Source organism: Ixodes scapularis, unplaced genomic scaffold, assembly GCF_016920785.2.
Source record: "Ixodes scapularis isolate PalLabHiFi unplaced genomic scaffold, ASM1692078v2 PGA_scaffold7__128_contigs__length_106722199, whole genome shotgun sequence".
Classification (NCBI taxonomy): Eukaryota; Metazoa; Arthropoda; class Arachnida; order Ixodida; family Ixodidae; genus Ixodes; species Ixodes scapularis.
In genome coordinates, this window is record NW_024609882.1 from 29,093,058 (window position 1) to 29,669,773 (window position 576,716).

At 43.9% G+C, this 576,716-nt stretch overlaps 1 protein-coding gene and 1 long non-coding RNA gene across 2 annotated transcripts; both read left to right on the forward strand.

Moving 5' to 3' along the window:
* Window positions 1-118,255: 118,255 nt before the first annotated feature.
* On the forward strand, window positions 118,256-119,713 carry LOC121833344. The gene is made up of 3 exons (XR_006076649.1): window positions 118,256-118,342; window positions 118,841-119,006; window positions 119,535-119,713. It is a non-coding gene; the product is annotated as an uncharacterized LOC121833344 (long non-coding RNA).
* Window positions 119,714-495,962: 376,249 nt separating this feature from the next.
* LOC8042942 (tyramine receptor 1) lies at window positions 495,963-497,624 on the forward strand. The gene has a single exon (XM_002415894.5). It carries the CDS (start codon window positions 495,963-495,965, stop codon window positions 497,238-497,240), a length of 1,278 nt encoding a protein of 425 aa, XP_002415939.3. The 3' UTR covers window positions 497,241-497,624.
* Window positions 497,625-576,716: the final 79,092 nt, after the last annotated feature.

The following is a 576,716-nucleotide window of genomic DNA, read 5'->3' on the forward strand; positions in this document are numbered from 1 at the left end:
AAATGAACAAATACCATACTCACTAAATGATTCATGCTGATTTGTGTAGTTATTGTTCAGGAAAAAAATTAATATGTCTGCCAGAGTACGGTTCTCATTTGTGTTTTGTTTATGTCGGTGCATCATCTTTGAATTTATAGATACAAGAAAATACGATACACATTGTGTAGTGGAGGGAAGTTCAAAGACATAAATTTAGAAATGAACTTCGTTATTTGTTTTGTTTTGACTGATGTAATACAGCGGGTGAAATAATTGTAGACTCAGCCCTGCGTTTTTTTTTTAAATTATTATGGCCGAGGAAAGGGGATTTGCTATTACGACGACGAGGAAAGGAACGCAACGTCGAGAGACGCGAGACTGCGAAAAGTCATTCTCTTCAAAGGCTTTATTTGGATTTTAGGTTTTTTCATTATTATTTCCTGCTTTTGCGTCGCCAACATTGTTGGGCGATTGTTGCACGGGCCATTGTTTCGGACCTTTTTTTTTTTTTTCGCGCGCACCTGTTAAAGGTTGGCGGGGGTGTGGGTCGAGAGGTGTACAACCGCCGCTTGGGGGGGGGGGGGGGGGGGGGGACAAAAGCTCGACCGTTGCTAATCGACCAGGTCCAACTAACTGGGGTTCTTCTCTGGGATTTTCATCTGTACTCCCGCCATGATTAAGCAGATACACACCGCTTATGTGCATCGGGGTTAGGAAAAGTTACAAAACAACTTGTGTCATAAATGAAAAAAAAAAGAACTGATACAAAATATAGTTATTGGCAACTTAAAAAACTCAAGGCGTGATTTATTAAGCTCACACTTCTTGCTTAGTTCTTCGTTGTTCGGTTCGTCTGCTTTTTGCAGAGGGGTTGCGATGATGTCAGAACGGGAATCTCTCATTGGCCGACTGAAGAAAATAGTGGGTATAACTTGAGGCATCTAGCTTTGACGTCTATCTACCATACTTTCAGTCGAAGCCAATCAGAAGTCGGCGTCCTTCTGACGTCACCTCAACCCCTGCACAGGAAGCAGACGACTTGCTCTCTGCATTTCGTTCGACTAAAGCGAGATCCTAACCAACGCGTTTTTGTGCACGCAAAGGTCGTGCGCTTCCCGAAAATTGTGCATTTCGTGACGTTTTTGCTGTTTCCGGTGCGCTTTCTGAGTCACAAGCGTGCGCGTTGGTTAGGACGGTGCCCTTTCGGGCAAGCTGAGAGCATATGCGCCCGGCGGCGAAGAGACGCGGAGCCGGAACTGGTGCCCTCCACTGATTGGCCGGGAGAAGATATGGGAGAGGAGCGCCCTACTACGTCACAGCGCGTTTTTGTGCGCGTTCAGAAAAGGTTGAAATCATCCAACTTTCTTATACGCGCCCGGAAGGCGCAAGAAATCAGCGTGACGTCACGAAATAGGCTATTTCCGGGAAGCACACGACCTACGGGCGCACAAAAACGCTTTGGTTTGGACCGTTCTTAATGCGGCCGAAAGGTATTCGTATCGCTTGCGGCTAGAGTGTTGTTTTTCTGTTCTCCAACAAGGAAAGCTAGTGATATGCTTGACATTCACTTGGCAATCGAGGCAATCGGTCTCGATGGACAAGAGCCGTGAACAAGGGAAGCGCAGCTGATTGTTTTCTAACCAATGGAGGTCGGCCATTAGGTGAGCTGAAGACAGTTGCAGGCTTAAGACTATCCATTGTCTACCGACCGATCAAACCGCCTGAGGAACCAGAGGGGCCACTGTCAAAATAAGAGGGCCAAAACGCGCCTTTATGAGCGTAGGTTTCTGGAACAGCCGTTTTACACTCTTGACCCTTTAAAAGACTTTTTCTTTTCTTTTTGTTTATCGTCTAACACATTTTGGTCCCACCCAGTAAAACTATGTGGAGAGCAAGTCGTCCGCTTCTTGCGCACAAGTTGCGGTGACGTCAAAACGACGCCGATTTCTAATTGGCTTAGATTGAACTGATATCGGTAGACGTTAATGATAGATGCCTCAAGGTATATTCACTATATTTTTTTAATTAGCTTTAAGAGCTCGCGGTGTTCTAACATCATCTCGCAACCCCTGTGCAAGAAGCAGACGAACTTGAGCACCATATAGCATGCTTTGTGAATTATCATATATATAAAAGAGAAACTGATATATGGGCTCAAGGTTAACTGACGTCTGCATGCCTCGACCGTAGAATATTTTTTTCTCGAAATATATTTTTCGAGACAGGAGTTATGCAAAATGACACACCGACATCGCTCTCCGGGGGTAACTCTTCTTGAGTGACCTTGACCGACTTTTTTTTTGTTTATAAATTCGAAAATTTTTTTTTTTATTTATCGTGTTACTAGCTTAGTTGATTACTAATTTGTAGATCTCAGTGTTTGCCATAAAGCGAGGGGTTGAACGACGTGGATTTTCTTTTCTGCAACTGCGGAGGCGCTAACCGAGACAAAAGTTCCCCTAAACAAAACCTTCCGCATGCCGTCAATAAGGTATTATTACGAGATCAAACATTGCTCTGGGTATACATATAAACTCGACTTCCCTCTTGGGAGCATAAGGGAGGAACTTAAATCTAAAACATGCATGGGAGCGCGCCCGAGAATACTCGGGCGAGGTGTTAAAAAAAAAAAATAATGGTATGAAACATGTCAGTGCGCATTCAATAACTTTGATGCAGTAAGGATCTCGCATTCATGTCCGGAGGGTGCCGAATTAGACTCTTGAAGGACTTCTTGCCATGTGTTATTAAGTTGGGACGTATGAAGCTTGTTTTCTGCGCCGTCGAAAAGTTCCGCGATCTTTGATATAGCTATGTGTACGGAAGTAGCACATAATAGACTACCATTTTGATTTGGTAATACATAGAATACCTGGAAGTCTAGAGGGCATTCTAGTAATATTTCGGAGTAAGAGAGTGTACAGAATAACGACCGACGCCCACTGGGGCTCGTTTTGCCAGGAGAAACTTGATACTTCCGAGAAGCCGGATCGAGTAGAATGAGCAAACAGAATGAGCGACACAGACAAATAGCTGGCGGCTCTTTCGCGAAAAACGGGTGCCCCCCCCCCCCCCCCCCCACACACACACACACACTCCAAAAGAAAAAAAAAAGAAAGGATGAAAATAGAACACTTTGTCTCGAGGTTTTCGGGATTGATTTCAGGAACCGAATAAGACAAATGAAGTTCAATTTACACACGAAAGAATAAACAAATAACGGAGCACAAAATACGACATCATTCAACAGCCAACGAACGATCAAGTATCAAAAAGTGCCCACCCCCCAACGACGTCAGTGACGCCTTTGGGAGAGGGTAGTTTGTTATCAAGTTTAAAAACCGAGCGTGTTAGTAAGGCTCACTTTGCTCCCGAAAGAGTAAACAAATAGGAGGGAGCAGAGCCGTATATGTAGAGAGTTTGGCCATTCGTTGGGAAGTATAGGAGACAAATGAAGCGGCGCCATTGGCCGAAAGCGGGCTGGGCGTGTTCGAGGGGGTCTTCAGAAATTCGAATGTGACCAACCAGAAGCCGGAAATAATACCCTGGCGGTGGTCGCGAGAAACAAACCTGATAACTGCATTGGAGTAACTCTCGATGGCTGAAAATATGGTACACGTGATGTTTCAATCCCACTCATCTAAAGTGATAGTGGCAGAGTGCGACTAGCGGAAACATCGACATAATTCTTACGCCAAACGCCGAGCGCCGGGAATCTGCCGACAGAGCGGTCACACTCTGTCCGCGCAAAACAGAGTTGAGCGGCGCATTCATTTCTTACATCTTTCTGCATGATCATGATAAAACATCACGTGCACCCTATTTTCAACCACAAAGAGTTACTATACTTCACTCTTACGCACTTATTAAAACCATTTACGAACGGAGACCTTCGATGATCGATCGGCTCAGAACTGTTTCTCGCTACCGCCGCTAGGGGATTCTTTTCGGCTTCTGGTTGGTCAAGAGAGCATGCCAAGCCCTCTTTCCGAGTCTGCCGCACGCCCTGGCTCTGCCCGCGCCTCCCATTGACCAAACTCTCTACATATACGGCTCTGGGAGGGAGCACAGACAAGGACTTCTTTCAACTAGCAACAAACAATAATGAAACAAAACCGCAACCCCCAAAGGCGTCAATGACGCCTTTCTGGGTGCGGTTTTGTTTCATTTTTGTTCGTTGCTAGTTGAAAAAAGTCGTGGTCTGTGCTCCGTCATATTAGTTTACTCTTTCGAGACTAAGGTCACTGTACGTGACTAGTTTAGTCAGTGATAGAAAACGCACAACAAAGACGAGCGTTGCAACGATACGCTTATGACGCTGCATCATTTGCCCTACCGTATCTTAGCGTTGGATGCGGGTTTTTTGACTACGATACCAACTTTGCTTACTTTAAGTGATGAACGGCATTATTTTCAAACCTAAAGCGCGCCTCGCAGCGGCGAAGAGGCAAAAATTACGCCGAGATAGGCGTCGATAAGAATATGGTAGGTGCATACCAGACCACACTATTCGCCGTTTTCAGGGATGGTGGTCCCCCGGTGTGAAAATCGCACTCCCTTGCTCCTCGATGATCGGCTCGTCGAATTAAGGTGCATGCGTACACGTTCCTGACTGGAAAGTGTGAGGTACAGCTCTCGTATCGCTCGTGCTTTCACGAAATTAGAATTACTTGCGCGTCGCGGACGCCAACCTCGAACTGATGTTCTACGACGATAGTCCAGACGACAGCCATTTTGATAGGAACTGGCGCGTCCTCTAGAGACCGTGAAAGTTGCCTTTTGTCAAGGGTTGCTTAGGAGAGACAGGGCGTGGAGTTAGTACCTAAACATCGAATTACCGCTTCGCAGGAGCCAATCAGAGTGCGGCATTAATCAATAAGAACGTAAAAGAACGAATCAGGAAGCCAGACGCGGGAACATAGAAAGGCACGGCTTGCTTTTTTTAGAGTGCAGCTCTTAGGCGCGTGTTTCCGGCTTGAGCGGCGTCGGCGTCGGCGTTGTTGTCGCCATGGGCGTCGCCAACGCTGACGGCGACGGATGTTTGTGCGGAGTTTTTGTCAGCATGGCAGCGGCTACCAGATATTAAGGAGCGGGGAAAGAAGAACCCTTTTTTTCGAGGCACTTTAGCCTCGACGAATTTTTGTGCGGAACGCGAGCTCACGTCGCTTCTTCTTGCGCAGAGGGTCGCGGTGATCCGTCAAAACGCCGAGTTCTGATTGGCTCTGATTGGAAGGATAGTAAGTAGACCTCGATGCTAAGGTGCCTCGGGGTCTATACCCTCTGTCCTTCCAATCGAGCAAATCGGAGCTCTGCGTTCTGACGGATCACCGCAACCCCGGCACAAGGAGCAGACGAACTTTCCGCTACGAGCACTGTGATCACGGATAACTTAAGAAACGTAGGTCGTGGTTCAATAGGTTAACGTTTCTCGCTTTGTGATCCATATCATCGAGAAACGCCCTGCTTTTCTTGGGCTTTAGGTGATGATGGAGTCGCAATATTTTTATTGTTTGCCTGTGTTTCCAGTCAAAATAACCGTGTTGGTCGGGTGAAATGAAAAAAGGACACTGCACTTGCATTGAAAGGAACGCTGCGGAAACTTGTCAAAAGCTTACTCTCTAAGTACACGAAGCAGCGACTGGTTGCTGGGAAGTTTGCAACTTTACATTTTTGTATTGATATATTGTTCTTTTAACGAGTGAATATAGATTTTTGTGCTGAAATTTACGAAGGTTTTAAAAAGCAAGTACAAAATATGTATGCATCATAATAGGCACTGTTAAAAAAAATATTCAAGATGTAAAAAAGAAAGGTCACAAAACAGACGTGCCCAGTACTGAGAATTAAAACAAATGTATATATAAAACAGTAGAAAATCTGTTGGTGCGTTATTTCAATCGTACTCAATCGTACTCATTTCAAAGCTGCCAAAATTTCCAAAGCACCATCTATTTTTTTCTTCTTCTTCTTCAAGCGTACTCTTTTTACGATGCTAAACAAACACTTATTACGAAACAGCTTGTGGCTTGGCCACTAAATATATCCCCTACACCTCTTCTCAATCCCTAGTTTTCTTTTTTTTTCGTAACTTCTTACCTTGTATAATTTTCCCCTCTCTCTCTTAATACGCCTGGACAGCCCACGCACTCCGAGATGAGTTGCAAGTCGCACGTTTTCTAAAAGGTTTTAATCTCTAAGAAGCACCAATATATTCCAGAACTCCTTATACCATTTAAAGCTTGTAATTGGAACAACATTCCTGCTCCAATTGTCTCAATCACAGATCACGTTCTTTCTAAAAGCGCCGCCGATTGTGTCATCATCTAACCAACGCTCATTGTATTTTCGCACGTATTATATTATGTTTTATTGTGTATATAACAACCTTCCCCTTTGTAATGGTGATGCCCCGAGGGCAAATAAAAGAAGTAAACAGATAAACACAAATCCACTAAAGAGGACACAGTCACTAAATCTGTGAGAGACTAAAGCTTCACCGCGGGGTGTGTTGCTTGGTTTTCTGACTTTTACGTATTTTAAGCACGCGGACTTTGGGAAGTCCGTATTGTTCGGAGAGCGTGAGCGGCATCGATAAAGTAACATTCACTCGCTGCATGAATCTAAATTTTGGGATGTGCACACCGCGCTCTATTTCCAACGCTTGGAAATATCGTACAAGCATTTCGCAAACATTCAGGTACTAGTATTGTTTTGTTCTCGTTTTTGTTGCATATTTTTTGTTTGCCCCGAAAATATTGTTGACAAAAATACGAGCCCGTGGGCGTTTGCAGTACGTGGAGCGTTTGCGAGAGCTGTGCGCCGAGTAGAGCAACGCGGGGAACAGTGGCGGTTTGTTACAACGGTCACCGAATTCTAGACTTGACCCTTGGTGACTTGTCAGTAAAATTAAAAGAATGTTTCTCAGTTAAAAAAAACACAGTTAGAATGCTTATAATATCTCCTAACATAAGGAAAAAGATGTGCAAAAGAATGGAAAATTTCAAGATGTTCCCGTGGTAAAAAGAAGCTACTCAGTATCTGATAATAAGTCATCAAAGAAGAGGTGAGTGTTTTTGTTATGGTATTATTCTAGCTCTGAATCATTCTTTAGCAATTGCTGCATGCCCAGTGTGTGCGAAGTTTTGTTTATACGGTTGAGTGTGTTTAAGTTTCAAATTTATTAAGTTAGCTGGAAATAACACAAGAGATGGTATTGAACGGAACCTATTTGGTAACGTAGGACTACATAAAACAAAGTACAAGCTTTCCTTAACATTTCAAGATTTATAGGACGCGAAAGCGAGCAAAGGCAGAGGAATCGTCTTTTTGACGATTCCGTCGAAAAGTCGAAATATGAAGATTGGAAGAGCAAACTAGCGTTTCAAAATTGAATTAGTTAGAATGGAGCTCTATATTTAAGCCCACTTTGTCGTCGACAAGTAAGAATATATAGAACGCGGAAAATGGAAGAAGTTATTCGATGAATATTACCTTTGCCGGAATCTAAACTACGGGAATGGGAACATCAAGTGAATGTTTCGCAATGTAATCAGCTACATTAGTGCTCTTAAATTCGATTCTCTCGCACTTTGATTGACGCGGATTTCGCCTTACGCGTAAGGAAATTCGATTTATTGTGCTGATGTCAAAATTAGTCACGCACAGTTCGCACGATTGAGTGCCAACACGGCGCGGTACCTTGTTAGGGGTACGGCGACGGTAGCTGTAAAAACGAAGACACGAGAATGCGTCAAGCCGACTGTCAACAAACTCGTAGGATTACAAATCGCACTCGCATCAAGTAGGTCACCCGCTTGGCGCGGAAAATGAAGAAACTTTTATCAAGTCCGACAATGAAACACACTCAAATAAAATAGCCTATAGCCGCGGGAGTTAATTGGGAAAAAAGCCAATGACTAAGTTATAAGCACTCGCGGGGAAGCTAGCGGATGCCTTTGTGGACTTAAGCCTCCAGTTGTAACGAGAAAAGAAATGAAGATCACGTATTTCAAAATCAAAAAATCTGTGGGATTTTTTTTTTTTTTTTTGCTAGGAGCCTTTTGCATTAAGAAAAAGGAGTCGTTTTTTTTAATTTATTGCATACTGCGGGCCGAATGAAAGGTTCAGGGAAATAAGGTGGGATGTAAAAAGACAGCCAATCCCAGAGAAGATCACGGAAGATGTGAACAATTCATAACATACAATTAAAAAAAAAAGTAATTGATTAAAAGCAGCAACAACTTATACAAATGTGCACCTATCACTGCACCAAGTATTAAAAAAAAGGAATCTGCGCACCGACAAAGGAAAGACACCAACTCTGGGCAAATCAAGAAATCAAAATCATACAGCAAAGGCTCACCGTAAAATAACACTAACAAAAAGAAAAACAACACGTAGAAACTAGAAAGTTAGACCAGCCGATTTCGCTCAGGATGTTTATTTTAAGCCTAACTAAAACAATATATTCTTAAATATTTGATTGGGTTTTTTGGTTTGTTTTTTTGCTGCATAATTGGGGATAATATTAGGTTTGAAATCTGTTAAACATTTCAAGAAATGAAACGAAGATATAAATATAGAAAAAATATAATAATTAAGTAAACACATTTATATATATATATATATGAGTGCTAATATTTCGAAATTCTTTCAGGTTGTACATTGAGAACATGCTACACCAATATTAAATGGAAACTGAAGCAGTCCTGTATTTGAAGAAAAACAGCTTATATCGTCTATATTTTGCCTCCAGAATTACGAATACCGAAATTATTTTTGTTCATTTGGTGCACGGAGGTTGCAGAAATCCATTTTAAAAGTACTACTGAAACCACGTGTTCCCGAAGCGTGACGTGTTATTTAGAGTGTTCGGAATTTCCGCCCTCGCGCATTTTCAGCGCCTATCAAAGCTATGAACACGCAGTTTTGCTATTTTCAAAAAAGTAAAAAAAAAACAAAAAAAAAAAACAAAGACGTCACGACTGGTGTCAGTGCGGGGGAATATACTTGGCAAGATTGCAATTGTAACGACGAAAATAATCCCCGGAAACTAATCTTCAGGGATTATTTTCGTCATTCCTGCCCAGCTCGCTTACACCTTTCCATTTAATTGCTTTTTAATCATTGCAATTGTACACGCTGCCCACACGAGCGACACGTGCTTGGCGGCCGAAAGATCTCTTTGTGACGTAAGGACTGGTCGGAGTCTTGTGTTTTCGCACTTAGTTACACCTTCGGGGAAAACGAATGTGATATTAAGATTCACGGGATAAAAATACACTAGTATTGAAGTCTGACTCTTTTTTTTTCTCAAGAACCTCGTCTGGTTCCTTTTAAGACCAGGGTACAGTTGTGTGGCACGTTTCTTTTTAATTCAATTGACTTTTTTTTAGACATTAATGCGACAGCATTAACTGTCCCATGAAGCGGAGCCGGCTTTGTCCGTAACCGCCAAAAACGGCAGAGAAATTCCCTCCGCGCCGTAACCGCGAAAGAATGGCAGAGAAATTCCCTCCGCGGAACGGCTTTTAAAGGAGCTGTGGAACAGCTTCAGTGCTTTGCTTAAATAATTTGGGAGTTGGTGTCTCAACCTTTTTGAAGTAAAATACAAAAAAAAAAACCGCTTTTGCCTGCGCGTCCTAGTTTTTATTTTCAAGATACACAAAGATTGAGGTTTTCGGCACCTCTCAATTCCTTCACCACCTTCCGAGTCACGTGCGCTGTAACGTCAATGGGGGTTGCGCGGAGTTCCGGTGAAGCTCTCTCTCTAGAGCCATCAGTGAGCATCGAGAACTCATCCGCTCGCGACCGCGTGACCACGTGCTGGCGGGCGCAGCGCAAACAATATGGTGAAAGGAGGAAAGTCTCATCCGGGTCCGGCCGTAGCCCGTCCGGCCCTGTCCCCCATAGAGTTATTATAATGTACGCTAGAGGTTCAACTGGCGCTAGTGTGCTGCTGCAAATTGAAGCAGACAGCAACCAGTCCGAAATTGACTTCCGGTAATGCATTTCTATGGGAAAAGCGAGTGCATTTTCTCTCTGCGCTCGATTATAAGAGCAAATATCACGAATAATTCGTACGTACTAGGCACATTGGAGCATTTCTCAGTCACGCAGACAAAATAATTGGTCACTTACGGCGTTTTTATTTTAAATTCGTGGCCTGAAAAACATTGCTAAAACCGCTTCGTACGTGTATTTATGTGCACTGTCGGACACTGTTAGCGCGAACACGGCATCGGCGCTTTCTAGCATCGGGGATATACGTGCCAAACGAACGAAGGACATCTGGAAAACCAAGAGACGGCAAGAACTTCGCAGTAACACTGGATAAGTAACTCCTTGTGCATGCAGACGATCAAAATAAATTGAAAGCCACGTAATATAGTCCGATTTCCATTAAATAAGTACTGCTTTATTCTTTCTACTCGTGTGCGAAGATGCTTGTTCTGGGTCCAAAGCGTCACCCGCACGCTCCAAATCTTTCCAAATAGGGAGAAGCCAGAGAACAGGTGCCCGATAAAAGCTGCCCGACATAGGAAATAATAAAAAGACACACCTTTCGTGGCCAACGTACTTTATTTTTTTATGTTCACATATTTTTTTAACCGATCGTAAAGATGCGCACGACGGAGTCATTTTCATATAAAGACAGGACGGGCATATTAGCCATATATAAGCGCCACCGGAATGCTAGCGAAGCTCGAACACACTCTGCATTCCTTTCGATCGTTATCTTGCTTAGAATCGTCGCTCGTTTTTGCATACCTGCCGTCGAACAGAGGTTTGGGCCTGAAATATAGCAAAGTTTAACATCGTTCAGAGGTAAAGAAAAATGCTGTAACTAAAGCAATTACACTTTCCCAATACCAATAAAGGTACATACTATTCGTTACGACAGAAATAACAAAAGTTATTCATGTTGTTTTCCGGCGAAGAGACAAAATGCACGTGCGTTTTCCCATAGGAATGCACAGGAGCACCGCAAAAGTAGACTGGTTGCTGTCTGCTTCAATTTGCCTCCCGGAAGTCGCATAGACACTAGCGCCAGTTGAACCTCTAGCGTACATTATAATAACTCTATGCTGTCCCCTTCCCCGCCGGCTTCTGGCGGCTGTTCGCGGTAGCAGATAGAGCTCATGGTTTTGTGGACCTAGAATAGATGGCGCCACTAAAACTCCGTATAATAAAAGTTTTGTCGATGATGCCAGGTTATTGACGCATTTATATTTATGTTGGAACAACAAGATTCATAGAAAAGTTACCCTTTATCGAGCAGGTATTCGCACAACTTGCTATCTTTCCACAAGACCCCTATTGACGTCACGCTGCGTGTTTCTCATGGCCGCCGCTCGCGGCTGCAGGTCGGGAAATATTCTAATTTTTGCCTCGCGATCACGCGGCGGAATCGCAACATTTCGAAGGAAAGAGGTGTGTTTTTTTACCTTTGTGACAAGCTGGAGAACAATGTCAAAAGTAAAAGATGTCAATTCTTTCAACGTTAAAATCATTGCACAGCTTCTTTAAAATGCTGCGACGCGTTGTTCCGAGGAACGCCACCCGACAGGGAGAAGCCCTCTCAGCGCCCGTAAGAGGGAGAGGGTTGCGCTTTCATGGCCACCCCGTAGGCCCGGATGGAGGGGGGGGGGGGGGGGGGGACCCTGTAGCACGTGGTCTACATTCTGCTTTCAGACATGTCGCGCCCCACACTCCCGCCGGTGCTGTGGCCGCTTCTGCTCCTTTCGCCGCCGAGGGCTCCAAGGAGAGCTTATCGGCGTGCAATTGCACATTTATGATTTCGCCTTCACAACTCGTAAGAAGTGCTTACGAGTCTTTGGAATTTTTTTAAAAGCTTTGTGCACATTATCTGCAAATTGGAGTTGATTTTCTCAAAAGTAAAATCAATTACACGAAGTCTTTCTAACTTATATCTAGCCGCGTATACATGGATGCGACTGTAACGCATCGAATCGGTATATGACGATTGCGATGGGCCACTAAAAGTGGAAGAAGCAGAAGGACTGGCCGCGTGGGATTGGTTTCCTTTCAATTCGATGTGACACAGTCTCATCCATCAAGACGCAGCCTGTATATTGGAATTACATAGTTATGCATATAAAGCATACTTTGACGCGTGCACAAGAACTAGATTGTTGCTTAAATTAATCGAAGAAGTTTATCGTACCGGTGAATATGTAGTTTGTTAGTTCATGATCATGCAGCGTGGATATGTTATAACTGACGATGTGGTCAGAAAGCGGACGTAAGGCGAAAGGCGACTAACGCCATCTTTCTAAATTGAAAATGCGGACGAAGAGCTGCATGCATTCAATGCAGCACCGCTAAACGCAGTTTTTAGTTTTTTAACATTGCGAACCAGAGTTTTTTTATTACTCTCCTAATTGTTTTCCCGAGCCTAGTTTTGCGTTTTGCGCTACATTAACTGCTTTATCTACCAACACACTGTTTACAAACAAGCCCGCGTTTGCCCTCCGGGTGACGGCACTGCGCGCGCGCAGAAACCAGATTCGCCCGAGGCGAAGCATCTGCGCATGCGCAGTGCCTACAGCAGCGCCACCGCATCGGCGTGACGTCAGAGAGTTGTGTTTGTCTATGACCTCTAGAAGCAATCATTGTGCTCACAATATAGAAAAAGGCTTCAAGAATATAACCGCCTCCGAAAATTTGAGTGATGTCTTAAATTGAATGACTTTTCAATAAAGACGTAATACTCTCTTCGGAAGAGTGTTTGGCTAAGCAAGCACGAGCAGAGCACTCTACCGAATCTGAACCCTTGAGCAGGGGTTACACCACTTAATTTAATTTTTCAATCAAATGTTTATTTTGAATAAACAATATACAAAAAAAAAAAAAAACAGTCCGCACACAGATGATTCGAACGCAAGTCACCACGATATCCGTGCTTCGAACACCTCACGGCAACGAGTACAGCAAAGACTTGGCACGCTGCATTTGAACCACGGATTTCGCGGTGACTGATGTCTGCGGGCTCTTTTTTGTACGATTTATAAGCACTGTGACCCCGGCTTTTCTGTTTTGGGAATCTACAAAGGGTACCCTGACAAACGTAACCTATAATAAATATCACGATTGCCTTGTATGTTTCTCTTTTGCATACACAAAAAGACAATACGAACGGAAAATGTAATACCACATTTAACTACGTATATTTTTGTTTATTATATATATTCGTGTCTAGGACAGCATAATAAACAACAGGCAATATAATAGTCTGATTATTACACTGAAGAACGCGTGTTTTCAAGACTTTCATGAAAGTTCCGCCCTAAAGAAGCGATTTGGCATTGAATATCATTTTTATTTCGCACGTGGGGAAGAAGATGCTCCCGTTCCATTACTTTTTTGTATATTTTTCGGCCGTTTTCAGACGCAATAAGGGAGATTTGTTTTACGTTCATAAAATTATCAAAGCAAGCACGGTTATATCACACTTATTTCAACATATGTTGGAAGGAAAAGGATACATATCACCCAATTATTAGAGAGTTTTAGTAGATCGTTCCGATACCCTCGATAGCCCCGATAACGATACTATGCATGCGCAAGGGAGGCGGTGGCGGAGTATCGGGTATCGTTATCGGAATCATGGGAACGATCTACTAAAACTCTCTACTCTCATAAAAGAAGTACTGTATTTTTGATTTTAGATACACACACACACCATCATTATTTGCAAAAAAAAAAAGAAAAAGAAAAAGAGAAAGTCTTTAAACGATGAGATTGACCTTCGACTTTGACTATTTTTTCCGCTTTGTCTAAACACCGTATAGTATCACCACTGCCACCCACAAAGTAAAAGCGACACACGGGGTCGGAGAATGAAACCCCCTCTGGGGCTAACTTTCTCCGGGAGCTTTGGATACCGTCCGACGTTGTCGCCTTGACAGACTAAGCGTGTCGATCGTGTGAACCGCATAAAAAAAAAGAGGCAAAATAGATGAGACGCAGTCGAAAAAGAGCACTGGACGGGCGGCTTTCGTTTATAGAGGTCCATAAATAACAAACTATATAGGCTCTGAGAGCCAAAGACACGCAGGGCGCGGCGAGTACCAAGCAACTTATTATCGCTCACCAGTCAATGAGATTGTGCTATTAGCAGATAAGAATTCCGAGGAGCGAGTGGCAAAGTTATAAGCTCGAAGAAAATAAGTCGCGCCCTGGGTTCTTAGGTGGTCGGTGATTTCTGGCTTCCAAATAATTCACTATTTCACATGTAAACAAACTTCTTTTCAGCCACGTACAAACGTGGGGATGGGTTACCTTCATAATACTCCGACGTATTATTCTAGATTTCCTCGTAATTTTCCAAAACATATGCAACGAAAAAGAAAGCAATCGAGTCACGCGTTACCGGTCGTTTTAGAGCGGAGCTCTTAGGCGCCTGTTTCCGGCTTGAGCGGCGTCGGCGTCGGCGTCGCCGTCACCGTCGGCGTAACCGCGCGGTGAATTATGAGAAACGTCCCATAATGACATCACACGTGACGTCACGACAGACGTCATGAGGGTCCCGCGCGTTGCATTATCGGACGTTTTCCATAATGCAACGGGCGGGTAGGAGGAAGGAGGAGGAGAAGAGAAGAGGAGGGGAGGAGAGAGATGAAGGGAGGAGGGGATGAGGAGAGGAGGAGGGGAGATGCCAGATACACATTGTGCAGGCAAGAGATATCACCATTCATAAATCACAGGGAGGCACGTATGAAAACGTTGTGTACTCGTTATCCAAGTGGCCATCTACATGGGTACGGGTCAGTGCTGTACCCATCGATCCCTGTGGCACGTCAGACGAAGTTGGTAAGGTTGAAGCCTGGGCGAGTTCGTGTGACATACTTAAAAGGTTAAAACAGCGCAAAAGACAACGGAAATTGTGTGCCGCCTCAAATACCTCCAGAGAGGAGGAGGAGGAGAAAAGAAGGGGGTGAGAAGGACCAGGGGAGGAGCACAAAAGGAGGAGAGGAGGAGGTGAGGGTACGGATGAGGAGGAGGGGCATTTACCCTTCCCTGCATACCCTCTCCTCCTCCTCCTCAAGAGCTGCGGTCTAATTCGGCGTTACAGGGAGTCGTAAACGTCTTTTATTTTTTTCCATTGGCGTTGATCATATACCGGACGATATGTCGGCCTTAAAACAAAAACCTTTTTTCATTTCTTCTTTTTTTCCCTCACCGCGCCGGTTCCTTACATTTCCCCATCATTAATTGCGTTTTTTTTCTTCTTATTGTTGCTTTTCTCTTAGGCGGCCCCAAGGGAGCAAAACGGGAAAAGATAAGTATTCGAAATAGGGTTATTTCAGTGACTTTCTTCTAAACAGGAACGAAATCTTGTTCCTCGTTCTATATAGCACTATTGAAACGAGTTCCCGTGGCGAGTTCCACTGGTTCGAAAGAAACGTGTTTTCATTACATTTCGAAGGTTCGGAACGTGTCGGTGCATAGTCTTTACGTTTTGCGTATTTTAATTAAATATTCTGCCAAATACTAGAAAAAAAAAATAGCGAGTGAAAAAAAAAATTGCATTGAACATAGGTGTCGCGTCGCTACAATATTATTTTTTCCAGTTTTTTGTTGTTGATCATCTCTCGTACAGTTTTCTATCCATTCAAAATAGAGGTAAAAATAGACAATCATAAAAATCCCGAATGCCTCCTAGAATCTCGTATATTTGCAAAGAAAGAAACAAACCAAAAAGGCTAATCCTCCCGCCGTTTCCTAGATATATGTAACGCGTTCCAGTTCCAGTTCCAGCGATACGAGATGGAACGGCGGCCGCTCTACCCAAGAGAATAGCGATCCATGAACGTCGTTCCTTGGAACGCCTTTTCTTACAACACTCGGTGATTTGCCACCGTGACTTTATTGGTAACGAAAAGGTTCGTTGACAGAGGGTGACCCTTCTTGCCGCTGCTTTGAGAAACGTTTGCCCGCGTATAAACAGCAACACTAAAAATAAAAAAAAGAGGGCAGGTTCACGTTTCTACCTTCGTGATTGGTTCGCCGGCGTTCTTAATGGTAATACCGCCATTTTATTGGCTGTGGAACGCTAATAAAATAGATGAGGATCGCGACACCCTGCGTGTTTTTTTTTTTTTTAAATGTTGTCATCGACTAAAAATAGAATAATAACTGGCAAGCATGCGTATACTTACAAAAAAAAAATGCTTGCGGAGCAAAAAAAAAAAAAAAAAAGGCCGACAAAGTTTATGAATTTCGTCGGTCTTTCATTTCTATTTAAGATCTGATTTCTAGGGCTTATATCAAGCTGAGCGTTTTTTCTTAGAGCGCGTTATTCACATATATCAGAGGGCCCGACTAGGTTAGTGTTGAGGACATAACATACATTATGCCCAAGTAGTTTACGTATATGTGCGAACGTTCGAATCCGTGTGCGCATGTAATTGACGATATATGGGTAATATCTTAAGAGGGTTGTATCGGGCGAGGTTTAGCACATCTGGAACTCCCAACGAAGTTTCGCGTTTGTATATTGAGGATGAAATGATTCCGCATAATTTACACACAAAAAAAATGGCCCAATCTGAGGGTAGAGTTACGAATGAAACACCGGAGCCTCTCACTCACGTTCAGATGGAACGAGCAGCATTTTTTCTTGTCACGAAGAAGAATGTTGAGAATGTTGATAAGCTCAGACACAGACGGGGAAAAGAACGAAGACGCCGGAAGGTGTTCGTGGGGCTACAAGGAAGATCCGATTTGTGTAAAACGAACCCGGAAACGACACGTTTTGTTGTTTTCACCGAACACCAACGGTAGGAAGTCGACACTCACAACCCAGTCATCCGCACAAATAAAGAGAACACCGGCGCGGCAAATGGCTGAGCGCTCACCGCTCACGCGGACGCGCAGTGGCTCTCTGATCTTCTGGCTTCTAGCATAGGCGGCATCTACTTCGGCGACGCTGGCGCCCGCGTGCGGCACTCGCCATTCGACGCTTCGCTGGCTTTTCACCACCACTTTGCCGTCTCACCGTGCCGCTGGCAGCTTCCCAAGGCTTTGGTTTGCGGCGCTTTTCGTTCTCAGCGCTTTCGTTTCGTTTACTGACTGAAGAGACGAGTGTTGTCGCACGCTCGTTTTTTGGGGCGTCCGAACTTGTTATGAAGTGGCTTTTGGCGTTGAAAGCGGTCTTTTGTGCCGGTGTTTGTTTGTTTGAAAAGGGATACTTGTGGCTTCAAAAGTATCTTCGAGGTTTTCAAGGAAAGAGGAGATAGGGAGGTTACGCGGTTCTTCTCTGCTTGCGCTTTGGTTTCATGGCGTGTTTTGGATGGAGGGGTAACTTAAATGTGAGCACTGGCGCCGGCGTCGCTGTGTTTGAATGGCCGAATATGTTTATTGAGATACAATCTTTTTCCTTTTAAAATTACGTGCGTTTGTGTTTATTGCGCTTGTGTAGAGTTCACAAATCTTTTAGTTTTTTTGTTATTTTGCTAGCTTATTACTGATGGTTGAATTTTAATAAACTCCAGCAAGAAAAAATTCAATAGTGGACTATGCATAGTTCGTAGTATTAGTGTTGCAGCGCAGAAATTGTAATTTTCGAGTTACTACGTAAATATATAGCGTCGCTAGAGAGCTATATCGCTATACACATTTTCCACAACAGCGCAGCCATCTTGAATGCCGTCACTTCTGGTATGCTTTAAAACATTAATTTGATATCTCCACACTGCTTGAAGTTGTTCTCCAAAAATGTGTGATTGTCACACATTCTTGATTTGCCTCACCTATATTTTATCGTATATTCCAGGTTCAAATGTCTTATTTTTTATAATGCAATTAAATGCAAAGATGCACGCGACCTGGACTAGAATGGCGAAAATAATCCCTGGAGAAGGAAAATAAGGGGCACGAAGGACAAACACAAATCTCCAAACACAGCTAGGTGAGTGGTGAGCGACCGAGAAAAATCCGCCTGGTCCTGGTATCGAACCAGGAACTTCTCCACTTCCAATGGAGCGTTTCACCAACTGAGCTATCTAGGATCTATACATCAGTAGAGCAAACGGGTTTTATCCAAATGTGCAACAGAACCTGTTGCTGCCAAGACTGTCTCGGCCTGAAAGGGAAATGGGAAATAGAGCAAAGGGGATTAACTGCACACCACTAGATTATAGAATAGGTGTTTCCACCAGCAACAAAGTCTTTACTTAATGATATGATTTTGTGTTTTTTTTATTATTGTTAATCAATATTCTCTCCTCTGATTGATCGCGCCTTAGTGACAAAATTACGCTAAAAACACGGGTTTATTTTTTCTAAAGTTTTTTAGGGCTGCCAAGCGCTACAGATTGGGACGTGAAACAGACGAGGAAGTCGATTGTTCTGTTCCCCTGTCGTTTTAAATATTTTAGGATCAAGACTATGTTTCCTACATTCTTGAAGGCACACTTATCACTTCGGTGTGGTGCTTTCTCTTTCTGAAGTTGATGAGTTATTTTTAGCGCGAAGGAACATACGACCACCCCACCCCCATCTCGCCCCCCCCCCTCCCCATCCCCCCCCCCCCCCTCCCCAAAGAAAAAATGAAAGGACAAGAAACGCGCGTGTTTCTTGAGTGTACAGACTGGGACACGGTTAGCACGAACAAGCGATCGCCAATGTGTTTTTCTTGTTTCCACTACTACTGTGGTGTAAACTTTTATTTTTGGCACAAAAGAAAGCTTCAGAGCTTGAAACGCGTTGAGTAAAATGGAAAAAAAAAGGCCTAAGACATGTTCATTATAACTCCGTCGTGCTGTTGACATTGGCGGATGTTAAAAACCCGTGGGCTAACCACAAAGAAAATTCGGGCCAACTGTACAAGTCGCGTTTTCTGCAAAGGTGTTAATAGCGTGACGCAAGCAACGGTGTATTGAGCAGGCGAACACGTATTTATTCATGAGACGTACCGTTTTATGGCGTTTTATTTTGCCCCGGTATAAGGATTAATGATGCCGCTGACGCAATATATGTCAGCTCTGAAAGGTCCGCCACCCTCCGTAATTATTTTTCCCTCGAAGACAAAGAGACACGCGCTGCCTCACGTCATGCGGCCTAGTTCCGGCGACAGTCCTGACATCATTTCTATGTGTCCCCCAAAGGGAAGAGTCACGTAACCAAGAGAGCGCTTTGAGCAAGGTGACTGGACTCCCGAACTTGAAGAGCCTGGCTGGCGCGGGCACACGAAAATGTGGCTTATCTCTGTGAAAATCGCCGCTGCACGCCGGCAGCCGTTGCCGACACAAGCCACCTGACACGAAAGACGAGTCTTGAAACTTTGAAATCAGTTAGTGTGCTCATGATTGGACCGCTCCGGCGACACCTGACCGCACTAAACTACGGCCGGTTCAAGCCCCCGCTGGACCAAGAAGTAAGCGGTAACAAACAGTGAACTGAGAGCTTTTGTGAGATTTCGATTCCATTCAGAAGCGATCGATATAAAATACAAGAAAAACACATAATCTAAAAATAAATAACACAATATAAAGCTCCTAGAATGGCTTAATAGTAATCCACACAAAAATTAATAAAGCAGTCGAAAGAAACGGTCATGCCGCTATCACTAAAGCTGAGGCCATACTGCTTATACATCATACAAAAGACAGTCTGCTTACAGATTCGAATGCGAGCCGCCGCGAGGTTCGTGCTTCAAAAGCCACACGGCAATGAGTCGAAGAAGAAAACTTGGCATTCGAACCACGGATATAGCGATGACTCGTGTTTGGAGACTGCCTTTTGTAAAATGTATGAGCAGAGCAACCTCAGCTTAAAAGATCGAATGAACAGTGAAGGCTTGATTCGACCGCGCCTCAGTAGTTTGGCACAGTTGTATCCCATCATTGCAAAAAAAAAAAAAACACACAAAAAAAAACAAATAACCTGTAAGGAGTGTATCAAATTTCATCGTACTAGAGGATCAGCAGCATGTTCTTTGATCTGCTGTCGGGAAGTTAGGTTTGTGCTTCCGGGCCCACGAGTATATATTTATAAGGTACGAAAACAAATTGGAATAATGTGCTTGGATTGCGCCGTGTCCGAAGTTACCCGGTGAACGAAACTTTGCCTTCCTGCTCGGTGAATCTCCTCGGGGAAATCCGACTCCCGCCGGAAAAACACCGGGACCCTCCAAAGGGTCAGTCACAATTCTCTTTCTGTCGTTTTTGCGCTTATACTGTGTTGACAAGTCCTCCAACCTGCGTGAACCTATCGTACGTTTCGCATAAAGAAGATTGGACCAAGAATCGTTTTCATTTTTTTATGATAAGTGTTCGTGCTAGTATACTTAGTTTTACCTTATGATGGGCGCAGCGCATGCTGGAAGTAATCCGATATTCAGAGTAACTCGAGCGCCGCATAAGTGTCCCGTAGACCTTTGGGAGGGGTGCAGCGTAGTCAAGAGATATGTTCGGGAAGCAGGATTGGCTGGGTGTTGAGTCGTAGCACGCTCTTGCAATTCATCGTCAGGCGAAACGGAGTATACGTGCGACAGGTGCCGTTGGGGACTGTGCCGGAACCTTTGTTTTTGTATTGTTAAAGATTCGAGCTATACTGAAAATGTTTTTGATTGGTGTTACATTGTTGACTAAGGCTCCTACGTTACCCATTGCAAGTAAACACATTATTTGTAATCGATTACCTTTTGGAGAAATTTCGTAAAGGTTTGAAAACATTATTTAGGAAGTATAATCACACGAGTAAGCTGATTACTTTCGGAAGTACTAAAATGAGCTGCAACCATTTCTATTTTTCCCTCTCTATTTTTAACGGCGCCCTTTGTTTCCGTAAGTTTCATCAAACAAAGTCTCCGACAAAACAAAAAGGAATGGCTTGCCAAATTTCTTGGAGCAAGAAGAGGAGTTGTTCATGATTAAGGTGATTCCCGCCCAAGAATGGCCAGCATAAAAATACTCGTTTTCAGACCGCCAGATAAACTTTGTCGTTCTGAAAATTTGAAGTAATCGAGAAAGTAGCGGTTACTTCTTCCGGTAATGGCCAATAATATATTTTTTTTTCAAGTAGCCTAAACATATAATTGAATATTTTTTAGTCTAAAGTAATTGTAATTGTAATTGATCACTTTTCTTTCATCTCCATTGAAGCGTGCGAGACTGGGTATTCTATCACGGAGTATCGTCGATAATCTGTAAGAGTTTCTCGACTTTTGCTTTCGGGGTTCCCAATCTAATAATGTTTTTCAATTAATCAATCAATCTAATTTTGTTTTTCAATCAATCGATCGATCTAATTATGTCTTTAGTCTCGTCACTGGTCGAGCTTACTTGTCTAATTTTCGCGATGTCATCTCAAATTGTGCCGGAAAAGCGATGGGTCCTCAAAACGTATTTACAAAAAAATATGGCGGTCAAAAATGTGTGAGTTGTACAAAACTGCAATTTGGTTCTGCGGAACATTCTTGTTCTTGAGTTTTAGGCTTGAAAAAGGCAAAAAATACGTCTTGCCTTTTTTTTTTTTTTTGCACTTTTTACGAGTGACAACATTATGACTCTCAAAACTTTTAGATTATTTTTTTCACAATACTTATTACCGTTATATTTACTGCTGAAATTTAGTGTAGAAGGGTTAAAGTTATCTAGAAGTGCGTTTTAAATTTTATTTTATAAAATGCAAGTTCTTGAATATTGCACTTTTGACAATAATAGGCCAAGTTTGAATCGAGCTAGCTTTCGATGTACAATTATTTAAGGCATAAGAAACATATAAGGTGAAAGCTTGTATGTACGTCAATTTAAAAAGAAAAATTAGAATATTGTTAGCATAGGCATAGTTTATATGGACAAAACAACACTTTAAACTTGAAAAGAAATGAGAAAACTACAATATTCAACATCATTCAAAATGTTTTTTTTATATGCAAAGCTTGGTATGCATTCTTATATATGGAATTAAATTTATTGGACATATATTACTTCGTCATATTAAGCAGTGCGTTTGAAAATTACATATTTTTACCTCTATTCAAAGATAAAAAGATTTGGGCCGTTTCCAAATCATTTACGTAATTATTACAATATGTGTTTGTTACGTGACCATAGCATTTATGGTACACCTCATGTACCACTTAGTAAAAATGAGGCATGACTGGTATGCTATAATTTAAAAATAAATTTCAAAGACATGTCCAGTTGCTTTCTAAAATCTCAAAGGGAGACTGACAGGGTGTTTATGCTTGCCGAGGTTTTTAGTTGTACGTGACATATGAGAGCCCAACTACCCAGAACCGAATTTGCGGCTCGGAATTCGGTTTCTGTCCCCCCGAAAACCGCCGATCGAGAACTGGGCGGTTTGAGTCGCTCTCACTCTCATTTCCGTAATCACGGGTCGTTTTCTAAGGTTTAGACACGACCATCAAATTTAATCGAATTCGTGGGTCATTGAAAGCACAAAGTCAATATTAAAAATAGAAAAAAAATATGAAACCTGTTTTTGTGGCTTTCAAAAAGCTACAAATCCGTTGATAAAAAAAAAAAGAAAAAGAAAAAAACGTTGCACAGACAACTGGAAGCATTCTGTGCGTTCACTGCATAATTCTCAACATGGCGTAGTTTCGCGTATCGTGGGACTCGCGGATAACAGCGGACGACGGGTGTGGGACCTCTACTTCAGAATTGTCGTTCATTGTACCGGCGAATTCAGTCTTCCTTCAAAAGAGAAATTTTGGACCGATCAAGAGAATTGATATTCATCCCGCACGCCACGCCCGACCAGAAAGCCGATTGCACGAAGACGTCGCCGAGCCGTCAGCCCTTCTCGTGGCTGAAGACATCGCTCGCGCAAACGTCAAGCACGAAGTGCGTACTTCGAGTTGAACACGCACGGGTACGGTTTCTTTACAAAGTGCGAATATGGCCAATGCGTGGTGCTGCCCGACTTCCAGCCGAGATCGCATGTACAGGAGGGGAATCGACCGCAAACTTTCCGGCATACAGTCGACCGGCTGCATTACTACGACCGAAAGAGTTCTCCCAGTAGCTCGATGGGAAGACGTCCGCTTCGCACGCAGCGGACACGGGTTCAATCCCTAAAAAAAAAGCGTACCTTTTTTTTTTTGTTGGTCAAACATTTTGCGATGTTCTTTTTTTTTACATTTATCACTGAAAAAAAAAAAAAAAACAATCGTGGACGATACGTCGCTCGACTAAATGGTATGGGATTCCCTTTTTGACATCTGTGAACTCAATGTAGTCACTTTCCACAAAATGCAAGGAGCATATGAATCGGGTAGCGTCCGCTTTTTGAGGTGCCCGTAAATGTTCTACAGGAATTGGTAGCCAGCCATTGGTCGAGATCCCGTTGATCTTTGGGAAGCTTGTGCAAACTCTGCCGCACAATGCCGCTTTCAGATATAGGACATGTGAGGCGGCTCTTCACGCAACATCTTGGGAGTATTCTTTTAGGAGCCGATCACGGGAATTCACCACTGGCACTCACTACTAATTTTCAACAGTTAAATGTACAATGTATCATGATGTACAGAACAGCGAGCGGAACAAACATAGCTGCAAAGGAATCGCACGCCAATCGGTTTCCGCAAAGCATTTCGTGTGCTGCGCGCGAAAAAAACAACAAAAACGGGTGCAGCCACGTGACTTCCGACACTCACTGGCCGTCTTCCAATATTTACTCGATCTTACTCCAGGGCAAGGGTTTTGTACCCTTGGCGTTCTAAAACCTACCCGCGTCCAGCGTTTTTCAATCTGTGCTGTCACGTGATATGATCCGTCGGAGTAATTCGGATCAAATTTGGGTAAGATTTGGAACATAGCCCCCACTCTCTCCTCTCCACTTCTCCTGGCGGTGCAGGGGTTTCGGTTTCGGTTTCGAGCAGTTGCGTTTTTCGGCTTTATTAAAAAAATACGCTACTCTGTTGCAAAATATTAATTGGGAAGTATTCCAACAACCATAATAAATCGCCTGGCAAAAAACGTAAAAAAACTTTTTGGGGGGTGACAGTGTCCCTTTAAGATTCCCAACGTGCGGTTAAATAGACGTATTGAAACTTTTTTTTTTATTCAAAAAGATTCAAATTTAAGTATCAAAAACCTTTAGGACAGGAAATGCAGAGGCGAGATAAAAATTTTCACAAACCTAGCTGGCCGAGTACGAAATTTTGCTTCTTTCATGCGGCCGCATTCTCACGCACACTGGCAAGGCTCGTTTAAAACTTTTTGATTTTTGTTTTAATTGAGTCTATAACAAAGAATGGAGATAAACGGGGGAAATGCATAAAAATGCATCGCATTTTTACTGTTATAAGCTCACAGTAACGCTTATGAAGTTAAAAGAAAAAGTGATTCTAAATGAGGTTTTGTATTTACTTTGTATTAATATCAGCTTCACTTATTATATTTCACTCAAAACTTAGAAACACGCGCACACACATAAAGCAACAAACACACAACAAAGAAAGATTGCATTAAAATAGAACAGTGAAACAGACAAGACTCCGTAAAAATTCAATACATGTTCACTATTGTCAGATAGAGGTTACCTCACTTTTGTAATAACGCTAAAAAAAAACAGTCTCTTTCGCTCACAAACAAAACTGGAAATAATAAAGGCTTGCAAACGGTGTCTCAGGATTTCAGTCAAAAATAAGAACCAATTGGTTTTTATAGCTGGCAGTCCCCAAATTCAAAGCTTTTCAGATAAACATGATTCAGCAGTATTAACGACGAGTCTCTCTCAGATTTGATTGAAACGCAGAGCGCTAACCATGTTGTATTCAAAACATATGGCTTAAAAAAAAAAAAAAGCTTCTACATGAAGTTGTTATCCGCCAGAACTGAAGGGGATTAATTGGCTAAGCCACTTGCAATAACGATCATATCAGCGGCTGGTGGCACAAGGTTCCAGGGCGTTTACTGGAATACTATTTTTAAGAGGTTAATTCTTTAAATAACCCTTTCCACGTAAACCCTTCCCGCAGCTATATGCTTAGCGGCAAGAGCTGCAGCCTTGGTCAAGTGCTTGTTGGCATGCGGGAAGGGGGCCTTACTGCAGCTATATGTCTCACTTCGCATGTGGTGTCTATAAGAAAACTTTTGTCGACCATGCTGTGGTCGATGGTGAAGCTTATCAACTAAACTACTCTGGTCGAAGATGGCCTTGTCTGAGGCTCGTCCTCCGTAACCACTGCTTAGGTAGGTAATAAAGTCATCGGGTAAAACACGTATGAAGAACTTTACGTTGTGCTCCCTCTTGTAGTGCGAGTAGAGTCTACCTACAGAAATTTTGTACTGTCCAGCAGAATGCAGACTTGAGAAAACTTCTCAACGCACCGGCAGGTTGTGCAAGGCCTCGTCCTTAAAGGGCCAGGTAATTGCACATTTTAAGAATTCTGCGAAAACCTTAGTTTTGTGTTTCACTGTGGTGCTTACAGTAGACGGGGACGCCACCATAGACAAGAAAGAAAATAAAATGTCAGAGCATGCTTCAAAGCCATCGTGGTCAAGATTATTCCAACTCTCGCTGGCAGCACAGTTCTTGATGATGTGGACATCTTTTCAGACATGAGCTTCTCCAAAGCATTGACAAGCTGCATGTTGGGAAGGCCTGTAAAAGAACACATATTCACCTGGTTCATCATACAAGAAAGTTATTACCAAAGTCTCCACTCGACACTTGCGCGCCTTGGTCGAGGGGAACTCCTGGGGACGAGCGAGCTGGAGATGACAGTGAAGCATTTTCCCGTTCAGGAAACCTTGCCCGTCCTCTTGGTCGGATTGCGTTTCGGCTTCACAAAATGCAACCTAGGACGAAGTTCACACGTTTATATAAAACCTTAGTGTCACGGGTGCGTCGCACAAAGAAATTCATATATCTCTGCCACCCAATAATTTCCCCTCATTTCCTGCCAAAACCTTTTCAACATAATGCGCATTGTTTTGAACATTGGCTTCGCCGAGGGTGCCAGTTTCTCCACGTGGTTATTCCTGCCTTTTACCTACCCGGGTTAACGCCGAAGCTTCGTACCGACATCCATTTTTGCGTGCAGAAGTTTCAGTGTGAAGATGTGAGAATTGAACGGTCATCTTGCTGGCCATCGAAGTGTTTAGTTTTCTTGCTTGGACAATCATGTAAGCCATGCCCATCGAGAAAACACCTCTTTGATAACAAAGCCGTAGTGCTGATAGAGACAGCGTCATAAGCGAAGGCCAATTCTGGGCGCAAATTGGACACGATGATTGCGTCATCATTCTGCTCACACTTGGCTCAAAGTCGAGTTTTGACGCAGCACTCATTTCCAATTCGTGTCCAGTGTTGTCCCCCGATGGTGTGGCAAAAATATCAGCACTACGGCCTTGCCTTTTTAGTGGTGTTGGTCGAGACCGGCAGAACCTTCGTTCGCGCTGGCGGCTTCTCTTCGTTCTATCTTCGCCCCCTGAGACAAGTATGTTCCAAAAGTGTCGTAGTGCCTACATTTCTTTGCAGTGGTTTCCGTGGAGGGCCGAGAAAATATACTGTGGTCTCCACTTTCGATACGATATGCTGCGTGAGATACTCGCGTGACACCTCCGCCATGATGGTGTCAGCAGTACTGCAATGAGCCAGCACCGCCTTGCTGGCTCACAAGACTTCTTTTGCTCCTTTGTTCGATTGAATAAATACAAAATGCTTCGAAATAACGCCTTAAAACAGTATATATTTATCGTCAAAACTAGCATCCTTGCAAAATCTCATTGTTGTGATCAGTGGGATGGCAAATCAGGTAAGCAACATTTAGTTAAAACTGTGTCCTGCTATCACCCTCGATGATACAGGTGGAAAATCTTTAGGCTTTTTGAACGAAGCAGGTACAAATATGTATTTTTTTCAAACGACCTACTTAATATGACAAAATAATTTATGTAAAAAATTTTTTTATCGCATATATAAGCGCATAGAGACATCTTTTTTATATAAAATATAAAACAAATAAAAAAGCATTTTTCTAGAACTGACGTAGAATTTTGTACTTTTAGCTTTTCTTTTCGCGTTTTCAGTGTTGTTTCTTTCATACAAACTATACGTAAATTATAAATATTATAATTTTTATATAGATTTAGATACCAGCTTTCCTTTATGCGTTTCTTATACCTTAAATAATTTCACATCGAAAGCTAGCTCGAGTCAAACTTGACCTTTTATGGTACAAAGTGCAAGATTTAAATATATATATATATATATATATATATATATATATATATATATATATATATATATATATATATATATATATATATATATATATAATATGAAATTTAAAAAATGCACTTCTAGCATACTTAAACCTTTCTAAACAAAGTATCAGAGAAGTAGAAAAGTTGTAATTGATGTGACAATGTAATCTAAGCGTTGTGAGAGTCACAAATGTGTCTGTCACTAGTGAAAACTGTAAAACTCGCAAGACCTACCTTCTGGACTTTCGAAGCCCAAACTCAAAGAAAAACAAAATGTCCGTAGTTCTAATTTGGAGTTTTGATCTAGCCACATATTCTACACCAACGTATATTTTTCCCAGAATTTTTTAGCACCCATCATTTTTTTCTTGCACGACTTAAAATAAAAAGACCAATAAAACCAAAAAGAAAAACAGTGCGTTTTTGAATGCGCTGTGCAGAGTAAAACGTCAGGCTCAGTGCCAAAGTACAAGCTGTTTTTAACGTGAAACGTTCTTAGGCTAGGTGCTCGGCATTTCGTGAAGCCCGCAAATGAAGCCTGCATAAAAGCATGGCCACGAGGCTCGATACCAATTGGTTGACGGCTGGGAGGGCAAGAGTGAGGTGCTCGAAGCTGATTGGTTATCGAGAAGGTCATGTTACTAGGGATGGAATGGGAAGGAGAGGTAGGCGAGAAGGCAAGGGGAGAGAGGAGGAGTGAGTTAGAAGATTCTGCAAGATCACCAGGTTTATTATTTTAAGTGTACGATCACAATCAATATGAGTGCGAACGCCGCTCTGCATGGCCAGCGGTTTTTCAGCGCCCCCTGTTGATTGTTTTTGAAGTATAAGTGCAGCTTGCTTTCGAGACATATTGTCGCTAGCGATTGCCGCACCACTCTACACTTCCGGTTCGTCTGTTATCGAAACAGGAAGAGGACGTAAAAGAAACACACAAAACGTCCTCGTCGTTTTTTTTTTTTTTTTTTTTTTCGCGCTGTTTTTTTATGAGGAATATCCACCAACTCGTCCAAATATCCATTCTTCAATATGATACCCTTCGCTCCTTCGCACTGTAAAAGCAACCTGACACAACATAAAGTTCAGTGTCGCCACGGGTTATGATGCGATAACCAGTCCACTTCTTTGCAGCTCGAACGCATTTGTCTTTCAGTAATCTGGTGAGACACGTCAAAATGTCGAGAGTGCCGATGGACGAGAGGCGACGCATAGTAAATCTTTGCCGGCGAGAATATTCGCGGAGGGCTATTGCAGATATGACAGGGCGGCCATTATCGACAGCAAAACGAAAAATGCTCTTCGTCCTTGGTGAACAGTTTCGCGGTTTCGCAGAGCGTTTTTTCGCTAGCAGACGACCCGGAAGTGCAGAGTGGTGCGGCGATCGCCAGAGGCGATATGTCTCCACCGCAAGGAGCACTCATACTTCAAAGAGCAATCGACAGGGGGCACTGATAGTACCGCAAGCCACGCGGAGCGGTGTTCGCGCTCTCATTGATCATGACAGCGCATATGCGAACGCGTTAAATTATTTGACGAAAAGCGCCGTGAACGTAGGCATCTCGCTGAACAGGCTAGCCGAACTGCTCAACGATAATATAAACGTTTCTGAAGCTAGAATGTTTCACGTATTCCAATTACCTGACAATTTGCCTTACATTGTTACTTTATATATATATATATATATATATATATATATATATATATACTTTTTTTTTTTTTTAAGTGAAGACATAATTTTTGGCCTCGTCGTTGGCTGAGCTCATTCCGCCGATTGCAGCGATCGGTTCTTTGAAATGCTTTTGCGAGAGAGTGTGCACTCTAAATTTTTTTAAGGTACGTCTCGGATTGCAATTGTGCGCTGAGATTGATGACTCCTTTTTTTTTTTTTTTTTCGCCCCCTTTTGAAGTGTTTACGCCTGAGGGAATGTTGTTCTAAATAATTATTTTGTAAGTGCACTCATGCAATCAGAGCACATTCTAAGGCTGGTATGTGTAGCATGGTGAACGTAGTACTTTCAACTTAGGCGCAGTCTTTATATATATTTTTTTTTTCTTTCTTTCCGCAAAAAATACACTGGAATTTGTAAATATAAATTTGGGTGTATTATTGTGATGACTTCCAAGCTGCAAATAAGAACAATACAAATAAGCATAACTTGATTTATAAAAAAAATAAAAAAGTCAAAGCCGTTTACAACTCCCTGTGTAACGCCGAATTAGAGCGCAGCTCTTGAGGAGGAATGAGTAGGGAAGGGTACTGAGGGGGGGAGGAGGAGGAAAGGGTATTGAGGGGAGGGTAGACAACTCCTCCCCTCATTCTCGAATATGCTTCGGGAGGGTCACGTGACCTCGGGGGAGGGGGAATCACGTGACCTCAAGGAAGGGGAGTCACGTGACCCTGGGGGAGGGGTCACGTGACCTCGGGGTGTCACGTAACCTCTGACGGGTCACGCGACTTCTGGGAGTCACGTGACCTTGGGGTGACCTTGGGGGTCACGTGACCTCGCGGTTACGCCGCTCAAGCCAGAAACGGGCCCCTAAGAGCTGCGCTCTAAAAAAAAAAAAACGCATCAACCAATAGGTCAATATGTAACGGCGACGTATTGTTAGCATTCCCTCTAACCGCAGCGAAGGTAGGTTGTGCAGGCGCAACAGCGTACCAAACACCAATTGTGAGCTAAGCACTTCCGTTTACGTCGAGCGGACGTACGTACGTCGAGCAGACGTACGCCATGCGGCGCTCTCATTCGGGAGCGCCGCGACAATGGTAGGTAAATTCGGAAAACAGCACGCGGGCAACAGTGCGGGAAGTTCAAAACTCGCCGCGAATCACCGGAGCAAGGTAAACAAGATGTTCGGAACGAAACGTCGACGAATAAAATCAATTATTCGAAACGTATGGAAGCGGAATGTGTAGAAACAAATAAAGGCTGCGACTAAAATAATCCCTAGAGAAGGGGAACAAGAGGGACAAAGGACAAACACAAATCTCCAAACACAGCTGCTTGTCCTTCGTCGTTTATGTTTGTCCTTTGTCCCTCTCGTTCCCCTTCTCTAGGGATTAATTTCGTCATTCTTGTCCAGCTCGCTTGAACCTTTGCATTTATTTGCATTATATAAATAAAGGCTGTGTTGTAAAAAAAAAAAAGAAAACGGCGCACAAGATGGAATGCATCTGGATAACAAAGGCATGGATGGTAACAATAGCGCTGCTTTTGGACACGTGAAAGAGGTGACACGCCAGCGTCGTTTATCTTTTGAACAAGCAGGCCAGTTTTCCTCCGTGTTGTCAGTGTCGGCAACCAAGTTTACTGACGCTATTCCGTCGAGTTGGTATTCTATCCATGAGACCTACGCTGGTTTTGTCACGGTTTATTTTTTTATATTCAAGTTGTCTTTTTTTAATCTCACTAAACAAACACACTAAAAAAAATTCCGGTGGCTTAGCTCGGCAATGCCAGGATATACGTAGCGTGAGCTTATGCGCACAAAATGAGAGGCGCTATCAAGCTGCTCCGGTGCAGCGTCAGACTTGGCTACTGCGCAAAGGAGGCGCACAGCTGGGCACGCGACGGCGCCAGTGCGTCTGCCGCGGCTATGACGTCACTCCTCTGGAATTCGCAGACCGGCGAGGCGCGCGCGGCGGCGGCTCCGGCGCGCGCCAGCTGTGCGCCGTGTAACGTCATTGCTCATCGCGCCTGCGCAGCACGGCTCTTTGGGAGCCACGTGACACTGCTCAACCTCGGCCAGTGTAGCTCACGCTACAAAAAAAAAAACGAAAAAAAAACTTGTGCCCGATTTATTTGTTTTTTTCTTTTGTGCCCATAAAAACGGCCCGTAGCGGAGGGTTGACGAAGTACCTTTGGAGGCAACCACGAGACCAGATCTACGGGGGACAAACGTGTTTAAGTACTTACAGGGACTCTGAGAAGGGCTGTGTGTGCGCGCGCAGTTTCGCGGGCTCGACGGGTTCCCCTACGTTTCTTCCTAAAGAACTGGTCGCTTTAACTGTAAATTCATTTTCTCCTCTGTCGAGTAAATTTCAGCAAATATCTTCACGTGACACGCAAAAAAAAAAAAAAAAGCGCAAGCGTCTGTGATTTGCCACTCACTTACCTCAAGAAACATATCGTGCCCCTCCTTAGACACGAAGTCTGTCATAACGTCACGATAACGAAATTAAAAATCGCCATGAATCTGGTAAGGTCCGCTCGGATGAGTTGACGAAGTTACACTTTAAACTTGATCCGTTTAAGGGAACGACAACATTGAAGCACACATCGTGTCAACTGTGCAAGTTTTCAGCTACACTTCTTACATTACGGTACAAGAGCAGCGCTTGTACACTTACACAGTTCAGTTTTATGTTTCAACAAAGAAACGAGCACACACCCGAATGACACTGAAGATCTCTTCTCAGCAGACAGTAGACAACACCGAGGATGACAAGAAAACATCTCTAGCCAACAAAAGCACACTGATGCATTGCTCGCATTCACTATATAAACAAAAAAACGAAAACAAAAAACTTTCGCGTATCGCTTTGCTCCTTGCTCCGTTTGTCGCAGTGGAGGGCTCGATACAATCGCGGAGGGTTTGTTTCCTCTTCGGTTCGTTTAGACATCTTTTAGAAGTCTCACTCTCCGTTGATGTGACAAACGCGCTTCGCTGGATTTTCAGACAGGGCTCCAGCATCGCTCGCTCAAATGAACCTTGCTATCGGAGATCTCGTTCCCCTTCTTTGGCGTCTCGGTAAACAATAGCAACATCCACACTGCGGCGTTCTCTTTTTTCTTTTTTATACTTTTTAAAATTTAGGTTGATCGGGAGCTGCCGCTGCATCGGGCATCCTTATACACACCGAGTGGTGAAAAATGATCCAATTGGATTGCGCACGTCGCATCTTCCGTGATACCGAACTTCGCGTACATTATACCTATATACTCCGTTTTTTTTGTTTTTTTTTTTTATATATTATTTGGTGTAGTTAATCAAGCGGCGCTCGTAGTCTTGGTCCGTTTACTTACCACCAGCCGAACCAATCACGAGCTCGAAAAAGCGCGCAATCACGACGAATTCACTGTGCGCGATTGGTTGGCGATCGACGACGTGATTGGCCACGAGCTCCGTGGGGATGCGCTGCGGCTCTTTCTTGTTGGCTCCGTCGGGTCATAGCGTTCAGCTACGGTCGGACCTTGTATGAAACGGGGTACACGCTGAAGGTATTATTTCAGGTGAATCCCGCCTAAAATTTTTTCTTTAAGGCAAAAACAAATTACTTTATAACGTGAAATCACTTGAGACACGCGGCGGCCATTATTCACGTCACACATTTTCTCTTTTTTAATCACTTTCTTTCCACGCGTGACGTCACATTTCACGTGAGCGTTGCGGGCTGTTCGAAATTCCCGCGCAAGGTCACGTGGTTGTGACGTCACGACCCTATCGACCAACCGGGAGTTTTCCTTCACGACGCTGCCGACGCCGACGCCGGCTTTTCTGCGAACACGAGCACCTTAACGCTGTCGGGGTGAAAGGTAGGCAGCGCGAAGAAGGCGATGATGGAAAAAGGGTCATACGGCGAGCACTTTGACACGCTTCTTGTGCCCCTCGTGAGTTCGTTCGCGCGCCAAGTGCGTCCGCGTGCTTTTGTTTCCCCTCGACCTCAACCAATGACGGCGCGCGCTTGGTTGCCTCGCTATTTTACATTCCCTGCGCGTTTATTTTATCAAGTGAATGTTTGATTGGCTTGCCCCTCTTTGCGTTCTGATGTGCTAAAGACGCATTTCGGAACACTGGTATGCTCTCCGTATAATAAACCTGTCATGCCGATCGCTGCGTTAGGAAGGCTCTTGGAAAGCCACAATAACAAAGCTAATAAATCGAAAGGATTCTCGTACAAATAGCGAAGATGTTTTCTGCGCGCGTTTCCTCAAAGTTGCATCAAGAACCACGCGATTCCGGCCAATTTTGACCTTCTCAGTTTATCTTTGATGAAGTCAGTCATTGTCAGGATTTTTCTAGACAACTGTCAGAAATACTTCTACATTGTTTAGCTTTTTTTTTATTTCGGAATCCTTTCCCAGACCTTAAAAATAAGTAAAAAAAATGAAAACAAATAGAAAACAAAGCACAAAAGTGGAAAAAGTAAATTACGACACCCTCTATTCTGAAGCGCCATTATTAAGTTCGTGATAATAAAAAAAAAAAGAAAAAAAAGGAAGTTGAGGGGAAAAAAAAAATTCTGGACATAAAATGGGAACGAATTTTCGGTTGGTGACATCGGCTGCTGTGCATAAAATTAAGGCAGAAGACAAAACGTGCACGAAGGTCACCGTCAACGAGCGATTTTTCGTCTTTAACGGCATACCTGAAGACCGGGAAATTTCTTGCCCTATTTTTAGGTGCTTAATTTTACCGGCGCAAAGGTTTCCTTACTTAAAAAATGTTTTAACAAAGACAAAAAAAAAAAACAAAAAAACCACACGGTCTGTTACGAATGTTTTCGGACGAAAGAGCCCGAATTTAGGACAGGGATTAACTCAAACCGTGGGGACGTTTGCAATTTGATGACTGGTGCCTCCGTCGCAGAATCTAATCACAATTGTTTAACGCATGTCCAAAACGTTTTGTATAAAAAGAAAATAAGAAAGCTGGTCAAGGATTTAGTTACTGAATTCTCACCCCATAATCCGGGTGGCTGCAGTAACAGAAGAAAGGGGAAGGCAAGAAACACCTTTGGTTGGTGTGTGTGAATTCTCAGAATTTGGCGACCTGCACAGTTAAACTTTACACGAATACATGGTGACCTAATAACCTGAATAGGTAATTGAACGTGACCCTTCATTATTGGCGCGGTAAAATTTCATCAATAGCCTGTTGTGAACAGTCACATCCAACTGTATTGCACCGAAGATGCATCATCTAAGTGCCATTTTTGGTAGATTTGTGTATTTTACCTTTTTTTGTGTTTCATTCACATTAGGCGGAAATATCACACCGAAGGAAAAGAAAATTTAAAATGCAAACGATCACACAAAGTATGCTGCGGTCGACTGCGGGAGCTGTTAGGTTGATGGAAAACAAAAGTTGCGTTTAGTTTATGTACTTTAGAATATTTGCTTCGTGAACTTTGAATATAGTAAAGTAGTGGTGGGTTAGGCGCTTTAGGAGATTAGTGGTTTGGAGGAATGCAGTTACAAGACGTGTTTCTGGTGATAAAAAAGCACGGAGTCGTGCTTTTGAGTCCATGCAGGTGCTTTCATACAACGTAGTTTTGGTTAATTGCTTTTTGTAGACGCGCCGAAAAACCTTCAAGAACTCCAAAGTGGAGGAGGCTGCGGTTTCGGAGCTGTTGCTGAGTGGGAGGTGGTGAGAAGGGAGCGACAGCTCGTCTTGTCATTGAGGACGTGATTGTGCGGGGGGTTACAATCATAATGTGAGAGCGATAGCACAGCGGAAATAGGGTGGCGCGCGCACTGCGGTCACGTCTGCTTTTCCGTACGGATGCCCGTGGATTTCGCCGGGAAGAGGCACTCTACTTCATTTCACCTTAAGTCATGACGCAGCCAATGCTACAAGACGATGTTATCAACAAACACCGTCAAAAGAGCAAAGTCAGAGCATTCGTCATGTTTCTGTACGTATTATATTGTCTCTCGCCCAGACTTGTGCCTATCTCTAATACTCAACTCAAGATGCTGTATTTCAAATACCTTTTGAAGTAACTCGGTATCTTGCAAATACTTTTGATGGAGAGTATTTGATACTGTATTTTAGTTACATTTCTGAGTACCTTGTACTCGTTATCTCAAATACATTTTTGACATTTCGCCATTTTCTTACTTTTTCGGTATGAAGTGGAGTGGGCGTGACACGAGCAAACGTGAACATTCTTTCGAGCAACCAAATCCTGTTTCCTAGCTGCGGTACGCTACAGTGACTGCGATTGAGCTCGTGAAAAGATCGCTTTTTTGCCGATTGTGACTCATATTTTACACCAAAGTTCATACTAAGCAGGTTTTCCCCGCGCCTTCCCAAAGGCGCCTTTTGTTTCCCAAAGTTCCTCTCTAAAAATCATGGAACAATTTTACGGAAGTAGAGATTGCCACGCTGAGGCGCAACACAGAACAGGAAGCCACCCACGACAGCAGTGCAGACTTCAGTGTCAAGAATATAACAAATTAAAGAAAATTAGAAGTGGACACAAAAAGAAGGCGTTTTTTGCTTGTTGAATATTAGACCCTGCTACGGCAAAACCTCGAGGTTTTTTTTTTTTCTTTTCTTTTTGTGGTCAATCCGGCCCTTAATGCTCTCGCGAACATTGACAAGCACAGAACAAGACCGGGAAGGGACAACGAGCAGGATGACCTCTAAAAATGCCAACAAAGTGTCCCCCAACGTTGAGTGCCTTTCTGAACGCAACCTACCACGAGAAGGTGCGACCAGCGCTGTGGCTAATATGTGGGCTCTCTTTGTTTTCCATACATTCATTTCCATATCCCTAGTTCGTTCAATACTGAACTCTCACATAGAGAATATGAATTGTAGCTAAACGATGCGTCTAAGTTGCGCCGCATGCCGCAGGACGGGATATTCAACGATGCCATTATAACTGAAGTGAACTTTTTTTTTTTACAACGGAGCTGTTAAGGGCTAGGTTCCCCAAAATCGTGTCCGGTATGTCGACACAAACCTGCCTGGAGAGCTACCGCCTTTTATAAGCGACGGAGGCAAGCACACAACCAGTATGGTTTCCGCTGTCGCTCGTAGACGGCGCCAACCTTTATAATTATAATAGAATAGATAGTTGGGCGCGTTGGTGGGAATTCATTGTAGGAAAAAGTGCGAAAAACAGACGGCGACGAGGAAGAAGCACACAGTGTATCGTGTACAGCTCCGCTGGCCTTCCTTCTTCACGAGAGTGGAAAAGCTTTACGACTTCTTGTCCCAGAAATGTTTTGTAACATGTATCAGTGATATCCTGCTGCTTATAGTTGGACTGTATAGAACATGTGGGCCATGCTGACCCGTCCTTAGAGCTGCAAACAAAACCATTAAACTTCCAAGAGCCACGGGGGGTGGGGGGAGGGGGGGTATGCAAGGCAAACGTTTGTCCAGAGCAATAAAAAATCGAACTACTTTCAATCTATCAATCAAAAGCAGTTCAACTGTTCATAAACAGTTCAGCAGTACACGTAAAAACTCGAAATACTTTCAATCTTTCAATCAAAAGCAGTTCAACTGTGCGTAAGGAAAGAGTAGCACAAGACTACCATACCGCAGCCTGTCTTTCTATTTAAAACGGTTTCCATTTCTCTTTTTGGGGAAGTGCTCGTGTGACCGGGAGGGAAGCGCAGTAGTGTGTGTGTCTGGGGGGGGGGGGGGGGGGTAGAGAGGGAGCCGCGAGCCGCACTTTAGCACGCAAAGAGCGGCTTGCGAGCCGTAGCTTGGCCACTCCTGGTATAGAATAGCCCTACGATGTTGTTCTTGTTGTTGTTTCTTAAAATTTGTGCTGTTGCGTGCTAATAAACCATTCTGGTAAACCAGATTTGCGTTATTGTATAATTGTGTTTCTCACTGACGTCGATACAAATTACGCAATGCGAAAGTATCTTCAAAAGTAATTGAATTACATTTTTAGGTATTTTACTCTACTCAACATACTTTACATTAAATGTAACTTAAGTAATATTTTAAATACTTTATGAAGCAGGTAATGAGTGACCTAACTTAAATACTTTTATCGGGTATTTTCTCCAACGCTGCTCTTACCCAATCATGTACGAGGAAGGCTAAGTGAATTGCGCTTTTATTGTGTATGTTCGTTTTTGTGTGCGTTCGTGCTTTCAACCGCTCTCGGACCTACAATGACACGAACTATAGCAGCTGCCGCTGTAAAACTAAACACACACAGAACATGCTGAGTTTGATGTTCACTGACCCCTCGCCACCACGTTTGGTTCTTGATTTCTCATCGGATGCGGCTTTGGAGTCCGAAAACAAGTAACGCTGATCTCTCTAGGCTCTCGTGTGATTGCTCGGACAAGGGGCTGTTGCCTTCGGTTTCCCAACACTGCCTCCATGCGAACGTCGATAAAGTTCACTGCCGCGGTTGAAGCTTTCGTACCCAATGTTTGGATCGGGGCCTTCGCACGCAAACCAAGTCCTATTTTTTTATTTGCCTGTTTGTTGACTGATCGGTCCGCATGTCCACCGAGATCTCTGCTAAGTAAGTTTTAATTGGGGGGAAAACATTTGCGTAGTTCTGACCTTTACGTGTCAGTGTCTTATTTACGTTGCAAGTTTTGATTTTTTCTTTGCGCTTGTAGTAGTTGTATTTGTGTCGTCTGTTTCCAGCGAGACCCCACGACCTATTTTTTGTGATTAATAGTTATTCATAACAGGTCAAGGGACCAATACCAAGAATAAAGGCTAGTTCACAAAGCCAAGTGTTTTTACGTTACTTTACATTACGAAAGGTTCCGCCTTCTTACGCCACAAGTCGCCGGGACATCTTTGATTATCATTAAACTTCGCTACCAATTCAATGAGCAGACTTGCACCTGACATTCGAGATTCGAATGGTTCGGTGACTTATGCGTTATGTAAAAAAACGTATGAAAGCGGTGCTGTTCAAACTAAAGTCCCTGAATCCTGGGAGAGTAGCTCCAAACTCCCCGTCGGGTCGTCATTTTGGTTGATGGGATGAGCATCCTATGATTTGCCTCTCTCTTCCGAGTTAGCCGATCCAAAAGTCACGGTCACAGGTTGCTTTATAAACATATTTCTTAAATACCAAAACTTTGTGGCCCACACACCGGCGAAACAGGCACCACCACCACCTGCAGCGTCGGTGCTCGGCGGCATTAAAACCAAAATTTGCTGCCTCTTAATAAGTATGAAAACAGTTCCGTTGTAAGACATTTGTTGATGCAAGCATGATTGATAAGTGGATTGCATGTGCACTGCGGAAGATGTTTATATTGGCGAGGAACGCTTTCAGTACGATGAGGCCCCATAGGGATCTTGGCGCGACTGGTTCAGAACGGCCCTTTTTCAAGCTTAGATTTGAATGGGCCAAAACGGCGATTTACATTGCAAGAGTGACCGATCAGCCAATCGGCTTGCGATATTTTGGTCGTCTCTACGTAAGTATAAGGACGTGTCCGGCTAGCAGGCATGAATGGAAATGGCGCGATCTTTCCAGAATCCTGTGACTTTACTGTGAATCAGTATTGAGAAAGAACAAAGGACAAGTGGTTCAGGTTAACATGCTGGTGTCTGCGATATGCAATCTCTGCATAGTTGCAGGATAATCGCCATTGCATTATGTAGCTCTGACGCTGTGCATTGTAGTGACCTTTTGTTGCACACTGATAACGATAAATCTCTAAATATAATTCTTTTTGTTTCTTTTGTTTGAATGCAGTAGGCCAGAAACTCCTTAATAAAAATATGCTAACCTGAGAATATGCACAATGCAGAATAGCCTTTTTAGAAATATTTGAGTTTTCACTTTTATGCCATTGGTTAAAGTGGCTAGATCACCACTGTACCTATTATTCATGAACAATGCTTCATGTGATACTATTTCAGTGACGAACAAGGTGCGTCAGAGCCATCACCTGAAGAACAGCGACGATTCCTGGTGTTTGAGAGCTCTTTGAGGGAGCTTTTAATGACCTGCGTGGAATGTTCAAGACCCGCCAGACTAAAATCACCCCTCAGGGTATGCCTATCAGAGATGAGATCAGATGTTTATCCAACAAAACATATAGTGAATGTTCCCGTAATCCTTGGCGTTTAGCCTTTGACACCGGAAGGCGTTGAGGAAGCCCCACTAACTTGACATAGTTCACCAACGAATCTAAAATGGCCCTTTTGTGTTTGGACGAACCTTTTCTGAAGGATTAGGTTGCTCAAATAATTTGGTCCGGTTGGCAGCGGGAACAATTCCAGGCGGTCCCACGTTCACGTTGGCGCTTCGGGGAGTCCCAATAGGCGTGGCGAAAATTTGCGAGTATGGCGCAGCTCTTCTTAGCGTACCCTTCCCGTCTATTGTAGTGCTTTGACGTGCTGAATATCTGCGAGAACATAGCAGTCCGTCTTACTACCCCCCCCCCCCCCCCACCCTTCTACTGTAAGGGTTCGAAGAGAGTTGGTGCTCGCCTTGTATACATTTCTCGGCGAGTCGTCACTTATCATCCGGTACCTATCTACCCTCTGTACAAGTAAACTTATCACTGTGCACAGCATCTGCCCACTGGATCATGTTGGGACATGAAAGAGCCAGCCTGTCGTCAACGAAAAGGCAGCCGGAAGCATTCTGCTGTCCAGCAACTTACTGTTTTCCAGACTGAAAGTTGCCCCCACGCTGTGGATGCTGCAAAAGATGAATGTGCAGGTGCTGAGCAAGAAGCGGGTCTACAAATATTAAAGAGCCCTCCTGTTGCCTGCTGAGAACAAGGTGAGCGAAATTCTGACATGACTTCGTTGCATATTTTTGTTCAATATACCCATGCAGAGCCAATGATAAAAAATAGTGTTAAAATTTGTGAAATCTCGGTTAAATTTTTGGATGGGCAGAATATAAAAATGAATAAAAAAAATGGCTTTCAGATTTTGGATAAACAAATCATCTTTTTTCAGGATTCTGTAGCTCCCTCTCGCTCGAGTGCCATACAAGGATTGTCAAGACATTTGGGAGGTCTAAATTACCTCACGCTAAAGCTTTGCGTATGCAAAAATTAGCGTCGTCGCAGCTGCGCATGCGCCGAACGCTAACCACGTTTTGCGCTTTGCGTGCGCTATTTTAGCGCACGCTATTTTTAAGAAAATTGCGTGCGTACGCAAACAGTCTTTGCGCTCCTCCAAGGAGGATTCCTTATCAGAAGTTGGCTAAAGCCAAGACCAGCACAGTTAAAAAATGGCGGCAGCCAGGACCATGTCGGTGGTTGCTTTGGCGGCGTTATGAGTGCGACATCGGCGGCATTCTCGCAACTGCGATTTTCAATTATGGCACGACACTGCACTCGGTTTCGCAGGTATGATGTACGAAGGTCAAAACACGAGACCTCTGTTGCCAGGGCGACGAAAGCGGACACGACCGGTCGACCGCTCGCGTCGCACTCTCATGTTGAAACAAATCTAAAATGTTATTCCGGACCAAGAAACTAGTTTTTTTCTGAAGGTACAGCATTTCGTGTGAGAAATCAAATTTTTGACTGTAGCTTGGTGGCGTCGCAAAAGCGAAATGCTTGGGTTTTTGCATCATGACGGAGAAACGCTTTTTTAAAAGTCTCTCGTGTAGCGTGCGCTAACGTAAGCGGCAAATTTAGCGCTAGCGTGCGCTAAAATTGCGTTCGTTATTCTAAAACTTCTTATTATATGCACATGCGTGCTAGGCACAATGGGCTAGTGAATTCGGCAATAATTGATTTTATTTTTTGTCTGCCTAAAAAATACTGAACGTTTGTGGTGCACTGGAAGATTTTTACAGCAACAATCGTTTGGATTAACAGATCTTCCTGGAAGAGCAGCAGAAGTTGGTCAGTCAGCTTGAAAATCAAGAAGTGAATGTTGCTGGTGACGGAAGATTCGACTCTCCCATGTTCTCTGCCAAGTTCCTGGTGTATTCTGTTTATGTCGAGCAAATTAACATAATTCTTCACTCAGTCCAGATCCAGCTAGGAGAGGTGAGTAACCGCCATATATCCACCAACTCAAGTCTCTAATATCACGTGCAGCACCATCACTTCGGACGCACTTCCAGTCTTGAGGTGTGGGCAAAAAGGCCTAACGAATCAGGTGTCGCTATGGTGTCTCGTTGAAAACTACCTAGTAGAAATCTGCATTTTTGTCAAACTGCTGCAAAGCTGCGTAGGTCGGGACTGCAAAGAAATAGCTAGGAAAGGTGCCGAGATTACTTTGAGCATGTTACCTATCTTCCAATAACAAGTATGCTATCCGAACCGGGAAATGCATTCAATTATTTTGTTGACATTCTTCGAGCCAACACCCTACTAAACTCAAAATCTGCTGCACGCTAGGGACACCCCAGTGTATTTTTAAACAGTAATGTTTGGGTGACTGAAAGAGTTGCAAGACATTTTTAGGATTCGACATGTAATCTTTTATATCTAAATATGCTATCATGGTTGCGAAAGGATCAAGTAAAGTATTTGTGTCTAATTTCTATTTATAGTCGGAGCAAGCAATGGCCAGTGTAAATATCGAGAAAGAGGGCCTCATCGAGCAGTTGGAGTTCTTCAAGGAGAAAGGTGTGTTCATGTTGGTGCTTTGCAGTTATGTAGCGCTTCATTCTACATTGTAACTCAATTTTAATTTATTTTCATACGCTTCTAAATTGTATGGCACAGGTATCCAGATCGGATCGGAACTAACCACCAGCCTGCCACGCGGAAACATATCGAGACTCATGAACCCGGAATCCCCCACTATTTCGACGTTTGGCATATCTTCAAAAGTAAGCTGTCCTGAGAGCCCATTTGTGTACTTTGTATCCTCTAGAAAAAATTGTGCTACATGTTTCCCTAAATTACTTCGATTTTTAGGTGCGAAGAAAAAGCTGGCTGCAGCAAGAAAACGAGCTGGCTGCAAAGAACTCAAAATGTGGGTTCAGACGACGACGAACCACTTGTACTGGTTAGCCGCAGCCAGTGGATTCAACAGAGAACTGCTCGTCGGCATCTAGCTTAGCCTGCAGAACCACGTCATCAACAAGCACTCGGACCATGGAGGAAGCTATGTGAATTGCATCCATGACCGAATGCAAGACCAGCATGACCGTGGGTGGAACCTGGTTAGTGCATGTTCTCCTTACTGAAAGTGTCGTTTGTAAAGCTTGTCTCCCCTCAGACTTCCAAGTCTAAAGTCACCTGAAAAAAATATCAAGGGACAAACGGCTCCTCAAGATTGTTGCACAAATATCGCCCCATGGTCAGACGTTTGCCCTGGAGTCGTTCCATAACATCCACATCAACTTCGCCTCCTAGTCCTAGGCATACTTTCCAGCAGGCATGCTTGCAAGGTAATATCATGATCTCTTTAGAGTAAGCCTCAGTTATTTTAGACATTTTATGCAGTTTGCAAAATTACAACAATAACCGTTTGTCCATTTCTTTTCTTGAAAATCAGATAGTGCACTAGTCAGGCAATACATAAGAGTTGCATGGCTACTCATGATTACTTGCACACTTTGTTTTGAGTGGAATGCCCCTATCCCGCAGGACAAGAGTTGCGATCCTCTGCTACAATGAGAACGCAGATCGCTGCCAGGCCGAGACACAAGAGGGCAACACACGCTTTGCGGTGAAGACATCAAAGGCACAGAGGGATCACCATATAGGGAAGATTATCAAAACGCCTACAACTTATGATAAATGTGGCACCAACTCCACGGTGAATCCGTTACTTAATGCAGTTAGGAATGGCATCATACATGGGCTTCAATTCAAGAGTATGTCAAAAAGCTTATCACAGAGGTGTTGGAAAGCAACAAGTTATGCTAATTCGTCACCGCTGCGGCGAAGGCCAACAAAGGCAGCTTTCCGGCGCCCATGAGTGCAGCCTTTACAAGACCGCCAAAGAGGAACTTTTGGAGGCATGGTGGTCCCGGTTTGGCCAAGGTCCCACTGCTGCAAATGCCAACTCAACCCCGTAATGTCCACCATGCTACCAAAAATAAGCATGCGATTCCTGACATCCGAATTAGTTCCACCGAGGCAACAACATCATGCATGATAGAACTTGCAATGCTGCATTCCAACGAAATGTATACAGTTGCCAAGCCGTCAGGCAAGGAGCATTCTGTGGGTGAAGTTATTGAAGATGCTGCCCCTCGGAACTCATTCAATTTATGGTAAGTGTAGAACCAACTCCAGCATGAATGCATTGCTTAACGCAATTTGAAACATTGTCGTTCATAGCTACCGATTTGGGCAGTCTGTTGGAAAGCTACAAACATTGGCGTTTCCTTTCTGTCGTGTGTGAAGCCAACACGGAATTTTTTCTTCTGCTCGTGACTGCACTCTCCACGAAGCCTTCCAGAAAACCTGATCGGCCAAGGCCCCTAGCACAACTCCCTTCTGCACGCTGCAAGAGTAAGCATGCGAGACCTGGCACCATAATTAGTTTTGCCAAGGCAACAACCACCCCGCATGGCACAGCTCGCAACACTGCATTCCAACAAAAATGCAGACTGTAGCCAAGCTGTTATACAACAGGGCAAGGGGTAGTTTACGGGTGAAGTTGCCTCATCATGTTCTGTTAGAACAGCCTGACCAGCAGTAAGGGGAAATCGATTGTAACGTCACGTATTTTCCATAGAAATTCATATCTGTTATTACAGTGATGTTTGATTTCAGGGCTACGATCAAGCTGGCCATGGCTGACAGTGACACGCAAGCTTTAGCAGGCGCCCTTTCAAGTTGGATCTACCAAGCCTTCCACGGTGGATCGTAGCTGATATCAGTCAAAGCAAGGAAAGTGAATAGGAAATGCAATAGGAGAGTAGGAAATGCATATGCGAGGATTAAATATTTGTGAAAAAGTCATGGTTACAGCAGTGCCATCTTTAATATTGGGTAGAGGTTACCAAAGTGCAGGTCCGCGCGGCCCTTAGAGTCTTGGCTTTTAGGCAAACTACAACTCCGAAATTTCTTGTAGTCCCTTATGACAGATCCAAGCCAAAGTTTACAAGCTAAGTGTGTCGCGAAGTTTGGTAAGGGTATCATCCATACCCCAAGCACTATATCTTGAAAACCCGCACACATAATATAATATTGACGTTTTTTTCCATTTGCTGGCAAGCTGACATGCTGAACAGGCTGCACCTAGGCGAAGGATCTGATTTGTGGGTTTCTAATAAACGGGGATTTCATCCAAAAGGAAGACTGGAAATGTCGTAAAAACTGAACTACAGCAATGGTGGATAATAGCCAACAAGCATTCAACACAAATTTTATACTTGGAAACAGCATTGCGCATTTTCCAGTCTACCCCACGGTATTGCCCCATCCTCATCATTGCCTCCCTCGGTTACTAGGCTGTTTACAAATAAGCAAGCTATTTTATCGACACATCTATGCTGTCTTACCAACATTCGAACAATAGAATTGTTTACGCTCGCTCGTATGGCTAAAGCAAAAACAGAAACTAAAAGAAGCTAGTTTTTTCCCGTTCCCAGAAGCTGAATGATTATGCAAGAGCGTATATGACCTACTGAGGCAACAATTTAGTCGCTGGAAGTATGCGATGCCACTATAATTTCGATAACTACTTTTCCATATTTTTTAGTGCGCGGAGGCACTGGTTTTGTTACCCTTCAAGGCCTTCTGGTACCTACAACAGTTTCATCTATTATGGCCGAGTACCACTAGCGCGACAAACAAGAATACCGATCACAGACAGAAATAATTCAGCGTGTTAGTAGTCGTTCTTTGACTTCAAAATCGCCAACAGGTGCCAAAATAACATATAGACGAATTAGCGGCGCCATGGAAGAGGAGCCAAGCATCCAAAATATATTTGGTTCTGTCAGCGGACACAAGTGGGTGTTTGTCGGTCTAGAGGGACTAGGACATCACAGAGTTGAGAATCCGCCAAGAAGTAGGCTCTAATCGGCAGTATTTGGCCGCTCACATGACGGTGAGTTACAAAGCTACTCAAGGCAGCAGAGTACTGCAAAATTCAAGGACATCTCCTAGGTTGTTGCTGTTACCTTTTCCCAAAGGTCATGAAAGTGACGACATCGCTGCTGACGTGTCTTATTGGTTAGAGTTGTGCGCACAAACCAATCAGGCCCGTCATAATCGTCATCGTCGCTTCCGTTCCCTTTTGGAAAAGGTAACATCAAAGTCGAACATATCATCCTTGGTGTGAAGTGGCGAAAGCCGATTTGTTCCTGGAAATGTATAAAGAATTGAAGAACACCACTTTTCTTTTTTACTGGACCATGTACACCCTAAATACAACCACTAGCATCGTGTATAGAGACGCTTTCAGGAAACGTCATTGGGAAAGCCATAACTGACCTTCAAATTTCTGTTTCATTTGTTCCGCTCCCCCCCCCCCCCCCCCCCCCACACACACACACACTGTGGTCGCAGGACAGGTTATTAATTTTCTAGACTTCAGAGTACTTTTATCACAAATGTTGGCTTTCTGTGGGTCTCTATTGCCCACATCTGAGAATGGGCACCTTAGGTGGGAAGTGAAGTGGTCGGTTATGGCGCAGCTCAAAACTCGCACGTGCTGAAAGCCTCTCTATGCTTTATGAAAACACTTCCGTTAGCTTTCAACCTGTGTGCAAACACGTTTCGTTATAAATGTAAATGAGTTGGAAAGGGGCGATCGTCTTTCGTGTTGTCTGCTGTAGAAATCTACTTTTCCCCAGCAATCTTTTCTTTTCTTATGCTCATTATCGTTCAGAAGAGGTTCATTCTAATAGTATGATTATTTTAGACAAAGGTGTTTTTATGACTACGCGCACACAGTTGAGAATCTCGCCTCACAAATGTTATCTAGTTGAAAAGTTAGATGCCCAATCCCCCCCCCCCCCCCACTGTACCACTATTGTATAGAATAATTCAAGGCCCGACAGACAGGCTTGCGGTGCCTCTACTTTTCAGTAGACATGCCAGTTCATTTTATTCCGGTTTTCAGGAGAAACTTCTCGCATATCCAACTCTTCATCCAATACTAATTTAAATCCTTTGCAGAGTGTGTGCCTTTTTAACGTGAACTAGAAATTTTGTACTATACCTCATATTCATAATTTTTCCTACTATATGTGTTGAATACGGTCTATGTACGTATGTGTTCCATATCAAGACTTCAATCATTCTGAAGCATGAAATAAAGTATGTATACGTATCGGATACAAAGAATAAATTATGTACGTACGTATGTGTGTTCCATCAACTTCACGTCGGAACAGTTGTAAAAAGCGCGAGGTCAACTTCAGATTTTTAATCAACCATTACTTCCACATGGAATGTGCTCCTCATGCATTCTCCTCTAGAAACACTCCTAGCGACTGGTTCCTGGATAAATTTCTGAAAGGGGAGACCAGGGAGCACGAAGGGGTCACCCAGTTTGCGAAGTACTTTTGACAACGTTATTCACAGAACAAAAGACTGTGCTAAACTGCAACTTTGGGTTGCAATATAATGTTGCCTAGTCTTGACAACCTAGCAAATATGCTGAACTTGCTATGCCTCATACATCAGCATGGAGCCCATATTTCTCACACAGACATTTGTTTATTTTATGTTTAAAACCTTTCAGCGGCTGGTCATTTTTAACGAAAATGCTTCAAAAGTGCGGAACTTTTTTCGGTCATGGAAAGTTTTTCTGCACATTTTTCTGAACGAAATGAGTACTGACAATTCATATATTATAATTTGGATACTATGTGGTAAAAGGACATTGTTTTATTCATAAACACTTTTACTGAAATGTAATGAATGACGTATAAAGAATAAAATACAAAAATGGAACGTCGGGAACTTTAATTCTAAGCTGCTAGCTGATTTGCGCCGAGTTCAGAGCTGTCGACACTGACCCAGTTTCATGCCGCTGAACAACTGCCATCCTCTTTTGCACTTCCATCACTGGAGCACTCAGTCGAGCCCAGATCTTCCTCACCACTAGACAAAAGCCATTTGTCAACGCTTGACTCAAATTTAGGCGGAGGAAAAACTTTTCGCTCGTTTTCCGCACGCGGAAGTGGGGCGCTTCTTCCCTTCTGCCGGACATTCTGCTACGTTTGGTCAGTTCGGAGCAAAAATAAGCTAGAAATCTTGAAGAGTACGCTTGGAAGCCCAATAATCCAGAAAAGAAATATTCTCTTCTCAAAATTTAGTGCGAAATTGTGTGTTTTCTTGAGGAGCACGTTTGGGAGCCCAATAATCCAGAAAAGTAATATTCTCTCGTCGAAATGTAGTGCAAAATAGTGTGTTTTGTCTTGCTTCCAAAGTGCTATGACGAGTTATCTCGTCATCGGCAGTTCAGGCCAGAGGCCCCATGTTCAATTTTGCACTCACCAGGCGACGGGGAAGTGGTAAATGACGAGGACGAGGATGGCGCGTCTGGTTAGTTTAGGGCGCGCTTTAAACCAAGCAGGGTCGTGATCCGCGTTTCCGTCCCGTCTCTCTTCCCAGTCACCTGGTGAGTGCAAAGCTGAACATAGGGCCCAAGGTGTCGACATGGCGATATATCTCGTCATCGTCCGACATGTAAAATAGAGGAGGGTTCTGAAACCTATAATATCCATCACTGGGGAAGCGTCTCCGGATGTCCTTCACCATGCAAGAGGGCAGTGGACGCCGATTATGCTTTCCTAGTCTCTGCCAGAGCCACAGCATACACTGCCTGTAGGTGGTGTATCGGTAGCGCGTCAAACAATAACAACATTGATCGAATGTAAGAAGCAACACAGGCGACTCTTATTTGCAGAATTCTCTATTGGCATTCATTTGCCCAAGCAAGCAGCCATATTCTATGCTTTTTTGCTATGTCCGCTCTGGGGATGCTGTGGCAGCAGCCGAAGTATCTATTGGCGTATAGGAGGTGCACAGGATCTGCCAGTGTTAATCGGCGATCAATGACAGTCTCTCGACAAGGTGCCGTAGCGGATGTGTGCTGCCGAATATACAAAGGAGAAGTTCACGAGCCTGCAGCTAAAAGACAAAGTAAATATCTTACTAATGGGGTTTTGAACATAGCTGAAAATGCATTAGATGCAACTACCACTTCCTTTATAGCACCAGCCAGCCCACTGTACTATGTTTTGTTATCGACAAATGTTCTCCTCTTGCACCATCTAGAGACTCTTTAGACAGTGTTAGGGGAGATTGTCATCACCAAAGGCCAGATAAAAATATTGCTCAGTCACTGATATGCCGAATTGTTCTAGTGCGTACGACACACTGTTGGTTATACCCTCTACATTCTACGAACACCTCAGCATTGAGATATTTTTGTGTCTTACCAAATTCATTTATTTGCCGTTCTTGCTATAAACCTAGTACTGTCAGTGGTTGCCGCTGCAAGCTTTGCACATGTATTGCGACATGAAGATTATTGTTTACTTTTCAAATAAACAAGACAACATTTCACTCTTTTGACGTAACTACTCATTCACAGTAAAGTTGAAAGGTAGCTATAGCTACGCTCCAACTTTACTGTTCTTTTATATCAATTAGTTTTCTTGCTGCAATTTACATTTCTCATAAGGTCTTGCTTATAACCGTTTGGTGAAATCGGCGGGCTGACTAATACCGATAAGGTCTTCTCCGAATGAAGGATCAAAAGACACTTCCGAGCCATGTACGTTACTGCGATGACAGTATGCTCTGGAAGAAGTCGATTGTGCACATGCAAATCTTACGCTATTACTAAAATTAATGAAAGCGGAGTTTAAAAAAAAAAACGAAAAAACAAACAAAAAAAACAGACCTTTTGCGCGTACAAAAGAAAAAAAAAAGAGGAGAGCGTCGTATTCCAAATAAGTTTGATTTCGGTCACGTTATATACGGTGCACAAATTCCGATTGTTAGCGCCGGAACGACTAACGTCTTCTGCGTCTTCTGCGATAACTTCCGTCTTTCAAAATCCACTTGTTTTTATGTTTGAGGCTATGCTATGCCGGTACGGTCTTTCTTCCTCCTGCTTTTAAATATATTTTTTTTTATTGTGTTTTTTGACATTGGAAGTCGAAGGGATGAGAGTAAGAACTAAGCCAAAGAAGGAAAAGAAAAGTACGGGATGTACTTTGCTTTCCCTTGCTTGGCTTAGTTTTTAATCTCATTCCTTCGCTTTGGTACTTACAACCGCCGGTTCGTCTGCTACGCTATGTTCGGGCTTTTTTAGGGCCGCCTGCAACTTTGTTGTTGTTTTCTTTCATGGTCGTCTGCGATAACCTTCTATTTTCGCCTTCGATCGAGTTTCGAATTCAAAACCTTCACATATTATATTTGATGTTTATTAAATATATTAAAAAGTGTAAGCTCGTTACACATTTCTATTCGGGTTTTATTTCTGTACGCGGGCACATCCGCTATGGGTCATCGTTTGTTGATCAACCGGCCGCCTTTGATGATCAACCGGCCGCCTGGGAAATGGCATTCATGCCATGTGCTGCCTACCACTGCAAATTCAAGTTTCTGCGATGTGGTGCAAAATCCTTCCTCCATTTTCCAAAGACCGGACAAACGTGAGTAATTAAGTTACTGCAGCATTAAAATGAAACTGAAGGAGCAATCCAAGTCTGGCTTGAAAATCGTCTCTGACGCCTCAACAGGCGATTATAACAACTCCACGAAGATCGCGGAGAACTTCACGGATGACACAGAAGATGTATAACTGAACACCTAGTCCTATGTAGCTGGGTGGGCAGCCAGTCAGATCTGTCACCATGCTTGCCAAGTCCAACTTCAATCAATTCAATCAGGCATTCTGTTGAAGAACAATAAATTTTCGCTCGCGAAAATGACACCACCTTCCGACTTAGCTCGTCACCTAGCCGGTAACATCAGCCGTGCCTTCGACACACATGTCACTGATATATTTCATCAGACCAGAGTTCAGCTAAAGGCGTACGTGATGGCCGCTGATTGACGATCAAAACAAAGGCGCAGTGTGCAAAGATTGCCTGAACACGTACGTGAACAAGTACTTGAATGTACTTTTGAACTGCTTCGTCAAGCGAGCAAACGAAAAACCTGCCAAAGTCATTGCGAAATTATAAATGCGAAAGCAAAAAAGGTCACATACTGCTTGCACGTACAAGAGTTGCAGCGTGTGACTCTTCGGGCAGTGTGAGCTGGACTACGTTATTCCTTTCCCTTTTTTCGCTTTTAGTTACTACTAACGCCGCGGAAGCAAATAAACAAACGTGTAACAAGCAGCTGGAAAAAAGAAGTGAACCTCATCTCTTTTTTATTAGTTTCGTCGTGTTGCATTCGTTCTGTTTCTTGTGGACTCAACACCGACGGCGATCACCACCTGCGCAACAATCGTCGTCCTTGAAGGAGTTTCTCTGCCTGTGATTTGTATCTTTGTATCGTCGGCAAACTTGTTTGTTCTATTCGCCGTTGTTCGCGACTGTGCGCCATTGCCTTTTATTTTCGTCTGGAGTTCGGAAAGTGTTTGCACAGTCATTTGTATCGTTAATTTTTGTTTCGTTTTTATGCTGCAGCGGCTGGTGCGCTTGCTCTGGTAATATTAACATGTTGTTTGCGCACGTTTTAATGATCACCTATTCAGGTAAAAAATTGTGACAACTCTGTAACGGATCAACAGTAAGTAAGCTCTTACGACGTAGTTCGAGTAGCTAAATACTTTTTTTTCCGCTTCCCAGACGCGCTTCAAACACGTGTGTTCCCCCGAGGGGCGTTTTAGACCGCTAAATGCACTGCTATATTTTTGTTTCTGCGCGCATTGTTATTTGATTGTCGTTGCATTTGCGATCAGTGGATTACGCTTTGCAAGCGGACTGACCGTAATGAATTGCTTTAGCTGCTGGTGTGATGAAACGGGGCTTGCAGAACTCTTGGACGTCGCAGAGCCTATACTTCTCCATTGCGTCGTCTGCTTCTGTAGACCTCGAGTCCGCTAGAGGTGCCACTGTCGCGTTCGACGCCGCTCCCATGGGTTTTCAGAGGAGTTTCCAGTACTGTCGAAGCTGTATCGAATTTGGTAGATCCACTTATACCCGTGGGGCTCTCCCTGCGTTTCACTGAGATATTTTCTTTTTTTTTATTATTTTCCTTGGGATGGAGTTTGCCTCTTGAGGGTAGCCGCAAGATTGGCCTGGAGTCTTGAATGTTACATTGGATCTTCTTCTGGATCTTTTACTAGGATTGTGTCTCCGTTTATTGGGGTTCTCTTTGTCATTGTAGCGGTTGCGGCTACGGCTGGGGTTGCTACTGTGGGAGCGGCGTGTCGGTTGCTTAGGTGCAGCCAGGCTTTCTCGTAAAAGTTCTGTCCTTGGGCACTTGGGATGCAATGTACCGTTGTCAACGAAACCATTCTTTTTCTTATTGCTGTCCGTCTGCTTGCGCTCGCGCTGCGTACGATGTGGAGTCGGGGGCGGGGTTCATTATGGCAGATGTGGCACCTTGGTTTATATTCATGGGCATCTGTCCAGTCTTGTGCTCAGGGAAACCGCTGCAGCGGGGGCAGGTGATGTATTGCTTCTTACTTGGACATACGTCTGCACGATGTCCGATGGTGTAACAGTTTGTTGCATAGCAAGCTCTTGTGCCTATATGAGTGCATTCGTATCACCAAACAACTGTGGAGGACGAATTGCGGAAGGCGGGTGCCTTGTAATGTGATACGGGTGGTGTTGGTGCAACCGATTCGGCGTGTCTGAAGAGTTTTGGCTCCTTGAACTTCAATTGGCTTGCGGAGCTCCTTGTTTGTTACGGAAGCTTGGATGCCATGGATCACTCCTTTAGAGTGCCCCTTGCTGGTGGCGAGGTAGACTAGGACGACGTGTAAGGCGTTGTTGAGGGGCACCGGCGGTCTCTTGAGTAGACGTTTTTCTGCAGAATAGCGACATATATCGATAGCAATGACATTTTGCGGTAGTCGTCTCTTCGCATACGTGTCGCGTTTCTCGGCAGCGGTCACGCCTGCAGCTTGGAAAATGCTGGTGCAGACTTTGGTCTGGAATAGGATGGCTAGGGAGGTTCCGTCGGTGACCTTCACTACGACTGAAAAATATTTTTTGTAGCAAAGGGAATTGCTGTCACCGAATTGCCACTCCGTCTCGGTGCCTTCTCATACACCCATGGCCTCAAAGGGGAGTGTGATACAGTTTCAGCAGTACGAACGACACGGGCCGCCGCAAAGCGGCCGTTGGGCTTAGGTCTCTCTTCGGGCGTGAGTGCGGAGACGCGAGAAGACAGACCTAAGCCTAGTTTCGGAAAGACCTAAGCTTAGTTGCTAGGCTTAGGTTTGTCTTCCCGCGTGGGAGACGCTAAGTTTCTTATTTGGAGCTATTGGAGGTTAACATATCCGGAGTTTTGTACTCACGGCTTTCCGTAACACTTCCGGAATCCTCGTGTTGATGTTGGGAGGGATCCATGCTTCGTATCTGCTTCAGTCAACACGCAGCCGACGCTACGGGTTTGTGGCACCAATCTAGAAGCGTCAAAAACGCAAATCACTGGGCCTTTTTGGTTTATCATTGGTTCAGCGGTGATAGAAGACGTACCTACAGAAAGATGACGAACACCACGATGGTGCGCTTTTAATGTTGTTTGATTGGTCCCATCAGCTCGTTGCGTCGGCTACGTCTGGACTTAAGGGGAAACGAAATATAGTGCCACCATCGAGTGATATTTTAAGTGTTTTACACAACTCTATGTTGCTGACTAGTTTTTAGCCTTAAAGGTTTGGTATGTGACGAAAGAACTTAAAGTGCTTTATACGAGGTGCGGTCGAAAACATCAGGGACTTGTTTTGTAGCCAAACAAGAAAAGGCACAACGGTGATGCGCTCGCAGCTGTTGAAGGTACGAACATTCGTGTGCCACTATGCCAAAGGCCATTGTCCTCTGAACATTTGAACGACTTCTGTTTTTCATGCCAGCGATTTCAGTATTGACCGTTACCCAGAGCGAAGAGCCTGCATCTATTCTGCGTCAAACGTGCCTTATATATAACAGATGCGTTTGAAATATTTCGACGGGCTTATGGCAACAAAACGGTGAGCGGTGCAAGATGACTTTGAGTGACACTCGCACTTCAAAAAATAGTAAAACGTCACGGAGAATCACTCTCCAGTGAATGGCGGTTAGACCTCGAGTTTCCCGCCACAATGCTTTGCATGGTCTCGGCGTTTGCTTCGTCTCTTTTTTTTTTCAAGTCCTATCAGGCGTGTATACGTACAATGCTCGACATTATTGGTGCGAATATATTATTAAGGCCGTGTTATTGGTAAGCGTTTTGATTCGAGTGATCACTTTCCTGGTCACTTATTTCAGATCGTCCGATTGCAGAATACGCAGCATTTTTATGAATGGAGCAAATCAAACAGCGTCATAAGTGCATTGTCACGGTGCTTTTTGCCTTTGCGAGTCCGCTAGCACCGAGCAAACCAGTCATGCACAGAAAAAGCGCATGATCACGGCGATATCACTTTCCCTGATTGGTTGAGCTGTTAACAAAAGACGCACAGAGACGACGAGCGCCATGACGAAGGACTTTTGTCGCCGTTTGATTGGCTCCGTCGTATTCTAGCGTAGGCTACAATCGGACTTAAAGTGAGACAGAGTATGCACTCTAAAAAAACGTCAGTGCGTCTGCTTTCACGCACAACACTCGGAGAGCCAATCAACGCAACTTACGGAGGCAGCTCAGCGAATCACGATGCCGAAACATTAGTTTAAACCAAAAACCGCAATCCGAGTTGTGACATTAAGTAATGCAAAACGTCACGCTTGCACTGCTTAATGTCACAACTCGGTCTACGCGTTTCGGTCTAGACATATGTTTCTGCATCGTCATTTGCTGAGCTGCCTCCGTTAGCTGCGGTGATTGGTTCTTCGAGTGTTGTGCGTGAAAGTAGACGCACATACTTTTTTTAGAGTGTAGGCGCAATAAACAAAAATAAAAACAAAAGAGCTTTAAGTTGTCAGTTCTATATTGTCTTATTTCCTCTAATAAACTAGCCGCTGAGTCCTGAACGGATACTGATATGAAATGAAAATATGAGACGCTCTACTAATTCTGCTATCGGTTGCTTCTCGTTTTATTTACACCCAAGCACAATCTGTACTTAAGTAGTTTCCTCTAATACCCAGGTTTTTGGTACATTTTGTAAAAACCCCTTACAAACGTTTTCTTCTTTTCTTCTTCAGAACGCAGTTTTTAGGCGCTAATTTCTGGGTTCAGTGGTGTCGCCGTCGGCGTCGGCGTAACCGCGCGCGTTGTATCATGAGGCGTTTCCCTGCTAAATCTAGCGAGAAAATTATTCGTCTAAATATAGCGGAGAATTCTTCCCGGTAAATTTAGCGGAGAAATTTTTCAGTTAAATTTAGCGGGAAATTTAGTGGGTAATGCTTTCACACTAAATTTAAAGGGGAAATTGACGTCACGTGACCTAGATATCAATTTAGTTTCCCCGCTAAATTTCTCGGGCAAAAGGAGGAGGGAAGCGGACGGAAAAGGATGAGAGGCATACCCTCTTCTCCGTACCCTCTCCTTCCCTCCTCTTTCTCAAGAGCTGCGCTCTAGTTTAGCATTACAAAGATTTTTAAACGTCTTTCATTTTTATTTTCACATTGCCACTCACAGAAAAGGCATGATGTAACTGTTTAACATTCCAAGTGAAGTGCAGCAGAAATGAGGAATAATGGATGAGAGGAGGTTCAATACCTGTGACGCGGCGTGCCGCAAAACGCATGATGTTGTTCAACGTTGCGTTCGTCGTCTAAAAGCGTTTCCAACAGTATTTAAGGAAGTCGATATCTCACGGCGTGCTAGGGAAAAATGCCGAGAGTGTAGATACTTCTAAACCTGTAGATTAATATAGGGCCAACCAACCTCGGGAGACCCTTAAGCTCGAAATGTATAGGTCGGTCGGCCCGTAACAGTCCGGTCACCGGCGCGAAAGCCGAGTGCGCTGCTGATTGAGCTAGGGACACAGCACGCAGGAACGGGAAGAGCAGAAGCAGGTGGTGTTAAAGAACGCGCGGAGCGGAGAGGTGGAAAGGGCCGAGAAAGACAGGCCTATAAACCACGTCCAAACGCGTTCTACACGATGCAAGCTAAAAACGTCACACATAAAAATCCTCTTCGTCAGCAGTTTTTTTTTTGGCGTGGTTATGGTTTTTGTTTTTGCTTAGAGTTATGTAAAATTTTGTTTAATAGAAATGACTCAAAGAGCTTACTGGGAAAAGTGTAAAAAACAGACACACATGTTGAAACAATATTTGGATGTATTTTCGACGTCCCGGAGCGCTGAAGCCGCGCGCAGGGCCATAAATATCGGTTTATAGCCTGAAGCATATGCATATAAGTTTGGAAGCCTGCGGGGAAAAAACACGGCGGCGATCTGAACTTGTCTTGTCAGGACAGCACAACTGCAATACCAGAAGTAGCCACAGAATTTCAGCGCGCAAGATACCCTACGGTAGATGACAGGCAAAGAAATGCGGTAGATGCAGCCACACGTTCTCCTTGCCTTTCTCTGGGCATTTCCGGCGCGTGCGACAAAGCGTCCTCGAAGCCAGAAAGCTCTCTCTGGAGGCGGAACACGGCACTGTTAGCTTGTCACCGACTATGGTGCCAGTAAGTTTTGTTTTGGAAAAGAAATATTGCGTTGCATATATGCGTGTCGGTTTATAGTCGTTCCAGCTCAGAAAATAGTTTTTCGCGTGCCTACATAATCAAAGATTATACTTTTGCGGCTCTAAAATGCCCACTTGCATGGTTTCACCTGCCCCCCCCCCCCCCCCCCCCCCCACTCTCGTGAAGCATAGTTATCGTGCTTACAACCGGAATTTTAATTGTAATGATGGAGCGGGTTTAGAATGCTGATTTTGTTTCCTTATGCGCGAGTTTTAGCGTGATCAATATTAGCTTGCAATGAATCTCAAGCATAAGATTATATCTTTGTTTATTCTTACAATTGTAGCAGTGAATTAAAATACGACCTGCAGGTATAAAGAGTGTTTTATAGAGGGTTGAGAATAAAAGAGAAAACTCGCATAAGGGTTTCTTTCGAACTTTGGATAAGCTGGGAATGATGGAAGCCGCTGGAACAGAAACGATATTGGTTAATTAGTAATGAAAGTAACTAAAATATTTCGAGTAATATATTTAAAATATTATATTTGGGACATAATGTAGTTGGAGAGTTCACGCCTGAACTTATTAGAGCCTAACTGTGACGTTGAATTTCGATTGAAAACGTCGTCGGTCCGTCCGCACGCTGCGCGGACCCTTGGGTTTTGCTGAGCCTGCACGGGCTCGCTTGATTGATTAGTTTCTGTTTTGAGGCCCTCCCTTTACAAACGTTTTCATAAAAATTTTAAAGTTTTTGTGTTGCTGCTTTTAAGTAGGACAAAAAAGCAGGAGTCTTTAAGTAACGAAGCGCAAATCACATGTTTCGCAGATTTTTTTAAAATTATTTATCATTAAAACAACTGGGGCAAAAAAAAAACAAGTATATTTCTGCGGTTGAAATTTTGCCGGTTCCGCCCTCTTCCACTCTCCTTACTTGTTACTGCATTAGTACACAATAAATTTGCGTCATTTCTGAAGTGGGTTGTTTTTATTCCCGCGTACATTTATGCTGTTTATCACGGTTCATAAGAATTCTAAGCGACCATGGTGTGTGTGCTTGTCCGTTTTGTTTTATTTTGTCTCCAGTCTCGGGTTTTTAAAGAATGAAATGACGAAAACCCCCAATCCCAAAATTTTGTCCGTTTGTCCGTTCGTCCGTGCAGTTGCCGCTAAATTTAGCGGAAAATTATTTTTCACGTGACCTAAACCCAAATTTAGTTCCCCGCAAAATTTAGCGGGAGAATTGTCGTCACGTGATCTTCGCACCAATTCAGTTTTCCCGCTAAATTTGGCGAGAAAGTTGATGTCACGTGACCTGACGTAACGTGACCTATACCCCAGCCAAGTCTCCCACTGAAGTTGTCTGGGAAATTCATGTCACGTGACCTTACGCCACTTGAGCTGTACCAAAGTAGTTTCCCCGCTAAATTTAGCGGAAAATTGACGTCACATGACTATATACTATGCTTGAAGACAAATTAAAAGGATCGCTCCTGAAATACTTCATGTCGTGAATTATGAGACTTGGAGGAAAAAAGTCATTGCGAATTCTTTACTATGGAGTTAGTTCACCAGCATACCTGTGTTTTTTTCACTTTCATCGTCAAACTTTATTTGGAAAAGACGGGCAGGTTCCTGCGATTGAACTATCTAAGATTACTTAATAACCATCCGTGGGCATCCTATAATTAGCCTTAGTGAGACACCTTAAGTAAACGTTTATACAACAACTCCCTATAAAAAGAAAAAGTATTGTTTAAAACGATGCAAGTTCAGATTTACTGCTAAGAAAAAAAACCGATAAGGAAAGGGGGGTCTTTATAATTTATTGTAAAAGTTTCACAACTTTTCAAAGTAACATTATTGTGTAAATGTAGTTCTATAAAAACAGAAAACAAAAAATTCAATTTCCACGCACAAAACATAAAAAACACAATCTTTATTTTTTTCTTATTGAAAGTATCCTCAGGGCTCGAAGGCATTGCAGAGGGGGAGATCACATACATGAAACAAAGATAGTAATATAGTAACATGTCAACAATATTCTTAGTAATAGTAATATAGTAACAAGTCAACAACAATCCTAAATACATAATCCGAATAATTCGTTACCCTTTGCGAGCATCATCAAATGCAGTATAAAGTAAATTTGAATATTTTTAAACAATATTTCATGACCTTGTAGGAGTGACATTCTTTCAGCGTAATATGATTTCCAAGGTATCTCGAAAACCGCAGTAGCGAGAAGCGAAGGAGTCTAATGGCCCGTTCACACTCTTGCGACCGAGTACGACTGACAGAGACGAGATTTCTTAAAACTTCTTAAATGTTTTTAGAATGAGGGAACACACTGGTATTGTGGCGCCATCTATGCGGCGACCCTGGAACTGCATTTCACAAGAGCGAAGGTTTTGCGGGATTTCCGAGGTCAAATGTGTGTAATACCCATAGAAAGGCTCGTTTATAACATTGACAAAAGTTTTTCGAGCCAAGAAAGAAAGGATAATGCGCGAGAAATAAAACAAAATATGCCGGACCGCCGAGTTTACACTGCTTCCCAATAGATGGCGCCAGTGTGTTCTCTGGTTTAAGAAGCTTTAAGGAACCCAGGTTTAAGAGGTCGCAAGAGTGTGAACGGGCCTTAACATGCCGTCTCCTACGGCCGAAACCAAAACGCCGGTGAAGTGATCATCTCGGTCGCTTTAATGGTCGAGGGAACTCATTCTCCAAAACTCACTCAACTTGAGTTCAGTTCAGTCCTAGTGCACGCACGCTCTTCAAGCCTGAGAAAAAAAAGAAAACCCGCACAAAACGCTAACCGATCTCCAGGTTCCGCAAACGATGCCTCCGAGATCAAAGTCCGTTACGGCCGGTCGGATGATAATTTCTTAAGGCCACCCAATCTAAAAAGGCCCCTATTCCTAAAGACTGTCGTGAATTCATGACGGCCAATGAGCCTGCAGAAGTTATCCGCCGCCAGCGCGCCTCGCAACGCGGGCATAAGCGCGTTTTCCGCTAAGGGTGGGTCAGTGATCCACTAAACATGACGCCATGTGAGAGGTTTTGTTTCTAGGGGCTATTGTCTTAGCAACAAAGCGTGCAAGTGAAGTCTCGGCCGGCTCCGCTTGTATCTAATGTCCCTGGATATTTGGGAATGTAGCACCATTTTGGTCAATCGAATCCTAGATCCTCGGAAAAAGGTCGCAATTTTGGTCAATCGAATGAGCCGTTTCTTCTTGATCTTTCCATTTTAGTGAGAGGATCTAAATTCGCTGGAAAGGGGTATCTTCGTATGGTCGTTGCTTGAATATTAAGCTTATGTTATCCGCACGCCTGCGAAACAAGCGCACATCTTCGCATCGACACCACATGCGACGACGGCGCCTGGCGGCATTTGTCTTCAAATACGCAAGAACAACAATGAAATTGTAAGCGATCTAGAGAGATAAACATGACTGGAGAGTGGATTGCATGCACAGCGCCAAAGACGTTTATTTTGGCCAGGAGCGCTTTTAATACGATGATGCTCCATAGTGACCTTTTTGCGACTGGTTAAGAACAACCTTTTCGAAGCTCTGAAAATTTGAATGCACATAAATGGAGATTGGGGGGCCATGGCAACGGACACCGGTCAGCAAAGCACCTTGCCTGGTTTGGTCGTTTGTATGTTAATATTTTTTGTATCCGGCTAGCAGGCAGGGAAGGCAATGACGCTACTTTACCAGGGGTGTAGTTGGAACTAAATCCTCTTGATATGTATGTGTTCATTTTACAAGTAGCGTCAAAAGAGCCAATGTAAGTAGACCGTGCCCCGCGTGGCCCTAGGAAGTAAATGCAGTGGAAGCACTTTTAGATGCGGAGCATCTTTTGCTCGGGTCTATGTCCCGCGGCGTCGTAGTCCGCACTCACACTACGCATGCGCAACTCTCCTCCTTCCCTCTCTCCAACAGCTACGCGTTACTCTCTCCGCTCTCTCTCTCTACCAGCTGCTTGCACTTCGCGTGCGTTCGCTTCTACTCACACCGCGCGCGCATGCGCAACTCTCCTCCTCTAGTCTCCTCTCCTTCAAGTGTGAATATAAGCAGCGGTAGCGCGCTGCGCGCGTTCAGTTCACCCGCTGTTGACTCCACTCCGTTCTTCCGATGAAGTGTGACGGAAGCAACAGTCCCGTCAGTTAGTGCGTTGGCGCAAGCAAGCGTCAGCACCACCCCACAAACTAACAGCAACGCTGCGTCCACTGAAGACAAAGCTGCGGAGCGAAGGGCACGCGACGCTGAGCGCAAACGCTTGAAGCGAGCGGCATACCCTGAACTACGGCAACGAGAAGCGGCGTCCACTCGTCAACGTCGAGCGGCGGATGCTGAACTACGACAACGTGAAGCAGCGGCGGTTCGAGAACGTCGAGCAGCAGAACCTGAGGTTCGGGACCGTGAAGTTCAACAACGTTACTAACACCGTTACTAACAGCGTTAATAACGATCCGCGATGCTCCGCATCACCCCATGGTTCCCCTCGGGAAGATGGTGTAATTTTTTGTGACACCTCTCTTGCACGTTATCACAACGAAGGTTGTTGGTACTAGTAAGAAACGCGAAACATCAATTTTACCAAAGGGCTTTTGTTGTAACCAGCTTTTGTTACGACGAATGCGGCCGCCTCGCAACGCTCCCCTTTCCTATAACGCCAGGTTGGTAACGCTAGAAAAACATCAGCAACATCTAAAGAGTGGCGTTTTGTTTCACACGAAACCAACGTTTTTCGCATGTTTGTGGTGTGAATTGCGCATATAACTGATTCTGATTGTTGTGCTTCCGAGATGAATAGAAATAAGAAGTTTAAAATTGCTACTTTGGTTCATAAGTGACAATATTCCTATTAGTAACAATGGGAGTAACTGGATTTATATTGTAGTCGTCTACAACGCTCCTTGTCAAGCAGCATCCAAAAAAAAGTTAATACATTTTTATGACGTCAAGTTTGAAATCACCAAGTGGATATTCTCCCTAACCATCGATGACGAAGTACAGCTCATTATCTACGCGGATGACACCAGCTTATTTCTCTCTGGTGATGAAGCTGATGCATTAGTATATGAATCAAATTCTAGCTTAAGCAAGTTTATTTAAATGTGGTGTGAGATTAATGGGTTTAAAGTAAACTCAACAAAAACCGAAGCAATTTTATTTAGGTCAATATATAAACCAGTTTTTCTAAGTAATACAATCAAACTTGGTACCTCATTGATTCATCGTGTAAACCAACATAAAAGTCTTAGTTGTAATTTTTATGAGCGCATAACGTGGGATAATTCTAAAAATTATACTTGGGAGCCTTTCACGGATATTTGGTAATATAGCTCATTGCCAAAATATTTTTTCAACCCTATAAGATAAATACTTATCAGGCACTACTCATGTCCCACTTAATTTTTTTTATCTTGTGTGGGCCAGACCTCTCAAAACAAAATTTAGTAGCATATTATTGCTCCATTTACTTTATATTGCGGATGTTTTTATTTTTTATTTTATTTATTGGCACACTAAGGGTCTGAAGGCATTACATACGCGTTGGGATCATAAAGTATAAGTTTATTATAAAGCCTTATAAAGTAAATTTACCAGTTGGTGGAGCGCTCCAATGGAAATGGAGAGGTCCCTGGTTTGATACCAGGATCAGACGGACTTCTTCGGCGCGCACCAGTGACCTAGCTGTGTTTGGAGATTTGTATTTGTACATCTCCCCTTGTTCTCTTTATCCAGGGATTATTATTGTTTATTCAGTCCAGGTAGCCTGCACCTTTGCAATAATTGCATTTAACAAAGGAATCACGTCAAGGTTCCTGAAAGACAGGACCAAAATCTGGACGGAAAAGAAGACTCGTTTTCTATTATGACCACACAGAATCATTATTTTCCAGATTTTAAGTTCTTCCTCTAAAGTTCTTGTACGAGTACCATTCGCTTTATACAGTTCGTTTTCCCTCTCCAGTTCTTGTAAAATGTTTCTATGAAGTTTTATGTCTTTGACTTTATGAATGTGCTGATAGCACGCGTCGCACAGAAACATGGATCCTTCCCTCGTTCTCGCACAAATTATAATTTGCAGTTCTTACATTATAATATGTCGATTGTTTTAAAAGAAAGTGCATCAGAAAACAACATAAATATAAACACAATAAGCAATACAGCCTTTCGTTTGAACTTTTTTTTTAGCATTGTAGAACTTTCATGTGTTTTTGTTGTTATTGTTTTTTCTTATTCGTACCTTTCGACATGCTGCTGCTGCCAATCTAATGTAAAAGGATCCCATACCTAGTCAAGCTGTTTTAACAACTTTTAAATTGGGTTTTACCGCCAGCGTTTGTGGAAAATAAACTTGATTTGATTTGTATCTCGTAAGCTCGACGCCTCACAAGTGTGATTGTCGCTCAGTCTGGCTTTGGCATTCACGTACTTCTTTATCGGTCATTCCTTTCAAAGCGAAAGAAACCCTAATTTGTTCTTGTTTATTTATTAATTAGTTCATTCGACGGAGTGTTAGTAGACCATACGCTGTGGAGAGCGAACCCAGCGGTCGCGTGCTTAATTCATGCTTCAAAGTAACGGCACGAGCTTTCGCTAGCAAAGCGTGGTTCTAGATACAGTCTACCTAAAGTCTCTAATAGTCTATTTTAGTAATATGTTTCCTTCTATACTCGTTTCCGACTTCCTTTCAGAGCGGGAACATATTGAGTTTTAGAATAGCGTACCCAAAGTCTTTGATTATGCAAAAATATATGGTCCTCAACATTCCCCGTGCGCCGTGCCCAAACTGAGTTTTGAATTGCCGTATGGCGTCAACGCTATTTCCTTGCATACGCTAGGCTTTAAGGTACGCTGTTCTAAAACTCGCTGATATATCCGCGTGCATGGCCGACAACCGCGCGCGGCTCCCACGCGAAGTCTTGGGGTTCGTACCCCGCATGTCTAGTTCTTAATTTTATATTTCGCGGCTCTTTTAGAAAGTTAAAGTGGAAAATCGTAAAGTATTACCTGATCCTGTTCAGAATTTTCTAGACTACGTAAACCGAATAGCAGAGGCTGGGAAGCCGTCTCACAATGTACAATTACCTTTCTGTTTAAATTTTTGGTTTAAAAAGAAAACAAATTAATTCCTGGAAGGTTTCGTGACGCCCTAATAACCCTTTCAGCTCGTGAAGTATGCTTTTGCCTCAGGCACTAACACCCCCTGGCGCACTCCAAAAGGCTGCTGGGCGTTGAAGAACTCTTTCGCACCAAAAAATGAACTTAAAAAAGCCCCTATAGACTTTTCACAAAACAAAAACCTATTTTAAGGGGTGTTTAAAATAACTTTTTAGGGTGCAAAATATGAAAAAGCTAAAAACGCCCGTAAGACCAGATTTTTTTTTTTTTTTGTATTTTCAGTTCCTCATTTAGTTCCAATTTTTATTTTTGACAATATCTACGAGTCAGCGCAGGACCGAATGCTTCGTGTATTTGCTCTATCGCTAGCGTCAGGAAACCTACAGGGAAATAACAACCACCAAAACTCACTGAAAAGAACACCAGCGGCTTCCGCGCAGTTAATCTTTTTTCTTCTCGTTACGGCCCACGAGCAAAGTTTTCACCCGTGTCCACTCTCGTCGCTCATTTGCTCTCGGCGATACTGCTCATTCCTCCTGCAGCGATTGTTGCCAAGCGAACTTGGACGTTCCCGGCTCCAGAGGGTTCATTAAAGCCCGCGCCTATCCGGGGCACAACATTAGCCAATCGGGCGCGTCACTGACGGCGCGGCCTGATTAATCTTAAGCATAGTGAGCCCACATGCAAGAGTGAGAACAACTCAAACCCTAGAGAGCGTTTGCAATTTAATGGCGGATGCCTCTTGCTCAGATTGGTTTTAAGTGTACATGCGTTGCGCTCGTGCGAAGCGAAACAAAAAAAAAAAAAAAAAAAGAAAGCGGAGACGTTTGTTGCTAATTGAGGCTTACGTTGCCTCGTCGCCGCTTGTATATTGCAAACGCGTCCCCCAAACCGCGTGACCATGTTTCAGCAGTTGGAAACACACTTAAATCTAGGCACACTTATCCGAAGCTCTTAATTTGTTGAAAGGGCGAGCGTCGAATGCCGGGCATGCAAGATTGGAGAGCGTAAAGCGAGGTTGGCGGTACGCATCCATCTTGGATGATGGGGAGCGAAGAACGAACCTCGCCTTTCCCCCGTAAGTTCTTTACCGTCGGGCTCGGATTGAAGCGGTAATCTAATACGCGACCGCGAAACTATTATCAACGACAGTTAAAGGAAAGGCAGAGCGTGGCATATTGTATTAAGCTTTCTTGCTTCTTTATTTATATTTTGAAGTTCTCGTCAAATAATGATGCAAATCTTATTGGCTACACTCCGCTTCGCTTTTCGTCCTACCGCAGTCGATGCCACAATCCGATTCATCCACTCAAGCTGCACCAAAACTGCTTCGTTGCAGCGCTCGTTGTTCTTACGGACTTCCTATTAACAACTAAAGAAGTCACGCAAAAAAAAAAGCGAAGAATCGCTGTACGTTTTTTATGCATCCTTAAACAATTTGGTCGTAAATGAACTACGTGGTCACACTCCTTACACAATATACAAAAGACAGTCTGCACACGGATTCGAATGCGGGTGCTTCGAAACGAGATTTGTGCTTCGAATGCCTCATGGCAATGATTTGGAGGAAACCTGGCACGCGGCGTTTGAACCACGCATATGGTAGTGACTCGTGTATGCAGACGGTCATTTGAATGCTGTATGAGAGGTCTGAACTCCGGCTTCAGGGGTTTCGTCGGTTTGTCTACATTGTTTACCTTAAACAAGTTATTTTGAGCACCTCCTAGAAGGTTTCTTCATAAAAACGTACAAGAATTTCTTTTCAGCTCCTTTTTTTTTGTGATGCAAAAGAGCTATTTATTCTCCAGCTGCCCTTCTTCTGCGCAGGGGGCGATAGTGCTTAAGGTGAAACCGTTCTTCACGAGCCGAAAGAGTCCTGTGGGCGTTAAAAAAAACACTTCAATACCGTTTTTTTTTTTTTTTCAGTGTGTGCGTGATTAGTTGATGCACTTAGGCGACGGCCGCTGTGACGACTCATTTTTGGTGCTGCTTGATTTTCTCTATCCGAATGGAGCGCGGGCTCCGGTCGGAATTAAAGTGAACAGGGAATATGGTGCAATAATAAGATGCTCACGGTTCGTTACGCCCTACGTCTATTAGGTTGTCAGTGTGGAGTCTTAATATAGAATAAGCCAAAGCTTCGCGTACGCACAGAATAGCCGCGGCCTCGCCACTGCGCTTGCGCCGAACGCTAACTGCGTTTTGCGTTTTGGGTAGGCTATCAGCGTACGCTTTTTCTTTTCATTCTTTTATCGGGAAAATTTGTATGGTTTCAAAAAGTTTTTGCTCTCCTCCAAAAAGGATTCGTGATTTGTGAAAAGCCGGCTAAAGCCAAGACGAGAGACGTCGGAAAATGGCGGCTCACAGGACTGTGGCTGCGGTGGCTGTGGCCGCTCTTGGCGGTCGTCATGAGCGCAACGTTGGCGGCATCCTGCAGCAACTGCGAATTTCAGTAAAAGACGACATTGCCCTCATACGGGAGGTGCACGTCACAAAACCGCTTGGAAGTTCCGGCAAGGTGGGCAACGATCGCCTGCAATCTGCTGGCTTGCGACGCGCGATCATTTCTTGGCGAAGGGGGCGAAAGCACGGCGTGCGACGGTCAGTACACGAGACCTTTCTTGTCATGACGATGCGAGCGAACACGACCGGTCGGCCGATTTTATCCCGTTCTCATATTTAAGCAAACCTCAAATGCTACTCTGGATCAAGGAATGTGTTTTATTGTTTCTTAGTTACAGCATTTCTTGTGTGAAATGACAATTATTACAGTGCCTTGATGGCGTTGCAAACTCGACATGCCTTTGGATTTTGCGCCGCGGCGGAAAAACGCTATTTTAAAACTCTCTTGTTTAGCGTGTGCTAACGTAAGCTCTGAATTTAGCGCTAACCTGCGCTAAAATTGCGTACGTTATTTTAAAACTCTCTACCGCCAGTATGAAAGCCGCCATTCACTTGATGTATATTTTTTTTTAGCATGAGCCTTTTATTCACACAGACGTAGTATACTCTTTTTATTTTTAGTCCTCATAGATAAAGCTCCTTTAGCTCAATTTATCAAAGCCATTGCTTTTGCCTCTAAAACGATGGGATTTCTAAACAAAAGACCCAAAACGCTATTCCTGCGGCGGACTTCGAGGTTTCCATTGTTTTTACTTTAAGGTTGAGAGCACCGCAATATTTTCTTCATCCACGCTGAAAGTTCCGGTAGAGCGGACATTTAATCAACTTTTTTTTTACGTTCCAAGAAATTAATTTAATAAGAATGCTTTGTGTTTAGACGAGTCGCTTGATTTGGCAGTATATGAAAAATTGTAAGCAATAACCTTCTTTGGTCTCACTTTCTTGCTCAGTACTTTAGAAGAGTCAAACTTTACAATGTCGGCCAATGAAATGCCCTCAGCTTTGATATTTCTGGCTTTGGTCCGGTCTGCAAAAGCGTCTGCACCTCTACGCAAAATAATGCAGATAAACGAATCATATATATGATTTGTTTTCTGCATTATTTTGCGAATTTATGCATTTTTACAGAAGTATTACCTTGCAAGGACCTTGAAAATCGAGAAACGTCTTAGGAGTCAACTAATGTAGTACGTATATATGTACCGATTTTCTAGGATTATTATAATTAGTGCCGATCGCCATGAATATTGTTGTCTACTAAATTTCGGGGATTTAATTTGATGCTCCACACTTTAGACATGTCGCGATATTGTTAATATTGTTGAAGTTCATCTTGAAAGTTTTCGGGTTCATAGAGTCTTAGAGTGCTAATATTAGTTCTGGCTGGTTTATTTGGAATTTACATATCTAAATGTTTATATCGCCGCAGTTTTACATGTTTCGTTTAATGTCTTAATCACCAAAATTGTATACATCGGAGCACAATGTTCTCCGCGGTTTTCTGAGTCAAGCGTGGTCTCAAATTTCCCAGTGAAGTGATGCAGCCGCTTAAATGAGAAGGCGTTATTTGCTCAGAGTAAACGAATAAGATAATGCATCTTTTCTGACCAAGAGCGTCATCCTCGGAGAGCGCCAGACACCAAATACTGCCTGCAAACCCTACAGATGCGTCTCGTTACCAACACCTCTCTTGACACTAGAGCTTCGCAAAATGTTCCAGAAAAGCAATTTTAAGAAGCGCCTTACAGCAAAGAATCGGTAGGTTGCAAGAATTTTGTTTTTGTCACAGCTTGTGAAAATCAGCATTCCTTTCCCAAATCAAACTGCGCCGTATCCAGTCAACTGCGCAACAATTTCCATTTCAGTCGTATTAATGACTTCGGTCTTGATAGCGCAATATAAAAACAAAACAAAAACAAGTATCTTGTGGACGCGAATTCGCAAGACAGTCGCAGCCCGACTGGTACAAATTTGCCCAGTTTTTCGAGTTTCTAAGACGTTGCACAAATGTTTTAAATTGTGACAGCTATTGAAAATGTTGTCAATATCAACTTTCGTTGTGTGGTGCAATGGTTGATGCATCCTCACGAAAGTAGAGGGCTGAAAATTGCGCAGCGGTGAATAGAACGTCGCTGGGCAGAATGCGCGTTGGATGAACTGCATGTAGCGACATAAAATATTGCGCAACTTCGGGCCGATATTGCGACCTGCGTGTGCAAAAAGAGGGTTGCGGAAAACAGCAATGGGCGCCTTAGAACGTTAAGGTGCGACGAGCACACCCAAATGGGGCTTCGTCCTCTTCATTTGCGCATACCTACTTTTTGACAGCGCGGGAGAGAAAGAAAAAAAAGGAGAAAGAGAAAAAGAGATAAGAGGGGTGGGTGGGGTGTCAGCGCGTTTGGCCATAAATGACCTGGTTGTGCGAAATGCGACGGCAGTGGGGAGAGAGTAGCCGCGCGGAGGCGCTTTCACTCTCTCTCTCTTTCTCTCTTTGCGAGCGTATGGGTTTTTGCGTACGAACGCCGACAGATTTCGCCGGAACACTAACAGCTTCCGCCGTAATTAACGCCCTCTATAGGCTCGGGGCAGGGTTCTAAAGAGCGCCGTCGTCGGTTGATCATCAGCGCCAATGTGGCCAAATGAGGTAACACTGGGACGGCTAAAACAGGCAACGCCGCCGGCGTACCCTTGTGAGATTACGTTATTACAAACTCCGAGCGTTGTGTTGTCGCGTGCTAGACTACCGACTCTTCTAAGAATCTATCAAACGTTAAATACGTAGATGTGCATGCGTGTGCGGTTGCGTCGTTCTAGCATTAGAAATTTTTTAGTAGGTGCGTTCCTCGATAGGTAGAGACAACCCAAAATGGGAGCTCGCAGAACGAAATTGAACGTCCTGATATTTCGGCCAACTGTAAGTGAAAGCAAGTAGGCAAAGGTAGTTTTTTTTTTTGTTTCTTTATGTGGTTTGTGCGCACTTCAAGATATCAAAAACGAAGACCTCGTGGAGCTTCTCTCCTCTACAAAATCGGAACTAAAAGCTTTCCCCCTCTCCTCTCATCCTCACTCACCATTTTTTTTTTCAAGTGAACTCTTCGTGCGTGAGTAGCTGACCTCATTTTGGTTATTAGCTTGTTTCCAGTTCCCTGGTCGCCGTGTTGAAGACGATTATGGTGTCCAAGAAATGTTTTTTTTTTTTTTTTTGTGCAAGCTGCCTGTAGTTTGGACGGTGCCGTACGCAGTTGCTGGTCGCAAGCTGATGCTGGTTCTCGTAGATTAATGAGGCTGTTCGTTTTTAAACGAATAAACGCGACATGAATAACCTTTCTTGTGGGGTAAGTACATTTATTTTTAATTATTTCTTGAGAAGACTGTTTTCTCGCGGCGGGGACGAAGTTAGAACCGCATAGACACGGGTCGAAATAGAACAACCATCTGTGGCAGCTACGTGATTATGCTAAAGGCACAAACGACGGTACGTTATGCAATAGACGAAGCGGAAAAAACGCTCACTTAGGTTTTCGGTAACTACGATCAAATGTCCACAAAACGTACTTCAGGAAGCATTTCGGAAGGGGAGCTCACAGTTAACCTCAATACATAACTGAACCGAGGCTAGCAAGCAATGGTGCCTGTGGAATGGTACCTGTGGAAAGCTTTCTAGAGCTTTTAACCTTCTATCTCAAAACCTGATTCGATCAAGATGTGTCACCGGAGTAGAGAGCAGTGAGAGTGTCAAGTGAATGATTTGACTGTGGTGTCATCGCACCGAATCCAGACACAACACCGGGCTTCGAGCGCATTAATTCAAAATATCGACTCAAATGGCACATTTAGAAATCCATCTAAAGTCAGGCAATGTGAACGGCTTGCTTATTATACATGTTTTACGGCATTTGTTCATCTACGACCGAGTTGTATTTTACACGGCCTCGGCAGAAACCTGCGTAGCTTCACGCCTGCTAAGCTTCCGGGTTTGCGGCCGTCCGGTACGCAACAGTGCCTACAGCTTCGACGTTTGCTCTTCTGAGACATCATTTAGCAACGTTAAAAATAAAAGACCAAAAAACGCACAAATCAAAACATTCAAACTGATGCGTGAACAACTCCACGAGCAAGCAGGCTGGGGAAAGAACCTTCCCAGTGTTGCAAATATTTTGAGCTAGATAGCGCAACGTGTCACACCAAATTCGAGAAAATTGCATAAATCTCTCATTCGAGAGATTTATGCAATTTAACACATCCCGTCACACACGACACAAGCACTCCAACACAATTGTGGTACCTTACAGCAGAACCCAATGTTTAAAAAACTACTTTTTCGTACGAACCATTAACGAATGGAACAGTCTTCCTGCCAACATTACCAATGTCTCGTCCGTTCAGGAATTCGCCTCATCACTACAGCGTTATTTCTTAGATGTGCAGTCCTAGATGCTTTTTCTTTTACTAGCGTGCAATGTGGTTTTCTTCTTGTGTGTTGCCCTGTGTGCCCTCTCCTGCCTTGGCTGCCAAATGGCCGCCGGCAGTATGTCTAAATAAAAAATAAATAAAAATTTGATTGTTTTGAGGGTATAACCGCTATCGTACCCTAGCGTATTTTCTCAAACAATCTCATAGCCAAGAATTCTTTTTTAACAATTTGTAAAACGTCTGTAAGCCGACGTTGCTCAAGTATAAAGTGATGTGACTGATGTCTAAAGGTGGCCAAAGCGCACTGCTTCTAGAATGACATACATATTAAGAAACGTAGAGTGTTGTCCATTAAGCATATGCTTCTTGATTTCTGATTGATGCTTCGGTACTCTTTTCGGCGAATTAAGCATTCTCATTGGCTAATGAACGCTAATAATATGCTTGGGGCTTTCCGAGTCCTGCTCAAAGTAATCATATATATAGTTCTTTGGAAGTAGTTCCGAATAAGAGCGGTGAGAACGAAAGCGGAATAACGTTTTCCTTAACACACACATCGCCTCATAGGTGCGCAAATCACGTCAACATAAATTAATGCAAAATATTCGAGCACCGCGTTGTTCATATACGGATGTCAATGCCAATAGATAACGCCGAGGCGGGGGCTTCAAATGTAGGGACTGAAAATTTATGAACTGTTCGTTTTTTTGTTTTTAGTTTTTTAAACCGGTACAAAGGGCCCGTTTGGAGGACGATGATATCATCGTCCGCTTCGTAGGACCTGCCAGGTCAACCTACTAGTCGACCACTTCTGCGTATTTAAGACAATACGGTTGGATTGTTTTGTTCTCGCTTCGAATTTCACTATCAGAGAAGCCTCTTCGGCTGTTCGCCGTCGGCGCGATTGCATACCTGTCATCGCGTCGTTCCAGTATGGGTGATGATAGGGCCAATTTGACTTTTGCATAGCGCGTTCCCAAGCGACTTTCGCTCAGGGTTGGGCAGTTCACTCGCTCGTCAAACACAAAGCTGAGGCCGAAGTTTACGAAGCGCGCCGATTGGAATCTCGCGTCGATGACGTCGCGCATTCTTTTTTCCGCTGAGCTCCAATTGGCGCGCCTATTGGATTTCGGAAGCGTTCGATTTCAAAGACGAAACGCCGGACGCCGTCAATCTAACGCGTTCGATGAGAGCAGTCGAGAAGAAAAAAAAAACAAAAAAAACTAGCATTAGGTGTACACATTAATCTTGTTAACCAGAGCTCGCCATTCTGAGGACCTCGCGAGCTCTTGTCTCCTCGTTTCCCTCAGTTTCTGTCTCTATAGTAACTGGCCGAATGAGGACTACAGGGAGGAGTTTTGGTTGCCCCGCCTCTCGCTTCGCTGTCTCGCGAGTCTCGATCGTGTGCGCGCAGTCAAAGCACTGCAAAAAGCGACGAACGCGTGCAGAAGGACCGGAGTTCGAAAGACACGCCCCACCATTTTCATTCTGCCGGCGACAATATTTAGTGGGGAACGTTTGCTAAGAAGAATATACTCCGACCTGCGGAAGAAGTGTGGAATTAGTTCGTGACCTCTAAATTGCCAAAGCTCATATTGTTTAAGGAACAAAAAGTTTTAGAACCTGATCTGCTCTTATGAGGACTACTTTTGAGGCTGCTGACGCTTGGAGTGCATATCGCGCTACGGCCGCATTTGCCAACCGAAAGAAAATAACATTAATACTTCATCTCACCCTACGATGGACTACAAACCGCCAGATCCAATCACGAGCCACTTGGACATTGCGTGGTATTGCGCTTCGATGCGCTTATCGGTGCCCGCGTCTCGGATCACTGATACAAACGGGCGGACAGTGGTTTGGATCGAGCAATGAGTGACTCAACGATTTTACATTGCAAAGAAACCCACGAAGTACTGGCTCTTTGCAGTGTCAAGTCTATAAAATGACGCAGCGTTTTTGGATACGAAGCATTATTCCTCCAAAGCTAACCAATGCTACGCGTGTCATAGTATAGCGTGGAACGTAATTGGACCCGTGGCTTTGGCCTTTAGTCCATCGCAGGATGAGATGAAGTATAGCTCGTGCTGTCTACGTTAGGGTTCTGGGTCGGCAATCTAATATCTAATTATGTAGGCATCGCAATCTGAACGTTTGCGTTATCGCTCAATATTTATTCTGCTGATTGTTTTTTTTTTCTCGAGATATTTGGTTATCATAAATTCTAAGAAATCTGGGCCCTGTACTTTTTCGCAAAGCTTTCTGGATAACCTGTCGCTGCATTATACAAAAAGAGCTCGGCGTATGGCAAGGCTGAACGTATGCTTAGGCCAAAAAAGAAAACTGTCGACGCTTTGACATTAAGCATGGTGAAACGTGACGCACAGTGTCCTGCTCCAATTAAATCGCGGATGCATTTAATTATTTGATTTTTTATTATGGTTATGAGTTTTGTTTTGAGCGTTGTTACGATGATTAACTCTCTCCTGCGTATGAGATTGTACGGATAATGTTTAGCTCTTGAAAGTATTGTCTAAAGGTCGAGGCCGGACTTCTGACTGAGGCAGTGTAATCTGTTCGTAGATTTAAGGAATTTGTATTTCTCGCATGTAGTTTGTCAGTGCCAACTTTTAAGTCACTACAATGTCCCAGGTTTTTACTGAAAGGTAGACGTAAAATAATTTAGTGAAAATCAAAGACATTGTACTTTTTACGTTGTCGTTTTGCGACCCTTTATGTGTATGCAGGGGGAAACAAAACTATTTTCGTCGGCTTCAAGATTTTGGCACAGGTAGGTGCAATTTCAGGCAATCTGATTTAGAAAGTGCTTGTGGTGAACGTTTGTTTAATGGGATCACAATAAATCGGGAATTAAGTATACTCACTGGGCTACTTATACTCAATAACTAATTGTTTGTAGGTGCCGAAACTCAGTTGTTAATATATTTTAATACCGTTGGTCGAGGTTGTTTAATGTATCACTTCAATTGCACTAATTCAAGGTATAGATATATACAAATGTCAGAGACATTTATACCAAAAATCCAAAGGCGGAAGCCAGCCTCAGTAGTTTGTTGGGGTGTGGTGTACGAAAGGTTAGCATATATGATAAGTCAAGTGTTACATCCAATAACATACTTTTGATATCACACGTTGTGCATTGTAGAGCTATTGTTTTTTGTATGGACTGTGATCACTTTGTGGGAGCTCCAGACTGCCCTAAATACAAATTTTTCACGCTAAGGGCTTCAATCAGTGTATTTCTGTGTGCCGAAGCTAAAAACTACGGTTCAAAAGTTGAAGTTGTGTTTTTTTTAAAGCGTTTGTGTACCTCTGATATCATCTTAGCTCAGTAATGAATCCAACCGCGCGGTTTCTGTTTCCTTGTCGAGCTAACCTGCTGCAAATATACAGTTTCTTTTACAATAAAAACAAAATTAAATGCTTTGATAAAAAACCTCGGTGCATTCCATTTGGGGATTAATTTGTGGCTTGGTAGATCTATGACCGCGATCTTTCCTTTAAAAAAAAAGTGTTATATTGAGCAGTTCTTAATTGTGACCACCGAGTTATTTGTTTACTCCTCAGATTCAGTTTTACCAGTGTAAACGTGAAATACTGAGGAATAAATAAACAGTTAATATATACGCTATTTCTCAAGGTAAATGAATATATCATTACATTAAGATAGAAGACGTTAAGGTTATTTCAAGTAATTAATTTATTTGCAATATTACTGCTGAATAAAAGGTGATTCATCCGCCGTCCGTCCGTCGGCTGCGATCTCGCTCTCATTCGCTACTTCTTTTTCAATCTGTCTGATGTATTTCTTGTTTTATTTTTCCTTTTCAATCTGTCCGATGTCTTTCTTGTTTTCTTTTAGTCTTTGTTTTCTGTTTGTGAAACTTTAAAATTTTAACAAGATTATTTGGCATTAAGCGGTGGACCATCCTCTTTGCACAAGATATGGTGGACCACGCTTTCTGAAACTTTTTGTAAGCACACAGGGAATTTAATATATTTTTACGTTGGTGTTGAAAAACAACAAGGTTATGAAGCTAGGAAATTGACGTCTTGTTTAAAGTGCTACCAGGTTTCCAGAATGTCAAAAGCAGTTGCATGATAATCTATCTCATGGAATGCAATCTCAGATGATGCTCTTAAAAAAAAAGAAAAGAAAAAAGAAAAGCGCTTCAGACGTCAAGTGGAATGTTTAGAATGATTCATCGCCTCATGTTTCGAAAGCGGACTAGAGGAGTTTTAAATCCGCCCAGATTGCTTCTCTTGCGAAAGTGGAGGGGCACTTTTCTAAGTGTCTTATAAGTTAGAAAATTAAATGCACATTTAAAGTATACGTAAAATATTAGAACCAGTAGAAAATAGGCGATACTTATGATTGATGGCGTTAGATTAATAACAACAAAAGAACAAATAAGGCAGAAAATATTGTTTCGATGTTTTAGACATGGTGTCGTAGCGAAAGTAGTGTGTAATATGAGATCAATACGTGTGTTTAATTGCCCTCTCCGCAAGAGCATGTCTGGCTGATTTAATATTTTGTTACCCGTTTGTCATCATCTTTTAAAAATTCGATGTTTTGAATCAGTATTTATATCTGAACAAGCGCGCATCTCCGCAAATAATAGATCGTGATTTGACCGCTGTGAATATTCCATAATGCGACATCTCTGAAGGTTCTTTTTTTTTTCAGGAAATCCATACCTTGAAGCATCGGCGGAGGTCAGGTCACAACAGCACGTAAACGTTGTAGGTTGGAATAAAAAGAAAGACTACTGAGGTAAATTAACGGGAGGAATGACGATGTCCAACAATCAGGGGTCTCAAAGGTCATGCTACTCAAAGCCGTCAAGTCCGACTGCACAGATCCGTGCTCCTGTAATGCGTGCAACGCCACTAAGACACTGCTGTAGAGGGGAAGCCACATGTGTTGAGTAGAATGGCCTTCTGCTGCCCGCATGCATTGTCTGTTGCGGAAGCACTTGCGAGAAAATTAACGCCGGAGTCAAGTTACGTCACTTTTTATTTTAATCGAAAAATAAAGCTCTGAAACTCTTTTTGTAAAAAAAACGAAGGTTGTAAGTGGAAGTGTGCGCTGCTAAAGTTTCAAAGCTCGTAACAATGGCACACATTGAAGGAAAGCTCCAATTCTGTAAGAGGATCCAGAAACTCAAACTCGGGTAGTCCTCGTAAAGACTAGCAAATAAAATGCGATAATTCATAGATGAAAAGGAATGCTCTTAAGACTCGTTGTCTGGCCGGTATAAGGTTGCTAAATCATATCGCAGTGCACAAAAGCAGTAGCGCGGTTCCTAATACCACGCATCTCGGTAAAAGAAAAATATAAAAGTATTTGTAAAGGTAGTTCCACGAGACAACTTGCCCCAACATAGTTAAGTTGGTGACGAACGTGGCCAAAAACTCAGTCAAACACTGCGAGTGACGAACTAGACAAAACATAGAATTGAACACACGAAACGATTTTTGTTTTCTTTTGGAAAAAGAAGAAACAGTGAGATAAAAGAGACTTAAATAATATAGTGATTCCTTTATTTGTTTTTTCTTGCGTTCTCTTATGTTTCGCCTGTTTCACGGAAAACTAAAATGGACCAAACAGGTAAAACTTTATTGGGTGGACTAGAAATAATGGTAATTTTCGTGTCGCTGTTGAGAACCACAGACATGAGCATCGCGGTCGGCTTACCAGCATCCAATAAAAAAGAAAGGGTTATGATTGTTTTAATATTCTTTTTGTTCCTGTCATCATCTCGTTTCCAGCACACTTCCGGCCTTGTTGCCTTGTGTAATCTGCATTGCAGCTCAAGTTTGTGTCACAATAGCCGAAGAGCGGTTGAGAATACGCTATTTAATGATCATTTCTGTTCTGCTAGTGCAAGGAGAACCTCGAAGATATGGCCTCCGAGGCTCGTTCAACCCCCATTAATTATTAAAAAGAGAGAGGTGTTAACGATAATTGTTTGTCAAAGGGTAACTCCGGTCAGTATTTTTTTAATTTGGGATTACAACTGTTTTTAGCTTAACTAGTGTCCCTAAATTACCAAGTATAATATTAAAAAAAAATAATCTGTGTAGTTTATAAATATCATGGTTCAAAGTTTGGTGTCGTGAGTCTACGGCAAAACCGAAACTATCTGCTAGAGGGCTGGCAACACTGATCATTAGCTGCACGGCCGCAACATGACGTCACAAGTGTGCTGCGGTACGCGGCACAATGAATCAACCGTAGCTCCACTGCGACGCGACGTCCCAAGGAATCTGCGCCAGTGTTTTTCGACTAAAAGCTAAGGCGCTTGTTGCCCGCTAAAAAGCAGCTGGTCTCATCTTTAAAATCGGTGTTAGCGAAGTACGTGGCTTCACTTCGACTTAATATTTCGGATTTTACCATATTTCAGGCCACTTAAGCGATACCAGTCGTTTATTTTGGTTTCGTTTTCGACCGGAGTTGCCCTTCAACCTGCTGCGTTTGAACGTAAACACTGTCACTTTTTGACCAGTTTACATCAGCGTGCTACGACATGGGGGAAAGGAGTGAGAATATACTGCCACCATAAAAAAGAAATTCAAAGAATGTACAGCTCCGCAAAGGGTGTACTCGTTTCTGAGAAGGAGATCAAGTTGATCTCGAAACACGTTGGAACATTTAACTTCCCAGTTCTTATTCTGAACGCTTATTGAAGTGGCACGGTGGCCGTCTAAAGACAACTTTTAAGATTAGATTTAAAAAAAAAAAAAGTGAAAAGCTACTTCTAATATACTTCTCTTTGGAATAAACAGCGCGCTCTCAGAGCCAAATTTCCCTGAGCAGTTTGGAAACCTTTGTCCGTGCGAACGAATGCGCAACGCGCTTTCCACGCTGTCGCGCTTTAGCACTGCGCCGAGGCCCATGGCGGCCGCCGACGCACCGATACAGCAGATTAGACAGGACGTCAGAAACGGCTGTCTCCACTCTCTCGTCGTCTATCCACGACGATAGATGGCGGCAGCTACGCGTACCAAATCAAAAAGAAAAACCGCGAGGCCGCTCGCCGTCTAGCGGCTCCCAACTACGCAAAACCTTTTGGCGCCAAGGTCATCAGATTTTCGCGGATTAAAATGGATGCTCTCGTAAAGTATTCGCTTAACGGATGGATGCTTCTCCCTAAAGCCTATTCTCTACACTTCAATCTGGAATAAACATAGGCTAGTCTGCTTCTCTCCGATAAGCCAGCTGAGCACATGAGCGTGTCGCGTGTACAGCACTACCAAAACCACACAAAGCACTCCGTAACCGAACATAACTGGCCATAACGCACGAATAACACGCACCCGACAAATTCCGTGCATTCTGGGTTTATCAGCGTGATCAAGGCAAGATTTTGATTGCCATTTTTTTAGGTCTGTTTTCGCAAGGTGGAAGTTCCACTCAATAAGGAACCTCAGCGTCTACATTCTCGTTCTGACCGATTACTTCTGTGCTCCTAAACTGCATCGACCGGAAAGAAAATTCAGTTCACTTTCTAATGTTTAACGAAAAAATAATACGTGAAATAATTAAGGCAAGAAAAAAAAAAACACTGCATTTCTTTTCATTCGTGTACGTTCTGGGCTAGGTTTACTGGTTTACTGTGGAATTAACACTCATTCCGACGGTTTCAGTTTTGGTCCTACATCAAAAATTTGTTTTGATACCCCAGAAACGCCATTTAAAGTTCTTCACTTCCTACTTGATGATTATAAGAATGCCTATGAATTTAGGTTCACAATTTCTGACACCTTCATCAATAATTAAAGCAATAAAGGGGTAGGGAAACGAAATTCCAGAGCTCATTTTCTAGCTCGAATGTGTTGCATGTTGCACCCAAACCTCAAAAACACCAGTCTTCCGTTGAAAGGTGGAAGAAAAGTAATTTTAAAACTAAATTAACGATCTTTCAATGTGCACCTGGTGAATGCATGCGGAGCCTATTTGGGGGCTAATCTAGTAACGTTGGGGAACTTGCTACGTAATGGTGACGTAGCAGATTATTTCGGAGCAGCGCCGCCCTTCGGAATTTCAACATTTTTCTTCTTACCTTTCCTCCTATAGTCGGTTACAAGTCAAGAAGGTAGGAGAAACTCCTCCCACAAGCGTGATGCGCCCGTTTCAAATCTCTCCGCAGTCGAAAGAAGAGTTCACTGGAAAAACTCCTTGTTCCGCTTCAATGGATTCCAACTTGTCTCCGATCCCACTTTTTAAGAAAGCGACCTTTGTATTTATCAGAGAGGGAACCGAGTCCCTGAAACCAGCCTTTGTATCCATCGGGGGGGAAGCTAATCTCCGAAAGTCGTATTTGTTTCCGTCGGTGGGGGAGAACTCTAATCTCCCTCTCGTGCCTTCCACAATGCTAAGTAAAAGTCGAAAGATAAAGAAAATATGTACAGAAAGGCAAGCACTTCCTCGCGCGTTGGCCGCGACGTCACGGAAACGGTGGGACGCTATTGGATGCGGAGGTGGCGGAGGGATATCTGATTCCCTTTGAGGGGCATTTGCCGCTACCTTCTTAACCTGTAACTGACTATAGACCTTTTCCACAAGGGCGCCGCCATCTTGAATTGTCGTCACTTCCAGTATGGGCGAAAACATTGTTTTGCCGTCGCCACACCAATAGAAGACATTTAGGATATAAGCCTAACCGTCGCACATTCTCGTTTTGGCTCCCCTCTATTTTTTTGCTAGTTACAGGTTGAAATGTTTTATTATTTTGTCGTCGCCCATACTGGAAGTGACGACATTCCAAGATGGCGGCGCCCTTGTGGAAAAGGTCTATACACCTTTCCAAAAAACGCTCCTAGGCCGGCGCCATGTTGCTGATGCTGATGCGGCTGGTGCGACTCTCGCGCCCTCTATCAGCTAGAAATGTTCTGCCACTCTCTGGGACTGTGAAGACCCGCTCAGCGCGGTTCTCTACCTACGTTTTTGCGGTTTTGCATTCGACGTTTTCTCGCCCCTTTTGAAAGTTTCCGCTTAATTTTTTTTATGCGTGCTGCGTACCCTTTTTGTGTTATCTTCCATTGTGAAAAAGAAGGCTGGTAAGTGCCTGCCATTCAAGCTTTTCTGCTCGACATTCACGGGAAACGAAAAAGGTGAAGGACGTCGAACGACCCTCGACGCGATTTTGCGAACATTGTTCTCCCCCCTCCCAGAGATAATCCGCGTAGAATCCTCAGTCATTTCCGAAAATAGTTGTCCGGTTGGGGTGAGAAACGGGTCAGTCGCGTTTGTTTCTTTGCCTTGGTGCGGTTGGGAAAAAAGGAAGCTCTCCCCAAAACGTGCCCCAAAACGAAGTCATATCGGATTCCGTCCGATCGTCAAGATGTGACTGTCGTCGACTGTGACTGTGTTATTTGAGATCTTTCTCAAATAAATTCGTTTCGGATAACGCTGCATCGTGTGGTACGTACGAATGTTAACACTTCCTCAATTGTATGTCCGTGTCCTGTCCATCGGTAAACACGTTATTTGTGAGCGTGAAAAATGCGTGCCTTTCGGCCCTCTTCTGTTGCAATTTATTTTTTACAGCAAAGCGCTTTGTCGTTTCCCATGCGGCGAATCCCGTGGCGCCGTCAATACTTATCGTAAAAAAAAAAACAAATAACTAGAACTATACATTCCAGTCGCATTCGTTCTGTCGCGCGCGGTCCCAACAAAAATAGTTTACAGCTTTTTTTTTTTGCTTTTTTTTTGTTTTTCAAATGTGGCACAATGCTTTCTCAATGTCCTCGGGAACATACATGTACCATGAAACACAAAATATAGCGGGAAAATACGAGAATTTAGCCGCCAGCAGCGTTTGAAACTGCGCCTACGCAGGCTGCGCCAGTTGAAATCACAGTCCCCTCGGTTAGGGTTAGGAGGGACGCCGGCGGGAGTCTAGCCTCAAACTCAGTGACTGGGCACGAAAACGGTTTGTTGCCCCTGGGGTCGAGTGTTTTTTGGAAATGTGTATAGCTCAACTCACAAATCGCGCATTGTACCAAACGGTCCAAGAAGACGGAAAGGAAGGACTCCCCTCCTTCTCGGACCCTCGTTCGTGCAACCGGAAACAGCCATTCTCCCCCTAGAAGATTAGCCCGTCACTCAAAACTCGAACAAAAGTTGCTTTCCCTACCCCGTTCAGCCCTAAGCTGACAGTATTGTGGAAGCTACGTGCTCGTTGGGTCAGCCACAGGCTCGTCACCCCACGGGTACTTCGAACGGCTCGGTTGTAACGCGCTGACGCTATTGACGTCATCACAACGCTGACAACGCCACCAAGGGCAAAGCACATAACCACGCCAGCCTTGGTATACGTCACGAATGCGGGGAATCGTTTCTTTCTGTTTTTGTTTGCACCGGATATCCCATGACGCATCGCGCTCTCCGTTCGCTTCTCTTCGAGCGCTTGCTCAAGTGCACCGTTTGGAACGAAAAATATAGCCAATCGTTAAAAATACGGACGCGCGACTATCATTTGCGGTTACTAGCCGTCATGCTTGACTCATTTCCGAACGAAATTTGAATATTTCAATTTTGGTTTCCGTACCCCTTTAAGACACTCAGTTTCATACGATTATATTTTTTTCAAATATATTAATACGTTTCCCAGATGTAGGTTGTTACGGCTCGTAGCGCCCGACCATAGCTACCATAGTGCCACGAGCCGATGGAGCCAGCCAAGCAGGGCCAAAACCGCAGTGTTTTTGATTTTCGCTAAATTTCTGTGCGTCTGCAAGATCCAAAGTGGGATATATCTACATACTAACGGGGTTGGTATTAGAAGACAATATCGATGTATTATCTTGGAAACCAATCAAGTGCAGTGAATGCGCTATGACACAGCTCCTTTAGTTTGTATGTCTGTGGTCCTATGCGTCATAACCTTTGACTTCGCGCAGGCCCACGATGAAACGAAGCATTTAGTTCCAAGAGCGCTCGACCGCGAGTGGTGATTCTACCATGTGGCGTTGCAACCCTGTCGTCTGCTCTCGAGAGCGCTGCCCCGGGAATGCGTGAACGAGGTCCCCAGGGGATCGAGCGGCGCATGCGCGGAACGGTGGAAACTCGCACCGGAAGCTCGCTTGAATCCGTCCTCGTCTCGTTTGATTCACTTACAGCGTGGTTGCCCGTACCGCTTGCGTCCCCTGGATGCGTTTTTAGCGTACTCCGCGTCGGAAGTGTCGCGAAATTACGCAAATGAGTTTGGCGTCTCAACGTTTCCACGCCATCGTCTTCCCCCACGGGACATCCTTTTCGTGGTACGAACGGTCGTACCGCTAATACGGCATACTAAAGACAACCGGTCCTGCAGACAACGTCTGAGTATGTGTTTCTTCCTTGTATGACGGTAATATTGTTCGTACAGAAACTGACGGCAGACATCTTAAGAACATACATATATGTGAAGGAAGCATGCTTCGAACATGGGTGAGGCGTGTACGCAGATTATTCTATCGTTACGTGTTCGGCGAAGAGCCGGGCTTAAAGAGCCCCTGAAAATGCAAATAAAAAATATTTTTTCTAACAGTCGGGTTGGGACACACGTGTCAAAAAATTAATTTTACCCGAAAAAAAACACAAAAAAAACAGCAATATTGTCGGCGCGAGACGCGATTTAGTGAGCAGTCCCCTCCTTTCCACTTGTTCTTTTTTTCAGCATTAGGAGCACTTGAAGGAAAGGTGCATGGCCTGCGCCTTCACGACCGAGATGGTCATTCCGGAATGACCCGTGACGTCATAGACTTCGCGCGCAGAATTTCAAAAAAATCTCTCGCCGTCAATATTGCTAAAAAAAATGTTTTTCGCGTAAAATTATTTTTTTGACAGGCGTGTCCGATCCAGACTGTTAAAATAATTAAGCAATGGTGAGGGTGCAGGCTAGCTGGTGTAAATTGAGCATAGTTGTAACCCGAGACTGGGGATACGGACAAGGGACAAAACACAGAACGACAGGGTCTTTTCAGGGGCCTTTTAAGGAATACTGCACGCAACGAATTGCATGTTTTACATGTTGCAGGGTCGTCGGGGACCAGTACATGGTATGAGTGTACACACGAAATTACGAAATTGCTATGGTGGTTCATGATGGACGGCAGATAGGAGGCTGGGAACATCTGATTCAATGAGGGTCACTTAATATATTTTTTTACGATAGTTTACGTCTGTCCAATGGTGATATGGAGTTTGGTGCATTTTCTAGTCAGAGGTCTTTCAGCCGATCACCTTGCCGTTGAAAGACTTTCTGTCTTTTGAGCGTATATTATTGTTACGCAGACCGATTTTTTTCGTTTCCTTTTTTTATTTTATTTACATGAGAACCTGCATCGCCGTGTTGTCATTATTGCAGGGTACGTTGCGCACAGAACTCTTCTCGTTGTCAAAACTTTTACACAAAAAATCACTGACTTGTGAACTCGAGTGTGGTTGTTACGGGACCGTTCTCAATCGATAATAACGGTTTTATTTTATTTTGGGGGGTTTCCATTCAACACTGATCTAGCGTATGGTGCTTTATTAATGCGAAAGCATGAATTGTCCCATGGAGCGAGCCGACGTCATCAGCCGCGCCAAACGGCAGGTAAATTCCCGAAGCCGCGATCTGAGGCATCCCAGTTTTGAAACAACGCAGAAAACCACTCAAAACGGCAGTGATATGAAGCCGCCGCGCGTCAGTTTTAATTAGCGCCACCCCATGGCGCTGCGTGTCCGCGAGGCAGTGGCTCCACCGCTCCACGCCAAAGTCAGCGCGGCGAGGAGCGCGCGCACGCTCGACCGTCGACGCAAGCACGCCGCAGACGAAATAAGGAAGCGGAGGAACGACATTTATGCTTTTGCATTCACAATTCATAAGAAGTGCTTGAATGTGCCTCGAGCATTTTTGTGAAGCATAGTGTTGTACTGAAATAAACGCATATCTGGTCGAGCTTGAACGCTAACTGATATAAATCTAGAAGAGAAAAGTGCAAATTTGTTTCACATTTTCAAGCCTTTTATTATATTACATTGAGAAATATGATTCACCCCTCATATTGTGTACAGTAAGCAGTGAACGCCAATTGCTGTTAGTTCGGAAACAATAGGTTCTTGGACGTCGTCACCTTTCACTCGTCCTCCGTAAATTGTATTGAATGACTGCTGAAGCTCTGTTACACCGATTGAAAATAATTAATTTACATTTTCTTCGCGTGATTTCTATACGCGAATCCAACTGTCTATAGGTGACACCACTCGTTTCTCAAAACGGCGGATATAGTGAGGGTGGGATATGCATGCTGGTGTACAGTTGCAGAGCCTGTCTGGTTTGCTGGCTTCACTGAGCGACACAAATTATCCCCGCGTACTCGAGGAAGCTGCGGTGCTACGCACGCATGTCACCTTTTTATCCTATAAAGAAAATATGTTTAGCGGTAATATATTAACACCAGGACACACTTTTTACTCAGGAATGAATCTGAAACTAACTTCTTTATTGGAGGTAACGTCTCATTATAGAGGTTGATTGCGGTTTCACTCCTACACAAGATGTGCCTTACGTAATTAATGCGCTCTAAAGTTGTTCACGCAAAATCAAGTTTTTTTTTTTGCATACGTGTCCAATCTAGGCACGTGATAACGTTTCTGCTTGTTTAGGCAACGCGAGACGTACAAAACTGTATATTCCATCTTAAGCAAGTGGATACCTCGACAACGATGTCATTTTTATCGTATGCTAAAAATGAGACCTTTCTTTAAAGTCTATTATTTTTAAATTGTTTATTTTGTGACATGGGCGTTTATTGGAGGCCTTCACTATCGCTATTTATATTCACATTAATAAAATCAAGATATCTTAACACGTAGTTTCACAAGCTGTAATATATTTTATTGTTTATGATATTTCAAACGCATGAATAGCTGTGGCAAACAAAAGTTGGCATAATTATCATCACGGGTGCCAAATGCATCATGTTTAATGAAAAGCTAGTCTATAAACTAAGACTAGTCAAGAGTCATTGAAAACTGTTTAGCTAGAATAACAGATCCATAGAAACAGACATTAACTGTAGGGAAAGGATTAAGTTCTTTCGAAGTCGCGATCTTTGGCAATAGGCTAAACTTCCAAACTCGCCGCCAATCCATTCGGACCAAATATATGACACCTACCTACCCCCCCCGCCCCCCCCCCCCCCCTCTTTTTCAAAAAAAAAAAAAAGTTTATTTTCTTATTCCAGTTTTATGTAACATTAATTTTTTTTTTTTTTTTTCGTTTTTTACACGCCGTCGTTTTTCGAATTTTCGACTTTGCAGTTGAAAGGAACGTTTAACCGCTTGCAGATATGTTCACTGCGGTACGTTTCGTTGGTGTTGGAAGTCTGGAGAAACAGTAAGGTTTAATGCCATACCTGCTGCAGCACGGATGGCACTGGGACAGTGAAGAGTGTTTCTCGCATTAACAAATGGCTCTTCGCGAGCCATGATCGCGAGCGCTCCCGTCGCGCCCGCTGTGCATCAGAATCGGAGAACCCTCACTAGAGTGCTTCCCGTTTCCGCCGCGAGAGGGCAAGCAACGACCTGAAGACGCAACTGGGGTTGCAATATGGCCGTAACATTTGTCGCAATAGAAATCGCGTTTCTTTTTTACCCTTTTTCTTGAGTATAAGGACAATCCCTTTAACGTAGACCGAATCCGGGCTATTAGTTACTAACACAATATCCGCCACAATGTGAATGTTCTTTGTCGCCTTTTATGAACTTCGCTCCGTGAACATTCATTGAGCATTATAGTGGAACGAGCTTCGCAAGTGGTAACGCCGATATGACACGCAAACTTCATCGAAAAAGGACAACTTTGCTCTATCCCGTACAAAAACCGGCGTCCTATTCGATATGCCTCGTCGGCCAGCGTGTGTTTATTCTTATCCAAAAACAACACTGAAATACATCAATGCTCTGCAGCAAAAGTTACTTGAAGCAGTTTGTTATAACCATTGACCACTTGAAAAAAAAAAGCAACGGTGGTTTATGATTTTTATGTTTCTACTGTGATTCGCGGATCATCTTTGCCATTGTCTAATACTGCGATCTAATCGCTTGCCAAGTGAGCAGACTGCCAAGAAGATTCACGGAACTCATCACACCCCGCATATGTCAAACTATTATTGACCATAATAATATTTCAATGTGTGGATATTAAGGAAGAAAATAACTTCTCAAGATGGCCACGGAACGCAGAGGGTAAACAATTTCGGGGAAAGTTGCTCATATTTTCTTATCTTTCTAACTCTATTAAAGCCTTCACCGTCGCAATGGGGCCTGGCATTTTCTTTTCAAGACCCTGACCTCTGCGTGATGATGAAAGTTTCTAATATTTCTAATATATTTTTTTTATTGGCAAGCGAGGCGAGTCCTGAAAGAACACGGTATTACCTTTGGGATGTCTTAAGAATGCTTGGAAAGGAAGTATATTCAGAAATGACTTGAAACTTTTCTACTTGACGTACTTGACGTGGCGAAGTTCGTATTGCCTGCTAAGTTAGTGCTAAGACAAGGCGCTGTGCATGACAGATATGAAGCCAAGGAGCTTTTTTCAAGCCATAGGCCCTAAGCCCCATTGTCTTTGGCTGGATAATCCACTTAAGTAGTGGTATCTCCCTTTAGGGGATCCCTGGCCGCGTGCAATAAAGAAAATACTGTACGGATAGCAATACCCTTAAAAACCGAAAGCATTCATGAGCTAGGACACATTATGTGCTTAAAGGCCACCCTTGGGTTTGTGCGGATGTCTTGTTATGATAGAAACATGCGTACCGAGAAACCGAGGGAGAGAAAAAACGAGATCGCGCGAGGACGTCAGAATGACGAGCTCTGGTTGAGTCTTTATCGGGTAGGCTAAAAGCTAGCTGCCTTTGTCTTCCCTGCACTCGTAGAAAGCTTTAGAACTCAAGCGTCCGGCGTTCGGCTTTTGCATCCAAACGCGTTCGACGAGTTCCGTGGAGACAAAGGCAGCCAGGTCGGAGTCTGTACACCAATTATTGAAACCATTGCTGGGCATTCTCACGTCCCCGCGAACTCTCGTCTCCTCCTTTTTTTTTCAGTTTCCGCCCGCAATCGTTTCCTCGTTAATTTTGTCGACTTGTAGTAATAAACGTTTACCGTGTTTGTCGTTCATACGTCAATAACCACGCAAAACAATACGTATTGTTTTCAGCGCAGCTCATAGGCGCCCATTTGAGGCTTGAGCGGCGCAGGCGTCGCCGTGGACGTAGGCGTCGCCGTCGGCGTAACCGCGCGTTGCATTATGGGATGTTTTCCGTAATGACGTCACACGTGACGTCACGTGCGACGTCATGAGGGTCAAGAGTGACGTCAGTCGTAAGCACGCGTTGCATTATGGGACGTTCCCAAAATGACATCACATGTGACGTCATGAAGGTGACTCGTGAAGGTCAAAACGAAGGTCACGTCAAGGTCACGACCTCCATGTGACCTTCGCATGTGACAGTCACGACCTTTACGAGGCCTTCCCGAGTAACGTCACGAGAGACGAGGGGAGAAGGAAGGGGGAGGAGAATGGAAGAGGAAGATAGGAGAAAGCGGTAAGGGTGCGGAGGAGGAGGTGGAGGGGCATACCCTCCTCTTAGTACCCTTCCCTCTTTCTCCTCTAAAGCTGCTCTCTAATTCGGCATTACAGGGAGTTGTAAACGTCTTTCATTTTTTTCCTCAGAAATAGTCATCTTTCTAGGCTACGCAAATATTGATGGATAAGAATATAGAGAGAAGGAACATATCTTATTAGAAATAATACGATGATTCTATGTCGAACGAACATATTTTTTCACTCTTTTTGTATACAGCTGTCTAAGAAGTTAAGTATTAAAAAGAAAAAAATAATTCGTGTTTTTAATGATGCATTAATAACAAAAACAGTAAAAGTTTATAACGACAATATATTTTTTTTTAATTAACGGCGAATCAAAGAAACTTGTTATACTATTATTTTTGTAACATAACAAGAGATCCGCTTGAAACCAAAAGCGGCGCCTGCTATGCCTATAGTTTTTTTTCCTATTAGGTGATTCTAGCTCAGTGTATAATGTTATCTGTGAGAACTTTGCTTCATTACGCGCGGCTGAGAGGCCCGTCGAAATTAAACCCGTTACTTAACAAGATTAGCCGCTCCAGAGACAATGGACGCGTTCCATAGCGACTCACTTAGCTTCAAACGAAGCAACTCGAGTCAGAGTTTTCGTAGCGTCTATTGAACGGCAAAAAAAGCGCGGCTTTTCAGCTGCTCCTACGCAGTATCAGTTTCCTCCCCTGTGGCAGACGGTTAAAAATAAAATGAGAGTGGACGATGCCGAGTAATGTCGCTTTCCTTTGACGTCGGTATTGAACAAATCACGATAAAGGTCGTCAGGGAAAAATCGAGGGACTATAGACACCAACGTTGCTGTTGGAAGCGATTCAAAGCAATCGAGCCCTTCACAGGGCGGTGCAAAGTGTGCTCTCTTATCAAATTCATTAATAACGCCGACAACGTATGCAAAATATGGGAACTCAGTGTATGTGCACACCGCCGATTGACATACTTTTATGGGGCCATGCCCCTGTTCTGCACTTCATTACGAACTTCCTATAAAATGTATTCGTGGATACCTAGACGTGAAGTAGGCCGCGCTCGGCGTTGGATGTTTTTTCGGAAAACGCTAGTGATGGCGGCCTGTTTCATACCGCTCATACTCGGATACGCTCAACTAGCTACGCAGAAATTATTCGGGAATATTTACTGCGCGAATGTCCAACCCCGGATGTAACTCACGTTCAGTCCATGCCTGGCTCTCTTTACCACAGACGTCGTAGATAATCAGCGAGTTTCCGTGCAACGCCGATGTTGCCTATGAAAAGAGGGGCGTCACACGATTGTTTACGTGGCTAATTAGAATATATATTTTAAGAAAAATATTTTCTAAGAGGATTTATGAAAAGAGACAGAGCTAGAACGAAATCCGAACCCGTTATTTTTCTTACCTTGAGTACTTTTCATTAAAAAAACGAGCAAACCCATGCCAAAGCCGTGGTAGCTTCCATCGTAATTTTTTGTTTTCTTTCAGCGAGTCCGCAATCCGGAAATACGTCATACCTGGTTGTGTTGGCTCCTTGTGTACCGTCTCCAGACTCTCTACACGGCAGCTCAGTGAAAGTAGTGCCGAGTCCTTGACTCTTGGAGCCCTTACTGAACTCGAGAAATGGGTCATAGCAGTTATAACTTAAGAAATCTCCTTGGCTTCGTCTTTTACCTTCCAGATCTGCTGTCACACAAGCTAGAAAGAAAAAAATTGTAGAAATCAAAGGGGTGTATACGAATGCGATACCATTTATCGTTGCACACACGTACAGGTGTTCGGTCTCGACGACCAAGAACGGAAGCATATCTATTTTACTTTTTTAGAAAAAAAGGGGAGGGGAAGGGCGTACAGATATTTTACGTCACTCTGCTAAATTTGGCGGGGAAACTAAGTTGGTTTATAGATTGTTATGTCGATTTTCGAGCCAAATTTAGCGGGCTACCTGAATTGGTGCACAGATCTTGACGTCAATTTTTTTCGATACATTTAGCGTGAAAACGTAATTAGCGCATAGGCCGTGACGTCAGTTTTTTCGATAAATTCAGCGGAAAAACTCTTTCCGTGGTCAAAAAACAGAACACCCATATTGTCACGAATTAAGGCGACGAGAAGGAGAAAATTGAACTGAAAATAATGGTTTAATGGGCGAACTTGTGCCAACAAAATAAGAAACGAAAGAGCGTCGAAAGAGCAGAAAAGCAGGCGGCGACTCGGCGGCGAAACAGAAAGCGCGAGCGAGACTGGGACTGACTCGACAAGGTCGCGGGCAGCTGCTTATCTACCGTGCGTCCCTATCTCGAAAGTTCGGCAAAGAAGGTTCGAGCGTCGCGCGCTCGGGGCGAGGATGAACTGGCACTTTCGAGAATAACAAGGCAGAGGGAAAGTTACGTCTGCTGCGAGAATCACCGGGAATCTTCTAGAAGACCGTGACCAAGCGTTGCCTTCTCGGCTCTGCGGGCGGCAATATAGATTAAAATCTGGAGTAGTAGCTTAGTAATGTATCGCATTAAAAATAGCTTTGTGATTTCAGCGCGACCTAAATATAAAAAAAAAGAACGCTTAGACGTTACACGTTAGACGTAACGTTAGATTACACGTTGAACTGCGCAGAAAAGTATTTAATCAAGTATAGAATGATCTATCAGACATATTATAAAGCAAATTATTAGTCCCGAGATCTCGCCGTAGAGATTATATTTGAACCTGTCAGAAATGTCATCATCTAATTAGGTTTTGGCGTAGATTTCCGCGGTTTCTGCCCATTTTTCTTTGAGTCAAAACACGCACAATATTATATAAATCAAACAAGTGAAACATGCGCAAGATCGGAGAGGCGTGTGAGTGTTACTTCAAAAAAAAAAACAAAAGAAAATTTTCCCGTCATTAAGACAGGGCTCAAAAACCCTGACCGGTTAAAAAAAAAAAAAAAAAAAACATATTACAACACTTGTTTTGGGGAGATTGACTCCACTCTCGCTTGATCCGACCTACATCTATCGGCAACTTCCGTTTTGATTAAATCATCTTAGCCTTTCATCAAGCCCACTATCGTCTCTTCTTCCGCCTGTTGGAAGCCGGAACCGGATGGAACATCCAAGATATTTAGCGGACGAAGATCAAATCATGTTTCGGCTATGGAACAGACGATTCACACTGCTCTTTTCTGTCTGACAGATCAGATTTTTTTTTTTTTTATGATGACATTTTTAGTTGTTTTTGTCGTGTGCTTGAGCCTATTTCGTCAACTGGTGTAGCTTCGCTTAACTGGCCCATAAGTCACCGAAAACTACTTCTAAGTTAGATTCCGGAAGGAAACTTTCACGAGTGTCGACGAGCTAGCATTCCTTAGACGCTAGCTGGCGCTTAGTTTGGAGTTAAGGGTGTCAGTAGAGTATAAAACTAGAAACATACAAAGTACTCAACAAAAGCATCAAGGCGTAGGTAGGCTATCGATTCGCTCCCTTTGTTTCGAAAATGTTTTACCACTAGTCATCGTAAGTTTAGTTGATGCGTATACTATTCGTATAGCGTTCAATTAACCTGAGAAGGAAACTTGGTGCCATTTTTGTTTTCAAACTATACAGTTTGAAAACAAGAAATTTGTATAAGTTAGGCCACTTATTTAGCAGAAAATCGTTTTGTTTCGGCGGATGCTTGTTTTCATGTTTGAACATCGTTTCTGAGCTCAGATTTTTTCCAAGGTTTCCAATAAGTTTATAATGTGAAAATAACACAAACGCAATAAAACACAACCTTCAGGATTATATACAAAATGTCTGTACAGATATAAAAAAACAAGTGTTGGCCTTGATAGATTCTCCTGGTCGGGCCTCAAGATGGGCAATGGGGAGAGGCATTTGGTACCCCCGATGGGCCTCTAGCACGGCACTGGCCTAAACGGTTGTTTCACCGATGCTTTGCTCTTTGCCTGCAATGAAGAAGGCCGATCGATCTAAGATACGCCAAACGACTTCTATCGGCCGAAAATCACCAGTTCGTAATCATCAATCCTTTGCACACCCGCATACAATACGTGAGCTGAGACACCCGATCGTGCTTTATTTCGGCGTCTGCAGTGCCCCCTAGGTCTAGTGCTTCTCAATTTATCAAATAGTTTGAAGTATAGGACCGCAACTTCGGAATCCGTTCATATAGTTCGGGGAACAACTCTCAAAAACCGGCAGGCATTTTTGCGCAGATTATGAGCTGGGTCAGTGCTTCATGATTTTTTAGTGTATCTGCCAGGTTAGGAGACAGGCGTGGTCCGAGCTAGGGGCTGAACGCGAAGTAGGGGTTTCATACTTCAAACTACTTGATGGATTGAGTAATAGTACAGCTTGTGGGAACCGCAGGTAAAGAATAAGGTCAGATCGAGTATTTCAGCTCACACTGTGCGTGGATGAGGGGGGCGCAGAAGAAGCATGAAGTCCATTTTGGTTTGGGCAAAACTCCTTCAACGTACACTTTTTTTTATTTGTGTAAGAAGGGCAGGTTGTTTTGTCAGGGTTCGGAGTGGTGAGGGGGCTGCGGCCTTAGGTTGCAAAATACGGGAGCCCCTCCACAGCGTGTACGACCGCCACTGGAGGGAGTTCCAAAGAGATATGCTGATTCTGAGAACCACACCCAGGAAAAAATACTGGTAGGCCCAGTGCGCGAGACGCGCATTCAGATGATGATCTCCCGCAGCGTACCGTTGTTCCGCAGGGTTGGGGAAAAGAGTCCGCTGTCCTCAGTGGCATGCCGGTGCTCAGCTACCCTACCTTCTCCGACCACGGTCCCCGCCGCCAGTAAGCCTAAGAGCGTGCTGGCTCGTCGACGTGTCGCGTGCGGGGAGACCACCAGTGCTCTCTCGTGCCCGCACTTCTTTCGCACGGGCGCAGCACCTATGGCCCACGGAGCAGTACGGCGTGGACGGTAGCGCCGGCAGCGACGGGCTTTGAACCCGAAACGGCACGTTGGGAGCCCAACGTTTTACGGCAACGCTAACCGGGAGGACGACAGTTGATTTAAAACTTCTAACTACTGCTTGACTCAAAAAGAAAACAAAAATGGCAGCGACCTTTATCTTTAGAGTCTATCATTGCATAAAATGCAGTACTCAAGGAGTGATCGTTCATAATTAATTAAAATACATTTAGACGGTCATTACTGACTCGTACTTGCTGGGATAGATGCGATGGGGCTGACTCGTATTGGTAGCACCGCAAAAGGACGCCAAAGGAGGGGCGGGAAAGGGAAGGCGATGAAGGGGATGGAGGAAAGGGTAGTGGTTGCGGAGGGAGGAGAGAGGTCTGAAAAGAGGGACGGGCAGGGGAAGGAATGGGGAGAAGGACATGTGTGGGGAGAGGGATGGGAAAAGGGAGGGAACTAGATGGGGAGATGAAAAAAAGGTATAAGGATTGGGGAGAGAGGAAAAGGAGGTAAGAGGAGAGAGATAGATAAAGGAATTGAGAAGGGGAGGGAGAGGAAGAAACGGGATTGTTATTGGGGAAAGAGTAAAGAGAGACGGAAGAAGGGAGAAAGAGTGAAGGAAGAAGGGAAGGATGGGAGAGGGTGGAGGGAGGGTGGAGCGGAGAGCGGACATAGAGAAAAGCCTAAGCGATGTCATGTGACGTGAAGTGTATAGGTCACTGAACATCAATTTTCCCGCTAAATTTAGTGGGCAAACTGAATTGGTGTAGATCGTCGCGCATGGAAGAGGCTCGACGAACGTAGACTGAAAATGAAGCTAAGGTTGAAGCCTGGGCGAGTTAGTGTGACATACTTAAAAGGTCAAAACAGCGCAAAAGACAACGGACAGGGTAAAGAAGGACACAGACAGAGCGCTGACTCGCAACTAAATTTTTATTGAACTCAACGGTGCAATACATACGCACAATTGAGAACAAAAAGAAGAAAATCAGCCTGAAAAACACCCAAAAGCAAAAGCACGAAAACGAAGCATCACCTCAAGAAAGATAAACCAAGCTAATCAAGTGGCCAGGAAATCAATCTCCTTCCTAGATAATGCAACAGAAGGCCTGCTGACACACATGATACCCAATCTGACTATTTCTAGAGCCTCCAAAATTTCACGTGTCAGCTGGTCCCGGTGGCGTTTTAAGACCTCGCCCTGTTGAAACCGAGGCTGGCATCTGCAGTCACGGCAATGTATGCCGAGGTGACCGGAAACCGTCGAAGAGACGCTGTAAGGATGTTCCCTTAGCCTGTCGTTGAGACAGCGACCTGTCTGGCCAACATAACGCCTGCCGCAAGACAGAGGGAGGGAATACACAACTACCTCAGCGCAGGTGACGTAACGATTGCGGTGCTTCGTAGTGCAGGGCCTCACCTCCCTATCAGAGGGATTAACGGCTCGGAACAATCTAGAAAGCTTGTCGGGAGCGGTGAACAAAACATCCACTTCACATCTGCCTGCAATACGTTTGAGGTTATTGGCCAGCAGACTTTTTTTTTTTCTTTTTGCACACTTGAAGGCTCTACTTACCTCCTAAATACCAAAACAATCAGGAAAACGTTAGAGCCTTTATCAGCAGGCAACTTTTCTCAGCGGAGCGCAACTACACAACTTCGGAAAGAGAATGTCGAGCCAATGTATGATCAATCGCCAAATTTCGTCCATACGAATCTCGGACGTCCTTTTCGCATCGTCACAAATCAAGGTTCCTTGTACTGGTTCACTTCTTGAAAAATAATCAATCGGCCGCCTTGGACGATGGGCACTCCGCCTGCAGGCGTACGATTGTAACATGGTATACAAGCCCCGCAAATTAGATGCCGGCTGCCTATCCCGCCGTCCTGTGGACCCACCAGATGTCAACTGTGATGAGTTCGAACTTCACGTGCTTTTCATCTACAACCTTCTCAATCTCGCGCATAGACAGCGTCTTGATACAGTCCTCCAACACGTCCTCTAATACAGAAAAACTTCAAACCTCATGGACTACCTTGGCTTCTCATCGTTCCAAAACACCGGCAGACAAACATACTTGAAATGGATATCGTGCTGGTGAGGGTAAAAAAATTAATGGGAAGAAGATAAAACATAAACTCGGAAAAGACATGACGAACATGAAACACGAAGACGGAGAACAGACAATATGGAGATGAGGGACAGTACCTTTTGTTGGGGTTAGACTGGTGACAGCTGATAACACCTGTATGTTTTACGAACGTCTAACTCCTGGCTAGCTCAGTCGGTAAAGCGTTCCACTGGGAATGGAGAGGTTGCTGGTTCGATACCAGGACCAGGCGGATTTTTTCAGTCGCGCACAGGTCACTTAGCTGTGTTTGGAGGTTTGTGTTTGTCCTTTGCCCCCCCCCCCTCCCCCCTTCTCCAATGATTATATTATCGTTATTCTTGTGCAGCTCGCTTTTTCCTTTGAATTAATTGGATTATCGTAACTACCTGACAATAATCGACCATCTCTGCCCATGTCCGCCTCTACAAACCACACCAACCGCGAAAAAGCACTACCTTTTATAACCTTCACTTATAACTCTTCCCTGAATGATACAATTGGTTTATGCATATTTGCTTCCTCTTCGGTCGTGACCCCCGATTAATCGTCAAGACCTTCCTTCCTCTGCAACCTGATGCTCGGCTTACTGCCTACACAACAGATGGAGTCTGTCACGCCGAAGAAGCCCGACAGTTAGCGAGAATTCGGACCTTTGATTTTCAGAAACACCAGTGTGTCCGCTACGGTAAGATTCACAGATTCGTGGCATTCTAACCCGGCGACGTTGTTTTCCTCTGGTCTCCGTAAAAACCTCATGTTGTAGCCGAAAACCTCCTATCTTGTTACACTTGACATTACTGAATTCAGAAGAAAGTAACCGACGTTACCTACGTGATTGAAGCCATCCATCTAAACAACACCGGCCCCAAACAATTCAAATCAATGACAAGGTGCCGTTTTCTTTTTTTTAGGGTTGGCGGGAGGGGGTAGTATTACTAGTATAAAGAAGATGAGACCTGGCAGGAAGAGACCGGTTGGTTAAATAAAGAAGAAAATAAATAGTTGTTTTTATGATTGCAACGGAGAGTGACATCTATACCTTCTATCACCCTAATCACCTGTAAATACACCCCACTTTCACTGTAACAACATATTTTACGTAAATAAAAAACAACATGAGACCCGGGCCATCATCGCACGATGTGATTGGAAATACCGTAATGACAACCGGACATTAGCAGGAACAAACACATTTATTTTGTTCAGCCACGGGTAACAAGAAGTATAGTTTGCTGCAACAAGCAATGCATTCTTACTGTCATTTCTGTAAGAACTATTTTGGAGTTGAATTCTTGGACAGCTGACGTTGTCGCCAATGCATCGCTATTTTTAATCTTATCTCAGGTTGAAAAGAAAACGTATCTTAAATGGGATGGCAAACGTATTCAAGTTTTATTTTACATTCATTTTCTGTTTTTGTGTTCAGTGGACGCTACGCCCGGCGGCCGAATTCTTGCAGATTCGCCCGCCGATTCGCAAGTGTGAACCAGGCCTTAGATGGGACAGAAAACGTATTAAAGTTTTATTGTACATCCATTTTCTGTCTTTGTATTCAGTGTTCTGACGAATTATGTGTCTCTGTGGTTATTTATTCATTTTCTCGTTGGAGTTTTGCGGGGAAACTTCTATTCCGCCGGTGCTGATGGCGTAGCACGTTGGCCTGATTCAAAGTATTCTGTACGCACTGGAGTGCAGTGAGAATTTTTTTTTTGTATGATAGCAGTTGTTGGGTGTGAGTTTTTGTATTGTTTCTACCGCTCCCGCTACAGCCTCAGCGACGCTAGCAGTATCTGTAAATAAATTATTATATCATAATAATCAAGTTTACAGCTTTGGAGCGCGTTGAAACCAAAGATTTCAGGTTCACCGGCCTTTATAGACACTGTCGTCTGCCCACCTTCTCCACGTGAACGTGTCTTGAGTGCTGATCCTAGTTCATCCAGCGTCTTTGGACTGCGCACTCCGCTAAGTGGACGTCCTGTTTGAGTTCATTTTGCGTGAGCCCACCGAAGCCGAAACCCAACCAATAGCAAAACGTCTCGTCTTTCCTCTTTGCCAGAATAGCGGCACCGGAACCATCGCAGTTGTTGAGTCCGTCTCCTTAATTGATGGTCCTAGTTTGTTTTGCGCCTACGACTGTTGACAGAGATGTTGCTAAACCAGGTTCAAAAAAGTCCTAGATTAGTACCACGATGTTGTCTCGTGTCTCAGCTTCGCACCACGTAAATGTGCTTGGATTATAGGTGTCTTAGTGGAAGGCTTGAGAGTTCGCGTAGGGCAGAAGAACTAATGGAATATTCTCCGTGATCTTAGAAGGATGTACTGAAGTCGGGGGTGGAAATGAGTGCACGTAGTGAGAAAAAAAAAGCGAACATATAATAAATAAAACAACGTAGAGGTGTTGCAAATGGCCGATATACGTAACTAGCGATAGCAGAAACTATCGGAACGAATTAACGGTACAGGCGACAACGACAACCGCAACGCCAATAGCACTTCTATTAACCAGTACTTCATGAAACAGTGACGTGCCATTCTCGACATGGTTTATATCTTCTTTAGAACACGATACAAGTTTGATTTCTCCCACTTCGAAAGTATCTGGCAAAGAGTTGTGAGAGGGATGGCAAATATATTTTCTTCTCTTTTTGTCGTAAACCAAAAAGCTTATGTAATGATGATATAGTAACACGCTGAGGCAGTTTGCAACTTTAAATATTGCACACATACAAAATACGAACAAAAAAATGTGAAGTTCCGTTTTTCTTTTCCTGGTTCCCTCTGAATGAAACATCAACAACACAACGCACATAAATTTTTGTGTTTGGGCATAGTGTTCACTTACTTACACCAATTCGTTGATAATCAAAATCGGATATGGGAGAATAATGCGCATTTAACTAAAATAGACAAATTATGAAAACCTTTGTACTATATTTTTAATACATTTTATTATTGGCCTGATTATTTGTCATTTGAGTTGTAAAAAATCGATATGCATACACCTTTTAAAATTATGCTTAATTGTACGTTTAATGGTGAAAATGACGAAAAACTGCATTTGATTGCTGCTTCGTCTTAAATTTGCTCCTGGGCAATAAACACACAAATAAGACAAAAAAAAGGAGAAAACAAAAGAAATATTGTTAACGCAACTATCGATTGCAAACGTTCATCACTTCACAAGCAGTCAAATGTCTTGACTCGCGAAGGATCAATGTCCCGAATTAGGATAATAACATCGTATAATAAATTACTTGGGATTTAACTTCATGGGATAAATGCATTGATGAAGCAGCTGCGGTTTATTCACTTTCTACCCAATTTTACCTCCACCATCCTCTGGCGCAGATAGGTCATCATTCAGCACCTCTTTCTCCAAGATGTAGAGCACGAGGAGCGATATGTTTTCTTGTCTTATTCTTTCTGCCTCTTCCTCGCAATCTCGCAGTCCGATAAAGTAGTAAATTAAGATGTCATTCAACCTAGTAAAATGTTGCAGTTGTGCGCCAGCCATTAGCATATTTCCTGCCTTAATTCAGCGGCAGTCCTGACGGCCAAATTCTGACATCAGTCGCGTCGACGGTACGGCGCTTCATTTTCGAACTATCGCGATTAATTTCTTAATATGTTCACAGTTCATAATATTTGGAATAGACATTGCCGAAGTTAATTCTTCCTATGTTGCAAAGCGTGTATTCATGGTCCTTTTCATTCTATCAAAAATCATTCGCACATTCACTGTTTCATGATGCACGTTTCAGACCTGAGTTCAGCATTTGTACTTCACTTGCTGAATTTCCCCTGAGATTGAAAATATGCCATACTTCGGAGCAAATTCACTCCCCACTCCCCCCCCCCCCCCCCCCCAAAAAAAAAAAAAAAAAAAAAAAATCAAACAGCAACAACAACAACAAGAAATAGAAATTTGTGTTTAGACAGGGTAAGGTTTGCCAACCATTCAGCCATGGCGACGCTGGTGTACACTGTAGGTGATACATTTAGCCAATGGCATTACAACTGTTTTCTTTTTTTCTTTTTAACGGGATGTACCTAGTATTGCTACACAACGACACGCGTTACGGTGCTCAGTCAGATCAAAACGGGAAGGGGTTGAGATTGAACCCAGTGTCCCTGGGTTCTGCGGCGGAAACTTTCGCTTAATGTGCTACGATGCGCTATCACGCTCGGCCACCGATGTCACCAACTTGGAAAATCTTGAAAACCCGAGACCTAGAAACAAAGTGGACGACACACACACGCCAGGCTTTTTGAGACCTGTGTATGTGTGTGTATTTGTGTGGGTGTGTATGTGTGCGTGCGTGCATGTGTGTTCGTGTGTGCGTGTGTGCGTGTGTGTTCGTGACCACGCTTTTATAGTTATGCCTTGTGCTTTTAACGTGTTGAAATTTCACCAGCTTACCTGTACGTTATCTCTTATTTATAATACTCCCTTCCTTCCCGCCTTCTAGCATGTGACACAACAAGTGGGTGGCAATTTCGGACTGCTTTGCGCCCACCAGAACCCAGTCGAGTAGATGTGAAACTCGTACATGTAACAATCTTTCCTCCGGGAGTTCGGGAACGCGTCCTATCCAACTCACACACCTGATCCCCGGGGCAAACGAATTTGCATCCGCCCACACCCAACTCGAATCATTTCTCCGCAGCGTCGATGATAGTGAAAGTACGCAAAGGTGTTCTGGGGTACCAGATGGTACAACGTAAGCGCGTGTGTTCGATCCTACTCGTGGGGCGTCGTTAGCTCGAAGCGGAAACGACCTCTTCCGATAATGATAAAGTCAGGGGTTGGCGAGCGCCAATACTCTCCAAGTTCCCTCGGCAATGTAAATTTTCTGATTTCCGGATCGAAACTGGTTCATTGTTTTGGAACTGCATGCTTTTTTTTTGTGTGTGTCTGAATGGCGTTGTGTAGAAAAGTGTGGGACGTTTGCATGGTTGGCTTGAGTCGATTACTAAAGTAGCTACTATTACCCTTTCTTATATCAAATCAAAAACGCCGAAGTTAGTAGAAAAACAATATTTCACGTGATGAAGAACATTCAAATTCCTGTTCGCCAGTGCGAAGCCATGGATTTGATTTTTTTTTTCATCACGCGCCTTTATTAGGTTTAAAACTGATTTATAAAGAAAAATGCTACCTCCGTGGAAACGACACGCAAAAGGTTTCTCAATATGCTCTACCATTTTGTTTCTTTTAATTGAAAGTTTGGCACATAAATAAATATTTAAAAACATTAAAAAATGAATCTGAGAAAATTAAACAGTATGGCGCATCGACAAAAAAAATATGTGGAGTTGTTGGTCTGTAAACATTAGTGCGTTTGCTCGACACCAGATTTGTTTTTTGTATGTTTTGGCACGAGTCAGCTGAAGCAGCGTGTATAGACCGTTTTACTGAAAGATGGCAAAAGAGAAAAGGGGAAAGGGCTACCTGCGCTTTCCTTCTTTCTGGTGTGTTAGGAATGAGCGGAAAACCGAATGAACGCCTTGGACCATTGGACGCGTGTGTTGCGCTAAGTTCGCTTGTTTTCTTCGCGGTTTCCTTCATTTTTTACTTCCAGATTTGATTAGAGCTAACGCATTCAGTGACGACAATTCTCTGGTCATCGGGATATCATTGTTTTTTAATAAAGTGCACGAATACAAACCGAAACTGCAGAATATTGTCGGAGGACATCTGAATCACGCACGGGATCCGACAAGGCAACTGCGGCTGCAACGTCTTCAAACTTCATCGCTTTCCAAATAACCAAGACCTCCGGCGGCTATGGGTTTTGCGTCCGTAAACTGAAAAGACGTTTCCTTAGCGCCATCCTCTCGACCCTGCTCGGAAAATTTTGTGAATGGAGCCCGCAACGAACTTAACGCTCTACCGTCGATGAACGTGGGGTATGCTCGCAAAGTGCGTTAAAGTGTTCTCGCGAGAATCGCTGTTTCAGCGATTCTCGCTGTCTCGATTTTATTATCTTCAACGCTTAATGGAAGGCTCATTTCCTCAGCCGAGTGTGACTGAAAGTTGGCGAAAAGTTAGTTCTATCGGTTTTCCTGAATCGTAATCTTCTGTACAATACCCGAGAGCCATGAACCTATGTTGGCCGTCAAAACGCGACTGGATTTTTGTTATTATAAAAACTAGTACAGAATGTAGCTGTAAAGAAAAAGATATATTGTTCAAATATGCTCAGGCAACGATTTCGAATAGTTGAATACTAGATGACTCGCTCTGTCAATGGGCCCATCTCGACTTTGCTGTTTTCAGTTATCAACGACGGAGACACTCGTCGACAGGGGACTCTCAAATAAAACTTTTATAAACATCTTCAAGCCCGGAGAATCTGCCTTCAGTTGTTCCTTATAATGTACTCATTTCGCGCGTCCTTGCTCAAATTATATTTTATTGTTATGAACTACACGAACCGCCAAAACTATTCACAGTGTATGGCATCTAAAGCCACAAAAAAAAAAAAAAAAAACTTCCACGGAAATTCAATCTCTGCTAACTGATACACTATATTGAAAAAGGCTCGCCTTAAATTTCTATCGGTGGCACGGTCAGTGCCGCACTTCTCGGTTTTGCCGCACTGGCGGATGCAATAATGCTGGGCAAGAAATGTGCCCAATGAGTTGAAGAACGTCATCCGCGGCTCACAGCAACACAAGACGCGCCCCAAGTCTGATACCGAGCACTTTGGACTCTGGAGCACCCAACTAGAACACCCAACGTGGGAGCGGCGCGCCGGACAGACGCACTTTCGCCAACGTTTCTAACCACCCAGCATGGCAGCAGAACCTGACGCTCGCTAGATGGCGCTACAGCATTCAAAATGGCGCTACCCACGATAGAGCGGTCTATGAACACAGGATGTGACGAGTGAGGGCGTGTTCTTATCGTCCGGCAGCCAAGGAGATTGCGACATTAGCAAAGAAGAACGCCGGGGGACCAATCACGAAGCGAGAAGCGTGAATATAAGCAAGCCACGCCTTACGTTTTCTAAGCTTTCAGTTATTATATAGTAACATGCATGATTAAAAAAAGAAAAAAAGAAAAATCGAAATATTGTTTCTATGTAATTTTGTTATTAGGTTGTTTTGTTAGTAGGTAATTTTGTTACTAGGAGGTTGGCTAGTAGTCGACCCTGCGTACGAGTTATATAGCCTATTTGCTAGCCGTGCATGCCTCCTGCGTTCCCCCTTTTTCTAATGTGCGAATAAAATATTGATTGATTGATTGATTGGTATGCATATGAGCTGTAAAGAAAAACGAAGAAACAAATCGATCAACAAAAATACAAAAATTTTTTTCGTTTATCTTAAGATTTATAGGTATTTATAGAAGATCATTAAGAGGTGTATCCCGACAGAAATGTCCCATTAACTTTTTCTCTTTTTTTCCTTTTTGTTATTTAGATAAAAGAAAATCGGAAAATCAAGGAACAGTATGATGTTAAATTTCGCTAAGAAAAAAAAAAGAGTTTACGATCTCAGACTGGGACTTTCTTGCACTTTTATCAAGGTAGAGAGAGCTCGGCGCACAATCTTAATGGAACTGAGAGCGCATCGTTTAAGATGGCCGCCAACACGAGATACCTAAGGGAAAAAAAAAAAATAACGACAATCCATTTGTCCGAAGGAAGGAGTTTAGTACCGGGATAATTGAGAAGGCGATAAGTCATTCTTTTCAGGGCTTCATTTGCGGCTGATATCAGTCTTTGCTCTGCCGTAACGGTTCCTGATGGATATACCATATACACTCGGTTTTGCGTGTGCTTTTAGGGGAAAGAAAAAGAGCGATAGAGCGAGTCGACGCGTTCAGCATAGAGGTGCGCGAATATTCGTCGACATCGAATAGCGCCGCGCCATTCATAGCCTTCACAGTGCCAGGGAAAGGCTCTGCAACCAGTTCTCGTTGAACAGGGTCAAAGCTATAGGACGAACGACCCTGCGCTATTCGATTCAAACCACCTTTCTAACACTACTATCGACCGACACACTGTTCGTATAAAACAAGCCCACGCTCCGCCCACACCGGGGGGGGGGGGGGGGGGGTTTAGGCATTGCACCTGCGCAGAAACCGGATTCGCTCGAAGAGAAGCTTGTGCGCAGGCGCAATGCGGACAGCAGCGCCACCGTAGTGGCGTGACGGCACAGAATTGAGGTGGTCTATGCCAGGGGCGGTCAAGCTGCGGCTCGGGAGCCACACGCGGTTCTTCCAGTCTTAAAGAGCGGCTAGCGGCCCCCTCTCCTACCCTTCCCCCCCCCCCCCCCTTCCCTCTTCTCCCCTGCTGGAAACGGCGTCGGCGTAACCACGTGTTGCATTATGTGTAAATTTTTCCACTCAATTTAGTGGAAAAATCTTAGTGGGGAATTTTTCCCGCTAAATGGTAAGGGAGCGGGAGAGAGGGGGAGGAGGGGCGTACCCTCCCCTCCGTACCCTTCCCCACTCCTCCTCAAGAGCTGCGGTCTAATTTAGCATTACAGAGGGTTGTAATTTTTTTGCTTCCGTGATTCGTCTAGCCGATGTTAAAGGGCAATTCCGGCCAAAACTCAAAATGAAATAAATTACTGATTTCCAGTGTTGCCGGGGCCTCGAGCGGCTAGTTCCGGTTTTGTTGGCCGCGCCCCAAACAAAACTTTGAGGCCGTCGATATCTTTAAAACTACGCGGAATAACGTGAAAAAAATTACACCTTGCAATTCAGGGACGCTGACTGCGCAAAAAACAGTCATAATCCCAAAATCGAAAGTATGAACCGGAGTTGTCGTTTAAGAAACCCACAAAGATAACGATCGAGTGCCGTGACGAAGCACTTTTGACGCTGCCTGAATGGCTCCATCAGATTGTTACGTCGGTTGTGGTCAGACTTAAAGTGAGACGGAATATACTTGTAACACACTGGCTCCATCTTTTTTTATGGACATGTAATTTATCAGTGAACTGGAGTTGTTTTCTTTTTGTGAATAATTTGGCCCAAAATGTTACGAGTAATATATAAAACTTCTTTTCAGTTGAAGCTAGCTGATTAGAACTGGCTCTAAAGTTGAATAAATTAATTCTTTTTGGAATATATATATATATATAACTGAGAAGAAAAAACCCTTAGTGAAAACAGCAACAACGGCGGTTTATTCTTCGACGTTTCGGCCGGATTTTCTTCCCAGTTATATATACCCACGCCTTCGGCCTCCCGCCACCATGCCCTTTGTATGTATGTACACACACACACACACACACACACACACACACACACACACACACACACACACACACATATATATATATATATATATATATATATATATATATATATATATATATATATATATATATATATATATATATATATATATATACAGAGAGAGAGAGAGAGAGATGCAGGGTAACGGTGGAAAGCAAACAAGGAGGATTTTGTTCGACATTTTGACCTGAGGCAGGTCTTCGTCATTCCAGACGAAGACGCGCCTCTGGTTGAAACGTCGCATAAAATCCTCCTGCTTGTCTACTACGCCTTCAGCCTCCAAGCCAACATGCCCATAAATCCGTTGACTTGGAGGCTGAAGGCGTATATATATATATATATATATATATATATATATATATATATATATGTTTTCCACCGTTACCCTGCATCCTTGTCTTCTACGCCTTCAGCCTCCAAGCCAACATGCCCATATATCTGTTGACTTGGATGCTGAAGGCGTATATATATATATATATATATATATACACATATAAATACGGGGTGTTTCAGAGAATGCAGGCCAAATCGCTCCTGCGAAAACTGCTCATTGCAACGAAAAAAGGCTTGTGGAGGGTTTGGTCCTGGGCCAGGGGCCCATTTATGAAAATGATTAAATTCGCAGATAATTAAGTTGTTCATTATTTTTGCGCAATTAACTTTTTTAATATTGTGTTTAAGGGCATGATTTAAATTATAAAATTGCTCAGCGTCATAGAACGACAATAAATCAACAAATTGCAGAACGATAAAAGCCACGCGAACCATTTTACGGCGTTCTGAAAAACCGCACAAAATCGACGAGTTTCGGTTTGCTATCTGAGCGCATCTCAGCCACGGCAGCACCGCGTCTCGTGGAGTGATAGCATAGAGAAATATAGCACTACAAAAAGAGCGGACACTTCCATAGGCCCCAGCGGCCCAATTCAGCGTCAGCGAGCGCTCCCAGCGGCCAGTATAGTCCCTAGTTGAGTGTTGAATGAAGGGATACACGCAGTAACCGCTGGCCAGATGAATGAATGGATTCAAGGTGAGTTCTGGCGGCATTTTTGTATCGGGCAGTAGCATGCGCCCTCTAGTTTAACGAGTCAGTGTTATTGTAACTAGCATGGTTTTTGTTTAAAACAGAACTTTTTTATAAGCATACCTTAATTGCACTCCAGAAGAAAAGTCATCCAGCGCTACATATAATTAAAACTGACCGCAGACCGAAAAGGTTATTTTCACGTTTGCTCTAACTCTCTTGAAGGGACGACATGAGACGACACCAGGGTTTGACACACAAAAGTATTTATTTTTGTAACTATGACAAGCAAAACAAACATCAACTCTGAAAACAAGAAGTGATGCATGTTATTCGTACATTACAAAAATAAGAATACAGATGCAAAATATATTAATAACTCGTCAACAGTTGTACCAGAATTAATTGGGGGGCTAGTTGGCAGAACATCTAGACGGTGGTTTTAAAAAGCGCAAAGGACCAAGAAGGGAAGGAGGGGACAGGACAGAGCGCTTACTTACAACTGTCAAATTTAATAGAGCACCTAGAGAACGAGAAGGTGGAAGTGAAAATGATGAAAAGAAAGATGTACACTGGAAAAAAAGTACTATTACAGTGAGACTTACAGCGACAAATGCAATATGATGGAGGGCATTTAAAAATATTACCGTCCAAGTTCCATGAAAGGCGCTTGCACATATGACCATGTGCTGAAAGGCGCTTGCCCATATATGACTGCCCCAGCGGCTTCTAAATTCAGTGACCAAGTGCAAATATCCGCGAACAAAGAAATTACAGTCACAATACTTCTTACGTATACCGTATACCATGACCGTAATGGAAGAATGACTAGGAACCCGCACGAGACAACAAGCTGCGGAACCAACTCAACTCACACAACGAGGCAAGAGACACAGACGAAGCAGCCGTAGTAACCGCCCTGACCGCCCTCCGTCGAGTCCACGACCACGACTACGAAGCCAACCGTCGCGCCGCAGCCATAGCCACAGCCGTTGAAGCCGTTTTTGAAAGTTTTCAAAATTCGTAATAATTTTAAAAATTTACTCTATACAACGAAGCTATTTATTAATATTATATATCCGAAAAATGTTCAGAATAAATGGCACTGTTGCGCCTACTAACGGCCAGTAGAGCCCCTAACTCCTGGGCCGCGAAACGGCCTGAGTGGCCACTCTTTGCGTAGTACTATATTTCTCTATGGTGATAGTGCAACCAGACTCTGCTGCGTCGCGCGATGGCAGCGCAGCAGAGGTTGGTTGCGCTTTCTCTCCACGGGGTGCGGTGCCGCCGGGGCTGAGATGCGCTCCGACAGCAAACTGAAACTTAAAAACCCGTCGATTTTGTGCGGTTTTTCAGAAAGCAGAAAAATGCTTCGCGTGCCTTTTATTGTTCTGCAATTTGTTATTTAGTGTTTTTCGATGATGCTGAGCAATTTTCTAATTTAAACTATACCCTTAAACACAATACTAAAAAAGTTAATTACGCAAACAAAATTAAAAACTAAATTATCCCGGACTTAAATAATTTTCCTAAATGGGCCCCTGACCCAGGACGTAAACGCCACAAGCCTTTTTCGTTGCGATGAGTAGTTTTCACAGAAGCGTTTGGCCTGCGTTCTTTAAAACACCCTGTATATATATATATATATATATACAACGTGTATTTATATGTGCATGTTTAAGTTCGTCGACGTTTCGGCCTGAGACAGACCTTTTTCGACACTTTTCGAGAGTCTCCGAAAAGGGTCTGTCTCAGGCCGAAACGCCGACGAACTTTACGAATAATATGTTTTAAAAACTGAAACAACCGTCTCAAGTGCGTTTTCTGCTGTATATACTTTTCGTCATCCTGCGCTGCGTTTTTTTCCTCTCTCTCTCTCTTTCTACGTGTATATATATATATATATATATATATATATATATATATATATAACGGGCATGGTGGCGCGGGGCCGAAGGCGTGGGTATGACTGCGAAGAAAATAAAACCCTTGGTGAAAACAGCAACAACAGGCGGTATATATCTATATATATATATATCTAATCTTTTTTATAAAGTTTATTTTATTTTTTGTCATGGCTGTGGCGTCCAGTGTTGGGATAATAATGTTACCTGATTACATTATAAATATGCGCAATGCTTATTGTCTTTTCCTTGAACGCTCGAGCAGGTGATTTTCTCGAGAGGTTGTATAAGAGTTATTAGCGACCGCAGGATGCACGATGTTCTTAAAGTATCTTTTTTGTTTTGTTTTATGAAGCCCCGTGGTCATACGTTGCATTCCAAGGAAAGCAATCACAGCGTAGTTTAGTCGTGCCTGGCCTGTAAGTATTACGCGTTAACAAACGTTTGGAAGCGATAGGTTTGCCTGAAAACAAAGCATCTCGTCTAGCGGCACCAGTACCATGTATTATTGAAAATTTAAAAAAAAATCGAAACCCTGGCGCTTTATTAGGAGAGTGGTCATAACCGTATATTATAGAAAGAAAATAATGATACAAGATTATGTGATTTACACGTCAATTCTCTCCCGAACTTCCCTCTTCCTTTTTCGGGCGAAGAAATGTCTGCAAACAGAACGTCACTGCGGTAGTTAGTTGGTGTATACTGAACTGAAAATATCTGCAGTGTTTTTATCTGGCAATACCCGCGAAACCACTCCTCAAGGTACGGCTTAGGTAAAAGAAATATGATGGTTCCCAAAGCTTTCTTTTATGACAAAGTGATTCGTTGGGTTCTGCAGGAATACTGGCTCAAATTTTTGTAGATTAAAGCGAAAAGAAGTCTGGTAGCACATACACTCTAAACAAAGTAAAACGAAAAACAAAGCATGTGCGTTTACTTTCCTCTACAACATGGAGGCAGCTATACTTTGTTTCACTTTAGGTTCCAGCGCGGCCAATATTATGAGCCAAAGGGTGTATAAATCCACAAAAAGGGCAAAATGCCATCTAGTTCTCGCTGCAGCCGATACAACCAACCGGTATTTGTCGCCCTTCTGTGCGTGCTCCTCCGCCGGCTGTGCCTATCGAACGCAGAGAGCACGCAATGATGTTGCGTTTTTTGCGCTGTTGGATTGGCCTTTCTGCTACTAACATCGGCCGCGCTCGCACTTGAAGTGAAACAAAATATAATCATGGCGAAAACTCCAAAGATCCAAGCATATAGCGACTTTGATAATACGAATAGACGTGAAAAAATTTTGTGCGCGCAAGGACAATGTGGAAATGAAACGTCATGATTATTGTCCCCTTTGCACATCACACATTTTTGGTCGAATCATATTTTGAGTTTGTCATTCGTTGGCATGGTTCCGCTGTTCGCCGTGACTTGCTAACTGCTATTATGCCGAAAGGAAGACTCGCGGAGAATATTTAGAGTATTATTAACGTTTTTTTTTATGATAATAGAGCCCTGGCGGGCCACAAAAATATAAAATCATGGCATGCGCCTTTCTTTGTAAAAAAACAACAAAACAACGACCACAAAAAACATGCCATCGAGGCAAACAGAAGAAAAAACAATGCCAAATAACAAGGCAAAGACGCTTGTCGATGCATTTATTTTGCGGCTCTTGGAAGCAGCGAAGCGGTGTCACACGTCGATAGTGGCAGCAGCTGCAGTAGACCGAACGGCGAATATCCTTGGTTTACGATCAATGCTGGCCTCACACCGCGAAGTATAAGCAAGATGTGCTTGCTTGGAGAAAATTGCTTGCTGCCGTGTCCAGCGGCATGCACTGTTAATAGCTTTCGTTATTATTACAGGCTGCTAATAATACAAACACTGCACCCAATAAAGCTCTGCGTCCATCAAAGGACTTTGCAGGTTTTTTTTTAGATATATCGAATGAAAGATTGCACGGTATATGATCGCTCCCTAATATCCTAGTAACATGGGCGCTCTCAACTGCCATTGAGTCGACGACAGTTAACTCAATCGCGATCGGCCGGAGTTACACGGCGGCGCCAACTGTCATCGAGCCGCTAATGACAGTTGAGTTCAACTGAGCTCCGCTACCTCAGTTCAACAGGACGAACCTCCCCAACGGAGGTAAAATGGCGACTCTCCGCGGGACCGCTGCCGCCGACCAACGTTTGCGACGCACTTACTGTTTCGAATATGCCCGGGGAGGCGTCTAGAAAGATTCGAAGCAGCAAAATATTCGTGAAGGAATAGGTTTAGGCGTCCAAATTGCCGCTAAAACGATCCCGGCTAGCCGGCAAGCTATGGGCAAGTCACTAAACGAGCGAAGATGGAGGAGGGACCAGCTGCATATTTGGATAATAGTACGGTAATGGATGCACCCATCGTAGCGGGCGGTAGCTTGCACCACCTAGCCTGAAATATGCGCAACCTAGCCCTGAATCTGCTTTTGTACTTGTGTAAGCGCTACTAATAGGCAAGAAGGTATTGAACATTATGTACCATATGATTATAATAAATAAAAGGTGTGTCTCCGATTAAATTAGTTTAATAATTAGACTGATCACGTGGCACAAGAACTAGTTTCGTTTTGGCTTCAACTGGGTTCTAGAAAGCCGTGTAGCACCATCTAAGTTCAGTTCAGTTCAATCACAGTTAAGGCCAATAACTGTGCTTAAACTGAACGACAGTTTAAAACGCCCATGTAATTAGGGTATAAGAGTGTTCCCTTGCACAACAAACGTGCAGTGTGTTCCTTAAAAAGATAAAGTAACAGATGTACAAACAAAATATTTGCATTCCTTCTTGTGCAGCAGACAGTGTCATTTTGCTCACATGCAACGCTGAACTCTGATTTCAAGCGGCTGTTAATGACAAACACTCAGGCAGGGGTGAGTGCTTATTTACAAAATATTGAGACGGTGAACTAACTTCGAAAAAGAAAACTTGAAGGAAAGGAAAAGGTAATTTTAAGAGCTCATGCGATGCTTTGGAGAGTCTGTTTTGTTTATAGGGTGCACTTATAAGCATTAGACGGTCAGCTTTTACAGTGGGATTAAAAAAAAGCACATCAGAGACAAGTTTTATAAAGTGCCAAGAAGTGTAGTGAGTGTCCACTTTACGCACAGGGCATTTGAAGTTTTTTGTGTCCGGTTTCTTCGATATCAAGTACCTATTTAATAATGTCCTGTCATATCTAGTCGTAAAGAAGGAATGAGTTACGGAGGTCATTGATAATGTTTATTACTTTGCATTGCTAAATAAGGCAGCGATGTGAGAATTATTTTTGCCTCCGAAGTTAATTTATCAACTCACTCTGAAGCTCTCATAATCTAGGTAGAGTGACGAAATTGCACACGTAATACGAACTGCATTTCTTGGTAGCTCGTATTCAATATTTACAACTCGAGTCGTAGCTCTCGCGGATTTGATGCTTTCCCGCAATGCAATACAAATAATTGAAACATTATTTTTAAATATTTCAGGTTCACTTTTAGCATTTGTTTAATAAGTGTTTTGTTTTTGTATGAAATGTTAGCAGTCATGCATGACAGCATAAAGACAAAATGAGATCATACGAGTTTACTGAAAGTATGCTGCTACTTCGCAACCAATTACCATTGCAGCTTTTTCGTAATTGCTTAAATTTAAAGGTCCCGAAGGTTTATGACTCGCTGTAAATTACCTTATTTTGTAGAAATAAAATAAACACCTTAATTTTGTTGAGCCGTATATGTTAAGAAAGATATAATGTCACTTAATGGATGACCGGTACAACACTGTATCAAAATATTTAAAAACATGAACGTATTTCACGGGACGATTTGGAGAAAACAGCCTGTTTTATGCATAATGACCGCCAAAGGCCACACTCGTGTTCAATTACCATGGTTTATTTCATAAACTGACAGGATAAACGTTTTTTTTTGTTTTTATTTACAACATTTTTTTACAGACTGTTTAAAGCAAGAAAAGTCGTCAAAGGTACACTAATGCCGTCTGCTTAGGCGAATAACACGACTCGGGGAACATAACATAAGCGCCTAATCGTCAGAATAAGTCCGTTAACTAACTAATGTTATAATGAACTTTAATTGGATAACATAAACATGACTATAAATACGAATTTGCCGAGCTTGATCTAAAACGACAAAATGAATCAATTTTAAAACAACATTAAAAGCGGGTTTTTTTTTATCCGGGTGTTTGCATTGTTAGCTTTCTGCCTGTTTCGCAAGTGGTAAAATTAGGGTGCCTCCATGTGCGCTTCGCATAGGGTGATCCTAACTGCCTGTTTCCCTTTCCTACACCCTCGTCCACCGCCATTTTGTTCCTCATTGTTTCCCCGTGCGCCGGAAAGTGGGCTTTGTGTCCATCGGTCCTCCCATCCAAGGGGGGAAATGCTAATCCTCCCTCCGTGGGTTCCACAACGCTGCTCCGAACTTGCGAGATAAGGTGCTTGTTTCCGGGTGGGTTATAAGCCCACGGATTATCGCCGAGGATCAAAATGGCTGCTGGTTTGTCGGCGAGTGGTATTACAAAGGGTGTCATCACCCTGGCAGAGCGCACATGAAGGCTCCCTAGGTAAAATTACTAGAGTGGAAAACACTACCGTACCGTGCGTTCCACGAGATTCAAATTTTTTCTCAAGTTTTCGATGACGCTCACCAAGTGTATAGTTGGAACCATATATTTCTTTGCAAGAATTCAAAGGCTAATTACCGAAGTTTAGCTAATTATTTTACCTACTGTGATTATTAGAGCCCTAAAGTTCGTCCCCCTGGCCGTATAACCCACCCGAAGAGACCGCATTAGTTTAGCTTTCACGAATTCTTCAAAACATATCTGTAAATCGTAAAAAAAAAAAAAAAAAAAAAAAGAACATTCTATAGTATGTTTTTTTATGCGACCATTCACTCGATTTTTTCGCGAACGACAGAATCCTTGATATTAGAGCGTGTCGCTTCAACGATAGCAGCAGGAGACGATACTTTCGAGGTCGTACGACGAATCGTCCGAGAAATCCGGTTATACGACGCAATGTCGGACAAACTGCCGGCGGCCTACTTAGCATATAAATTGCACACGGCCCTCCTTCAGCAACTATACTAGGATTCTACGGAATATGGCAACATTCTAATCAACGCCGATGATGACAGCAAGAGTTCCACTTCTGGTCGAAAAAAAAAAAGGAAAAAAAAAATAAGCTGATGATCCGAGGAATATTTAACGAGAGTCAAACTAGAGTAGTATATATCTTCAATTTGACTGCAGCTTACTCTTTTTTCTTCTGCTATTGCGGCACTGCTGTATACTCCATCCACATTGTTTGCGTTTTTGTGTTTTTATAGTGACATTGTTGCCCCTATGTTTTGTTGCATTGTAGAAAATGCTTCAGATTTATATTTAGTATGAATTGTTCATTTATCGCGGTATTAACGTGACAGCGTTCAGGTGCTTGTCTCGCAGAAAATCCGGCGTCGCGTCGGCATCGGTGGGAACAAAAAAACCTATAATGCAACGCGCGCAGCCACGTTTGTCACACAGGACGTCACACGTGACTGCGCGCGTTGCATAATGGGATTTACCTGCTCAATTTGGCGGAACAACTTCCACGAAAAATTTAGCGAAAACATTTTCCGCAAAATTTATAACGGAACGTTTTCCCACAATTTGAGTAGAAAAGTTTCCCGTCAAGTCTATCAGAAAGTTATGGCGCTAGATTTTATTCCGTCAAATTTAACGGTTTCATAGGGTCTTTTCTTTACTCGTCATTTATTAGAACCACCTTGTAAGTCGCCAACTCGAGTATCCTTTATTGTATGTAAATACTAATTTATTATTATTGGACGTGTTTTATATATCTGTTTTTCAAGTTCGAGGAGTTAGCATTAGCTGAAGAAAAGAGGTATTAAGAACTGCACTAATTTATACTTATATCGGTGTGCTCTGTTGTTTTCCGTTTTCTGCGCAATAAAAAGCAGTGGCTGGTATCGCGTCCCATGTACAAGCCATTATTGGCTTATAAGTGCTTTATATTGTATTATTTTCAGAGAAAGTAAATAAAGCTGGTTTTTGTATCGTATTCTATTGTATCACGTCACAGCCACATGTGGCGTCACGTAACACGTGACGCTACCAAGTAGATCACGCACACATGCTTAAACGGCTTGGCAACGAGCACGCGTTCATATGAGAAGGCTTATTTGCGAACGGGGCCCGAAACGCTATCACGTTCCACTCTTAAAGGCGAAGCTTAAGTGTCCCAAGCTTTTTCGGCTATAAATATAAATTTATCTCTTTAAGATTTTAGAAACAAGAGTAAAATATTTGTGTGCTACTTCCGAGAAATTGTTACAATTGCGTAAAAAAGAAGAAAAAATATTTATACCTGTATAGGACCGCAGATTCGTTTAAACTAACTAAAAGCACAACTTCTGCAACTACATCATAAATTGATTTGGGTGCATGGAACTTCCGGCTCAGTGTCAGAAAGATCGTCTTAGGTATCTACTTTAAGAAAGAACAGCTTAAGCTGTGAGACGTGGGCAGAAAATTACGGAGCTCAGGAATTCGAGGTGCCAAGTAGATTGAGCAAAAGATGGCTTCATTACTTAAAAATAAGAAGAAAAGAAAAATCAAGTGTAATACGTGTGTTCACAAAAGCACGGATCTAATTAGGTTAAACGGATTGTATTTATATGAAGCTCAGTCTGAAAATATGCTAGTGTGCAGAATAATTAGCGTGTCAGAGATATATTGTAGGGTGTGGTTAGTGTGTTTTTCTGGCAGTGTGATCAGAAAGTATACGTTAGAGGCAACGAAAACGAAGGTGTCTCTTAGTTTAAAAGGGCGTAAAAAAAAAAAAAAAAGTTATATGAACCGCATAAAACTCAGTACTCATTTTCATTCAAGCGTAGTCGATTGCTGTATTTTTATCTTTGTTTCTGTTTTACGCCTAGTTTAATGCCTGGCATTACCTCAAAAACTTTTCAGTCTCTGACAAACTAAGGAATGCAAGGCGTGTCAATTCCCGAGGATTTTAATATTGTTGCCGCCATTGAGACTGCGAATTTAGCCGATAATTACACTCAGGAAAACATAACAAAGCAAGAATCGTTAACATAATAGGCAATGCCTTCTCTTTCTTTACCTGTTATTTACTATAGAAGTCGTGAATTTCGATAGATAAGTATATTCTAATATTAAAAATAGTTTTGCAATAACATCCTCTAATCTGCATAACTAGATTAGAGGGATCTACATATCTACCGCGGACCAAGAAGTAAAGTAATAACAGCGCCACACGAACACATATAACAAATGTGAAAGGGAACGGTTTACACTAAGAAATGTTTTTTCACCAAGAATGTTCTCACCGCGAATGTCCTGCGAAACATAATCATACCCGCCTAAACATAATTTGTATTTCATTTTCGGTGATCATCCGATTACGTGGCTTTGTTCTGTAGACGGCACAAACACAATTTTGGACGCTGTAGTAATATATTCAATGTAAAGTCAATTTGATTATCTTAGTCAGTATGATAGCCTCCTGCGAGTCATCACCGTCTGAACAGTGGAACGCCGATGTTTTTTTTATATATCCCCCCAAAAAATACCCCACGAGGTGAAACTCTATTAATGTTTTGAATGGTTGCGTCATTGGCGGGAGTGTTATTGGCTTGAGAAATGTCCGAATAAACTATTGTACGCGTGGCAGTTATCTGTTAATCATTTCAATCGTGGTATCAACAAAGGCGTATTCGTTTTAAGCTTGGAACACGTGTTACGTATGATTGGCATTGCCTTGCTAGGACGACGACTGTGCGCAGAAATGTATAAGTAACATAACAAGCCGGCTCTCTTTTGTCGAAACATTTCTTCTTTTTGTGTGTAGAGTGTTGTCTTGGTTCGCTCGCTTCTACTGGATCTCTCAGTATTTTGTGGAAATTAGGTTTGCTAGATACTTTTTTTCTTTATTTCCCGAGAATTGAGAAGTTGATTAGGATTTCGAAAACGCCTCAGGTTATAAGTGTCTTGAAATTCAAAACATTAATTCATGCGTTGACGGCAGAATATTACCCCACCTGGCCTCCTTAAATTATTGTGCGACACTGCATTATAAAATTACGTTCAAATCTCTCGCCTTATCCAAATGGAGTGAAGAAAACAGTAAAACAACTTAAAAGCGATTATGTTTTTTTTTTCAATTGCGGTGAACAAACACCTCTTTGTGAAATGAATTCCGTGTTTACTTTAGGACTTTAGCCTGGGGGTGTTATATACGAGGATCGAGATATAGGTAGCAAGATATCTGACGTAACAACTAAATTTGAAAAGCTATTCTCACTCTGTTCAATCATATCAGTTATACACTGTTTTCATTCCTCCAGAGCCGAGAATTCCAATATCTCTGGGGAGTTGAAAGAGTATGAGAAGAATGATACGAGCATTTCGAAGAAATCCTAAATGCCCGCACGAGTGTCCATTTGAGGCACGGTCGAATTGAGGAACAAGATCAACAATGACTGTCGAAAGCACGAAACTTTATTGACGTATGCATTTATTGGTTACTTCTTCTGGTCACAATCTTCGATCACATACAAATTAACCTCGTTAACTAGATAATTTGGCCACTTTTGCCATTTTTATATTGCACTCCTTGAAACCAAAACCCTCCTTAGTACTTTGTTTTTACAAACTCAGTTATATTAGGTTGATCTGAAATAGACTTAACCGAAAAGATATTCAGGACAAGACGTCTTTCAAGTGTTCCCATAATTTAATTGTGGCCCAGGCAGGGCTTTCAAAAGTTGTGTTGTCCTGTCTATCCTTGTATATAAACCTTTGGCTATCGTATATAATTAGTATTAACGTGTTCTCTTGTGTACAATCTATAGCAGGGGTCTCAAACGCATTTGAGTGTGGGGCTCTATAGCCTACCCTCTAAATGTTAAAGGCCAACATGGCGTAGGGAGGAGGGGGGGGGAGAGGGCAGTTAAAATATATGGTGACAAAAACAAAAGCAGCGATGGTGCTCCACGTTGCAAAGCTGCCGAGTGTTTCAGCGACACCCAGAGATTTGTTGAAGAAGGGATCTCGTCCTATTTTCTTTTTGCAAAAAATAGCCGTTTTATCAGTTCCGTCCTTAGCTTGGATTCATTCATACAACGACTTCATATTTGTGCCTAGTGTGATTCTAACATCTAAGATACCACCATCCAACCAACGCGCTGGAATTTTTAAGTACAACTAGGAACCAAGCACACAATCGTTACTATGTCACTTAATTCACTCGGATAGTATCAGAGTTCTATATATCTCGAAATAAATTCTTTTCGTACGGTGGTTTTCCCTTTTCGGAAAATTTATATAGCAGAATTACAAGAAAATGCTCCTGTCTTGACGGTAGTTATGACGGAATATTCTTCGATCTGAGAGAAAACAAATTATTGCAAAATATTTTAAAACGTCATGAAAGCAGAGCTGCGTTTCTAGTGCAAATGCATGGAAGACAGGAGGTCATTATTTCTGAAACATGCAGCGCTCGAGGTATAGAAACAAGAGCAGGCTGCCACGAGATACTTGTGGGCCGCGTCCCACAGAGTCACCAACCGCGTGTGTCCCGAGTGCCGCGTGTTTCAGACACCTTATCTATATCTATTAGAGCTACCGGGTATGCTTGTTAAAGATAAAATGGCTTCCTTTGTGAAGGCTTGTAGACTTCATGTTTTTCTATGATTCGCGCGGAAGGTACACCAGTCCTATATGTGCGCCACGTAACATTAAACACTCTGAAGAATCAAAAAAAAGAAAAGAATACCTTTTAGAATTTTTTGTTGTTGTTGTTGCTTCGAAAACAAAGCGTTTTGAAAGTTTCATAGATTTGTTTCCAAACAATGGAATGGTTAAGGTTCCAATCCCATCACAAAACGCCCGTCAGTTCTAGAGGATTCTTAGAGTCGCTTACAAATTTTAGTTCCTCGATGTTTATCGAAGATTGTGGCGATTACTTAGCTCTTCATTGCTTTTCCTATTTGACTTAAAGATGAGTAGCGTATTACAGTGAGGCGGTATTGGAGCTCGCACCTGCGTGTACAGCGGAAGTGGAAGTAGTGGAGGAGCCCAGTGGCTAGATCCAAAACATTACGTTATTTGATCCCCCTCTACAAAACTGTTTTGTGCACATTACTTGAAATAAGTATTCAATCACAATTACTATTACTCTTGGTTATTACGTATTCAGTTAGATTACCTGCTTATCTGGGAGGAAAGGTAATTGACCGTTACTTGAAGAAACGACCGTTATTTTTCTGCTTAATACTGATTTGTAAAACGGAAAACTTTTTAATGGTGTGAAAACGGGTTTCATAATGTTTTTTTTTTGTTTTTTTTTTCACGTGGGATGATAATCACAGGATTATAAACTACTTTTTTTTCTAAGTTCACCGATTTCGGTGCAGCGTTGCGTATCGGAGACTTGTTTCAAAGTTTTGTTGGTAGTAAAGTTTGGAAATAAAGGGTGACATTAAGAGAGAAGAGAACAGTAACGTTTGCAAGTAATTTAATTACCTTTAAAATGAATGATATTACTCACGTTGTTATAAAGTTCATCACATGATTACAAAGCTATTTTGAAAAGTAATTGATTACAAGTAATGTTATCACACGTAATATGTACCGTACAAGTCTGTTACGAAGGAGAAGCCAAAAATAAATCAAACCCGATCTTTTGTATACTATATACCTTCGAACGAGTAACCGTTTGACACGAGGGAGTGGCTGGATCGAGGGAACGCGCGACGCACGTCGGAGGCTACTTTAAATGCATCGCCGTGTTCCGAAACCCTAGCAGCGTGGCACCCGTTTGACGTAAATCGCACCTACATGGCAGAACGTGTTGATACATCCACGACGCTCGCAGGAAAGGAGGCTGGACTCCGGATTTGGGTCAAGTTCCAACTTTAGCACCTCGGGGATACGGTGACTGCGACGCATCCTCCGACTGCCGAGTTTAACCGCCGTTCAAAGACGTAGTCCCTCAATCTTTCGCTCGATGACGTCATGAAAATGTTTAACTGTCGCCGACCGCAATCCTGGCGGTGTCACAGCATCCGGAGTAGATGTGGCAGACGCCTGTTTCTACTGCAGGTGGCTGTCCAGCTTGACAGTTCGCGGAAACTTCGGCAGCCAGGAGTTGGGACGCCGCAACAACAGCGACACTCGCGTTCCCTGGGGTTTTCTTTTTTTGAAACTTCGACTCCCAACCTCCAGGATCGCGACATCTGACAGCATGACGCTCCGACTTTTTGTGAAGTCATTTAGGCGGAAACACATTTGCGAAAAAAAGCCGAATTTTGTGCGAAAACCGCACACGAAAATCGCACGGCAGCTAGGCTCCTCCCCTTTTCGAAAAACCGGGAGCGGTTCGAGACATCTGCTGCGCCAGATATTTTCGCACGGCGCCTCCGAATTCCGGCCGGAGGAGCTCGGTGAGCGAAATCCCGGAACAGGACGGAACGAAAAGATACGTTCGGCTCGCAACATGGCTGTGTTCCAAAATTTACTCGATCCGACTCCGGAGTAAAGGTTTCGTACCTTGGCGTTTCAAAACTTACTCGCACTTACTCGATGACGTCAGAACTCGCGTTCCAGAAGCGGGTTGTTTACTCCGGAGTAATTACCCACGTTACCCTCCTCGATTGGGGGGTAACGCCGGATCAAATCGAGTAAATACGTCACGTGATCTGTTCGTCGTCTGCTTCCTGCGCCGACAGCCGTCAAAGCTCGATTGCTCCGTTGGCTTTTGCGGCAGACGTTCGAAATAACAAAGGAGGTGCGGCCATTTATATGTGGTTATTGCAATTTGCTGTTTTCAACGCAGGAATTTATTGCACCAGATCCAGACCGTGTACCTTCCCTCAGGAAGGTATACTTGTTGTCGTCAGAGTGCGAGCATAAACAGGAGCTTCTCCGCATCCTCGTCCTCAGCGTTGGAGGGAACTCCGTATTATTACGTTAAAGGATGAAAATGTTCGAACGCAGTAGATAATGTTGAAATTTCGGGGGGGGGGGGGGGGGGGGGGGGTTGTTTGTCCCCAGAGTGTGTAATGAGAAGATTACGCTAAAGCAGAGAAGGCATCGACGCTTTTATGTATACGTTCAGTCAACAACCCCACCACATTTCCCTCCCTAAAGAATTGTCTATGCGGTTTCGAAGTGCTCTCTGTGATTTTATAATCATATTCGCGTCAAAGCGAACGTAAGTTACATATCACTGTTGAGAAAGCCCCATGCGCTCTACCGCTACACCGTGTGGGAGCATTATCCGCAAAACGTAATCGGTGCTAACTACGATGAGTTGATGCTGTTTATGGCGCCTGGACAAGACTTACAGCGATCGCGCAAATTAATCAAAACAAAAATGTTGATGTCTAACTGAAATGAATGAGTATTTTTTATCTAAATATACGGCCTAAAAGGAAGGTGAGCAAAAGGAGCTGGTGGAGCCATTATCGTCTCTATCAGAGCGGTTAACATGATCGTCTCTATCTGGTTTCTCCGTGATCAAAAGATATCGTCTGCTATTTTCCGCCATCGCCACTATGTTTTCTTTTTGCCGTAGCCCAAGACGAAGCCAATCCGCGTAGTATCCAGGTGATTATTCCGGCCGTTCCAAAATCGAGTCGCGGATCGTTTACTCGCGATGTCACGTGGTATTACCCGCTGACGTAGGAAGCAGGTTACTCGGGTAAGATTTGGAACATAGCCATGGCGGCTCAGCAGGCGTTCTTATGTCAACCTTCGGAGGAAACCCCTTATGTCTCTGTCTCAAAGGGTGGTGGTTCAAAGGCTCGCGTGGCATTCAACGAGCTTTTAATAGTTGAAGTTTTTAAGAGGCGCGAAATATGGGACGCCAGTTCGCCAGACTACCGGAACAGCCTCGTGAGGTCGGAACACTGGAAGGCTATAGCAACGGTGCTGGGATCAAAAGGTGAGGTTTTACGCGATTCATGCAGTTGTGCAAGTTTCTACAAACACGTAGAGACAAGCCGATTCTTCTTTTCGTCTGTTCATGCTTGGCAGCGACCGGCGTTTCTCGTCGGAGTTATCATTTATTTGACACGCACTACGTACTACGTGGTTGCTCTTCAACATCCTTCGCGGGCATTATGCCGCTTAGATCTTACTTCGAAATGCACGCTCTCGAGTCTCGAACCAACTTGATGCGCTCGTGCAACTTAAAGGTCTAAAGCAACTGCATGTGAAGCGGAGTTCCGACCACTCTTGTTAAAAACAGGAGCCTAATTGTTTGTTGCTGAACTTTGCTCGCCGCTGGTTAAAGGAGGTGTAGCGACTAGTCGTTGTATCTCAGTGCATCATTAACTGAGCAATATCATACAGTAGTGAAATTATAAAGTCCGAGCCAGAAAAACACAGCTCTTGTTGGCAGTATAAATAAATTATTAAAAGTGTGTATTTCTTATTACAGTCCAGGACGTAGAAAGCAGATGGCGTAACCTCAAAGACACCTACGCCAAAAAACTCCGCGACATATCGAAGCTGGAAAGAAGTGGAGCGGCTGCACCACGAAAGGAGGTCCGCTGGATGTACTTCGAGCAGCTGAAATTTCTAAAAGATACCCTGCAGATGCGACCGTAGGAAACGATTTCGGCTATTTTGTTTTATTTAAAGGCCCCATATACTCCACCTCCAGAGTTCTGGGTAATGGTGAGGGAAGCGCAGATGGTTTACAAAGTACTTTTGAAAAAGCAGGCTTCCACAATTGTGCCTTCTCAAAGGTGAATATATGAGTCACAGTAGGCTGTATATAACCTACGAAAACAGTAAAACAGTAGTAAGCAAATAAAGCAGCTCATACATATTAAATTTACTCCTCATTAATACTGCCCTGGAGCGACGTCCACCGACGTGACGGGCAGCGGTTTCCCCAGGAATTGATATTAGCGGGGTGTCTAAATTTTTAGGGGGGTGGGGCATTGACAAGGGGAGTCGTTGCGAATTAAGAGGGTGCCTTCAGAAAAACAATGGGAGGGGGGGGGGTACACCCCCCTTAGGGGTGTGTAGGGAAATCACTGGTGACCGGTTAAAAACGATAAGGGAAAGGAAGCACGGGGAGAAGAAAGCAGACAAATTGATTGTGCCTTTTCCTTTCATATTCGCAGCACATCAAGCAGCATATCACTAGATGGTCAAGAAGACTGCACACAAGGCAGTGCCGCTGAAGAGGACACGCCACTAGTTCTGCAGTGGAACATCATTGACGAAACCGGCTCCCCATCCACTCCTGGCGATGTGGTGCTTTCAACGACTTCCGCAGCTCTTTCCGACCCATCACATGTTGTTGAGGAAGTGCCATTGGAAGTGCTGCCTGTGCCATTGCAAGCAAGTACAGCTTCACACCATACGCCGTCACAAAGGTTGCCACGGCAGCCCGTTCAGCAGGAAGCAAGGCCCCCCAAAAAGAAGTCCCGAACGGACCAGCAATGAACGCAGGTTGTCAGAGACATTGACCAGGAGCTCGAGAACAAACCTGATGAGTGGGATTTTTTTTTTTAAAGGACTCAAAATACATACCAAAGCTATTCCTTCCCACAACGTGGTCGATTGTCAAGTTCATATCTTACAGGTCATGAAGGCCTACTCTCGGGGAGTCGTGCCTAAGGTCCTCTGGGACCTCCAGATTAACTCATGTGGAGGTCGAACCGTCCAGCCCACCTTAAGTGAAGACTAAGAAGAGAAATTTTGAGTTGCATTCCATGAGTGTGTGAATCCCAATTTTTGTTAATGCTGTGATATTTAGCTTTTTTTATTACTTGGTCTGTGATATCTTTTCTTTAACCTTGATGCTCGGTCAGCAATGCTTTTTTAAACTTTGATACTCGGTCAGTGTCATATTTGTTTTTAGTTTCCATACTCTGTCAGTCATATTGTTGAACCGTCGAGCCCACGTTAATTAAAGACAAAGAAGAGAAATTTTGAGTTGCATTCCACGAGTGTGTGAATCCCAATTTTTGGTAATGCTGTGATGTTTAGCTTTTTTTATTGCTTGGTCTGTGATATCTTTTTTTTTAACCTTGATGCTCGGTCAGCAATACTTTTTTAAACTTTGATACTCGGTCAGTGTAATGTTTGTTTTAGTTTCCATACTCTGTCAGTGATATTGTTGAAATAATATTTTATGTATTGCTGTAAGTTTACGATGGAAGCTTTCAATTGCCTTATATCAGCTGTTGAAATTAGTGCTTTGTTTATTTCTCAATTTACAAAAAACATTCGGGCAGCCTTATGATGACATCAGTGCTTTGTTTTGTCACTCAGTTCGTGATGCATTGCTTTTTTAGGAGAAAATATCTTGTATGCGACAGTTAAAAAATTTTTATTTGGTGCAATTTTTAATTACAGCGTTTTAATTTCTCTCTGAGTCTTTCTGTTACGGTTGTGTCTTCTTCCATGGGAGCTGGCCCGGTGCACTCAAAAAGTAAGTCGTAAACAGCTCCCTTACAGATTTTGCACTCTCAGCAGGGTTTCTGGCATGAGTACAACCTAAGGACGTTAGGCCGCTGTCTTCCTGCTCAGTGCGCCAAGCACCGTCGATCATAGTTCCAGTTGGAGTAACATGGTCACCATACCCATGTGGGCAGTAGAAACTGTCTTCTTGACCTGTTTTGGACGTCAGGTAGTTATGTAGCACACAAGCTGCCAGAACCAGGAGCTCAGCATTTTTGGGAGACTCCGCCAGAGGTCTTCGGAAAACCCGCCAGCGGGACGAGAGAATTCCAAATGCGTTCTCCACGCACCTCCTTATATGAAACATGAAACACAAACAATAGGATAAGAAGCTGCTCTGCAATAGAAAAAACGCTTCCAGTGGCGCACTGCTAGATATTTCAGTTTGAATGGCAGCTGAATACATAACGTTTATGCATAATTCTTGACTATTGCAGGGATATCTCATAAGCTCCCCCTTCAGCTGTAAATTGAACTTGACTAATGAGGATGCTCAACATGGCATTCTGGTAATTAAGGTGCTTTGAATGTTTTAGAGCCAGGAGACCTAGAAAGCATCTGATGTATACCTTGCTCTGCTTAATCTCTGGTTGAAATTGTCTTTTGCGTTTTCAAGGTTCTGCCCCGGGTAGGGTCTCATGAAATCATCCCGGAGCTGAAACGCCTCGTCACCAATAAATACATGCGGTGCGACCACATTTGAGCCCGGTAGCAACTTCGGGCCCGGCACCTTCAACAAGCCCTTCTCCATGGCAATGCCAAAGTTGGAATTTTTCAGCACTCCGCCGTCACTGTTTCTGCCATATGCCCCCACGTCCACAATAGTGAAGCAATAGTGAGCGTCTGCAGAAGCCATGAGCACGATGGAGTGCGTTTTCTGAAAACAAAACACCAGGAAATATGAAGTTTGGTAATTTTTGCTTTCATCTAACTCAAGATTAGAATCACATAAACAACATGCCATAATTAGTCCTGGAGCGAGGAAAAAGGGGGATGCCACACAAAATGCAAAAAAGGGGAAGTGCACGATACGCGCATAACACACTATGGCCATAAATGCTATTAATGCTTGAAAGGTTCTATTAAATGTAAAGATTATCACACCTTGTAATTGAAATATAGGGGGCCGCTCCTAACAGGTGCCTGCATCTGGACATGCTTTCCGTCAACTGCTCCGACGCAGTTTGGAAATTGCCAGAGTCTCTGAAATTCCATAGCGATGTCCTGCCATACCTGAGTGTTGGGAGTCTGGATTGATTAAAGCAATGTGTCATTATAGGATACCAACATACAAAGAATAGGCACAGACCGGCATGTAGAGTGGCCTCAGCCTTTCCCACAGACTCTTGCATGTGTCGATAATGGCAGCTCTTGCAGTCGATATGCCCACACGGAAGGCCAGTGCGACATCCTTTACAGGATCTCCTGACGATAGGTGCCTGGAACGAATGCAGCAGAGGGAGCGTTGCGCAGGCACATAATATTGCAAATCAAAGGGTGGATAAGATATAAAACAATCAACCTGGTAAGCTATTGCATGAGAATTTACGTCACCCTTACCTCAGCGTCATGGCCAGCCGCTCCGATGCACTAATTGGTTCCCTGCACACATAGGAACGTCGAAGGTCGTCTTCTACAAGTTTGAGCACGTAATCATACTCTTGCGGGGTCATGCGGTAGAATTTCTTAAAACAGTCAAGATCCCCGGCCCGCATAAGCTTCATCTGAAAGAGATAACCACGACATTCTGTTGTAAGAACTAGACTGCTACGATATCCGAGGTACCCCCTAGGGTTATTAAACCGTATTGGGGAATCGACAGCAGTACATAAATATTGCCAGCCATTTTTTGTGACTTAACCTATTACGTTTGGAGTCCCACAGGTTAATATTCTCGGTTCCCTTAATGTCAACATGTACATAAACGATACTGTTTAATATAAACTCTGTAACAAACTTTAGCATTTCAATAAATGGCATTGTCTTTTTCAGCTGCGAATGAGAATAAATTGATAGACAGGGCAAACTTTCCCTTAATGCAGCTTGAAGCTTGGGTGCTGTGCAATTGCTTGACAATTAATAATAGCAAAACAAAAAGCCATACCGTTCCGACTAAAGGGGAAGAAATAAAGTATTAACCAAAAGCATTGTAATAAATTCATGCCTAATAGAAATTATAAGTTCCTTTAAGACCATAGGGGTTAAGGGCTCGTCAAGCTGTTTCGAAGTTTTTTGTTTTTTCTTTGACCTCCTTTATTGATGCATTATCGAACGATAATAAATTTATTATTAGTCTTTTCTTTTTGACGAACGTACGTGCAAAGCGGAATTTGTTTTAGACTTTATTTTTAAACAAATCACCGCCGGAGACGTCAGCACGGCGAGCGCGTGTGCCTACAAATCCAGCAAGCTCCTTGGTGCTTGAATAAATTAGCAAAATGTCTATTTACATGCCACATAAAGGTTGTACATACCGCAGTGAAGAATTCGCTTTCTTGCTGTCTTTTCTGCCACAGGGGACGCACCCTCCAGCGCCTTTTCATTTTTTGAGGCTTCCTCATCAGTTGAAGCACGATTAGCTTCTTCTTCAACAGTAGAAGTCGGCGACGGCGATCAGGCATTGCGGACTTCACAAGATCGGCGGCCCTTTTGTATTTCGCGTGGGAAAAAGCACGAAAACCGCAGTGCATTGCGATTTCCGCGCTGCGCATTTCACCTCATGTGGCTCGTCTTCCGAAAATCGCAAGCTACGATTTTCGCAGCCTCCGATTTCCGTCCGATTTTCAGTTCGTTTTTTCGCAAATGTGTTCCCGGCTTTTATCGCCACTTTTTGAGCGCTTTAGATGCGTGGGCGAAACCGGAAACAAAACAAAGGTCGGAAACGCGTTCCAGGCATCGTATTTGTCGTGCTCAACAGTACAGAGTTTTAGGGAACCGTTTTGGCACATCCAATACGATACGATGGTCCCTTCGGAAGGAACTGCGAATCTGCTATACCGCATAAGACTCGCGCACATGCGCAGGTTCATACAGGAGGGCCCATTCTGCCCTATCGGGCGTGCAAACACGTTTCCTTAGAACACTTTCTAGTGTTTACCCGGCTCGACAGCGTGGGAAGTATTTTTTTTAAATTTAGGACGGGACAATGAACACCAGCAAGTTTCAGAATCGCGCACGCAAAATCTTTGTGCTCGCAAAAAAAATAGCGTCGTCCACGAGCGGCCATTTAAAGCGCGGTTTGGACACCTCCTATGAGCACAGTGACGAGGACGATATTTCTTTGCATACCCAAACGTTCGCGCATGCTATTCAAAAAGTTGTTATTAAATTCAGGAGCGTGTTTTGATATTTTGTATATTTTTTTCTGCCTCTACTTTGCTTTTGCTCTCAAAGGTAGGCAGAGGTAAACGTAGCTTACTTTCAAAGATATGCATTGATTATTGTTTTACTTATGTCACACATTTCCTCTAAACGAACAATTGAAGAGAAGGTTCCCCCCCTCCCCCCCCCCCTGAAGGATACCTTCACTACAAAAAGAATGAAAGGAATAGAGAAGTTTCCTTCTTACAGGGTGAGATTAGAAAAGGAATAAAAAAGCACAGTAAGAGCATCAAAAATAATGATAAGGTATAGTTATACCAAACTTAAAAGTAGACTTTGTTTCACTGCTTAGGAAATAGGAGAGCTGGAAGAGAACGGAACATGACTTGTTTTTACAACTTTTAAGGTGTACCGACCACATAAATCTATAATTGTCGTTTCTGTAATTTTCTTTAGCCCTCTGGTGTCATTGTGCGATTATATATTATTTCATTACATATATTGTTTGACAGTGTTATACTTTTTTTTTTTGCACAGCAGCAAAATATACGTAGCGAATTTAAGAGCAGTCTCCTGTTGCAGCCCTCATTAAAAGCTTCCAAGAGATAAGAGTAGTCTATTTGGCTTAAAACCCACATAGAATTATTTTCGAAGACCTTCGTGGTTTTAAGATATGGGCATTGCACGTTTAGCGAGGCTTCGATAAATATTATTATACATGCAATTTGGTGTATTTTTACATAGTTGAGGAAAAATGACTTACGAACGTTCGCATTTCATTTCTTTCAATATTGAGTCAAATTTGCTTAATTAATGACGTACATACACTGTCCAGGCTGCTGGTAAAACAACATATAGCTTGAAATGAGATTGCATTTTTAAAGAACATAAAAGCTCTGATATAGACTTGCGTAGCAAATGGAAACTTTTTGGAGTCAGCTTAACCTCCCTTTTAGAATCGCGGATGTCCATTACACTCCTCATTTACAATGCAAGGTCAGATGTCAGCTTTCAAAACAGATGACTTTTTCGCGTTACCGGCTTAGTAATTTAATACCGTTGCTGATATACATATATAGTTTCTCTCTCTCTATATATATATATATACATAGAGAGAGAGAGAGAAGAAGAAAAGAACCCTTAGTGAAAACAGCAACAACGGACGATTTAATCTTCGGTGTTTCGGCCGGAATCCGGTCTTCGTCAGGAAGCAATATATATATATATATATTTCTATATATATATCTGTGTGTCTATATATATGTATAGGGAAATAATAGAGACTCTAATCTAAACACTTTAAATACTATAAACGTGGATGCTTTGTCGATGTGCAGCCTTTCTTAAAAGAGTATATATAGTTTTTCCTAGATATCCCTTTATCACAAAATTGATGATTTCAACCTCGCTGAAAATCAATATTTCAACATGAAATACTCCTCAAAAGTTCAAGTTATACCTCTGTCACACGGGCAATTAAAAGGACCTCTACGCCAAAGGCCTCAAGAATTTTCAAATTACCTTTAAGTTCTGCCGTGCCAGACAGCGCAAGTAAGTGTAATTTAGATGATGTTTACAGCGATTGAAGCGTTATATCTCGTTCAAACGCTTAAATCACGTTCACGCCAGAAAAATATTAATTTGGTGATATAAATATTTTTAAAGTCTTTCTTAAGCAAAAAAAAAAGATATTTAAAAAAAGGCAAAATGAAGATTTCAGTCGAGTGATTCCAACAAAGTCCACTTTAGGCCCAAGCAAATTGTTATTTTTTTTTTTTTTTGGAGGGGGGGGGGTAATTAGCGGTAACCCTAAGCGTTTCCCGTTCATTCAGTCCTAACGTTGCTCTGTGCTCCCGCTCTTTTCCGTTCTTCTGCTACGCTTTTGCCCTGTTCGGTTCGGCGTCATACTCGCGCTTGGGTTGCATCGCACGCGTGGAAGGTCCTCCAGCCAATCCTCCCAAAGTCGCCAGATCGCCTCAACGCTCCAATGGAAGCGCGGCGACCCCTTCCTAGTTGTGGACGCTCCTCCGTCGTTCGACATATCGCACGACGGTATAGCGAGATACAGAAATATATATATGATACAAAAAATATATTAGATATTGACAGTCCAGTTAGCAATAGACTATTAAAGTATGATAAAATATAAAGTAGAGAAATAAAAGCTAGATAACTATGGTTGTAAGGAAAAGTGAGAGGAGAAAAACCGAAGTGCCGAAGCGGACGATGCGAGAATGCGAGCAGCGGGACGATGAGGCCTATACCAGGTAGCTGGGGCCGTGAGTACAGAAAACTATTAGTAGAGTGAGGTCTGTACAGAATATTATTGAAAAAAAGCGTGCTTCACGTATAAAGATACAAAAACATTGACTGTAGATATCAGTACGATCTTTTATTTCAATTCGCTTCTCTAGTATGAAACCGCTGCTGACGAGAGTGTGCCTTTGGCAGCCGTAAACGAGTTGCGGAAACTCAGGATCATGAAAAGGACCGTTACGCTACATGCCATTTGAGTTTCCGTGTGGCACTGCTTAAATTACATTTACACCAAAGGTCCTTTGGCGTAAAGGACCTTTTAGATGTCTGTGTGGCAGGGGTATAACACGCCTTGTTCAAAAAATAAATTTGACTAAAAAAATGAAAAGAAGCTTTAAAGTTGCAAGTTTTTGATGTTTCAATTTTATTTTTTGAATACCGATAAGACATTTGGCATTAAAGCAAAATAATATTTAATTTCGAAATTGTAACGGCCCATTGGTGTGTCACCTTCGAAAACGACAACGACGTCACTGGTCGCCACGGACCCGACGTACGTACGAGCAAGTAAAAATACCGCTTTCACCTAAGCTCGGTGTCTGTCCGCAGCACCTCTTCCATCTCCAACTTCTAACGCACTATACAGGGTGTGTTCAGATAAAAACAGATAAAGACAGTCAAAATGGTTGTCATGTCTACTATTTTGTTTTCATTAATATTTTTTTTCTACGATGTAGCAAAACATGTTCTCAGAACCGAAGAAACCTAACTTTAACGAGGTACTTTCTAGTTTTCTAGAGAAACAAATCACTCCTGAGAGGAGGTGGAAACGACGACCTGTCCCATTGAGCGTCGATGCATTGTATGGGGAAAATGTGCGTTAATGCGAGCTATATAATAAAAAAGGAATGCAACTTTAAACGCCGTCCATATTTTTATGCGTAACGTACGAGTCGACTAGATTTTGTAACGATACTTTTGATGTTAAGATTTAAAAATATCTAAAATGACAAACTTTGCTTCCGAGAAGCTCATCATAATGAGGGATTTTCGGAAACTTCCTTTTGAAGACGTATCAAACTACGTAATCGAGCTGAAACTTTTCTGTGCTAAGTACTTAATGCTGTGTACCTTTTTTAACGAAACACTTAGCGTACTACTGTTGCAAGTGTTTTTACATTGCGCCGGAAACTTCTCTGGAAATCAAAAAAAAGTGAAAATTGTACAAGTCTTGCGCAAAAATAAAAAATTACGTCAATTAAAAACAAATATATATTCAATGAACCCTTGACAACCGGACATTCCAAACCTACAAGAACATACTGAATTATTTTGATTGAAATAAATAAATTACGAGCTGAACCAGGTCTATGTTTTATTTTATTATCGCAAACCCCTAAACTCTCGAAACATTTTGAAAAAAAAAAAAAAGAATAACTTCAAAAAGCTTCTTTTTTTTTTTTTTTTTTTTTTTTGCTTTGAACAGATTGTGTTTTGAGATTTTTTCTAGATTTGGTTTCCAAATAATGGCACGGTTCAGGTACCAATTCCATCGCAAGACGCCCGTCGATCTGCTCTAAGGGATTCTTAGAGTCGTATACACATTTTAGATCCTCGATGTTCATAAAAGATTGCGGCGATTACTTAGCTCCTCATTACTTTTCCTATTTGCCTTAACGATGAGTAACGTCTAAGAGCGAGGCAGCATTGGAGCTCGCACCTGCATGGACACCGGAAGTGGAAGTAGTAGAGCACCCAAATGGCTACATTCAAAAGATTACGTTATTTCATCCACCGCTACGAAACTGTCTTGTGTAAATTACACAAAATATGTATTGGATCACAATTACTATTACACTTTGTTAATAATATTGATTTATATTACCTGCTTACTCGAACGAAAAAGCAATTGACCGTTACTTGAAAAAGAAGCCGTTATTTTTTCGCTTAATACAAATCTGTAAAACGACATATTTATTGCCAGTTTTAAAACGGGCTTTGCATACAGTTTTTCGCATGGGATGATAATCACAGGATTACAAACTACTTTTTTTTCGAGTTCACCAATTTTGGCACGGTGTTCCTTATCGAAGGCTTGCTTCAAAGATGTGTTGGTAGGAAAGTTTGAAAATAAAGGGAGCCACTAATAGAGAAGAAAATAGTAACCTTTGCAACAAATTTTATTACTTTCAAAATTAATCAGATTACTCTTGCTGTTATAAAGTTCATCCTATGATTACAAAATTACTTCAAAAAGTAATCGATTACAAGTGATTTTATCACACGGAATGTGTACCGTACAAGTTTGTTACGAAGGAGGAAGCCCCCCAAAAAATCCAATGCGATCCTTTGTACACTCAACCCTCGAACGAGCAGCCGTATGACAGGATGGAGTGACTGGATTGAGGGAACACGCGTCGGAACGTCGGAGGCTACTCGAATGTATCCCCGTGTCCCAAAACCCTAAAAGCGTGGCACCCGTTTGACGTGAGCCACACCTACATGGCAGAACGTGCTGATACATCCCCGACACTGGTAGGAGAGGAGCCTCGATCGCCTCGGTATTTAGGTCAAGTTCTAACTTTAGCCCGTCAGGGATACTGTGACTGCAACGCATCCTCCGACTGCCGACTTTAACCACGTTCAAAGATGTAGTCCCTCAATTTTTCGCCCTACGACGTCTTAAAAATGTCCAACTGTCGCCGACCGCAATCCTGGCGGTGTCACAGCAGCCGGGGTAGATGTGGCATACGCCTGTTCTGCTGCAGGTGTCTCTCCAGCTTGACAGTCCACGGAAACTTCGGCAGCCAAGAGTTGGGACGCCGTAACAACAGCGATACTCGCGTTCCCTGGTGTCTCTTTCTTTTTTTCGGAACTTCTACGCCCAACCACCAGGATCGCGACATCTGACAGCATGACACTCCGGCTTTTTGTGACGTCATTTGTCGCCACTTTCTGAGCACTTTGGGTGCGTGGGCGAATCCGGAAACAAAGCACACCAGTGGGAAACGCGTTCCGGGCATCGTATCCGTCATGCTCAACAGTAGAGAGTTTTAGGGAGCCGTTTTGGCCCATCTGATATGGTATGGGCCCTCCGAAACGAACTGCCAATGTGCTATACCGCATAAGACTCGCGCACATGCGCACTTCGTACGGGACGACCCATTGTACCGTATAGGGCGTGCAAAAACGTTTCCTTAAAACTCTCTCTAGCGGTTACGCGGCTCAAAAGCGTGGAAAGTATTTTCTTTTTTTTTTAAATTTAGGACGGCACAATCGCGTACGTAAAATCTGTGTGCTCGCAAGAAAATAGCGACGTCCTATGCGACTATTTAAAGTGCGGTTTGGCCACGGCGTATGGGCACAGTGACGAGGACGCAATTTCTTTGTATAGACCAACACGCGGCTCTGACGTCGCTCCTCTGCGGTGGCGCTGTTGTCGCCACGGCGCATGCGCAGAAGCTTTACCTCACGGGAATCTGATTTGTGCGCTTGCGCAATTCCCACACCTGGTGTGGGCAAGCACGGGCTTATTTGTAAACAGTGGGTCGGTCTATACGCAAAGCTTTCGCGCATACTATTCAAAAAGTTGCCATTAGATATTGCAGCGCGTTTCGATATTTAGTGTATTCTTCTGCCTCGACTTGTTTTTGGCTCTCAAAAGTAGTCAAAGGTAGATGTAGCTTCCTCTGAAAGGTAGGCATTGGTCATTCTTCTACTTATGTCAGTTGTTTTCTCTAAACAAACAATTGAAGAGAAGGACCCCCCTGAAGAAGACCATGACTACAAAAATAATAAAAGGAATAGAGAAGTTTCCTTCGTACAGGGTGAGATAAGAAATAAAATTTAAAAAAGGGCACTGTAAGAGCATCGAAAAGAATGATTCCGAATAATTATACTAAACTTAAAAGTAGAGTTTATTTGACTTATTAGGAAATAGGAAAGCAGGAAAAAAACGGTGCATAAGTTGTTTTTACAATATTTAAGGTGTACCGACCACACTACTCTACAATTTTCATCTCTGTATATTTATTTTTTCTTCTGATGCCATTGTACGATTATATATTAATTTATTACGAATAATGTCTGAGAGTGTTACATTTTTTTTTGCACAGCAGCAAAATATACGTAACGACTTTAAGAGCAGTCTCCTGTTGCAGCCCTCATTAAAAGCTTACAAGATAAATGAGTATTCTATTTTGCTTAAAACCCACTAAGAATTATTTTTGAAGACCTTCGTGGTTTTAAATGAAGGGCATTGCACGTTTTAGCGAGGCTTCGATACATATTTTTATACATGCGATTTGGTATATTTTTAGATATTTGAGGGAAAATTACTTACGAATGTGTGTATTTCATTTCTTTCTATATTGAGTCAAATTTGTCAAATTTGCTTCATCAATGACTTACATACACTGCAGGTAAAACAACATACAGCTTAAAATGAAATTATACTTTTGGGGAACATATAAGCTCTGATATAGACCTGCGTGGCTAATGTAAACTTTTTGGAGTCAGCTTAACCTCCCTTTTAGAATCTCGGATGTCCATTATACTCCCCATTTATAATGCACGGTCAGATGTCAGCTTTAAAAACAGGTGACTTTTTCGCGTTACCGGCTTAGTAATATAACAGCTTTGCTGATATACATATATAGTTTCTCTCACTCTCTCTCTCTCTATATACATATGTATATATGTACGTATACGGAAATAATAGACACTCTAACCTAAACACTTTAAATAATATAAACGTGAATGCTTCGTCGATAAGCAGCCTTTCTTAATGGAGTATATAAAGTTTTTCCTAGATATCCCTTTATCATAAAATTGATCATTTCAACCTCGCTGAAATTCAATCTTTCAACATGAAATACTCCTCAAAAGTTCAAGTTATGCCTCTGTCTGACGGGCACCTAAAAGAACCTTTACGCCAAAGGCATTTAGGATTTTTAAATGTCCTAAATGTTCTGCCTTGCCCACTGATCTCTATTGTAGTAGGCTATATCGCGGACCGCGGCCTCGGCAGCTGGGGCCGAGTGTCGCCACCGGCGGCCATTGATTGACACCAGCCAATGCATGGGACTCTATGGGAAGAACGAGAAAAAGTGACGTTTTCCTCTCTTTCTAAGCTGTTGGCATTAAAACTGTTTGGATGCTTTTCGATAAGCCCGTCAAATAGCTTGCATACAAACATTAAAACTGACAGCCCTCGCAGTTATTATAAACCAATATTTTGTGGTCGAGAGTGACTCCGCTGTAGTGCAGCTCAATGAGGCGAGAGTTACCTAGAGTTACCGCGGAGACGGTGGCGGTTTCGTTGGGTTGGGTTTAGCAGACGACAAGCTCGAAGGCTCTGCTACGCTGAATTCGCTCACTCTCGGAAAGCCATTGTCGAGATGGAACTTCTTTGTCATTCATCAACGTCTGGGCTTCCCCGAGGACGCTCTCATTGACGGCAAGTTCCTTTGTTTATTCCACTACGAGAACAAGCTTTGCAGCTCAGACGTAGGTGCTCCGGTACGTTTGACTTTTTTTATTCGGCGACCGGACGTTTGACAAATACCGATTCGATCTCCAAACACCCGACATAAGGATCGCAGCGCACCATAAAATACTCGCCTCCGAGTACAGCGTACATGCTTCAATATGCTCACATTTGTGCGTTTCTCCCATAGGCTTGCGTGTATTGCCATGTGTCAAGCAATGGCCGCCGGTGGCGACACCGACGGGCTCCCGATCCGCGATCCAGCCTACTAAAATGGAGATCAGTGGTCGTGCCAGACAGCGCAAGTAAAATGTCATTTAGACGATGTTTACAACGATTGAAGTCTCATATCCTGTGCACACGCTTAAATCACGTTGACGCCAGAAAAATTATATTTTGGTGATATAAATATTTTTTAAAGTTTTTCTTAAGCAAACGAAACACATTAAAAAAAACATAAAATGACAAGTTCGGTCGAGTGATTCCAACAAAGTCCACTTTAAGCCCCAGCAGATTTTTTTTTTTTTTTATGCAATTAGCGGGAACCCTGAGCGTCTCCCGCTCATTCATTCCTAACGTTGCTCCGCGTTCCCGCTCCTTTCCGTTCTTCTGCTACGCTTTTGCCCTGTTCGGTTCGGAGTCGTACTCGCGCTTGAGGTTCATCGCACGCGTGGAAGGTCCTCCAGCCGATCCTCCCAAAGTCGTATCAGTGCCCAGGTCGCCTCAACGCTCCAATGGAAGCGCGACGACCCCTTCCTAGTTGTGGACGCTCCTCCGTCGTTCGACATATCGCACGACGAGAGAGCAAGATAAAGAAATACGTATATGATACAAAAATATATTAAATATGGACAGTGCAGTTAGCAATACACTATTAAAGGATGATAAAATATAAAGTAGAGAAATAAAAGCCAAATAACTATGGTTGTAATGAATATAGAGAGGAGGAAAACTGAAGTGCCGAAGCGGACGATGCAAGCAGGCGAGCAGCGGGACGATGAGGCCTACTTGATAGCTGGGGTCGTGAGTACGGAAAACTATTTATAGACTGAGGTCTGTACAGAATAATTTTGAAAAAGAGCGCGTTTCACGTATAAACATAGAAAAACATTGATTGTAGATATCAGTACGATCTTTAATTTCAATTCGCTTCTCTAGTGTAGACCGCTGCTGACGAGAGAACGCCTCAAGCAGCCGGAAAGGGGTTAGGGAAACTCAGGTTCACGAAAAGGACCTTTACGCTACATGCCATTTGAGTTTCCGTGTGGCACTGCTTAAATGACATTTACACTAAAGGTCCTTTGGCGTAAATGTCCTTTTAGATGCCCGTATCGCAGGAGTGTTACACGCTTTGTTCAAAAGATAAATTTGACTAAAAAAAAGAAGGAAAAAACTTTTAAGTTGCAAGTTTTTGATGTTTCAGTTTTATTTTTTGAATACTGATGAGACATTTGGCATTAAAGGAAAATAATATTTAATTTCGAAATTGTAACGGCCCATTGGTCTGCCACCTTCGAAAGCGACAACGACGTCACTGGTCGCCACGGACCCGCCGTACGCACGAGCAAATAAAAAGAACGCTTTCACCTAAGCTCGGTGTCTGTCCGCACCACCTCTTCCGACTCCAACTTCGAACGCACTATACAGGGTGTGTTCAGATAAAGAGAGTCAAAATGGCTTTCATGTCTACTATTTTGTTTTCAATAATACTTTTTTTTTTCACGATGTAGCGAAGCATATGGTCCTCAGGACCAGAGAAACCTAACATCTGCGAGATACTTTCTTGTTTTTTAGAGAAACAAATCGCTTCTGAGGGGAGGTGGCAACGACGACCTGTCCAATTGAGCGTCGATGCATTGTATAGGGAAAATTTGCGTTGATGCGAGCTATAGAAAAAAAAAAATACAACTTTACACGCAGTCCATATTTGTATGTGTAACGTAGAAAAACGAGTCGACTAGATGTTGTAACAATACTTTTTTATGTTAAGAATTAAATAAATCTAAAATGACAAAACTTTGCTTCCGAGAGGCTCATTATTATGAGGGATTTTTCGGAAATTTCTGTTGGACATCAAACTGCGTAATTGAGCTGAAACTTTTTTGTGCTAAGTATTTAATGCTTTGTACCTTTTGAACAAAACACTTAGCGTAGCACTGTTGCACGTGTTTTTGCATTGCGCTGGCAACTTCTCTGGAATTTGAAAAAAAGTCAATATTGTACAAGTTTTGTGCAAAAATGAAAAATGCCGTAAATTAAAAATATATATATTCAAAGAACCTTTGACAACCGGACATTCCAAACCTACAAGAACATAATGCATAATTTTGATTGAAATAAAGAAATTACAAGCTGAACCAGGTCTATGTTGTATATCATTATCGTTGTGGGTTTCTCTTCAAACGACCAGTGGAACTGAAGCACGGTATGAAACGGTGACCATACAGAGCCGGATTAGTTCCCCAGCGCAATTACGCAATATACAAAAGAAAAACACAAGATCTGCTTTTTCTAGCTATGGGGCTGGTATTTCCTATGGAAACGAAACTCTGTGACGCGCTCGGGTTGTCACTGCGGTGAACAAGGAATATATATATATATATGTGTGTGTGTGTGTGTGTGTGTGTGTGGTTTAATTTGGATTCAGGCGACGAGGGGCCGTCGTCTTTTTTATTTTGTTTTAAATTTCTATATATCTCGTGGCGCATGTTAAAAGAAGAACAATGCTTTTTATTTTAAAGTTCTGACATGTTTAGTTTCTGAGAAAAAAAAAGAAAAATCTGAAAGAAGCGAGAATGAACGACGAGGTTTTGACGATTGTTGAGTGTGGCGTTTTTTAATCACTCTCATTCTCAAAGTATTCAAAAGAGAGTGTTTATATTTTTTTCATGCGATATATATGCAAGTAGTTAAGACGTCATTATAACTACTATATATTATTAGTCTCTCCAATCTTTGTAAAAATCCCCAAACATGCCTCGGCGAACAACTGTGACCAAAATTGTGGAACTTTTTTTTTAGTCGACTATGTTTAGTATTACTTTTAAAATAATACCCCGCGCAGAACCTTCATTTGCCTTCCAAATTAAACAAAGTTTGTGTTTTTATCTTGTACGAGTACTGAGAAATAAATTATGAAACAGAGAGGGTTTTCACTTTTCAAACAATTTCAGCACGCTGTATAAAAAAAATTTTTTTTTTTTTTTTTTTGCGTCGCGTTTGCTTTGCACCTTTTTTTTAGCCAGAATACATTCCGTTAGAGGTATTTGTCTTGGTTTTGAGTTTTAAGACTTTAAATATGCTAAAAAATGGCAAATGCCGATGGTGGGTTTGGACGAATTTCGTGTGTGGCGTTTTTGAACCACTCTAAATCTCAAAGTAATCAAAAGAGAGCTTCTATATTTTTTTTTATTGTAATATATATGCAAGTCGGTAAAACGAGATTCCAAATACTATTTATTATTCGTTGACCCAATCTTTGTAAAAATCCCCAAACATGCCTCGGCAAACAACTGTGACCTAAACTGCGGATTTTTTTTTTAGTCAACTATGTTTCTTTTCTTTTTTAATAATACCCCGTGTAGGGTTTTTCATTGCCTTCCACATTCTGTAAAGTTTTTGTCTTAATCTCGTACGAGTACTGAGAAATAAATTATGAAACAAAAAAGGTGTTCACTTTTCGTTTAATTTCAGCACGCTGTATAAAAAAAAAGACATTTATAATTTTTTTTGCGTCGCGTTTTTTTCTACTTTGTTTTTTTACCCAGAATACATTCCGGAAGAGGTATATGCACTGGTTTTGAGTATCAAGCGTCCAAATATGCTTAAAAATGATTCCGTTCTGTTATCCACATGAATTTCGCATTAAAAATATACAATTTCGCATTTAAAAATTTAAGTTTCCAATAGGAAGTGCATTTTACTCCAATGTTTTACTATATTTTGCTTTAATATTTCTAACGCGGTATAGATTATGTAGCGCATAGGGTTTAGGCTGGAGGCCTCTCCAATCATGGCACCGGTGGAAATCGTCTCAAAACCCGCTTTCGGCAGTTGCGATTTTATAGTGTTTAGACGTTTGGAATCGGAAATATGTTATAGGGGATTCACGGCCCTGTCACTGTACTATTCACACCGTCGATATCGTTGCAGTTGAGCGCAAAGCTTCCCGTACGCGATATTCTTCTCTTGAAGTGACTGTGAATCCCCAAATAGTGTTTCTGTACTACATTTTTGTTTTGTTTGTTTGTCTGCTGTGATGGGTGTTGATATCGCTACTTTCAGAGCACGTATAGGTTCTTTTGTACCTAAAAAGAAAGCGACCTCACCTGAACATGTTAAGTTGCTACGCCTGCCTGTCAGAACCATGTTTGGGTTTGCGAGACTGCTAACGATAGCTACAGTAATGTTCATACTTTTGGCCTCTGCCTTAGTTGTTGAGTCAAATCCCGGACCTACAAATGCAGAAAAGATTGATAACCTGCAGCACGCTATCGAAGCATTGATTGCAGCAACCAACAAAAGTCAGCAAGAAACCTCCATAAAATTAGATCAAATCAACAGCGGCATTGCTGCTCTCGGAACCCGGGTCTCAAAAGTAGAAGGCCAAGTAAAAGAAATCCCGAAAATTCAGGAAAACTTAAGCACGATTGAAACGACAGTAAACAGTATTAAGTGGGACTCGATATCTTTTCGTGATCACCTGACTGAAATGAATACGGTCGTTGACGACTTGGAAAACCGAATGAGGCGAAATAATTTAATATTCAAAGGCTTACCTGCACTGGAAACCGAGACGTGGAATGATGCCAAAGTCATCATTACTGGCTTTGCACAAGAAATGCTCGGAATCAGTTTGGGAGAAGTTGAAAGGGCCCATCGGTTGGGACAAAAACGATCGGGAACAAAGCGACCGATCATTGTAAAATTTCTTAGCTTTCGAGATCGAGAAGAGGTTCTTCGCAATGCGTTCAAGCTTAAAAATGTAACGCCTCCAGTTCGAATCTCTGAAGATTTTTCTGATAAGGTGCGCTCTGCGAGGCAGAAGTTGAGGGAATTCGCAGAACAGTGTAGAGAAAGCGGAACGAAATACAAAATTACTTATAACAAACTACACGTTGGTATGTACACAGTCATTCATTTATGGCTCGACGAGTGATTCTGTTGTTTCCATTCGCACGCGCCGGGATGTCACCGCGCGGAATGACTGACAAAGTGTAAATCGCAAGTCCACAAATCGCACTGTTCCTGCTAGTCTTTCTTTTATTGTTGTTAACTTTCGAAGTATCTTATCTAAACAAGACGAACTTGAAAACATCAAGTCCAGTAGCGAGCCTGACGTCATTCTTGGCACGGAAACCTGGTTAACACCTAATATAACAAATGACGAAGTCATCTTAAATCGATCATATGCTATTTTCCGGAAAGACCGAACCCTCGCCAGGGGCGGTGGTGTTATCATTGCGGTCAAAAGAGCTGCATCATGCTTCCAAATAGAATGTTTATCTGACCTTGAAGTGCTTTGGATTCGCGTCAAGTTGGATTACCGCAGTGTCTTAATCGGCGTCTGTTACCGACCGCCTCATGTCAATCGAACTGAATTCAATATATCACTATATCATGTCATTGGAACTGTAACCAAACATTTTCCCAGTGATCACTGTTTCCTTGCTGGAGATTTTAACTATCCCGAAATAAACTGGTCTACATAACTGCCCTTTCCCAACTATGCTAATTCTCGTCAGTGTACAGAGTTCCTCTCGATAATCAGTGTGTTTGGACTTCACCAGATGATAACCACAGCAACCCGTAATGATGCTATATTAGATTTATTTTTAGCACTAATCCAGAATGCGTAACGTCTATCAGTACTATGGAAAGTATAAGTGACCATGCTCTGATCCATATTCAAACTTCACAGAAGGTTAACCGCTCCGCGAATATTCCAAAGCAAATATTCGTGTTTTCGCGTGCTAATAACGATGGGATGACGGCAGCCATACTAAACTTCGAAAGATATTACATGTCATCTCATGACGGGAGAACCGCAAGTGAAAACTGGCTCCTTATTAAAAACATGTTCATAAAATTACTTCACACTTTTGTGCCAAAAACTGCTGTTCCATCTGACCTTGCATCTCCTTGGTTTACCAACAGTCTAAAACGTATGTTAAACAAAAAGAAAAGACTATTCTTAAAAGCAAAAAGACTGGACGACTTCGCTGCTTGGTCATCTTATCGCTTTCATTCAAAGTTGTGTAAATCCGAAGTAAAAAAAGCAACATTAACATTTTTTTCCCGTCACCCTACCTAACATTCTTTCCACGGACCCCAAGAAGTTTTGGACAATAGTTAATCCAAAAGAAACTAAGAATAGCCCTTCGTTTGTAAACGACCAGGGGGAGGCACTTAGTGATGACCAGACGGCCAATTCGTTAAATTCGTTCTTTTCCAGTGTATTTACACGTGAAATATTTTCACTGCCATCTTACTCTCTATCTCATCAGGAAATATGCATGCCTCCAATCTTATTCACCCCGGAAAAAATCCACAAGGCAATTCAAAACATGTCTTCTAATAGCGTCCCTGGAAATGATGGTATCTCGGCCAAACTACTAAAAATGACACAGCACTCTGCATCAAAAATACTCAGCACTCTTTTTCAACAAAGTTTAAATTCTGCTGATGTACCAGCTGACTGGCGATTCGCCCGAGTTCAACCCATTTTCAAATCAGGCAACAAATCAAATCCATCAAATTACAGACCTATCTCACTCACCAGTGTGCCGTGTAAGCTTATGGAACACGTCATTTATTCTAATATTATCTCATACCTGGATCAACACAACTTTTTCTTCCCCAACCAGCACGGTTTTAGAAAGCGCCACTCATGTATTAGTCAACTGTTTGCGTTTGTCACGGATCTTCATTTTAATAATCATTCCTCACTACAAACAGACGTTATATTTATAGACTTTGCCAAAGCATTCGATACGGTCCCCCACCAACGACTACTCCTAAAACTTTCTCTCCTCCAGATTACCCTTGTAGTAATAAAATGGATAGCTTCGTTCCTAATAAATAGACAACAGTCAGTTTCGGTGAATGGTTCTTCATCTAACCCAGTCCCAGTATCTTCAGGCGTCCCCCAAGGTAGTGTTCTCGGCCCCCTTCTTTTCTCATTTATATCAACGATCTTCCCTCTTCGATTACCTCAACTATCCACCTATTCGCAGATGATTGTGTTATTTATAGAAAAATCTTAGACCCGACAGACCATAACGCCCTCCAAAATGACCTTGATGCTATATCTTCCTGGTGCTCAGAATGGCAGATGACCGTTAACTCCGACAAATGTAAACAAATGACCGTTACTACGAATTCAAACAAATCATACAGCCAATATACATTACTCATGCAGCAACTTGAATGTGTTTCACTATACAAATACCTAGGAGTAAACATCTCTGAAACCCTCACATGGAAACAACACATCGATAACTTAGTCACCAACTCATTTAAATCTCTAGGTTTCTTAAGGCGCACCCTACACCTGGCCCCCACTTCAACAAAACTGCTAGCATATAAAAAAAATTATTCTCTCTAAACTAGAATATGCAAGTATCATATGTCATCTGCATCAAAATTATCTTTCTTCCAAATTAGAATCTGTCCAAAGCAAAGCAGCCCGGTTCATATCAAACGACTTTTCGCCTCAAACTAGTGTCTCAGCTTTAAAAACAAATTTGGGTCTCACTCCAATGTCTACCCGGCGCAATATTTACCGCATATGTTACTTTCATGATTATACTACAGTAACTCGTGCTTTAAAAACACCTATTGTCATTCCTCACATTATATTTCTCCTCGAACCGATAATTCCTGTAAGGTGCAGCAATACCAGTCACACACTAATTCCTTCCTGTTTTCACCCTTAATATTATCGATTACTGAATGGAATAACTTGCCAGACGAGATGGTTACTAACACAAATCCCGTTGAATTTAAAACAATGTGCGAGCGCCTGTGGCATGAATAGTACAAGTACATGCTTGTTGTTTTTTTTTTTTTTCATAGTCGCTTTCCGTTTCTCCATATTGAAATTGTTGTTTTATACATAGTTACGTCCAGTTCAAAATTGCAGTTGTGTACGTACGATGTGACTTCCTTTTTGTAAACTGTGCTGGGCCGATTGCGATGATTTTGTTATACCAATGATTGTGTTTGGAAAACTGTGTGACTATGTTGTTACAAATGCATGTACCACCTATCCCCCTCATGTAATGCGTCCTTAAAGACGCCCTTGAGGTAAATAAATGAAATGAAAAATGAAACGAAATTATACGCCTCGCGACATTAATGTCTTTTATATGAGTATTTATTCAACGTCCCTTAGATTATTACCCAGTAGGCTTTCGAGCTGTTGGTTAGCACAAGAGAAAAATAAACACTGATTGATTAAACATTGAACATTGATTACAATAACAAATAAAATATACAGCTATAACCCATAAACCCACCATCAGCATTTTTTTAGCATAAGAGGCTTAAAACTGAAAACTAGTGCATATACCTCTAACAGTATATATGCTAACTAAAACTTTTTTTTACAGCGTGCTGAAATTGATTAAGAAATGAAAACTTTTAGGCTTCATAATTTATTTCTCATTACTCGTACGTGATTAAGGCACAAACGTTACATAATATGGATGGCAATGAAAGATTCTACACGTGGTATTATTTTAAAAACAAAACTGAACATAGTCAACTAAAAACAAATCTGCAGTTTAGGTCACAGTTGTTCACCAAGGCATGTTTGGGGATTTTTGCAAAGATTGGATCAACGAATAATAAATAGTAGTCGAAATGTCGTTTTACCGACATGCATATATATCACAATAAAAGTATAGAAGCTATTTTTGAATACTTTGAGATTGAGAGTTATTCAAAAACGCCACACACAAAAATCGTCAAAACCCACCATTGGCATTTGCTCTTTTTTTAGCATATTTAGAGCCTTAAAACTCAAAACCAAGGCAAATACCTCTAACGGAATGTATTCTGGCTAAAAGAAGAATGTGAAAAAAAAGCAACGCAAAAAAAATGTTTTTTTTTATACATCGTATTGAAATTGAACGAAAAGTGAAAGCTCTCTCTCTTTCATAAGTTATATTTCAGTACTCGTAGATGTTAAAAACACAAACTTGGCTTAATTTGGAAGGCAATGAAAGGTTCTACTCGTGATATATTTGTAAAAACGATACAAAACGTAGTCGACTGACAAAAAAATCTGCAGTTTATGTCACAGTTGTTCGGCGAGGCATTTTTGGGAATTTTTGCAAAAATTGGATCAACGAATAATGAATAGTAGTTATAATATCGTCTTACATACTTGCATATATATCACACTAAAAATATAGACGCTCTCTTTGGAATACTTTGAAATTGAGGGTGATTAAAAAATGCCACACACGACAATTGTCAACACCTCGTCGTTCTTTCCCGCTTGTTTGAGATTTTTTTTTCTCAGAAACTAAACATGTCAGGACATTAAAATAAAAAGTATTGTTTTTCTTGGAACATGCGCCGCGAAATATAAAACTTTGAAGCAAAATAAAAAATACGGCTGCCCCTGCCTGAATCCAAATTATACTGCCCATATATATATATATATATATATATATATATATATATATATATATATATATATATATATATATATATATATATATATATATATATATATATATATATATATATATATATTTAAGGGGGGGAGAGGGGAGAGGGAGTTTATGCGTGCATTTTACAAGGTCGACTGGATTTCAAGGGTGGGACGCGGAGGCTTGAAGCTTAAACTCCAGCGTTCTCTTTTTTAAATGGTTTTGGTTTGGAGTGTCCTAGATCTGAGTCTGTTTGGTGTAACAAAACAATTTACAGCCATATTAAACCTTGTCATTGACATGTTTTCGCTCAAGGAGCATAACGTGCTACGTTCCAAACCCCGGCGACACCATGGTCCATCTATGGCACATTCACAGGGACGGTCCGCAACACCATTGTTCGACAGAGAATCTCTCGAAAAACAAAAACCAAGGCCTTCGAACATCTGCCTAAGTGACCAACATCAATTAAGCTTCGCCTTCCTCTTTTCTTAGCCTCGAAAAAGGCTGCTGCCGCGAAGCCTTAACCCTGCAGGCCAATGACAGAGGCTGTTGGAACTTGGACCTCATTTTCATCAATGCTCAGAACCGCATCCAATCACACCAGAATCTCGCCGGTGACGCAAGATGATCACGTCACTGCGGGAATTAATGGGGACACGCGGAACCGCGCGGCGAAAACATTGGGACTTACAATCCAACGCTACCATCGATTCATGTCCCATTCATCGTCATTTATATTTTCCAAACCCTGTCTCCAGTCTGTCCGTCCACCAGCCCTTCAAAGGCGTCGTCACCAAGTAGAACTATCAGAGGATTATTAAGCCAAACTAAATGCCTGAATACTTGCAGGCTCATCACAATTTTTATTCCTTGTTTTTAGAAGCTTGCAAATTAATTTTACCATTTCAGGGTGCTTAATTGTACCAGCAAGTGAGGTCGGTCGCTAACGTAAATTTTCCTTTAATTTATATGAAAAAAGTGTTGTTGTTTTCTGTTTACTTTTTTACGGTTAACCTAAGAATAAGCATCTTAATGTCCAAATGAAAAATGAAAGCCGTCTACAACTCCCTGTAACGCCGAATTAGAGCGCAGCTCTTGAGGAGGAGTAGGGAAGGGTACTAATGGGGGGGGGGGAGGGTCACGTGACTCCCCTTTCCCTGCTCCCCCCTCCCCCCTCCCGCATTAATCCGAGGTCCTCCCGAGGTCCTCCCGAAGGAACCCGAAGTCCTCCAAAGGAACCCGAGGTCCTTCCGAGGTCCTCCCGAGCTCCTCGGGGGGAAGGGGGGGGGGGGGCGGTTACGCCGACGACGACGCCGGTTAAGCCGGAAACGGGCGCCTAGAAGCTGCGCTCTAAAAAAGAGTGCAAATCCAAATGAAAACAATGCAAAAACAAGCCAAAGATAGGTACATACCTGGCTTTGTAATGCACGAAAATTGAGAAAAAATACATGAACTATTCCTTTACAGGGCTATAAAAAATAATTTTATCTTGCGTTTTTCTGTTTTGTTGCTAAATACTTTCGTGGTCATAAAAGTACTGCAGCAAATTAGAGGGCCAGTGTATTATAGCGGTTGTCTCTGATTAATTTTAAGCATACTTCTAGTAGGATGTTAGCTTTTGTTTTTTTAAATAAATGAACTCTAGGAAATATTAATGTGAAATATTAAGTTAAAAAAATACTGCTTTATTCAAACAGCTACGTAGGGAACACCCATAGCTGCAAATAGAAAACACAACACAAAAACAGTGTATTTAAAAATTCAGGGTATTGAACAAAATACAGGGTTAGGCATATTGTTAATTTTCATGAACGCATCTTTGTGAAGCATGAAAAAATATAATTATATAGAATGTTGTTTTCTTAGCGTGAAAAGGTGCATAAATTAAATAACTCACTAGATAAAGGCAGTTTTTATTTCAGCCGCAGCAACCGCAAGGAAACTATTGTCAGGTGGGGGGGGGGGGGGGGGGGGGGTCAGGGGGAAATTTTATTTACGTATGAATAAAACAACGAAAAATATGTCCTAAACTTCTTGAATGATAAATGCATGTGACAGCACAAAAAAAGTATTTTTTAAAAAATCTCTTGAAGCAAAATGTAATATTATCGATAATTGGCCCAACTCTGTTCGCACACCACTGGTTGTTTGTTATTCGTCTTCTTTTTGTGTTTGTTTTTTATTGTATAGCAGTGAAAGCATGTCACTCTTGTTTTGTTCTGCTACCGCTGTTGCCAAAAAGGGCGGCGTGGCCTCGTCAGGCACTTCAAAGTGCCTTTAGCCATGTCCCCCGAGACATTCTGTAAGTTCTGTCTCAAAGAAACTCATACAAACAAACAAACAAAAAGGTGAACATTAGTGACTATATTCAATAATGAAAATTACAAATATTAACTTCAGAAGGCATCCCCTGGTGGTAAACTGCTACCCCTTCGTCCCAAAGGCCGTGCGGTTGTTCAGGGTAACCGCAATTTCTCTGAAAGTAGTTGGCCAATGCTGAACTGGGGAGGGTTTTCTAGACAGGTCATCCGAAAAGGGTATTAGGGAAGGAAAGATAATTATTAAACGTCACAAACGAAGAGGGCTCCATATCTGGAGTGGGAGTTCCGACCGTTGCTGCAGGCACCTTCCTCTTGTTTTAAAAAGAGGTCCGCTGCACACTGAGTGAAATGTCTGTACGCAAGGAAACTAGACTCGCCAGGAGTGTTAGCGAACTACCTAGGTTTTATACTTTAAAAAGTATACTTTAAATAGCATATATATATACGTGGAACAATTAAGTGATAGCTTTTGAAATAAAATATTGTCTTGAAACCTTCAAATATAAATCCAAAGCAAAGCGTTTGTTTGGTATTGAACGTGACTGAATTTTTACTAACATTGCAACATTTTTTTTTTAGTTTTTGTATGGCCCAACGATCCAGGCATAAATTCGACCCTCACGGATTCGTATGTGTTATTGATCATGTAAGACTACATTTTCCCAAATATTTTTTGAGCGCAGCTCTTAGGCGGCCGTTTCCGGATTGAGCGGCGTCGCCATCGGCGTAAACGCAAGGTCACGTGACTCCCCAGGCCACGTGACCCCCAGGTCACGTGACCCCCAAGTCACGTGACCCCCCAGGCCCCGTGACCCCCTCCCCCTGACGTCACACGACCCCCCTGAGGTCACGTGACCTTAAGGAGTCATCTGTCCCTCAGTACGCTTCCATCCTCCTCCCCAAGAGCTGCGCTCCAACCGGCGTTACAGGGAATTGTAAACGGCTTTCTTTTTTCTATAATTTTTAAGACACTTTGAATTTTGCGGAAACCAGTCCTCAAGGGGTAAAAAACAATTTTCTTTTCAAAAGCGTTTAAAATTATCTTGCGTAATAAACACCGTTTTTCGATGGTACATATATTCTTCTAAATTCTCCAATATGTTTCGTTATGTATTCTCGAGTGTTTTAAGGGTTCAGATGCGTTAAAACTTAGTTAAAAGCTTATATTCACTTTTTATTTTCTAACCCAACCGACAATATAAAGGCTTGAAAACTTTTGTGCTAGAATTAAGAAAAACAAAGTATATTTAGAACATAATTTCATAAACAAATGTGTGCCATCGTATTGCGCTATAGATGGCGCAATGGGGTGGCAATGGGCCAATGTTAAGATCATATTTCCCTCGATTTTAGAAAATAATACATCATTAAAATGTCGCTCGTTTGTTGCCTTCGTTTCAAGCTACGTATAAGCATGAAGTATAGGGTTTTAAACCGAACATCTTTTGAATGTGGCTTTGAAAACTCTATATTTTACAATATTTGCAATACTAAAATTGAACAAAAATATATGTCGTTTTTAAAAAGTAAAATTTTTTTCTAACTTTGCTCGATTGTTGTGTGAATTCTATATAATCTATAACCATTGAGTGAATGTGTTTAGACAAACCACCTTAATGGTTTCACTTTTTTTAAGACTGGGTATTTTGCAATATCTTCAATATTGTGCATTTATCTTGGGAAATAAAGTAACATTTTTTTTTTCAAACCACTTCTTAGACATACTTTGTTTTCCCTACTACTAACACAAAAAGTTTCAACGCCTTCATATAGTAGCGTGTCTTTGAAAATAAAAGGTGAATATCAGCTTTTACTTTCAACGCATCTGAACCAAAAATAACACTCGTAAGTTTGCGAAAAACATGAGATAATTGTTAAAAAAATATTCACCTACCAAAAATGTTGTTTTAGTTTGCGGTACTGTTTCAAGAATTTTTTTCCAATTTTTTTACCCATTGGGGCTCGTTTTCCACAAAATTCAAAATATCCTTAAACAAAATAAAAAAAGGTATATCAAGAATGTATTGGAAAATGTACTTCTACATCACCAATAACACACACTTTTTCTTAGATCAAAATCTTTGGGGGTCAAATTTAGGCCTGGATAGTTTGGCGTGGAAGGACCCTGTGGTCACGCACGCACCAACGTACAGCGGCTCCCGAGAGAACATTTCTCCGCTGGACTCGATGGACTCCTGAGAGCATCGGATTACGAAACCCGATTCGAGTGCCACGTCGTCGGCGGAACGCATCACACGCTTGCATCAGTTCCACCCAATATCCAGATTGCACAACATTGGATAATAACCTCATGGCTCACCATCGCACCGCGGATACTGCTCTGTCGCCTGTATGCCGTATTGCCGCGCGATTTCACCAGTCCATGCCACCGCGAGGTAACACTACGCACGAGGGTGTAAGAGAATACGGCGCAAGGTCACCGGAGAGACTACACAGAGATACTTCACAACAGAACGGCCTCAGACTACGAAGACTCACCCTCGTCTTTGGCCCTATCCTAAAGAGATAATAATGTAGTGTCCTTACCAATCGTTCCAGACCAGTTTAACTTCGAGTCTAGAATGACCCAAGACGCTACAACTCAGTAGTCATATCGACGTATTTATTCGCAGACTTGGCGTCTGCGAATAAATGCATTTGGAATGCAATTTAATCGGTTCCACCCATTTCCAACCAGCGTTTTCACGCTCTTCACTTCACTTAGACAAGCAATAGAGAGTACCACTAAAGAAGCGCGCACACGCGTATTACACCTGAGAGCACGATAAAGAATTGGATTTAACAACGCCAGTTCAGAAATTCTTGAGCATAGCACATTCCTTTTAAGCATGGTCTGTACCAGCTACATTCACTGACTGGATGAGAACGTCAGGGAGGAGCGTCGATCGTTCCGCCCCCAGAGCTAGCTTTCTACCTTCGACAGTGCTTCGGTGTCTCGCGAGCCTCGGGGCAGCACGCGCAGGAAAGCACGATGGAAGGCATCGAGCGCGAGCTGGAAGTCGGTTGTTCGAAAGACGCGCCCTGCCCATCTCACTCTGTCAGTGACTGTAGTCCGAGAAACGTCGGGGTTGTCGACAACTCTCTTCGCTATCTTTCCGCGCCAGGAGATCCGACAGGCAGACGTAGTTCGCCGTCTGGTTTGTCGAATTTACCGCCTTTCAATCACCTACTGGCATCGTCCTTATTTAGGCAGTAATTACGCTTGTTGTTTCTTGCGCATGGCATTCTTTTTTTGGCGTTATCAGATTACGCTGCGCAGTATTCCAAGATTTTGTGCTTGTCTCCATTGACGTATTCTTGACAGCCCACTGGGACAACAAAGCGGTCCGTAGATAAAGGCTGCTGCAGCTGTAGAATTACTTTGGACTCGGGGTTGCTGCGCTTCCTGTTCGCTCCACTCGCCGGCGGGGGCGACAACTCTCAACGAAATTTTTTTTTTTTTTTGGTGTATAGTGCCGAAATAGAAGTTGGCACGAGTGTAAAAGCCTATAAAGCTATTCCTGCGCTTGTCTTTGCACGCTTTGTTTGAAAAAAAAAGTATGTTTGGCCATAGAAGCCGCTATAGACTGCTCGAAATAAGTCCAGGAAGGTGAAGGGAGACTGCTTTGAACCTGTCTCCAAGTTTTTGAATGGCGTGAGCCCCGTATAGTGTAAAGGGTGAGCAGTTTGAGTTCCTTATCTCTGTACGCGCTTTATTTCCAAATTCGTGGCCCGTCCATGAAAAACAGCAAGATTATTGAAAGAGGCTTTGGCGTTTATGTGTGAGAAGTTCGGAATCACAGACTCGCAGTATGGTTTTCATAAAGGTCGATAAACAAAGCTCGTCTTGCGAGAGTAGAAGGAATTACTTTTCAAGTGGGTTAAAGAAAAAAAAAACTTAATTATTGCGTCTTCGTCGACTTTTCGAAGGCTTTCTACAATATAAACCGCACTACACTAATAAAAAAGCTCGAAAACTATGGCATTCGTGGCATACCATTAGTTCTTCTAGAATCTTATCTTAAATTTTTGGTCAAATATATGTTTTGATAAATGTAAACAGTTCTTCTGTTCAGCCCATTAGAGCTTGTGTACCGCCAGGTAGTATTTTAGGCACTTCGTTTATTAATTTATATATGTATATATAAATGACACTGTTAGCATAACCAAAGCCCCCTACTTCATAATTTATGCCGACAACACTAGTTAATTTTTTTCAGACAGAGAAACAGAAGACCATGTCAGTAGAAGAAACGTTTCACTAAAGATGCTCTACTTCTAGAGCGAATCTAACTCATTAGCAATAAACACAAGCAAAAGTAAAGCTGTCCATTTTAAACCTAAGAACAGGCGTGTTTCAAATTCTGTGAATATTATCCTGGGACACTCGATTATAAAAATTGTCCCAAGCGTTAAAACACTTGGCGTCTATTTTAATGAACAGATGTCCTGGTATTGCCACGTTGACAGCGGTGTTAAAAGGTTACCAAGAGTGCTTGGAAAACTATGCCAATTCAAACATTTACTGCCTCATCACATAAAAATGCTGATATAAGGCGCTTTTTCAATTCAATCTAAATTACTGTAACTAAGTGTGGGGTACCACGACTATCTCAAACATCATCTGACTACATCGTATTGAAGAAAACTTTGTTCGCAAAATACTTAATGTTCTTTTTGATACACATACTCCCCCACTATTCAAAGAGCTACGTCTAATACCTGTCTCCGAGTTATACAAGTATGCCCCACTGACACAACACACATCTGCCTTCGTTCTAGTGAGACTTCCCTTGAATGAATTTCAAACCTGACTCATAATTTCAGAATATACCACGTTCTTGAAGGGGAGTGTTAGAACATTCCCTTATATCGTGAACATTACGGGTCCCAAAGGCTAAGGAATAATCTTCCACTTGTACCAAAATAAACTTCAGAATAGTAATTTGACAAATATTGAAAGACTGGACCTTGGTACAATTAGACCTGTCTTTCTACATTAAACTTTTGCGTGTATTGTGGGACTGAGTGTTCCGAGTATTCTTTCATGCTGTAAAACGTGTATTATATTTAAAGCGGCTTTCAAGTATCTGTCGTCTCATGTAATTTTTACTAGCTTGTTAAAGGGGCGATGCAACGATTTTTGTACCTTGCGCATATAACGCCTTGGACGAATCCTTTACGGCAATGACCTATGCAACAGTAGATCGTTTTTCACCACACAGTAGTAGTCGCAGAAAAAATTCAAGAAAAACGAGCAGCTTTCACCCACTCAACTCGCAGGCAGAACAAGTGGCCACGTGGTCTTGTGCTGATTATATGCCGTCAATTTTGATTATAGTCACGCGCTGGTGTTGGCAAGAGACAGGGCACAAGCTGAGTTCCAGACAATGTTATGGTTCGGCTATTGTCGTCATTACAGCGGCTGGACACGGGAAATTGCACGGGCCACAACCCGAATGCTTGTCGAGCTGTTGATTATCACTTGCCGAAATCGTGTGCTCACGCCGTGCTCGGGTCCAGTTTATGAGCCGCTTTCAAGAAATCGTCATTGGGGAATACTGCGATCCCCCAGCTACGTCATCTCGTTTTGCGAAGGAGAGACTGAAAGAAAACGATAGCTTGTGTCTGAAATTACACCGGAACAAAGGAGTCTCCAGGTCAGTGGTATTGCTTGCGAGTATACTTAGGCTCCACTAGTACCAGTAAGCTCGTGTAAAGTGAAAAACGTTCTAAGGGAATATCGTTGCACTACCCCTTTAACTGTAATATATCTGCAATTGAAATGTAGTATGTGTAGACGTGCATATGTAAGTATATATATGTGTGTATGTGTGTATATGAGAATATGTACAATATATATGCTATAATTGTATCTTTTTGTGATGTCATACACTTTTTCTTTATTTCTGTATTTGCTGTCACTGTGTGCCAAATTGTAAGGCTGCAAGGGCCTTGTGAAGTAAAATCTTTTTTTTACTTTTTGCATCTGCAGCCCACATGAACTCTTGATGTGAAATAAAGTATTGATTGATTGAATGATTAATGCCTATTCCTTTTCTTTCTGTTTTTTTCACTGTGAAGCAGATAGCAAAGTGATCCTCCTTATCATTTGTTCAATATTTTAGTCATTTTAAACCTCAAACTATTTAGGTTCCGAATTGATAAAGTAAAAACGTTATTTCCTCTTTCTTACTACCTCTCTCGCGTTGTATATCACACTGCTGTAAAGCCATTCATCCGGACTACGATATTTGACGAGTTTGGAGCTCCTTCCTGCACAGTGTATTGAATTCACTTTTCTTTTACCATTAAAATTTTTAAGATCATAGGAAGAAGTCGCAAGCTTTCAACACTTTTTTGCCATAATTTTTGTTGAGACTACCCTGACACCAAGGTTTATGAGAGTTGGCGTTTCTTTTACCAACATGCCTTTTTTCACGTAAGAGAAGATCAAGCGGCGAAAGCTGGAGGTGCGATTGGCGTTGATATAGTGATATGCACTACATAGTCTGCTTCATATGAGACTCATCCGTGTAGCGGAGTATGTATAAGAAATAGCTTAACCCCCCTTCCGGTTGCAGCCGTAGTTCAAGGTTTCGCCGCTGCGTGAGTAAAGTCTTCGCATGCCCAAAAATTTTCATGAAAAAAAAAAGTCTAGTTGGAGTCAGTCTTCTAAATAACCTGCGGGGACGTTGTCTTGGCGCAGTCAATGAGCTGCATGGAAGAAAGTCGCTAGAAATCTGCTAAATGGCACACTAAGAACGTTATATTTACGGTTGCGTACATTGGGAGTTTATGTTTCTTCAAATTCATGGTACTTTTATCGAGTAACAAACACTAAGAGCACCAAAAAACTGGGACAGGGTAAAGACTATGACAACATAACGCCTTCTGTTTGTGGTCGTCTTTACTCTTGCTCGTTCTTTTTTGTGTGCTTTTAGTGCGCAATAAACCAATTAGCCTAGCTCACTATTTTTTCGTTTCATCGGGCTATTTTTTTTTTCTCACCGATTCGGTGTGCTTCGGTGTAAATTTTAGGTGTCGGAAGAAAACAATCGACGTTTATCGAAGCATTATTTTTATGAAAACAAAATGTCGGCAAGAAAGTTTTCAGCAACCGGAGAATACGTGCGCGGCCCAAATTCTTTGATAGTGCCCTGGTTTTGACCAGATTGCTGCTGCCTCGACATTGGTTCTTTACTTTGTTTGGCACAAGTTCACCGATTAAACCTTTATTTTCAGTTCACTGTTCAGCCTTTCGTCACCTTCATTCATGACACTATGTACGTGCATCTTTCAATATATTTATGTTATTTTATCACGGCGTACACGTTTCCAACGCCAAAAAGGATCGCTTTTTTTTTTTTTGACAACCAAATTTTGTAAAAACTAGTTTTAAAAGTGCGTGAATAATGCGTAAAACTTTTTTATTTTTTTCTTGACATGACAGCAAATAAAGTCATAATACTCGGTACATCACCCCAGGCTTCAAGGACAGGCCGAAGACCTCCAGCGTTCTGGAGCACAAATGAAATACAGACTAAGGAAATCAATGAATAAATTCATCTATCAACCAGTTAATCAATCACTCAATCATCGCCTGATAAATCGATCAAACATTCATTTAATCATTCAATCAATTTTCGAATCGTTGTAATTTTATTCGCATTCACAAAAGTACAGATTGGGGGGGGGGGGGGGGGGGGCAGACGAAAAGCCAACAGTGGGTGGCTTGACGAGGTCAGACACCAAACCATCTTGTCCTCCTGAGCACACCTCTAGAATGCATAAAGCTGCGTAGCTGTATGGATCGGGCATCACCCACAAATATTCAGGTCAACATGCTAATGTTGTCAATTTCAGAAAGTGGTGCATAGCTTCATTTTACATAGGAGAGTCACATTGATCGATTGAATTGTTCAGTTTGGGCGCCGTATCATCTTCTTTGATGGAAGCAGCTTTTAACAACTTAGCGCAGACACTAGATTTAGATTTAACGCAAGCGGTGAGCGTTCGATGAACGTGGTTCTCTTAAATGCGGAGTGCAAACGCATGTCTGGGTCATTAGCCTACTAAAGTATATAGATAACGAATCTATTCCGTACTTGGACGAATTCATTGCGGACGTATATGACGTTCCTTTCACGGTATTTGAGGTCGCACAGCTGACACCCACTCACGTCGAGAGTCGGTAGGTAGGTCCCCATCAAATCAGACTAACAGCAATCTTCTAATTTGATGGGCGTCGACTCTATTGTGTGCCGTGATTGTTGTATGTTTTTACACTACGCTTCGTTTCACCTTACGTTCTGATGCAGCGGACCCTACGAGGCTATCCCGGCGAATGCCGCTCAGTAGACGTGGTCCGTGATACGCTTTCCTCGCGTCGCTCTGCACCCTCAGTAAGGTCACCTTACGTTCACACCGCCTTGAACTGGTTCCGATGACTCGGAGCATTCGCTGCGCCCGGACGTAACGTCAAAGGGATTTCAGTATATTCTTAAGATAAATATAATAAGAAAAATCATAACATAGTGTGGTTTCAACCGCTACTACCAAACTCATACTATTTTTTTAATTACATGTAAACGAAATTGCGTTTTCAATCTTGTGATGCGTGAACTATGAGCCTAATGAGGTTTTTAATTTTTAAAACGAATTGTAATTTTTTCTTAGTATTTTTACGCCTTTCCACAATATCCTTCTACTTATATATTATACTTATAGGCACCTAACATTTGTAAATTTTAAAAGGTAAAAGTGAGACTTAAATGTAAAGGCGAGACTAGGCATTGTATAATATATTATCATTATAATTTTTTTTCGCATTACCTAATCTTTATTTTTTTAAATAGTGCGGTATTGACTATTTCCCTCTATTTTCTCGTTGTGAGAATAAGACTCTTTTTTCAGCAGTTACACGTTTCTGTAATATATACCCTTATAAAGTATAGTCACTCCTTCGGCAGATGCGAAAAGCTATGATACAGCCAGTTCAAAATAGTTGTAAGGTAAAAAAGAATTAAGACTTCTGTTAGGTAGCTTGTTGTTCAAATCATCTCAGTTGAAATAATTATCAGCATACAAAAACGTACGAAGAGATTAGGTATTGCGACATATGTTACGTAGAATATAGAACATACCTTCATCTTCACAAGTAATAATGCCATAATAACAATATCGAGCCTCAAGCCCTTGATATCGGCTCGATATCAAGGGCTTGTGTACCTAGCTCGGCAGGTGGCGAAGTCGCAGTATATTCAGATTGGGTGTGCCTATTTACCCTCAAGAATACAATTCACACATACTCAAGAACTTTGACAAGGGATACATTGAAAAGAAAAACAAACAGTAATACATTTGAAGCATGATGGCACCGTGAAGACCGAGATTGCCATATCACTGCTCTGAGTTTCGTAGTATCTTTTTAACTCTCTTTTTAGATGTTATAGCAAGCAATGATTCTGGTAGGTTGTTGGAAACGTGCGGTACATAGTACAATCACGTAGGCTCACCATATCTTGTTCTGATTCGTGGTACATCAAAACGCAGTGACCGTCTCATTGGTCGCGGCTGTAGATATGGCGTTTTAAACATAAAGTTTCAGAAAATCCGCAGTTTGACTGTTTCCTTAAAAAGCCCCTCAAAAGATAGTAGTTGAAGTTCGTGAAATATACATGCATTTAATAAGACGTCTGGCCTACCAAACGCGACACTTTCCAAAATACCTTTTAACAAAGAAGTTTTTCTGGCGCGCCAAACAAGAAAGCAGCCTAAAAAATGCCATTTTTTCTAACAGAAAATGGACAGGGCATATTAATATTGTAAAGACAATATGACACACTTCTTAGTCGTTTACATAAATACGTCATATGAGTACACCATGACAAGTCACTATTTAAATAAATTCCAAGATATTTTGCTGATTGCACATACTAAAGAGGTCTGGAACTACGATAACTACAGGAGGAAGTATGTAGCGTTACAGTATCTGATAGTTTCACCTGTTTGAGCGGGTTCCTAAAACGAACAAGTCTCGTCCTCGAAGCATTCATTTTGATTAGGTTAGAGTAAAACCAGTCCATTGTGGAAAAAGTTCTTTTGAAGCTTTTTAAAGACAACGTGATATTCCGCGTCACATGACATCAAAACCTTGTCGTCTGCATGTTAGTATATTTTACATTAAGAGATTACATTAGGAAAGTCATTTACATAAAAGTTAAACAAACAAAAGCGACAAAACTGTTTTTTGCGGCACCCCGGCAGTCAGAAAAGTTCTATTTTTTTTTGCGATCTTAAAAAAGCCATGACTTGGGACCGTCCTTAAAGGTACTCTCTAAAAAGCGAAAAGAAAGAGCTCCTAAACACGAGTTTGTCTAGTTTAGAGCAAAGTATTTCGTGATTTATGCTATCGAAAGCTCTAGGCACATCTAAAAACCCTGCATAGGTGCACAATATTATCAAATCCTGCGTGCAAGCAATCGGTAGAAGTTTCTAATAAAGCTTGAGTTACCCGTTCCGCAACGAAACCGTACTGGTGATTGGATAGTAAATCAAACGGTTAAAAAAAAAACACTCATTACCTTTAACAAGTGTTTTTCTAGTAATTGTGCAATGCACGACAGTATGAATATTGGGTGATAGTTTGTTAGCGTCTTTCGCTGACCCTCCTTTATACAGTGGTTTAGTAATATCCGTTTTCATTCCTGCTGGCCAGTTTCCTGTCTCAATGACATTATTTAGAGCTCCTAAAGTACATGTTTCAGCCTTTCAAACTTTTTGTGTAGATCTCATATACGTATTTCGTCGGAGCCCGGTGATTTCCTATCTTTAAATGAAAATATATAATCACGTAGCTCACATTCAGATATCAAAGGAAGAAAAGCTGAAGCCTCATTATGCGCACGCAGTGTAATGGCAATGGCGTCTTTATTATCACGGTCTGTCCCGGAGATACGAGAAAAAAAATTGTTGAAGTTATCAATCGTTGTCTGCGTAACAGACAAATGACTTATCTATCATTTCATCAATTAAAAGACGTTTTGTTTCCCCTCGAACTCAATTGGCCAACTGCCATGTTTTCGCGGTATTAAAACGATTGCTTTCACATTTATTTTTGATAGGTCTACGCTTAGAGGAACAAATTAATGCGCACGCTTCATTTCTTGCTATTTTGAACTCCCTTTTCAGTGATACATTCCTTGGCGAATGTTTACAGCGTTTCCAAAGGAAGAGTTTATAATTTATTGCAGATAAAGCTTCTGGTGTAAACGTTCTTGGTCAGATTGACGTCTTTTTCATTTCCACCTTTTTTCTACATAGGAATGCAAATTGCGAAAATAAGTCGACTAACGTGTCGTAGAGCTTTGGTGCTTCTACTGAATTTAAAAGACCATTCCAATCATGGTTATCTATTATCTTATCAAACTGCACTTAGTCAGTTATTGTTATTTCTTTTATCAATTTATTTGAGTCGCTCGTGTATTTTTAGACATTATCTGGCAAGCTTTGAAGTAATCATACGGAAATTTGTTTTGGAATTCACAGCGGCGTTAACGGTACTGCCGAATATTCTTATATTAAAATGGTGAATACATGACGAAACCAATTTGTCGCCCAATAATCCTTCCGGATTTGGGGCCTGTATTATGATAAAATAGTAAGGGTGCAGGCGAGCTGGTGGATGTTAACCATGTTGAATATACCTGAGACTGGGGTAGAAAAGAACATAAAAGTCGAAGAAACAGAAAGGGACAGGACGACGTCTCAAATGTATTATGCTTTCGATACCCTAAGTCGCCAATAAATTAAGGTAATCGCATACACTATGACGTGAGGAATTCATGGTATTTATATTAAAGTCGCCTACTAAACATAACTGACTTGTCGGGATAAGTTCCAATAGTGCTTTTTCAAGTTCTTCAAGAAACAAGTTCGCGTTATTTGACGGCGGACGATAAATCAGAATTAAGACGACAGAGAAATCTTGGCAGCTTATCTGGAGACCTATGCCCTCAGCATGCGTCATTGTTATTGTTGTTTGACTTAAAAACCTAATGTTTTTGGCATAAACGCATCTTCGTTCCCCCTCTCCTAGGAGACGCTCTTGTAAATGTGAATCGGTCATAACCAGGAATAGAAAAAAAGAGTTGCCCTTTCCTTATTATTATTAACTTCATTTAGAATGAAAGCATCTGTGATCGTGCCCAAGTCACGAACTATTACCCTAAACTGATCCCAATATTTTCTAATATTTCTTATATTAACGTGTAACATACTATACGAAACATCTGAAGGTTTTTCGAAATTATTTTTAAGTATTGAACAGTTTAGGAACTGAAAACAATCCATGCAAGCACCTATACTATGGTGTCCAAATCTGTAACTCAGTTAATTCGCAACAGTTACGACCCCTCGCTATTCTTCTCGAAGTTCTTTCCGTTCTTTGCCCACGTGAACTTGTACTGTTTTATATTTGCCCTCTCCCTGACCATCCAGCATAATTCTCGGTTCTGTTTTGCAATATTGCCGTTAAAGAAAAGCTTTTGGGACAGTGGTAGCCTGGATAAGCTGACGCAGGTTGCCACGCGCTCCAGGCCAGCAATCTTTTAGTTCCATCGTGCTGAATTTAATCAGTCCTATTGGTATCGTACCTGCTTCAGCAGGACTGCGATGCACCACGAGAATGTCTTTAGCATCATGGCTTGGCAACCCTACTTCAGCTTCCATGTCGCTTATTCATTGTCAGAGATTTTCGCCTGGTAAAATCAAGAGCCCGTGAATTTCCAAGTTTTGAAGATGACTGTACTCTTCTTCGTTATTGATTTCGTCACGCATAAACTGAATCCTCTCTGGTTGGCGATTCACGGTTTCCCGCAGTTCATCGTGTTCATCTTCTAGCTTGCTCAGCTTGTTTTTATTTTTCGTCACGCCCTTTAACATAGGGTCGTATTTGACGGCTAACCCATCCACTTAGGTTTCCATTTCCTGCATGTGAGCTTCTAGTCCCTCTACTATTTGTTTCAAAGTGAATAGTTCGTCGACCTTGGCAGGCAATGACAGGATGGTGTATACGCTTACCGTCATTGCCAAGAGAACACCAAGTTTTTTTTCAGAAAGACTCAAGCTGAGCGTAGACTGCTGTTTGACCATCTAGTTCCGCGCTCGGCGAAGAAGTCCCTCCACTTTGCGAACCACTTCTGTTCTCATGCCTGCGATAGGTCTTACAAAGCTACTTTTCTCGCTTTGCTTGTCCCATGCTTACAAAGGTGGCTTCCGTACCTTCCGCGCCACACTGGCTCAAGTGATACTCATTCCGGCACACTGAGCAGTTCAAACATTTCTCGTCACAGGCAATCTCTGCGTGACATGCTACACAGTCTTTTTCTCAAGGCATAGCATAAGCACCACACTTCAGTCGGTGGCGAAAAGAAAACTGATTTCCACTCAAATTTCAAACGAACTCTCACCTAGCGAAAGAATGCAAGCGAGTGGGGAAGTGGACATGTCGACAGCGATTTCGCCACCGACTGCGACGATGGCGCCGACGCAGCTGTCTTTTAAGCTCTTCTGGGCTTAAGACGCGCGTTGATATTTGATACCTACCCTTAGATACTTCAGCGCGGCATGACGTAAGGTGGGGCAGGATCGAATAACCCCAGTAGCGGCTTTGATTTTATAATATACGTCTATGCCGTGCACTTCCTCTGGCTATTTTTCTCTCTTTTTGTGTGTTCTTGTTAGTTCCGACTACTTCGGACGCATGTTTTAATCACGGAGATTAACTTGTCAGGTATTTATTTATACCTCCGACCGAGCGAATGTGTCGCAGGTGAGATGAATGGCCAGTGTAAGAACCACAGTTTTTTTTCTGTTTTTTTTTTTATCATTCTTCACTGTTACGTTTTAATTTTTGTTGTGCTGCTCGGTGGTGGGTTCCATGTAGTTATCATTGAAACAGGTTTTTGACGAGGGGTAATCGATGGACGAAATCTATGCAGGATTGGGCTTTCTTGATTGAAACGCCCTTACTGTGGAAGAGTCTTCAAAATGAAATTCTGGACGCCAAATGTCTGTAAACCTTTCATTGCCAGCCTTTTATTCGCGTGCACGTTCGCGTGTATCACCGAGACACGTACGAATTCTCTGCTTTTCACGCAATCGCCTCCTGTAAAGGATGCACTTGCTAAGACTGACCGAATAGCAGGAGAAGCATATTTAAAATGAAAATGGCTGCTGTAAAGCGTACACTCAATTCCCTAATTCTAAGGGAGGATATTGGTTTATTACAGGCGATAGCATTTTAACATCGGTCATTCTCAAAGGTCAGATCTGTTTTTAGAGTGCAGCTGTCTGGCGCCCGTTTCCGGCTCGAGCGGCGTCGCCGTCGCCGCAACCGTGCGCGTTGCATTATGGGAACAATGCAAGCATGCGTAACCGCGCGTTCCATTGTAAAGAAAATTTCCCCGCTAAATTTAGCGGGAAAAGTCTTTCTGCTAAGTTTAGTGAAAAACAATGTTCCACTATACTTAGCGTAAATGTTTCCCCGCTAAATTTAGCGGAAAAAGATTCCCCACTAAATTTAGCGGAGAAATTTCCCGGTAAATTTAGTGGAGAAATTTTTTCAAACTGTCCCCGCTAATTTAGCGGGGACATTTTACCGATGAATTTAGCGGAGAAATTTTCTCGACAAATTTGGCGGGAAAAACTTCCCTCTAAATTTAAAAAAGTTTCAGCCACATTTAGCGGGTAAATTTTCCGTTAAACTTAGGTGGGAAATGTTTCCACTAAATTTAGCGGAGACATTTTCTCGCTAAAGTTAGCGGGAAACTTTTCCCGCTAAATGAGGCGAAAAATTTAACCAAATCTTTTCGGCTAAATTTTGCGGGGGAGGAGGAAGGAAGGAGGAGGAGGGGCATACCCTCCCTTCCGTACACTGCCCTCCTCCTCTTCAAGAGTTCCGCTCTAATTCGGCGTTACAGAAAATTGTAAATGTCTATTTTTTTTTTACTTGCTTTGAGTTTCCGAGTTTGTCACTCTCAACGTTCATCGCAGCGCTACCAGCAAGGGGAGTAGTCTGTGAATAAAAAGGTCTATGGGTCAGAATTCGACGAACACGGACCGTAGTTTCGATACAGTTAGCCGTACACGAAACACGAGCACGTTCCATTGTTTTGAGCGTCGAATTTCAAACTCCCATTTACAAATGCACAGGGGGAGTTATCCAGAGTGAGGCAATTCGACACAAAGGAGCTTTACAGTTGCGGAACGATTGAGAAAGTATTAAACCAGACACCGCTGACGTGCCGATTAAAACCGGGAGAATAACGGGTCTCGGTAGGCTCTTGTCGACCGACGAACAAAGTCCATCGACACTTGTTCCTCTGCATGAGGCTCATCAACGCCGCTGCAAATCGAAACCGTCGGCACGAGATCAGGAATAGAAGGGAAATGCGATTCGAGGTTTTCTTTTTCCGGAATGCTGCCGTGAACCGCCGAAGCTATTTTTTAGCGGTAGCTGCTCTAAGCTTCCACCTCACACCCTCGAAACGATGACGTACGGCGTTGTAGGGCGTCCGTCGTCGATATCGTCACGTGACCTCACGCTTTCATTTGACGTCACAGTGCCATGTGACGTCACACTGTTACGTGGCATGGAGTCACGTGACCATATGATATCACCTGACTACGCCAGTAGTCAAGTGATACCATTTATTTATATAAATGAGTGTACCCCTCTCCAAGCAGGCAGTGACAACTGCCAGGGCCGTTGCTCTGGACAAATGCATTGCGGTTGACATGAGGCTACAATTTGTCCGATAAAAAAGTGAATTATTTTGGTAAGCATTCTATCTTCTCAATAGCTAATAATGAAGACATTTTTTTTATCCTCTTTGCGCCACAGAGCCACGATAAAAGGCCGTAATAAACTTTCACAGCCGGTTTTACCTTTATAGCAGACGTCACGATTTTTTCGGGGGTTTAGTGGTTGCTTTCGAGAGATTACGCTAATTAAGTTTGTGACGAGCGGCTAAACTTCTATTCTCGGGGGGAACTTTCTGTGGGATTTTTTAAGGGAAGAGCGCCCGTCCACAGCTTTGCTGGACGCTCGAGGTGCGTGAGCGCGCAAGCGCCTGTCCGTATTTAAAAAAAGAGTGAAAACACTGTAGAGGCTCGAAGGACGACGATCAACTTCAAAATGCAGGTCAGCACACGTTTCAGGTAGTTCTGTCTGCACATAAGTTGCATCAGTGTGAGATTAAAGGATCTGTCCATAACAGATATAAAACTTACCTGATGTTTTTGGAGCGCAGCTCTTAGGCACCCGTTTCTGGGCTTCGCGGCGTCAGCGTCGGCTTAACCACGCTAAATTTAGCGGGAAAATTGACGTCACATGGCCTCAACACTAATTCAGTTTCTCTGGTAAATTTAGTGGAGAAAATGACGCCACATGCCGCGGTGTAACGTCACCTATGAACAGATTCAATTTCTCCGATAGATTTAGCGGAAAAATTGACGTCACGTCATCTCAACACCGATTCAGTTTCCCCGCTATTACATGAATTGGTGTCACGTCACCTATGAACAAATACAGTTTCTCCGCTAGATTTAGCGGGAAAATTGACGTCACGTGAGGAGGAGGAAAGAGAAAAGGTACAAACGAGAAGGAGGGGATGAGGAGAAGAAAGGGAGAGGAGGAGTGGAGAAGGGGAGGAGGGGAGAAGAGTCAAAATAGTAGGGGAGGCGGGGGAAAGAGAAGGAGGAGGGTAGGAGAAAAAAGTTTGTCAAATCAAAAATAATTGCACCTGCAAACTAAAAAAAAAAAAAAAGTGCCTGACGCTGCTTTTATATCATCTACAAAACAAATGCTTCTCTCGCTATATTTTTCGCAGACCTCAGTACGTGCGATGCCTTTCGTCAGAGTGTCCCGTATTGCAAATGAATTCTTGTCGTGCTCGCTTGCACCTTTGCATTTATTGTATTATGATCATAACCTTAATGTGCAGGCCCTTCGCCCTTGATTCTGTTAGCCTGGTGCCATCTGATAAAACCCGTTTTTCTACTGACCGCCCACCCCTGGTTAGCTCAGTTGGTAGAGCGCTCCACTCGAAATTTAGTGGTCATTGGTTCGATACCGGGACCAGGCGGAATTTTTAGGTCGCGCGCCAGGCACCTAGCTGTGTTCGGAGGTCCGTGAGTGTCCTTTGTCCCTTTTGTTCTCGTTCTCCGGAGATTATTATCGACTCCGAGGTACAATACGTTTTTATAAGCCTCACGAGTTCTCTTAGACCTGTCGGGTTCCTAATAAATGAACTATCAAAATCGTATCATTATGTCCAAGATTCATACAGTTTCAGAGAGCGTACCTCAGTCATTCCGTATGCGTTCGTCGTTTGCAGCAGTCATCTCGAGAATCTTGAGACGTCTTGAGGACCGGAAGTTGACGCCTCGAAATATTTAAAAGAAAACGGATACTCGGCATACTTCTGTCGTGGTAAGCGTCAAATTTAGACAAAACGACTGAAAGGGCGTTTAGCCTAGGGCAAACCCCTAAAAAGAAGAGATAGGGGACATTTATCCTTCTTAGGCGTTTAAATTCCACGTCCAATTTTCCAACGATGTTTTTGTTTTTGTTTTCGGAACGAAATTTAGTTTTATGTGTTCGTCCACAGCAACGCCCCTAGCAACGGTTTGTTTGGAACAGTGACGTCACACTTACCGGGTCAATGCTTCCTCCAAGTAGGGTGCAAGACATACAAAGATACGTCAAGGTATGATAAGGTGTCGCAGTAACCACTGTCACTATACAGGGTGTTTCAGAAAACGCAGGCCAAATCACTTCCGCGAAAACTGAGCATCGTTGAGAAAAAAGGTTGATGCCGTGTTGGTGTCTGTCCAAGAGCCCATTTAGCAAAAATATTAACGTTTAAAAAAAATAGTTTTTTTAAAAGTTTTTTAGAAAGTAACTTTTCATTTGTTCATTTTAAGGCCGCAGTTGTAATTAGGAACTTATACAATAACCCCTGTATCAACCCTTTTGAGACAGGCATAGAGTATGCCGAGCATTTTTCTATGTTTTGACAAACCCTTCAATTCTGACGCGTACTCTGGTTTCGGATTCTCATCCAAGCGCATCTGCCCTACGACAGCTGAAGCGCGGAACCAAGGTCAGCCCAAAAGTCCAAGCTCAATCTTGCAATGTCATGCTCTTTCGAACAGCGAGGCGTTCCTTATCGCCTGACCACGCGCACGCGCTACACTACTTTGTTTTCTACGTGACAGGGAAGGGAGGCGGGCGGACGGCGGTCCAGAGTGGCGAATCGTTGGCCGTCGGAGAACAGGACAGCTGCATGCCGCCAAGATGCGCTTCGATAAGAATCCGAAACCAGAGTACGCGTCGGATTTGAAAAGTTTCTCAAAATACGGTAAAATGCTCGGCATGCTTTATGCCTGTCTAAAAAGGGTTGATAAAGGGGTTATTGATGATGCCCAGTAAGTTGCTAATTGAAACTACGGCCTTACAAAGAACAAATAAAAAGTTAGTTTTTAAAACACTTTTAAAAAACTTTTTTCTAAACGTTATTATTTTTTCTAAATGGGCTCTTCAGCAGGCACCAACACGGCATCAACCTTTTTTCTGTGCGATGCTTAGTTTTCGCAGGAACGATTTGGCCTCCGTTCTCTGAAGCACCCTGTATAGTGCGCCTAGATTTCAGGGTTTTTGAGTTACTCGATTGGGGTCACGTGTTTGATGGGTGGCGTCTGCACCTCGAGCAGCGAGGAGGTGACAAAAGCGTTTGTCGTCCGTGAGCGTCTCAACCTCTTCCCCGCTTTTCTCCTCGCCATGAGACAACGCTACGCATGCGAACTTGCGACAACATTGCGCAGGCGGTCTCCACCATTCAATTACCAATACATTCTATGAAATGTAGTTTCTCCGTATTTTACTTAAATCTATGCTCTCTATCACTGTACTACAGATTTCCACACGACTTGTCTAGTGCAACAAAGAGAAGTTGCAAAGGGTTCCGAAAGGATTGATTTTTTTAATGTATAGCATTTATAGGGCCAGAACTTCCTGCTGGTCGTCCGTCGGTTGAGCGTAGGCCAACACCTCCTTCGTAACAAGGCTAGAGGGCTAAAGTTTCTACGTCATCTAAAGACGCAGCCTGGGGCACGTTGCACACAAGCTGAGTGATCGCTCGGCTAAAACAAGTCTTTAGTCAGTCAAGCCAAAAGTATCAGCAGAACGCTTCTGAATTCGTTTTGATTTACGGCGACATAAAGTATAGACCTACCTGAATTATACAAGAAGGCCTGATTCAGCGCCTGTTATTTGTGTCTTGTTACACGGGCTCTGTTGGCGATGCTTAAGATAGGACTCTTCTTTTCTGCCCTGATTCGAGAAATGGAAGCACAAAGAGGGTGTTGAACGTTGTACCAATTGCACAAAACATTACGCGTGTTCTAAGGAGTCAAAATTCGAAAGTTCAATTTAACAGCGCGCAGGAAAGGCATTTTACACGTTTGGGTGGAAGAGCGGATGCATAATGAAGACCTCTTCGGATTTCCAGCATGCCACATTAAAACTATAGGCCCGTTCACGCGCACGCGTCTGATTAGAGAAGGAGCAGTGGCGATCTACTACGACGAGATAACACACTCTATAAGAAAAAATGGAGGAAAAAAATAGCAACGGCGCGTCTTCCTCCCTTCTACTGACGCGCCCCCAAGCGGACACGAGAAAAGGGGAGGAACGAAACGTTTTTCTCCTTCTCCAGGCAGACGGGAGCAAGCTTTCGCCCCCCCCCCCCCCCCCCCCCGATTCACCTTCTTTCGGTTTCGTTTTTCGAGCAGGCGGGCACGTTGTTTAATAAATAGCTGTTGAGTTGATTGAGCTTCAGCAGCAGCGAGGGCCGCCTGTAATTCCGTCTTCTAGTCTAAACATGCAAAACATTTCGGTTGCATTGACGTTTTATCACTAATTTTATTAAACGAGGAAACGAAACTGCTAGAAACAGCCAAGTTCCGAAGCAGTTCCAGGAACGCCACGTACACTGGGTGACTGGGTAGGATGGCCGTCTCCGGATTGCGGGACTCACGCGGCACGGAACTGCAGTAGCGAAACCACGCGGAACTGTGTCGACGTTCTCGACGTTATGGAAACCGCAGGAACTGCGTCCAAGACAGGCAGGTTTTGCTGCCGGCTGCCTGGGTGCCTTCCGTGCTGAGTTCGGTTCTGTTTTCCGATGCCAAGTGCAACCGGCTTTCAACGTGGTTCTTTGTTTGTGTGTGTCAGCAGCATAGCTGCAAAATCGTGACGGCAGTGTTGTGGGTTGTTAACAGAAGACTGGAATTATCGCCGATGTGACCGTGTGTTCGCGTACCGGTGATGTAGCAACAAGATGAAATTGTCAACTGTCGGGCATTGATGCCGCTGGTCGGGCCGTGATCGGAGGGGGCGGGGTGTCGCAGGTTGGCATTCCGCTTTACATTAAAAAGTTTAATACCGCTTGAGGGATTACATGCAATCGATCAACGTGCGGATAGTCATGTTGGAACGCTGGTCTGAGCAGTATAAGCTCCTATCGTACAGTGCCCAATGTGGTTGTCTCGTCCCCGAGAGCGATTGCGCTCTGGGGCAAGGACAACAATACGAAATCGTGACGAAAAGTACGTATATTTACAATGTGGAATTTTAGCATTAAAAAACAATAGTAGGTAAAATCGAAAGAAAAGCTACCATTTATTTTGCTGATTAAATATATATTACGGTTCCTGGAGAAACTGCCCTCCAAGTGGCGCGCTGGGATGAGCGCTAGAAGTTTTCGGGCTCGCCACGGCGTAGCTCCGTACACTTAACACCTGCCGCAAGTCGCGGCTTTGTCTGCATTCAAGCTGATCGAAAAGCGATTTCTCAGCCCGTGAAGCATCACTTCCTGCTGGGTGCATATCCGTTCTACAGAGATTAATTCACGACGGCAATTGCAGCTTTGCGCGAACAGCACAAATAAAAACAAAAAAACAAAAAAACACTACAATAGAAATACAGGCTACGACGTGCCGTGCGGGGAAACAAACTCATGGCTTCGAACCGCATTGGAGCGGCTTGATTTATTGGCTTTCAAATAATTACGGCATGATCGAGCGTTTGCTTTTTAATAAGATATTCATCCCCTGAGCCATTCAAAATACTCTTAGAGGTATGACATTTCTGGAAAAAAATCAACATACTGGGAATATTTTTTATTGCTTATTCAGTCACCGAAAAATTCCGTCCGTTCAAAACGACCAGTATAAAAGACGGAAACGCAGAGCATGGGTGTAGTGTTCGGGTTAGTGTGGTGTTCCGTTGTATTGATATGTGTGTGTACCGTGTATGTGCTCAATGTATGTTCACCTGATGCACCTGATGCCTCTCATAAGCGTAAAGTGTGTACAGTAGAGCATTCCCAAACGCAATGGTGGCTGGAGGTAATCAAATTATTTTTTGTAGAACATGAATTGGGCGGTACCTAGCGCCACCTAGCCTTGTTGTCCTAGTCTTGTTGACCCACCTAGTCTTGTTGACCCCGCCATCTGGTGGCTAGCGATTTAACCTTCTTTCACGCTACGCGATAAACAGAGGCTTCGAGTTTGTTTTTTCGAGAGCGGCTTTTGGTTTTGCGGATTGAGTTGGCCCTTCTCCGTGATGTGCGGTTGACGAAGGAATTGTGACTCGAGGAACACCAAAGGTAAGACGCAAAGTGCGCGAAGTAACTGGGTGTCGGTTGTCTCCGTTTAACATCGCAGTGCTGTCGACGAGAGGACTGAGTAACTGCTTTCGAAACGCAAGTTTCTGTACCTGTGGGGGGAATCTGGCTTTGAAAATAAACACAGTTCGCGGAAAGCTCGTGTTACGCTTTTATTTGCTGCTCCTCTCGTCCCGTACAAGAGACGTAGCGCCCTCGTCAACACTTATTGGGCTCGATTTGCTCGGTTCGGGGCCGCCATATTGAGATGCAGGCGACGGAGGAACTTTGCTCCCCTGCTTCAGGGACGAAGGTTTCTCCCTTTCTAAAGGAACATAGGTTACAAGACCGTTCCTCCCCTAAGGGAGGACTATCCATACCCTTTTTTCTAAGAGTGCACGCTGGAACGGTGGCGCCATCTACGCGGCGACACTGAAACTACATTTCACTAAAGCGAAGGTATGCGCTATTTGCGCGATCAAACCTACGTACTACCACCTACAAAAAATGACCCTTTATAACATCGTCAAGCCCAAACATTGTTCGAGCAAAAAAAAATCACGCTGCGAACGAAATAGGAATTATACGGAAACTGAAAGTGTTCGCGGCTTCCCAATAGACGGGGTCAGTGCGTTCCCTAAGCCTTAAGAGAGTTTAGATGTTCAAGGCACACGGTCGTGAGCGGTCGCAAGCGTGTGAAGCAGCGTTTAGTAATAGGGCCACCGCTACTAGGCAGCAAGTCCTTGTCACACTTCGAACATCTGGGCGGGGATACGAATTTGCCAAATAGAAATTCGTACGCCGGCAATCGGCGCTTTGTTTCACCGTAAGCCGAAGTACAGCCGACGTTGTACTGCGTTTCAGACTACGTTCAAGCACAGTTGACGCTACTATCCAATGTAATCAATCAGGAAGCGTCAAAAGTGCCTCTTTACGGCGCTCGACGTCTTTGTGCGTTAAACCAAGCGCGCAGAAAAAAAAACTGCGTTTCTTTTTTTTTTATCTATTGGTTGAGCCAATGATACCAAAAACAATAAGACGACGAACGCTTTCACGATGCACTTTTGGCACGGTTTTTAATTGGCTCCTCGGCACGGTGCTTACCAGTTTTCTGCGACTGCTTTATGGCCAGCCAACCCAATGAAACGCCGAAAGTGCGCCGTGACCTTGCACTTTTAGCCTATTTGTATCTATGTGTCTGGTTTCTAGCTTGTAATGGCTCTGACCTAACATGCAACAAAAGTATAGCGTCGGTCCATGGGGTGCCGAAGGGAGAGGTGTACCTAACGCGGCCAGAAATGGGTCGAAATTCTCTCTCGTGGTTAGTGCATCTCCCTGTAAGGGCACTGTGGGATTTTGGGGCTTGGTGCACGAGAGCGGTGGCGTGCTTTGAGCCCTTCGAAACGTGCGTGCGAATCGGGACGGTTCCGCATGCATTTGTCGTGCTGCGCCACCTCACGCCGTTTGTCGGCAAATGGAAACGAACCTGTGAAACACTTCCTCCGTGGCGACGCGGCGCCTTTCAGCCACCTCTTTCTACTTGCACTGTGGTAGCGCCCGATTAAAAGAATTGCGGTGGCTTAGCTCGGCTATGCCAGGATATACGTAGCGTGAGCTTATGCGCACAAAATGAGAGGCGCTATCAAGCGGCTCCGGTGCAGCGTCAGACTTGACTACTGCGCAACGGAGGCGGACAGCTGGGCACTCGGCGGCGCCAGTGCGTCTGCCGCGGCTATGACGTCACTCCTCTGGAATGTGCAGACTGGCGAGGCGCGCGCGGCGGCGGCTTCAGCGCGCCAGCTGTGCGCCGTGTGACGTCACTGCTCCTCGCGCTTCCACAGCACGGCTCTTTGGGAGCCACGTGAAACTGCTCAACCTCGGAATGCGATTTCATGTCAGATGACGACCTGGGATGCCAGCGTTTGTAGAATTACCTCATTTGTATCGAAATGTGTCACCTTCCGTGCTCTTAATTGTGTGAGGTTAGGTTCCCCTATATTGCCCTTTGTACCTAGCAGTTACGAAGTGACTCGAGAGAATGTGCGGCGCGCCGTGTCCAGCATGTTTTCCTGTATTGCCCATTGCGCCTGTGAGTTACGGAATGACCCAAGAAGAGTCTAGGCGCCAGCTTTTGAGCGAACTCTCGTCTTGAAACACTCTTATTATGTTCGTTGCCTCGTTCGCACTGTCGGATGAGTCATCCGTCGGTTGTCCCATGGCCCTTATGTGTATTTTAAATGTGGTCGTTTCTCAGTGAACAGTAAAGCTCGTGTTTCTACAACCAACAATTTTTTATGTCTTGTGGAATAAATTATGCAAGTAGTGAATTCAATCTCGTAGAAACAGCGAGAATATAAGCTATGAGAATACATATTTATCGACATATAAGCAGTGTTTATAGGCTTAGAAACAAATATGTGCTTGCTGGGACAATGGCTAACCAAATCAACATAAGCAGCTCAAAAAACGACAGATGCAAATGTGGCATGGGATAAAGTTACGTCTAGACATTAACCCGCTTTTTTTCTTTTACAATACGCACAACTGTAAAAGCAGAAAACATAAGAATGTCAACAGCAAATGGCACCTACAACAAATTTTTGCAATCAAAATACATGCTTTCTAATAGGGTGGCAAGCAAAATCAACATATGCAGCTCAGAGAACGACAGACCCAGAAGGTTAAGGGTGATGTGGCATGGGATGATGCTACGTCTAGACATCAACTTGTGTTTTTTCTTTACGACAAACCAGCATGATCAACAGGTACAGCTATAGAAGCAAATGTGAACAGATTACGGCAGCTACAACAGAGATGTCTAATCAAGTTATGCGCTTTCCAATAGAGTGACTAGCAAAACCAGCTTATACGGCTCAGAAAACGACAAAACCAGAACGTTAAAGCAAATGTGGTATATAATAAAGTTATGTCTAGACACTAACCTGTTGTGGCAGGCGCATTTTCGGCATGCACATTTTACCACTAAGAGTAGTGTCCCACATTGGCCTATATTCATTACACTAGCAGTTTCGATGACAGCCTTCTTAATCTAGGAAATTACAGTAAAATCCGGCAATTGTTTGTTAAGGTTAACAGCGTAGCCCGTTCAACTCGTTCGACTCACCGGGATCAACACGGCTCTGAGGTCGTCAGTGCTTCAGTAGCAGCCTCACCACAGGCGGGGATGCAGTCGCTCAAATGCAACCATACCCGGTGGCAGTCAGTTAATCGAACGAGGTTTCATCGACACGGCAAGTTGTATCACCGGCTTCTTTTACGCGCGCGACGTAGCTTCGGCAAGCGACTCCCTGGGGAAACTCATTTCGCCCTCACGCGAAGACTTCGGGGGCCTGATTCACTGAAGCGGCACTATTAAGCATAGTTTTCTCTATGCCACAGCACCACTAAAGTGACAAACAGGAACAAAAAGGACACAGACAAACCCCGAATGTTCAAATGCGGTTTTAACATATTTTTGCTGATCACAGATAGTGCATCGTGTCCTGACTTTTTCCAACACTGCATGCGGGTTCCGTTAACGGACGACAAGTAGACGAGAATGCGCGGAGTAACACTTTTTATTCATGTGTTAATCCGCGCTCGCCTTCCTTATTGGTCGTGGCCATAAGCCTGCAGAGGCCATTGACGTCAAGTGCGCGATACGGATTGCGCTTCTCGTTGTCCTATTTTAAAGCAAGAGGTAGAGAGCTCGCGGCCACGTCTTTTCGTTTCCGGAGCCCTTCAAGAGGGAGCGTTGCACGTCCCATATGAAACGCAGATGTCCAGGTGACTCACGTTCAAATTACAACGTGTCGTAAGAAAACAGTCAAACTGTGATGTGTCAATAAACTTAACATAAAAACTGCCAGCCATAAACGGGCATGCAGCCTAGATTACTTTTTTTTTGTACCTCTCAATGAATACTTTAAGCATTTATTCTTGAAATTGAAATGGCTGGCGGGAATGGGCCTCGGTGGTTGTTTATGATAAAAGTCAATAAACGGCTTCCTTGATCGCGATGCCTTGAAGTGGCAGTTCTCAAATACCAAACAATGATTTACAAATCGCCTTGTTTATATTGGTGTCTTATTGTAAACATGTAACATTGCCACCTACCAACTTGCAAATCTTCCAGGGAAATTAATGTCCGGGGTTTTAAATTGTTCAACAACCAAAATATTGCCATAAAATAAAAACGGACATGTTTTGAGGTGCCATAGACCGCAGATGACTCCATCTTCCGTGATGTCTGAATCCCGACGGAAAACAAGGTCCCGAGGATCTATGAAAGCCATTATTAGCAGTGTGGAAAATAATAAAAAGATTCCGAGAAAAAAAATAAAAGAAACCGAAATGAATAGCGCCTGAGCAGTTCTATTCCATTAGCTAAGTGATTCAATAAGAACGGTCTGAGACCGCGGCACCAAAGACACTGAGGTTCTGGAAAGTAATATGTATTTGGCAATATTATAAGATTATTGTAGAAGGGTTATTTTTGTAAGGCTAGGATGCTCCAACTACAAGCAAATTAGTTCGGGTGTTACTGATGAGGTTCATGTGTTTTTTTTTATTTTATACGGGGTTTTATTTTATTGTCTCATTATTTTTGCTGTATTTTTCGGAGGGTTCAGTGTTTTCCGACAAATACTTAAATAGTACTTTAGATTAAAAGCTATAATCGGCTCAGAGCACATTTAGTTCGGAACAAATGTGCTCTGGTCTATCTGAAGAAGCTTATTTTCGAGATCTGAATGATTAACAGCAAAAGCAATCGATAAACTACGTGAGTTGTTTCGCTAATTACGTTATGGCATTACTTTATGAGGGTACTAATTTATGCCTTGCTCACATCACCCAAGCATTTCAAATCGACCGTTCTGAACCGTTCATTACCTTTTATATGAGGGTCATTTTCATTCGGCTCTCCCACATTGATTGCGACTACATTTTTTTAATATTGTATGTCATAGGTCAGGCAGTAGTTAGCTATAAGCAGCATTCCAATTTTCTTTTGGTAATTAGGGCATTTTTTGCGTTTATTTTCCCCACGGCCTGGGTGTTTTTCAGCGTCAGTTTCTAATGTTAGACGTTAAATCGGCATGTACCAGGCCGTATTGCGAAGTTAAGCAGCCCATTAAGGCCCACTATTGACTATCTTCCGGCTGTCTAAACATAAACACAATACAATTATTAATATTGTTTCCTTTTTTATTTGTTTATTTGTTTTTGTGGGAAAGATTACACTTTTAACGCGTTAAATTATGCCTGTGTGGAATATTGACATCACTGGTGTACCTTCCGAATATAAAATATGTATTTTGTGCATTGTACATTCTCGCAAAGCAAACGGAGCTTTTTTTTTTCTGCTATGTTACATTAAGTTTTATTAATACTCACGCTTTAAAAGGCGGTGCAACGATATTCAATTGAAATGTTTTTTAACTTGAGACGAGCTACCTGGCACTAGTGGGGCTCAAGGAGACTCGCACGCAATGCCACTGGCCAAGAAACTTCTTCGTTGCGGTGTAAAATCAAAAACAACAGCGTTCTTTTTTATTCAATTTCTTCTTGGCAAAACTTGATGACATAACCGTGTAATCACAGTATCCTCCAGTGACCGCATTTGAATACGGCTCATAGATTCGACCTGAGCATTGCGAGGGCACTCGATTTGGGCTCGCGATAATCGATAGCTCGAGAAGCATTCGGGTAGTGGCCCGTCTCCAATCGCTGCAATGACGACAATAGCCGAACCATAACAAAGTCTGGAACGCAGCGCGTTTTATGCGCCTTGCCAACCCCAGCGCGTTGCTATCTATGATCAACATTGGCGGCATATAATCGTCTCCAGATCACGTGGCCACTTTTTCTGGCTGCGAGTTGAGGGGCTGGACGCTGCTCGTACTTACAGCGGAGCTGTTAAGGGCTAGTTTCTCCAGTTTTGTGTCCGTGGGCAAATAAATCTTGAACACAACCCTCCGGACAGCTACCGCTATCTATAGGCGACGATGGCAACCAGACAACCGGGTTGCCGGTTGTCTGCTTACCGCCGTCGCCCATAGATGGCGGCACATAGTGCAGCTCCGCTGCTCTTCCTTCTTCGCCAGATTGGAAAGGCTGAAAGTTTTTTTCGTTATTTGTTTTTCTGCGACTTTGATTGCATGTGGTGAAAAAACGAATGGGTTTTTCACAGGTCATTAACGTTCGAGATTCGTTCTAAGCGGTATTTGCGCAAAGTCCGAAAAATCGCTGCATCGCCCCATGAAGCGGTGAGCTGTCATGTCCAAATTCACAAACACATTCGAGGTCACTTAATACGTGTTGGCGCAACCTAAGCCTTGGCTCAGTCACAGTCACTGGTGAAATACGTGTTCCAAGTATACGTTCGCCGGCATCAACAGCGACACACGCGTCTTTTTACAGCAGCTTGAATTACGTTTCTCTGACGGCACACTCAGCAAGGGGACGCCGGCCGCCTCGTATACCAACGCCACGTGGAGCAAAAAAAAACACCTGCGTTTGACGTTTTCGTCAGTAGACCCCCCAATCCGCCCCTAGCGGCAGAACACGCTGAAATTTGAGAAGCCCGCCTTGGCGCTGCCGCGTTCTAGAACCGCACTCGTTGACACGCTAGAAGACGCGAGCTGGCGGCGAATGTGACGCAAACGCAATCATGGTATCGCTGCGTCAATCCACTATAGTGATAACGTTTTCTTTTTTTAATTTTTTGATTTTTTTAGGAGGGAGGGGAGAAGGGAGGAAGGGACAGCATAGGCTTTGTATAAACCTTTTTCACAAGGGCGCCGCCATCTTGAAATATTGCCACCCGCAGAGCCGAGAGGGCAACGCTCGGTCACGCTCTTCTAGAAGATTCCCGGTCATTCTCGCAGCAGACGTAACTTTCCCTCTGCTTTGTTATTCTCGAAAGTGCCAGTTCATCCTCGCCCCGAGAGCGCGACGCTCGAACCTTCCTTGCCGAACTTTCGAGATAGTGACGCACGGTAGATAAGCAACTGCCCGCGACCTTGTCGAGTCAGTCTCAGTCTCGTTCGCGCTCTCTGATTCGCCGCCGAATCGCCGCCTGCTTTTCTGCTGCTTCGACGCTCTTTCGTTACTTATTTTTGGTTGGCACAAGTTCGCCCATTAAATCTTTATTTTCAGTTCATTTTAAACTTCTCGTCGCCTTAATTCGTGACATTTCTGGTGGAGGTGCTGGGTACAAACCCGTGCAGCGTACCCCTACAAGAACTCGATCAGCAAGCCCCATTTCCCGACGACCTTCCGTTGAAGACTCGGAGCATCGAGCCAGCCGTCGTATTCAAGGGTTGCCCCGGAATTCGGTCTACTGCCGAAGAAGACCAACCAGTCGACGAAGCCGACAATGGACCCCCAGTCGTCACAGACTCTGACCGCCGCCCCCGTCGTCTACCTGCCCGTCGCCCCTCGTACACCGACGTCCTTCCACGGCGAGATCTACGAAGACGTCGAAGATTGGTTGCAGCAATACGAACGGGTGGCGCTGCACAACCAATGGACTCCGGAACAGCGTCTGCAAAACGTCTATTTTTCCCTCGAGGGAACGGCACGACACTGGTTCGAGAATCGTGAAACCTCGATTACGTCATGGGACCAGCTGAAAGGAGAGCTCCGAGGGACGTTCGCCAGTCAGCACCGAAGGGAGAGAGCCGAAGACCTCCTTCGGACGAGGACGCAAGGCCCCAACGAAAGCGTCACCAGCTTCGTTCAAGACGTCCTGCGACTGAGCGCGCGTGCCGACCCACAATCCACCGAAGACAAGAAGCTGCGTGTCCTTATGCGCGGGGTGAGGGACGACATCTTTGGGGCCCTCGTCCGCTACCCGCCGACCACCGTCGAAGCGTTTGTCACGGAGGCTACGAACATGGAGCGCGCCCTCCAAGCACGCGCCTCCTACTACCAACGACATCCCGGCGTCGTTGCCTCCACACTGCTTAATGACGAAATCGGCGCCCGCACCCGGGACATACGCGACGTTATCCGGGACGTCGTCCGAGAGGAGCTCCGAAAGCTGCTCCCCGCTACTGAGCGTCCGGCGTCGCTGTCAGTCGCCGAGATTGTGCGCGACGAGGTACAGCGGGCCTTGCAGCCTGAAACTCCCGTCAACGAGCAAGCGCCTGAGGAACCGAGGCTGACCTACGCCGCCATGGCCAGACGACCGCCGCAAGCTCCCCGCCAAGCTACGGTGCCACCACGACGTCAACCTCCAGCGCCACAGTACTACCAACGTCGCGAAGAACGACAGTACGTGCGCCCGGAAAAACCAGCACCCAGGAAAACTGACGTGTGGCGAACGGCCGACCGACGCCCGCTTTGTTACCATTGCGGGGAAACCGATCATGTCTACCGCCGTTGCCCGTACCGGCAGCTGGGGTTACGAGGCTTCCACCCCGACGACCCGCGACCACGCTACGGAGAGCGACCTAGGGACATCGACGAATACCTCCGCCGTTCGCCATCCCCAGAACCGTCTCCCCGCCGCGGTTACCGATCGCCATCACCGCAACGCCCTGCATCACCTCATCGTAGGTCCCGCCGAGAAAGCCTGTCCCCTCTGCCTCGCCGGGAAAACTGAGTGCGGCAATACCGGGAGGTGGTATTGCCGGTGACGAACGACGCCAATATCCTCCACAAACGTCGGAGGGCTCCCACACTAGCGACAAAACAGATAGGAACGACGCTTCTGTGACGGTGTCCAATAACCTCGACGTAATCATCGACGGCCACGACGCGAAGGCGCTCATCGACACCGGAGCAGACTATTCGGTTTTAAGTGGGAAGCTCTCTCGCCGCCTACGGAAGGTGATGATGCCGTGGGATGGCCCGAAAATACGAACCGCCGGCGGACATCTCATCACACCAGTGGGAAGGTGTACTGCGCGCGTGGACATCCACGGAGAGACCTGCCCCGTGAAGTTCGTCGTCCTCAAAGACTGTTCGAGAGACGTCATCCTTGGCATGGACTTCCTTTGTGAGTACGGTGCCGTGATCGACCTTGGAGCAAACAGGTTGACGCTACGAAAGCCCGTGCTACCTCCGGAGGAATCCAAAACGTCGCCAGCCGCCGTCCGAGTCATTGCGGACCACGTGAACCTGCCGCCACGGTCGAGTGTTCTTGTGCCCGTCGTTACCGACGCAGTTGCCAGCGGGAAAGTCCTTCTGGAAGGCAACGTCCAACTGCTTCTCGGAAGAGGAATGGGCGTCGCAAGGGGCGTAGCAGAGCTGCAGGATGGACGTTGTGTGGTCCTCGTGACGAACTTTCGACCGGAGGCGCAGCATCTCACGAAAGGGGCCACTATAGGACACGTTGAGGAACTTCTGGCCGACGCCGAAATCGCCGCGATCTCCGACGAGCCCTCGCCATGTCAGTCGTTCAGTACAGTGCCGCCACAGCTCGACGTCAACCCCAAGCTCAGCGCCACGGAACGACGACAGCTCGGAGACCTCCTCGCTGAGTTCGGCGACTGCTTTGCGACGACTTCGAGGGTGCGCCAGACCACAGTTGCGAAACACCGCATCATTACCAACGACGACGCGCTCCCTGTGCATCGGCCGCCGTACCGGGTCTCCCCAAAGGAACGAGAGGCCATTCATGAACAAGTACAGGAGATGCTCAACGACGACATCATTCAGCCTTCGAGCAGCCCGTGGGCCTCTCCAGTCGTGCTTGTGAAGAAGAAAGACGGAACGCTTCGATTCTGCGTTGACTACCGGCGGCTCAACGCGGTCACCAAGAAAGACGTGTATCCGCTCCCCCGCATCGACGACACGCTGGACCGGCTGCGCCACTCCCGATACTTTTCGTCGATGGATCTTAAGAGTGGCTACTGGCAGATCGAAGTCGACGAACGGGACCGAGAAAAGACTGCCTTCGTCACGCCCGACGGACTGTTTGAGTTTAAGGTAATGCCCTTCGGACTGTGCACGGCGCCGGCAACGTTCCAACGTGTCATGGACACCGTCCTGGCAGGCCTCAAGTGGCAGAGCTGTCTCGTTTACCTCGACGACGTCGTGGTATTCTCCGCCAACTTCGACGAGCATTTGCGACGCCTTCGTGCCGTTTTTGAGGCAATCAGGACCGCAGGACTCACCCTCAAGCCGACGAAGTGCCGGTTTGCCTACGGCGAACTGAAGTTCCTGGGCCACGTTGTGAGCAACGAAGGTGTAAGTCCTGACCCTGAGAAAACTCGCGCCGTAGCGGCCTTTTCACCGCCCACCGACAAAAAGGCCGTCCGAAGATTCCTTGGACTTTGCGCATACTACCGGCGATTCGTTCAGGATTTCGCCAAGCTTTCTGCGCCGCTAACGCGCCTTACGAAAAACGCCGTGAACTTCGAATGGGGTGGAGAACAACAACAGGCATTCGACGAACTAAAGCGACGGCTCCAGTCACCACCGATTCTCGGCCACTTCGACCAATCAGCCGAAACGGAGGTCCACACGGACGCCAGTAATACAGGACTCGGAGCGGTACTGGTCCAACGACAAGACGGTGCGGAGCGCGTGATCGCATACGCTAGCCGGACGCTGTCAAACGCGGAAAGCAATTACTCGACGACCGAGAAGGAATGTCTGGCCGTCGTCTGGGCCATCACGAAATTCCGCCCATACCTGTACGGGACTCCTTTTCGGGTGGTCACCGATCACCATTCGCTGTGTTGGTTAGCGAGCCTGAAGGACCCATCGGGACGCCTCGCTCGATGGAGCCTACGACTGCAAGAGTACGACGTAACCGTGGTCTACAAGTCAGGCCGAAAACACAGCGACGCCGACTGCCTGTCCAGAGCCCCTGTCGAGTCAGCTACCGGATGTGCCAAAGACGACGACGACGACGACCACTTTCTTGGCGCGGTGAGCATTCACGGCATGGCAGCGCTCCAGCGGGACGATCCTGAGCTGCGTGCATTGATCGACCACTTGGAGGGACGAGGGGGTACGATTCCCCGAGCCTTCTCACGTGACCTGCCAAGATTCGCCGTCCGGAGAGGTATCCTCTATAAAGAAAACTTCGGGGACAACAACTCGACGTGGTTGTTAGTGATTCCTGCTAGTCTTCGAGAAGAGATCTTCCAAGCCTGCCACGACGACCCAACATCTGGTCACCTTGGCTACAGTAGGACTCTTGCTCGAATCCGAGAAAAATACTACTGGCCCAAGCTTCCGAAGACTGTCCACCTCTACGTCCGTTCGTGCCACGAATGCCAACGACGCAAGAAACCACCGACGAAGCCGGCAGGTCTCTTGCAACCGATCGCGCCCCCGACTGCACCATTCCAGCAGGTTGGAATGGATCTTCTCGGACCTTTCCCACCGTCGGCGCAGGGAAACCGGTGGATAATCGTGGCAACTGATCATCTCACCAGGTACGCCGAGACAAAAGCACTCCCGTCGGGGACCGCCGTGGAAGTAGCCAAATTCTTCGTGGAGTCTATCGTCCTCCGACACGGGGCTCCCCAAGTCCTGATTACGGACCGAGGATCCTCGTTCATGGCGCAACTGACACAAGAGATACTCCGCCTGAGCCACACCGACCACCGCCGGACCACGGCATACCACCCGCAGACCAACGGGCTGACGGAGCGACTAAACAAGACCATCGCCGACATGATTTCGATGTACCTGGACGTGGAACACAAGACGTGGGATGAAGTGTTGCCCTACGTCACGTTTGCGTACAACACGGCGATTCAAGAAACTACCGGCATTACACCCTTTCAGCTGGTGCACGGCAGAAAGGTGACAACGATGCTCGACGCCATGCTGCCCCACGACCCGACGGACGACGGTACTTTCGACGCCCAGCTGGTCACCCAACGAGCAGAAGAAGTACGCCAGCTAGCCCGTCTTCGAATTAAGGACCAGCAACGTGTGGACGCTGGCCGGTACAACCTTCGCCGCCGCGACGTGGAGTTCCAGCCCGGAGACAGGGTATGGGTGTGGACGCCCATTCGCCGCCGCGGCCTCAGCGAGAAACTGTTAAAACGCTACTTCGGACCCTACAAGGTCATCCGCCGCCTTGGGGACTTGAACTACGAGGTGCTCCCCGACGGAACTCGCCCATCAAGACGCCGCCAGCCACGACCCGAAGTCGTCCACGTAGTTCGACTCAAGCCGTTCTACGCGCGTTAGGATTGTGAAACTGCATGTTTGTTTTGTTTCGCCGTAATTGTTTTAGCCATTTCCGTTTTCCTTTCGTTTTGCATCGGGGCGATGCACTTTTAAAGGGGGGATAATGCCACCCGCAGAGCCGAGAGGGCAACGCTCGGTCACGCTCTTCTAGAAGATTCCCGGTCATTCTCGCAGCAGACGTAACTTTCCCTCTGCTTTGTTATTCTCGAAAGTGCCAGTTCATCCTCGCCCCGAGAGCGCGACGCTCGAACCTTCCTTGCCGAACTTTCGAGATAGTGACGCACGGTAGATAAGCAACTGCCCGCGACCTTGTCGAGTCAGTCTCAGTCTCGTTCGCGCTCTCTGATTCGCCGCCGAATCGCCGCCTGCTTTTCTGCTGCTTCGACGCTCTTTCGTTACTTATTTTTGGTTGGCACAAGTTCGCCCATTAAATCTTTATTTTCAGTTCATTTTAAACTTCTCGTCGCCTTAATTCGTGACAATATCGCCCCTTCTTGTGTGGGCGAAAGTATTTTTTGGCCGTCGCCCTACCAATAGATAAAATCAGGGTATAAAGGTGACCGTCACCTATTCTCGTTTTGTCCCCTCTCTGTTTTTTTTTTTGTTTTTTTTTTATTAGTTGCAGGTTGATATGTTTTACTATATTTTCGTCACCCATACTGGGTATGCCTACCAGGTTACTGGGGACGAGAGTGAGCGAAATATGTCTATTCTACAGTGTGGTTTCGAGCGCAGCGGACGTATTAAAATATCTTGTATAAAAACCGATGAACTTCGGGTGCAACGAAACTTTTCACAACGGCGTCTTTAGGTTGAGCATTTATCGTACTAGCTATACAATAAGTATAGAAAATCTTGTGTTACGTAAGGTCAGTGAGGAAAACGGTAAAGAAAACTGTCTGGATGACGCTGCTGTCCTAGTCCTAACAAACGGCCAAACCTAAAAGAAAAAAAACAAAAACAAAAAAAAACGTTATTTTTTTATTTTATTAACGGTTAATATTAGGTTATTTAGGTCCAAGCCTGTCGTGTGCTGTATTTGAGTAGCAGAACGAAACCAGTCTTTTTTCACAATTTTCCTCCTGGAGCATAGAAAAAAACAAAAAAACTGGACTTCTTAGAAATATTTCTTTTCCCCCTTAAACTAACACTTGTAAAATTTAAGCCCTAGATCCACCACTCCAAAGTCCATTTATGAATGATTTCAATGCACCCCGTTCGTTCCCTTCTGGATATTGCATGCCCCCATATGACGCAGCCGAATCCACTTCAGGACCGGAGTCTGATAATCTGACAACGCTTATCCTTCTTCGTGTAATCCCGGCCTTCTCCCTCTTTCGAATCCTCCGCTCGTTCGGCTAAAGTAATGGGCTCTTCTCGCCCAACGTTTAGCCCTCCGGTGATTTCAGAACCGCATCGCGGGTGACGTATTAGAAGGGATGCTCCCGCGATCCGTAAATATGGATACTACATCACAAGCCGAACCTTCGTTGCCCTTTTTATCATCGTTGATGAAAAACAAATGTATCATCGTTGAATCATATTTTTATCGACGTTGAGGCCGATGCGGAAAGTCATTAGCGTACGTGGTCGATGCTCCAGTGCCCTCTTACCGCGATGAGCGCTTTTAGGTAGAATGATGGTCAGTAAACTTCGAGATTAGAACCAGTGACAGCCAATGATTAACTGGGCGTGGTCAATTACTACGGAGTTAGGACACGCGATTAATTTGAAATTGTAATCAAGGTCATGAACGGTGTTTTGTGATGTAATTTTATTGCGAAAAACTGAATTCCCGGGATTTTCCGGCCCGCAGTAACGAAGCTATCAATATAGACCTTTCCAGCGGCAGTCTCGAACGAAGCGATTTACAGCGCGAGACCCTGGTCTTGAGAGTGTACGTCAGTGTTGCCTGACTGCGCTGGGCTGTGGGTTTTTTCGTCAGTAGGCTGTGGCAACCTGCGGAGGCGCAATTCCGGACGCTGGTGGCGGCAAAATTGCCTCGTTTTATTTTTTTGTTTTGTGTTCTATGGCAAAGAGAATTTCTCTGAGTTTTTAAAGACGCATTGCATTATTTTGGGGAACAAAAACAAACGAATGAAGGTTTTTTTGGCGAGCCTGTGCGCGACAGAACAACTGCAACTGGAATGTTTGTTTCAACTTATGTTGATCTTTTTAACGGCACCATACAATCAGCCGTCTAATAAGGTCTTAACTGCCTAAAATATTTGACCACACCACAGGATAGCCGAACTGCATGGGCATTCCCCGCTCGCAACATTTAAATCAACGAGTCTCATATATCGAAAAACATATATTGTACGTACCTCCCGGTGCCACGTTATCCGAAGAGGATTTGAAAATGGTTTAAAATAACCCAGCATATCCAAAATGCAGTGTTGACGATAGTCACTCCACGACGATCGGACAGAATCCGGCTTGTCTTGAGGTACGTTTTAAAGAGTGATGCTTTTTTATACAGCACTAAAGCAAATGAACGAACGTGTCTATTCAGTCCCCATACTCCGGACACTATCAGCTACTTCTCGCCAAGACCGTGAATATATCCGGGAAGGCTTTCCAGAAATTATTCCAACGGAAATAATCATCGAAGAACGTCGAACGGCCCGCGTCGTGGACTGCTTGACGTTCACTTCATTCGCTCGTTTACTGCGAAGACCGAGCAGGCTACGAGCCCTGGTATTCCCCGGTTCTCAAGGCCCGTTCACACTCGTGCGACCGAGTAAGACCGAGAGAGACCAGACCGGTTTTTAAGTCTCTTGCGACTTTTTAGGACCGGATGCGATGCAGCAATGCTGGTCCAAAGACGTCGCAAGAGGCTTAAAAACTGGTCTGGTCTCTCGGTCTTACTCGGTCGCGAGAGTGTGAACGGGCCTTTAGAGTGGAAGATAACACAAAACCCGCAAGCATCCTCAAGAGGCAAATAAAGTAAAAACTTTCAAGGAAAGCCGGTAAACTCCGAATGCACAATGCAGGTGGAGAGCAGCGCTGACCGGGTTTCCACAGCTGAGGCGGGTGGCAGAAAGTTTTGGCTGATAAGGGTCGCTCGAGTCGCAAAATGCCGGCGGCCAGAGGGCTCTTTCTGCAAAGGTCTATACAATGGTAGAGAAAAGTTATCCGCTATAAATGTGTTTTTATGGCGCAGAATTATGGAAAAAAAGTACCAAACATGCAAGACCAAATACGCTTTCATGCGAAGCTGTGGTGCTTCCACCGCCAAAGCTTCGCATGCGAAAAGGCGCCGCGGGTGGCTGAACGCGTCTCACTGCCGAACGCCAGCTCCTCCGCTAGTGGCGCCAGACGCGTTTTTCAAAGCGCCCCTATGCAGGGTGTTTCAAATAGCGGCTAGGCTCTTTAAATCTACCGCAACAATCGGTTTTAAAACTTATCGCGCTACGATTCTGTGCGGCGTTGCCCACAGATTGTGCTTTTTTTTTTTTTTTGTAAAATTTGCAAAGAGCGAATTTACCTAAGGAAAAGTAGAAAAATATTTAACTCCCACGGAAACGCAGCGGTTGTTTGAAGACAGGTGGCTTCGCTACGTTTTCATTGAAGTTAAGACTTTTTCATTGTTGATGTTTTCTTTAGGTAAATCCACTTTTTCAAATTTTATAGAAAAATGCACCACTCGTGGGCAACGCTGCACAAACTCGTAGCACGGTATGTTACGAAACCAAATTTTGCGGTCGATATAAAGAGCCTGTACACTATTTGAGACGCCCTATAGTTTCCACACGGAGCGTATGGAATACGCATGCTTCGAAGCACAGCGTCTTGATGACGTTTCACCGTAGCCTATGTGACACACAGTTTTCAAACGAAAATGTCTATTTGGCGCTTCAAATGACGGGAGTCGGACTGAAAAGAATGAACGGGGAAATACTCTCCGCGGGAGTTGCCCAATCGAGGCAGTCTATAAGCGTAGCACGCTCCCTATTGGAAATACCAGCTCGAACTGGTACCAGTATCAAACTTCTTTATTGCTCCAGTTTGAACAGTTTCATAATGGTTGAACTGGTCAAGGTGGTTCAAACTGGTCATACTGGTTGACTGGTCATGGTGGTTGAAATGGTCATAGCGGTTGAACTGGTCACACTGGTTCACTTGTCACGCTGGTTCGACAAAAATATTTTCATTTGTTCACGCCACCACTGCGCTTCGGAAATCTATATTATACGCACATGTAGACACAATGTGCCTACTACAAGCACCAGCTTAACGTACATTGAGCACATACACATACACGGCACATACAAACATCAATACAACAGCACACTAACCCGATCATTACTTCCGAGCTCTGCGTTCCTGTCTTTTATACTGGTCGTTTTGAACGTACGAACTTTCTCGGTGACCGCCTAAGCAATAAAAAATATTCCCAGCATGGTGATTTTTTTTTTCAGCAATGTCATACCTATGAAAGTATTTTGAACGGCTCGAGGGATGAATCTCTTAGTAAAAAGTAAACGCTCGATCGTGCCGTAATTATTTGAAAGACAATAAATAAAAAAATCCAATTCGCACACCCCTACAAATAAAGTGAGAAAGCGGGGTCAATCTGGTAACCAGTTGGACCAAGTAGGCCAATCTGGTGACCAGCTTGGTCACTCTGGTTACCCGTTGGACCAGTTCGGCCAGTCTGGTGACCAGTTCGGCCAATCTGCTGACCGATCCGGCCAATCTGGTGACCAGTTCGGCCAATCTGGTGATCAGTTCGGCCAATCTGGTAACCAGTTAGGACAATATGGCGAACAGTCAAGATATCAGGTGACCAGTTAGAAGGCAGTCTTGTGACCAGTTAGATTGATATGGTTACCAGTCAGACCAGTCTGGCTACCAGTTGCAACAGTTTGATCTCCTGTTAGACCAGTCTGGCCAGTTCGAATACCAGTTTGACCAGTCTGAATACCAGTTTAACCAGTCCAAATACCAGTCTGACCAGTTAGATTTTCAAACTGGTCTTTTCAATAGGGACATGACGTCATATGGACGTCATCATGCCGTCTTTGGAGCAGTCTTGCACACATTACTGAAAAAGTTATAGATTACAATTACGGTTACACTTGGTTGAAAATTTTTCAATAAGATTGCTTGATCCCCCGAGGTAAAAAAAAGTAATTGAATGGTGACTTAAAAAGATAGCCGTTAATCTTTCGATTACTAAGCACCATATCTTTCTGCCGGTTTGAAAACGGGCCTCTTGTACTGTCCAATATTGGATTAGAATCGCACGATCGTAAACGACCCATCTTCAAAATCCACCACTCTTGGTAGATCGCCCTTCTGTCTGAGGCTTGGTTCGAGGATGCTAAGGTAGAAAGAAGGGTTGCGCAAAAACACACACACAAAAAAAGAACGCCGTTAGGAAGGGGAAGGAAAATACTAACGGCTAATGTAATCTTACCACTTTCAAAAGTAATTAGATTACTCTTGTGATTACTAACTAATAAAGATAATCAAATGATTACAAAATTATTCCAAAAATTCATCGATTACAAGTAATTGTATTGCTTGTAATCTCAGCCTTGAACACGTTACTCGAGAAAAGTAATAGATTACAATCACAATTACCCTCGGTTGAAAGTATTCCCTCAGATTACTTGATCACTTGAGACGAAAAGTAATTTGCCATTGCTTAAAGAAGAAACCGTTATTTTTCCGATTACTTCAGAATTTTCCAAACGGAAGATTCTTGTGCCTCTTTGAACACTAGTCTTTCGTATCATCCATTATTGGAATACCAATAGAGAGTTTTAGGGAACGGTTTTTACACATCCGATATGGTACGATGGTCAAAGGCGTTTCCCTAATACTCTCTTTACAAGTAGTTTTGGTACTTCCAGAAGTAATCAATTTGCTGTTGGGATTACTTTCTAATAAATATATTCAAATCATTACAAATTTAATCAAAAGTCTGCTTGCAATTAGTATTGTGCAAGCGGGCTTGTGAGGTCATGGCTAACGGTGACGTCATCATTACGTCTTTGTGACGTACTTTTTGTTTGCATACACTGTGCTACTCCACCCCCCCCCCCCCCCCCCCTGGGGTTCCTGCCCTTATAAAGAGCAATTTCATTCCCGGCTCTAATTTAATTAGAACTTACTCGTCATGGTGAGCAGTGTTCCTAGAAAAAGGCTACAAACATTTTTGTAAAAGCCTTTCGGGGTTGTAGTCTTTCGGGGTTGTAGTCTAAAAATAAAGCTATATTGTAGTCTAAAAATGAAGATAATAAAGATAAAATTAAATCGCAAAGTACTTTAGATTAGTCTGTAAAACAGTCCGGAACACTTTTTGGCCATGTCATTTATTAGGTGCAGAACCAAAAGCAGACGTCTCTTCTTTAGAATAACAATATGTTCTTCCTAGGATTTAAAGCAAGCTGGCGTAGCCTAATGGCTTCTACCTGTCAGACTGTTTGAATTAATGATGGCTTCCTAATGAAGCCTGAACTTTGCTGCCAAAAGCGCGGCAATGTAGACGTGCTCGCCTTAATTACAGTTTCGTCTTTAATTGCTTTCGCGCCACGGAGTGTTAAGCTCGGCCTGATATTTGCGCACTTGACATTGGCAGGGGGGCGACCTGCATTACGAAGTGTTCGCAGCATGAAAGTTCACGCGCTTGGTCACCCAACCTTCATCGGACGTTGAGATAGACTATTTACGTGAGAAAATAATAAATGAAAGGATAATGTGTAAACGTGCGCGAATATTGCGTAAAACCATTCTGTCTTTTCCAGGCTTGGGGTTTATACAATCGGCTATACCCTGCGTTACGTGTGCCTGGTACCACCTGGTTAGTAAGACTAGACAAGACAAAATACAAGGCTGAAAGAAGTAAAAAGAAGCACTGGCCGGCGACGTCTGAAAACGATTTCATTGCTTTCACATAAAAGATGCAAAATTTGAGCTATGAAAGAAAAAAATTGGAAGATGTTCCATTTATTAGCAGCTCAAAACTGGTTTCTCCCGTATGTAATCATAATTTAATCTTTTAAGTTTTCTAATTGTACGTGACATTTTGTTTTTCTTTTGAAATTGGTGCAATAGAGCCAATATCGATCACAAAGGTTTTTGATTTGTAAACAAAGCATGCATTTTTTGTCGCATCACCTTCTTAACATACTGGAATAGCATTTTTTTACAAAAACAAACACAGTTGTGCATAGTTGTGCATTGTTTTACGCAAACAAACGTAGTTAAACGTGACTTGCGCTAATGCCTTGTCGCAAGGGCAGGAAACGTTTTTCATGAAGGGGGTTTCTCGTTGAGATATTTAGGTTAATATACTACGCACTAAAATAGGTAATCCCGTAGGTGTGGCGAATTTAGAAAGCAGCCTAAATACGGCAGTCCCGATTACGATGATTTCCCTACCGAAAAATCCGGTATAACTTTTCGCTATCCGGATTATGGAACCGGAAATATATCTAGATTCTATCTGGACTCTATCTGGAATTTAGGTTTTCAGAAATTATTCCTTTGTCTGCAATCTGGATTTCGCGTTTCCAGTAACAAATTTCCGGTTCCATATTCCGAATAGGGAAAGTTATACCGGATTTTTTGGTAGGGTTCGAATCATTTAAAGTTTTGTTGCTCACAACCGCATAAAGAAATCTCAAATTTGTATCGGCTGTCTACATTTTTATTAGCTACCTTACATGGTCAGTTGCTATATAAATAAAAGAGTGGTATTTAATAAAAAAACAATTGTTTCTTCGTTATGAACCTGTTTTACAATCACACAATCCTAGACAGGTGAACTTCTAGCAAACAACGACATTCTTAATGAATGAACGAATGAATGATTGAATCAATTAATAATGTATGTATAAAAAATGATAATGTTCTAAACATTTTGGTGCTACAACCGAGTGCTTTGAAACAAACTCTTCAACAATTGGAAAATAAAAACAAATGCCCACTCTTAATATCGGTGTGTCATTTATTGTAAGCGCGCTTTTATATAAACCTTATTATATATTTGCTTGTTACATATTTTTTAAGAGATTAAAACCACCAACTTCTTTGTTTATTGGATACAAAAACACACTTTGTGGTATGTTCGGGTGACATACGGGTATGTTCCGCTTTCAGCCCCATAGACTCAACGAATAGAATCTGCAGCCTTCCGCTCAAAGACATATCGAACACTAAAGAGAACTCGTTTTTGTTGCTGAATTTAATGCCGACCAAAATCGATATATTCATCGTTTGATGTCTTTACGTAGACGGAGAGAAAGCATATTCACATTTCAGAAATGCAAAAAAAAGAAGCGTCGCAGTCGGGAGAAATATATCGATATGCAAATTACTTTCTGGCGAACGGTCTGTGCTTGGACAGCGTACTGATCAGACACCTGTAACTCTGGACTAAAAAAAATAACAGTGGATATTAGTTCGGTTTATGGTAAAATATTCTTGCACTCTATCCGTCGTATATAAAAATAAAACATTCTACAGATGTAAAGCAAACCTTTATACAGACTGGGTAGATAAGATTTCTATGCAATATTTCCGTCTTTTTGTTTGTACTTTGATGTCTTTCAGAATGGGCTAACAAATTTTGTGTATATATTTTGTTGGGGGACAGAGCCGTTAAGAAATAATATACCAGCTCGTACTGCGGCACTGCGTTATTTTAAGCGGTTTCTAGTCTATGCATTACATATGATATATGGTAACTATTATAATAATAATGTTTATTTCCACCATAAGATGGTGGCGATCATAGAAAAATGCTCTCAGGTACAGCTCGACGGGTCCCTGACCGCCTACAGAAAGCAGGAACAGAGCCGGGAAAAACGGTAATCAAGAGAAAACAACAAACAAATTGTACAAAGATATTACACATTTTAAACACAAATTCTAGATTTTTTTTTTTACATTCAGGCACGACGGACAGCAGAGATAAAATCACACAAAAACTAGGCACAAAGATTACAAAGAAAGAAAGGCAACTAACTACCTTTAGCTGCTAGAGAAAAAGGGTGATATTACTTTTTTTAGGGATAACTTATCGCAATCCATACTTTTAGTCATATAGGAATTGAGTAGATTCGGGATAGTGTATCTAAGCATTTGTTTGCCATAGTTTGTTCTTGGTGTAGCCACCTCCCAACATTCAGCACCTTAGGTAGGGTAACTATGAACATTTTTTGATAAGTGTCCAAGATCTGTTAAAAAAATGACAGGTATACTTTAAGCTGAACGCGGATATAGAACACAAATGGGACTTCAAAACAATGTACACAGTTAACTTTCTTAGTTTGTTGATTACTTCGACGACGTAAATTCAGATGAAAGCTGCTCGACTAGGCGATTTAGGTTTTACCAATAGAAGCAAAATTTGCTCTGCGCTACCCATTGTTTCTGTCAAAAGTGTTTTACTGTATGCTTGTTCGCTCAGCCAATATTTATGTTAAACGCTGGGATTGGACGATAGCATATTTGGTGTATCACAAGAATGATAAAGGCGCAAAGAACCAGGACTAAGCGAATTGACTGTCATATTTCTTACCTCCCATCTGCTGGCGATTTTAGTGTGTGTGTGTGTGTGTTTTTTTCACGTTAATATTTCCCACTTTTGGGGCTCTTTAGCAAATAGCGAAATGTTTTTTTCAACATATTGGAAGCTTTCTGATATATAAGAGCGACGCTGCAAGGGTGTTTCAACGAAGATCTGGGAACTTCTAGCCTCGTAATATGAAATGGGCATTCTAAACTTCAGCACGAAGCGAAAGCTTCAAACATGGCTTGAGCCGCCTGCACGGTGAAAACGGCAGGGCGTCCCGATCGAACGCTCGTCCCCCAGCAGGCGCCCGTTGCCTTTCACCTTGCGTTGGCTATGTGCGCACGCTTGATGCTGACGAGACGCCCAAGCGTTACCGAAGCTAGCGGGCCTGTACTGGAAGAGGGAACACAGATACTTCTGGTTGCCGATCTTATACTATCACGGACCAAAGAACCTCGGGCAAAAATGAACGCGTGAGGACGTTCTATCTTTTTTTCTTAGATTACAAGAGGCCGAACTTTATTTATATGAAGTATATCTCAAAATCATTGGCTAACACATTTGTCAGATGGAATCCTTCATAATTGTTTTGTGTCCAACCGTCTTTCGTTTGATTAAATACCATTTATACCACGCTCCTTAGATATCTCACATCGTTTAGGCAGATTTATTCCTACTTCGCTTTTTTTTAATAACAGAAATTTGAAATCACACGTTACCAGCAAAGGTGTTCGTCAACTGGTAACCTGTCCACAGTGTGTGATTGTCCTCAGTTTGCAGCTTTCTGAAATATCTAATGTGAGTGTGATGACTGAAATTATGGCGGCTATCCATAGAGGGAGGGAACGCTTATATTCGAAGAACGTTAATAAGTTTATTTCTCTATCCGAAAACTAAGTTGGATGCATAAATGAAGACAATAAAATAATTAAGAAAAAGGCTCGAAGTACAGCTAAGCACTTCTCATGAGTTGTAAATGCGAAAGCATGCTTGTCATTCTTCCGGTTCCTTATTTCGTTTGCGGCGTATTTGCGTCGACGGCAAATCGCGCGCTCCGCTCGCCGCTCTGACCTTGGACGCTTCGTGTTACCGGCGCGCTGCTAGCGCGGACACGCAGCGCCATGGGGTGGCGGTCGTTGAAACTAACGCACAGCGGCCAATGGCAGCCTCGTTCCTTGAAGCTATGACGCGAGCCAGCCAATGAGACCGAAGCCGAAATTCATCAGCTTCACTCCACTCCTTTGGCATCGGGGAAACTAGGTGCCGTTTGGCTAGGCTTCTAGCGTGGTTTCAAAGCTGGGAGCCGGCTTCACTTGGAGAAAGGTGTTAAGGTGCCGTTTGGCGGCGGCTTCAAAACTGACGATGTCGGCTCGCTCCATGTGAAACATTTAATGCTTTCACATTAAAAAAAAACATTGAAAGCGAGTAGAAGTGTTTATAACGTGTAAGATTATTCAACGTGCGGTAAGCTTTCTCAGAGAACGCAACACGGATAACTTTCTTTTGACAGTTTCGCGGACGATTCTGGTGATCGCATAGGTCTCCGGATTTTTTTCGTCTTTCTGAAAACTAAAATAATTACGTCAAAATCTGGTGCGGTAGAATCTGCCCATATAGGGGACAAACGTAGGCTGTGAAATTTCTCGTCCGGCAGTATACTGGATAATTAAAATACGAAAGACGAAGCGTAGATTTGGTGTTTGTGTATTAACGCATTGGGCACACAGTTTGTTGCTACCAGAGAAACTTACATGGCCCCACAGTTTTCTGGTAAGAAGTAGAGAATTGAGATTACAAAGCCATCCGTATACAGACGCCGAATGTTTTCTTCAAGTTTGTCTTTCTTTTTAATCATACCTCTTCCAGAAAATACCATTGTTTCGTATTTATTTCATTCCATTTGCTTACATTAATTAATACGTAGGCTTCGGAAAACCTTTCATTTGGCTGCTGTGAGTTGTGGCAAGTGGTTTCCGACCTTCAGAAGCTTTTGTTTACCGCATTAATTCATTCGGTTACGCGACCATCCATTTTCTCTGGTAACGTTTCGGTCGTGCCTTTCTTTCCCTTCTTCTTTGTCAAAACCTCGTTGCCCACACATCACCACACGCATCCTAAAAAGGGAACGTCGGCACGTCCCTATCGAGGGACAGCATCCTGTGGGAACACTGCACAAGCCGGGAGTGTCCATTTGACACAGACGCCGCCTTGCTATCGTGCGAATAGCTCCAGTGTCCAATCGCCCCCCTACCACGTCCGAGAGTTGCGATGCTTAATCCCGTTCTTCCCGCCATGTATTATTCCGTAGTCTAGCTGTTTGGTCCAGCCACCAGCAGCAGAAATCAAGAAACTGGGCCACGTGTCACCCCGAGGCGAAACCGGCCATCTCCATTAGCGCTGATCGTAACGGACGAGATGTCGGCTTTGGCAGTATTCCCCATCCCTACTCTTTTTGCTGTCCCGGTTTCCCAGAAAGGCTCATCTTTGATCCGGGGTATTTTTTCTTCTTTTACTGTTGCTTTGCTCTCTTCCCGTGGATGACCCGAGGGAGGAGACGGGAAGCGATGCAAATCGGAAAGGAGTGATGTTCCACTGTGGCGATATATCTGCAACCATAGGTTTTCGATAACAAATAGTGACCCCCGTAGGGAATTCTCTGGGGAATGGTTGGACCTACCGTCGCAGCACATTGGGAAATCGCTGCCCTACTCCCAAAATGTCGGGTCCCTTGTAGCTTAATGCCAGGAGTTAGGAGTCTGAAGTTTGCTCACAGGCCGGAGGTGTGTAGGCAGCGATTTTTTTTAACGTTCGAAGGAGGCTGAGGAAAGAAGATAGTACAGAATGCTCATAAAAGCTGAGCTTGAACATGATTGCGAGTAAGTTTTGTGTTCGGGCTTTATCTGCCCTTTCGAAATAAGCTTAGAAAACTTCTTCCAATATCGTTATCTTTGTCAGCTATAACGATTACCGCATTAAATAAAAAATCTGATATATAACTCGACAAATACATGGTTTTGAAAGTATTACGTAGACTCTTAGAAAAAAGGGTATGGATAGTCCTCCCTTAGGGGAGGAACGGTCTTGTAACCTATGTTCCTTTAGAAAGGGAGAAACTTTCGTCCCTGAAGCAGGGGAGCAAAGTTCCTCCGTCGCTTGCATCTCAATATGGCGGCCCCGAATCGAGCAAACCGAGCCCAATAAGGCTTAACGAGGACGCTACGTCTCTTGTACGGGACGAGAGCAGCAGCAAAGAAAAGCGTCACGCGAGCTTTCCGCAAACTGTGTTTATTTCCGAAGCCAGATTCCCCCCACAGGTACAGAAACTTGCGTTTCGAAAGCAGTTACTCGGTCTTCTCATCGACAGCACTGCGATGTTAAACGGAGACAACCGATACCCAGTTAGTGGGCGCAATTCGCGTCTTACCTTTGGTGTTCCTCGAGTCACAATTCCTTCGTCAACCGCACATCACGGAAAAGGGCAAACTCAAACCGCGAGCCAAAAACCGCTCTCGAAAGAACAAACTCGAAGCCGCTGTTTATCGCGTAGCGTGAAAGGTTAAATAGCTAGCCACCAGATGGCGGGGTCAAGCAGAGTAATTGCAAGTAGCTAGGCTAGGTGGCGCTAGGTACCGCCTACCTAATTCATATTCTACAAAAAATAATTTGCTCTTCTCAGGCCACTACTGCGCTTCAGAGCCGCTCTCCTGCGCTTGGGGATCCTCTACTATACACACATTACAAGCATCAGGTGAACATATATTGAGCACATACACGGCACACACAAATATCAATACAACAGAACACCACACTAACCCAACACTACACCTGTGCTCTGCGTTTCCGTGTTTTATACTGGTCGTTTTGAACGTACGGAACTTTTCGGTGACTCCCTAAGCAATAAAAAATATTTCCAGCATGTTGATTTTTTTCCAACAATGTCATACCTCTGAGAGTATTTGAAATGGCTCAGGGGATGAATTTCTTATTAAAAAGTAAACGCTCGATCATGCCGTAATTATTTGAAAGCCAATAAATCAAGCCGCTACAATGCGGTTCGAAGCCATGAGTTTGTTTCCCCACACGGCACGTTGTAGCCTGTATTTCTATTGGTTTTTCTATTTGTGCTTTTCGCGCAAAGCTGCAATTGCCGTCGTGAATTAATCTCTGTAGAGCGGATATGCACTCAGCTGGAAGTGATGCTTCACGGGCTGAGAAATCGCTTTTCGATCAACTTGAATGCAGTCAAAGCCGCGACTTGCGGCAGGTGTTAAGTGTACGGAGCTACGCCGTGGCGAGCCCGAAAGCTTCTAGCGCTCATCCCAGCGCGCCACTTGGAGGGCAGTTTCTCCAGGAACCGCAGTATATCTAAACAGCAAAATAAAGGGTAGCCTTTTTTTCGATTTTATCTACTATTCTTTTTTAATGCCGACATTCCATACTGTAAATATACGTACTTTCCGTCACGATTTCGTACTGTTCAGTCCTTGCCCCAGAGCGCAATCGCTCTCGGGGACGAGACAATTCCGACAGTCATATTGGCCACTGTACGATAGCGATAGAAGCTTCTACTGTTCAGACCAGCGTTCCAACATGACTATCCGCACGTTGATCGATTGCACGTCATCCCTCAAGTGGTATTAAACTTTTTAATGTAAAGCGGAATGTCAACCTGCGACACCCCACCCCCTCATCACGGCCCGACCAACAGCATCAATGCCCCACAGTTTACGATCTCATCTTGTTGTTACACCACTGATACGCGAACACACGGTCACATCGGCGATAATTCCAGTCTTCTGTTCACAACCCACAACACTGCCATCACGATGTTGCAGCTATGTTGCTGACACGTACAAATACAGAACCACGTTGAACGCCGGTTGCACTCGCATCGGAAAACAGAACCGACCTCAGCACGGAAGGCACTCAGGCAACCGGCAGTAAAACCTGCCTGTCTTGGACGCAGTTCCTGCGGTTTCCATAACTTCGAAAACGTCGACCCGGTTCCGCGTGGTTTCGCTACTGCAGTGACTTTAATTCCGTCGGTTCGACGCGCGCGCGAGTCCCGCGGCAATACGGAGACGGCCATCCCCCAGTGTACGTGCGCTGCTGGCACTGCTCCGGAACTTCCCTGTTTCTAGCGGCTTCGTTTGCTCGTTTGATAAAATTAGTGATAAAAACGTCAATGCAACCGAAATGTTCTTCACGTTTAGACTAGAAGACGGAATTACAGGTTGAGTTGATTGAGCTTCAGCTGCCGCTGAAGCTCAATCAACTCAACAGCTATTTATTAAACAACGTGCGCGACCTGCTCGAAAAACGAAACCGAAAGAAGATGAATCGAGAGGGCGAAAGCTTTCTCCCGTCTGCCTGGAGAAGGAGGAAAACGTTTCCTTCCTCCACTTTTCTCGTGTCCGCTTGGGGGCGCGTCAGTAGAAGGGAGGAAGACGCGCCGTTGCTACTTTTTTCCTCCACTTTTTCTTAGAATGTACGGATTATACATAAACATCAAAGGGCAACTCCGCTTCATTTTTGACCTAGAAAAAAAATGCACTCCTTTTCAGTATCATTTAAGACTTCACGTCAAATATTACGACCTAGTTCTGTTTAAATGGTTTTTAAATGGTCCAGCAAACATTGCAACTTGCCAAGTTGCAAAATCAGCTGACTCGGGCGGGAGAATAGGCACAACCAACAACGCAGTCAGGGATGCAACGTGTGCGTAGCCAACATTGAGCTAAACGTAATCACCACTGCCCCTTTTTGCTTGTTTTTACTTCTCAAGGAAAGTTTAACGGGTGACGTCAGCAACGTTTTTTTCTCGGCGCTCAGTGGTTTCTACGTTATTGAACGCGCTTGAGTAGCACACTTCCTGGGATACAATAGTAAGGGTGCAGGCGAGCTGGTGGATCTTAACCATGTTGAAAATGCCTGAGACTGGGGTAGAAACGAACATAAAAGTCGAAGAAACAAAACGGGAGAGGACGACGTCTCAAACTCAGCTCGTTCTGTTTGCCGTTCTGTTTCTTCGACTTTTATGTTCGTTTCTACCCCAGTCTCAGGTACTTCCTGGGAGCCGTCCGGCCGTCCGGCCATCCCGTCATTACCGCCGTCTCCCGCGTAACAACCGCCGTCGTCGTCTCACTGTTTGTGATTATTATCTCTCGGGAGTTTTGTTCACGCCACAGACTCTACGGGCTCGGAGTTATGCCGCAGTGGTCCAGACATTGTGGAATGTCGTGGACACCAAAATCGGGGTGGAGAGTGCAGTGCAGACGACACTCGCACTAGGCATACTCCTGCCCCCAATCCTGATCGTCGTTGCGTAAGGATCCCGTGACTTCTCCTTCCACGTGATAGCCATGTTCTTGATGGCTCGAGGTCAATGTTTCCAGACGGGGCGAAGTTTCGGTTTCGATTTGCGCTCCTGTTTAAAATAAGATTTAACAATAAATATCCCAATTTTTTTTTCGGAGAAAATGACAAAGTGTCTTTTATTAGTGTGCTTTTGTTTAAAATCCCTCATTATCCCGAAATGTTTGGAATTGAGCGGAATGGCCCTTTTAGGAGCCTTGCTTGATATTAATTTTGATGCATGTTAGTGTTTGGACTACTGTTATTTTGTTTAAACAAGCCTACTAATACTTCCGACGATATCATCACTTTCGCCATTCGAAAGGAGAAATGTTAGAGAAAAAAAAAGAACCTACTGACACCGAAAAATGCGCTCATACAAAAATATTACCTTCCTATTAAACTTGCACAGCAAAAACCTTACCTGCACTCCGAAATAAAAAAAAAAAAAAAAAATTGTCGACTTTTATTTAAAGATTTTGACGGGTTCTTAACCATCTACGATTATTCATTTTGCACAATACTGCATTCCTCAACACAATATTTGGTTTATTTAAGCTAGAAATAAGTTTCCTAATTGAGCTTAGTGAAAACGACATTATAAAAACATAAGCAATGGTAAATCAAAAATCACCATGTTACATTCTTTCTTTTTAGATTTTATTGTAACTATGTTTATTGCATTAACGTAAGTAACGTATATACACCGACACGCGGGCTTGACGTCACGGAGCTGCGGCGGCGCTGCGATCGCGCCGGAGCCGGGGGCTGTGGGCAAAAGCGCGCACGTTTCGCATGGGCGTCATAGCATTTCAGCATGCCGCGAAGCTGTGTTGCCGTTAATTGCACCGAAATGTACAAGAAAAGCACCGGAGTGAGTTTCCACAAGTTCCCGGCAGACTCTGAAACGCATAGAAGGTGGATAATATCCGTGGATCGAAAAGAATGGTCGCCTCGCGCGAACGACCGTTTGTGCGGCAAACACTTTCTTGGAGGCAAGTGCGGCTTCCATTTCAATCTCCGTCCCGAGGCTTGCATATGTGCAGGGAAACCGTTGTCTGGTTGAGACCACCCGGATTTTGTTTCCACGGTGTTCGCGCACAACGCACCCGGGCACCCCCCAAGCGCTCGTCGGAGGCTCGCTACGCCCGTGCTACCGAGCAGAAGGGGATCGACAACAGAACGGCAGTGTTGTAGGCGTTACCAAAAAAAAAGTAACGAAATACGTTACTCGTTACTTGAAAATAAAAGGTACGCGTTACTGAGCTACGTTATCTAAAAATAAAAGGACGCGTTGCCGCTACCGATAAAAAGTAAGGCAGGTTACTTCTGCGTTATTTTTCTAAATTATGATGTAACACATTTTACGGTTTTGACGATACAGGTCATATATCAAGAAACATTACGTTCATGCAGAAACTGAACATAATTACTTTAGCTCTTTTCACGGTTTCACCTAAACACTTACGAGAAAAAACGCAAAGAAAAACATGGCTTGACGCCTAAAACACGGAAACAATTGAAGTGTAATTTTTTTAAGACTTGGGAAGTAGTAACGATTAACGTAACTACGTTACTTGAAATAGTAACATAAGTACGTTACCCGTTACTGTGCCGAAAACGTAACGAGTAGGTTACTACGTTACTGAAAAACGTAACGCGTTCCTGGTAACGCCGTTACTTGTAACCTGTTACCGTCAAGCCTGCAAAACGGACAAACCTTTACTGGTTGTAATGCCTTGTGGTCATGAGGGTATGAAAAATATCATACCTTGACTTGAAGACGCTCTGCGTATTTAATCAGTTAATGAATACACACTATCGCAGACCCACAGTCTGCTGATCCCGCCGGCAGTGCGGAAACCGACTCGATGTAATCGTAGACCTCGAGAGACTTGTACGCCTGCACCGTGTCGGCCGTGAACTGGCTTTGCGAAAAAACTAAATAAACGACGACCTGAGCCGTTGACTTCCGTGGCAGCAACTTTACGTCGGAAGTCCAGCAGGCCTTGTTTACGGCGTACGGATCCTCGTAGGCAACGCCGTCCACGCACAGTTTGTTTCGATACCGCTGCCGTTCAGGCTCGGGCAACGAGCTCAAATAGTCGGGCATAGCATACGACATACGTTATGAGGAAATACGACGCACAAATGAAGCTGAAGCGTCCCTACAACGTCAACAACGAGCGCACACCATAGAGCGCAATGGCGAAAACACGGACAGCCGGGCTGCTTTTGCCCACATAGCTACCGCGCATGCGCGGCCCTCCGGCCGTGTTGGTAAACAGAGCCGCTCCGCGTGTCGGTCTATAAAATGATGTTTTGCTTGGGTGTATCGGGGCTAGAAAGCCTTCCATTTGCCCAAACGCCCGTTTTTATTGAATTGCGTTAACTACTTTCTAACAGAAGGCTTGATTCCATGTTTAGAAAACTCTGCCATTGCTACCTTATGGTTTCTTTCTAAATCATTAATCTTTACGAAAGTATTGGAATCATACAATCATAACTTTTTTGTTCGTTTTGCAGTGCACTATACCTATGTCACAGTAACCTATCTAAGGTATACCTGCGTAAGATAGCTATTAAAGAGTGACAAAAATCAAAGTTTACATAGTTCAACCATTTGCGAGCAAACAGTCGCGGATTATTTTTTCTTCTTTTCGAATCGCAATTCTTTTACGAAAAGTAGTTTTTTTTTTTTTTTTTTTTTGGAAAGCGCTAATTTGGGGCACAACCTTAAGTAATAAAATGTGCGGCCCGCCAATACCTGTGCAAAAACAAAAACAAAAACAAATAAGAAAGAAACTAAGAGGCCAGTTAAAATCTCTTGGTTCGTGACGCGTGCCCAATGGACTCCCCACGCGCCTTATTCAAGAGCTACTGCAGCAGCGCCCTACGTGCGACGACCCCGAAGTTGCACACACCTACGCAGAAGACATCATTGCTGCAACTAGTACATTTGCTAGCTGCAGTATATTTATGTTGGTACGATAAAATTATGAGGTATTAATTTCTGAGCAACCCTCCTGCCTATGCATTATCAATTTCTCTGAAGGCTAGGTGGCCAGCGACTAGATCCACTTCTTGAGATGCGAGCCTTAAACAATGTGTATAAACACACCCGAGGTAACAAAATTCGCCGCACAGATTGTGCCGCGTCGCAAGTTTCCCAGTGGGCGAAGCTTGTTGCATAAAATACTTGGACGAACTCCGCGGGGAAATCTCATGCCCGCTTGCTTATCGTTGGGACGCTACGAAGGGTCAGCCGTTGTTTCGGAAGAGTCGTTTATTGACATCTCGGCGCAATACCACCCAGACGAAGACAAGGCCGGCGCACCACGTCGTCGTTTGTGGATCTCTGACTCACCCAAAGCGGAAACACGCTGAAACAGACACGCTGCAAAGTGACAGACGCGCCCGTCTTGGAGGCGATGCTGAATCGAGCCAGATGGCCCTCTAGTGATGACGTTTGGAAAGGGGAGGCCCGCAGGCCTTGTCTTCGAGGTGGTACTGCTCTGCGCGTGCATTCTCTTGCAGCCTCGGGTAACCTGCGTCTAATAACAGAGCGGATTACTTAAAAGAGATGGGGTCAAGCATGGTTTTCTCGATGTCATGATAAGTGTCCGTGGAACTGCCAAAGTCCCGCGCTGTTTTTGATTTTTTTTTTCGGAAAGGCAGGGCCTGTGGGTCAATATTACAGAGGGAGGAAATTGTTTAACGTACAAAATACGTTTCACATTTCTTATGGATACATTTATAATGAACAGCAAACTCGATATTCATTACAAAATAGCCAACTTGCCTTTAGAACACGTGAAAAACTGTGCGCAAAATGGTCGCGCAAGGGATTATCAACATTAATTAAAGCCGGAAAAAAAGAAGAAAAGGTGCGTTTAAGTGTGCAAAATGTGAAAGGATTTGAAAAGGCCAATAAAAAGGAATAAAACAAAACCAAACTTTTGGTGCACCCTTATTTGCATACCATAAGAAATCATAACGCGGGCACCAAGAGAATAAATATATTTTTCAGGAAAAAAAGGGCTAAAAAAAATTAGCGAATCATATTTTTTACTTTGTACACGTAATTACTGTTAACAATATGTTAGTAAACACCGTTTCAGTCGTGTATTGTTTTTACATAAATACAACAAATAACATTGTTTTATCTGCAATGGACTACTATGGGAAATATTTATTGTTCTACCGAGGCGAAAATTTCTAACTGGTCCCAACTGGGACCAATTGCAACTGGTTTATGAAACCTGGTCCGAGTTGAAGTTGGTTCCAGTTAGTCCCAGCTACAACTGGGAGCAGTTGCAGTTGGTCCAAGTTGCAGTTGGTCCCAGCTAGAGTTCGTCCCCGTTGCGGCTGGTTCCAATTGCAACTGCGTGCTTTCAGTTTGCAGCTCGAATCCGTTATAGGGATATTGACAAATTAGAAATGTTAAAAGGGAGACTTGACACTTTATAAGAACACTCAGAATAAAAATAACACAATATAAGAAAATTCGCCGCACAATATTAGTGCTACAAAACATATCTTCTTTAACAATCAATTGTATAAAACTAGCGAAGAGCTTCGACATTCTTGTTGCTGTTTTCGTTGAGCAGCTATCTTCCTTCAGCATTCATGCAGTCCTGAATCTCCTCGGTCAGAATCGGAGTCAGGTTCTGAAGCACCGCTCCCAAGTCGACTTTCTTTTTCTTCCCCAAGTGCGACACTATCACTAGATATCAAATAGCAAAACGTTACGAATCTTTAAAATATCGTGACAGGATACTACAAAACGCACGACTCCGACAAATCGTGCGGCGCTCCGCTTCCGGTCGTTTTTCTTTGCAGGGCGGAGCCGGGAAACTTCCCCTCGTCAAATCTCCCCCTTGCTTCCTCCACGGCGGCTTTGCTTTGGTCATCACGTGGGTGCGGAGAGCCACTCACTCACTCTGTTGGCAGTCGGTCAATCGCCCAAGGCTTCCGCCGTCTTTCAAGTCCCCAAAACAAGAAAGGGAACGACAGGAATGTGAGGTACGCGAGGTCGTTGGCGAGGTCAGCCAGACGCAGGTGGCGTGTGACGTCCTATCTGAAGAGCACCAACGTCAAAGAAAAGTGAAGGAGGCGAGCAGAAAAGTCGTGATTTTCTCTTGACCACAACGATCGTCGGGCGACAAGACTCCTGCAAAAGATCGTCGAAACTGAAGCGTCCGCTTCAATTTTTACGATTTGTCCGAGCCGTGCGTTTTGTAGTATCCTGTTTGGACACCCCTTAATTAGTACCGAAGATGTCGTTCCAGTACCTTTGACGTCCATTTATGACCTATTGTACCCACTGCAGTGTCCGAGATCTCATATACGCCTCTTTAGCTTTAAAACCCGCCGTCCTACCGTGGAAGCGCGCTAAAGTCAAATTTCTTTGTTGTTCTTTTGCCCTATGCGGGACGTTTGATTCTGCTTCTATAAGTTTGCTTTCTTTCATATATCTTTTCACTTTTTTTTTTCTGACATCAGGTCCTTCTCGCCTATTTTGCCGCTTACAGCTCTGCGCAGTCTGATGTCCTTACCTGTATGCCATCTCTTGACGAAGCCGAGCCGCTCGGCGAAACTGTCGTATTATATACAACAAACTTCCTAGCGTAGCAACTCCGAAAGTACGTATCTTTGGCTGATTACAATATCCCGGTCCATTGCTCCCAAACAACTGCGCCTCACCTATATCTTTCTCAGAATGTTTAGAGCAGTGTATCGCAAAATTAAAATGCCTCAAGAGAGGAGGAGGAGGAAAGGTTGGGAGAAGAAGGAGCAGAGGAGGAGTGGGGGAGAAGGGGAGGAGGATCAACACCACCTAGAGCTGAAGGCCGCAGCTCTTTTCCGGTGACGTCACACGAGTCGGCTGGCGAGCGCCGCGGAAAAGTGCTGCACTGAAGGCGTCGCGCATAGATTTACCGACGTAGATGGCATTTTTTATTGACCCAAACGTTTGTTAATTGGTCAAACAGGATTTATGAATATGACTGGGAAACATAATTTGTTACACGGGCAGCATATTAGGACGTACCATTATCGTTATGATATGAAAGAACAAGGTTAACGACGTTTTGAGAAAGATGGGTTTTCGTTTTAGGCATCCAAATCTTGGGTGCTTTAATTGTTTCTAGGAGTGAGAAGACACAACCAAACAAAAGATAAATGCCATGAATTGTTATTGTAAGTGATGAGGCCCGCCAAAATGCATAACAGCAACAATCAAATTTGTGATGACATGTGTGGTTAAACACATGTCATCACAAATTTGATTGTTGCTGTTATGCATTTTGGCGGGCCTCATCACTTACAATAACAATTCATGGCATTTATCTTTTGTTTGGTTGTGTCTTCTCACTCCTAGAAACAATTAAAGCACCCAAGATTTGGATGCCTAAAACGAAAACCCATCTTTCTCAAAACGTCGTTAACCTTGTTCTTTCATATCATAACGATAATGGTACGTCCTAATATGCTGCCCGTGTAACAAATTATGTTTCCCAGTCATATTCATAAATCCTGTTTGACCAATTAACAAACGTTTGGGTCAATAAAAAATGCCATCTACGTCGGTAAATCTATGCGCGACGCATAGATTTACCGACGTACTAATGAAAATAATATTATTAAAAAAAATGTGGACTTTTGGCGCACGAAAAAATGCAAATAGTTGAAATGTACTTTTTACCAGAAGTAAACATATGATAATAAAAGCAACTGCAAGCGAACGGGGGAATGTTCATCATAAAGTAAGTAATCCGAGACTGAGACACGAAGGCGAAAAATTAAACGCAGAAAAGACACAAAACAGAGGGAAAGACGCCGTCTAAATCGAAGTGTACAAGTTTTGATTTAACTGAGTGCAGGCAAACTTAGCAAACTTAAAGCATAATTTTCAGTAAGGGACACATGCAGCTGTAGGAGCTTCATGCACACATCTACCCGCGTTCATTCACATTACGAATAGATGTTGTGAATACAAGTTCTTTCACCTTTGAAATCTTCAAATTGTATATATTCGTGTATCCATACTTTCTTCTTGTATCCATCTTGACAAACTTCAAGCACAAGCAACTGAGATGCCGCTCTGTAGCTTTCGAGACACTAAGACACAGCACATGTGCGGCATGTAGACTTTGATGCCGCTTCGCAATAATAATGCTATGACAACTGTTGCATTGATTATAAACAAATTATTTAGATTTTAAGATTCCACATTTTCTTTTCTTTGACTTGGAATTAGCTAGCTTCATAACCTTTTCGTTCACCCTTCCACAATAGTCTTTCAGCACAATTTTTGTGCTGCACCAGAACAAGTTCTTCAGCACGAGCTCACTTGTGTTTCTTTCTTCACATGCATGCGTCGAAGTCAGAAGTCTGGTTGGTAGACAGCAGTTTTATTCTAAGCTCGGTGACGAACTGACGCTGGATCGGAATTTTCGCCTGCTTGGAGAGTTCTTGAGCAACAACGTAATTTTGTGTCACGGCATTAACGGCGAACATAGTTGGATAAAAGAGCCTCCTCGATTCAATTTCTTGAGAAGAGAGTAGTTCTCGTGCGCAAGTAAAACTGTTGCCGTCTTGTCTTCTTTAGTAGGCGCCGCCTTGCATATTTGACATTTCGGCTTTTTCAAAGCGGCATAAACTGCGTACCTTGCCACGTAGACTAAAACTGGGAGGGTCGCTACCTTATCGATATGTGATATTGCGAGCCAGCCAGCTGCCTGTACTTCCCGGAGCAGTCTTCCAAGCTCTCAGTCTGCATCCTTCCCAGCAGGACATAGTTCAGCCCGAGTTCAGTGAAGCAGTATTCGGCGATCTATACAAATGCACGGGTTGTTTGACAGAGTGCTCCGTGCCTCTCCTTGGTTACCGTGCCACTGCTAAGGTTATCGCTCTCCCATACGTCAAGCCAGGCATCCAGCCAGTCAAAAAGACTGCACGAAACAATGCACGTTGGAATCGTCCACTGCAGAAGTCACTGGTTCTTGAAAGTCGTCTCCGAGTCCTGTTCCTTTCTTCGGCGTCCATGTTACAATTTCCTTCAGATTTCGAGACCTCGACGATTTCATTGATTCCTTTAATAATATACGCCACAGATGTAGGAACAAGAGGGGGACATAAAGAGAAGGCTACAGGCTCCTGAACGTGGTTTTGAAAACGGGAGTCTGCGCTACAAAGATCCGTTTCTAAAATTAAAATCGAGAGCTAGCTTGTGCTTGTCGCCTTCGCTGCCACGTCAGTGTAAAATTTAACAAAATAAATTCAATAATTCGAAAAAAACGTGAAAAGATATGAGAGTTCTCACCCTGCTATGCGTCTATAGAACCAGTTTTTTTTTTTTTCGACGAATCGCCCGCACCCATACTTTTCGCAGTTCTTCATCCTCCGGGAACTAAACACAGCACAGACACTTTTTTTCGACGACGTTTCATAGTTTCCATGGCACCCAGGGACACAGCATTTATGAGGCATGGCTAGCCCGAAAGCCGCCCGTAACTTCACAACCACCACGCGTTAACCGCCAAGCACACCAAACGCTAAAGACAAAAGAGACGGTTAGAACAATCCGCGTACTCCCGCCGCGAGGCTTGTCGTCCTCGGGAAAACACGTATAAGAAAAAGGATAAGAGAGCGTGTGTTGCGGAGAAGCTTTCCTCTCAGGTCGGCCCACTCGTCGTGAATCTGTGACGTCACAACTCCGAGCGCGGCGGCCTTTGCTCTAGGTGGTGTTGGGAGGATAGGGTTTCAAGGAGGAGGAGGCGCATACCAGCTCCTCGCCGTTCCCTCCCGTACCTCTCTTCAAGAGAGGGAAATTGACCGAAAATTTCCCGCTAAATGGCAGAGAAGCAGGAGAGGAGAGTACGGAGAGGAGGGTATGCCCCTCCTCCTCCTCCGTACGCTTCCTTCCTCCTCCTCAAGAGCTGCGCTTTAATTCGGTATTACATGGAATTGTAAGCGTCTTTCTTTTTGTTTTCAAATTTTACTCGTGAATGCTTTTGACAATCATGAACTTTTAACGTTAAAGTTGGTGCCCAAAATTGGCTCGTTTTAAAATACTAGTGGTCTTTGACGACAGCCTTTCAATTACAGGTACAAAAAACACACCAAAATATGGCGATTCGTTCATTGTGCTAACAGTCTGGTGCAACGCCCTTACTTTTGAAAATGAGGTTGGTGCAATCCGAGGACTTCCCACACTTGGTATGCAACATGCGGAACTGATTTTTTTTAACTTCCGCGCAGTACATTTTGTTTTGTTTTTACTAGAAAGTATCAGAAAAAGCCAGCCACAATAAACCATACTGGATTAAACCAAGGCGCATCTTTTACATCCCCTCCCACCATCTGCTGCCTTTCTTGACAGTAGTGGATTGCCAATACAGAACACCAGACAGCAACATTGCTTTTCACATAAACTCGGTCACTCTGTTTGGATACGACGAAACGACGAGCGCGACCGAACTGTTCCCCAGATTTTGGCGTAGCATAACAATGAGATAGCTCCGCAAAGAGCGCACACATCTAAAAAAAATGTGCGCAACAACGAACGAGACTGCCACATCCCTGTGTTCCTCAATGAAAGAGAGCAGCACACGAGACACACAACAATGGGGGAAAAACAAAAATCTAGAGCGAATTACTCACAATGCGAAAAAATGGGAAATGTAATGTAAAGGCGGAGAAGTCAGAACGCTTCCCACTACAGTGGAAGCATTTGCATATCAAAGGTACGGGAAGCGAAGAACGCTCAACTTGCGTACTTGTGGAAGACGCGTGGCACAAAACTTCGTTTACCTTTTCGAACGAGGGGCCCGTTTGGATTTGGATTGTTTGTGTTGGTAGCTATTTTCGGTCGCCTTTTCTGTCAAGTTAGTGTTCCCCTCACACGATTTCATATGTTTTTCTCGTTTTCGTATTGATTTTTGTGACTTTAGATTTTGCGTTTGATTCTAATCAAGCAGAAAATATCAAAACGCTTCATTTAACTGGATTTCTATTTCTGTTTTGTGCGGCGAGTCGGCTGTGTTTATTCTGTACCACGCTAGCTTCGACCGCAGCCAGCGCTATAGGCGGAGAGAAAGTCGTCTGCTTCTTGCTCAACATTTGCGGTGACGTCAGACCGACGCCGAGCTCTGATTGGCTATGATTGTAAGGATAGTGGGTAGAGCAGAATTCTAAATGCCTCGAGGTCTACCCACTATATTTTTCAATCAGTCAAAAAGAGCTCAACGCTCAGACATCATCGCAACCCCTGCTCAAGAAGAAGACAACTGGTGACCTTTCGAAGAAACACTCGACCCCAGGGGCAACAAGCCGTCTTCGGGCTCAGTCACTGGGTTTGAGGCTAGACTCTCACCGACGTCTCTGCTAACATAAACCGAGTGGACTGTGATTTCGATGGGCGCAGCCTGGTTAGGCGCAGTTTCGAACACTGCTGGCGGCTAAATTTTCGTCTTTTTCCCGTGTATGTGGTCTTGTATGGTGTATGTATTTTCCCCCGGATATTAAGAAAACATTGTACCACATTTGAAGAAAAAAAACAAAAAAAAAACAACAGTGAATTCTTTTTTTTGGGGGGGGGGGGGGGGGGGGGCGGGGGGAAAGAGGGGGGGGGGGGGGCGGTACGCGTGCGACAGAACGAATGCAGCTGGAAGGTTAGTTGTCATATGTTTGTTTTTACGGCAAGTTTTGACGGCGCCGCTCGATTAGCCGCGTGTCAAACGACAAGGCGCTTAGCTATCGAAAATAATTTAAAATACAAGATAGCCGAAAAGCATGCCTTTTTGACGTTCAAAAATAAGGTTTTTACTGATAGATAGGACACGGACATACAATTTACCATGGGTAAACATTCTAACAATATCTTGTACGTTCCACACAATGCGGTGGTATCTAAAAATAACTTATTTGCGAAAGATCTCAAATAACACAGTCACAGTCGACGCCAGTCACATCTTGACGATCGGACGGAATCCAAGATGACTTCGTTTTGGGGAAGGCTTACTTTTTCACATCGCCGCCGAGGCAAAGGAACGGGCGCGACTTACTTCAACCCGAACAACTATTTTTGGCTATGAATGAGAAGCACTCTACACAAATTATATCTGGGAGAGGGAGAACAGTTGTCATTTTTCGCGAAATCACGTTGAGGGCCGTTCGACGTCCCTCCCTTCCTTCGTTACTCGTGAATGTCGAGCAGAAACGCCTGAGTGGCAGGCAATTCCTAGCCCTATTTCTCACGGCGGAAGATAACGCTGAAAGGGTACGCAGCATGCATAAAAAAAATGAAGTGGAAACTTTCGGGAAGGGCCAAAAAACGGCGAATGCAAAACTGCAAAGCATACGTAGAGAATTGCGCTGAAGGGTTTCCACAGTCCAAGAGTGTGGCAAAAAATTTCTAGCTGATAGGGGGCGCGAGAGTCGCACCAGCCTCATTAGCATCAGCAACATGGCGGCGGCCTAAGAGCGTTTTATGGAAAAGTGTATGGCTCTCCGCATAGGCCATCGCTCTGTTTCCGAACAAGTCCACACGAGGCCCAAACGATTGTTTGTAAACACTGTGTTGGTGTATACGGTTGAATCTTTAAGGTGCAGAGTATCGCTCAGCGCACGTTCATTTCGTTCAGCCACTACGCTATTTTTGTTTTAGCTGTAAGTTGTTCAGCGTAAGGTTTTTACTGTGCACCCGTGACATGTACGTTATGTAGACCTTTGCATCGCTTATCAGCCTGCCGAAATACGCTGAGTCACCGAGCTATGGATGCATGCGCAGCGTCCGATATACCGCACAGCAGGTCAGCAGCGCATGCCAGGGGGCATTACAGTAGGGGGGTTAAAATACATAAAAGATGGTTGCATCACGCTTGTTAAACGCAAGTAAAACATGGTGCTTGAAAGCACCAATACACAAAAAAATGCAAAAAAACAAAAACAAAGAAAAACATCAAAGATCTGTTGCAAGAAAAAAGGAATACAATCAGCAAGCACATTACAAATTAATAACTTAACAGAAAACACGATACAATTATAACTAAAAAACACAATACAGGATATTGCACACTGAGGGAGTTTTATAGGTCCGATAGGAGAGAAGAAAAGCTGGCATCTGTGGTTTCTGTCACCACAAGTTCAGGAAGGGCATTCCACTCATGAATGCTCTTCGGAAAAAAAGAATGTTTAAACAGTTCTGTTCTACACCTAATTTCTTTTATTTTAAGCGAATGATCTACCCTTGAGGAAATGTAATCAGGACTGTGAAGATACTTATCCTTGTTAATGCGTGTGTTTTGTTGAAAAATACTTCTAAAAAGTTTTAATCGCAAACACTTTCGTCGTGAAGCCAGCAAGTGCCAGCCAAGTTGCTCTTTAAGTTTGGAGACGCTTGACCGAAAGGTGTAGGTATTTGTAACAAAGCGCGAAGCTCTATTTTGCACGCGTTCAATTTTTGAGGACAAGTTGAGGAAATGAGGGTCCCACACTGAACACGCGTACTCCAAGATAGGCCTCACGTTAGTAGTGTATAGAAAAGCTTTTATATCCTCAGGAGCCATTTTAAAATTCCTTTTATAAAGTTTAGGACACGGTTCGCCTTAAGTGTTACTGTGTCCACGTGCTTGGCCCAGGAAAGAGTGCTGTTAAAATAGACCCCTAAATACTTTACCTCCGTAACCTCTTTAAGATCAATGCCGTTTAGATTATACCTTGATAGAGAAGGGTTGCGTTTTTTTGGTAAACCGAATATAATTGCATTTATTAATGTTTAGGCACATTCCCCACCTGTTACACCACGCCGCCACTGTTTCAAGGTCAGTCTGGAGTAAGTAGGAATGATCATCGTTGCAAACTTGCCGGTAAATAACGCAATCATCCGCGTATAAACGAATACTACATGTTAAGTTTTGAGGAACGTCATTAATATAAATTAAAAAGAGAAGAGGTCCAAGTACGCTCCCCTGGGGAACTCCTGACGTAACCGCTGCGTACGGAGATTTAACACCATTAACAACTACACACTGAGTACGATTAGTTAAATAATCTTTTAGCCACTGGATAAGATAACCAGGTAACCCCAAGGATGACAATTTGTGCATAAGAAGGGAGTGGGGCACTTTGTCAAAAGCTTTTTGGAAGTCTAAAAGCAAGCAGTCAGTTTGTATATTTTTATCTAATGAGAAAGAAATATCATGGACAAATTCAATCAACTGCGTAGTGCACGACAGACCCGAGCGAAAACCATGCTGCTTCGGGGTAAAGTAATCATTTAACTCTAGATGAGATACAATATTTGGGTATATGATGTGTTCTAGCAGTTTGGAACAAACACTAGTCAGAGATATTGGCCTGTAATTAGATACCTCGCGTTTAAGACCTGCCTTATGGCCGGGTGCATTATTAGCAGTCTTCCAATCCGACGGCAGCTTGCTCAAGAAAAGCGATTTGTTAAACAATATAACTACGAAGGACGTAATCGCGGTAGCACACGATTTTAACACGTGGTTAGGGATTCCATCGGGTACTGTGGCTGAATGAGGTTTTAAATGACAAAGAAGTTTAAGTACACCATTATCCTCAATTACAAATTCTGGCATCCTATTAAGTTCTGACATAGATGGGGCTAATTCGTCTGTCTCTGCTGGACTAGAAAAAACAGACTGAAAAAATTCATTGAAGCAAACCGCTCTCTCTAAGTCGTCCGAAGTCAATTCATTGTTCTGAAGTATTGGGGGTATACCTATGCTTTCGTTATTACCTGTTCTTTTAACAATTTTCCATAATTCTTTCGGGTTGTTAAGCAACCTGGGACCCAGGGTAGAGAAGAAATGCAGTTTAGCTACCTTAACCTCTTTTTTAAAGGCGTAATCGAGGCATCTAAGTTCACTTTTCGTTGCCGGTTTTTTTTTGTTTTTTTATACTTAAGAAACAGACGTCGTTTTCTTATTTAGGAGGCAACGCAAGCTTTTGTTTATCCATGGTCTATCGTGTCTACGCCTTCCTGATAACATTTTACAGGGAACATATTTATCGATAAGAGCCATGAGTACACTTTTAAACAACAACCACAAATCTTCAATGTCAAGTGACGTACATGAGCATTCAAACTCGGGGAGGAAAGCCAACAGGTCAAAAGACAAGTTATCATAATCACCCCGATCGAAAATATACACTTTTTTGGGGCGTGACTTGATGATGACATCGCGCTTGCACGTTATTTGTGTAACTACAACTTCACGGTCACTGAGGCCCCGTGTCGTCATCACCAAGGAAGTCACAAGCCAGTAACTGCAATGTATGGAATGAAGTTGGGTGGGGATACGCCCTGTGCACTGCACTCCCATTGTCGGTACTTGCATCATGTGTTCATACTCGGGGCGCATATTCGCTGCAAGAAGGCGAGTATGCGCCTTGAGTAAGTCGCGATCGACTAAGTTACCCCCCCCCCCCCCCCCCCCTTCGGGCCGGAATATTTAACGTGACGTAAATGCACTAAATGTAAAAGCCGTGTGTCATTTTTAGAGCGCAGCTCTTCGGGGCCCGTTTCCGGCTTGAGCGGCGTCGCCGTCGCCGTAGCCGTCGCCGTCGCCGTCGGCGTAACCGCGCGGTGCATCATGGGAAATGTCCCATAATGCACCGCGCGAGCCCCCTGTTGGAAATTGACTAGTGGAGGGCGATTCTGTCTCGCGCCTGTGACATTTTTTGGTGAACCAGATCGTGTCTGGGACTGAGGACGAAGAAGAAGGGATGGCGCGTGAATAGACATTCTGGTTTTTGGGGCGACGAAAAAGCAGGGCAATTGTCGGGATGGATCTCACCGCGGTCATGTAAATATTAAACCAAGTCCTTTTTATAAGTCAGTTCGTGGCGACTCATTACGCAAAAGATGGTGCCGAAACCCGGGACTTCAAGCCAGGAACGACCCTAAGAAACCGTGAACGATCGGTCGACCCGGACTGACTTTCGAACGAACGACCACGTAAGAGATTCTTTCAACTGCCGGTTATTACCTACCCTGGAACGATATGGAAAGAATAAGAACGAAGAGGACGTCGAGACGAGCGCAAAACACCCGCATAATCCGAGAGGCGACCACTATTCTTCGGTCTACCGACGTGGAACAAATCGAAGCAACTCTGCGGAAACTGGACGCCAACTACGAAGAACTCAAGAAGCTCAACACTGACTTAGAACCATTTATTGCGGATGGAGATCTTGAGGCAGAGTACTTGTCAGTGATGGAGTACGAAGAACAGACAACTTCCGTTTTGAGTCTGCTTCGGAGTCGAGCGACGCAACTTCGCTAAAATGAACCGCCACGCCCATCAGCATCAGCAATTGGCTCCCACAACGAGGAAAGAGGCGAAAGGAGACGCAGCAGTGTAAAGCTTCCTAGGTTGCAGCTGCAGCCATTCAAGGGCGATCTTTCGGAGTGGCAGCCATTTCGGCAACAGTTCAAACGAGCTGTGCACAACAACGATGATCTGTCGAATGGCGAGAAGTTCCAGTACTTGAAGACGCTGGTAAACGGACCGGCGAGAGCTTCCATCGCCGGTCTCCCAGTAACGGACGCCCACTACAAGGATGCAATCGAAAGTTTGACAAGACAAATTGGGAGAGGCACGACTAATCCAGAAGGAGCATCTTTCGAAGCTTCGCGATCTTCAAGCTGTAACCTCCTCAACCGACACAAAGGGGCTGAGAAGGCTTTTTGGTCAAGTGCAAGCCCACGTACGAGGTCTTCGAGGGCTTGGAGTCGCACCTAACACGTATTCAACCATGCTGACAGATATTGTCATAAGTGCACTCCCGTCCGACATCGTGGTCGACTATTACTGACGTGCTGGTCACTCCGAAAGGAAGGCGGTCTTCCAGGATGGAGGAAACATGGCCTCGACACTATTTCTGCCAACGTCACTGGAAGAACGGTCTTCCTCATCCGGTACTGCGAGCACTGCGGCGCCGGCCGCGACACCAACATTACGAGCTGAAGATATTCCAACAGGCCGACGTCTTCCGGAAGGCGAATTGGAAACCCTGCTGGAATACCTACTCATCGAGATCGAGAGCAGAGAACGATCGGGAGTCATCGATGATCGCCCGCAGAAGAGGAATAGCAGAGTGCAACAACAGAAACGAGCTTTCTTACCATCCTCTTCGGTTCTGCATGCCAAGGCACATGACACAAAGAAGTGCTTCTTTTGCGGAGCCACGAACCACGATACAGAGCTCTGTTCCAGTGACATCTCTTTGAAGGAGAAGAAAGCGAAACTTTCTGGAGAAATGCGATGTTTCCGGTGCACACTAAAAGGACACAGATCAAAGGATTGTCACAGGAAGTTGTCCTGCACTACCTGCACAGGACGACATGCAACATCAATGTGTGATCCCACTTGGAAACCTTCATCGGGCAGCGGCGAAAACCAAGCCATCACTACTAGCGTTCAGAGCACCGGCAACAATAATGCTGCAGGCTTGCTGGACGCAGAAATTCTTCTGCAAACCATTCGGGCCTGGGTAGTCGGATGTGGGCGCAGTGTGTGCATACGTGCTATCTTTGATGGCGGAAGCCAGCGAACGTTTATTCGCGAAGACATTTCACGTAAGCTGAATCTGAAGGTGTTAGGTGAGACTAACCTGCGTTTGAACACCTTTGGAAGATCGACTTCGATACCACAACAACGAAGGTTGGTTGAAGTGAAGATGCGCAGTCAGTACAGTCATGAGAATTATGTTATCGAAGCGGTCGAAATACCATTCATATGCAAAGACGTTGTCCAGGTACCTGTGGATCACAAGTTTGTCCAGAGCATCGAACAAGGAGGAGGCTGCATAGCAGATAAGCTTCTTCTCTTTGGTATGCCAACGGAACCAGGAATAAGCCTCCTTATTGGCTCAGACCAACTGTGGAAGGTCACGACCGACGAGATGCGGCGATGTGAGGGCAATTCCAGTCTAGTGGCCTTCAACACCAAATTTGGTTGGACTTTTCAGGGACCAGCATCGCTGCATAGCTCTCTTACTGGATCTACTAAGACGATGATCTGCGCGCTACAACTTGGGACAATTGAAAACGCCGAGGAAAATACCTTGAGAAGCTTTTGGACCCTGGAAAGCATAGGAGTAATGGATAACCTGTATGACGCGGGTGAAGAACAAAACGCGGTGTGGAATGAGTTTGAGCGAACTATCGTAAAAGTAAACGGACGATACGAGGTGAGCTTGCCTTGGAAATCGAACGCAGGCGAGCTTAACGATAACAGAGCTGTAGCACTGAAGCGACTAGAAGCTTTGCAGAAGCGACTCTCACGAAACGAGTCTCTCTTGAGAGATTATGAGAATGCCATGTGCGGCTATTTCAAAGCTGGACACGCGGAGAAAGTCCAACCAGGGTCCTCGGACAACTCACGTATCTATTACATGCCTCACCAGGCAGTGATTCGAATGGATTCTGAAACCACAAAACTAAGAGTGGTGTTCGATGCATCATCACATTCGCAAGGAGTTGCCTCACTGAATGACCATCTAGAAAAGGGGCCAAAGATGAACGCCGATTTGGTCGAGATTCTTTTACGTTTTAGAACATACCCTATCGCTATCACAGCCGCTATAGAAGAGGCCTTTTTACAAGTAAGCGTGCAGCCTGATGATCGTGACGCACTGCGATTTTTATGGTTTGACACTGCTGAAGTACCGGCAGAGGAGCACCAGGTTGAAGAATGGCGGATGACCCGCGTGCCGTTTGGAACCTCGGCGAGTCCATTCCTACTTTCGGCAACTCTCAAACATCACCTGCAAAGCGTGAACGGAGAAATGAAGGAAGCCGCAAGTCTTCTTAAAAAGTCTTTTTATGTAGATGATTTGCTTGTCGGAGCTCAGACAGTAGCGGACGCTAGGCACCTTCAAACCCAAGCCAATCAAATCGTGAAAGAAGCCGGCATGACACTTCGAAAATGGGCTACAAACTCCAGCGAACTCCAAGAAGTGATCGACGAAGGTAGCCTGGCAACAGACTTATCAGAACCAAAAGGGGTCCTTGGTTTGAAATGGAGACGGGATAATGACACTTTCTTGATTCCGGTAAAAAATATCCTGAACTTTATCGACAGTAACGACAGGACGAAGCGGGGAATGCTACGGGCTGCAGCAAGGGTTTTCGACCCACTCGGGCTCGTAGCACCCTTTGTGATAAGAGTGAAGATTTTGTTCCAGCGCCTATGGGAACGCGGACTCGATTGGGACAGTGAACGTCCTGAAGACCTCTCAGGAGACTGGCAAAAATGGTGTAAGGAGCTTCCACAGATAGAAGACATAGTGACGAACCGGTGCAGCATGAGCACACGAAAACAGCATCCCAATACTGTACAACTCCATGTCTTCTGTGACGCTAGCCCTCTCGCTTATGGAACCCGTGCGTACCTGAGGGTTGACTACATGGATGGAAACGTAGACGTCAGTCTGGTGTTCGCCAAAACACGAGTAGCTCCTATAAAGCGGTTGACACTTCCTCGTCTCGAGCTTATGGCGACCGTGATCGGTAATCGAATTGGCAAATTCCTCAGAAGCATATAGTGGAGTTTCAGGAGACATTCTTCTGGACCGACAGCACAATCGCTCTCCATTGGATCAAGGGCTCGGCCTCCAAGTGGAAACCTTTCGTTACTAATAGGGTGACTGAAATTCAATCAGGAGGGGAACCAACAAGTTGGAACCACTGCCCTGGACCAGAAAACCCAGCTGATTTAACAACACGAGGAACCACGGTAGAGGACCTGAAAACGAAACAACTATGGTGGAAGGGCCCTAGTTAACTCTCAGAAGACCGAACAACTTGGCCAAGTACGAATACAACCGAAAAGATGTCGACCGAAGTAGCAGAAGAAGAACGAAGGTGTAAACCTCACGTGCTACATATACTAACCGAGGAAACGACACCGCTCTTGGAGTTAGAGCGATACAGCAAACTAGAATGTGTTCTTCGAGTTACAGCGTGGATCATGAGGTTCTGTAAGAACTGCAGAACACCACCAAGTAAAACGGGGGGTCCTCTGGCCACAGATGAACTTGAGAAAGCAGAACTGTTTTGGATTAAACGAACCCAAGAGGAATCCTACACCAATGAGATCAACGAACTAGTGCAAGACAGAAGTTTGAACGCGCAATCCAGCATTATTGCTCTCAGTCCTTACCTCGATGCCAACCGGCAACTGCGACTCGGAGGACGACTCCAAAATTCGGAGGACGAATGACGTCACCGACATTCGCATCGTCATCGTCATCATCACTGGTGAAGTCATCAGTGACGTCACTAATGACGTCATCGGTACCCGCATCGTCATCGTCACTGATGACGTCATCAGTGACGTCAGTGATGACATCATCGGCATTGGGGGTCATGTGACCCCCAAGGTCACGTGACCCCCCCCCCTGGTTAGTTTAACCCCCCCCCCCCAGTGCCCTTCCCTCCTCCTCCTCAAGAGCTGCGCTCTAATTCGGCGTTACAGGGAGTTGTAAGCGGCTTTCATTTTTTTTTTCCTTTTTTTTGACGGTAGTTCAGTAACGTTAAACTTATCCCGTGAAGTCCAGCCCTATTAAGCGCTGCGTTGAAAGTCGGAATAAAGACGCTCCTTTTTTTTTCTTTGGAGCTTCTCTTCCACTTGTTGCAGGCCAAGATTCCCGAGTACCAATAGATCAAGTCGATAAAGTGCACCCATCGCGCCATCTCGTAGCAATCCGGGGAAGCTGCGCTGCCCGGTGAACCTGACTTGCGTTCCACGAGGCGGCGCTTTGTGCCCGAAGTCGTTGAAGCCTCGGAGCCGCTTTCGTTATGGCCACGAAGGACATTGTCAGAGATGCCTGAACTGTTTTCAACTTTGAATGATCCGCTGGTCCTTCGAATTTTGGTTTTTAACGCGATAGCGTTAAGGACCTCGTGTCGCAGGAAAGGCCGCGTCGGCGTCGGTGGAGTTGTGACCTCGCGCGGGAGTTTCAAACAACCCACCACGCTGATGTGAAACGTGACGTCACGCGTGAAATGAAACTCATTAAAAAACATGACATGTAATCCGAATTTGAAGGTCTCGAATGTCTCAAATGATTTCACTTCATAAAATAATTCAATTACCTTAAAGAAAAGAAATTGAAGAATTTTAGGCGGGATTCGAACCCACGACCCTTCGGATGCAAGTCAGACACGCTAATGACTTAGACACACAAGACACTTTATTTTTTATTGCTGATTTTGACAAGAAACACAAAGTCAACAATTAATGTTGATTACAATGATAAAACCTCGTGCATAACCCATAGAGCTCGAGCATGAATGTTAAAATTAACTAGAGTTCTCTTTAAAATGCAATCGAACGGGCTGCGCGTCCACAGCAGCATGTCTTACGGCCATTTTACTGCACCATAGTGCATGCAGGTCCAGAAGCATGAAAAAGTCAATCGGAATTTTGCTGTCTTTGTGAACAGGAAGGAACATAATACAATGTGGCGTTATGATCAAATCGTTTTAATAGTTCTCTGGAGAACATCTCGATAAAGAAAGGCGTCCCAGCTGTCTAACAATACATGTTCCGCAGTTTCCCAGTTTTGGGCTTTTTGCACGGAAGACAGTCAACGCCCCAAGGGTCAAACAGTTTTTATTTTGTGATTGAGCCAAGCTTTTGATGGGAGAGTGTTTGTGTGTAACTTAAAGAAAGTTTAAACACAAGATGGTATTGACATTTCCTTAACTCTAGACAACACGTCCTGCCCTGGGCCAGCATGAAACATAAAACGGTAGACAGGTACAGAAAGGCAACGTCAATATGTCTCGCCTAAGGCGTTTTCAGGTGACACCCGACAAGTATTCAAGAGAGACGTACAGTCGAAATCCGGCAAGCGTCAATCACCTTGCGAAGAAAACTAACAATTCGCTGTTGCTTTTTGTAACATGTAGAAAAAACGAACGAAGGAATTTCCTCCGCAAATCTAGTCTGAATGACAGCTCGAAGTAGAGGAATAGTATGCTCTCTAAAAAACAAAAACCGAGAAAAACCTTGCTTGACAGATAGATGTGATAGGGACAGCCCGCCTGTTTTGACGCAGCGAAACAAATTATCGCGACATACTATTTTCCATCCAGACCACCAAGTGAATACATAAAAAACACTGCGTAATTTGCACATTTACTCTAGTGCAAGTCAAAACTTGAAGTCATACCAAAATTATGGCAATTGAAAAGACGTTACAGACAGAGGCATGCTTAAAAATTGACATATCTAACCTACCCAATTTACACGCTTTCTCTAATCTCGCCTAAATTTCCGTTGACCAGTATTCATTTGATCATTTATAATGCTGCAATGGAACAGCAAGATACCCAGTTGGTGTTTGCATAAAACTATCATTTTCAAAGACTTTCGGCTTCATAGCCTATGTCCGATGCCAAAGGTCGCAGCTTTTTAGCTAATTAACGGCAGCGCCGGTCAGCTCGCAGTAGGACTTTACTTCACGCAACGCTTCAAGAATACTTCTCCTATCCTTGAAAAAAACAGCAACATCATCGGCCTAAGCCAGAAGTTATATTTCGATATTTCGGAGAGAAAATCCATTTATGAGTCTGTTTTTTTAATATGTTTCTACCAAAGGGCTCGAGAAATATACAGAACAGCAGCGAGGATAGTGGACAACCTTGTCTAGCGTATGACTGTACACTAGTACGCGTTGTAAGCTTCCTGTTAATTACGAGCTGGGTAGTACATTCTGCATATGCCAGGCGAACGAAGTTCAATAAAATTTTGCCTACTCCAAAGTGTTCTAATATTTTATACAATACATTGAGCTGTACACGATCGAAGACCTTTTCCAGGTCGATCTGAATCATGGCAACTTGATCTAGTATCTCGTCACATACCTCTAGTATACTTCGCGCCATGTGAACATTTGTCAGAATCGAACAACCTTGGATGCCACAAGCCTGATACTCACCCACAATCTTATATAAAAAAACGTTCTGCAACCGCCGGGCCAAAACTTTCATTAGAACCTTATAATCACCATTACCAAGGGCTATTAGCCTGTAACTTTTGATATTATTTAATTTTTGTTTCGTCAGCCTTGGGTATGAGAATAGTGTGTGTTAAAGGGATGCTGAACCGAAATCTGGATTCCCCAAAACGCGCGACAAACGCGTGCAACGGGATGCTACAATCACCAAAACATCAGAAATGTTGACGTCACGTTTCTCCGAGAACGAGAGGGAACGGCCTCGCGTCTTCTCCGCCTCGCGGCCTTGAGGGAACGAAGCGAAGAGAGGAGGAAACAAGGTTTCTTGACGTCACGCGCCTCGTCGCCCTGGTTCAATCTCGACCACTTTTTCCAGAAATACGGCCGTCCATCTGAGATATCGCCTTACGAGCAGTATTGTAGGGATTGTAGCGTCCCGCCTACATCTCCAGCATTGTTTATTTGAAATCGCAATTTCGGTTCACCATCCCTTTAAAGGAGGACGGTGCTAACGTCTTTGCGTCACATGCCTCAATTATTACAGCATGACGATGGCCTGAACTTACGTCTTTGTACTTTCTACTTACAAAAAAAAAAAAAAAAAAAAAAAAAAACAGTCAGACCGCCTGGCCCAGGAGGCTTTTTGACGGAAGGTCATCAATTGCACGCTAAATTTCTTCCACACTTATCGGGCCTTGCAGCCGCTCCTTTATCTCGTCACTTAGACGGAGCATCACCGCGTAATAATCTTTAAGCTGCGAGTCACTGCCGTGCTCCCGTCGCCGAGACAGACTGCTATAGTATTCGATAAAAGACTTTTCAATTACTTTAGGGCGACTACTCGACAGGCCATCGTATTCTATCTCTGCGATGTTTTTTTTTTTTTTTTTTTTTTTTTGCATATTTAGCTTTTGCGTTTAGTGCGCAGAAGTTATTGTCCGCGGTGTTCGCATTTCAGTTTAGAAATGCGGTGAAGATAATCTAGCAGCAGCTTCTCTTCTGCTTTCTTCCAGTACGCGAGCGTACTACATACGGTGCAAGTGCCACCCTCACCTCGTCGTCAGGAGCGTAATGAAGCAGCCAATGAATCTTGACTCGGACGTCCCTGTTCGCCGGGTTCACGACGAAGCATCGCCGTCCCTCGACGACGAGGTCGCCCGCATCGATGATCTTCCGCTTACCCTCGGTTGATCTGGGCCCGTTTGCTCGAAGCACTAACCGGGGCTAAAGTTAGCCGCAGTACCTAGGAAAGGGATTTTGAGATTACGTGACTGGCTCGGTAGGGATGCGGGGAAACATGGCGGTGCCCCAGTCAGTGAGCGCCGCTCGCTTTGGAACTAATATGTCATTGTAGCTGCAATATCGGGCGCGTTAGTCAGCAACGAATAATGCAGGAGGCTTTCGCTTTGTCTTACCTCACTTAAACCGCAAAGCATGGGCAATGACATCGCCGCATTTTTTAGATAGTGTTTCGATTCTGGGCATTCCTAAGCCTAAATAAACGCGATAATTGTCGGCATGGCAACGCCTTTGGAAAGCGGATTGTTGATAGCACACAAAAGCAGACAGCGTCCCGACAGACTTTTTTTTCTAAATTATCCAAGCATCGCAAGGAGAACGCTGGAAGTGTAATTCTACGGTTCACGCGCGCTGGCATTCCCCTTATAAAAGATTTGAAGTAAATACTCATAATAAGGCTTTGACGAACACGCGTGCAAGGCAAAATTTGTTTTATACTTTTTGCTTTAGAACGGTTACTACTGCAGACGCCAGCACGTGCGACGCGTGCAACTACAGTCGCAGCATGCACCTCGGTGCTTGGATAATCTACAAAAAAGGTCTGCTGGGACGCCGTCTGCTTTTGTGTGCTATCAACAATCCGCTTTCCAAAGACGTTGCTATGACGACAATTATCGCGTTCATTTAGGCTTAGGAGTGGCCAAAATCGAAACACTATCTAAAAAATGCGGCGATGTCATTGCCCATGCTTTGCGGTTTAAGTGAGGTAAGGCAAAGCAAAAGCGTCCTGCACCATTCGTTGCTGACTAACGCGCCCGATATTGCAACCACAACGACATATCAGTTCCAAAGCGAGCGGCACTCACTCACTGGGGCACTGCCATGTTTCCACGCATCCCTACCGAGCCAGTCACGTAATCTCAAATTCCCTCTTCTAGGTACTGCGGCTAACTTTAGCCGCGGTTAGTGCTTCGAGCAAACGGGCCCTGAAGGTCACAGCTCAGACGTGGTTCATCTCGTATACCATTAAGGTAAGAACCTCGGGGAGCGGTTCCAGACGACTCGGGGCTTTACGGAAGTCCTCCACAGGGACCGAGCGTCCCCGGAAATCGGCGTGAAGAAACACGGGTGTTGAGCACCATAGGTCTAGTTGGCAGAGGCCGGCAAAATTTTCTGATTCTCCGAAGACGGAGAGTCATTCCTGTCACCGCGGCCCGACTGGGCCGGTATCGCTGCTCCGGCGGAGCATGACATCCCACGTCCTCACTTGATGAGAGCCAGAAGTGGAATGGTTACGGCAAGACACAATTGAACAGCTTGGGAGCAAGCAAAAGTTTATGTTCTTTTTTGTGTTCTTTTTTTTTTTTAAGTTTCGCTATAGCGTTTTACAGATAAAAGAAAAGTTTAAACGACCTTCTGTACTTTTTTTTACGCATAACTATGTTGTTTGTTCTTGCTTTTTTGCTTAGAAGGTGATACAAAGTTGGAAAGTCATTGTGACAAAATGTAGGCCACAAAAGTGACGTCGGGCACGTCAAAAAAAGAAAAGTTATTTTGAACGAAACATTTTTGCGTGAAGAAGCACTCCTCGCACCGCGGTACACCAACGACGTTGCGACCATGCTATCGCTTCCACCACAAAGCCGCCGTCCGCTCTTTCATCCGTGTGTTATTCTTCCCGAAAAAAGCTTCGTATCGTGTGTATGAAATAGCCCAATAGCGCGCCCCGGTTTTTTCGTCGACTTCCTTCGCACGCGATCCCGCATCTGCGACTCGAAGATGACGGCGCGGGGGGCTGCAAAATTGCTGCTACGGGACTCCGAGCCATGGGCGTTCACTTCTCATGATCACCCGCCATCGTCATGAGGCACGAGTCCGTGGACGTATCTCCCCTACAACAAACAACACATATGGAACCATCGGAGAAGCCACGGCCCCCTTCATCTCTTGTGCCGCTCGCAGATGGTCATACGGAAATTTATGCAGCATTGTAAACCACCGACCATTTTTTTTAACGCGATAGTATTTAATAAGTGCGATACAATTTATGAGTTTATTCTCCGCACTTACGCGTCCGTGGCTAGGTTTGTAGCCAATTATGCAGGCGGCACGCATCTCTTATATACCTACATCAGTTATGCATACAGGACGTAAAGTGCCCAAAGTATGTAATATAACATACTAGCTTTTGAACGGTAAAATACAGCTACCAAGGTTCTTATTATGTTCATACATAAAGTGTAAAAGAACCGTTTGAATGGCCAAATTGCAATCACAAATGTCATTGGTTCTTGATGGGTGTCGAGTCCGCAAAAAGTAGACAGTTAGTTCATTGAAATTATCTTAATTGGTTTTAAATGTGATAGAGAACTTCATAAACATCAATGAAAATTATTTATTTCCGAAATGTTCGCTGCGATCCCCATTCAGTGGGATAAACAAACGTTGAAGGAGTACGAGATATGGTGCCCCAAAATTCTATGGAATCTTAACGCCAAACTACGCTGCGATGTTGCAGACATTTTTTTTTTCTCTCGACGTTAATGGAATCGGTTTCTAGGCAATACTTCTCATTACCAAGTGTCATCGAATTTAATGAAGTGGCTGCTAGTGAAGAACTCAATGCCACTGGCAAGGGTTTCGAGACTCATGATGAAAACGACTATGATAAATACCTAGAGGCCCTGGGTTTGAACACCTTCACTTATTCCACTCATTCCGCTAGAACTCCAGGTTTTCATTTCATGTCTGATATGCCAACGCTCAAGTGCTTTTAATCATGGCTAGCTTTAACATGCTTTTAACTCATTGAAAAGGAACAGAGCCGTTTTAGCAGATACTTTCTCTTTTCTAGACATTAATATTCCTTCGCCAGCGTTTTGTTTACGTTAGCTACGACGCGGAAGCTGCTATTTCAGCCGGCAGGCGGACTTAAACTTATAAACAAAAACGTAGACATTAGTTTGAGAAAAACCATCTGCCCGTTATTGATGGCCGCTAATGCCCCTTCAGCCGTAAAGCCATAATCTCTTAAGCAAGCGGCTGGTCACGCCAGGTCTTGCTTCGGAGATTACATCCGTCTTATTTCATTTGCATCCCTGGTGTCACGAACAGATTTACTAGGAAACTAAGCTATTTCTGTGCCCTTCATAACTATTCATTTCATGATAGCTTTCTTATGGGACCCACGAGGAAGTTGAGAAGAAATTAAAGGAGATGTATAATTAAACGGTCCGACAATGCAAGAAAAGTTGACTGGCTCAAATTTCCGTCTAATCTTTCTTTCGAAATCAACGATCGCGTTCTTTGTAGACGTTTTCAGCCACCTTTCGTTGTCAGTCACTAGGATTCAATATCTGGTATGCCGGACGAGAAAACAATAAAACATTTGAACCTTGAATATACAAAAAAAAAAAAAAAAGAAAAAAACATTGGTGAGACAGAAATGCAATGTGTGACAATTACGCATTTTTCATGAACACCTTTTAGCGGCGTGGAGAGACATATATAGGATGCTTTAACAAATTATGCTTGCGTCCGTTTGGCAAGGGTTTACACATGCAGGCACTAAATGCGTTTTATTTTATTATTTTTGTAATTATGAATGTTTTTAAATATGCGTCTAGGATGGAAAACAAATAAGATTTCCGGTACTTTTAGACAAGCGTTCATTTTTCGTGACTTTGGATGATACCGAATTCGACTTGTGAGGTTATCAATGCCACATTTTACGAAGCTATCAACACCCGGCCTTATATGGCAGAAGACCAAACTATAGGGCGCGCTTTATTGAGCTTGTTGTCCCCAGAGCCTGGTGTTTACAAACACAGCATGACGAAGACATTTAACCTCACCTAGCACGGTCTGGGCAAGAGCGCTTTACACTGACAAGCGATATCGTCGCGCGAGAAGCGGCCTTCGAATCGACATCCTTGATTTGTTTTTTTACCAAAAACAAACAATGCAACTATTTGTTAACCCCCCCCCCCCCCTTTCCCCCAGCTGAAGCGTACCGCTAGAGACGTGACTGTTTCATCTCCTCCTCAATAAGGGGCCTTCACGGGTGGCTATAGCTCTGTGTGCGACCTCTGAGCGCGTGCTGACGGTGAGCTTTCGCAGTTCTTTTCAGCGTGCATTCCGCATCACTAAAATTGAAGGCCTTGGCAGCCTATTATTGTGAACTCGTGCTGAGCATATGGTCTAAACATCGCCCTCAAATATGGCGTTCAGTGTAGTGCGGTGCATTCGAACCCTCAACAGCCCAAGCAAACATTAAAAGTGTTAGGTAGGAGCTGGTAGGGAAGCCAGAAAGTTAAATCCAAATTTATGGTGAATTCCACTCGTAGATCTAGAGCGCTTTCCAAAATCCGCGAGGGAGGCAAAATTGCGCTCCGTGGGACCCGCTCCGTATCGACGAGGGGAAGATAAACTTGCATTTTTGGAGCGACCTCTCCCACACCCCTCCCCACACCTTCTCCTTCCGCCGTTCAAAATGGCCGCTGCTCGAACTTGACCAGCCCACCAACGCCTCAGCCGGCTGATCTTTCCGACGACCAGTGACGACTGTCACTGCTTAGCTGCAGAAGTAACACGCGACACAGGCCGGGCGGAATTATACGTACCACGGCGCCCATGTCACAAATAGCGAAGACGTCCGCGTTCGGCACCGTCACATACCTTTCGGCCGCCTCGAAACGGCGGGGCACGGACAGCGATTGCCAGCGGTGGAGTTCAGATTGCTAGTACGACTTTAATAAACACAGAGGTAACAAACCATCACTTGCGCGGTCGTTGCCTAACCACATCTTGCTTTATTTCACGGGAAAACGCCGATGGAATGCAGTGTAAAAAAGTAAACAATCACTGACTGCAGAATGAATAGGCCTAACCTTGCGTCTGCCTCCGGCTTTTCTGTCGTTCTTTTTCTCGTTCTTCCTCTCACGATCACAGACGTCAGCGCTTACGATTTGCCACGCTCCACATTCCCGGCTTTTTATCCCTGATCTACGCGAGGTAGAAGCGTTCGAGCCGTCACAGTCCAGAGTAAACAACCGACGCACCCGAACAGATCCAACTCCACCGACCGGCCCGCCGATCTCTCCAACCTCGCCGCGCATGCGCACCGCCGATTTAGACGGAAATCACGTGGGCCGCTCCACTGTGGGCCGCTCTGTCAATTTCCGGAGAGATCTGTGAAATCCCGCAGAGCAAGTTCGGCGGAGTTTGGGGCGCTCCGTGGAGCGGGCGCTGCCAGAGATCTACGAGCGGAAGATGACCAACTTGATCCAGATCTGCGAGCGGAATATGCGCGCTCCAAATGGAGCGCTTTTGGAGCGCTCGAGATCTGCGAGCGGAATTCACCATTAGTATCTCGATATAACTTGGCGGAATGTCGGCTTTCCCCCGAAGAAGCCTCTTTTTAAGTCCAAATATTTCGAAGATGTGAAAGAAAATTATGTCACAACACCCTTTTTTTTTTCTTTGTAAAACCTAACGCTAAAAAAAAAAAAAAAAAAAGGCAACACCGGTGCGGTAAGTTTTTGTTTTCTCGGCGTCCTGTGCAAACGCTAAGATTTATGTCTGGATAATTCGTGTCCCCGTTTAGTCGGCTCCGCTGCCCTACACAAAAGCCGTTGCATGGCCCCTCCAATAAAAATATGTAAAAATAAATTAAAAAAAACGGATAATGAATGGTGCTTAATCCGAGGAGCTGTTGCAAGAGCTCGCTTGTCACGTTGTGTTGTGGGACTGGGTGAGTTAAACGCTCTCGCTTTGGTGCTCCACGCCGCTGGCAGCCCGCTTTTGTTATTAACAGTAAGCCAAGGGCCGTTGTTGGCTTCCTTATAAAATGGGATGCAGGTTTTTAGTTGGAGAGAAAAAGGGGGAGGAGGGGGGTAGATAGGTAGAGAAATGGGGGAAGCTTCATGCCTAAGTTGTGCGCGAAAGAGATAAGGGATCCGCTTGCGAAAATGAGGGCTTTTGGAGTTGTTGGGGGATCCCCCTTTGTGCAGATATAACAAAGTGTATTAAAGGTTACTGCCGTTAGAGCAAGGAGCAAGCGCCAAGGCGTGATGCGTTCGCTGATAGCTCGAGAACGATGGCTTATCTTTTTTGGCGTTGTTGTCGGAACGCATTGACGCACGAGAGTTTAACGCGCTACGTTCCCTTTTCAACTTAACGGACTGAGGAAGCTACAGGCACGGGATGACGGCTTTGAAACTGGCTTCCGAAGAACGACAGCACGTGCAAGAAAGACATGTTTCGACGCAAGGAGCGTGTGCAGACGAGAGCGTCTGCGTTACGGCATGTGACACTGATTAGAGACTCTTCCGATGCTTGAAAAATCCACTGCCCAGTACGCAATCACCTCAACAAAGCGCGCGGATTTTTTTTTTTTTGTTCGTTGCTTTAGGGAGCAAGAAAAGTGTATGCCGTACGAACGGAAGCTGTAGAATGCAGCTGAACGCAGTCCTTTCTTGTAGTAGCGTCTAGGCCGTCATAAAGAAGGTTTTCTGGTTATTACAACCTCCTGCCGTGGTGCGTCTGGCGGCCGATAAGCTCTCCCGCGAAGCGGAGAGCTTCGCCGTAGCGGTCTCTTATACACGAACTCAACTATGTTACGTCAGGCCGCGGTGGTGGCGCGTCGGGCGCACTTCCGGTCTGAGGCTGTGGGAAGAAGTCATCATGTGATACATGCATTCTTGCGTTCTTTTGGAAGAAACCATACCAAAACCCGCCGTCTCTTAAAAACCCCGCGACGGGGCCTGTACCAAAAGGGACGAGAAATGTTTGAAGGTGAGTTTTCAGGTGCTTGGTTCGTCCGAGAACGTGGATATGGGCCGTGAAAAGGGGGAAAACCAGACGCCGCCGGACCACAAGTGCTTGGGCGGGAAGCACTTTGGGCTGAATTCACGGATACCTGTGGTCATCAGATTCGTTTATCTTTTTCTTGCAACAAGAACGCGGGAAAACCGTCAAGTTGTACGGGTCACCTGCCGACTACGTTCAGTACGTCTAAAAGTTCAAACGGCCGCCTGATCGTTCGAACTGTCATCTGTTCTTTCCATATCACCGGCACGTATAGACCAAACGTTGGCCACGCAATTGCGATAAGAGGTAAATGAAGGCCTCAAAAGACTTTTAAGCTTGAAGGTTAGTTGGGGTAAGCAGGCTCAGTGTAAGCAGTAGATACAAGGAGATGTTAATCGCTGTTACCAGTGGCCATCACAGGTCACATTATTCACGCGAAGTTTTGCGGTGTAACGAGCCTCGGCATAATTTCGCTGAGGCCACTCAAGTAGTCGGACATTGCCAGGAAGACGTAGAATCAACAACTCCAACGCGAACAAGACAACGGGGAGCCACACCGACGGCGACAACATCGCATTTCAATGGTTTGTTTATGGGCGACGGCAAGGCTTCTTGCCCACACTCCATCGCGCATGCGCGGCGCCGTTGCGCCCGGTAGGGGCGCTCCGGTTTGTTTGTAAACATGAGTCATCTTGTGGAAACGATTTGCTATAAATTTGGTGCGCAGTGTTCGCATTTTTATGGTTTCTTTTGTTTTTATTGCGTTTGTGGCAACTGAATAAACAGAAGCGCTACTGAAATATATATAAAAAAAAAAATAAAAGGATGCTGAACTCGACGAAATTTTCGCAAAACTAGTTCACCGCTTTTTTTTTATATCACACCTTACGTTTTCATACTGTTCATTTAATGGTATCTCATGATGTCGAGCACCACCTTAGGTGTGGAAAATAGTTTTGATTCAAAACATATTTATATCAGTAAACTAAAATAAAGAAATAGCAGGCAGGTCATGTTCGAGCAGGCGTTATCCTACAATGGTTAGTCTCCCAAAATATAAAATACCCTTTTCTCGAGGTAGTTTATGTTGGGGTGCTAAGGACATTTTGACAGGATATGCTTTATTTTTAAATGGAGAATAGAACAAACGTTCGTTTGTTTTTGCTCTATAAAAAAAAAAAAACAAAAAAAAAAAACAAAAAAAACGGCGGTTTTGTTTGAGGCGAACGCAGCACAGCCTCCCGAAATGACGACGTCAAACGGATATTTCATATTGTTGGTGGCTGTACTTGATGATTTCGCTTGCGTTTGGTGAAGGCTTTTCCACCTACGATTCCTTATAGTCACCAACAAACCGAAAACGGCAGGGCCTGTCTTTCGAAAGCCCGTCCTCCAGCACGTGCTCCACGCCTTCCGCCGTGCTTTATCAGCGCGCGCGCGCACTCGAGGCGCACGTGACGCCGAAGCGTCGTGGAGGGCAGGAAGCTAGCGCTGGAGGCGGAACAACTGAAGACCCTCCCTGTCGTTCTCATTCTGCCAGTGACTATAGTTTACTTCATCGAACGTACTTCTAGCCCTCTCCCGTCTTCTATAGTTTGCGACCCGAATCCTTTAGCTCGCCCAGAGCTCGTTGGGTGAATTCGTACCTCCGATGTTACACCACACAAAAAGCAGACGCGCAATGTGCGCGTGCGCATAAACAGGCACACAAAAAGGGAAACACTCACGCAGCGCCGTGTAAACGCCTGCTTTTTTTGTGCGCATTTTTTTTTTTGGTGTGTATATTTTTGTGTGCCGGTGCAAATTCTGCGTCTGCTTTTGTGCGCTGTAACAGCGGAGGTAACTTGAGCTTGGGTTTCCGCTCCAAAAGATTACACGGAACATTGTTGCCTTAGCCCCGTATCTCTTTTTCTTCCGACCATCTCATCCCACTGGGAGTGGGGAGGATGCCAGACATGCGAGCAAACATGGCCATCGCGCCTCGCGAACAATGAACCTCTTCTGAGCGGGCGAGAGATGCGATGTAACTCACCACTTTCAAAGCCTTAGAATTTTGTTTCCTTGTTTTTTTCTTTCCTGACACGCTCCCCTCATCTGCGTTGCTATGATACAGAAATGATGGATAGCCAGTGTTCGCAACCTGAATATGATCGATATGCTTGCTTGCCGTTCTTTCTTTTTGACGCGCAATATGTATACAGTATAGACTCGCCTTGCTCGTTTTCCGCCGTCATCACTGGGGTATCCACAAGGTATTCATAAGTGCTACACTGGAAGAAAAAAAAATCGTTTAAGTTTTACGAATGAACTAGCTGAGTGCGATTAAACTTTTGAGAAAGGTGTATTTAGACGGTACATTTATTATGCTATATTTTGATCGGTGTGCATTTCAGGAAAAAGAAAAACAACATCTAAGCTTAAAAAAAGTCTTTTCTTTATATGACCAGAAAGGACGCCAGTGTGACGGTGCTACCCCCAGATGGCGCAACATAAAACCAAAACGTAAACATTATTTGAGACGAATACTGTAAAGCAGATACAGCAGATTCCAACCCCACTCATGAAATATGAGTGCGACAAGTACACCACCTTTATGCACCATTGTAGTGAAACTTTTTAACCCACGCGGTTTATACCTTTTTACTTGTATGAACTTTTTCACGCCCGGATGTCGCTCGCAAATACCCCGCAATATATCAATATGAGCACAAAAAAAATATAAAAAAGTGGGTGATGATAATAAAAAAAACTGTTATAAAGTGTGAGTCACTTAATGGCGCATTCTTTTTTTTTTTTTCTTGCTTGGCCAATGTTTACACAGGGCCAAGAAAGGCTATAGACGAAACAGGACTTTTCCTACCCAATTTTTCTCAACAGAGGTAACATTCTTTGTAATGTTGGCGAATTGTTTAGACCAAATAACTGCATTTTTTAATACATTGATTTTTTTATTGCTTATAAGGCCGAAGGTTTATTCGCCGTCCAATTTGTTAATTGGTTCTGATGCATCAAGAATAGAAGACCAATGTTTCCAGCGCCGCTCTCTCTAATTTTTAAGGAAAAAATAACAGTATTAAACATTGCCAAGGCCACGCAAAGTTCGTCGTTTTTAAACTGAATCCTATGTTTCAGCTCCAGAAAGCCAAATGATTTAACATCATACCAATTCGTACTTTCTCTTAAAAAATATACTTTTATTTGTACATAGACTACGGAACGTCCCTCTGCTCCCTAATTTAAACTAACCTTTTAGCTGTAGAGGGCAAGTACCTCAGTGCATACTACTTCTAATGGGGTACTGCCACACTTGCATCAAGCTTAACTAATTGCACAGACGTGCACGTGTACAACGCTATTTCGAATTAAATATGACTGGAGGGAGAATCGAGCTCATAACATTTGCATTTCCTGGAGATATATTTAAGGAAACTGTTTTCGTCTGCTCTCAAGGCAGTATTTACTTGTTATGTTAATTAAGCTATTTATAAGCACCGCGAAGCTTTGTGCTTGTCTTCTCAAGCGAAGTAAGTGATCGTTTGACTTTATATATTGCGTTGTTATATTACGCAATGTGTTATTTAGGAGAATGTACATCGGAATTTTCATTCGTCTCAGCTAGAATCACAAGTAAAAAAAAAATAAAAAAATGTGATAACAAAATTTACGTTGGAATGCAGTGTCCGTTGAATTCTCTTCGCACTAATTGCAATCTGCGGTGGCATTTGGATCAAATAATGTTTCAAAACGCTAAAAATCGAAGCTTTTTTTTTTTTGTTTACTTCAATAGGGGCACAGAGAGAAAGTGCACACTTATGTCTTGTTTTGTGATACTTATTTTTCGCCCGTAGTTCGTGTAGACTGTTTACTTTTACTCTGCCTTCTTTAAATTGTTCGGTCGCTGTGAAGTAGGAAATTCTAAAAAGATAGTCATGCTTTTCTACGCTTAATACCACATACGTCGCTTAAATATATATATATATATATATATGTATATACATTACTCAAAATAATAAAGTATTAAAGTGTGTCTTTGCCGTCGGGGAAACTTGAGGGTTTGTGTGAAACATGTTATGAGATGACCGTATACAACCTGTTAGCTCTTAGTTATCGCGCGCTATAAGTTTAACACCTCGTCATCAGTCGGTGCTCCCAACCCCTCTCATAGCATTAATTTAAAACTTGTTTTTTTAATCTACTGCCACCTGGTTTGAGTCATTACCACTTTAATAAGCAAACAAAAATCTTAATCTTTTACAAAAAAATATATCTTGAGAATAATTTTGGGTGTTTTTTAAAAACACCCAAAATTATTCTCAAGATATATTTTTAACACTGTTATATATTATAAATTATTTTCTATACACAAATTATTCTCAAGATATATTTTTAACACTGTTATATATTATAAATTATTTTCTATATACATAAATTAGTCTCAAGATATATAATAAAACACCGTTTTATATTATTCTCATACCGAACAGCTATTTGAACGCCTTCAAATGCTTGATGCTAAAACAAAAAAAGCTGTACAACTACAAGTTTAGTAATTGTTTTCAATCTGAACATATAAAAACATAAACCGTTTTGGTCGAATTAGCCTTCCTACAGAATTCTATGCTTCTCTATTTCACTCCTCATAAAGACCGCTTGAAAGTTTCTAGATATAATGGTACCTACGGATATCAAATGCGAAAGTTTACGCTTTCTAATTTTTTGTCTAGATGAGAAAGAACTATAGAAAATTCAATTTCCTGAATGATAGATTGCGTTTATGCTGTTTGAGCTTTTGACAGAGTGTTTATAATATGACGATAGAGTGTGTTTACGCTGTTTGCAGTATATGCCTCCTTTCACATTTTTAAATACTTACTTTCTTGTGTCTTCGATAAGAGAGCCAAGGGCTCGTCAAGCTGCCTATAAACAGGCTTTTTTCCTCGGCATCCCTCATGACAATGTGCTGCATTGTTGATAGAAAATAAAGGATTAATGTTATTAATATCAATAATCGTTAAATATTTAGCATTATTATTATTATTTATAATAATAACAATTATTATCATTTTAATACTATTCTTACTAATTGAAGTTCAATATCCGCAAGATTCAACTCCTGCCATGAATGAATTCCAGAGCCATCTTAAGCTCGTGCGTTTCACTCGGGTTAGTTCCGCTAACAGTAATTTTTTTAAAGCAAACCAACCTTCAAGACCGATAAAGAAATATAGAGAAGTACCGTAATACACCATATTTGAAAAAATATCATTATATTCGATAATACAAAAGAGAAATAAAAATTAGACAAGTCTGCCCAACCAGTTTCTAGCTTGCACAGCGGTTGATTGGATTCCTTAGCGGTAACACGATTAATGCTCTTACTAGTTTCGTCTCGGTGAAAAGCAGACGGTCCTGTTTCAATCGAACATGGGCGCACACGCACAAATGTGCCACGAATAAGACAGCTTTTGTCGTTACCACTCGGCCTCCTTTTGGCATGCTTCCCGCACTTCGATATGCGCCTATGTCGGACCGAAACAATACATGCAGATACAGCGGCATTCCAACCACCAACTTGCTACTTCGACAGCTATAGCACGCGCCTCCAGCCGTTCCAAGCCATTTCTTCCTACCCCACCCAGGAGAGGCAACCCCCTTGCAACTTTTCCTATTGTCCCTCGACGGAACGACAACAGTGCGGTATTGCCTCGAGGAGCGGAAACAGAAGACTCTTGGGGTTGTTCTTTCACTCCGATCTAGGCCTGTAACCGGAAGGATATGGACGGCAGCTTCCAATTCTTCCATCTCTGTGGTTCGCTGTCTTCTCCCTCTCGCTCCGTGTCTGAGATGAACCACGACTCAAGTTGCACGCTTGCTTCGACATCAAAAAAAAAAAAAAATGCAACCTCATTTTTTTTTTGTTGTGTCCTGCATGATCACGCCGCCGCGACCTGTCGTGACGTAGTGAAAGTTGTGGATAGCTGATTGGTTGAAGCGGTATGGAAAACGGTGTGGCGCAACTCAATCGAGACTCGCGATTGGAGTATACAGGCCGTAGCCTCTGCTTCGGTCCATGATAGGCTGAAGCGAAGTGTGCGCGCATTGCCGAGTCGGCCATCTTCCGTTCTGGAGAGCGTTCGAGCATCGCGTCATGCTTCGGTTCTTGCTTCGTTCCCGCCAAAGATCCAGTTAATGCGGCTGGGCTCTCAACCGATAGGACCCGTTCCTACCGACGCTGTGGGCTGTGCGCAGCTGTGTGGGATCTTACGTTTCCGTGTGTGTGTGTGTGTGTGTGTGATTTTTGTTTGTGATCCGCGGCTGTCTTGTTCCTTCCGAAGCCTTCTACTTATTTAGGCAGAGTACTTTGATGGCAACATAGCCTGTCATATGCAGCGCGTGTTTCGCTGGCTGATTTTTGGGTGCGCTTTTTACCATATTGTATGGGCCTATGTTTTGTTTCTGCAAGATGCGGTTTAAGCGGATGTAGGTGTTGGTTTGCGCGGGAGAAAGGATGCTCGGTTTGCTGGCTGTGCCCATGGTGTGAACAGAACTGTCTCGATGACTACTGGGAAATGGAAGTGCGGAACATAAAGACAACTACAAGGCTCATGAACGCTAAGAATTGTTTGTTTTTCTAACCCCCTATTCTTTACATTTGAGATTTTATAGAGAAACGCTGTAGATTGTTTGGTATGAGAGTGACAACAATCAACCCCTTTGTTCATGTTTTCGTTTCATTTCGTTACAGTTAACTCACACAGGGCGTTTGACATTTTTTCAAAACAAATCTTGAAAAAAAAGGGGGGGGGGGGGGGGGTGAAAGTTAGACGAGTGCCATCTTTACCATGTATTTATCAGGCTCGGAGAACACTAAATGGAGGTGATAATTGTCGTTGTATGACTGAGATCGGTTCAATAACTTTCTAATGATTGGTTTTAAGGGTCATGTTGCAATTGTAGTGTTTGCGACAATTACAGTTAGAGGCCAAACCAGTAAAAAAAATATTGCAAAAATGTAACGGTTTTTGAGATATTAGTTGATATATTTTCATGTTCTTTTAGCCCGATGTAAAAGTCGCACGCTAAAAGCTCGCCGCAAGCCCTGCTCATCATGACGCTTAAAAGAGTGACGTTCGCTTCAGTCACATCGTCACTTGTGTCGTTTGCTTACCCACGGAGGGCAGCCTGCCCAGATAGAAGTGACGCGATTAAAACGACTTAGTCACTCTTCTAAACAACATTGTGACAGAACTTACGGCGCGCGTTTCGAGCGCAAATTTTAAATTGAAAAATAATAAACGTTAAAATTTAGTAATTATTCTATATAAAACCATAGCATTTTTGCACTTGGTCGGGCCTCTAATAGTGACTGCCGTCAATAGAGCAATTGCTGCATGACCACTAAAACGAATAATTAAAAACAGTTCATTAACATATTGCAATTCATCAGCCTTTTTACTAAAACACTTATACCCTTACCTAATGTCCGCCGAGCCTGATAAGTACATAGTGAAAATTGTACCCGTCTAACCCTCACCTCCTTAAAATAATGTATGTTTGAATTAAAATGCAAACACCCTGTTTATATGTTTATGTGATTGCTACTGATCACTGACAACTAAAAAAATACAGGGTGTGGTATATTATGATCAGGCATCTTGCATCGCGATTTGTTCTTCGACTTTCTTGCCGGCTGATGCCGCAATCCTTAATAATACGAGCAATAATCAAGCGCATAATTAATTAATTAATTCATTCATTCATACGACCGATAAAAGATGCTGGGAGTTCACTAAATTTTGCGTTTTTTTTAATTGTCAGTGAGACCAATGCAGGTAGACAGACAATTAAAAACAAATTCCTTGGTAGAAGAAAAACTGGAGCGGTTTCGATGTTGATTAAAATCACTAGTTCTTTTTATGTTAATTCAAGCACCAGGAATATTGGAAGAAAAGTAGGCTATTCCACGCCCGTTTTACCTAAAAAGACGCCTTTGAAGCGGCGTTAAAACCCCACCTTTGCGCGGCTGCGGGAGAGGGGAGTAAAAGGAGAAAGGGAAACATGACGTCAAGAAAGGTTCCTCTCGCACGCTCCTTGGCTCTCAAAGGCAGCTTTGTGCGTCGTCCATACTGAGCGAGTTCGAGATTCGTGCTTCTGAAAGATGCTAGCTGAACGGAAGAAGATACACGAAGAGAGAAAAAACGAGAAAGAGAGAAAAAAAGAACAAATATATCTACTGGACTAGCAACGATTTACTGAAGGTGTTCTTCCACACCAATTAGATCCATATCTCGGAACTTGGGGGGGTGAAAGAAGATCTTCAGTAAATGGTTGCTTTAGTCCGCATGAAACGGTATCGGGTTGGAATGTTCATAGATTTGCAGAGGTAAACTGGTCCTAGTCTGCCCCGGACATACTGGTACACATCGCCACTGATTCAGAAGCTTCTTTGTATCGGTGGAATTGCAAGGGTAGGGAGGGTCTATTTCTTTCAGTCTTGCCTTCGCAAAGCTTGATGACGTAGTTGTGAGATCAAAAGCACACGCCTGACGATAGTCAAGCGCGGCTCAAGGATTGAACACTAGAACTGCGCGAGTACTCGACTCCGGTTCGAAGTTATCAATGCCTCAGAGGACACTCTGGTGGTGTCTCGTGTACAGCCACTTCGGTGATGAAAATAGTCGAACTCTAACAATGCCTGGAGCTCAGCACGCGTTTTCTACTCTGCCAACCCTAGCGAGTGGCTATGATTCACGTTGACGACATAGGATAGGCACCAGGCCACGTGGCCGCTTATCCTGGCTTCGTGCTCAGTGAATGAACGATGCTCATATCTCTTGAATTTTTTCTTTTTTGCAGAAAAACATTGTTTGGGCAGGAAAAAAAACTGAGGCAATTTTATTCAGTTGTTAACGGTATAAAGTGGTTCTGAATAGACGTTTAGCAGAGGTAGAAAAAAATTGTTCCATGGATCTTTTAATAAACATTGTTGTCAAAGCTACTTGGGCGAGCGTGCGGCTTCATCTATATGGTTTCGATTGAGCGAAATGGCGTGCAAATTATTAACGAGATGACGCCCGATGCTCGAGCCAGCAGTTTTGACGGCGTTGTATATTATGTATGAAACGCCATATTTGAGGGCGATGTTTACCACGCATGATCAGAACGAGCTCACATTAATAGCCTGCTAAGCCTGATCATCTTGATAGTGCGGAATACACGTTACAAAAGAACCGAGGAGGCTCGCCATCAACACGCGCTCAGCAGCCGCTCACATGTAGCAATGGCGGCCACTGAATACACCCCATAAACCTTTTATGAAAGGGCTCCCGGCCGGTTCCATTTTCGTTGTTACATTGCGTGTGGGGCGTGATTCAGTCGCGTTCCGAAGCGACGAACACGCGTGTGCTGGGCTGAGCACTCGTAAATTTATGAATAGACTAGAGTCCAGCACATCCGAGCATGCTTCTAAAAGGAGAGACGCGCACCGCAGCGAATCCAAGGAGCGTCGGCGAAGCGAAGAGGAAATGAGGTAACGATTGCCTGTTGATCGTTGTGCGAAGGATGCAATTAGAAACGTGCCTGGGCATTTTATGACGTCACGGCGTGATCAACCAATCACGTTTGAGCAGCGAGCGGCTCCTTTTTTTCGTTTTGTTTTGGCACGTTTGCTGTCGTGTTGAGGACAAATGATGGCGACGCTTAGATTTTCCAGGAAAAAACAAACAAACACTACGCTAGAAAAACATTAACTCATATTTGTAAACAAAATGCAGACAGTCTGCAAACGCCGTCTGATGCGTGTTTCTTCCTTGCATAACTGACATTGGCTATAAAACTGCCTGCAGGCACGTGTGAAGCATTGATGTGTACGAAGCAAACATGCTTCTGATATGACTAAAATAGTAGGAAAAGTGCACCAGCTCACACACCTGTCAATCAAAGCCCAAGAGGGCAGGGCCAAACCCGATCAATCACAGCGCAGCAGGGCGGGGCTTCTGCCCTCTCCCTGCAGATAAGTCTATCATCGTGTCTGCAGACCGCGACTTTTGTACGACGCGTGAGCGGCGTGACTTGGGCCTCGAAGTAATAAAATGGTCGCAATAAAAACGCTGTCGAGGAGGCGGAACATATTAATATCGCTCGGGTCACCAACAACCATCCAATCTCTTACTGAACACGGACGAAGAGTCGGTGACTTCCGCCCCGGGTGACACGAGGCCTCGCGCACTGCCCGTGTCAGAGAGTGTCGAGTGTTCGTCCGCAGCTGTCTATATAGAACGCTGCGTCGTATAACGTCTGCGTGCGTGCACTGTTCTTCGCGTTTGCGTGCTCGTGCGTGTCAGTGAACGTCTTCCGCGGATACGAATGTGCTTGACCGCCTCCCTTTCTCTCTTTCTCTCTCTGCTGCTGATGCGCGATAACAACTGTTGAAGCGTTCGGATAAATACGGCCATTGAAAGTCGTCTCCTTAGGTCAGCTTCTCGCCTTCCACCTCCTGCCCGGAATAATATCCGTAGCGGAGGAGATGGACACATGCTGGGTCGAAGCGTTGCGTCACGGCCACACACCGCCTCACTCTGCGCTGACAGATGGTCCGTGATGGGACGCAGAAAAAGCGAGACAAAGGCCACGCTTAACGCGGCAGGCGTTCCCCGCGGATCCTGATGATGCCGGCATAATCCGCGACACGGGGCGATACAGCATCGTCGCGTGTAGTGTATGCGGCAGATGGCGCGGAATCCTCATTGTTTGTGTTTGTTCTTTTCTTCCGCATGGCTCGCTGACGTCTTACATAACTCGGAGATCTGGGGAGCTGCTTTCTGCGCACCTTTTTTCCGAAGTTGTGAACGAATGACCTTATATCGATGCATCATCCCATCTATTTAGTTGCAGTTACCCAACTCGTACATCTTCTAAAAGCCACGGAGTTTTCACTTCAGACATAATTACACATTTTTCTGTGGACACGTGTCAGACATTTTCGAGAGTGTGGCTGCGTCATTACGTAATTCAGGGGTTTTAAAACCGTTCTTTGTGTTTTTTTTATTAGAGCGCAGTTTTTAGGCGTTTGTTTCCGGTTGAACGGCGTCGCCGTTGCCGTCGCCATGGCCGTCGGCGTGACCGCGCGTTGCATTATAAGACGTTTTCCATAATGACGTCACACGTGATGTCACCAGGGTCACAAGTGACGTCACGAGGGTCACGAGTAAAGAGGAGGAGAGGAGGAGGGTGCGCTAGACAGCTCGGCCCCATTTCCCCTTTTAAGCATCTGAAAACTGCAAGGCACTGGTTTTGTAAGTGCAGGTGGAAATGTAATTCCAGTTAAGCTCGACTTAAAAAAAAAACTTGTGGTTTATTAATTTTTTTTTTCCTCCGTGAATGAAACTAATATGCAACGGATTACAATCATTCCCTTAATTAGATAAGTAAGGGAATTACTTTACAATGACTTTGCAAAATATGTAAATATTCCTATAGAAAATACTTATAAAAGTAACGGATTATAAGTAATTTCGTTGCTTGTAACGGATAACATACAAGTCTGATCGTAACATAAGAATGCTCAAGCAAGCGCTCCCACGTGAATGGGCCTTTAGGGACGTTGTGAACTCATCTCAGATTCACGAGCAATATTATTTATATCTTAATGCAGTCAAACGCACGCTCCTTATGTATCGGGCATCGTTTAAGAACAAGTAAATTGAACCTTATACTGCTTATACGAAGATCAACCGGAGGAATGGCGAAGATGAGAGGGCGCGGTGACGTCAAAGTGTCAAGCTCTGACTGGAAGGATATTGGGCAGACGCTGGGCTAACTGCCTTTGTCTCTATAGACATGTTCTGCCTTCTGTCGTTCTTAGTCACGTGGGTTCAGTATCTGGTATGCGGGACGGAAAAATGATAAAACATCTCCGCCTGGGATATGCGAGAACATATTGGTGAGGCAAAACAGGAATGTGTGACGATCGAGCATTTTTCGTAAACACCTTCCGGCGGCGGCGTGGAGAGTTCAAGACTATATTGTACCGCATACCAGAAGTGACGTCATTCAAGATGGCTGTGACCTGGTGGAAAAAGATGCGTACACACTGTATCCCTCGTATCGAAAGCGAATAAGATCGTGGTCATGCTCATCGCTCAGGGTTTCGGCGTTCGGGCGTTCGAGTGGCACACCTTGCGCGAGTATATAGCAGACGACGCCCTCGTTCGATCTGTTTGGAGGGGTGATAGTGTGTAGTGACAAAGGCAGCTGGTCTTTGCGCATAGCCACTATCCTTCCAGCCAGAACTTGGCGCTCTGACACCCTCCCCCCCCCCCTCCCCCCCACGCTCTCATGTCCTCCTCTCGCTCACTTTCTCAGCCATAACTTGCACTCCGCTACTTCGTTTTATACGAGGACTCCCGTTACCTTGTTTTCTTTCATTACCTGTCTAAAAGTTCAACAAACAAAGAAGTGGCTAAAGTGTTCAGAGTGCGTAGCTTACGATCGGTGCATCGAACCTCCTTCCCTCCCGCTAGAAGCGGCTCCAAAGCCGTTGAACTCTGCTCGTTTGGGAATTATGTGCCTTTTCCCCCCGCTGACTTTTTTTCCTTTTTTTTTGTTTGTTTTCGCTTCGTCTGTGTAGACGACTGAGTTGTGCCGGTCAATGACTGGGCAGTGTTGCAAACTTGCTGTCGCCAAGTCCCTTTCGACCGCCCACGCGCGCTCCTCAAGCCTCCAGGGTGAGTGTCTTCCGTGGTATGAAATGTACTTACGGGTATTCATCGTCCTTTGCAATAGAATCATATATAAGGTAACATAATTCTATAACCTCGCTGTAGACATCCTCGTAGAAACGTATCCTTTTCTTTTTTTAACTACGTGCGCTGGTGATTCCCACATTCATAAAGAAGCAAGATTCTATATAACGCGCCTATATAAGCACGGATGAGTCCCAACGTCAACTCGCATTTAAGAATCTGCTGGAAACGTTGATGCAAAGAGCTTAGCAATATTACATTTATTGAAGCGAAAGTGCGCCGGCGAGCTAGATAGGAAACATGGAAACATCATAAACAAAATCTTTAGACATGGTGGTTTATTACTTTATTTCTCGTTGTCTAATGCTTTAGATATGATATTATATTGTATTTCTTGCTTGTCTCTTTTTCTTTTAACTTGACGCAGCGTTCATTTGGCACGTGGCAACAAAATTGGAGCAATATAACAGGCAGCTCAGTTGAATAAGCATAAATAATCGTTGAGGCAAGGTTATCACGTGAATGGTGAAATGACCGGCGCTTTACGCAGTGAATGTTTTTATTTTTGTTTATTTTTTATGAAGTCTACACGTGCGAATGCGTGGGATTTCAGCGCTTTCCTAATTCATAGAGTTCGGTCTTTCTCGTTTTTGTTCGCACGCGCTCTCATTTAATCAATACAAATGAAACATATCATCATGCGTCTACATCGACCATTTCGTACTATTTATTGTTCAAGTTAAATTTTGCTCAGTTTTTGTTAGGTCGACAACGGTATCAATGGCGCAATCACGCTAATGCCTTTAAATAAATAAAAGAAATATGAGGCAAGTTTTAATTTTTTTCTTATCCTAAAGCTGATGGGGCGGGTCTGACAACAAATATGCCTCCCAAAAGTAAGCACACCATAACCCCCTCGCTATAGTATGCTGTGTAAAGTATTGAAGTGAAGAATTTATTACTTATTTTACAACATCAAGGACCCAAGTCTTTAAGAAGAGACTGCGCAGTACTTTAAGGGCTCGTTAAGGGTATTACCAAAGGGGAGGGGAGAGTGTAATCAGGAATAAATACAAAAGATGCCAAATACAAACATGATACACTCAGGAAATACTAAAAAAAAGAAATTACAGAACAATCAAATGTTAATAATAAAGAAATGACAGATGATTGCAAATGACAGTATTCAATTCAACATTATCTGGTGCGTTCAGGATAAGTTTGCGAGAAGGCGATTATATACTGTCCAAAGATTCCACGGGGAAGAAGGACGAATAAATAAACTTAAAGCTTGAGGATGTCAAATGCCTACCTTACTTTGGTGATCGACACGCGATAAGGAGGACATCGGTCAGTGCAGGGATGGAATTTAACCCAGAAATCCTTGGTTAAATACCCATTCCTGCCGGTTTTAATTTGTATATGGACATATTGTACCGGCGCACAGTATCGCTACTACGTAATGCATATTAAAGATCCAAGGCTAGCTGCGGTACTGCGAGGCTAGCTGCGGTACTGCAGACAACAAATAAAGGGTAGCTAACTTCCTGCTGTCCAAACATACACAACACATTTATTAGGCGATGAGGAGTATGTACGCGGTTGTGTTAGCGGATACTGACGGAAAGCGTTGGGCTATAATGGTGGATGTTGCGAAATAAATACAAGTGAGATGCTTCTTTTTTGAATGCCCAGCGTCGGTTTCGTAACTGACTTAGCTAGAAGCGCGGTGATATAGTTCTGAAGTATCGATCGAACGGTTGGTAATTTTAATAAGCATTTGGTGGTAATGACTGATTACACAATTTTTGGACGGTGAAGCTTGATGTAACTTTTGGTATTTTAAGAAGGCGGTGTCCGCGACCCTCTGGTTGTGGCCGACGTTGTTAGGGAGTTTCAGGGAACCGTCTTTGCAACTCCGATACGGTAGAATGGGTCCTCTAGTACGGGCTGCGTATGTGCTACCGCATAAGAGTCGCGCATGCACAATTTGTACCGGTGGGCGCAACGTACCCTATCGGATGTGCAAAACCGTTTCCCTAAAACATTCTACTGTCTCGAGATTGAGTGCCATGTACAGTGCGCCGCAATATGAAAGACCCACTCGGAGCGCGTTCCCGACCGCTCCGAGTGGGTCTTTCACATTGCGGCGCACTGTACATTCGGCAAGAGAAGCACTTAGGGAAGCCGACTTCAGAAACTTGCAAGGCTGCGCGAGATATGCGGACCACAAGAACGGTCTTTAGATACAAAGTGCATCGGACATGGCCCGTACAAGCAGTTGCCACTTTCTCCTTTTTATTTTCGTCAAGATTGTGTTACTAATATTACCGGTGAGGGTGCCAAGTGATAATTCGAGACATCAACGTAAGCGCCGAAGTTTGGTGCTCCTTTTTACCTTGTCTGAGTAAACGCATATCAAGCGTCAGTGACTTGTTAGCGTTAGCTGCGTCACTTTGTGTGCTTTAATTGGAGATATCAATAGACCGCGGTATCACATTCTTGATAACCAAAATTAATATCTGGTTAAAAAAAGATATAATCGAAAAAAGAGAGGAACCATTTCGCGCATATTTATATATTTAGTTCATTGTTTCTTTGAAAGTCTGCAAAGTTGACGAGCCGAATAATATGTGTATGATTATACGTATATTTATCGTTCATTTATGTTTCGAAAAATTGTCTGCCAATTATTTACATCTTAGAACTTTATTGTCTGACAGAACTAACTTGTCATAAATGCCCAGACGCAGCTTGGTGTTTGCGTAGTGTATGATGTAAATCCGCCAAAATTTACGATTAAATATATTTTTAATGTTAATTTGAGCACATGTTTGGACAAGATAGAATCCAAATATTATGAGAGATTAAAACATTACCATATTTTGTTAATGACATTGCCGCTGCTTTGAAAACAAACAGGGCATCTGTAATGCCGCCGTGGCGCTAATCTCGCGTAGAACAAACAAAACGTGAAGATTGAGGTGAACGGCCTGATGAAGTTATGAAAGCGCAGCATTTTTAATTTTGTCCATGCCTTCGCAAAAATAATTGTATTTAACGACTTTATTTATTTTTTCGCTCGCAAAGGCACACACAAATAAAAAGGTTCTAAGGCGGTTTCGCTGATAAATCTGATAAATTCAAACGATTAAAGATAAACAAAATTGCTGCCGCTCACTTTTGGTGTACACAGCGTGCCGCCAGGTATTGGGCGCTGCAAAGATCAGAAAATTGCATCGGCTATTGCACAATACTTCGTAAATCGGTCATTTGCTCCGGCGAATAATTGCACGACATTTTGTTACTATTGTGTTTGAACACTTGCTGACAGTTTCTTCAATTCTCTCAAACTGAGTGTACTCGGTGGACCGTTACTGCAAATGGCTTTGGGCCTAATAAAGGTTGTGAATGCGACGGGGAGATTGTCGGTGAGCTAAGAAGTACGGTTTCCCCGTAACTCGAAAAGAAGTAATCGATTACAACTATAACTGAAAGGTATTCATTTAAGTTACTTGATTAATTCAAACGAAGAGTAATTGACCGTCATTTGAGAAAGCCACTATTACATTTCTGATTACTTCAGGCTTTTAAAACTACATTTTTCTCCCGGTTCGAAAACAGGTCTTTCCTGCATAACTGAATTAGAATCCGCGAACTAGTAACTACACATCTTTTATATCCTTGGTAGGAAAGTTGTTGAAAAAAAAAGTCGATTTTAGTAAGGAGAGACAAATATAGTAACGGTCACGAGTCCTTTCACTGCGTCAAAAGGTAAACAGATCACTCTCGAGAATGCTTCCTGATAAATGCAACCAAATGACTACAAAATAAACTAAACAAGTGGTTGATTACAAGTAAGTCGATTATTTGCAACGCGTATTGCGTACACGTACGAAGAAAAAGTCGTCTGCTCGTTGAGCAGGAGTTGCAGTGACGTCATAACGACGCCGAGCTCTGATTGGTTCTGAATGAAGGATAGTGGGTAGACCTCAATGATGCCTCGAGGCCTACCCACTATTTCCCCTTGTTTCAATCAGCTAGAAAAAGGAGCTCGGCGGGCTGACATCGTCGCAACCCGTGTGCAAAAAGCAGACAAACTTGCGCTCCTCATACACCGCGAGATTCGCTGAAGTAACCACACCTTGAAAATTTGTATTAAACCGACGTACAATATGAAATGAAACCGGCCTGTTACTGCGTCTGCGATCCCCATGAGCTGTACCGTGTTTACTCGAGTAAGAGCCGCAATGTTTATGAAGAAAACCTGAGGGTTCGCTTTTGCGCGGAGCATGCGCCTTGCCAACCACCGCGATCGGCAGCGTGATTCCAGCGGTTTACACGAGCGAGATAACGTCTCCGTGAGAAGATACCATCTATGAAGATTGCATTTGTATTGAGAATTGTTTTCTCGATCTAGTTATTCCCTATGTTATTTTTGCACAACGTGATGATTGGCTTTATATGTGCTTTGCGGTAAAGCAGACGCAAGGGCCTTGTTTATAAATAGTGCGGCTATTACTCGACTAAATATGGTATTAGCTTGCACTTAAGCAAAAGAGTCCGAAGTGTGCGAGCTGAACGCATTTCATTTCTAGTTCTGACCACCGCTCTCCCCAAAACTTGCATGCACGCAAGAGAAGCATGAGGGACTGTATCAGCTCATAGGGTCTGCGATAGTATACAACATTTGTATACTTATGGTACAGTGCACGCTGTTTTTGTGCTATTTCCACTTTCAAGTAACTTAACTTGTCTCCTGGATAAGAATTTTATCCATTCTTGGTACCGCCACCCTTGCGCCTGCTGCGCGAGTAATACATTCGGCGCTCCACAGCGCTTCTTACGCGCTCTAAAGACATTGTAAAGGTTTATAATTTACGGACCTCTGAGGAAGCTCTACGAGTTTATAATTATGATCATGTGTTTATTCTTATGAGATAATAAGTTAATAAGCACATTTCCGTTAATGATTTGACTTACTCTTGAGCTTAGCCTACTATAATTTGTAACCTTGTAGTATAACTCACGGATATTAAAATAAATAGGCAAAGACTAAGAAAAAAAAGAAACTCCCTGTGCAATTTTAGACTAGTCACGGCTGCTTTAATATGTATATATATATATATCAAACCGTATAACTTAGTTGAGCACAATGACAGTTGAGAGAGAGACCACACTACGCACTCTACACACTGTCTGTGAGTTGGGTTATATGTATTATATATATATATATATATATATATATATCAGCAGCACTCGGGCCGATTCACTTGAGTGTCTTTCGCACGACTTGTGCGCCATGACTTCAACCGAACTAGATTTGCCTCGGCATTCACGCATTCACATGTATTGGTCTGTTTTACCGTTCTCCTGATGCCTTCCTGCTTTGAAACAATAAAAATATTGTATACAAAAACATTTCTAATTTTTTTTTTGCGGGCAGGATGACGATTGTTTTTTGACGAGTTCGCATTCTTTTAGGTACTAAAACTATTACAACTTATGGCGTGTTCAGAATCGCTAGAATGTAACGGAGCTTTACTTCGTTGCACCTGAAGTCCCGACGCAGCCGACACTACGAGCTGATGGACCCAATCAAACTAAAATCAAAATCGCACCATCATCGTGTTCCGTCATGATTTTCCGTCATGATTTTGTACTTCTTTTATTATCGGTCAACCAGTCATGAAGAGAAAAGACCTAGTGACTTGCGGCTTTGACGCCGCTTGATTTCTCTCATTATCTGCAAGCGTCAGTAAGCTGAAACGAAGTATAGCGCTCGCTCTATACGGTTGGCAGTTCACGCTCGATTAAGTATACAGGCTTTAATATAGCGGCCAAATTAAACCCACACTCATTCTAAAAAAAATTTTCAAGTTTTCTTTTTGCTGAACACGTACACAGCCATTAACGACAAACGGTACCATGGCCCCACCGAAGGTGCAAGATTGGCATACCCGTAAAATGTTGTTTGCACACGGTAAAATGTAAACCAGATTGGCATACCAGTAAAATGTTGTTTGCACACGGACAAAGACCATGCATGGCGTTCCAATTGCTCATTGACTCTGCGCTCATTGCCTTTTTTTGTCTAGTCGTATTACGAGCTTCGTCATTTGCTGCGACCCTTCTATCGTTGCCGTAATTGGTTGTCTTTATGTTCAGCGGGAAAGCGAACTCACAGACCGTGTGAAGAGTGCATAGTGTGGTCTCTCTCTCAACTGTCATTGAGCTCAACTAAGTTATACGGTTTGACGCGGTACATGCGCCCAACAAAAGCAGGTGAGCTGCGCGTCAAAGGATACCGTTGAAGCCAACACGAAACCAAAACTGATGTCGAATTAACGTTTTTTTAGAGTGATGCGAATGAATTATATCCACAGATTTCATTCACTATAAAAGTTTAAAACGAAATAAAATTAACTTCTTTTTAGATTTCAGAGTAATGAAATGATAATAAGAACGTTTCACACAAATTGGTGAAAACGATACATAACAAAAATCTTAAACTCACCGACATCAGAATGATCGCCGTCACCGCGCTTTGGCTTCCGCGACGTGCCGTGATCGTTCTAGCGGCAGCTCTGACCCCGAATCATATTTCTTCCGACAATATTTTCTGCTAGGATACTTTCTCGATACCTCTCCCAATCTTCTGCAGTAGCAAGTGCTTCGCTGGCGCTGGCCATGGGCGGCAATGAGGCGGACTCCGTCATCTTTAGATCTATTGGGGCGAATCCCCATCAGTTACCTGAGGTAGGCCAGCTCAGTTAAACTCTATGATCCATTAGCGGCTCAATGACAGTTTGCACCGCCGTGCAACTCCGGCCAATCACGATTGAGTCAAGCTAAATGAGAGCTAAGAGTGATGGTGTAACTAGGGTGCAAGGAACCTTATTCGAGAGCACTGCCTTAAAAACACTTATGTTAGGTTGCGGGGCTAATTACCCTGGTACCACTTACGAAACAAAATAAACCATTTATAATGTAGATATATTATTTTTTTTCTTGAAGATTACTATAGACCAACACGTGTCCCTGACGTCACGAAGCAGCGGTGGCGCTGTCGACGGCACTGCGCATGCGCAAACGCTTCACTCCTCCCGAATTAAGTTTCTGCGCACGCGCAGTGAGCACACATGATGTGGGCAAACGCGGGCTTGTTTGTAAGCAGGGTGTCGGTCTATACCAGAGTTGAGGCTTGGGCGAGTTGGTACATACTTCGGAATTAAAAACAGCGCGAAAAGACGAGGACCAGACGAAGAAGTAACACCGCAGCGCTGTGTCCGTGTTACTTTTTCGAATGGTCCTCGTCCTTTCATGCTGTCTTTAATTCCGTCACATACCAGTTTTTTTCTCCATTTCCCACAACGAGTAACTATGATGCGAAACTGTCAAATGGGATAGAAGCGGTAAACAAACTTGGCTGCGGTTTCCCTCTCCAATGTCCTATTAAGCACGGAAGGTAGTTTTTTAAGAAGCTATCGCTCAAATTTGTTTAGGGAACATTAAACGTCACGCGACACGGTAACGTTTCGTGCCATCTTCACGTCAAGTGGCGCCATGTTGTCATGTGGCGTCACGTCGCTTTAAGTAACTTTAGATTACGCAACTTCACGTAGCGTAATGTCATGTAACATCCTTCGCCTGCCGTAGCTTTGCGTAACATCACGCCATGCGGCTCACAACCACGTCCAATTGTAACGTCATCTCACCTAACTTCACGTAACCCCATACCACGTCACACCGTGTCTGCTGGAACCGTGACGCCATGGGGCCACGTGACATCACGTGCAATGATGCACATGCGCGGACGAACAGGCGCATGAACGAACAAAAAATACCGGATATTGGGTTTTCGCTAAATTGCCTTTCATGATTTAAAAAGGGGAAGAAAGGCGATCTCGTGTTCCCCTTAACAATGTCGCGCTCTATGGCTGCACATCGGCGATGCGGATATTCAACTATACATGATTGCCTCCGAGAAGGGCTCAGATCTTACCGGACTCCACGAGCGGTAGCGCGAACAAGAACGAAATGCGACGTCTCAAAAGCGAGTACGAGCTCGATTCTACGTCGTGGAACCATCCTGCCGAAACCTCGAAACACGTATCGGCTGGCCCGTAATAACCACACATGTTGGAAGGTATCGGAAGAAATCCGAGCCCCCTGAGAGCGTTGCAATCTGTTGCACACATCCCAAACGAACGCTCGATTTGGGGGAAAAAAAAAAAAGGGAAGGAGAGGTAGTAAGGAACGAGGAGAAGAGAAAACCCCTTGTTGCCCTTTTTTTTTTTTTTTTGTAGGAGACGCGAGGGAGGAGGAGCGTGAAGAGTGAAGAGGAGTGCGAAGAAGCCGAGAGAGCAACTAGAGAGAGGCGCCTTCTCCTCGCCGCGCTATGCAGCGCAGCGCCGCCACGGCGGTGCGCTTGAACCGGAGTTGAACAGAACACCGGCGGCCACGGGCCCGGGAATCAGTTCCGCTCCGTGCGAGTGGGGAGACGGAGGTTCCCCGTCTCTCCGCCCTTGGCGAACGTTGTTGCACCCGACCACGAGTTGGCCGAGGCACGGTGTGCAGGAAGGAACGCTACACGAGGTGAAGCGAGCGGAGTGCCGCGACTCTTCCACGCAGTCTGTTCGAAAAAGGAGCTCTGCGACCGAACTGTGTATGATGTGAGACTTGTTTCAACCCACGTTGGATGCACTCGACGACGACGAATCTTCGGCGAAATGATGGAACACAGCGTTCGCTTGAAGTTTCGCGACTGGGAATAGTCGCCGCGTCTTGAGCCCTGCTTCGGATGCGGCGTGGCCACAACTCCTGGTATTAGAAAAGAAAAAAAGAAAAGCAAGTGCGCTCCTTTCCCCGTTGCGAACGACATCTTTTTTTGTGGTGTTTAGTTTTGATAGTTGTTGAGGGTGCCTCTCTGGATCGACGAGCCTTGTTCACTGTTAGTCGTTAGATCCGGTAAGTTGCGGTGTGGCTGTGCGTGCATCGAGATCTGACAGAAAGTAAAAATAACAGTGAAACTAGCGTTAAAAAAAAAGTGTGCCGGCAATGAACGTTTTTATGATGTTCATATCGCCTAAAGAATTATAAAGATGTAAGAACTGCTTTGAACAAGAGTCGGTTGTTTATGTAGGTACGACGGCGTTTCTGAACCAAGTTGGCCTTTTGTCTGGCACATCGTTTCTTCCGTGTTTAGGAGAAAGTCTCGAATTGTTTTGAGGACTCCATTGATTAGTGAATCGAACATGTTTGTTCCCTGAACCCTGCGTGGTTCGACGTATACGAATGTTATTACCTGCGATCGCTATTCTCGAAGTTGTCAATCAACACGAGAAAAACAAGTCATCGCACGATGCGCGTCTGTACCTGCTCGTAACATTATAAAACATAAAAGAATACAAGAAAATAGTTCTCTAATTAGTTACTAGGGCCCTCTTGCATGACAATGTACTCCTCGCACGTGTGTTCTTTTTCATCTGATACGCCATTTGCGTTTTATGGGTGTATATATATCTGGATCATGCGAGTCTCTGGCTTGTAGAGTAGTGAACGCATCGTGTCTGACTTCTTTTAGCGAGATTGAGATATTGTTTCCTATAAGATAGCCACGTTCGCGTCTGCTTACAAAAAAAAAAAGTGTTGCATTTTAAGCGCTTCACGCTCGAGGCAGGCCCAATAACGTGGCCACGTTTCAGCAAAGAAAATATCCGAAGACTCATATATCAGTGCGGTGTAATACCAAGGCAATTTTCTTAAAGAACAACTACCAAAGGTCCTCCACACGTGTTCATTTCCAGCAGAAAGTATCAAATGCCAAATCTAATCTCGAAACATTGAGTTAGGGCGCGCGGAAAACACAGTCCCCTTGAATTGGAACAAATCTTAAAAAAAGAAAGTCAAAGCGATATACGTCAAGAATCCTGAGGCCTGTCTTAGGTGGGCCAAATCGCATCACATCCATTCGCCTCTTCCTCTACATTTTTATTTAAAAATATTTTTTTTTTCAAGTTAGATAAGTCGGAAAAGTGTTACGCAATATCTGGACAACAAGATTGTCCCGGAGTGAAACGAGAGATTACAGCTGCTAAGGCGTCTAGAAAAACGAGAGAGCTTTTGTTTGTCGTTCCTTTTTGATTGGTAGCAACTGTAAAGCCATCTGCAGAATAAGAGCCGGCGATATTGCGCTGTCCCGTTTTTTATAGCATTTGTGTGTGTGTGTGTGTGTGTGTGTGTGTGTTTGTGAGAGAGAGAGAGAGAGACTTGGGCAGCGTCGTCTTCGTTGCAACGGAGAACAGTGTAGGACCTTTTCAAAGCGAAGACATCGTCTTCTCGAGAAAGCATTGGATTTTGATCTCCTGGCATCAGCTGTGTTGCTCGTTGGCGTGGCTAACTACGAGCTTCACAAAAACAAGAAAAAGAACACCAAAAAACTCTGGCACCTGTTTTTGTGTTGTGGGTGTAGTGACGACGGTGCTTACACAATCGTGTGCCTCTGAAGACGTTTTCGACAACTCTTTGTGCCCACAAGTGCTACCTTCGACGAGGCAAGAAAGAGGTTACCCCCCGACTTCGAGCGGAGGTACAGTGTTCGATCCTGCAAGAAAACGCCTCACGTGCACCCTCGCCACACGGTGAAACAAGGTAAGGAAATCTTCTAAAAGCGAACGTTATGGTCACTATAAACTCGATAACCTCAGGGTATGGCTAGTCTCGATTATCTCATTAACACTCAGCAGCCAATGAAAGTGCAGCACCAGCCGAAAAGAACAATAAAGAACCAATCACGTAGCAAGGAGCATGATTCCAATAGACTGTATCCTGCGTTTCTGAAGCTGCTAGAAAGCATAGCTTAGCTTGACACATTTAGACGGTGTCTTGGAAGGTAACAGCGGGCACGTCGTTCCTTTGAAAGATGTTCTGCTTGAGCGAGTTTGTAAGAATGCAGCGTTTTAAACGTCATGCTCTCGCACCTGCTTTTTTGACAGCCCTGTGCATGCCATGTGAGATGATGCATAGAATCATTTCTGATCTGTGTGGATTTTCGGACCCTTGAAATGTAGCAATAGCTTTAAAAATATCTCACTTAATGTAGAGAAACTTATGTAAGAGTTATTGAGTAACGAAATGGGATATCCAAAAGAAAAAAGTAACGAAAGGCGTGAAGAAACCGTGAATCGTTTGTGACTGATTGGTGACGAACTGGTTATTGGTGAATTCATCGCAACTGATTGTGCACACTGAAGCCTGTTTTGAACCTTTGCTTTAGGTACACTGTGTCTAGTTCATTCACATTGATGTGTGCACCTATCTTACGAAAGCCTGTGACTTGCCGATAAAAAACAACGTGTACTTTTCATATTGACAAGTAAGATCATTTGTTTAGCGCCAACACAAATTGTTTATTTCGTCAAGACTAATGAAAGCAAATCAGGTAATAGTATTTCATCTGTGCGGTTATGTGCAATATAAGGCACAAGAGGGTATCAGACTTCAAAACAACCTTAAGCATACCTGCTATATCAGCCCTTGGGTGCGTGACTGAGAAAGCTTTCGGAAATTCCGTGCAAGCTATTTTCGTGGTGTAACCAATCGGCACACTTTACACTAAATAAATTGAGGTAAAGGCTTTCCTGTCCATATAGTTAATTTTTCTTGAATCTGGTTAGCTCTGATGTTGAGTGATATATAATTTTCCCAACGTGATTATGATATATTTGAAAGATGCTCAGAAATATCAAATTTAAGGTATAATTTTGGGGTTATTAGGACCTCTAAGAAGAGTTCTTCGGGTTAAGCGTTTACTGCTAAAAGTCTAAGTGATGGGGTGTTGCATTTGTTAGAACGTAACTTTCACTTAGAAAAAAAAAAAGTGTATGCGCGGTTTTTGAGGCTAAGGAAAGGAATCTTTTCTTAATAGCAATTTGATATGCGCTCAGGATGGAAAAGTGTAATTGCTCAGTCATGTTCCAGAGCTTCTCTCATCAAAATCCTATTCTGACGAAAATAGGAGTATTTATTGAGTCTTGTAAATCAATGAGAGATACGCTTCCGACACGTTATAAACCGGATTTTCATAGCTTTGAACACTGAATTTTGAAGGTTGATGATGGATGTATAATCTCCGCGGTGTTTCCGGTGGAATTAGAAATTACGTAATTTAAGAGTGTTTATTAAAATCGTGGGCCGTCACCTTGAATTGCAGAAGGTAAAACACCGTTCTCAGCGTGTAGCTTGTGCATGCCTTGAAGTTTACCTAAATTTGTTTTCGTGCGGTAAGGGTTTTATAGCGCACACGTAAAGATGAATATTTGTAATAGCTAGAGAGCGCGCTTTGTCCATAGGCCTACACCTTCATAACACTTCTCTGTACATCATAATAAATGTATTTTTTAAAGATATCGACTAGAAAAGGTAATGAAGTTTTTTGTTTATATTGGTTACATGGACCTGATATACGCGCGAGTGCAATTCACTCGCGATTTCTTTAGCTTCTAGAGTCGAAACAGTGTTGGCGTCTTTGGTGTCTTCTTTCTACCGTTCCTGATGTATTTAGGTCAGTTTTTTTTTTGTTGTTGTTTGAAAAACGCAGTAGACTTTATAGGTTTCAAAATCAAAATAGTAATGCCAGCACTGCAGTTTTGGTTTTGAGCAAGATCAACTAACAAGCAAATTGTTAGTGGAATCATTGCGTAACTGAGTGAGTGACTGAATAAAAAAATGCGTTCCAGTACGTGGCACGGCGTCCCCAATTTAACATTACTTAGTATTTCTAGGGAGTCGCTCGTACTTTATGATCTCGGTAGTTTGAGCTTAAGATGTGTTGCTGGTTGTACGCAGCAGAACGTTCGGGGAGTGTTAAAAAATCACCGCCCATAAGATGCATCGACTAAAATGTGTCGTCCAATCGTATTTTAAGTTAATATAAACATTTCTTATTTTATTTAGGGTGAAGGAATGACCAGCGCATTCTAGTTTGCTGAGATGCTCACGACGTTCAAGACCTAAGGAAATGATGACTTGAAAATTGCCCTTATTCTTGTGAAAACTAGCAAAACCAAATATAATCATGGCATATACCTGCAGAGGTACTTTACTGTAGTTTTAAAGGAAGCTATGCAGAATGATTCGAACTTCGAAACCCCGAAAAGAGGACGGGTTGTGCTCTAACCTGATACGCGAACAAATGTAAAGGCAATTAAATAACGATTTTTGAGGCGCGATTCATGCCTCAACAGCCTTAATAAAACGTCGTAGTGTTTTTTTTTTTCCTTTCGAAGTTACACGAGATTTGGCTAAGGTTTTAACGTACAAACGCGACAGTCTCCCGCATTAGTGAGAATGTAGGTCTACATAAAACCGGTGGTAGATAACGCGACACTGTTTACGCAAACTAGCAATCACCGTCTCTTTCTTTTTTTTTTGGGGGGGGGGGGGGGGGAGGGTTAGAATCCTAAGTCTTTTATGAAACATAAGGGTGCAGAGAAAAGCGCTTATTTCGAGCCACTCAAGAGCAGTAAAGTTAGGTGTCCGCAGACACATTTTCGAAATAAAATGCGAAAAAAAAGTAACGACGCACGTCGTGTTCGCTCAAGCAGTGTTGCAGAGAGCGGGTATAGCGTGACGCTACCAACACAAATCACGAGACCCGTTTTTTTTCTTTTCTTTTAGTATATAACGGCTGCCACAAAAACTCCTATTGTCACTGACAGAATGAAAACTGCAGGGCCTACCCATTTTAATGCACGGCCTCAACCACGGAATCGGTGCCTTCCGCGCTAGTCCTGTTTCGCGTGCGCGACCGAAGCTCACGAAACGTCCAATGGTTAACGTAAGTAAAAAAAGCAAAAAAACATCTGCGTTTAAGCGTGATTTTTTCCGTGACTCTTCATGACTAATGCCATCGACAGTCATGGAACTTTCACCGTGAACATCAATGACGTGAGTCAATACAACCTAGAATACAAGGCTTGCACCTTTCTTCCCCCCCCCCTCTCTCTCCACACACACACACAAGTCATCGCTAGGGAATCCACGCAGGCAGCGCGCCGTCCGGCCTGCGTCAGCGTCGCCGCCAGCGCGTCTTGCAACGTCTCACAACGGGCGCGACGCTACAAGCACGCGGCGACGCAAAGACGCACGCGTCTGCCGCTTTGCGGCGTCTCTCGTCCAGCTTCTGCGTGCTTGCCGCTTGGGGGCGGGTCGGATATCCACTAACGATGACGTCATGCGCGGGCCACTCAGAGCCAAAGTAACGTTGCTCAGAACTCGGCGTTGTGACGTCAGCACAGCCCCTGCGAAAGAAACAGACGAAAGTTGCACTCCGCATAGCCGGAGAGGAGAAGACGTCTTTGTTTCTTTTTTGTCAATTACTTAAGCGGTTAAAATTGCTGCCTTTTAACTAATTGTCTGCGCTGAACGCCAGAAAAGAAAGATAGGCCGATTTTACCTTTGCATTAACAGTTGAACTCAAGCTCGTGGGTAACCTAACTTTTTGAGTGCTTTCGCCATCCAAAAAGAAAGTTTCATCGGTCGTTTCGACTCATTTGTTCCAAGAGGATTGAGTACCGGGACGTTCGTTTTAAGCTCCCCCGAATCCTTTTTGCTAATTTCACGACTCACATCATTTGCGCCAAAGGATCCAATGCACGCGTATCGCACAGTAAGCTCGTTATATATGTTTTTTTTTTTTTTTTTTTTTTTTGCAAAAGATTGCGCAAAACACGAGAGCATTAAGTAACTGTTCCGACTGCAGTGCGTCCCAGCTTCGGATGATTTGAGCCGTTTTTTTTATTTATATATTCGGTGTTGAATCTCCTAATAGTGAAAGTGCAAGTTCTAACGCGGCACCTCGTTTAGAGTAGTGCCGTACCAAAACTCCAAAACGTGTCGAAATAGCTCTCTTTGTAATTTTTTTTTTTTTGCGCTTTGATTACATGGTAGTTTGCAAAAGGGCGAGATAACGCTAAACGGAAAGTGTGCATTGAACCCGTGGCGGCCCGTTGTGACGTCTTCAGGTGCATGATGTCGTTCTCAGACACTTGTTGGCGTCCAAAAAAGTTTAAAGAGTATGCGTTTGCTGCGGCATCCGAAAAGAGAAACATTTATTTATGTGATGCTTCAGTTAACATAACAGAACATACAAAAATTATCCTTTCGCGTTTCGTTAAAAGGTACACATTTCTTCCCTCCAAACTTCCCACAAGGTGAGACGCCCATAAAAGGATATGAAAATGTCCGCAGATATTTACCCGGTTCTTCCTGAAAGTTTGATCTCGGGCGGACTGTATTCCCAAGAAACGACTGCACAAGTCGTATTTAACAGTAAAATATTGTTTATATGATATTCTTGAATTTTCGACATACAGAATCGCGTAATCTTCTTTTTTTTACTAAGTAAGTTGCGTATGACGATGGCCGTCGGGATTTAGACACCTGACGTTTCAAATTTCATGTGTGTGTGTGGGTGTGGGTGTGGGTGTGTGGGTGTGGGTGTGGGTGTGGGTGTGTGTGTGTGTGTGTGTGTGTGTGTGTGTGTGTGTGTGTGTGTGTGTGTGTGTGTGTGTGTGTGTGTGTGTGTGTGTGTGTGTGTGTGTGTGTGTGTATGTGTGTGTGGTAGATTGTCAACTCCACCGAATGCGTTACGAGGGAGAGTTATGCTAAAACGGTCATAATAGATTTTTAAAAAAATTCTCGGCTTCGCAATTATTGGCAAGGTGCAGTAACTATACTTCATGTAAGCATGACTTGGAAAATGGCGGAAGCTATCAACCGATCTAGGAATTAGAAGGCGGAAGCGTGAAAGCAATGGCTAGGTTAGAGACCGATTGAATGCCCGTGACGAGCCACCTCCAAAGTGTTTTCCCGCGAGGCGTTATCACGTGTCTTGCTCCGACGCTCCCATTGGCTCCCTAGAACCGTAGTTGTGACAGTGTGCCAGGCTGAGCAGAGACAAATTAGAACGAATACCTCATTATGCGTCTCATGGGTTCATCGACAGGCGTTCATGGAATCGATTGGTTTAGGTGATCACATCTAGTTAACACTGCTATGGCTAATTTACTACTTTATTAATTATACCGATAGGGTGTCTGAACAATTTCTCTGTCTAAAATTCAGTTTCACTCTGAGAGAATTTGTGTGAAACCAGATGCGGCAGTTTCCGTGCGCAAAGCACTCGCTTGGACTTGTGCAAGTATCTTTGATGAGGGTTGATTGCGCATCCACAAATACGTTACTTCAAAAGCCTTCGCAGGCTGAGCAAACTATTTTATTTATTTTGCTGGCTCTTAATAATGCGATTTTTTAGTTTGCGATCAGTCTTTACCACGCCAGGATTGCTCAAATTTTACTATACGCTCCTCACAAACCAGTTTCTACGACCGCAAAGCTTTTTGCAATTTTAAAGCGCGCCGCTTTTATCCTTAAAAAGTCACTTAAACTACTCGATTTGTTTTTACCAAAAGTTCCTACGGAATTCGATTAATTAAATTACTTCAGGGAAGTTTAATTTGCTTGTATTCGCGATTCAAAACTTGCAATACCGAAGGAAAAAAAAAAAGTAGAAATTTGGAAGTTAGACGCCTTTCCGCAATAGTCAATTCCTAAAGAGCTAACGCGGAAACTTTGGCACGGAAGGCTCGTGGTCCAAAGTAATCTTGAAGCTTAATTTGGTTGAGCGCTCCGACTAATCGAGCAGTCTGCCGGTGATGCCTCGAAGCTGTAATGAGATGATGCAAAGGAATCTCACACCGTGGCTCCGTCTCTCGCGCTCTTTCCCTATTTTTTTTCTTATTTGTTTCTTTCCTCTCCTTTGCACTGTCTCGGTAAGGTAAAGACACATAATTGCATGTGCGATGGTTGGTAGCTTCGAAAAATTTTTTAGCGAGTGTCTGCTTTCCGTACTGCTGCAAAGTCTATTCTTTTAATCGCCTCAGAAAATGAGCTGCGATTATCGCGTATGATCTGAAGTGAGATAGCAAAAAATGTAGAAAAAATGTAAATAGGAATAATGTAACATGAAAAATGTAAAAAAAAATCTTATTAAGATACGGAAAGCACTGAAAACCAAATACGACCGGAGGCGATGTAAGAGTACAGGTCGTTATCGAACAACGTGCTCCCGTCTACTAAACCTTTCTTTTATGTAATTTGAGCCAAAATCAACTAAACGACTTTTACGTTTACGGTAGAGCTTGGTTCTTTTAAATTCGCGGTGTGCTTTAATATATACTTTTTTATTACCGGGAAATATTGTATGTGCGCCGTTGTTTGGGAGCACAGGGTTCTTAGCGACGAGCTTTTGATAAATGTATTGAACCAGCAACGAAATGCCTGCAATAATTCGCATTCATAAAACTTCAGATGGGATACTGCTGCAAAAATATAAGATGATGGGTTGCAAGTTTTCGAGAATATTCGTTTATCGCGACTGCGCTTCTCTTGCGTGTCTGTTTATTCACCTAAACACTTCGTAACCCTGCAATTACCCTTGTGATGTTTACGCCAAAGGCACCTACAACGAAGCAAACGACGGGTGGGGCGAGTAGCGAGTTTTCTATTATCGCACAAAAGTCAACAATATCAATCATCAGCCAATAAAGAAAATGCGACGAACAAATCACACAACAAAAGTTTTTTCGTAACTGACCACACCTGGCGTTTCAATCATCTGTCTTCTGGCGCGTTCACAGTTGCGGATTCGCGGGCGGATCCGCGCATCCGGAAAGCAATTTTTTGGAGCCGAGTGGCGAAATTCGACTGGTCGCTGGGGTAAAATCTGGATACGTGTCATGGACCAATTCAAAGTTTCTGCCAGCGACGAGTTGATTTCGACCACCCTTGATAAAAAAATTCACTTTCCGCCCGCGAGGATGCGCTCGCGAATCCGCGAGTGTAAACGCGCCATTAAACTTGAGGGTCGCCGAACACTTAAAAAAAAAAAAAAGCAACGCGCAGCGAGTCCGCCTCCGAATATCTTGGTATTGCGCCTCAGCCCATCAGACTGATCTTCCACCAATCGCACTCTTCTTGCTTTGATTCTTTCTTTGGCGTTTGTATCAACTAATGTCAAAAATTCTCAAAATCTATTCTTTTTTTAGCGAAGTGATAAAATGTTTGGCGAGACTGACCGCCTCCTGCGTTTCTTACGTTGTCACTGGTTATACACGCTAAGATATTTGGAGTGTCTGTTCTCCCGCAAAGCACCTAGGAGAACCAATTGTTGAAGACTACGCAAAGAACTGGACATATGACGAAACTTAAAATATGTGCAGACTTAAAAAAAAAAGTCGGAATTGTGACATTGTTAGTCGGGAAATTGACTTCAAGGCTTGGGTGTGAGCGGACACTTTCTAATTTACGAACCTCGTGATATTTAGGATGATAAGGGGTAAAAAAAATGCTTCTTTTAACTTCAATGGTGATCAACCAACTAACACAGCCCCACGCCTTGTCTCGTTTTACCATACCTCCGGGGAAAGCTGGCGAAGTAAAGAAATACACAGGCTTCTATTCAAACCGAGTGAAACAAGAGATGTTATTGTTCGCTTCGCATGTCAGGAGCTTCGCAATTCTTAACTCCTAAAACGACAGGCACTCAAAGAAGGGAAAAAAGCAACATGTACATTTGTGAAAACATGACACGGCTCTCCCGCACTCTCATATCGATCACAAAGGAATAAGCGCCAAAATTTGGCCACGCCTTTGTTTGGCACTCGAATGGAAAAGTATTAGTCCGAAAAAAGAGCGGTGAACGAGCTGTGGGGTGGGGGGTCATTCGCGGTGACGAGGAACTTACCAGTCTTAAATTGTGTAAATGGTGACGCAACGTTTGACGCAAAGCTTCAAACGTTGATGACATTTGTATCTACTTTTTTCGTTACATTGTATCTTTAAAAAGTCAGCATAATGTTTCAATCTTTCGCTTAAAGACTAGGAGCTTACGAAATAAATTTGATGAGGCGAACGTGTTTTTATATGAATTAAATCATAATTTCGACATAATGTGTTTTAGGGAGACGTGATTCTCAGCTGATGACTGTATTTTACTGGCTGGTTGCGATTGTTTTTTGTATGTCACTCAGTAAAAAGTGGTGGTGGTGTTGCCATTTATGTTTGTTCAAAACTTCCATACAAAGTACTCCATGAATACAAAATTATTGACAGCTACGTTAAGTACATCGCTTCTCCACTGTAATCCCATTGTCAAGGGTACAAATTGCTTATGATTAAAAAAGACCTAACCTCAACATCCTTTTTTTTCCACTCAGGACTTCATGTTAAATCTATGTGACTGGACATCTGTGAACTAATCAATAATTAATTTTTGCATTATGAAGTTACATGACTTTTATTGATTTAACTTTGTTGTTTCCTGCACTTTTAGGTTTTACTCCATCTATGTTTAAAGCACCACACTGTAAACCAAGAGGTGGTTTGTGGGCACGAGAAATATAAAACAATTTATTATTATTATTATTATTATTATTATTATTATTTATAGAGGGTTCTGCCATTTTGTTGGCTCTCTTTTACCGTCCTGCATATGGATCCATGAGTGATTTTCTGCGTTTCTCAGAATTATTATTTGAAGGGAGAATAGAGTTGAGGTTATAAACTGTTTCGGTTGGTGACTCAAACATAAATGATACATCGGAATATGAAGCTTGCCTGTGTTTCCAAGAAATATTTGAATTCTATGACTGACAAACACCATAGACGTACCTGCTAGAATTACTTTGACTTTTGAGACAATCCTTGAGCTTTGTATTGCAATTCTTTTTGTTAAAAAATGTAAGAGCAGGTGTATTGATATGTGATCTCAGTGACAACTCACCGACATACTGTACTCTGCCTTGTAAAAAATTATGTAATTATAAAGAAGAAACATTGATCAGGGTCTGTTCGGAACTAAATATTCAGCGGTTCAAAAATCTTAACCTGAATTGGCATTGAAATATTGTCTTAAAGGGATGGTGAACCGAACTTTGGATACAATCCCTACAACCCTCGCAATCCCTACTCGTAAGGCGATATCTCGAATGGACGGCCGTATTTTTGGAAAAAGAGGTCGAGACTGAACCAGGCCGACGAGCATGAAGAATAGAAGGGTAGGAGAGGGCATGACGTCGGCCGTGTAGCCTCCACAAGCCATGCTCCCTTGACGCCTCGCCTCTTTCTGATTTTCCTCCTTACTCTCCTCACTTACCATGCCAACGTGACCACATCACGTGACTGTAGCTAGCCTTCGTCTTGCTATGGGGTACTAGAATACACCACAGTCTAGACTTTGATCTGATAAAACCTACCGGACGGAGCGCGTGCAAGCCTGCAAGGCGTCCTTCTACAATCAACCATCCATCTCACACGTGACATGTCACGCGCACCAATCGCCAGAGAGATCTGCGGTCACGCTGGGCACAAAATCGTTTAAACTTCGTATACACTATTGGCTCTCTTCTTTCCCGCCCCCAACCTCTATTACAACGCTTTTCCTCCTCCTCCGTTTAAACTTTTTATGACTAGGCTCCACCAATATTGCAACGTGCCCCCTCCTAGTACTTCTAACCTCCTTGCCGACGAGGCGCTTGACCGTGAAGATACCCAGTTTCCTCCTCTCTTCGCTTCGCTCTCTCAAGGCAACGAGGCGGAGGAGACGCGAGGCCGTTCCCTCTCCTTCTCGGAGAAACATGACGTTCGAGATATTGCTCTATGAGTGATGTTTTGGTGCTTGTAGCATCTCGTTGCACGCGTTTGCCCCGTGTTTTATGGAATCCAGATTTCGGTTCAGCATCCCTTTAAAGGAAAGGGATGCAGAGAGGGCCTACAAATGTTTTCTTATCATGTTTCATTGTGGCGTATAACACATGTTTTCGAATATAAGACGCGTAAAAAACACACACAAAAAAAAACAAAAAAACCCTTGATATCTAACAAATTATGTGGAAGAATAAGACACCAGAAGAAGCTGTTTCAAATATTTTTAGAAACGAGAAACGAAAGTGACTTTTGCATTTTTGAAAGGAAGCGTAGTAAACTAAGCGCTGACATTAAAAACGGCAAAGTGTAAATATTGCATAAATGAATCCTCGGGGATTGTTTGAAATCCCCGCAAGACGTGGAAAACAGTCAAGAAAATTTTTTTTTATAAATTGTCTAGGCGCAAAAATGTCCGTATACACATGAGGCACTTTTGAATGCCCGAAATAGCAAACTGATTAACTGTACACCTTGTTTTTGTTTGTGCTCCTTTAAACGACTGCACAAAGATACCGTGCGAACAGCTCATCACAACAAATTATTTCAAGTCCTTTTTTTCTTTATCCGACTGACTAAGATAAAGTCACAAACTTAATTGAAAAATAAAATAACTGTGCATCGGGAGCGGATGGTAAGGGGCATCTGTGAGACAATCAGTGCTTCACTGGAACCTGTATGTAACCTTATGCTTACCACAGACGTTTTTCCGGACACACCGAAACATGCGCGTGTGGCTGCTGTGCATAAAGGTGAAGCATTCGACGATTTATACATACCTATTTCTGTGCTTTCAGTCTTCACGAATGTAGATGAATCTATTATAAATAAACGACGCGTCAGTTTCTTGAATTAAAATAAGATTAAAGTAAACAAACAATTCAGTTTTTTGAAGAATAATTCCCAGAAGTCGCACTCTTGGAATAAAATAACAAATCCTTGAGAACATAGATTATAAAACGTGTACAACCGGCATATTTCTTGACTATAAAAAGGACTTCCTATTTCCTTTAACATGGTATACTTTTAAGAAAACTTCCGTTCTGCGGAGTAAGTGAAATTTCACAAACATGGATAAAAAAGACTATTTCACTTCTAGAACGCAGTAATAAACGTTGAAAACTCGGAACTTCAGTGCGTCAAATGTTGGGTGCCACAAGGATCTATTCATGGTCCTATTTTTTTTTCTTTTATATATAAATGACATTGCAAACATACAGGGTAGTTAAAATATCGTCCCATATGCCAACGGTACAAATATTTTATATTCTGGCATAGAGACGCATGAACTCTTCGGAGGGTAAAAAAAGAAAATGTTTGTGTTAAGGCTCATGGGTTAAATCAAATAAAATTTAAACATCAGTGAAACGAGCTAATTAGTGTTTAGATCAAAAGGAATGACGCCACCTTTAAATTTGAAATTAGGATTTCAGCTATTTTACTGGACAGTCATTAACAATTCGATTCTTGACAGTTTTATTTCATGCAAATGTATAATGGACCCCACATATTGATTCCATGAGAAAGAATCTATGTCGACCTGTTGGTGTTTTGAACCAGGTTAAGATATTATCTACCAACAAAAGTGAAACGTCAAATCTATTTTGCGCTCGTACATTCTCGTCTAAGTTACTGTCACTTAGTTTGGTCAACCACGTCCCAAGCCAACTTAGACTGTCTTCTATCCGTACCTAAGCGAGCATTGCGAGGAATTGGTGGCGTACAACCTTTTTAAAGTGTCATCCCTTAATATAATACATACCATATAATAAACAAAAGAAATCTACATAGATGCAAATGGTCAATGGAAGTTTACCGTAAATTTCAATTAGGAAAATTATTGTTTACCGCTCAGTACCACACAAAATTTGGCTCGTATTACTGAAGCCAAAGCTTAATAGTTAAAACGCGTTTATGCACAAATATTGAGACAAGAGGTTAAGATTTATGACAGCAGACCATTTAAATCAGTACCCAATTATCCTAGATAGGCGTGACACTATTTAAAATAACACCCGACCATGCCAAAGTTTTAAAAAAGAACTATAAGATAATTATTATTTACTGAGCAATGAAGCCACCGCGACATATTTCGTGAATTTTGGAAGACTCATGGCGTATGCTATGTATTGCAAAAGTGTGTATTTAAGAACTGTTTGTAGAAAAGTGTATAGTACATCGGATTATCAAATTTCTGCTTCACCTGCTATTTTGTTTCGATTTGTAACGACTTATATTCTAGAGGATAACTTTCTTTGTATTTTGTTTGTATCCGTTGCTGCTGAAAAAGTAAAATGGGTCCGTCAGGCACCCAAAGTACCTTTAGACATGTCCGCCGAGATAATTCTGTACAAGGTTGTCATGAATAAACTGGAACACAAACAAAAACTAAACACCCTGTAAAAAAAAAATAGTGCAGTTTCTTGTTTTCGAAATCTTCGAAGCATATACTGCGTGGGAAACTACGCAATCTTCCTGAGCCCTTTCTTCAAATGCCGTGCATTGGATCTACACAAAACTAGGCGTTTTTTGTTCTCCGTAGTTTTTTGGACACCGGGCACTGCCAGTCACATTTTTCGCTCGTCGCGCGGTTTGCAGGATGTTTCCGCCTTATTGGCTTATTCAGTGAACAAGAAGACTATTTCTTTCATCCTGAATGATCTTCCTTCTCCGCTTAGTTTGCTTCCCAGTAGGTGTCAAATATTATTTGCAGACCCTTGTGCGTGAGCCCCCAAAAGGAACCATTTCCAACCAATAATATGCTTGACGAGCTTCTTTTTTTTCTTTTCTTTTCCTGGCGGGTCAGAAGTCACTCGTCGTTTGGATTCGAACTGACCTCAGTAAAGCATTTGTTTATGCATCGTTCCGGTAGGCCTTTGGAGTGAATCCTTCTGCACCCCGAAGGTATTGGCTGCAGCGTAAATAGGCTGGAAATGGCTGATGCAAACTTTTAAGTGCTTTTTTATATCATTTTCGCACCATGAAGTCTCATATGTATTTGTGCATCTGACCAACCTAAGTAATTAGATGGAAAAGAAACACAAGTCGAGAACAAAACACCAAGCCCGCCAAAATTGAGTTTATCCATGTTGGTGGCGATACTGTCGCGTTTCTCCCTTCCTTTACACTCTCATTTATACAGTTTTATCATCATAACAGTCAAAACTAAAATCGGTCAAATCTTATAAACAGTAAGCTAACAAAACCAAAATATAAAATAAAGCTTATTTTGGTGCAGACGCTCTTTGAAACTTTGATGTACGCGTCCAGAATAAGACATGTTCAGTATTTAACCACATTATGGCGGCGCGAACAAGAGATGTGCATTTATGTTTCGCCAGCGTGTTTCCACCAATCGTAGCAGACTTTATACGAAGTAAAGCAGACAGGTGCGGGCACGTGTCGGCGATGTGTCAAATGAATCACATTGCTACATTCGCATAAAGATGACGCTGAACTCGAAATGTTGCACTTTGCCCCACGTCTCATTCTACGCCGCATTATTCTTGCGAGAATTTCTCCCTACTACATGGCTTCAATACAAAGAGCGTACCAATTAGTGTTCAAGAGTCAATGAACCTAAACATAAAAACCAAAATACGGTCACCGCAAATGTGTCTTATCAAACACATTGAGCGAGGCTTGTAATTGACTTTGTCTTCGAAGACGGAGCAAATTACGTTACTGGGCAATTAACCCCAATTTCCGTCACGGCGCCGCTTTCCATTCAATCTACTGTCGTGGCGTCGGCGCCTGCGTTTCTTCGCAGTTTCTTTTTTGTTTGTTTGTTTTGCTTTCTCTTTTTAGCTTTCTTTCTCGTCTTACCAGACTGCTCTCTGCAAGAGGACACACAGGCTTATCCTCAGGCTGGATGTCCAGTCGAAATGATGTGCAATTCGTACGGCGGAAACACGCGCTGGGTTTGAAGCAGCAATATTGGTGCAATCCAACGTTTGTCCCATAGATTTCCCCCCCAAGTCCAGGACGCTGCTAATACGTATTGTATAAAAGACAGTCTGCAGACAGTAGAGAGTTTTAGGGAACCGTCTTTTCATGTCCGAATACAGTTACGATGGGCCCACTGGAACGAACTGCACATGCGCTACCGAAGAAGATTCGCGCATGCGCAGTTCGTACCGGAGGGCTCATCGTAACCGTATGGAATGTGCAAAAACGGTTCCCTAAAACTCTCCAATGTCTGTGGCGTGTTCCTCCCTTTCATGACAATCATGTCGCGTTGGTCACACGAATACTGTCAGCAGGCATGTTCGAGGAATGCGCAATAATAAAGCGAACATGGTTCAAAGATGCTGGAGGCGTGTTTTGGGATAATTTTGCCATCATCATGCCACCATCACTGCGAACACTGCGTCTTTTTTTCCGACATATCGGGCTGCGTAACTGCGGTTTTACGATCGAAATAGGAGTGCAGCAGCCTCCGTGAAAGCAAAGACGTCCATGACACACGTGTTGGCCGTGAATTCGAGCACTAAGGGTTTCATCTGAACTTCGTTCCACCTTACGTCTGGTGGTTAATCTATATCCCCGTCCTTTCCGCCATCTTGACTATAACGCAACGCTATCTATGGGGTGTTGGAGTGGCGCATAGGCAAAGGCACCAAAACCGCGAGCGTCCTAACGGTGCACTTTTTGGAGCTGCTTGATCGAGTCCATCAGATCGTCGCGTCGGCTGCGGTCAGGTTGTGAAACGGAGTAGAAAATACTAGGATGCACCGAGCTATGGTACAGCAAAAACGTTGCATTCGTATCTATTTGTGGAGCTTGTTACGGTTGCGCGAACGCTGCGCGCGCAAGGACAATTCGCCAGGTAAATCGAGTTAGACTTCAGCCAAAGACAGCGGTCAGACGCGACGCTGTTGCGCGCGTAATCCCGCCGAAAAGGACAAAAAAAGAAAAAAAGAAGCCCGGATGAGGTTGGATATTAGATTAGTGGCTACCTGGTTGGGACCGACTGTCCGCTAGGTTGTAGCTTCCGTCGAGATGCACGTATTCCGGTAGGTCGCAACCCTTGGCTGTTCCTGATTGAGGGGCTGATTGCCAAGCCTGCTTTTCGTGTCGTGTTGTGTTTTTTTATTATTTTTTTTGCCCTACTCTTGACGGATGTTGTATTTTGTAATCGAACGAATTATGTCGAGGCACGCAGCTGATTGGTATAACGGATGTGGTCATGAACGGATAAAAGTGACACCCTTGCCACACGGTAAAAGTTAACTTAAGTTCTACTAAATGACATTATGTGATCGTCCGATCAGTGCGCGCCGACGCTCGTATTCAGAATCATGAGCCGATCTGCCAGTCACTTAAAGGTCGACGTATAACGTCGGTCTTCGATGGGGAAGATAATCCTCTTAGCGCCCCTCTCTCTTCATGAGCGAGGGGAGCCAAGTCGGGGCACGTAAAAAGTGGAGACGATATACAGAGTGTTTCAAATAGCGGCACGGCTCTTTAGATAGACAGCAAAACTCGGTTTCTTAACCTAACGATCTACAATTTTGTGCAGCGTTGCCCACAGCTGGTGCATTTGTTATATAAAATTTTCTGAGAACGAACTTACCTGAAGAAGTAAAGAAAAATAGAAAAATTCGTAACCCCTATGGACACGCAGCGAAGCCACCGGTCTTTCAACAATAGGGCGCCCTACTGGCTGCGCTGCGTTTCTATAGGAGATAAGACAGTCTCTCTTTTACTTCTTCTTCAGGTAAGTTCGTTCTCTGGAAATTTTATAGAACGAATGCACCAGCTACGGGGAACGCTGCACAAACGAGTAGCGCGATAGGTCAAGAAACCGAGTTTTGTTGTCGGTTTATAGAGCCTGGCCGCTATTTTAGACACGCTTTAGAAAAGGAGGGGGTAGAAAGCGCGAAGTGTACGTTGGCCTTTAATGTGATTCGATCAAAGTGATATTAATTAGTGACGTTTGGCCGGTTATAAAGCGTGCGACTATGTTCGTTTCATTCGCTAAGCTCGATGCTACCGCCTAAAGTTGATAGAGAGCAGTTAGCTTTTATCCGAATGTTCCTTAAGTGAGCGGCAAAAGTAATTATTGCCCACGTGCACATAGATGTTTTTTTTTATTTACTGCGCTAATTTACACAGTACTTTTGTGTTAGTGGAAAACAATTACAAGTTCATTAGTTGTCACTTAAGGGTTGGTATTGGTCTTGATTGACAAATATGAATTTGAGAGAAACCACAAAAACTTTATAACATTTGTCGGTTTGGTTGTTGTGAGTTTACAGACAACGTAATTTCCTTGTTTGTTACTAGTCATTCTTTTTTTGTCACAACACAGAGCAATTTTGAATATAGTATTTACATTTGAATAAGGTTTTGTTTGATGCCCAATGCATCTAGAAAGTGAGGGAGAGGAGGAACCGAGAACGCGCGGGGACATCACAACGCCGAGCTCTGATTGGACGGATTAGAGGGTAGACGTAAAGCTAGCTGCCTTTGCGTCCACTGCACTCATCGAACGCGAAAGCCAAACGCTAAACGCCAGTGTTTTGCGTTCTAGCGCGTTCGACGAGTGCAGTAACAAAACTGAGACTTACAAAAAATGTTTTTAGGTTTGACGCGTTATAACTTCAATTGTGCATGTAACGTGATGAAAACTTAAAAAAATGAAAGGAAATAGCAAAGGAATTTATTTCGAAATCAGTGTAATTAATGATTTCTAGTTACTTGTGAAATGTACGCAGATGCAATAATGTTTTTTTGCGAGCGTTGTGAGCTGTTAGATATCAGCGACTTGTTTAGTTTTTTTTTTACTTATTGAAAATGAAAGGTTTATTTTTGGCATAACGTCTGTAAATATAGAACCGAAACGATTTTTTTTACTAGATACAGGTTTTTTTTAGACTAAATTAGACTGGATATAAGCTACTAGCGATGCTTAGCCGACAACATCACTCTATATGTTGATTTTTAATTAATGCAAATAGAAAATGTCAAACACATTTTCACGACCACTGAATTTCTTCAAATAGGTTAATATTACGATTAAACACGTTTTTTTAGGATTTTGTTTTCGTTAATAAATATACAACATGCAGCAAGATCGTATTTATGTAATACATTGCTAACTAAAAAAAGCGGTATTTCACATCAAATATTTACAGAAAAATATATGAACTGACCTTGATATAAGAGGCTCCGATTATAAAAAATCTGAATGTTTTGGCAATCATGTCTGATGTTCAGTAGTCGTCTTGAAATATGGCAATTTTCTTCATCAAAAGCGGATACCAATTTAATCAAATCAGCGTGTGTTCTTCGTATCAGAAAGAACTTCGTAAGTCAGCAGACCGATTGAGCAAGCAAGGCATTACAAGGGTATATTAATGGTAACCGTTCGCTTTTACATATCTCTCGGGCGAAAAAAAAAAAGGTTGATTCAGAAATGATATTGAAAGACGACTTTAGCGCGGTTTTTCAAGCACCAAGTAGACGTCCTCTGTTCTCTGAACAAGAGATCCTCTTGATAATTTTTTTTTAATGTGATGGACCTCCCTCGCGTCATGATTACGATCGTGGTTCTCAAATTCAGCTCTTGCGAAAGTCGGCGTAGCCGCGAACATCTCAGTTGGTATAGGAAAGAAAAACAAATCATTAACATGTCGGAATAAAAAAATAAAAAAAACTACAACTGAAGGGTGCTTTTCTTTTTTTTTTCACAGTTTTAGGAGCATTTGCGGCCGTGGTGCTATCAAATATTATTTCGTAAAAAAAAAAAAAAAATTAAACTTCACTAAAAAGCGACCAAGTTAAATTTCAAGCTTTGTACGTTGTTTTTAAATAGAAAAATATACTTTTCACTTGGTCGTTTTGGTTATTATGTTTTCATTTACGCGATCACGGGAGTTCCACACGCGGAATCACCATCCAATCAGAAACGAAATTTGCAATTTCGAGTGAAAGCCTGGGGTGTAATGAGGTGAAGCTTCCTTTTTTTCCCCTTTTTGTTCTCCCCTGCTTTGCTGCGGTTCTATGACCCTTTATTCAATCCTCTCAAACCCTTTGTTTTTTCGTGCTTTCTATTCAAGAAACAACCGACCGCGAGCGCGAAATGACCAGATCCTTATCTCGGTCTCGTTTGTCGGAGTGAAGCGCACTTCGATTTGCGTCCTTAAAGGAAAAATATCGGAGCCACAAAGAAAAAAGAAAAAAGGTAGCAACTGCGAAGACTTTTTTTTCAGGAATCCGCTTGCTGTACAGTCTCATTCCGGATAATACTGCTCCTTTTAGAATATCTTAAAGAGATTCAGTTTGTGTAGAAACCGTCTCAATACGAATCAAGCTGGCGCCTGGCATCTGAACACGGGTCCGGTAGCAAAGAGTCTCGAGCTCATTAAGTTTAGATTAGAATCTTAAATTCATATTTGCTTATTCTTTAGAATCAACAACCCAGCCGGATATTTACCGGGAAGAAGAGCGTGATACAGAACTTACAATTTACGACTAATATTGTCCTGTAATTCTTGTTGAGGCAAGAATTCTTCTCACACTTGAGCACAGGCATTATTAACGTCGTTCCCGGACAAATTATGCCAGGTCTTATGGACTTCATTTAGGTCATTACATTGTAAAGTCTAAAATAACAAAATGTTAAAAATTATATTTATGTGGAATGGATGTCAAATGATCACACAAGGCAGCTGTGCATTAACGTTTGACTTTACGAGAAACCCGAACTTTGCATTTTTTTGTATTTTCGTGAAATTTTATTTTCCTACGTTGCTTTTGTACTTTATTTTGTTTAATTTTTAATAATTTACGCACTGAGAAAACTGTCACAATGTTAGGATATATAGAATTGTCAAGCTACGCTGCGCAGGTTTTATGTCTCTTTTCTTATTTGCGAACATGGAGCTCTTAAATGAATTTGAATTGAGTTGAATGTATTTTGTTCATTCTTCGGGTATGATTGTTGTTTGGATATTGTCGCTGTTGGGATGTGATTTGTATTTTTGTTTCTTCTTCACACGTTTCAAAACCATTTTTATACTTCTAAATGGGGTATTTTATTTACCCCCCTGTATATGCCTGGTATTCTTCACATTATACCTAAGTAGGGCTTGAGAAAAGTAATCGTCAGATGATAGCACCAGGTTTTCAAACAACGGCATTTTTTAAATAATGTTTTTTCCCTATGTTCCATAACCAGATTCTGATGAACCTAAGCTTGATCTAGGATATGAAAACAAAAATGAAATCAAGAACAACTCAGGGAGTCGAAATTTCGAAGCCGATAAGATACCATGAGCCGCGTTGCAATAAAGACGATATAGTTGTCGATACCTTAATTGTAAGCGCAGTCGCACAGTGTTTATGATCGTAAATTTGGACTCTCCTCTTTCTATATTTTTAAATTAGAATGGCAAACATTCGAATTAGCAATATTATGTTAAAGTTGTGATTATTTTTGTCTTAGGAAGCGGGATGGTCGTTCGAACAAGAGACGTTAAAATAACTGCACAGTAAAGTCGAAAGTAGTGATCGTCGTTTTTTGCAGTTCTTTTGTTTTCAAGGGAAAAAAAAGTGCCATTCAAACCGCTAGCGTGGTGGAGAGTGCTTATTAGGCGCACCATCCTAAACGGCCAAGTTTGGTGCTCATGAATAAATACTGTATCCGAGTAAAATTACAAACAAAATGACATCCCTCATATTTCGTCTGTGCTCTGCTGTGTACTTATGGGAACTTACGTTGCAGACTCCTATTGATTAGATAGTTCCCGACTACCAGTTATGTGTAGAAATTAGTAGTGATGGTAGTTATTAAACAAAAAATGTTTTGGGCTAGGTTTTGCACTCTGTGAATATTGACTAGCGAGCCGCTTGGATTATTTACCTCCTCCACAAGCAGAGATGCTTATTCACAGCGTGCGTACCGTTTGAAACAAGCTCGAATGTCAATGTCACATGATGATTTAGTATGCTATAGTTACTACAGGTTTCATATAAAAAAGGAACCTGATGATTCATGTAGTGCTACGTTTGTTATTTCATTCTCTATCGTCACATTGCGAGATTTTCACGGTTGCGTGGCGCTACAACATTAATAAAAGGAACGTGCTTGCGTGACAATAGTGGAGGACAGCTTAATGGTTTTCTTACGAAAAGGCTCGACGCTTTTCGATCGACACGGTTGGGAACAAATGGGAAGCTTGAGGAAAGACGGGCATACTTCTGACTCGCATGGTTGTCGTTGTTGTACCATTTAAAAGTTTTTTTTTCTTTGTGTGTGTGTGTGTGTGTGTGTGAAGGCGCCTTTTAACGGCACTCTCCTCGGCGCTGCAACGCCACCCTCGTGATTTTTTTAAATATTTTTTGTTTGTTCCTGCAGTGGAAATCGATAGTGATCCATTTTATTGTCTGCAAAATGTCTCATCGGCGGAGGAAACGTCTGATGATATTTTAGAAGGCAAGCTTCGCCATTTTCTTATTCCGCTCAAGTGCTCTCAGCATGTGAAACTCGAGAAATAAAAGAACAAATAATGCACTCTAGCAAAAAACACTCGGGCTGGAAGTCGTTATGTGGCACTTCTTAGAATGTGCATGGGTAATTTTGCTTTAATACTCGAAGCCACGTTTTTTATATATTTATTCGTGTACCTATTTTGTGGGTTTCTTTGGTAGGTTTGGTTTATCGTCAGAAACTACACCAGAACACACCGCCGTCCCAGTACATATGTAGTCTAAGTCAGCCTTGAAACATTTACTGTTCTTTTTTTTTGAACTAATATTGTTACGAAGCGCACATATCGTAATGTGAGGCGATGCTTGGGGATTCCTTGTTGCCAGGAAGGAAGCTCTGTTGGCTAAGATGTGCAAAGCTTACAATCAAGAAATAAACGCAGTGTGTAGAGCCTTAGCAGCCTAAGAAGGCTAATAAGTTAATTTCTAAAGTTGCCAAAAACACCACTGACTCCGTAAAGACACCGGGCTCTATACACAAACTCCCTGTTTACAAACAAGCCTGTGTTTGCCCACATCCAGGGTGTGGGAAAACAGCAGCGCTACCGCAACAGCAGCGCCAACAGCAGCGCCACCGCAAATACGTGACGTCTGAGACGTAAAGGGGGCACTGACTGGTTAAAATTTTTTTATTATTATACAGAACGATTCAAAACGATGCCTGGATATCACCCTTCAAATATGAAACTTGGGAACTCAGTACTTGTGAAGTAAAAAAAAAATTTCCAAAGGTCGAATTTGAAATTTCTGCGCGATCCGCATCAGTCCAATGACGTAAAAGATTGAGTCGTCCTGCAACTCGAGTTTCTCTCGCGCCATCCTATGTCGTATTCACCCGCGTCCCCCGATGTACCGCTCCGTGCGTGCCGCCTATTACTGTGAGCAGACGACGCTTCACTTTCGAGCTTGAAGTTTTTTTATTAGGGCCCTTTCAACGATTTCAAATATTTTTAAACGGTTTGAATTGGAGAAGAACGCGCAGTGGGCTTTTGTTTTGGACGCGAGGGGACACGTAGCGCCGGTTCTGCTTGAAAGGCAGCCCCAGCGGAGTCACAACCGAAACTACGCTACGCAGACACCAAACGCAGTTGTTTCGACCGTTTGACGATTTCCTTTTCGAAGTCTGAGAGGTCGTCGGGCATTAAAAAAGAGAACTTCGTCCATTTCCCCAATTCCCCGATCATCCTCAGTGCTACACGCGTCGAGCGTCGCCATGTTTTCTTAGGGAGGAGAAAAAGCCAGGAGGGCGACATCACTCCGGACTCCGATTTTTGGTATTTAAAAAAAAAAAAAGGGACATAGTGCGATTGGAATTGCGTTAAAAATTTGTTTTTACAAGCGTTGTTAATAAATAATATAAAAATGTCACTTACAAAGCTTATACATTTTATAATTGACTACGTCACAAATAAAAAAAGAAGCGAGGAGGTGAGGGGCGAGGGAGAAGGGCGAGGAAAAAAAATTTAGTACGCACGTGAGTTTTTTTTTCGCGTTCTGATATTTTTGGGGGTTTTTGTGATTACAACTAGCATCGTTTCTGACAACAAAAAACAAATACAACCTCTGGGGTGTCAGTGCCCCTTTCAGTTAGTGTATAGACAAACAAAACTGACATCGGGAAGGTAAAGATAACGAAGCAAACGTTATCTGACTGTTGGGAAACTAGTCTCGTCAAACGCAAAGTTGGGGCCAAAGTTGACGAAACTCGCCAATGTGACTCTGGTGACGATGACTCGGCGTTTTTGTCGCCGAAATTCAATCGGCGTTCTTCACGAACTTTCGTCTCCAGACGAGCCATCACTGGTGTAAGTTTAGGGAAGAACGAACAGTTTCTGCATTCTCTTCGCGGTGAACCATAAGGCAGAATGTGGGCGCAGCCAATTCCGAAGAGACGAGGCTTCTGCCACGCGAATCGCAATTTTCCGATATAGAGTGCAATTAAAAAAAAGAAAAAAAAAACTTAAACTCACTATTTATACACACTTGGATAAATATTAACTGCCACAGTTTTAAACATTGGCTACAAAAAACAAACTGCCGGCCGATTTAGTGGGTTCAGACCTGTGCATGGATTACTCCACCTGAGCGAAACATTGCGCTCTCAGTTGCAGTCATGTTTCAGACGGCAGCATGTTCGTAAACAAAAAGTTTTCAAATTATTATTTTGTCTTATTATTTTGTTTCAGCGAATGACCTTAGTCATTCGCTGAAATCCTGGCAGTGTTCGCTGTGATTGACTGTGTACGTGTTCTGCAGGAATGCGCACTTACAGGTGTGTTTTTGTTTGTTTTTTTAGAGTACACTGGAAAGCGTGACCTGCAAGTGTCGCGGCGTAGACTACCGGCATCGACATTCAGCAATTCGGGGAATCGAGAATCCACTTTGCGGCGTGCCCACGATGCCGTGTTTACGTTGGCGCGTAAGGAACCCCGGTCACGCTCGGCCACCCCTCCAAAACAACACTGGAACACGATACGTCGTTTACGAAAACGCGGCTCCATACTCGGGCCATCGCACTTAAGTCTAGTTTACGAAACTACGTGAGAGCCGGGTGATAGCTGCGTTTCCGTGTTCTGGATGCCGGCGCGGATTGCTATACGAGGAAACTTGCCCTCAGGTCAAGGGGGTATACATTTGCGGAGCTCTCGTGGAAAACGAATGTTTGCTCCTCGCGTGATGAAGACGCGGCACGATCGGCACGCAGATCGCGGTACTAATGAGCTCACTATAGAATCATTCACAGCTTAGCAAACGTTGGGCGGAACGGGTGCCTAAAATCATGTTATGGCTCCGTAGACCGCGATATTCCGGTGTTAGCCAATAAGAACGGCGAGAAACTAATCGCGAAGCAAGAAACTTGAATTTTGGATTTCTTAAGCCGTCCGGCGTTACTTCAGCTTGGGACAGCGACTATGTTAGAAAATACTAGGGAGTTATAGATTAGCGCACGCTAAAGCTTTGCGTACGCAGACATTAGCATCGTCGCCATTGCGCATGCGCCGAACGTTAACCACGTTTCGTGTTTTGCGTGCGCCATTTTAGCGAACGATATTTTTCGCAAATTGCGTGCGTAGGGAAGAGTCTTTGCGCTCCTCCTAGGAGGGTTCTTGATGAGAAGCTGGCTAAAGCCGAGACGAGCACTGTTAAAAAATGGCGGCTCTCGGGACCATGGCTGCGGCCGCTTTGGCAGCGTTAGCGGCGTCGTGAGCGCGACTGCGATTTTCAATACGGGACGACATTGCACTCGGTTTACAAACCCAAGTAAAGTGGGCAACGATCACCGGCGACCTGATGCTTGCGACGCGCGATCATTTCTCGGCGAAGGTACTGTGTCCGAAGGTCAGTACACGTGACCTCTCTTGCCGAGGCGATGCAAGAAGACACGACTGGTCGACCGGTCGCGACGGATTTTCATGTTTAAACAAACCTAAACTGCTACTCTGGATCAAAAATACTTTTTTTTTTCAAGTTAGAGCATTTCGTGTGTGAAATAAAAATTGTGATTATCTTGGTGGTGTTGCAAGCGCCAGATGATTGGGCTTTTTTGTCGCGCCGCAGGAACGCTATTCTAAAACTTCATTTCCGTAGCGCGCGCTAACGCAAGCTCTAAACTTAACTCTAACGTGCGCTAATATTACTTACGTTATTCAAAAACTCCCTGTCTCCTCGACTGCGCGCGACAGCTGTGAACATCTCTACAAAAGGGTATCGCAAGAGGCCTTGCAACGGCATTATTTTTATTAAGAGATACGTCGCATAAAACAGGAAGTTTAAATCGTCAATTAAAATGAACCTCTTTAATATAACGAAAAAAAGGTAAAAAAAAATAACATGGGTGGTCGTCATTTATTATTATTATTACTTTTTTTTTTGGGGGGGGGGGAGGTAAGAGTGTGGGGGGGGGGGGGAGGGCGCACGAGGCGCGTGCGACTGGGTTCGAGTTTGCGCCAAAGGTTGACACAGAGGTCGTATACGATACAGGCTCAGTGTATGTACGTACTTACCCAAACAAAGGCGGACTCGGAAATTGCTGCCGCAGCCAGACATGTACATGCTGCAGAAATAAAGCAATACAGTTACTCGTTACGCTCTCGAATAGTAACTAAGTACCCCCACGGGCCATATGAGCCGATACACATGACCCCATCCATTTCTGCATGCTGTATCCAAAACCTCTACTAGCTGTCCATTTGTCAGAGCAGAAATTATGAGAACAACTTAGTGATTCATTCGTAATTTAAACCACCGCACCATAAAAAAAAGGTATTATAAAAAGGCACGGAGGACCGATTCAACCCATATATTTCCACAACAGTGCGTTACTCGTTCCTGCGATTCTAAAGGAACGCGTTACGCCAGCCTTAAGGTAACCCTTTTTTTTTCTCGTTTCTCCGAATATGTCGTTCTTAAAAAGTACGAACCGATTCCAATATTTATCGTCGTTTTTATATATATTTTTAAACGTTTATTTAGGGATGATTGTGGCTCTACTAATATACTTCTTGTACGTATTTTTATGGTCTCTGTAGCGTTTTTCAGACGTATCTAAACACTGTTGTTAGCCATTATTTGCTCTAAAAGAAACATATTTATTACTCTTTTTTTTAAGGCAACTAGGACGCTATTTGGATTCCGGAAATGTAAGTATGTGCAAGTGACTCGTTACTGGTAATGCGTTATGTGCAATTCTAGGCATCAGCTACTATAGATGGCGCGAAACTTTTGAAAGATGTCTATTTTCACGTCGAAATCGAGTATAGAACTATACTTCGCTGGCAGACGACTCGTGGGCCAAATCCCGCCTAGGGATTTGGTCGGCTAATGGTAAGGGCAGATGCACCGCCTTCTCATGTCAAGGAAGAACCGCCCTTTTTGTGTCCGGGGGGCCGGACGCCCATCATAGTTCGGGGCCCTCTGATTACTGGGCAGTGTCCGGAAGTACGTTTTACTTGGTGGACGCCATTATCAGAAAACGCGGAACGCAGAAATGGGCTCACATTCGGCTCCCCGGACAAGGACGCTTAAAGAGATCTGCTTTTGGTTAATAGATACGTCTGCATTTTACTAGTATTTAGTTGTGGTCACTTTACGCTTGTGAGGAACTGATTAGGTAGTTTACCCCCTGAAATACGAAGTACACACTATGATGGATTGCCTTGGGTACGGTCGATAGCGAAGTCGATCATGGGCTGGACTAAACAGAGTAGACAGTGGCTCGTTTTCTTCAAGCAATGTTTCAGGTCCTTGAACTCACTTTAAAAGCAGAAGCCTGCATCTGCTTCGTTAATGGGATTCTCGAAGGATACAAAATAGTGACTAAATATAAAGTCCTGTATAATGAGAAAAATATGCGTTCTTTGTTTTTAATATTTTAGCATGGTCTTGGGGATTTATTGTGTCAATATTTATATAATTGCACTTTGTTGTACGTATGCCTTATGGCCTAATCTGTCATTGAGTAAGTTATTATTATTTCTATGTGCATGTGTATAGTCAGTGTAACGTATTTACCATGTGCAGATTTCACAATTGATGTTAATAGGTATATCCTACATTTAATTTATCTCTTGAGTTCGAAGTTAGCCGATGTGAGAATATAAGAACAAGTTCTTCACTACGTAAAATCAATATGAAATTGATTATGTAGTATGTTATTGTCAAGACCGGCTCATACTGCAAGATTCTGCTTTAGTATGTTGCAGCATAAGATTACCTGTTGATACACAGATGGATGGATGGATGTTAATGGCTATACTCTTTGTAACGGGCGGTAGCTTGTGCCACCTTGGCTAAGTCTAAAAAGACAACAAAATATGATTCCTCCCGCCCTTCTAAGTCAATTTTCTCCCTCTATCACCGAGCAGTGTGGGATATTACCAGGCTGACCTTTAAGGAATAGAGCAAAAAAAAAAAAAAAGACATCTTTCTTTCCTCCCTCCGCCGAGGGAGTCGTCAATTTTCCTCTAGTCAAGCCTTGTCACCGTTACCCCAGCACAGGACCCACTGGAGGACAGGGTTGAGACTTTGGGCCTTAGCCACGCGGGAGGGAGTCCCAATTTTTATTGTCCAGCCTGTCACCAGCTATGCTAGTTAGTTGTGCATAATTCAGTTTTCCCTAGATAATCTCCATCAATCTTCTAATCACCTCTTTGTGACCGTAACCCTCTTCTCTTCCCTCCTTTCATCATCGCCAGCAAAACACAGGGCCCCGGCCAAACCCGTTTCCCCTTCAATGTGGGCAAAGCGAAGCCCCGTGCACTTCAAAACCAAGTGCTTTAGTGCCTCGCTCTCATTAGGGCAGGAAGGACCTAATTTGTCTGTCTCCTGAAATTTAGCCCTGTACGTCCTCGTTCTCAAAACTACTGTTCTCGCCTCACACAGTAAAGGCTCGTTCACACTTTTGCAACCGAGTACGACCGAGAGAGACAAGACCGGTTTTTAATTATCTTGCGACTCCTTAGGACCAGGCGCGCTGCTGCGGGGCTGGTCCTAAGACGTCGTAAGAGGATTAAAAACCGGTCTGGTCTCTCTCGGTCGTACTCGGTTGCAAGAGTGTGAACGGGCCTTTAGGAACTTCCAATGAATTGTGAACACACTTTTCTTTCTTAAGTCCTGTTTTTGTGAGTACATTGTGAGAGCTGCTTTTCCCTGCATTCTTACCTGCCACATTCTGCTTTCTGCCCCGTTCACCCCGTTTTCCACTAAAGTAGTCTGCTCAGCCCAATCACTAGTGTGTAGGTATTTAAACGTAAGCTTTCGCGTTTGGTTTGTCCACTTTGTGTCTCAACTTTTTATGTATAAGTACTTGAATACCTTCCAATGCCTCCGTGTGTCATACACTTGGGCGACCTTTGTTCAAATTTTTATCTGACTAATTGCCTCCCGGCTCTCAAAATACGACCAGCCCATGCCCCCCTGTACGCCCTCATTTGGTGTCTTTCCATGTGCTCTAAGTGCCAATCTACCTACGCTTCTTTGTCAAATTTGTAAACCTTATTGAACCTCTAATTTTATGCAGAGTACCCCATTGCCTAAAGACAGTCCTGGTACCATATCTCCCTTCTGTATAGCTCTGACTACTTCATATATATTATAGTTTCATAGTGCCTTGAATTTCATAATATACTCATTTCTTTTCACTTTTCAAATTGTATTTTCCTCGTGTTCCTCTAGATCAGTGGTTCTCAACCATTGATGTTTCGCGGACTCCTTGTGGACCGGCAAAGAGGATAACGGACCACGTTTGTGGTAAGAAGAAGGGAAACGCATAGGTTAATTATGATAATGATTTAATAAATGGATATAACTAAAGGCTAGGGTGAAGTAGACTTCTCTCATTGACATACACGAGAAAACTCGACCGAAAATTGGAACGCTTCTTCCCAATCTGAAAAAAGGCAAATTGTATAACCGGCTGTACTGATGGGGTAGGGCTTTGCGGACTCCCATTTGAGAACCACTGCTCTAGATATTTCCTTCTCTCATTGAGGCAGACCCCCAGATATTTGTAGTTTCCTTCATGGTCTATCTCAATGTCTTTTATCTTCCGGGGTTTCCTCTTTTCCTCGTTAAACACAATTACTCCAGACTTGTCACTACTCAAACTCATGCCCAAGGTTTCCCTTTCCTTTCCACATATTCCAGCTAGTTCCTGTCACGTATACTGGTTATCTGCTATAAGTACTCTGCATGTCGTCCGCATACATCAGTCTTGGTATTGCCTGTAGAACATTTATCCTCTCCTTCCACAAACATGGACGTGCTAGACACTCTGTGTCTAGCACGCGCATGTTGCCTTCCGGCGTGTTTGGACTCGCGAGCATTGGAGGGTGATACAAGTTAGCAAGATTGCACTGGGTTGCGGATCATCTACTTCAAATCTTATGCTGCAACGGACTCCAAAAATGTTCGGTGTCGTGCTGCAAAAATTTCGCAGGCAATTTCACAGCTTTGTTTTTCTCCGAAGCTGAAAAAGAAATCGGGCACATTTCAGGCAGAATCGCACCACGTGAAACGGACCTGAGCAAGTATCAGCGCTCGCTAGGATTAATGGTCTCGCGTACAGGGATTCAACGAACTGCACCGCTTTCACGGGTACACTAGAAAGCCTAGATTTAAAAGATGGAGAAACTCAAACCATGAAGAGTGCTTTCAGTTTAATGGCGGACACATCCTGCGCAGACTGATCGCAAGTGCGCATGCCCTCTCTTGTCCCGTGGCAAGGGGGAATAGCGAGATGAGCGGCGGAGACGCTTGCACACGATGAACGCTTTCGTCACCTCCTCACAGCTCGTATTGCAGACGCAGCCCACAAACCACGTACCTTCGATCGAGCAGTCGGAAACACTCTGAAATTTAAGCACGCTAAGTTACACAGTCGTCTTCCTGGCCTTCATCTTGTGAGCAGCGATTACACTGTACTTGTTCCGCGCGAGTCTTCTAATACGATTTAAGTGCATCCTAAACGATACATTAGCTCCAGCACCGTCACGGTAAACTGAAGAGGACTGATGGGTTTTCCTTAAGTAGGGCAGCTTTCGGTAATCATCGTTAAATAACCATGAAGAGGTCTCGCCCTGCACATCGCTGGGCGCACCTATAATAACCTCACGGGAGGCATGGTGGTCCAAGGCACTGCAGCCAGGTGGTAACGAAGTTCCCGTAATGAATGATAGCGTCGACTGCAATCTTCGTCTCGCAGCTTAGGGACGAACGCGTGATCAATTGTGTCGCCGAAGCCTCTCTCGGGGCTAGGGTCTTCGCCGCCCGTACCGCTTGCTCGCTGGACAGGCATTAGAGAAGATTGATGACGCCTGCGCTGTTTTCAATGCGCGCGAGTGTCTGATTGTGCTCCCGATTTCCCTGTTCTCCTGTTTTTGAACATTCTCCACCTGCAAAATGAAATCATTTAAAAACATTTTTGGGGGTCTTACAGCGGCAGGTGGTTAAGTCACATAGCTTCGATCAAAATTCGGTGTCTCGTGAGCCTCAAGCATGCACGTGTAGCCAAAGCACGGTGAAAGGCAACGAGCGCATGCTGGAGGCCGGGCGTTCGAAATAGACGCCCCATCGTTCTCAGCTTTTCGGCGACTGTATGGGTAGAAACTGGGAGGAGGAACGCTGAACGCGGTAATGCGGCATTCGGCGTTCGCGTTCAAACGTGTTGAAATAGCGAGTAGACACAAAGCTAGGCACCTAGCTTCGCGCCTACCCGCTCATTATTCTTACCAGAGCTCGGTATTTTCAGGCCCTTTCGCGTTCTTGTCTCCTCCTTGCCCTCTGTTTCTACCCCCATAAAGCCCCTTTCCGCAGAACTCTCCATAGGGAGTAATAACCCACGTGATCGCGGGTCGCGCGCCATCCCATTACCACCTCAATGTCGCGTTTTCCCCATCACCGTCGCCTTTCGCATAACTACGTTATCTAAGGCAAAACTCACCATTACTCCTTCTTTCACTCATCTCCCCCCCCCCCCCTCTCGTCACCGGACACACAGTAGCAGCTCCGAAAACGCCCAAGCAGCCGCTTGCGGGTTTTGGAAGGTTTTCCGGCGCGTCTACAAATATCAGTTAACCAAAGCCGCGATCGATAGGAGCGTATTAATCAAAAACCACGTCTCAGTGTCCTTCGCATGCCAGAACCACATGTTGCAAAGGAAAATATCCCAAAGCACACCTTTTATTAATCTGCAACGTTTCTTGAAGGTGACGTGCGTGCGGAAACTCGATAATGTGCAGTGAAGCGTCGTCGAAGTTTAGAGGCGCGCACGCGAGTTTCCTTTAGTTAGTTTGTTTTCGGAAGTTCCGATATACTAAAAATTCGAGTTTAAAACGAGTTCGGATAATTGGCAATCTATACATAATGGGGAATCCGGAATCGCAGGCTGCCTCGCTGCTTCAATTACTTGGCAATCTAGGCAAATGTGGGCTTCATTGGCGGGTAATAAACGAATTCGTGGACTCGTAGGAGAGTTTCTCTATACCGTATTGTGTGAACAATAGACCGCTGGCTATACGTCTGTAGAAATAGAAATTGTGCGTGGTAGGGACTGACTAGAGGCTCAAACTACACAGTTATATATATATATATATATATTTTTGTTTTTATGTCGTTTGTTGAGACAGAACGTAACGAATTTTGTGAGTGACATATGTTGTGAACGATGTTTTCTGATGATAAGCTTTTCTGTACGCCAATAAAGAAATCGTCTTTTAAAGTGTGCTGCATATAAGAAGTTGTTATGCGTTTAATTGTAGACAGGCACCGTTGACGAACATTGTAAGAAAATGGCTTAATTCTTTTCAGTCAAAATCCGCCCCTGCGGACTTTACGCCCTTGCGGACTTTACGCCCTTACGGCAGAATATGATCACGAATGAATGTGACGAGGAGACGAACAGTGAACGTGAGCTGAAAATAGAGGTTTATTGGGCAAACTTGTGCCAAACAAAATAAATAGAGAAAGAGCGTCGAGGCAGCACAAAAGCAGGCGGCGATTCGGCGGCGTAACAGAGAGCGAGAGCGAGACTGACTCGACAAGGCCGCGGGCCGCTGGATATCCACAGAGCGTCACTATCTCGAAAGTTCGGCAAAGAACGTTCGAACGTCGCTCGCTCGGGGCGAGGATGAACTGGAACTTTAAAGAACAAGAAAGCAGGACGAAAGTTACAACCGGAACCAGAATAAACGCGAAACATGAATCTTTTAGGAGTTCGTGACTGAGCGTTACTTTATGGACAGTGCGGTCGGCAATATGTGGACCTTTTTTCGTTTACCCGCGTACTCAGTCACGTAGCTGTCAAATCCAGTACGCGAGATGACAAATAAAATAAAATAAAGCGAGGCGATATCAGAACTTAGAACAAGTAAAATAATATAGAAAAGGCAAACGAAGAACGATAGACAGTAGCGATTGAAACGTGAGCGTCCCCCGTTGGTGTGGCAAGAGCAAAACGACTTTTTCAAGCATACAGGAAGTTCCGCGATTCAAGATGGCGGCGCCCTTGTAGAAACCACCCATAAAAAAATTATAATTAATACTGGACGGATTTTTTGTTGTAGCGTGTTTGCTATTTTTTTTATTTTACATGTTTTTATAAGTGAGAGCGCAATATATTTTGAATGTTCTCGTATTGGTGCAGTGTAACAGAGGTCGGTCGCGTTTGCATCTTGCATCGCTGTGCCTAGGGAGCGAAAACTCACGATGAAGAACCCAAAGTGTATCACTTGGCGCACATTTTTGTCTTAAAATAAATTTTAAAAAAAATTGAAGAAAACGCTGCACTTTAGTTGTAAGTTTTCTTTGGTGAATATGACAAAACCAAACACGAAAATAAGGAACGAAATTGTGTCATTTGAAACACAAAACATTCTGTTCCGGGTCCCGAACAACCGTCTCAAACATTCGAATATACTTTAAAACATAAATCTAAATAATAAAATCAAGTTTCTCAGAATGATAGCGACAATAATGCGGGTTAGAGAGGTCATCCGTTCTTCGTGGTGCTTTGAAAACGATTATAATGGGGGAATCGTTATTTTTAAGGATCTCTCTAGCCCCCCAAAAATGTTTTGAACTCTCCAATCTTAAATCCTTTCAAACCAATTATTCACCCAAACTTCAGATGCCTACAACGTTTCTTCAAAGATCTTAAAGTGTATAGCAAGCGCGGCTCAGTACATTTCTTTTGAGAATATTGCTTGAGTTAATCAGCAAGCTAGTACGAAACCGCGTAGGAGGGGTAATCCATGTTTTCGGCCTGGCTACACCTTGTAAAATTTTATCTCGACAATGCAAGCAGGGCTTTGTAGCTTAGCCTGCTTTAAGCGTGAGCGCACCAAAATAACTAGGCGATCCGGAAATGGAACAGATTCCACTGACGCAGGTAGATAACAATAATTCACTAAGGTTTTTTTTTGTTTTTTTTTTTGTATGCTTTTCGTCTTTACAGCGGCAGTTTTTAGGGGCCTGTTGCGATGGCGTGAGCGTACATGAAAATAAACTGTTTTCCCGCTAAATCTGACGGGAAAATTAATGTCGCGTTACCTGACGTCACGGTACCTACAGGTAAATTCAGGTTTCCCGCTAAGTTTAGCGCGAAGATTTACGTCGCATGACCTACGCATCAATTCAGTTTCCCTGCTAAATTAAGTGAAAAATTGATGTCACCTTACCTATGCACAAATTAGGCTTCCCCGCTAAATTTGGCGGGAAAATTGATGTCAGGTGACATGACGTCACGGGAGCTACGGACAAATTCAGGTTCCCCGCTAAATTTAGCGGAAAGATTGACGTCACGTGGCTTATGCAAAAATTTGGTTTGCCCGCTAAATTTGTCGAGAAAACACATCGCGGCCTTAAAATATTTTTGTTCGTCAACAACGCATCAACGCTAAATAAACGCAACATCATTTCAATATCAGATCACCGTATGACGCACAATGGGCGTCATACGTCAATCGATCGTCATCGTCATATCATCGAATAATCTGCACAGCTTCCGCTGTGTAAACGCATCGCGTCGTGTGTTTTAAGTTGGCCTAATGGCCTCGGTCGTATTAGTGAACTGGAATATTTCGTGGCAACTCAAGATACTAAAAAAAAAGATATAACAAATCGGCGTTACGAGAAGGCTTGTGCATTTTTTAATGAGGGTGAATCTAAGAGACACGTAATATGTTAAAGTAAGAAATAATAAAAAAATAATTTATATACCCAAGTAAATATATTGGCAAAGCAGAGAGGTTCACTTCGAACTGATTGTTTTTTTTCTAGCACACTAGTATAATTTTAATAGAATGTCCGAGAGTGTCTCAGATAAGACGTTATACTGAAGAATGATTACGTTCCCTCGTAGTATTTTTTTTAACTTTACTTTAGATCGATTAGTACAGAAGTCAGTTTCGTGAACACCAATACCTCTTAACGCTATTCAAAGACGCAGGGATAGTACGCATACGCCCCTCCTCAAGATTTCCTTCCCGCAGCTAATTTGCCGTATGTCAGTGTGTATTATTTTCATTTGTGTTAAAACACTGAAAAAAAAAAAAGTTAGGCATTGAGTTGTATTTCCACAGAAGGGCTAATATACAGTCACGTATCGTTCATATGAACCATGGCCAAGAATCCGAGACATTCGGTTTAGTACCATTCCGCGACGACATGTGGCGCCTCAGCCCCGAGCGAAATCACATTTCCAATTTCCAATGTGCCCTCCGTTTCCGCCCGCACCGCCAATCTTATCTTCGAATCCGGAGAGGAGACATCGTAATGCAGTAAAGGCATAGCACTGATAACACGCTCAAGACAGCTCCGAACCACGGAACCTCTCAAGGTCACAGCTGGGCGCGCCTAGCGCAGACGTGTAATGTGTAATTGCTTCTCCCGCAGCCAGTGTGCATTTTAAAGTGATAAGCTAACGCTCAAGACTATTGCTCCATCGCTAAAAAGCCAAATTTAAACCGAGCAAAGTTAAAGCTATACTTCGTCTTAGGGTGCCTCAATGTCCTTCTGTTTAGGGTGATGCGACCCTTTGTAGTACTCGATGCCGACAGCACGCGCTCACGGGTAAAATACAAAGAAATCGACGAAAAAAAAATGTCCCTATATCTTAATCAGCGCCATAAACGCGTGCAGGGACACACTCTTTCACGCACTTCTGAACAAAAAACAAAATAAAAGTGTGGGACAAAATGGCCACCTGTCTCCACCCTAAGCAAAGCGCACATGAAGGCACCCTACTTCGTCTCACCTTAGCATGGACTGGCCCCAGAGGCTGCTCTAGCGCGATACGGTAGCCTTGATTGGCGTTCGCGCCACACGATGCCCTCGTGCAGCCGCCGAGGTGTCGTCGAAAGCAAATAGTTCGCGCTTTTAGCACGCGACCAACAATAGCCCATGCTAAGGTTAGACGAAATATTGAAGCGCGAGCCGAATCCGCTGCGTTTTCCTACCTCGCACCGGCGGTAGTGCATCGGACATAAGGCAAAACGATGCTAAAAGTGCTCTGTTTCAGGCTGGGCTTTCTCTTATCACTGGAGCCTGTTAGAGAGGGTCTTCTGGCTTAGGGCGCCTTGGCTCAGGCTAAACTTTGTCTCACCTCAGCATGGACTACTGTTAGCCATGCATGCTCAAGGCGCGAGCCGTTTCCTTTGAATCACACCTCGGTGGCTGCGCGAGCGCTCGGGCAGGGAGTACTTCAGTCGAGTTTGTCAAGGCTAGCCGCTCGCGCTTGCACAACCTTTTCAGTAGTACTTCGCAGTCTCACGCTAACATGGACTAACCACGGAGGCTCCGCTAGCGTGAGACGGCAGCCCTGACTGCGTATAGATTGGCATCCTCGCAGCACGAGTGCTCGCGCAGCTGCCGAGGCGTCATCCAAAGCGATTACCCCGGGCTTTTACCGCTCATTCACACTGGAAGCGGATCCGCGTTCGCAAAGCGGTTGCGAACGCGGTTGTATAAAAATCCAGTGCAATTGCACGCGCACTCGATGACATCAAGTGCGCGTGCAATTGTACTGGATCTTTATACAACCGCGTTCGCAACCGCTTTGCGAACGCGGATCCGCTCCCAGCGTGAATGAGCGGTTATTGCGCGTGGTTGCTAAAAAGATACAATTATAGCTTTGGCCGTGATACGGTGGAATATGCACGTCAGCTATTTCTTTGTCTGTTTGTTAACAAGCTCACTATGGTGGGTGACAGCTCAAGAGTGCAGTGGAAGCTCCGCCTTCAGCGCGCGCTCCTTGCCTTCTGCCGCGCTTTGGCTGCGCGTGCACACTTGTGCTATCAAGGCCACAAAGCTCGTGCTGGAAGCGGAGCTTCCACTGCACTCTTGAGCTGTCACAGACTATAGGGAGTATTCACTGTCGGCCATAGCTGTGTGCGCGAATGCTGAGCGCGTGCTGATGGCGAGCTTCCACAGTTTTTATGCAACGTGCATTCCGCACCATCAAAAGTGCCGATCTTATCAGCCAATTGATGTGAGCTCGTTCTGAGCATGCGCTCTGAACAGCACCCACAAATATGGCGTCTAGTGAATACTGCCTATAGAGTCCAGTATTGGCGAACCCCCTGCGCGCTTCCGGATTTGAACTTCTTTCCGTTTTGTTCCACGTCGTTTTGCTTCCTGTACAGCTCGCAAGTACAAGGGTCGTTTGATAAGTTTGGTAAATTTATACGATGAACAATTCAATGGATGACGCCATGGCTGGCAAGTGTCATTCTTCAAACTAACCCAGGCTAGCTTCCAGACGGGAGCGAAGCGCTGTTCATGTTTGACAGACGCTTGAAGCGAACACTGTAGCGCTTGCCACAACAATGAAAAAAAAAAAAAAATAACCAGCCCTGTGCAATGATCAAGCACGTTTGTTTTAAAAATGTTAACGTCCACGTATCAAAACCGAGTTGCATGAAGTTCATAGGGACCCTTATTCAACGTTGAAGGCTGTTTAGTTCTGGGTTCATTGAATTAAACGTGGCAGAACGTTCCCTGAAGATGAAGCGCGCCCCGGACGCCGAGTTGAGGTCACCACGACTGATATTGTTGAATAAATTCATAGTATATTAATTGGAGGACAGTCGAGTGAATGTGCACAAGACTGCTGAGACCATAGGCATCTCAAAATAACGCGTGCACAAAACCCTCTACAAAAAGCTGTGTGCGCGACGGGTACCAGCACCACCTCCTAAATAACAAGGCCGTAGTGCTGATAATTTTTCGCTACAGAAGAAGGGCGATCGCGGGCCGTGATTGGACGCGAGGGCTGCGTCAGCGTCTCGTGTCTAATCAGAGAGACAGACGCAGCGCTCGTATCCAATCACCGCCCGCGATCGGCCTTCTTCTGTGACGAAAAATTATCAGCACTACTGCCCTGTGATCTAGGAGGTGTTGGTACCAGACTGTTCATTCACCAAGACAACGCGCTCTCCCACGACTAGTCCAACAAGCACGCAGCTTCCACCGCACTGCCAACTTATGGATGAACACGAATCGAACGCGACTCGACGGCCGGACGACGGCTGAGACATCCCTCCCAACCTAATCTATAAACCTCCCAACCTTTCTATATTTTCCATCGTTTTCTCCCGATCCCCTTCCCTATCGACAGTGTGCGCACTGAGCGCGCAAGCAACTAAGTCAATTTTCTAAAAAAAGGGGAAATAAACATCTCTCTCTCTCTTTCTTACTCAGCTAACAGCTGCTGTGCCATCATACCTCGGTATATTAGATCTGCAACAACGAAGAAAAGGTCCGTAGAAGGAAAGAACCTATCGTCTACATCTTCATTGTTCCTCGAACCTGCTACTTGTTTCGTGTTATACACCTTCCAAACGCTGATCTCTGGTGCGAAAAATTCCGAGCGACTGGACTGTAAGGGCGGGTGCGGAGCACGATATTTCACGGAGAAGAGCTACTGCGCATGATCAAAATGCACTCCACAGCCAAATAAAGGTGGCAACTAACAGAAGATCGAAGGTCTACACCATGCACATTGGCCCCAATGTATATAGGGCCATTCTAATTAGAGCCTTCTGCGAGATACCATCTTTGTTTGCTGGGCTGTGGAACTCTTTCGTTTGAGAAATAACCCTCTGCGAAATATCGTACAACCGTCGTTAATGTAGAGGCCGGTCCGTCGACCACTCCGTACTATCCGCGTCATGACGCGGCGGGCGTGGCGACTACCGAGCCTTATCGGCGCTTGGCGCTTCACCGAAATTAAGCGCTTGGATCGAACACTGTCCTCGGTTTTACTGCTCCGCTCTGCTGGGAGCGTGAAGGTGGATTTCTATTTTGCGACTTTTTGTGGGCGCTGTGCACATGTCATTGACGGCAAATACTTTGCAGTTTGCCAGTGAAAAAACGCCGACGCTGCTCGGTATAGTTCATCCAAACAGAGATTCTTTCTTTACTATTGAGTGAACGCTAATAGCGATAAATATTTTTACAAAAGAAAATATTTTGAGCGTCTCATGACACAAGCCACTTCGACTTTTCGAAAATGAGCGTGGTCGAATGAGCCGAAAGAAATGCCGACCGCATTCAAACAAAAAACAAATAGTTACTTTATCAGGTCACCACAGTGCCTTCTGATAACGTCCGAAAGGCTCCTACCCAATTATCGCACTTTCTTCAGGGAGCAGCAGCAGAGCTGAGCTGATTCACATGCTGAATCTCGACGTAGCGCGCGATAAGGTGCGCAAGCCGCCACGGGCCGCAGCATCATGGCGCTGATGTGTACGGAGCAGTCGGCGGTCCGGCGTTCAGATTTATATCAACGACGGGTGTACGTCGCATTCGCGTCCACAGCCCAGTGATTCGGCAGTTTTCGTCTTTGTCAGAAGAGTCGGAAAAGTGTATACCCTTCATTATGGATTATCACAGATCGATGGAAACTTGTTTTGTTCCGTAGGTTACCAGCAAAAAAAAAAAAAAGAAAAGGCATATACGACAAGCGCATAAGCCAGGAGAAAAGCCCACGCAAGTGCACTACGAAAAAAAAAAAAACACAGCATACTAATGCTTGGGCGGTAGAATGACTGAAGTATCATCGGTCTAGGCAAGTTCTTGTAAGAAAACCTGAGACTGGGAATTATTTCACGCGATAGCTTAAGGCTCCCGTTCTGCGGAAAAGTCGGCGTAGTAGTAGTCGGCGTCCGGCGTGACTTCGTATGCCACGTGACCCGTGTCGAGTTACCTGGGTCACGGCGTCCGGCTTACCTCGTGGGCGGGCCCCTCCCCTTCCCTGAACACTCGGGTCACGTGACCCGGGTGTTGAATGGGATCCCCCTCCCCTTACCCCCCACACCTCCCATCCCCGCCTCCACTACTCCTATCTGACATCCACTCTTTTCCCCTGCCCTCCACCCCTTGCCCTCCCTTAGTAGCAGTCGGCGGCGGCGTGACCCCGTGGGAGGGCCCCCTCCCCAGCTCCCCTCCCCTCATCCACCCCCTCCAAGCCCTCCATTCCCCCAACCCCCACCCGCTTCCCTTCCTTCTGGTACGTTTACACTTGCGGATCCGCCAGCGAATCCGCCCAGCTTTTGCCGCTGGGGCGAAACGCTGGGCGGAAAACGCGGCGGCGTGCCGTTTGGGTCCGGGATCTATTTCTGCCGCCGAACGAGGCGTTTCGCTGACCGGATATGCCATTCTTGCGCGGCGCGACGCTGCCTACGTCACGAGTACGCGTTCTTCCGGGAGCAGCAACGCCGGGAGAGAGAGAGCCGAGGCGGGAACTCTCGCGCCTTCTCGTCATATTTGACGAGACGTTACGGGAACCGCTGCCGCAGCCGGCGCTGCCGCCACTGCTCGAAAGAAACAGATGTAAACGCAACCCGCTCGTAGCCGCCGCCGCCGGGAGCGGATCCGCTCCCGCGGCAGCGGATTTCTTCTCAGGTGTAAACGTACCATTCCTCCGCCTCCCCTGCCCTTCCGCCCTCCTCCACCCCTGCGCTGACGACCCGGCCTTGCGCTATCGCGTTGTCCTAGTCTCAGGTTTTCTTTCAATGATGTTTCCTAGCCAGCTCGCTCGCGTACTTTCTCTCCTTACAGTTCTTGTAGCTGGATGTACAGTCTCCCGCAATATGAAGGACCCATTTGACCAGGCAGTTTGAGGCTGTTTTGGATTTGCCTATGCCTGGACCATATTTCTTGACGTGAGAGAATGAAATAAACTTTTATCTTTCTTGTCGCTCAAAATAAAGTGCGCCTGGCCAGAGTGGAATAAGCGCCGCCCCATAAATTGCATTGGCGAATGGGTCCTTCATATTGCGAGTGACTGTACACGCACTTAGCGCGGCTGTACGGCCTAGGGCGCAGCGCGACATCAGAAATGTCGCTCTCCGTCGGTTCTTCGATGGGGTCTGGACTAGCTCATTTGGCGGCATATGTATAGTCGTCTGGTGGATATATCAGTCAATCCTGTGACACAGTCTTTACTTTGTAAAACATGAAACATCATCTCCCCACCCGGGTTCTTCCTCACCTTCTACAGGTAATTGATTCGGCATTGTGATACACAACCACCACCGAATGCAAAAAAAAAACAACTCATATAGATAAAATAAGATGTCCATATTAATGTTTGAATCTTGGTGGAACCTTAGAAAAAAAATGTGTGCGAACTCCCGAGTGTCCTGAAGTCTATCATTGCCTGAGGGCCCGGGATTTTTGATGGGAGTCGAATTTCCCGGGCCTTGTGTAATAAGAGATACTGAAAATTGCATAATTTCGCATGGAACTACTTCAGCTCATGCAGTTAGTTCACCCTAGATAGTCAGATTTATAATGAGCGAAATAATTAAGAGCTCACTAAAACAGCATTAGATGACATATAAAAATACTCTCCCAGACTAGCGTCATGTATCCATAGTGGAGGCTGTACCTCCTCAGGCAATTTTGTGCTTTCCTGAACCAGGCGCAGCTGCCCCAGGGACATTCGGGCTTAAATCTCCGGAGCGAAAAGACGCGGTTTTCGGTGCCGGGGACGGGAATTGAGAAAAATACAGAAAAATTATTATTATAAATATCAAAATGCTCTCCTCGAATATGATATTAGACATACCCAGCTACATTCTAAACGAAAATTCGATATTCTAAAGCGATTTTTGTGGCTTCCTGAGCCGGGCGGAACTGCCAAAAAAAAACGTTGGGACTTAGTCTCCAGAGCGAAAAGACGCGGTTTTCGGTGCCAGGGACGATAATTTAGAAAAATACAGAAAAATAATTATTATAAATATCAAGATGCTCTCCTCGAATATGATATTAGACATACCCAGCTACATTCTAAAAGAAATTTCGATATTCTAAAGCGATTTTTGTGGCTTCCTGAGCCGGGCGGAACTGCCAAAAAAGACGTTGGCACTTAGTCTCCAGAGCGAAAAGACGCGGTTTTCGGTGTAGGGGCGAGAATTTAGACAAATACAGAAAAATAATTCTTATAAATATCAAAATGCTCTCCTCGAATATGATATTAGACATACCCAGCTAAATTCTAAAAGAAAATTCGATATTCTAAAGCGATTTTTGTGGCTTCCTGAGCCGGGCGGAACTGCCAAAAAAAAACGTTGGGACTTAGTCTCCAGAGCGAAAAGACGCGGCTTTCGGTGCCAGGGACGAGAATTTAGAAAAATACAGAAAACTAATTATTATAAATATCAAAATGCTCTCCTCGAATAGGATATTAGACATACCCAGCTAAATTCTAAAAGAAAATTCGATATTCTAAAGCGATTTTTGTGGCTTCCTGAGCCGGGCGGAACTGCCAAAAAAAACGTTGGGACTTAGTCTCAAGAGCGAAAAGACGCGGCTTTCGGTGCCAGGGACGAGAATTTAGAAAAATACAGGAAAATAATTATTATAAATATCAAAATGCTCTCCTCGAATAGGATATTAGACATACCCAGCTAAATTCTAAAAGAAAATTCGATATTCTAAAGCGATTTTTGTGGCTTCCTGAGCCGGGCGGAACTGCCAAAAAAAAACGTTGGGACTTAGTCTCCAGAGCGAAAAGACGCGGTTTTCGGTGCCAGGGACGATAATTTAGAAAAATACAGAAAAATAATTATTATAAATATCAAGATGCTCTCCTCGAATATGATATTAGACATACCCAGCTACATTCTAAAAGAAATTTCGATATTCTAAAGCGATTTTTGTGGCTTCCTGAGCCGGGCGGAACTGCCAAAAAAGACGTTGGGACTTAGTCTCCAGAGCGAAAAGACGCGGTTTTCGGTGCCAGGGACGAGAATTTAGAAAAATACAGAAAAATAATTCTTATAAATATCAAAATGCTCTCCTCGAATAGGATATTAGACATACCCAGCTAAATTCTAAAAGAAAATTCGATATTCTAAAGCGATTTTTGTGGCTTCCTGAGCCGGGCGGAACTGCCAAAAAAAAAACGTTGGGACTTAGTCTCCAGAGCGAAAAGACGCGGTTTTCGGTGCCAGGGACGATAATTTAGAAAAATACAGAAAAATAATTATTATAAATATCAAGATGCTCTCCTCGAATATGATATTAGACATACCCAGCTACATTCTAAAAGAAATTTCGATATTCTAAAGCGATTTTTGTGGCTTCCTGAGCCGGGCGGAACTGCCAAAAAAGACGTTGGGACTTAGTCTCCAGAGCGAAAAGACGCGGTTTTCGGTTTAGGGGCGAGAATTTAGACAAATACAGAAAAATAATTCTTATAAATATCAAAATGCTCTCCTCGAATATGATATTAGACATACCCAGCTAAATTCTAAAAGAAAATTCGATATTCTAAAGCGATTTTTGTGGCTTCCTGAGCCGGGCGGAACTGCCAAAAAAAAACGTTGGGACTTAGTCTCCAGAGCGAAAAGACGCGGCTTTCGGTGCCAGGGACGAGAATTTAGAAAAATACAGAAAAATAATTATTATAAATATCAAAATGCTCTCCTCGAATAGGATATTAGACATACCCAGCTAAATTCTAAAAGAAAATTCGATATTCTAAAGCGATTTTTGTGGCTTCCTGAGCCGGGCGGAACTGCCAAAAAAAACGTTGGGACTTAGTCTCAAGAGCGAAAAGACGCGGCTTTCGGTGCCAGGGACGAGAATTTAGAAAAATACAGGAAAATAATTATTATAAATATCAAAATGCTCTCCTCGAATAGGATATTAGACATACCCAGCTAAATTCTAAAAGAAAATTCGATATTCTAAAGCGATTTTTGTGGCTTCCTGAGCCGGGCGGAACTGCCAAAAAAAACGTTGGGACTTAGTCTCCAGAGCGAAACGACGCGGCTTTCGGTGCCAGGGACGAGAATTTAGAAAAATACAGAAAAATAATTATTATAAATATCAAAATGCTCTCCTCGAATAGGATATTAGACATACCCAGCTAAATTCTAAAAGAAAATTCGATATTCTAAAGCGATTTTTGTGGCTTCCTGAGCCGGGCGGAACTGCCAAAAAAAACGTTGGGACTTAGTCTCCAGAGCGAAAAGACGCGGCTTTCGGTGCCAGGGACGAGAATTTAGAAAAATACAGAAAAATAATTATTATAAATATCAAAATGCTCTCCTCGAATAGGATATTAGACATACCCAGCTAAATTCTAAAAGAAAATTCGATATTCTAAAGCGATTTTTGTGGCTTCCTGAGCCGGGCGGAACTGCCAAAAAAAACGTTGGGACTTAGTCTCCAGAGCGAAAAGACGCGGCTTTCGGTGCCAGGGACGAGAATTTAGAAAAATACAGAAAAATAATTATTATAAATATCAAAATGCTCTCCTCGAATAGGATATTAGACATACCCAGCTAAATTCTAAAAGAAAATTCGATATTCTAAAGCGATTTTTGTGGCTTCCTGAGCCGGGCGGAACTGCCAAAAAAAACGTTGGGACTTAGTCTCCAGAGCGAAAAGACGCGGCTTTCGGTGCCAGGGACGAGAATTTAGAAAAATACAGAAAAATAATTATTATAAATATCAAAATGCTCTCCTCGAATAGGATATTAGACATACCCAGCTAAATTCTAAAAGAAAATTCGATATTCTAAAGCGATTTTTGTGGCTTCCTGAGCCGGGCGGAACTGCCAAAAAAAACGTTGGGACTTAGTCTCCAGAGCGAAAAGACGCGGCTTTCGGTGCCAGGGACGAGAATTTAGAAAAATACAGAAAAATAATTATTATAAATATCAAAATGCTCTCCTCGAATAGGATATTAGACATACCCAGCTAAATTCTAAAAGAAAATTCGATATTCTAAAGCGATTTTTGTGGCTTCCTGAGCCGGGCGGAACTGCCAAAAAAAACGTTGGGACTTAGTCTCCAGAGCGAAAAGACGCGGCTTTCGGTGCCAGGGACGAGAATTTAGAAAAATACAGAAAAATAATTATTATAAATATCAAAATGCTCTCCTCGAATAGGATATTAGACATACCCAGCTAAATTCTAAAAGAAAATTCGATATTCTAAACCGATTTTTGTGGCTTCCTGAGCCGGGCGGAACTGCCAAAAAAAACGTTGGGACTTAGTCTCCAGAGCGAAAAGACGCGGCTTTCGGTGCCAGGGACGAGAATTTAGAAAAATACAGAAAAATAATTATTATAAATATCAAAATGCTCTCCTCGAATAGGATATTAGACATACCCAGCTAAATTCTAAAAGAAAATTCGATATTCTAAAGCGATTTTTGTGGCTTCCTGAGCCGGGCGGAACTGCCAAAAAAAACGTTGGGACTTAGTCTCCAGAGCGAAAAGACGCGGCTTTCGGTGCCAGGGACGAGAATTTAGAAAAATACAGAAAAATAATTATTATAAATATCAAAATGCTCTCCTCGAATAGGATATTAGACATACCCAGCTAAATTCTAAAAGAAAATTCGATATTCTAAAGCGATTTTTGTGGCTTCCTGAGCCGGGCGGAACTGCCAAAAAAAACGTTGGGACTTAGTCTCCAGAGCGAAACGACGCGGTTTTCGGTGCCAGGGACGAGAATTTAGAAAAATACAGAAAAATAATTCTTATAAATATCGAAATGCTCTCCTCGAATATGATATTAGACATACCCAGCTACATTCTAAACGAAAATTCGATATTCTAAAGCGATTTTTGTGGCTTCCTGAGCCGGGCGGAACTGCCAAAAAAAAAAAAAAAACGTTGGGATTTAGTCTCCAGAGCGAAACGACGCGGTTTTCGGTGCCAGGGACGAGAATTTAGAAAAATACAGAAAAATAATTCTTATAAATATCGAAATGCTCTCCTCGAATATGATATTAGACATACCCAGCTACATTCTAAACGAAAATTCGATATTCTAAAGCGATTTTTGTGGCTTCCTGAGCCGGGCGGAACTGCAAAAAAAAAACGTTGGGACTTAGTCTCCAGAGCGAAACGACGCGGTTTTCGGTGCCAGGGACGAGAATTTAGAAAAATACAGAAAAATAATTCTGATAAATATCGAAATGCTCTCCTCGAATATGATATTAGACATACCCAGCTACATTCTAAACGAAAATTCGATATTCTAAAGCGATTTTTGTGGCTTCCTGAGCCGGGCGGAACTGCCAAAAAAAAAAAAAAACGTTGGGATTTAGTCTCCAGAGCGAAACGACGCGGTTTTCGGTGCCAGGGACGAGAATTTAGAAAAATACAGAAAAATAATTCTTATAAATATCGAAATGCTCTCCTCGAATATGATATTAGACATACCCAGCTACATTCTAAACGAAAATTCGATATTCTAAAGCGATTTTTGTGGCTTCCTGAGCCGGGCGGAACTGCCAAAAAAAAAAAAAAAACGTTGGGATTTAGTCTCCAGAGCGAAACGACGCGGTTTTCGGTGCCAGGGACGAGAATTTGGAAAAATACAGAAAAATAATTCTTATAAATATCGAAATGCTCTCCTCGAATATGATATTAGACATACCCAGCTACATTCTAAACGAAAATTCGATATTCTAAAGCGATTTTTGTGGCTTCCTGAGCCGGGCGGAACTGCCAAAAAAAACGTTGGGACTTAGTCTCCAGAGCGAAACGACGCGGTTTTCGGTGCCAGGGACGAGAATTTAGAAAAATACAGAAAAATAATTCTTATAAATATCGAAATGCTCTCCTCGAATATGATATTAGACATACCCAGCTACATTCTAAACGAAAATTCGATATTCTAAAGCGATTTTTGTGGCTTCCTGAGCCGGGCGGAACTGCCAAAAAAAAAAAAAAAACGTTGGGATTTAGTCTCTAGAGCGAAACGACGCGGTTTTCGGTGCCAGGGACGAGAATTTAGAAAAATACAGAAAAATAATTCTTATAAATATCGAAATGCTCTCCTCGAATATGATATTAGACATACCCAGCTACATTCTAAACGAAAATTCGATATTCTAAAGCGATTTTTGTGGCTTCCTGAGCCGGGCGGAACTGCCAAAAAAAACGTTGGGACTTGGTCTCCAGAGCGAAACGACGCGGTTTTCGGTGCCAGGGACGAGAATTTAGAAAAATACAGAAAAATAATTCTTATAAATATCAAAATGCTCTCCTCGAATAGGATATTAGACATACCCAGCTAAATTCTAAAAGAAAATTCGATATTCTAAAGCGATTTTTGTGGCTTCCTGAGCCGGGCGGAACTGCCAAAAAAAAACGTTGGGACTTAGTCTCCAGAGCGAAAAGACGCGGTTTTCGGTGCCAGGGACGATAATTTAGAAAAATACAGAAAAATAATTATGATAAATATCAAGATGCTCTCCTCGAATATGATATTAGACATACCCAGCTACATTCTAAAAGAAATTTCGATATTCTAAAGCGATTTTTGTGGCTTCCTGAGCCGGGCGGAACTGCCAAAAAAAAACGTTGGGACTTAGTCTCCAGAGCGAAAAGACGCGGTTTTCGGTGCCAGGGACGATAATTTAGAAAAATACAGAAAAATAATTATGATAAATATCAAGATGCTCTCCTCGAATATGATATTAGACATACCCAGCTACATTCTAAAAGAAATTTCGATATTCTAAAGCGATTTTTGTGGCTTCCTGAGCCGGGCGGAACTGCCAAAAAAGACGTTGGGACTTAGTCTCCAGAGCGAAAAGACGCGGTTTTCGGTTTAGGGGCGAGAATTTAGACAAATACAGAAAAATAATTCTTATAAATATCAAAATGCTCTCCTCGAATAGGATATTAGACATACCCAGCTAAATTCTAAAAGAAAATTCGATATTCTAAAGCGATTTTTGTGGCTTCCTGAGCCGGGCGGAACTGCCAAAAAAAACGTTGGGACTTAGTCTCCAGAGCGAAACGACGCGGTTTTCGGTGCCAGGGACGAGAATTTAGAAAAATACAGGAAAATAATTATTATAAATATCAAAATGCTCTCCTCGAATAGGATATTAGACATACCCAGCTAAATTCTAAAAGAAAATTCGATATTCTAAAGCGATTTTTGTGGCTTCCTGAGCCGGGCGGAACTGCCAAAAAAAACGTTGGGACTTAGTCTCCAGAGCGAAACGACGCGGCTTTCGGTGCCAGGGACGAGAATTTAGAAAAATACAGAAAAATAATTATTATAAATATCAAAATGCTCTCCTCGAATAGGATATTAGACATACCCAGCTAAATTCTAAAAGAAAATTCGATATTCTAAAGCGATTTTTGTGGCTTCCTGAGCCGGGCGGAACTGCCAAAAAAAACGTTGGGACTTAGTCTCCAGAGCGAAAAGACGCGGCTTTCGGTGCCAGGGACGAGAATTTAGAAAAATACAGAAAAATAATTATTATAAATATCAAAATGCTCTCCTCGAATAGGATATTAGACATACCCAGCTAAATTCTAAAAGAAAATTCGATATTCTAAAGCGATTTTTGTGGCTTCCTGAGCCGGGCGGAACTGCCAAAAAAAACGTTGGGACTTAGTCTCAAGAGCGAAAAGACGCGGCTTTCGGTGCCAGGGACGAGAATTTAGAAAAATACAGAAAAATAATTATTATAAATATCAAAATGCTCTCCTCGAATAGGATATTAGACATACCCAGCTAAATTCTAAAAGAAAATTCGATATTCTAAAGCGATTTTTGTGGCTTCCTGAGCCGGGCGGAACTGCCAAAAAAAACGTTGGGACTTAGTCTCCAGAGCGAAAAGACGCGGCTTTCGGTGCCAGGGACGAGAATTTAGAAAAATACAGAAAAATAATTATTATAAATATCAAAATGCTCTCCTCGAATAGGATATTAGACATACCCAGCTAAATTCTAAAAGAAAATTCGATATTCTAAAGCGATTTTTGTGGCTTCCTGAGCCGGGCGGAACTGCCAAAAAAAACGTTGGGACTTAGTCTCAAGAGCGAAAAGACGCGGCTTTCGGTGCCAGGGACGAGAATTTAGAAAAATACAGGAAAATAATTATTATAAATATCAAAATGCTCTCCTCGAATAGGATATTAGACATACCCAGCTAAATTCTAAAAGAAAATTCGATATTCTAAAGCGATTTTTGTGGCTTCCTGAGCCGGGCGGAACTGCCAAAAAAAACGTTGGGACTTAGTCTCCAGAGCGAAACGACGCGGCTTTCGGTGCCAGGGACGAGAATTTAGAAAAATACAGAAAAATAATTATTATAAATATCAAAATGCTCTCCTCGAATAGGATATTAGACATACCCAGCTAAATTCTAAAAGAAAATTCGATATTCTAAAGCGATTTTTGTGGCTTCCTGAGCCGGGCGGAACTGCCAAAAAAAACGTTGGGACTTAGTCTCCAGAGCGAAAAGACGCGGCTTTCGGTGCCAGGGACGAGAATTTAGAAAAATACAGAAAAATAATTATTATAAATATCAAAATGCTCTCCTCGAATAGGATATTAGACATACCCAGCTAAATTCTAAAAGAAAATTCGATATTCTAAAGCGATTTTTGTGGCTTCCTGAGCCGGGCGGAACTGCCAAAAAAAACGTTGGGACTTAGTCTCCAGAGCGAAAAGACGCGGCTTTCGGTGCCAGGGACGAGAATTTAGAAAAATACAGAAAAATAATTATTATAAATATCAAAATGCTCTCCTCGAATAGGATATTAGACATACCCAGCTAAATTCTAAAAGAAAATTCGATATTCTAAAGCGATTTTTGTGGCTTCCTGAGCCGGGCGGAACTGCCAAAAAAAACGTTGGGACTTAGTCTCCAGAGCGAAAAGACGCGGCTTTCGGTGCCAGGGACGAGAATTTAGAAAAATACAGAAAAATAATTATTATAAATATCAAAATGCTCTCCTCGAATAGGATATTAGACATACCCAGCTAAATTCTAAAAGAAAATTCGATATTCTAAAGCGATTTTTGTGGCTTCCTGAGCCGGGCGGAACTGCCAAAAAAAACGTTGGGACTTAGTCTCCAGAGCGAAAAGACGCGGCTTTCGGTGCCAGGGACGTGAATTTAGAAAAATACAGAAAAATAATTATTATAAATATCAAAATGCTCTCCTCGAATAGGATATTAGACATACCCAGCTAAATTCTAAAAGAAAATTCGATATTCTAAAGCGATTTTTGTGGCTTCCTGAGCCGGGCGGAACTGCCAAAAAAAACGTTGGGACTTAGTCTCCAGAGCGAAAAGACGCGGCTTTCGGTGCCAGGGACGAGAATTTAGAAAAATACAGAAAAATAATTATTATAAATATCAAAATGCTCTCCTCGAATAGGATATTAGACATACCCAGCTAAATTCTAAAAGAAAATTCGATATTCTAAAGCGATTTTTGTGGCTTCCTGAGCCGGGCGGAACTGCCAAAAAAAACGTTGGGACTTAGTCTCCAGAGCGAAAAGACGCGGCTTTCGGTGCCAGGGACGAGAATTTAGAAAAATACAGAAAAATAATTATTATAAATATCAAAATGCTCTCCTCGAATAGGATATTAGACATACCCAGCTAAATTCTAAAAGAAAATTCGATATTCTAAAGCGATTTTTGTGGCTTCCTGAGCCGGGCGGAACTGCCAAAAAAAACGTTGGGACTTAGTCTCCAGAGCGAAAAGACGCGGCTTTCGGTGCCAGGGACGAGAATTTAGAAAAATACAGAAAAATAATTATTATAAATATCAAAATGCTCTCCTCGAATAGGATATTAGACATACCCAGCTAAATTCTAAAAGAAAATTCGATATTCTAAAGCGATTTTTGTGGCTTCCTGAGCCGGGCGGAACTGCCAAAAAAAACGTTGGGACTTAGTCTCCAGAGCGAAACGACGCGGTTTTCGGTGCCAGGGACGAGAATTTAGAAAAATACAGAAAAATAATTCTTATAAATATCGAAATGCTCTCCTCGAATATGATATTAGACATACCCAGCTACATTCTAAACGAAAATTCGATATTCTAAAGCGATTTTTGTGGCTTCCTGAGCCGGGCGGAACTGCCAAAAAAAAAAAAAAAACGTTGGGATTTAGTCTCCAGAGCGAAACGACGCGGTTTTCGGTGCCAGGGACGAGAATTTAGAAAAATACAGAAAAATAATTCTTATAAATATCGAAATGCTCTCCTCGAATATGATATTAGACATACCCAGCTACATTCTAAACGAAAATTCGATATTCTAAAGCGATTTTTGTGGCTTCCTGAGCCGGGCGGAACTGCAAAAAAAAACGTTGGGACTTAGTCTCCAGAGCGAAACGACGCGGTTTTCGGTGCCAGGGACGAGAATTTAGAAAAATACAGAAAAATAATTCTGATAAATATCGAAATGCTCTCCTCGAATATGATATTAGACATACCCAGCTACATTCTAAACGAAAATTCGATATTCTAAAGCGATTTTTGTGGCTTCCTGAGCCGGGCGGAACTGCCAAAAAAAACGTTGGGACTTAGTCTCCAGAGCGAAACGACGCGGTTTTCGGTGCCAGGGACGAGAATTTAGAAAAATACAGAAAAATAATTCTTATAAATATCGAAATGCTCTCCTCGAATATGATATTAGACATACCCAGCTACATTCTAAACGAAAATTCGATATTCTAAAGCGATTTTTGTGGCTTCCTGAGCCGGGCGGAACTGCCAAAAAAAAAAAAAAACGTTGGGATTTAGTCTAGAGCGAAACGACGCGGTTTTCGGTGCCAGGGACGAGAATTTAGAAAAATACAGAAAAATAATTCTTATAAATATCGAAATGCTCTCCTCGAATATGATATTAGACATACCCAGCTACATTCTAAACGAAAATTCGATATTCTAAAGCGATTTTTGTGGCTTCCTGAGCCGGGCGGAACTGCAAAAAAAAACGTTGGGACTTAGTCTCCAGAGCGAAACGACGCGGTTTTCGGTGCCAGGGACGAGAATTTAGAAAAATACAGAAAAATAATTCTGATAAATATCGAAATGCTCTCCTCGAATATGATATTAGACATACCCAGCTACATTCTAAACGAAAATTCGATATTCTAAAGCGATTTTTGTGGCTTCCTGAGCCGGGCGGAACTGCCAAAAAAAACGTTGGGACTTAGTCTCCAGAGCGAAACGACGCGGTTTTCGGTGCCAGGGACGAGAATTTAGAAAAATACAGAAAAATAATTCTTATAAATATCGAAATGCTCTCCTCGAATATGATATTAGACATACCCAGCTACATTCTAAACGAAAATTCGATATTCTAAAGCGATTTTTGTGGCTTCCTGAGCCGGGCGGAACTGCCAAAAAAAAAAAAAAACGTTGGGATTTAGTCTAGAGCGAAACGACGCGGTTTTCGGTGCCAGGGACGAGAATTTAGAAAAATACAGAAAAATAATTCTTATAAATATCGAAATGCTCTCCTCGAATATGATATTAGACATACCCAGCTACATTCTAAACGAAAATTCGATATTCTAAAGCGATTTTTGTGGCTTCCTGAGCCGGGCGGAACTGCCAAAAAAAAAAAAAAAACGTTGGGACTTAGTCTCCAGAGCGAAACGACGCGGTTTTCGGTGCCAGGGACGAGAATTTAGAAAAATACAGAAAAATAATTCTTATAAATATCGAAATGCTCTCCTCGAATATGATATTAGACATACCCAGCTACATTCTAAACGAAAATTCGATATTCTAAAGCGATTTTTGTGGCTTCCTGAGCCGGGCGGAACTGCCAAAAAAAAAAAAAAAAACGTTGGGATTTAGTCTCCAGAGCGAAACGACGCGGTTTTCGGTGCCAGGGACGAGAATTTAGAAAAATACAGAAAAATAATTCTTATAAATATCGAAATGCTCTCCTCGAATATGATATTAGACATACCCAGCTACATTCTAAACGAAAATTCGATATTCTAAAGCGATTTTTGTGGCTTCCTGAGCCGGGCGGAACTGCAAAAAAAAACGTTGGGACTTAGTCTCCAGAGCGAAACGACGCGGTTTTCGGTGCCAGGGACGAGAATTTAGAAAAATACAGAAAAATAATTCTGATAAATATCGAAATGCTCTCCTCGAATATGATATTAGACATACCCAGCTACATTCTAAACGAAAATTCGATATTCTAAAGCGATTTTTGTGGCTTCCTGAGCCGGGCGGAACTGCCAAAAAAAACGTTGGGACTTAGTCTCCAGAGCGAAACGACGCGGTTTTCGGTGCCAGGGACGAGAATTTAGAAAAATACAGAAAAATAATTCTTATAAATATCGAAATGCTCTCCTCGAATATGATATTAGACATACCCAGCTACATTCTAAACGAAAATTCGATATTCTAAAGCGATTTTTGTGGCTTCCTGAGCCGGGCGGAACTGCCAAAAAAAAAAAAAAACGTTGGGATTTAGTCTAGAGCGAAACGACGCGGTTTTCGGTGCCAGGGACGAGAATTTAGAAAAATACAGAAAAATAATTCTTATAAATATCGAAATGCTCTCCTCGAATATGATATTAGACATACCCAGCTACATTCTAAACGAAAATTCGATATTCTAAAGCGATTTTTGTGGCTTCCTGAGCCGGGCGGAACTGCAAAAAAAAACGTTGGGACTTAGTCTCCAGAGCGAAACGACGCGGTTTTCGGTGCCAGGGACGAGAATTTAGAAAAATACAGAAAAATAATTCTGATAAATATCGAAATGCTCTCCTCGAATATGATATTAGACATACCCAGCTACATTCTAAACGAAAATTCGATATTCTAAAGCGATTTTTGTGGCTTCCTGAGCCGGGCGGAACTGCCAAAAAAAACGTTGGGACTTAGTCTCCAGAGCGAAACGACGCGGTTTTCGGTGCCAGGGACGAGAATTTAGAAAAATACAGAAAAATAATTCTTATAAATATCGAAATGCTCTCCTCGAATATGATATTAGACATACCCAGCTACATTCTAAACGAAAATTCGATATTCTAAAGCGATTTTTGTGGCTTCCTGAGCCGGGCGGAACTGCCAAAAAAAAAAAAAAAACGTTGGGATTTAGTCTAGAGCGAAACGACGCGGTTTTCGGTGCCAGGGACGAGAATTTAGAAAAATACAGAAAAATAATTCTTATAAATATCGAAATGCTCTCCTCGAATATGATATTAGACATACCCAGCTACATTCTAAACGAAAATTCGATATTCTAAAGCGATTTTTGTGGCTTCCTGAGCCGGGCGGAACTGCCAAAAAAAACGTTGGGACTTGGTCTCCAGAGCGAAACGACGCGGTTTTCGGTGCCAGGGACGAGAATTTAGAAAAATACAGAAAAATAATTCTTATAAATATCGAAATGCTCTCCTCGAATATGATATTAGACATACCCAGCTACATTCTAAACGAAAATTCGATATTCTAAAGCGATTTTTGTGGCTTCCTGAGCCGGGCGGAACTGCCAAAAAAAACGTTGGGACTTAGTCTCCAGAGCGAAACGACGCGGTTTTCGGTGCCAGGGACGAGAATTTAGAAAAATACAGAAAAATAATTCTTATAAATATCGAAATGCTCTCCTCGAATATGATATTAGACATACCCAGCTACATTCTAAACGAAAATTCGATATTCTAAAGCGATTTTTGTGGCTTCCTGAGCCGGGCGGAACTGCCAAAAAAAAAAAAAAAACGTTGGGATTTAGTCTCTAGAGCGAAACGACGCGGTTTTCGGTGCCAGGGACGAGAATTTAGAAAAATACAGAAAAATAATTCTTATAAATATCGAAATGCTCTCCTCGAATATGATATTAGACATACCCAGCTACATTCTAAACGAAAATTCGATATTCTAAAGCGATTTTTGTGGCTTCCTGAGCCGGGCGGAACTGCCAAAAAAAACGTTGGGACTTAGTCTCCAGAGCGAAACGACGCGGTTTTCGGTGCCAGGGACGAGAATTTAGAAAAATACAGAAAAATAATTCTTATAAATATCGAAATGCTCTCCTCGAATATGATATTAGACATACCCAGCTACATTCTAAACGAAAATTCGATATTCTAAAGCGATTTTTGTGGCTTCCTGAGCCGGGCGGAACTGCCAAAAAAAAAAAAAAAAACGTTGGGATTTAGTCTCTAGAGCGAAACGACGCGGTTTTCGGTGCCAGGGACGAGAATTTAGAAAAATACAGAAAAATAATTCTTATAAATATCGAAATGCTCTCCTCGAATATGATATTAGACATACCCAGCTACATTCTAAACGAAAATTCGATATTCTAAAGCGATTTTTGTGGCTTCCTGAGCCGGGCGGAACTGCCAAAAAAAACGTTGGGACTTAGTCTCCAGAGCGAAACGACGCGGTTTTCGGTGCCAGGGACGAGAATTTAGAAAAATACAGAAAAATAATTCTTATAAATATCGAAATGCTCTCCTCGAATATGATATTAGACATACCCAGCTACATTCTAAACGAAAATTCGATATTCTAAAGCGATTTTTGTGGCTTCCTGAGCCGGGCGGAACTGCCAAAAAAGACGTTGGGACTCTGTCTCCACAGCGATGAGACGCGCTTTTTTGTGCAAGTGATCAGATAAAAAAAAACTAAAAAAGAATTATTACTATTATCAAACTACCCTCCTGGAACATGATACTAGACATACCGAGATACGTGAAAGATGTAAATTAAATCTCCTATCAATTTTTGTGGCTTCCTCAGCCAGGGGCAACTGGGCGGGAAAATGTTCTGGCATAGTTCTCAGAGCGACAGATGCGATTTTTTTGTGAAAGGGGCGAGATATAAAAAATTGCAGAAAAATAATATTTATGAATATTAAAATTTTTTTTGCCGGAAAATGATAGTAGACATGCCCAGCTACATTCCACGTGGAATTTTTACCTCCTCATGCAATTTCCTCTAATTTCTTGACCTTATGAAAAAAGCACTGTATAATTTAGTCGGCAAAAAGACGACAAGTAGCCTAACTCGCACTTTTTGCCTACTGGTTTGCCTTTTAACAAGCAAGAAGCTTCCTTGAAATTATAAATGCGAACTAGGGTGCCTTCATCTCCGCTTTAATCGGGGTGATGGCATATTTCGTAGTACCCGACGCCGACAGCACGTGCTCACAACGAGAATACAAAGAAATACCTTGAAAAAAGAATGGTGCCGTAGCACAAGTAAAGCGCGCTCCTACCAAAGGATAAAAAGCACAGTGCCCGTATGAGAAATATTGCACCATTGTTGGTGACATGGTCACGTGAGGATTATTTACGGGGGTCACGTGGCCATCGTCCGTTGCGCCGCATTAACCACGTAACCACAGTGAAAGAGTGGGCCAACGGAGGCCACAAGGTCATGTGACCATGATCCGTGGGGTCATAAGAACACGGTTCGTGGAGTCACGGGAACGTAACGCGCGGGGCGGGGGGGGGGGGGGGGGGGGTTCCTTTCCGCCAGGTCTCCACGCGGGAAATGATATCGCATTTAAGCCTCACAGTTGTCCAATTGTCCAAGCTGACAGCCAACTTTTTGCCGATCATGGGCAAGTGCGGTTCTTCTTGGTGGGCGGCCAACGGAACCTCCCCCCCCACCACCCGAAAAGTACAGAGGAAGCACCTAGAGCTCCCAGAAGTGTGTGAGTCAGAAATTGTGTAGAGTCGTTGATTTTTTTACTAGGATTTGGGCATGGTACAGGAACCGCAAAATCTCTTATTGGTCCATAATTGCTATCGACATGTATGGCGCTAAAATGAATTCATTTGTCCTTCGAAAAACCATGGTGCAATCATCAGAAATATATATTTCATTCGTTAAAATAGTAAAGATTTGCGAAATATTTTGGGCGTGAGATCTCTGCTGACCCAACCATGTTTTACCGCTATTGCCAGCCCTCGGTTATTAGAGAGCTTTAGACCTAGATAACTCAAAATTGAGAGTATATTTCAAAATGCTCTCCTGGAATCAATTAAAGCTAAGATTAATAAAGCGATCGCATTTGACTTCAAGCTCCTGTGGCGATAAGCTTTTCTTCCTGGGAGCTGAATGTCACGGCCTCGTTTTCAATGGGAGTCTGTGGGATTCGGTTTGTTGACTCGGGAAGGAAATGTAATGGTCGTGAGGCACTGAAATCCTTCAAATAAGTGGGCTATTAGATCAATATTATGACCCCCCGAGTGCAATTAAATTTGTTGAGTTTTAACTGAATTACAAAAATAAAACTTTTTTGCCCATTGAGTTACGCTGGGGCGCTGACGTGACTGCCGAGAGATGGCGTAAGTTGCGAGCGGCGGCATGTCCCGGATTCTTGGGGTTGACCTCCGTTTCCACAAAAAGTCGTCCACAGTAACGAAACAAAAATGTATCTAACTACTCAGGTCGATTAATCAAGTTCGGTTTATATGACAGGATATCGTGATACCGAGGTTCCTATTAATTAGGTATGACAGTAATGAACTTCAGTGATATTGTTACTAAAATATAAGATCACATACAACTACGATCTTATCCCGAGTATTGTACGATGAGGCGAAAAAAAAAAGGAGTTTTTATAAACCATGTTGAATTAACCTGAGACTAGTGTAGAAAAGAAACATCAAAACCTGGAAGACAGAAAATAACCATTGCAACGTCACTTGAAAATTCACACACGTGGCTCTACGAAGAGTGAAACGAGAGACAAGTGAAATGTGCTTAACCACACCCTTTAATATTTCACAACGACATTCACGACTATTTTATGATCCGTGTGATACACACTGAGATTTTCAGTTCTCACTGTAAATATATTTTTGCCAACTTTAAATCAATGCAGGATCCATGAATTGTGGTTGGTTGAGTTGCATTTGTGAAGCACATGCTATATATGAAAGCGTGGTGACGTCACTACGTGCTTTATATGCTGTTGGATACTTTTCCACGCGGAGTATCTTACGCAACCGTAATCTCTTTCGGGAAACACGCGCGGGGAGAAGGAACGTGTTTCGCAATGTCCGCAGGCGCCGTTATCATCCATTATGTGTTTGCACTTCACACGAGGGCTTCAAATGACGTCAACCCCTTTCGAATCAGCTGCAAACCTAATCCTTACCGGAACGCGTGGGAGGGTGTTCCTATTGTTCACACGCGCCTTATCATCCATCATGTGGAGTTGATGCTTGTTTTGTGGTTTTCTTTGTTGAAAGCCAACGATAAGGAGTTGTTTTTATTACAACGCCAACGACACGGAAACTTCCTTGGCTGGTTGAGGTATACAGCTTCGCTGTAAAAATTCACTTATTTGGGTATTGAGGACAGCCACCCTGGTGCACTTCTGCACTTCTCCTCTTGGGGACGGACTGAACGCGAAAGTTAATTACGAGCGACTTTGGTGCCGCGCAGTTAACATTACGCCCTGGCGAACACATTCCAAATGGACAATATGTGTTGCGTCCGTCGACGCTCGCGAACGGTGATGCGCGGTGATGGTAGTGGGGTCATCGTGTAATCTCGGCGCATTCTGCAATCGCGGTACGTTTCTAGCTTTGATGCTCGTTGTGACTGTTCGTCTGCCGCTATTCGGTGGTGTCTACATCATATCCGTCTATCTGCACTCGCGCAAACACTCGGAGAATGGAACACCGTAACGTACCACCGCGACACTGTTAGCGCGAACAAGCCATCGCCGGTTTTTTGCTGGTTTTCTCTCAGTATTGAAAAACTGTCATCAAAACTACTATAGTGCTGGAAAGTGCTCAGCTGGGCTACTAACCTAAGCGGTCAACATTGCTGTCCCTCAGTGCCATTTCGAAGTAAAATGCGAAAAAGCGCCTAAGTCGTGTTAGCCTTAACAGGGTGGCGTGGTGTACCGTCTGCGGCGATAAGGAAGCTGGCACTTGATTCAAATTTCGAACAGACATTCTGTAGACCTGAAACCCAGATTTCTACGCGAATCGATAACACGCCGAAAGGGGAATCCTTCATGTCCCGTATTAATCTATTTTCGTCACCGTTTGCTTTTAATATATGCGACAGGAACGCGTTCCCAAACATGTTGACAACTGAACAAAACGTAAAACTCTTCAAAAAAATTTAAAAAAAAATCCGAGGACATTTAAACATTTTTTACGAGTTGGTAGTCTGAATGCATTAATGTCGTCCTTCCACTTCCTTAGTTCGTCTGCGGTGCACTCGCGTGGACGGCCACATTTCGCTACTGCCGAGGTTGCGGCTGCTGACAATATAGATGCCTCAGGCGCCGCGATGTTCCTAGGCGCTAAAAGCAGCAGCGGTCGCAGCCCTCCACCCTCCTCTCCTCCCCCGGAGACGTCTGGCACGAGAGCGGCACCGCAGCGACAGGAAGAGGGCTTGTTTGTGGGGTGGCGTTCCTTGGAACTATGACGCGTCGCGGCCAATGGCTGTCTAGGAGCTGATTCGCTGGGAATTTCTTGCACGTTTTTAGCGGTTACAGACGCGCCAAGAGAATGGGAAATTTTTCCACGTTTTTCGCAGTTAGACTCCACCGGCTCCACTCCATGCGACCCCAGATAATGCTTGCGCATTAAAAATATGTGAAGACTTTTATTAATTCCGTATCAGTGAGTGGGAATTATGTACTTTCGAGTGCTGTGAGTACTGTGTCATACCTACTTTTTTACAGTGAAGCTGTATATGACTCATTCGTCGGTTTTGTTTTGTGTCCGTCAACAAAAAAATAGTCGACAGAAAACCCACGCGCGCGTCTTTTTGTCACCGTTCGCACGCACCTTACCTCTTATCAGGTGGTTTTGACACTTGTTTAATTAAGAAAACCACAAAACAATTGTTAAAACCACGTGATAGACGATAAACACGTACCGGTAGAGATTGTGGTTGCAGAAGCTGTTCAGAGTACGAAGTGTGGAGTGAACTCACTAGCCACGCTAACAATGTGAAGCACGTAGCAGTCCCTGCATGCGTTTCACGGTAAAAATTGCGGTTGCATGAGCTGCCGCCGCAACTGTAGAGTACGATGCCTTTTACATATCAAAGAAGTTTTGGTAGAGCGCATTTACTTTTCTTTGGCCAATCATTTGGTATAGACCCTTTTGCTGTTTGCAAACATGAACTGCCGCTTGCTTCCCAAGCGACTTCCGGTCGCACCGTCTTTGCGAGCGTGTTGAGCTTGCTTATGTCACCAGTGTTAGAAAGCGTAAATGCTACACGGACAACAAAGTTGAAAATGTAACGAGGGCCTTCGGCTGTACAATATTACGTTTTGGAGGAGGCAAATTGGTTTACAAGAATACTCGAAACATTTTAACAGATCTCGCACTCCTTCGTTCTTTATGCGCTCACCTGGAGAGTCGGTGCTTAAACGTTTCATCTATATTTCAAGCAGCGGTGTTACGGTGGTCTTTATTCATTCTTTTTTATAAACCGGGAGTTCTCTGGGACGTTAACGACTGGAGCACCACCCGGTTGCATTCGTTTTAAAAATGGTTTCTAATGTAGTGGGCAATCGTTGCAGGTGATACCACAGCTTTTTGAAACAATGTTTTGTTCCTATTGCTTTATAATCTTAGTATCTCTCCTGCGTAATTTTGTTTCTACAAATCCTCGCTCATTTCATATATACTCTAATATGTCCTCAAGGAAACAAAAATAAGGTAAATAATAACTAGCTTATCATAGGGTAAACTGCCGCATAGCGTCCCTGCGGCAAGCTAAACTATGAGATATCGACTGCCACATTGCGACAATAGGAAATGTGCCCATCGAGTGCAACCTCTTTTTATTAAAGCTTAACGTATCCAGGACTTCCCGCATGGCATTTTTCCTGCGCCGGTCCGTATGCCGTTGGGCCAGCTCATATTACTCCCGCTTGTAACGCTGAACGTGAAAAGACCTGAAATATTAAAATCCTCGTCCAATCACGGGCTTCATTTTTAAACAGAAACGTTTTTTGACGTCAGTTGTGCTGGTTTTTGTCGGTTGATTTTAGTGATTAAACGTCCAAATACTGCGCAAAAAAATAAATCTGGCAGTTTATTTTTGTTTTTTGTTTTTGTTACTGGCATCGAATGGCGTAAAAAACGTTTCAGAACTATATCTTTGTTTGAGATGGTCATTTTGATATGCTTCTTTAATCTGCACCGCTTTCACTTGGTAAGCAAACAATCTCCTCACGAACCGTATGGTGAAAAACTTTTCAATCTGCACTCGAACAAAAATATATTCACGGGAACAGAACGAAGAGCGAACAAGTGTGGCAAACGCAACCGAAAGAGCGACGCGACTACCATTCGGGAAAGGTTTCGGTAGGGGGGCAGGGAATGCGAAGGTGTTTTGGTCGATGTGACCGAGATCTGAGCTCAGGTTATCTTAACAAGAGACTACCACATGGTGCTTCAAAATAAGTATGTATTGAAAGTCGCTATTAAAAACAATCAATTCGAAGGCGTTGGCGCGATGTTTTAAGACCTCGTAATTGAAAGGCTTCCACCGATTGCTGCGAAATTACAAAACTACATGCGATTTCTCTTTTTATTCTTATCATCATTATTCTTCTTCCGTCTTTGTACTTGGTTTTGTGGGTACAAAACAACGCGGAAGTGAGCGGCGCAAGAATATTGCTCCTCTTCTTCGGAAGATGGAGCGAAATTAATTCTTACCTCGGACGAATTCTCACCGAACTTTTTGTTTCCCTGTTTTAGTTAAGCTTCCTTTATATGGTTGAATATATATATATATATATATATATATATATATATATATGATGTTCGTTTTCGCGTATTCTCTGGAGGCCCGTTCTTTTATCGAGAGAGAAAGAGAGAGAGGGAGGGAAAGAAAGACAAAGAGAGAAAGAGAGGGTAGGAAAGGCTTTAATACTTTGTATTAGGGCGTGCCTTCCGTGCCTGGATTCGCTTTTCTGAAAAGCGCATGTCGTTAGTCTTCGTTAAGGTTCCATTCGTTGTGTGGAGAAAATAAGAAACAAAAAAATGTGCTTCGTTTCTTCGCTTTCCCTGTTAGTCCGATTGGTTGGGGCTCGCTTTTGTACTGCAGCCCCTTTTAAGAAGATGGTCATAGTTTTTAGTGTTTTTGTGTGCGTGTGTGGAGAGGGGATATTGTAATGTAAATAAATAAAGTGGTGAAGGCCCGTAGAAGTCTATTACAATCTGTACGTGGGCGTTCAATTCAAGATGTAAAACCCGGAAACAGAAAGCTAGCACTTAATAAAATGGAAAAAAAATGACAATAATTACGACATGAAGAACAGACATTGCTGAAAGTTTTGTTTAATCACAGCTTGTTTAGTTGAATATTTTGTTTAATCATGACGATCGATGACGTGTGTTCCTCTTACGAGGGAGTTTTTATCGCTTTTCCTTAACATTGATCATTCAAAGTCTGAAGGATTTGATCAAGTTCCAAATTCTTTTTCAAGAAAATACGCAAGACGGTCTGCTAAAAATATTTTCGTTATTTAAAAAAAAATCATTACAATCAGGTTCTATATTGCACGCCTAGAAGAGGGCTAAAGTGATTCCAATCTGAAATCAGGTGATCCGCGCGGTGTATCAAACTACCGGCCGATTTCATTAACATCAATTTGCTGTAAACTCTTAGAACATATAGTTTCAAAGCATATTAAAACATTTTAGCCACTCATTTTTTTTTTGAACGACGGGCAACATGGCTTCAGAAAATGCATATATACTGTCCCGCACTAATCTGAAGTTCTACTTTTTTTTTCAGACGTTTTAGACGCCACGGGATGATAGATTGCGCCTTTATAGGTTTCAAACAAGCCTACAATAAAGTAAGTCATTACAAGTTAATGATTAACCTGAACTAGATTTTGAGGAACCAGCTTTTCCTACGTTCGATTTAATCCATCTTAAAGAATCGTAGGCACTTGGTATTTAAAATGGTTATTTAGATATGTCTGATGTAGCGTCAGGGGTTCCCCAAGGGTCCGTGTTGGGCCCGTTAGTCTCATTAGTAAACGATTTAGTAGGGAATAAAAAAGTGCAAGCTAGGCTCTTTGTGGGCAATTGTCTTATATTCACCAAAGTTCTCGGGGCCTCTGACAAGGAGAAATTAAATAGATTTTGACTAGAATAGACGAATGGTGCGCCACTTACCAAATGTTCCTAAACCTAAAAGAAACTAAAAAAAACTATGTCTGGCAATCTTTTAAAAACGTAAACCACTAATATTTCCATACAAGCTTAATGAAACTTTATTAACTCGAGTGGAGGAATTCAAATACCTTGGCGTAATGATAACAAACGAACTAAACTTGAGTACGCACGTCCACAAAATAGTTAAAAAGGCCAATAGTAGGTGGGTCTACCTCCAAAGATCCCTTCAGTTTGCGTCCGTCCAAACAAGGCTCATGACGTAAAAAGGTTGATTAGGTGTTTACTTTAATATCTTTTCGAAGTACGGGGCCGTGACGTGAGGTACCTTGAACAGGAATCGGAAAGAGTCCAGCGTCTTGCGGTCTACTTTGTATTTACTAAATATCGCCGACCTGAATCCCTTATACAGCTTTGTTCTCAAGCCAATCTGCCATCGCTTAACAGTAGGCCAAAGTCAAGCGTTTAAAACTTCTCTTTCTGATTCCTACTGACCTTGTTTGTATTAGAAAATCATCGTATATAATGCCTCACCAATCTAAAACTTCAAGACCCAAATATATTCGACATATCCTAGAAGACGATATAACAAGGAGTGTTTTAAAAATTCGTTTTTCTCCGCACAATACTCGAGTGGAATTCGTTGCCCGTAATTGTTGTGTCTTGTTACGATTCAGAGCAGTTATTTTCTTTATTGAGTGCGTTTCTCTAAATTTAGATATATTGCTGCGATACGTATGTAAAGGAACGGGTATGGCATTTTTATCCAGTACACTTTTGTTTAAAATGTTTTTTTTTTCTTCCTACGCCCGTAAGAGTCCTTATACAGGACTAAGAGTATGTGAAAAAAAATCAATACATAAATAAATGCACCCAAACGCTAATGTACACTGAGGCATACCAAATTTGAGGTGTTTTCTTTTCAATTTTAAATGTACAGTATCTTTCTTCACTCCCATTTAAAGCTTCTTCAAAGTTGCAACTCTATAAAATTTTTATAGGGTTACCTTTTTTGATTACAGAAACTGAACCGGCATCTTTATCAAATGATGGTGCGTATGTCGACGGACAGAAATTGCGATATCACAGACAAAATAGGCGCGGGCTTACATTTCGACTTATTTTTCAGGTCATTGGATAAATTTCGGAAAAGAAGTCGCGTCTTGATTTGTAAAGCGGTAATTTGAGCTCGTTGGTACATCACTAATATTAAACAGCGCACAAGAAGTCCGCGGAAGAGAAAAAGACAACGCTCTTTCGTTCTACTGTCCTTTTCTCTTCTGCCGACTTTTTGTGCGCTGTTTAATATTAGCGTCTTGACTATTTTTATTTTTTTTTATTTATGGGTGACAAATAAGCGATGTTTTTATATTAGAGTAATGTCGAAAGGATACAATGCTTTTGTCATGGGCAGTGACGGGCCTTGCAGTTGGTGCAGCTATGCTTGCTCTTCACCATCACTACGAGAAACCACTCGATACTTTTATCAAACATTCGGATCTGTTTACATGCAGAAATTTTATATCATCTAAATATTTTGCACTTTGTGCTTTCCGCGGAATGACGGATACAGTTCCTTTCGGGGCATTAATGTGATTGCTGGGGTAGTCTATACTCCTTTTTTTTTATTTTACGATGCACTTCAGCCGACGTCACGACGCATCCGAACGCTATGAACGCTTTGCTTGTAAGTACACACTTAAAAAAATAGGGGGTGCATAGGGGTACGCCTTTTGTCCCATATGTAACACCTTAAAACAATAATTCGATGTTCAATCCACAGACATCGAACATAAGGTACCAACTTTCAAGAGCTCCTTGATAGTAGACCGATACAAATTATTAAAATAGCTCATACACTCAATAAAGGCTACAGTAAGACAAGGTTTTTCGGGGCCTGCTGCAAAACCTCCGTGTTTCTTTTTCTAGTCTTTTATACACACATTAGCTAGTTAGTATGTTATATCATCAAGCCGCTCGTAAAAGGTGGTATCGCCAGCTCGGCGTCAGTGGACAGAACGTCCAATTGTAGTTTTGGGGTATTTATTACATATAGGACAAGGGGTGTACCCCCGTACACTCCCTATTTCAAAGAGTGCACGCGCCCGGCGCCGGACTGTGCTCGCCGCAGAATTCACGAGACACTCACACTGCTTTGGATAGGCTCCCATGGTTTGTAGCGTTCTTTGCGGTCAATCGTAAGGTCGGACGAAGTATAATCACTCTTTACCGAATACACGGCACATAAAAAGGAGTAAGGTGTTTTTTAATGAAATTGTGTGTACGTTGCAGTGGAGACAGTATAGCAAGTGATCGTACTACTGCTAGTCTGGGGGGGGGGGGGGGGTTTGACGCGCGCCACGCAGCAATCATGCACGACGAAAAACCGGTAGGATGCTCGTTTAGCTCAAATAGAAGAATGAGTAAGGACTGACCCATGAACCCCGGGTCCTGGGGCGCCAGCTTTCACGTACTCCGAGCTGCGGTGCGCTGAAGCACTTGGCCACCAATTGCTTGCTTGCTTACATCAGTCTACTACATGTATCTTGCTTGCTTACATCTATCAACTGGGTTGGCGGCATTCATATATCTACACCATAAACGCTACAATCCCAGCTGGTCCCGCTTAAATAAAGCAGAGGGATATGCAGCCAGTCTCGTACAGTGCCAGGTCATGGACCCCTTGAGAGACAGCATCCGGCGCGATAAATTCTATACGCCGAGACAGACGCTACCGAATACAGAAGGAGGACGAGGGAGGAAGAGAGACAATCTATCGCATAATCAGCCACGTTTAATCCGTCTTGCCCCGTCGGGTAGCCGTTTGAGATGTTATTACGCTGGAATTCAATACGGTCCTTTTTAATAAACGAAGATGGTGAAGGCTCCGCGTTGCTTGCCGAGAGTAAAGTTATCCGTTACCGCGTAAGAGCACTCTCGGTGTTTACACGAGTCGCGTTTTGTCGGCGAAAGAAGGGGGAATGAATACGGTAGCTGTTTATTCCATTTCGACATAAGCTTGGAAATAAGGGGTGGGGGAATAGGGGTTGGAATCCAATAACGCGGTGTTATTCGTAACTTCAACAGTGCAGAGAGAACGGCATGTGGTGTCCTTTTCATGCACTCTAAAAGCTATAAATGGAGCAGCGATGTTTAGTCCGATCTAAGATAGTGGGAATAATAGTTCAAATCAAATGAAACTGCGTCAATTTTAGACCGTCCAGCGCAAGGGCTATAGTAGTTACATATTTTCTTAGCAGTGTTGAAGCTATGGATGACACTGTGCTATTTAATTTAAGCCACTATCGTCTACTAGTATTTGTAAATAGAAGTAAAGTGCGGTCGTGCTTCCTGTTGATGCGAGATGCCAAAGTAGGAATATTGGTTCGAGCCTAATGGCGCTGCGTCCTTCCCAACTTGCGCGGATCTAGAAAACAACCGGACCATCGTGGAACAATGAAGAGGTCTCCGAACAGGGCAAGAAAGGGAACCGAAGTTCCAATCGTGGTTCGCGCATCTCGCGGCAGGGTAACTGTCGGGCTGGGGCTGGTAGTGCACGCGCGGTCGCACGCTGGGTGGCCCTGAAAGCATTGAGAAATACAGTACTACGTAAAGAGTGACCAATCAAGTCGTTTCGCCGCACAGGAGTTAGGGACTCTACTGGCCGTTAGTAGGCGCAGCAGTGCCTCTTATCCTGAACATTTGTCAGATATATAATATTAATAAATAACTTTGTTGTATAGAGTAAACTTTTAAAATTATTACGAACTTTGAAAACTTTCGAAAACAACTTCAACGGTTGTGGCTACGGCTGCGGCGCGACGGATGGCTTCGGAGTCGTGGACTCGACGGAGGGCGGATACTTCGGCTGCTTGGTCTGTGTCTCTTGTCTCGTTGTGTGGGTTGAGTTGGTTCCGCGGCTTGTTGTCTCGTGAGGGTTTCTAGTCTTCCGTCGCGGTCATGGTATATGGTATACGTAAGAAGTATTGGTATTGTGACTGTAGTTTCTTTGTTGACGGACATTTGCATTCGGTCACTGAATTTAGAAGCCACTGGGCCAGGCTGTTATTCCATTGTTTCTGTATTACAGTATTAGTCACATGGTCATATCTCCAAGCGCTTTTCATGGAACTTGGACGGTGATTTTTTTATATGCCCTCCATGATATTGCATTTGTCGCTGTAAGTCTCGCAGCAAACAGTACTTTCATTTTTTTTCCAGTGCTGCTCTGTTGACGCGTTGTTCATACATTTTGCATGTGTATTCTTATTTTTGTAATGTATGAATAACATACATCACTCATTGTCTTCAGAGTTGATGTCTGTCTTGCTTGTCGTAGTTACAAAAATGAATACTTTTGTGTGTCAATCCCTGGTGTCGTCCCATGTCGTCTCTTCGAGAGAGTTAGCACAGATGTGGAAATATAATTTTCGGTGTGCGGTCAGTTTGAAATATATGTAGCGCTGGATGACTTTTCTTCTGCAGTACATTTATGTATACTTATAAAACAATTATATTTTAGAAGAAACAATGCTAGCTACAATGACACTGATTCCTTAAACTAGAGGAAGCATGCTACTGCCCGATACAAAAGTACCGCCAGAATTCGCCTTGAATCCACTCATTAATCTGGCCAGCGGGTACTGCGTGAATTCATCCATTCAACACTCAACTAGGGACTATACTGGCCGCTAGGTGCGCTCGCTGACACTAAATTGGGCCGCTGGAGCCTATGGAAGTGTCCGCTCTTTACGTAGTACTGTAGTTCTCTATGCTGAAAGCGCGTCCACGAATAAAGACGGTTCCTGGAGCTCCTGTCATGCTGAGCCACCTCACGGCGTTTGCCAGAAATGGGAGCGGACCTTCGACGCACTTGCTCTATGGCGAGGCGTTGTCGTTCAGGCGCGTCTCTTCTTCCACCGTGGCCACCGTGGACATAGCGGCTCTCTTTGCGGTTTAAAAGCTAGGAATAATACTGCGATGTTTAATTCGAACAAATTTTTGCGCCCCCTATGATAAACACTTGCGCTCCTTTTCCTCCGAAACCGGCGTAGTGGCAGTTAGAAACACGGATGTTAGGTATACTGTACAAAAAGCAACTTTTTATATAGTTTTCCGCAGGGCATCGAACCACGCACTTGTCCTGTCGCTGCAATCAACCAAACCAATGTTAAATGCAAAGTCTTCACGTGTCTTTTTCATTCTTTTTTTTTCATTTTATTTTATTTTTAACATTAATGTGCAATCATCTTGAGCCTGCGTAGTGTTCCTGGTACGTTCGTGTCTTTTCCTTGGAGATGGATCCGATTGCTTACATATTTTATGCATGTGTGTTTTTGAGTGCAATTCTTCATAGGGGTCCGGCAGGTTTCACGCTCTTATGCCGCCATCACACTTGCGAACCGGCGGCCGGATCCGCGAGAATTCTGACGCCCGGCGACAAAAGTAGGCAGAATTTCCACCAAAGAGCAAGATCGCTCTGGGACCAATTTTGAACGCCGGAAAAAAGTTTTCTCTCACCGCAAGTCAATCAGAGCGCACGGGAGAAGTGGCGCTTGCTAACGTCAGATCAACGCTGACGAGCTGACAACGATGGCGACGAGACGCACGCCGGCAAGGAGGAGGTTTGGGAGCTCTCGTCAGCTATCACCTGTTCGGAACGCGCAGCGCCGCTCGCGCCGCGCACTCCGCAGGCGGCAACAGATGTGAACGCCCCGATCTTTTTTTCGCTGAGCGAATCCAGTCGGCGGCGAGTGCGTATTTCGTAAATGTGAACGAGCCATCATTCTCTAGTGGTTTTTTCTAGTGCCCATCTTTTATTTCTTAAAGTTACCCATGGGCAGTTTCGTTGAATTTGCATGTGGTTTGCTTATTTCTCCGTGTTAATTAGCTCCCAGAATTGTCTGTTTCTGTAAAACTTTCATGGTCTGCCATGCTTTAATGGGTTTCCTCTTGCCCGGTTCTCGCCGATGCAGAATATTTTATGAACCGCAATTGTCGGGCTAACGAGGCTTCCAGCGAGAAACCTTGAGCGGGCACACTCATGCGAACGAGCTTTGAGACCCCAAAGCACAAACTCAAACTTTTTTTTTACGGAGGGGGGGGGGGGGGGGGGGGGTGCGAGATTCACAAAACGCATTTTGTAGTCTGGTTTTCACTTATTTTTCAACAAACTCAACCTTGTTAAGTATGCACTTTATGTGTCGGTCGTTCTTTTTGCGCTCGGGGAAAATGGATGAGACTGAGCATGCCGCGGATTGAAACGGGGTCCCAAAACTAGTACGCGTTTGGGAAGCTTTTTGCCGTTTTTAAGCTGGAATGAAAAGTGCCTTTGTTACAATATTTATAGAGTTTTTCCCATGTAATTGTGCGAAATGAAAGCACCCTTACGAGGAACATTGGCACACAAAGCTTTGTTTGAAACAACGTGACGCAAGGGTTTTAGTGGCGTACCTAACCAAAGAACATAATTTCGAGCCTTAACTCCATTCTAGATTTTCTAAATGATCTATTTATTTCTTTATAATGAACTATTAATGTTGTCGCAAGAAATATAAAGTTCAAATTTGTATTATGCATCTGTATAGCCGTATACAGGTTATGTTGATTTAGAATGTATTTTTATAATGCCAGCGTTTATACATAAAGTACGGTTATTTTTCATTTGTGCGTGTGCCTTTAAGTGAGTAGGACACACCTGTTTTTCAAGAGTGGCTTCCTTTTTCTTTAGTTGAAAGTAACGTTTCGGTTAGACAAATGCAGTCTGCTCTAATGATTGGGCATCTCGGAACATAAAATATGATGGTGTTTCTTTTTTTCTTTCTTTAATACGGCATTAGCAATGTTCGAAAACAAAATATGAGCAATACGAAATTTAATGATAGATACTTTAGTAAAATCAAGATTTGTAGCCTACAATATTGAATATAACGTCTCTAGATACCTTATATAGGTGTGACGAGCAGAGTATCGAACCGAAATTTTTATAGGTTCGTGTCGCGTTTGGGTTCAGGGCTTTCGGTTCAATTCTGGTTCAGTTCCTGTGATAACAAATAACGGTTCACACCGGTTCGAACCGGTGTGGGGAAAGCGGGAAGATCGGTTTGAACCGCTGAATTGAGGATATCTTTTCTGCGGTCTTTTGCCATTACGCACTATTTCCGCCGTGAAACGAGCAACTATATAGTTTCTCGTTTCAGTGTCCTGGCACAACTTATTAATCTATACAAATAGATACGTTGTGTGCGATTCCTCGAAGAAAGCTTAGAACGTCGACATTGCTCCGGTTGCCCAGAGCAACTCCCAAACGATTTCCGCACAACTTTTGCTTCTTGCTTTGTGAGCGGCGGGGTTGGCCTCTGATTGTTCCCTCGATGTCGTCTTCGACTCCAGCTTGCTCCCTTTTCATGGTGGTGAAGAGACGAAAGAGGCTTACGTGGTGTCCGCCAACCACTACATCCCATCGTCGGTGCCGTGCCTCAACGGCGTTGTTGCGCCTTGGAAATCCGTTCTGGGCGAGGGCGAGCACATTCCAGGGAAATGGCGGGAATACCGGTGGACTTCGTATGATCACGGCGTTGTTACCTCCGGCAACGCGGCGGCGTGATTTCCCAAAAAGGTAGTTGTCCTTCCAACATCGCAGCAGGTCTTAGGCTTCTTGCGGGAAGAGTGGTTTCAAGGAACCATAGACATCTCGTACTTCTTCGGTGGGCAAGAACGAAAGGGCTGCAAGCTGCCTCACCTTGATGGCGAAGCCACTTACATCATTTTTGTAGAGCACTGCCAGTCCTAGGTGCCGCACTCTCCTCCAAACTGATTGGCACAAGTGGAACAGACAATCATGCACATTCGACAATGGGAACAACGACCGGATAGCGTTGATTGGTGCCAGTTTGAAGTTTGTACTCACAGTTTTTGGATTTAGTGCAAGTCCCATATCTGCTGCGACGTTCAGCACTTTTTTAAAAGAGCGCCTCATGCGCCATCTGGGTTCATCGAGTCATTAGGGAGTAAAGAAAAGGAAACACATGGCCATGGAGATAACCGTGAATTGTGTATAACTGTTTGAAGAGCGGCGACGCAGTCTTAAATGTTCCGTCCATGAGCCACACCGGAGCGTTGTTAGTTTCCTCAAGTTTTCGTCCGTGAAAAAACTTAGGAGTCCAGCTCCATCTGCGCTGGTGCAGTAGCATCGCAGAAACTCCCCGCAATCTAAGGTTCTTCTGAACTCGACTTCGATGATGAGCTCCGGCACGGCAAACGGCTTGTGTAAGCACTCCGCTTTCCTCTTCCTTCTCACAATCTGGAGCGAGGCTTCATTGCTTGGAAGGTGCTGCCTTGTAGACGCTGCTACATCTGCCGTGACCTGCTGCACAATCTTCACGGGTGCCTCGCCCGAGGCCGCCGCCAGAGCTTTGATCCGTTCTTGAGTACGAAGAACTGTAACTCTGCAGATATCCAGAGCAGAGCTTGCGTGGGTCACTGTCTTCGAGATGATTTTGTGAATAGGTAGGCAACTTCTACAGGAAGGTCGGTAATCACTCTAACGTTGCATTCGCCTCATTTCTCGCACCTCCAATAATGTCTAGAACGTACTTTCTTGCCAAGCCCGTAAACATAACCATCTTTGCAACTATGTTTTGCTTTTCCCTTCTGGGAGCGCACCACAACCGCGTCTTTGTTTATTTACCTCCGAATCAATGAAATTATTACTGCCGCACATTGCTGCTGCTCCTGTACTCTGAACACTGGTCAGCGCTTTTTTTTTTCTGCTGACCAATAAGAGCTTTTCTGACCGACTGATATGCCTAGCTTTACTACAAAGAGCAAAGTACAAAATTTTACATCAGTTTATTCTACTGATGCAGGTGCCTTCACAGAAGGAATTTAACAGGCCCATGTCAGGTGGAAAGTAATCTGGCGGAAAACGAACAAGTGGTAGTCACAAAGCGCGTCATTTCTTTTTCATGTGCTTTTCGGGGTTATCTCATTTCGGCATTTTGATTATTCGGCAATTTGATTTTTTGGCATTTTGATTTTTGGAATTTCAAATACTTGGCGTACTGACGTTCGGCCTTTTTATATTTCGACCTCTTGACTTTCGGCGTTTTGTTACGGGCCTGGTGCAACATGACTTGCAATACAAAGTCGTGATATCTTCACGGTGCCAACAACGCTAATAAACTAGTGACATTCTAAATTTAAATGGACTAGACGCAATGAGTCACACGATTACGTCGCATGACGTCACGGGACCACGTGACGGGACATTTAATGACAACGTGTCTTGACACAATGCACGTCACGTGACCACGTGACACATGGTTAATCATAGTGCCAACACAAAAGCTCCACGAGCACCCCCAATTTCTCACACATTGCGAATCTCTAATGAGGATTTGGTTAATACATAGAATTACAGCTGCCAATTTTGTATTCTCAGATAGTCACTTTGTCATAATAACAAAAAAGAAAAAAAAAAGCGTGATCCTCTTTGAACTGGTTACTGTTATAAATATTTTTTCCGGTTCAGTTCCGGGTAAATTCCAAGATGGCGGCGAAGAATTCGGTTCGGCTCAGTTCCGGTTTTTGATTCGGTTCGGTTCCAGTTCGACATTCTGGTGACGGCTATGCCCTAGACACACAAAAAAAAAAGTCTGAGAGTTGCTCGGTTTGTCCTTGTCCCTAAGCGCTTTTATCCTTTCTTTGATTCTCGTGGAGACAGTTTGCTTTTATTCTCTCATGCGTAGCGCTGCCTGGATCACAAACGCAAAAGCATAAATATAAAACAAAAATAAAAACTTGTCTTGAAATTTATCAGAAGAAATAATCCAAACTAATTTGTTAAGTCATGTTCCCCTTGCCGCCGCTTCTTTTTTTTTTTTTTTTTTGATACCGCACTGCGATGTTGATGTATAAAGTAGGCATTTTGTTAATCTACTCAAGCTTGAAGGGCGGAATTCACCGCATCAGATATCCGATAGATTGATTTTTTTTGTTCCTTTTAGAGCATTTCTTTTATTATTATTTAACAAAATACTACAATCATGCGCCTTCCGAGGCTTTTAGAATTCTCAGAGACTGAGAGCGTTCTCCAACTGTAGACCTTTATACCGGGAATCGAGTATGGCTTAGAAGGCCAGCTTTAATACTGCGTACGAACTCGTACACACCCCAATCCGCAAATAGGGCTTTCAGTGAACACAACGTTAGGAAAAAAAGGATACCACCAATGCTTACAAATTTATGACGAGAACATGGCCATACCTCGCGACTGAGGTAATGTCTGAAACGCTTGCCAGTCTTTTAACCCTTTAAAAGAAATATGGGTGCCATATAATGCATACCTCAACTCAAAATACCAGCCGTGGCAGCGAATCCAAATGGTCGCGACCGTAACCGAAATCACTTAAATAAATAACGTACTCGGGTTTTATATTCTGCCATAAATGGGGAGCTCCCAATGGCCAATTTGATGAGGCAGGCGAACCTTCACTTCCCAGTAACGTTTTTTTTTTTTTTTCTACTTCCACCTTTGCTCTATGTCCTAAACCTTGACTTTACGATCTCCGATCAGCATCAGGCTGAGTTTATGGCATCTTTCGAGGCCTATCCCGGTGCCCGTAATGAGGTATGGTTCTGCGTAGTTGGTTTTAAGAAGAGAGGGGAAGCGAATGAATAAAGTGAGCCGAGGTCCAGTCCTTAAACTTCAACGTCAAATATATTGCTGTAGAGATGGCCACATTAAACAAGGGACGTTGTTTAATAAATTATTCTTAAAACTTTTAAAGAGCACAAAGCCTGGGCTCTAGAACTACAGCCACGTACTCTATGAGCGAGAATACTCCATCTGGTCTTTTGCCATAATGGGGGTCCACACAAATCCCGTTATCTCTCGATGTGTCCAATAGTTCAGAGACTGGAAGCTACACTTTGAAACACAGTCCCAGTTTAGACCAAAGCGTCGTTACAGGCTGGGAGGTGCGTCGGGCAAACATTGCAGGTTGCTCGTGGTGTTTGCAATAATGCGGAGGGCAAGCTCGTCTGCTTTTCTTGAAGCGGTTGTGGTGACGTCAGAACGCCGAGCTCTGATTGGCTCTGATTGGCTCTGATTGAAGGATAGTGGGTAGACATCGAGGCAGCTTGCTTTGAAGTCTACCCACTATCCTTCAAAAGGAGCCAATCGGAGCTCGCTGTCGTTCTTACGTCACCGCAACTCCTGCGCAAGAAGCAAGGCGCATTTAGCAGACGGACTATCACACCATGTGGTATGTTTCGCAGAATAAGATCGGCGTTCCGACGGGTTGACGCGTAGGTTACCAGGCAATCGGGGCTATGCGGACAGAAACTGAGGGAGAGGGCGAAACGAGAGCGCGCGGGGGCGACGGAACGCCGAGCTCTGACTAGAATCATGAATCGGTAGAGCCTTTGGATGTGTTTTAAACCTTACCTGAGTAACCTGTCTCCTACATCAGTGGGTAACACCACGTGATATCGCGAGTAAACGATCTGCGACTCAATTTTAGAACGGCCGGGATAATCACTTGGATACTACGCGGATTGGCTTCGTCTTGGGCCATGGCAAAAAGAAAACGCAGTAGCAATGGCCTATCCCTGACTAAATAGATTTGTCAGATTGCGTCGGGAGCTCTTGGTATTTCGTCACATATTGCGCAGCATAATCTGCTTCGCTGAATGCAATGAGGCTATCACACGCGTATACAGCAACAGACTGTTTAAAAACAAGTCGGCGTTTGCCCACAACATTTGTGGGCATTGCGCGTGCGCGGAAACTATATTCGCGAGAGATGAGGCGAATGCACATGCGCAGTGCCGACGCCAGCGCCACCAGAGTAGCGTGACGTCAGGAAGGTGAGTTCGTGTATTCGGGGAGAAACTGAGGGGAGACAAGATGAGAGCGCGAAGTGATGTCAGACCTCGGCCCCGTTACGTCACCGCGCCCTATCATTTCATCATGGTAAAACAGCGCACAGAACCCGGAGGAAAATAAAGGACAGGTGGAACGAAAAAGCGCGGACTCCCAACTGATGTATTTCGAAAGTGGAGATAAGAAAGAAGCTTTGGAAGTTAATCCCCCTTAAAAAAAGCAAAAAAGGAAAAAAAGAGGATGACATTTTAGGTTCAAGCCTTAGGAACTTCGGTCCTAAACCTTGGACCGAAGTTCTCAACGCTACCTAACTTTCAGCATCAAAAAGACCCTTTCTTATCTGCCTCTGAAGTTAACTCAAAGTGTGTCTAGCCGAGTGATTGAAGATTTCAGACCGCGGTGTGTATCTGAATGTGTAGATGTTCTTTGTATCATGCCTGCTCGCACTACACGTTTTCGTGATTCCCGACCAGTAGTCAAATTCGCACTGGACTCTCAGCTACGCACACTAGAAGCAGATAAGAAAGGGTCTTTTTGTGCTCATCCCATAAGCAATGTACCAAGACCGGACAAATGCAGCAGCGATAAAGAACTTTCGTTTAGAGCCTGTTAACCTAAAAGGGGCCAAAAGCGGGGCAATGCACATTTGCAGCAAGATGTAACTGACCTAACTGGCGGGCAACGTCAAGAAAGCGTAAGAGTTACACCTCCAGGTTTTCGTTTCTGCATTGACGCATAAGGACACCTTCCCGTTCCGAGACATCGTGACTTTGGGTACATGGCAGCGTCAAGTGGCCACCTTCCTCCAAAAGGACCTCTCCAGTTTAAGCCTCACAGTCCCATTTTTGGCACGCCATTCTTAGGCAGTGATTGAAACGCTGCGGTTTTAGAAGCACAGTCCTTATGGTGGTTTTAGTGTAGATGTTGAAGGTCTTCTGTATTCCATTTCCAATCAATCCCCGCTCGCTTCGGTTCAATAATATATTGAAGGTGACGATGAGCTTGCCTTCCGAAATGCTACCGGCATCCCCATAAAGTACCTCTTTGAGTTTTCTTATTTTTTTTTTATCTCAAGCCTACTTACATAGGGTGTTGAAAAGTAGTGACAGCGCACAATAAAGACGAATACGAAGTAGGAGAGGCAAACAGGACGAGCGCTGCTGTTTGCCTCGGTCAGGAACGACAAGTCAAAGCGGTCTGACAATTCTGGGAGATGTTCACGTTCCTAAAGATGTCGCAAGTACATTAGAAAAAGGACCAAGTACAGTGTCGAGCCCCGCATGAAACCGCATGAACTTTTAGCCGAGGTGCGGGCTGTTTCTGAGAAAGCACCAACAATTCTTTTTAAAGTCAAAGTCAAATTTGGGGGTTTTACGTGCCAAACTTACGACGGGCATCTGGCACGCCCCAGCGGAGGACTGAGGATTAATTTCGACCACCTGGGGATCTTTTGACGTGCAACCGAAAGCTCGGTTACCACGGCGCCTTCTCCGCAATTAGCCTCTGTCATATTTTTAAAGTGTATGTTGTGCGTGAGTGTGTACCAGTATTAAGGCCCCGGCTGTTTCTGGGCACAAGACAAACAAATAGACAAAGAAGAGCGGGTGAGATGCGCTTTAGAGGGCGTGGATTGCCTGTTACGGTGTGCCTCATATAAGGCCCAGACACATAATGGGGGCACTCTAAACAAAGTCGTTTCGTTTTTCCAGAGCAATAACCTAAGCCTATAACAGGCAGAAAAAGAAGGAGGGTTCGTGGCGCTTCCAGTAGACATGATGGAAGTCAGGTCTAGGAACGCGATCCAGAAGAACGTTAAGATGTCTCAGCTTGAACCCAAAAAGATCAAAAGTGCTGCGCTCAAATTGCGCAATGGTCTTGACCTTGCAACGTTGGAAAAGAACGTACGGAAATGCAAAATCGCGCATCTTGCTGTTTTTTCCTCGGCAAAAACTCATAAGCCGGATACGCTGTTTAGAGCAATCGTCACGGAGAAGGGATCGTAGCAAAAACAGGTTAGCCTCTATTTGCAGAACCACTTGAGCGCTCTAGATATCAGTGACCCCTTTTTGGTAAGAATTCTGAATCGGTGGTGGAGTTTCTTCGGAAGAATGTTCCAGTGGATGCCGTGGCGTTTTGAATTGGCGTAGAGGATTTTTATTACTCGATCCCCCACGAAGAATTGCTTGAGACAGTACGCGAATTTATTGAGGGAAACGGCGTTGTTGGTTTCGAAAACGCTTGTGGTTTGGGAGTTGACGGTTTCCTGGAACTTCTAAAATTTTACTTGGAGTCGACTTTCATACTTTTTGAAGGCAGCCATTACTTGCAGAGGGCAGGTATCTACATTGATTCGTGTGCTGCATCTGTGCTGTGTGATATTTTCTTGGCCAAGTATGACCGAGCCAAAAATGCCTTGGAAGTTAAACCTGTGACCAAGTTCTTTAGGTATATGTAGACGATTATTTTGTGATTTTGCAAAACTGTGAAAACCTTACTGTATGTAAAGTTGTTGAAGATGTGATGAGTGTGTTTAAAGGCAAATCGAGAGGCCTGAAGTTCACCCTTGAACGCCAGGATGGGCAGTTTCTACAGTTCCTGGATTTGCGAATTCAATTCACAGGGGAACAAGTGTGCTGAAGTTGCAAACCACGTACCTAGAAGGGAATCCTACCTTATAATTCGGCGCATTCGAAGTTGGTAAAACAGAGCATTGCGTCGTCTTGTCTACAGACCGCGATTGAAAAGTCGTGTCACCATGCCATGCTCGACGGCTTCTGTCGTCAGGTTAAGAGACTTGGAAGCTCAGGGTATCCAACTTCCCTTATGCTCTCAGTGGCTAAAAAACTTCTGAAGAAGTTCAGGGGCGAAATCCAAAAGGACAAGCAAAAAAGGGAGCAAGACCCCACCTGATGCCATACTTGCACAGGATGTCACACAATTTAAAAAAGTGGCGGAAAGGTTCGAGGTACCTCTGGTACTCTCGGCGCCACATAAACGGGCTGAACTATGTCAGAGGGTAAAAAAAAAAGGCAAAGATCAGCGGCAATGCACAGTCAAGCATGTAAACAAATACGTGAAATGTGCGGTGGGCGTGATATATAAAATTTCATTGGGCTGCGGCAAGGTTTACATAGGCCTGACTGGAATATGCTTGAACGAACGGTTGCGTGAACATGATTTATCACTGCGTTCAACAACGGGAGCACATTTACACATTAACTGCAGAGATCGCCGCTGCATTCCCAACTTTCAAGGCACTACAATCGTTGGGAGGGGTAAAGAAAAGGAGACGGGACAGGTACTGGAAGCATACATGATATAGAAGGAATGTCTTGATAAGTGTATCAGTCAGCCCTCACTTTTCTTCACAAAAAGGAAGTGGATTTTATTGATACGTGTGGTGGCCGAGTCATTGCTGACTAGTCACATTTCTGCAATATTTGTGGCTTTTGCTGTTTGTATATTGCCGTTTTTATTTTCCAATAAAAATTCAGTTGATAGTCAACGCTCGTCCTGTTTGCCACATCGCTCGTCCTGTTCGCCTCTCCGACTTCGTATTCGTCGTTATTGTGCGCTTTCACTACTTTTCAACATGCATAACCAACTCGCCTGCATCGCTACGTTAGTACATAGGGTGAAAGGATAATCTTTATCTAAAAAAGTCCGGTATATGAATCGGGTGATGTGTAACCCCTACTTTCAGCGACATTTTTTTTTCATAGGTTGATCAAAGTTTTTAAGACTTCCTTAGCTCCCTGCCACCACAAAAAGTGTTTCCTTAAGTTGGTGGATTTTCGATTCTGTACGAAAAAGGGGCGGAGTGTAATGTTGCAAAACAAGTTTTGGAGACCTTTTACGTTTACGTTCGCGCAACCCAAGGATGGGACCCCTGCAATTGTCGAATTTCTCATTATCAGCCCAAGCCAATCACCTATACCGGTTCTCTTCTCTCCGGTCAAAGAAGGAAATACTGCCTTACACATCCTCTCACTCTAAGCTTGTCAAAAGGGGCATAGTTATCTCCATTATAGGCTTGGCCCTGGAAAATTTCTGTTACCATGCTGTTAAAGAAAACTCCATCGGGCATCTGGTTTTCCTCGGACAGTTCTAATAAAAGTTATGAGTCCTTATTGAAGAAGGTCAAAGAGGATAGCAGCGCCAGAAATGAACATACAAAAATAGCATCCGTAGCAGTCCCGTACCTGCATAAACAGTCCCACAGTTTAAAACTACTAGCCAAAAGGTATGATAATCCTATAGTGTTCTCTGCCTCCAAACTTTAGCTAATATCTGTGCAAATGTAGGCTCCGCATTTGAAAATCGTTCACGGACCGCATGCCACAAGAAATTGAAGAACAAGTTTGTAATCCGCGCGGAAGGGGCAGTTTATAAGATCCCCCTAACGTGTGGCTGTTACTACATAGGACAGGCTGAAAAATGCATCAGCGGCCGGCTAAGAGATCATTCTTATTCTCTTCACGCCACTGTAGCAGAACACCTTCCTACACACTCTCTCTCTCCTCTGCCAGTGTACACCGACCTTTCGTGACAACCCTATTCCCGGGAAATATGAAAATCGGACTACTCAATAAATCCTTGATGTCTTCCAAATAAAAAAAATAAAAATAAAAAATTGGACACCAATGTGTGAGCCATCCTTCTCTGATGTTCAGTGCGAAGAATATGGCCTTCTTAGCGAACGGCGACGACGAGTGATTTTGGCCGGCCTGTAGTCAACGAAATAAATTTTTATTATTTTCCATTTTCCTTTTTTTCTTTCTAGGACCTCTTCTTTCCTTTCTTTTCTTGCTCAAATTAATCATACCTGGCCTATAGTATCTTCGTTTTCTTTTTTTTCTTTTCGCCTGTGCTTTCACGCGGATTAAAGTTCTGAAGCTTATTTTTTCTCGTCTTTTGATATAATTCAGTTAGGAGGCAAATCTCTTTCGTACTACCTGTCCTTGCTCTTCCTTCGTGTTATACGCGTTGGTTTACCTTTCTGAATCACCAACTAGCTGAAATTATTAATTTACTATCATTTCATCATCTTTCTCAACATTTTACTGTAATTGCCCTCTGAAAAAAAACAAAAAAAAACGGCGTTAAATTTGAAGAAAAAATTACCATTGGTAATTTTTATTATGTGCATATAATATTTCTGATGGCTACCGGCTTTGTCTGGCTTTATCTACATTTTACGTACATTTTTGCAGCAACTTAAGCTAAGTTCCTATTGAAATTTCATGTCCTTAAAGTTATATAGGAAGTAAGAGCTTATTCATGCTGCAACTCTACTCTTTAAATTTTGCCACGAAGAACAAACCAAGCAGTCACCTTGTACGGACAGAAAAAAGAAATGGTGTTTATGGCAATGACTTTGGCAATATCTACACGATGGATGCACCTGTGATAAGGGCTGTACGCTTTATGATTGGCGGTAGCTTGCGCCACCTAGCCTAGAAATTAAAAAGGCAAAAGTATGATTTTTCCCTTCGCCTTTCTAACCCAATTTGCTTCAGCTCTGCAATATTGTAACTTTCACCAGGATGACCTTTAGGGCATCGGGCGAAAAAAAAAAAAAACTACTTAAAACATCATCCCCCGCCTCTTCCTCCGAGCAAGGGAGTCGCCCATTTTCCTCTGGTCAAACCTCGTCGGCGTTACCGGGCCCACTGGGAGACAGGGTGAGACTGGGGGCCGGAGGCGCGTGGGAGGGAGTTGCAATTTTCCTGTGTCCTGCCTGTTCCCAGCTGTGTTAGTTAGTTGTGCATCGCTCAAATTCGATCTAGAATATTTACACCAGTCTTCCAATCTCTTCGTCGTTATTAGAATTCACTTATCCTCCATTCTTTCATTCTCGTTTGCAAACCCCAGCGCTCCGGCTAAATTCGTCGCCCCATGCGGGATGGCGGGAGCAACTCCCGTGCACCTCAACGCCGCATGTTCTATCGTCTCTTCATCCCCTTAGCTTTTTTCCTTATTTCCTTATACGTCGTCTTATATGTCAGAGACCTCAATATTCATGTTCTAGCCTGAAATCACAACGAGCTCCCCGTAAAATATTACACCAATGTTCCTTCCTTTTTTTTCTGTTTTCGTCTCTTGTACACAGTAAAGTTGATTTTCCCTGCATTCTTTTCTCCCACAATTTTTTCTATCTTTATTTTTTGTATTTTTTCCACCGAGTAGTCTGCTCTGTCGCACCACCTAACTGTCGGTAATTTAATTTTATATTTCGGGTTCCGTTTGTCCATTCAGTACTCAGACTTTTGATATATACATGCTTATACGCCTGTGTCGGATATCGTGTGTCCTTAATTGTGTCTATACTTTGTTCAAATTTTAATGTATTCATGATCGCCTCTCAAACCACGAAAGATGCCTAACCCGTCGGTCCCCGCACTCCTTCATTTCGTGCATTCCCATGCGCCTCCAGTTCCAGTCTGCCCATGCTCCTCTGCCGGGTCTCGAAACTAGGCTGGACCTCGGATTTCATGCATAATACCGTCTTGCCAAAAAATAACTCGGGCACCATGACTCCTTGGGTGGTGCAAGCTGAAGACTCATAAACAGAAAATTACAACCACTAGACTATCAACAATTAAAGCCTTGTTCTTCCTTCACTACTGTCAGTATTTAAAACCTTGATTGAAGCCCTCTTCTTCCCTATTTACAAACTGAATTAAAGCCTTCTTCCTCTTCTTCTATACCTGTTTACAAACGTGGAGCAGCTTCGTGTGTTAGCATCCTGCTGAGCACGATAGATGATTAAAAAACGATGGCGACGACGAACAACCGCCAAACGCGCAACGATACGAACGTTAAAAGCTCTGTACATATAAAATGCTTTCTACCTTTTGACAACTCCGTATTTGGCGACTAACAAGTCAGAAGTGAGATGAACACGTTTGCGACCTGGACACGGTGAGAAGCTCTATTCTACGATTCTCAAAGCGGTAGAAACTGTGTCACATCGGACCAGCCTGTTCTTGAGATGACTGACATCACCGGGCACGATCTACGACAGAAGGAGCGCTTGCGAGGCCGTCCGCCGGGTGCAAACCAAGGTTCCTGCAAAAGAACAGGCGATGGAGAAATCACAAACGTGGCTGTCGTAGAGAACACTGAATCCGTTCAGCGAAACGACGACGCGAATTTTGTAGCTGTGACTGCCGGTATCGACGACACCGACAGAGTCGCTGATGCGTTGGATAACCATCAGGCAACGGAAATTCGTGCAACAAATGACTTTGTTACGCTGCTGCAAACGGCTATCCAGAGTGCCGTGCGGGAGGCGATAAGCGGCATGGCTACGCTTCTTCGTGCCGGCCAACAGCCACTTCAAGTCGCACGACCACCTGCGAACTCTGGAAAGCTTGCACCTGTCTTTAATCCTGTGGCATTTTCATCGCAGACAGTAGAACAATGGATTAGAAACGTTTACGAACTTTCCACAATCTACACCTGGAGTGATCGACAGACGTCGTGCTTTGCCGTCACGAAACTGAAAGGTGTTGCAAAGACATGGTATGGTGGACTTTCAAGCGTACAGCGATCATGGCAAGAGTAGAAAAACGAATTAAAAAGATCGTTTCCAGATGTGAAAAGTCGTCAGCGTCGCCTTCAAGAGATGGTGGCTCAAAAACGATGAAAGGGTGAGAACGTCGAATTGTACTTCCACGAAAAGGTCAGCCCCGCACGTCTCTGTCAACTCCCTGAAGATAAAACTGTTGAGTATGTTGTCACTGGTCTTGATGACGAGGCGATGGTGCGAAGTTTAAGCGTTGGAACTTTCTCTACGCCAGAGTCATTGCTTGAGTGTCTTAAGCGTATAGACGACCGACTCGCCGTGGTCAAGCCAACACCCTGCCGAAACGAACGTCAACCTTCACAAGGGAGCGCATGACCAAGTCGAAGCGCGGAACAAAATCGTCGCCCGAGCAGCATGCCCGTCAGGTGATAATAACGGACGAAGGCCTTTATATGACCACAACGGAGAGTTATTATGATTTAACTGCAACGACTACGGATGTTTTGCAATTCACTCTCCTGAACCGCAATAGCGGAAACGATGCGAAAAATGCCAGCTTGTTGGTTACGTGGTTGCCAACTGAGATTTAATATCAAGGAAACTTATCCAAGGACACACTGCCTGGAAAGTAAAGAAACAGTTGGCGAACGAAATGAGAAATACTTTTAAAAGGCACTGATCAACAGGAAGCAAGTCAAGGCATACTTGGACCTTGGTAGTCAAAGCATTACGCTTGGTCAGGCGGACGCCGACTTCCTCGGTTTTCCATATACATTCCCTGCAACGCGAGCGGCGCGCCGCCGCGCAGCCGTTAGCGAAGGTAGGCAGTGAGAACCCCAGCGAAACAAAACCACGCCGTGTACATCGGTACGCATGGAAGTCGGAGCTGGTCTATTTGCGCTGGTTTGACAGCATGAACTGCTGCGTCGTTAAGTGCTCCAATATTTAAGCGTCCAATCACGTATGGACAAAATTTTACAGTTTTTCAACACGCCGAGGTTTTTTGGGACAGCGACAACGATGAACCCGTGCCGTACGACGCGAGAAATGTGGTCTTCCGATCATGTTTGCCACTGTTTCGGCCCACCTGACATATTCCACACTGCCGCTGGGCGCTCTGTGTTTGTTCTTGTGCCGGTAACGCCTGCATATGCTAGCGCCGGTGGGACGAACTGAAATGCCATTCCAGACTTGCGGGTATGCAGTGCCAATTTCGTTGGAGGAATGCCCTCCAAAGAAGTGTCGTTACCATCGTACGTGCCGATAATATTTCCGGACCAGTATGGTACGCAATCTGTGCTTCATGAAGAAAGACTCGGGCGGTCCAAATGGTGACAAATATGAATCTGAGGAAAACTACAATGAAACTTGGAATTACTGGACAATCGGCGTTTGAGTATGGAAGTTAATGTGGTGTGCTTCCTTTTTTGATCAGCCTCCTTTTGCATATGGAAACGCCGACACCCCGAGTCCTCTACACAACATTTTTTTTCTAAGCTTTCTAAGCTATCGCAAAGTTGATTGAACTGAAAGTACCGTCCACTGTTCCCTTCCTACCTGTAAAGTGTGCACCTCCCACGTCGAGTGGTATTCTCTTGACAGCCTTTGACTGTTAAAACCTGTTGCCATTCAGTTACTCCGCCCAAAGTAAATTTCTACCCATGGTTTCGCTATGCCATTTCTTTTTGGTTGTGTCAAATGTTGTTTCAAGTTATGGTCATGTCCAAGTGCCTGTGTGCCAAAAATTGGCACCTCGCACAACCAGGTTATTACACAGCAGCTGACCGCAAAAACCTTTGATGATCAAACCGCGTGTTGGCCGACACCACTGTTTTCTCGGCTTTGAAAGCACCTTTCGTAAAGCTGTCTCAATTGGAAGCACAGTCCACTGGTTCCTTCCTACTTGTTAAGTATCCACCTTCCACGGCATGTGGTATTCTCTTGACAGCCCTTTCACTGTCAAAACTGGTTCCCATTCAGTTGCGCCGCCCAAATCAACTTCCCACCTGGTTTGCCTATGGCACCTATTTTTAGTATAATAAGTGTTGTGTCAAGTTACGGTCATGTCCAAGAACCTGTTTTCAACACTGCACTTCGCACAGTCCGGTTATAACACAACATTTTGAGTACAAAATTGGAAAGCCCGCAGAGCTTTATTTCTTTATTCGTTCAAAACACAACTTTCACACCTGCTGCCTTAATGAAACTTGGCACACTTAGTGCAAAAACTTAGTGAACATTTTACTAACCTCCAAATATTATTGTTCAAGCAGCCCTACTGTTCTAGTGACGAGCGAAAAAAATTTCCTACTGAGACCGTGGTGAACACAACTTTCCATAGTAAACATCTCACTCGCCTCGAAATATCATCGTCCTTGACTTTGGATAGTCGCACACAGCGACTATTCAAACAAAATTCCCACTGAGTGCAATTATGGTGGCGGCCACCTTGCTTTTCGGAAATTTGCTAAAACACCTTTTTCGACAGCAACTACAGACATTACCCCTATTAACTTTTCAAACAATATATAAGAAGCGGAGAACAGCTAGATGCCCTTCTTAGGTCCGCCCCAGCACTCATGCAACGTCACCCTCAACGTATCGGTTCAAAAAGCAAAAGTTCCGTCCGTGGTCGCTCCGCCGCCACAGCTTGGCATACGAAAAGGCGCCGCAGGCTGCTGAATGCGCCTCACTGTCCAACACTAGCTCCTCCGCTGGCGGCGCTACGCGCGTTTTTCAAAACACCCCCTATAGTTCCCGCACGGAACGTATAGGAAGGCTATAGATACGTGCAAAATTGGAGGGTAAGGTTCTGGTCACGTGTTTCCTTGTGGAATCATCCAAGCGTCTCTCACCGTCCACCAGTCCAGTGCAGAAGGGCCCATTTACATCGTTCCAAGTGATGCCCAGGCAATTGCACTACTTTTTTGCCTACCGTTTACGGATCAGCCCCGCATTACCGTTGTAGGACGCAAAAACGTTCTACGAAATTTCGAAGAGGACGAGAGTGCTGATGATGAGGACGACTGACTTAAATGCATCAACGTTCCAAACCTTCCACCCCGTCATGCGACGTAATGGGCAAGGAGTCAACGGACTCCTCGGGTACATTGGCATTGTTACCTTATCAGCGGGAGGGGAAAAAGACGGCGACGTTTACGTCGATGCCCAACTTCGCATGCAAGAGGGTAAGGAGCATTGCTTGCCCTCCTGCATTATTCATGTAGGTGAAGATGGGACATCGTTCTTGCCAGTACTAAATATTTCGGATTCCACTATTCATGTTACGCAAGGAAAAGTGACTGCACGGGGCTCTTGGTGCCACGAGGAACGCGACACGTCTTGCGACCACATTGTATCTTCGAAATGCCTAATACCTTTTAGGCCAGAAGATGTGCGCATGGCAACCGCATTAACACCTCATGAATTTAAACGACTTCTCAAGTTGATCAACGAGCATCGTGATTGTTTTTGTGGATAATACCTTTGAGTTGGGAACCACAAACAAGAACGAAATGAAAATTGACATCTCAGTATATGCGAATCCGGTATCTTTTAGACCGTACCGTCTACAGTACAATCAGCGACTGAGAGTAAACAAACCTATCGAAGAGCTAAAAGAGGCGGGTATAGTTTGCGGCTCCTCGTCCGAGTACGCCAGTCCGTTGCTTGTTGTGAACAAAAAGACAGGCGAAGAACTTTTGTGCACTGATAACAGAGCGCTCAACAGGATCACAAAGAAGGACAAATACCCGCTTTCCTTGATCGAAGAACAGTTGGACCAACTACACAGCAAGCGCTATTTTACGACTCTTGATTTAACGTCAGGGTATTGTCAAATTCTGATGGCCAAAGAATCACAAGCGAAGACGGCGTTTGTAACTCCCAACGGACACTACGAGCTAATAAAAATGCCGTTCGGACTGTCCGATGCCCCGGCGGCGTTTCAAAAAATTATGCATATGGTATAGGGATCCTTGCGTTACGCAGTGACTCTAGCGTACATGGATGATATCCTCATCCCGTCGAGGGGCTTCAGAGAAGGTCTTGATCATTTTTGAAAAGTGTTCCAACTTCTTCGAGAAGCAAGACTGAAACCTCGCCTGAGCAACTGCGTGCTCATGGCGGAAACAACAGACTACATGTGATTCGAAATCAGAACCACAGGACTCAAGCCAGGTGAATGTTAAGTAAAGGCTGTGGCTGACTTCCCAGCACCGAGAAATGTCCACGAAATAACGCAGTTTATTGGCCTTGCAAGCTATTTTAGGCGTTTCATGAAAAACTTCGCAGCTCTAGCCGAACCTCTGACAAGGCGTTTGAAGAACAATACTTCTTGGTGATAGATCGAGGAGCAAGATTCTGCGTTTTCTTTCCTGAAAGTGTGTTTGCAGGAGAGACCAATTCTGACCCTATACAACCACGAAACCCCAACGGAAGTGCATACCGATGCAAGCAAGTATGGTTTGGGGGGCATGTTGCTGCAGCGCCAGTTAGACGGACAATTTCATTTCGTAATTTATGTGAGCCGTCAGACGTCCAAGGCTGAAGAAAAGTACCATTTCTACAAGCTTGAGCCTTTCGAAGTTGTGTGGACTCTTGAGCGGCTTAAGGTTGACCTCTCCGGTGTCGACATCACTGTAGTCAGGGACTGCAACGCCTTGCGAGGCACGTTGAGTAAGCGCGATATGTTGCCGCGGATTGTTCGCTGGAGGTTACGATTACAAGAGTTCACGTTTAGTGTTGATCATCAAACCGGTACCTCTATGACGCAGGTAGAGGCGTTGAGCCGATCTAGTAGTGGTCCACCTGAAGACGCCGCTGTTTGTGATGGTCTGCACGTCCTGCCAGCTACAGTGATTGATTTTGACGACTGGCTGGTAGCTGTACAAGGTCAGGAGCGTGAGGTCAACAACATACGGCACTCATTTCAAAAGCCGGCAAAGTCGAAGGAAAACCAACGTCTCCACGAACAGGACAAGCTACGGACTGACGTTGTTTTCAGAAAAAACGAAACACAGAAGGTATCGTGGGTAGTCCCGCAGAATATGCGTTGGCAGGTCGCTCGGCGCTGCCACGACAATCTCGGACACCTGGTATTCGAAGAAACGTTGAAGAAGATGCAGGAAAAGTATTGCTTTCCTAGAATGAAACGATATGTTCGCAGGTACATCGCATCGTGTCTAGAATGTATTCATCACAAGAATCCGACAGGCAGAAAGCCTGGAATGTTGCGTTCCATTGAGAAAGTTGGCCTGCCTTTACACACGATTCATATTGATCATCTGGGACCATTTCCACGAAGCAGGCATAGGAACCCTTATTTGATCGTGGCTGTGGATGGATTTACCAAGTTTGTACTGCTGAGACGCGCAAGAAACACTAGCACACAACCAACTGTTCTGTTCCTGAATAACATCGTTGGCCTTTCCGGCCCTCCAGCAAGGGACATTGCAGACAAAGGTGGAGCTTACACAAATAATGCGTTCCGGAGGTGTTGCCGTGCACTAAACATTGCTTATGTGCTGAATTCTGCTGAAAACCCGCAAGAAAATGGACAAGTGGAGCGGTATAATAGAGTGTTTACTCCATCAATCGCCATTTTGACCACCGACATTGAAGGCAGGGGTTGGGACGAGCTGTTGGAACAAGTTCAGTGGAGTCTCAACAACACTTTCCGGAAGGCCATTCGTACGACGTCCTTCCGGTTGATTTTCGCTTACGAGTCTAGAAATTTTAAGGGAGATTCCCTCGAAGATGCACTACGGGACGAAACCAACGTAACTGAAACTGAGATGGTGACAAGACCGACAGGAGGCCATACACGCCACTCGTACAGATCAGGAAAAACAGCAACGTCGCTACAATTAGAAGTGGTGCAGCGCTTCGACCTTCAAACCCGGAGACATCGTCGTGGTGGAGTAAGAATCACTTCTAATAGGACATTCAAGGAAGCTTTTAAAAAAGTTTCAAGGTCCCTACGTAGCAACAGAGAAGCTTCCAAATGACAGATAACGTATAGAAGATATTCCGGGCCGATCAGTTACTGAGCGTTTCTACACGTCTATGCTCCCGATTGACAAGATGGAGCGTTACTATGCCTTCAACTTAGAGAACGAACCCGATCATGACGACTGTGAGGACGAAGAAGAAAATTGAGTCAATGTTTCACAGGATGACCAAGTGTTAGCATCCTGCTGAGCGCTAAAGATCATAAAAAGACAAGGACGACGACGAGCACCCGCGAAACGTGCAACAATACGAGCGTTAAAAGCTCTGTACATATAAAATATTTTCTACCTTTTGAAAAGTGCGTATTTGACGACCAACACGTGTACTTCAAGAACCCCTTAGAAACAGTTTTTCTCGCTGGTGCAGCGCAAGGGAAGGCGCACTGACACATTCATCTTCTTTTTCATCGACTGCCAATGCTTCAAAGATTTCACGCGCAAGTTTTTCTTTGTTTTTTCCTAGAATCTTGATTTTTTTCTTTTTTTAACTTTCAGTACACCGGCATTTTGGACAATAGTCTGGTAGAAGTCCCCTGCTGATATGTTCCTTAACGAAGCAGCATGTTCCCTTGTCCGGTCGTTGATGCAATGACCGGTTTGGCCTGTGTAGCATCGACCGCATGATAATGTGATGTTATATGACTCCGTTTTCACACGATGCATACTTTGTCCTGTGAGCAATGTCACAAACTTCTACTTTGAGTTCTCCCTCCTGGTTTAGCCTGCGATACGTAGAATATGGCTTATACGGCGCAGAGGAAACCACGTGGACGCCTTGCCGTCCAGCAATCTTCTTCAATCTGTGAGTGATGTCGTGGATATAAGGTGCAATCTGTATATACATTTTTGTATTTTTCTTTGTTTGGCCATTTTCTACAGGCTTCCGGTTGATGTTATTGCAGATCTTTTCGCATGTCGCTATCAATACTGCATTTGGGTAACCTGCAGCCTGTAGCCTTGATATTTGTGTGTGAAAGCTTTGCCCAACTTGATGACTGCAGGACTTTTTAAGGGCAGATGTATGTGCTGTAGTGGCCACACCTTGTCTCACATTTTTTTAATGTCCAGTGTCAAAAGGAAGGAACCCTTTACAAGATCTAGCTTGGTACCTCCAGCACACCTGACCAACCGTAAAGTTCAGGACCAAAACCAGGAATCTTATAGAATTGTCCACACCAAAGTTCGTAGGTGAACGTGAGTCCAAAGCAGCTCTGTTGGAAACATCTCACCAAAATTTCACGGCACCTGTTGGTTTCTTCATCCGCTTCCGTGTTGAATAAAATCAAGAAATCGTCGACATTCCTGAAGATCACCTCAATCCTGGGATCCTTGGCGATCTTTCAAACACAAATGTCAAGACTCCAGGCTGTGCTACACAAGCGGGTACGTGTGAAGCTACATGTGATAGCTACGTGTGAAAAGATACGCAACAACATCAAGCGGAAGCCTAGAAGAAATGGCCAAAGAAAGAAAAATACACGAATGCCTATAGTGATTGCGCCTCTACGACATCGCTCACGGATTGAAGGAGATTGCTGGACGACAAGGCGTCTACGAGGTTTGTCTTGCGCCGAATAAGGCATATTCTAGGTGTCGAAATTAAGCCAAGAGGGAGAATTCAAAGGAGGAGTCTGTTACATTGCTGACAAGAGAAAGCGTGCATCGTCTGAAAAAAGAGCCATATATAACATCCCATTATGATGCGGTCGATGCTACATTGGCCAAACCGATCGTTGCATCAACGACCGGACAAGGGAACATGCTGCTTCCTTAAGGGACATATCAGCACGGGGACATCTACCAGTCCATGGTCGAGAATGCCGGTGCACTGCAAGTTTTAAAAAAACATCAAGGTTTTGTTAAAAAGAAAATAAAGACAAACTTGCGCGTGAAATCCTTGAGACATTGGCCATCCATATAAAAGAAGATTAATGTATCAGTGCGCCTTCACTGGCGCTGCACAAGCGAGAAAAACTGTTTCTGCGGGGTTCCTGATGGCCACGAAGCAGCTCCCCGTTTGCAAATAGGTATAAAAGAAAAAGAAGAAAACTTTTATCCACTTTGTAAATAAGGAAGAAACAAAACAAAAAACAAAAATCAGGTTAGTTGTTTGTCGTTTATACAGCAGGAGTTTAGACTGCCAAAACATGGCGACATTTTTACCTACTGTAGATAAGCACTTTAGCCAGGGCAGTACGACTGCTAGCCTGAAGCTTTTAACGTGCACTACGTAGTACTGATATGTAAATAAGGAAGAAGAGGGCTTCAATCAAGGTTGTAAATACTGAGAGTAGTGAAGGAAGAAGTAGGCTTTAATAGTTTATAGTCGAGCGGTTGTAATTTTTTTGTGTTTATTAGTGTTCAGCTGGCACCACCCGAAGAATATGATCCGACTAGCTCAGCCCCAACCAGTACCATGACTCCCATCCATATTCCCCTAACAACGACTTTACATTCTAATTCGACAGCGCCCCGTGCTTCATAATTGCTACAATCCTTTTTCCTTTCTTTAGCATATTTCTTTCTGTTCTCTTTGTTGTTTTCTCTCACTCAACTATACTCGAAGATATTTATACTTCCCTACGTGTTCTAACAAAGCCCCCTAAACGTCCAGCGCGTCCCCTTTCTCATTGTTATAAACCATTATTTCAGACTTGTTGCGACTGAGTTTCAGGCCCAGAGATTTTCGTTCCTCTTCATATATTTTAATCAACTCTGCAACCCATCCCGGCTATCTGCTAACAGTACACTATCGCCTGTGTAGGTTATTCCTGGCATAACTTGGTTCACTCTTCCCCCTTTATCTTCATATATGACACATCACATCCTAAATTGCGCTTTTCCAATGTCCATTACATTCTACTCGGGTATATCATGAAAACAATGGAAGCTACGGGACACAACCCTGCACGAGTCTTCTTTTTATTTCTACCAATTTTATTTCAGCTTCCCATGTTATAACGACTTTATTATTTGCGTATACTTGTTGTAGAAGTCTAAAAAAATGTGCATCTAAATCGTACTCTCTCAACTGCATCCAGAAATTTTCCTGACTCACATTGTCGTATACACCTTTAATAAATGTTATTCATAGAGGTGTTTAACTCATCCGTGCCCCATCTCATATCTTCCATTTCTTCACAACCCGTTCCGTAGCTCACCTAAAATGTGTTCTGCCCATTCTTCATTTCTTCTTTTTAATAGTTGCATCGGTAGTCTGTACGGGACCTCAGTTACTGTTATTTGTTGGTATGATGTTATTATATCCGTATTTATCTCGCCTTTATGCAGTAATCTCATTCCGCTTAGTTTCCAATCATTGGGTACCTATCTCTCCATTATTATTTGATCAGTTGTCTTTCTTAACTTTAGTTTGCTGTATGTTCCTAGTGTCCTGACCACTCTTATTTCTATGCCATCTGGGCATGCCGAAGTTCCAGCAGGAACTTTATGCTCTGTCCCATTCCCCATGGTCGTCTCAGTTGTCTCGTTCGTGTTGTCTTCTTGTGCCGTGTTGCTGTTGGTGTTTTGTCCAATCTCGTTCGGTTCAAGTTCTGCAAATGTTGCCTAGATTTTTTGTGCAATAAATTCCCTTGACTCCTTGCCGTCTGCACATATATCCTCGTGCGTGGTCAATGAACATTGGAACTTTTCAGTTTTTAATCTCTTGTGCAATGATGTGCTCTCGAACCTCTTGGCTGAATTAATATCGTAAGTTCGTCTGCTTCTCGGAGAGGGGTTGCGAGGATGTCAGAACGCCGAGCTCTTATTGGCTGGTTAACAAATAGTGGGTAGACCTCAAGGCATCTAGCATTCAGATCTACCCACTATCCCTTTAATCATAGCCAATCAGAGCTCGGCGTTGTTCTGACGTAACCGCAACCCTTGCGCAAGAAGCAGACGACTTGCAATATGTATTCTTTTGATTTACCTCCACCGCACTCCATCTCTACCATGTTTGGACTGGATTAGGCCAAGAGTAGGCCTGACGAGGGCCGGAATTGTTCAAGAATAGAGAGTTTCTTCAATTGCGGCCTTTTTTTTATTTTTATTAACCACATTTGTATACCTTGCGATGACATGCGAACGTTATACTACCTCGTCTATAGAATATCCTCGTAACCACCTCGCAGAAACAAAAGCTGCCGAATCGGCCAAAGCGGAACCCACTCAATGCGTCTCTTTCCCTACGAGACTGTACGAGAACAATGGCTCGTTGGCAATATGTCGGCCTCCTGGGGGCGACCGGAGCAATACGTTAGTCTCGCCCCGCCGTCACACAGTTTTCTTTGTGTACGCGCAGCTCTGGAGGACTATACAAACTCTCTTTCGGTTACACAAAATCATCGCACGAACGAACCATCCGGTCGCAATTCGGGTCCCTGCATGTTGATGTTAACTTCATTCATACCCACGTTCTGCTTTGATCAAGACGGGAATGAAAAGACTGGTGCCGTCTCTTCAACAATATTTGTTTTGCAGCATTCGGTTTCCCGCTTTTGGGACGGAGAGTCCTATTGTTTGCCAGCTGGGGATGACGACTTTCGGTTCGCCACGCACGCCTATAGGTCCCTGCGAAATGTGGGTCCTGTTTTACCCGTCACTTGTCGTCCTTTGTTACCCGAACAAAAGGCAAATTTGCCACTTTTGCGCTATTCAATAGACGAAAAGGCGCGGAAGAGGGGCAACCAAGTTTACTTCACGAACCGTTAAAAAAAAGAAAAAAGGACGTTTACAAATTTTTGTAATGCGAAACTAGAGCGCAGCTCTAGTTTCGCATTACAGAAGTTGTAAAGTTTCGCATTACAGAAACTCTTTGCAATATACCAACTGGCCCATCTAAGCACATGATTGTAGAGCGCAGCTCTAGAGGAGGAGGAGGGAAGGGTACGGATGGGAGGGTATGCCGCTCCCCCGCCTCATTTTCCTCCTCCTCTCCTCCTGCCGCTGAATTTGTTCATGGGCGACGTGACACCAAGTCGTGACATCATTGTTCCCGCTAAATTTAGCGGGGAACTGAATTGGTGTTGAGTTCACGTGACGTCCATTTCTCCGCTAAATTTAAAGGTTAAACATAATCCGCTAAAATTAGCGGGGAAATATTTCCGCTAAATTTAGGGGCGTAATTTCCCCGCTAACTTTAACGGGGCAACGTCCCATCATGCAACTCGCGCGGTTACGCCGACGGTGACACCGAAGGTGACGCCGCTCAAGCCGGAAACGGGCGCCTAAGGGCTTCGCTCTAAAAACGTATGGTGTGGCGAGCTCCCAGCATGTTATCAGAGAGTTTTAGGGAACCGCTTTTCCACATCGGATACGGTATGGGCCCTCCGGTACGAACTGCGCTTATGCAGGTGGTCTGTGGCAGCGCATGCGCACTTCCTACGGGAGGGCCCATCATCCCGTATAGGATGCGCAAAAGCGGTTCCCTAAAACTATCTATTGTCGCTTCACGATCATTGACAATCTGCCATTATTCGATAAGAGCAGCGCAGAAGGTATCACAACTAAAGAGACCTGAAGAGGATAAAAAATCTCAGTGACTATGTATTCAACGCTATCTAGAATAATGGAGGCCTCTGAACGCCCCACTCTTTCTTGGTTGAACGTCATCTGCGTCGGAGATGGCGCCAACTCCTCGATCGGACCCGATCCCGATGCCGAGCGACCTTCGACGCGTTCATTGGGTACGAGGCCCAGCCGAGCGGTGACGCATGCACTCATGTCCAATCAGCGTCTTCGCTCGATCTCAATGTGGTGACGTCGAAATTCCAATGCACAGTCTTTGATTATTCTACGTGGTGTGCCATAGTATATACCAGGCGGAAAAAAGGCGGCGTAATTGGATGGGACGTGGACCAATCGCGACTTCGTGTGGACGCACGTGATGCCTTGATTAATCGGCGCGTGGTCGGAGTTGTTCAAGACGACTTGTCTGACGTTTTGTCGGGCATCTGTCTGGCGCTTTTTTTTAGAATCATTAGCGTGGGTGCCATCAGCGTCGGTGGTCGCATCGTCAACTTAATTTTTCGTTAAATATTATTTTTTTCCTTGCGTCGTCATTCGTCGTGTTTCCTGTACATATTTCACTGATTGACTTCTTGACAGATCGCCAAAAAAGTCGAAAGAATTTTTTTTTTGTGTGTGTGCAGCCGTCGTGACAGTTTGTGAGAAAAAACAAGTCATCAAAATGTTCTTAGAAAAAGGCACTCGTATTCGAGCATTTAAATAAATGGCATCTCAAGTAATAATGAGACTGCGCATGGATGCTATATACGGGTGTATGGGTATAGGGGTGCCATAAAATTTTGCACATACATTTTTTTAGTTTATCAAAGCTACAAGTAGCGCAAACGTAAATATTTTTCAAAAAAAAAAAATCGTGTTCAATGTTTCCTTTTTCCCCCAATCATTCTCTGTTCACTCTTTCTTACTACCTATCTCGCTTTCAATTTTGTTCATTGCTGTTTTTTTTTTTTAGTTTATATATACTTTCTTGCGCCCCTGTGCCCTCTTTCTGCATCGCCCACGGGACAATGTAAATATCAGTTTAAAAAAAAAATTAAGAAAAAGTGAGTCTGCCGTACGTGCGTAGTGCGCAGTCGCATCCTGCTCATCGTTCTCGAGCGCCGACAGGCTGGCGTCGCTTCCCCCAAGATTGACTCCTTCGGCAGGGTGGAGTTGGGAAGCAATCTTGGCCGAAACCCGGTTCGAAGGCACCAAGTGTTGGATGTGGCACCCAAGCGCTCCCTTGTTGTCAACTCTTCGGACGCGACGGGCTCTCAGGAACCGAATTGAAAATGGAGCCCTTATATGAGACGATGGCATATGTGCGCTGCATTACTTCTGATCGTCCCTGGTGATAGCTTATTTTTTATATATATACTTTTTTAGCCCGTTGTAGTTGGTCTTCTTTTTTTACTTTATTTAAAGTCTCAAATGTTTCAAAAATTCGCAGGCTCGAAAGAGAAAAAAAGAATAAAGATAAAGAGTCGATGAAACGGGTGTGCCAAAGCACCCCCGGATATGAAACGAGAGGCGCGGCAGCGTCACCCGTAAGAAGAGGTTGCTGCTTCAGGGACACACTCCGAGTAACCTTGATGTAGTTTCGTTTTGCCGGAAGTGATTTTCAAAAGCAGGGTGCACGAACTGAACTGGAGAAATGATACGTGAACGTCACAAGTTTGCTTCTGGGGCAGCTATACATAACGAGCCTATTGAAATTTCTTTAATTCTTTTTTGAAGCAGTTGTGTCTGGTCGTCGTGTTAAGAAAGATCCAATTTCGAGCTTCCATAAAGAAGCGCGCAGCAAATTTTCTCATTCATTTCTTTTTGCGCCAAATACTAACCGAGTCGTTATCACGAATCTCAAACACTTAATACATTTTACAAGATGAAGGTACTTGGGTATGGCTACGCATTGAGAAAAAAAAAGTGTCGAAAGGTTTTCCGAGTTTTTACACGTGCGTGCGGCGTTGAAATCGCGATCCGGCAGACGGGGGCGTTTTTGCCTTGCCGCGTGTTAACGCCGCGATGACGTGGATATACTAGTGATGACGTTTATAGGGGAAAGTCGCAGGACTTGTATTCTAGGTGGTGTTGGCCTCGCGGAATCTTGTTTGCTTTATCTTCTATGACATATACTTTTAGAGGCTTTCTCGTGCCTTCTCATACAAGGCTGCAACCTTCGCTTTGCCATCACCGCGCTTTGTGTTGTTTATTGGCGTATGGAGCTCACGGTTATTAAGTGTTTGTCTTTTTAGCGCTTTATAAGTTATCTTTCTGTTGGTCAAATAACATGCTAGGATGGTAGACTATACTTATGGATCTAAAGCGTAATCAGTAGAAAACTTCAGGACTGTGCTTAAGCTTCGCCTTTAAGAGTGGAACACGATAGCTAAACATGTAAACTCCCTTTCGTTGTCAAGTCGTGCAAGCGTGTCTCCGTGGCGACCTCAGGGTCGTAGGTTCAAATACAGCCTAAAAATCTTTCAAATATTGTTTCTTTGAGGTAAGTGAATTACTCTATAAAGTGAAATCTTTCGATACGTGCGGCGAGCTGTAATTGGCATTACATGTGTTTTTTTAATCAATTCTATTCTACGAGTGATGTCACGTTTCACATGAGGGTTGCGGATTGTTTCTGATTCCCGTGGAAGGACATGTGGCTATGCCGTCATGACCTTACCGACCAATCAGGATTATCCCGCCTAACCGACGCCGGCTTTTCTGTTACACGAGCTACTTAACGTTAACGCGTTCAAATAATATTAAGCCTGTCGTAATGCTAATACTCAATATACTTCCCGAAACAAACCTATAAAAGTAAGAAAAAGAAATGATGTTCCTATATACTACCGCAGGGACATATCATTTTCGCAATGACATGGCTAGTATATATGCTAAAGCCATACGTTTCGTTGAAGACGTTCGGATAGCATTTCAGAGTTGTCAAGGGAGTGTCTATTTCCAATAAAATGTTTTAAAACACAAGCAACATAGGGCTGTTAATTTTTATGATAATAACCCGAGGCAGAGTAAGCCGAATGAAAAAAAAAAAAAAAGAACTGACACAAGAAAGATCGTCTCGCTTTTATTATTCGCAAAGGACGTTCCTTTAGTCCGCCAACGCTGATTTAATCATTTGAGTCGGTGTCTTTCTGAACAAGCAGAAGAAGCAGAACCGACATAAGACGCCCCATTTCAATTATACATGCCCTGAGGGGCAGCATAGAATTGGTTCCAAATCATCTCGCACATACATTGAGCAACAAGGGACGACAGCTGTGGCGTCATTTGCACTGACAAAACTCGGGGTTATTGCAGAATATCTCAATATTTCTCTTTGATCATCGCAAAGCAAAGACTTAAAACTGAAGGGAAAAAAAAACACGAGAGGCTTGAAAGAAGATTTTGTGACTTGGTAGTAATTTTGTGAATTATGTTTTCAGTCTATGGAGTACAGATGTGATCGGGGGCAATTTTGATGTCTAATATAGCATTCGACAATGCATCGGTGGGAACACAAATTTTAATAACCAAGTTAAGCAGGTGTGATTTTATTAATCGTTCGCATCGTTTTGTTTCGAAGGTATGCGTCGTCCCGAAAACGCGGTTCAGGCGGGGGAGGACGACTTCTTTGTAAATGCTCACGGCGGTGTGCGGGTCGTGTTATTTTTGAATGTCTAGAGCTCAAACACTCCGTACAAATGAGAATTATCATAGAAGGCGCGGGTTAATTCTAAAAATGAAGCTGAGCATTCTTTTTTTTTTTTATGCACGGCACCCAAAAATTTATATATAGATTCAGATTTTTCTGAAAAGAAAAAAAAATGCAGCCAGTAAAGTCAAAATGTTTAAACAGAATATACCCAAATTTATATGGGGCTGCAGAAAATTCCGGCGAGTAAATAGCATAAAGTGAAATGAAGTATGTTCTTCCGTGCGCGTTTTTTTTATACCATGTCTTTCCGTTTTAAACTTCTTTTTAGCGTTTTGTTAAGCAGTTCTACTTAACAAGCCAACAGATTTGCGCAGTTTCTTCTCCATTTTCCTTTTATTTGCGCTCAATAAATACATGTTTTACCCCTTAAAGGGAAGCTGAAGCTGTTTTGTATTTTAGTAAAAACACCTAAATCATCTTCATCTGGCCTCCAGGATCCCTAATATCGGGATTGTGTTTCGATGTGGTGCACAGAGGACGCAGAAAATGATTTCCAAAGTACCGTTGAGGTTCATCCTTTTCAGAGCGTGACGTTATAAACTGAGGTTTCTGAATGTCCGCTCTCACGCATCTTCAGAGCCTATCAAAGCTATGCACGCGGCCGAAAAGATTCTTTTATGACGCAATGACTGGTCGGAGGTTTTTCGTGCTTTCTCGCGTTTAGCTACATCTTCGGAGAAAACGAACGTGATATACAGATTCATGTGATAAAAGTAATTTAGAATGGACCTCTAACCTGTTTTCTTCAAGGACCTCCTCAGCTTAGCTTTAAAGGGTATTCACAATGAGGAATGCTTTTTGCGGAGGGATGTTCGTGACGTCAGCGATCGGCGGTACCTGCGGGACTCCCTCCCCGACACAACATTCACACGAACGGCGGGGAGCTGAGACGGATGTCAGGGTTGTCAGACGAATTCAGCGGTCGCACTCTCGTCAACAGGGCTCGGTGCGCATTGACGAGAGTAGAAAAATGGAGGCGTAGATGAAATGGCTGTACGCGATTATGGCAGCAGAGCTGTTAGGTGGAGAAGACGACGAACTATTTCCTGCTAAAAAGAAGACGCTTTTAGAGTGGAGGGTATACAACAGAAATGATGTGGAATCAAGAACAAGTCGTACTACGATCGGCTCGAGGACGACATTGGTGAACATCGAAGGGTCCTTCGGGTGCCGCGGACGACACGAGCAACAGCGAAAGCCACAACAAGTTTGCCGATCCCGATATATGCTGCCACCGGCATCTCGCCGACCAAAATCTGCAAGTTGCATGACACGCGAACAAAATAATGCCAATTGAAAAAAAGGTCCAACGCTGAGGCTAGAGTGTTTGTGCAGCCCGAACAAAAGCTCCCCAGTCCCGCTGGAATGTTTACGTCAGCGCGGCTCGGCGCAAAATTGTGACATTGTTACCACGTGATCCGCGTCCCGTGGAGTGAAGGGAGGCACTCTCTCCACAGTGTTAATACCCCTATAGTACCATTCTAGGATGCTATTTAGAAGGATAGCTTGTTTGTATTGAAAACAAAAACAAAAGGAGGGAGGGATCAACACCTACTATAGATAACAAAACCGTAGTGCTGATAGACGTGTCGTCATAAGCGAAGGCCAACCCTGGGCACAGATTGAACATGACGATTGCGTCAAAGTTCGGCTCAAACTTGAGTCGAAGACGAGCGCTCACGCAGCGCTTGTTTTAAATCTATATTTAGCGTTGGCTTTCTCTGGCGACGCAAAAATATCGGCACTACAGTCATGTCTTCTAGGCGATGTTGGAGGGATTCATCCAACGTTGGGAGAGAGAGAGATCTTCGAAATTAGGTGTTATGAACCTTCCCAAAAATCGCCTTCTGCCCACTGCCCTCTTTGCCTGCTAGGCTTTGGAACTCCTTCTGAGCATCCACTGTATGTCAGACGCTGCGCACGCGTCCACGTCCCAGTGACTCAGCATTTTTCGCCCGGATAATAAGCGATGCCATGGTTTATACACCTTTTCCACAAAGGCGTGGCCATCTTGAAGGTCGTCACTTCTGGTATGCGGTAAAACATTGTTTTGATCTCTCCACGCCGCCGGAAGGTGTTTACGACAAAAAAAGAATGCGCGATTGACACATAATCTTTTTTTTTCCCTGGCGTATATTTTTCCGCATATTCCAGGTTGAAATGTTATATTCCTTTTTCGTGCCGCGTACCAGATACGAAACCCACGTGACTGAGAGTGACTAGAAACAGAAAACGTCTTAAGGATCTGAGGGAGCCAATAAAACAGCGTCAAAGCTGAACTGTCGCGGCGATTGTCAGATTTGTGCGTTGGATATTATGGCCGAAACAAGCGCAGGATCACGGCGCGTTTGCTGTGCGTGATTTCTTTTTCCCGGTGAAAAAAAAATGCATGAAGGAGCGCCGTGACAATGCACTTTTGACGTTGCTCGATTGGCTCCGTAGGGTCCTAGCGTCGGCTGCTGCTCGGACCTAAAGTGAAACTGAGTGCGGAGAATAAAAGAACGTCGGAAGCGCTCGGGTGTTCTGGCTCGGACTGGCCGCACGTTCGTTTTCCCGTCACGTAGCTCGCTGATGATGCCCGAGTCCCAGTGGAGCGACGAACAAAACCAAACGACAGCGACAAGCCTCAACATAGCCTCCTCTATACTCACAAAGCCTGGCAGTTTGACGACGGAGCCATAGAGTGCCCAGCCGGAGATTTGGAGTGCGAGGATGTGGTAGCACAGAACGTTTCTCGGGGAGCCTGTAGTCAGCGCACACTTTTTGCAGCCGCGAGGACCCGAAACATGGTTTTAAACCCGACGAGAAAAGAAGCGGTAGCCCGAGGAACGCGAAGAGCACGAGCGGACATTCCATCGCTCGGGAGAAGTGTGTTTCGGCGTCTCGCCGCAGCGGGGCGCCCGTGAGAGGCCTCTCCTCTCATCCGTTGCCCCTGCTGCTCTGCCTTTTCACTTTGAGCGGCCGCGTCTCGTGGCGATCTGCCAGGCGTTGTCAGTATAGAGGAGGCTATGGCCTCAATCAGACACACGCAGCATGCTCGCGATGGAACCTATGGCTGGCGTTTGGTAGTTCGGTGCTTGTGAAGTAAGCGCGAGTGATTGCAAGCCTGTCAAAGATACCCTCACGTGCATGATGCTCGTGTTGAAGCATGACCTCCTTTATTCTACCAAGCCTGTCAAATCGCGAAAGTGCCTGGTTTTTGCTGTTTGTTGCTCTCGTTTGTTTCTGTTTGTCGCTCTAATGGGACTCGAGCACCAGAGCTCCGCGTGCTCCGGGACCGCGCTGTCCTTTTTTATTTTGCGGCACTCTTGGAAGTGGTGATTGTTTTGGGAGCTTCATGACTACGCATTTCTAAACTTCTTGCACTACGGCGAAGGTTTCTAAAAAATAAAAGGGAGTGTTACAAAACAAAAGCGCCGCCCCCCCCCCCCCCCCTCCCCCCTTACTATGTTGTGGCGTGAGCATTAACAACCATGGCGGCGCCCATGGAACAGAGCAGACACTGGCCTATACAGCGTGCAAGTTTGTCTGCTTGTCGCGCACTTTGTACGCTTGCTTACTTGCCCCCCTGTTGAAGCTAACAAGGTGTGAATGACAACGATGAGAGTCAAAATGCGACTAGTTTGAACATAAAAGGGTGGCGATGTGGTTTAGTTGGTTCATACTGACGAAAAGCCAAACAGCGCACAGTAAACGGGGACTAAAGGAAGTACAAACAGGACAAGCGCTGCACTTGCAGCGCTGCACTGCAGCGCTTGTCCTGTTTGCACTTAATTTAGTCCCCGTTTACTGTGCACTGTTTGCCTTTTTGAACATATGTACGCATCTTTAATTTCGCTATAAAAAGTTGAAAAATGTTAACGTAAAAAGTCATCAATTACTTTCTGGTAATTATTCAATTACTTTTGTGATGCAGTAATTGATGACGGTAATCAATTACATCTTTCAATAAAGTAATTGTTATCGGTCTCTTTTTTTTTTCAGCAACACGTACAAGGCTGATGAACGCAAATAAAATAAGAGGGGTGCTGAGATTACTTGACCCGTGTTAGGAGTAACACTAACATAAAGGGCGGTGTTATTAGAATTCTAAAAGGCTTCAGGTTTTATGCTCGTTTATATATATATATATATATATATATATATATATATATATATATATATATATATATATATATATATATACATATATATATATATATAGAGAGAGAGAGAGAGAGAAAGAGGGCCAGCACGCTGTTTAGTACGCAGAAACCAGAATCTCATGAAAAGGATTGATTTCTGCTTTCTGCGTAGCTGCAGTAGCGAAACTGCAGCGAAACTGCAGCGGAGTGATATCAGGACGGCGAGTTGGCGTATATGCGGTAACTCGGTTCGTCTAAGAAATAATACTGTTACCAAATATTAAAAAAAAATGTATAGATATATACACAAGAAGTTTAACAAAAAATAAATTGATACTTCACACGGTGGGAAGCGTTGAATTCTCGATTCAAAATTATTTCGAAGATACGTTGTCTACATTTTTTTTCTTATATTCACTGCACTAAAATTGGCACTTTTTATTTTGTTTTTATTTAACGGAAGTAATTTTGTGCTATTGTATGAGGAAATAATTCTACAGTTATCTTGCCTACAGTTGATAGTTTTCTCTTTCCTTTTTTTTTCTACAAAGTATTGGCCACGAGGTCGACCTAAAGGTGGTGCTACCGTCGCACTATCATCATCATCAAAGCGGGGATAGAAGCATGGCCACATCATACGCTCTCCACGTTCGCGCGCGAGGTGGTGTACATTCTTGCGTGTGTTTTGTCGCATAGCACCGGTGGGAAAGCAATTTTAGCGGACAATGGTGCGGTACTGCTCGGTGCTTCAGTGAAGAGCGAATAGTGCTCTTAGCGTACGGTTTAAATTTAAAAGTTCCCTTGTGTGGAAGTGTCGTCTGCTCTAGGCAGGTGTTGGGAAGCAAGGATCACCACAAAAAGTGCCTGTTTCCAGCTAAACTGCAGAATTTATTTTAAATATATATATATATATAAATGTATATATATATATATATATATATATATTAATTTAAAGAGATATATTGGTTCGCCAGCGAGATAATTCAACAAACGAAGGAATTCCAACCCGGATACTTCCATAACACTGGTACTGTGGGTTGTGGAATCGAAGGTTGCTTTGGATTTTGTTCGTCATTCTTAGTGTTTGCAGTAATATCAATATTTTGCAGTGAGAGAAGTTGGCGCTTTACTGGGATTTACTGTGCTATTGAGGTCGGCTGCCGAAACCGTTTCCCTTTACTCTGCCATGGTGTAAGTTTTTCGGACTCTGAACAATTCTACTACGTTGCAATGAGGAGAGACTGCCTCGTCTAGTTACAATCCGCAAACTGTTCGTTGGCAGGACAACTAAAAGAAGGAAAACAAACTGTTCTAATATATCTGCCGCCAGTGGAATAAACGAATGTAACCGAGCAACGCAGTAGCGTGCGTTTTATTAAAGGCTCTTCTCGGAAGTGGGGGTTCACCTGCTTCAATTTTCTCGGGGAGGGCCGCGGATGTCAATAGGCTAGTAATATAAATTTCTGGCTAAATTCCAAAGTACTAGACTCTGGAACTCCAACAAACGACCAGGACCACGACACTAACAGCACCGGCTGCAGTGACACTCGTTTACTGATGAGGGCTAGCGACTCTTACGATACTTTCCGATGACCCTCTGCCCTATCTTAACGAATATCGGGGCTGGGCATTTGATCGATTAATCTTCAGATTATTGAAGTGATGATTTAACTGCGATAAATTGTTTTGCTGTTTAATTGGAATCTTGTGATGCAGAATGTCGGGAGAAACAAATAAAAAAGTACCTTCTATAATATTTCTGACGTCTCTATTTCTTTAGCACACAGGCTTGGACGCCACTTTAGCGTGCTTGTGATTGTCATCGAGGGTGATGACATGTTTTAAATAATAACTTGAAAATTACTTACTTTAAAAGGCTTCCCGTGTTCATGTTTCTGTAGGCATGACAACGTGAAGTTTAAAAAGGGGCCACGTAAGAGCGCTCACAAGAAAGTGGCCGCTCTTAGGTGGGCCAAACCGGGCGATGCGTTAATGACCGCGCATGGCAACATGCTGCTGCCACGAAGTAGCCACCCTCAGGCCACTTGGCGGTGCATTGCAATAGATGCGAGCGCACTCCACTTTTTTTTTTTTTTTCGGAGATTAAGATCGTCGGAGGGCAAAGGAATAAAACAACAAGAGGTACAGGGAACCTTTGAAATAAAAACAAAAGGCACAAGCAAGTGCGTCAGCGAGACATCATTGGCCCTTTTTGATAAGGAATTTGTATTTTTTTTAGAAAGAGTGGGGGGTTCAGGTAATGACGTGGTGTGTTACGAACCGAATATAAGTGTGTGTTCTTCAAATTGCACTTTCAGCCGTGAGTACGCCAACGCGTTGTCTCTTCTCCCTCTTGTCCCTGTTCTTTAAGCGTTGAGTTCGGGTGGAGAAGCTTTGAGCTCGAGCTGCACAAACACTCCTTTTCCGCGTAGGCGTGGGAATCTTTTCGCAATAGACCGATCTCACCAAGCGTTTCACGCATGCGTGACGCCGCCATAACTGTATAGTCCGCAGAAGGAAGACGCCAGTTCACAAGATAGCTCATGCCGACTCGTGCTCTGCTCGCGCAGACCTCCAGCAGGGTTGTCGTGTGTGCAGAAGGACTACAGCTCCCAAGATGCATGTCGGCAGCGGTGGCGTACTCAAACTAGCTGGTGAGATCGGTCTATTGGCGGTTCTTTTGTTCGCACGTACCGAAACTTTTAAAGATTTTTATTCTGCGAGACACCGGCGACGGTGGCATCGGGATCGATTGTTGTGGCTCGCGGTGTTCCGAATGTCGTTCGAGGCACCCGAAAGACTCTTCGATGTTCATCAATGCCGTCCACAAAAGCATATCCCGCGTGAATACACCTAAACGAACTAGCGGGAACTTGGATATGAATCAATTATGAACGCGCAAACTCACGGAAAGACTTAAAAAAAAAGAAATGCAGGTCGTGTTGGGTTCCGAGCGTCCTGTTGCCGCTTTGCAGTCGACGAGATGTCTGCGTGAGCAGTTAATTCTTTGATTTACGCATTTTCTGAAGTGAAACATTCCAGAACATTTGCTTTTTTTTATGTAAGTGCCACCGGTAGACACGAATGCGGATTCCAGCTGTCCAGCAACTTATGTTGTTTCACTTTCTAGCAACATAGATGGCGGGCACGCGTCTTGGTCCCATCAAACACCTATGTTTTGGGGTTTGGGCCGGCAACCATGTGTACATGAATGCACCACAAAGGTGGATAGCGATTCTTAAAAATCACGCCGTGCTATGTTCGTTCAAAAAAAAAAAAAAAACAGCCGAAAGTCATCCCAAATTGTAAGGACGGAGGTATACGTTAGGATAAACCCTAAGATCAAATGTTTTACTACTGTGTATAGGTCACGTGTTCATACACATTTGTTTTGTCATCACGTGACGTCATGTAACGTGACAGTGATTTCCCCGTCAAACTTTAGCGGGGAAACCGAATTGGTGCATGGGTCCCGTTACGCCAGGTCACCGGGCATAAGATTTCCCGCGAAATTTAGGGGGAAATTTACATTGTCGAATGCGTCTCGCGACGTCAGGTTACGTGACGTCAATTCTCCCGGTAAAATTAGCGGTAAAACTGAACCGGTGTTCAGGCCACTTGACGCCTATTTATTCGCCAAATTTAGCGTAAAGACTAAGTTATAAGTCACGTGACATCAGGCACTGCAACCTTAGTTTCTTCGCGAAATTTAGCGGGAAATGAACGAACAAACGGATAGAAACATTGGGGGTTTCGTTAAAAAAATTCTAAGCTTTAAAAAGAAAAAAGTATTACTATAAGGTTTTGATACTTTTCTCGACGACTCCGTCGACACGGGGACTTATCGCCTTTCCGACAGACGGAAGCTCACGGCACCGTTTGTGGCAAAGAGGTGGACGGCGCTTTGCCCGTGACGACGAGTCATTTATCACGCCCTGATTAATGGCGAGCCATTTCTGGTTCGCCGACTACCGTCCACTTTTTTGCACGCACCCGCTACCGCCCATTGTCCAGTAAACAACAGAGGCTGTCAGAGGCTTTCCGTTGTCACCTGCCTGACGGCTCGGCAAGTTTCCATTCAAAACACGTTTTTTTGAGATTCAGAACACGTTAACAGTGAGTTTGAAAGGGGAACGAAACTGGACGCGATGGCTTATCGCGAAACACCTTAATTTCCGGGCCTGCCCCTGCGAAGTCGGATAGGGCGATGCGGAATGCTACTGTGCTGTCGCTGGCGAAGGGATGAGCAAGATAGTGCGCGTACTGTACGGCTTTCCAACGCTTATCGTCTAGACGAAATTCACCGACTCACTCGGAGCTGTGGACGCATGTAAGGCATCTCATTTCTGCGCAGAAGAGGCAGTGCGCATGCTCGGAAAATTTTCCACAGCTCAGAAGACAAAGATGGTAGCTCAGGAGGGGATTCTTGGAATGGGCTGTTCACCCTTGCGGAGTTTATCACCCAAGCTAAACAGTGGCGAGTCACTTTGCCATGGACGAATGCGTGGCATCCCGTTTCTGCAGAAAAAAAACAACAACAAAGTATTGCGCATGCACTGCACCCGTTTCCCAACCCCAGTGATAAAGACGGCAGCGCGCAGTAAGTGGTTACTGTAATTAAAGTAATCTTTTGTGCTAATATCGCGATGCCTGTTTTGCGGGAGAAATTTTATGTGGGCGGTTAACTAAGGTTAAACAAATTATATGTGTTTCATCGCCTAAAGTCTGTTTGAAGCAAAAAAAAAAAAAGTAGGGGTCAAAGTTTGTGGCCATGTGCAGGTGGGAGCGACGGTGGTGATCTGGTTAGTTCCAAAGCAGTAAATGAAAGCCTTATATTTCACATCACGGGAAAAGGCGGTGTCGGCGTTGTGTCCTAAAGATGGCAATAAAAATGCATCATCAATCAGGCACAGCTCAAAGTCAAAGTGGACGCGTTTTGACCTTGAGCGGCGCCTCCGCTTAGGGTCAAAGCACAAAGGAATACATAAAACACAAAAGAAAATCACGGCAACGCAGATGCTTCGTCACGGAAGCCGTGAAGCTGGCGAGGGCACCGCGCTTGCGCAGTGGGGAGCATCATGTCGCCGCCAGAGCGCCGTGTGCAAAAGGAAGACGTTGCGCGCTGCTTGTAGGAATGCGCTGCGTATAGGAATGCTTTCGCATTCCTACATGTAAGAAGTCTTAAGGGGCTATCTTTCTTTTCAATTCGATGGAATTAGGTTAAGAGCCGTATCTACATTGAAAGGTGTGACAACGCGGATCGGTACTCCGCGAAGTGGAAAGGGCTCCTTTTAAAATATTGATAAGAGTTTTCGTGTCTCGCAATAGCCTGAGAATCACGACTTTGAAGTCTTGTAGGAAGATTTGATGAACAGACAACTCTGGAAGACTACGTACTTCAACTAATTAGTGGTTTATAACTGTGAGGATTAACGCGCTATACTTCGGAGTGCACGTCTTTTTCTTACTTAAATGATTTTTGTACGTAATGGAGCACCAGCAGTCTCTTATACTTGCACGTTGAGTTATGCGCTTTACTCGTCATATTAAATTAACTTCTCCAAGTAGACCGCTGCAACCGTCATTCGCTTTTGTGTACTATTCTCTGAACATCTTATCTCACCCACCAGACGTATCTGGGGTTGAAGTCTTAAAATTAGGGAGCTCATTATGTCGTAGAACGACATAATGAGCTCGCCTTTCCTGTTCGTCGACTGTATTTACTGAGACCCTTCTTATCTGTTCATTGTTCGCCATCCATCATTATTATTTTTTTTTTGGGGGGGGGGAGGGGCTGGGGAGGGGAGAGGGCTGCCGACCCATTCATTGTTTTATCTTCAAACAAACCATACAGCTGTCTGCTCTGTGCACTTAAAGCATCGTTGGGTATGTAGCGGCAATTTGTAACTACGATCAGATAACCAGCATCTAGTGTTGAAGAAATGTTCTTCAGTTTTTTAATAATTTATTTTCTTTGCGAACTTCGCGCATTTCCAGTGTATTTTAATTTATTCTTGTAGGAGCGGTATTGTTTCGTAACTGTAACGATAACAATGTAGTACAAGTGATGCTATGTGTTTTTTTAATAATCATTCAGCACACGAGTATATTACAAAGAATATCGTGTTGCGAAAAGACACACCATATATAGATAAAAGAACAAAGCCGGAATATGAAAGTACGTTCCTAATTAAAATAACTGCATTTACAAGTTCTGAAGGCGCTAGTGGTTACTCTAGAGCGGGCATTAAGATGGGGTTTCAGTTGTACAAAATACGCATAATTTACTACTTTTAGGCAGTTTTCTGGTTTTACTTGCACGCATAGGCATTTTTGCAAAACAAACGCTTCGTTGTTTTTTTTTTTTTTTTTTTTTTAATATATATATAAGCACAGCTGTTTCGCAGTAGTGCTGCGTCGACGTTCGGTTCTTCAACCAGTGAGGATACGAATCCTAGCCGAGCACTAATGGAACCTTTGTGTCCAATCATTGACGCACGGACCTTTGGTAGGTGACGCAGAAAAGCTAGCATGTCAGCTTTCCTGTCGATGAAGTGTTGTTCCAGGATGACGTCAACAAACTTAGTCTCCGTAACCGGAGGGAATAAACCCATCAGGCTAACACAGCGGTGGGCAGAGATGTGATTGACTGCGAACGCTTTGAGAAATGTTTTCTAAATACAACTCTACAGTCTACAAAAAAATATAAAGTCATTTTTGAAAGGATTTTTGACGCTCCAAAGAACTCTTTCAGCTCGTGAAGAACGGTTTTGTCTCAAGCACTATCACTCCCTGGCGCACTACAGAAAGAAAACTGGGCGATGAAGAACTTTTTCGCATAAAAAAGAAGCTTAGAAAAACCCTTATAGGTTTCCCACCAAAAACCCTTTTAGGGGGAGCTTAAAAGCACTTTTATGGGTGGAAAATATGAGCAAGCCGAAGAACCCCTATGAGTTTTTTTACGACCTGAAGTTTTGTAGAGTGCACCAGCAACGTCAATTATACTGTCACGGATAACGAATGAAAAGACAAGACGAAAGAAAAACAAAAAAAAATCTTGGGAAACTAAAAGGTTTAATGAAGCGAACTTGAGCTTACTTACTCAAGCCTCAAGCAGCGTGTCACCACTGCATTTATACCCGCGCTAAGTTCTGGAATGCTCCGAAGCAGTACACAAGATGGGAGCCGATACTGAGCTGAAACTTTTCCGATTTTTACAGAATTATAAACTAAAGAACCGGGTCAATCGGCGTTCGAACCACGTTCGGGAGATACTGGGCCCGCACTTTGTTTTCTGAAGGCTGGTCCATTTTGCTGTGGTTTCTTCTTTTTCTTATTATAGCGTTTTATTACTATATTGAGACACTTAGTTTCGTTTACTTATAGCAGGAAACAAGGTAGCATGAGTCAATACATAAAAAAAAAGGTTACTGCTATTCTTTCTTATATTAAGGCGAAGCGAAACAAAACATAATTACAATTAGAAAAACCGGAAATGAAATCCGATTCATAAAGAGGGGGCTCCGCTACTTAGATTTAGTGTCTGGCTGTATGTTCTTCTCCCGGTGTTGATTAAATTTCTTTTTCTTCAAAAGAATATTTCAAGAAAACAAACAAACGAACACCCAAGAGACGCTTCGGGAGGCCTCTATACTTCCGGTTCGTACCGGAACCAACGTTTCCGCTTTGGAGACAAACGCGGATCGATCACGTAAATCCCTTCGAATGAAGACACACGGTCACCGGAGCACCGGAACCATCCTTCCAAGGAAGTTGCCGCGTCCGCCGGCGAACTGTTGAGCCGTTGCTTCCAGTTTTTTGCCGAGTCGACGGAAACCGCAACCTTCCTGACCAGTGTGGTGTTTTTCCGCCCTAAGACACAGTAACAAGAGTTTGGCTTCCATCACTTGGGTGCTTTGCGGTGGTTCTACTGTGCAAAACTTGATAACATTTGGTTGCAGATCCGCCTGTTGTGGTACTTTCCGACACTCGGAAAGTAAAGGCAACAGAATAAGAAAACGTGGCTCTTATTTGACGACCTCCGGCAACTCAGAAAAGTTTAAGTGTAGTAAGTCGCTGATTAAACTGGTGAGCTTATTTGTCTATGTTGTGTCGTTTTCTTAGTCTCAGTGTCCATATTTGTGAGTCTTTGCAGCGCAGTTTAATCGTAGCATGAAAAACTATCTAGAGGGTTTCTAATCCTTAAACTGTTGGATTGTTTCCGCTTTCCACTAGGGCTAGCTCAACAAAACCTTTGAGCCTTCTCAAGGGTTGTGATAATGGGCATATCTGTATTATCTTTTATTATAATAAACCGTGAAACTCGGAAGCTGTGCGAAATATTCCGCGTTGAGCGCATGCTTTAATTTAACTCCTTAAAATTACGCATCTGAGCGAAAAAAACAAAGGCAAAATAGCATTTGGGAATGGAGTCTCTTCATTTGACAATTTAGCTTATATGCGTGTTCTGCCAGCTTCGTCACCTTCCGCTGTTTGTTTAGCCGAGCCCTTACAGTACGCGCAAAGCAAGACATACAAAGATCGGACCCTGCTATATCCTCTTGCAACCCCCCCTTCATTTTCCTGCAAATTCATCAGCAGCTTGATTGTATATGTCGAGTCCACAGTACTTCCTCAGACCGACTGTTCTCAGAAAGGTTTGATTAATGTACTCTTGATCATTCAATCATTTCCATAACACACCGCATCTCGCAATCTAAGTTGCGAAAGTTTCAGACAAGCCCAGAGCACGGAAGGATCATATATACCACATGAACCGCGCAATTTTCCGCAGTAACCCTCTCTCAACAAGTCATTTTTATTAACATGGTCAAGCAGACATCTCATTTAGAAGGCTATTTTTTTTTCCTTTTAGAACAAGTATTTTGTATTTGTTTATTTTCTAACTCCTGAAATGTAGCTTACCCTTCCCAGCCGACACAGTCTCGCTAAGAGCAATTCCTGATACTCCCTAGCTACGTCCATTTCGGCTGTCGTTGCTCTATCATCTCGCTTGATCGATAGGCCTGTCGTTCCCTCGATCGCGTTGATGATCTTGATCACGGCGCTCACTGGCACAGCCGATAGTGCCTTGGTTGTCTGCCAATAAGTCAGTTCTTCGGCCAAGCAAAAGCTAGGGTGCAGCTGGGCTTGATATAGTCAAGGACAGCTTAAGAATTACAGGGCGTGGCCTAATGTGTTCCCACTTGTCGCTTTGTGATTCGTTCTTCGGCCTCATTATCGGCTAACCCCGCTGTCTCATTGGCTGTATAGCGATAACGAGGAATGTTGGACGCAGCGGTTTTCGACATTCCTGCATTAACATCGCTTTTTTTTAGGTTTGACAACGGTTCCCTACATTTTGATTGTCCCACCGATATCAACTGCAGTGACTTCGAATTACGACTGGGAACTGGGAGAGTTCAAGGTTCACGCTATATGTTGTGCAATAAATTACTTTAGAGTTATATTCTCCGTTTCTAGTTCATTAGTAGCGTAGCCCGTTGATGGCAGAATGCAAGGTTTGAGTTGTTCATTCAATGAAAAAATACATTAAAATATATAATCGTGCCTCGCTCTTCGTTTCCTTTCAGAACTTCAAGTTGCTGTGTATGTCAAACTCGTTTCTTCAAATTGCATGAATCATTGGGTAGTAGTACTTTTATTCATTAGTCATTCATAGTAACCTTGAACAAATTTACTTCAGAATATTTATGTTGAAGTCGACTGTTCAGGAAACGCAGAGTACTGCCGCATTTATGATAAATATTATTAGCGCCAAGGACAGTCCAGAATGTGACCACAAAGAAGAAACTAGTTCTAGTCCCGTCTTCGTGTCCCCGGTTTTGAGGCTTCGTTCGTGCTATTTATATTATGCTTCACCAACTAGGCCACATTATTACTTCAGGAGCGGTGACATTCGACTTTTATATTCATTAGTGAACAGGATTCCTCGAAGGCTGTCTCTATAATTGAAGTGATTTTCCACATGTCTATGCTTTTTGAAGATGGTCTGGATACCCAGTTGTTAAATTTCGTAGAAGGAACATTAAAGCTCGGGCATTTATGGCGTCTAATCTCAGCTTGCCGTTGTAATAGGTTCTAAGAGAAAAGTTATTAATGTCACAAAAAAAGTATGAACGTTGTCATTTCCCTAAATTCTGAATTCGTTATGAAGCTCCACATTCGAATAAACCTTGTTTGACACTAAAATCAAATATATAAGATAGCCTATTAAGGTCAGTATCGTCTGACTCAACAGCAAAAGCAAGTTCAGCATCGATATTTAATTTATTGGTGCATATTGGAAACATTTTTAGACTTGTCTTGATGTAGAACAAGCATCGAACTAGCTTCGGGAAGTACTTTAGTAAGTAGGAATTTCTGCCCTCGCAATTCGAGTATTCGTGTTTTGTCTAAAAATCAGCCGCCTCTAATAAATGCTGTAGAATTCACGCGAACACGGTAATACAAAAATCAAAATTACAAACGACGAATACGCAAAAAGAGGATCAATTGCCCGACTTCTTGCACGGACATCGTCGTAACAATGTCTTTCCCTTAGAGCTGAAATACCAAAGCACGAGCAGCTGGCTGCATTGTTAAAGCGGTGTCTGCACAGGCATGTGGCGGCCGCTTTAAGAACGCCACGTTTGGCAAATTCACTGTGCCCGTTGTGCTTCGTTCGCCTCGAGTATGGGCCGCCTAAACGTTCTCACCAGATAGTTACTTCTGATTCTCGATCCTTTGTTGAGCAACAAAGCCTGTGTGATTTGTATAGTTGGGTCTTTTTTCAAAGATTAACTACGCTGGTTGCATACAAGAATACACGTACGGGAATGCAGAAAGAATACAGGGCGAACTGTCAATCGCCATTCGACTCGAATTACACTCATTGACGAGCACATTGATATAAATTTGTCTGACGGCAACAAACGTCGAGTCTATTTTCAGCTACTACGGCGTTAGGACGTCAATCCAGAGTACCTGTTCTAAATTGGAACAATGTTGAGAACTATGTTTAGAAGCAATGCAAGAAACAAAATGCTACCGTGGTTTTTGGTTGTTGCCAAGAGCTGGGTCCAAGCCCTTGACGTCGTTCCACATATTTAGCTCATAGCGTTTTCGCTTAGCTGAACTTTTTTCCCCTAGACATTCGTGGGGGCGGTAAGGGTGTACCTCTAATTTTCGATGAGGTATTTGATATAGAGTTTGTTTGAACGCTCAGAAGAAAAAGAAATTGGTGTGATATGACTGGCAGTGTTTGTTTGCTTTTCAAATCACCACTATTCACCGATGCGTAGTCACTACACTATTCAATAAAATACATAAAATGTAGTTACGTGAACCTGACTCTAGAAATGTAACATGAGAGGTATATAGACTGTGTAGTTCGGTTCTTATATTTTTTTTTTTCTAGTCTGGATTGTTCTAGTGTAGGTTATCTTTGTATTGTTGGAGTGTAGGTTATCTTTGTATTGGAGTGGTCAACGAGACTTGTCTAAGGATACTCACAAGGTCCGCCTAATTCTTTACTCTCTCGCTTGTTTTATCTCCTTTTCAGAATAAGAGCCTACAACCCTTCGGAGAGCTGGCTTTCGTCGCTACTCATTCGCTCCCGGGGTACCTCTCCAGAAGACGGTAAGCTTAGAGATGAGAAACACCGGACGAATAAGACAGAGGTGGGACGAGGGACGATGTACACTTTCTTTAATACGTCGTCCCTAGTCGCATACGTTGCCCCTGCGTTATACGTCGTAGGGACGACGTTTACACCAACTCAATGGACCTTTTCCAAATACCCACGGCACCAGGCGGTGGCTGCACGAACTAAAAATCGAGGAAGTGACCTACCTGCGCTACCATCGATAATGGGAGCTACGTTACCAGTTGCTTCGCTCTCTGAGCAGCGTCGCCTGCCCAACCAACGAGGTAGGCCTAACGCGACTTTAAAGAGGGAAATCCGTAGCGTCCACCCAAACGTCGTGTTTTTCTTTCCGTCCACATTCGTTTTTTGTGTAACACAATTATATATATGCTGCAATTACGTGTTCTACTCGTCAATTTACAGCCTCATTCCGAATTTCCTCGAATTTGCGTGCCGACTTCCACCGCTTGGCATCGGGCGCTCGCGCGTGCGCAGAACGCTTCTCGGAAAAGGTCCATTCTTTTATTTCACGCCGCGGTGGTGGCGCGTCGGGTGCACTTTCGATCTGGGGCTGTGGGCGGAAGTCACCGTTCGTGACGATCATTCCTGTGTCATTTCGAAAGAAACCAAACTAAAACCTGCCTTCTCGTCAAAACGCCGCTACTGGGACTGTAGGGAAAGAGTTGGGAAAGGTTTGAAGATCAGTTTAAACATTTTCTGCCTGCTCGGTTCGTCCGAGAACACGGATAGGTGCCGTGAAAACGAAAACCAGACACCATCGGATCACGATTGCTTGCGCGGAAAGCAATTTGAGTTGAATTCACGGGTGCTTGTGCTCGTCAGGTTTATTTGTTCTGTTCCAACATGAACGCGGGAAAATAACCAATTTGACTGGACCCCCTACCAACAACGCTGTGTGCGTCTCCACGTTCAAACGGCCGTCTGATCATTCCAACTGTAGTCTGCTCTTTCGAACTGTCGTCTGCTCGTTCAAACGATAGCGGCCAGTGGACCAAACGTTGGGATAAGAAGTGCAGACCGCAAAAGTATTTCATGTTTAAAGTGTGTTTGGGGTAAGTAGGCTCGGAGTAAACTGTAGATGCAATGAGATGTTGATCATTGTTACCAGTGACCATCCCTGACTTGTTATACTTGATTTACTTGGTCCGATTCTGCTTGTGATTTTCAGTATCGACGTCGCGCAAGGCAGCTACGGTTCACGCTTGTGTAGCCCGAGAGACGTCGCGACTGTAAATAGCGAGCAGGATCTCATCATTTTAATCACGTTTTATCGTCCATTCTGCGACGATCACGAGGAACCAATCGCCGCACGTCTCACTATTTACGCAAAGGTTTGTGGTATAACGAACCTCGTTAATTTCGCTTATGCCACTAATGTGCTAAACAATTGCAAGGAAGGCGTCGAATCAACAATTACAGCGCAAAAAAGAGAGCACCGGGGCTCACATCGACGCCGACATCATCACATTTCAATGGTATGTTGACGCGGGACGCGGAGCTTCTTGCCGAGGTAGGGACTTTCCGGTTTGTTTGTAAGCATGAGCTGGTGTATAACGCAGGGGCGTCATATGTTGTCCCTACGTCATCTCTCGTCCCGCCTGTATTATTTTGTCGGTGTTCCCCAATTCAACCAACGCGCTCCTGAGTCTGCATAAGCTTTGAGACAATGCCGTTTTCCTTTCGAACCCCGTGCAATCGTCACGCCTGATATCAGCGTTAAACATATATATGAAATCTTTATTATTGCTTTATGAATATTCCATCAAAACGAAAAGAGTGCAAACATCCAAACAGTGAGAACGAGACGGTAAGAGTGCAGTGTAACTGAAAAAAAAAGGATAGTCAAACTTTAATGAAGTAATGCCGAACAATAATTTTTAATTTTACCGGCACTTCAAGCTACACAATGAACATTGGTACATTTTAAGCACTTTAATTGACATTTTAATGTGTGTCATATAAACATAGGAAGAATTGAATGTGGAATTGGGTTTTCTCGAGGTCGCTAGAATGACAACTGCATATGACTTTCTTCGGTTGTAAACTCGTACGTTTAACTAAAACAGTGGGCAACCAATGACCGCGTTTGACAGGATCTGGTCGGTTCAGTGATCGACTTGCTTGCGTGCTACAGTTGTCTGTTGCTTCCCCGTTATAATCTCTTCTTCGGCTACTCCGACTTGCGATTTTTCAGGGCTGCTCGATATGCTACTCGTCCCACGCCTAGAAGCGCTAAAAGCAGTGCTCGTTTTACATTTCCTTGTGCGAAGAAACCACTTCTGCGTATAATTGTCGGTGCAGGGAAGGTTAGTAATTTTGAGGGTTACTGAGCCAGTATGGCATAGAAAAGTAGACGAATAAAACAAATGAAACTTTTTTTTGATAAGCGTTATGAGATGAAACCCGTTTATACCAAGTAAAGTAGATCGGCACACGAGAAACCCGATGATTTTGCAATTATCGTGGTCAGCGCTGACCAAAATACGGTCGTGGACACTGCTGCCTATAGCACACGACTAGTGATTGCTCGGTATTCCCAGCGCCTCGCATTGTCGGGCCTGGGGTTCTTGCTCTTACGGTTTGCAATCTCCTCCCCCCCCCCTTTCCCCTCCCCTCCCCCTCCCTCTTGGTTTTCTGATATGCGTGAATAAGACGTCACGAAATCGCTTGCCAATGTCATAACCAGCTGTGTCCACAATATCACACGCGAGCAAGCGTTCATTCTCTTCACATGTCCGGGGAGGTTTGCTGGGGAATGCGTGTACCTCTCCAGGCGGGTAAACTAGCCGCAACATATTTTGTATTGTCACGTGACCGACTCAGAGGGCAGGATAGGGTGTATCTAGCCTTCCTGCCAATTTCGCTCAGCAGACGTAAGCGATTCCTATTATTTGTTTTTTAACTCTCGATGAACACAATCTTTTCCAAAATGAGCTTTGCATGAGGCTCATAAAGTACACAAATGTGGTTAATTTAATTGAAGTTTCAAGCCTGTTCGCACCTTTTCGGCGCGCGAAAGCAGTCTTGAAAAATCGAGGCAAGGACGGACTTACGGTAGCCATTTGCCTGTCTCGGCGTCAACTATTTTGTGCTGGATATTGAAGGCTGGCGCATCTTCGACGGTGCTTTAACGCTGTAAAAGCTACTTGCGCAAGCGCGCCGCTTCGTTTGGTGTCTGTTTCGCAAGAAAGCGCGTGCGAATGAGGCGCAACATGAAGTCACGTGCTCAGGCAAAGGTGCTGATTTGCAGCCTTGTGGAAGCTACACAACCCTTGACAACGCAGCAGGAAAGAGTTGACACGGAGGTTATTTTACACGTCCATTGTCTCCGTGAAGTAGGTCATGTGATTATAAGATATATTTTGCGCGACCTTAACCGCCCTGAGGCAAACTAGGATTCACTTGCAAACCTCACCTGGGATTGCGTTGGATGCCATTGTCAACATGGCCGGTATGGTCGGGTGTCAATCCAAGTTGGTTAACCATGAAGGGCTTTTGTTGGAGGGCTTTAGAAAGTACCACGTGAACATCAATTGCGACCGATAAAAGGACACATTGGACAAGCTCCATGGAGCCATTATGAATAAGCGACCTGGCATGTTTTAGTCAGATATTACTTGTTGCGATTCGTCGGCGTAGGTGGAGCGGCTCCAGTTCCAGCTGCTTTAGCATATTAGTTACTGATGATGAAGATCGACTGTCTAATGAGATAAACCGAGCAGCAGTTCGCTCCACCTCCGTAATATCTTTAATTAAATACGAATCCCATACGTTTCAGGCCTACTCTAGGTATGGTATGCATGAAGCTTGGCATTCGAGAGACACCACTTTAATTTTCTTTGTAAAAAGCACAATTCCTTGAATGCCCTAGAACATATATTATTTAGATGCTCGTCCTAATTAAGGTTATTGTAATTGTTAGACCCAAATACTTCACAGAAGAAACAGTCGAAATGCACTGATGACCAATCTGGTAAGTGTACGGTAAAGGATTTGTTTTTGTTGATACAGTCATCCCGACTGCTTTGGAAACATTCATTTGCCTACTCTGCAGTTCGTACCAGTCCGCCAGTTTACAACGATTGTCATTCAGCAGTGTCTGACAAGAAGCGTTCGTGATAATAGAATAAATGACACAGTCATCAGCAACCAATTTGCCGGTAATACTTTCATTAGTATATTTGGCAGTGTCATATATATAAATTAAATATAGTAAAGGGCGCGAGCACCTACAGGTCTATGTCTGGAGCCCTGCGGCTCCAGACATAGACCTGTAGGTTATCAGACATAGACCCGCTACATTCAACAAATTACATTCAATTGTGTAGATATGCCTGTATCCAATGAACAAGCCTAATAGTAACTCCCGCCTCTTTTAGTGTATCAATCAGCAAATCATGAGGTACACGATCGAGCGAGTTTGACAGATCCAAAAAGAACCAGCGTCAATCTGCTGGTGGTTGTCAATCGCTGCGAAAAGTCGTGGACTACATATATTAGTTGTGTTGTTGTAGAAACGTTTCTCTGGAATCCTTGTTGATTTTTGTCAAAAAAGTGAATTGACTCCAAGTAGCTGTAAACATGATAGACAATTATCTGCTTAAAAAGCTTGCAGCAGGTACTAATTAAGGATATGTGTTTGTAATTCCCAGAGTCGAATTTATCACCCGGAAAAAGGTGGGAGGTTCTGCACCGTCAAGCTTAAAGTCCCGAAATATCACCATGTGACATTCATTTGTTGGAAACCTTAAATAATGATCTACATAGAGAACGATTCTACTCCGATGCGGATGTCATGGCAGGTCACCAAGTTGTTGAAGGAGAAACCGTCCAGACATCAGTAAAACACCCAACTTGGACCAAGTTTGGCAATCCTAGGAGCCTAACTTAGGCCTAATATAGTTTTGCCTCAAGGTTTTGGTTATTGCCATCGTATACTTTGACTTATTCTTGGCTTTATTCTGGTTCACCACGTAATTGACAGAGTGCTAGACACGTGCGAAAGATGCCGTATATCGACCCAACATTCAGCGGTGAAGCGGAATACTGGCACTTGTTTGGTAATTGACAGGGCTTAAAGTTTCCATCTGAAAACAAAGCAACCAGAAGTGAAGCCTAATTCTGATATTTCTTCGTTAACTGAGGCCCATAGAAGCCAGGCGACCACGGAAAAACCACCCAATGGAGCCTAATTCTGACTCTTAACTGCTACACACCTTAGGCCCAAAGTTGCTAACTGAAAAGGAAACAACAAGAGGTTAGTCTAATCATGGCCTTTCCTCGGGAACTGAAGTCCACATAAGTCAAGTAAAAACCAAACAACCAGGCAGCGAAGCGTAACTGCACTTGTTTGGCAATTTAGTCTATCAGTCTATCTATTTAGTCAGGTTGTCAAATATATCAAGTTTGGTTATACCTCGGCTTTCTAGGGCTTTCAAAGCCCCAAAGTGCCGGACCAAGAATAAAGTTTGGCGCAAACTGAGCTGCAAAAACATTTTTACGCGAATAGCATATCCACCCCTCCCCAAGCAGTATAACTGGTGTCTGAGATCATACGACAATAATACTTTATAGCTTCTCTTACTGCAGTTTTCAATGCGAAAGAAAACGTACGTCAGGAATAAAGGCACCATGAGTGTTCGTGAAGCTCATGCTGTTCCTTGATGTTCTTTCCAAAAACTCCGTGCGTTACGTCGAACAGTTCACGTCCCCGTTCCCGGCAGCATATACGAGGAAGTTCTTAGACTATAGGTCAGCGTGCCAATTTAGACACTGCTTAGCGTGTTTTAATGAGCTTTATATCGCCTGGTATACGGGGGATAGAGATGACAGGGTTGGGGAAGATGGGGAAGGGGGGGGGGGGAGGCTTAGATAAACACGACTTAGTGATTCACGCACTATAATCACTGACAGGTTAAAAAGATCAGGGCATAACGATACCCGTGCTGCCATTTGCCCGACTATTACAGGAGCATTACCTTTACCCAGCACCCAGATTTGCTTATGTTTGTCGTGTAAGCGAATCTCGGAGCCGGCTAACGGCTAACACGTGAATCACTGGGGTGGCTTTATGTGTTTATCAAAACCTCCCCCCCCCCCCCCTTCCTCCTTCCCTCCATAGAGCAGGTAATGTGACATTCAAGAAAACGCGCCAATGAGCGTGCCGAAATTGACCTGTTGACTTACTACCCACGTTTTTCCGAATGCGCTTCTACGCTTCCCGGCTCACGGAGAATCGTACGCCTCGCACCGAAGAAATGTCGAGCGACATCTCGACGGCGAAAGACCCCTCGAATAGAAGACATCTCGGCGACAAGTTATTGGAGTGGCTTTCGATCGTAAATAAGGGCGCAGCTGGTGGGACTTCGGGTGTCAACGAGCGGCGCCTCGAAGGGGCAACTTTATCTTCGGCATTGGTCCAAGGCAGGTCGTTCTCGGGCGGCTTCCGGCTGACCGTCAAATTTCGGCGTGTCTCCGGGCGGATCGTGAAAGGGACGCGCGCTGACTGGAGCTTTTCTTGCGGTCGCCGGACATTTGTCTTCTCCGCTCTTCCGCCCAGAACACGCCTCTCTCGCCTATTTTGATTTGTTTTTTTATTTCCTCGGGAGCCATACGCTGCTATTACAAGCCACTTCCTCTTTTTACATGAAGAGAGAAGAAGAAGAAAACAGGCTTTGTTGATTTTGCGTTTTCTTGCAAAAGAGGTCTTTGAGCAGGGCGGTTACAGAGTTGTTCTGAATTCCTGCGTTTCTTATGGACTTATGGTTTGTGATATATGGGGCCTACGGACCATACGTACACGGAACTATGGGGTCCCTAACAGTGTTCTGAATGCGGTGTGTGGATTCATATGACCAGGCCGCTCGCTTCCTGATTCGATCTTCGAGGTGCTTATCGCATAACGCCTCAATTTCATTCGCCATAAAGCGATAAGAAAGTGCCCGGAACTCACCAAGTTCTGCGTGTGACTAGCTATTAGTGACTATAAGCAAACTAAAGTAGGACATTAAGCATCAAAACAAACCCCGAGACTGCGGGTAAAAACGACACATGCACTGAAAGGTTTATAATGTGTGTGTCACTTTTACCCGCAGTCTCGTTCTTTTTTTTTCTTTTTTTGCTTAATATTTAATACATTTTTGTTTTCCTTACATTCAGTTCATCAAGTAGGACAGCTCAATAATGCGAGTACTGTTTGGCTCGTTCGGGGAATGTTCTTACAAAATATAGTTGAATGCCATTACAATGATACAATTCACGAGAAAATTTCTTTTAAAAGAGCACGCACAGCTCACAACTATAAACGAGGAAAGTTGATCTGAATCTTCGTGCAAATGAAACGACAGTGCATAGTGGCAACGAAATCGCCGAGTAGCTTCACGTACCAGCAAAGTCGCGGCAATGTTGTGGCAATGTAAAAGCAAAGAAGTGGCAAAGTTGCAAGGCGTTAATTGATCTATCATCATCGTAGCATTACTTTCATACTCAAGTATCATTAGCGTTACTGGAAAGTTTTAGTAGATCGTTCTGATAACAATACCGGATACTCCGCTCAAGCCTTTGGCACGCACCGTATCGTTATTGGGTATGGCCGTCGGGGTTATCGAAACAATCTACTAAAACTTCATACTAAGTACTCTCAGGACAACTTCTACAAACCGGCGTACATATTTTCGCAATAAAAAATTATTAAGAATAATATAAAATAGTTTTTTTTCGCGTTTTGAATTTTCAATTGGTATAAAATATGCGGTGGGTTCCGTGAAATAGAATGAAATTAGACTTTGTTATGCGCAATAAATGCTCGATGCCACAAAAACTTCTTGGATTCTTTGAGCAAAGGTCTCTGAAACATTCGATAATCTTGGATGAAAAAAAAAATGAAGTAAAGAAATATTAGTGAAAAAGGCAGTCAGAGGTGATTTTAGAAATAAAGAAGAAGAAAAAAAGAAACTTTTAGACATGGTATTCAAGTGGTTTGCCGCGGTAATTTATTCTGAGATTTTCCGTGGCTTCCGGTAGCTCGCTTCCGGTGAAATAATCGATGTTCTTTATAATGTCGGCCGTCCTAAGGCTTCGCAAACATGCGCATGAAAACGAAGAGTTTGTTTTTCTGTCCCCAGGCACAGAATTGATTATGTATCACGACTAAGGGATGGCGACTTCGCGCACTCTACACAAACAAGCTGGAAACAACGGCGAATCCGGAAAGCTTTGAGAGACACGCGAGCGGTAGAAAACCATTGACTAAGTTTGGGCGCCCAACTTCTACTCTAACCTAAAGTAAATCCAAGAATGCAAGCATAATAATGTCGGCAGCCAAAAGGGATCGGTGAAAAGCTCAAACAATGACGCATAGTTCAGAAATATATCCCAGAAACTACTCTTTTTTAGGGTACTTATATTTCAAAGGGCAGGCGTGCGCCTCAAAAAAGGATGCTTTCTCTTGTTTGTTTGACGTCTACTGAAACACATTATAGCAGTATCATTGAATAAGCAGTTTGATAAGTCGTTTCAAGATGACTTGGTAAACAGCGAATACAATATTCAGTCATTTGCTTCGTTTGTGTTCACAACAACGTCATCGAAGATAAGCTATTGAAAGATTATCCAGCATCAATACAGCTTTTACAGATATTTGTGTATTATTTTTTCGTTCGGTAATAGGAGACTGGAATTCACGTGTAAATATTATAGTTCCGCTTTCTTCAATGGAACATTTTACTGCTGGTCTTAAAAAAGGCAGATATCCTAAAGAGATTTTGTTTTTGCGCTCCTGCGTATTTACTTCGTATTTTTATCAAGGTGTGAGATTGGGCTAGTTGGTTAACATATCGAACGGAAAAGGCGGAAGACATTTAGAAGAAATTCTTCCTTCTTTAGTGCTGTATTTCCACTTTTATGTTTTTTAACATAGTATTAAACTTCGGCTCTTAGGAAAAAGCCGCCCAAAAAAGCGGAATTCATTGGTCAGATTTATTTTTTGTCTTGGAATTTAGGGTTTTAAAAGCCTCAAGGTGACAAGGCAGAGACTAAACTTGAATGGAAATCATCCGCGGAGAAGGGGGACAAAGGGCACAAAAGGCAAACACGAATCTACAATCACAGCTAGGTGACTGGCCCTCGTTCGATACCAGGACAAGGCGGATTTTTTCAGCGCACACAAGTCACCTGGTTGTGTTTGAAGATTTGTATTTGTCCCTTGTCCTCCTTGTTCCCCTTTACCTGTGATTACAATCGCTTATTCTGTCCAGCTTGCCTGAGCCTTTGCGTTAAATGCGTTGACATCATAAGCTTAAGTTGCGGGCCTGTCATCCTTGTTGGTATTAGACTGGTGGCTGCTGGTAAAACTCGTTTGCTGTACTGACGTCTAACTCTTGGTTAGCTCAGTTGGTAGAGCTCTCCAATGGAAATGGGGATCTGATCCCTGGTTTAAAATCAGGATCAGGTGGATCTTTTCATCGCAAACCAGTCACCTAGTTGTGTTTGGAGATTTGTGTTTGTCCTTTATTCCCTATCCCCGTTCTCAAGGGATTATTTTTCTCATGTTTGTCCAGCTCGCTTAACCGTTCACCCTTGTTGGTCTTAGACTATTGGCAGCTGATAAAACCAGTTTTCTTTACTGACGTCTAACTCTTGGTTAGCTCAGTTGGTAGAGCGTTTCACTGGAAATTGGGCTCTGGTCCCTGGTTTAATATCAAGATCAGGTGGATCTTTTCAGCGAAAACCCGTCACCTAGCTGTGGTTGGAGATTTGTGCCTTTGTACCCCCTTCCGGGATTAATATCGTTTATTCTGTCCAGCTTGCCTGCATCTTTTCATTAATAGCATTACCAACACAACCAGGCCGGTCATCCTAGTTAATATTAGACTGGTGGCGGCTAAAAAGAAACCGATTGCTCTATTGACGTCTAACTCTTGGTTAGCTCAGTTGGTAGAACGTTGTTTAGCTCAGTTGGTGGAACGCTCCACTGGACATGGAGAGGTCCGTGCTTTGATACCAGGACCAGGCTGATTTTTTCAGCGCACAACAGTCACCCAGCTGTGTTTGGAGATTTGTGTTTGTCCTTTGTCCCCCTTGTACCTTTTCTCCGGGGATTATTGTCGTTTATTTTGTCCAGCTCGCCTGCACCTTTGCATTAATTGCATTAACACCAAAACGTCAACTTCTGTGGCCAGAGTCTTTGTGTCTTGAGCTTATTTCGACAAGCATGTGTCACATTTAGGCTTCACTGGGGGTTCTTTAGTTCATAAGTGAACGGAGACAGTCTTTGGCCGAAGTCTGGCACTTCGGCAGTTGTGTGACAAGCCAGACAAAGGCCATTTAAACGTCGAAGTAAAGTACTTTGGCACTATAAATAACGCTTTGGATCAAGGCCGTACTAAGCGGTAGTCCGGCCCCCAGGATCGCCAAGCTAAAGCCACATTAGGCCTTTCTCTGCCGTTCTGCTTGGGGCAGCGTCCTTAAATTAACTAGTTCGGAGCGAAGATACTTAACGTCCTAAACGTCTTTTTGACATTTCTTTTTTAAAGTTATTTCGTCTTTTCGAGTCTTGGAGTTCTTGCGACGTAAGGGGACATCGCTCACTTTGAAGCGTTTTTAGCCCAGAGCTTGACAGCCTGTGGCCCATTCCAACTTTGCTGTTTTTCACAAGCGAGCTTTTGCTGTTTGATTTTTTTTTGTAAAAAGAAACCAATTTTTTTCCAAATTACACGGCCTGCTTCTTTACTCATCTTAACTGGAAGCATGTCAAAGACTGGGCTAAGTATATAACGGTAACTGCACGTGCGCGAATTTTTTTTTGGGGGGGACAGGTTTGTAGAAAATTATTGTCTTATTTGGTTGACGCTTGAAAACTGTCATTTTTTTTCGACAGCATAAAATATTACCAGAAAGGTATATATATAGATGTATCTTTAGAACATATGTTTTCTCAGTAAAACTCTCTTTTTTTCTTATCTAACCGGGCAGCACAACGTCGCAGCTTAGATCACGGATACACAAGTTTTCCGTCTATAATCACACACCGATTTGAAACTAACTCTTGCGTTGACTCTCAAAAAAGAAGAACGGGCGCCGTCAGCTTAGAAGTCAGGCTTAACTTTAAATCCGACTTATCCACCGCAGCATTTCCTTAAATACAGCGAACGCGAACGCTTCCTGATAAATTGTGTGTCAGAAATCGTAAAAAAGAAGAAAATATGCGCTTGTATTTATTTGAATCAGCGTTTTTTATCGTGCGTTCGAGGTTTCAGAGCGTTTTTTTTTTCATGCGAACTCGTTTTATTGATTTAAAACACAGTTGCTAAACTGAGAATGATGACTAAGGAGAAATGCCTGGATCATGTCCATATACGAGGAATTGCATCTTTGCCGGTTCCAGGCACGCAGCCAGGATTTTGTTTCGGGGGGGCCCGCCCATGACAAAATGCTTTATAAGGGGGAGGGGGGAGAGGAGGTCCCAGCAAAATGGAAGATTTCGGGGGGGGGGGGGGAAGCAGGGCCCCATACCCCTCCCCCCCCCCCCCCCCCCCTGGCTACGTGCCTGGCCGCTTCCCAGGTGCACGAAGAAATGAAATATATGTGCAGCCAATGATATTTCAATATTTCCCTATAAAAAGGCCAAAGAAACAACCAAAATGACAGAAACAATATACACTATTAGATTCGAAAGTTTTTAGTTAATTATACGACGTATTATGACCATGGGCACCCATGTCACCCTGGCTGTATTATTCTCACCTGCATTAACCACATTCATTTACCTTTCGTGACTATATTCTTTTGAAACGAATCTAGAAAGCATAGAAAAGACATCCTTTGTATACATATATGACACATAGAGCCTTAAATAGTAATTACGTAAGTTTTTCTTATTTGGCCAGCCTTGTTTTCGCCTGCCTCCTTTTGTTCGACGTCTAGCTAGCAGATCCTCCATCGCGGTCACCGGGCAAGTAGACCCACTTGTAGTTTTGCGTGCACGTGCGTGTTCGTGCGCGTGTCTGTTTGCGTGCACTCGCGTAACGCTTATAAAGGTGGAGCTGCATATTTTTCTTTTGTTTTGTATGTTTTTGGTATCCGTCTGTGTGTATGTGAATGGATTACCCGTGAAATTCTTTCTCTGTGACTAACTCAACGGTGCAACGACGAATAAAAAATACTGCCTAAAGGTTATCTGTGTTCTAAGAAAACATAAGATATAAAGTCTATTTTTACTTTTGGAATATAAACCTTTCAAATAATCTTATCAGGGCCATTAACAAATTATAACAAAGAGTTTATCAAAGTGCCTCAACGCGAGAAAACAATCTGGCCCTCGGGTACCGTTTACTGTTTGAAGCTACTACTTTGGCCCTAGGTATGGAAAAACAATGCATCCGTGAATAAGTAAAACTCACCAAACTCACTCTAAGAAACCAGTAACGACAAAAAACGACGACGTATTAACGCGATCAGGCGATATCCAACGTAGCAAACATGCAGATAATAACTTCTTAACGTTGCATACGCCTTTGCCGCGTCTCGCTTTTACGTCAAGCCTCCTCTGCTAACGAGGGGCGATGAAAATGAGGGGGGGGGGGGGGGGGGGGGGAGGGGGGCGGATAAGACGGCGAATTGCAGAAGTCATTAGCGCCTCTACCTGCCCTCCTAGACTAAGTTTTCCGTCTCATTCAATGGCCCTAGGGGGAGACCTATTAACGGAGCTCAAGGTTTATCTACAAAGCGACGGCTTGTCTAACGAGCTACCGAGCTTATTAGGCTTTATTCTTTAGCGGAGGAGCTACTCTTTAAAATCTTTGGATGCAGAAAAAGACAATACAATGTATATGTACTACGTGAAAGACAGCATCCAGTTCATTTTAGCCTGATATATTTTGAATCCTCAAGCGTAGAAGTCGACTCTCTAAGTACTCGCCCCTACCATCACGCCGCGATTGTGTAAAATCTAGCTGTGTCCCCGCGCTGGCCTTTGTTGAGCAACGTTGAAAATTAGGTGCTTCGAACTTATTGTCTAGGCGTTATTGAGCACCAGCGACAACACCGATGACGAAAACGTTGTCTACGTACTCGATTGTTCCTCCGCACCGTGCAGCCTTGTAACTTCGAGTGGGGCGGAAGAGGCGTTAGGGCAAGGAGACGCTGAGTTCGTCATTCATTACGCCACTGCCGTTTCCGTTGTGTTGAAAGACAGAGACTAAGTTGCTGAGTTTATGTTTCATCGTATCCCCAAATCTGAACCCACATTTCTGTAAAAGGTGTTAGCGTTGCGTTCCGTATTCGAAATGCAGTGGTCTCGATGAAGGACAGTCTAGCCAATTTTGTTCTGGAAAGCAGAATGAATATTTTTATCTACTTTTGAGTGCTCTCAACGAACCACACAACGTGAGTGCATATGTCGAGATCCAAGAAAAAAAAATATGCGACATGCATATGGTAACGGTCCGTGTCACATTCGCGGGTTGCGGGACGAGAAGCTCATTAGATGTGCCGCAGTCATCGCAATGCCTCGCATGAGGAAGGAGCGATCGGAAACGCAGGTAGCTGGACAAAAAGGACGACATGATGGGTATGTCCATGCTCCAACTGCCAATAGGATGCCTGGAAAAGATACCCTATGTAGGGTTCGGCGTAATTTAATCGGCGGAATGTAGCCTTCATTGGAAAAAACAAAAAACAAAAACAAAAAAACAATATCATTGCATTTTGAAGGTTTGTCTAGAGCAAAGCACCGCAGAAACACAGCCGCGTTCCTCAACTGCCTTTCAACGTAATCCGCAACGACAAAGCTTAAAAAAGTTACTTTCAAAACTAAGCATATAGTTCTAGTAAACGGGTCAAGCAATAGACCATTCCAATAATCAACTTCTGTGCAATACTTTCTCTGTGTAGTGGGCTGTAGACTGCTTTGCGAGCTTGGGCAGTAGAGCTCTTCTACGGAGTGTCACACGCCGTGCACGCGTGCCCAGCCCAGTGACTAAGCATTTTTCGCTCGGGCAACAAGCGTCGGAAAGGTGTATACACCCTACTAGCGCTTGACGCGGAAAGTGCCGAGTCACAGCGCTGTGAACGCCGGTGCGGCGCGTTCGATATTCAGCAAATGAGAGCTCGGTGCTATTCTCAGAAGAGGACGTATCCCACAGCCCATTAAGCAAAGAAGGCAGCACGCAGCAGGGGATCAGTGGAATAATCTCTCTTTCATGTATCTTTTGTGGAGCTCGGTCTGAACTGCAGCGGCGCGTATAATGAAAATCGGAGCCTGCAGACGCAGGTGCAGTGAATGGCGAGAGAAAGGCCGAGTCATTTGGGAGTTCTAGTAGATCGTTCAGACAACTCCGATAACGGCACTCGATATTCTGCCCGCGCCTCTGCTCACGTATTGGATCGTTATTGGGTGTCGTTAGAGAGTTTTAGAGAACCGTTATTGCACATCCGATACGTCACCATGGGCCCTCCGGTAAGAACTGCGCATATATGCTACCGCAGAAGGCTCGGACATGCGGAGTTCGTACCGGAGGACCCGTCGTAACGCACAGGAAAACGGTTCCCTTAAAACTCTGTTATCGAACTTATCGGAACCGTCTGTTAAACTCTCTACTGGAGTCTGAACGTTAGTGCGGCGTCTACTTTCTACCGGTACTGCGCAAGCTCGAAACACGTTCTTCAGCCTACTAAAATGGCAACGCGCAAAAAGGCAATTATTGGAAGACTTTTTTTCTATCCTCTAGGCTTTTGTGGAGGTGGGTATAGACTGGAACGAAACGTAAGATGAGGGTCAGAGCCCGAAGCCGGCAGCACGGTGAATGGCCCTATGATAGTTGGCCGGGAAGAACTTCTTGGACCACCCGGTATATATTGGTTTCGACTCCTCCTTCGTTTTTTGTGGGCTTTTTCATCAGCCTCCTTTCTTCATAACTGCCCTGAGCGTGCGAGACGAAAGAGCAGCGCCAGCTAGCGCTGATTAGATTTCGGGACACATATTTGACCGCGTGGCGGCTCTTCTGTACTCCTCCCTCCCCGGCTTGTGCCGTCTGCAATCCGGCCCGCCGCCCATCTTTACTTGACGTCTGTGGTCTGACTCTCCTTTCATCACTTTGACTTTCTTTCCTGCTTCGCTTTTGTTTTCCTGTCTATTTCAGTCCGCCCTTTTCTCAGCGGCGTTCCAGATATTCAGCAGTCCATCATTCATTTTTATTTCACGCCCGACGTTACTTTGCGCTTTTCTTATCACGCGCGTGTTTATTTTCGTTTTGTTTGTGTTTAGTTGTACGTTTCTAGATAGACTCTTTCTACGATAGCGCGTTGGTGTGCAAAGCCTACCCGACCTTTATTTTTATTATCCTTCCGCTTCGCGGGAAAGCAACTTGTGGGTGTTACTTTGCGCATTGGTTTTCAAGCATGCCTTTTTTTGTGTGTTTTGTTTTGGATGTCAGCGGGTCTTTTTATATGACAGCGTTTGTGCGTCCATAACCCCAGGGCAGTGAAGAGGAGGCGCCTCGGTCGGCTGCTACTCAGCGCCTCTTTTGGTCAAGAAAGACTACTTTGGGAAGGCCTTGCCACCGAGCGATTGGGCACGACCGCTGCGTGGCAGTCAGGAACGGCGCTCGTAGGTTCGAGCTCAAGTTCGGGTACCAATGACCGCGAGTTGTAAACATTTTTCATGAAATGGCGTGAGTTGTCAGACCAAACTTCATTGCCCGGTGGGTTTATAGACGCGTTGCAGCAACTGTGCATGGGCGCAGCCATAAGCGACATTCAGTTCTTGTTTCTTCTTAATTTGATCATTTCGTTCCGTCATTACCACAGCAGGACAGGTTGTGGTCATTTTAGATTGGGTTGTGTCCCCCTCCCCAGCTTTGGCCTTTCCAGAGGCTCGTCAATGCTCGCTTCAGTAGCTTGTTATCTCAAACAAAAGAAAGTCAGCAATGGCGGCTGTAATCGGGCACGCGTGCAAAGCGCCTATAGCGTAGCCAAACCCCTTTTGTCTTTACGCAAGGCGGTGACAAAACTTTCGCGCATGACAACGACGAACGGCGCTTCTTCTTTTATGCACGTGAGAAGTTATGGTTTTATTGGCACACGTGGGATTGCCTGAAATGACTTTTCTATTATAAGCAGCCGGTTTATGATTGTGATTTGGATAGTATTTAAGGGACTCATGAAATTATTAACGTCTGCATTCCACTTGTGGCAACTGTTAACATCCGTTTGCTCTACACGCTGCCAGCTACTGGTTTGATTAACTGGTAGAACGCTTTCCTATAGACCAGTGTTGCGGAATGGGCACCCCCATTCCATTCCAATCCTATTCCGGGGAATTTGAGTTTTCGATAATTCAAGTCTTTTCAATTCCTAGAAATGGAGGCACTGAGCCCATTCCCACTCCTGGAATGCCTGAATCGTTCCATTCCATTCCTTTAATTCCGAACCGTAAAAATTGGCACTTGACAGCTACAGTTTGTTGCCGGCATAAGCAGCATAAAGCTGACATTATCAAATGCAAAGACAATTGCAAAAAAAAAGGCTAAATTCTTAAAAAAAGCACTGATTTTTACTAAGCGGACCGCTGGTGGCAGAAAGTGATTATTTACAATGTACTGCAAACATCGAGAAAGCCCCTTGATATGTCGATGCTTGTTTAAGACATCGGTCTCGCGACCACGTGGCTCGCAACAAACAGCAAAACTTAAATCCACTCATTTTCTTTTCTTTCTTTACCTTTTTTGCATTTGACTTTTAAGACATACGCGGCCAGCGTGTTTGTTTGATAAGACCATAAAAAATATCCAGTTCGTGCGTGGCGCAGGAATAAGCTGTATTACTGTATTCTTCAAATACAGCAAACGGCTAGTACACTGCTGGAAGCGACTCCATGCACAGCGGCAAGAACACATCCTCTGACAAAATGCAATCTCTGCGGCGGAGCACGAGGGACCGTATAGACCATGTCACGAAACCTGTTTTAAAACGCATAAGTTCACGCTTGCTTTACGAATCTCGATATTTCTTATCATATTCAGTTCAATTTTTGGCTGGTTCGCCTGCCCTTTTCTACCCTTCGCATACTCATTCTCGTGTTTCCTCTTCAGATGGCGAATAAAGTTCGATGATATACGCCGACTGGACCGTGTATAGTTTCGTTGCACAACTTTCAGCGTGCAGCTTGTTTATTTTCTTCGCGACTAATGTAGAAAAATGTCTTCTACGATGCCATGACTCGATCTGTATTTACCTTGTCTTCTCGTCCGAATTGTGATGTTCCTCTTCGCGCTGATCGAGTGGCGGGTTCAGGCAGCAGACGGTACCAACCGATTCATTCTTCTACCTCGGTGTCTGTTGCTCGCGTTCTGGCGACGGGTCGGGAAGTCAGCGTTGACAAAGCTCTTCACATCAAGATACAATTAACGGGGTAATACCGCACCGTTCGAATTGACATTTCCCGTGTTTCCTCAACAACACCGTCCAACTGACTTCTCACCGCCTCGAATAGGGTCCAGGACAAGGAGCACGAATGCAGACCGGACAGCCGAGACACGCGGAAGCCAAAACTTCAGTGGCAGCTAGCACCCAGCTCCCCTTCTCAGTTGCCCTCACAGCAACGGTCGCGCCTCGTCTGGCGCGGGACGGTCTTTCGCCAGGTCTAGTTAGTTCGGTCACACCAAGAGCGGTGACGATAGTCTACTTCACCTTACGATGGACCTCAACAGACAGTACGAGAGCCATTGAAACCAATCCAGTGCTTTCTGAGTGTCGCGTGACCCTACAGTCCCACTCACGGTACTGGATTGCCTAGGGTGACTCGTAGCGTCCGCAGCGGTCCATCGCAAGGTGAAACGAAGTACGCAGGGACTAAAGTCAAAGGAAATGAGCGGGAATCCGCTAGCTTGCTTGTAACCCCAACCCACTAAAACATATAACACAGAAAACAAGCATTGGAAAAACGACCAAGTAACAGGCGGACTTACACTACAAATGCAGTATAAAAAAACAAAGCCTCGGAGCAAAGCGCAAGAGGAGAAGAGGGAAGTGAATCTCGCTTTGTTTTTATGCCGAAGCAAACCCAGATTTCGCACTTCAAAGGAGTGCGCACGAATGAACGTGGAAGGCAGCGGGGTTGGCTGCCTGCTAAACAATGCGCCTCGAACTATAAGAAAACAATACCTGATCATCTTTCGACGGCGCCCGGGTCAACGAGTTACCAGAGCTCTGCGAGTTATGAGTCACTTCCGCTCCCAGATCTCAGTCTGTGCGCGCGCGTGCATTCTACAAACCGTCGCAAAAAAAAAAAATCATGACAAGAAGGACGATGAGGAGTTGTGCATGGCGGTTTCTTTCTTTGCCGGTCCCTTTTCTTTTGCTTGGTGCTTGGTTTCTTGTTTCGCTCTAGTGTAACGCCATCGAAGCCCGACGCCTGCCTGCGCGTCCGTGAAAGGCGTCACGTTACCCCCCTTTCCCCCTTTGCTCTTTGCTTTGACGCTTGTTTTTTGCACTGCATTTTTTTGGCGTATAAGTCTGTTAGGCCTCCACGCGGGCTAGCAGTTTCCCGCTCATTTTATTTCTGAGCAACTGACTCCTTGACTGGCTCGGTTTAGCTGACCGTAAACACACACACACAAAAAAAAAAAGAAGAACCGTGCCCATTCCATTTTCATTCCATTCCGGGCAAAAGGCACCTAATTCCATTTTCATTCCATTCCCCTCAACGTTGCCGCCATTCCATTCCCATTCCATTCCGGGTTCGTGAAAATGCGGAATGATTCCGGAATCATTCCAACTCTGGAGTGGCAACTCCGCACCACTGCTATAGACTTAAGGAGGTAACGGGATTAAATCCAGGCTGACCTTTTCCAGAGGCTAGCAGTTGCCCGAAATTCGCGAGCCATGCTGCATTTCAGAGGGAAGCCAATTTATTCCAACGTAAATCTTCTAAACCTTAAAGAATTTCCCTAAAAAACAACTTACATCTTTCTAAAAGAATGCATATGGCTCATTTTGTTAGGAGAGTTAGGCTGAGTGAGAGTTACGGCGTGGTATTTCCAGGTGAAAATCTGGCTCGAATTCATATCTACGGAAGGTTGTTACGTTTGACTTATACAGATGACCTAAGCAAGTAGATCTCAAATCGAACAGTATTGGTCGGTCATTATGAATGCCAATCTCGTGCCTTTATTTTTCGTGGGTCTGTTATTTTTTAATTGTTTTTGTCTACTTTTATTAATTTTTGGTTCGGTTATAGGAGCTTCTAAGTGACGTTGTGCCAGCTGGTACCTCGAACCCTGCATTTAATAAAAAGTATCACTGCATATTGCCACTCACCGTATACTTCTTCGAAAATACAAATATATATATATATATATATATATATATATATATATATATATATATATATATATATATATATATATATATATATATGTTTATTTACGCTCGTTTTCTCTTCAATGTAATATATGGTCTCGATTATTCTTACTTAACCTACGGTCCTCTGAAACTTGCGGTGCGGGTTTAATTTCTCGGCATTTTAGAAATTATGTGCGGTTGGTAGCTGACAGTGTGAGCACAGATGCGTTAAACGTCAAGAAATAAAGCGCAAGAATCACTGCGAACGTTGGTCGCCTTTTTGTTGCTCTGTCGATTATTTTCATTCACGAAGCCCCTCGAGGGTGATTGATGCCGGGCTGATTGAGCGTGCAGGCGTATGAGGTTTTGACCAGCCAGTTGTTGTTCTTCCCCATTGTTTTCGCAGGAACAAATATCACAGGAGACTGAGAGTCATTGGAATTTGGGTGCCTTCCTGCTTTTTTCCGACCTAGCAAAGATTGATCGCTGAAATCGACTCCACATTCTTATATAAAACCGGTGTAGGTCCTAGAGTTAAAATAAATAAATAAATAAGAGTACGAATTTTATGGAGAGCTTTAGACCCCGGGGCATGTCTCTTACCGCGGGACAAATTTGGGCGAGTATGTCAAAGTTTAGAGTAAAAACAACAACAAAGAAAGAACAATGGGTGCTTGGTTTTATGACAACGTTTGGGGGCACAGAATATCACGTGACATTTTGTTTTCATATTCCATTTTCGCCCCCGCCCAAATTTACTGGGTAGAGTTCTCCCACTAAACTTAGCAAGAAAATGACTTGATGTAATCATAGGGAGAGCGCCTTTAGAGCGCGCGACACGAGGGCGCTGCGAGAGTAGCGCGCTTGACACTGGAGTGCATGTTGCGAGAGCGCATGACGAGTTGAGCGCGCGACACGAGAGCGCATGATCAATTGAGCGCGCGACACGAGAGCGCGCGACCAGTTGAGCGCGCGGCACGAGAGCGCACCCCAGTTGTGCGAAACAGCGCAAAATGTGTGATGTACCCGCGGCTCCACCGAGAGAACAGAATTGTGCGACTCATCGGATGGGAGCATTGGTGATTTTTAATTGATTAAAGATGTCTTTAACAAAAGATATCTTTAACCAATTGTTTACTGACATCGGAGAGAAAAGGGGGCGGGGAGTGGGGTGGGGCATATAGGTACCGGGAATGTCTGCAGTCCGGTGGAGCAGCGAGTCTAAAATTTCTTCACGCTGCTACGGTGCGCCTCTCGAATATATTATAAATAGTTTATACTTTTTGCGATATTTGGTCTATTCTTGACGGGTGTTTCGGTTCCGATCTATTTGGTGGTTATTTAGACGTCCCTCAAATAATTTTGAAAAGTCCTGTCACGTCCATGATCGTAATAAAGAAAGCTCTTCGCTAAAAAACGACCAGTTTTTTTAAGAGAAACTCATCGAAGGAAAGCACAGCGCAATTTTATCAAATGCAGAGCTTTCCAGCCCTTTGACGGATACAAGGAAAAGTCTCCTGCATATTTGTGAAATATATTTGAGAATTTTTTTTATCAAAATCTTAGTTCGTTGACGCATCGGGTACGGTGACGACGTCACCTTCTGTTGTTGATAAAACACAAGCTAAAGGCAATGCCCTTTCTGGATGTCTGAGAAAAGAGCCTACAGAGAAAAGGAATCTCGTCTATCGCTTTGTAAGTTTTTTGCATTCTGCAGAACCGGAGCTTCTCCTCTAGTGTTCTTAGAAAATTGTCCAATCTTCTAGGGCCGAACGATAGTGTTTTGATTCAGAAATATACAAATACCCAAGATTTCAGACATGTATGAATATTGAAGAAAAAACCGCAGCATAAGCAGAAATAAAATTTCGTACAGAAAAGGTTTAGACATGAATACACACATAACTTCTACACAAGGATAGTGCCGCGGGTAGTACATTTAAAGGATTGATTGTGAGATCCGCAGGTCAGTTTTTTTTCGACAAAAGCATTTCCAGAAAGACAGCACCAATGCGTCACGATCTATCGCGGCCAAATTCCGAGAAGCGCAGAGGAAATGGTATCTGCCGCACTGGATGCTGTCGGTCTCGCCCCAGCGTTCTATCCCACTGAAACGCTGATATCAATACATATTTAATTTTCGTTGTCGGCAGAGGTTCCTAGATTAAGCGTTTAGTACAATTGCCATTTGTGACAATATTAATGGTTGGCGTATGACACTTGGTACGAGAGCTCTTTTTCCGAAATTGCTCTTGAAAACCGCAGAATACGAAAAAGCATGTTACATGTTGCTTCTTTCCTTTTTAACGTTTTAAAATTATTTACAATAAAAATTAGTCAAGTCGGTGGTGAATTGTATCAATTAAAATAAAAGAACCAATAAAACAAAGGTCAGCTGCAATGTTTTTTTTCTGCGGGAATGTATGGTACCCATATTGATTATTTTTTTCTGCAGTCAGCTTTTTGTAACACCTGTAACCTGGTTTGTCACACGCAAACATTTCGCCGACTTATTCGCAATGTCCTTGCTGAATGCCGCCCCGTAAATCCCCGCCAATTTCACATGAAACACGCGATGTCCGAACAAGCGGTCGCTCGAGTCGGTCCACTCGCGCTGGACTGGTTGTGCGCTCTCTTGTCGGGCGCTCTAGTGACACGCGCGCTAACGTCGCAGCGCTTTTGAGTCGCGCGCTTTAACGTCGCGGCGCTCTCGTGTCGCGCGCGCTAACTTCGTCGCGCTCTACTGTCGGCGCTCTACTGTCGGCGCTCTAATGTCGGCGCTCTTGTGTCGTGCGCTCTAGTGTTGTACAGCCGTAATCATACACCAAGTCAAGGCTACTAATATATGTAGCGGATAAATCACGGGTCACACTTCCGGCTTATACTTTTTGGGATACATTTATCTGTGAAATGTGCGTTCTAAAAATATTCTGTATAAACTTAGCCTGCACCTAAACGGTGAAGCAAACGAGCACATCTATACGATTGCTCTCAAAGTTCCGAAATCACCATTGCAAACGTACACCTATTGTTTTATTGTGGACATTTAAAAGAAAAAAAAATGGAGTCACAGATGTAAGTTCAGTGACAAAGCAACACTTGTATACGAGCACTAAAGCAAGCAAAACCAACAATTGCAGGCTTGTAAACTTTTGACAAACTTCATCTTCCAGCGCTAAAGTAATCTTGGGAATTCAAATTAACTGTTGGGCCAGTTGGTTAAACATCGTAAATACTGAAACGAAAAGGACAAGACACAAGGAGAAGAATGTCACAGCACAAGTGCTACTTAAACTGACGTTTACTAACCGACACACAGAGGAAGACAAAATGGAAGTGAAGGAAAGGAAATAAGTAAAATAAAGGAAAGGAAAATAAGAAAAAATATATTTATAAGTTAAAAATACTGAGATGAAAAAAAATTAAAAAAACGAAGTGGAAAAACAGCACAATCAAATTAAAAAGTAAAAAAAAATGAAAGCCGTTTACAACTCCCTGTAACGCCGAATTAGAGCGCAGCTCTTGAGAAGGAGGATGGAAGGGTACTGAGTGGAGGGTATACCCTTCCTCCCTCCTCCTCACCTCCTCATCCTGCCTGCTACTGCTCCCTCCAAGCGGCGTAGCCGTCGCCGTCGCCCTCGGCGTCACCGTCGGCATAACCGTGAGATCACATGACCCTCGTGACGTTGCGTGACCCTCGTGACCTCACGGGGGTCACGTGACTTCACGGGTTCACATGACCTCACGGGGGTCATGTGACCTTATGGGGATCACGTGACCTCATGGGGGTCACGTGACGTCACCGGGGTCACGTGCCCTCATGATGGCCACGTGATCTCACGGTTACGCCGACGGCGACGCCGCTCAAGCCGGAAACGGGCGTCTAAGAGCTGCACTCTAAAATTAAGTTCAAGAGAAGGAAGCCATCATGAAACAAAAATCAAGATATCCAAATTCTTCGTCTCACATGGCAAAAGACGGCGCGCTGATGCATGGTACGCTTTTAGATTTTATATATATATTTTGTCTCAAAGAGCTCTGTAGCTCTCTGGTTATAGAATCTTCTAAGACTCTGACTTGACTGAACAATGGGGTGCAGCCGCAGTCTTTCACGTGCACTGCTAGCGCTAGGTGTCCTCCTGGTGATGATTTCAGCAAAAAAACGTCCCTTGCGCTTCAGTGTTTAAGATGCTTATAATCTCAGAACCTCAAGTTCACCCCAATCATTCCATGAGAGTGATCAGTTCGCCGAGCTAATATTTCTATACTCTGTTTCACATCCCAATGTTCCCCAGCGAGCGCTACGAGCCACCCCGGCCAATCGGGGGCTCTGAACGCATCGCGTGTCTTGGCGCCCCACGCGCCGCTGCGCCAGTTCCCAGGTCCCTTAGCATTAGATTGCCTCCGATGTCTCCTAGCACGCATCCTTAGAGTCCGCCGTCCATCCTAACGCGAATCGGAATATAGCCAGGAAATAATCATGTTCGCCCGTTGAATGCTGTAAGGGTGCTGATGGCCACGTCATAAGACTCCGTCTTCCTTTTTTGCCGCAAACTCCTAGACAGAAGTGTTTCACAAATACATTGTTAATATTTTTAAATGTATTGCCCTGCTTTAAGCGGCAGGTTTTGGTTTGAACTGGAATGGACTGGTTTCGTAAGGCAGCGGTGCGGTTCGCGCCGTGCTCTTTCGCTTCTTCGTTCGCTCGTTAAATCCACTTTCCCTTTTACCGTAAGGGTGAAAAAGACTCATCGCAAGCTTCAAACGGCGTGCCGCTGTTGACGCGCACTCCTCTTACGATGGCAACGGGTCGTAGGGAGATGGTTTCGTTTCCCCAAATGCGCAACATACGCCACAGCGAAAAAGCGAGGTGCAGCAATGATGCCGCTTGCGCGAGACCGCCGACACCCGGGAAGATAGATTGCCTCTTCAAAGACAACGGTATGCGGACCGAATCCGAAACCACCGACGCCCGGAAGAACAGACTGGCTCCCCGAACACAACAAACTCCTACGCTAAATGCTAACGTATTTCGTCGAGAATAAACGTATAGTGACAGTAGCGATTTTCGCTTCATTTTGTGAGGCATGGCAGGGCGGAGGCTGAGCGTAGAGGTGATAATTAGGAAATTTATTGAAGATCTTAGAATATTACATGGTAAGAGGGCTAGAGGAGAAGGCGGTCTGCTACACAAAGCGAAGTAAGCGGCGGGCACGACCCGAGAACACAGCGAGGAACACGGGGGAGAGCTGTCTGGGAAGTTGGAACGCGGCGGGGAGACACTTTAGATGGCGGTGGCGAGAGCGTACGGGCGAGAAGAGAGGCTTGGGAAGCATAGTGAGCGCGGTGAGCTGGTGTTTTACGCGGTTTGCGTTGCGGTCTTGCGGTGGGGAGACCGTGGGGCCCATCGAGGGGTGCTCGTGGTCGACTCTGACTCTATACAACGTGGGCTCGCTCACATCCCACCCCTTCCAAAGCTGTCCAAGTCAACTTCGGAGAGCATTAGTCAATCAAAAAGTCTCGAAGCCAGGAGGGAGGCCTTCGAGCACGCTCTGAGCGCGCTAAAGGTGTTTGATCTTTCGCGACTGGGTCAATGGAGTCGGGGCTTGTTAGGTGGGAGTCGTTCTGCGTATCCTCGGGATGCGCGGGGGAAACTCTTTGACAGTCCGGTTCGAGGAGTACGTCTCGGCTGTAGGGGGGAGATTCTCCTGAGGGCTCGAGCAGGGTTTCGTCGACGTATGGGTGATGAAACGGCTTGACATGGCTTGCGTGGGCGACTTTCGTGTCGGTTGCCGTAGGCGACTCGCCGTCGTCGCTGTACGAGACACGCTGTAGAAGATACGTTGTCGGCGTCTTCAGTTCCAGAATCTGGTAGGATCCTATAAAACGGGATGCCATCTTCTCGCAGGTGGTTGTGACAGGCTCCTGGCGGCGTAACCAAACAAGCTGTCCGGAATGAAAGCACTGTTGCTCGCGATGTGCGCGGTCGTATCGCTGGCTACGACCATCTCTTGCACTCTCCGCGTTAGAGGAAGCCTGCGACCTAGTCGCGCAAAGGTTGAGGAGACGATCCTCAAGGCTGGTTGTGTTCACAGAGCAATGTCGTTGGTGGGGGAGCTCGGGCGTATAGCCGTAGAGAAGCTCGATGGGCGAAAACTGCAACGACGCGTTGAATGCAGTGTTCACTGCGAAGGCAGCCTGCGTAAGCTGCCTCTCCCTTGTTTCCGCCTGAGCGCCACAAAGCTTTCTTAGCACTGCGAGGAGGGTTGCGTTGTTCCTCTCAAATAGGCCATCGCTGGCTGCTCTGTAATCCATTGCGATTATGCTGAAAGGCTATTCGGTGGTTGGCATCGAGCCCATGATTCTGACCGATTTTGTAGTAGGCCTGTTGTTCAGCTGGCAGGTGAGGCATGACTCGACGTAGTGCGAGACGGTCGCTGACATGCGCGACCACCAGTAGCGGCACTGGACTTTGGCGAGGGGTCAGGTGAGGTCCATGTGTCCGCCGCCGTCATGACAAAGTTCCAGGACGTGTTGACGCCTTTTGGCCGGCACTACAATGACACTGAGGTCAGCGGAAAGGCGGCGGTAGAGGACGTCGTCTAACACGAGGTACTCGTCGCTGGCATCCCCGCTCGAAGTGAGGTGTTGGCGAATGGCGCAGCACTCACTGTCTTCTCTCTGCATGTCAGCGAGGGCAGTGGTAGGCGTGACTGTAGCACAGGAGAGGCGATATAACATGTCTGCTACCACGTTCTGACGTCCGGGCCGGTGCTGCACCGTGAAATCAAACACTGTGAGGTCCATGAGCATGCCAGTAACGCGTCCCGAGGGCTTCAGGCTCGACGTCATGCAGGCGACTGTCCAGTTTTCTGTGATGAGGCAAAACTTAAGGCCGATGAGGTACTGGCAAGATTTGTGCGTAATTGCCCAGTGGACAGCTATGCACTTCCACACTTTGCTGCGAAGGGGTTGCTCGTGGGTCGAGAGTCTGCGGCTTGCATATTTAATGACGACTTCTCTTCCATTCTGCATCTGCGTGAGTACAGCACCAAGGCCAACCCCGATGCATCGGTGGCCAGCGTAGTGGGTGCTGCGGCGTTGAAGTACGCCAAGATAGGGGCTGAGGTAAGGCTGTGACAAATTTTTTGCAAGGCTGACTTGCACGCTGGCGTCCACTCGAGCAGTCCCGAACGGATGATCGGCTGAAGTGGGGCGGTGACTTTGGCGAAGTCCTTGATGAACCGACGATAAAATCCGGCTGTTTGGACTGTTATAAGTTCGACGCCCAGCCTGGTCTCTCGGGTAGCATGGCCATCTCGCCGGCGTTTAATCTTTCTCGCTTACAACGTCCTAGCCGGACAGTCGGGGAAACATATAGGGAAACCTTAACAGGGCGGAAAACTAGTTTATTTACATGGGCATATCGTGTAGCATTTGGGCAAAAGAAGCGCACCGAATGGGCAGCGGACAGTCCTTTTATAATAAAATCGGGGTTCTGGAGCTGCGTGCCGTTCGTCGGTTAGTGCCGCATTACAAAGTTGGCCTCGACGTCAGCAACCTTCACTCGGCCCTGACGCTCGGTCGTGGTTCTTCTCCGAATTGAAGGCGCAGCTAGTAGGGGATTGTCTTGCATGCGGTTGACGCAGACATAACAGACTGCCCATCTGCCCACGATAGCGTACGGGAGAGAGGGAAAGGCTTGGGAAGGCAAAGTGAGCGCGGTGAGCTTGTGTTTTACGCGGTTGGCGTTGCGGTCTTGCGGTGGGGAGACCGTGGGGCCCATCGAGGGGGGCTCGTGGTCGACTCTGACTCTGTACAACGTGGGCTCGCTCACATTAATATTATGAGTGTTTTCGTCAAACTCGCCGCTGAACATGATACTTTATGAAATACACTCCGGTCTGGAGGAAGTGGACACCACACGATCTGGTCACAAGAACATGTCCTTGGGTCATTTTGGTTTGTAGAAGACTATGGGATCGGATTGGAAGACCTTCTATTCATTCAGGACCGCAAGCCAAACCGGATTCGCTCGCCTGTATGAAAATGAATCCGGCTCAATTGAGAAAGCGAAATCACACGAAGATTCCTTGATCCGGAACCCTCTCATTGAGTCCGAGGCAAACCGCCTGTCTACGGATCCCCAGGTGGCGGGTTCGAATCCCGGCCGAGGTGCCCGCAATTAGATTGAGGCTTTTAGATAAGAAGATACCGGATAACTGAGTTTTCGGCTGCAGGTAAAAAAAAATCCCCAAGTGTTCCAAATTAGTCTCCGGTCCACCACGGAGGCGTGTAAGATGACCTTCATTAGCTTGGTAAGTAACACTCCAAAATTTCAGTTTCACGTCTCTTGATCCTGGTAGAAGTGTAGTGCAGAGTATGAACATAAGCTGGCAAAATATATAAGTATAAACGGAATTTTAGTGCTTATAAATAAGATATTAGTAACATTCACATTTTTATTTTATATAGAAACGCCAAAGTCATGTGTTCTAATATCAAGGTGAATCTACCACTTCATAAAGAACATGTGCTGTTGCCGCCTAATAACGCAAAATATTTAGTTTTAAAAGCTAAACCAACTCTACTTTCTCCACGCCTTAGATAGGGCCTTATCTGGGCAAGGGCAAAACAGTAGTTTCTTTACGACTTTTTTTTTTATTTCAGGTGTTTTGAACTTGTGAGCTTTTTCCTGAGTTTTCTACCAACCCAGACATACTCCACAGGCAGGCATATGAAGGAAAAGAAACAACGCCGAGGAAAATCTCAAATTTTTATCTTTCATATTTCAAAGCTGCCAGCAAAAGTTACGGCCTCTTTCCAAATCTAGAATCTTACAAATTGACGCCATGCAAAAAAAAAAAAAATAAAAAATCTTGCGTTTTTATTATTATATTTCTTTTTTATAATGAAATTTTACGAAACGTCCAAGCGGGTTTGAACTATTCAAGAAAACGCTCAAAAACGCGAAAGAAAATACGCGAGTCGTAGATGACGACCGCTTCCTATGACACATGTGGGGTAAGCTTAAAGGCTCATTCACACACTTGTGTTTGTTTGGAACCGAGCTCTCGTAATACCTTACGACGAAAGTACTTTAGAAAGCCTCGGCTAAAGAGAGTGTTTAAAAAGAAAAAAACAACATGGGGAGCAATGATAATCCCCAGAGAAGGGAAAGGAAGGGGACAAAGGACAAACACAAATCTCCAAACGCAGCTATAAACAACCGGCGCGCGATTGAAAAAAAAATCGCCTGGTTTTTGTGTTAAGCCAGGGACCTTTCATTTCCGGTGGAGCGCTCTGCCAGCTGAGCAAACCAGGAGTTAGACGTTCGTATAGAGCAAACGGGTTTTATCAGCTGTCACCGGTCTAACCCCAACATGGGTGAACGATCCTCAATTTTCAGGGTTATGATATTAATGCAATGAATGCAATGGTGCAGGAGAGCTGGACAAAATAAGCGATCGGGAACTTTTGCAATTTAATGACGAACGCCGCCCGCGAAGAGATTTTAACGGCCGCCGTTGTGCATGCACCCCGTAGTCGCGTGGTGAGGAGGAGAGAAGGCGGTGACGCTTCTGAACGATCAACGCTGTCGGCATCTCCTTCGAAACTTGTATTGCAAACGCGACACCCATAAACTACGTGAACCCCGACTGAGCAGTCGAAAACTCTCAGTAATACGGGCTCTTTGAAGGGTACGCACTGGCACGCTGGTGCCATCTATGAGCCGACCCCGGAACTGCATTTCACTAGAGCGAATGATTCTGGCGTAACTGCGAGAATCAAATGTACCTAAACTCTGAGAAATGCCTGCGCGTCTACTTACTCGCAAAGCACTTAAAGAGACAATCTCTGCGATGCATTGAAAAGCTTTGTATTGCGTAATGCCACAGCGCAGACTTCATTTTTAGGTCTAAACGGATGTTCCGCCTCATCATTCGCTGAGCTGATTTCCTAGATCAGAGACATTGGCTCTTCGAGTGCTTTGCGGGTAAGTAGACGCGCAGGCATTGCTGACAGTGCACTCTCTATGAGAAATGGTGGTTTATGAAATTGACAAAATGTTTGTTTAAAACAAAAATTATGCACGACAAAACAAAGAAAGAAAGAAACTATGGGTGTGACTTAAGAAGTATCACAATTCTTTCCCCTGTGATTAGTTTCTCGGCGTTCCCGTCGACTAATGGTGCAAGATGACTGGAAGCGGGGCGAAAATGAATTTTCGGAACTCAATATATATCCCGCGCGTCTTAAGTTGTCAATGACACTCTGAGAAATCTGCAACGTCTACTTTACCGTAAAGCACTCTGGAGAACCCATCACTGCAATCTACGGAGATAGCTCTGCGAATGACGAGGCTAATTTATGTATAAACATTTAAAAAAGAATTCGTTGTGTCGTTGAGTTTAGTAAAGTGTCGTGCTCCGTCCGTGTCACGACGCATATCCTTTTAATTTAGACGTGAATATCTTATCAACCTCGTTATTCCCGGGCGCTTTGCTGGAAAGTAAACGCTCCAGAAAGCTGCGCCGCGATTGGCCCCGGAGCAAGTGCAATGTTCAAACCCTCGTTTAAGATGTGCGCGGTACTTTCGAGTCAGAATCGAAGTTAGAAAATCCTGTTTGGTGTATTGGTTAGGTCACTCTCGGGGAAGTCATGATTTACTTTTTTAAAAGGGTTTCTTTTTTACTAGTTCCGAAGACTTTTTTGTTTGTTTTTGTTTTTGGTAGTCATTTGGTTGATTTTTTTTAAGTTTGTTTCGCTAGGAAACTTTTATAACTTAGAAGGCAACTATTCCTCTTTGTGAGGTAAGTGCCAAGTCATCGTTGTTTTCCCTCCACGGAAGCACACAATAAAGGAAAAGCAAATAAACACACATTCCTTCAATGCATGAAAAAAAAATTAAGGTAGAAAAAAGAACAACTGACCGGGTCTTTTATCTCTGCCTGGCGGCAACGACGTCGTAAACTTTAAGGGCCGGACAATTTTCCCCACCTTTCGGTCATGAACTTTCACTTAGAAGGACCGACAGGCATTGTGCTTGGGGTGAGCTACGAGCCAAGCCAACATCCAAAAAACGGCAGCCTGAACCCATCGTAGCCTGGATGTAGCTCATTTTACGATAGGTACTCTCTCTCGCCTACCCGTTTTATCTCTTTCACCCCTTTTTCTCTTTGTTTTTCTCCACTGTTTCCTTTTGTGTGCTCTGATTATTTTATTGTGATCTTCACCTTCATACCATATACCCAGTATTTCCTCTAATCTCTATGAACAAACAAAGAATTCCGAGGTTCATATCATTTTTTAAGTTAATTTTATTACCCGGGAGAAGTAAAAGTGTTGACGGTGCATCAGTTGGTCGAGGCACTTCAAACAGCACGCCACTGTCCTTTGCCTTCTCATACTTGTACTAAAATCTTCCTTGTTTCTTTCTTTTTTTTTTCTCTCTCTCAAACTGTTTTGGGAGCGAAACATTTCTAAGGATGTATCATACTTAATTCAAGATATAATCTGGGAACTGTATTTATAGCCGCTCCGCACATATAAAGTCCGCAAGCGTGGTGCCCATCAAAATTATATATTCGAATGCAGATTAAAAATAAACTCAGTTATAAAAAAAAGAGAGATTTGGAGTGCAAGTTATTTGTCGTACGCTGCTTTAACCGGTTGCTTTTTTTTGTTGTTTTTTTCCTTTTTTTATAATGGACTTTTGTTAATAGGTCGTACAAATGCGTCACACTGTTAATACGTCGTAGAAAAGAAATTATGCAGAATATTTATGAGAAGTGCTGCTTCCTTGTGTGACTGTCCTGTCATATTTGCCACATTCAAATTTTCTGCAGACATATTTTTGACGCACGTCTTTATGAAACAAACATGATTCGAACATGAGTGAAAAACGTGTTCGCAGACAATTTTGTCATCGTGTCTGCAGGGGTCCTCATGCCTTTTTTTTTTGTATGTTGTATATGACCAGTGTAAATAAGGCTTTAAATCTAAAATAAAAAAGAAAGCTGATTTGGAGTTGTACGTTTGTACCTATACATTGCTTCGGTATTGTTTTGTTTTCGTAATACATCCTTTTTTTATTCACAAAAGAAGGCCGTTATTGTTAGGTACTCGCTTTATTTGGGAAGTGTGTAAGATGCGTGAAAAAAAAGTGCTATGGTGAACTGAGGTGAACAATCTTTTTGAATGGTGTTCACCGAACAAAACAGCTTTAGCGGAGATTTTTATTAGCGACTATGTCGAATAACTATTGACAGTACCAGTGCTTTCCGTCTAACGATACATTCGTGGAACTTGGGTATGCTACGCTTTACAGGAAATATTGACGAGAACGGTGCAACGCGTTTTTAGCTTTAGGAAATGCTGAGATGGCCAGCTTGAAATAAGTGTTTTTGAATCATCGAGGATATTAGGAGGCGGAAATGGATCCGACTGTTTGTTGTTATGCGTGGTAAAGTAGGGCTGTGGATTTATTCGCGTACCGCTTATGTTAATAAAAGGATCCGGCTGTGTATACACTCGGAGCTGAAAAGAAACTCGGAAAACATTTAGAAATGTTTTAAACGAGACGCCCAGAAATGTCTGGGTGTCTGGATTAGCCAGGAGTTCGACTGGAATGCGCATGTAAATAAACTAACTAAGCTGTGCGCTGTCCCAGGCAGTTGGTTGTTTATATAAGATAGGAAACCTAATACCAACATGTCTATATAAACATACATTATTCTCATTTTTAGTCTAAGCTACGTTATTGTATTTTTAGTGTGGCGTACGACACTGTACTCGAACTACGACATATGTTTGTATGACAGCATTTGTTTCTGCGACATACGTTGCAGAAACAAATGCTGCACTTACTTAAAGTTTACAATGGTAAAATATAGGACCTCCACACTGAGCCGATTTTTAGAAAATTAAAACGTTTACAAATCTCTGTAACGCAAAAGTAGAGCGCAGCTCTTTAGGAGGAGGAGGGAAGGAAATGGAGCGAGGGTATGCCCTTCTCCTCCTCCGTACCTTCTTCGCCTTCCGTCCTCCCCTCGTTTCCTCCTCCTTCCCTCGTCCTCTTCCCTCCTCCTCCTCCTTTCCTGTTCCTCCTCCTTCCATCCTCCTCCTTCTCCTCCCCTCTTCCTCCTTCTCCTTCCCTCCTCCCGTACCTTCCCCTCCTCCTCCTCCGCACGTGACGTGAATTTTCCCGCTAAATCTAGCGGAACAACTTCAGTTGTTCATAGGTGACGTAACACCAAGTCATGCATGTGATATCATTTTCTCCGCTAAATTATGCGGGGAAATTGAATGAGTGTTGAGGTCACGTGACGCCACTTTTGCCGCAAAATTTAGCAGGGATTTGAATTGCTGTCAATGTCCGTGACTTCAATTTTTTGCTACATCTAGAGGAAAAACTGAATTTGTTCATAGGGGACGTGACAACAAGTGATCTGACGTAATGTTTTTCGCTAAATCAAGCGGGGAAACTAAATTAGTGTTGAGGTCACGTGACGTCAATTTTCCCGCTGAATCTAGTGGAGCGACTGAATTTGTCCATAGGTGACGTGACACCGACACATAGGACGTCATTTTTTCCCAGCTAAAATTAGCGGGGAATCGAATTGCTGTTGATGTCACGTGACGTCAATTTTCCCGCTAAATCTAGCGAAAAAACGGAATTTGTTAATAGGGGACGTGACACCAAGTCATGCGACGTCATTTTCCCAGCTAAATTTAGCGGGGAATTGGATTGGTGTTGAGGTCACGTGACGTCGATTTTCCTGCTAAATTTAGCGTGGTTAAGCCGATGCCGACGGCAACGGTGACTCCGGCGCCTCTCTACCCATGACACGGGCGCCTAAGAGCTTTGCTCTAAAAACAGCATATTGAAGGCTAATCAGACTTAGGATTACAAATTACTACAACTCATTCACAGCGATAAACTTCGCAAGGCATACTTGCGAAGTAACAAAGAAGTACACTTCTGGACACACGCAAAGACGACTTCCACAAACTCGAACAAAAATAGAGCAAGCAAACAATAGAACAGGAAGTCACTAAAATTCTTAATTACACCGAAGACAATGTTTATTTTAATGCCGCCTTTACTAACTTTAAGTAAGAGCTTACATGTCTAATTAAAAGCAGTGGTAACAATTCCTAACTTTAAAAAGAATGTTATATAAATTATTTTTTTGCGTTCTGCACATTGGCAAAAAGTGTATCATCGATAGAAATTGATTGATTCGTCATTTGGTTTGCAATATTGCTATGTATGCCCTTGTCTGTATGTGTGCTGTCTGTGAGTGCTGCGTTGGGTACAGAGACCTTTCTCATGCGTTACGCCTTTAGTCTCTGTCTCCTTTTCGGTTGCTACCGGAAAAAAATACAAATCAGTTCTATTCAAGTGTGCATAAAGATAAATTTAGAATCATTCTCAAGCTTGTGATCACAAAACTCTATGGTGACTCGCGTCACAATCACAAAGTGGATCCAAGGTTCACTTCGCACAGGTTACATTGCAAAACAACATATGTGACAGGCTACAGAAATTCACAGCTGTAGATGTTAAAGGATATTTGTAGAAATACAAGAAGGATACCTCAGGCCTGGTGTATGCATCAACTAGATTATTATTCAATTTTGTCAGCCACACGTCCATGCTTTACTATCTTTTTTTTGTTTTTGTTTATTCACTTTCTTTTCGATTAATTGGCTTTTTTTTTCATTTGGCCGTTTAACCTGAAAACGGAACGGCGTTGGTTTAGGCCTTGATTGGGCCGCGCCATACAGTTAGTGTTCATCACTCTATCCAAGTCCTCAGCAGACTTGGAGCGTCAGTGACTTTCACATTAAAACAAACGAAAGTTAGTGAAGAAAAAAGGAAAGATAGGACGAAAGTGAGGTTCGTAAGGAACCGTGTCATACAATGGGAGCGTCCGTCGAAATTACAAGTGCCCCCTTGATGGCTAAAGCTCTGTGAAAAAGAAGTGGACAGAGCTAAAAAAGAAAATACAAACTTTAAAAAAAAAACCTGAGTCAAAGTTGAATTGAAAGAATTAACTCAGAAAGAATGTGTGTGTAGAAATAAAAAAAAAAAAAAAACAATGCAGAAAACAGGGAAATTATAAAGGAACCCGGGAAAATGGAGAATGGAGAGAAAACGGAAAGATGCCGGAAGGTAGAAAAAAACGATGAGAAAGCAATTAGCTTTCCAGCTTCGTGAAGCGAGGACAATGGTTTTCATGCGGGGGTCGAAATAAAGAACCGTTGACTTTTTGCTCGTGTTTTATTTCTATCGTTGATTTTATTCAGTTTCATGCATGCCCGTATCGTCAGATGCAAGATTTGCTTTATTTTATTTTCTTCGTACTCGTCTCGCTGTCGTGCGTTTGTTGGCATGTCTTTTTGTCTTGTTTATCTATGAACAGCGGTTAGGGAAGTGGGCTTTAACCAAAATTGATTGTATTTTTTGTCTCGCTAACTACGATAGAAACGATCACGGCGTTTTAGCAGAGCAAATAAGGCGAACGCTAAAGTAGTTCTTGCATGCGTTAGCTTCCATTCAAACACTGTTATCCTTAACTAAAATTAAAATAAAGGCCAATTAGCGAAATGTGGAGTGTTCTCCAAAGCGGTACTCTATTACAATAAAGTTTTCTCCAACACCATTGTTCCTAACCAATTAAACTGAAGCGCTAGAGAAATATTTTTTGCGATGTTGAATAATTTACTTTTATTTTTATATGATTTTGCGCTCATTATTGTTAATAGTTGAATAGCCTTATGCCCCAATTTAGTTATTCTACCACGGCGCTGCAGGCTTCAATGATGCGCGCAAACCCGGTTCTAGCGTTTAACAGAAACCTTTCGAATCTGGTTACTCCCACAGTCTTTAGTCGGTATAGTGCACTCAACATTAAAATATTCGCTGTGTAAAAAGTTGGACACTGGGCTGAAAAGAAAAAAAGAGGCGAAGGACTTATAAGGTAAAAAATATGTACAAGAAACAAGGTTTTTGGAATTGAAAAATTTCTTAAAATGCCACCTTCTTTAGACGTTTTTTTTTCTCTCTTTTTGTTGATTATTATGATACACGCAGGAGTTTCGAAAACTAAACTAAAAGAGATGTTAGGATTCGCTGTTGAACACTATTGGAGCGTTCGAGAGGGAAGGTATTTTGACAAACGTTGCAGGAGGGTTGGGTTAAGGGGGGGGGGGGGGGAGCTAAACAATTTATAGCATCCGCTGGTTTACCACCGCGAGGATTGCGTAAATAAAATGTAACGATAAATCATTGAGGAACAACATTTTAGTTAGTAAAGGGATAAAGATGTGTCAAGAAAAAGTTCACTCCGCTTCTAAAGAAATATTGGTCCCATGCTTTCTAACCGGTTTCTTCGTGCTTTCATATTCCTGGAAATTTATAGCTCTATGGGAAACGGAGGTGGCAAAATGTGAGTTTTTTTATGTTTTTCTTTTCTCTTCGCCACTTTTTTTATGATTAAAGATATATCTTCACAACTGTGTAGCATGAAAGAACTTACGCCAGGAAAGGAACTACTAAATCTATTCATTGGTGCAAAAAGAAGAGGATATAATTGCAGGGTCACACAAACTTCAGTGAGCTTTCGGCGTACCTACTCACTTGTTTGGAAACTTAGCCTCTTAGTTTTTTTGTTTTAAATGTACATTAGCACACAAGGGTGCACCGGTGATACCGCTATAAGTGCAATCTAAGACTCTCTGTACTACTGGATGTCACAAAAAAAGATTTACAGGGTTTTGTTTTACGACAAAAATAAATTAAGCATCGCCTAACGCTCGTTCTCCGCCCAAAGTTAGCGCTAGAGGTCACAACCAGATGCCAACGTTTTAGAACGAATGGACACCTTATTCAAAAGTTATAATTGACTTTCTGAAAATTCCAATAGGAAAATGGCGCCCATTTTTGCCCTCGTATTGCGAGGGTGCCGCACCAAAAGGGGGCGCACCTCTCCGCCTTGGCAGTCGCGTCTCCGACTAGCGTGTTTTGCGGGCACAAAAAAGTGATCCCACGATTTTCACCTGACGACGTAATAGAAAAATCACTTTGTTGCCGGCCGCGGCCTTGGAGGCGTCACAGCAACTGTGGTTGATGTGGCAGACTCCTGTCCTCCTGCTGGTCGCTTCTTGAGCTTGTCAGTCCACGGAAGCTTCGACAGCCGGGAGTTGCGACACCCTGATGGAGGCGACACTCACGTTTGCTCGTGCTTTTCGCCAGCATTTCTACGACCATCCGCCAGGATCGCGACATCCGACAGCATGACACTCCGGCGTTTGTGACGTCATTTGGTTGCGACATCGAGACCACTTTCGGCATACATGGGCAGAATGCGGAGCGCAAGTTCGTCTGCTTTTGCAGGGGTTGTGGTGGCTTCACAACGCCGAGCTCTGATTGGCTCTGATTCGCAGAACACAGTCGCAGAACGCAGAATCTACAAGGGAATTTGGTCATAAGAAGGCTTTTGGGGTCTGCGAAGCGCCTGGATCCATCCACGTGGTGGCAAGGACTTTGCTTCAACCAACGCTTGAGTCCTCTCGCCTCTCGCGTACTGCAGACTCCACCTTCTTCTGCGGCATGTGAAAGAAACTGGTCCGAGTTTAGAAGTGGGCCCACCAAGCCCCGCAACAGGCTCGCAGGGGATCGCTTGCAAAAACTTGTGTCCGTGCACTCCAACCTGAATGTCCGGAAGGCTTCGTCCGCAGCACAGCGAAGCATTGACGCGTCAAGCGGAAATGAATCGGAATTATCGGACACGGATTGATATGAATGTCAGTCTTGGCGCTTTGATGTGAAATCAATGTCTTGATGTAAAATCGTACCTAGATTTAGAAACCGGAAGCTCTGCTGGAGCCTGGGACTTTTGTGGCGCAGTAATGTAACAACGTAATTATTTTCAGTCTTAACGAAATAAATGAATCGGGTTTTTCGTGGCTCTGTGCGCAGTCGTTTTTTTTTTTTTTTTTTCAAGTTTTTCTATTTTTCTGAAAAAAAAAACATGAAAAAAATTGTATTTTTCAGGCCCCTCAAAACTTCATGAAATTTTACATCTCTAGTTGTAAGCGGCAGTGACGGCAACACCCCCCCCCCCCCCTCCCCCCGCCCACACACATACACACATTTGTTGTATATACGTGATGGAATATTCCTCTACGAAGCAGTGCCTCCGTGTTCGACGGTCCGGAAACCACTACAGTAAAATATGTGCCGACGCCAGCGATCGGTAAGTATACGTAAAAAGTATACAGAGTTCTTTCCTTTAATCTTTTTTACATATTTTTTTTAAAAAAAGCCGTGAAGGTTACACTTATGCGGTTTGTGCAGGTGAGTTATACGGCCAGGGTGACATTAGGAAGGTGGCTAATCTTTGTCATAAATCGGCTGATCAATTAAAATGCGTTATAACTTTTTTAATTATTGAAAATAGACATATGGTTCCAACTAGAAACTTACTGAGCCTCATCGAGAACCGCTAAATCAACGCTTTCTAGAACGACTTGAAGCTCGTGGGAAACTCGGGGGCGCACCAAAGTTACCACTCGTGAAGCAGGCGCAAAGCTGGCAGTGGCGGAACGCGATGATTATCATCGTGTTCCGGCACTGCTAGCTTCGCTCGCTGGCGGATCGACCAAACGTACTGTGAATCAGATAATCGCGGCTCTTTTCGGTAGGGCATGGGGCGATCTGTCTTCTCAATTTCCATTTCGCTTGAAAACACACAAAAAAAGTGATAACGCCGGCTTTGTCCTCGAACGTTTTATATAGCGCCGTGCTTAGGTAGATTAAAAACAGCTGGGCTGCCACACACGACGCGTACGTGAAGTGCTTCTGCTTGGAGTCACTCAGTGGCACCGCCGCCTTGTCGCACGTCCGTTTCCCCGCTTGGTGACGTCACCTGACGTCACACTGACGTCACTGATCTATAGGTCACATGACGACAGGTCACATGGCGCTTATTTCATCGCTACATTTAGCAGAGAAATGCATGGACGGCCGGTTCTTTACAATTAGCGGGTTGCGTTAAAACGCACGTCATGCTTCTAAGTTTAAAACATTTATCAGACAGAATCTTTTCGTTTCGAAAACAAGAAAAGTCGAGTACACCAGGGCAACCCACCCTTCGAGAAGGCCACCTCTGAGATGGGGCTCTTTATTCCTTTCCATGGCTGTCGGGGGTCCCTTTCTCCAGTGTTTCCTTAGTGCGCGAATAATAGCATACAGTAAACCTAGAAAAAAGGCAAAGAAACAACAACAAACGGTTCTGCTTTCTGCGCCGAAAAGATAAGCCGGTCGTTTGAGGCGCCGTTCCTTCGCAAGACGAGCTTTCATGGGCTTCTTTCGCCTCGCCAATTCTTCTGCCAGGTCCTTTTTTTTTTTTTTTGTATTTGGGCCCAAAGTGTTGGCGGACAAATAATGGACGGAATTCGAAGGAACTCCGGCTGAGAACGTAACGCAACGCGTATAATATTCGTGTTGGATCGCTTGCTCCCGCTGGTCGTTAGGCAAAGAAAAGACAAAGACTGCGACGGTGTCGTTGTGTGTGTGTAGATTCGGCATCGTTCTCCGCTTTGGTAAATGACCACCTGCGAGTTGTAGTTTCTGGGTCGCGCTCGGAAACTGGGAAAACTTGCTGTTTTTCGCTTCTAGATTAATATCTCCTTGGTCTTCGTGATCTGTGCGTTATGGTTGGGTAGTGGATTATTCTGCCATTTCGTCGTGAAAGTGGTGCTGTTCTGTTCGTCCCTATGTTCATTCTTTCTGTTTTTATTTAACTTTACCTACGCGCTGACATCGAACTAATTTTCGTTCCCTTTGTTAAAAAAAGAAGACTAAAATAAGGCAAGTGAATTTATTATCGCGTTCTACGTTAGCACATAACTTAAGAGCAACAGAGATGATGAAGGCTCCATGACGGTAGAATGCATTCTAGGTCAGGACTGTTAAGCGCGCGATTGAACAAATCAAAAAGAAATAATGCGAGAGTATATAGCTTGGTCTCTCGATGGTCCTGTGGACAAAATTATGTATACAAATGCCCGTGCTTTGCTTACTGTTAGTATTTTCGTTGCTTACTACAGACCAACTCAACTCACTGACGTCACGCCAGTGTGGTGGCGCTGCTGTCACTACTGCGCATGCCCAAACGCTGCACTCCTCCCGAATGTGGTTTCTGCGCAGGAGTAGTGCCCACGCCTGGTGTGGGCAAAGCGGGTTTCGTTTGTAAACACTGTGTTGGTGTATGCTTCGTTTCAGCTTAAGCCCAGACACAGCCGACGCTGCGAGCTAATAGGGAGTTTTCGTAGATCGTTTTCGCCGTCCCGCAACGCTCTTCGCAACCCGCTACGATACCAGGAACTGTACAGCCAAGGCTATCGGCGCGCAGGCGCAGTAGTGGCTTCGTTGCGGAGGGCTTAACAAAGAGAGAAAAGCGGCCTACGAAAACTCCCTATTGGTACCAATCTAATAGCATCAGAAACGCAAGTCACTATACTCCGCGACAACTCTTCTTGGCGATGCAGTGGAAGGTACAGGCCGGCGTCCTCTCTCCCATTTTGAGTGTACGCAGGCTCTCCTCCTCTCCCCGGAAATGGGGGAGAAGGAGAGCCCGCGCACACTCAAAATGGGAGAGGAGACGCGGGCCTGTACCTTCCACTGCATTGCCAAGAAAAGTTGTCGCGGAGTATAGGCCTTTTCCGTTTATATTCGGTTCAGCGATATGATAGAACACCGGTAGAAAAACATGAAGAACACCGTGAATGTGCGCTTTTGACGCTGTCTGCTGATTCGTTCCACCAACTCGTAGCCTCGGCATCGTCTAGACTTGAGGTGAAACAAAGTATAATTTTTTTTATTATTATTATTTGTTTCAGAGTGGTTTTTGTTATCAATAATGCAGCAATGATTCTTTTATGAGGGGTCTCAAGTCAGAAAGGAAATCCTTATTGAGCTTTTCACCTGACTAATCAAATTCCATGATTGGTACAAAGCTATTTTAAGCTCCACATCTTTCATATTCCAGTTAGAGGCACTGAGAGTTTCAAGAAAAGTAGAGTGTGACCTTTGACGTTCGGACTTTTTTCTTTGTGATTGGTTCTTCGGCGCTACTTCCGGCTAACGCAGAAATATCATTGGCTGAGGAGTGATAATGATCGATTTGCTTACGAGTCACCACCCAACTGCGTTTCTTAACCTCTCAGTGACTACAACTGAAGATTAATGATTGTTTTACCTTTCCGTGTAGTTTGTCGCGCAGTTTTGCGTCTACTCATTCCTGTCAGGATACACTCGACATTTTCATGTGAACTACCGTTTGTTTCTTCATGTAATCTTTGTCGCGCACAGAGAGCGTAGAGCTTGGAAGCAGGTACATAGATCATGGCACGTATACGTGCTTACTGTTGCAGACGAAATTACAATGACCTTGGATTGGAATGGATGGAAAGAATGGTTGTCATGTACTGGGAATGAACTTTTTTACCGTTTATTTACGTTCAGGCGCAACGTAAACCTCGACTATACTCGAGCATTTTAGACTCGTTATCTAGGCAAGACAGCGGATGGCACTTCGCTTTGAAATTCGGAAGCTTTTTACAGTGAATAGAAGATCCAATGTTTTGATACACTCGATAGGCTCATGGCCTAAATAATAATGCACGAGAAAAAAACAAGAAAAAAAAATATTGTTGTTAGTACGCGTGGTGTTTCCTCGGTGGCGCTTTTCTCACTTTCTTCGATTCTTAAATCAAAGAGGGATTCTGTCCGCACCGGTCCAAAGATAGGAGGCGGCTCGGGGTTGTGGGTTACGTAAACGGGGTCGACCACGAGGCACATTATAAGCTCTCGTCCTGAGCCTCTCAGTGTTCTCAAGTCTTCGCTGCACCCAATTCGACCCGGCCTCCACATCAACTGAATTCCAGAGAAGAACAAAAATAGCGGAATATTTTTCTTTAGATTGAAAGCTGCAAAGTATAGCGCGACGTGCTTCGAAGCTATGCAGTTCCTCTTCTCGATCCCTTTGGAGTGTTATTTTTGGGTTGTGCCACGTGCATTATTTGGTGCGATGCGGGCTTCGTCCCGTTGTCCTGTGCATAAAAGACGAAGCGACTCCATTTGGTAAACTTGTTCGATAGCGAGACGCGCTTTCTCGTGTATTTCAGTTTTTTTGCTTACACGTACGCAACTGAAGTGCAACCGAAGCGAGCGGATATATCGCCGTCCGTTCCTTTCACTAAAGTTCTGTCTTGGAAATGCGATGGCGTGCAAACAACGTGTTGGGCGCATTCTACGTCAGCAACTCACCGTAAATGTTTCTTACATCTTACTTTTGGTTAATTTTACGGGTATATGAGGCATAGGGCCCGCCTGCCAATGGCGAGTTGGCGTGTTTGAATCGCGCTAAAAGTGCTCTCCATACCAAACTAGGATTGTTGTCGGTCTAGTCACTACGAGGGTTCCGTTGGTTTGTACAATTGCCCGAACTAAATTCAAATTTTTTATAGCGGAGCCCTTAAATCGTGCTGTGTATTTTGACGATCCTTCCAATTTCACCTGTTCCAAGTCTTTTTTTTTTATTCTTTGTTTCGTTTACTCTTTTTATAATCTCTTTATATTCGTCACTTCAGACTCATGTCGACCATAAACACGATGGTTATGGCGAAAGATGCATGTGTATTTCAGTAAAACAGAAAAAAAAAAAAAAAAACTTCATGGGTGTTTCAGACATTCGACGTACACAGCGCGGCAGCATTAATACGCGATCAGCGGTGCTTTCTGCTTTCGTTTTAATATATAACATTTGCTATGGCGAAAACAACTCGTCATCTTCGGATGGTCATGAAAGCGGCATTGTTTGGTTCGCGTAAATACGTATCTCTGAGTGTAATAAATTAAAACACCCATATAACGTTCGCGCGAACAGTGTCGCGCTGTGTACTCCATTTTGCAGGAAAATATGATCGTCAACAGGCATCTACCACGAAAGGCCGGGAGCACACAGTGTTATATATTAAATAAACTTTAATTGTTCAGAGAAGAAATAAAGAAACCCTGATGTCTCCGCAGATATTCTTAATTTTGTGCGACCTTTCTTGAAACAACAATGGTCCGGCTTCAAAAGAAACAGTCAATCAATCAATCAATCAGGTTTTAGATATGGCCATGAATCCAATGGGGCACCAGACAAAAAGCTGGCATATGCAGCTTGACGTGGTCTGGGGACCGTCCCAAGTTTGTCGGCAAGAAAAGCACTCAAAATTACAAAATCACACTAGACATAAAAATACACTGAATATTCAAATAATAAATAATTAAAAACAACTTCTTATCAAACCAGTTAGCACACGAGTCTTTGTACGAAGTGCATCGAGTAAGCAATAACGTTGACGACTGGGCTAGTTGACCATTCAATCTTGAGGCCTGGTTCAACTTACAGCGAATCCGCTTCCGCCGACGCGGAATCGGCCGCGGCAATGCACAGTGGACGCTACGCCCGGCGGCCGAATTCTTGCAGATTCGCCCGGCGATTCGCAAGTGTGAACCAGGCCTAAAAGTACAGACAGAGCAGCGACACGGACAGAGTGAAAGAAGACTGACAGACAGCACCGATAACTTACAGCTAAACTTTCTTGATGCTGACATCGGATATAGACTCATCAGCCAAATCATTATGACTACCTCTACGTTATCCACCATCTTTAGATGCGGATGGTAGATAAGGGCTGCCGAAGATGCAGAGGAATTTTTTATCTTTCTGTTTTGTTGACTACGTCTGCGTGTAACGGGAAAAATATCTAATTAAAGGGACTCTGACAACAGAAAGATTATGGTGTCAAAATCATTGCTGACCAGTTACACCCGTTTGTGGCTTGTCTTCCCGGCTGGAGCTTGAATCTTCCAAGAAGACAATGCTCCATGTCACAACTCCTGTGGATTGAAGAGCATGATGATGAACTTCAGTTGCTGTTTAGACCACCCAACTCGGTCCTTTTTTTTTTCCTATTGAGCACAATTGTGATGTGATGGGGCACAAGCTCACAGCTGATCACTAACCACCTGCGTGCAACCTACAGGAATTTCACAACCTGTGCTTACAAATCCGGTAGAATCTTACTCAAGGCACTTACCAAGGACTCGTAGAATCCACGCCAAGATAGGTTGCAGCTGGTTTTGCGTGCCAAAGGTATGTTGATCAACAAGGTTCTAGGTGGCTGGTCATAATGTTTACACCGATCGGTGTATACCCGATATTTCAGTGGGAATACTTTCAACACTCATAAAACTAGAATGATTGAGAAAAAAAGAATTTTTTTTTCTGAAACAACTGTGGGGAATTGCAAGAATAAATACTAATTGCCGAAATTCAATATCTAGATTTACTGATTCACATATTATTAGTAAAAATAAGCGTGGTTCCATTAGAAACTTGCTAAGCGTCATTAAAACCCCTAAAAAGGGTAAATTTTAGGGCGACTTGAAGCGCATAGGGTGCGCAGGTGCGCGCTAAAGTTACCGCTTGTTACCATTAGGAGCACGTGATCTTTATATTTGTATGTTTTATTTTTTTTTATTTTCCTGACTAGTTTGGCTGTGATTCGTGTCGCATTTATACTCGATTTCAGTACCCATAAAGTTTAGTTGCAAGTAAGCCCTGTTGTCTGTCAATCTCCTTCACTACGTCGGTGGGATTGCGCTGTTTGTACTTCTATAAATGAGAAAGCAAGGTTAATGACGATATCAAGGAGGCCTGATGAGATGGGAGTAGACTTCAAGATTTCGTGTTTTTCCGTCTTTTACACAGCTGAGTGCACTTGCTGTTAAAAAAAACAAAAAACACCCATACATTTTGTATTCTATATCAGATGAAAGAACCATATGACATATGACACGCATTTTTGTAAATAAAAGCGCACAGGCCAATTGTATGTTTGACCTAATTGGTTATCTACCCTACTTTTTTGTTCGATGGCACATAAATGAAAGTGTCTCCTTCCAGAAGTCGTTCACAATTTTTCTATTATTGACATTTAAATTGTACAGTGGTAGCCGACAGAATCGACCATATATTATCTTTTTTGTGCGAATAATACGCATGTATAATATAAAGATGATATTGAACCACGTAAAATTCCAATGCCTGCAGATAAAACTACTTATTATGATTTCTTCAAAAGAGTATTTTACAGAGTATGATGGGGTATGGGTCGGACGGGTGCTTATGATTGATCTTCACTGGTGAATTTATGAGAGAGTTGTTCCTATTTTATGCCTGCAGAGCGTAGATTTTTAAAGGTAAGCCGCAAACAGACGATCCGGAGCTAGAGGATCATTTCTGGCCCAATATTAAAGCGCTAAAGAAACAAACATCTGTATCTGAAGAAACTCCGAGTATATTATGTATTTGTTGCTGAAAAACCCTCATCGCCGTCAGGCATTATTAAAGGGGTTGAGTACAAAAAAAAAAAGAAGTAAAAAAAAAGAGAGCTCATCATACCTAACTAAAAGATTCCACAAGAATACTATACATGCTATTTACCATGGAGTCATCGTTATCGTCTTCAGACGGTGGCTCCGGTACCACTACAACGGTGTTTCCCGGTTTCAGTTTCGGAGATTTCAAAAGGAATTCATTCATATATGTTATTTTTAGGGACTCATCTGTGCGCAGATATCCAATACTCGCTCGGTGCCGTCGCGTCCTTAATGGCGCTATACATTTCCCCACACCTTTACTATTTTCTGGGTGACGGTAGTTTTGTGACAGCCGGTTATTGGCCAACTGGGACATTCAGAAACCCTCGATCAATCGTCATCTTTTAAAAATAAATTACAAAGAAAAATACTCGCAAGAAGAGCACATATCCACTTGCTCGTTGGTTATTTTGCGTTTCGTCGGTTCTCATCGGTTCGAATAGTTTCGTTTCCCTGTTGAGTCGACGCGTCGCAATTTTCCGTTTTTGCATATTTTCTCTTCCAGCACATTGCACGTCATGTGTTTTCGGCTCTTCTAGTTTTAGATGAGCGGAACGTTTTTGTTCTGTTTTTCTTTTTCTTTTTTTCTAAAAATGAAACCGATTTCATTTTACGGTCTCGAAACATATATGCGTTGCCATCGGTTCTCTGCGCTGTTGCCGACTTTCGGCGTTCGTGGAAATTTATCAACGGCATATATAAGGCTATGAGCTGTCGTCACAGGCGAAAGCTCCCATGCGACGCAGGCGCCAATTGGTGTTGGACGCCTTCATAAACAAACGTCAGCGAAAAATAATTAAAAAAATAAGTAAAAAAAAATAATACGTGGTGAAAGAAGAATGTAGCGGCGCGTAAATTACTGAAACCAAAAAGAAAATCCAACTACAAGTCCAATTGGAGCGGTGTTTATGGACCATAAACGAAGTTGCGACTGTTTAAAAATGGAATTGTGCCAATTGCAACTAACAAACAAAGCGCGGGAGCGAGATGTGATACAGGATAGGGCATTGATATTGAATATTGCCATGCTTAACAGATGTAATTTTAGACCTGGTTTAGTTTGCGAAGCTGGTTTAGCTTGCGCTCACGCGTCGCAAATGTCTGTATGTGCGCTGTTGGTTGGAATCGTGAAAAGCCGGATGCTTGAGTGGTGCGTGAACTTAAAAGTTTTCATGAAACTGAAGAAATGAAATCCCAAAGTTAATGATTTGTGTGTGTGTTTAAAGGTCTATAATTATTTAAAAAAAAATACAGGTTGTATACTCAAATCAGTGAGAAGCACCAGTTTTTTTTTTTTTCTTTTCTTACAGAAGCTGGCGATGATGTTGATCATGCCGGAATTCCAGATAGTCCTGACAGGTGTTGAAAGCATCGCCGGAACCTTTTGGAATCATGCAAAGTGATGAAAGTGTTGACATTATAGTTATTTCAGTTCCGGTGGACATCAATCTGGAACCAACGCTGACGATTTCGAACGAACGATAAATATGGCGAACGTTTACGCGTAAGTGATGGCTAAAGCAAAATCAATCGTGGGACAGCGAACGGGCTGATTGCGTAATTTTAGTGAAATACTTAATTCCTGGCACAACGATGCTTGTAAAGTTGAAAAATAAAAACTTTGGAGTGTGTGATCCTTGAAAGAAAGGGATGTTGAGTTGGAACCTTGTTTTAGAATTTTAGATCATCATATTTTTTAAGCCAGTCAGATTTTGTAAATAACCGAGTCTCGTATCGCGTACTCTACATAAGAAAGCCCCTCATTAGTTTCACTGAAGTGCAAAACATATGTCTCGGCTGGTGAAGCTTGGTGACCACTGAAAAGCCACAATCCTTAACTTTTTTGTATATAATACCAAGAACACGTTATAAAAGCGACTTTACGGCTAACATAATGAAAAAAACTTGCACTCGTAAAAAAAAAAAAAAGATGTCACCGCAATGACGTTATCAACCGCGGCGAACGCCAGTGCATGAGTATAAAAAGAATATTTCCTGACTAATTATGTGATATCTACGAATTTATATTCCAAGTGTTCGTCTTGGCTCCCACAATCAGGCTTTAGGTTTGTAACCCTCCGCTGTACACCATGCGAGTCAAAAATGTTTAAACATTTTAGCTCTTTGCTATTTAGCGTGGACCTTCGGCTATCTGGAACCTGTGACACCGAAGCTAATGACGAATTTCACTGGTCATCTTGAAGCGTGCCGGGATCAGTACCTCAGACCCGAGATGGAGCACGCGAGCCGAACGGAGTCGCTCCGCCTCCGGATCTTCCGTGGAGCATATGACCGCTCCTGCGGGATCGGCGGATACCTTCCTGTCATTCACCTTCCCGGGAACCCCCTTCCCGCTGTTCCAGATCTCGAGACGAGTTTTATCAGCTGGCACCAGTCTAACACCATCAAGGCTGAACGGCCTGCATGTTAATGTTATGATGATAATGTAAATAATGGAAAGGTGGAAGCGAGCTGGACAAGATGTCGATAATAATCCCAGGAGCAGGCGGATTTTTTCGGTCGCACAGCCGTTACCTAGCTGTGTTTGAAGATTTGTCTTTGTCCTTTGCCCTCCTTGTTTCTCTGCTCCAGGGATTATTATCGTCATTTTCTCCCAGTTCGCTTGTTCCTTTGCATTAATTGCATTATCATGAAAACCTTTAAATGCAGGCCGTTGAGCCTTGTTTGAATTAGACTGGTGGCAGCTGATAAAAGCCGTCTGCTCTACTGACGTTTAACTCCTGGTTAGCTCGGTTGGTAGAGCGCTCCACTGGAAATGGAGAGGCCTCTGGTTCGATACCAAACCCAGGCGGATATTTTCGGTCGCGCATCGGTCACCTCGCTGTGTTTGGAGGTTTGTCCTTTGTCCCTCTTGTTCCCCTTCTCCAGGGATTATTCTCTTCATTCTTGTCCAGCTCGCAAGAACCTTTGCATTAATTGCATTATCATCATGTCACTCATATTTCCCGATACGTACTGAAGCCAATAATTTTCTTCACAAAGCATTAATATACAATTTGAGATTCACCTTTCTAAAAAAAAAATAATTGCCAGTTCAGAATAAAGCACGCTTGATATGCCGGATAACAAGACGAGTGTTTGTACTTTTCGAGAAATCCTCTTTGATATTGATCAAATTACTATGAAGATCCTGATGTCTGAGCTAGGTCGGCGCCGACGTAACACGCCTGTCCGTATTCCTTAAAAAGAACATTTACCCCAATTTTTTTCGCTTTCTATATTTTTTCCTTTGTTTGCGCAAGAAGCCACATTTTGGGTTGCAAATATTTGACGGTTTTTTGGGCCTCTATGGTTCGTATTATGTGCATGCATAAACGGCTTGTCGGCGTCCTTTCAGAGACAATGTGTCAGGCGGAGCGTACGAATGCTGTGACGATGCTACTCACACTAGGTTTGTATGCAGAAACTCGTCTGGCTTGTGTCATACGGCGCTCTGTTCTCCAACTCTTTAACATACATTACCACTACTCGGTTTGAATAACTGAACCGGTGTAAGCAACGTTAAGATTCACCAGTCGTTAAATAAGAACAACCGTGAAAATATGTTATATATATATATATTGATTTCCTGTGACGGTTGCTGCGTTGAAATATGACCCAGGTGGGTTGGGCGAGAAGCCTGAAAGTAAATAGTTTAAGCATAACTACAAAAAACGTAGTATGTCCAAGGTAAAAAAAAAATGAAGAGCTTTAAAACAAAATTTTGCTTTCTACCTCCTTTGGATTGGCAAATAAAGAGATTTGCTTTTTTGCCCCAAAAAAGCTACATAGAAATTCAACATGGCTGGCACCCGGAAAAAAAATCTACAGACCAACGCGCCGTTTACTAGCAAGCCCACTTTCGCCTAGACCAGGTGTGGGCACTGCGCAAACGCAGAAAGGATATTCCCGTTAAAGGAAGCGACTGCGAATGCTCAGTTGCTTCCTTTTCACCGCAAAGGGGTGGTGTGTACAGTCATTGACTCTGTTCATATGAACGCTGCCCAAAACGCCCCGGATCACAAGGGAACGAATCAGGCGCAGCCAATTGCCCTCTCTCTTTCTCTTCAAATCAAACAAAGTAAGTAACGTTTTGAAAACAAACAAAAAACGCAGAGCGTGCAGTGTTTTGCGCATCTTATTATCGCTTGCCAGCCGATCAGATGGCGGGATGAGCCGAGAAGAGAACGCCAATGGACGAATCACGAAAGCAAGGAGGGTGATGTAATACGCCACTCCCTGTGCCTCCTGAATTTGTCACTGACTCCATGTCGAGCCCAAGTCCGTCTCCTTTTTGAGCTCGGGTTGCGGTCACGTCAGAACTCGGAGCTCTGATTTGCTCCAATTGGAAGGATAATGGGTAGACCTCGAGGCAGCTAGCATTGAGGTCTACCCACTATCCCTTCATCAGAGCCAATCAGTGCTCGGCGTTCCGACGTCAGTGCAGCCCCCACGCAAGAAGCAGATGGACTTGCGCTCCGCATCGAAACTGATAGATAGCTCAAGAAACGCAGGGCGTGCAGACCATTTTATCGTGGGTAGCGCCATTTTGAATACTGTAGCGCCATCTATAGCGAGCGTCAGGTTCCGCGGCCTCGCTCAGTGGTTAGAAACATTGACGAAAGTGCTATTCGAGGTGCCGCGGGGAGCGACACCTCGGCACTCGCACGGGCGCTGATTGGACGCGAGTGTTCCATCAGCGTTCGCGTGGGACTTTGATAGGAAACGAGCCCCACGCGAACGCTGACGCGACGCTCGCATCCAATTAGCGCCCGTGCGGGACCCTCGGACGTGACGTCATGTGACGTAACGCGCAGGATTTGCTGTCTAGGAGGTGTTGGGTGTACTGTGTAAGCTAAGGCAAGAGAGACGGCTAGCAGCGGGCATTGGATGCCAGTAAACAATGATTGAAGAAATTCCCTCTCTAAGGGCCTGCGGAAAAAGATGCTCTGATACCACTCCTGCCACGCCACCTGGTTCGAGTCCCGGACCACGTAACACTTCTCAAAAGAGAGAAGATGAAGCATAGAAATATAGTTTGGAGAGTCGGAAGGAACCTTGGTCAGCATAGCAACCATGCTCCAGCATCTCCTTGATCTTGTGCCCTGAGAAATAAAAAAATAAAAACATGCGTTCAGACTTTTTTTTTTTCTGGGGGGGGGGGGGGGGAATTTATTAAAAATAGTAACGAAACACATTTTATGCTCATTGTATCGCGATACGAAGAAACATTCCAAATGTATTTCAATACAGGAATACAGATACTGATGAAAACAAGGTATCGCGATACAGAAATACAGATAGGAAATGTATTTCTGAAATACTATCGGGATACATTTTTATCGCGATACTGCCCAACCCTGGTGCAGGTGTAGACCATTATTTGGCGAGACTGACATCTTGGGGAGGAACAAAGACAAATTTACCCGCGACGTACTGGAGGCCTTCCACATCCTCTGTGACGACAGGAATTGTATTCGTGTAGAATCTGCGACGCTGTCAAAAAAGGAAAAAGAATTCCTTAAACAGATAATGAATGGCCCACACGAGCCTGAATAAACGAGCCACTATCATTCACGGGGCTGATGGTAGATTCACGTATCAGCGGCGGGTCATTTTATTTTTTAGAGCGCAGCTCTTAGGCGCCCGTTTCCGGCTTGAAAGGCGTCGGCGTAACCGCGCGGCGCATTATGGGTGAATTTCCCCGCTAAATCTAGCAGAAAAATTTCCCCGCTGAATCCAGAGGAAAAATTTCTCCGCTAAATCTAGGGGAAAAATTTTCCCGCTATATCTAGCGGAAATATTTTACCGCTAAATCTAGCGCAAAAAATTTCCCCGCTAAATTTAGCTGCAAATTTTCGTTCAGATGGGAGGCGAGCAGGAGAGGAGGAGGGGCATAGCCTCCTCTCCGTACTTTCCCCTCCTCGTCCTCAAGAGCTGCGCTCTAATTTGGCGTTACAGGGTGTTGTAAACGGCTTTCATTCTTTTTCTTTCCTCTTTATTTGTCAGTAAACATAGTGGCGCTCTTTTTTCTCCTGTTCTTCTCTCTACTTTTTGCGCTAAATACCTCACTATGACGTAGTACTCAAAGTATTATACCCGTTTACAGCGATTTAGTTTATCTTCAGGTGTTTTGTCGTTTTACAGGCAACCGATAATATTTTTGCGCGTTTTGTGTCGTACATGCCAATGAAATATGATGTGGACAAGCACGAGCGAGATAAGATCACTGCAGGGAACGATCGAAGGCAGCTCCTTCCGGATCGTAGATCTTTATAAAACGTTTTAATTGAGGAAACCGCGTCGACGGGTGTGGCCTTTGTCTAGAATTGAAAACAGCTAAGTCGAGATAAGCCCATTGCTGAAGCAGTCGATCAATGATTCAACGATTTGAAATTGATGATGAGCATGTTTCAGCAATAGAAATTTAAGTTTTCTTTTCAGCTACGTTATGCACTAATTTGCAAAATGAGAAGAAACCAGTCGCGTTGTGACGGTCAACTTAAGTTCACGGCTCTCTGCAATCGTGCAAGAAATCGCAATTAAGAAAATCCGATGAACTAAGTTTACGGCAATTTCCAGCGACACCCTGCTGCGGAAACGAGCCTTCAAATAGGCGTTGTATATGATAATATCGGCTGAAGGTTATCACTGCAAAATATCAGTGTTAAGCTACATTATTTGCAAAACGTTACACGCTAAAACAACAATAAAAAAAAACAAAAAAAACGTGCACTTACTTTGCGAGCGTAGCCCATGTTCATCGATAATACGGCGGTAAGTTCGGTGAGCTCTCTATTCACGGAATGTTCTGGGCGCACTCGAAAGGATGGCGTTGGGCAAAAGTATTTTCCGTTCGGACGCAGCCCACTACTACCGGAGGTTTTGGTCATTAGGAAAGCGACTGAGTTTGAGGACATTGAAGTCGCAGTTGCCTTAGGGTCCCTATCCTTTCGTATAATTACGTTTCGTGGCCAACGTTTTATGAACCCATATTTTACGGAGACAAGTTTTATGGACACGAACATTTCATCGGCACGAATGTTTCATCGACACTCGTTGCGCGAATTGCACGCTGTAGGGACATTTCGTCGCGCGTGGATCACTGGGGTCCGTGTAAACCCATCCGGCCGCCCCCTTTACACCACATCGTGGCAACAGTCTGCGGTGGATCATTACAAAAATGTTAACCCAACTGACCCCCTCCCCCCCTATGCGACAGCGCTTGTCGTGTACATTCCTCTCACTCGTCCTTCGTCTAATATTTGCGCTTTTTGTGGTTGTCGCTGAACTAAATGGCATCGAATTCCTCTTTTGACACCGGCGAACTCAATGTAGTCACTTTCCACAAAATGCAAGGAGCATATCAATCAGTTAGCGTCCGCTTTCCGAGGTACCCGTAACTGTTCTGCAAGAATTGCAGCCAGCCATTGGTTCCGATCCCGTTGATATTTCGGAAACTTGTGCAGATTCTGCCGCACAATGCCGCTATCGGATGCAGGGCCTGTGAAACAGCTCTTCTCGCAACATCTTGGGGGCATTCTTTTCGGAGCCAATCACGGGGATTCCACCACGGGTACTCAGTACTCATTTCCAACTCTTCAATGTACAAAACAAGTCATCTTGAAGTGCAGAACAGTGGGCGGAACGAACATAACTGCGAAGCAGTCGCACGGTAAACGGTTCCCGCACGCAAATAGTCTGCAGCAAGCAAAAAAAAAAAAAAAGAAAAAAAAACGGAAGCAAAAAAAAATGAAAAAAAGAAAAGAAAAAAAACAAAAAAAAAATAGAGGACGCGGTCGGGTGTTGCCACGTAACTTCCGGCACTCAATCCTCCACTACATTTGGTTCCACCTCTTTGCGCAGGTTTCAGTTTCGGTTTCAAGCAGTTGCGTTGTTTTCCTTTATTAAAAATACACTTGACTCTGTAGCAAAGTAGGATTTGGGCAGTCTTCTGACACCATATTAAATCGCCTAGTAAAAATTAAAAAAAAAAACATTCTGAGGGGCGTCAGTGTCCCTTTAAGCTCGAGAGTCTCAAACATTCTAGACCTTCCAAAGTCGTTTCTTTATTTATTCTATACTTCGTTTAAATTTTAGTCCCATCGCAGCCGATGCAACAATGCAATAGCGCCAATCAAGCAACACCAAAAGTACATCATAACGGCGATCGTTGTCTTTGTGGGTTTACTATCAGATGGTAAACCAATCCCGCGCAAAAACAAAAGCGTACAACCGCAACGCATCGACAGTCTGTGATTGGTTTAGAGTGGCCGGTGATACAGCAAACATAACATAGACGACATGAGCGTTGCCTGACGATGCACTTTTCGGTGTTGCCTGATTTGCGTACATCGGATCGGATCCTGGGCTGCGGACGGGCTTCGAGTAAAAACGGAGCCCGTGTGTGTTTTTGTCAGTTCCCCTGATCGAAAACACATTACTGTATTTCCGTGCACTCCTTGCAAACTTTTTTTTTTCAGTTTGAGAAATAATTAATTGCGTGTTGCAGTATAGCCGCTACTACGAAATATGCGCTTTAAAACAATCGCTAACATGGCTCAACGTGGAACTAATGGTTGCTTAACGCGCTGGGAGCTGTTGACCCGAGTCTCGATCACAAATAAATCACCCATCCAGTGGGGCGTGGCGGGACAAAATGCCACGATGCTTGCGGTATTTTGCGGTGATAAGTGGATACAAATTGCTTGACCCCACTAACAATGAATAAAGTAAATTAATATGTCCGTATCCTAGTCAGCATAGGTATGTTTTATTTATTTTATATTTGGGCGTGTTCGCAGGATTTTCTGTATATTAGTATTTGGATAAACCATAAAAAATTTCGAGCAAGGCCTTGCTCATGCACACAATTCAGACGATGCTGAACGATGTTTTTTGTTTATTTAATATATTGTTTTCATCTTATTCAGATGCCATTGTGCGCATGAATAAAAACATGTGTTTAAATTAGCGTGTTTTTAACCCATCTGAGCGTCGTTCTGACTTTATTCTCGAAATGAGCTTCAAAATCATTCCACAAGTAGTCAGAATGACAATTTAGGAAACCTTACCACACAAGCCCACGCACCTGCAAACGCAAGCGCCAAAAGAAAAATATCCATCAAAATTCCCAGCACAGAGCCAAATGTATTTAAAAAAAATATGGTGCAGTACAGCGTCGTACATTATATCACTATGCTCACACCCAGCGCTAATCAGTGCAATGCAAGGTGCATAATTTGCCTAATTAGATGAGTTGGGTTTCAAATTTGTTAATTGGCACGTGACATAGTCCATGTTTAAAATAACTTGTGACACAGGGTAGCTCATCTCGGGTGTGGCTTGTTAAGCAAATTCCGACATCTCTAGGCACTTCCACGCAGCGCCTACTTTTTTTTTTTCGAGGAGAATGCCGCGTTGGCTGCGCAGTGTCGCGACATTCTTCACGTAATTAATCTCATTACCATTTTCACTCGTCCAGGCGACGAAGTCTTCATGTCATTGACCCCTTTTAGTAGCGCTGCGGCGCTGCCAAGTAAGATAAATATTACAACTGATATGACACCTATGAAGTCCCATACTAAACGATGTTCACGATCGCTGATCAGCCGTAAAGGAAAACCCTTAAAGAGCCCAATACGTGAAGTTCCATGGAACCTTCAAGAAGCGTGTCCTTAATTTTTGAATTTTATTATACTCAACTTTTTGGTTATGTAGGGTTTAGCAAAAAAAACATCGACAATATAAAAAACACTTATTCCAATGCACAGGGAGAAAAAACGAAAACGATTCGTCCGGTTCATGTTGCTGTTCGCATGCGGTATCACACGAACGGTGCCACGCAGCACCCTGTCACATTAGCTGCATTTGAGAGATTTAGCCAATGAATCACACACGCTTAAACATTATAAACGCAATGACGTTGCACCTGCGGCACTGCTCGGTAAGCGCCATTGCCTCGAGGCTTCGACTACAATATGGAGTGAGATTAAAAATTTGACGTAATATAAAAAAAAAAACGTTCTTACTGTCGATTAAAAACCGCAGGATGTGGCTAATTAAATGTAGGCTTCTTGCTTCAGGATTCATAGTTTCGGCGTTCTGGTCGGCTGATGCAGAAAACTTATTGGCTCTGCAGCGAAATAAAGCCAGTCACTGCGACCTAAGGAGAGCGTTCAACCAATGACCCAACTCATAAAACAAAGTGGATTAAAAAAATTAAAAAAGACGTATTTTGCGTAGGGGCAACGCGCAAGAATTTGTAATATTTTTATTTTCTTCGCGTGGGTCTCCTTCCCCATGCTACGCAGATTTTGGTTCCTCTCCCTCGGTGCAAGCGTCGATGGGTGGAAGCTTCGGCGAGTTCGTAAACATTGAGTCGCTCGTCACGCTTCCCTGAGAAAGGCAGCACGAGGCAGCAACGCCCATTTGCACTTCCTCGCGTTTAGGAAGAGACACGGAGGCGCGCCAACCGAGCTCCGCCGGCGCAGCGGAAGCCAAGAGAAGGACAACATCCAATTCTATTATGAGAACCCATCTGGGACCCTTCGCGTCCCTCCTGCGCCGCCTTCCGAACCGGAGACTCAAAGATGGCCCGCGTAAAGGCGCTAATTCCGGACTCGAGTGAACCGGGTAAAAAGAAGAAGCCCTCGACGCTCAAGATGAGCTGGAAGGGAGGGGGTGGACTGACGTCTCAATAATCTGGTCCACGCTATTGATGCTCCTACTAATAAGTCCCCTCTTGTTGCCCAGCGATGCGACAAATGCTGGGACGGCACAGAGACTGGCGGCCGGAAAGACATGACCCTTTCACTAATTTGCTCCTCTCTGTGTTGCGTGGCTCCTAATGGGCTGCTGCCAAATGATTATTTTTTTTTCTCTTTTAATGGCTGTGTATTTTAGGACGTCGTTACTAAGTTACGAATTTGAATTAGGCTCTTTTTTATTCGTTTTTTTTTCCCTTGAGTATTACGTTCAAGAGGTGGAAGAAAACGATCAGATATGTGTTGCAGTTTCGAAGGCTACATATGTCAGTTTGCCTTGTTTGACGACGCAGGACGAGGGAGTTGTGCTCACGCAAACGAAATCTTGGTTGTTTTGGTTAGGGGTTGAAGGATGGGAATCCGAAAAGTAAGTTTCGTTTTCGCGGGAAAACGTTTTCGCGAGAGCAGTCACTTCTGAGTCGTGCAGGCGCCGTTGTGTACCCTCATTGATTTGTACATCCCGATGTTATTTCGTGGGACTGTGATTATTGTTGAGCGTTTGCGCTTCAGATTAATCCCAATTGAGTCAATCGAACAGCCTGCCGACTCCAAAGCCCGATCTGTCATGACACTGTTTAATGGGAAAAATATCAAACTATGCAGGCCATGAAAGATCCATCGACGGTTATCCAAGAATCATACACAAAACGCAATAAACAAAAGAATTGTCCAAAAACTTTTTCTTTTCTTTTTCTTTCTTTTTTTTTTCTTTTAATGTTTTTCGAAGAGCGAGAGAGCGTTCATGCGTTCATATTTCACTGCGGAGCAGTAGGCTTTCTCTGGTCACCAAAGATTTGGTAGCAGAAGTTAATAAAAAAAAAGTTACGGATAATTGGCGCCTTAAAACCTTTAACGCTGCCACACAGGCATATGCCTTAAAATTTGAAAAGACTCCTTCCCATAATTGTTAAATACAGTTCAGCAGCACAAATTGTCTGCACGGTGGATGATAAAAATGTTGGTTGGAGGCTCAGGACATCAGCTTTCTGCCAGGAAGGTGTACAAAAATGTGTGCCACAGTAAGACAAATGCCATAACATCGAAGGGGATTTCGACGAGTCATATACGAAGGCACGCAAAATTAATTGAAAATAATGATTTTAACGAACGTTATTGCATAACTTTCTTGCTGCAAAACGAGCTTTACTTACCAGATGTATCTTGAATAGATGTTTATGATTGCCTTTCTACAATTTACATTATTGGCCTTTAGTTACCGTTGGCGGCTGGGAACTTTTTCTAGCAGGGACCATCACCCGTCACCGCTACGAGTACTCACGCAATACCACACGCTGGCACGATGAACCTGTTGCAATATGTACAGCACCACACCGGCAGGGAATCATGGGAACACTCGGTACAGATCAAGCGCTTTCCCGTTTGCGTCTCCGCGAAAACCCGTGAGTCTATCGCCAGCAGCAGCAGTCACAGCCATACTACATCCCCGCCATCCGCCGGAACGTCGTGCACGTCATGGCCGCGTCCCGTATCTGTGCTGCCTGTAGTACACGGGTCGACTCTTTTCAGCATTGTGCCTTGGACAGAGCTTGCCAGACCCTCACTTCTTGCACTGCCACCGAATTCAATTTGCAACGCAAACGTGGCAGCGTTCGACTAGGTTCGTCAAAGGGTCGGTGTAGTAGACGACTGAGCTGGAACAAAGGTGAGGGACGAGAAAAAGGCAGCCGCGGAACCTAGCCAACGCGATACTCTCTCCCTCTTCCGTGCGCTCGTTCGACTCGGCTGCTCGAGCGTTATTGCCTTGGTAACCTCCGCATGCTCGCATATCTTACGTGGTAGCGGGAGGAGAGAGGATGGGTCTCCCATAATTCGTCGCGCGGCGTGCGCGGCCTTGTGGGATTTTTGCGAAAAAATCTATTATCTTTATGAATAATGAGATGCATGCTGCTTTAACTCATATTTTTTGCTCTTTATGGTGATAATTTTAATATATCGGGGTTTTCAACCGTGTATTATGATAAATATTGTGAACCTCACTATGTGCCGTAGGCCTTAAAAAGTTTTGAAGCAAGAATGGCAGATAAAGTGTTCAACGCATCTAAAGCTGAACATACTGCTTTGCCAGAGCGCGTTTCTCCGAACCTTCATTCATGGACCTATGTAAAGTTTTTTTTTTCTTTTCATTAAGTCGTACTTCACAGCTAAAAAGTCTCCTATGAACCATTAGTTGCGTCTGAAACTTCTTTTTTTTTTTTTGTTCGACAATGTTATTAGTAATTTTTATTTCCCATGATACAGTCTAAGAAAACGAGAAGCACGACTTAGTCCCTCAGGAAATGAATGCACTGACACTACCAGTATTCTCCTGGGGAACTTATGCGGACGGCAGCAACCTTTGCTCCTCTACCGTTAGTCCTATCAAAGTTGGGCTTCCAGGACTGACTTTGGCGCCCTTGCATTTAGATTCCTGGGACTAATTGTTGCCTCCTTGAATTTAGACTCCTGGGACTAAATGTTGCGCCCCTGCATTTAGACCCCCGAACTAAATGTCGCGCCCTTGCAATTAGACCCCTGGGACTAAAAGTTCATCCTTTACATTTGGTTCCAAGCCACTAAACATTGAACTCAGGCTGTTAGTTCTTTTCACCATAAAGTTGCGCCCCACAAATTTGGCAGAACTGAAGAAACAAGCCTCGCGCAAGTCTGCTGGTTCCCTAGTGTACTGCGATCTCACAAAACAAAATTGTGTAGTTCAAATTAAACGTAGCTTTACTGTCTCGTTGATACACATCACATTCAAGGATGACTAAAGTCCAAGTTCCTGAGCTATAGAATCCACGCTAAGGCTGAATTCCGAAGGGTGCACTTGCGTCGACAATGACTTTGACGCTGGGATGTCTGTCCAAAGTGGTCGTGTTCCAAGCACCGTTTATTGGGGCAGCGGCAGCATCTTGCCTGTTCGCGAGGGATTTGAATTACTAGGAACAGTGAGAGTGTGAAATACTCGATCAACTTACGAGACATGGCACACTCATAATAGAATAACAAGGAGGCTGCGTAAGTGTTCAACGGTTCACTTATAACATGCAATCTATTGACAGCAGACCAACGCACTATTGGAATTTATTAAACCGTCCGCTGCGAATTAGAAACCCAGCGTGCACGTGCGCAGTCTATGCTTCAAATGACGGCACGAGCTCCCGCTAGCAACGCGGAAATCTAGTGTGAGGTAGAATAAAAGTATATTATGGTCAAGCAGCCTGTGCCAGGTTCTACAAGACACACAAGTTAAGCCATCGGCAGAATTCGCGTTTCACTCGCTTTTATAAGGTAACCACATACGATTAAATATCAGGTCTTTTTTGCTACATCGAAAAATCAGCACCCATGGTGCCAAGAAGAATAGAGCATGGCGCACGCTTTGCAAGCTCGAGAAGGCGCTCAAACATGAAGCACTTTCTGAAGTTGCAGTTAATGAATACAGTATAAACAGAAGTACTTCGACATACCTTTATCAAGTTCTCATGACTAGTGACTTCAGAACAGATCAAGTGCAGTGCTGTAGCACCGCGAATCTAAACCAGATCCCACAATGATCGGAGACTTCGCGGGGAGAAAAACACGTCGACCAGCTGCTGACGAAAGCTGTTTTTCAGAGAAAAGAGGGTAAGGATACCGGCGAGCTGGTGAATATTAGCCACTTTAATTAACCTGAGACTGGGGTAGAGAAGAAGCATCAAAACGTAGAAGAGAAAGAAAATACACACGACAAAGTCGTCCTGTTTATTTTCTGTCTCTTCTACGTTTTGGTGTTTCTTATCTACCCCAGTCCCAGGTTAATTCAACATGGCTGCATTTCAACTTACTAAAACAGGTTATCTTCAAAGAAACGAATAACCCCCTCCCCTTTTCCCGGCGCGCCCTCACTCCCTCATGAGCGAGGAGTTTAAAGGGACACTGACAACCCCCAAAATTTTATTTTTGTTTTTGCCATGCGGTCTATTATGATGTCAGAAGACTACTCAATCACTATTTCGCTAAAGCATCGCGTATATTTTTATTAAAGTCAATAAACGCAATTGAACAAAACCGAAACCAAAAATGAACTGGGGAGGAAGAATTAATATAGGGAAGAAAGTTACCAAAAATCACGTAACTATGAAACTTTTTTTTTTCAATCAACGTTTTTGCAGCTTTTTAGAAGCTACAATAATGGGTATCATATCTTTTGTTGATTTTTAGTATCGACTGTGTGCTTTCAATGACCCACGACTTTGATTACCTTTGCTAGTTGTGTCCAAACCAAAGGAAACGGCACGTGACCACGGAGAAGAGAGTGAGCGTGTCGTCTCTAACCGGCCAGTTCTCAATGGGCGGTTTTCGGGCGGAAAAAAAAAATAATTTCGAGCCGCAAATTGTGCTCTGGGTAGTTAGACTCTGGTATGTCATGTACAAATAAAAATCTTGGCGAGCATAAATACCCTGTCAGTGTCCTTTTATGAATGGCAGTGCAGGGGAACGGGGAAGGGCGCACGAAGAAAGCCCTGGTGGCAAGGAGGTCTCTCCTCTCCAAATCAGCTTTCTTTTTGCCGTTTTCATTCTGGCACTACGTAGAACACTAGACCACAGCAATAGGGCTCAAAACCCGAGAACGGGAGAACATCTCCATTCCAACATGCCAGTCGAATGACGTACGAGCAGACATGTTTTTTTTTTCTTGCTTCTTTTAAGGTTTTAAATTTTTTTGCGTTTTTTTTAGTTCACATCTGTTTCCTTATGGACACGGTGTTGTAATTTGCTGACGTTTCGGGCGCAGTTTGTTCTTCGTTGTTCACCTGAAATGTTATCTGAAACAGCGGTGACGATGGCATGAAGGCGTCTGGATACTGCCCCTGATTGTGCTTTTTGAGTGGAACATGCCGTGCATCAAGTGTGTCGTTGCGGATTTTGAGTTCGACATAGGACTCCACAGAAAGATTGGTCACGGAGACACGCAGAGACGAGTCTCGCCTTGTTGTCAGTAACTCAGTTTTAGCGATTGATGTGACCATTTACTGTGACTGCGACACTCCGGTGTTGAAAAGCGCGTCTAATACAAACTCTGTTGTTTCATGTAAAAAAAAAAAATCAGTGTTTGGAACTGATTTTGGATAAATGCTCACTGTTTGCGCGAGGGCAATTTGCGTCAATGTGACTTGTCAAATGTCAACACATAATTGTTGACGAGAGAGTTGGGTGAATGCGAGTCAACGCGCGAAGCACATAAAAAAAATATATTTCTAGTCTTGTTCTATTTTGGTCAACACTTTCAGCCGTGCCGGGCTGATTCGCGCCGATCCTCAAGATAAGCAAAATATCAGCTCTCTACCAGGCGAGCCTTCCGTTTACTTTGGGAACTAAAACATACAGATGCAACCTGTCTGAGAAAGTCCAGTGGCTGCTTTTACTCGCACATTCTTCTCGGTTAGTGCCAGTCGAACGCAGGTCCCCAGCTTTTGCGCACGTTACCTAGCTTGAACCAGATGGTCTTTCTGGGGAGCGATTGGGATTTCAGAGGAAAAAATGCTGAAGTTAGTCCCTTGAGACCATTTTTTTTTCTTAGAGTGTAGATGTCGTCTTTCACCTAGCGCCATCCAAAAGAAGCCGGACGCAAGTTTGCGTCTGCCGAGATTGCACTGCCCACGGTCCAAATTGATAGGTATAGTGCACCTGATATAGGACGCCATGCTTCATCGCATTTTGGTCCTGAGTAATCGCTAATGGTAAGGCCGGTTCCTTCCTCATGCCTGCTTCCGAATTCCGTTGGATTAATCGGGCCTAAAATAGAGCATCTCGTCACGCGAACGTGCTTACGCTCCAGTGGCCTTTTAATTATATGAGCCAACCCCCTTCCTTCGTAGTCTAGGTCAAGTCCCATGTACTTTGGTACAATAAAAAAAAAAAGAGAGTATGTATGATGTTTCGCGTTGCTGTGCTCCGTTCAGAAACACAAAAACGCTAAGTATAATTATAATTTTCATTTTGTGTCTGGTATTCTTTAAAGGCGCTCAAATGTAGTCCGGTACGCATAATAATAATAAAAATTTTTTTCTCAAGATTGTAGGCGGCTGACTTAGGTTGGGATATGTCGTGAAAGGGAGCGTATGTTTTTGTAGAGGCAAGTGGAATGTTTCATGAAGCTTAAATTTCATTTCGGTTCATTTTGGTTTTGTTTCATGATTATAATTTTGAGTGGAAATACTCTTCAGCATAAAAACTAACAGGTTTTTATTTTTTTACAAACGAAGAAGGAAGCGTATTGTAGGATATTACATGTTGATGCGTTTTTGTTTTCGTTTTCAACAGTGGAACTGGGAGAATAAAATGAGAAAGTAATTTCACTTGAAGTAAGGGCCGCGTTTGTTTTTGTTTTTTTTGTGAAACCTTAGGAGAAAATTTGTGTAATACAACTTTAAATATTCATAATCTAAATTGGTCTTGGGATACAATTACCGTCACTTATTTATTTATTTAATTACCTTTAAAGACCCACAGATGGCATTACACAGAGGGGGGTACATCAAATGTTGTGATAGTCGAACAATGTTGGAATTGCATCAAAATATAAAAGAAAGCATAATCACGCTAACAGAGCTCAAGAACGCGTAACATGGTGCATGGTGACGCCCATTGGCATGTAATAAGTTTTAAGTGATCAAAAAGTAATACAGAAGATATGTACAAATGCTACTAAAAAAGTGGTTACAAAAAAAAGCTGAGAGAAAAGACTTACTCAGCGATGGTGAAATTAACAAGTGGAAATATGAAGGCACCAAACAACGTACACGTGCTACTTAGAAATGAAAAAAAATAGATGTAATGATAAAAAGTCACGCAACAATGAAACAGACGTGTCATGGTTTGTTGTCTGTGCGATTTTGCTTGCCAGCCCATTCCAGTCAACTATGGCCTGCAGAAGCGGGGAGAATTTATACCAGCTGGTTTTTGCGAAAAAAATAATGAACTATGTTGGTGTGATCATGACGAGGAAATATGCGGGGGGCGGATAATCGCGAAATTCAGTTGCAGAGTGAAAGAGCTTATGGAAATACGATAGCCTAGCAAGATATCTTCTCTGCTGAAGTGTTTGTAAGCCAAATGAGGCTTTCAATTGTCTGACGCTAACAAGTGTGTATTGTTTGATTATTTATTTATTTATTTATTTATTAATATTATTCCGTGCCTCAGAACGACCGAAGTCAGTCTTGGTATGAGGCACATTATGAATCGATTTACCTTTACCCTGTTTTGAAGAGATTCTAGCCTGTCATTCAAATGTTTTTGATGCGGGTTCCATATTATAGATGAATACTCCATATTTGACCTAATCGGAGCAGTGTATGCTAGTTGTTTCGTTTCTCTTGTTGTCCTGTACAAATGTCTTCTCATAAATCCTAACGATTGATTTGCTCTTTTAAGATTGTAGTCTAAATAATTTTCCCATGAAATATTAGGACTTAGATAAACATCTGTATATGTAATTGACGTTTTTTTAATCTAATTTTGAATCTATGAGGGTGTAGTCATGATGTACAGTGCAAGAATGGTTTGTAAATGTCATCGTTTGTGTTTTTTGGATATTTATTTGCATTTGCCATGTTTCATACCATAGCATTAGGCAATTCAATTATTTTTGAAGGGCAATGTAATCTGATTGATTAAATATATGATGGTATACCACAGAGTCGCCTGCAACCACTCGAATTTTTTATGCAACATTGTTAGGAAAACTAAAAACAAAAGTGGTCAAAGAACAGATCCCTGTGGCACTCCGGATTCGACACTTTCGTGGGGTGAACTTATGCCATTTTCTATTACGGCTTGCTTACGGTTGTTCAGCTATTCTTGAACCCACGTAATTACCTTTGCGTTAATTTAAGATATTTAATTTTTTTTATTGAGACGATTGTGTGGTACGCGACCAAAGGTTTTTGCGAAATCTATGAAAACTGGGTCGATTTGCGAGGATGCATGAATGTTGGTGTGTCGATCAATTAACAGTTCAAGTGGCTGAGTTTCGCGTGAGAGACTGTGTTGAAATCCATGCTGCTCAAGAAAAAGTATATTGCTAGTAGCGAGGTGCTTCATCACTGATGAATAGATTACATGTTCTGGAAGTTTACATGGAACATACGTTAGGGATATGAGTCTATAGTTTGTTGCAGTTTCGGTTTCCGGATATGAAAACTGGGGCTACGTTTGCTAATTTGCAGTCAGTCGGCACACAACCGGTGCCAAGTGACTGCTCCAAAAGGCTGGCAACCGCAACGCTGACAAACATTTAGTCAGTTTTAGTAGCTTAGAGCATACCCCATCTGGGGCCTTGGGCTTGATTTTGTCGGTAGTCGATCAATATCAGTCATAGCGCATCAAAGATGCCAGCAACAAAAACAGCAGCCATCTTTTAAGACATCACCTGTCGAGTCTGAATGTCAAGCGCTTTTTTCCGGGTATGTGTTAACTTCCGAACATCTTAGGATGTAACGTTTCTCTAAACCATATCTTTTTACATCAGTGATCGTCCCCGGAAGCCACTTTCGATGGAAGCCACTTTCGGGCTTACACCGTTTTAATGTTAATGGACATTTGTTTAATAACGCAGTTAACATTCTTCACTGTTTTGAGCCGCCATAAACTATATAGTCGGTGAAAGGTCGAACAAACTGGAAGCTCCTTCCCCCTCTTTCCACTTTAGCAGACAGAGCGCTGGGGAGGAGGCGACCTCTTCTTCAGAGTACGCTCAGCTAAAATGGAAAGAAGTGGGTGCGGTTCCACTTCGTTTTTGACCTGTCAACGACAATATGTATAAGATTACTGCCTTTTTTTCTTTTTACTTATATTATGTTCTATATCCCCCCTCCCTCCCCTCCATTTTATCATGCTAAAAAACCCGAAGATGTTTAAATAAAAAAATAAATAGAGATCGTTTCACCGAGTTTGGGTCCCCCAAATGAAGAAACAAAATTGTTACTTTTCCTTATCCTTCGCGGGCGGTCTTTCTCGTGGTCGGTTTTCTCACAGATCCATTGAAGCGGGAAGTATGATTTCCTAATTATACTTGGCCTCCAATTTTTCGCGCAATAGAACTATTAGATTGCGATTCTTTTTTTTTTATTTATTTTGTCACAATGGATTTTGCGTGAGCTTTCTTCGAAGACTGCTTTGTTTTTTTGTGAAATTATTGATTATAGGATCGGAGTTCGAGTGCTCCTTTCGCGTGTACTTGTTTCAACGTTACATTTTGTTCACTTTCAAAACGGTATTGACTCGCGATTTCTTTTCCCCCAGTTTTTATATAACTGCATATGTCTTTGACGCATCGTCCCATGCGCGTGGATAGCATTTTCAAAATGGCTTTCTTGAGTTTGTCGCCGATAAACAACAGACGCAAGGGCCGACGAAAAGAACTGGAGACTTAGGAACAAAAACGTGAACTGTTTGTTTCACGCAGTGCGGGGGAGCGCCACATTTTGGTACTTTAAGTTTGATCTCATCGTTTTTTTTTTTTTTGTTTGTTTGTTTATTGTTGCGAGCGATTGCTTTTTCCTCTTCCTTTTATTTCGAAAGGAGTCATTTTCTCGGGGGGACTGCCTATTGGGAAGACATCTCAAGACGCTTCAGAGTGGCAAATGTATGCCTTTTATGAGTGTTCCTTTTTTCTCTCTCTCTCTCTGACTAGTTTGGTTGTGCAAGTGACCAGGAAGCCAAAGAAACGGAAGTTGCATGGCGCCCTTATGTTTTAGTTTACGTCTACTTTTTTTTTTTATTTTGTTGCGAGGGTATATTTTGATATTCTTCAGCCTTTAAGGTGCTCGGCAAAAAAATAGCAGTAGTCTCTCTTTTGAGCCACTTTCGAGTACTTCTTCACTTTATACTTTAGAAAGCAATTCGTGAGAGCGAGTTTCTGATCCATTTGGTGTTCTGTACGGAGCGTTCAGTTCACGTGCGTTTGTGCACACTACCGCTTCGGGAAACGACTTTTTCGTATTTTCGTCTTTTCGGAATGGCGCGTCTCCTGCCTCACGATATCGATTCTGCAGTTTCGAAGGTGTACCTTGCAATAGTTGATATCTACCCAGGGCCTGTACACACTGAACTCTATTCCGCTTTTATTGGCGTGAATTCTTTGGTGAGAGGATAAAAAAACTTTCATAGAACGACATACCGAAAGGAAAATAAGATAATCGTATTTTATATATATATATATATATATATATATATATATATATATATATATATATATATATATCCATATATATATATATATATATATATATATATATATATATATACGGGATGTTACAGCGAAGAATGACAAGAATGTCTAAACTTAGTCCCTTCGAGGTGAAAAGATAATTTTGTCGAGACCGCATTACTCGTTGTGGCGGACGTCGAAAAATGCGCGATATTTACTAATTAGTTCGCTAATTAAATCAAAATAACTAATTAAGTTTTTTAATTAGTGGAAATAGACATAAGTTCCCAATTAGAAACTTATTGAGCGTCATCGAAAACCACTAAATCAGGAATTTTCAGAGAGAATTTGAGCTCGTGAGAAGCGTAGTAGTGCGCTGAAGTGAACCCGTGTGGAGCAGGTACAAGGCTGTTGCGATAAGGCGCCCGCGCGATTTTTCCATTTCTTATCAGAGCCCTAGCCTTGTACCTGCTCCACGAGTGGTAACTTGAGCCCACTGTACTACACTTCCCACATGCTCGAAGTCTTTCTGAAATTTACTGGTTTAGCGGTTTTCGTTGACGCTCAGCAAGTTTTTAATTGGAAACATATGTTTATTTTCACAACTATATATATATATATATATATATATATATATGTATATACGGAAGAAAACGCACCTGAGACGGTTGTTGGAGTTTTTAAAACATATTATTGGTAAAGTTGGTCGACGTTTCGGCCTGAGACAGACCTTTTTCTTGAAAAAGGTCTGTCTCAGGCCGAAACGTCGACCAACTTTACCAATAATATGTTTTAAAAACTCCAACAACCGTCTCAGGTGCGTTTTCTTCCGTATATACTTTTCGTCATCCTGCGCTTCGTTTTTGCTCTATATATATGTATATATATATAACGGGCATGGTGGCGGGAGGCCGAAGGCGTGGGTATCTAACTGAGAAGAAAAAAACCCTTGGGGGAAACAGCAACGGACGATTTATTCTTCGACGTTTCGGCCGTGTCGTGAACAAATACGAATTTGGTAGTTCATAATGAGGGAGTGTTTAGAATAAATTACGCATGATTATGTATTTTTGTATTACGTTTTCTTCGTTCGTTAATTTCTTTTTTTTTTTTTTACGCATGCATGTTATCTTTTATGTGTAGCAAAGTGTATTTAGCAACCATTATAAAATGTTCAAAACTATTTTTCGAGCGCTTTTCCTGATTATCCACTTTTATTTTATGCTTTGTACAAACTGTTTTCCCCCAAAAATAAACTGGATTTTTCGTTACCGTAAAAATAACCCATGCATCGCTAAACGCTCCCTACCAAGGTTTCAGGATCTTTTGTTATGTGCACAATTATGCAGAAACAAAAACAGTAATATACTAGATTTGGTTTCTTGAGCAGTCACGTTCGCCTTTTTATCAAGCAGTTCATATCAAGATGAGCCATAATCATGGTGAATATTCTCTTGTTATCACGATTTGTACCACTCCGAAGATCCCCTTTCAAGCGTGCAATTACATGAAAAAAGAAATCGAGTCGTCTCTTTAAATGAGGACCTCAGAAGAAAGTGCTTCAATTTCGCTTCGAAGCTATTCCATAAGACTCAGCCTTTTGTAATATTTTATTTTAATACCTTGTTCCTTCAAAGCTAAAACTATACTGATGATCATAGAATGAAAGGAGCGGCACGAAATAAAAATACTCTCATAATAGCATTCTAGAAGAGCAATTATGAGCGTTGAGTGTGTCGGTACCATATGGCAAATTTGGGAGAAAAATATGTAGAATTCTTCTTAACGTTTTTTTTTATTTTTAGGCGTTTCTTTAATTTATGAACTTTTTATATTTAATTTAATTTGATGTCCCGTCGAGCGGATCTTTTCGATCTACATTTTCCATCTGCGCTTCCCTTGAATGTCTCTATTCGATCGTCAAGCACAAAATCCCGCTCAACCTTTTTTTTTTTTTCTTCATGACTTTCGAAAATTATATTGCCCATATGATCACTTGTGGACTGCGATATTGTGCCGCCAAAACTGATTAAATTTGGGCTCACGGTTGCGGTTATAATTCAAGCCTCTTAGGAATTCTAGCTGTGCGTGGGCTTTTAATATGTCGAATATTTAGAAGCGAAGGAATATCTGTATGTTTGCGTGCGGCCAAGTAGGAAAATGGGTTTATTTTTGGGTTCGCTTCTCCGTCCAAAATCACTATATATATATATATATATATATATATATATATATATACAACACGGGCACTTCACACCATCGTACGTGGTCTCCGAAGAGGATATAAGCGAATATGTGCAGATGAATGAAGCGTACTTAATCCAATGAATCAAAGAATCAAAGTTTTCAGGAACCCGCCGTTTTTTGGCTTTCGGCGGGTTCCTGAAAACTTTGATTCTTTGATTCATTGGATTAAGTACGGTTCATTCATCTGCACATATTCGCTTATATATATATATATATATATATATATATATATATATATATATATATATATATATATATATATATATATTCTCTTTCTCTTTTTTTTTTGGCGACGTACTACAGTAGCTTACTGGCTATGTATCCGGTATCTTATTAGTGCTTTCTCATTTCTTGTTACGTTCTTCAGTATATATATATATATATATATATATATATATATATATATATATATATATATATATATATATATATATATATATATATATATATGAGTATTCATTTTGCGCGTTCTTGAATAGCACTGTCTCTGTGTTGTTAAGTTTCGGACCTAAATATCGTTTCTCACTTCTCACGATATATCTTATGCTCACCAAGTTTTCTCGTTTTGTACGATTACCAACAGGTTGCGAGTACGTTATCTACTGCAATAAGATAATGCATTTGATATTGAATATGTTTTCACTTAAGATGCCTCGGCTATTGTAAGAAACAATTGAATGTAATATTTAGTTGTTCACATTCCTAAATTACTACCCCTTTAGACAATACCTGCAAGGATTAAGCTTGGATTTGCACATTGGTATATTAATTTAGGTGATTTATTATGCATCAAACTAATTTTAAATGTCCAGAAACGTCGCAAGCCAAGATTACTCTAAAAAAACACAAAAAAATAAACTACTGGAGTGTCAACGGGAGACGTTGAAAGCGAACGTATATGCTCATTCCGTCTGAGTAGTTTCATTTATTCATGTAAAAAGCATAACATGCTCGCTTACTATAACGCCATTATTGAATACCATACCTACGTGACAAGCGATTATTTTGTAAAAAGCCTTCTTCATGGCACAATAATGTATTTGCCTAATTTCTATATCGTTGACCACACTGACTCTATAATGTTTTTCTCAAAACTTTACAAGTGAACTACACCTTTTCCCCACAACGTCAATACACCTCACACAAAACTACCACAAAAAAAAAAAATTATATATATATATATATATATATATATATATATATATATATATATATTGCCGGTTTTTTCTGGGTGGGGAGGAGGGGGAATATTTAAAATGACAATTGGTAGGTTCTGGTTTTCAAACTCTTCGCCTTTGAGTAGTCGTAAAAAAATATTATTCAAACAGGTACTTCCAAAACAAATCTCAAGCCTATGCATAGAGTCCTCTATGGTCAGAAGCTAACATGTCGAGTTCTGGGGTCCGGGGTCAGTCTTTGTAATACGACGATTGCTTCCGGCCTCCCATCGGCCTTCCCTCATAATCAAAATAAACCGGAGCTGATTCCCTCTTCCTCTTGGGACTTTCACGCTGGCCGGGGCCCCGGTCTACCGACCACACATTTGTCGTCCTCGGGTCGGTAAATATGTGGACTGTACCTACGCTCGCCCCGGGAGGGTGCAGACTCTCCCATATATCTGCCAAAGTTCGCCCGCATAAAGTTTACCCGTTGACATGATGACGACTCAAGTTTGCTAGAGCACCGAACTCGGTTCGAGTTACCCTTTGACATATAAGACACGCGGCTGTACTTCCAGAGTTCGCAAACCATTATTCAACCATGAGAGTTTAGGCTATCCTTTGTATAAGTTTCCACCCCCGACCATAAGAAAGAAAAAAAAAAAAAAAAGAAGCTTTTTGTGGGAGTGGGTCAGATGTTTCGCTCCTCCTCCTCAAAAGCTGCGCTCTAGTTTCGCACTACAGAGATTTGTAAACGTCCTTCAGTATTTTACTAGCTAATTTAGATTTCTGGGCATTGTACCGATGTTACTAGATTACCTCAGTTGTGGAACTCCCGCGGAAGGGTGCACACCCTCACTCACTTCAATCCGTCTGCCGTCGTTCGAAGCGCCATCTAGATTTTCGTTTACGAACTGTGTTTTCCATAGAGTACGGTGGAACGCCTCCTAGACTCTGCGTTTCGAAACGTACATATTCTATGGAATACACTGCAGTTACCAAAGCAGCCGTCCGGCGCTTCGAACGACGGGAGGCGAGCAGGGGTGAGTGAGGGGGGTGGGGGGGGGGGGGGGGGGGGTACTGCTCGTGCATGCAGCGTTGATGAGCAGTTTCGTAACTGAGCTAATCTAATTGCGTTGCATTGTACTACTTTTGCATTGGCCTGTCTTGAATGTGACCGTGGACGTATTTCTTTCTTATAATGTTCTTGTAATAAAAGTCCACGAATGGTAAATCGTTGTTTGTTCTGGGAAACTTTAAATAAATCTTTATTAACATCAAAAGCAGCAGCAGCATTATTATTACTGTTATTATTATTATCATTATTATTATTATTATTATTATTATTTATCTATTTATTTGCGCAGAATGCGGTCCGTGCAGGGAGAAGCTCAAGCTTGTTAAATTTCGACATTTGATGTCCCTGTAGAAGTTGCCGGTGTAGACTTGCGAAAAGCTGAATATTCGAAAGTCACAACGGTTTCCCATTAATATTTCAATTGCTCGATCTCCAGCCTGACTTCTGTATTATTTGTAAGACAGCGAACTTGGATTAGACTCAGTGATTAATAAAATACATATTTGATGTCGTCTTGTAAGCTTCTCCGACTCGTGAATCGTCAGCAAAGTATACGCCACGCGCAGCGCGTGGCGGCTTCCATCTCTGCTTGACTAGTCATTGGTTATTTATTTTGGAATATTTATTATGCCCCAGTAGCAGTTATCTGGAACTAATAACTTCGAAAAAAAGGGTAAGCGGGAATTCGCCTTCGCACACACACACACACACACACACACACACACGCACACGCACACACACACGCACACGCACACGCACACGCGCACGCACACACACACACACACACACACACACACACACACATACATATATATATATATATATTGTAGTTCAACCGGGCTAAGTAAGGTCTTCCGGAAAATGTCATTGCATATTTTAGTAGCCTACATAGACAAGGAGACTCCCTTCTATCTTTTAGGTCAGGGGAAAATTTTAGTTTTGAACAGGCGTTTAAATGAATGGTCGTTTTTATAGGCCGTTTTAGCTTTGTCTATGACCCTATCACTGAGCAGCCATAGCGCTCTTTAGATTTTCTAATGGCTGGCTCTCTATAGCCAGCATGCTATTTGCCTATGGCCTTTCCTTTGATGTCTTTAGCCATTTATATGGCCTGCTAAAGAAGGCTGTATTGGCTTTTCTATGGTTTTCCTCAGCCAGCACACCTTAAAAAAATGTTTCGTTTAAATGTTCCCACGACTTTTGGACGCACATAGTAGATACACATACATCACTGAACACACAAAATACACAGAACACAAGCAGAACAACCCCCCACACGACATCAACAACGCAGCGACACCGGATCCCCACCCCTCTCTACGTACGCTTAGTTCGCACTATCTTTATATATAGCACTCTTATTTTTGAATCCGACTTGGCCCGTGACTGCCGTCATTTTTCGCATAAACACTGAGAGGAAGAGCAAATATTACTTGTACTTAATACATTATTTGAATTGTTTCTTGGAATAGCCCCCATCTTTTAATTCAACACCCTGAAAAAAGCAAATGTAGATCATTAGGCTAATTAACTAATATTTAATAATTATATTTTTAATATGTTTGATGAGTCATGTTGACAATGCAGTGATGAAACGCAGTACACTCGTGCTGAAGATTGCAATCAAGCGCTATTGCTTGATTGCAGTGTTTGGTGCCAGCTTAATCTATTTTCAATTTTAGGGGGTAATAATTAATTTTAATTGTTGCACAAGTATTTCATTGGATTTTTCAATCAAACAATATTCCTGGCTTTCACGGCTCGTTGCCACAGCAGAGAACATATCTTGGGTCATGCTTTGTCACCAGTATTACAGAAATTTAGTATTGCTTTAATTTTCAAACCTAGAGCGTTTTCCCTAAAAAAGTAAGTGCCGGTGGCAATTTTCTATAGGCATGTAAAGAAAATTTATTGTTCCTAGTCTTTAGAGTCGTGGCCATAGAATTCTCTATAGGCGGGTAAATAACATTTATTGGTACCCTATCTTTAGACACGGGGCCACACAATTTTCTACAGGCGGGTAAAGAAAAATTTATTTGTTCCCAAGCTTTAGACTCAAGGCCATAGAATTTCCTATGGGCGGGTAAAGACAAGTTATTGGTTTGCAGTCTTTACGCTTGTGGCCATAGAATTTTCTATAGACGGGTAAAGAAAATTTATTGGTCCCCAGTCTTTAGATACGGGGCCATAGATCTTTCTAAATCTGGCTTTAGCTGTGTTTATGGGTTTCTGTGGCCGACCATAAAGGGTCATACGGGGTGATTGCCTGCCATATAATTTTCCATAAAGCGACCATAGACCATTTTTGTATGGGTTTAGCGGGTTAAGAAGCAGGAGGGGAGGGTACGGAGGGGCATACCTCCCCTCCTCGTCCTCAAGAGCTGCGCGGGAATTTCGCATTACAGAGATTTGTAAACATCTACCATTTTAGAGCGCAGCTCTTTGGCGCCCGTTTCCGGCTTGAGCGGCGTCGCCGTCGGCGTAACCGCGCGTTGCATTGGGGGGCGTTTCCCGCTAAATTTAGCGGGAACATTTTTTTTCACTTAATTTAGCGGGGAAATATTTTTACTGAATTTAGCCGAGAATTTTGTCGCTAACTTTAGCGGAAAAGTGAGGCCCTATTTTGTGAAATCCAAATTTCGGTTCAGCATCTCTTTAAGACGCCATGGGAAATCAATGGCTGATATGGTCGTGAAAGGAATACCTTGTCACATCTCAATTGTTAACGTATAATTCGCATGGCTACAGAGGATATTTAGTTTTTTCTAGATGCAAATTATATGTAAATTCGAAGCGAACAGTTAGTTGTGTTGAGTCATTTTCGAGCGAATATCAACACAAATATGCAAAAAGCCTACTCTTCGTTTGAATATTCAAATACATGCATATTCCCACAGACCTAGTTATTGTCTCCACAATATTCAAGCACTTATACTTTAAAATGCAAAACAAACATATTACTTCAACCATGATCATTTTAAGGTACTTCACGAGTCAATTAATGGACGTCGTTAAGTGTAATCTCTTCCCCATGGGCAGATAGTGCAATCACTTCCAAGGTGAAAGACTACAATATCCGTTCCTTTAATGCGCCAGCTGGATCAATAACAGTTTGGTTGATATTTTTTTTTAGCTGGCTCTTGAAAAGCAGTTTGCCCGTACCGAAATAATATTTTAAAATCTACACTCAACTTATCAACTTATTTTACCACATACTGAACTTAAAATACCATATCTTGCGGGAAACAAAAGAAAACAAAAGTATCTTCATACGATATTTTCGAAAACTTGGTTTTCATCTCCGCAGATGTTTTCTCTCGTCAACAAAGCACACATTAAAGCAAAACTGAATCTCCCGGGATAGGGTAGAAACTATTACAAAGATCATCAATTTACCATTACGCGTTACGGTAGCTGTAGTTCGCTAGCGAAAATCATCTACGTATAGGACGAAGCATGGAGGCGGCAATTTCGCCTCTTCCTTCGCCTCAGCGTGATGGTGCCGACCTGGTCACTCGTACATTATTATCGATCGGATGATTGTAAACACGAAGGAGAAATGTATTAAAAAATTACATAGACCGGAAGAGTGGGCGTAACAGAAAATCTGTCATGAACAATGTGAGGCAAAGCAGCATGTCTGAACAAATAGATTAAAATTAACTTTTGCGCTAGTTGGGTAAATGCCTTCAATACAAAAGTGCAAAGAACAAGGTCAGAACAAAGATCTATGCTTTTCCGGGCCTGTCCTGTCCGTGTCTTTGTTCTGTCCTTGTCCTTTCTGTTTTTGTATTTAATAGCAAGAAATGACGCTATTGAGTTTTCAATAGCCTTATGGAAAAAAAAAAAGCGAATAAAAGTGGCGAACCAATGTTATCCTATAAATTTGGTTAAAAAAAAAACACGATCGTATTACCTCGGGGGAAAAATATAAAAAGAATTGGATTCCAAAGCCATTGAGGCATACATTCATGCCAAATGCGCGTTTTCTTTTTTGTCTCTTATGGGGGTTGTGATTCGTTGATTCAAGCTTGTCTGTGAAGCAAAAAATCAGAGCGACAATACTTGCGTTCTTTTTTAGAGCTTAGTGCGTAGCGATGAAAGGTTGCGTTGTTCTGACTTTACAAAATCAAGGACGTAACCTGCTCGAATGTTTTTTTTTTTTTTAGCAAACATAAAGAGAAACTTTGCGAAAAAAAGGAATCCCACACTACATTAATTGGTTAAAAAATAAACACTTGCAGAAAATTAATTGGAACGACCAGGACTCTAAATTAGACTAGGTGCTTAAATTTAGTGTATCCTCGCGTGTTCAAACTTCTTTGTAAACTTCCTTGCTTTCTTTCATTAAAGATTTCAACTAAACTACTACTAAAAATAATAATAATTATATTAAAAGTTACTATTACTCCCTCAGACTAGGATAGATCTAAAAATACATTTCTTAAAACTTCTACGAGCTTGTCCAAAACTAAAAAAAAATTGTAATGCATGTTTCGTCAGGCAATTTATCAATCTATTTTACTGTTGCATTAAAAAGAAGGAAGAACCAGAAACTGACAGCTGGCAAAACAAAAAGGGTCCCGACAAGCCCATTAAAACCGCAGTAAATTCTCAGCTGTTTGATTGGTTTTTTTTTCTGCCGTTATCACGAGTTTCTAAGAGCCTTAAGAACTCGTAACAAAACCTCCAAGTCCCCCCCCCCCCCCCCCCTTTCAAGGTCATCACTATTGGCTCAACGCACAACCGCCTATAGCTCGCATCAGCACCGCCGCCAGAATGTCTCGTAGAGTCTCACGAGTGCGACACTACCGCTCGGTGACGCTGAAGCGGACGCGTCTACCGCTTTGCGGCAACTGTCGTCAAGTTTCAGCGTGTTTGCCGCTCGGTAACGGATCGGGCCCGATTTACTCAGAGTCTGATCAATTGGAGGAACCGGCGGGAGCCGGGGTGGAGCGGCGAAAGCGTTGGAGCCGTCAGCGCCGCATATTCCCCTCGTGATGAGCTTGCGAATTAAGAATGTGCTGGAATGATTCTGAACGATTCGCGTAGCGCGGCGAAGGTATTTGTTTGTTGCTGGATTATGCTGTAAGTAAGTGAATGTATAATAGTAAGAGGTTGGTGAAAAGTGGTTTTTGAGGGTGCTGAGTGCGTTTACTGAACCAGGAAAAGTGGCATTGACGAGAAAAAGTTTCTGAAACATAAAGCCCAACTGCGAATGTGGGGTGCGCGTTCAGGGGTTTGGCTCAAAACTCGTACGGAGCCGAATCCTCATTTTTTATCGTTAACTTTGTCATGGCCACGGCAGCGGTCAAAAGAAAGATTGAGTGCGTCCTGAATGTCGCCGTGACGACAGCGTCACTTGTGTTGTCCTTTCAGTAACGAAGAGCCGAAAATTTCAACTCTAGTGTGCCGAAATGAAATACTTGAATACATCCTTACCTAGAAATTGTGATTTGATGATATTTGCTAATTAACGTAGAAGTTTGGGTTAGTTGGTAAGTAGACATGATAGAAACAAAACAGCGCAAAGACAAAGACGAAGTAGAAGAAACCACGGGACACAGCGCTGACTTTGAACTGAAGGTTTATTCGTGTAGACGTCTGTTATAGATAGCAAACACGCCACCCAAAAACTCCAGACAGAGTGGCAAACATTCTACTCTGTCTCTGCAGTGCACTTAGGCATGCACTGCAAAGATTGCGGGTGCATTCCTGCCGTCGTGGGATGCCAAGTGTTTTTTTTTTTTTTTTAATAAGGGCAGAGTGACGCGGGAAATATTAGAAGCACGTGATATTGCACGACTGGATCCTGATTGTGTTAGTGCCCCGTCACTCGTAGTTTCGGATAAGGAGCGGCAGTTCTTTGAACCATGAGGGCAAAGCAGTGACAGTGTTGTATCGAAAACGTGACATGTTATTTATCTTCTGTGTTTTTTCCTAGATTTTTTTGGGTGGCATGTTTGATATTTACAACTGACTCCTACACGAATAAATCTTCAGTTGAAAGTCAGCGCTGTGTCCTGTGGTTTCTTCAACTTCGTCCTTGTCTTTGCGCTGTCTTGTTTTTATCATGAATATTTGCTAGGTCCATTGCCTCTACTAGGGGAACATTTGTGGCTATTGGTTGGTCACAAGAGCTGTTAATCATCGCGCCCAAGGTAATTGAAACAATTTCAGCCAATGAGGTGTTCTTATTTTTGCCCCATTCTTAACAAATAATGACCAAACTTTCTACATAAACAGCTCTGGATCCACTAATAATCATAGAGTTATTATAATGTACGCTACAGGTTCAGCTGGCGCTAGCGTCTATGGGACTTCCGGTATCCAATTGAAGCAGACAGCTTTAGCAGTGCTCCCGTGCATTCCTATGGAAAACGGGCACGCATTTTGTCTCTTTGCCGGCGAATAATCGAAATTACTTCTGCTATTTAGGTTGTAACCAACACTATATTGGTAACTTCGTAAACATCATAAACGTTAAACGGCTTTAGTTAGAACACTTATTTCGATCAGTGAGAGATGTTTAACTTCCCAGTATTTCGGGTGTCGAGTCCTATGTTCCAGGGTAAGTGTGTTAAAAAGAAGCGACAAATCTAAGGAAGAATAACTGTCCAGTAGAACGTAGGACTTCTCTAATGTCCCGATGACGCTAATAGTTATAATCGTCGATACTGGTATGTCACTAAAATAACCCCCATTCACGATGGTTAAAACGCGTAAACCGTAAAAGTAAGCGCACTACAAACCATACTTTTCTTTTTATTGTTTTGCAACATTTATCGGGCGCAAGATTGTTCTGTCGTGGTAATTGTCGCGCAAAAACTTCTAAACTGTAAAATTGTTCTAGCTTTTTTACATTTTAAATGTTTCGAGCATGAAGATACGAGTTATGAACGCTAGAAAAAACTTTCCTTTGCTACAATACACAAGCAGCTAAGTGAATAACGACAAATGTTATTTATTGCAAATCGTACTTCTGACTTGTCTTTACTTTGAAGGTATACATACACAAGTAGGTATATACTTATCCAGTGTTAGTGCGTAATTCTTCAGGTCTCTCTCGATTTTCGACATGTTCTTCATTGCTTTGGCACGTAAAATCCCCCTGCAGAAAAGCACCAACGCCGTGTTGAGGCTAACAGTGTCGGCTAGTGTACCTAAATACATAAATGAAGTCACTTTAGCACCGTTTTTGAATTACATGAATTTGAAATAAAAACGCAGTAACTGACCAATACTTTCGTCTGCCTGACTGAGAAATGTTCTAAGCTATCTAGCACGTGCGAATTATTCGTGATGTTTGCTGTTATACTCAACCGCAGGGAGAAAATGCACTCACTTTGTTTTTCTGTAAAAATGCATTACCGGAAGTCAACTTCAGGCTGGTTGCCGTCTGCTACAATTAGATACCGCACACTAACGCCAGTTAAACACCTCGCGTACATTATGATAACGATATATTGCAACGCGCGTCGCCGAGCGAGCGCCTACGTGGCGGAGTAATTACAGCGCTCTGCTGTCGCGCGGAGGAACCAGGTTCGATTCCAGGGAGCGGAATGCTCGTTTATTTATTCTTTCAACTTGGCGTTCTCGTAAGTTCGAGAACATTGTCGTCTGATTGAGTTACGAATGTTCTACACACTGAAAGTTCTACGCCGAATATTACAGAAACCCACGAGGGTACAAAAGGTGCTCCGCGTTGCGAATCGGAGTCAGTCTCGCACCAGCGTTCGATGCTGTTACGCCGACGTTGACGCCCGCGACACGCACTGTTAATACCTTCTGTTTCCTTCTTGTGTAGGGCACAAGTTCGCCTCATTAAACATTTATTTCTTCCTGTTTATTTATTGCTCTTTTGGTCACCATCCGTGACGATGTGCTAATAATGGAGGCCAGAGCTGCAGGGCACGCATCTTCTAGGTGGTAGAGTTAGAATTCGGCGAGTGAACGCTGCCGCCTCATGCACATCGGGAGGCGGACGCGAGGAGCCGTGATGCCGCATTCCATTCAGGCACGTGCCAACTCCGGGCAATGGGGCGTACGTCGCGTTATAGGGTTGGCGCTTGGAGAATCACGCCTTCAAACTCGCTGCCGCGGCACGACTGGGGAATGCCAATAAAGTTGCATTTAAAAATTGTATTTTTTTCCCCGTGCAGTTTTAATTAAAGGTGGGTCTCAGCTGGACACGTATTACTTTGAATGATTCCTGGACTTTTTTTTTTCTTTTTTTTTGCGGGTGGAATACGGGTTAAAAAGAATGGAAGGAGGAGATGAAAGCGAGAGGGACGTCGGGAGAGCACCGAGCTCTGATTGGAAGGATTAGTTGGTAAACGCAAAGGCTATACTCCATTTCTCTCTGATTGGAGTCAAGGCTACGATCCGAGGTGCCAATTACTCAGCCCCAAAAGTGCGTCGTCACGATGTTCGTTTTTTCTTTGTGGGCTTTCTATAATCGGCTAAAGCAATCACGCACACACGGAGAAAGAGGGCGAAAACCACGGCGCCTACATTTTGCGCGATTGGTCTACTCGGTGACATCAAACGTAAACAAACGATGAACGTCGTGACGGTGCACTTTTGATGCTATCTGATTAATTCCATAGGGTTGAACAAGAGTGTCGTCTGGTTGCTCCCGCGTAGTGTCTCGCGTTCGAAAGCGTTCGAACTGTGAGCGGAGATAAAGGCATCTAGACTATCAGAGTTGGGCTCTTTGACGTCTTTGCCCGCGCATCCATCTCCTCCTCTGTTAGTTTCTTTGCGAATTTCGTGGAAGTAAAGTTGGCTGAGGATTTCGGACTCGAGTAGCGTCTATGGCTCATTTTTTTAACTTTATGGAGAAATGTGCTCTTCCTATATTGCGCATGCTTGTTCAATGTCTCAGAGTAAAAAACACAACGTAGAGATTCTAAACAGTATTTGGTGTCAGTTTACGCTCATTGCCCGGGTCCAGATGGCCCGTGCATTTCAAGCATGGTGTCTAGAAGGGAGACTGCAGTATTCGCTGATGCTTCGTCTATTCGCGCGCACGAACAAGGTGGGATCACAAGGTTCCCAAGACTGTTTTTTAGCGTATAAACGGAGAACAGCATGCTGACGGGCGCACATCTGTCGAAGGCAGGAACCCTCGTAAATCGTTATGCCAAAAGACGTCGTTCCGTGATAATTTGGAGCTGCACTACAGGAGGCTTTGTGACCACGTGTACGAGCAAATCGGCGATTTCAGCATCAATCTAAAAGCGAAGAAAAGGCATCACTTTTTCGTCAAACTTAGCAAGTCTGAACGTAAGCCTGGAGACGAGTCGGCAAGCTTATGGCGAAAAAAAATCCAATTAATCGTAGGAGGTGTTTTATATGGGTACGCACTTCAAGAACGGCAGTAAATCACCGGAAGACGAAGAGAGGTAGGGGAAGGTCACCCGACCTTGGTTCATCTTCCAGTGACACTCTGGCAATCTTGAAGCGCGAACTCGGTTTAAAACACCTCGTAAGAATCACTGCTTCTCCGCCATAAGCCTGAATAATTTCAAGGTCTCTGTTACAGATTTACCGAGGTTGTCGCGGAATTGATGTTCGCCCTTCACTCTTGTTGTAGTCCATACTGATATCGCCGTTGTGCTTGAACACGCGGTCGCAAAAAATCGTGTAAGCAGCTTCAAATGCACACAGAACGACGTCTTTTGGCATAATGATATATGAGTGTCCCAGTCTTCGACAGATGCGCGCACATCAGCGTGCTGCCTCCTCTTTTCACGCTAAACACTAGTTCCGGATATGTTTTGATAGCACCACGCTTACATACAGATGTGAAAATACATTTTGAAATATACAGTTTTGACAAATGGTATGCCGTCTGCCAAAGAGAAATTGACTTCTGAGATAGATTCACGTATACTACAACCTTACGATATTTCATTTCCTAATTTTAGTGAACAGAATTTTAAGATGTTGCAAATGTAGACCATATGACTCAATAAAAAGAAGTGAAGGTGCCAGGAATGGGAACAAAAAGTAAAAGTACAGTGTGTTCTAATTAAATATAATGATCACTGTAATATTACCACCTATAATTTTCTGGTGACTATCATAATATACGATATTACTCGGCTTCGATAATGTTTTAAGCTCTTTTGCTGGTAAAACTTTGAAATAGGGCGCAAAGAAGAATGCGTAATTATTTTCAAATGCAGAGAAATACAGTGGGAAAAACCTTACTGATTTCTTATTGCAATCCTAAATTAGTTCAATATTGAAATTTAAAATGAATTAAATTCTTTGCTTAGGTTGTGCAAGTCGCCGCTCCATTGAAAAGGTTGAGCCGTATCCATCCAGAATGCCAGTCAGGATGAGAATACAAAGAGACATGGAGGAACATATGGAGACTGAAGAAAGTTAGGTGCGCTCGAATGCATCTCGTTCATGGAGGCCCTTCGGCAAACGCCAGTAGCTTCCCCGTTTGCCGACATTCCGTCGGCGTCGTTCAAACGGCCCAGCTTTTTCGCTTGCGGCGATGCGCAGACCGGAGTCGGTTCTGTATACACACACTCGTTGGGCCGCGAAGTTTAGCGCATAGAGGAAACTCCAAACGACAGAAAAACGCAAACATAGACCGCAGCCACCGGGAAACGTGTCAAGTCAACCGCAGGGTGAAAAGTTGGCGATTTGTTGTTGCTTCCTAGCATAGCGCGTTAAAAGAGTGGTTGGATCACCGCTTTGTTTATTTTTTATTTATATGTGGGAAAAGGCAAGGGGGGTGGGGGGGCGTTTGGTGCTAAAAGTACCGTCTAAAGAACGAATGGTTTATTGGTTTAAATTTCGGAACCGCAAAATTTGCCTTTCTTTTTTTTTTTTTTTGTTCCCTCCTATTAGCTGTTCTCTCACATTCGTCTATGGGTCTGGGCGCGTGTTCTGCCAACACATCCTAGACAGGAAGGCCGCAGTGCTGACGTCACTCTAAGGAGGCGAACGCAAGGCACGTATTGGACACGAGTGTTGCGTCAGAGTTCGTCGGAGACTCGTGTCCAATCAGTGCCTTGCGTTCGCCTCCTTAGAGTGACGTCAGCACTGCGGCCTTCTTCAGTTGGCGTTGGCCAAACCCTTCGCGGTACGGCAGAGAATGTTGAATACCAAGGGCATAATATCTGTATTCGTTTTTGTTTTATTTTTTTGCGATTACGGAGAGTGCGCGACACCGTGATGACGTCATGTTGTCAAGCTACGTCCTTGTGTCGCACGAGGTCACAGGGTCGCGTGACGCGACAGTGTCACATGACGGGACGTCAATATTCTTCGGATAAAATTAGCGGAGATATGGCTCTGATAAATACCGATAGCAAGTGCCATGCGCTGAGAACATCATCAAGTGGTGTCACAGTTTCGTTGAATTTTACAAAAAAGTCTTATGCGATTTTTCTTTAATTACTTGAAATTCAGTAGCTCTTTTATGTTAAAAAACACATATCTTTTCTATGAAAACAAAGTTAAAGTAAAATATCTAGTATGAATTCTTCTCCGTCCTCTTCACACTTTATTTCAATGCACGTCAGATGTTCTAAGTGTTTTATACGGCTACCATAGCCTCCTCCATACTCACAAAGCCTGACAGTACGATGACAGAGCCGTAGAGTGCTCCGTCGTAGATTTGAAGCGCGAGCATCTGGTAGCAGAGAGCATTTCTGGTATTCATCGCACAGCTTTTGCAGCGGCGAGGACCCGAAACACGGTTTTCAAATCCGACGAAAAAAGAAGCGGTAGCACGAGGAACGCGAGGAGCACGAACGGACATTCTATCGCTCGGGAGAAGTTTGTTTCGGCGTCTCGCCGCAGCGGGGCGCCCGTTACATGCCTCTCCTCTCATCCGTTGTCTGCCGCTCTACCTTTTCATTTTCGGCTGCCGTGTCTCGTGGAGATCTGCCAAGCTTTGTCAGTATAGGGGAGGCTATGGGACTACAGATAATACTCTACGAAGTAAAACGTGTTTTTAGGAGCACATTCGTCATTTTCTCATTAAATGGAAGTACCCTTCTTGTAATTCATGGTACTGGGAATATTTATAAAAATGAGGTAATCACAGAATCGCATGGTACAATTTGTGAACATCACGAGGTCAAGGGAGTGAAAAAATAACACGAAAATATTTTTTGTCTTTGAGCGAGCTCATGAGCAGCAATTTTCACAGAACGGCCCTTACAAAAATCTGTAGTTAAATTCATTTGAATTTCTGTTGAAAATTTTCTAGAATCGTATTGAATTTCTTTTTAAAATTTTTTATACTTTTTAGACTTTATTTTGACAACTTATGTGACTCCTAGTTAAAATTGGCCGCTTAATTTTCTTAGAATTTTTTCTTACGTACATTTTTTTACAATTCCTTCTTACATAAATTTGGTTCAATTCCTTTTGACGAAAGCGCAGATTAACGTTTAAAAAACGATATTCATTTTTTAAATATATATTTTGAGTTTTGTTAGCAAATAGTGTCCCTTTGGTACATACATATCCCACAAATAAGTATTGGAAACAAGCACAAACACCATGAAGCACTCGACACCATAATCACTTATCTGCTCTAGAGCCTTATATAGCCTACATATTGAAGGTAATCATTGGGCCGGTGACCACCTCAGCACTTACTAAGGTTCCAATTGTCCGACCTCCTTCTCGAAAGTCTGTCAAAGGAAAGACAGTGTTTCGAAGTTTGTGGACTCTATCTCTTACTAAAAAGCAATGGTACAACTAATAATAATTCCGCGTAGTCGCTAAAACAACATCCTCAAAAACCGCTCCTAGAACAAGTGTTATCCGTTCTCTGCATAGCACCACTCAGGACGAAGGCAGTCAAGGCGGTTGCTGCACTTTAAAATAGTTATTTTGCTTTACTTTACTAGTCGACTAGTTGAATAGGGTCAATAAAGTAACGATAGTCACAAAGTGAGAACGGCAGGGCGTGTTTTTCGAACGCCTAGCCTCCAGCACACGCCCCATGCCTTCCGTCGTGCTTTGGCTGCGCGCTCGAGCTCGAGGGGTCCGAGACGCCGAAGCGTTGTCAATGATAGAAGGCTCGTGCTGGAGGCAGGAGAACTGAAGCTGCTCCCAACGGTTCTGAACTTGTCAGAGACTATTGAGAAACTTGGTGACTTTTGACATTTAGTCAAGATGTACCATGTTCAATAAAAATTCAACAGAAAGTCTGTAGCGTTTCTATTGACACTGGCTACAGAAAGTCAACTGAATATTTTCAACACGAATTAAACAGAACGTCTGCAGTATTTCTGATGACAGTTTCAACAGGAAGTCAGCAGAAAAAGATCAACGTAGAGTCAATAGAAAGTCAACAGCTCTTCTTTTGACCCAGGCAGAAGAAAATCATCAAAAAAATTTCAATACAAAATCAACGAACTTTATTTTGGCCAAGTTAACAAGAAGTCAAGGTCAAAAGAAAGTAATCAGAGTGAACAAGAAGTCAAATCATTTTCAATAAAAAGCAGAAAAACAATTTTACAGGGGTTTGTAGAACCATATATCCATCGCCGTCATGCCGGACCCCGCACACAACAGCAGACCATATAAAATTAAAAAAAAGGAATCTTTCTCTTTTTATAAAATCATATAAAGAAGTCATGTCAATAAGATTTTTTTTTTCAGAAAATAACCTACAAAAAACAACGTCGTAAGAACTTCTTTTTAATCTTTTTTTTTTTTTATAAATAAGTCGACAAGACGAAATCTATCGTTTTTCCTTTTGATTTTTTTAGAAAATAACCTACAGAAAACGTCATTACAACTCCTTTTTAATTTTTTTATAAATAAGTCTACAAAAAAATTCAGTCTTTTTTTAAAGTTTTTTGACAATAATTAAAACAAAGTGCATTAAAAAAGGAATTTATTAGAATCCCGGAAAGTCAATAAGAAGTCTAAAAAAATAAAAAAAGAATGTTGAGACCTGTTTTTGTAAAGGGGGTCACCTTCTCCTTGGTTTCGGCCTTACCGGCGCATGTCATTTCCGGTGTTGATTTTCAAAATGCTCGAATATGCAGTGATATTTGACACCGATGTGACGTGTGAGGTTGTCAGGGTTTTGCTCAGATATAGGCGAGGAAAGGAAACAAGCTACCGGCGTCTAGGTGACAAGACTCCGCGCATCAACTTTAAAAAGCCCCAATGTGTTGAATTTTTGCGTTAGGGAGGAGGGAAGGGGAGGGGGGGGGAGTGACGTTTGCACGAATTAAGAGAGAGTGTAAAATAAAGCATCGAAATAACAACACCCCTGAAAAAACGGTTAAATAGTGTACGTGGCCGGGACGCGTGCCGGAACCCACTAATGTCCGTGTCTCACCAGAGCGACAGACAGAAACAAACCACAGCGACAAGCCTCAAACCAGTCTTTCGCGATTTGAAAGGCTTTGTAGAATAAAGAAGGCTATGCTCAAACACGAGCATCATGGACGCAAGGGCATCTTTCGCAGACTCTTAATCGCTCGTGCTTACTTCACGAGCACCGAACGACTAAACGCCTGCCAAAGGTACCATCACGAGCATGCTGCATGGGTTTGAGTCTTGCCGCTGTCCCTTGTTTCTGTCTGTCGCTCTAGTGGGACGCGGGCATAAGGACGACGACGATGCGCACGCAGATGGCGTGGGGCCGACGGACATTCTGTTCAAATTTGGACACGGACGACAGCGAGCAAATCGAATTCCGTAACAATATGTGCAACGAAATTTCATAAATAAATCGCTGTTAAATAAACAGATAATAAAAAAACAGCCGGCGACACAACGCCAACGTTAAACAAAATCGCACACAACGGCAAACTTCAGACATTTCGTCCTTCGCTTCCTCCACAACGGCCTATCTTTCTCCCCGAGGCGAAATAAGCGAAAGAACACCAGGAACATTTAAGTATTGCTATTTTTTTGTCTTCCATTTATTTTTTTAAATTGACAACCAGCCTTGCGTTGTTTTTTCTTTTTTTTTTCTGGTGCTTATTTTTGTATGGCACTCACCCGGGAGCCTTAAAATTTCCTTCCAGGCAAACCATTACAAACGCCAACACAATTCTTCATTCATCGCTCAGCCGAAAATGCCGTGGAAACGACCAGCTGGTTGGACCAATCATACGTCGATTTTTTGTTACGTCATCACACTCGCGGCCTTACCCCCCCCCCCCCCCCCCCCCGCAAAGGGGGAGGAGTCAGATGATGAAAGGAGAGCAATTGATTGGACCTACGAGCGCGTAGCTCCTGCCGCACTCTCAGCTTACGGGATGAACGCGTTAGGACTGCCCTCCCAAAAAAGCAGCAAAACGTTTGCTGTTTTCTCCGTAAGTTCTCGATGCCAAACCCGCTTTTAGAGATAGCGTCAGACGCGGTCATTGATAAGGGAACCGGGGCTCGACAACTCGGGAACTGAGGCCTCAGGGGAACGTTTAAACGAAACCGATCAACGCGAGCTCCGGTTTTTCTGGGTATTCGCTGGGGATTGACACGCCATTATCTAAGAATACTAATAGTTAAATCAAAACTGCAATTTATTTTTACTCGCGCACCAGCAGTAGCGATAATGTCTTATCTGCATGCAAAATTTAAATTTCGTGAAAGCGTACACGAGAAAGAAAAAAAAAAAGAAAGTGGGAAGTTTAAGCAAAAACATGTCTTATACAAATTTGTTTTCTGGCAGTGAAGGTCAGAAACAGTGATGTTTTTACTTCTTGTTCACGTACAGAGCAGGAAGGAGGAGTTAATTTATTTTTTATTTTTTTATCAAATCAGTTGATTCATTAAAGAATATTGTTCTTAGAAAATAGTTGCTGGCGTGTTTATTTCTTCCTGTTTTAATTTTTATGCCAATCAGTCAAAGCTTTGTCTGTGTACATCTTTTTCTATCTAGTGAGTTCCTTGTTTTTGTTGTATTTTGTGCTATTAATAAGTGAGAACTGGGGTTTTAACTGGTTTATTTTTAGAGTGCATTTCTATATCTGTTTTTGTGCGAAAAAAGGTGAAGTAAGGAATGATTCTAAATTTCGGATTACAGCTTTCAAAACTTCCAAGTTGCGAACGTTCAATTAAAAGTGCTTTTCCGCACGTTTTTGAACCACGCAAACTTTGAGCAAAATTATTCGGCTCTCTCAAGACTGGGCCCTTATTTAGATTCGCTGATGGATGAGTTCCCTTAGTGTTTAGCCTTGGCTTTAATGGAGCTGATGTATATATTTAATTTTAGATATTACTAAGGTTTTCCATATTTTATCACCACGTTTCCCCGTCCCCCTTTTTTTTTTTAACTCACGTCCGGTTTGAATGCATAGGCGTTGCAGCCCGCACACTTTACGGCTGAAAAACGTCAGTCTCATACATCATCATTTAATATTGTCGGTGCGCTTCTTGGGTAGGCTACTTTGTAATCAAAACGCGCCTCAGAAGTTGGTTTGAAAGTTAGCAAAGGCCGGAATTTCTAAATTTCAAGGAAACACTTTTTTTCTTTTTACAATTGTTGGTTGCGTAGGTTTATGGAATCAATCTTCGATACTGCCCGCGTGTCATGCGAGTTTTTATTTCAATGATGCTGACTGGCACGTTGTTAAAACCCTTGGGGATCAGTTTTGAGAACTGTATCTGAGAAAGAAGCCTATGATAAACTCAGACACAATTAGTCAGGAGTATATAGTTAAAAAAAAACAAAAAAAACGAGTGTTTCGAGATGTGTCTGACCTTATACGCTCTAAAAAAGGAAGGAAAAATGGAGAAAAAAATGATGTTATTCCTTGTCGCGAACGGAAGGGAGGAAATCGCACCCGTTCCTCCATTTTAACGATTAGGGTGCCTCGATATGCCGGCCGCTTCCGCTGACAGGGTGGACACACCAATGAAGCCAATGGAGAGCCACAACATGGCGCCTGAGGTCAGTATTAGCTCCACACTGGGTGTGGCTCCTGTTGAGTGTGTGACAAAGTCGTGATGCAAAAACATTGCGTTTAGTGAAAGTTCTGGAAAGATAAACGCAATAAAACGCCGGTGAGAGCATCACAAACTACGCCACAAAATGGCGGGTGTCTCCACCCTGTCAGCGAAGCGGCCGGCAAATGGAGGCACCCTATCACCGATTCACACGCAGCGCCACCTGGTGGCGCCTGAAAAACGGACGAAAACGTCCTCCTCCACTTTGTCCGGGCGGTTTCCTGGGCGTGGGTTCGAATCCCACTTGTGACACCATGTCTGCGTTCTTGAACTACCAGACAGAAACGTGCTCGCGACGGGTTCAACAAGCAATAAGAAGGTTTATTGTCGGAGAGCAGCGGTCTTTTACAGGCCGCACTGACCGCTCATTCGCACTGGAAGCGGATCCGCGTTCGCAAAGTGGTTGCGAACATGGTTGTATAACGATCCAGTGCAATTGCACGCGCACTGCACACTAAACTTTTTTACACCCCTTAGGGGTGTAAAACACTTGTCCCAGGACGAGCACCCTTTGAGGGTGCAAACGAGCACCCCTGTACCAAAGCACCCTATAGGGGTGTGAAGTGTATAGGGTGCTAGGTGCAATGCACCCCAATCCAAGGGTGCTGATGCTGATTTTAATGGGTGCTCGAGGATGATTCATTCTAATCGAAATAGACTTTTGTAAAACAAAACTTATCTTATTTACACAGATGATCTCGTTACAGATGAGCACTTAGCCAAGCCGACACTTTGTACAGGCAGGCTGGCACTAAAAGTGGACTATTATCTAAAATTAGTTGATTAACTTTTTCAATTACTGGTTCGACAGCTGTTTCGAACTTGAAGACGATCACCTCCTTAAACCAGTCAATTTTTTATAAATCCTGAAAGGAGCACACAGGCCAAAAAAAAAAAAAGAGAAAATATAATTTCACCAAATGTAGCGGTCCAGAAAGTACTGTATCTCACAACCCGTTTTGTGTGCAAGAATCTTTCTCAATCGTTTTTCTAAGGTTAGTGCTCATTTCACGAAAAATAAGCTGGTCTAAGGTGACTGCCCCATTTTCACAATATGTGCTGGTGTCATCAAAGCAGTCACTAAAAAGCTAATCCATGGATTTTATGCAATAAGTCCACTTTTAGCTGTCATCTTGCCTCTATAAAGTGTCTGCCAGGACCACTATAACTCAACTGTAAAAAGATAATTTGCATAAAACTGAAGTTTTATTTTACAAGAATCTGTTCCAATGAGAATGAATCACCCTGTATCTCAGCACCTGTCAAACTGGGTTCAGTATACCAGGTATGGCAACCAGAAAACCACGAAGTATGCAGACCAGATAAGTGATGAAATAAGGAGATGCAAAAGTACAGTGCCAGCATAGGACCTCATTACAGAAACTGGATTCATTATTTGATATGTGTGCAATGCATCGGCACACATGCTACTTGAAGCAGCTGTGCCTAGATGCACTGTCCGATAATGAAGGCAAGATGTGCATGGCAGAAAAGGTAATATTTCAATGTGAATCTTAACTTATGTGCAAACGGAAGTTACAGGAAAATCTTGCGTGATTTAAGTTTTAGTTCCCACAAAATTTGGAAGGTAAATAAAAAAATATCCCAGAATTTGTTCCATGGCTAAAGCTTCTGAATTTATTAATTGCTTGATGGTCTTAATACTCGTATACTAGAAAAGATCAGTGGGAGATATTCTCAAACATCATATTAAAGAAGGAGTCTGCCACCAATCTCAATGTGTCATTAAAAGTGTCCAATTGTCAAACTGCCAACACAGAAGTGTGATATGCATCACATGCATGATCAGCACTTGCTCATGCAAACTATGCAATGTGAGAAAGTGTATGGTACAAACATAAACAACAAGGAGCTTAGCTTGTTCAATCCCGATACTTGGTCCTTGCATCCCGCTCTGGCTCGTCGGTCATTTGCCTTGCATACGAGGTGGTTACGAGTTGTCATACTTGGTATGCCGTAGTACCGTTACACATTCGCCCAAGGCATGGCGAGTGGCATCAGCTGCATACAAACAGCATGTGATTAAGCTGCAAGTAAATAAAAGTTGTTATAAAATGAGAAACAGAAAACTGAAAGGAAAACTATATTAATAACTATTTATTGAGCTATTATGCGACCACAAAAAAATAATGAGGGATGTCCTCCACACACATATCAAAATACAATACTTGAGGCATTCCGTCAAATATCACAGCATATATAGGCCTAGATGCTAGTAAAAATCGAGAAACAATTGGGGGGTTTGAGTCAATAAAAGCCAAATTAAATGAATACTCATTTATTGAACTATTATGTGAGCACAACAAAATAACCAGCTATGTCCTCCATACAAATAAGCAAATATATTTTCTTTAAATATCACAGCATAGGCTTAAGATGCTAGTAAAAATAAGAAAAAAAACAAAAATCAATACAGATTACCTCAGTACATCACAATGGTTCTTGATAAAAATGACTATAACAGAAGAACAATCTAGATGCCTTCCGTTTCGAGTGTATACTTTTTGTTCCATTGCACATGCGACTTTCATTCAGGACCCTAAAGTTGCATAAAAATCAAGCTACACTTCCTTTAGTTTAGGACTTAAAACATTAAAACAAGCTACCATATTTTCCAGACTATAGTACACAATCCGTTGTATAATGCGCAAGGCTAAATTTCGGCTAAAAAGAAAAAGTATTTTCTTAGATAGTCTGCACTCGGTGTATAATCCTCGGGGAAAACTTCAGGCTGGAGAACTCCACAAAAGGGATATCTGCGGATGAATGTCAGGGGGCTTTCTGTGATCCGCTCGTCAGCCAATCGCAGAGCTCCTCAAGATTAAGCTTGACCTGAGTTGGTTGCTTGCAGGCTCCCAAGCAAACATGTCCGATGCGAGGTATCGAAAGCCTGGGAAACAGACTGACAGTAGGAGGTTGCCTTGACTACTTTATCCCAGCGTAAAATATCTAAAACACGGCAATCTGGCCTAACCAGTTTTGTAATAATGAACAATCTTGAAACAAAAATTGTAGAGTCCACACCTGTAGATAGACTGTACGATGTAAAATATCAACTTTTAGACATGTATAGTTTGTGCACTATAGTCTGGAAAGTATGGTACATTTATTTTAGTTTAGAGTTAGAAAGTTAAAAGTTAAATGGGTGCTGGTACTGAAATTTGACTTCACAAAACAAGGCACCAGAAGCACACAGTGGGATGCTACAGACCCCAAAACACCACTCATGCAGCAGTATCTCAACTGGATGGGCATATTTTCGAAAAAGAGAAGAGGAGAATACAGATGTCGCAAGCTTTGTTCAATCATGCTCATATTTTCCAAAAAGTACTGCCATCCATTAGAGATACCGTCATATGAGTTATGTTCTAAGGTTTGCAGCATCCCACCTAGTGCTCCTGCCTGGTTTCGTGCCATCCAAATCTCGGTTCAGCATCCCTATGGTACTAGAACGGTTGTTTGTCGGCCTCATTGATTTTACGCTCTTGCAACCTTGTTCAGGAATTTCATCACAACTGGCCTCGGAGTAGTGCTGCTGAGGCCGACAAACAACCGTTCTAGAAGAGCAACTGTGTTTGCTGCCTTTTTCAAGTACTTATATTAAAAAGCCAGTAAGCCACCATGATGGCAGTGATGTCGTCCTCTGCATTCTTCACGGACAAAAACCGCTGCTTATCGACAGCGAGGTACAAAAAGTCAGCCCCCTCGGCGTCATTGCCAGAGTACACGACGCACGGCATTGCCGGGATGTCTTGCTCCTGTGTTAGCAAACAAAATCAATGCAATGTAAGGCAGGCACCATGCGTGATAGTCTTCTCTAAATCATCACAGTTAATATATTACTATCTACCAGCGAGCTAGTCCACTGTTATTTGCTATAGTCACTTGATCTATGTTAAATATGTAATACCCCCACCCCCTGCAGGCCTGATTACACTTGTGCAGAACGCAACTTAGACAAGTGGCAGTAAATCATGCTTTCCCAGCACTGAAAAATATGCAAGATCGTCAGTGCAACAGGGACACCTGCATTATCTCTGCGATTAGTAAAATTTCGGCAATGCTAGCCAGAAGTCTGGTTCCACATAGAGACGTAAACGTTGATTTGGCTTGCTCATTGCAAAAAAGCCAGAATCAGTCAACAGGAGCCCACATTCTCCTTGTATGATCTCCTGATCTGCAATTACTTCACCTCCCATGTACATTTCGGCCAAAATATTTTGCTTTAGATGGTTAGAAATCTTGTGGAAACTACTTTTGGCCATGATATTTCCAACCATCAGTGTGTCAGGAAAGACAGCCACTGGATCTTTTGTACCTTTCTAGAAGAGTGTGCCGTGCAGTGATTAGAAAGCTTGTTTGTCGAAGTTGTAGTCAAACATGTGAAGCAGTGCCATCAGCATCATATTGGCTCCCCTGAGACCATGCGACTTCTAAACTGATCTAGATAAAGGCTAAACTAGGTACAAGCATGGAACATGGCTTTATCTGTTGTGCAAGCAAGGTGCTAGTTTGTAATGTACTGCATGCTTGGCTGCCATTAAAAAAAAAGAAAATGGAAAACTTTAATAAGATGGATACATTCACAATCGCATATGGGTGATTCCACGTCAGTTCATGCAATGGTTTTTTTTGTTCAATTAAAACATAATGCACTAGTAACATAATTCTCTCCTTATTGCCTAGGTTGCCCAAACCACCAATACAGGGATTCTAAGGATTCTTTTTATCTGAAGAAGCTGAAATGGAAGGTCATAAATAGCGACAAAAAAAATGCTCCTTCATCGTCTTTTGCCCAGTACAAACTGACATGTCTAGCTAATTGCTTCAGGGAGCCCAACGACGTCACAACGCACAAAATGAAAGCAACTGCATGGCAACTCCATCGGTAGTGGATTATTCTTTCCGTCTTGTTTTTCTGTATAATTGTTCTGTCGTGTGTGCATTCAATTTTGTTATCCTCTGCCTGCATTCCTCCAGGGCAGTTTCTTGGCCACTAATACATATTATAGATTTGTGGATCCAATTAATTTGAAGGATATGAACTCCAGCTTTCCCAGTGGCACAGAGGCATTGCCAGCGCCTGTCCTACTCAAAAGATAACGAAAGCCCATCCCCTCTCCGCTTCCCCCCCCCCCCCCTCCCCAAAGTCTTCCATTTTGCTGGGGCCTCTTGTCCCCCATCCCCCTCATACAGCATTTTGTCATGGGTGCCGCCGAATCAAGATTTTGGTTACGTGCCTGGCTTGCTCCCATTTTTTTGTTTGTTCATTACTGTAGGATTTAACTGTAAGCACAGTGTTAACGCAGAGTAAAAAATAGCAGCATACTCTTGTTGGCTAGTGCTGATGATTGGGCCAGTTGGTAGACAATTATTAAAAATAAATTGTGAAGAATATGGGAACAGAGCATATGGACATGACACAGCACTGTGTTCATCTCCTCCTCCTTGTCTGTGCGACTCCCGTTCTTTGTTTCTAATAATAATTCATTTTTAATGATTTTCTGTTTGGTATCATCTGTATGGGGGTTCACTGTAACGACCCACCTGCCATTGCATTCACTTTGGGGGCAGCTCCCTCTTCCTTATGGTGCCATCGTAGAGGAAGTGCAGGGTGGGCGTCACTCTCACCCTTGTGGTACAGTTCTCCAGGTTCCCATAGGTTGCAAGCTGCCAGCCAAACTGAGTCAGGCCTGCGGGAAATGTCAATTCCACTCTTTTAGACGTAGACACCCACGTTTTGAGTGTACCTGAAAAAAAGCTTTAATAGAGAGGAAACAAAATAATTAGCCCTTTTTGAATGCATCTTTTTCTTTCGCTCGGAACATACATAAAAGTCACAAGCTATTGTACATTCAGTGGTGCGGCTTAATTTACGATGAGCATTTTTTATATAACTTCAAGCATTTAGAGAAAACATACAATATAATGGGTCGGACATAAATTGTTCCTGTGAACTATCCTATACATTTACACATTACCTGATATCATGAAAGCAACAGAGCAGGGAAGACTGTACTGCATGAATTACACATGATTTATAACCAATTAGAAGTTGGTATTTATTTCATTTATTACTATTGGCTATCATTTTTTTACAGAAAGAATAACTGGGCGAGTCGGTACGTTGGTAGTCTTTCAACACCATCGAATATTCAGGAGCGTGCCGCTTCGGCATACGCGAAGAGACAGCGCGTCTCTGCGGCACAGGCATAGGCAAGAAATCATGCTGCTCGCAATTGTAACGTTTTTTGTCGCTCCCGCTTTACGAAACGAATCGGTGGCGAGCGGCTGTTGAGACCACACGGCAGAACTAGCATAACCTGTGATTGCTTGAACTGCCGTCAGACTGCACTTGAACGCTCCGCAAAATGCGTCATCGGACGAACGTCGTAGAACGGCGCCCAGAACAGCCTCTCGGCTCCGCCGCACACGAATCTTTCTCACCCTGCGGAGCAAGCCATAGGTTTTGAACAACGTACGCTCTTTTTAATTAACGAAATAACACCGGCCAGAAGCATCGTTAGAATCAAGCATAGCTTAGCAAGCACATGGTACACGAGAAAGTTTCAAAACAGCGACGCAGTTCGCAAAAACAGAAGTGCTCACCGGCGTTTGCAGCAGTGTTGATGGACTGTCCGCAACTTGCGTTGGTAAGACGCAGCGTCTCCCAGCTCTCAGTCATCCCTTGCTACGCTTGAACACGTTATTCGTAAGGAAGATATCTAAAATATCGGCCAAAACGTAAAAAGGAAGCGATCCTCGAAGCCTGCCTAACTTCCAACGGCTGCCAACGGTAGCTGAGTGCAATAGCGATGGGCCTTGCGCAGTCTTCAAAAGGCTCTTCTTTTTTTTTTTTTGAAAACAAAACTAGGCAAATAAGTATTATATTACTATTAATAGTGTCACTATAATGTTGTAGAAAGTTAACAAAAATTTAGCCTATCTTAGGTTTTATCTAAGTTTTAGGTTTTCTTTCTAAACACGAAACCGAAACTATAGCTCAAGCACGTTTCGTTCGTCGTATTCATTTCCGTGCGTGCGTGCGTGTGTGCGTGCATGCTCCCGTGCTCGTGTGCGCGTGTGGATACCTCCGCGTGGTTGTTTGTGCGTGCGTCTGCGTCTGCGTGCGTTTGCGCGTGTACATGCTTGCGTACGCGCGTGAGCGCGTGTATGTGTGTGTGCGCGCGCCCAAGCATATCTGTTTATGCATTCTATTGAACTACGCTAGCAAGAAGGCCAATAGACCGATCTCACCAAGCGTTCCACGCATGCGTGACGCCGCCATAGCTGTAGTTTGTAGGAGGCAGACGCCAATTCACGAGATAGCTCATGCCGCCTCGCGCTCTGCTCGCGCAGAACTCTAGCAGGGTTGTCGCGTGTGCAGAAAGACTACAGCTCCCACGATGCATGTCGGCAGCGGTGGCGTACTCAAACTAGCTGTGGGATCGGTCTATTGAATGTCCCTGGGCACTGCAAAAAACAATAAATGATTTTATTTTTATTGTTATTATTGAACTATGCCAGCGTGAAATCCAGTGATTCTTCCTTAACTCTGCAGTAAATACTAGTTGATTGATTGATTGATTGAGCTTTATTTTTGCTGGTCGTAATTTGAAATAGATGCCGATCGGATTTTCGGAGTATACAGATTTTGGTTGATTAGCCATAAATAAAAATAAAATGAATGAAAAATATACTGTGGTTCATCAATTCATTTAATGTACGCTGAGCCTAGTTATATAAACTGAAGACGACATACAGATATCTATCGCTTCCTTTTTTTTTCTTCTAAATTATGCTGTTAAAAATAAAGAACACCCTTGACCCAATAACTGAGCACCGTTCCAACACCCTTCCAGCTCTCAGCACCCCTCACAATGAATCGGAAGGGTGCTCGCGCAAAAGCACCCTCGCGCTCGTCGTGAGGGGTGCTAACCCTGCAAGAAATAGGGTGCTAGACGGCTAAGTGAAGGGTGCAAACCCCCTGCAGCACCCCTAAAGGGTGCTGTAGCACCCTTAAAGGGTGTAAAAAAGTTAAGTGTGTGGAGGACATCAAGTGCGTGTGCAGTTGTACTGGATCTTTATACAACCGCGTTCGCAACCGCTTTGCGAACGCGGATCCGCTTCCAGTGTGAATGAGCGGTGATAGTGCTCCAGCGGCGCTGAAAGAGCTGACACCGCAGAAGGTGACGCAGAGGCCGGCGGAGGAAGCTTATCACACACAGGTTCGCGGCAGCAGCGGCCGTTGAACCGCCGCTGTCGTCGGGAACATGTTCAGTGGGGGTAACGGCAACTTGAACGCATGGTTGCCGACACCTAGAGCGATCCCACTACCGCCTATGCGCGGTGCTAGTGGAGGAAAGCGGAGCTGCGGAGGCTAGCTGAGGTACATTAGTTTAACAAAAAAGCGAAGCACGTAGCGCGGCGTGTGTCTCACGAGAATCACGCCGTATGTGCCCGCCTCGAGATCGCTCTTGAACATGGTGAATGTAACCTTGCTGCTGCGATAAAATAAGGAGGTGCTCTGCTCGTGTTCCGTGTATTTTGTGTATTCACTGATGTATGTCTATCTACTATCTAGCGTACAAAAGTCGAGGGAACTTAAAAGAAATATCGCCGCTTCTCTGACATTTTCTGCCCCTTTTTAGCGCCATCTGGTGGAAGCTATATTAATTACACGAGGGGGGAAAGTTTCCTCCATTCGGAGTAAAATGGTGTCAATTTCTCCACCTTCTTAGGGGAGGAACCTTTTCTCCACGGGCAAAAATAGGTGGCAACTTTCCTCCTGTCTTAGGGGAGCAAATATCCTCTCCATTTTGTAGGAGGAACTTTCCTCCCTCGATAGAGGAACATATGGGACACGCGAGTTCCTCCTTTAAGGAAAACAATACTACTCACTTTTCTTTGTTATAAAGTAAGGGCGATAAATAAGTTAAGGCGAATTGTCTGCTTGGGCAGGCTTCTCGCTTCTTGCTAATCGCCCTTCCGCACTTATAAAAAAAACACACAAAAAAAACACGCACACACAAAAACAAAACGGGTTTTGAGGCAAAGCGCTGGCCTGTGGATATCCAGTCGGCGGGTTCGAATCCCGGTCGAGGCGCCCCCAATCTGGTGGGGGCCCCTTGCGAAAAAGGTGCCGTGAAACTGAGATTTGCGTTGTCAGAAGATTACCAAGTGTTCAGAATTATTCCACAGTGCTTCGCTGGGGCGTGCCAGATACCCTTCGTGGTGTGGCATGCAAAACCCTTCTTCTTGTTTGGTAAAAAAATTAGTATACTTCTTATGGGCGTCGAAGTCTGTTCGTCACAGATGTACAGGGTGATTCCAAAGCAGTGTGAGGGAATCCATTGCTCCTCGCTTTGTAAACGAAAAGCAAAAGCCAGAATGAAGCATTTCACTAATAGAAAAGTCTAGCCAAAAAGAAAAAAAAAAGAATGTTTGATTATTATTTTGCTACAAAACAGCTTCTATAATTGTTTAATTCCTAAAAAAGACTTTTCCTGTCTTTTATTTTCAACATCTTTCTTTCAGATTTTTGGTTTTACAATTCATGTTAGAGCAGAACCTAGTTTGCTGGAGCGGTTTCGGAGTAAGCCACAACCTATCGGTCTTGTTGCAATCCGTTAAGGGTTGTCTTCATATATTCAAACTCAAACCCTTCATTTATCTCTATATGGAGAGGGGAGACAGAGAAAAAAAGCAACTCAGTTGTTGCTTCACGAGCCTCTGCATCCCCACAGCAGCGAAAAGTGTACAGCATGTACATATCCATCATGTTTTTCACATGCACACTTACAACACAAAACTACACAACATTAGGGGGGGGGGGGGGCGGGTGAGGGGATAAACGTAATCGATTTACCCAAGTTTACAAATTCCAGGGTCACTCTCTCAGAAACATAGAACGTACATTTTTTAGGGTTTCAGTCAAAACTTCTACATTCAATTAAGTAAGGCGATTAAAAAAAATGGAGGTACTACATGTTCAACATCTGATTACCGTAGTTCGTTCTGGAGTGCGGAGCTAACCACGTATCTACAGATCGAGTTTCATAGCCAACCTCTCTTATCCTAAGGTTGGAAATTGACACGAATACATTTTCTTCTTATAAAAAAGATACTTTTAACGCAAGAGAAACTGATAATAATACTGATTAGGAATCTGTAATATATTCAATCTACTAAATAATGGATGGGTATGACTATTATACTCAGTGTCACATATAACGCAAACAGGTTCGTTTTTTTTTAGAGTGCGCATAAATTTTATGTTTGCAGCGGTCGTATTTTTCCATACTACGAAGCAATTATTATATTTGGAGTAAAAGAGGGGTTTATATATAAGAAACACAACCGAAAGTGGGAGTATGTGTGATATTTGTACACAATACCTACAACTCTTGATAGTTTTTGACATATCTGTTGTACAGTCTCGTCCCATGACATGTATTGACTAAATATAATTCCCAGAACGTTTATGCTGTCAACTATATCTATACAGTGTGTTCTAAAAGAAAGAATGGACGTATAGAAACAGTTTGCATGTCGTGGTCAAAATAATACGGCTTCTTTTACTGCCTTTTTTTATGGAATTTGAATTTGTCCAGGCAATTAACTTTTCCCAAAAAAATATGTGCAGTACTTATAATCTGATAAGTATCACCACCTGAAACAAATATACTGGTATCATCAGCGTTAATAATGAGACTTACATTGTTATCAATATATATATGATGTAATTGTTGTATAAATTAAAAAAAAGAATTTTTAGTATAAATATTATTTTAATAAGTAAGAACAAACATTTTATGTAAAGAAAAGAAGAAATATATCCCCATGTTTGACGATAGCTATTTCAGCACAAAATAAACCAGTAAATAACGCACAAAGTTAAACTTTAGAAGGACCGTTGACGTCGCCGATGGCTCTACAACCCTCTGGCACAAAGTGCTTCAAGCTCGTGAGTAATCATAGCATGGAATTTTGTTAACAACGTTATGCTAACGCCTGAACAAGAATTTAAATGTGACACGGCCTTTGATTACCCGATATTAAGAAGCAGTATAAGTTTGAACCTGGAGAAAAAGTATTATGCAGTTCTTCATTTCTTGACTTTTTGTCGCTAGATCAGATATCGTCTTCTGCCAAACAGCCTTGCTTTTATCGCAACGTCGCGATCCAAGTCTCACTGTTCGTGGAAACCCCCCTTCGTGGGCAAGCCGTAAAATGACTTCAAAAATGGCTTTCGATCGAAGAAGAGAATATTTATCAGAGCATTCCTAGCTGGTGCTTGTAGTTTTTTGTTCTTGAGACGACGTTAAATGGACGGGCTATAAAGGCGGACGCTCGAAAAAATATTACTAGAAAAGTCACCGGCAAAACAACTAAAACCATAAATGGCCTAACCGCAACAAAAGAAAAAAAAAAGACAAAAACAACGTAATACTCATTTTATCTGACTCCTTTCGCACAACATGATCGCGGAATGAGGGAAGCATTTACGCCTTGAAACTAAGCCACTATAAAAAAATAGAAAAAAAATACGTTCGCCGGAAACAATTGCGTTGCATATGAACCCGAAAACGAAGCGAGACGGGCGAAACAAGACACCTCTTTCTCCCCTTTTTACCAAGTATTCTGGCTTTCCGTAGAATGTGGTCGCGAAGTGTTTTATTGAGGCCGCGGAATCCCTCAATGACCTCCAGATGGCGCTTCCCTTCAAACTCCCGCTACACTATTTTTTTTTTCTCGTCTTATCGAGATAACATAAATGTTCTTGCATAGAGTTTGCAAGAATGCGAGCAATGTAGTTTTGAAATTGGCGGTTACACGACCGCATTCCGAGGAAGCAGACGTACGGAACGATGAAGAAGAGAGGGGGAACCTCTTTCTCTCTGTAACGTTCCGCGTCTGCTTCCTCCTCCCCGGCCTTCCTTTTCCTCGCCTTACGTGATCCGAGTGGGTAGCGGTTCACTATTCGACGCAACGACGGACGCTATCGTTGGTGGCGCTGCCGACCAGTTTGCAATGAGGGAGCTGGGAGCCTATAAAGGAGCTTTAGTTTCGAAGGCAGAGCAGAGCGCCCCCTTTACGTGCCGCACGATCCCAATTAAGGTCATGGGACCGTAATTTGTTAGGGCAACGTATGATGACATGCATACAATTTGCCCTCGTTAAGGTATAGTGTCCCCTGCCGCGTTTTGCACCAGGAAAAAATATTTTTAATACATTTCTCTACATTTGCTTACTGCATACACTAAAACATTAAAGAAATGGGAGTGTTTAGTTTTGAGCGTTTGACTCCACAGCCAATGAGATTACGATATTCAGAAATGCGCATTCTAAAGAACCAGTGACGAAGCACGAATCGTGAACATAAGAAACCACACTTAAGCTGTTAGTGATCATAGTTCAATTCAAATATGGACTGCGGCTGAGTAAAACTACAGTGAATGAAGTGAGTGATGGCTCTCGATTTTGACAATGTTTGATGTTTTTCAAACGGTACTGTACCAAAAAAGTGGAACCAGAGATCGTAATCGATCGTGGTCTGTGTACGTAAAACAAAGTTTTATCATCGTCATAAATTAGAAATCTTCCTACAATGCATCGGGCACTACTGTGGTTCAGAAAATTGATGAAGGTTTATACATAGTGATCGCAAAGTACTTCCTAATCTTGAATGCTTGAGTTGTTCCAAGTTACGTTGAAGGATGGCTTCCTGAGAAATTACTCAAGAAAGTTTTCACGACACTGTCACGCAAAAAAAAAAAAGACCCCCCCCCCCCCAAAAAAAAAAAAGAGGAATTTGTGTTGCTTTTTATTCTTTGATTGTACACAAATTATAGTGTCAATTGGACCTGCCAGCACTTGGTTTGATTAATGGCAGGGACAGACTTGTTTCTCCAACGGCGACATATGAAATTTTACAATTATTGTAACGACGTGAAAAAAAAGCGGACAAGTGAAGTAATTAATGGCATTGAAAACCTAATCACGTCACCAGTTCTTTGTCGCTAGATGTTTAATCACGTCGTTACTATAGTCTGTGCATATTTGACAAATTGCCTAATCAAGAGATAGAAAACATTACATCATTTTAGGCGGCACCTTTAATTAATGAAACTTTAGAACACCCTTTTATCTCTACTGATTCGTCCGTACGAATTTTTTCCTTGGATATTGCTTAACGTAAATCTTTTGGTTCTTTACAGCACCCTCTCCCCTTTCTTGGTAAACAAACAGCAAAATACAAACAAAAATGAAAACAAGAAAACACGCTGTGTGTCGAGTTCACTTTATTCTTAAACAACAAGATAAAGTCAGACGCTTTCCTTCGAAATACTTTTGTTTCAATAAAGCCGTGGTTAAAACTGGAAGTCAAGCGTCACAAAAACTACAAAATAGAGGAACGCATGCCTGTGACTGTTTGCAACAAAGCTAGCCTCATTGTTGCTCATTTCAACCCTAATAATTCGGGCTAATTGCCGCAGTTTGTTTTTGGTGGAACCGGCACACGCACTTACACGCACGCACACGCACAGACACACGCACGCACGCACGCACGCACGCGCACACACACGCACACGCACGCACACAAACATATGTGTGTGTATGTGTGTGTGTGTGTGTGTGTGTGTGTGTGTGTGTGTGTGTGTGTGTGTGTAGGCGGGCGACGACTAGCTTATGTTTTCAATGCGAAACCAACTGAAATTTCGAGCCTGCTCCAAGTCGCCGTTTTCTTTAAACTTAATGTGATATGCATATCACAACGTTGAATTCACACTTGAAGTACAAAATAAGAAATCTATATATTGTCGTTTGCTTTTAAAAAATGACAATCTTCGGTGAAAATCGATTCGTTCTAACATTGCTGGCAGTCCATATTGAGGGAAACTTGTTTGTCTATTATATATAACAACTTTTCGACTGCATAATGCGTATTTCGTGTAGTTCATTGACATATTCTAAAACTAGAAATAATCCAACCGGAGGTTTCATTTTAGTGAACTAGGTACCTCGGTTGTGATTTATACATATTTTGTTCGAAAACAAATTCTCTTTCAATAAGTAGCTGCCAGGCCAGACAGGTCAGACGTCGAGCTAACTTCCGTTTTAACGGGATCAAAGGCATGCCGACGGTGGCTGCATAGCCGCGACATTACAGTTTTCATCAAATGGCTTTTCAGTGTTCGCTCTAGATGGTTTACCAAGCGCAATAAAATGCATTGACAGATAGGCAATCGATAACCCCCTCAGAGACCATGCGCTCACGGAGGGAACGCGGGCCAAACATTTCAAACTCAAACTTTCTCTTTGCTCGATCTCACGTTTCGACAAGTTCCGAGACGCAGTACACTCTAAAACTTGTACTTTCTCACACAACACCCGGAGAGCCAATCACCGCAACTTATGGAGGCAGCTCAGCGAAAGACGATGCCGAAACATGTTTCGACCAAAAAACGCAGTTTGAGTTGTGCCATTAAGCAATCCAAGCGTGACGTTTTGCATTGTTTAATGTCACAGCTCAGACTGCGTTTTGTGGTCTAAGCATATGTTTCGACATCGTCATTCGCTGAGCTGCCTCCGTAAGTTGCGCTGATTGGCTCTCCGAGTGTTGTGCGTGAAAGTAGACGCACACTTTTTTCTGGAGTGTATTCCAATAAGAACGCGCATACTAAAAAGCTCAAAGTCACAGAGCATTCTGTGCTCTCGATTTGTTTGAACGATCGTAGCACACGTAGGGAAAGGTTGCGAAGGTGGTGAGGTTGCGCCTTTGGTGCCGTTTGATTGGCTCTCTCGGGTCGCATATAGGTCGTCTGCTCTCGGCTTTTAACGCGAAAGGACGTATAGTGAGATGTGGGATGAGTGATTCCCATACACCGTTTCACTTTAAAGGCCGACAGCAGTCGACGCTACATTTCGATATAGCCAATCGGGCAGCTCCAAAAAGTGCACTGTCATGACACTCGATGTATATTGGGCTTTGCTATTGCCGCCTAAACCAATCAGGCATGCAAAACGGCTCGGGGGGTCATACGGGGCATCCAGTGTGCGCGATTTGTTTAGCCGCGTATAGAAACCTCACAAACTACGATGAGCTGGTGTGGTACGGTGTGTTCTCTCGCACTGCGGTCGGACTCGGAGTCAAAGGGAGCTCGAGGTTGTCTCGAATTCCCCTTTTTTTAGAAGACGCACGTCGCTGCCGCGATTATTCTCCGTGAGCAACATTTTGGAGGAAGGAAACCCTCTACCCATGGCGATACGAATGTTACTTTAAAGCAGTGTTGGCGGCATCGCGTTACAAGTGTAACGACGTTCCCGATCACGCGTTACTTTTTTCGGTAACGTATCAACGTTTTCGTTACTTTTTTTTCTCCAAACAATGACGGGTAACTTACTCACTATACTTATTTCGACACACGTGTAACGTAGTTATGTTACTCGTAACTTTCATCTTCCCACAACTTAGGAGAATTACGCTTCAAATATATATATTTTTTTTTGTGTGTGTTTGGTGGCGTTAAGCTTTTAAGGGTTTTTTTTCCTCTTTTTTTCTATTTAGGGGAAACCGTAAAAAAGACAGAGTCATTATATTCAGTTTCTGCTTAAACATAATGTTTCTTGAAATAGGGTACGTATGGATATCTGTGACCTCAAAGCAGTAAAATGTGTTATTTCATAATTTAAAAAAGCAACGCAAAAGTAACTCACGTTAGTTTTTATCGTCCACGGTAGCGCGTTCCTTTTATTTTGAGGTAACGTAGGACGGTATTGCGTTGTTTTTACTTGCAAGTAACTAGTAACTTATTTCGTTACCATTTTGCGCTAACGCCTACAACCGTGGACTTAGGAGAATGACCGCGGCCGTTTGCTATTGGAAATATCTGTCGAGAGCGCTTGCTGCAACGTAAAAACTGCGAGAGAGGTTTCGGCCACTACAATAGCGTTCTGCTGAATGCCCACTGCACCTTAGCGCAGCGGGGGAAAGGTGGAGATTTGCTTATGTAGAGGGAAACCTTTCAGTTTGGTGGGGTGGTTAGGCATATTTCATACGGAAATTCGGGTTGCGAACTTCCACGCAGTTTTTCATATTGCGATATTCTACCGTGTTCCTGTATGTGCGTGTGCGGCAAGCAAATAACTTTTTTAATTTTGTGTGCAATTATGTTGAGCCTAAGACTACTCTCGGTCACGGTGGAAGAAGAAAGAGAGGTGTCTGAACGGCATCATGCAACTCACCGCCTCGCCACGGAGGAAGTGTGTCGAATATTCGCTCCCGCTTCTGATCAACGCCACGAGATGGCGCAGTATGACAGGAGCTCGAGGACCCGTCCTCCTCTGCGCACAGATTTTCATGACGGCGAGGCGCACGACCCGTTCCGGCCATCGTGGTGGGCGACCCAGGCGGTAGATCGCACAGGGCGCCATCAATAGCGAGGGAACGACGCGGCCGCCAATTGAACTTTTTTTCTTTTAGCTATTTTTATTCATTTGATCTCAGCGCCCGACTCGACGCTATATGATCAATCGCCGTTTGTTTTTAGATCACGGTTCTTGTCTGACAAAATGCTCACGTTGGGCCACCACTCAAATGTTTACTAACAGCCTGATCTAGTAACTAGTAGACATGGGCGTAAAAAGGGATGGGAAGGAGGGAAGGGGGAGGGGCAAGTGCGCCACGATAGGAGTTTGCCCGGGGAGCTTGATGGTCTAAGGCCGGCCCTGCGCACGACTACGCCAGCGTGAAGTCTGCGAGGCGTGCGACAGTTCCTGCGCGCCGAGCCCCAACCAGACAGTTTATGGCCTGGATGATAACAAGTTGTACCTTGAGATCGTTTAAAGGGTCTTTAAACTCGATGAAGTAGTCTTATTAAATTCTAAGCTACAGACAACATCGGTAGCCTCGGTGTACTTGAAGCTTGCTTCACCTTTGCCACGGGTTGGCCTGGTATCGCACTGCATCCAAGAATGGCCCAGCGTTATTTGTCGCTCTTAGCTTTAATCACATTCCCCCAACAACTTTGACTTATTAACATTACAACAGTGCTGGAAAGCACGTACTTAACATGCACATGACAGATAGAATGAGTCGGTGTTAGGTTGTTCCGAGCGACGAACCGAGTTATGCGTCTGCGAGAAAGAAATGTCTCGTTTGTGCCGTGGAGTTACGAAGTGGCGTGCAACGCGGTCTGAGAAGAATGGCGTTCGTGCGCACCATTCATGTTTTATTCAAAAGCGCCGCGACTGACAATAGGGAACGCTGTAGACGTATGCAGAAATCTCGCGGTTTGCGGTTGTGTTTCTATTTTTTGTTCATTATTGTTGAGTTTCCGTGCTGAGAACTGCGAAACCAAAATATGAGTTCCCGACGCACTAACGGTGGCGTTGATCTCTCTTGTGGCATCGCTCTGAAATTTGAAACCGCGGCGACGGCAAGCTTATATATGTAGCGATAAGACAAAGCAAATAAAAAAATCACAGGGCAAGTAAATACGTATAAAACATTGCACAAACCGCGTCCGTCTGCAAATATTTTTTTTTTATGTTTTTATGTCGGTTCTTACAATTCGGCAGAATGTTTGGGTGGGATGCTAATTTGAAAGAGGATTCCTCCTGGTTAAACTTAACAATGTGGGACAGATTTTTTTTTTTTTTGCGTTAGGAGTATGTAAGTTTAGCTCATACGTAACGTGTGCAATGAAGGAGATTAGCGCAAAAAATGATTGCTCAGTCAGCGAAATGACGACACCTAGAGCCAAGGTCGCACAAACACTGTAGCAACAAAATGGCCTGGCGGGTGCCATGCTGATTTCCCATGTGAGAGCAAATGAAAAAAAGACCGTCAACTAGGTACATATATTTTATAAAAAAAAGTAACAGAAATGTTGAGTATATGCAGTCTGGTATTTTGTATCAGAAAGACGCGCATTGTTGTGGCAGGAGTGGCTTTATAGCGGTGTGTAATCATAATACAGCAAAGTGCCAAGGACGCTCACTTTTTTAGACGTTAAATAAAGACTTTTTGAGGTAAAAACAAACAAACGGGTGGTGCGTAGATTCTTGGTCACAATAAATAGGAACAACGGGGCCACGCAGGAACGAAGGTGGCGCATAGCGGCAGAGGCGGGCAGTGTTTAAAGCTTAATCCCGATTCATCTTTTGTTATTCATTTGCGACAGATTTTCTTTCTTCACTTCGCACGGTGCTGGCTTTATGCTGTCTCCAGGATAGGTCGAGAATGTTTACGTTCTTTCATAGGAATTTGGAACATCGTGGTAACTGATGGCCGAAGCCGCAGAAGCTCCCTTTTTTATTGGCAGAATCCGTTTAGTTTCTTTGGGCGATCCCCATTCCGTTTAGAAGCCATCTCAGTCTCCAGTAATCCACGCGCACTTTTTTTTTCGTTATCACTGCAATTAATATGTGTTGATAAGAGACTACCTTCTTTGGTGGAAATATAAAACGTGCGGCGAGCTAACTGTGCGCTGCAGGTGACATTATTCAGTTTGGCATGGTTTTGTTTTAACGCGATCACTGACGGCCCTTTGTTTACCAAGGAAAGAAGTTTAGGGAGCACCTACCACCAAAAAGGCGAGGGTCGCACAATGTGTAGCCAAGAGTGAAAAGAATGCCATGGCAGTATAATACTGATAATATTCTCATCTGAGAAGTATCGCCGGGTTACGCCAAAGTGTTCTGCAGGCTCCGTATGACACATGCTACGCTGTTTGTATTTTATGGAACCATTCATGACTGTACTTACAGAAGCTGAAAAACTAATAGGGAACTCTAACTACTTTGTTGACCAATTCTAATGTCCTCATTTCTTCATAGTAGGTGTTTTAATATCACCATCCAGAATACAATTATTTTTTTTAAAATAAACAATGAAGTTTATATTGACTGGATGATAATGTGTAATAACGGCTCAAATATCACGCAATGACTGGACCAACAATGCTCGCCCGAGTTATTTTTAAGAGGTTTGCAAAAACCACTTAAGGTTTTGCTGCTTTTGCATTGCGGGTACTAATACTGCAGAAAATATTCCAGCGAAATCCGATAGCAGCACTTGCAAAAACTGCAGCCGCCGCCGCCGCCGCTTAGAAATTCTGAAAGGTCCTCCTGCGCGTATAACCCATCTCCTTCAACTTTTTCTGCTAAAAGCAAAGCTAATGAAGCAAATATCTTAAAGCACATAGACTAAAAGTACGGTAGGTTGTAGTTAAGCTATTTTGTGTGCATTAGTAAAAGGACAGCTTGAACTTACAAAATCGAATAAAGAAAGAACGGAACACCCCAAAACAACTGTTTAATTAGTCCTGTTTCGTTTAGGCTTTCGTTCGTTTTTGTAAGTTCAAGCTGGCCATTCAACGATCATAAAAACAAGCCTTCTAATGAAGATCTTTAAAGAAAGCGAGCTGGCGCTTTCATTAAGAGCCCACTTTATTTGGTCATTTTGTATTTATTTTTGTGCTCACGAAACATCGACACATATATAAAGCCGAGTCATTCTTTCGCTTGTATGGCGTGACACATTTCGGCGTTTCAAGGTGTCTATTTACTTTTCGCCTTGTCCCTCGCTTGATCTGCCTTCACTTTTTGTTCCGCAATATTTTTTTTTTTTTTTATATATTACCCAAGTGTTCGTGTGCTAGACGCGTTAAACATATTTGCACGGGACGATGAATTGTTGACGCAGAAGGTTTGTGCAAATCTTTTGAGCGTATAACTAGGACACGCGTCTAATTAACGAGGCATATATTTCAGTAATCCGTTGTGCTGAGGAGATTAGCGTTAGCATCCGGGTGGGTGCATGCCAGAGAAACGCCTAACTTGGCAGGTTGACCAATCCTCTAATTTGGGGCAAACACATGCTGGCTTTAAGGTGCTATTTATTGCCGAAGTACTTTTTTTGCGTATCGATTGTTTTTTTATGCCTCGCCAGATAATTGCCAAAGTACCAGAATCGAACCACCAAAGATCTTTGGTGGTTCACATCGCTGAAGAAATACCAGCAATAAAGCCTAAATCTGGCACTTGCTTGGCAATTTAGGCCAAATGGTACCAGATGACAGCCAAAGTACCAGCTGTGAAGACTAACATCTGCACTTGTTTGGCGAATTAGGGCCAATATGCCCAGAATGGTCAAAGTATTGTCAAGTTCGACTCTACCTTAGCTTATTTGGGCTTTTTAAAGCTCTAAATTCGCAGACATAAACAACCAAAATTTGGCTCCAATCAACTGTGCTACATTGTGCGGCATACTGTAGTCGTGCTGCTCAGAATCACCAAGCACATTATTCCTGCAAAACACAAGACTATATAATTCAATAATATCTTGCTTTATTTTAACGCGACAGCGTTAAGGAGCTCGTGTGGCAAAAACTCCGGCGTCTGCCTCAACGTCGTGGGACGGGAAATCCTGATTGGTCAAAAGAGATATATGACCTCGCGTTGGAGTTTCGAACAATCCACGATGCTTACGTGAAACGTAAGCATAATAATAATAATAATAATAATAAATCCTTTATTGCACAGTCTTTTGTACAGCGAAATCGATGGCCCACTTAAGCGCGCAAGCGCTTGTGTGCGGGACCATGGCAACCCAGCAACGCACTCAAACAGTGCATACATCTCGCTCAAAACAACAGTCAATGATGGCAGTCGCATCTTGCCAAAAACAAGTGTACACAATGTTAAAATCGTGGTGACGAGACCGCTGGGAAAATAGATGATACAAGAGAATTGATAATGCGTATAATTCAAACCGACAACAACATGCCTTGAGTTTCTGTTTGGCTACTTTTAAAGATGGCAAGTCGCATAAATCTTGAGGAAGTTTATTAAAGTAGGAGGAAACATAGTATTTTCTTAGACGTCGTCCGTAATTTGTGTATACCATAGGGATAGAAAAGGTTTCCAAATGTCTTAGGGTCTTTAGTCGGGTGACTCTGTGCTTGTAATTATTATTATAATAATATTTTATTAGAACAACAAAGTCCATTAATTCCTCTATTTGCAATATTTGGAGGGAGGCCAATTTTTCTGCTTTATCAAGGTTTTTATATTTCGAACCATAGGCAATTAGTTTATTTAATTTTTGTTTTCGGTGGGAAGAACAGGAGCCATACACAGTGATTCCATACCGCAAGAGAGAGCAACCGAGCGCTTCGTAAACTTTTTTTCTGATTGTAATATCACACAAATTTCTTAGTTTATACATATACGCCAAAACCAATCCTAGGCGTTTTACTAAATTTTCAATGTGGCTATTCCATGTTAAATTTTCATCAAAAGTTAGTCCTAAATATTTTGTTTCTTGAACATATGTTAATGGAGAGCAATTACAAGAACCACAGTCGCTTGAATGTAAAAAGATAGGATGTATAAGGTTTACTCTTTTTTGATGTGCCCGGAAGCACATTAAGTTGGTTTTGGTTTTATTCACAAATATTGTATTCCATGAAACCCAGTCTGCTAAATTATTTATATCACTTGGAAGTATGGGAACAGCGTCATCGTAGTTTTTGTGTGCTAATACAATCGCAGTGTCGTCCGCGTATTGAAATAGCTTAGACTTGAGGAGTATTTTGTCTAAATCATTTATGTAAATATTGAATAGTATGGGACCTAAAACTGACCCCTGAGGCACACCAGAGGTAACGAGCAAAGGTTCACTAAAACAGCGTCCTATCCGGACTCGTTGTGCCCTGTTGTGCAAGTAATTCTTAAAAAAACTGAACAAAGGGACCTCTAAAAACGCTGCAATGCGTTTCCGCATACGTAAGCATGCGGAAACGCGTGCAATGAAAGTGATTAAAACGTGACATGCAAGGCGAATTAAAGGTCGCCGCATGTCTTAAATGATTTCACTTCATAAATTAATTAATTTACCTTAAAGCAAAAAATTTAAGAATTTAAAGGCAGGATTCGAACGCACGAACCTTCGGTTGCGAGCCAGACACGCTAACGACTACGCCACGCAGACATGCTTACAGGGCTCGGGAACAATCGGGAGTTAATATGTTTAGCTATCGTGTTGCATTCTTTAAGGCGAAACTTAAGTGTCCTCCTGTAATTTTTGTGTAGTTTTTCAAAGATGAGCTCGTTTTGTTTCCATTATCTGCGCAGTGCACACCGATACTCGGTGCGCTAGTCCCCTACTGAAATTATCCACTCAAAGTTCTCAACGCAAGCGGGTGGTTCACAGCGCACAACTGGAAAAGAAATAAGATTCAGCAATTGCTTGAATTGAACGTTAGTAGTGACACTAATTATTCATATTCAGTTCTTTTTTTTAAATTTGATATAGTTTGGCAGCTAACTTCCCACAAATACAAGTTCTAATTGTTTACTTCTCAATGTTACGCCCCAAAAAATGTTGTTCTAGCTGCAAAAACAAACAAAAAATGGTTTTCGCTTTATTTCGTTTTGACCGCAGACGGATTGATATCGGTTTGTAATTTCTAAACAAAGTAATAGAAGGCTGAACAGGTTTCGTAAACAGAAACGTGGAAAATAAACACGAATGTAAAGAATGCAACTCAAGCATATTTCCGTAGACAGCCTTGTTCGCTCCTCGGCAAGCTGCCCTATCGTGTCGCGAAGAAACATTTTCAGCCTGGTGATTTTGCTAGCGTGTTATAAACCCCACTTCGTCTCGAGTGCTCACCAGTCATCAGTTTAAGCATGCCAAATGATCTCGGGTTGCACGACGCGCAAACCAGTAAAAAGCGCAACAGGACAACGGACAGAAAGGTAGACACAGACACATATCATATTTCAAAGTGCTTTTTTTTACTACAATTCTCTATTATTCTTTTTTTCTACGTAATAATACGTCTTTCATCGCAATTGGAAGGGGTGCAAAGTAGGGAAGAGTATGTCAAGAAAACTTGGTCACAGAATGTCACAAAACCTTGGTCACAGAAGTGACGTCATGCATTTAAATATAAATTTGGATGGGGGTGCAAAGCTGGAAAGCTAATGTCACAAAAACTTGATCAGAAAAATGACGTCACGCACGTCAAAAAAAAAAAAAAAAAGCTTAACGCGGAAATAAAAAAACAAAAAGAACCTACGAGCTCTCATGCGTGACGACGCACTCCGCGTACCGCGCGGTACACCAATGACGCTGCGAACATGCCACCGCGTTCGCCACGGAGGAGCCGTCGGATCCTCTCATCCGCGTGTGCTTCTTTCCGAAAAAAAAAAACAAAAAAAAAAAAACTTCTCATCGTGCGTTTGGAATGACCCAATAGCGCGCCCAGGTTTTCTCCGTCGACTTACTTCGCACGCAATTACGCATCTGCAACTCGGAGATGACGGCGCGAAGGGCCGCAAAATTGCTGCTACGTGACTCCGAGCCACGGGCGTTCACATTTAGCCCGCCCGCCATCTTTATACGGCACGAGTGCGAGGACGTGTCTCCAGCTGCCCCAGACAACACATATGGGACGAGTGGACAAGGCACAGCCTCTTTTATATCCCCGCCCTCTCATTCCTTGTGCCACCCTCACGTAGTTCTACGGAAACTTATGCAGTATAGTATACCTATGCAGCACATACTATATTTATAAACCGACAATTTTTTTCTTTTTGCTGGTTTGAGCAAAATTTTACTGTAGCAGCTTGCCTGCTTATTTTTTACCTTCGCTTTTATTCCGCAGCTTTTAACAGTTTCGGTCGTTCCATGGAGGGTGTGGTGAACAACAGCAGACGATTAAAAATCGCGGCATTTGGCGCCACGCTGAGTCGGTAGAGAAGAAGGTCTCGCCGTCACAGTGCGACAGCTGGGGCTGCAGGAACTTCAGAATTAACGACCTAAACTGTAGAAATAGAAACAACGTAATATTTCATAGTAAATCTAAAGAAACGGTTTGCGGACTTCGGATTTGTGGAGGTCGTAGTTGACAATTTTATACACTTAAGACACAACCTGAAGACTCTATAAAAATGTATTCGCTTCCTTTATAATGTGACTTCATCGGTTGGTAAGTTTAATCTCATTTCGATATGATCTAGATTTTTAACGATGTCGCTAAGGGACATAGATAATGGTAAACACGGTTCCCGAGTAGGAAATCTATAGTACCGAGGCAGTTCTGCAGCAATAAAATTCAGCGCTGTTTTCGTTCGTATGTAAGTCGTAGAAGCCCTTTGGCATCGATATTTATAAATATATATATATATATATATATATATATATATATATATATATATATATATTTTTTTTTTTTACAGCACATTATTGGCTTTCTGCAAGACAAACAATCTGGGCATATGCATTTGTTGTCGTCTGCTTGGCACCCAATTTCCGAATATGCCTAGGAGCTTATAGTAGCCGACAACATTGTCAATCGTTCTATTATCCCGGAAAGACAACGTTATCATCTGCTGTCTTATATCATTGCGCAACCAGTGTATATATATCTTTATTCAGGCCTGTTTACTTCACGACGTCATAGCGGTAATGCCAATTGATGCGTGCGGAGGCTTAGCGTTCTCTCTCACGCCTAGTATTACCATTAGAAGGCACCGGGCTATTTCCGGAGGTTTCAAACATCGCAGTCTTTGTCGCCGTCAGCGTCGCAATCAAAACTAACACCAAAACTATCGGCGGTGTCGCCATCAACGAAATCCACGAAATTATCAACGTCGAAGACGAATACATTTTTCTAGTCTTGCCACAGCGAGTCACGACGCGCCTGTGTTGTCCTGGGTAGAAATATAAACGGTAATGTATGCACAGCAGGACACTGTTGGCCCGAACAAGTTAACGCCGAATGTGTTCTGTAGTTCTCTTAAAATTAGAATTGTGCTGCCATAAAGAAACGCTGCTGTGGCGGAACATCCCTATTGAGGGCAGTAACCCAACCCGTAAACTTTCATGTCCGTAAATACTTTGTGCATGAGTGAAGTGCCAAATAATTGCCGATGTCGTGTTCGCGCAAAGAATGAAGCGTAGCGTAGAAACAAACAGTGACTTAACTCTAAATTTAACGTGAACTCTTCTCATTCTAAAAGTGCTTTCTTAACTTGCGAAAGACCCAAAACCTGAACAACTGTTTTGTACGAGAGGAGTATGAATAGGCCGTCCAATAAGACACGGTGCTAACAACCCGACAACAACATAGCTTTGAAAATGAGCTGAGAAGTTGGACGAAACATTTTAAGGCTTAAGCATACGGTTAAATCCTTGTCTGGCTGTGCATGTTTAAGCTTCGTAAGCTAACGTGAATGTTAGCGATATAAGCGCCACGTTGTGTGGTTTTTTGGAGTCCCTAACAAAAGAGGCCCCTGGACGCCCTAGTAAAATGACGAAAAACATTAGACATTAAAAAAAAAAAGAGCGATTAGCGTTATCAAGCTTGATCTTTGTTCCCGAGACGACCCAGCAACGTGCCATACTACTAAACAAAGATTTAAAAAATCCTAACGATATTTTCGTGAGAAAATAATATAAACAAGTAAATAATAATTATCTCGGGTACCCATGAGTGAGACACAAGCTGCGGGGGGTGGCAGCTGCGCCTAATTACCATTGGGGTTCCGAGATTTTAGAGTGTTTCCAACTTGGAGATCAGGGTCAAGTGGATTATGGGGCCGCGTTTGCAACACGAGATGTGAAGAGGTGATGGAATCGTATAATTGTCTGCAATCGTCTTCCCGCGTCTCCGTCCGCTTTTCTGCTCTCCACGCGACAACGCACCGCATGCTCACTTGTTACCATTTTTCGCGGAAGGTGTCCTCCACTAAATTACAAGCCCTCTTCGTTGTTTGAGTTGCTTCCTCTCTGAAATCTAGACTCTTTAATTACCATTTCTGTTGTGTATTTCAATTTACAGGCTTTTTTCATATTCATTTTTATTTCCCGGGTGAAGCTTTTGGCTTCCCTTTACGCGTGAGTAGAGATTAACTTTCTTGCTTGCTTTGCTTCCAAACGAACTCTGTCCGGGCAGCGGCTGTTATCCCATTCGAACTAAAAAAATTAAAATAAGCAAAACAAAACAAAAAAATAATAAAGATGTGAATTCGATATCTGGTGGGGTAAGGGGTTAAGGATGTGACTGATGAGCGAAAATTTCGGTTCTTAATTACTAATGAATTATCAATGCGAGTGCCCCACGGCTGGACCGCTCTCGTGACGAGACCCGCGCCTCTCGCTATCACTCGGCAGCCAATCCGGTTGCGACGTCAGCCGATACGAACGTCGCAAAACCAATCAGGATGCAAGAATCTTCAATATAAAAACCACATCCTGCGCTTGACAATCCTTCAGTGACTCTAGAATGTAAAGTGGAAGGGTGGGGAGGTCGATCGATTTGACACATTACGCAGTGGTTCACTTTTGCGCAGGACTGACTAATTGAGTAGTCGTAGGAAGAAAAAAGGATCTACGAAAGGGTGACCAAAAAGTTGCGCCCGCTAGGATGTAACTTTTTTTTTTTTCAGTGATGAAATTGAAAGGCTGTAACGTTCGAAAGAAAAGTCTGGTTTCTCCCCTTTTCCGGGAGCACAGAGCTTTTCAGTATAGTCCTCACCGGCGGCGATGCACTTCCGATGCCGTGCCGTGGTAGATGATTGCGGGCAGCTGTTGACGTCACCGACGGCTCACTGCGTCGGTAACCTCGTCGTTAGACGCGAACCGTGCACCCTTCGGACGTTCCTTCATTCTGGAAAACAGCCAAAACACTGATGGCTCGACGTCCGGTCTGTAAGGTGACCGAGGCAAAACATTTTGGAACTGCAGCTTATCCAGCGCGGCGTTGGTGTCGTTAACAGACGCCCTCAATCATTCGCTACGGCAGGCTGAGAGCAGCGCACCGGTAGGGAAGATGTATCACCGCCGGTGGGCACTATACTCAAATGCTATGTGCTCCTGCGCAAGATGAGATTTCAAACTTTCAATTTCACTATAGTAGCTTTCAATTCCACCCCTGAACAAAAAAGGTTACTGATATAGGAGGCAAAACTTACTGATCCCCCCCTCGTATATATATCGAAAAGCACGTTGACAGACTAGACTAGCTGTTTCAAAAGAATGAATCTGCATGGCAGAAAAAATCGTTCTTTAAGTTAGGTCGAGCGTACGTAAAACTTTCCCGTCATCAAGGATGGACAGTGGCGTCAAACATAAAGCGCACTAAAGACTGCTTTCCAAGTCGATAGCTCAAACGTAAAGTGCATTAAACGGTGCATTCTAAGGCGATAACTCAACTCATGCTCTCTAAACATAACTGAAATTACTATCCGCCTTTTTCATTTGTCCGTTAAAGCGGGCACTGCAGTCGTGACACGCCTTCCTTTCGGCACAAAGAAAGGCACGTTTTTGTCGAAGGAATGAATGAGCCGCTCTATCTTACGAATTTTCGTATAAAACAGATATATATACGCGCATGATCATGAGTTTGAATTTCTTCGGACGCTTGGGTTGTGCTGATTGAGTTACCGCCATAAAAAGGTAATCTCAAAAGACGTTTAGTTCCAGTTTACAACTCACACGTAACCAGACCTTTCAGAGAGAACAGCTCTACCCCAGCATCGTTCCTGTGTCATGTTTCTGTGTCACGTACCTGTCCCGAATGTTCCGGTGACTCGCTTTTGTTTCTCAACGCAACGCAGTGAAACGCACTGAAACGCAACTGTGCGTAGGGGTCTTTAGCTGACACTTCGTTTCGGTGATGTCTTTTTTAACACAAAATTCGTTATGTCAGTCATGCATAAAAATCATTACGCTCGACCGTTATGCTTGACCGTTTCACATAGGTTAGGTTAAAGTTCTGTAAAGCATATATAGGTCCCATGGGGACCATTTTAGAACACGCGCACCAAAATACTCCCGACGGGGACTGAACACTGCGACCATGCGGTTTTGAGCCAGATACTCTAACGACCGAGCTGTTATTTGGAGCGTGCAACACCTATAGCGGGCGCGCCGCTCCGTCTTGGCATGCATCTGGTTAGTGGCGCCACCAGTTACAGGGTTCACTTTACGTCGCATTTTGAAGCTCTGTCCGCTCCGACCAATTCTGATGCGTTCGCAGCACATTGGTCATGTCTGGGCCTTCCAGCGGTCGTGATTCTTGATCTCGCTCTGGAGTAAAGGTGTCGAACCTTTACTCCGGAGTTCCTCACAGCTCGGGCTCAATCGTCTGTCCCGCAGTTCTAAGCGGCAACATGGGCAACCTACAGTTATATTTGTCATTTATCTGCGCTGGGAGATGTCTCCAAAAAGCGTTTCTGTGTTCGGCGGTTCGGAAATAACTACGTTGCGACCTTTATCAGCGCCAGAAAGGCATAAAAACCGCAAGACGAATATAATTCTCGTTCCTCTTTTTTCTATCACATTACTAGTAGCTCGCTGGAGTATCGAGTAGACCTGCTGGGATTGAGATGATCGCGATGCTTCTCGACGGTGCACGAAGGGCGTCTGTGATCTCAATTATTGGGTCTTGCGCAAAAAACACGTTAGCGCTGATTATGGCTCTGAGCGTTTTGTATAGAGCTGTGCTCGAGTAAGCTGACAGTGCACGATTATAAATGTTGGCTGCTACACAAGATGTTGATGTCATTCCGGCTGAAGTATATCTGTTAAATGGCCGCATCGTGGCGCCACTGTCTTGTCGCACACTTCAAATAATATCAATATACACCATATGAGGCCATAGAATCGTCTCACTTTACCTCAATCTACGGAACATATATGCTACAGCCCTATAAGGCGAAGCGAAAGCTCCTCTCTTTATAAAACAAGAGCTGGCTCGCCTTATTGATTCCGTGCATGGCGCCGAGGCAGATTACTGCCCAGCGCGCAAACACGCCAGCGCAAGAAGCGGTAGAGGAAACCGCATGCAAGGAGACGGCGAGCCCTCTTTTACCACCGGAGCCGCAAAACAGATCCAAAGCCTGCCCTTTGCGCTTAATACGTTCTGTGATCCCCCGTCTTTGTCCGCGTGATCAAACTATGCGCCAAGAAAGTGAGAGAGAGACGAGGAGACGAGAGCGGACGGGAACGTCATAACGACCAGCTCTGGTTGGATTGATTAGTGGGCGGACGCAAACCTAGCTGTATTTGTCTTCACTGTTCTTGCCAAACGCGTTTTGAACGCGTACTGCCGAACGCCGGATTCTGGCGTTCTGCGTACTGACGCGTTCTACTAGTGCAGTGCAGACAAGAGCAACTTTTGTCCCCAGTGCGCTGTTCGAACACATTCGAACGCGGAACACCGGCGTCGAGTGTTCGGCGTTCGCGTTCCAATGCGATCGACGAGGACCGTGGAGACAAAGGCAGCTATGCCGAGAGCAAGTCGTCTGCTTCTTGCGCAAGAGCTGCGGTGACGTCAGAACGACGACGAGCTCTGATTGGCTTCGATTGAAAGGCTAGTGGGTAGGCCTCAATGCTAAACGCCTTAAAGGCCACCCACTTTTTTTTCGATCAGCCAATAAGAGTTTGGCATGCTGACATCATAGCAACCCCTGTGGAAAAAGCAGTCCAACTTGGGCTCCGCATTGCATCCACGCACTAACCCTTCCAACCACAGCTCGGCTTTACGACGTCCCAGCGCGCTGTCGTGTCCTCCTCTCCCTCAGTTTCTCCCCGCATAGTGACTGACATTGTAAGAAGTGCACGGCGTTTGTTATGGGGTGCACGCTTCTAGCTACGGGCAAGATTCGTTCAACGGCGTTATAATCGGCTAGTGCCCCAACGTCATTTGGTTGAGGCGCGATAATAAGATGCTTTAAGGGCACAGGGTAAGTGCTATACTCCCCATGCATTTGAGGCCATGTTGAGGAACATATTTCTCGGTGACTATTAGGAGTATTCCTGCCATGTATATATCATTTTGTTCGAAATATTGTTTTATCCACTGAACTAGAATTATTTGAACCAATCTAAAATAAGCTTTTTTTAAATATTTTTTTATTCTAGTACTGAATATTTAGTTTTTTTCATCTATTAAAAACTTTGTAACTCAAAAACTGCTAGATGCACAGTTTTAATTTTAGTTCAGTATTTTTGAACACCCATGTATGTGGTACGAATAAAAAATCAACCCTCTATAATGTCAGGTTAAGGAAAAAATGGTACCTATGTACTAAAAAACACTGTTTTGAGATAATTGAGTTTAAAGTAAAAAAAACTGGTGAATAACGAATTTCTATTGGCACCAACAGCCACAGTCATTTTTCAATAGCCGCCAGCTTGAAAGGCATTGCTAAAGTCGTGTCTTCGCCTTTAGGCTTATCGCCTTGCTTGCCGGGCCTCTTTTGTGACCTGCCATGTCGCTTGGTCCGTAAAGTATATTCGAGTGACGTCAACTTCCCTCAGCCACTTGATGGTTTTCCACACAGGGTTCCATCCACAAAACTTCAAAACATTGGCTTGTGCAATGCTGCCACCATTGAATAAAGGTACAGCATCTAATGGCGCCATTTTGTCGTTGCGAAAACACAAACGCTTGAATGTACACACGGTACAGACCTGGGAAAAACGTGCACAGCGTCTCGTGATTGTTTTGGTTGAAAAAAAGCTATGCAATAGTTGCGAAATAATTTGTGAGATTATCTGTTACTGGACAAGCTTTTAGATCTTGTGTTGATTTTGTTTTGTTGGAGAATTCATCGATAAACAGTGAGTGTATCCCAAAAGGAGGCGTGGTCACCTCCTACTTGCTTTCGGAAGAAGGGATTTTCAGCCCGAAATATAGCTTTCTAAAAACACTGGGACAATGGAAAATTTGCAGAAAGAACTAAACTTTTCAAATTTCGAAAAAAACTAAAAGCGATTTCTTTTTTTTTCAATTTTACCATACCCTGTGCCCTTAAAAGCATCACGCCCTGCTCTTCTGAAGCCATCGGTGACTGTTGTAAACCTCATGAGTTGCCTATAGGGGGCGCTGCTAAGAAGCGACTTTTTTACGGGTAATGGCTAGTGCAAATTTGCGCGTCTCAAACTGTTAAACGTGTATATGCGTGACTTCTGTGGCGCAGAACGCGATCACGGCATAGAGTTCATAAAAAAATCTAGAGCGAAGAGTCTCATGAATTTTGTCCGTTTCAGAACGGCGGGGCATGCGGAGCGCATGTTCGTCTGCTTTTTTTGCAGGGGTTGTGGTGTTGTTAAAACGTCGAGCTCTGGTTGGCTCTGATTGAAGGATAGTGGGTAGACCTCAAGGCAGCTTGCTTTGAGGACCTCGAAGCGAGCTGTCAGTCAGAGCCAATCAGAGCTCGGCATTCTGATATCACGACAACCGCTGCAAAGAAAAGCAGACGAACTTACGCTCCGTATAGACGCAGACGCCGGCGGTCCCGATGAGATCCTATTGCTGGCATCGCTTTGGCATACACAGAAAACGCAGGAAAACCTTACGTGAAGATCTGTACTTCGCGTTTTCCATCTTTATTTGGCGCGAAAATAACGGCGTTGCGCATTGTGTAGAAATTAATTTAAGCGGCTCTCGACAACGTCATTTCTTCGCGGCGAAAGAAAAGCGCCGAACCTATGGTCGGCATTCTTTTTCCGCTTTTCTGTCGCTCTCTTTCTCGTTCTTTCTCTCGAGACCACCGATGTCGGCGCATACGACTTGCCGCGTTCTGCTCCCGTCTTAACCCCCTGGACACGCCTTGGATCACCCTGCACCTAGCAGTTGTGCCATGAATACCGCAATACGGATTCTATTACGGCTTAGAGTCTAGCCACTTTAGGTCGTCGAAAACAGTTTTTTTTTTCGTTCTTCGGCAATACATAGAAAAACGTTAAGCGAGGGCGCCACAAGCAGCGCGAGGCCCAATCAGGTGAGGTTTTGCTACCCAAACAGAGGACACTACAGTTTCTTCAAAGCTTCAACGCAGAAGGCCTATAATGTTTCTTTTTTTTTTTTATTTATAAAGGTGCGTTTATTTTGCTTGAAGAAAGTAAATAGAAGGAGCGAAAGAAAGCCTAACAAAAGCAAAAGTGTGGCTCTTTGACGTGACTAATGAGGAGCGCATGAAGAGTCTCGCCCTCTCGGGACGAAATTTTCCTTACGGCTTGGTTGCGCTGTCTTTCGTTACTAACCCCCCCCCCCCCCCCCGCCCCCCCCCCCCCCTTTTTTTTATGAGACACGAACGCGCATGGTTCACACGTTGGACGTGCGCAAGGTGCGCGCTTACCCTGTTTACGCATAATTCATTCGTTTTCGCAATTACGCGTCCTTGTACTGCTTGTCTGCTTGGAGCGGAGTCTCTTGGAGCCCCCAGGATTAGAAGCCTCCGTGTGGAAACACCACACTCATGGTCGTTAATAGACTTAAGGTTTCGAGATTCACGAAAAAACGAAAAGTAAAAAAAAAAAAAGCGTGAGGAAAGTTTATGTTTGTCCAATCTTTTGACTGACCCAGTATTAGTTTTGTTTTCTAATACCTCGTACTTTGTCACTGCAAAAAAAAAAAAAAAACTTTTATTGAGCATAAAAAAAATATCAACGCAGTTGCGAGAAAAGTGAGATGACCTTGGAAGACCACTCTTAGACACTGAAGATTGCGATTTCCCTGCATGTGCCTTATCTGGCCGTCATTCCAAATCTGCGATTCGATGCCCCGGACGAACTATAGCCCGTGTTCTAGTAACCGAAATGAGTTATGAAAGTACCATCATAGTGCATGTGAATATGCAAGTGTTTTGACACGTACCCTGTTTTCACACCTTGGGCCAGTTTGACTGTCACATTACTCACGCTGGCTGGATCAGCTGTAAGACAACGTTCTCAATATAAAACTACTCCAGTATCTATCGAAAAAAAAGTAGGGCAGGCCTTGCTGGTGTATTCCCTTCTATTAGGTACCCTTTTATTCGAATGTGTTTTGTTTCGTTCGATTTTCCACGCAATGAAGGTTGCTCTGCTGACTTCTTAACAAAAAGAAGCCAACCATAACAAAAAACAAAAGACTTCTTGGAATGATGAACCGATCAATACCCAGCACGTAAGAGAACAGACGGTAAGTCGACTGCCTTCGCCAAAAGCGCGAAACATTGACGCTGCGGGAATTCACCGACGTCGGTGCTGAATAGAAACGCACACAAAACCCTGTGTATGGTATCACGCGGCTTTTGATCCTCACTCTCAGTTTTTCCCCAGAACAGATATAAAAGGGCTCATGAAACGAATTTCGGGCTTGAATAAATCTATTTATATTGGGATTTTACTTTCGTTCAGTGGGCCAAAAGAAAAGAAAAAGGTAGAAAGTCAAAAGCCTGACTTTCGGTACGAAATTTTGAAAACACAGCTAACTATTTCGTACTTCTTTCCCTTCGCAAGCTCTCTGCCTTTTCACTGTGATACATCCGCTGTCCCCGCAGCGCGTCACCGGGCTCCCACAGCGCGTCAACGGGCCGAAACGCACGTCACACGGCACCGGACCTCACTTAATCCATTCACCCCTAAGCCTACATTGTGGTGGAAGCTACGCGCTTGCCGGACCAATCAGCCGCATCCCTTTCGTCACCTGACCTCATTATCTGTGCATGGGCATGCGCCAGAGAGCGTGATCACTTGGCAAAAGTGCAGTTGGCCCAACGAGCACGTAGTTTCCACAGCACTGTCAGCTTCAGTGTGAACGGAGTGGGGAAATCAACTTTTGTCTGAATTTTGAGTGACGGGCTAATCTTCTAGGGGGCTGTGTTCGGGTACACAAAAAGGAATCCGAGCAAGAGGGGACTCCCCCTTTCCGTCTTCTTGAACTCATTGGTAGAATGCGCGATTTGTGAGTTGAGGAGGAAAGCTAAACAGGAAAAAGTTGGAAAAGCGTTTCATGACTCCTTTAATCTGCGGGTGATTTGCATAGTCAAAGCTCGATGTGAATCTCTGAACCCACTGAACGATGGCTGACATTGCTCGTGCTAACGACACACCTTTATCTAATTTTGCCATTTTCGGATTATTGTATTGGGAATCTTTAATCGATTGCTTCGACGGCATTTTAGTTGAGTTAATAGTTACATAAAGCTTAGGTAACATCGGGCGTGACCCAGTAGAAACATTTTCTGAAAATAAACATTTAATTTATTTTCCTTTCATTTTAATTCATTTCAATTCATTGTCGTTCCGCCACCAATCAAATTGCAACAACAGCCGATAAAATCACCAAAGATCCAACCACGGAGCTTGCAAGAAGCGCCCACTCAACACCACGCGTTTCATAAGCTGCAGTGTCTGTAGTTGATTACTCCTTAGCTTTTATTTTGCTACTTTTTTGTCTGATGCTGTTTTTCGTTTGATTGCCGTAAAAATGTAAAATCACGTTGTAACTTCACTTTATTTCAAATTACAGTATTCTGCTACGTTATCTTTTTTTTAATTAGGTTATATATAATCGCGTTCAGCGCCTTTTTTGTTTTTGTTTCTCAGGGTTAGGTTATTTGGACATTCGCATGAAGGGCGAAGCAGTACCGTTAATTTTTGTGGACAGGTAACCGACAGCACTATTGTTTAAATTAAGCAGTTGATTGTCTGTCGTCTTTTTGCAAAAAAAAAGTAAAAAAAAAAGAAAAGCAGTTTGCTAATATCATGTTACGTATGCATCTTGAGGTGATCATAAGATACTAAAGAATGTATAATTAAATTTTTTTATATCCGTTCTTGGCGAAGCCGGACGTTTCTGGCGATAAATGTAATTAAAATAAAATTTAGTGAGTCCACCATATTAGCACTGTACTCTATTGTAATAATAATAATAATAGTAATAATAATAATAACAACAACAACAACGACAATACACGACGTTTATTTTCTATGAAGTGTATGACGGAGCGAGACCGAGAAAAAACCTTCAAAGACAAACTTGACGAGTTTTCAACTCCCCCATCCTTACGAAAAGCAACAAAACACTTACAACAAAAAACAAAAACACACACACACACACACACAAAAAGAAACAGAAACATAAAGCATTCATCCATCGTGACTTGTGAAAACACCCACCTTCCACCTGCAGCTTTTGTCGGAAGCTGTGGGGATCCTGAAATATAATATTGCTTCTCCGCCAAAATAAAGTGTTGCTCCGAGTCGAGAAAACCTAAACATGCGGGGGCTGACTCTCAATGTTTCAAATGCACTCTAAGAAATGTCATTCGGATTACTTTGCTGCGGCGGTGAAAAAAGCTGTAGTGGCAGCCCGAAATGGCAATGAACAGGGACGTTTGGAGTCCCTTCTTGAATAAAAACCTGTAGCGCAGATTGAGCGAAAGGAATAAAAGCTAAAGTAGCACCAAAGAGCTTATTTTGGAGAGGGATAAAGCTTTTCGCTGTTCTGGTCGCACTGGTTCTGTCAAGATGCAATTTTGTGAAAGTCGCGAGACAGCTAGGCGCAGGCTTGCGACCGGATATGTTTGTTTCTGCTTTGTGGCCCTGCGCGGACGTTTTGTAATTGAATGGATTTTCTCATTTTATGAGGCGAGATAGACAGAAATAGAACATAGTGTCCGGACCATTGGGTACTCTAAAATATACGAAACAATTTATGTAAGATATCACAAGAATGGTGCTACAGGCAAAAAAAAATATATATATATATATATTCACAGTTTCCCCTGAATTACACGCAGGACCTAAATGTTTTATTGGGACGACGTGTAAAAAAATATATTTTTTAATTTTTGGTCTGTGCGTTTTATGTAAAACTAGGATAAGTGATTCAGTTTTGTCAGCGTATGTCCCTTCTTTCATGTTTGCGCATGCTTCAGGGACGTACACAGAGTAAATATTGGAGTATTCAAATATATATCTGAGTTTTTAAATATTTGAAGCTTTCTTTTTCCGAAATTTAGTCCGTGAAGAACAACGGATATTGCTCAGACATTTTAGGTGAGTCATGGTCGATTGAACAAGAACAATACAGGTAATGTGACCTCACCTCAATACAGGTAATGTGACGTCACCCTGTCTCTTGAAAGGACACCGATTTGACGTGGATAAATGTACTGATTTCGTAGCGCTACATTTCACCCCGAGCGCCACTTAAACATCGAGATGATACAATCGCTACTGCCTCAAGCACGCTTACCAAATGAATTTGACGACCTAATGTATGAGTGCGAAAACAAACACACAAAAAAATAAAGTGCTTCGTCTGCAGCGAGCATTAGTTGTTAGACGCATGCTTTCATCCGTATCGCAAAAAAAAAAAAAAAAAACGCCTCCAGCGATTCTGTCGCCATAGGTGATACAAAGAGCGATGAGAGTTTCGCAAGCTTCGGAGAATATCCTCACCTATGACGACAGCATGTGTTAGAATTACTTCTCTGGTGGCACGAAGCCACATTTTTTTGTGATGCTTCTATACGTACACAAAAAAGAAGGCGGAACGCAGATACTATAAAGAAGAGCCGCCAAAAGTCGCTCAAGTTTAGCTGCTTTCTCCAGACAGTACATTACCTTTGCCCTTCAGCTACCATGTCTAATCCACCTACCAAGTTATAAGAGCCGCAATGGCAACATAGTTCAATAATTATTGATGAATACCTTCCAGGTATGAACCCAAGAAGGCCAGACATTGTCCTCTAACCGATCGGCAAAGAGTCACTTACTTTTCGCTTTATGAAGATACAATACCCTCCGATGTCTCCGTACGGCGTGAAGAAAGCGGTGCGACGGCACTGTTTTTATACCACCTGACGAAAGATGACATAAGTCAGCCGTCTGAGAAAATAGGACCCTTCGATAAAAACCGAGCGGTCATTACTGAAGCAATAATCCACATCAGTTGCTTTATTCCTGAACGTATCCTCCGTATCCCAGACTTTCGTACAGCTCCTTATCGATCCACCTTGTCAGAACCACGTACATTGCCTTATCAGTGTTATTAAATGTCATCTTAACAAACCGATCTTCGGCAAGCGTTTTAACAAAGGATTTAAATGTGCCCCATCTTGTACAATACTGCTTCGACTAACTGAAGCAAACAAGTTAGCTGCAATCGCTCACCAAACCAACCTGTGTGTTCTTCGACTTCAACAATCCTCGGTGTCCCAACTTAAGTAATTGTTATGTCCTTTCCTCTATAGCTCAATATTGCATTTACAATGCGTTTTGCGAGACCGCACGTCTTTTCCATATCGTCTAACTAATGGTCCCGCGCACAACGAACACAATCGGCTCCAGATGTGCCCTACGTGCCCCAGATGCTCTGAGGTCCGTCAGCCTCGTCAACATAGAGATCGACAAATACACTGACCATCATCAAGTCCTATTGAACTGCCGCACAAAACCTGTCCTGACCTGAAGTGCAGGTTTCCGGCATATCGTTTACCCAACCGGACTGCATAGCCAAAGATGTCACATCCAAACGCGATTGCTCGAGTGCCTGAAAGTAACAGGACTGAATGCAAAAATATGATCGAGCCACGGTTCGTTTTTACGCGTGACGCAACAACAGTGTCTTTGGCATCGTTTGTGATAACTTATTTATCGTTTTCTTGGATCCTAACTTCAACCTCTTCCCCTCCTTGCTACTTCGGTTCGTACTTTTCCCAAAATTTTCTTTTTCTGCACTTTTTGCTTCCCGAAATCAGATTGAACGTTTTCCTGGAACAACCTATCCTTTTATCCCCATAATATGCCTTCTATTCTCGTAACGTGTGTTTCCTTTCGCGGAATAGAAAAATAGAAATAGGTATTTCCTTTTATGTTAAGCCGGCGTTGTGCTGGGGTTAGGGTTGCGGGATACGTACGGCATATATTTCGTGGCCTTAAAGATCCCATGCCTTCACGTCTTGCGCAGATGACAAATGACCCTCTTGGACTCGGCGATCGTTTTCTTATTTTGTGCGTGATAAAGGAGTCTAGAGCTTGGTTTGATCATACCACCAGGAGAGAGAGCCGAGGAAACGTGATGCGATTAAGATACAAGCTGCGGCGCTTTTTTTTTTTTTTTACGATGTGTAATGCAGCTGGTTTGGGTCCTCGGTTATTAATGCCATTCAGGTAGGAAAGAAATGATATTTTTGTATGTTTCTGGTGGCTGTAAGCTTCAATGAAGAATGGATTAACGACCTCCCTTTTCTGGTGCTTGTTTCTAACGGTCCTCCCCCCAAAAAAGTTGCTTCTGTAATATGTTTGTGTCACATACGGACGGTTGTTACTTGATTTCTCAATGTTTCATCGTCCACGCCAATGTCTTGCTTGAGCAAGGGATGTCTTTGTTCTCGACGTTCGTCCTAATGGTTTGTGAAATGCTCAGACCGGTTCTACAATACTTGGTGGCCTTACATAATAAAAAAAAAGTTTTCTTTTGTATAAGGGGCGACCGGATCGTTTCTATTTATACGTACGATCTCGAATCAACGTGTCTTTGTCCCTTAGCGTTTCGAGCTTCGGGATATAAAATCTGCTATTGTGTTGACGTGGCCGCTCAGCGGCACCATCTGTTGGACGCAACAATCGACCCAGTACGGAATAGCTGTCGTCGTCAATTCTGCGATGCTTGTCACGGTCGTTAGCAAGGTTTCTTGATGCTGTACTCTTTGTTCATTCCGCTTTTTCTTCTTTTGAGCAGAATTTAACCACCCGATTCCTAACAACACTCTTGGCCCATTTTAACGACGAGCGACACTTGTGACGTGACTTGTCTAACTAGGATGCGCACGTTAGCGTCAATATTTCAAAGCTTATATGCAGAATTTTCGCAATTCATTTCAAATTAATCACTTTATACTCTCTCCCTGACGTCCACCGCGGTATAGAGCTTTGTCCCGAAGAAATCCTTATTTTATTTCTAGAGTCCTTCGTATTAAATATTCTTTTCGACTTAGAAGAAACACCCTCTATATGGCGCAATGTAAGCGCGCGCAGGGCAGTGCTTTCATGCACCGGGGCAACCTAGAAAACAAGTCCTTCGTGTGACGTCATCGTTACGCGATCTCCGACCCGCCCCAAGCGGCAAGCACACTGAAGCTCGGAAAGAGTAGCCGCAAAGCTGCACATGCGCCCGTCTTCGCGTTGCCGAGCAGACATGTACGTAATACGTTACTAGTGACGAGTATTCCCCAAATATTTCTTTCGGTAACGAGTATCCGATTTAGTTACGTTTGTAGAAACCGAACGAATAACTTATATTTAGTTACTTTGAAGGCCAAGTAACGAGTAGCAGTATTTCGTTACTTTTCATGAGTAACGTGTAAAACTCCGTTTAAACAGCCTCGTTTTTAATTCTTAGTATCCGTCTATTGCAACAAAGGCAACTGGGCAACTTGAAAAAAAAAAAAAAACAGCTTATAAGGGCATGACATGTATAGCGACGTTTATCGCTGTACACGTCAGTAAAACTCTACAGCTGGGAATGTCCTTCAAACAGCTAACGCAATAAGGTTCGTTGGTTGAACCTTCTAGAATCGTGTACAGACAGAATGTAAACCCTGGGGTTGCCAACACGGGAAGGCACATAATCCACTGTCAACTTCGGACTTCGAACCAGATTCAAGAGCTCTTCCTGAAGCAGAACACTGCCGTTCCTTCAAGCGCGTCAGTAGAACGACTCTTCAGCGTCGCCGGAGATGTATTCTCAAGAAAGCGGAAAGACATAGCGCCACGAAAACTTCGAGAGGCAGCTACTGCTCAAGTACAACGACTCCTGAATGGAGAACAATACACCATGAAACAAAAGCAGTTGTGAGTCGTCAAAGTAACCAGGAAGGTGACTCGTTACATTTGAGGTAAAGTAACGCGTTCCTTTTAAGAATCGGTAACGAGTAATGTATTTAGTTACTTTTCGATCGCCTAACGAGTTACTTTCTTGGTGTAACGTGTACATGTATGGTTTTGAGACGGTTCAAGACGGGTTATCGTCGAGACTGACGCAAGCTTGGCGATGATGCGTGTATCCACTAGTAGGGCGTTTTCAGATAAGATTGAACAACCATGTCCAATGACCACTTTTAATTTTGATTAACGTTTTTTTTACTGGCTTCATGCCAAGGAGAATAAAAACAATCCTTGTTTTGGGGAGAAAAAAAGAATTGTGTTTGCGAAAACAATTTGTAATCACCCTCTCAGTCACGCGCGTTTTGAGTATCGTGCGATGTTGGCATTTCGGGAGGCTTTCCCAAGAAAACTGTTCTGGCAACGGGTCTAGAAATATTTACTGACAAAGTAGACATAGTAGCGCCGGTTGCTTCCTTTATGTCGCGTAAGGACGGGGACGCTACACGCATGCTACAGGTAGGCACCTCTTGATCGCTACGGCCCATGGGCATTTTTCGGTCGGTTATACAAAAATGCATTAGGAATTTTCCATTCAAAACTACCTTCCACCTCTGTGCTGTAAGTTTGTATCATCGTGACCACCTCGTAGCATTTTTACGCTTTTTAATAATAATAAAATTGAGAAGAATGGGTATGTGCACACCCCATTAACGGCAACTGAGTTCACGTCAATTTGGCCATATTTCTCGCTTATAACTTGAAAGCCACACAAATATTGCATTATGTTTTTGCAGATTCTCTTATCACATAATATAACTCTTCATTTTGGAGAGTTTGAAGAAAATTAAAGATGGCTTTATTTTTTAAATGATTTTCAAAGTAATACATTTTTAGTTAAATGCCTCTGTGTGAGCAATTCATGTAAATTTCTCCCGCTAACCAGGACAACGATATTTCATGCACAGATGAACTATAGAGCAACAGACTGGCACAGTTTGAAGCCCTTAGCTCTTACAGATACGGAGAAAACAAAATCTTTAATCCGGAGCGTTATTGCGCAATGTGCCGCATTTGCGATTTTGTTTCTCAAAATAACGATCCCAATGCTCGGTGGTCAAAGGGGCCCTGCAATCATATTTACGCGTCTACCTTTATTGCGGTTTCCCCGTCCGTCGGAGTTCGGGCAAGCCAGCGGGAACGGAGAGAGTGACTATATATCAGTGCGTCATATTTTAACCGGACGACGCGGAAATCTTCCCCACCTACGGGGGCGACCCGCGGTGCCGAAAGCACGCGAAATGTGAGGTATTTGGGCCTGGGCTTACTACTGGTCAGAGCCGCTAAACGCTACTTTTAGTCGAAATACAAAATATAAGTGTCGCGAACCATTTCAATTATTGATAAAAATAGTTTTTGTTCGCTATTTTAGATCAGAAAAAAAAATGCAGTTCACAAAGTACGGAAACAAGAGATGACCCGTCGACCTAGCAGCCACCAAACGGTGAAAAAGGCGGCGCATACTAGAAAGGTGTAGTGCGATCAGGCACCAACGAGCGGCGGGCGTAGAAAGGTCCCGGATGTACTTGGCGGCGCTGCGATCGTATGGACTAGAGGATCCGACCGGTTCCGAGAATTGCCAAGGCCTTCGGTGAGCAGCTTTGGTTTGCGGTTTGGCCTTTTGTCGGTATGGCAGCGCGAAGTGGCTCCCTTTCTGAACTGATCTTTACCTCGTGTTTGCCGTCATTTGTGGCCAATGAAGTGTCATGCCGAATTAGTGTTTAATCGCGCAGCAAATGCCGTGCGAGCCGCCCTGGCTGCCCGCTTCATACAGCTTAGCCAGAACATGCTTTAGTGGCGCCCTCTCGAGCCGTCGACACGGAGTGTGGCAGCCGTGTGCGCTCGCTGAGCTCACTACCCCTCCTCTAGTTCACGGCCACTCAAGCAACCAAGGACGTCATGAAGGAGGTTATTTTTTGCTTGGTTTTGTAATTTTAATTTGCCTATAACTTTTAAAATAAGACGAAATTCGAGAAAAGAGAAGTTTCATTAAGTCACTACGTTCGGTGCGCTCAGGTTCGGTGCAAATTAAAAACCAGTAAAAATCTATTTGCAGGGCCCGTTTAATACTTTTTTTCAATCCTTCCTATGCTTAATGTGTCAGTAAATATTTCTAGAACCGCAGTGAGAACAGTTCTTCGGGGAAGCCGACCGAAATGCCAACATCGCTCGATACGCAAAACGCGCACGTGACTGATAGGGTGCTTACAATTTTTTTCGCAGACAATTCTTTTTAAGACAAGGATTAGATTCATTGTTGTGGGCATGTAGCCAGAAAAAGAAATTTTTTTTTCATCAAAATTTAAAATGGTCACCGGATATGATTGTTCGAACTTATCTGAAAACGCCCAGTGGGTGACCTTTGCGGGTGTATGCGTAGGCCTTTTCTTCTAGTTGTTATTGGTCAAAGCCGCTGGAAGTATTATGGCTATCCACCCTTCTATAGATTACGTAAATGGCGACTCCCTTCCATTCTATACAAGTTATGGAAACTGATGGGCAAGCCTACGGTCGAGTGGTAAAGTGCTACTTTTACGGCCAAAACGAGTAGGGTGGTGCTTGCGTAATAAATGTCAAGCTCTACCAGTTTATTTTTTTTTCTTGTTTGTTGCGTAGGAAAAACAGTTGGGTGGTAGTCGATAACTCTTCATCCTCGTTGCGGTGCCGGAGGCTACGAGTTAGGATGGGGCAGATGATCCATCCAAGCTTGCCGAGATAACGAGGTTCGAGAGGCTGTTGCAATGCGTGCCACTGAAAGTTTGCTATTTTTTTTTTCGCGCTTAGTTTTTTAAAATATTAAAATATCGAAATTTAGAGGTTGTATCGAGTTTTACGCGCACCATACTTTTCGTGTAAAAGGAGTTCGGTGGTCTTTTTTTCTTCTTTTCAGACAATAAACGTTTTGCAGGGCGAGCCGCTATTTGGGATGAATGCGTTGAGCGTTCCGTATGTCAAGTTCTCCAGTGATGGCGTTGGGCGCCGCAGTGGATTCCGTGTGGTTCGTGTTCAGTCGTCATGAACCTTGAAATTCAGCGACGAATCACCGTGTCGGGAGATTGTGACGTCGCAGTGCGTCGTGACGTCAAACAGCATGACGTTACTTATTTCATGCTAGATATAGCGGCAATTTAATGTCACGTGACGTCGCAGTGTCAGGCGATACGCCATAACGTCACGTATCGTCAGCGTCACATGAACACCTTCCGCTTACTTCAGCCGTACGAAAATCCGATAGATTTAAACACGGCAGTTACACTACCGTGTTTAAATTTGTAGCAGTGTGCAGCGTCTCGGCGGTGGCCGCAGTTCGTTAGCAGGACGCGGCGAGGAACCCGCGGGAACTTTGTTCATTTCACTCGGATCTTTTATAACTGTAGGGAGCTCCGTGTTTTTCCGGGTTTATTTTTATCCGAATTAGGGGGTGTTTTCTCGGGGTTCATTTTTGCCCACCGATTGGGTGTTTTTCCGTCCCAGTTTTCGGTGCCGGACAAAAAATCGTCGTTATCGGGCTATGTTTAAAAGGAACGGGATACGAGCGTGCGATTCTCCAGTCCGGAGAGAACACGTGCGTGACCCAAATACTCGGAAAACGTTTCGGTAGCGAAGAGAAAAGGAAACGGGACTATGGGTGTTGTGTCGGCATAGAGTAGCAGCCTCCCGGATAGTTCAGTGTATAGTCAGTGACAAGCTAAGAGTTCAGGGGGAGCACTTTCCCCTTCTTTTCATTTCACCAGAGCAGAGCAAACGCTGGAGAAGAGGTAGCCTCCTGTTCAATGCCCCAGCGCTCGCCTCTGCTATAGTGGATTATAGTTCTCCTGAACTCTAAGCCTTTCATTGATTATAGGTTGTTTTCCTAGTCAACACGGAATGGCGTTGCACCTAAAGTTGCTTTGCCCTGAAATTTTGATATCTCTTTGTTTGTTCAAGGGCAGCTCTTATTTGGAGTCTTTCGGATTTCGCCGATTTTGGTAAAACGGGCTTGTAGGGGGGGGGGGGGGGGTATTTTTGGGGTTTATTGGTTCCTACTGAAAACATTGAACCGTATTTTTAATTAGGGTTCTGTGTATTAGGAAATTTATTTTTCTTGAAATTGTTTTTTTGTCCTTTATTTCTTTCCTGCAAATTCAGAGTTCTTCGTTGTCAATTTTCGACGTATAGGACAAGACGTCAATGTTTGTCCTGGAAAACGCTCATGCAACAAATGAAGGAGGAATCGGGGTAAAGGTTCTGGTTCCCGAACAACGAAGTAGCCTCAAAAGTCAGATCAGTGCGGCGGTGTCCGGGGTAGACACAAAACCAAATTTTAGTTTTTGAGATTTTTTGTTTTTATGAACTATAGTTTTTTGTCATTGAAGGACAGCTTCAATTTGGAATATTTTGGTTTTCCCCGATTTTGATCAATCCAACTCGGTTGTTAATTTTCTAGGTTTATCGGTATTTATCATAAACACGGAAGCATATTTATAAGTAGGATATCCCAGTTTTTGGTGTTTATTTTTTCTTCAATCTCGAGGTTTTTTTGTTTGTTTTTTTCGGGCTTTATTTTTTCACCAGATTCGTTTGCCTTTTTTGGTATCAACATCTGTCGTTGGACGGAAAATTTGGGTCTATCGCTCGGGGAGTATGTTTAAGAAACTCCTGACACGGGCGTGGAACTCTTCAACCTCCAGGCAACATACACTTGACCCGAATACTTGGAAAACGTCTCCGTACCGATGAAGAAAATAAATGAGAGATGTCGTTGCGTCTACGATGAGCAAAAGTTGAGACGTCGTTGTGTTGTCCCCTTTTTTCGTTCTCTTCGTTTGTTCCTTTGTCTCGGGTATGCAAGTGGGAGCATCCCGCTAAGGCCGATGGTCGCAGTACGGCCGACAGTGCATTAGGGACTATCGGCCTTAATGCAGTTCTCCGCCGTTATGCTCTAATCGGCCTCAAAGCCACTACCGCCGCTTCCACCCCTACCGGCCGTAATGCACGCTCGGACGTAATGCGACTATCGGCCGAAATGACAGTGACCATATACAAGTAGAAGTATAATAAGATGTGTGGTCTTGGAGTAAGTAGATGCCTCGCGGACAGTTTAGTACGGGCTGCCTACCGGAACAACTCGAAATAAAACCGTGGACAAAAACCTTTCACTATATTCTAATAGCACAGGCAGTGCTAACAAACTGCTGCGGTCTAGAAGCATCAAACTGAAATATTGAAGGTGAAAATTTCGCACCCTTTTTCCTTTCGGTTTATTTTGGCGCGTCTGCTTCCGCGACATTCGGGCGGTTTCAAATTCCAAATCGGAGGTAGTAGAGGTTCTACATTGCATGGTAATCTCTCATCCTCCGAATTCAATACTGCGAAGCGTAAGCGCTTTGAAAATTAAGAATGGGCTCGCCAATCGCCACTGCCGCCAGAGCAGCCGTCATGCGAAAGAAACCACCTTGCGCGTATAACGTGCGCGGAGCATGCACTTTAAAGCTATACATAGCTCATGCAAAGCGGAGCTCCGTGCGAATATAACGTTTATAGTACGCCAAATCCATAACAAACAAATAGAAACACTCCCAGCGGTGTTTCTATAAGCATATGCGTATGCTTACTTCATAGAATTGGGCATATAAACATGTTTTCTTACAAAAAGAAAAAGAAAAGTAGTTTGGCATTTACGTACTTTTCTTTCCATTCGGGCTTTCCGGGCCGTAAAGCAGAAACAACCTCTTCATTCCCTGCTTTTCAAAATACGGTCGTTGCATATTGAAATTTAATTATTTCTCCCAATCAATACCCGACTCCTTCCGAGGCGACTTGCTTCTGAAAATACGTCCCCGTGCATCCTCTTCCGTGCGCTCCATTGTGCGAACGGGAATGCGACGTTGTCTCGCGTCTTGGCGATGCTCGCGCGCGTGACTATTGGGACCCTTCATCCCCCCGGCGAATTCGAGCGCCATCGCTCGGTGTCTCCTTCGCAATTTCTTATTTACATTCCATCTGAATTTAGGTCTGAAGGACCTTTTCATGTCGCGTTCTTGTTAACGGGAACCTTTTACTGTTTTTTTTTTTTTTTTAGATTTGTTTTACTACCGCTGATATTTTAGTTTATGCTATTATTCTTTCGAGGTAGAAAAAGGAGACAAACCCGTTCAGCGTCAACTTGGCGCTAATGATTGGCTCAAACATCCTCATGGCGTGACCGGGTTTAAACTGCCATGGACAAATTTTTTCCCATGTCTTTTAGTTTACTTTTTTTTTTTCTTCTTCTTTATATTCGCTTATACGTGTCTATGCTTCGTTTGGAGCTCGCGTATTATTTCAACTCATTTCTTTCATCCTAGTTTCCCATTCTTTCCTCACTTCGTCCTCATATTTTCGTCTGTGTCTTTTGTAGTGTTGCCATTCAGAGCTTTCTGGCTTGACTGACCTTCATTTAAACGCATTCGTCTCCTTCCTACACAACTCGCTTTTTAAATCACCTCCTAAATTTTTCAGGCGTTCTCGTTCATCCGTCGCATTTCTCTTTTCACAACTCGTCCTTATTCGCCCATTGCAAGCTTGTAATATTATTACTTGTTTTTGATTGATCAAAATTTGTCGTTTACCTGTTTTTCCTTTTTGTGTTTTTTTTCCCGACGCACTTTTTTTTTCTCTCTTTCAGAAGTGTGTGAGCTTATGCCGCCTCAAGTGTCTCGTAGAGTAGTGGGTACGTCAGATATTTTAGAATTTACCAGGGTGTCGAACCGGAACCGAACCGAACCGAAAACCGGAACCGAACCGGTATTTTTTCCGGAACTGAACCCGAACCCGAACCGTTATATTGTTATCGCGATGAACCCGAACCGGAACTGAACCGGAAAAAAATAACGGCTACCGGCTCATGTCAAAACGGTTCGGCCACGCGCTGTTGACAATGAATGTGCTATCAATGCCATTTGTTCTTTAAGTGCCGTCAACTGACACACACCTCGCTTACATATTTTTCTTCTCCACTCAGTCTTAGGAATACAAACGCTGCATTCATGAATCTTGACAAACGCTGCATCCATGAATCTTGACATAGGAACCAGTATTGCGCTGGTCGCGGCTTGCACGAAAAAAAAAAAAAAAAGAATTAGAAGGCTGTGCAAAAAACAAAAAAAAAAATCGCGTCGCGGGATTTTTATTTTTTTACAATCTCGTAAATCCTAAATGTTGCTGTGTGCTCATTTCATAACACGTTTCTAGAACGCGCGAGTTCTTGAAGCTTGCTTCCATCGGAATGAGAAAAGAAAAGGCTGTGGAGTTTGATAATAATGTATCCGGTTTCGTATAGGCACTTAGAAGCTAACATATTTGTGAGACAGCGAACTCTTCTATTTTAATATTTATCCTATTACGTCCGTCTGGCGTTGCGTTCGGTGAAGTGTTTTTCATATTCCGTATCTTGTTTAATGAAAACTTCTTTAAGGGTCTAATTTGAGTTACCGAAGGCTAGTTCAAATAAAGAAAGCTGTATTTTCTCCCCACTATTCCTTCAATTGCTTACACGCCGAGGTGGCGGGATAGTTAGCGAGTTCTACTTAACCATGTTGAATATACCTGAGACTGGGGTAGAAAAAACATAAAACTCGAAGAAACAGAACGGGACAGGACGACGTCTTGAGACATCGTCCTGTCCCGTTCTGTTTCTTCGACTTTTATGTTTTTTCTACCCCAGTCTCAGGTATATTCAACATGGTTAACATCCACCAGCTCGCCTGCACCCTTACTATTGTATCGAGTTCTACTTGTAAGTGCGTTTGTAAAGAGGTCGCGGATTTTACAGCTACTGCGTCGGACCCAATTACATGAAGTCCGAATGCGTAAACGTCGGTGAGGTAACCTTTGAGTGCACATAAAGAAACCATTCCTGGTAGAAATCCCTGAGCTTTACACTACGATGTATCCCGTTTCGTATGTGCTGATTTCAGATGCTTTATCTGTAATTTATTTTGATGTTGCAATTTGTCATTTATAATTTCCGAACCGGTTCGTGAACCGGTTCGCGAATCGAATTAATCGAACCGGAACTGAACCGGAACAAAATAAATTTATCTGAACCTGAACCGTAACCGAACCCGTATTTTTTTCGGTTCGACACACTGGAATTTACATATAAAAGCAAGCGTAAGCTGCTCAACCTTGGGATTAAACGAATTTGTCATGAATTTGTTTTACCTATCTACGATTCGTTTCGGTTATTCTGACATTGTTGTAAGATTACGAAATGTTTCATTTCACTCTCAGTAACTGAAGCAAAAAAGGTGAAAAAATAAGAGATACATTTTAACACGTTCGCATCACAATTCGTGAAAGTTTATTGAGGTTTGTATCCACATTTCGACAACATTTATCATTATTACTATCACTAATACAATCAAATTCACGCGACTAATCATGAGTCTAACGGGACATGCCGCGCAACAGTAATGGTGCTTCGCTACAAGTATTTCGTGAGCGGCTGGGGTACCCCCTTGCCGACAGAAAAAAACACAACACCGAAGATTTAAACTTTGAATATTTAATCCTTGAATACATTATAGCGGCGAACATACGCTTCTGAAATAACAAAAAATCTGTCACAATAAGAAAAGAAAAAAAAACCGACTGGTTTTTGGCAGTTTAAGATGCGCATACACCATCCAAGATATCCATTCTCTTCAAAACCTTGAGAGACGAAGAAAAACAAAATTTGCCTTTCTCGTAATATTTGTATTTTTTGGGGGAGAAGATTCCTGGCGTCCTTGCACTCGTACAGATTTTTTCTTATTATTCGAAGTATTTAAAAGGAAGCATGAACTTTGTCTTGAAAAGCAAGTTTCAGCGAAAACAAAAACCTTCACGCTGTTGATTCGTGTCGAGATTGGAGCGTTTCCATCCGCGTCCAAATCCTCTTCTGTCAGATAGATGTTTGATCTAGTCACGCGTCTGGCTACATTAGAAGGGCGCGCGACTAGTGTCCGCAGTTTTTTTGTGTGGATAAACTGCAGCAACGGGTCAGCCAGGGGAAAGTTTAAAAGCTGATCGCCTGTTCCTTTTTTGAAAGCTGTTACGGGTCGTGGGTCTGTGTAACTGTTTCCAAGAAAACTATTCAATTTTTTTTAATATATATTTGAAAGATGACTATACCGTGTTTCACTTGTAGCTACGCACTTCGTGGTTTTTGATGGTTGTTTATCTCACAAAAGCAGTCCGACGCAACGATCCAACTTGGGGGTGGGGCGGTGTTCTTTGGGCGCTTTGCGCTTTTTGTTATCTTACCTTTTCCATCTGGACAACTCCCGAGACGATACTGTTTGTAATAGTTTCGCATTTAGTTTCTTACGAAAATGAAGAAAATGGAACTGAAATATTTTTTTTTACGGATGCATTACATGTCTCCCAATACGTATATATTATAATCACAGCTAAGCGAAAAAGTGCTAAAATATAGCAAAACAGTAAATAAAGAAATTTCCCGCATTTGCATCTTCTTACTCATCCGGCCACAATCGTAAAGATCCAGATGAATATTGAAGTAAAAGAATGTTTTCCCTTTCGTTTAATTTATGCATAGCTAGGCTACGTTTGCATTACATATCTAACTGAAAACTCACTGGCTGCTCTTGCAAAGAGTATGCTTATTTTCCTATCCGCACCGCACTCTAGTTTAGTAACATACCTAAATAAAAATGTACATATTTTGCAAGGTGATAACTGTGCACGCCAGTAATTACTGTCTTTTCACACAATTGCTTCGCTTCTTTACAGACTAAAGACCGTTCCGTGCCCCAGAAATAACAAGCAAGACGCGGCGTTTTGTGACGCCCAAGACCACCACGAAAAGTCATGACAGCCTTGCCCGGTCTACTGTCGTCATCAGTGGGCAACGCGGTGTCCACGTTCCTCAAATTGGGTGTTAGCATGCCTAACCTCACCCTCTTGGACCCGTACCCCGACCTTCTAAACTCGACCAACTTAACATCCCTGGCCACCGAAACCCTCGACGTCACACTGAACTCCGGTATCTCAACCGCCGTCTCCCTCCCAGAGGCCATTGTCACCGTCGTGGTACTGTCGGCCATCGTTGCCGGAACCGTGTTCGGCAATGTGCTCGTGGTGCTCGCGATCTTTACCTACAGACCGCTCAGAAGCGTTCAGAACATGTTTATCGTGTCACTCGCCGTGGCCGACATTGCTGTGGCGCTCCTTGTAATGCCGCTCAACGTTGCCTACTCGATACTGGGTCGCTGGGTCTTCGGTCTGCACACTTGCAAGCTCTGGCTCACCTGCGATGTCTTGTGCTGCACGGCGTCCATCCTCAACCTCTGCGCCATTGCGTTGGACCGCTACTGGGCCATCCACGATCCCATCAACTACGCCCAGAAGAGAACTCTTCGTCGAGTCCTACTCAGCATTGTCCTGGTGTGGGCCATCAGCGCTCTCATCTCAGTGCCACCTCTCATTGGCTGGAATGACTGGCCCGAAGAGTTTGACGAGACTTCTCCGTGCCAGCTCACGGAGGAACGCGGCTACGTGCTCTACTCTGCCACTGGCTCCTTCTTCGCCCCAATGTTCATCATGACCATCGTATACTTCAAGATATTCCTGGCGACCAGACGGAGGCTAAGAAAACGAGCCATGGCTGTTGCTGCCACCCTCCAGGTCAAGGCGACCGTGCAGATACCGCAGCCTGCCATCCACGAAAACTCCTCAGCTGACTCCCCTCAAACGGAGCAGAGCCCCATAGATCCGGACATGGATAGTGTGACGGCCGTAAAAGTGGAAGAACCTTTGGAGCCCAAGCCTCAGCTGAATGGTGGGAGGTCCGTGCCCAACGTCAAGCAATACATGGAGGAACGTCAGCGCATCTCGCTCTCCAAGGAACGACGAGCCGCCAGGGTCTTGGGCATTGTGATGGGTGTCTTCGTGCTGTGCTGGCTCCCGTTCTTCCTCATGTACGTGATTCTGCCGTTTTGTGCGAACTGCTACATCTCGACCAAAACGGTCAACTTCATCACCTGGCTGGGCTACGTCAATTCGGCCCTCAATCCAGTCATCTACACCGTGTTTAATAATGATTTCCGCAAGGCGTTTCTTCGAATCCTCTGTAAGCGGAGGAGGTAAGCGGGAGGTTTGAGGCTGGCGACGACGTTTGATGTACTGCTTTGACCCAGTTTCTTGATTAGTGAACCTTTATGGTCTCGTGACTGTGCCGAGAGCAATGAACAATCTACTTGAACAGGTCGCATATTAGCTTCCTAAACCCCTGAGATTTCTCTAGACGAGTCATTTCTATAAACTCTTTTTTTGTGAAATATAATTTTGCTTGGATGTGCCTGTATGTATGAGATCGTTTCTGTAATAAGAAGACGTATTGTTTTTTGTGTGTGACTGATAACGTACGCAGCGTACATTGATCTCCATAGCTATCGCATGTACATATATTTATCGATGTTGCGATGCCTGGAGAAGAAAAGTGTTTGTTTTGATCGTCGTCTTGTTAGAATGTTCTAGAGTTTCGCAAGATGCGAAAGAGTCCTGGATTGCTCAACCAAACTAGCATTCTCCTGTGTGGTGCTTAAAAGATGCCCCTTTTACGGGAGGGTGGTCAGCAGTGATTGACGTTTGCTGGAAGTTCCGATTGTACACTAATTTAATAATTTTAGGATACGGGAATGTACTTCAGAAGCTCCAAGCCTGTACTAATATGAATAAACTTACTGAAAATTGAAATATATATTTTTTTTAGATTAAGGATGTACCTGTGCATGTTGGGACTGGCGTTCCTTCACCATCTGTTTAGGAGGAGATATCATAACTTCAGGTATGTAATTTTGATTCTTGTTTTTACTGTTGGGAGGGCAATGCTGCGCTATAGAGGGTGTGTTTTAGGCCTTAAAAGTTTTCTACACAAAAAAACAAGCCGTAAAATCAACTTAAATCAGTTATGGGCAGGTTGGTTATAAGGCAAGGCGGATTTAATATAGGGGGCTAGTTATCACGGTAAGTCGAATAATTAACTGTAACTCTTGACAACCTTATTAACAGCGAGCATAAACATATATAGTCACGAATGACAAATCATGAGGCAGCAAATAACTGAAGAAACTAAACGTTAATAATTTCTTGCGTCAGCTGAGCTATGAACGATGATCCACGGTCTGTAATGAGGACTTCGGGGGCGCCGTGCCGGAGGACAATCGACTTGATGAAAAACTTGGCGACTTCAAGAGCCGTACCTGATGGAAGGGCTTTCGTCTCGGCGTACCGTGTGAGATAATCAATTGCGATGGTTATCTATCGCTTTCCTTGCGTCGATGGTCGGAATGGTCCAAGTAAATCCATTCCGATTTGCTAGAATGGGGCAGATGGCGGCGCAATAGGCTGAAGAAGTTCTGCCGGTCTCGTCGGTGGTTTGTTCCGTCGCTGACACTCGGTGTAGTGGTAAACTGTCTTTGCAAGCTTGGGCCAGTAGTACTTTTTGCGTATCGTGGCAAGAGTCCTGCTGTAGCCAAGGTGTCCCGCCGTCGGGTCGTCATGGCAGGCTGGAAATATTTACGCTCGTAGACTGAAAGACTTCAGCGACAACAACCACGCCGTGTTGTTGTCGCTGAAGTTCTTCTTATAGAGCACACCTTGTTGGATGGAGAAGGTTGGCAGTGTTTGTGCGAAATTGCGGGGAACAGTGCATCCTTGTCCCCCTAGGTGCTCGATGAGTGCTCGCAGCTCAGGGTCATCTCGTTAGAGTGCTGCCATGTCGCTGACACCCAGAGCGCTGAGTAAACACTCATCGTCGTCGTCTTTGGTGCAGGCAGGATCGGCCTCGACAGGGGCCCTTGGCAGGCAGTCGCCGTCATTGTGCTTCTGACCGAACTTCTACACCACGGTCATGTTAAACTTCTGCGGTCGTAGGCATCACCGGGCGAGGCAACCGAAGGGCTCCTTCAGATTCCCGAGCCAGCAGAGCGAGTGGTGGTCTGTGACCACGCGAAAAGGACTTCCATACAAATATGGGCGCTACTTTGTTATTTCCCAGACAACAGTGAGGCACTCCTTTTCAATCGTTGAGTAGTTCCTCTCCGCCTTAGACAGCGTCGGACTTGCGTATGCGATAATTCGCTCTTCCCTGTCCTGCTTTTGGACTAGCACCGCTCCAAGTCCGATGTTACTGGCGTCCGTGTGGATCTCTGCTTCAGCGAATTGGTAGAAATGGCCAAGAATCGGGAGAGTCTGGAATCTTCGTTTGAGTTTATCAAATGACCGCTTATGTTCTTCTGTCAACTCAAACTTTACGGCGTCCTTAGCGAGGTGTGTCAGCAGCGCGGACAGCTTGGCGAAACCTCGAACAAACCGTCTGTAGTAGGCACCGAGTCCGAGAAATCTTTTCACGGCCTTCTTTTCAGACGGCGGCATAAATGCAGCCACGGCGCGGGTCGTCTCCGGGTCAGGGAGAACACCTTCGTTGTTGACGACGTGGCCAAGGAAGTTTAGTTCCCTATAGGCGAACCGACGCTTTGTTGGCTTGAGTTACAGGCCGGCGGTTTTGATGGCTTGAAGTGCAGCTGGAAGTCGACTCAAGAGTTCGTCAAAATCCCCTGAAAATACCTCGACATCGTCCAAGTAGACAAGGCAGTTCTGCCATTCAGACCTGCCAGCACGGTGTTCATGACACGCTGGAAGGTGGCTGGTGCTGTACGAAGTTCGAACGGCATCATTTTGAACTCGTACAGTCTGTCGCGAGTGACGAAGGCAGTTTTCTCGCGGTCGCGTTCGTCGACTTCAGTCTGCCAGTAGCCACTCTTCATGTCCATCGACGAAAAATATCGGGGGTGGCGCAGTCGGTCTAAAGCAGGGGTGGCCAAACCGCGGCTCGCGAGCCGCATGCGGCTCTTTGCTGGTCCAAGTGCGGCTCGCGGATCCCTCAAGGCGACCCCCCCCCCCCCCCCCCTGCCCTTCCGCCCAAGGATTTCAGAATAAAGAACAGCTTGCGGTTCGGCAGCCTTGTGCCCCCATATGTAGAGTCAAACCGCTTTTCACTGGTTTGTTTCCACAGATTCTGTTTCTTTCATTGTTCGAGGGAGTTGGCCGGACACTAGGGGGCAAGGCATCAAGGACAGGGACTGTCAAACCATGCATGCAGTTTGGCTTGTGGTCGAGGAAATGTTCAGTCTCGCGGCCTTTGTCACTGGCCGGTGATACTTGTCCCCTTTAGATAACGGATCTTCCCCATCTTCTCTCCCCCCCCGCGGCTCTTACAAGTTTCTTGGTTTTGTTTGCGGCTCATAGGCCGGGTCAACCTGGCCACCCCTGGTGTAAAGTATCGTCGATGCAGGGGAGCGGATAGCCGTCCTTCTTAGTTACAGCGTTCAGTCGACGATAGTCCACGCAGACCCTCAGGGTTCTGTCCTTCTTCTTTAGAAGGACAAATGGAAACGCCGAAGGACTTCTTGAAAGTTGAGTGATGTCGTCGTCGAGCATTTCCTGCACCTGATCTTGAATCACTTCCTTTCCTTTAAGGAGAGTCGGTACCGCGACTAGGGGACAGAGGGAGCGTCGTCGTCGGAAACATTTTGATGTTTCACCAATGGTGTTTGACAAACTTTCGACGACGTGGCAAAACAGTGTGGCACTGTATTCAGCGAGGAGATCAACCAGTTGCCGGCGCTTTGGATCTGGGAGCTCTGGGTCGATGTCTAGCTGCGGCGGCGACGTACTCTTCTGCTGTGACGATGAAGTTTCCTCAGGGACTGCGGTGACCACGGTTGGCGCCTGAAGCTCTTCGACGTGGCCCACGATGGTACCCTTCGTTAGGTGTTGCGGCTCCTCTTGAAAGTTCGTCACGAGAAATGTTATACGTCCTTCTTGGAGATCTGTTACGCCTCGTGCGACGCCACCTTTTTCAAGGAGCAGTAGGACGCTGCCTTCCAGAAGAGCTTCACCGTGCATGGCTACGGCAGTTATGACGGTGACGAAAACACTAGACCTCAGCGGCAGGTTGACATGGTCGGCACTAACTCGGATCGCGGTTGACGTCGTATTGGTCTCCACCGGCGGCAGAAGAGGTTTTCGCAGCTTCAACTGGTTTACCTCGAGATCACTTACGGCGCCATACTCGTAGAGAAAATAAGTTCCGATGATAACGTTCCTCCCACAGTCTTCAAGAACGACGAACTTCACAGGGCACGTCTCACCGTGGATCCCGACGCGAGAAGTGCATCTCCCGACTGGTGTAAGGAGGTGTCCTCCGGTGGTTCGTATTTGAGGTCCATCCCACGGCGCGTGACTTTTCGAAGGCGGCGAGAGAGCCTCCCACTCAAGACTGAGTAGTCTGCTCCGGTGTCCACGTGTGCTGATGCGCCGTGGCCGTCGATAACATCGTTTAGGTTTTCGGGCACCGTTGCAGGGCGTGGTTGCGATGCGTGGTGTGGGGAGAGTGGGAGCGCTCCGGCGTTCTAGAAGGCTCTTTACGTGGAGGTCTTCGGCAACATCACTTCCAGGCGTTGCCGCACTTAGTTTTCCCGGCGACACATGGGAGACAGGCTCTCTCGACGGGTTCGTGGTGCTGGGGACGCTGAGCGTCATGTCGATGGGGAGCGGGATTCACGGCGGAGACACGGCGCTGAGGAGGGCGAGCGTCGGAGGCACTCCTCGATGTCGCAAGGGCGTTCGCCGTACCTCGGGCGTGGGTCGTTCGGGTGGAACCCACGCAAGCCCACGTCGACGGTGGGGCATACGGTAGATGTGATCGGTTTCCCCGCAATGGCGGCAGAGCGGGCGTCAGTCGGCCGTTCGCCGTACGTCGGTCTTTCTGGGCGAGGGTCATTCCGGGTGGACGCAGAGGGCTTTTTCTTCCTGACGCTGAGGATACGGCGGCACTGCGGCGTCTCTTCGGGGAGAGGGGGGGGGGGGGGGAGGCGCTGAGGCTTCACGGGGAGCCGGGGAGCTCGCGGTGGTCGTCAGGCCGCGGCGGAGTGGCTCACCTTCGGCGCCTCTTTCGACACCACGGGGACGGGAACCTCTGGTTGGTGTGCCCGATGCACTTCTTTGTGGACAGCGTCGGCGATGAAGAAGGTTGACGTACGACTAGCGGTTGGCAGCAACCTTCGCAGTTTCTCCCGGTCGACATTCCGGATAATTTCACGGATGTCCGGCGTACCAGGAGCGTTTTCGCCGCTAAGCAGCGTGGATGCAGCGAAGCCTGGGTATCGCTGGTAGTGGGAAGCGCACACTTGGAGGGCGCGCTTGATGTTAGTTTCCTCAGTGACGAAGGCTTCGACGGTTACCGGCGGGTTGCGGACAAGGCCTCCAAAGATGTCGTATCTCACCTCGCGCATGAGGACCGGCAGCTTCTTGTCGTCTGTGGCTCGTGGGTCGGCACAAGAGCGATAAAACAAAAAGGAAACAGAAGATTACACTAGATCGTCGCAGGCGTCGATAGCGGCGTAACAGCAGGGTCAAACACTGGGGCGAGACTGACTCCGCGCGCACTGCGGAGTTCCTTATGTACCCCCGTGGGTTTCTGCAAACGTTCGGCATAGAACTCTCGGCGCGTAGAACATTTGGAACTTGGTCAGACGAAAATGTTCTCGAACTTACGTGAACGCCAAGTTGAAAGAATAAATAAAAAGTCATTACGCTGACCGGAATCGAAACTAGATCTTCCGCGTGACAGTCAAGCGCGGTAACCCATTGGCCACGCATGCGCTCACTGGGCCACGCGCGTGGCAATATAGTTCTAAGTAGAAACTTGCTGAGCTCCACCAAAATCCACTAAGTCAGTAAAATTTAGAAAGACTTGGAGCGCGTGGGAAACGCTGTGGGGTGCTATGTTTAAAACTCGTGCAACACGTTCAAGGCTGGTGGTTCCAAAAGGCGGATGATGATGTTATTTCAGTATACTTGGGTAGAAATTAAATTATAATATTGAGTTGTTGTAATTTATTTACTTTTTTGTGTATTCCGTAATTGGTTTGAATTGCTTATGAGTAAAAGTAGTTGTTGCAGTTTAGCTACATTTACTGCTTAGTTCTATTAATTGCAAGATGTGAACTATTACAACTACCTTTTTATCATTTTCTCATGATGGAACTAATTTACAAGTGTAAATACAATGAGCGGCAACTTCATCGCCCTTTGGTAGCTTTTGACAGTTCGAAAACACGGAGACTATGATGCCTGGAGCACGTTTCCAACTGGTGCGTTTAGCGTCCTCTCCCACCTATACATCAGAAGTGGTCCTAAAGGGGCAAGAAATGACGTCACAGAAGCCGGAGTTTCATGCTGCTGCCCGTTGCGATCCTGGCGGTTGGTCGTAGAAATGCTGGCTAAAAGCACAAGCGAACGCGAGTGTCGCTGTCGTCATGGCGTCGCAGGCGTCCCAACTTCCGGCTGCTGTAGCTTGTGGGATTTCCCTTGCTGCTACCCGTCTCGGAGAATGACACAGCACACCAGTTCAACAACACGTAAACATTTAATGACCGCTATCGCCTGCGCCGCGATCCCAACAGCCCCCGCGCATCCGCTGCGACGGCCTTTTATCAGCGGCGGAGCGCCGCTCGCGTGGCCAGTTGCCCTTGGCCCCCTCGTGGTCAAGATGACCACTTATGATTGTCGGATGGGCAGCCTGGGCCAACCGCTTGGAATCGCCAGGTTGCCCACACATCTCCCCCCTTCCAAAAACGAAAACAGAGGAGGTCTTTGATGGTCTTCGGGGGGGGGCCTTCCTTCTGGGTCAGCAAGGGTCTTCTCAGATGAGCGAGCACGGGTCCGACGTCAGTACTTCCGGACAGTACCGATGCAGCCATGGGGGGTGGTCTGATGATGGGAGCTGCGTCGCCGCTGTCTGGCACGAGGAACTAGAAATTAAAAACAACATGAGGCCATGGCGCGGTAGGAAAAAGTAGCCGCGCACACGAAAGATGCCTGTCCCACTGTGCATGCGGGAGCGCGGACCATTTCTCTTCTCCCCCCCAAAACACCGAAGAGGGCATGACGATAATACACTTAGAACTCGTGCTACTCCCGGTCGTCTTCACCGCCGTCTCAAGTTGTACCGCGGTAGAGACGGTGTGGAATCTTCCGAGAGGTGGTCCGGATAGTCGTCATCTGGAACCTGCGACACATCTACCTCCTCGGGTTCATAGAAAGCTTTTAGGTCGGCGACATGAATAGACCCGCACACTTCACCAGATTCACAATGCACCAGCTCATAAGACAGGTTGGAGAGCTTGCTACTAACACGGTAGGGGCCATCCCACCTCTTTGCTAAAGAGGCCGTGAAGCCTCTAGCAGCATCACTCAGCGGATGAGTTCGCCTCAGTACCAGATCTCCTACCTTGAACTGCAGATTTCGCCTCCCCTTGTTGTACTGGTTTGCCTGTTGCAGTCTCGAGACGTCGAGGCTCTCTCGAGCTTCACGCAGGTTCTCCGTGAAACGCTTCCGGAGATCTTCTGCGAACTGCGTGGTTGTGCGCTGCATGCTTGCAGGATCTGTGCAAAGGAGGCCGTTTCCCAGGGGAAACACGAGCTCTTTTCCAAAGTTAAGTTGGGCCGGAGTAAAACCCGTGGACCGGTTGATTGTTGTGCGGGTAGCGAATGCCATTTCTGCTAATTTCGCGTCCCAGTCTTTGTGTCGTTCTGTATGCGATACAAGCATCTGCTTCAGGTTACGGTTCACTCTTTCCGTGATATTCGCCTGTGGATGGTATGGCGAAGTCCGTTTGTGCCGTATGCCTAGCGCCTTACACGCATCCACGAACACCTTGCTAACAAAATAAGAAGCGTTGTCTGTAATAAGCGTTGCGGCAAAGCCAAAGCGCGCGAACGTCTCGAGAAGACAGTCCCAGATTTTCTAAGAGTCTAGTTTGCGCAAAGGAAACATTTCGACCCATTTTATGAAATGGTCGGTCACTACTAGCAAATACTGATTGCCGCGTGGACTACGGGGAAAGGGACCGACAACGTCGCAGGCAACACACTCCCAGGGGTACTTGCTTTCGACCGACTGCATTAAACCTGGTGGTTGGCCACCTCGGGGTTTTGCCTTCTGACAAACCGGGCAGCTACGAGCGTACCTCATCACATCCTGCCTCATACCTGGCCACGTTGCAATTTGGGACAACTTTTCGTAAGTTTTGCTCCCACTGCTGTGGCCTGCCAAGGCGGGATCATGCATACATCTTATAAATGACTTACGCAGTTTACGTGGTATTACAGACCGGAATGGCGGGCCGCTGGACCCGTCGTCCGCCTGGGGGATGTATCGCAGCAGGATGCCGTCGCTGCTGAGCAGGCATGAGTCCAAGTCTCTGGGATTCCCAGCGTCGGCTGAGTTTTCTTCTGCCAGCTGGTGCATCACCTTCTGACAAAGTCCATCGGACAGCTGGGCCGCTCGGAGCTCCTCTCTGCTCACCAGGGTTCCCCACCGCGACTCTGGTGTGATGGGCGCCGCATTGGCCAGTGCCACCAAGTCGGGATCCACCTGCATTTCCTGCCCGAGGAGTGGAGCACGGGACAACGCATCTGCAACGTGGTTAGCCACTCCACGCTTGTACTCGATCGTGTATTTGTAGCGCTGGAGCGAAAGGGCCCATCGAGCGAGTCGTCCTGCAGGGTTTTGAAGCCCTTTGAGCCACGAGAGAGCCATGTGGTCAGTTTGAATGCTAAACGAAGCGCCGTCAAGGTACATGTCAAACTTCTTAAGCGCAAAAATAATTGCCAGGCACTCTTTTTCGGTTGTTGAGTAGTTTCGCTCCGCTCCGGTTAACGTATGACTGGCGAAAGCTACGGGACGAAGAACGCTGTCATGTTCCTGCAGAAGGACTGCTCCTAATCCGTAATCGCTTGCGTCGGTCTGCAAGACGAACGGACGATTCAAGTCGGGCAGGTTTAAACACGCGTTTTCAGTCACAGCCCTTGAAAGACACGCGAATGCGGTTTTCTGCTCTTGCCCCCAGCACCATTTCGTTTTTTTGCGGAGCAATCGGTTCAGAGGTTCAGTTATCTCAGCGCATTGCGGAATAAAATCTCTATAAAAGGCAATCATCCCGAGATATCTCTGTAGGCTTTTGACGTCATAAGGGGGTGGGTACTCCGTTATTGCGCGCAGCTTATCTTCATTCGGCCGCAGCGTTCCGTTATCCACAACAAATCCGAGAAGGTTGATTACAGGCGATGCCAACTGGACTTTATCTGGATGAATCGTAAGGCCGGCTTGACGCATTCGTTCGAGTATGATCTGAAGGTGCACGAGATGCTCCTCGAATGTTCGTGAAAAGACCACTACGTCATCCATGTACGCCATCGCAAACTCGTACTTCGCGTCACCGAGGACAACGTCCATTAGGCGTTGAAAGCTGGCGGGAGAGTTGGACAAACCAAAGGGAAGGCGAGTGAATTCGAACAACCCCCTGTGGCAAATGAATGCGGCCTTCTTTACATCAGCCGGATGAACTTCGATTTGAAGAAATCCGCGGCTGCAATCGAGGGTTGTGAAAACAGTCGCGTTTCCAAGGGCATACATTACTGAGGAAATACTAGGAAACGGGTAACTGTCTCTGACTGACACTTCATTTAGGCGCCTGTAATCAACACAAAGCCTTGCTGTGCCGTCCTTCTTTGGAGCAAGGACCACCAGGGAAGCCCACGGGCTTTTTGACTGACGTACTGCGCCTGTGTCGATCATTTCCAATAGCGCCGCATCAAGAAGTTCGCGCTTGTGAGCACTTATGGGTCTCGGATTGCACCTCCGGGGAGGTGCATCCTTGGTTTCGATGCGGTGCTGTAGGAGATCGGTTTTCCCAGGTCTTTCCGTGAAGATCGGCGAGAAGGGTTCCAGCAGTTGCTGGAGCTGCTTCTGTTTGTCTTCACCGGAACACTTTTGCACGGCTTTGAGCACGCTGTCTGGAAGTAAAGGCATCTGCCCGGCAAAGTTTAACGGGAACGCTTGGCCGCGAATACAATCTTGCCGTCTGGTAAACGGCGTTAAGTTCATTTCGCCACCCAACCAATATCCAGCCTGGGCAAAGTCGAGCAAAACCCGCTCCGCTGCAATAAAATCTCTACCCAGGATCATGGGCACCGGCAGTTCTGGGAGGTATACGAACCGTTGTCTTCGTTTTCTACCATGAAAGGAAATTCGTAACCTGACTGCGCCGGCAGCAGGCAGTACGGACCCCGATGCTACTTGCAATTTCACGTTTGCTGACCGAAGATGTATCTTTCTCTTGTTACATTCCGCAAATATAGCATCCCCAATAAGCGATATGTTTGCTCCAGTATCTAAAAGAGCGGCTACTGGTATACCTAGTCCATTCACAGTCATACGAGGTTCAAGAGACTTGGGTGTAGATTCGATTCTACTCACAGCTGGGATGAGCACTGTCGGTTCCTCGTTTAGTGAGGTTGTTCCTACCTCCGTCGACTGGTGCGAGTCCATTAGCGGCCGGCCATCCAGAGCGACCATCCTTGGTGTTGAGAACTTCAAAGCGGCTCTGACGCTGGGGATCGGGCCGGCCTTTGGCTGAAAGGGAATCGCATTAGGGTCCAACTCAAATGCAGTTGCTTCGGATAGCGTAGGTCCGGGAACAGTGGAAGCTGTTCGCCCGGGGATCAGTGCAAAGGCAGACGCGCCGGGAGTCTCATGACCGAGAATGTTGTTAGCTGGCCGCCCGGGTGTCACTGCAACAGCAGGCACGCCGGGAGTCTCAAGACCGCGAACGGTGTGAGCTGGGCGCTCGGGTGTCGGTGTGAAAGCCCACACGCCGGGAGTCTCATGACGGGGGGTATTGTGAGCTGGCCGCCCGGGTGTCACTGCAACAGCAGCCACGCCGGGAGTCTCAAGACCGCGAACGGTGTGAGCTGGGCGCCCGGGTGTCGGTGTGAAAGCCGACACGCCGGGAGTTTCACGGCGAAGAGTGTTATGAGCTAGCCGCCCGGGTGTCTGTGCAAAAGGAGACACGCCGGGAGTCTCAAGACCGCGAACGGTGTGAGCTGGGCGCCCGGGTGTCGGTGTGAAAGCCGACACGCCGGGAGTCTCATGACGGAGAGTGTTGTGAGCTGGCCGCCCGGGTGTCACTGCAACAGCAGGCACGCCGGGAGTCTCAAGACCGCGAACGGTGTGAGCTGGGCGCCCGGGTGTCGGTGTGAAAGCCGACACGCCGGGAGTCTCACGGCGAAGAGTGTTATGAGCTAGCCGCCCGGGTGTCTGTGCAAAAGTAGACACGCCGGGAGTCTCAAGACCGCGAACGGTGTGAGCTGGGCGCCCGGGTGTCGGTGTGAAAGCCGACACGCCGGGAGTCTCATGACGGAGAGTGTTGTGAGCTGGCCGCCCGGGTGTCACTGCAACAGCAGGCACGCCGGGAGTCTCAAGACCGCGAACGGTGTGAGCTGGGCGCCCGGGTGTCGGTGTGAAAGCCGACACGCCGGGAGTCTCACGGCGAAGAGTGTTATGAGCTAGCCGCCCGGGTGTCTGTGCAAAAGTAGACACGCCGGGAGTCTCAAGACCGCGAACGGTGTGAGCTGGGCGCCCGGGTGTCGGTGTGAAAGCCGACACGCCGGGAGTCTCATGACGGAGAGTGTTGTGAGCTGGCCGCCCGGGTGTCACTGCAACAGCAGGCACGCCGGGAGTCTCAAGACCGCGAACGGTGTGAGCTGGGCGCCCGGGTGTCGGTGTGAAAGCCGACACGCCGGGAGTCTCACGGCGAAGAGTGTTATGAGCTAGCCGCCCAAGTGTCTGTGCAAAAGGAGACACGCCGGGAGTCTCAAGACCGCGAACGGTGTGAGCTGGGCGCCCGGGTGTCGGTGTGAAAGCCGACACGCCGGGAGTCTCATGACGGAGAGTGTTGTGAGCTGGCCGCCCGGGTGTCACTGCAACAGCAGGCACGCCGGGAGTCTCAAGACCGCGAACGGTGTGAGCTGGGCGCCCGGGTGTCGGTGTGAAAGCCGACACGCCGGGAGTCTCACGGCGAAGAGTGTTATGAGCTAGCCGCCCGGGTGTCTGTGCAAAAGTAGACACGCCGGGAGTCTCAAGACCGCGAACGGTGTGAGCTGGGCGCCCGGGTGTCGGTGTGAAAGCCGACACGCCGGGAGTCTCATGACGGAGAGTGTTGTGAGCTGGCCGCCCGGGTGTCACTGCAACAGCAGGCACGCCGGGAGTCTCAAGACCGCGAACGGTGTGAGCTGGGCGCCCGGGTGTCGGTGTGAAAGCCGACACGCCGGGAGTCTCACGACAAAGAGTGGAAGTGTTATGAGCTGGCCGCCCGGTTGTCGATGCACGAGCAGACACGCCGGGAGTCTCAAGACCGCGAACGGTGTGAGCTGGGCGCCCGGTTGTCGACGCGAACGCGGACACGCCGGGAGTCTCATGACGGAAAGTGTTGTGAGCTGGCCGCCCGGTTGTCGATGCACGAGCAGACACGCCGGGAGTCTCAACACCGCGAACGGTGTGAGCTGGGCGCCCGGGTGTCCATGGAAAATCGGACACGCCGGGAGTCTCACAACGAGGAGTGTTATGAGGAAGAAAAAGTGATGGAGGGCCACCGAGGGTCGATAGAAAGCGTCAGTCCCCGGAGCCCGTGTGAGCCTCCGGGAGGCCCGGAGGCGGCTGCGGCGACTCGATCTCGTGGATTGTGTTTTTGACGCGGCCGGCGGAGAGTAGAAATTTCTTACCACCGCCGGCCGTAGCCGTTTCCCTGTGTCTGAGGCGGCCGCTGCCGTTCGCTGCAGTCCCGGTGTATGTGTCCTGGCTGGTCGCATCGAAAACAACGGGGCGTGACCCGCCCGTCGGCTTCGTGCGGTGTCCCGCTCTCTTTTGCCTCTCCCAAGCTCCGCGTTACCGGTCCAGAGGACAAGAACTCATCTTGACCAATGGAGGGGCTGTAGCGTTGTGATTGCGTGCCTTCGTAACCGCTGCACCTCCGTGATTCGTATGCACGAGGATCTAGGGTTCGTGATTCGTATGCACAAGAATCTGGGGTTCGGGGGGCGGGCGCCTGATTCGAATCGTCTTGTTCTCTCTCGACTCTATGTGTACGTGCGTTTCCAGACCACGCAAATGATGGTTCCAGAGTCATGTTCTGCGGTGGAGGGGGTCGGTATCTTAGTTCCGCGAGGATGTCGGCCTGGATGGTGATCGCCACCCGTGCCATCTCGTCTAAATTCGTAAAGGTACGTCCCCTGAGATGGGGATGGAAACGCGGGTGGCTTTGGCGGATGGCGCGTTGTACTTTCTCCGCGTCCGGTGCCGCGGCGTCGGCGATATCGTACAGGCCCTGGAGAGCCCTTACAAACTCAATAAGTGACTCTTCCGGGTGCTGTGTGCGCGCGCGCAGCTCGTCCTTAATCCGCACGCTGTAATCCGGAGGCAGGAACTCCGTCCTAAATCGTGCCTCAAAATCTGACATACTTGTGAATTTAGTTTGTCTTTGCCTCCACAGTGCTGCACTGTCTGTCAGTGCAACCGGCAAAAGGCGGGTGAGGACGGTTTCGTCGTCAATTCCCGACGCAGCTTGGTAGTCCCGCAGTTCCGAGACGAACATCGCGACTGACTTTCTATCTGCGTACCCCGAAAAAACCGGAACGCTAAGCGAGAGCCTTAGGAAGTCCCTGGGGGGCGTACGTCCAGCAGGAGTGGGTCTTGAGCGCATCATCTGCTCTCGTTGTATGTTAAGAAGCATGGTCATGGCCACTCTTAGTTCTGCTAGACCACCCTCTAATGATGCGTCTACCGGGACTGAGACTGCAGGCTTAGCGTCTGGTTTTATGTCACTGGTGGCGTTATCCGCGAGTGCACCGAGCGTCAAAAGGTCGTCCTCACTCACGTTTCTGTCGGCGTCCTCTGTAGACGGCATCGTGTTGTAGTGGAGACTTGCGCAGGTCGATGAACGTGGGCTTGCGAAGAAACGCCCCCTCAACTTTGGGCAAACTCAGGAACGCAAAATTGACTATGTAAAACGTAAGAACGAACCCAGTTTGCTGTCATCCTCCCAGACGAGCAGCATATCACGTCTGGGCGCCAGTGTGGGCGCCAGTAGCAGCAAGGGAAATCCCCCACGCTGGGCGCCAGTGTGGGATTTCCCTTGCTGCTACCCGTCTCGGAGAATGACACAGCACACCAGTTCAACAACACGTAAACATTTAATGACCGCTATCGCCTGCGCCGCGATCCCAACAGCCCCCGCGCATCCGCTGCGACGGCCTTTTATCAGCGGCGGAGCGCCGCTCGCGTGGCCAGTTGCCCTTGGCCCCCTCGTGGTCAAGATGACCACTTATGATTGTCGGAGGGGCAGCCTGGGCCAACCGCTTGGAATCGCCAGGTTGCCCACAAGCTTCAGTGGACTGTCACAGTGAAGAGCGACCTGCAGCAGAACAGGCGTCTGCCGTATCCACCACAGCTGCTGGGACACCGCCAGGATCGCGATCGGCGACAGCATCACACTTCTATGACGTCATCAGGCGGAAATCGAGGGACCACTTTTTTGGACGCGGTAAACACACCAGTCGTAGACGCGTTCCAGGCACCTTACAGAGATTGCATGAAGGCACCGACCGTGGACGCGCAATTGAGCGACGGTTAAAGCCACATCAATCGCGGGGCCCTCACCAACGCAAGGGAAAGGGCCCCTCTTCTCCCCATCGTGCAAAAGATATGTAAGGTAAAAAGAGGGTGCAATCCTTTGTCAGGATAAAGCAAATTAATAAATACAGAACAATGGCTTGTTATTATCAACTCCTACTACACCGAAATGTGTCCACAATGTGAGTTGTCTATTATAATGAGACAAATATAAATGCTTTTATTCAATTCTTCCCCCTCCCAAGAAAACAAACAACAAGAAGAAAAACAAAAAAAAGTAGTCTACCACGTGGCATTTTTATTAACCGGGTACGTAGCAACGAGGCATGACTGTAATATGATCGTGATATATGTGCATTGAGTACTTATCTCGACTCTTTTCGGCTATTCCCAGAATATTGAGGGATTAAGCACTCCAGAATATTAGGGGATTACACTGCATATTCTTTCGCAAATGGCATTGTGGGCGCTTGCGGTATTTAGTTCAGTCAAAACCACTGGTCATTTTTTGCTGACGAGATGTTTATATTTAAAAAATGACACCGACACTTACGGTGCCATACTGTGGTTTGACAAATATTATGCCTAGACGGATGTCGGCCCACAATTAAATTTTATTCTTGCGCTTGTTATTTCGAAACAAGCAAACTTATGTTCTCAAGCCTTTGCACTTCATCACCAACGCTAGACTCGCAATCAGACGTAGCTGCAGCTCTCCACAACGGGTAATTAAATCAAGCAGGCTAAAAGAGTGGGCTATTATTTTATCTTCTTAGATCGTGCCCTGGAAATTAGACAGAAACAATAGCGTTCACTAATGTCGTATAATTTTAGCCAACACATTTCTTCTCCTGTTCCGCCAAATTAAAACAATTTTTTTCTTCTTCAGCTGGGACATACACTCTCGCGGAAAATTTGAGCTGAAACACCCACTCCGGCTTTTTTCTGTGTCTGCGGGTATCACAAGCTCTAGTATTTCTCGATTTGCCTAATAGTTAGAAGTATATGACCCCGACCTTGCGTTCCATATTAAGTTCGGACAACAGTTCTCCCAAAACTGGCAGGTACACGAAATAATCACGAGCGAGTGTTCCAACTCCTATTGTCAGAGATACTACGTTATGCACAATTCGTAATGCATAATAGATAACTTTTCATTGAATCACGGCGCATTAAAACAATGCCAATATACATAAATAAGTGCCTATGGCGCCTTGGAAACAGTGTATGTCAACGGGCTCCGCCATACCGCTGAAGGAAGAAGATCGAAAAATAGTGCTGCTCAGCGGCCATAGCCATTATCACATTAGAAGAGAAAATGAGTAGGGTAACTATATTTAGGATTTTGTTGATTGGCGTCCTTTTTTGTAGTTTCCCAACACGAGACATTTAGAAGAATGGTTAGTTGGGCGAGTTGGTGGGAATTCATGGTAGGAAACAGCGCGAAAAACGGAGGAGGACAAAGAAAAAACACACGAGAGGCGCGCTGGCTATCAACTAAAATATTTTAATAGGAAAACACATGAAAAGATCATTAATTTTTGGTAGTACACCACCCGTCTGCGTATCACGATACAACTCATATGAGCGTGATGGCACGTGTTAAACGCGATAAAAAGTGACGTGATGCTATCCCAAATCCAAAAACGCCCCCTCGCTGCCCAGCAGTGCCAAAGACGGTTCGCTGACACAGTAGGTTCCCGTCCTTTTTATTTGGTATGCCTCTACTACCTCTCTGCCCATCGTGGTTCCGCTAACCTGCCTAAAGTATTTATTGTTGAATTCAAACGTGTTGAGTTTTAAGAGACAAGCCTCGCTAGAATAGTATCGAGGTGTTCATCTGGGGTGCCCAGTTGTTTATGAAGTTCATACATGTCAATTAACTAACTTATTCCATCATCTTGTGGGATATTCGTATACAGCGATGACACATCGAGAGTGACCAGATATGATGTTTTTGGTGTGCATAGATTTGATATTTCCTTTAAGAAGTGAGTTGTCTCTTTAATGTATGAATCGAGTTGTAGGTATATGTTCCATTAAATTCTTTACAGATCCTGATATGCGTTCAGTTACTGTACTTCTTCCGGATATGATTAGGCATCCTGGGTTACCAGGTTTGTGAATCTTAGGGAGCATGTAGAAGCGGTCCAGAGATGGCTGTACGGTTTCATTAGTTCATGTTCGTTAGTGGTTATTCTACTCTCCTCTAGGAGGTCTTAGGGACCGAGGTCACGATATGTGTGTGGTGCACCGTAGGGTCATGTGCGAGACGTTCATATAACTTTGAGTCATTTAGTTGGCTGTATCCTTCTCGGACGTTATCAGAAGCGCTAAGAATCACAATTTCTCCTTGTTTATCGGCTGGTTTTAATTGTTATGTCTGTCCTATTGCTCAGTCTTTTTAAGCAAGCCCTTCAGGATTTTGTGAGGTCATCCCGTTTTTCCGCCTGCCTGCGATATTTCCGCATAATGACTTTTTCCACAGCGGCTACGTAGAAGTTAAGACAATCGTCACGGTTGGCCTTCGGAACCCAGTCGCTCCTTCGACGTTGCTGATAGATGTTGGAGCTAGAAGCTCCGTCCAAGAAGTATTCCCGCATTCTTAAATTTCGAGCGAAGTTGTTGATTTTGCGTAGTAATTGAAATTCGCCAACAAAACCTGTAATGGAACAGAAGTGCAATACTCTTGAAAAGAGTTTTTCCTCGTCTATTGATATAGTCATTCAAGATAGATCAACAATAGTAGTGCCACAAGTACCACTAATGCTTGGCCTATCGTCTGTCATGCTAATGGGTGGCTGAGTATGTACGCTATAGTTAAATGATGTCGTAAGCTCAGTAAAACAGGGTTGGGAACCACATCACGCTGTAGTTTAACGCCTGATTGTTTCGAGGTCATGGCGTTTCTTTTTATAGAATACAGATAGGGTGGTAATTTTTTATATATATAGACAAAGGGCCATCTGAACTGAGGGGTGCAGCGGTCGCAATAGTTAATTGTTTCACTTGTTTTTCTCTATGATGAATTGCTATTTGGACTAGTTTAAGGGAAGCCTCAAAGAGAACTTCACTCTAAAACAAGGGTATCATCTTACACCCTTTTGTCCCATATAATGCACCCCAAAACTTCAGTTTGACGTACAGCGCCCTATAGTCGAACAGACGGCCCCAAATTTTACGATGGACATGATGATGGTGCGATATAATTTATTAAATAGCTAAAGTACGTATTAAAAACCAAATAAAGACAACACTGAGGTTTTGCAGTAGGACCAAGAAAACCCCGTTTATTTGTTTTGTATTCAGTAACACATACATTAGCTATTTTAATAAGTTGTACCTCACGGCTATCAAGCCTTTCGTTAAAATTAGTACCGTCAGATCGACGTCAGTGCGCTGTACGTCGAACTGAAGTTTTGGGGTGTATTATATGGGACAAAGGGTGTAATAATACACCTTTTTATAGAGTGTTGTTGCCATTCTGATTGGCCACGTTGGTTGAGGTTTGCGCCGGCGGCAGAAAGGGAAAGAGACATGCCTTTCTGAGTAACGCCTGCTTTAGGGTATACTAGCAAGGTCGATTTCTGAAGTTCGTGCCTGTTGCGTTTATCTGAGAACTTTCGTACTTTAACAAAAGTGTTGAGTTTGGAAACGAAGAACTGGACTCACCGAACTGTCGACAGTCTTTTGTTTCGTGCGGGGAGTTCTCCGCGGCGGAGTTTCGCAGGTGGTAACGCTGTCTTGGGGTGCATTTCGGCTGGGGGTGCTGCTTCCGGCGTCGCTTGGGTGCCACATTCTCGGCAGGTGTCGGGTATTCATCGACATAGTCGGCGCTCTCGCTGGCTGCTGGGTGCGCTGTTCCCGAGCTCCCCACAGGACCAACTGGGCCTACTGGACAGGTGCTCATCTCTGAGCTGTGTCGCGGGACCTGGGAATGTCTGGGTGCCTGGGTCCCAAAGACGGGCCGTTCCGGTGCAGCTGGCTGTGGCGTCGGCGGGGATCTCCGATGACCACCCTGGCGACGTCGTACTTGGTCCACGTTGCAGAAGAGTTCTCAGGATTGCCGCGAGGAGGGCGACTCCCGTGAATTCTGGGTGCTGCCCGTTGGCTGCCAGGACTCGAAGTGGCAACAGCGACGTAAAGTAGTGGTCTAGAAAGGTCACCTTGCCTGGTTTCTTGCAATAGTTTTTGACCGTGTCGTTGATTTTCTGGGCTTCAGTGTTGAACCAGTGGACGAAGCGGTGATTCGACTGGTCCAGGCGTCGGTTGATGTGCCGAGGCAGCACGAGGGACACAACAAGCCTGTGGAGCTCCGGGCGTGCTCGCAGGGTGTTGTTGACGAGGCGACAGCAATGTCGTAGCGTGCCGTCGGTGCCGTATCCTTTCAGTTCGCTCGTCCCTACGTGAGAGACAAGCGTCGTGACAGAACGTGGGAGGCTGGCGAGCTCCTTCTTGATGTCGAACGTGGACGCACCACGGATGGTGACGAAAGCAGGTTAGGTTTTATAACAGGAGTCAAAGTGCTGGTGGAGATATCGGGTCTGTGAATTCCCGATGACAGCGGAGGTTGGCATATGCTAGGGATACAACCACATTAGCTGCTCCCCCTTGTGTGCGGCGGGGGCCGGTCTGGATACAACAGGTATGGTGGCGGGAGCCGAAGGCGTGGGCATAAATGAAAAACAAAAAAACCTTGGAGAAAACAGCTACAACGGAGGGTTTATTATTCGATGTTTCGGACGGTGTCCGGCCTTCTTCAGAAGGCACTTTTACAGATGAACGCGGGTGGTATACATATATATATATATATATATATATATATATATATATATATATATATATATGGGGATTGAGGTACGATTGACAAGTGCAGCCGTAGCAGTTCTGTGAACGAAGAAAGGAAAGAGGGGTTATATCATTTATTGTATCAAAGCAATGTTGGCCATAGCGCGTTCCAAGTAACGGCGTTACCGGTAACGCGCAGCGTCTTTCGATAACGTAATAATGTAGTCGTTACCTATCTCAAATAACGGGTAACGTAGTTTTGTTACTCTTTACATCTTTACGGCCCAAAACCTGAAAAAAATACTCTCAAAATTGTTTTTCGTTTTCCATACTTTGTTTTACCTCAATTCCCGACGCAGTCAACGCTCCGCGCTGATGGGACCATTAGGACAGCGTCAAAAGGGCACCCATCATGGTGTTTCTTACGTTTCTCTACGGTTTGAATTATCGCTGAACCAATCAGAAATAAAAAAGGCCTAATGACTTGAACTTTGACACTGCTTGATTGGTCTCATTAGCTCGTAGCGTCGGCTACATATAGACGCAAAGTCATGAATTAAGGCCCCCCATTCACACCACCTACCTTCAAAAGATTTCCTAATTTTTTCCGATGGAAAAAAGCCCACTTTAGAGAAACCCCAACGCCCAGGTCCTTTCTCCTAATACGATCAACGCTGTTTCCAAAAAAAAGCGCGATTGCCGTCAGTTGATTAATAAAAAGAAACGCAAAGGTAGAGTGCGTTACTTTTTATCGGTGATGAAAACAGTAACGTGTTCCTTTAATTTTAAGGTAACGTAGCTTGGCAAGGCGTCACTCCAATTTGCAAGTAACAAGTAAGGTATTTCGTTACTAGTAAAGAGAGCTGGCGAAATAAAGGGTCAATAGCGGGCTCCGCTCCTGGCCCAATACTTAGCCAGCTCTCATTACTTTCCCTTTCCTTGACTTTAACGAAGTGTTGCCTATATATATATATATATATATATATATATATATATATATATATATATATATATATATATATATATATATATATATATATGTATATATATATATATATATATATATATATAAATGACATCTTCAAGTTGTGGGGAGCCAAGGCGTTTGCATATTTATACGAATTAACAATACTTCGTCGAATAAATTACAATCTACGAAACCGCCGACAGACAAAACCTTTGGTGGAGCCGGGATTGGAACACCAGGCCTCCAAATACCCGGTCGGGTATGGGAACCATTACACCAGACCGCCTTGTCTATTTGGCGTTTCCTATATTTCTGATTAATTGGATCGAAACAAAATGTAGCCAATCGGGGGTGTTCTGTAAGCACATGCCGCCACGCAAAACACGTTACGACGTTTACTTGCATGTGGTACGTGCTAGTTGTGCTCCAGAATTCCTCTAATGGTTTGTCTCGTCATGTGTACATGTATTATTTCTTGTCTATGAGGTTCAGAAAAACGGAATCATCATCTGTGAAAATTAAGAACCAAGTTTTGAACATATCACGGGCTCTTTCATCATCGTACGCGGTCTCCAAAGAGAAAAATAATCAAAAATATGCACACGAATGAACCGCACTCGATCGAATAAGACAAAGTCTACGAAGCCAGCGAAAGACAAAAAGAAAAATATATATAAAAGTCCAAAAGGAGCATAAAATTTCGAAAGCGTCGTTCAGATTGCATTTTCGGAAAAACACAATGTTCGATTACTCTTTCCTAACTTCCAATTTTTTTTCTTTTTATTTATTACATGATACACGATCATAACAGTCTCACGGACCTCGCAATCTTCATGCCCCCCGGCCGCATCTCGGACAAGCCGCGAATTGCGCCACAGCCATCCTCTCCAATCTCGGCGTAATAAGTAAGTGTCCCCTTTTGTGTGCAAGTTGAAACTATCCTCCTTTCTGCTCCGTTTTTCCTTTTTTTTTCTTATTATATCTTACACCTCAAAGCGCTGACAACGTAACCACGGCAGCGACATAAACAACGCAGATAAATGACAAAGAACAATGAATAAAAAAAAACGCGGTTGCTTTCATGAGGCAATCACATCTGCTTTTGAGAGGACTCGCCAGATTCCCGGTACAAAGAGGTATGGATGATGCGAAAAAGACCAGGTGACTCTGTAAGAAAGACTTTACTCTCATACAGGAAAAAGATGATCGCTAGTTCTCTTATTCGAGATTATTGAATGAGCCCCTGCAGTAAAGTCCTTGCAAAATTTTGCACAGTCAGCGTTCCCGCTGATTGTTTTGATCCGGGTCTACTTGCGTTACCATTATCGGTTCCGCTCATCACTTTTCAGATAGTAGGAATTATATTCAGGACTGCGTATCTTGCCTAGTAAGGGGGCGACGCACAAAACAAAGCGAGGCAGCGGCTTCATGCCAATTTCGTATTACACTTAGAATTATGAGACATTCGGGGGCTCTTCCAACCCCTTTCGCTTTCTATGGAGTCGTCGTCCAGCCAACGCTTCCTTATTTAGTGATGCTTGGCTGATCGATAAATTCGTTCGTTTTCGAGTGCAGCCAAATGTAGACTGAAAGAGTTAGTCAGCAGAGAAATACGAGGGGGACCGTTTTTGAGCCCTTGATATGCAAGATTCATTGGACTCTCGTTCGCCTCACCCACCAGACTTTGGGGCGAATGCAGTCGCTTTTCTCGTTGAATTGGCAGAACGAGGGGGTACATCGGAAAGGTCGTTGGAGGCAATGCCAGTTCGCTCTAACTGGTCCAGTTTATTGAAAAAGGTTGGTAATTTGAAATTAAGGAAACGGAACAGGAACAAAAAAGGCTTGTTTTCCCTGAAATCCTGCAAATTATCAGTTAAAAAATGGTTGGTGTCGCATCGATGTGCTAGAAGTTTGGTTTTGGCATTGCACTTTGTGATGTCACATGGACAGTATCCGGTGAGATAAAGGGACACAAGTTTCGGTTCCGAGAAGCTTACAGAGCTTACTGTATGCTTTTTTGCTCCCGGTATCCTAGAACCGAATTAGGTAGTTTAAAGAGATCGTTGCTATCCTTCCAATGGATATACTCAATACTCATTCAACACTTTTGCGCATTCATTGTACTGTTATCGTTATAGAAGGTATCGAAACGATCGTCTAAAGCACTATATTGTCGGTCATAATTTTATTCTTTAAAAGCTAGTCGGAAAAACTTATATAATACATACGAAAATAGGGTATGAATTTGTTGGATGCCAGTGTAGGCACAGAAAAGCATTGCGCGACGTAGAGACATGTATTATACTAATTACACGGCACCCTTAACCGCAGTTAAGTGTGACCGAGGTGTGATTTAGCTGCGGTTAAAGGTTGCCCTGGAGCTAAGTCGGTCTACTTCCGGTGGGCACGAAAAACGTATACGTCGTATGAGCCATTGGATGTCTCGAAAATGTGTACTTAAAACAAAACAGAATAGAATTTCTTAATGACGGAAGGTTAGTGATAGACCTAGAGTACAACGCACAGATTAAATGAACAAATAAATCTCTCAGCAGAGAGGCAGTATGTCTAGGAATAGTTTTTTTTTAATTGAAACTGATTGACAATGTTACTTACTTTTAATAAAGAGCGTAAGCAATATATTTCTTCTGTACAGAAACCGTAGCTTAAGTTATTAATAAAACTGTGCATCCATACGTCTAACAACACAGGCTGTTTTTTAAGCTTTACAGGTTTCTTTTAGCAGCACTGTGCAAACTACGTTAATGCGGTCTATCCAGAAGAGCTGTACGGCCGGGCGTCAAGGTGGAAAGGGGGGGGGGGGGGAGGGGGGGAATAGTGGCGATAACTGGGGTAATCCCTAAAATGTTTATATATCTTTCATTGGTGAAAATAAACATAAGGCTCTAATTAGAAACGTGCTTAGCGTAATCAAAAATCGCCAAATCAGTAAGTCTTAGAAATAATTGGGGTGAGTGGGAAGCACGCTAGTGCACACAAGTTACCGACCGCAGCATTGCGCCTGTTGCGCGAATGGTAACTTTAGCGCGCCACTGCACTTTTTCCCACGCTCCGAGTTTTCGTAAAATTGAGAGATTGAGTAGTTTCGATGACGCCCAGAAAATTTGTAGACGAAACCATATGTTTATCTTCCCAAGTATAAAAGCTAATGAACACATCTGAGTTAATAAGCTCACTTTGCGGGATAATATACCCAATATTATGTCCCCTGGCGGTATAAATCAACTACACAGACCGATTTTCTGAAACTTTGGCCGCTTTTTTACGAACACTCTGTAAGGCCTTTAAGAACACACACACACACACACCCTGCATAAAATACTCCATCGTTTGTGGCACAAAAGTACGTTCGTATTTATGCGTAGCTATTTGCTAAATGTGACGTAAGAAAGAAAATAAACGAGTGCACTGCGATCAGTAATTGATTATCAAGGATGTCATCATGATGCGCATTTAAATTTTCGAAGTTGTTCAAGACGCTACAGAACACCGAAGAGCTCACAATCCGTTTCACTTTAAGCCCGACCGCAATTGACTCTAAGCTCTGATGGAGGAAATCAAGTAGCGCCGAATGTGCATCGTCACGGCGGATTGTTTTTACCATCGATCAATATATTTAATTTAATAAGAACAATGCATAGTGCTGCAAAACTAAAAGGCAAGATCGCAGTTCAAAGAATAATTTATGCAGGTTGGTTTACATAACGACAAATTTTCTTCCTTATTCTTAGTTCTTTTATTATCCTGCAGAGTCATCGGGCAATTACGAAAAAAACAAAGAAAAACTTCAGAATTTGCGGCATGCACAATTTCGTTGTGTAAGGCATTCCATTCCTTAATCTCTAAAAAAAAGAAAAAAAGAAAGAGTGTTTGTTTACTTCAGTGTAAGTGCGACAATACAAAAGCTCCGACGCAAACAATAAAAATGCAAGGCGCGGGACAGCTCTGCAATTGATGTCGCGCTTGAAAATGTTTAACCTCAAACGACGTGCTCGTAAAGGAATAATTACGCAGCCTTTAATTACCTCAAGACTCAGAGCTCTACGCGCCGCAAAGTTTTCCACAAAAGAAGCCAACGTTGGGCCTGACACCGCTTTTCAGAATCACTTTCGATGCCACTTCGTGAACGTCATAATCTGAACCCTGAGAAGCTGCGTTTGAGATTCTGCGTCATGTTGTTTGTTATTTCATTTGTCCATATCACAAGGCTTTGATTATGAGGTTTTCTAACCAACTCGCTTGCAAGCTTTTGCTCTCGAAGACGCTTCTTGAACCCGGTTAACGCTGCTAGCAAGTAATAGTGTTTTATTTCTTTTACACTCATAACTGGAGTGTAGGAAACTTTTCTAGATTAAAGAGCCTCCAAGCCGTTAACAAAGTTGGCTGGCTTCTGTATAATACTGGCTGAAACAAGTACTATCGCGTTAAAGATAATCCAGCGTATCATGGAATGTTCCGGCATCAAGGATCTGGCCCGCGAAGTTTACGGCTGCACATGGAACACACGCCCACACACACACACAAAATGGCTTCTGTTTTCAGGCGGCCTGCTCCTCTTTGTGTTTTTATGACCCTTGACTACGCATTAAACGTGCAGCGCTGTAATTTTCTCGCTAACGCGTTCTTTCAGAGAAATGGCTTGGCGTATTTCGCGCCCCAATAAACCCCCGTAAATTGGGAGGGAATGGGGCGGGGGCCCTTTTTCGACTCGTAACTTCTACGAAGCTGCGCATGAGAGGACATAGCGATTAGGGAGATTGTCAGCGAGCTCCGCTTTCGCAGTCAGCCTGATACAATCTCTTTGCGCTACTCACCTAGAATAGCGTTCGCGCTGTTGCAAGGTTAGGAGTTTCGCAAAGGAAAGGATTTGGCATAAATTAGCGGATTATTTGGAAAGTGGGTGTTTTTGCCGCTAATACGCCTCAGCTGTTTTCTTCTTTAGTTAGGTATTGGAACGTTACGATAATTATTCCTGTGATGAGTAGGCGGGCTGTCGTTGGTCGCAATGATTATTGAACCGTATTCTCGTAATTGACACAATGCACTAGCATTTCTCAAGTGGACCTTTAATTATATGCATGCAGTGGCTTTAAGTATGTCATGTATCACAGCAGCTTACGATGATCGGTTGGTTTCAATCTGAAATTTTTATAATGTATGCCTTAGGCCAGGGTCACAGCTGCTTATACATCAAACAAAAGACAGTCTTTGTGCAGATTCGAACGAGGGTCACCAAGAGATCCGTGGTTTGAATGCCGCGTTGCACTGAGTTCAACGAGGAAACCTGGCGCACGGCATTCAAACCTCGGATATTGTGGTGACTCGTTTTTGCAAACTGTCTTGTTTATATCATCTTCATCTACAACTTTCTGTAATCTTTACTAACATACGCAGTGTCATGTCCAAACGAGATGACCTACATAGTATTATTGATGATAGCACAGCCGACATTATCATTCTAACAGAAACTTGGTTAACGAATGACGTGCATGATACTGAAATATTCCCTCCTCACATGAACTATAATGTATATCGTCATGATCGTTGCTCAAGAAGGGGAGGCGGCGTCCTCATTGCCATAAAAAACAACATCTCATCGCTTTGTATCAGTCGGAACAACAATCTGGAACTAATCTGGGTTCGCATTAGCTCCCCTCACTCAAACATTATAATCGGAGTATGTTACAGGGCGCCCGAGAGCGATAATACTTTTGTTGATAAGATGCGGGATGCTCTTCACGAGCTTCAAACCAGTCACCCCAGAGCAGTCTTTTTTCTTTTTGGTGATTTTAACTTTCCAAGCATTAACTGGTCCTCACTCACGGTGACGAACAAAAGTGCCATAAATGAATCAAATAAATTTCTTGATCTCACGCTCGACTTCACCCTCACTCAAGTAGTTAGTCGTCCAACAAGACTCGAAAATCCGCTTGACCTCGTCTTTTCTACTACTCCCGAGTATATTCGAAACATTATTCATTCACCAGGATTAAGCGACCATCAACTCTTAAGCATGACTATGTCATTACCTATTATTCGGAAAATGCCAACTCAAAAATTCATTAAAGATTACAATAAAGAAGATTTTGAATCCATCAATAATGAACTACAAACTTTTTACACAAACTTCAGCAGGAACTTTTATTCCAGATCTGTTGAAGAAAACTGGAACCTTTTTCGAAATAAAATAAACAGTCTCATCAACATTTTTATACCAACAGTCCTTATTAAATCCGACGGGAACCACCCCTGGTTTGATAAGACACTAAAAATACTACGAAACAAAAAGAAACGTATGTATCGCAAAGCTAAGCGCACTGGTCACGTTCAAGACTGGGACACACACAGTCAACTTTCAAAGGAATATGCAAAAAATATTAAACGGGCCAAGGAAAAGTTTTTATCTTCCGACATGCCTTCCATTCTTCGTTCTAACCCAACCCGATTCTGGCAACTCCTGTCACCTAAATATCACTCCCAATCTTTGTCGTTGACAGACAGCAATAAAGATCCCATCGTTGAGAACGAAAGCGCGACAGCCTTAAACGACTTTTTCATTTCTGTTTTCACGGACGGAGGCCTTGGCGAAGTAGCATCTCCCTGTTCATTGTCTAGTGCCATCATGCCACCTATTGTCATTTCATCTACTGGAATAAGTGCCTTAATTGACAAACTAAAACTATCATCATCTGCTGGCATGGATAACATCAGCACCAAAATCCTTAAAAGCACCAATATTGTTTCAAGTGAGTATCTATCACTAATTTTCTCCCAATCACTCTCAGATCGCCAAAGCCCAAAAGACTGGAAAATTGGAAAAATCATCCCCGTCCATAAAAGTGGTGATCGATCACTTGTATCTAATTATCGCCCCATTTCTTTAACAAGCGTTCCTTCTAAACTATTAGAGCATATAATCAGCTCGAACATAATAAGTCACCTTAACTCGATTAATTTTTTCTACCCACTCCAGCACGGTTTCCGTAAAGGTCTCTCGTGTGAAACCCAACTTGCAGAGTTTACTCATGACCTACTTGTTAACATGAATAATAATTACCAAACAGATGTAATATTTCTCGACTTCGCGAAGGCCTTCGACCGTGTTCCGCATCGTCATCTACTCACCAAGCTTTCAGTTCTTGGTATTGATTCGACCATCATCGCTTGGATTCAGGATTTTCTCACCTCAAGAGTTCAGTTCACATTGGCTAATAATCACAAATCACCCCTTGGTAAAGTAGCATCAGGAGTTCCCCAGGGTGCAGGACTCTCCCCACTACTATTCTTAATATACATAAACGACCTTCCTCATGACATCCTTTCAAAAATTAGGCTATTCGCCGATGATTGCGTGATATATCGCTCACTCACAAATGATTCAGATCATCTCATATTGCAGGACGACCTAACACAAATGAATACCTGGTGTGAAGAATGGCTTATGCCTCTGAACCTGGACAAGTGTAAAGTAGTTTCGTTTACCCGGAGAAAATCTACAGATACGTATTTATATTCACTCGGCGGCACCCCAATTAATACTTCAACTTCATATAAGTACTTAGGAGTGAATTTAACCTCAACGCTTTCTTGGGTTCTACATGTCGATAATATTACAGCTGAGGCATCACGCACACTTGGATACCTGAAACGTAATTTAAAGTCCGCGCCCAGTCACCTTAAGAAACTTGCATACATAACATTCGTTCGACCAAAGCTTGAATATGCGTCATCCATCTGGCACCCTTCTCAAGCTTACCTCTCTGATAACCTGGAACGCATACAAACCCGCGCAGCCCGATTCATCGCATCAGCTTATACTCATGACATCAGTGTAACCCAACTTAAAGAAACTCTAGAACTACCCTTACTGTCCAGTCGAAGATTGAACTCTCGGTTATGTTTATTGCATAAGTTCTACTATAACTATTCATACTCCCATACCACCCCTCTTGCTCCTCCAGACCGAGTATCATCACGCCTTAATCACAGTCAATGCATCAAGCGTATTGCAGGCAAAACGCTTGCCTTCAACACTTCCTTTTTCCCTCATGCAATAGCCATCTGGAACTCCCTTCCCGACGACATTGTAGTCATCACTGACCCAATAAGGTTTCGCCAGGAAGTCTCTTTACACAACCACTAACCATTCCCGACTAAACCATATCAGTACTTTGTGTTTTTTACTATTGTTATTTTGACTCTCTCCTTTTCCTATTTTTGTCGTTTTCAAGTGTCAAAGTGTATTTTAGCTCTCGTCTACTCCCCCCCTTATGTAATGCCCCACCCGGGCCCTTAAGGATAAATAAATGAAATGAAATGAAATATGTATGAGCAGTGTGACCCCAGTTTTAGATAGAAGCCTGTCGATGGCATCACATTGAAAGCCTGCGCATGCTTGTGTGACATGTGCACGCGAAAAAGTGCTCCCTATAAGGCCGGTTCTCACATGCAGCGAAGCGCTGATGTGGCGCTGCTCACATGTCGTCAGCTACTTATCGTCTGCCCTGAGCAACAGTTTTGAGTGTGTGACACAAAGCTGGTGAACGCTCTCGTCAACAAGTGCTTAGCGTGATGTCAGGGCTATGCTTGTAGCGCTCCGCTGCATGTATGAACAGGCCTATACTCGGCGCCAACAATTACGTTGTAAAAGCTAGATTAGCTTTCACAGCGGTTCAACTCTGTCAAAGCATGAAATGAGGTGCAAAAGACAAAGCCACGCGCTCTTGTACCAGTGAGAAACTGCTACACAGTGGAAGCTACGCTAGCCATGACAATATAGCACAAAAAAGCTGACGCAGAGTATGGGGTGCCTCATAGTGAGTAAGTTTTGCCAAGGAAACAATCTAACCCTCATATCAAAACATTGTTTTCCACAAAAAGGCTTCCCGTGAGATTTGGATTCGAGTATTTCACTCTTCAAAGGCTACCATAATTACTTGCACATACGCGCGTGTAAATGTACACTTCTATGTTCACTACCGTCACAGTGTGCTATTGATGTGTGGTGAAAGCATGTTCCAAGATAGTACTTTCAGTGAAATAAATACAGTCTCCTCGTAAACTAAAAAAAAAAACATTCCTTGAGACAGTTCATGGAACGGTGTTAGGCACACTCTCGCCAGGGACACATCATTTTATGGGAGACAATAAAACAAATTTTAATTTAGTTTCTGATCCCAAGAAAAATGGCCTCGCACAACCGAATCCAACCCAGCCGGCAGAAACTGCCTCGTTCAACAGGTATTTGATATTTGTGAGTTCTGCACCTATGGGGAAAAAAAAAAGGGGGGGGGGGGGGGGGGGCGGGTGTTAGAAAGACAATATCGGTGCAACAAACTCATGTGTTTTTGAAGTCTGATTTCCACATTAGTGACTGCTTATAACGTACAATGTGTGTTAAAACTTATGATCTTTTACGACGAAAGCACAGTTGGCGCCATCTTTTCGGTAGGCGTAGGATGTTCGTATATTTCCTACTTTTTTGGGGGCATCATTTTTTCTTCATTAACTTGAAAAGAATTTAAGACGGTAATAAACGGTCATTTTTGCATACTGTAAATGCGTTAAATTTCGCAAAAATCGCAAAACATTTGATCTAGTGAAATAAAGTTCCAGGGCCACCTCCAAAATGTCGCCAAGCGAGTCAGTGTGTCCTATCGTCATCTGCACCGACGCCCCTAGGGCGAGGAAGGAAAAACAGCCATTGCCTGGTGCGCCGAAATATTCCTGAGACCCCAGAAGTAAGGACTTCCTGCACTGCGAAGACGGCAGGAGTTCTAGCAAACTTTTCAGCTGTAAAAGAAGACACCTTAAAAATACCAAAGACCCGGAATATTTTACCGACTCAAAATCAGCAGTCAACGAGAACCTCAAGGTAAGCAGCAAGAATCAAACGGTGCAGGAGGTCAAGTCTCGGGCAAAAGGGTTTTGACTTCAATGTGGGGACTAAAATTCACACGGATTCCAGGCAACTGTGGATACCCAGAAATGAAATAGATTACGATGCCGCGAGGGTTAAACTACTTTCTTTCCACGCCCACAAGGCGACCTCAGTTCATTCGAAAGAAGTCAACACTTCGCACCAGAGCCCAAACAAGCCAAAGAAGTAGACTGAAGGAGGAGGAAACTGAAGACCTGCCTCGCTCTTACCTTCGGACGATTTCCCGATCCCTTCTAGTTTCTCGAGGTGTGCGTCCGAAAGCTTCAAACTAAAACGGCAATCACCGCTGTCTGGCAAGCCAGGTTTCACAAACGAACGTTGCCTGAAGCCGTCGGTCCGAACGCCATCTTGCAAAGGGTGTGGTCAACAAGCCACACTACGGATTTGGTCTGGAACTGCGAGGAGACAGAGAAGCGAAGACTAGAAGCCACCGGTGAATTACCGCGAGTAGATTGGCCTTCAAGCTGCAAAGAGTGACCAAGCACCAAGAACATTCACGTAAAACAAATATTGTGATCAATGCTCAGTTTTATTCGCTCCTGAAATCTCATCCCCTAAATCTTATTCGCTTCCCCACTCTCTCCTCATCCCTCCTTGTCTAGCCAGATAGTTTCCATCAAGAGGCAATGCTATAATCATTTTATTCTCAATAAATGGATTTACTGCTAGTGCTACTAGACGTAGGAGATCACAAAAACTCTGTCGTAAGTAAACGCAAGCGTGTGGACCAGCTACTAGATACCGAAATCGGAGGCAGTGTTTGTCAATTGATGTTCTAGATCCGATCGGTTGTGCTCTTACTGAGTCGCAAATCTGACCGGTAGGATGTTTATGTCGTCCAGCAGAGGTATGCCCGGAGGTACATACATATAGAGACTTCCGAGACTTGTGCACCGAGGTAAGCCGATCAGCGAGCAGTCTTTCTCCACGAAATAAGCTTAATCTGAATTGACCGAAAGAAGGAGTGACGCGGACACGCGGCAAAAGGAAGTAGGACGGCTAAGCCTTTGCGTAACTATTAATTCGTTCTTTTTACGTCTGTGCACGTCGCTAAGGTGCTCTAGAGCCTCATGCGATATGCAATAAAGCCGCACAGAATTCACTGCTGAGACTACTGTCAATATAGCCTAAGTGCTCTAAAACGAGATCGACTAAATAAGATGCCCATAATATCATTATGGCTCACAAGAGAGTATACGCGTTAATGAGTATAAAGGTCTTCTCGAGGGTTTGTAATGCACCCAGAGACAAGTTAACGTTCTCCGGAATATAGCATTGGCTAAACCATCCGAATGTGGAGGCCGTTATGCTGCATTTTTTCCCGTCAAGCTAAGCAGGCGAACGAGGGGCACAGATTCCAGACGAGTGTTGCGTATGCGTTCAGCTGAGACTCGTGTCCAATCATTGAGGACACAAGTTTCAGCCGAACGCTGACGTCAGCGCTCCTGTGCCCAATCCGTGCCTCGCGTTCTCCTCCTTAGGACGACGTCAGCAATGCGGCCATATTATCTAGGGGGTGTTGCTAAGAGGTGTTGCACCGGCTCTTCGGTTTTATTCGTAAACGCTAGCGTCAAACACCGAGCCTCATCACTTACGTTTGAGGTGCAGAACCTCACACTGTGCCTATTCGCGACTCCAGCTACCTACAGGGGTCTCTACTGTTGGGCGTACATGGCGGTATAAAACAGGTGGTGCCGTGTCATGTGCCAACTGAATGCCCCACGCTTCGGTCTACTAAGGCAAGCTTTGGACGCATAAGGGTTTGCCTCGATTTTTATTCGATACCTTTCAAGGCGGCGTCGATGTTTTTGCATTAGCGAGCTTCAAGAGCCTCGAAGTACTTCGTGGGAAGCGATGGAAGGACTGCCTACTGTCCTTCTATGGTGCAGTTGTACGCTGATGAACGCACAACGTCTTGTTTGCGCGGCTGCGTAGGGTACTTTCAGCGCGACCTGGGCAACAGGCTGACACAGCAGTAACGACAGTCACCGGGACATTTGTTCCATCGCTCCAACCGCCGACAACATGTAATTAGGACGCCGAGAGACCAGCAGAAATCGAGGAAAGACCGGTTCCGTTTAGTTCAGTGTTTTCCCGCTAGGTGCCGCCCCTATGTTCGAGTCAGACTCTACTGTAAAGGGCTTCACCCTATGCCTACCGAAGACAACATAGACTTAATAAAGTCATTAGGATTTAGAGACAGCGAAGGGAGAGTGGATTTCAAGACTGTAGAGATTACCAAGCAAAGATTAAGTGAATGGTGGCAGAAATCGAGAGAAAACTAGGTATTTTCTTATCCACTGATGGCAAGGGAGTTTCATAGCCTCACTTTCTTTGCACTGCGGAGTGAATATAGATTTCAGATTTAAATATTCTAAGCTTAAATGGTAAAACAAAATGGCTAGGTGGCGTAAGCTACCGCCCGATCCAAAGGGCTCAGCCGTATTCATCCATCCATCCATCCATCCATCCGGAAACAGTCAATGGCAAGGTTAGAACGGCAGGAAGGAGCTTGAATTATCTCGCTTATAGCACGAGCTTCCTAGCTTCCAAAACGCTTCGGCGTATCGTGCGTCTTGAACGTGCGCGCGCAGCCAAAGCACGGCGGAAGGCATAAGGAGCGCGAACTGGAGACCGGGCCTTCGAAAGGCAAGCCCTGCCCTTCTCATTTTGTAAGTGACCATAACGTCTTTAGCACGATAAAAATAACTCTAGGGGTCTCAAGGGAAAAATACATTTAGGGGTCACAACGCAAAAATATCCAGGCGGTTTTTTTTTGTTTTTTTTTAATAATCGTGGTGAAGTTGTAGGTTAGTTTTAAAAGGCACGTGAATGTAGCAGACCAAAGCTTGAAAAGTCCGCACGCTTTTTGTTTTGTTCTCTGTGGGTTTCTTTCTACCGGCTTTATTTTTTAGTGTTTTTAATTATTGTGCTAAAAAGTATGAATGAATATGTGCTTTGAGACTATTTTTGTTCTACAAGTATTCAAAATGTGGGATTTGAAGGTGACGAGTACAGCGTAACTGTAAAGAAAGACTAGGGCAACGGTTCACAAAATTTGTACTCTTCTCCAAGAGAGCGCAGTTTACACAAAGTAATTACAAGTGGCACCCAAAACCCTGCAACATTTTCACTCGTGAATTGTTATGAACTAAACAGCTAATACATAATTTATGAGAACAAAATGCAAATCAATTGCTCCCGTTATTCGGGTCGCGTTCTGCACCTATAATTGTGAACGGTTACTAAACTTGGTCTTGGGAATGTTTAGTTTATTTAAATACTCAGTTTACTGATGGAAGGTTTTAAATGCGGTTTGTAATTGCGAGGAGAATCGCACGTCCTGCTCACATATTACTCAGTATAAGAAAGCGTTAAGACATTTAATTCATAATGGGAACAAGAAATGTGACGCCCCACAATTAAATTTGTGTGGCTCACTCCTTTTTTGCGGCCTCCATGGCACAGTTTTTTTTTTTTTTTTTTTAAGAAAATATATACGACGGTAGATTGAAACGTTCCCGGAATAAAAATGAAAACAATATACATCTCGTTTATGTTATACTTTTACTTTGTTTTTCGACATCATTCCCCCCGAAGCTCGAGAGACTTGGCTCAGTGTTTCCCCAGCGTTTAAATCCCCCCCCCCCCCCCCCCCCCCGGAAGTGACTTTCTTGGAGATCCTCAAAAACAGCTCTTCACAGCTTCCACCACATCTTCATTGGACAGAAATTCCTTTCCATCGAGGAAGGTTTTGGACTTTGGAAATGGGTTTGAAGTCCGAGGAAGCCAAATCCTGTAAATACGATACGGAAGGACATTGAACTTCACTTCTATCAGTTTTTGCTGAGCGACTGCACTTGTATGGGTGGGTGCATTTACGTGGTGAAACAACACCTGTTTCTTGGCCATTCCCGGGTGTTTTGTAGCTAAGGTTGAAGCCTGGGCGAGTTGGTGTGACATACTTAAAAGGTTAAAACAGCGCAAAAGACAACGGACAGGGTAAAGAAGGACACAGACAGAGTGCTGTCTGAGGCCGAGGTTGCGCAGTTTCGCGTGGCTCGCATAATGAGCCGTGCTGCGCATGCGCGAGGAGCAGTGACGTCACACGGCGCACAGCTGGCGCGCCGGAGCCGCCGCCGCCGCACGCTCCGCCGCCGCCGCAATGTGCGCCTCGCCGGTCTGCGCATTCCAGAGGAGTGACGCACTGGCGCCGCCGCGTGCCCAGCTGTGCCCCTCCGTTGCGCAGTAGCCAAGTCTGACGCTCCACCGGAGCCGCTTGACAGCGCCTCTCATTTTGTGGGCATAAGCTCACGCTAAGCATATCCTGGCATAGCCGAGCTAAGCCACCACAGTTTTTTTCTTGAATTGGTTGTTTGAGCTTGTCCAAAAGTTTTATGTAGCTTTGGTCAGCATTAGGTTTTACCATTTTCAAGATAATTATTAGGCAAAATTTCTTTTATCGTCCAAGAAAAAAATGATTCCGTCACCTTGCCTGCCGACTGAATGGTCTTTGCCTTTTCCGCAGCCAATCTACCGGACCGAGTGCATTGTTTCTATTTACTTTTTTTTTGTTTCTGGCGTGTAATGGTGAGCCCAGTTCTTGTCCCTAGCTACAAACCGTCGCTTGAAATTCGTTGAATTTTTGTGAAACACTCGCAAACCGTCCGGTGACGTTTGGGCTTGAATGCGTTTTTAATCCGGATTGAGCGAGTACGGGACCCATTTTGCAGAAAGTTTCTTTAATCTCAATTCGTTGTGTAAAATATAAACAACTCGTTCAGAAGAAGTTCACACTGCTTCCTCAATTTTACGCATTTTTACGGGGCGGTCTTCCAACAGCAAGTAAGGGATTGTATCCACTATTTCAGGTGTGGTACCTGTTTTTGGAAGTCTTGAGCGTGGTTCATCACTTGTGTCCGTATGACCACGGTTGAAATCGTAAACAAAAAATGAAATACGTTTACAACTCCCTGTAACGCCGAACTTGATCGCAGCACTTGAGAAGGACGAGGGGAAGGTACGGAGGAGAGGGTATACAGCTCCTCCCCTTTACCCCTCCCTCCTCCTCTTTCGCTACATTTCCAGCTGCATTCAGTGAAAAAATTTCCTTGATAAATTTAGCGGGGAAATTTTTCAGCTAAATTTAGCGGGAAAATGTTCCGCTAAATTTAGTGGGATATTTTTCCGCAAGCGGAAAAAATTTACCGATAAATTTAGCGGGCAATTATTCCCCCTAGATTAAGCGAGAAATTTTGTTCCGCTTAATTTAGCGGAAAATTTATTCCGCTAAACTTAAAGGGAAAAATTTTCCGCTAAATTTAGCGGGCAATTTTATCCACTAAATTTAGCAGAAAAATATTTCCGCTAATCTTAGCGGGGAAGTTTTTCTGCTTAACCTAGCAGGACATCTTTTCCACTAAATTTAGTGGGAAATTTTTCCACTAAATTTAGTGGTAAAAATTTTCCGCTGAATTTTGTGGGGAATTTTTCCCGCTAAATTTAGAGGGGGAAATTTTTCTACTAAATTTAGTAAGGAGATGTTTCCGCGACACCTTGAATGAAAATTTTTCCGCTATATTTTGCGGGAAAGACTTCCTCCCAGGATGGAAAGTTGGGCTAGTTGGTATTAACTCACAGCGCCTCGTCCTCTGTGTTCTCTCCTTCTTGCCCGTGTGTTATTTGCGCTGTTAAAAAAAAAAAAAAAAAAAAAGACTTCCTCCTCCTCTTCTATCGTGACCCTCGTAACGTCACTCATTACCCCCGTGATGTCACGCTTGACGTCATTTGGGGAAATGTCCCATAATGCAACGCGCGGTTACGCCAACAGCGACGTCGAAGGCGCCAGTGACGGCGACGGCGACGGCGACGCCGCTCAAGCCGCCCTGAGAAGAAATCCGCTGCAGCAGGAACGAATTTGCTCCTGGCAGCGGCGGCGACGAGCGGGTTGTGTTTACATCTATTTCCTACCAGCGGCGGCGGGGGCGCCGGTTGCGGCAGCTGTTCTCGTAACATCCCGCCAAGTATGACGAGAATGGGCGAGAGTTACCACCTCGGCTGTCTCTCCCGGGGGTTGCTGCTCCCACGTCTCACTGTTCTTTTGGCTCGACAAGTAGGCGTGTGCTTCATGTTAACGCTAAATCCCCAATAAAAAAAATAAAAAAAACAGCGGGAAGCAGATGGATGATTACGTAGACGAAGAAGAGGAGACTGCGATGATTCTACTCTCGTCTTCCCCGCTTGGGATGGAGGAAGAGGAGCAGCGAGCGCCCAAAAAGCACGCATCGCCGTCAGCGATGGTGGGTTCGCCCATGCTTACGAGACCGCGAAAGGACGGGACAAGCAACGCTGCCTCCTTCCTTGTCTCTGCTCGTCTACATATGCCAGCGACGCTTCGCCATGCCAGCGACGCTGGATTTCTTCGATGCCGTCGACGCCATTGCCAAAAATAAACAAAAAGAACGCGTACTCGTGACGTAGGCAGCGTCGCGCTGCTCAGGAATGTCACTTCCGGTCAGCGAAACGCCTCATTCGGCGCGCCCAGCGTTTCGCCTCTGCGGCAAAAGCTGGGAGGATCCGCAAGTGTAAACGTACCCTAAGAGCTGCGCTTTAAAACTCACGCTGGAAACCGCGTGTGTTGATTCCCTGAAAACAGCATTGAACCTGGATTTTATGTAGGTCACAGTTTTTTTCTTCCAATAAAATATTTGATGACTTTTTTATTTTGTTTTCATCCATCATTGAAACTGTTCATGGTTGCTCGACTAGAATGCTACTCAAAGGCAGACTTTTTGAGATATCAATCTGGCATTTCTGGTCATTTCATACGAAAGGGTTGCCAACATAGTGACGTAGAAATATGTTGCAACAGAAAGCCCCCTAGCGGCGATTCTGGAAACTTTTTAATCTAACCTACTATATATATTTTTGGGGTCGTGATCTGGTGCAGTTTACATTGACTAAATAGGAGGTGGCGCCACCTAAAAAAAAAAAAAAGACCCTTAATGCTTTTCTTTTATGATCCAGAACAATGACAGGCAGTCATTACACAGGTGTAGGCACAAGTCCTACCTCACGGTTCATAAATTATTCGTCTATTAGCTCCGCTCCAAATTACCCGCGCGTCTGAAACCTTGGAGACCAACACGGCTTTACAAGGGCAATTAATTTGCAGCCTGTTATGATTGATGTTCCTGGAAACCCAGCTGCATGCACTAAAAAAAGGGCACACTCGCCGCTTCCTTGGTGCAGATTAGAGACGCCACAAAAAAGTGTCTGAGAGTTTTATACATCGTTAGCGTAATAAATAGCACCCACGCGCGCATTACCCCCCCCCCCCCCCCCTCCCCCGGGCCTACTATAGTCAAGAAGCAAGCGTGGCGGCTCAATGATCAAAGCTGGGTGATGCAAGCTTTAAGGTGGAACAACAAGCTAAGAGCGTTGCAAACTAAATCAGGTCTAGCGTGGGTGGCGCGAGTTATAAGACCATTAGCACTGCTCCGGCCATGAAATTCCAGGCTAAGAAACAGCAAGCTCGCAGGCCCTCAGTGCTTTCGCTAACAATAAAGTCTCAATAAATAGGGCGCCATAGTTTAACGCAGTAGCGATCTGAATAGCACCTTGGGCGGAAAAAGAATAAAAGAAATGGGACAATTCCGAAGAAACCAAACTTCGTTCCCGTGAACATTGGTGTGCATTATTACAATTGGCTTAGCCGTGAAATAGAAGCTACTCAAAATATTAATCATTCTGCAAAAGAGTTTTTTTTTTATTTAGAGCATATTGCAGTAGAGTGCAACGCCCAAGCAAGAGTGCAAGAAAAAAAATACACACAAGAAAGTTATCTTGAAAAAAGGAGGGGTTGAATCATATTTGCACACGCAATTACACATACATGTAATACATGTTTATTTTTATATAGTAACTATACAAAGTGAATAATACGGTGCAAATACGTTTAACGCTTTTCGACTTGGAAAGTCGCCTGAATGTCAAATGTAACAATATTCTAGAATAAAAACATCAATAGCATCACAAAAATACCACTCTCGAAAATGCTGGAGGGTAAACCATTCCATTCCATGACGGTGCGAAGAAAGAAGGAAAACTTGGAACGATTAGTCGGAGCAAGGATAGGTGTTATTGAGTTAAGGATTACGGTGCCTCACACTCGTTGAAAACAGCTAGTAAAAAGTTAGTAACTGCATCAGTTCTTACTTTTTTCTGATCGTTACTACGTGTTTACTTGCTACCTCAAACACGCTATAGGCAGTAAAACGGTAGTAAGTGCAGCCGGTATTACCTTTTCCTAAACGTTACTACCTTTTCATTCGACTTTACTACCTCAAATGCGCCACAGGTAGTAGCTACAGCTGCTATACGGGGAAGCAAGATAATGGCTGATGGGAACCTATTGGGACGCTGTTTTATAGAATGTCGCAAATTATTACTGTGTGTACCGTTATTTTTTAGTAGAAGATGCATTTCTTGGAGTGTTTAGCAACAATATTGGAGAACAGTATTGGTGCGAAAGCATCACCCCATTTGTAACATCGTTCACGGACGATGTGGTCACTGAGCAACCGACTTCTTGCAACTGATCAATATGAAAGACACGTGTTTACCCATTGGGGGCAGCGATTGGTTTAGCGTGTCGTCGCGTGTGTGTTGTGCGTGTGTGTCATCTGTGTTCTAATTCCTTTTTTGTGCTAAAGGAATAATACGTGTGCAAATTTGCATGTGGGCAGCGTAGGAAAAAAGTATATCCCAGCGATAATACTTTTTTTGACAATTTGAATTTGACGTTGACTAGCGCCACCTCTGGGCTGGGGAGTTTTGGAGGGACTTTTGGTACCGCGCATCGTTAACTTCCTCAGTGTTATGGTGTGCATTGACGAAGAGAAAAACGCTTTATATTATTGACAGGAGAAAGTTTCCTCCCTTTCTGAAGGTAAAAACAGGTACTGCTATGAGGTAATAGTGGTTACTAGGTCTTGTGAGAGTTAGTTGCAGGTACTAGCGAAAGGTAGTGAAATATACTAGGTTGTTAGTCACTGCTACTCGATTCTTGAACTAGGAACCTTTACTAGCTTGACCGTTACTACCTACAGTTACAAGGTACCTAGTAACATATGTAACAAACAGCTAATAGCTTTTTCCTAGTAAATGCTACTAGCTTTTTTAAAGAGTGTGTGGTTCGTGCTATAAGCGGCTACAGAAAATAATGTAGATGAAGCCTGCATTTCGTTTGTTGAAAAAATAACAAATGTTCCAATCGGGAGATTTGCCTACGCAGCTCTAGAGTTATAAGTTCATTTGTTTGCATTTCAAAATATGGTCAGTGTAGGCTTTTTAAATTTTTCCTATATAAACCTAGCAGCACGCCTTTGAACTATGTCTAGCTTTGAAATGTTGTTTTAGTAAATGCATCACAAACAACGCTTACAAATGCAAGTTTGCAGAGAACAAAAATATTATACGCTAAATGTCTAATACGTGATGATGATTTCATTAGTTTACGTCTAACAAATTCAAGTTTATGAAACGCTAATAAGAAAATATAATTAATATAAGCATCCCAACAGAGGTTTTTAAAAATTTAAAGACTGAGCAATTTAAATATTCGCCCTTGAGAAATCAGCCGCAAACATCATAAACAAATTCTAATGTTTTATTTTGGGAGGTTATCCGCAAAGAAACTGTCACTATTATATATTTACCTTAGTTTTTCATTCGGCACACCAGTGCGCAATTGCTGAAAGTAAAACGTTCAATATCCGCTGGTCAAAAGATGATATATCCCTAAAAAGAAGGACAATAACTTTTTAACGTTTTGAGATTGTGAAATCTGCTGTCGAAATGTAAGCCGCAGATTTCAGGTTTCGAAATCATTTCAGAAGGGCTTTCATGAACGAACTAGACGATACTTTTTAATACAAATATGTTATTCGCTTTATTGAAAAAAAAAAAAAAAAAAACTAGCTTTGATTTTCGGCAGTCCATTGTGAATGATTATAAGTGAGTATTTTTTTCTTCGTGGTTTTTCATTCTAACTTCACTGCGCTTGTTTTAGCTTTTATGCGTTACTTGCATGCTGTTTCTTTAACTTCTGCTTCGCGTGCGAAAATTAGTTGGCACTTTTCACGGAGTACCCAGAAAAGTTGAAATGCGGCCGATGACGAAAGACAATTTACCAGAACAGGATGACCAGAAGCTTAATGAAATGCTCTACATATATATTTTATCGCCGCCTGTTTGCTGACTCGCCTAAAGTATCGTGCAATTTTCAAGCTGAGAAGCACCGACTTTTTAAGTGCTTCGCACCGTCTCACTTGTGCTCAGCAGAACCACATGCATCTGAAGTCATAATAATAACTTTTTATACGAGAAAGAAAAAATTGGGAATTGCCCATGGGTACTGTTCATATAATGCAGGACTTCCCAGCTCGCAAGTCCCACAAAAATCATCTTATGACGAGATGAAGTGAACGCCAGTTTTTTCTTTGGTGGGGAGCAACACCGAAGCAAGTTGATCCTGCGCAGTTTCTTAATTACAGCTTTATAGCATGTATGCATGTTTAAGAAGCTGTTGGGCAGCCGTGAACGAGGGGCAAAGCTATTGCGCGCAGATGATTGGCGGAAAGTGTTTCTGCGGTGGCCAGGAGTTTCGGTGAGTGTAATTACCACACTTAACATGCGCATTCCTTAGCCAGAAATTATAGCACATGAGCAATATATGCACACCATTACGCCAATCTATCTAAGCGCGTGTGAATGCGACCCCACCCCTGATAATCTTTGTTCGATGGTACATCACACTGATGGGTAAACACCGAGAGGGGAAAGTTTTTCTGCCACAAAAAAGCTGCCAAAGTTTGAATGAACCTGGGACCGGTAGTATCATTTATACAAAAATTCTCAGCGACCTTTGTATCCAATGATCTGTAATCGTCATCGTCATCTTTCAAACCTGTTTAAACGTTTCTTAAACGATCGTTTCCGCGAAGTGACCAGGAACAAAGATGCCTATTTATTTCCACGCTAAAATTAGCGGTGTATAGGCTACTTGACGACAGGTCACGTGACGTCAATTTCAGCGCTAAATTAAGCGGGGAACGCTAATTGGTGTATAAGAAACGGGACGGCATTTTTCCTGCTAAATTTATCGAAAAATCTGAATTGGTGTATAGATCACGGGACATCTGGTATTGTCACGTTAAATTCCCCATCACATTACGCGGGTAAAGCGAGTTTGTGTATTGCTCACGTGACGTCAATTTCTCTGCTAAAAATTAGAGGGAACATGCACGGTCGGATGAACTGAGGGACGAATACATTTTTGGAGTTAAAACATTCCGTCAAAATCCGTCTACATTATGTTCACTCTACTTGTTTCGTCATTTGCTGTTCCGGATTTTTATTAGATATCGGTCAATCGCGCAATCTCATTTGCTTCGAAGCGATAATGGGGTGCTCGAGACTTATTACGGCTCGTGTGTCTTAAGCTATCGGGGATTATAGCCGGCAGCAGTTAAGGAGGTAAGTCGAGTAAATCAATATTAAGACGGTCGTGCATGTGTGGTAGGACAAAGGTTTTACATGAAAATAATAGGGTCGTACTCTAAACGGCCACGTTTACATGGTATTGTTCTTTTGAATATTTTTTCTTTTCCGCAGTCTATCTCTCAGATTCCCCACTACTAGGCCGAGCTGGGAGCTAAAGTCAAATATATTTGGGGAAAAAAAGATGAAAGACGTTTGCAACTCCCTGTGACGCCGAATTTGAGCGCAGCTCTTGAGGAGGTGGAGGAAAGTGTAAGGAAAGGAAGGTGTGCGCCTTCTCCTCATCCGTATCCTCTCCTCCTCCAATCCTTTCCTGCTCCTCCTCCTCCTTTCTTGAGGTCCCTACCGAAAAATCCGGTATAACTTTTCACTATCCGGATTATGGAACCGGAAATTTGTTACTGGAGTTTCCAGTAACAAATTTCCGGTTTCATAATCCGGATAGCGAAAAGTTATACCGGATTTTTTCGGTAGGGGTATTTCGATTTGCGATACACCGTGCTAAACAATCTGATATATATATATATATATATATATATATATATATATATATATATATATATATATATATATATACATATATATCTACTACATGTAGTATATAAACGAACATATACAGATGAATGAACCGTACTTAATCCAATGAATCAAAGAATCAAAGTTTTCAGGAACCCACCGAAAGCCAAAATAACGGCGGAGCCAGGATATAAACTCTGGGCCTCCCAATGTCCGGTCGCGTGTGCTAACCTCTACACCATTCCACCTTGACTTTCTGGCTTTTCCTATCTGTCTTATTAATGCACAGGAAACGAAATGTATCCAATTGGAGGAGTTCTGGAAATACGCCGCCGAGTGGAAGGCGGTACGACACTTGGTGCCACGTGGTACGTGCTCGTTTGTGCTCCAGAAATTCTCCCACTGTTTGTCTCGACCCGTGTACATGTAGTATTCTTTGTTTATGAGCTTTAGAGACACGGTATCATCATCATCTGCGATAATCAAGAACCATGTTATTGAATATACAACACGGGCACTTCAGACCGTCGTACGTTGTCTCCGAGGAGGATATAAAGGAACATATGCAGATGAATGAACCGTACATCATCCAATGAATCAAAGAATCAAAGTTTTCAAGAACCCGCCGAAAGCCAAAATAACGGCAGAGCCAGGATTCGCATATAATACATCCGTGGAATAAACCACTCGGTTCTCCCCTTTTTATTTGGTTTACGTACGTGAACCATCCACAATCCTCGACGCTGTTTTGCCTTACCTAGAAAACGCCGTGGACGATGACTATACTTCACAAGTTACCTATTGTACAGATGCGTGCCGTCACACTCGCCCGCACATGTACAATCCGACACGAACAACAATCCAAATGAGATTACGATGATTGACATCAAGATCGCTACAGCAGACCCGATGACCTTGTTTTACTATTTCTCCCAACTCGCCAAGTCGGCCGGTGTGAAAAAATTCTAAACCACTACCATGGTCCCTTTCGATTCATTCGCCAGACATCAACCGTCAATTACCTCGTGGAGCCTGAGACGCCGACACAAGGCCGCCGGATCACGGTCCACACATCGTTCATGTCAATCGCCTCAAGCCATTTCACCCCCGCGAGCCAGCACGCTGCTCTGACCGACATCCAGACCAGTCCAGGATCCAGACCAGTCCAGGGCATCTGTGGCGGGCACAGTGGCGTGCCCAGCGGCGCAGCGGAAGCAGCAACCTGCTCGAGGACTAGCGCGCTCCGGGAGAGCGAGGAAGCTGGCTGATAGAATAGATCGCTATTGGGCAGGAGATCAAACTATAGGGGGCGCTTTATCGAGCTTGTTGTCCACACAGCGCGGTGTTTACTAACACAGCAAAACAAAGAAATTGAACTTAGCCTAGCACGGTCTGGGCACGAGCGCTTCGCTTTGACCAGTGCTTTGGACGCACGAGGAGCGGCCTTCGAATCGTCATCTTCGATTTCTCTGATAAAAAACAAACAACAAAATTAGGTTTGTTGTCCACACAGCTGCAGCATGCCGCTAGTGGCGTGGCTGTTCGATCTTCTCCCCAATACGCCGCACCCATCTACGCCTCTGCCTGGTTTCTCTCTTGACCCAAAACACCCCCACAATATATATATATATATATATATATAGACATATTCAGATTGTTTAGCACAGTATATCGCAAAATCGAAATACCTCAAGAGAGGAGGAGGAAAGGAGGGGGAGGGCAGGGGGAAAGCGTACGGAGGAGGACGAGGTGCTTACCCTCCTCTCCGTACTCTTTCCTCCTCCTGCTCCTCAGGAGAGGGAAATTTATCGAAAATTTCCCGCTAAATGGCAGGGGAAGCGTAGCGGAGGGTATGAAGAAAGGGATATGGCCCTTGTCCTCCTCCGTACCCTTCCCTCCTCCTCCTCAAGAGATGCGCTCTAATTCGACGTTATAGGGAACAGTAAACGTCTTTCATTTTGTCCCCCGTTTTTGTCAATATCATTTTGCCTACTCAGCAACAGAAAAAAAACGCGCTAATTATTTTTGTGACGCAGTTACATAATTGGCCGTGATAAAGGAACAAGAGAGAAAATCGATCGAACGTTACCGCCTCTAAAAACAAGCCGGGTATTACATACACGGTTCGTTGACCCAACAACTATCGTAACGGCCATGAATACATCAATGTAGGGCTTCGGCATACGTTAAGAGATGAAAAAAGGCAAATGGAATAGCTTCGCAAAGCTCCCTAAGGAGATTGAGGTCAGTTTAGTTCGGAGGTAGAGGTTTTGTCCTCCGATAGAGCTGCATTTCAGCTATCGCGGAAACCCGAGACGGGAGGAAGTCGACTTCCTCGCATTAACGCACTCCACCCCATTGGTTCAGTAAGAGGATCTAGCGCGGACGTTCCTTTGGTGAAGGCCGCTACGGGCTGAAGGACTGATGTCGAACGGGACCCACGCGGAACAGTTTGTCCCAGTGACGTCAAAGGAAGGAACAATATCTCTCTTTCATGGACCCCATTAGGACGCGCTGAAAACGTCCACAGAGCAGCATAGGTAGGCCCAGGCACGTAGCAAGGGGGGCTAAAGTTCCAACTCATCTCGTTCTCTCTCTCCCCCCCCCCCCCCCCCCCCCCCCCGGGGCGCCCTCCCTGCCAAAATAAAAATCCTGGCTAAGTGCCAGATAGTCATTTCGGTTTTAACCGCACAGAACCTATAAATAAACATGCGTGTTAAAAAAAAAATATTAAGTTAAAATTGGAAAATATACAAATTTGCAGCTGTCTCTCTCAAGTGTTCTGAAGAAAGGTAGACGCACCAGCTTTTAATATAGTACAAAACTATTTCCCAGTAGTGCTTGGCCATGCATTCAGACCCTTGTGTATATCTGTATATGTATCTTATTTTATATACAAAAAAGAAAACAAAATGTGTTCTACAAAGACATCGTTGGGAAAAAATTGCGAAAGAGCTTAGGGATGTTTTTTTGTTCAAAATATCTTTATTGCAGAAAGGCACGAGGGAGGGGAAGGGGTTGGGGAAGCTGTTGTGTTGGTACCTCCTCCATACATTCGGCTGTCTTTCTGTGCGTGCAGAGGGGGGGGGGGGGGGGGGGGGGGGTTCATATATTCAGATCTGAGGAGTGAAATATCGAGTTCTCGGTAACCCCTCTCCAAAGATGTTTTTGCCCCCCCCCCCCCCCCCCCCCCCCCTTTGCTCCCCGCTTAGCGCAACTCTGCCCAAGATTCTGTCGTGTAGAAACATCCGTTCTACTTTTTCAGCGTTTGCAATTTTTTTTTCGGAAATAGAAAATACGAAAATGTGAAGTAAAAATGTAAAAAAGCACGCATTCGGATCATCCGATAGAAACACACACACACACGCGAAAAGGTAATTTACGAGAAAGACGAACCTCGCGCGCACGTCTGGCGAAATGCGAGAATGCGCCGAGGGTTAAGAGGATTGCGGGGTGAGTGACACGGTTGTCAGACGAAAAGCACTGAAAGAGAGACTAGAAAAAAAAAACAGTTTGGAACGAAAAGAAAGAGAAGTTTCGGATCAACACACTCAAATGTACATCAACCGTACGCGAGTAAAAAAAGTGAGACACGTCGTCGTCAAAGTGGTGCGTTGAAATGCGATGCGTAAAGTATATGAAAGGATACGAAATCTTATATAGTATTATTTTTGTTACGACGATTGAGAATTAGAGACGAGACGTCCGCTCAATGGTGGTGTTTAATTAGAACTGGACGCCGCAGGCGTGATTTCTTACGCTGCTACGGCACTTGCGGGAGGCCGTCTTCCTTTTCCTGGTAGCATTAGCCCGGTGGAAAGCGTAGGTCGTTTCGACCAAAGAGTTTGATTGCTGGAGAGGGATGAACGATGGTGCTAAGGTGTAAAGTGAGAGTGCTACGGCTCCATGCTAGTCATTTGGCCAATATCTGTTGACGTTCGAAGGCGGTCAAACACGTGCTTGAGGAGCTTTACTCTGTGCGTGGCGTTGGAGATTTGGACAGCAGTTCTGTAAGGGCCTGAATACCGATGAAGCAGATTGGTTGCCCGGCCTTGCTGATTAGCTGACAGCCAAATTCACACCAAATCGCCAGCAAAATAGGCGTCGTTGAAGCGCAGAGACTGTCGGTGTTGCAACACGCGAGTGGGCTGCGGAGTAATGGCCCGTTCACACACAACTGCGACTGCTTGGGAGCGTGTTATATGAAGACCCTTAATATCTCTTAGAACGAGAAAACTCACTTGCGTAGCGCGTGAAAATCTTGACACTACCCTACATATTTTTTTCGCGCAATATTTATTTTTTTAGGCTCGAAAAACTTTTGTTACGGTTATAAACGACGATTTTTAACAAGGAGTTTGTACATTTGATCTCGCGAATACTGCAATAACATTGGTATAATGAAATGCAGTTCCAGCGTCGACTCATAGATCGCGCAAGCTTTACAGTGTGCTCCCTTGTAGTAAGAAACCTTGACGTTTTGAGGCACAAGGTTCTAACGAGTCGGAAGCGAGTGAACGGGCCTTAGGCTGACGCGTTTCTTCCGCTTTAGACACAGCATTTCCGGGACACTCGGCGAAAGCTGGACGTCGTTGTTTTTGGGCGAGGAAAAAGTGTGATTTGAAGTCATGTTGGGAATCGGTATTAGAGAAGAAAAACGGTGAGTTGCCCTGTAGGTCATGAATTGCAGTATATTACGCGTACGTCATAAATCAGGGAGTATCGCAACACAGCTGCGTTGACCGGCCTCTACATACATGAACTGCATATCGGCGATGGTGCGGTGATGTTTTTCTACAGTTAGTTTGTTGGGGGGTAGTACGTGGCAGTAGGAATCTGTAGAATGCCACAAATATTTAAAGGTCCCCCCCAAAAAAAAACTCAGGAAAAAAAAACTACCACGATCGTTGATTAGTTGACGAGGTGCGTCTTGACGTCAAAGGAAGCGTGAAAGAAGAAACGTGGCAAACTCTGTCGTTGTTCCATGGGGTAAGGCACACATTTCAACCTATACTGCGAGAAATTATTCATCGCAATTCTTACCCAAGGGATGCCTGAGGACGTTGCAGAAAATTGTTTAAGGAGGGCGATGCCTTGTCGCTCAAAGATGCAATGGGGCGGAGGCAAAGGTTGAAGGTGACCAGAAGACGGTTGGCTCGGCTTTTTTCGCCGCTGGCAGTTTTGTCAGGATGGGACAGATTTGAAGACATTAGTGTACATGGCTTGCCAGTAAAACAGCTTGCCTACAAGCATTCACGTTTCGGACACGCCCACATGGTAGGCGGTAGGGTCGTCATGCAAGGTAAAGGTAACATGCTTCCGAAGTTGTTTTTGCAGGATCATTTCCTCCGAGAAATAGTAAACAATTAGTGCGACTCCAAACGCAGCAGTCCGTGCAAGCTAACTAGGGGCGGATTTAGAGAAGTGTGTGTGTGTGGAGGGGGGGGGGGGGGTTCTTCCAGCCATTAAGCGAGTTGTTTTTGTCTTGTTTTCGTTTCTTTGTGAAGAAAAACAGCGTATACATTAATAAATTTAGGCTTCGTTTTAGGTGACATAACAGTTACCTTTTCTGTGAACTCCCATTCGTACGTGACATTAAATCTGTTGATGGCGTTCAATCTCTTTGAGGACAGCGAATATTTGATTTTTTTCTTTAGGAGTGTGTTTGAACAGTTTATGATGATCTCAAATTTATATATACGCCTCTATTAGAAAAACAACAACAACAAAGAATGCTATAGTATTCCACGTCACATAATCATTACACGTGGTACTTGTTCAGATTTAAGCGCACCTTATATATACAGGGTGGTTTCGGAAACGCGGGCCAAATAGTCCCTGCGAAAACATCGGACGGAAGAAAGGTTGATGCCGTAGTGATTTGTGCCAAAGGGTTCATTACGGAAAATTATCAGCATTCAGAAGAATTAAGTATTTCTTCGTTTTCAGTAGTTGCCTTTTTAATTATTCTATTTAATCGCGTGGTTTCATTTGGGACTTAATCATCGAAATCTACTAACCCAACCGCATTTACAATAATATAAGGCACGCGCAGCATTTTTGCGGCGTTCAGAAAGAAAAAAAAAAAGTTAAATTTGGACGCGTTTTAAGGTTCGGTATTTTTATCAGAGTGCATCTCCGCATCAGGAATCCCATTCTCCATTGGCTAAAACGCGAAACATACTTGCGTTGCCACTCATCGCACGTAGAGGATGCTACACAAGTACGCCTCCGGACTACCACATGAGGTTTGCCTTTTTGACGTCGGTGCCAGTGTGAAAACGCACGTATGTTGCGCGTTTTGGCCACGGGGGGCGGGATTACTGGCGCGGAGATACGCTCCGGTAAGCATCCGAAACCTAGAAACCCGTCCAAAGTAGGCAAATGTTTTGGGAGGGGGGGGGGGAGGGTGGAGGCGCCGTAAAATATTGCGTGTGCCTTATATAATTGTAAAGTGGGTAGCTTTTGTAGTTTTCAGTGATTCGGATCAAGGTTCTAATTGAAACCACACCTTTAAAATTAAAAATTAAAACTTTCATGAATTAGAAATGACGAATCACTTTATTATTCTGAACGTTAACAATTTTTCTTGGTGGGTTTTTTGGCACACGCTTCTTCGGCATTAACTTTTTGTTTTCTGTGCGAAGTGTTGTTTTCGCGGGAACGATTTGGCCCGTTTCTGACTTGGCGTATTTGAAACTGATAGAATTGATAAGCTGTATATTATCGCCGCTACCTAAGACGCAGGTCTTTACTTATATCTCAGGGTGCGTATGCTGTTTCCTATAGTAATCTATATTTTAAAGCAAACTGTGTGGTGTTTGTTATTTTTTTGTATTTCTTTGGTTTTTTAGCGCTTCTTTTATCCTTTACTATGGTTGGACGCTATGTCCCCGCGACAGTACTGCAAGCGTACTTTCCTTCGTATTTAAGAAATAAAAAGGCATACGAGGAAACGACAGGCGAGAGACTTAATTATAAGAAAACGCGGAGATTCTTGGCCCAGTAAGCAGCTTACCTTCCTCGCCTCTTATCGGCGGAGGTGAGCACTTTGCTAGCACGAAACCGCACATGCAATTTGCATGCATTTGAGGTGCGCCCTCAAGACTCTCCTGGGAATATCTGGGAAAGCCATTGCTTCGTTTAGAGTTCTGCTGTCCCACGTTTAACAAGCAAGAAACTCACTCCTGGAAATTCCTAGTTGGTGAAGGCTTTCGAAACTTTCACGCAGACACTATTTTTTTTTTTTTAAGCGACACTCCTACTCGATTTGTCTAGTTAGGGCACTTCTTTGAAGTTATCTTCGGGTGGAATTGTGGAGTCCTCGGCGAATTCGGTGGGTCGGTAAACAACGTCTGATTTTATGAGCCGCACACACGAGACTCATCTATTGAACGGTGAAGATGAAGAAGAAATGAAGAAGAGAGAATGCAGCATAGCATGCAAGAGGACAAAGTAGTCCCGATATATAATAACATTATAAAAAAAAAAAAAAAAGAACGGCGTACATTCCCCCTTTCCTCCTCCTCTTTTGTTTCGAGGTATTCATTACAAGTATACACCTGAAAGAAAAAAAGTAAAGAACGGAGAAGATAAAAAATTTTAGTACAACAAAAAAAATACTAAAACTAATGTTCACATTAGCGGTGAACCCTGCACTCCAACCGTAAACCGTCCACGGGTCTTTGAAGTGGAGTTCATAGACTGGAAAATCGTGATTTACGTTATTGCGTGAGCCGAAGCGAGTTTGGGAGTATACGTGTAGAACTGTAAAGGGACTTGATAGTAATGTGATGCACTTCACTGGAAACGTATTTTTTCCGGACTATTATGGCGAAAGGAAACAAAGGGATGTCATTTTGCGTTCAAGGTAAGTATACTACACTTACTAGAGTACACCGTGCAGCTAGTCGACGTTTGTGTGCGTATTTTTCTTTTTAAAAACATGTTGACAGGTTAACAATAAAAGAAGTTTGAAATTGTTAAAAAATAAAAAATAATCACAGAAATAGATGCAATAAAAAATTTTAAATGCTGAGAGACATGTCAATATTACGAATACATAAAAGGATAAAACATCGACGACGGGGACGGAAACAGGGCTTCTTTCATCCTCGACCTCGATGTTTTATCCTTTCATGTATTCGTATCTATTCACCAACACACTCAATTTTCAATATTATTAACAAAGTTTTTTGAGCCGCGTGTCTTTCAAACACCAGCTGCTTTTCTTCGCTCTTCAACCCGGGGTCCCTTCTGTAAGTTGCCATCCTCGCTTCAAAAATGACCCAGCTTCGCGTACGACTGAGTTCACTAGTCGTAGGCGAGTAGTTCACTTCGCAAGAACTACTCTCATCCCGTGTAGAGCTGCATTTGGGTTCCGCTGCAACAACTGGGCGTCATATGCTACTGAGTCCTGTAGATTACGAGAAAATAAATTTCTCGTGAGCTTCCTGTGATGAAAAGAGTGCTTCCCTCTCAAATAGAAAAATTATCGGGGCGAGAATTCAACGCCTGAATAGAGTACGGGTTCTTTCTGGATGCACTCGCCAGTCTTCTTGAAACATCGTGGAAGAAAGGGATCAAGGAAGGAAACGCCTCGTGTCTACAGGTGAAGTCCACCAAGTTTAAAAACACAACAAAAATAACGTCCTTCATAATCTATCTTTTCATGTGTTCGTATCAATTCAGCGAGACTCTCGTTTTCCATTATTAATATGTGAATATCACTCTGTGCGTGGCGGAGTTAGCAACGCATGCGGCTGCTACGCGGTAGACCAAATTCGAAACCTGTTTTTATTTTTTTTATTTATTGATTTGTCAGTTTTTAGAAAGTTTCAGCTCCTTCTAGGCTGAAATCGTCGGCTCTGGTTCGGAACATTCGGGAACGCATCGCGTGTACAGGAGCGACGGTAGCGTGCTGACTACGGTCAGTCGCCCCTTTTTTTTCCCCGACGTAAGACTCCGGCACCTATTACTTTAACTTTGTCCTCACCAGTTCGCCTCATTAAACATTCAGTATTTTTCGTTTTACATTTGCTTAACAGTTTCCATTCGTGACAATATCAACAGAAACTATACTCGACCCATTCTTTTTGGGAATAGCCTTCCCTTCTTTTTACGCTTTTCTCCTATGTATATTTGGTGTACTTCTTGGTGACAGGGGAAGATAACTAATGTTTGACGGTTTGCCTAAATATTTTGAGGAGGAACGTTTATCACGGCCAGCTCAAAATACAGTCCCAAAGTAGAAAATCCGGACTTACTTATCAGTGCCCGAATGGCACGGGCACCCAAGAGAATCTCCGAGGTTTATCCAACGAACAATATTCGCGGAAGAAGCCGCAGCAACAACGCAAGTTAAAAACCCCACTTTCTCTCTTCTTTGCACGGGGAAGTCGTCCGGATTTAAATTCAAATCAGATGTAAATAGGGAGCGAGGAGAAGAAGCGGGCAGGGGAACGCGGGAGATTCGCGCACAAGTACGCCGGCAATTCAGAGGGTTCAGCACGTTCCCCAGGCTGGCATTGAAAAAGACTTCTACTGCGTCGACGAGGGCCCCCGTCCAGTTCTCCTGAATGGAAGCCTAGAGTCGGAACTTTAGAAGCTTCACTTTTCGGAACGCCGGGTAAGGTCGGACGGGACAAGCTAGATTAGAGAATGTCATCTAGTTTTTTTTTTTTGTATTTTTTTTTTCTCGTTCTGTTTGATGGAATGCAATCTGTCGCTGTACGTGTCACGTATAGAAACTCAATCGAACCCGGTTCTGTAAAGCGTAGAGCGTGCGTAAACAAAAACATGAATGCGGTTGTTAGGCGAGACCCAACCAGTGAGTTAAAAGAAAAGAAAAAAAACGAGGTATTAAGACTGCCTGTGAATGTTCGTATGGATTTAATATACCGGGTGATTTGGGAGGAAAGAAAACTGTTTTCCGGCACTTCGGAATTCTACTACGCATCGCAAAAATCTGAGATATCGTGAGCATGCGATGCTGGCAGAGGCGATAGAATGCGAAAGTTTGAAAACATGACGTTACCTGAATTAAAAACAAAAAAAACAAAGAGATGACTTTTTTTTTGTTATCAGACGTCAAGCTAAGCCAAATACTCTTGTCAAAAACCGGCAATGAGATTGCAGACGAATATGGCATTTATATCAGTGCAAAAAGCTTGACAGCAATAAAAATGTTTTCTCTATTCTTGACAGGTTTTTGTTTTCAACCAAAAGTTATTTCACTTGTTTTCTAGTGGTCTCATGGTCCCAAACCGTAGCCTCCAGGTAAAAAAAAAAGAAACGTCTAACGCACGCTCACCTTAAAAAAAAAAAAAAAGGAATTTTAATTTTTTTTTTTTTTTTTTCATATTGCCTGCAGTTTTATAAATATCACGACTTAAAGCTTGGTTTCGGGCGTCTAAGGCTAAACCAAAACTATCTGATAGAAAGGGATGGTAACACTGATAATCAGTTGTACGGCCGTGACTAAACGTCACGCTGGTGCTGCGGTACAACATGCGGAATCAACCACAGCACCACAACAACGTGACGCCACGGTGGTTCTGCAGTACGCGTCGCCCAGTGTTGCTTGACTAAAAGCTATCTCGCACCTCTAAAGTCGGGTTTAGAGCAGTGCGTGCCTTGACTTCAACGTAATTTTTTCGCAGTGATCATATTTCGTGCAACTATAAGACGATACCAGTCACTTATATTGGTTTCGTTTTCGACCGGAGCTGCTCTTTAAGGTCGGACGGGACAAGCGATAGAATGCGAATGTTTGTACTACACAAATAGTACAAACAAAACGCTTTGCCTAGCTGACACAACTCGTCGCTGCCAGAAAACTCCGGAGTGCTTGTTTAAAATGAAGAATTTCAGTGGTTGTGTAGAGCTGTTGTTTGAAACAACCGTATCATAACGGTCGCTTAAGCTACAGGAAAGCCAGGGGCGCTTTTATGCATTCTTTTTATTTTAATATTTTCAGGAAACATTAGCTAGAGATCACCTGCAACTTGAATTAAGGTCGCCGTTTTCATTGTAAACATTTCGGGGAATTCAGTGTCGTTAAACAAATGGTAAAACCTGAACCATTTTGGCCATATCCAATTTTTGTTTTTTGCAAGCGCAGAGGTTCGGTCTTTCTCGTGCACTTAATTTAATTTGGTGTCGTAGTTTTTTCTTTCTTTTTATGTCTAGAGGATCAGAACAAAACGCGTTACGAGGACCATTCCACCTCAAAGTTCCCGTGCTTTTTATGAATCCCGAGGTCCCATTATCCCACGCGCTAAAAATACTCCCGCGATCTGAGCTATTCAGAAGCAAACTGACTGTGACCTCCTTAAGACCATTCGACCCAATGAAAATAAAAAAAAAAAGGAAAAGCTATTAAGACGCCGAGGGAAACGGAATAGTGCGATGGTATATCGCGTTTCATTAATATAAAAATGCCATCATGGGGAAAAGAACCTCTCCTTTCCCGAATTAGGTCCCATTCCCACACCGAAACCGCAGTTTGATGACCTCGTTAGCCGAACAAGCGATGCGGCCGATGTGTGCCGGTATCGACACGAAAGACGTTAGGTTTTGATTACAGTTGCTGCTGGTCACTAACAGCTGTAGCTGTTAGTGACCCTTACTGGCAACATCCGGTGGCGTCCGTACGCAAACACCCACGTGATTGCGGGGCGCACGCTGCCCCATCACTCCCCCCCTGCCCCTTCCACCGCCGTTGCTTCTGGGCACTGGCAACACCACTTAGAAGACCAGGCCGCAGTATTGCTCCGTTGACGTCACGGCTGTTGGCTGACGGACGTCGCGGTACAGTATGGAAGTGAGCGAATCGCGCGTGGATTTTCCCTTTTACGAACGAGTTTTAGCAGACAAAAACGCGCCTAGTGAGCTTAAAGTCAATCTATAAACAACAATTGGACCCGGAAATATGTTTTACTGCGCAGAAGGCGAGCAAGCGCCTCGTGGTACGGCAAGAAGAAACGACTTCTAGCGTGGACGAACCATCGTAGGAACGACGTTTGGTAGTCAAAACGTGCTTTATTAGATAAATACCAGCTATAATTATTGAAACACAAAAGTTCTTTAATGGCACATAGTAATATTACTTTGCAAAGTTATTTTTATCATTCTTATTTCAGAAAAATGCAAGACGAAGATGCGGGCATCATGACTCCTCTAGAAAGATATGACTGGTTTATGCCGTAAAATTGTGTGATTATCGCTGCAAATGGTGGACTTAGTTTATCGTGACATTAACCCGAAACTGGAACAGGAACAAAATACTTTTACGAGGCTAGAAAAATAGACAATTCCCAACACGCCTCGAACTCGGCAAAATGATTTCATTGAAGCACCTTCTGCATGTACATATAGGCTGCACCACAGAACAGATAAATAGTAAGGACAAACTTCTGCCAGCTCGTCTGCACACTGTATGTATATTTGTAGACTTAGTGCCCACTAACACAAGTCCTGAGATGCGTAGTCAGTCCTCGTGCGTTCTTTATGGGAGAAAACGTAGTTCAACAAAACTTAAAAAGCCCTGAAAAAAAAAAAAAGTTTCTTTTTCTTTTTTAAACAGTCTGGTTGGGACACGCGTGTCAAAAATAAATTTTACGCGAAAAAAAAAAAATTTTGTGCAATTTTGATTGCTCCAGGCGCAATTTAGTCGGTAGCAGGGATGAGCAGTATTTCAAATACAAGTCTTTGAAATACGTATTTTAAATACTTTGTGTATTTTGCATTTGTATTTAATTACAAATTGGGTAATGTATTTGACCTGCGTATTTAAATACTAAAACGTGAGTATTTCAAATAACATTGTAATTAAATACAATTTTGAGGGCGAAAATACATCCCTCAAATTTATTGTCACTGTCCAGAGCAGGAAGAAAACTACGTTCTGCACCGAATGCAGTGTCTCTCAGTCAAGCACAAGCTTTTAGTGACTTTGTGATTACGGTGCTAGTCCAGGGCAAGAATAGTGACGAAATCGACGTTCACAGGCAGACTGGCTAAATAAGTGCCTGTGACAACGTGTGATGCTTTCCAGCCTGATTTCCCTCCATATTTTTGCCTGCAACGTTTTAAATGCACACGTCGTCCAGATTTTTGTAACTGGCGCGAGTTGCAACAATAAAAAATTCTCTAGCTAGTGGTGCGCGTCTTGGTCGTCTCGGTTCTTTGTTGGTCTATGCCAAAATGTAATCGACAAAAAAAGCTGCTTGAAGCTCTGTACTTTTGTCACCTATTACGTCCAAGCTGATTTCATTTTTTTGTGATTATATTTTTCTTACGTTACTAGAGCCTCGCACACTAACTCCCGAGTGTACAATGCAAAATTAAAATGAGATACCCAGAAACCCGTTGCAGGTGCCCTGAAGTCGCTGACGCAAATATTGAGGAATGTATTTGGAAAAGTATTTGGAGGAGACCAAATACATTTGGTTGTATTTGTATCTTGTATTTAAATGCTTTTTTGGAAAAGTAATTAGATTTGTAATTAAATACATTTTTGACGAAGTATTTTGTATTTGTATTTCGATACATATTTGCATGTATTTTGCCCATCCCTGGTCGGTAGTCACCTCCTTCCCACTTGTTTTCTTTCTCGGCATTTCGGGCGCGTGAAAGAGGGGTACTCCCCGCCTCTTCGTAGTGGATCGGCTTGGCTGCTTGGCTGGCTTGGCTGCGCCCCGTACGAGAGCCGTTACTACTTCCTGGCAGTGTTCCAAAATTTACTCGATCTTACTCCAGGTAAGGGTTATGTACCCTTGGCGTTCTAAAACCTATCGGCGTCCAGCGTTTTTCAACCTTTGCTGTCACGTGATACTGTCCGCCGGAATTACTCGGATCCATTTGAGTAAGATCAGGTAAGATTTGGAACACAAGCCCTTGTGTCTGCCGGTCGCACGTCGTACCGTGCACGTACCGTGGTCACCGTGGAGGTACACACAGTACATAGTCGTCGCGATGGACCCCGACCTGAAGCGTCGGTTGCTTCAACGTTGCCAGCAGCTGGTCCTTCACCCGTACGAGGACACGCCTCGCCAGCCGGAAGGCGTCCGCTCCGATCGCCGCGAGACAACCGCTCGCAAAGAGGCACCCGCCTCGCCGCGGAAGGCGGCGAAGCGGGTGCCTCGACGAGTTCCTTCAAGCCGCACGACCCTTGAAGCCGCCGCAGGACACGCAGTGGTAACTGACTTTTTTATTAAACGTTGAGTGCGGTGCCGCGTGCCTTCACTAACCGCTTTACGAAAACCGACATCACAAAAAAAAAAAATTGGCATTGGCGCGCGTTAGCAAACAAACAAAAGATAGGGTAAACCGGACACACGAATCACGCAAAGAAGAGCAGAAAGACAAAAACCTGTCACCCCGCGCCACTTCCTAAGTGCTTACGATGACTAACACAAGCACAACGCCCTCTTCAATAGGTCATCACATATAAACGCGATAAAACTATAAACCACCCGAGGTACAGACGAGTTACAAGACGGCGACCATGACAGAAAAAAAAAAAAAAAATGGCGAAGCCAGCGAAGCTTTTGTTTGTTGTGGTATCCGAACGGAAATTACGATTTTGTAAAACGTTTGTAAACAAATACGACGTTCATCCGATGGATTGTTTCTTAAACCTAAAAATATGTAATTCAAAAGGACATTTCAAGAGATGGCAAAGATTTTATAACCAACATCTAAGCTGCCACTCATTCTATTGACCAATGAGAAGCTGATTTGAATGACCATCATTACCAATGAGAAGCCGAGCCGAATGACATGAAATTTGCGCGCGAAATTTGAAATAAATTTCTCGCCGTCAATATTGCTCTAAAATTTACACCTTTCCCCGTAAAATTCATTTTTCGACAAGCGTGTCCCAACTAGACTGTTTTAGAAAACTTTCTTTTTCTTTTCAGGGGCACTTTAAGGTAGATTAAGTGTGTTGCCTACGAAAACAACTAATTTATTTTTCAAATATCTTACTCCTGAACTTCAGTAGTCTTATATTTGAGAAACGTTAGAGTAAAATGACTCTCCTGCACCACGACGCAAACTTCGCAGGAATACGCCTGCCTCATCACACTCGTACAAGAGCTAAAAAAACACTCTCGAGGCCGCAACTGCCCTTGTCACCTGCGATGTACTTGTTGCGCTAATTCGGCATTTGTTTCCACATTACAGGCTTCAATACAGTTATTTTCGCAACACCGTTTATATGTAGAAGCAAACACAACAAAGAATAGTTTTTATAATTTTTTGATGGATACTGTTAAAGCAACGTTCTATACACGTTGGTTTGCATTTCGGCGAAAACGTTTTGCAGAGTAATCACATTGATCATGACACACAAAAACTTCGCGTTGTTTCTCCATATCTGTACAGAATTACAAGTGAATGTAACGTCAATCTAACATGTAAGGTATACCTGTCATTGTGGCAATCTGAAATACGTTACGGAATTACTATACTTCGTGTCAGCTTTGGTCCGAGCGCGGCCGATGTTATGAGCCGAAGGGCCAATCAAACAGCGAAAGAGGCACAACGTCATGGCGTGCTCTCTGCAGTTGATAGGACCAGCCGGTATTCGCCGTCTCTCTGTGCGCGCTCCTCCGCCGGCTAGTCCTATCAAGCGCAGAGAGCACACCATGACGCTGCGCTTTTTGCGCTGTTTGATTGGCCCTTCGGCTCATAACAGCGGCCGCGCTCGGACCGAAGCTGAAACGAAGTATATATATTGTCACGAATGTCGAGGTGGCGAACAAGGGCTAACCCAGGAAACTGAAACGTTTATAAGGGCAAACTTGTGCCCCTCCCCCCTACAAAAAAAAAAAAAAAAACCCGAAGAGAACAACAGAGCGTCGCGAGCGTCAAGGTCGGCGTAACAGCAGTATCAAACGCTGGGGCGAAACTGACTCCTGCTCTCCCCGCAGAGACCCTTATGTCCGCGCGTGGGATTCTGTAACATTCGGTGCCCAGAACATTCGGACCTCGAATACGAATTTACTAGAATGCGATAGTTACAGAGATAATAAAAAATGTACGTGCGTTGCCTGGAATCGAACACTGACCCTTTGCGTGGGAACCACACTCTAAGCAAAAAGGGAGCGTGACTTGCTCCCTAATGGAAGCAATTACGCTGCCACAACCATTAGCCCCCTAGGGGAGTAACGGTAACGGGAGAAACCTTTGCTCTCCTACTGTTTGTCCCTCAGAGTTTAGGCCCCAAAACTAACTTTTGCACCCTTGAATTTAGGCTACTGGGACTAAATGTTGCGTCCTTATTTTATTTATAACCAAATAGCGCCCTTACACATCCCGGTGGCGCTAGTCAGCGTGCAATTCAAAATTGGTAAAAAAATATTTTATCGCTGGGGTAGATCTTGTCCACGCTCATTACATTCACAAATGAACCATGCTTACTTCACAATGGCACACGTATCATACATTTTAACATACACAAGGAGTTCACAGATGACACACGCACAACACACACGCGACGACACGCTAATTCAATCGCCACCCCCGAAGGCCACCCATGCGCCTTTCATACTGGTCATATGAAAGGAGTCGTTTTGTCAGTGACGACCTCAAACGTGAACGATGTTACCAATATATTGCTGCTTTGGCAGCAATATTGTTTTTTTTATAGTGTTGCTAAACTTTCCAAGGAGTGTATCTCTTACGAAGAACTAAAGGCCATTCAGACTGTCAGTCATAATTTGTGACAGTCTATAAAACAGCGCCCCCATAGGTTCTTAGCAGCCATGTTCTCGCTTCTTTGCATGGACTGCCCCACTTTGCGAATGCATGTCTCAGTGGCAACCGCATCGTCTCTTGCAAAACAAACAAAAAACACGTAGATCGTAAAGAGTACAAAAGGAAGAGGAAACAGAATGAACCGTTTTTTGTCTTTAGAAACGTTTTTACCCCGTGCTACGTGGCTATTTTCATCCCAGTTAAACAAAAAAAAAATATAAACGCTTTCAAAGCACGTTCAAAAGTAAGCAAAGGGGAAAGACGCCAGGACATTGGTCAAAAGCCGCATGGCCAATGCATCAACAAACGCGGCACTCGAGTCAGCGCAGGCTACCACGACAGGTTGGAGCAGAGGCTGCGATCGTTATAAAGCCAGCTCCAACCCTTAAACATGACCCCTCCTGCAATTTTTGATGCTACGATTGTCTGTGGATACCTCCCCCTGCGTTTCGAAACAGTAGGTACGTCGCTAACGCTGGCCATCGGCGATGCAGCAGACGCCGCCATCTTGTCCACGCGCCTTCTGCTCCCGCGCTCTTGCTCTCGCGCGCCTCTCGTTGCTTTTGCTCCCGTGGCTGCTTTTCTCCCGCGCCTTTCGGTTAGTCCCGGTCGAGTGCAGTTAGCCCTCAGCATTTGCGTGTGGTATTTAGCTCAAACCAGATGGTCTCTTCGGGGAGCAAAATGGGAGTTCAGAGGACCAAATGCTGCCGTTTGTACTTTGAGACCAACTTTTTCCCTAGAGTGCAAGCACGATAACCGTTAGGCCACGGGTCAGCTGTGCGCGAGGCAATATGGAACATGTCCTAAATACAAACAACAAAAAATGTATTGTATCATTATTATATGTGTTAACGGTATAGTGTGTGGGTCAATACATGAACTGTATAAAGCCAAAGAAAAGAAGAATGCAGATGAATTAGTATCGTTCGATTTTTTTTAATTTTTTGTTTAATTTATTATTTTTCGAAGGAATTCAAATAAATGCCCTAAAGGCAGAAACCTTTCGGCACACAAAAACCTATGCAATTCCAAAAATATATACAAATTATACGGAAACGAAGAGACAAACTCTTATGTTCCTGAAATATTTAATAGCTTGTATAAAGACATCTTAATCCTGTCATCTGAGAGGCAGATGTATAAAAAAATGAAAAAGAGTGGTGTTTTTTTGTCGAACTGAAATGGAAAATAATGAGGTATTGCGTAAGAGCTTAGTGCTTTCTAACGAGTTTCTCTCGTTATATAAATGTGGATTCTTGCCATTATGTGTTTAAATTCGCAATTTCTTCTTTGTAGCCATTGAATGATTGTTATTGTCGAATTGGGTGTTACTTAACAAGTGAATTTTCTACTGGGGCGTCAATTTCGTTGTTGACTGGGTTATTTTGAATGTTTCTTTCATGTTTTACTTACATTTAACCATCATTTTTGTCTATATGATGAAAATGTATGTAGTACCATATCCCGGATACAAGCGTTACTTACACTTAAGTGGGCAAGATTGTGTGAGAGTTTCTTCTTTATTCAGATAAACTTGTCTTATCATAAACTTATCTATCATAGCGCTGACAAATACTGTCAATAGCTTGCCCTCAAATACTTCATATGCATCACTTTAATGCGACATAAGTGTTAAAATTTGTTCCTAAAGGGAAACTAAAAAAAGCAATGTTGATAACATAAACGATATGTGAAGTTAAAAATATTACATTAAAGTCGCACAGCTTCAAGCATTCACATGGGAAGCTGGAGTAGTAAATGGGGTATTTCTCGCGTTTAAAATCACTTTCAGGTATACATAGCGTGTATTACACAAGGCTTGAGCAAGCAAATAAAATGACTAAGGTCACTGTATGGGTTCCCAGAGTAACGCATCCCTTTTCTTTTTCTGTTTTGCCGGCAACGCCGACAACATACTCACTCTAGCCGATCATGTTTTGGCTAGGTGAGCATCCTTGAACGGTAGCGATCACGTGACACAAACACTGCCAGACTCATCTCCATCAGCGCTTCAAGCGGCTCTAATCCCCACCATCTTGGGTCCAGTTAAAATCTCACCATTGCCTTCATACCCCCGTCGGCGCGTGGACCCAAGATGGCGGCGCCATGGTTTCGGGTTCAGCGCCGTGCGGCGGTTCTGAAACGAACCTTCAGAGTTTCGTTTCTCTGGGAACCCATACAGTGACTCTAAATAGTACAAACAAGCATATAGGCGCAGCCAAACAATTCCGCAACCACGTCTTGCACATCAGCAGCATTTATTCACTTCCTTTTTGAGTTCGGGTCTTCTTTCGTGGTGTGTATATTGACAAAATTATTGGGCACCCCGGAATTTCTGACGGAACTACTCAGGTACGGGTGCGCGCCTGGTAACGTCGTTGACGTGGGTATTCTCCCGGAACACTTCAGCGTCCTTGAAGAGAAGCTCGCTCACCTAGGAAATAAAAGCGCCTTCGTGTAAGCAGCGGGAACTGCAAGCGAAGAGTCTATGAGAGTGAACAAACGAGTGAAAGTAGTGTGCTTAGATCGTTTAACAAACTCGAAAATATTTAAAATTGGTGAAACATGTAAACCTCGAGCAATAGGAGAGCAGTCGTCCTCGCAAAGCAAATGACGTTACGTCCGTTGGTTTTAATAAGGACAAAGCGTGACATGCTTCTCGAATCTCGAAACGTTAAAATATTCGCGAAGCCACTCGAACTCGTGCTTCTCCTCTTGTGCGATTACATTTCTAGTTCATTTGCGTTCTACCAGGGCAAACAATGACTTGAAAAATTATGAAATTTTTACCTTGGGTGGCTCGAGACGGCGAGGTTGTCCCGCCGGATCGCTCGTATCCAATCATTACGAAGATCATTCGCGTTCGAAAATCTAACCACTGCCAATCCTCGGGCCTCCGGTGTAACTACCTCGGCACCGAGGGACGCAACATTTCAACGTCATCGGTATGCCGTTGAATACGACGAAATCAAACAAGCGCGCACGTTTGACACAACGACACCGTCAAGACAATGACCTAGACAACTAATAGAAGTTCCAAAATGAAAAGAAAAAAAGAAAGAAAAAAATGAAAGACGTTTACAACACCCTTTAATGCCGAATTCGAGCACAGCTCTTGAGGAGAAGGAAAAAAGGGTACTGAGGGGAGGATGTACCCCTCCTTCTTCTTCTCTTCCTTTCCTCCTTCAAGCACCTTCCCTCCCTTCTCTCCCTTCTCTCCCCTCCTCCCCCCTTCGACTTCTCATCCATCTCTTCCCCCTCCTCCCTTCCCCTCCTCCTTCCTCTTCCCCTTCTCCCCGTTCTCCCCTTTCTCCGCCTCCCATCCCCCTCCTCCTCCCTCATCTTCCTCCCCGCGCGGTGCATTATGAGACATTTCCCATAATGCACCGCGCGGTTACGCCGACGGCGACGCCGCTCAAGCCGGAAGCGGTTGCCTAAGAGGTGCATTCTAAAAAGAAACACGCGCTACTTCTCATAGGGTGTTGAACACTGACGCACGGGCAATTGCATCCCGACGGTGCCCAGGCGCCGACAAGTCGCGGCATGGCGTGACCGCGATAAAATCTGGTAGAAATTGGCGGTGCGTTGCGTTGAAGCCGACGTTCTCAGGCAATTTGAGTCTTCAACCCTCAACGCTGACGTAGTTTGACGCCAACTCTCCGAGCGTTCCGGCTTTGTATTCTAGGAGCTGTGGGCTCTGGAAGGTTTTTTGGCGTATCTACGCACCTGAAGATGTGGGGTTCTGCCGGGCACTGTTAGTGTATTAGTAGGGATATGACGTGAAAGATAAGTGTCAAAGGAAACGAGGGGAACGACGTTTCGACCAAACGGTCTTCTTCAGGTACACTAAAAGGGGAGATGACAGATCAGAGTAATAATACCGTATATACAAAAGGCACACGTAAATCATGAAAGATGTGACGTTGTGGAGTCAGAGAGGGAGGAGGAAAAGTCGTCAAGTAAGGTGTTAGAGGTTTGAAGTCAACATTTTGAGGAATGTTTGTGTGTGAGGTGGGGGAAGCTTATAGCCCCCGCGTGACCAACCAAATTATAAAAAAAAAAAAGGGAGGAGCGGGAGAAAGGGGAATGTCTAATAGCCGTAAAAAGTTTATTGTTTAGACCGGAAGGAAATTCCGTCTTTGGGTTAAAAATTAATCTGGTTTCTTCTTTTTCCTTGAGGTGGGTGTATAGGAGCCTGATTTAATGCCGGAAACTCACATGTTAAGTTCAGAGTGATTTTGTGGAGGAGAAGTGTTTAGATACGTATGTAGAGAGGTCATGTTTGGGTTGGCCCGCTCTTTCTAGTCCGACAAGTCTGCGGTGTGCTCTGAAAGAGCGGGACACTAGAAAGAGCGGGCCAACTCAAACATGACCCCTCTACACACGTATCTAACACTTCTCCACAAATCACTTTGAACTTAACCTGCGAGTATGCGTCATCAAATCAGGCTTCCATACACCCACCTCAAGGAAAAAAGAAGAAAACAGATTAATTTTTAACTTAAAGACGGAGTTGGCGTCACGTCTAAACAAAACAACTTTCTTTCGGCTATTACACATTCCCCTTTCTCTCGCTCCTTCCTCTTTTTTTATTTTGATAATTTGGTTGGTCACGCGGGGGCTATAAGCTCCCCTCCCCCCCCCCATTCTTCAGCTTGTTGACTTCAAACCTCTAGCACCTTACTTGACGACTTTTCCTTCTCCCTCTCTGACTCCACAACGTCACATCTGTCTAGAGTTACCTATCCTTTTTGTATATACGGTATTATTACTCTGACCAGTCATCTCCCTTTTAAGTGTACCAGAAGAAGGCCGTTTGGTTAAAACGTCGTTCTCCTCCTTTCCTTTGGCACTTATCTTTTACTTCATATCCCCTACACTGTTAGCAAAAATAACACGCCCAGACGTGTAAACCGTTGTCCCATAGCGGACACGTCGAAACGTGTTCGTTCTACACTAGGCCATCTGTGTTTTTCGTCTACACATGAGGTGCTGTGTAAACTTAACACGCTACACCGTGTCTGCCTTCCGCAAAACCGTTTCGAGCTTGTTCCTAATGAAACATGGCGGTCAGCGGCCGAGAACAGGCGAGAGACGAGCCCAGCGAGCCGCGCGCCTTTCAGCCGAATTGAAAGCACACAGGGCGCGTTAGTTCTCGTTCGATGTCTCTTATACACAGTAAAGTCTCCAAGCGGCGGACGTAGCTACTTGCAAAGGTACGTACGTGCGTTGTCGGCGGTCGGCGGCGTCAGTAGCTTCAACAAGCCGCTAAACAAAAAAAAAAAAAAAAAAAAAAACGAGTGCCGAACTCACATAGATAAATAACTTGAGCAAACTGTTTAGAATCGGGCGGTAACTTGCGCCACCTATCGAGATTTCTAGCAGCCTGTTTTTAAAAAAAGGACGAGTCTGTTAACACTGCGAACGACCACGACTACACAGCAACCCTACATACAACGCAGGCAACACAGCACACAGCTACACAGCACCGACATGTACACAAACACAACAACCGACACTACGCCCGACACTTCCTACTCGATATCCATTTTTTCCCGCGGCGCATATAAGCTTGACATGTGCGGGTGAGCTCTTTGGTCGCTGACCATTACATATTTATAGAAGAATACACAAAACACGGCGCAATGGACAGCCGTGTGTTAGAACTGTTTGCATTTAAAAAGTATGGAGGCAAAATCTATAATGTTAATCCGTTGCAATAAATAACGATATGTTAACAATAAATCTTAAACCGGTCATGAAAAAGTTCAAATTTTTGTTATTTTCTTGCTTGACCAGTGTTATGAGCAGTCCGACTAGCTTGAATCAGATAGGAAAACAAATTATTGGGATTTTGTCATTACGTATACAATAATAAATGAAAATGATCCTTCCGCAAAGCATTTTTTATATATTTTTGTGAAGGACATCCGGACATCCGCCCAACACTTCACTTCCGCTAGTTGCAGCAGTTGCAGTACGGGAGCAGACGCCTTCACTTTTGGGGCGTTTTGATGCAGTTTGTTGTCGTATGTCGTGCCGGTGTCCAGAAGAGCGGTAGGGCTTGGGAGTTTGTGACCGGTGTTATTCGTGAACACTGGTGTGGGGCGCTGATGCGTCTTTTTTTATATACTGCCACCACCCCGAACTTTGAAGATACACGGGCCCGTAGCAGTGCATTATGCTGAATCGCGAGCTGCTTCTCTGTTGACGTCGCTTTCCTGGTACCACTCGTGGATACTGCAAGCGTTTAAACAGTGTGCACCGTCTCGCCTACATCCCCGGTGACGTACTCGACCTGTTGAAACTTATTGCTTCCGTCATTTTAGAGTACGCAAGGCAGTTATCTCGTTGGTCTGGTTTCGGTTATAAAAGCAAGGCAAAACGCTCGTAGTTCCCGCCCTCAGTACACGTTGGACATCTTCCACACTTTGACACCGGATAACTGAATGAACGAGGATTTACATTCACTTCCGAGGTTACTCTCGCCGCTTCCTCACCGTTGAGCAGCAGGATGAGCTGGCGACAAGCCGCGGATGAAAGGCTTGAGCATCAACAGCCCAAGCGCACTCGGTGCCGATGCGGGCGACGCGGGTTTCTGTCAACCGGGAGGCCAGCACAAACCGTGACCGTTCCAGCTCTTCGTCATGACACGGTGTTGCAGAGAGCAGGGTAAAATACAGCTACACGGATCACCGAAGCAAACGACTGCTATCTTAAATCTTGGCTTGTGATTGCGCCTTTGTAGTAGATCATCTTATTCGTTTTGCTGGAGAGACGCAAACGACGGCCATAACAAAATCGCTTGCATATTCCGCATATCTCACAAAAGCGTTTACCCTCTCACCTTGCGAAAAGCGCGAAACACGGAGTCCGCACCGTCCTAAGCTTCCCGTTTTAGAGCGCAGCTCTTAGGGGCCCGTTTCCGGCTTGAGCGGCGTCGCCGTCGGCGTCGCCGTCGCCGTCGGCGTCGGCGTAACCGCGCGGTGCATCATGGGAAATGTCCCATAATGCACCGCGCGAGCCCCCCACCAAGGTCACGTGACCTCGTGGGGGGTCACGTGACCCCCCGAAGTCACGTGACTCCCCTGAGGTCACGTGGCCCCCTACTCGAGGTCACGTGACCCCCGCCGATGTCGCGTGACCCCCCGATGACGTCATCGTCACTGATGACGTCACCGGCATCCACATCGTCATCGTCATCATCACTGATGACGTCACCGGCATCCGCATCGTCATCGTCATCATCACTGATGACGTCACCGGCATCCACATCGTCATCGTCATCATCACTGATGACGTCACCGGCATCCACATCGTCATCGTCATCATCACTGATGACGTCACCGGCATCCGCATCGTCATCGTCATCATCACTGATGACGTCACCGGCATCCACATCGTCATCGTCATCATCACTGATGACGTCACCGGCATCCACATCGTCATCGTCATCATCACTGATGACGTCACCGGCATCCACATCGTCATCGTCATCATCACTGATGACGTCACCGACATCCGCATTGTCATCGTCATCATCACTGATGACGTCATCAGTGACGTCACTGATGTCGTCACCGGCATCCGCATCGTCATCGTCATCATCACTGATGATGACGATGACGATGCGGACGTCATCAGCGACGTCATCAGTGACGTCATCAGCGACGTCACTGATGACGTCACCGACATTCGCATCGTCATCGTCATCATCACTGGTGAAGTCATCAGTGACGTCACTAATGACGTCATCGGTACCCGCATCGTCATCGTCACTGATGACGTCATCAGTGACGTCAGTGATGACATCATCGGCATTGGGGGTCACGTGACCCCCAAGGTAACGTGACCCCCCCTGGTTAGTTTAACCCCCCCCCCCAGTGCCCTTCCCTCCTCCTCCTCAAGAGCTGCGCTCTAATTCGGCGTTACAGGGAGTTGTAAGCGGCTTTCATTTTTTTTACCTGCTTTAGAGCAGTTTGTACCTGCTAGTAGATATGCCTACTGGAACTGAAACAGGGCAGTGCCAGAGAGAAAGAAACAAAGTTGGGAAAGCTTGCTCGCTCTCCAATTTCTCAACTCTCAAGTGATTGTACCATAATAAATGCACCAACGCGTCTTCCAAAATAAAGAAAGAGCGCTACGTTCACAACATAAAAAATGGTCTCAGTACATGCATCTGTGGGCAGGTAGGAAAACTTGCCCTAATTTATTCACGCCGCATGATTGGTGCAACAAACTCGTTGCAGGACCGAATCATCTACTCGAGCGGTGTGCGTCGCTATGCAAACGCAGTCCAACGCGAAGCATAAAAAACGGCAGATTTAAGACAACAATCCGGAGTCCATTATTCTATTAAAACGTAATTTTGTTGAAAACGCCCGCTGCTTCTTACTCACGGTATGTGTCGGGATACTTCCACGGTTTGAAACGGAACAAAGGAAGATTTACTTTTAAAAACGCTCGCTGCGTCCTCCCGGACCAGCCGGACCGGATCAGCTGACGACGACGGGACTGTACCCGTTGAACCTCCACCACGCAACAAACAATTTGCGCTCTGTGTTAAAAGCGTGGTTCAAACAGACCCGGAATACAAAGCACCGCACCACACACGACGAATGTTTCAGCTCTTTTTCGCATCGCCGGGTTGCACCAAACAGAATGAGATCGCCGAAGTCAACGCCGCGCTGTTGTGAACCTTGGCTTGTGGTTGCGAACTCGTGGACTCTGTGACTCCCTTCGCTTTCAAAGCACACACGACGATTACGAATGCTACTTTCCGTCTTCCAGGAACATCACAGGCGCACTTCTCCGGTCATGTCTTCACTATGTGCTCGCAAACTCCGAAGCTCTATGCGAAGCTTCTCGCGTCCCGTCATACCCAGGTCAAACCAAAACAGTAGCGGCGCCATGCGTACTTGCCAGATTTTCTCCGGTCAAACAAAAACAACGAAAGCCAACCGGCGCTTGCTTCCAGCGTACATCGGCGTTGCGCTTGCGCCGTGGCCAGATCGCTTGCAGTTGTAGGTTGAAGCAAAAACGAAACCAATTGCAATGTCACGTGTTCACATCGAGGACACGCTTTTTATATCCATTTTAACTGTTTGGAACGAATAATTAGACCCATGACTTTATTTGTGGTGTCTAAGAAACTGTTATCAGGACCCCTAAACTAAATACAAACATGGGCGACATGAGATAAGCCGCATTTCCATCGACCAGAAGATGGCGGCGAGCACGGTAAGCGGCGGGTTTCGCCAACGTCCTGCGACATGGCGCAATTGCTTTTGGTGCATATCTGTCTCCGAGACATGTTTCTTTCCGCGGCATTTGTCTCGACGGTCCTTTCTAAGTGTGTCCCCAAGCATTCCGGTGCTTCGATAGCCGGCAATGCCGCGGTCGTCGCCGGGGGCGATGCGTGTTATCGAGGTCGGCTACACGGTTATGCGTGCATGACCGAACCAAAACACGTTTTTTACAACCTCGCATGATTTCTGAACGAATTATCCGTTACTCATCGTGTAAATTTATGGTAATTTGTGTAAATAGCGTGTTTTTCACCCCAAATATTCGCCAAATACACGGGACTTGATAACAATCTACGCACAGTCCGGAGTGGGGCACGCCCACAGTTCTCTCTGCCCCCTCCCTCCCGCCCATTGCCCACCCCGAAACATGGCAAGAAAGCGCAAGATTCGCTTTCCATCAGAGGAGCGGGAATGGCAAGCGTGCCTCGCTGAGCAGAGTAGACGGTAGTCCACAGGCGGCATGAGAACAGCAAAGGGGGCAGGACATCGGCCACACACTAGAGGCAGCGCGTGAGATCCATGGGCCTAAAAACATCCAGGTTTGCGAGAAAGAGGCACGTCTTGTTGATGTGTTTTTCTTAAAAGCGTTCCGCAAAAGCACGTAACTATCTTACCAAAAATAGAAGCTGGTAAAGCAAATTTCATAAAGGACGTCGACTAAAAGGAAACCTCCTGAGGCAAATCTCTCATCAATGACAGAGCTGCCGCGGTTAATTGCAGCACATTCATGTTGTATTTCGCCGTTTCATGTTTGGACAGCCTCTCCCGGAACATTTTATTTTACCATGTAGATGTGGCACATTAGTATACAACGTTGCTAAAAAAAAAAACAATTTGGCGTGTAGGCGAACAGCGTATTTTGTTCGTTGTTCCAGTGTGACAAGCTGCAGCGGAAGTCGTGGCATTTCGCCGGTGTTTCTTTGGACATTTGTGGCTATAGAAACGATTGCGGATCATTCTATGACCTCGTTTAATATGAGTCTTTGTTCCGCAGGTTCAAATTTTCTTTCCGTTGAAGGCTCTTTTGTGCGGACTGCTCGGCAAGGTTCTGTCTCTCGATACAAGACAACGACAAAGCCAAAAGTCATAAGGTTGTATTGCCAAGAAACATGTAGAACATTGTGCCGCACGACAGATGTGACGGAGTATAATTTCTTAATAGTCTCGACGTTTCAAGACATTGACTTTGATCACTTGAGTTACAAGAAGCCTATCGCGCACGTCGTTCTGCTTTTCTAGACGTGAAATCTCTTTGGCACTCTTCGTCTCGTTTCGCTTTCGGCGTGTCTTCAGTCACTGCAGCGCGCCTGGTTTAGTTAGCCGCTGGAAACTGTCAGTTCGAACGGTAATCTTCACGTGGGGCAGCAATTCCCGCCGGCCTGGCTAAGTCGGACGCTCCCTGATTACCGAAGCTTGGCGGAAGAGCCTACTAATGAACCGGCTGCAAACTATGTTCGGGGCTGAGAACGAAGTGTTTCAAGTAGGTTGGTGTAGCCTGGCTTATCCAAATCTTAATCATTACATTCATGAACGAGCATTCGAAATGGGGATGGCAATAGCATACGTAAAGGGTGTGGCACATTTCGCACGAACACGAAATCGCAAGTTTTTTGGCTGACAGCCGTTATCAGAGAGGTTTTTTTTTTCTTGTAGATCATTCCGATAACTGTGATAAGAAAACGCGATACTTCCCTGGTGTCTTTTCGATCGTCTCGTTACTGGGAAATGTTATCGGGACGCCCAAACCGATCTACTAAAACTCTTCATTAGTGCGGCTTCGCAGCCGGTTCCCGGTGTGTCTGGTTGAACGGTGCATTGTTGTGGCACGCTCAATTTTCGCTACCCGGTAAATTCAGCGAGGAATCTCATAGTCATATGACACCGTGAACTCGTGCCAAGAGTTTCTCTCCTCATCATAGCCGATAAATTAATCGCTAAATTTAACGGAGAAAATTGTGAGCTTATATTACGTTAGACAACGTAATATGACGCAATATGACGTCGTGGACGGGCCTCGCGCCCAGTCAATGCGTTGACGGACGCTCGATGTCGGGATCGGGTCCACTAGACACTTTTCAAAAGTCCGCGCCGTCGTCTCTCCACCATTGCTTGATCACGTGCTCTGATCATGTATTGGACACGAGTGTGACGTCAGCGGTCGGCGTGCACTCGGCCCAGCTAATATTGAAAACGAGCGCAGCGTCAGCGTTCGTCGAGGAATCGAATCCAATCAGGCGCCTCGTATACAAGCAATGGCGACCGCCAGTGTTGCTCGAGGGTCTTTGGAAATGGGTCTATTGTTGGGTTGGCCCCATACGAGTTGGGCAAGGTTGCGTGGAGATGGCGGAGACTTTTCGCGGGCTCTGCCTATTCAGGCCGTTTATTAGAGCGCAGCTCTTAGGCGCCCGTTTCCGGCTTGAGCGGCGTCGGCGTCGCCGTCGGCGTAACCGCGCGGTGCATTATGGGTAAACTTCCCCGCTAAATCTAGCGGAAAAATTCCCCCGCTAAGTCTAGCGGAAAAATTTCCCCGCTAAATCTAGCGGAAAAATTTCTCTGGGGGTCACGTGACACCCCCAGATCACGTGACCTCCAAGGTCACGTGACCTTGGGGAGGGGGTCATGTGACCCCCCCCCCTCGAGGTCACTTGACCCCTCCCCCGAAAACACGTGAACCTCAGTACCCTTCCCTCCTCCTCCTCAAGAACTGCGCTCTAATTCGGCGTTACAGGGAGTTGTAAACGGCTTTCATGTTTTTTTTAGTCTGCTCCTGGCATTTTGAGTGTCCAATTTGTTCCCACCACTGCAGGGATTGAAGCCGAATCCCGAACGACCCTTTCGTCCGCCAAGCCTTCGAGTGCAGACGAGGCTAAATCGAGTTCTCACAGGACGCTCGTGTGCTGCAATGCACGAGCTGCTTTCAACAACTGTCTCCGTGGGGTGATACCCGTGATACGTGAAAGTCGTGATCCCGAGCAAGGTGTGCGAAAGAGAGGCTGAAAGCAAATATTGCGCAACTATATCTGATATTACACGAGGAAGGCACTTTTGGTTCAGCGGCGTTGCTTCCCAGCACCCCTGTGCCACGCTCGTGGGAGCATGCTCGCGTAAAGATCGGTACATCAGAACCCTATATTGTCTCATGGCCTCAGGTAGCTGACCGCAGAGGGCGTTACAAGCCGCTGAATCAAATCCAGCGCTGTTACCTCACGACATGACCACGGGTCTCACGCGTCCCGCTGCGCACCTCACGAAGGTCAGAGGGAACTCAAACTTGAATTGAAGGCTCGGTAGAGTATACAAATAAAATACTCTTTCCAAGAGCAGTACCCGTAACATGATACCTCCAACATTCTTGCTTTATATTGCAGTTTCTAAATGTCTAGAATACAAGCAACATGTGAAATAAATACTGAAGGCAAAGAACTTTGATACGAGGCAACTCGAACCTCGCGCGGAAAGGAGACAAATACAGGCCCGGAAGGACTTCAGACTGGACAGGCAACAAATAGCGGCCAGTAAACATGCGTATACCCGCGACCCGATTTTTCAATAACCCAGAGAACAAAAGCAGTCGCAACCTCTTGGCGGCAAACAACATCAAAGAGGAAAAGGTAAACAAGGACTGAAGACGGGCAGCGCCATTTGCAGACCGGTGTCGCGGAACGAAATGTTTTTGTTTAAACTACCGGTGGCAGTCGGCTACTATGTTGAGCTTCGTTGGAAGGACTCTGCCGAGAACTTTTCTTTGACATCCGGTGAAGAATTTTGTAATGTGGTCGGTTCAGAACGACCCATTCCTGACGGAAAGAAATGATGCCTGTTTCTTGGGTGTCTTCCTTTATAGCAAGAAAACCCGACGAACCAAGAAGTTTTGTTTTAAAATCGGAAACCATATTTTTTTGGACCAATGAGATGATACGTCCTAGAGCAATTCGCTCGATTTGTTTTCTTAGAAGTCGATGCAGGCATATAATTAAGACGCAGCCGACGAAATTCACTGATACACGCTCAAGCAGACGAAACGGAAGAAATAGAGTGAAGGTAAGCCGGTGATAAAAGAGTGAAATATGTTTTTCGACGTTTCATATAATGATACAAATCACTGGAGCGAAAAATTTACCGAGAAAATAAAAGAAAAGGGAACAAATGCAATAAAACAGATCAACATACGTACATGCATGCGATGCAAAAGTGGTGAAAATAATCCTTGGAGCGTGGAGTAAGCATTAGACATGCCGTTGGGGTATGCATGCTAGACGATATGAACACGATTTCTATCTCATACGTAAATAAAGGCCCCCAGTTTAGTTTAGTTATGTTGTTGAGCTTGAAATACAACTTTTTTATATGAAATGTGGGTCTTAAAAGATTTCCGTGCTCCGTATTCCACTTGTAAGGCAAGTCATATAAGCTTTGGTACTTACGTGAAGACTTAGATTGAATAAGACTAAGAGACTTGACAAAACTAGACGAGCATACTTGATGCGGAACCTAATAATTGAGCCACTGCAGCGTTTTTTTTTCCACTTTGCAAGAACATGACCGGGGTAGAAAATATAATAGATTGAAAACTTTAGTGAAGTGGAAACGTCTGAGATAGATTTTTTGTACCGAAGCGATTGGAGGCGCCGTGTTTAAGAACCGTTTTCGTAGGATGGAATATTTTATGCATGGAAATACCCAGATTAGTGAATATAATATAAGGGAAAACGAGATTCAAGAGAAAATTTCTCAGATATAGTTTTAGGACCATGGGGATTGGTAATGCCGTGTTTAAGAACGGTTTTCCTAGGATGAAATATTTCGATGTTGAGAATTTGGGGAGAGCGCTTTTAGGAGTTTCAGAACCTTTCGCGAAGAATGATCTTGTTAGAATGATGCGTAAGAAATCTACCGTCACAGAAAATATGATTTTCAAACACACTCGATTCTGTACACTCTAAGAAAAAATGGAGGAAAAAAGTAGCAACGGCGCGTCTTCCTCCCTTCTACTGACGCGCCCCCAACCGGACACGAGAAAAGGGGAGGAACGAAACGTTTTTCTCCTTCTCCAGGCAGACGGGAGAAAGCTTTCGCCCTCCCGACTCATCTTCTTTCGGTTTCGTTTTTCGAGCAGGTCGCGCACGTTGTTTAATAAATAGCTGTTGAGTTCATTGAGCTTCAGCGGCAGTAAAGGCCGCCTGTAATTCCGTTTTCTAGTCTAAACGTGCAGAACATTTCGGTTGCATTGAGGCTTTTATCACTAATTTTATCAAACGAGCAAACGAAGCCGCTAGAAACAGCGAAGTTGCGGAGCAGTGCCAGCAGTGCCACGTACACTGGGGGATGGCCGTCTCCGGATTGCGGGACTCGCGCGCGCGGCGAACCGACGGAACTACAGTCGCTACAGTAGCGAAACCACGCTGAACTGTGTCGACGTTTTCGACGTTATCGAAACCGCAGGAACTGCGTCCAAGACAGGCAGGTTTTGCTGCCGGCTGCCTGGGTGCCTTCGCGCTGAGTTCGGTTCTGTTTTCCGATGCCGAGTGCAACCGGCGTTCAACGTGGTTCTGTATTTGTGCGTGTGAGCAACATAGCTGCAACATCGTGATGGCAGTGTTGTGAGTTGTGAACAGAAGACTGGAATTATCGCCGATGTGACCGTGTGTTCGCGTATCAGTGGTGTAACAACAAGATGAGATCGTAAACTGTCGGGCATTGATGCCGTTGGTCGGGCCGTGATGAGGGGGCGGGGTGTCGCAGGTTGACATTCCGCTTTACATTAAAAAGTTTAATACCACTTGAGGGATTACGTGCAATCGATCAACGTGCGGATAGTCATGTTGGAATGCTGGTCTGAACAGTAGAAGCTCCTATCGCTATCGCACAATGGCCAATATGACTCGGAATTGTCTCGTCCCCGAGAGCGATTGCGCTCTGGGGCAAGGACTGAACAGTACGAAATCGTGACGGAAAGTACGTATATTTACAGTATGGAATTTCGGCATTAAAAAACAATGGAAGGTAAAATCGAAAAAAAAAGCTGCCCTTTATTTTGCTGTTTAAATATATACTACGGTTCCTGGAGAAACTGCCTTCCAAGTGGCGCGCTGGGATGAGCGCTAGACGTTTTTGGGCTCGCCACGGCGTAGCTCCGTACACTGAACACCTGCCGCAAGTCGCGGCTTTGACTGCATTCAAGTTGATTGAAAAGCGATTTCTCAGCATGTGAAGCATCACTTCCAGCTGAGTGAATATCCGCTCTACAGAGATTAATTCAAGACGGCAATTGCAGCTTTGCGCGAACAGCACAAATAGAAAAACCAATAGAAATACAGGCTACGACGTGCCGTGTGGGGAAACAAACTCATGGTTTCGAACCGCATTAGGGCGGCTCGATTTATAGGCTTTCAAATAATTACGGCTTGATCGAGCGTTTACTTTTAATAAGAGATTCATCCCTTGAGCCATTTAAAATACTTTCAGAGGTATGACATTGCTGGGAAAAAATCAACATGCTGGGAATATTTTTTATTGCTTAGGGGGTCACCGAAAAGTTCCGTACGTTCAAAACGACCAGTATAAAAGACGGAAACGCAGAGCACGGGTGTAGTGTTCGGGTTAGTGTGGTGTTCCGTTGTATTGATATTTGTGTGTGTGCCGCGTATGTACTCAATGTATGTTCACCTAATGTTTGTATTAAGTGTAATGTGTGTGTATAGTAGAGGATCCCCAAGCGCAGGAGAGCGGCTCTGAAGCGCAGTAGTGGCCTGAAAAAAATTAATTATTTTTTGTAGAACATGAATTGGGCGGTACCAAGCGCCACCTAGCCTAGCTGCTTGCAATTACTCTGCTTGACCCCGCCATCTGGTGGCTAGCGATTTAACCTTTCACGCTACGCGATAAACAGCGGCTTCGAGTTTGTTCTTTCGAGAGCGGCTTTTGGTTTCGCGGATTGAGTTTGCCCTTCTCTGTGATGTGCGGTTGACGAAGGAATTGTGACTCGAAGAACACCAAAGGTAAGACTCAAAGTGCGCGAAGTAACTGGGTATCGGTTGTCTCCGTTTAACATCGCAGTGCTGTCGATGAGAAGACTGAGTAACTGCTTTCGAAACGCAAGTTTCTGTACCTGTGGGGGGAATCTGGCTTCGGAAATAAACACAGTTTGCGGAAATCTCGTGTGACGCTTTTATTTGCTGCTGCTCTCGTCCCGTACAAGAGACGTCGCGTCCTGGTTAAGCCTTATTGGGCTCGATTTGCTCGATTCGGGGCCGCCATATTGAGATGCAAGCGACAGAGGAACGTTGCTCCCCTGCTTCAGGGACGAACGTTTCTCCCTTTCTAAAGGAACATAGGTTACAAGACCGTTCCTCCCCTAAGGGAGGACTATCCATACCCTTTTTTCTAAGAGTGTAGAGTTCACCTAAAACAACCAATGTTTGCTCGCATGCCACGATTCGAATCCCAGATCATCAAAACTCCTTTTAGCAACGCGAAGCATTCGTGTTAACGCATTGTTTGGTGATGCAATCGGCACACTGCAGCTTACTAAAACGACAGTGTGTAGATAAATTTCATATTACGCATCTTGCAAAACAAGAGTGTTTGAAGCCTCCCTCAAGCAGTAACAGAAACATCTGGCTCCGCCATGCAACGATGAACTTCTCTTTTCATCGCACGTCGTATTCGTGCACATTGTTACTTCAAGATTTTAAACACTGATAAAGACGTTGTTGAATCGTGCTCCTTGCCACACTGTTGACATTTATTTTAGGTCAAAACATAATTTTAGCTTCATCATACACTGCACGCCTTCAATAGATTCCAGCGCTGTACGAAGTGTTGTTCGTTAAAGTAGACGCTTGTGACTCGCGAGCTTTGCAAAACGACGAATATGCCCAGTCTTGGGTCGCGGGCATCGCAGGCTTGTCTCTTTATTAGTAAACATGGAAATAGTGACCCCGGATAGGGCTTATATCTATATGTCGAAAATAGAGTTACACGATGTCAGTTGAACATCACGTTGTACCACGTGCTTGAAAACGCGCCCAACAGGACACGGCCAAAGGATATAAATAAATGCAAACCTGAGAATGAAGCCCTGAATCTATGGTGGGCGGGAAAGAAATGCGCGACGATCTCGCTGAAGGTGAGAGGTGTCCCGCGATTCAACCATATGTACACAGCGAAGTATATTTGGGTAGAGTGGGTGAGCAGCGCGGCCACCTTAAACTCCTGTGCTCTGCTCACCGATAAACTGGCGGGGTCTTAAAAAATACGGATACGTGCTCGATGGACCAGTCAAAAGCACGTGATCATCCTTGAGACGTATAAAATTGCACACAGAGTGAGCTTCTCTGATAAAAGGCAGGCAATTGAATTGGTCCGGCAGGATCAAATTGAGATTCCACCACCATGTCGGCGGTGTGGCTACAATGCCCGGAACGCTACGGAACGCGTCTCTGGATGATGCGTTTACTGCGTCCTAAGAAGCGGTTTTGAACCATGGTTCAAAAGAATCGAAATGGCAGCCGACAGGACTCTTGAATACGGGATGTTCTATAGCGGCAGTTACCGAAAACGGGCGAAAATGGGTCCCATTTTCCCATTAAAGATTTTAAAAAATCACTTAAAATTTTTAATGGAATAACAGATATTTAGTTCAGAAACTGGTATTTGGTTAGGACCTCGTGCGCTACATTTAGGCAGACAATGAGCGTTCGGCGATCATAGTTTATTTTTATGATTAAAAAACAACACTGGAAACCTTTTGGTTGGAACACGTTGTATGATATACGTATAATAAAACGATCACGTATCCTAGTGGACGGCAGGGACAAGCTGAGTACCGCCATAATTGATGCAGAAATCATTTTTTAGTTCGGCCTAAATCTAGGAACATTGCAACCACGGCCATTTTCTTTGTTTGGCAAATTACCAGCAGAAGCTTGTGGGATCGCTCTCTAATAATCGCCGCCCTATCGGTCTGTCGTTCGCGCGTCTCCCAAGGAGTGGTACAACACAAGGGCAGTGAATGGGATTACTGTACTTTCCGATTGCCCGAAAGCCGGCTGTCCGGTCCCGCCGACCCTTGGTGTCGACCGTCGTCCAGAGCTCGCAATCGGAGTCCGTGTCCAGGCCTGCTAATCGTAATGCCCCTAAATAAAAAAAAAAAAAAGGTAGCGACATCTCCTGCCTTCCCCTCGGACGCGCACCCCTTTCATCTTTATGCTTTGCTTTTTCACACTCGCGCGTCGACTGTAGCGCCGCCTAGATTGGCCCAAGATAGCAGACGGCATCCTTCAGAGGATGTCACGACTTTTCCGTATAAAGGGGCTTTAGTTGATCGTCCTTCCCGCGCCAGCGCTGCGTAGGCTAGGCGTTCCGGGCTGTCATGGACCGAGTCTCGCTGCGGACGGTTCCTTTTCCGAACGTCGCTGGTGGATTGCCCCGGGGACCGTCATGGTCCAGACCGGCTCCATCGTCGCTGCCCGGCCCCAGCCTCTCGCAGCATGCTCTGTCACGCGCCGGCTCGTGTCTCTTCGGCCGATCGTTTGTCACGTGCCCTCCTCCCCGCCGTCTTCCACCCTCGTCTCCCACGAGGTATTATGCAAAATAATGTTTCCACCCGAGTACAGAAGGAGCGCGTCGGTACCTCGCGATGTTTTGGAGACGTTCACCAGAACTCTATAGAGATTATAAAACACAAATAAAAATCCGTAAAATTAAAGAAAAAGAGACGACTGGCGCCAATTCGGTTATATACAATTCCGTCTTTAAACGGAACCGGGTTTTTCGGGAGAGCCAATTTCAAAGCAATTTACCGGCGGGCGTTAGAATTGGAGGGATGTGTGTATTATAAAGCGGTATAAGTAAACACAGTGGATTTTGGAAAGTAGCGCCATTGCCTTCCATATGGTAGCCGAACACAAAGAAACACCTACATAGAGACGACAAGGTGATTGGCTGATCGATCTCGGTTGCCATGGCGATCGCCATTTTATGCCGTTCACATCTTCGAAGCTTCGAAAGGGTCGTTCTAACCAATCGCGCAAAAATTGCTATGGAGCATCATTGTACTGAAAGCGTTCCTCGGCCAATATGAACATTTTAGGCACTGTGCATGCAATAAACTTATCGCTCATGCTTATCAGTACACGTATCTTACAATTATTTATTTCTTCTTGCGTATCTCAAGAGTGGAAAATCATTTTACGATGCCTCTAAGCACTGACGCACTCATGTGATTGCCTACATCTTCTTACCGCCGTCGCATGCAACGTCAGTGATTGGAGGCATTCAAAAATAATTTTAGTGTCTTGAAATACGCAAGGAGAGCGACGTGATTCTAATAAATCTGGGGAGATTAGCATGAGTAATAAGTTTATTGCATGCAGAATGCCGAAGATCTTATATTGGCTGAGGAACGCTTTCATTATGATGAAGCTCCGTAGCGATCTTGGAGCGACTGGTTGAAACGACGCTTTCGAAGCTTCGAAGACATGAAAGGCCCAAAATGGCGATCACCATGGCAACCGAAACTGATCAGCGAATCATCTTAGAAGGTTTTGTCGTCTCCATGGAGTATATACTTGGCGTAAAGAGTAGCCACTTAAGCCCTATCACGGCCCCGCTGTTAGGAATCACAACACCCACTAGCTGGCCGTAGTGCTGCCTAATATTTATATATTCCTCATATTTGTACCAATAAGAATTAGTTTCCCTTAAATTTACATATTTCTGAAATTATCAGTATAGCCTCGAACGTTTAAAAAAAAAATATTACAACGACTGCGACTGGGGCTTGAGCAAGACGCTCGACTTGGCAGCCGCCATGACGTCAGTCAAGGTGGCGGGGGGCGGATGCGGCGGGTTGTTGCTGTCATCGTGTGGAGATGTCTACGTTCTCTGTGGCACCTGCGTCGCCGAAAAGCTCTTTTCTGTTTCCCATAAATTCGAGTGAGTTGACGCTGCAAACACGAACATGGAGTCTTGAACGACGCTTTCATTTCACGAGCGTGCCTGCATCGCAGGTTCATTGGAAGCGTCGAGCTCGCTCTCGTAGCTCCTCCTTTGCTCGACCTTACGGAGAAATGGAGTACACACTTCTACGAACGCCTGAGGAACAATTATCTTTGTCACGGTTGTCTTTGCGGTCAATAAATATGTGTGCATAACTCGA

Coding starts and splice junctions, on each gene's coding strand:
- LOC8042942 (XM_002415894.5), top strand. CDS start 495,963: ATGACAGCCTTGCCCGGTCTACTGTCGTCATCAGTGGGCAACGCGGTG.